The sequence below is a fragment of the Ochlerotatus camptorhynchus genome, unplaced genomic scaffold (assembly GCF_037179485.1).
Source record: "Ochlerotatus camptorhynchus isolate MF236.1 unplaced genomic scaffold, CSIRO-AGI_Acam_v1.1 ptg000248l, whole genome shotgun sequence".
NCBI lineage: Eukaryota > Metazoa > Arthropoda > Insecta > Diptera > Culicidae > Ochlerotatus > Ochlerotatus camptorhynchus.
Genome location: NW_027040738.1, coordinates 1,051,909 through 1,568,452, shown reverse-complemented (window position 1 = coordinate 1,568,452; position 516,544 = coordinate 1,051,909). Strand labels below are relative to the sequence as shown.

At 42.1% G+C, this 516,544-nt stretch overlaps 10 protein-coding genes and 2 pseudogenes across 23 annotated transcripts; 8 read left to right on the top strand and 4 right to left on the bottom strand.

The window, feature by feature from the left end:
- The first annotated feature begins 6,810 nt into the window (after positions 1-6,810).
- Positions 6,811-22,764, top strand: LOC135704805 (protein mesh-like). Of its 2 annotated transcripts, XM_065226322.1 has the most exons (11): positions 6,811-7,392; positions 18,079-18,686; positions 18,757-18,894; positions 18,952-19,544; positions 19,608-19,784; positions 19,853-20,879; positions 20,945-21,074; positions 21,143-21,431; positions 21,490-21,677; positions 21,760-22,107; positions 22,174-22,764. In XM_065226322.1, exons 1-11 carry the CDS (start codon positions 7,038-7,040, stop codon positions 22,500-22,502), a joined length of 4,182 nt encoding a protein of 1,393 aa, XP_065082394.1. In that variant the 5' UTR covers positions 6,811-7,037; the 3' UTR covers positions 22,503-22,764. The 2 variants fall into 2 exon arrangements, with proteins under 2 accessions (XP_065082394.1, XP_065082393.1); XM_065226321.1 differs by having other exon boundaries at positions 21,760-22,764.
- Positions 22,765-35,091: 12,327 nt separating this feature from the next.
- On the top strand, positions 35,092-38,600 carry LOC135704793 (probable 2-oxoglutarate dehydrogenase E1 component DHKTD1 homolog, mitochondrial). Of its 2 annotated transcripts, none has more exons than XM_065226295.1 (6): positions 35,092-35,249; positions 35,327-35,429; positions 35,738-36,421; positions 36,485-37,732; positions 37,794-38,395; positions 38,458-38,600. In XM_065226295.1, exons 2-6 carry the CDS (start codon positions 35,348-35,350, stop codon positions 38,557-38,559), a joined length of 2,718 nt encoding a protein of 905 aa, XP_065082367.1. In that variant the 5' UTR covers positions 35,092-35,249; positions 35,327-35,347; the 3' UTR covers positions 38,560-38,600. The 2 variants fall into 2 exon arrangements, with proteins under 2 accessions (XP_065082367.1, XP_065082366.1); XM_065226294.1 differs by having other exon boundaries at positions 35,324-35,429.
- Positions 38,601-39,912: 1,312 nt separating this feature from the next.
- LOC135704829 (uncharacterized) lies at positions 39,913-40,464 on the top strand. Its single transcript, XM_065226344.1, has one exon. The coding sequence runs from the start codon at positions 39,913-39,915 to the stop codon at positions 40,462-40,464; it is 552 nt and encodes a 183-aa protein (XP_065082416.1).
- A 10,284-nt stretch (positions 40,465-50,748) lies between these two features.
- On the bottom strand, positions 50,749-53,655 carry LOC135704792 (TBC domain-containing protein kinase-like protein). Its single transcript, XM_065226293.1, has 4 exons — positions 52,499-53,655; positions 51,638-52,440; positions 51,305-51,576; positions 50,749-51,236 (listed from the first exon to the last, which is right to left on the bottom strand). The coding sequence occupies exons 1-4, from the start codon at positions 53,551-53,553 to the stop codon at positions 50,775-50,777; spliced, it is 2,592 nt and encodes an 863-aa protein (XP_065082365.1). The 5' UTR covers positions 53,554-53,655; the 3' UTR covers positions 50,749-50,774.
- A 32,816-nt stretch (positions 53,656-86,471) lies between these two features.
- LOC135704791 (protein zwilch-like) lies at positions 86,472-88,506 on the top strand. Its single transcript, XM_065226292.1, has 3 exons — positions 86,472-87,512; positions 87,570-87,643; positions 87,701-88,506. The coding sequence occupies exons 1-3, from the start codon at positions 86,480-86,482 to the stop codon at positions 88,493-88,495; spliced, it is 1,902 nt and encodes a 633-aa protein (XP_065082364.1). The 5' UTR covers positions 86,472-86,479; the 3' UTR covers positions 88,496-88,506.
- An 11,421-nt stretch (positions 88,507-99,927) lies between these two features.
- Positions 99,928-367,763, top strand: LOC135704806 (chaoptin-like). Its single transcript, XM_065226323.1, has 9 exons — positions 99,928-100,225; positions 332,204-333,324; positions 361,803-362,604; positions 365,007-365,081; positions 365,166-365,825; positions 365,887-366,245; positions 366,309-366,423; positions 366,478-367,031; positions 367,093-367,763. Exons 1-9 carry the CDS (start codon positions 100,217-100,219, stop codon positions 367,394-367,396), a joined length of 3,999 nt encoding a protein of 1,332 aa, XP_065082395.1. The 5' UTR covers positions 99,928-100,216; the 3' UTR covers positions 367,397-367,763.
- On the bottom strand, positions 362,673-363,812 carry LOC135704816 (probable rRNA-processing protein EBP2 homolog). The gene is made up of 2 exons (XM_065226334.1): positions 363,644-363,812; positions 362,673-363,575 (listed from the first exon to the last, which is right to left on the bottom strand). Exons 1-2 carry the CDS (start codon positions 363,710-363,712, stop codon positions 362,688-362,690), a joined length of 957 nt encoding a protein of 318 aa, XP_065082406.1. The 5' UTR covers positions 363,713-363,812; the 3' UTR covers positions 362,673-362,687.
- A 414-nt stretch (positions 367,764-368,177) lies between the features above and the next one.
- On the top strand, positions 368,178-369,381 carry LOC135704789 (uncharacterized; annotated as a pseudogene).
- Positions 369,382-369,499: 118 nt separating this feature from the next.
- Positions 369,500-370,895, bottom strand: LOC135704790 (uncharacterized; annotated as a pseudogene).
- A 7,676-nt stretch (positions 370,896-378,571) lies between these two features.
- On the top strand, positions 378,572-380,866 carry LOC135704788 (polymerase delta-interacting protein 3-like). Its single transcript, XM_065226289.1, has 4 exons — positions 378,572-379,235; positions 379,301-379,899; positions 379,955-380,160; positions 380,266-380,866. The coding sequence occupies exons 1-4, from the start codon at positions 378,797-378,799 to the stop codon at positions 380,375-380,377; spliced, it is 1,356 nt and encodes a 451-aa protein (XP_065082361.1). The 5' UTR covers positions 378,572-378,796; the 3' UTR covers positions 380,378-380,866.
- Positions 380,867-391,351: 10,485 nt separating this feature from the next.
- Positions 391,352-475,802, bottom strand: LOC135704803 (inositol hexakisphosphate and diphosphoinositol-pentakisphosphate kinase-like). 12 transcript variants are annotated; one of them, XM_065226318.1, is made up of 15 exons: positions 475,726-475,802; positions 475,210-475,499; positions 429,593-429,919; positions 429,405-429,495; positions 428,425-429,343; positions 428,283-428,368; positions 426,745-428,048; positions 426,576-426,671; positions 425,922-426,159; positions 425,164-425,208; positions 407,911-408,195; positions 393,710-393,928; positions 392,870-393,008; positions 392,537-392,813; positions 391,357-392,468 (listed from the first exon to the last, which is right to left on the bottom strand). In XM_065226318.1, the coding sequence occupies exons 2-15, from the start codon at positions 475,387-475,389 to the stop codon at positions 391,395-391,397; spliced, it is 5,280 nt and encodes a 1,759-aa protein (XP_065082390.1). In that variant the 5' UTR covers positions 475,390-475,499; positions 475,726-475,802; the 3' UTR covers positions 391,357-391,394. The 12 variants fall into 12 exon arrangements, with proteins under 12 accessions (XP_065082380.1, XP_065082382.1, XP_065082384.1 ...); XM_065226308.1 differs by lacking the exons at positions 475,210-475,499; positions 475,726-475,802 and adding an exon at positions 444,676-445,149 and having other exon boundaries at positions 391,352-392,468; positions 407,911-409,281; positions 428,268-428,368; positions 429,590-429,919; XM_065226310.1 differs by lacking the exons at positions 475,210-475,499; positions 475,726-475,802 and adding an exon at positions 444,676-445,149 and having other exon boundaries at positions 391,352-392,468; positions 407,911-409,281; positions 426,745-428,051; positions 429,590-429,919.
- A 9,550-nt stretch (positions 475,803-485,352) lies between these two features.
- Positions 485,353-502,450, top strand: LOC135704800 (ankyrin repeat and LEM domain-containing protein 2 homolog). The gene is made up of 7 exons (XM_065226299.1): positions 485,353-485,820; positions 485,930-486,082; positions 498,465-498,952; positions 499,025-500,590; positions 500,654-501,136; positions 501,202-501,599; positions 501,666-502,450. The coding sequence occupies exons 1-7, from the start codon at positions 485,775-485,777 to the stop codon at positions 501,940-501,942; spliced, it is 3,411 nt and encodes a 1,136-aa protein (XP_065082371.1). The 5' UTR covers positions 485,353-485,774; the 3' UTR covers positions 501,943-502,450.
- Positions 502,451-516,544: the final 14,094 nt, after the last annotated feature.

The window sequence follows — 516,544 nt, the reverse complement described above, 5'->3', positions numbered from 1 at the left end:
TCGAACCGCTTAATCACTCGCGACACCGTGGAATTCGCGATTCCCAACGTTTTAGCGATGGAACGATGCGAGAGATCCTTGTTCTCGTGATGAATGCGCAAGATTTTATCACGCACGAGCTGTTCTTTCGACTCCATTTCCGCGAGTTTTGATCACAGGACTTTAAAACTTGCAGGATGTAAATAATGCACTATGAACTAAATCCACCCAAATTTTCATTAAATTCTACCCAACGGTTAAAAAGTTAGAGCAATTTCATAGTGTGGCAATTTCATCATGGACACCCTTTATAACTATGGTGGCCTGCCGTTCCGCAGAAGCTGCATTATCTGAGGGGTACCTTACACCGTCGAACACATCCTGTGCAACTGCCCGGAGTTCCTAAATCTTCGGAAGTCGCTCTGTCTAACTTCCAGCATCAGGGATCTGCACGGGAATGATACTCCGGCCTCGGCAGCACTAGTAATCTTCTTAAAAGAAGCAAAAATCTACCACTTGGTAGAGCAGGAATTTCTTTTGGCCATCGAGACATCTCAGTTGGATGGATTTCCCTTATTGGACCCAGCTGAGCTCTATTTTGTTCGTTTGTAGCTTGTTTTAAATCATTTTGTTTTCTGTGTTGTTCTTCTGTTTGACTATTTTATTTTTGGTTCCGTGACCCCATGGTGGCACTTACGGCACTGGGTGAGGTTTTGCAAATTTCCTCCAGTTTTCCTGAAGTGTTCCCACTTCATTCGGACATGGAGCATAAGGCTAGCTTTTTCTCAGGCGTTAAGGTTGTTTAGTTCACTAGACTTGAAGTGAACTGAATAAAAATCGTTGCGTTTGATTTGAGCCAGGGATTCACCACTGGGCAGAACTTTCACGACAACTTTGAACAGATGTTCAGTTTTGGTGTCGTAAGTGAAAAATTTCTGTTGCTGCTCAGTAATATACTTGAGAAGACGTTTGAATCCGTCCAAGGTTTCAGCCAATACACGACATTCACTACGACGGCCAATTTCAAGTGAAAATTTGAATTTAACAACGTTCAAAAGTTCCGTGCGTATAGCATGGATATCGGAAGTGGTTATCACAATAGGGGGACCTTTTTCTTCTTGGCATTAAGCCGGGAATGTTAAATGGAATTTTGCTTGGATGATGGATCATTCCCATCATCAGTGAGCAAGTCAAAATTATTGCTCAAATAAATTTCATCGGAAAGGGGATCAAGCGATTGCTCTTTTCTTTTTCAAGTATGTCTTCAAATCTACAGGAAAAAAATGTGCGCTTGACTTTGCTCAACTGCGGCTGTGGAATAGTTCTAGCGACGTTTCATCACTACTTAAAGCCCCATGTTGCCAAAAGCATTTCCAGTCGATGGTGTGTTATAATGCAATTCTGAGATTTGTCATTGACAAACTTTCGCGCAATATTGGCAAAAATGTTTTTCAAATAGTCACGGACAGACTTGATCCTCAAAATAACCTTCTTCAAAATCTCATTAATTTTTTCGTCAATGGCGAAGATTCACCTGGTAACAAAAAGTGTAACATCATTGATGCTTGTCGATGATGCTTGTTCACTTTAATGGCTCCATATAATTTTGTTGCTCAAGTCATTTAATTTCGTTACAAATTTAGGTAATAAACACACATGTTCGTCACTGACAGTATTGTCACTGACAATTTACAAGTTTTTCCTTGACTGTTAGCTCAAATGAGTGACCAAAGCAGAATTATCAATATCACTGTGTATTGTCGAGATTTTGCAGCACTGGGCTCTAGCACACGGGATGGAAGCACGTGTACATTAACTCTGATCCAGACAAAGTTGATGACTAAGTCGAGAGGAACCCGTTTACATAAACCATGCTACGGGCTGGCGGCCAAGGTATTTCATTCTCTTAGTACAGTCGGGTGGAACCAACCGAAACGACGTTTGAGCTAATGCCTTGTCCGTCTCCGTCCCATAAAACCTTGGCAGGCCTTAGAATACGTTCCTGACTGTGCCACCCAGTTGGGAAACTGCGGTGGGAATAGGTTCGGTTGAGTTATTCCCGTCTTGCGGATCCGGCCCCATGAAAGCCTATGTCAACCCTTGTCATGGACCTCACTGCTCGCATTGGCACCCATGGGCTCACTGCTCGCATAGGCACCCATGGCACCCATGCAAGACGCGGAGACAACGGACGAGATCGGTGGACAGCCGGAGGAGCAACCGATGGACGGGCCCGGGCTAATCAGAGTCATGAATAGCTTTGGGCCCCTCCCTAGGATGCTGGCAATCGCGGGACAGCTCGACGCCATTATTGAGTTCACGAGCACGCGGAACAATATCGCGAAGGACCTAAAGCAGGCCTTGCGACAGCTCCACGCAACTGTGAACGAGGCCCAGGACGACCACGAGCGGCTTAGGAAGTGACTAGAGGTCGCCGAGAGGGCGGAACAGAAGGAACCGAAGTCTACCCAGACGGACGCCTTCAACTTCGCGGGCAACAAAACGATGGCCAGCGAGGCCCTCCACTTTGCCGTTACGCATGGACAGAAGCGCGATCGGCCCTCACTCTCGCCAGTAAAGGGCACGGCACGCCCTAAGAGACGGAAAGTCTCTGCCCAGGTGGAGTGCGTGGCGGTGGCCCATCAGTCCACTGCAACAGTGGACGAACCGCAGAAGAAGACTGAAATGGTGAATAGACCAGTTGATGAAAATAGTAGCTCCAAGCAGGGCGGTAAGAAGGGCGCTCCCCCGAAACCCCCGGACAAAACTGCCCCCAAGAGCAGCACTGCCCGGAACAGGAACAAGACGAAGGGCGAGGCTCTCATCTTTAAGACGGAAGCGTCGAAATACGCGGAAGTCTTGAAGAAGATGAGAACGGACGAGCGTCTTGCGGAGATTGGCAGCAACGTGAGGAGCATCAGGCGCACTCGTACTGGCGAGATGCTCCTGGTGTTCAAGCGTGGCGCTAAAGACCAGGGATCGACTTACCAGAAACTGGCAAAGGAGGTCGTTGGTAATGGGGTGCAGGTGAAGTCGCTAGGCTCGACGATCACCATCCAGGTCAAGGACATGGACGAAGTGACGGAGGCAACCGAGATAGTCACGGCGCTCAGGGAGCAGTGCCAAATCGAGGTACCATACCGCCAACAGCGGTTACCTTGAGGAAGGAACTGTTCTCCACCTAGGTGGCTACCGTCAAGCTCTCGGCAGCTGATACCAGAAAGGCGGCAGCCACAGAGAGGGTGCGAGTGGGCTTGTCGGTTTACCCCGTGAGTATTCCCCGACCGGTTACAGCTTGCTTCAGGTGCTTCGGTCAGGGCCATGTGGCTCGGGACTGTAAGAACACTGACAGAAGCAAGCTGTGCAGATGGTGCGGCTCGGAGGGTCATAAGGCGCAAGATTGCCAAAATCCGCCGAGGTGCACTATATGCGCGGAGAAAAGAAAATCCCCTACCAACCACATGGCAGGTGGCCCACGCTGCCCAGGGGCCAAGAGCAATGCTGTCCAGGCCAAGAGCAATGCTTAGCCATGTTCAAGGCAGCGCAGTTGAACCTGAACCACTGCTCGGCTGCCCAGCAACTGCTATGGCAATCGGCAGCGGAATGGGGACCCGTACCGCGTCCCACCCGGCAACGGGAATTGGGTCACGGACGCGTTGGGGATGGCGGCGATATGCACGATGGGGAGCTTCCCCGTTCAGGAGGTAGTCGCGTCCAACTCGAGAGAGGGATTCGTGATCGCCAGGGTTAATGGAGTATATCTAAGTAGCTGTTATGCTCCGCCCAGGTGGTCTATCGAGCAGTTCTCGCAGATGGTGGACAGACTCACTGCGGTACTTGTCGAACTAAGACCGGTGGTCATTGCGGGCGACTATAACGCATGGGCGGTGGAGTGGGGCAGCCACCACACCAACCAGAGAGGATGCATCCTACTGGAGGCAATGGCCAGTCAGTACCTACAAAAGGAATGGTGCAGAATCCGTCATTGATGTGATGTACTGCAGCCCGTGTTTGGAGGGCAACCTACACTGGAGGGTCGATGAGAGTTACACCCATAGTGACCATCAGGTGATCCGCTACAGTGTGGGGCTAGGTGAGAGGCGAGTGGCAGGAGGGAATCCTTCCTGCGCTCGAGGCTGGCGGACGTCGTTCTTCGATGAAGAGGTCTTCGGTGAAGCACTGAGGCGGGAGCGAATAATCCCGGATCTGACAAGGGCGTGCGATACAACCATGCCTAAGCTTATGGCAAAGCGCCAACACGAACCCATGGGGGGATGCCTACAAAGTGGTCATGGCCAAGACCCATGGCATGGCGACGCGATGCTGGCGTCGATCGTTGGGTTCTTGTTTCCACGTAGAGACGTTGACTCCTGGCCGCGGATCCCAGTCGCGGATCAGGGAGAAGTGTCTAGAGTGACGAACAGAGAACTGAGCGATATTGCCAAGTCACTGGTGGTGGGCAAGGCCTCGGGCCCAGATGGGATCCCGGTTGTGGCTCTGAGGGCGGTCGTTGTGGAAAATCCAGACATGTTCCGTTCTGTTTTTCAGCTGGGGACCCGTCAGCATATAGGCCCATTTGTTTGCTGGACACCACGGGTAAACTGCTTGAGAGGGTCATCCGCAACAGGTTGTCGGCTTACACTGAAGGTGTAGACGGCCTGTCAAGCAGCCAGTACGGGTTCCGTAAAGGCAGATCCACGGTTGAAGACATCCGTGACGTCATCCAGACGGCAGAGGTGCTCCACCGAAAACGAAGGGGTATTAGTTACTGCGCGGTGGTAACCCTAGATGTGAAGAACGCGCCACGTAAACCACCAAACCACCCCACCCCATATCTCAATGTATTTGATAAATATAACCACGGAGTTCTAAAACAATATCTGTACTCAACTACGGTTTAAAATTATGAGCTCTCATAAAATGGTCAGTGTGCGCACCTCCGAGCACTATGGACACATCTTGCGCCGTACTCTACCAGAACCTCAAACGACGTTGATACGAAACGTCAGTGAAGGATCGAGCTGAAACTAACCAACTGTGCGGGTGTGTGAGAATGGTCAGAATACGCATGAAAAAGATAAATAAACGAAGAAGAACGATAATTAATTGAATGTAAACAAAGGCATTGGAGCAAAAGTGTAGTTGCATCGTTGCATTAAAATAAAATATAGTGAATATTAGCATATTAGTAGTTTAAATACTTATTCCAAAGCGGAACTTAGTGGGAATTTTTATTAAGTACATTCGGATTCAATCGTAAGTGAAATTTAGTAAATTTATCATGAATTATATTGTAAATTTATTTCAACTATTGTAGTGTTGGAAAACTTCCCAAAAAACGTAACCTGTAAGAGAAAGAAGCGGATTAGATAAACCATAAATGTAAGTTGAAATGAATATTGTTAAAATTATTGATAGCTAACGCAAATATACTTAGTTTTAAGCTGTTCACAACACAAAAGTGAAGTGCTGCTGTGGAAATTCGGTTTTCATTAGGCTGGTCCGAACAGTCAGTTTGAGTGGTTCAAAATATCGATTTTTCTCGACCAAGCTCAATCAATTTCAAAGCAGGTACTGGTATTTTTCACAAAATTTTAGATCATTGGGATGTGAACTCATACTGGCTTTGAAGTTTATATGGGAAATAGTATGCGAAAAGTGAAGTGTTATCATCGTTCAAGTCCTTCGCTGAAAAGATCTGCAGAAAAGTTTGCTATCTGAACTAATGTGAAATTTTCTCACCTGCAGTTTTGCTCAAGACCGCATTTGAATTGAATGTAAGGATAATTAGTTATTAATTAATCAGTAATTTGATGATCTTCTGACATGCTCCATAAACTGCTCAGCAGGCAACATTGGTGTGTTTGGTGCAAAGAATAGGGCAAAATTTCCAGGCTACTATGTCATAAGTGCAAGATGCAGTCAAAGACAAACATACATAACACTCACAATGGCATACCAAGCTGAACATTGCATTAGGTCCTAAGTAACATTGAAAGATTCTCTTCGTTGACTTCTCGGTTCGTAAGAGCATATAACAAGCCTTTCCGTAAATTATTATAACGAAGTGCGATGACGTTGAGAACAAAAAGTGGCCAATGCAGTATGAGATTGCATCCAAATTAACACAAATTGCGGGAGAATGATCTGATTGAGCAATTGTACCATCCTAATGGCCATAATTCCGATTTTTGAGCATGATCATGATTGACCACCGGTGATCTTATACTTTATAATGCGCAATACCAGCGCCAGCCGCGTTCGAATGCAGGTCAATTAAGTGGTTAATTCCTAATGCATTAGGAAAAATTTACATAGTGTTTCCAGCTCAAAAGTATCTCCAACGCACTTGGAAGGTTAAGAAAGGGCTACTAAAGTTTTCTGATTTCTTGCAAAGTCCAAAAAGCGCACGGTTCCTACATTTGTTGCTTGAAAACAGAAAAAGTCAATTCATGTCAAGTTGTGAATTTCACAAAATATGTACATAGCTCCACGACCATGATTAATCAGCTTACCAACCCTTTCCCAGAATCTGATAGTGGATACTGATTACTATGGATGAATCACAATGTTTTATGATTTATCGCAATCCCACTCAACTGATAGCGGAATGAACCTGTGTGCGGTAGCTACCTACTTCAGCAACAGTACCGAATCGTTCGCATTCATTCGAATAACAAGCATTGAAGTCTCCCCGGTCTCAACTTACTCAACAAAAACAAAACGCTTCGAAACCGCGCCCCGGCAATGAATTCCGCGAGCATCGAAATTCACCTGATGTACTAAATAAAATCCCGATCGCTTATCTTATCTGCCAGCGAATCCAATTCAGCGACGGGACTTGGGAAAACTGGAACCCACCGAACGAACCACTCAGTCTACGCGCAGACAACGCCCCGAACGGAACGAATTCGAACGGAACTCCGCACGCTCCGTTCGCTGGAATCGAGATGTGGTAGTGTGATAAGATAAGAGCAGGTGGTGAATAAGACTAGTTGGAATTTTCAGGTGAAAATTTCGAAATTTAGTTATTGGAAAAATCAGTGTGAAAAGTGAAAATGCGGTGGAAGGTGCTATTGCTACTGCTCTGTGCAGTAGCGTTACTGGAAAGGACAATCACAGTGCAGGCAGCAGCAGAGGGGGAAGATGACGTCACCGAAGAAACTGGTGAAACCGAAGACGTCGCTGCCAGTGGGACCGATGACGTAGAAAAGGAAACGGAACCCGTGTCGAATCAGGACGACGAAGAACCGGACGACGATAGTGAGAACGAGGATACGCGAGTGGATGAGGATGCCGTCGAAGTGGATCCTCAGGCCTCCGGGAAGCCCGAGGGCAAGAAGGGCCGCTACCAAAACTATGACTATTTCATCTCCAATTTGGATACGTACGACGAAAACTACAACTGGGAAGGTAAGTTTACTTGGCACACTTTCGATTCGGTTGCCCTTTTTCGGGTGTTGTTCGTAGCTAGTGAGCAACATTTGCGGTGTTATCTTATCGTATGTGCAAGGTGTTGTATGAAGATAGTCAGTTACCGATTCGCCCTGAATACGGGAATCATACCTGTCGGTCGGTTCGGCACCTACTCAGTGTTGGTTTTTGTGACTCAAATCGATTAGATTACGGCAGCGAAGACCGCTGAGTCCGGGCTTGGCTAATTTGTATCGTCGTCGTCGTCGTCGTCGTCGCTGTCTGTTATCAGGCCAACACTGAACGAGACTTTGATATGTTTCACTTACGATACGCGCGCGCTGCAAAGCGTTTGGCAATGTTTGAACGGTGATAAGTGGTGAAGAGCGTGGTATGCTGGAATAACGGGGGTTAGTCAGTGCATGGATTGATAGAATGTTTGCCAGCAATTGTGCGGAAATCAAATTGCCCATAGTGATGCAATTCAGTTCTGACCAACTGTGTTTGCGTTGGGTTTATTGATTGATCGTTCGGATGGGAGTTGAAGGATTTGCTGTGCAATCACACACGGCTCGATAGCGAAGTTGATCGTTGCACGCGCTCTTCCACCACTGGGATTGAAACATGAGGGGGACTTTCGCCTTGACCCTGATCAAAATTATTTTCTTGATTTCGTTGTGGGGCTCCGTGGCAATGAGCCCCTGGGCCTGACTCTGCTGCAATGTCCTGGCAGGTCCCAATCCAGTGCTAGCTTGCGGATTTCAAATCCAGCCACTTACGTTCTCGAATTTCTGCTGATATCGGCTTCACATGATGTAGACGATGGAGCTCAGAATTAGAGATACATGAACATGAATTATATACTGCAGGTATTGAACAACTCTGCAGGTAGCACACTTCTTTATTTCTTAAGTATAATGCGATTGAACCGAATAGATCAGTAGGTTAAATTGGCGATTACTAAGACAATAGCATTTTTCCTGGATCTTGAATATGGTTTTGCGTTCGAAGTTTTCAAAATTAGTCTATTTTTTAGCTACCTTGAAACCTTGTACAGGACTTCATTGGATTGTTCTCAAGCATTTCCTTTAGAATAATTTCCCTTCAGAGTGCAGCATTCAGAATAAAATAAATTTAAGATTATCTCTGAGAATCCCTTGAAAATGTCAATCAACAGTCTCTGTGAAACACTGAAGCTTCTTCCATTTTTTTTTAATTCACTGGAATTTTCCTGAGAATTCCCATATAATTCACCTCAGAATTGGGTTGTTAATGGGTATTGAGGTAAATTCATATTCGTTATCTTCGTAATCCAAAATTTCATCAATTTTGGTACGCTGGAACTATTTAAAATAAGTACGATTACATTATCAAAAATCACCATGTTACCGCTCCTTGGTGGGACATTTTATGGGAGCGAGATGTCAACGAATAGATTTAGTCCCAACGATAAAAAATTTAAATCTTGATTTAAAAATCGAGATGAATGTCTACGGGATCGATAAAAATATCATTGTGATCAGAAAACAAAGCTCTATCAGATGACGTATAAAAATCGGAATATTTTTCGAAGTTAAACAACCCAATTGAAATATTTCTCAGAATCAGAGCTGATAAAAAACATTTCAGTGCCAACATTTCAAATGGCGTAATTGCTGTCGATTTCTCGCATCTAAAAGTTCAACCCTCTAACATAACAATGCTAACTGGTAGAGGCCTCCCTTAGCTTAGTCGATAAAGGCGCAGCTACAAAGCAAGACCATGCTGGAGGTGGCTGGGTTCGATTCCAGGTCCGGTCTAGACATTTTTCGGGTTGGAAAATTTCTCGACTTCCCTGGGCATAGAAGTATGATTGGACTTGCCACACAATTATACCAATGCAAAAATGGTACAAGCATCGAAAGCTCTCAATTAATAACTGTGGAAGTGCATCTAGAACACTAAGTTGAGAGCACGCAATAAGCTAATATGCGATATGCAATAAGCTTGAAATGCGAATAAGAAGAAGAAGAAGGACTGGTAGAGGAAACATTCATCTACCTGTTGGTGTCATTATTTTTCATGAGTGAGCTTTTATCCGCGAGAAATCGACGGCTAAAGCCATTGTTTACAAATGCAATTACACCCCTTTGAAATGTTTTGCAAAGTGGACGATGGATGGTTCTCCCAGCAGCTGGTGCAATTCGTGGTTCATTCGCCTCCTCCACGTTCCGTCATCCATCTGCACTCCACCGTAGATGGTACGCAACACCTTCCGTTCGAGCATAGGCCGTAGAGGACCACCGGTCTAATCAGCGTCTTGTAGACAGTCAACTTCGTGCGGTGGCGAATTTTATTCGACCGGAGCGTCCTCCGGAGTCCAAAGTAGGCACTTCCCTGCCATAATGCGTCTTTGAATTTCTCTGCTGGTATCATTTTCGGCGGTCACCAGTGAGCCCAAATACACGAACTCATCGACCACCTCGATTTCGTCACCGTCAATCTGAACTCGGGGTGGGAGGCTAACATTGTCTTCCCTAGAACCTCTTCCTTTCATGTATTTTGTCTTTGATGCGTTGATGGCAAGTCCAATCCGCCTAGCTTCAGCCTTCAGTCTGATGTACGTTTCAGCTATCATCTCAAAGTTCCGTGCCATGATGTCGATGTAGTGGAAGTTTGGTATATGGAATCGATGTTATGAGTGAAAGAGGTGTATATAATTCAGAAAGAGGAGTGGGGAAAGTGGGCGGTCAGCCTTATGTTTGGAGAAGAACAGGATTCTGCTTAAAATTTGGTGAGATCAAGGGGTTGGTCACTCCGCACAGTGTGCCACAAACAGATTTGGGTACACTCAATGGCACAGTTTGGCACCCATGGTATAAATTTTCATGATCGTTGAAGTTACTGGCAACGCTGGCCTATTTCAGCGCCTGCTCAGAGCGTGTGTCAAATAATTATTGTTGACACAATCCAATGCACCAATCCACCATAGATTCTGCAAAACCGTGTTGGATTCCCCAGCTGCGAATATCCTAATGCCTGTCCGAAGCAGTACACCTTCAATAGCAGAAAATACATAAAACACCAGGGCAATCGGTACTGCGCTGAAAATTTGAGAACAGTTGACCAAATCAAAACAATCGAGCTACCAGGACCAGGGCAATCGGAGTTATTCATCGTGAAACCAAGCTGTGATTTTTCCCTATATACACCGGTCACGCCATCGTTCATCAGTGTAGATAGCTGCATCAACACTCTTGACAAATTCATCCCGGAATCGGTTTTTATCCCCTCGAGTTTCAACCACGTAAACCACCATTGGGGGGAGGGGGCTTGCCTCTTGGATCGGTTCCACTGCGTGTTATGTTGTTGCTTCTAAACAAACCATTTGAACTTTCAGATTAACCGGGTTGCCAAACATGTCATTATTCACAAGCAAACAATGTCAGTCCGATGACTGGCACTCTCGGCACACTGAGAAAAAAGTTGACGCAAAATGAGTGTGTAGAGTAACCACCCCTTGGGTGGGATCCATCCATTTAATAAAAAATAAACTTACTCCAGCACATAACATAAACTGCATTTATAAATGCAACAATATTCAACAACTAAATACGATAGGACACCTTCTGCTGCCTGTTGCGGGCATTGTGGATTGCCCAGGTATCCGGTTCAAGCTTGAGTTGTCTGCGGCGTCCCTTCTTTTCATTATACCCCTGAATAGATAGTGTGAATAAGGACGTCTATGTGATGATTTGCTGTACCTGTTGTGGTCATTAGTACATCCTTTTCCTTAAACTTGTTGAGGACGTCTTGCCTTGCCTCAAAAGTAATCCTTTTTAAAGTACGGACCTTCACAAGAGCATTAGATTTGAACAAATCATTCGCAGTTCTATTTGTCCAACGCTCCCAGCTGGGTGAAGGGTAGAGGATGACACATACACACATCTTATAAAAGTTCAGGGCCCTTGTATTTATTTAAGGAACCTTCATTGAAGTTTAATGAAATTGGGGACTACCGTACATCCCAAGAAACATTGTAAGTTTTATCGTGGTTTTAAAGCATTCTACAAGTAAAAATCATAGTCTTAAGAACCCAAACAAAACCCTAATTGGTACTTGGAATAGTCAGTAAATTTCAAAGAGAGCTTCGAAGAAATTAAATAAGAAACGTTGAAGAGCAGCAAACTTTGTAGAAGCTTAGCCAATTACGTACCCAAGTGAATTATGGTTTTATGTGGGTTATGTAGACTATGATTTTAGACTTGTCGAATGCTTTGAAACCTTACTTAATCTTCCAATGCTACTTGGGTAGCAGTTCGAGGAACTTCGTAAAATTTCATAGACGAGTAGGGAATATTATATTAAGCATTTAAGAAGCTCTGCAAACTTCGTAGAAGTTCAGGAAATTTCGTAAAAGCTAAAAAAATCGCTAAAGTTCAACAATTTTCTTAGAACGTCAGTGATCTTCGTATCAGTTTAGGGAGCTTCGAAGCAGTTTGTCAGCAGTTACTTCAAAAAACTCAAGGAACATTCTGGAAGATTTGGAAACTTCATTTAATTTCAAGGAACTTTCCAGATATTCAGGAATATTCTTAGAATAGCTTCCGGGTACTTTCTGAAGCTCGGAGAAGTTCACAGATGTTCTGAGATCTTGATTGAATTAATCCATTAACGCCCAGTGGTCTATATATAGATCAGCATTTTTTTTCTTTTATCATGTCTTAACAGAAATTGGGAACGTTAATTATGATTTCAATTTCACTAGAATGATGATCCAATGGGGCACTCCTGGAAGAATCGCGCATTGTCCAGAGATTAAAAAGGACTTGGGCGTTAACGGGTTAAGAGAGCTTGGTATATCACAAGCCCGTCCTCCGCATTGCCACAGGTGTCCATTGACCGATATTGTACCAGATCGTTTGAAGATCACAATTAGTGTACCCCTCGCACACTCTCCAGTTCATATTTACCCAGCCCAGTGGCAGGCGCGTAGGCAACATGTTATACCGTGACAGCGGGCCCAGCACAACAAAATGAATTTTTTGAACCCGGCACATCCTGCCTACTGTCAAACGCTGCTGTTGGTATAGGCCTTGTCACTGGCCTGTATTTACCACTAGCGACGCACTGCAGAAAGTGATGCCAACAACATCGTTGTTTAGACAATAGATTATACTCTCTGCGTAAGAACGTTTACTCCCCCAATCCACTAATCATGCATTGAAATCTCCTCTAAAGGCTAACTAAAAGTAAATTGGTACGCACAAAAAGACCTGTAAGTTTAAAAAGTCCATTAATGGTTGCTTTGCATTTCTCCAGTTCAAACGAAATCTCGAACCTTCCTCTTGATGGAGCCCATCAGCACCCGCACAGTGGAAACGGACACGGAATCAGCGCATTTCTTCCATTTTGCCCGCATTTGCTGGATGTCCATGACTGCCCCGCTGCTTCGTCGAAGTCGCTGCTTTGAAATTGCCCAGTATTTTTTGATTGGTCGGAATTCCGGGCAATTCGGAGGATTCTTTGGGCTTGGAGCCAAAAGATGACGTTGCCCCTATGAACGGCAATACACGCTTTTTCAGGCATTCTTCGATGTAAACATGGGATGTCATTGTCGATGATGTGACGAATGGTTCCGTTTTAAGGCCACAACTGCAAATCGCTTGCCAAATCATGGCCTTCTTCGCGAGCTTGTCGGAAAACACGAACTTAAACCTTCCCGGCACATCCCCACGTCCAGTCGCGATGTAAAACTTTTGACCGGGAAGCTGCTTAAAATCGAGTTTGACGTATGTTTCGACATCGATCAAAGTATAGCCCTTGTGTTTCGTCAAAACACGGTCGTACAAGAGCCTTGCACGGTTTTTGTGCACGGAATTCTGCTTCATGTGCCGGTTCGGATGTTTACTGGCTTTGTACGACTTGTATCCTTCCCTGGCAAGGATGTTCCGCACCGTTTGAAAGTTGGCGTTGTACCTTCTGGCCACATCTCGGATCGAAAGACCGGGGTTGGCTTTAACGCACCTCAACACTTTGCTGCGCAGCTGACGATCCCTGGTTCTAGTTTTTTCGTAGGTTCGCTGATTCCTTTCCACACCCAGGATTTCCTCGTAGGTTTTGAGCACTCGACAAACTGTTGTTTTCGGCATCTTCAGCACTTTAGCCAGCTTGGAACTGGACCACTCTGGAATTTCCAGGAGTTTGTGCACCATATTTTTTCTTCTTTCGAGTTCCATTTGACATTATTTCTGAACGTGAACGACTACTTTGATTAAACTTGCACCAGTTGTTCTCTATAGAAGTGTAAACAAACTACTGTCAAAGATTCTCGATTCCCTACACTAGAGGCGCGCGAGGGGCGTAAGCCTTTAATAACGACCGGTCTCTGTCCGATGAGCTTTTCTGTAAGTTTGAAGCCATCCACAATGTGGTTGTTTCCATTCTCACCACATCTTCTACACAGATCTGACTTGGTCCCTGCAGTTTCCCGTCTGGTGTCGGAAGCCAATGGTCTAAAACATCTCTCCAGTTGATAGGTTACCTTCAGCGAGCACTCTGACCACCCAGTCTTAACTTTATCAGCCTCCACCAGTTTGTTAGCTGCGGACGCCTTCATCAGCCGGATTGTCATTGGTACATCTTCCAGCTCACAGCGCATCAGCTCGTCTACCAGCGTGATCTCGTCTAGATTCTTTAATACCCCGATTTTGGCGTATTTGAGAAAACCTGAAATTTTCAGTACGCAGCCAAAAAAAATCTGCTTCGACCGCTCTCACTATTTGCCCGCAGGACTTTGAATTCTCCGTCAAAGACATCCGTACCCGGCTTCTGATTGTAAGCGCTCTTCTAGCAAATTTTCAAAAAATTCTGTTAGGGTAGAGTGCTACTTTGTCGTAGCCCATTTCCGTTCTATCGAGCAAAAATCATCAATAATATCCATGATTTCACCGAACACAAATCAATAATACGTTTGTTTCGATGCGTTAGCTCATGTATGAATATTTAAACTCATTGTTCTCAAAACAAAACAAAAGCACTGCTAGCAAATCCATTTTTTCTGTCTTCATTCATAGAACGAAGAAAAATCTAGAAAAACCAATGCGTTAGAACGGAATTGAAACTCGTAGAATGAATTTTCAATCAAGAAGCAGTCTTAGATTTCTTACGATATCTCAATAATTTGTGACTCTTTATCAAATCCAACGGTACGTATAGAAAGGTAAATAAATCTGGAAGACATCTATAGTAGAATCACTCCATTTTAGAGTTCATATCCGTTCGAAAAAGAGAGGTTAAGTGTGGATTATGCTTAGTAAGACGGAAATTAGATTCAAATACTTCAATCACTGAATGCCGATCGGACGCTCTTTGAGTTGTACCTTTACGGTGAATAGACGGTTAGCATGAGATGGGCTTTCGCTTAAAATCTATTTCCAGCTTTCCATGCTCGGTAATGGCGGCCTGTTTGTATGAATAAATGTATCCTTCACTGTGCTTTTTGACAATAGCTGGAGGGCGTATGTTGTTCCATTTTCTTCTGTTCCTGGGAGAGGAAAAGGGAGGGGTCAAAATCCGAACCTCCAGGTAGTGTCAGGGATTTCGTTTAAGAAAATTGCTTAACCAGGCTTTTCCAGCAAGCTTGGTAGACTTGTTGAATGGGTGCTGCAATCCGTTCATTTCTGCCAAATCAAAAGCCAGTTTTCTAACATCGGTTATCGTAATCCCGTAGAATCTTTTCTCCAAGTCCAGGAGATGCTGTACCAGTACCTCTTCCTGTTGTTGATTGAACACGGTAGCAAGTGGTCTTAGCCGTGGAGAGAGATTGGGACTCGCGAGGTGCCTCATCAGTGTAGTCCGTGGAATAGCATTATTCATAGCTGCTGATTTCACGGACGTCCCGTTTTTCACTGCTTTTACAGCCTGATCCAACTGCTGGTTGGTCCACGACTTCCGGTTGCTCTTGCGAACATATTTCGTAGGCATCTGTTAATCGAAATAAGTAAAACAATCAAGATTCATTCAGCACCTTTATGTCCGTCTTTCCCAAATCTTAGAGTGTCCATCTTTCCCAACTTTATCACTATTTTTAAAACGTCCATAGCTCTTGACTAAATATCCAAAAAATTACCGTTTCTTTACCAGATGTGTGGTCGATGACCAGGATAACTGGTTATCGTAGAAAGAACGCAGAAACACAATACCGTTATGACTTAGAAGCAATAGTCCGTCGACGCAAAATTACTTCCACTAGCGTATCCACGAAGAAAATATTTGTTTTGTTTATAATTTTGACAGTTAGCGTCTTCGATATCAACAGTGAGTCCCAAAAGTATTGCTACACTATATCAAAAGTTGTTCCGTCACTGAAACATTACATGAAACTTTTATTTACGAATTACGGTTAGTGTCCATCTTTACCTACTTTCCCCTACATGAGCTAACGCATCGAAACAAACGTATTATTGATTTGTGTTCGGTGAAATCATGGATATTATTGATGATTTTTGCTCGATAGAACGGAAATGGGCTACGACAAAGCACATTCTCGCTAAATGTACTTTGTAGTCATCCGGACTGGGCTCCGAAGCAGGGCTCTACATTTTCGAAGCTCTAAAATAAGCTAGAGTGTATTTGTTTTTCTTATAATAGAGGCTTTCAGCCAGAGGCTAGTTCACCTTTTCAAAAGAGAAGAGGGCTTCAAATGAGTGACCCTCCTAGTGTTTGTTATAACATTATAACAAAGTAATAAATTAACAAAATCTCATGTTTTGATAGTTCATTAGTCGTCGTCCGGTGTTTTCGTCGTGATTAATTTATGTTTTGTTCATTGTCTAGGTTCATTGCGTGGGTCAGCAATTATGTGCCTTGATTAAAACGTGTCATTGTAGCATGATGTCCATCAAATTTGATTGTAGATTCCGGAATCCTTCACGAAAGTCAGTAGAGCCTCCTCTCTATTTGGCTCGTTACAAGAAGCGTCTCTTAGATTGCAAGCTAGGCCATGAAACGTCTATATTGCTGATAATTTGAGCAGGTTGATAATAAGTGCTCTGATAGATGTACTGTACAAATTCCACAGGGATAGCTTGATGTAACCGAGCTAGAGTGTTGCTTACTTTCATGTATCAATATATTGACGCGAAGGGGAGTTATTGACAATAATATTGGAGATGTGAATGCAGAAATATCATTCCTATAACACCTAGCTAGCCTATCAGCGCGAAGCCAAAATGAAATAGAAACAGAACGAAAGGCAGGCTGTGGAATTTTCGGTCTCTGCTTTGCTCACCCCTTTCAATGAAAGTAACGTCGCTTCTCGAGTTGAAACGAAGCGTCATTTTGGCTATCAATTCCTTTCACCGATACTCTGTCACCTACCCTTTCAATTTGTTTAATATGTTTAATGTCCCGTTTTAATTTTTTTTTTATAAATAAAAATATGAATGGAAGATAAATTAAACATATTACGTGTAATCTTCAGGTAATATACGGCATGTTCCCTCGGTTGATGTTCTTCGTAAAAGGCGAACAGGTCAAAGTCGAGCGCTTTTTCACTCGTCCGCTTCACCGCCCTAATTAAAATGTTATGGTTAATTTGCTTAACGACGTGTTCGGGGTATCATCCAAACCATGTGTGGAATAGTTCAATCATTTGGGTTATCGTTCGTGTGTGGTAATTTTTTATTAGGGCGAAGCTACAAAGAAACATGAATGAAGCGACGGGAGGAAGGCATTCAAACGATCGAAAATGTGTTTGCAAACACCGACTGAGGTGCTAGAATGATGCAATGCTGCTCGACTTCAACAGAAAAAGAAAGCTAACTGTCTCTTCGTTGCATCGATTTTATGCGGCCCTGTTCCGAAGCTTCATAAGACCACTTTGAACGAATTTAGAATGTCTTCCTTCCGAAAAGAATTCCTAAATAAACTGCAACGATCTCAGAACTTGTTCGGTCTTGTTGGTGATTTGATGTCTTTGTACCTTCTCCCGAAAATAACTGAATCTTTCCTTGTCTTCCAGATTGTTCACAGGTTAATAAGGTTTAATCAAATCGCTAATAAATGTTGTGTAATTCTGACGACTTTTATACTTTTACCTGTTCTGAAATTCTCTAAGCTTATCGTCAAAGTATGTAGGATCTACTCCACAGCCTTCACGATGTTGAATAAATTTATATCGGTAGAGGATGTTAAGGAGGGATCCACCCAAGTAACAATTGTGGTTTTATAAGGGTTCTGTAGACTTGTAGAATGCTTTACAACCTCGATAAATCATGCAATGTTAGTTGGGCAGCGAAAGGCTAGATCCCTGAAGGTTCAAGCTGCCTTAAGTTTCCATAAAATTAAGCTCTTCCTCACAGAAGCATGACAAATTTTCGAATGTTCAATCTGCTGCTCCAGGAAACACGATCTGGTATTCCCTGTACCTACACAAATAATTATAAATACACACCCACTCATACAATGCATATTTCCCACGAAAACTCATGTGAAATTATAATCCCACCAAAGTTCCGAAGCATATCTCGCACAGGCCCAGCAATCAAATAATCTCTACGAACGCTAAGCCATGACTCACACACTTCCGCCCGGTTACTCACCCTGTTATCAGTCACCCACTGATAATTTTCGCAGAAATAGTAACGATGACTATTCGTCAACAGCACTATCTAACCGCATTACTCACTACTCCCCATTCGGCAGATCTCAACAACCCGGTTCAACCGAAGGATCCACCCAACTTCCAGAAAGATGGCTCAGCCTACACCATCACCCCGGCACGATTGGCCCAGATCCGTCGTAACTTCCTGTACCCATTCTACAGCCAGGGTGGCCCGGAGGACATCGGCGACTACCAGCGGGACATCCACGCCTCGATGCCCCAGGTGCACAAGAACTTCAACTTCCAGCTGCCGTTCTTCGGCTTTCGCTTCAACTACACCCGCGTATCGATGAACGGATTCCTGGAGTTCTCCGACCCGCCCGAGCACTACACCTATCCGCTGTCCTTCCCGATCAAGGATTGGCCCCGGCGAAACGATCCGTCGTTCATTGGAATCTTCTTCTCCAGGTGCCGGATCGGTCGGATCTACGATACGGACGTCGATCAGCGATCGCCCGGAGTGTACTTCCGAATGGAGCGTGATCTGGAAACGAGAACCGACCGACCCGGCGTGGAAATGCGTGAACGCGTCATGTGGGACATCCGCGAGGGAGTGGTTGGATCGGATACGTTCGTGCCGAAGCACGCCATCATCACGACGTGGAAAAACATGAGTTTTGCCGGCGGCATCGATAACTCACTATTTAAGGTATGCTTGGGGAAACGGTTCGGATTTTTGGAATCACTGATCACTGATGAAAATTATTCCACCATTGCAGACGAACACCTTCCAGATGATCCTGGCAACTGATGAAGTCTACACGTATGCCATTTTCAACTATGCCATCATCAATTGGTCGTCGCATACGGAAGCCGGTGGTGACACTACCGGAGGAGAAGGAGGTGTCCCCGCTTATGTAGGTTCTTTAATTCGCTCAATAACTTCAATGATTTAAGTTTTCACCTCCCAACAGATCGGTTTCAACGCAGGAAACGGAACACAGGCCTACGAGTACAAACCGTACAGTCAGGCCTCGGTACTGCGAGACTTGACGGGACGTGGTTGGGCGAACGGATTCCCCGGACGGCACATCTTCCGAATCGACGAACGGATCATGCTTGGAACGTGCAACAAAGATATCGACGCGGCGCATCTACCGTTGGTGTTCGCTCCGGAGTCCGGAAATATGCTGGGTGGAACGGTCGTCAACATCACCGGACCGTGCTTCCTGTCGAACGCCACCCGCATAGCATGTCGGTTCGATACGGAGGAGGTTATCGGAACGGTCGTCGATACGAATCGTGCCATCTGCGTGCAGCCGTTCCTGAAGGCGCAAGGCTACATTCGGTTCGAAATCTCCATCGGTACGGAGCGATTCAAGTGGAGAGGACGCTACTTCGTGGAAACTCCGGCTACGGCTACGGATCGGATCTTCTTCGAGTCGGACGACGTTCACCGTAGGAATCCGTCGGAGATTCGAATCACCTGGAATCGGTACAATTTGACGACGAACTTGAATGCGAACGTTCAGATCTCGCTGTGGGGCTACCGGGAAGCAACAATTCGGTAAGCTAGGCGAAACGGCCGTACTAAGGTTCCCGACTTAACAAACGTTTTTTTTTTCACTAGCCCGGAACTGGAATACATCGACATGATCGAACCTCAGCTAACCAATACGGGAGTGTACACGATTGCTCCGGCCAACTTCCGGCTGAGAGACAACCCACGCAATGTGGATATGCAATTCGGGTTCATCCAAATCAACCTTACAAATCCACAGCAGTTCAACGGACTAAGCGTTTCTCCGTGAGTCGTCCTGCTACAACCAACGACCTCCAGCGCTGTATTCTAACGCTCCCTCTTTCCTTCCACAGAATTTTATGGTCCAAACCGATTCCCTTGGGTTGGTACTTTGGTCCACAATGGGAACGAATCCACGGACGAAACTGGCCACGAGCCTTGTGCGACAACTGGCTCTTGACGGACCGTTTTCTCAGAAATTTCGCCCACGAACTTCCGCTGTGTCCGTGCGTGCTGGAACACGCCATATACGACAAGGGACGTTTCCTGCCGGATCCGGACTGCGATCGGGACACCAATCCAACTTGTCTGCACCACCGAGGAGCCATCCATTGTGTACGATCCGGTCAACCATCGTCTCAGGGTTCCGAACAGCAGTGCTGCTATGACCGCAACGGATACCTAATGCTATCGTACGATCAAATGTGGGGATCGAGGCCACGCAGAAATCACAACATCGGTCAGATGCCCTGGAACGAAGCTAACAAGGTTCCGACTCTGTCCACCTGGTTCCACGATGTTCGTCCGTACTATTCGTGCTGCATGTGGCAGGATGAACAAGCTGTTGGCTGTGAAACGTTCCGTTTCGAACGACGGCCTTCTCAGGACTGCATTGCCTACCAATCGCCGGCAGTTGGCGCAGTCTTCGGAGATCCGCATATTGTCACCTTCGATGGACTGCAGTACACGTTCAACGGAATGGGTGAATTCGTGCTGCTGCGAGGTAACAATGGAGAGGAACGCATCGACGTTCAGGGCCGATTTGAGCAGGTAGCTCGTAACATCCACGGACAGGTTATGGCAACTCAGCTGACGTCGATTGCTGCACGTGGTAACACTTCGACGGTCATCGAAGTGCGTCTACGTCCCCGGGATGCCCAGTGGCGCTACCGGTTGGATGTGTTTGCCGACGAACGGAGGATCTTTTTCGATCGACAGAGTTTGAAGTTCCAGCACTTCCACGGAGTTACGGTCTATACGCCGACGTACATCCTGAATCAATCGGAAGTGGTCATCATGTTCTCGTCCGGAGTTGGGGTGGAAGTCGTCGAGAACAATGGCTTCATGACGGCGCGGGTCTACACGCCGTGGAGTTTTATAGTACGGGCAACAACGGGTGAAGTGGATTTGGAAAGATTGTATTGATTGGAGATTGTTTTTTTTAGAATAAAACGAGAGGTCTGTTCGGCAATTGGAGTTGGGACATGCAGGATGATTTGATACGACCTGATGGCGTTGTTATAGCACCTAATCTGAACCACTTCGGAGACATTCACAACAATTTTGCAATGCATTGTAAGATTCATTATATTTAGTGTGTTTGGATTGTCGATCATAGCGTAACACTCGTTCTACTTCCACAGGGATGTTGTCGGACCGAGAGATAGAGGGTATAGGCAGAGCGCTGTTTACCAGAGAGTTTGGTAGGACGTCCAGTTACTATTCGAATACATTGTTCACGCCGGAGTTCCGTCCGGAACCGGGTCAATTCTTACCGCCCAATCGAACGCACGATGTAGAACGAGCGAAGGAGTTGTGCGGTGAAAGTTACCAATGTCGGTACGATTTCGGAATGACGCTGAACCGGGAGATGGCGCACTTTACCAAAAACTACCATGCCAGTGCGATCAACATACAGAGTATGAATAATGAGTGAGTTAGCGAGCAAAATTCTACAGGCAGTTCAGTTAATCAACGTTTAAATTTCCAGGCGGACCATATCCTGTGGTATTCTGGAAACTCCCCGCTTCGGGCGGAAGTCCAGCTTCATGTTCACCCCAGGGGCTCGCGTTTCCTTTGAGTGTAACGAAGGATTTGTTCTGATCGGGGACTCCAGGCGGATTTGTCGTGATAATGGTCTATGGGACGTACCGGAGTATGGATTCACCGAATGTCTACGTAAGTATTGCATTGCAAATCCCTTCAAAAGCTTGTCAAGCCCCCACGCGTCTACTAACGAGAGATTTCTTCGCTCATCTAGGCGCTGTGTTCTATAGCCGTCGAACCGCTTGGATTACCATTGGCATTGTCCTCGCTGTAATGTTGCCCCTAATCATGTGTATCGTTTGCGGCGTCTATTGCTTCCGGAAGCGCAAGCTAAAGGATGACCCGGACTGGCGTATGCCAATTCCGTCTCGTTCCGGTTCGCGAACCACGCTTCGCAATCTGGCTAGCGACGGAAGCGAATACGATGACCATACGATCAAGAAGGTGCGCCGGTACGACGCAACGTACGACACTCATGAACCACTGGCTGGCAAACCGGACATTCAGTTCGAGCCGAAAAAGATGGACCTGGATGAAGAAGACATTACATCCTCGGAAGGAGGTGAATATAGAGATAAAGTTGTCAATGATTTCCAATATAAGAACATGGCTGATCATAAACAACTAGGTCGTCGCCGGCTGACTTCGGGACCGGAGGACGACGTTGGTGCCGGACCATCCATGTTCAGCGGAGACACCTACCCACCACCACCGATCGAATCGCCAACGCAAGCCTACGGAGCATACAGCCCTACCTTCAGCGGCATCGATCGCAACAGCAGCTTCGCCACCGAAGAAAACTCGCCGGTCAACCAGAGAAGACCGGAAGGCTACCAACAGCAGCCTCCTTCCACCACCGGAACGTTCTTCAGTGGTGGTGCCGAACAGCCCAATCAACCGCTCAACCAAAATGTCGGTCTGCCCCAAAGAATGGACAGCCGGTCAACCGAGGTCTAGAACCTCAAACCTCAAACTCTTCCCACCCCTTAAAACAAAAAACCCAACCATCCGACAAAGTCAGGTATTTTAACGCGACATCACGATTGAAGTCATCGTTTATTTTTACAAAATCCTACTTCTTTGCCATAAGGCCCGCACAAACTAGATAACAGTCAGTCAGCCTTTTTTTTTTTTCTTTAGCGATAAGTCCACCAATAAGTGTGTGTATTTAATGATAAGCAACAATGGTGAAATCAATAAAGAAGATAGTTCAATGTAATTCCGCGCCGTCATGAATTTTCCTTCTTCTTTTTCTTTAAACCAGGGCCAGCATTTTTGTGCAACAGCGTCGACAATGCCCGTTGGTCTTCCAAAAAGGTGGAGCGCAAATATTAACTAGATGTGTTGTACCCATTTTTCGCATACCATTTTTTTTTTTCAACCAACAGGTGAACAGGAGTACGGTGCTCGGACGGGAGGCCTTGTGGTGAGCCTTATCTTGGTGCTGATAATTCCGTTGGGGCTGATTGGGCTGCTTATCTGCCGAGGTTTGCTGCAGACGAGGATGTCGAAGGAGAATGATTTGCAGTGAATGCGAACGAGTGATTTGGGTTGTGCGCACCTCTTTCTCTACCATGTAATGGATGGCCCGAATGTGATAATAATAAAGATAGGTTAGAGTAAATCGAATAGATTATTTGATAGTATAGGTTTTTTTAGGGTGTCAAACTCTAATTACTTGAACAGTTATGAAGATATACGATTGAAGAACACCGTTCCACAGTTCAGCATGATCGTTTTTAAACTAAGTCGAGGAACGATTGTGCCGTAGAATGAAGCCTTTAATAAACTCAGCCAGTTTATTTGCTTTGCTGACTTCGTGGACATTGACAGCAAAACATGGATTCACAGAACAGAAGGGAAAGTACAAACAAATCGCTCAACAAAAGATGCGTAGTGGAGGTGTTCCACGTGGGCTTTCTATGCTCACTCACACTATCATCTTAACTGCACGCAGAAGGGGCCTTCTACTCCTAGGTGCGCTAGTGATGTCCAATGAAAAGTGGAGCCACTTTCTGATCCGAACTTCCACTTCTGTTCTGGACAATGCCAAAGCTGATGATTCTTCTAAATGTGAAGGAAAAATCCGAGAGCCGTTCTGAATAGTCACCCATATTTATGGTGTTGCAAAGTAGACGTAATATTTAATAATAAACTAAATCTAGATAGAGCAGGAGTTAGGGCGTAACAGCTTTTGTAAACAATGACTTCTATCGATGATTTCTAGGAATTCAAGACACGTCCACGCATATCAACCTAACCATCGGATAGGGGAAGTCTTTCCCTACCCGATGAGAATGTTGGTTTGCGTGGGTGAGCCTTAAATTTCTAGAAATCATCAAGAGAAGTCATTGTTTACAAAAGCTGTTTGGCCCTAATTCCAGCTCTATCTAGAAATGTCCGTCCGATATTCGTTGCATTGCAGTACTGCAGGATCACCCAATTGCTGATTTAATAGAACACAGCACGCAAAAGCTAACATCACTTTTCGCCATAAGAATAAAAGAGATAGCAACGAGCGGCCGGCAGAACTCTCGCGTAACATTTGAAAAGGGCCTTTCCTCGTTGATCGATTCTCTTCATCGATTGTGGAGGCGAACCAGCCTCAGGCTGAAAGCCTCCTTAATAAAGATAAATCAATCAATCAATCTCTTCATAGACTTTCTCTTTGGTTTACCAAGGCTACATAAACGAATTTTTCGCTAAGCACAGTTCGACAGAAGATTATGTTAGCTTGCGCCTGAAACAACACACTCAATGGAAAATTCATTTGCAGTCGGTTATTCGCGAAAGAGAAAATCGATGAAGAGAATCGATCTACAATGATAGGCCCTTTTCTCGTGTTGCGCTACTGTCTAATTTCGCTTTAAGCTGGGTTTAGACTAGACAAGTCAAATGATCAACTCAGTTGAACTCAATTGGCTTGAAAAGTTGAGCCTGGTTCAACTTTTTTTCAATTCAAGTGAGTTGATCAAGTCAGTTGAATGGCATGGTTTACACATTCAATTCGCGTTCAAGTCAGTTGAATTCAACTGACATGATCAATTGACTTGCCCTGTTTAAACCCAGCTTAATGAAAAGGGACGGGGAGTTTTCGGATAAGTTTTGCGCAGTGCTCCAGTGCGGATTCCAGTACAGTCAACTTTCACTCGTTGGGCTAAACCCGTAGCCCACTTAGTGAAAGGCTTTCGTTAGTTGGGCTGAGCTGTCAAGCTGAAAATTGGTTGAGGGATACACCGATTGTTTATTATCATCACAATCCTTTAGAAACTATCTAAATTGTACATACATGAGCCCCTCGAAAATGAATCAGCACTGTCAGAAATGACGTTTGACTTCGATTGAGGTTGGCTACAGCCATTGGCGTAGCTAGAAAATTTCTCTGGAGGAGGCCTAGGGGGGCCTGTTGCATTTTTTTTTTTGTTATTTTGCTAAACTACGGTTAAACATAAACTCGCGAAGATGCTATTCAATTAAGTTGCGTTAAGGCAACTTGTTTTTGTGTATTTTTTTTTCTGTGACCAATAATATGACATTGAGGTTTACTATTATTTTGATTTTAAGATATTTATTTCATGACAACGATTGGGACCTCGATTAAAGGAGCCTCAAAAGTTCACTGATTTTGAACAAAAAATGATCGTTTGTTCATGCTTTTTGTAATGAAATCACATAGCGTCCGAATCTCATCAATATAAGCATATCAATCTTAAGAAAATTCTCGGAGTTAGGTCATTCCATGAATTCTGTAACTAGCTTTTTTTTTAGGTTTGGAATATTTCATCATCAATTAAATCTCAGACATAATAACCAAAATTAAATACTAGAAGTTTTTATTTAATACTGTTATACAATTCTGGCGGAAACATGGTAAAGTGCCCACAGAATAAATTTCATACATTTAGGACTTAGGAAATGTTCAAGATACATGTTCATGCCCAATTCTTAACATTCTGAATGTTAAAATAAAAATTGTTTTGAGATCCCAAATTCATATGTTTTAAAGATTTTGTAACTAAAATTGTAACTAATTTGATATCTCTGATACAGATTGAAAGCATAAACTCTTCGAATACAAATGTAAATAAAAGTCAACGAAATTAGCTCAATTGCCATAATTCTAAAAATAAGATAAAATTGCATGATCCTAGTCTAGGAACAGTCATTTCAAAAACACTCTAGTACATGAATATTGAAAAAAAATGAAATAAGAATTTTCATACTTATAATATGTTTAACCTAACCAAAAGTTTCATAAAAACTCCATGCCCACTCCACTCCATCCCTTAAAAACCAATTCGACGAAATTTTGTTCAAAATATTTTTTTGGGATTAAAAAGGTTTTGATAGCCATAGGCTTGGACATTAGACTGTTCAAAATTCGAAATTTTCACTCCACAGTGCTCAAACAGTCCCGAAATGGGCCCTGATTAGCCTCCCAAAACTTGAACTCATTTATTGAGAAACTGACTTGGCACTAACCATTTGAAGTTTATATGGAAATTACTATGGGAAAACAAAACTTTTTTGTTCATTGTCTTCTAGCCTTTTTACATATTGTACTGTTAACAAATTCTATTGCTATTCTTATGGGAATTTTTATCAGCTAAAACTTTGCAGAAAATCGTTTTTCAGCCAAACCTCAAACGAAATAGTTATTAATTGATTAAGATTCCAGATAAACATAAAAATTGATTAAGAGATTGATAATCTTATGGCAAGATTAAGCAACTGTACTGTGGGCAACACTGTATTCTGCAGTGTGACATAGTAGCCATGATGTTTGTCCTCTATTCTACACGCCATAAACACCAATGTTGCCTGCTGAACAGTTGATTCAGCATAATCATAAGACATCAGTGACTTGAATCATTTATAATTTTTGTTCCTTACATTTGATCGAAAGGTGGTCTTGAACAAAGTTGTAGCTGAGAAAATTTTCTACAAGCTCAGCTATCATTTTCTAAAGTAGAGTGAACTGGTGATTTTTGAGATAGATATGAACCGAAATTATGGTTTCTCCTTAGTAATTCCCATATAAACTTCAAAAGGTTTGTGCCAAGTCAGTTTTTTACTAAATGAGTTCCAATTTTGGGAGGCTAATCAGGGCCCAATTTGGAACCGTTTGAGCACTGTGGAGTGAAAATTTCGAATTTTGCATCAGTCTATTGGACATGCTTTAAAGCTATTGGACTTCAAATTTCGTAATTCAAGATCTTGGGATATTAACCAAGATTCTGAGACTTGCCGCATTTTTCGAGAGGAAATTCTTTGAGACAAGAAAGTAAGAAAAAAATAAGAATTGAAAATTGAGAAAAATCTCGACATTTGACAAAAATTATGAAAAATCAGGTTATAGGGGAATTTACGTATTCTCGGCAACCTAAGCAGCGACCTTCTTTCTAAAGCCTTTTTTTCTATGGAACGCACACATATGCAGTATTGCTTTGTTTACAATCTTTTGCTGCCAGCTGCTCTAACAATTTCAGTCGAAAGAATTGTCAAAAACTGTTTTGAAACGCTTTTACAAAGCTCCAATCTTCTCTAGTGAGAGCGAGTATTGTCGGCAACCAGTTTTTCTTCGGCAACCGTTCCATTTGAACTGCATGTAAATCTGGTGTTCTATTATCGGCAGCTCTAAATCAGCTACAATTTGTAGTGCGTGTGTTTCATTTCAAGAAAACCCTGCTAGATTGCTTTTTCTCAGTGGTAAAAATATAGTCAAATTGAAGCTGAAAGCATAAAGAATCGTTTGCATGCATTCAGCGAAGTGTTTTCGTAAGAAAATCCAGTGAAAATAGTGTTTCAATTTGTGTTGCTGAAAATAGTCTATGATGCCTAAGCCGTCATTTCCCCTAATTTAATTTGATCAGGTGTTTAAGATACCGGATTTCGAAAGTCATTAGCATTAGATTGAATTAGATGGAAATCTTTTGAATACTTCCTGGACAACCTACAGTATTGTAAGAATATTTGAATGTTTAAACAGTTGGAGATACTCAGAACTTGATCAACCTGAAGTCTTGGGAAAATGTCCAGAGAACTTTACTTATATCTTCGTTTGTATGGAGATGTTTTGAATATTTCCTGCTTTCTAGGAAGGATGTGTCGAAGGATATCCAGTAACTTATGCAACGTTTCCTGAATATCTACAAAACTCTCTTAAGTTATTAAGTTAAGTTAAGTTATGTCAAGTCATGGTAAGGGCGCCTACTGGAGAAGCAGGAGCTAAAAATTGGAGATCGCATTTTAAAAACAACATCATGCACACATTATTTGGGAGTTCCAATCACAGAACGCTTACATAGCAAGCTGACGAAAAGAAAACGATCTAGAGACGTTGCCTCGAAATTTATATTGAACTTTCTTAAAGAAAGAAAGCCATCAGAGAAGTTGGGTTCGTTACTATATGAAACCGTAATAGCTCCGACGATGGTGTATGCCTCGCAAGCCACGGTTCTTACGAAGCTGCCTAGGAAATCTTTAAGAAGGTACCAAAAGCAAATCTACGGTCAAATTAAATCAATGTGTCAGGTGGAGGATAACTCTTCTCAACAGCATATTCACTATCTTTCGGAGAGTGCATCGCTAAGATTTTGGATCACAGCTCTTTCTTCATGATAGGTTTGACATTTTCGCTCCACAGTGTTCGGAAGGTCCCGGGTCGGGTCCTGATTGGCCTCCCGGGGTAATATGTAAAGTGACATAGTAGCCATGATTTTGTGCTCTATTCTACGCGCCTGAAACACCAGTGTTGTCTGCTGGACAGGAGATTGAGCATAAGCATGGGACGTTAGTTGCTTGGATCATTCATAGCTTTTGATGCTTACATTCTATCGAAAAGTGGTCTTACACAGAGTTGTGGCTGAGAGAGTTTGATTCAGGCTCAGTTATCGTTTTTGAAGCGGAGACATATGCTGAATTGATGGATGGATATGAGCAGAATGTTTGGTTTTCTCATAGTAATTTCGGGTTTGGGTTTGGGGAGCTAGTCGGGGCCCGATTTGGGCCCGTTTGAGCGCTGTGGAGCGCAAGTGTTGGATTTTGCATCAGTCTAATGGGTACTGAGAGGGTAGGTATATCCCATTATTCAGGTTCGTCTGGCATACGTCAGGTATAGATTAGACTTTGTCTTGTGTATTGATGTTGTGTTAATCGGCTGAGCGGCCTTTGATGGTTCGGGCAGACGTTTAATATTTTGTGGACAAAATTTAAACGATGGTTTCAGTCGTAAGGACTGCTGGGAAGATTACCGAAATTACTTCTATTCAGGTCAATGTCAATATTAATGCTCATCTGCCAAGCAACGGTCCTGTCAATGTTAATTTCAATTAGTTATATAATAAGCTTTTTAATAGAAATGAGTGTAAATCGATTCTAAACTTTATCTAACCGTTTGGTTTTCCCGAATCCGTGGCGTCGCTTCCGATGGAAAGATTGCTCTTCATGTGGTTCTTGGCCAGCGTGACGTTTCCGATCCATTTCTGACCTTCTGCCCTTCCGGGGCACAAAACGAGCGAAAAAAAATGACACCGAAAAATAAACACGTCCACTCGCGGCCAAAGCATACTTCGATCTTTTTCGGGAAGCTTGGGACGCGAAGTGGGTCCAAAACTCCCTCTTCATCAGACGGATCAAAGGGACGACGAGGAAGTGGACAGAACCGTTGAATCTGTGGGATCAGAAGATAGCGTCGCGTTTGAGGACCGGTCACAGCAAGATCTCGCACAATTTCGTCGGAACTTCGTTCCACATGACTTGCGTCAGTTGTAGAACCCCAGTCTCATCGAGGTTTAGTCTTTTTTAAATTCCTTCCGGCTGTTGGGACATCTCTGCCTGATGGGGGCCCTCCCGGATCCCCCGGTGTAGAGCTCTGTCTTATTCAGACTTTAATGTTTGTGTTCTTAATATGCTCGATGTGGAGATTTATTTAGCCATACTCCAGCTCCAAATGTTTCAAAAAGTAAACCTCATGCCATGCCTCTAGCAAGGCTAGTTGATCACAAACATCCTCACCCACCCAGAAATACCAAATTTCTGAAAAGAGAAAAACAGAAATATCCTCTTCGACAAGGTGGGAAGATGGAACGAGGGTTACATAAGGTTGCTGGTTGATGTGGCATCTGATTCTGGTTCTTCGTTGCAATCCGGTATAGGCAATATACACAATTTTTCCACCGGGCGGGTTAGCATGCCACCCGACGTTTTTACAGTAACGACCCGTACCACTTTGTCGTCACCGGGATGGAGCTCGTGTATGCGACCCATTTTCCACCGCATTGGGGGCAGTTTATCGTCCTGGATTACGACCAGCTCGCCTGCCTCAACCTAGACCGGTGGCTTCCAACGCTTGGTTCTGGCTTTAAGCTGACATAAATATTCCCGGCGCCACCTTCGCCAGAAAGCTTGCAGCTTTCGTTGCTTGAGTTGGTATTGGTTTAGTCGATTGATGGGAACATCTTCGAAGTTTGACTGTGGAATTGCTTGGAAAGAAGTTCCGACAAGGAAATGCGAGGGCAGGAATTAAGGCATCCTTCCACGAGTAGCGTCGTAAAATCCTCCGGTGAAACTTGATTCTCTCCGACTACCTTCAGAAGGTGCTTCTTGGCTGAGCGAACCGCCCAGAGGCCCCTGAAGTGAGGTGCGCTTGGTGGGATGAAATGCCACTGAATGCCTTGCGTGGCACACTCCTTGGCAACGATCACGTTATGAGTTTTGTTTTTCAGCAACGTCAGAAACTCTTGTAGCATATTTCTGGCACCGACAAAGTTAGTTCCAATATCAGAGTAGATGTCGCTACATTTGCCTCTCCTTGAAATGAAACGATGTAGTGCGTGGAGAAACTTTTCGGTTGATAAGGCGGTGACCAATCCAAGGTGCACTGCTTTGGTACAGAAACATATGAAGAGGGCAACGTACGCCTTCACTGTTGGGCGTCGCTGAGCAGGCCGAATGTAAACGGGTCCAAAATAATCCACGCCTGTCCGGGAAAATGGTTGAGAAACCGTGACTCGGGCTGCTGGTAGATCACCCATAAATTGTTGGACTGTTGAAAGGCTTAGAACAGTAACACTTCAAACATCTGTGTACCAGTTGTCTGGCCACATTCCGTCCTCCAAACGGTAGAAAACGTAGTTTCATTACTGCTAACAAATGTTGAGGTCCCGCGTGAAGAATTATTATTATTTAGCTTTATTAAGGAGGCTTTCAGCCTTGGGTCCCGCGTGAAGAAGCTTCTCATGATAATGCTGCAAAAGCTTTCGTGGTAACAGAATTGGATGCATGCAGTCGTCTGTCTCCTGGGATTTGCTCAAACCATGGATTATACCACCATGGGTTTAGACTAGGCAAGTCAAGTGATCAACTCAGTTGAATTCAATTGGCTTGAAAAGTTGAGCCTGGTTCAACTTTTTTCAATTCAAGTGAGTTGATCAAGTCAGTTGAATGGCATGGTTTACACGTTCAATTCGCGTTCAAGTCAGTTGAATTCAACTGACTTGATCAATTGACTTGCCCTGTCTAAACCCAGCTTTATTGTTTTGGAGAGCTGCCGCTCCAACGGTGTTAAGTCTCTTTCTCTCTCTGTTTTGCTTCTCCGAGAGTGTGCTTTCTAGCTGTAGCGTTTTAGGATAGCTAGCATGCGAGGTAGCTTTTATACGCCGTTAGCATGATTTATTTTCATATTGTTAACAACAAGTGATTAAGAAGACACGGGCTTAGTAATATAAGCATCCTTGGATCGATTCTAGTCTGCTCCGTTTTTTTAGCATTGTTATTTTTCATAAGGCAAATTAATTAGATTTCATAAAGCAATCCTCTGGATATCGATAGTTTACCGCGGCGGATTAATCAACATTCATGGAGGATTTTGTAAACCCTTTCACAAATCGGTTGTTTCTAAAATATTTTATTAAAAAAATAGTGCAATATTACAAACGGAGATTTTGGTTCTTTAGACCAATTCCAAATGTTATCGCTATGTTCTACGTTGGTTGACGAAATAAATAAATAAATAAATAAATAAATATCAAGAACAACATGTGAAAAGGGCATACAAGCTTTTTCTAAACAAACCTTCTTATGCCCTTTTCTCGCCACCAATATGTCACCAACGCAAACCATCAACATCACCGGTAAGGGGAAGCTTTCTCCTTCCCGATGATGTTGTTTGTTTGCGTTGGTGACCCTCGGTTGGCGAGAAAAGGGCCTACAAAGGTTTGTTTACAAAAAGCTTGTATGCCCTTTTCACATGTGGCTCTTGATATATAGTAAATCACGATAAAATTAATTAATTTTTCAACGTCGATACAAACCTTTCGTAGGATTCCGCATGGGGGAGATTTTGGACCTCACCAGAATGGCAGTTTGGCAGTGGGTGCCAACGTAGCACAATGTAGCTGACAGGCTGACGAAGTGGAACCGTGACCAGAGTTTCGATATGGAAAGTGTCTGGTTCAGAGGACCGAGTGTCTTGTACCAGAACGAAGCGGACTGGCCGCCGCAATCTACACCACCAACGAGTTGCTGTCCCAGAGCCTCTGGTCGATGTTAGGCGGATCTCAAAGTGGAACGTACTGGTTAGAAGGATGGCATGCGTTTTCAGATTTGTCTCGAACTGCAGGAAGGAAGGAATTTACCAGTTGAAACTCTGAAGCCGACCGTGGTACGACGAAGATTTTGCTTCCAGTCCCGATCTCCACGGTGCGCGTACCGCTGAAGCAGGAAGAATTTTGCAGTTCAGAACGCTTTCTTATCAAGATCGTCCAGGTGGAGGCTTACGGAGATTAGCTGAAAGTGCTGATAAAAAAAAACATGACTGACCATCGGAACAGTGGTACCCTCTAGAAAAGTCCAGTCCCCTCTACACACTGACTCCGCTGCTAGATACTGATAGAGTTATTCGGATGGAAGGTCGCACAGAGGCTGCAAAAGAGTTACCTTTCGACTTGCGCTTTCCCGTCATCATGCCGAGGGACCACGAAGTTACGAGAAAAATAATCCAGCATTTCCACGAACACTATGGGCACGGGTTTCGCGAGACAGTGAAGAACGAACTACGGCAGCAGTACTTCATCCCGAACATCAACGCAGCAGTAATAGCGAATTTGTTTATTATTTAGTAATAACCTGGATCGGGTATCAAGATCGGCTCTGCTTGTTTTCTGACAAACGTCATCGTCATCGTTTGTTTTTAAAACCTACCTCAGGTTCAGGTTTGCACTGACAAAAAGTTCGGTTTCACACTTGGTTGGGACTGGTTCCAACCCCGATAATAAACAAATTCGCTATAAGAAAAGTGGCGAGCAACTGTTCGTGGTGCAAAACTCACCGGAATCAACCGAAGACTCCAAGAATGGCACCCATACCGGTGGAAAGACTCTACCCATACCAGTGGTCCTTTTGCTACACCGGGATGGATTATTTTGGGCCAGCGTCATGTTTGATGGCAATTCGGAGATTTGTGTGTCACCGAGGAACACCACTTGAGTTCTGGTCGGACAACGGAACTAACCTGAAAGCAGCTGGGAAGGAGATTATTGAGAAGGTTCGGATCATCGAGGAAGAATGCGCTGAAATTTTCACAGATGCGCGCACAAGATGGAGGTTCATTCCTCCTGCCAGTCCCCACATGGGGGGGCTCGTGGGAGCGTCTTGTACGGACAGTAAAGGAAGCACTGGTGGTCATTCTCGATGAGAAGAAGCTCACAGACGAGATTCTCCACACGTCGGTCGTCGAAGCCGAAGACATGGTGAATTCTCGCCATGTGTACTGGTGTACGTAGCCGAAGAATCTTCAAACGCAGGTGGAGGTTCGGAGGTGTGTCTCCGAATGAGCCGCTTCAGGTCCTTCCACCCCCACAAAAGCCCTTCGCAACGCCTACTACCGCTCCCAAGAACTGGCTGACCAACTGTGGCAACGGTGGATAAAGGAATACGTGCCGATGATCAACCAACGAAGTAAGTGGTTCAGCGAAACGAAGCCACTGAAGATGGAAGACCTGGTCTACGTGGTAGACGGTAAGAACCGGAAGGTATGGGTACGTGGAGTCGTGGTTGAGCCAATAGTGTCCAATGACGGCTGCGGAGTTTTCAGACGGCCAACAGCTAAGCTTGCGGTGTTGGAGATCGACGATGGTAACGCTGAACCGGACCAGGAGACCGTACCAGGGATGTGTTGGAAACAGCACCGCTGGGCACACTGGCTGCCCCTGTCGGAGAGAGAGTTGACAACTGCAATGTTAAAACGGGGTGACTCGGAAATAAACAAGAACTGGTAGCTGGTAGGAACTGTCAAAGGCAGAAAAAGTAGCAAGATGTCTACTAGTCAAAGTCGTGTTCTCCTCTTTATTAATATTATAAAATCAGTTCTGAGGAAGTTTCTGTTGCAGGAGGAAAAACTAATCGTATGTAAGGTAAGCAAAGAAAAAATTATCTAAATAAAATTATATTTGTAGCTTTGATCTACCGGAGTTGATTCAAAGAGGGTTTTTTATTCGTAATCCGAACAACCAGGAAAAGGTTGAATAAGCGCCTTTCAAGTTCGCACACAACTAAACAGCAGGATAACAGCTGTTTAGAAGCGTAAATGGAAATGCAATAAGAGCTTGTTCCAACCGTTCCAACAGCCATAAGTAGCTGACTAAGTTCGCCAGACTACTGTGCAGAAGGAGGAAGTTCTGATTTGAATTCGTAGGTGGTTCTGAGCAGAATTTATTGGGAATCGTGAGGAAAATAGAAGGAGGAATTTAAGAAGCACTCCAAGACCAATATCCAATATCCAATATCATGAAAAGGATTGTTGAACAACGAAAATTTAACGGTGTACTGATCAACTTCACGCCGTTTTACGGTACTAAGATACGATCTGAGAATTATAGAAACGTTTTGAAATCATTGGAATGAAGTCTGCAAATTATAGAATTTAGCTTAATTTAGACTAAGCGGTATAATCCGTGCCAAATTCATGCCAGACGAAATCTGAGATGCAAATCTGTGCCAAATCCGCAAAAATCTCGAAAATCGCGGAAGTCGCGGAATCCGGGTAGTCGTAACAACCCTGTAAATATAAAGTGCGATCATTCTACGAAAATCCACATTCTGCTTAGTTTTTTTCCGTTTATAATGAAACACTATGTAAACTACTAATGTATTTTTTCGGAACACTCTTAAGCAAATTAAAATGAGATAAGAGCATCATAGCGGAAATTATTCCATTCATATTGATCAACAGCAAGTAAACAACCCTGAATATGATTCGTTCAAAACATGCTTCCGGCTTTGAACTCTACCGAACGAGCCTCCACCGGTCAGACCCACATGGCATGCTCACTCATACAACACTGCACACGCAGCTTGTTTGCTGCCGTTTGCAGTGTGTTCACGCCCTCCATAAACAACACCCTGCCGGTTCTTGTCTCACCGGATCGGCTCAAAATAGAAAGCGCGATAATAAATGTGCGATGTGATTCAATATGTGTGCACGTCACACCACCATTCAAAAACTGCTGGCCAGCAGCAGAGCATCCGACACAGAGCACAGAACACTCTCAGTTTCGTTTGAACTCTCGTCCCGTTCCCAAGCAAGCAAACGCCAGGTAGGCAGGTAAATCTATCTCGACCCAGCCCCTATACAAAAACAACAACCATCAGTATTTTATCTCCTCCTTCACTGACTTGACAACGCTCCAGTGCTTTGGTAGATAGGTAGGTTGTTGGATTGCCAGTGGAGTTGCTACGTGGTCGGTTTGAAATTGAAACTAAGATTAGTGATTTTGCAGCAGATCTCCATCCCGTCCTGCAGAATGCATCGAGTTCTCTGCAGACAGTATCACAGTACCAAGGGAGTCTTCGGATTCAAACCGAAACCGGTGAAGGAATTTCGATGTAAGTATGAACAACATTTTCATGATCTGCTGACCAGCTGGGCTGTAATTTAAAACCACTGCCAAAATCTTGTTTGTTCTGCGCCTTGATTCCTTATCTCGGTCGCGATATAGTTGTTGAAAATACTACATTCTCAGCTCTCCGGGTTTGGAAAACAGCAGGGTAGATTGTAGCAAATAAGCGAATTACTCAAGAGTAACGTGCGATCGCGATTTGTGCTGATTGCCCCTTATCACCAACTCACATTGTTTAGTGGGATCAACCCCCATCATAGATAGCAGCAATCTACAAGATTTTTCTCCTTCCAGTGAACCAGCGCATCATCGATGCTCGGGTGCAGAAAAGCAACGCCTATCGCTGGGTAGAATCCTACCGGAATCATGCTCACCGAGTGGCCGCAATCAACCCGGTACCCTTCATTCAATCAACAGACGACTGCAGCCATCTGCTCGACTACTCCCGCTATGGACTTTCCTCAGCTGATCGAATCGATCCGCTGGGTGTCGTCAACTCGTCCGATCCGCCTGCAGCGTTGACCGTCGAACAGCTCGAACAACTACTACAGCACATCTACTGCGGAACGGCCAGCATTGAGTTGGCGTACATCGAAAACGAACAGGAGCGCGAATGGCTTGCAGAAAACTACGAACAGCTGTTCCACACCAACCTGAATGGCTCGGACAAGAAGGAAATCGCCGAACTACTGCTAAAGTCACAGGCCTTCGACAACTTCCTGGCGACCAAGTTCCCCTCCGTCAAGCGATACGGAGGCGAAGGAGCCGAAAGTATTATGGCATTCTACCGGCAGTTGTTCATTTGTACCGCCGAAGCGAACCTGAGCAACATCGTCGTCGGAATGCCACACCGTGGAAAACTGAACGTCCTGACAATCCTGTTCCAGACCCGACCAGCCAAGATCTTTCGCAAGTACAAAGGACTGTCGGAGTTTCCTCCGGACGCGAAAGCCATGTGTGATATCACCAATCACTTCAGTAAGTTGATCGATCAATTCTCTTGATACAATCGTACTGTGAAGCCGCAATCTTCCCTCGTAGATACCTCAACGAATTTGAACATCAACGGTAAAACGATCCACTTGAACTTGCTCAACAACCCATCCCACCTGGAAGCAGTCAACCCAGTTTCGATGGGTAAGACCCGTGCCAAACAACTCTCCCTTCAGGACGGACCCTATCACAATGATCCGTCGGTTCCTTCAAAAGTCCTGAACATCCAACTGCACGGTGATGCAGCTTTCGTCGGCCAGGGAGTCAACCAGGAGTGTCTCATGATGGCCGAAGTGCCTCACTTTGACGTCGGAGGCACGATTCACATGATCGTCAACAACCAGGTAGGTTTCACCACTCCCGGCGACCGCGGACGAAGCACTCGCTATGCATCTGACCTGGCCAAAAGCATCATGGCTCCGGTATTCCACGTGAACGGTGACGACCCGGAAGCACTGACCAAGGTCACCAAGCTGGCCTTCGAATACCAACAGAAATTCGGGAAGGACGTCTTCATCGACTTGAACTGCTACCGACGCTGGGGTCACAACGAGCTGGACGACCCCACGTTCACCAGTCCACTGCTCTACAACGTGATCCACAACCGCAGCTCGGTCCCAGATCTGTACGCCAAGAAGCTCATCGAATCCGAAGAGATCACCCAAAACGACGTTGACACCACAGTCAAAGCTCACCACGATTACCTAAACTCCGAACTGCAGAACCTCAACGACTACCAACCGGAGAAAAGCTATTTCGAACACCAGTGGAGTGGCATACAGCAGGCAGGGAATGAAGTTACCGTGTGGAACACCGGAATCGACTACAGTCTGTTGAACCTCATCGCCAGAACCAGCGTAAACTGCCCACCGGACTTTGCCCTTCATCCTCACCTGCGAAAGCACCACGTCGAAGCCCGCCTGAAGAAAGTAGCCGAAGGTAACCGCATTGATTGGTCCACCGCGGAAGCTATGGCCATGGGAAGCTTGATGTACCAGGGCTACAATGTGAGGATCAGCGGCGAAGACATTGGACGGGGAACATTTTCCCACCGCCATGCCATGTTCGTCGATCAGAACACCAATGAAATCTACATTCCACTGAACGACCTGAACGGCGGAGCCGGCGGCAAGCTGGAGCTGGCCAACAGTATCCTATCGGAAGAGGCCGTGCTCGGCTTCGAATACGGCATGGCCATCGACAACCCGAACAACTTGATCATCTGGGAGGCTCAGTTCGGGGACTTCTTCAACGGTGCCCAGATCATTCTCGATACATTCGTACTCAACAGTGAAAGTAAGTGCCACTCCAATCCATCGTCGCTAGCATTGACTTAACCTAATCTCAAAACTTCCAGCCAAGTGGATGGTGTGCAACGGGCTGGTGATGCTGCTGCCGCACGGTTTCGACGGAGCCGCCTCCGACCACAGTTCCTGCCGGATGGAGCGGTTCCTCCAGATGACCGACTCCAAGGAAGCCACCCCGGACGGAGACGACATCAACTTCGAGGTGATCAATCCTTCCACGCCGGCTCAGTACTTCCACGCTCTGCGACGCCAGATGGTGCGCAACTTCCGGAAGCCGCTGGTCGTGGTAGCCCCGAAAACCTTACTCCGCCTGTCGGAGTGTGTTTCGACACACGCAGACCTGGCCCCGGGAACATTCTTCCAGACGGTGATCGGGGACGGCGCAGTCAGCGATCCGAAGAAGGTCAAACGGGTTATCCTTTGCAGCGGAAAGCACTACTACAATTTGAACAATGAGCGACTGGCCAGCAAGAACGGTGAAGTTGCGATCGTGAGGTTGGAGTCGCTTTGTCCGTTCCCGGTGCAGCGGATTCAGGAGGAACTGGCCAAGTACAGCAATGTCAGGGAAGTCGTTTGGAGCCAAGAGGAACACCGAAACATGGGTGCGTGGAGCTTCGTTCAGCCCAGATTCGAGAATATGTGCGGAAAGAGGGTGAGTCGGTGTCGAGGTGTTTGTGTGGAATTGTGTCTAATTTTGATATTCTTGCCGTACAGATTACGTACCGGGGACGGTACGAAGGTGCTACCGTGGCTGTAGGGGTCAGCTCGTGGCACGCGAAGGAAGCGGAACAGGTGATTAAAGCGGCATTTCAGTAGAAGGAGCTAGACGCTGAGGGAGTATATTGTGCAATGTAAATACATTACGATTGTGATAAATGGAAATCGGTGCGTTGGAAACTCCTTGCTTCCGGTATAAGACTATTTACTTAGATGCTTCAAATTTTTGGCAATTTCTTTTAACGACAATCAACTTTCAACCGTTCCCATATCACCACGATGTGGAACAGCGCCTGGATATTCTGCAGATCCTTGATACATGTTGAGTTCTTCTTCAGGTGGATCAGCTACAGCTTGTTACGGTACTTACGAGTGGCGTCATGTCGATTCATCTTGTAAATTGAGTCCGTTCTCCTTCAACACTGTGTCGAACAAAAAAAATCGTAGTCCTACGTCAACATTGCGGTCCATAGCAAAGCGATATAGTGGTTCTCAGAATTTCATAAAAATTGGTAGTTTTGTTCCTTATCGCAAAATATTTGACCTGTATTTGGACCCATTTTTGCCCATAGTGCAACGTAGGGAGACGAATACGGGCGGCGGTAAGAACGACCATAATTTGGTGCCGTGACCAGGATCGTCCAGATTCAACCTGGGTCGTTTCGACGCTGAAATTTTGTTCACTGCAGCCATCGCCACTGTTCCGGAGGATTAATTAATTGAACAAGGCCTCAATCTATCAGACGGAAGGCCTGTCCAATTAAGCTATGCGGGTCTCGCAGGTACCCTTTAGAATTCACTTTTTCCTTGCGTGTACGCAGTTCACCTTTGCTGTAGTAACTGAGAAAATTGCTTCCGATTCAATCGAAGCTCATAGTGTCAGCCATAGTGTCCAGATTAGCCACATTGAATCGGCCTGATCGTCGCCATCGTGATTAGGATTCACCAGCGCTATTAATAGATGTTTTGTGGCGTGGCCCTATTGATCCAACTCAATCCAAAGCGACGATTCTGGAAGCAACCATTTTTGTTGACCTGTGCACTTGCTTTGCCGATTGTTTCACGCCGGCCATCGCCCCTGTGTATGTGTTTCTGTGTGGCCATTATTCTTGTGGTGCAGTTAGGTGACTGTGACCATCCGTAAGGCCTTCTACGGCATTTTTCTGGATTTGCTTCGTTCCTGTTGACGCACTGATCGTACGGCATTTCGAACATTTTGCGACACTGTTCCTGCTCCTTTCGTCGACGCCCGTCACATCATACGGATTTTGGCTCGATTAGTACGGTCGGTGCTCGATTTTGGTCCTGCTGGCAGTTTATTGATAATTCAAGGCACATACCTACTTGCCTTGGAACAGATCCACTGGCTGCTGTGTTCAACCATCGACGTTCCCTACGGCTACTGCGTCACGATTTCTAAGACTGCCTTTCATCGATGACAGCCATTCGAGCATGGCAACCGAACAGCAGCGTTGGTTCCGGAGGGACACGATACTCACATCACTGGGTCGGGCAGAGGCATTTATGTCTGGCTACATCGCTGAACGGGATGAAGCACAGGTACCACTGAGGATCAGTCACGTCGACAACATCTGGGCTAGCTTGGAAGCGGTGCAGGCTCAACTGGAAGACCTTGAAGCTTCTGAGGAAGGTAGGGCAATGCATGCCGATGTCCGTGCCGATTACGAGACTCGGCTCTTTTCAATAAAAGCTAGCTTGATTTCTAAAATGCCTCCCACTTCTGTTAACGCTCGCAATCCCTACTCCGCTAATACTAACTCTGCTCTCTCTGGGATCAAACTGCCGACAATTTCGCTTCCGGAATTCGATGGAGACTACCAGCAATGGCTTACTTTCCACGATACCTTTGTGGCTCTCATTCATTCGAACGCTGATATACCCGATATCCAAAAAAATCATTATTTGAGGGCAGCCGTCAAAGGGGAAGCTGCGCAGGTGATCGAATCGATATCGATCAGTTCCGGTAACTACAACCTGACATAAGAAGCCCTAAAGGGTCGGTACTCCAATGAGTATTTGATAAGTAAGCGACATCTACAGGCACTCTTCGATGTTCCACGGATGGAGAAGGAGTCTGCTGCAACACTTCACGCGTTGGTCGACGCATTTGAACGGCACATCAAGATTCTACGTCAGCTGGGAGAACCTACCGACACGTGGAGTACCATCCTCGAACACTAGCTATGCTCGCGCATCCACGACAATACGCTGAAGGCCTGGGAGGACCATGCGTCTACGGTGAAGGACCCAAACTACTCTTGCCTCATCGAGTTCCTGCAACGGAGAATTCGGGTTTTGGAGTCCATTTCCGTGAATCACCATGCGCCATCGAGTACCGTTCGACTCACGTTGACATCAAAGAGGCCGTCGATTAATCTTTCATCGTACTCGTCTACTGCTAGCACATCGAAACGATGTCCTGTCTGTAATCAACCGCATCCGTTGGGCAGATGTTTCAACGTCTTCCGCTATCTGAACGTCAGAAGAGAGTCAATGCGAAGCGACTGTGTCTAAACTGTTTTCATGTCGATCATATCGTGCGCAACTGTCCATCGGAAATGAAATGCAGGCATTGTAATCATCGGCACCATACTTGTTCTTACCGGTACCGTTGGAACATCCCTGGATTCGGAATTTGTAGGAATTCACTATTAACACACGTTGGATTCGTAAACCGAACAAAGAAAACTTGACTTTTATTTAGCTCGAATAGGTTTGTGAAAAATAACTTTATTCGAAGTGAATGCGCGCACGATCGATAGCTAACTAACTGCCCTGGGTATATATAACGATACACAAGGGTCAGTGTGGTGAATATAAACTCGCGAATTATACCGATCACGGTAGATCGGGCCTAACAGTACCTAACATCTACGTGTTGATAAGGAATACGAAATGATAATAAACGAAATGATAAGAGTGAGGGAGAATAATACTGTTTCGGAAGTGTGGAACATGTTCGGGTTGCCAGTTTAACTGCTTTAGGCTAATCCTAAACATACCGGCCGCCTTGAAATCGTATGGATTTCAATCAAATACTGGACTAACTCTTTCAACCGATCGTGTAATTTCTGTCCAACCGGTTTTCAATGTCTAACTTCTACTTACTATTGGATTGATTTGTTTTGATTTCAAACTTCTTATATACTGCCGATGAACCTACATGATGCGCGATGGCCTATCTTTCATTAGCTAGAGAACTATTGTTCAAGGGAATAGCAAACTGTCGATAAAAAAAAACTGCTGCTACCAATAGCACACCACAACGATAACGGAGACGACATTGGATGATTATGTGGTTCTTGGACTGGGATGATGAGATGAACTGGATAGCTGTTTCTATGCTGCTTCCTGTAAACACCGCCCATTCCCTCGATAGGGTCGAACGATAGCTACTAACTCGTGAATTGCTCCCTGATGTTGTCCTTCGTCCTTCGTCCTCAGGTGTGAAATGCTGACATCAATCGAAGCTAGAAATGATAGGGTGCTTTTTACCTTGAATTTATGAACAACAACAGAACTTGCCTGGAGCGGAGGCCTCCTGGCCTCCGCGGGTGCCTCAGGCACCGACGACGACGACTAGCTCGTCGTTTCAGCGATTTGAATTGGTCAAATTGGTCATTAGCGGTCTACGATGCTACGACGATGACGACTGTAGCCCTCCGATCGGGTTGATCAGGCCCTGTGGATGACTCGTCGGTTGCGACTGTAGCGATGCCGAGCAGTGGTACCAAATGCTCGGATGGAACTTGATGATGATTGGATTGAAAATGTGCTATGACCTTTAGCGAGACTGATTAGTTCTTTGTTAATACGGATTGACGCCACAACGAAGTGCCGGACAGACGATATGGACATCGTCGATAGGACATGCTTGACAATCATATGACGGACCAAAGGATGATTGACGGAATGGAGCAGCTAACGAGACATCTTCCAAATGGCGGGCGTCCCCGAAGGGAGCTGACTCTGGTGGAGAAACATTCCTTGAATTTTTTGAAACATATTATGATACAACTACTTAACTGGAGAGCGGAGGCCTTCATAATGAAGACCCCCGCGGTGCCGAGGCACCATCGTTGGACGAATTTAGCGTTCTTCGTCTATGGATGCGTTATCCTTAATAGGAAGAACGCAGATTTTTGAGATGGCTCGTTTGAACACCCCATCCTTGGTACGGACGTTTACTACTCGGACGTTTCCATCCGAACCGGTATATATTTCTGCGACTCGCCCCAATTTCCACCTTTGTGGGGGCAGGTAATCCTCCTTCACCAGTACCATGGTGCCAATCTTGATATTATCGCGCTTCCTCGTCCACTTGGTTCTGTTATGCATGTCCGAAAGATAGTGGGTCTTCCATTTCCGCCAAAGTTTCTGCACGAAATCTTGAGATTGTTGCCATACTGACAGACGATTTTCCGGTATCTCCTGAAGATCGGGCTCCGGAATAGCTGTCAAAGGTCTTCCGATGAGGAAGTGTCCTGGAGTGAGAGCAGCATAATCATCGGGATCATTGCTGAGAGGAGTTAACGGACGCGAATTCAGGATTGCGGCTACTTGCTGAACGATGGTATGCAGCTGGTCGTAAGTTAGTTGCTGGTTTCCGACAACCTTACGAAAATGACCCTTAAACGATTTTACAGCGGCCTCCCATAACCCGCCGAAATTGGGCGAACGAGCTGGTATGAACTCGAACAGAATACCTTCATCTTCGACTGTGCGGATTACGGTGTGCTGGAATTGTTGGTCAAGGAAGTGTAGGCGCAACTCTTCCAACTCTCTGTTAGTTCCCACGAAATTAGTGGCATTGTCGCACATGAGCACCTGCGGTTTTTCTCGAACTGCGACAAAGCGTTTGAAGGCAGCCAGGAAAGCTTGCGTTGACAAGTCCGCTACAACTTACATATGGACGGCTTTCGTTGCCAGGCACACGAAAATCGCTACAAAGCATTTTACCGAAGCACTACGACGAACTGGATATTTGATGTAGAACGGGCCACAAAGATCTACACCAACCTTTAGGAATACGGCTGCAGGGTTGACACGAACCGACGGGAGATCGGCCATTAGTTGCTCATGAACAGTTGGTTTACTTCGGAAGCACGTTACGCACTTGTGACACACATTGCGGGCCAGATCGCGTGCGTTCGTGGGCCAAAATTTATCTCTCACGGATGCTATCAGAAGCTGTTGGCCAGCATGGAAGTGTTTAAGGTGGTAGTGTTGTAGAACTAACATGGTGAATGGGTGATGGTGATGCAGGATCATTGGGTGCTTGCGACTTTCCGTGATTGGTGCATGAGCAAGCCGACCGCCAACGCAAAGTGTTTTATCAACCAGAATAGGATGTAGTCTAAGAATCTTGGACGAAGTCTTCACCTCCCGCCCGCGAGAAAGGGCTACTACTTCCTCAGCAAAACTGTCCGCTTGAGCTATACGAACTAGAACTTCGGTTGATTCATTTAACTCTTGAAGCTTGATAGGTCCTGAGCGCTTATTGTTGCGATTGTTCGGAGATATGTTGTGGAAGAATCTACGGATGTACGCAACGATTCGGACGAGATCGGTATACGAAGAACGGAGACAGAAAATTTCGTTTGGGGTCTTCGCACGAGCTGGGAGGGCTACGGTGGATCTTTCTTCTAAGAGAGATTGTTCAACGTCTGGTATAGTAGATGAACTGTTAGGCCACGTCGAGCGATCTTGTCGTAACCACAATGGACCTTCAAACCACGCAGTTTCATACTTCAACTGAGCGGGTATCATTCCGCGCGAGATAATGTCCGCTGGATTGTCCGCACCGGCCACATGATTCCATACGCCACTGCTGGTTATATGCTGGATCTCCGAGACACGGTTTGCCACGAAAATTTCCCAGCGAGAAGGTGGAGAGGCTAGCCAATACTTCACGATTGTGGAGTCTGTCCAAAAGAACGGCTGGAATGGAATCTGGATACTACTGCAGACCTTTTCGTACAAATGACTCAACAAGAGCGCTGCGGAAAGCTCAAGTCGGGGTGTGGATAGAACCTTCTTCTTCCGTTTCAAATCATCTAGTGGTGCGACCCTCGACTTGGCAGTGATAAGACGAACGGTTATTTCACCGTTGATAGTGACACATCGAAGGTAAAGACATGCTCCATAAGCAGCGTTAGAAGCGTCACAAAACCCGTGTAGCTCTACCGTGGCTAGACCTTGGGAGAATGAGACCCAGCGTGGTATGGTGAGAGTATCTAATGCTAGAAGATTTCGTCGAAATTCAATCCACGTGTTCTGCAACTCTTCCGGTAGCAGATCATCCCAGTCACACTTCTGCTTCCAAAGAGATTGGAGGAAGATTTTTGCTTGTACAACAACCGGACCAATCAATCCAAGTGGATCGAAAATCTTAGCTGATTCTGACAAGACGGTTCTCTTGGTGATGGGTGCGTCCGATTCGAGCTTGGGAACGGTGAATCGGAAAATATCAGCAGCTGGCTCCCACAGCAAACCAAGAGTTTTGACAGCTGACGATGACGAATCCAATTCAAAGGAAGTTCGTTCGTCCCGAAGTTCACTCGGAACATTGGAGAGTAATTCAGCGCTATTCGAGCTCCATTTCCGCAAGATGAAGCCTGCTGAATTTGTCAGATCTATTAGATCTTTCACAAGAGACTTTCCTTCCTCCAAATCATCAGTTCCACTCAATAAATCGTCAACGTAGAAGTCCCTTTTGATTACTTTCGCCGCGGTTGGGTGTGTAACTTCACCTTCTCTTCCCAAGCGTTGAAGGCACTTCCTTGCAAGGTACGGCGCAGAACTAGTTCCATAGGTGACCGTGGTTAATTTGTATGCCTTGACGGAATCGCCGCAAGATAGTCTCCAAAGAATACACTGAAGTAGATGGTCCACAAGGCACACTTTCACCATCCTATACATTTTTGCTACATCTGCAACGAATGCATACCTCCAAAACCGGAAACGTAACGCAATGGCGAGAAGATCGTCTTGAACGACGGGTCCTACCATCAATCCATCGTTCAACGAGATGCCTGTCGATGTGCGACATGAAGCGTCGAACACAACACGAAGCTTTGTCGTTGTACTGTCGGGCTTCAACACAGCATGATGTGGCAAATAGTAGATGGGCTCTTCTCCTTCTGCAACTTCCTCCATATGCCCCATGGACTTATATTCATTGATGAAGTCGAAATACGCCTCCTTCAAGGCAGTGTTGGTTGAGAACCGACGTTCCAGCCCATGGAACCGTTTGAGTGCGTTAGCCTTGGAATCACCCAGCTTCTGAATGACAGCTTCCTTTTTCGGGAGAGTTACTACGAACCTACCAGTTTCGTCTCGTGTGGTAGTGCGTTCGAAAATATCTTCACACGTTGACTCTTCAACTGACAACGTGCCTCCAGAGTTACAGGACTCGAGTTCCCAAAATTTGGTGAGCAGATCATTTAGATCGGGAGCACCGCAAGGATAGGAAACACTTCATGGTACTGTTAGTGAGGATCCAGGTATGCGTCCGGACACGACCCAGCCAAACACGGTTTCTTGAAGAGTGGGCCCATCATTAAATAGTTTGATTTTACCATCCTCCAATAAGTCGTAATAGTATTCTGCACCGATGATTAAATCAATCGATCCAGGCTCAAAAAATGTGGGATCCGCTAGCATTAGGTGCTCTGGGATCGCTAGCTGCTGCACATTTACGTATTCGGTGGGTATGTCAGAAGTTAGCTTGGGCAGAATGTGCAACTGAATATTCTCCGAATAAGGAGATATTTTGAGCGATCGTGGCATTACGTTTGCGCTCACCATTCTAGTCGAATTCGTAGTAGATCCCCCAATACCAACAATGGACAAATGTTTGGCAGATCCTGCCAGCTTTAGCTTTTGGCAAAGATTCCGTGTAATGAAGCAGTACTCAGAGCACGAATCTAGCAGTGCTCTTGCAAGTTGCACATTCCCATACTGATCCATTATGCGCACCATGGCGGTGGACAACAGAACTTGACGGGATGTAGTGTGAATGCTGACAGGTAGTGAGTTTGTGTTCTGAGAGGGAGTACGATCTGTGGTGGATGGTGGGTGTGAACTTGTGCTTGCGATTGGGAATGAACTTGTATTTGGTCTAGTGTTTTGACTTGGTGTCGTTTGGTTCTGGGCGTGTGGCTGTGTTTGTTGGTTATTCGCTCTTTGTGTTCGAGTTAGTTCTTGTGGGACGGAGGAACCGATCTGCGACGATGCAGCAGCTGGTGCGCCTTCTGAAGATCCTGAATGCAGAAGAGTATGATGCTTCCGCTGACAATGCCGGCATACACCTCTCGTACAAAGACGAACCAGATGCGATGAAGAAAAGCAGTTCAAACACAACCCACACTTCTTCACCTTCTCATATCGTTCAGGCACCTTCATTTTCAAGAATCGCAGGCACTTGAATGCTGAATGCTGAGCTTCCCCACAAAAGGGGCATCGATTAGAAGATTGCATTGACGGATGACTCACAGAAGTCTTCGATTTTCGGAAGTCGGTGTGGATGGATTTTTCTGGAGCAATTGACTGAAGTACAGAGCATTGATTCCGAAGAAACGATATCAAATCATCGTACTTGGGTACATCTTTAGAACAATGGTGTGATTCCCAGTGACGTAATGTTGTAAGATCGAGTCTGGAACACACCATATGAACAAGCATCGTGCTCCAGTTAGCGATCTCCTCTCCAATTTTCTCCAACATCTGAAGATTTCGATCGTATTCGCTGATGAGGTGATTCAAAGCTTCATAGCTTTCACGTTTCATCGGTTCTACAGCGAACAAAGCATCTAGATGTGTCTTGACTATAAGCTTTTTGTTCTCATAGCGCTTTTGTAGAAGATCCCAGGCAATCGCATAGTTTGCTGACGTCATTTCCAGTGTTCCAACCTCCTGCAATGCCTCGCCTACTAATGATGATCGCAAGTAGCTAAACTTATCCATGTCAGACAGCTGACGGTTACGGTGGATTAAGCTTTGGAACATGTCACGAAATGTGACCCATTCTCGAAGATGACCTCCAAAGCTAGGCAATCGTAGTTCTGGGAGTTTCACTGTTGATGTCGGATTAGCTACTTGTTGCGAAGCAATCACCAGAGGGTTTGTAGATGATGTTCCCGGGTTGGGCTCTCCTTTGAGGGATAGCAACGACGATCGCAGTTCACAGTAGACGTCCTCGGTTTCTTGAATTACTTCTGTACTTTCTTGACAACGCCGCTCGGACAACACTTCCAATCGAGCATTTCTTTCCTCGACACTTTCCTTGGACTCCGTTACGCTCTTTTCGTCGATACCTTCCGAGACTAATTCGATTTTTCTTCGAATCTCATAGAATTTCGTTAAAGCCGCCTCCAACATCTCCAGCCTGGTATCAATGTGCACATAATGCCTCTCCTTCTTGAACCTGTCAACGAAACGCCTTACGCCGTCGAAAGTATTCTGCAGATGTCGCGCTTGGCGCTTCAGGTCCTTCAACTCACTTGCCATCTTCACTTGATCACTTTACAACAATAGATTTTCTAGCACTCTCATTAGGTTCTTAACTAAATCAAAGTCACACAACTGCGATTGATTCAATCAATCAGTAATAATACAATGTATTTAGTCACTTTCACTCACTGTCAGCACTTTTCTACCGTAATTCCACGATTCGCGATTCCTCAACGTCCCACGGGTGACAGAGACCGAATTCAAACAGGATAAACTGCAGCAGGGGAACCAACCGAGCGAACAACAAGCCAGAAAAACGCCAGCAGAAACCAAGACCGTCAATCGAGAGAACACATGGACTAGATTCCCGGAAGAAAATCGCATGCAATGGATAAATGATTGAATAGCATTTCAACAAACCATCCTTTATTCGTCAACGACCCACAGCTCAATTAGTGCACATCTCATGCATGATGCCACCACAGATTTTATTACTCACGTAATTGTACTTCCCTCTTGCCTAATCCAAGTCCGTTCTGCATTTCCTGGTTACTGGGGTTCTGCTTCGCTTCAGTGTTCCTTCTTGAGCGGGGTTAACGACAGGTCAATGCTCCTTCCCTCGCTGACAGCCGCATAGAATCACGATGGCCGGTTTCTATTTTCCACTGTACTGTTCTTCGATGGCGGGTACCTTTTAAGCCGGTTCACCAATTTACAATGGCCGGTACCAACGCCACTATTCACTTTTGTCCTGCAGTACGCGACACAATTCGACAGTCTAACGCGGTTCACACTCCGATGTTCTCGGGTTTCTCTAGCTCCAACGGTCCACCGGTCCGTAATCCGGTTCGAAGGACCAAAATGTTCTTACCGGTACCGTTGGAACATCCCTGGATTCGGAATTTGTAGGAATTCACTATTAACACACGTTGGATTCGTAAACCGAACAAAGAAAACTTGACTTTTATTTAGCTCGAATAGGTTTGTGAAAAATAACTTTATTCGAAGTGAATGCGCGCACGATCGATAGCTAACTAACTGCCCTGGGTATATATAACGATACACAAGGGTCAGTGTGGTGAATATAAACTCGCGAATTATACCGATCACGGTAGATCGGGCCTAACAGTACCTAACATCTATGTGTTGATAAGGAATACGAAATGATAATAAACGAAATGATAAGAGTGAGGGAGAATAATACTGTTTCGGGAGTGTGGAACATGTTCGGGTTGCCAGTTTAACTGCTTTAGGCTAATCCTAAACAATACTCTTCTGCACTCTGCTGCATCGGACACTGGCCGCAGGCCGTCTAGCGAGAGCTGCTGTGTGATTGCATGCAAATTGGTTGCGTTATTGCTATATCGACCATAAAGTTTTATCTAAGATTCCCAGACTATGAAATGATTTCTTCTTCTTCTTCTTCTTCGCATTTCAAGCTTATTGCATATCGCATATTAGCTTATTGCGTGCTCTCAACTTAGTGTTCTAGATGCACTTCCACAGTTATTAATTGAGAGCTTTCGATGCCTGTACCATTTTTGCATTGGTATAATTGTGTGGCAAGTCCAATCATACTTCTATGCCCAGGGAAGTCGAGAAATTTTCCAAGCCGAAAAATTCCTAGACCGGACATTGAACCCAGCCACCTCCAGCATGGTCTTGCTTTGTAGCTGCGCCTTTACCGACTGAGCTAAGGGAGGCCCCAAATGATTTATCTATGCTGATTTCTCTTTCATTGAAGTATTATCACTTCACTCGAAATTTCCCCCGTCTATTTTGAAACCTGGCTACGCTTTTGCTCTTAACATTTTCATGGAGTTGTTTGTGAAGTCAAAATGTCAAAAACCTCGCGCCCACCAAAATATACTTTAATTTTCAAATATATAGGTATATATGTTTTCAAAAGGCTTCAAAATGTTTTGAAAAACAAAATGTCTTCACAGAAATTCAAATGTATTTAAACTGAAGACATGTCTTCAAATCTGGCATCCCTGTCAATAATTCGTTTCACTAAAGTATACATTAAGGCGCAACTGATGTTCTTGCAGAGTTGAATATCGAAAGTTAACGCCTGAAAAGTATGCTTCCCACATCACTTTTCACAATGTGAATTAGGTTCCATGTTTTTTACATAATCAATCCTGCTGATGAGCTTGGGAGCTGAAAAATGTTAGACTCATATTTTGCTAATAATTAATAATTCATGCATACATTGACTGAATATGTCCTCTTTTCTTTCTGAAGACGCATTCGGAACTTCAATCACAGTTTAAATTGGCATGAAGGATCACACCTTAGCTCGATGAACTGTGCACAATTATTCGAGTCGTTATCGAGTGATAAAACCATATCAAAAGATAGATTTGATAGGTATCCTTCAACCGCATATTTCTATAAGTCGATTATTTCTTCAATCTCGAGTTTTGTGAAGTTGGCTGTATTCTTTGGTTATGAATCGTATTTTTTTTTTCAAAATTTCACGATATAGTGGTAATGTCCCCTAAGTTTCCATAACATTGGGCCCCTACATAAATTCCGAAAGAAATCAATTTTTGACAATGTTTCACAAGCAACCACAAATATTTAAAAAAAAATGAGTAATAGGAGATTTTTAGCGATGGGCCCATTCCCTAGGCACGTAAATTTTGAATTTAAAATGTTTAAAACATCTAAATTTGGTTCTCTCTGTCTTGTTCGTTAGCCTCTGGAATTTCTTTCCCAAATGAGCAACATTCGATGGCTTAATAAACACTCGTATAATAATAATAATAAGTAGTTACAATGTATATTGTATATATCACGTCAAGCCACTCCCCGAAGCAGAAAATTTAACCCACCTACGACTCAACAAAATTAGCAACATTCGGTACGCTCTTGGCCAGCGTATTGATATAATCGAACGTCTGTAGCATCAGCTTATCATCCGTTCGGTACAGAGACTCAAAGCCCCGATTCAGCACGCAAACATAAGGAACGTGGCAGTCGACCAAAAACTTGGCAAAGAGCAGTGCATTCTCGTGCGATGTACTTACGATTACGACGACCTTTCGCCGGAGGTAGCGCTCTAGTTTCGGCACATTGAGCGCATTCAAGCGCGGTTCCTTCAACGAAACCGAACTGAACGGAATGTTGACGCTGTTCTCAATGGCCACCTTCTTGTGTTCGAGATTGCTCCGCAGGTCCAGAACACACGCACTGGCCGGCCGGTCCCGCAGCAGCCGGATCAGATCGTACTTGCTGATTCGGGGGTAGAGTTCCGCCTGGACCTCACCGTGGTCTTCGACCGAGTACTTCAGGTCCTGTGGAAGAGCCAATATTTTCGATTAAAAAAAAATCAAACTTGCAATCAGTCCGTTAATGGTCTTACAAAATCGCTCGGATCCTCCTCGTGCAGGGCGTACTTCCGGTAGGTGATGCTCTTTGGCGTGAATTGGTACATCGATTCGGAATCGTTCACGCAGGTCTCCATCACGATGTCCGGCAGGTCACTGAACAGCAGAATGCACTCATTGAAGCCCGACTTGAGTAGGGTGTTCTTCAGCTGTTTCAGGATGGCAATGCCGATGAACAGCGGGTACGAGTTGTCCCCCAGGATCAGCTTGTCCCATAGGTGGAATATTTTATGCAACGGAAATACGTCTGAAATTAGATTGGAAGCGAATAAATAGGAAAAGCCTCCAGCCCAAGGCCATACACTTACGACTGAACATGGTCAGGAACCACGGAATGGCGTACAGCTCCGGAATAAAGTTGATGCCATGCAGGTGCTTCGCCAGCTTCGGTTCGTGGAAAAAGATCAGCTGGAAAAACTTCACCAAATATTCCTTGATGATCGACGAGTTATCCTTCAGGAAGAATAGATGCAGATACTTCGGAATGAACTTATACAGACTGAGGAAGGCCCGTTCTTCGTTGTTGAAATTCAAATAGAGAAACGGCGCCGTCAGGGAATCCAGCCCCTGCCAGTAGACATACTGGGGATGAGCCGTGACCCAGGCTTTCAGCAGCCTCTTCAGCTTGGCATGCCCCTCCGGTGACGAGAGCAGTTCGTTGTACTGATGACACCGTGGAATGTCCACCTCGATTTGCCGATCCGTCAGAGTTGGACTGCACTTGTCCAGTTTTTCGTATAGCCCATTTTCCACCACACCCAGTAGGCAAGCCCAAACGTGGCCACGGAACGGAGGAGGAATATCCTTGCTAGCGAAGCTCTTCAACAAGTCCTGGGTGTACGGGTAGCCGTGCAGCAGGGTCTTGAGAAGCATGATTCGATGGAACTGGTAAACGGTGTCGCGTTCCCGAATAACCAAAGGGAGATCCGTCTTGAAAAAGGGAGATTCCAGATAGGCATTGGTAGTGTAGATCAGCGGGAGATATTCTTCCTCCGGTATTTTGGAGAAGCGCTCCAGTAGGATGTTAAAGTTAAGAAATATGATACGACTGTCATGCAGGAAACTTTGGCTCTTGGGTGGTGAGATTGACTTTCCGTTCAGAAGGATCAAGCTAGAATTAACAGAAAATTAGAACTCAAAAAAGCAACCACCCATTTTAAAATTCTTACTCAGGCAACGACAAAATCGGGGCCTCACTCTTGATGAGCCCTTCCTTCTTCAGTTCCTGATGAACATCCCCACCAGCTAGCTGCCAGAGGTAGTAAATTTCCGCCAGACTGTCGGAGTGCTTCTCCAACAGTGTCATCCCCACCGGATCGGGTGCCGTAAAACATTCCTCCCTCAGAAAATCAAAAGCCTGATCCTCCAGCAATTCCTTCGCCTGAGGACGCCTCGCAACCGAAACCGTCAGACACACCTCGATGATTCGCCGCAGAGCCGCATCCAATCCCTCGTACAGTTCCATCTTCTTATGCTCCCGCGCTATCTTCTCCAGCACATTCCCGGTATTCACCAAACTAAGCACCTTCCTCGTAATATGGGACACCTTCAAGGTGTCCCACAGCTTACACCCCAGAGCCAACTCCGCCAGAATCATCCCAAGCGACCACACGTCACTCTTGATATTCTCCCTCGATCCCAACAGAACTTCCGGCCCAAGGTACTTCACATTACCAATCGGAAACGACACGTACTTGCCCCCGTACGTCATATAATACAACCCATAGTTGTACAGCTTCACACAAAAAGCCCGACTGATCAGAACATTCACCGGCTCCAAGTTCCGACACATCAACCCATTCCCATTTAGATGGCTCAACGCCCTCAGCACCTGGAATACAATCCTCAGCAACGTCTCCTGCTTATTATTCTCCCCGATAAACGTCTCCGTCAGCGGACTTCCCGCATACTCCTGGACGATGATCGTCCGCTCGTGCTTCCCCCGGATCACATCCAAATACTCACAAAGATTCTCGTGCTTCAATGCGTCCCCCCTCAGCAGCTGCGACCGGCCATAGATTCCAATCGAATTGGGAGTCAGCGGAAGTCCATTACTTCCGCAGCACTCATCGCTCGGATGGGACTTGGCGAAGAACGTCGACACCGAAATCCGGTAGTTCAGCTTGGCCGGAGCCATTCCGCCCAACGAGTTGCCACGGCAGAAAACGCTGCTGCTACGGTTTTGCTCGCGCTGCTGCTCGCCCGGGGATGTCGTAATACGCATCACCAATCGTCCAGGAATGGCGTAAGACGAATTTTACCGCTACAAAAACACACAAACGGAGAAAACACCCCTTTTTCGTTTGGGAAACTACTTTTTCGCAATGTTTACAGTTTTCACACTGGCCACTGATAAGAAAAATTTCTGACAGCTGTGTGCAAGGGTCGTTGAACCAATTTTCGGCACCAACAGAGCTTGCGACGAGATTGTGCATGCGTATCAAAACAGGATTTGGTCAGAAGGTCATCAGCATGATTAGGTCAACGGCTAGAACTGCACTGACACGATTACTGGAAAAGACCCATTTGCGAGTAAAACCTAACCCCGAAAAAATCGACAGTGAGCATTTAAATTGGCCAATGTCACATCATTCTCAAACGGAGAAAAACTAGTTTGAAATTATGATGAATTTAAAAAAAATATATAAATGCAGTTTAGCAGGGATTTCTTTCCACGATTGGATTATCTAGTCGTCTGATTATCGAGAGCTGGATTAGCGGGGGGATACTGTACTGAATTGTGCAGTTAAAACTGAAATCCTTAAAAATGTGGAATCATTAAAAGAGTGCGTTGAAGATATATCAAGTTTTCCACGCCTGGTAATGGCGGCCTGTTGATATGAATAAATATATCTTTAACTTTAAGGTCAACAACATAGTAGAAGCGATTCGTAGCGATTCGAAGAGATTTGATATGATAGCAATTAGCAAAGCTAAATTAAGCGGTAAGCAAAGCAACCTATGCCATAATGAAAGCGTTTTTGAAAACATTTCAGTCACGCGCGCAGTGCAAAATATTTGGATTCATCCGATGAGGAATATTTAGCTTCCTCAAGCACGATTAATTTCGTAATGAACAACGAAAGAGAGTTCGCAGTTCAATCGAAATAGAAGTCGAGAAGGGGAGTTCTTCAGATTGTACGAAGAATATGGACACATTCGATCTGATTTTGAATTTAGTGACAAACAAGATAATAAAATAGCGGCGCCGGTGGTGTAGTGGTAAGCGTGATTACCTCTCACCCCAGCAGGCCTGGGTTCAATCCCAGTCGGCGCCGCCGGGATGTTCTGAGGCATAACATCTCTGATCACGCCTTTCTTCGGAAGGGAAGTAAAGCCGTTGGTCCCCGGTTCATGAGTTGATGGGTCGATAGGTAGGGTCCAGGTGTGGGAGCTGCCTCTCTGGCGTCGTTAGCATTAGTGCTCAGCACGGAAAACAAGATCGACGGAAAACAAATCAAAGGAAAAAAAAAAAGATAATAAAATATAGGACCAACTTTTATCAAGAACCAATTCTACCTTGTGAACGATTGATTGTTACTCTCAAGTATGATTTGATTTGTTTGATTATAGGAGCAACTTCATATTCAAATGCACCTTGCATATTTCTTTTGCAGATTCCTTGCAACAGGGTCATCTTTTGCTAGCCTCGCATTTTCATTCCGTATGGGTCAATCAACGGTTGCTAGCGTAATCCGAGAAACGTGCCAAGCATTATTGGAAGCCCAACAAACAATTTGAGTTGATAAACAGCTGAATAAGCAATATTTTAGCTGAAGAGGCTTGTTTTTGCCTGTAACGTGGGTAGATCACCTTTTCGTAATACGTTACGGGATGTAAGATCTACCACCGATTCCTAGTCCTGACTACTTCAAACTTGGGAACAGGATTTTTCAGTAATCCAAGGAACGCATCTTAGTCCTTGTTACTTTTTATGCCTTGTTGATAGTGACAAGACTCGGCTTTGTCTACCGAGGATGATCTTGAAACAAGGAAAAATGAGTTAGTTAGTCTTCATCTATGTGATTCCTAATCTTCTATTCGTGTCCCTACACAGCAAAAAAAGTTGTTGAATATTACATCGAAACTGATGCAACCAGGTCAATCCATCGGTTGTGTAATATCACATTGTACGATGTACATCGATTTTGCGAACAAAATTACATCCATTGATGTAATATTGTATCTACTTTTTGCTATTACATCATTATTTCATACATCAGCTTGAATTACGTTGATCGATATTACATTTTTTTTTTTGCTGTGTAGTTTGAAGTGGTTAAGACTAGGGTTCTGATGCATGGTCATTATCGGTGTCATACCTTAATTTTGTTGCTAAGGAATCCAATTTTGACTGACAAAGGGGCGCGCCTTTGGAGGGTGTTTCAACACTCCGAAGGGTATAAATAGCGGAACCTTTCAATTAGAGTCGGATCCTTGCGATAAATGCGAGAATGAAAACTGTAAAAAAAATCGAATACTTCATCATTTCTCAATAGTGATGGAGTAATACGACATGCACTAAACTAAGGACACGGGATATACTACAATAGATCAATTTACTGGAACAGAGAAAAAAAGCTTTCATTCAACATTTAATGTTTGTTGGGAGTTCTTCCGCCAATTTATATGCCAGTGCCAACTGAGCAAATGTTTCGATCAGTGGCAAATGAGTATTGGACTAAATGGAATTTCCCAAACTGCATCGGCGCTATTGATGGCAAACATATTCGAGTCAGATGTCCAGATAATTCCGGATCAATGTTCTTGAACTATAAAGCATATTATTCAAGCGTTATACAAGCCGTTGCAGACGCTAATAGCAGGGTCTTAATGGTGGAAGTCAGTGTATACGGTTAGCAGAGCGATGCTGGAACGTTTAGCTCCTCCGACATGTACGAACTGTTAACCGAAGGAAGACCTCGAGGAAGACTTAACATCCCACCAGATGCTCCACTGCTAGATCAGGAACTTACATTGAAAATGCCGTACGTTTTTGTCGGAGACGAAGCCTATCCACTAATACTAAATTTGATCCGCCCATACCCACGAAACCAATTGACTGAATCCCTCGCATATTGCAACTCACGGCTATCGAGAGCAAGAAAGTGTGTTGAGTGTGCGTTCGGCATTATGACCGCAAAGTGGAGGCTCCTGTGGAAACCAATTGAAACAGGAACGGATTTTGCCGATTATATTGTGAAAGCCATTTGTATCCTTCACAATGTCATCATTGATCATGAAGGACTCGATGTGCAACTGGAGGAGGCCGCTGAGTTGAATGAAGGAGGTATGTATTAAGAAGACGAAGAACAACACATGTATCAACATATGTACAATAACTGGACGCTTTGTACGTAATTACTTTAAAAACTTTATGGACAGAAATAAGTTTTGAAATCGTTTCGAACTTATGTATTTATCATATTGAAGTTGAAAATAAATGCACTGTTCAAAAATCAAAACTATTTTTGGGAGATTACACTGGAGATAGGTGATGTTATCACTGAATAATATTGCCTTTCAGGGGAAATTATGGTGGAGTGCTGATCTTGATTTGTCATCGGGACGTCCTGGTACTCTATTGTGATAATATCATCATGCTGTTGCATTTGGTGGACTACGTTGATATGAACAAGATGGCTGTGATGCGTTCATTTCAAACTCAGAAAATGGTGCATGGCTCTGCAACGGCGTAGAACCAACAATCAATACGAAACTAACGATTTTAAATTGGCTCACCACTTTAGTAGCCTATTGGTCCCAAGCAAACGATTAACGTACCCTATTCTAGTTGAAATTCTATTACTACACTATGTTTGTTTTGATTCGCTATGAAAGTTTGACAGATAACATCAGGGGTGTGTGGATTCATGCAGAACATGCAGGGGTGAGTGAAATAGCTTGGGACTGCTTGGGACCGTTGTTCTGGTACTGAGTGAGCCAAAAATAATAATGATTTTCTTCGGGACCCAGTGGTCTTAGAGTTACCTCTATGGTAGAACGTTGAATGTTGTACACATTCGGATCATGTGCTTGTGTACGAGACTTTGCATCTCCATTCGAAATTCCAGTTTTTCTCTTGGCTTCAGCTTTTTCACATGTGGCAGGAGGCTCTTGGAGAATGCTAGACTGATGCAAAATTTGACTTTTTCGCTCCACAGTGCTTAAATGGTTTCAAGTCGGGTCCTGATTAGCCTCCAAAAGTTACAACTCATTTGGTTAGAAACAGACTTCGCACAAACCATTTGAAGTTTACATGTAAATTACTATGGGAAATCTCAACTTTTTGTTCATTGCCTTCTAGTCTTTTTCCATATTGAGCTGCGAAACAGTTCTATAGCCATTCTTATGGAAAATGTTATTAATTATTTAAGAGATTGATAAACTTATGACATGATTAAGCAGCTGCTCTGTAGGCAACACTGTATTTTGCAGTGTGACATAGTAGCCATGATTTTGGTGTCCTATTCAACGCCCCAGAAACACCAATGTTGCCTGCTGATCAGTTGATTGAGCATGATCATAAGACATCAGCGCATTGAACCATTGATAACTTTCGATCCTTGCATTTAATCAAAAATAATCTCCAGCAAAGTTGTAGCTGGGAAAATTTCCTACAAGTACAGTTGAAAGTTTTCGAAGCAAACCGATATGGTGAATTATTAGATAGACATGAACAAAAATCTTGGTTCTACCATAGTAATTCCAATATAAACTTCATATGGTTTGTGCCATCTCAGTTTCTCACCAAATGGGTTCAAATTTTGTGAGGTCTCAGGATCTGATTTGGAATCCTTTAAGTTTTGTGGAGTCGTCACCAGCACTAGACTTATTAGTCTTGTTTTTCCTGAAGTCTCAATTTCTGGGCTTCAATGTCAATCAGCTGCTGTTGAACACCTCGCTTTCCTGGTCTGTTCTGTGGGAATCCCAGCGCAGGTGTACACAGGTTATCCAAATCGAACTACCGGACAATAAACACCCGTCCCGGGAGTCGCGTGATGACGAAGAAAAATAACAACCGCGGACTACGTTCTACGTGCGTCTTTATTTACAAGTTACAATGGACTAGTCAACAAACATAAATTGTACAACCCATCAGCAATTTATGCTTCGTCAGTCTCTTACTCTCACGCACTCATACACACTCATACTGGCAGCTGTCATCAACGTTCCCGGGGGCTGCTATAGACACTCTTGTTGATAGACACGCGTCCAGGGGCATTCACTACTTACTTCTAACACTCCTCCTTAGTGAAGCCCACTACTGCATCTACTTACAGCACTCCTCCTGCTTTACGTTACTACTGGCTGCCTCAGGTAGTATAGTCCTCCGTTCCTATCACCGACAGCGACAACCTTGCCAGCTTTCAAAATTCTGCAGTCCTTCGCACCAAACAGCACTTAGTAGCCATTGCTGGTTATTCGACTCACCGACAGCACACTTCCAGATAATCCAGGAACGTATAGCAATCCATTTAGCTTCATATCTACAGCTCCGCCTTCCAATACGACACCTGTGATCCTTCCTTGACCACTTCCTCTTGCCTTTACCGTTCTTCCGTCCGCCAAAGTCACCTTCTCTTCACAGAACGTCATACTGTCGAAGCTCACAGTCGATCCAGTCATGTGCTTCGAACAGCCAGTGTCGATGATCCAACGATCGTCAACCGATACATCACTTGCAGTCGTCGTCGTGAAACACACTCCTCGACTACTGCCACTGCTACCGGCATCCGATTGCTTGTCTTTAACCACCATCGACTTCGTTTGGTTTTGTTGCTCCTTTGCATTCCTCTCCGCTAGCAACAGAGGACAATTTCGCCGCAAATGTCCTTCCTGTTTACAGTAGTAGCAAACCCGAACATTCTTTCTTCCATTCGTACTGTGGTTTTCAGCGCCCTCTCTTCTAGCTTTTCGTGCACTCGACCTTCGCATCTTCTCCGCCACTCATCCAGAAGCTTACCTTTAACGTAATCCAGCTTCAAGTCTTCTTCCGGACGACCTTCCAGAGCAGTGACGAGTGGGTTGTACATCTCCGGCAAACTCGATAACAAAATCGCCACAACCAGATGCTCTTTCAAAGCTTCTCCCATGCTTGCTAGTCGATGCACCAACTCCGACACTTGGACTAGATGTTCAGACATACTGCCATTTTCCGTTAGACGCATCGAGCACAACCTCCGCAACACATGGATCTTGTTTGATAACGATCCTCGCTCGTGGTAGCCTTTGAGCTTGTCCCACATCTCCTTTGCACTAGCAGCTCCCATAATGTGGCACAGCTGACCATCTTCTAGCGCCAAACCGATCGTCGCTCGAGCCCTTTCGTTGTTCCTTGTCCAAGCTAATGTAACCACCTCCGGCTTTACGTTGTCCACAGATTGTCCTTGAGCAGCAACAACTCCATCCTAAATTTCCAGCTTGCCCAGTTGAAATCGTTCAACCGGTCTAATACAATCTTTGATTCGGCCATTGTTCACGAAAAAAAAAAACACTACGCGCAGTCGGGCAAAGAAAACAACTTCACAATCGAGAGAACAAAAAAAAAACAATGTTCACAATTCGATACTTTCCACAAAGTTCTTTGTTCTTTCCGATTCCACTATATAAGCTTTTTCGAACGAAGCGTATCTTCTTCAGTCAAAAAAATCGCACTTTTTGAAATCAAACCAGCAAACAACAAGTTTACACTTCAGCCCGTACAGGAGAGAAACACAAAAAACAAAATTTCTCCTCCTCGAACAAAACAGACGCAAAGCAGTCCACACAAAATGTCTCCTCCAGCGGAAAACACTTTTTCACTATTATTTTCTTCACGAATCTGGGCCCATAACCTGTGGGAATCCCAGCGCAGGTGTACACAGGTTATCCAAACCGAACTACCGGACAATAAACACCCGTCCCGGGAGTCGCGTGATAACGAAGAAAAATAACAACCGCGGACTACGTTCTACGTGCGTCTTTATTTACAAGTTACAATGGACTAGTCAACAAACATAAATTGTACACACATCAGCAATTTATGCTTCGTCAGACTCTCACCATAGAGGTAACTCTAAGACCACTGGGTCCCGAAGAAAATCATTATTATTTTTGGCTCACTCAGTACCAGAACAACGGTCCCAAGCAGTCCCAAGCTATTTCACTCACCCCTGCATGTTCTGCATGAATCCACACACCCCTGATGTTATCTGTCAAACTTTCATAGCGAATCAAAACAAACATAGTGTAGTAATAGAATTTCAACTAGAATAGGGTACGTTAATCGTTTGCTTGGGACCAATAGGCTACTAAAGTGGTGAGCCAATTTAAAATCGTTAGTTTCGTTTGTTGCTCTCACTCTCACGCACTCATACACACTCATACTGGCAGCTGTCATCAACGTTCCCGGGGGCTGCTATAGACACTCTTGTTGATAGACACGCGTCCAGGGGCATTCACTACTTACTTCCAACATGTTCTGTGGTCGTGGATTCGGCTGAGGAATTATTTCAGCAGCAGGAGCGACTTCATATCCATCTGCATCATCGGTTGGCTCATCAGGTATGCTTTCTGTTAAACTTTCGTGGAGGTCCTCATCATCCACATCGTTTTCATTGCTACCAACACCAGCCGAAAGGTTGACGCTGGACTTGCGTGGTTTCACTTGATCCTTCAAGAAAAGCATCAACTCGAAAAAGGGCCAGGCGGTATATGTTTCATAGTTCGATGGTCCTGCGTCACCAGATCTTCCTTCCGGAATCTTCTTTATCTCTTTCGCAAACGTGGACCGGAAATTTTTCCATCTTTTCTTCACTGCATCCGCTGTAAAGTAAATAAAAAACATTATATTAATTAAGAAATGAATCACTATTTACACTTACTTGTTGCCTCTCCTCCCAGCTCACAGGAAACTTGTCGCCAAAGCTTATCGACAATCAACCTGATCCGGTATTGTTTCAATGTTTCGTCCCACAGCGCTTTTCTCGTAAAAACGAGATCAATCAGATTTTCTGAATCGATATCGGTGTCCATTTTTCCTCAATCGAATCAGTCCACTTGCGTTCGCAGGCGTCAAAATACTACACGAACAGCCGCTTTGCTGAAAGCTTTAAGGCTGGTGCACAATAGATACGTTTTCGGGTTTTTTGACAGATAATGCATGGGCTAACTGTCAAAAAGCCCGAAAACGTATATATTGTGCGCCGGCCTTTACACCTCTTCGCATCGCTTTCACTATGACACTATGACCTATGACCAACCGGTGAACACTCGTGTTTATTTCAGTTACCATGGAGACGTAATTTGTGATTAGCCCCGGTCCCTTTCAAATTGTATCATTATTTATGAACGGCCTTATATTTGAAATGACGTTTCACATTCATCTAGTGATGTCCGATTTTCATTCGAATAATCGTTTAATCGATTAACGAACCGAAAAGTAAACTATTTATAATCGGTTAGATCATGCCGATATAAGCATTAACATCTCCACAGGATCATCACCGATCGTTTCAAACATGTGCTGCACTCTTATTGGTGGAAAAATGGCAGCACAGCGAACAAAAAAAAAATCGATTAGTTGTTAATCGAGTAATTAAAAAATGGGACATCTCTGATTTTGGTGTGATTGTTTTGATAGAAATGAGCGCAAAATTTCATCTCTTCCGAGGGGGCAGCAAAACCACAAAATTACCTTGAATACGGGGGGTTCTCATTGGATGAAAGGGACCGTGAAAGAAGACACTAAAATAGAAAGTTTTTCTTCCGACAGCTTCATCTTAGTATTCATCTTTGCTATGACTATGACTATGACGCTTCGCTTATTGCTAACGCATCGAATCGCTTCGAACCGCTTCTACTATGTTGTCGGCCTACGAGGAAGAGGAGACAATAGGGGGACTTTTATGAACCAATTTTATTTCCAACGTGAATCTATTTACTAGTCTATTTACTTGTTTTTTGACAGTTGACTGCGTCACCCATAATGAAATAGTTTTTGCACGGTCTTTTCCGCTAGGGAAGAAGAACACGTCACAGACAAAAAGAAGCCAGTTGTCTCCTCTTCCTCTTAGCTTTTGTGTTTATTCCACTTCTCGCGTCACGCGTAGAGAGTCGAGTCGTATGTGTCACCCAATTCCCGTTCTCGAATAGAGTGACAATTGTCGATACGAATGAACTCCGATGAACTTTCGGTGTATTCCCATAGTCGATGTATATCGACAAAACTCGTATCGGAATAACTGTGTTTATTCCGCTTCTCGCGTGACGCGTACCGAGTCGACTCGTTTATGTCACCCAATTCCCGTTCTCGAATTGACGAGTGCACGGATGGATTTTAGTTCACTCACTCGACAAAAAGTGACACAACAGCGGGGCCCTGTTTACTAATAATGAACACATATGTGTTCATTTTTAGTAAACAGGGCCCCGCTGTTGTGTCACTTTTTGTCGAGTGAGTGAACTCAAATCCATCCGTGCACTCGTCAATAGAGTGACAATTGTCGATACGAATGAACTCCGATGAACTTTCGGTGTATTCCCATAGTCGATGTATATCGACAAAACTCGGATCGGAATAACGTTTTCATGCGAGTGTTGTCGATACGTCAGAAGCAATCGAGAACGTTTGAAAAGCGTGAAAATGGAAGTGAAACGGTAAGTTTTGTGTGTGTGTGTGTGTGTGTGTGTGTGTGTGTGTGTGTGTGTGTGTGTGTGTGTGTGTGCGTGTGTGTGTGTGTGTGTGTTTGTGTGTGGGTGTGTGTGTGTGTGTGAGTGTGTGTGTGTGTGTGTGTGTGTGTGTGTGTGTGTGTGTGTGTGTGTGTGTGTGTGTGTGTGTGTGTGTGTGTGTGTGTGTATGTGTGTGTGTGTGTCTGTGTCTGTGTGTGTGTGTGTGTGCGTGGGGATGAAACACCCACCAAATGAAAGGTACGACCAACAATCAATACGAAACTAACGATTTCACTTTAGTAGCCTATTGGTCCCAAGCAAACGATTAACGTACCCTATTCTAGTTGAAATTCTATTACTACACTATCAATGAGCTTTATACAAAGGTGAGGAAATCCGCACTAATACACACAAATCGATCAGCTGATTAGTGTTGTTTACTTTTTCTTCTCGCGTTGCCTACGTCACCATTTGTGTTTATGTTTTGATACTAGCAGTTTTTTCATCGCCGCTCGGTGTAAGTTATTTGTTTAAATCGTTTTAGCCAGTGAATCTCTCGTAAATAATGCCGAAGTTTGTAGTGAATGTGTGCTTGTTTTCTTCTGTGGAAGAACCTTGAGCTTCCATGTGTTTCCGAAGGACGGTAAAGCGCGGTCCCAATGGGTCAAATCTTGTGGACTCAACAGTGACCCGGGAAAAACCCTGTATATTTGCTCGCAGCATTTTTCCAATGAGTGCTTTATAAATAATGCCACCATCCAAAATATGGTGATGCCAGCAAGGCACTAAACATACTAGTAAAGAATGGTAAGTTTTTAAATTTTTACGTCACCCGTATGAATATTTATTAGCTTTTATTGTAGCGTGTCCCACCATCTGGAAACCATGTGTATCGGTATCAAATGCATCATGTCGTGAAAAACGACGTTCATTGAAAGAAAGGAAAGAGATGATAGAGGCGCTTCTCGAGGTACACGAAAAACAACAGCATGAATCCTGTTCACAGAAGCCTTCTGAATGTTTTGTTCCAATGTCGGATGCAACTGAGCAGACTGAAACTGTCACTGTCAGCTCCGGATCAAACCTTGATGTCCTTCTGGAAGCAATCGAATTATCGGGAGGAGTGCATGATTCTGGATTTTTCGACGTCGATGCAAGTCTGGTTGATTCCATTCACGTTCGTGCCGATTTAGAATCCACCCGCATTGAGCATTCCTCTAGCACCCCCGCTGCAACCAGTGCTACAAAAGTAGGAAATCATGTTGCAAGATTAAACAGCCAAGTACGGCGCATGAAAAGTACGATTCAAGTACGAAACGATAAGATCAAGAACTTGCGCTTGCGGGTAAGTCTTTTTACTACAATGAAAATCGATAATAAAATGCTTCATCCACAGACAAACAGACAACACTGCATGCCAATCATCATTTATTCATTTAAGGGTCGATTTATATGTTTATTTGTCCTCACTGGTGGGACGCGTAGGCATCTAATATGGAGATCGATGCTCCACTCTTCCGCGATCTATTGAGTGCTCTGATATCCACAGTGTGCTCAACAGATGACGGTAGTGTCTTATAGCCGATGATTTACAATCGAATTTGTTCATGGTGTTATGTCGGTTTGTCTATGCTTCAACCTTAGCTTATACATTTTTTTTCTAACAGGTGATGTAGAACAACCAAAAATTCATCGCGCTGATGAACGTGATTAAAACAAAAGACAAGGAGTTGAAAGAGAAAGAACGACAACTCTGCGAAAAAGACGGTGCTTTGGAACATCTTCGAAAGGCCTGTGGTGAGCTCAACGATGTGAGAGAAGCCCACATAACCCAGCGTGTGAGAAAAGAGTTTGCCAAAGTTTTCACAGAGAACCTAATTGATTTGATACTTGGCAATAAGAAAAAAAAGTGGTTTGGACAGCAGAAAAAATTGCAAAGTTGTTTTCGTTGAGGTATGATTTAAACTATTTTATATATACACTACCCCTCATAAAAAAAACAGAATTTTAACTTAAACTTGAAAAATTCACTCCACCTTTGTAATTTTGATGTCATTTTGTATTTTACAAGATGATTCTTGACATTCCTGTAGTGATTCTCTTCCCTACAAACTGGTTCACAACTTTTTTGAAGTGATTTAATAAATTCACTAGTAGTGCTTCCATACATTTCTAAGGTGTTTTAGTTCTTGAATACTAATTTACTATTTTTTGAATTGATTAAATAAATAGCAAAGTGACTATTGATTTTTCTAAACTGATTCACTATTCAATAAGTGATTCTAAACTTTCCTGAAACCTTAAGGAAAAATGTGTCCTTCAAATCTAAATTAAATAACGTCAAAGGAAGAAAGCACTTCGATACTAATCAAAAGCTAAATTTATTCATTTCTTACTTTTATTTAAAATAAAATGTTATAAGGTTTCTCCTGGGTGAACACATACCCTAATAAACAAATTGGTATCATAATCGACCGGCAACCCCTATCCCACAAATGGTTTATTTGAAAATATATGCTCTGGAACCATTGCAAAATTTTGAGTGATATTCAATTACATTAAATTGAATAACTACCAGCAAACACAATTTCCTTCACAACAACTGAACATCCAGTTTCAAATAGTGACGTCACCAAACCTGCCCTCAAATTGTTTTTGTTTTGTTTCCCTACTAACACTATGGCAATATGCGTTGCTCCCCACCTTGTATTTACCTCATTGCTACACTATGTTTGTTTTGATTCGCTATGAAAGTTTGACAGATAACATCAGGGGTGTGTGGATTCATGCTGAACATGCAGGGGTGAGTGAAATAGCTTGGGACTGCTTGGGACCGTTGTTCTGGTACTGAGTGAGCCAAAAATAATAATGATTTTCTTCGGGACCCAGTAGTCTTAGAGCTACCTCTATGGTATGACCACGGTTCCATAGAACGAATAGTTGTCTTGGGTTCCGAAACACGAATCTTATGCTTCCTAACCCTCCGTTACTCGTCCTGTTGCACTTTGTACAACACACATGAGTTTTCCATTGCCATTCTGTTGCTGAGTTACCAATCGTTCTGAAACCAACGAGTATTCCTCAAAAAACTTGTTTTGATTTAAAGAAGCTAAACTTTGATTACAGTTAACACCTACAATAAGGATAATAGGGAAAATGTAAATGGAAACCGCGTAAACTGTGGCCATACAACGTGAGATTTGACTTCATTGATTACAACATAGAATATATCGAGATCCTGACCAGATAGAAAGTTATTGCCTTGAACAAAGTTGTTCAGGAGGTTAAAGCCTATTTTTTTGGCACAATTTTTCAGAATTTTCTCACTACGCGACGCTAGTATACACGTGAAATTTTCACGTATAACATATCTCGAGATCCTGACCAAATAGAAAGTTACTGTCCTCGGCAAAGTTGTTCAGGAGGTAAAGGTTTTTTGGCTGGTGAACAGTAGTTCAGAATTTTCTCACTGCGCTGTGCTAGTATACACGTGCAATCCTCATATATGCTACAGCTCGAGATCCAGAACAGCTAGAAAATTACTGTCTTCGACAAAGTTGTTTATGAGATCAAAGCTTTTTTGCTGGTAAACAGTAAATAGTTCAGAATATTTTCGGTATGCGGCGCTAGTGTGCATGTAAAATATTTGTATATGCTATAGCTTAAGGTCAGGAAGTAACTGTCATCGTCAAAGTTGTACATGCAGCAAAGTTCTTCCGGATGGTGAACATGCAAATGTGTTTTGTTCAAAGCTCTCTAATGTTACGTCCAATTTTTGATCTCCTTAGGTTATTTGAATGGTATAAATGGTATAAGGGTTCTACTACTACTTTTAGTTTCAATTTTTTTTCCAAGTCAATTCTGAGAAAATCAATCATTATTCTTAAGAGTAAATTTCGCAAAATAGTGTAACTTTGGGTGAAGCTTTGGTATACAAAATTTGAAAATCATATTGAGCAATTTGCCCCTTCGTATTTCCATTTAAAATCTTTAAAATGTTCTAAGAAGAACGAAAATTTGACGTTTTTAGGGCATGTCCTTACACTTATGATCGGGAGTGTACAGTTTTATAAATTTCTCCATTCAACTGAGCAAAAATGCCTCACTCTCTGAGTTAGTCTCGTTGTCCGTGACACGTTAATACAAGGATTTTTTTTGTTCTGACCCCTCAATAAGACATTTTGAAATTAGCCTTAAATGAAAGGGAGACTCTAAACATTCATTTGGTGGAAGTTTCAACGATATTGATCTTTTAAGATAATGTTTTCTATCTGAGATACGTGTTACCACTAATTTATCAAAGGTATACAAGTGGAACGACTCACCTCAATTTATGTATCCACAAATCTGCATGAAAATCTTCACCAATAAAAGAATTCCAGAATATATTTGGCTTATCCTACTTAGGCTGATGTAAATTGTATTTTTATTTTATGATATTTGATACGCGAGAATTGCCCGCCAAAAGATCTTTATCTCCTCAACAGCTTTGCCAACTACAGTAAATTTCTATCTGTTCAGGATCTCGAGATATTATATATGCGAAGATTTTACGTATATCCTAGCGCCACATAGTGAGAAAATTCTGTACTGTCGACCAACGAAAAAGTTTTGATCTCCTGGACAACTTTACCGATGACAGTTTAGCAGGTCTCGAAATATATCTAATGCGAGAATTGCACGTGTATACAAAATGAATTTCTGTCCACCAGCCAAAAGGCTTTGGCTCCCTGAACAACTTTGCCGAACATAGGTCAGGATCTCGTGATATTTTACATGTGAAAATTTCACGTGTATACTAGCGCCGCTTAGGAAATTCTCAACTTTGCGAAGACAGAAACTTTCTATCTGGTCAGGATCTCGAAACAAACCACATGCGAGAATTTCACGTGTATTCTAGCGCTACATAGTGAGAAAATTTTGAACTACTGTCCACTAGCGAAATCTATCTGAACAGAATCTCGAGATATTTTATATGCTAGAATTTTGCGTGTATACTAACGCCACTTAGTGTGAAAATTCTGAACTATTGTGCACCAAGCAATAAACATTGACTTCATGAACAACTTTGTCGAAGACAGTAATTTTCTACCTGTTCAGAATCACGAGCTATAGCATACGCGAGAATTGTACAAGTTTACTAGCACCACGTGGTGAGAAAATTCTGGGCTACTGTGCACCAGCCAAAAAGTCTTGACCCAATGAACAAGTTTGCCGAAAACAGTAGCTTTCTATCTGCTCAGGATCTCGAGCTATTGTATATGCGATAATTGCACGTATATATCACATGCGGGAATTTCACATGTATTCTAGCGCTCCGTAGTGAGGATATTCTGAACGACTCTTATGTCAGATATCATTCATCGTTAATATTAAAAAAAAAAACGTTTATAACTTATAACTTCAGATAGTGTGAACCAATCTCAGATTTTCTTAATTAGAGATTTGTTGGACTCCAAAACCTTTCGATTGGTGGTTGGTATGTCAAATTTGGATCAGTGGTTCTGATGATAACTTCGACACCAGTCAATTTCTTATGACATTCAAGAAAAAAAATTATAAGGTCCCAGGACCTTTCGTTTGGCAGTTGTTTTGTCCAATTTGTTACAGTTAATGAGGATATATGCCATTTTGTACCAATAACCTGGCATTCCCAGATCATTAAAATCTAGATATTCCTCTGTAGAGTATCAATACCTTTCGTTTGGCGATTGTTTTGTCAATTTTAGTTTAGTTGTTGAGAAAATATCTTGTTTTGTACCAATTCCAGATATTCCCAGCTAAGATACTGCCTAACGAAAGGATGCGGTTGTTTTGTCAAATTTGGTTCGGTAGTTGAGAAGATATGTGATTTTGTACCAATGAACTAACAAACCCAGACTTTATTCAGGTCATAACTTCAGAACTTCTGAACTAACTCCAAATATTTTTAAATAGAGTACAGTGGGACTTCAATTCCATTCGTTTGGCGGTTGTTTTGTCAAACACGGTTCAGTTGTTGATAATATATGATGTTTTGTACCCATAACCAGGCATTTCCAAATCATTCGCGGTCATAACTCAAGAATGTCTGATCCAACTTCAGATAATCCCAGCTAAAGTACTGTGGGATTTAAATACCTTTCGTTTGGCAACTGTTTTGTTTAGGAGATATGCTGTTTTGTACGAATAATTCAAATTTTGTCAGATCTTGTTTTATCTCCGGATCTTGGAATTCCTAAGATATTCATTAGCGTTCGATAGGAGGACTACAATACCTATCACCTGGCACTTGATAAATATGAATACCCTTATCTGTAAGAAGGGTAAAACCGGCTTCCTATCGGAAGTCGAGTTGTTGGCGATGGCTATACCCTTCTTCTCCTGGTCGATGAGATTGGTCCACATTGCGTGGACTCAACGGCAGCAGGGGAGACTCGGGCTGCGATTTAAAACACGCTGACTTAAATCCCCGCCGGGAAGAGATTGTTCGTCGAAGGACTTGAGGTTCGCGCGGTGAATATTTCAGATGTTGGCGGTGCCATTATAAAAACAAGTGAAAACATTCTGGATGAGCTGCACACTTAGGTGAAGAAGTGGATCATTGATAAAACCTAGTGATGAATTAGAAAAATAAAAAATTCAACAAACAAGAAAGAAGGCAATATGGACTTCAAAAATACTCCAGGTTAATTTAAGGTGTTTCGTCTGAGATTATTTTATTCATTGTATCATTCATAGGCACTTATCCCGTCGCAACGCTTAGCTTCCCTTTTCGAGAGTCGAATACCGTTGAGCGGTTTCGATCTTGGCTTCTAGGCTCCAATCCCGCTGTATCGCGGATTTTCAATTTCTTTCTCCAGGAAAGCCAAAAAAAGCAGAAAACTCAACCAGTCGGAAAAACTTTCCACTAAACACCGGGTTTGACTACGATTGGTTGATCACAAAAAACAGATCTTCGAATTAAAAACAACAAACTTCTCTCAAAAAAGGACCAAATTACATAACCGGTGGTGCTATCGAAATGGCACAGAAAGTTACTTAGAACCTTAAGCTATAATTCTCAAATGATAGAAAAACGTGTGCTCTATTGTTTTTATCCATATCTATGATTTTATTTATTGAAAAAACTAATATTTATACCAAAATCAAATTAATGTTTTATCAGAAAATACTGCATACGTCCTTATCATAGCTTCCGCGATGAACTCTTTCAGTTTGACGTTTCTTGAAATGAACAGCACTTCGCGTGCGATTCATCCTTCCTCTCGATGCAAAATGAACATCTCGCGTCGTGCGAGTCGACAGTCGGAATAGAGTGAGAATTGTCACGCGAGAAGGAAACGAGAATGGTCATCTCGATTCGCGCGAGAAGTGGAATAAACACATTTGACTGTGCTTTTTGACACTGACTTGAGGATCAGATTTTCACCTCTCCCGTTCCCTCTCCCAGGAATATAGGAAAATGGAACAACATACGCCATCCAGTTATGGTGGTAAGCTCAAACTCGGATTAACTTTTAATCCTGTCCCTGTTTGAATTAGCTGCAAAATGTATGTTTAGAGTCGTGTTGATTGACGTTGACATCAAGGCAGCCGGACATTATTGACCGGGATTTAATCCGAGGATGAAGAGATTCGGTCTTTCTGGAGCTCAGAGGAACGACACAGGAACTTAACGAACAGAAACAGTGTTATTCTCGGTTTTATTAAAACAAAAAGAATATACGTCTACCATTATTGATGGCTTGTTGCTGAGTGATCACAGGCTTCTTCTATTACAACCCCTCTCGATCGTTCAATCCTAGACTGCTCGCCATCCAAAGCCTTGATACAGATGTCTGCCAGTTGATTTTTAGTTCCAATCGGTAGGACTTGAAGTTTCCCTTTGCCAACATGGTCTCTTACAAAATGATAACGTATATCGATATGTTTTGCACGCATCGATTTTAGATTATTTGCCATACCGATACATCCATGGTTGTATTCAAAAATGTTAACTGGTTCAACGTCGGCTATGCCAAAATTAGTGAGAATTCCGGTCAACCAGATCGCTTTGGCCGCTGCACAACTCAAGGCAAAATATTCTGAGGACATCGCCACGCTTGTCTGTTTTTTGCTTAACCAGGACACCGTATTTCCGTAATCTTTGAATACAAATCCACTTACTGACTTACGATCTTCTTGATCACCTGCTCAATCTGCGTCTGAAAATCTGGTAAAGGGCTTCTGGTCTTCATGACGTTCGAATTCCATCGCCAATGTTTGCGTACCTTTTAAGTATCAGCACTACTGGCTTAAGTACCGACCTGTGTTGTTGCCAGGTTGTTGTTGGAATCTTCCAAGGTACCCAACAGAGAAGCAAATGTTTGGTCTGGTACACATCATGCAATACAACAGACTTCTATCTCCTCAGTCGTGTTTCGACTATACTATAGATAACTTGGGGCAAGACAGCTTTTGATCATGAGTAAAATTGGAGTTAATTTTGAGTAACTCTGAGTAACTCGCGTTGCTCAACATAAAATACACATAGCAACCGATACTGTTAAGCAAAGCAAAGCAACAACATTTTAAACGGTGCGCTTGCAATGCTTTACTGGGAAGATCTTTCAGCAATCAAAGGGCAATTGCACGTGTACACAGCAAAAAAAATAATTTTAATATCACATCAAAGTGGATGCACTTCAATCAACAATCAATACGAAACTAACGATTTTAAATTGGCTCACCACTTTAGTAGCCTATTGGTCCCAAGCAAACGATTAACGTACCCTATTCTAGTTGAAATTCTATTACTACACTATGTTTGTTTTGATTCGCTATGAAAGTTTGACAGATAACATCAGGGGTGTGTGGATTCATGCAGAACATGCAGGGGTGAGTGAAATAGCTTGGGACTGCTTGGGACTGTTGCTCTGGTACTGAGTGAGCCAAAAATAATAATGATTTTCTTCGTGACCCAGTGGTCTTAGAGTTACCTCTATGCTTCAATCAACAATCAATACGAAACTAACGATTTTAAATTGGCTTACTACTTGACTAGCCTATTGGTCCCAAGCAAACGATTAACGTATCCCATTCTAGTCGAAATTCTAGTACTACGCAATGTTTGTTTTGATTCGCTATGAATGTTTGACAGATAAAATGAAGGGTTACTGGTTTTTCTTATGTTTCGAGGGGTGAATCGATTAGCTTGGGACCGAAGAGAGTACCAGAGCTGAGCCAAAAAGTTGAGCACGTTATTTCGGGACCTACTAGCACAAACGAAGTGACAGACGGAGCGGCTCGAAATTTGATTTGACGCACTTACATTTGCAGTTTTCGAGTGTACCTCACGGCAACACTATCTACTCATATGTACTAGCTTAAAGTAGGAAGTACCGTATGTTATTGGCAAATCAAAGTTGGCACTCGTGGAGAATAGAAGAACTATGAAAGTGATGATGGTTTCAAAATTTTCCACGGGGAGGTATACAAATGCAATCTTAAAATGCTTTTATTTTGCAAATTGAGCATTTTATTTAATTCTGGTTGCTGCTACAGTTGTAGAAAAGCTGAAATCTATGTCTACACCTAAAAATCTGAAAAGAAATTATTTTTCTATATTATGTGTCTATTAAGTAGTCCTTAAGTTTTCTACTAGCGTAGCTATAAACAAGAATTAAATAAAATGCTCCATTTGCAAAATAAAGGCATTTTAAGATTGAACTCGTTTACCTCACCGTGTAAAATTTTGAAACCATCATCACTTTCATAGTTCTTCTATTCTCCACGAGTGCCAACTTTGATTTGCCAATCTCTTTTTCTCTAACGAAAATTTAAAGGGAGAGCCTGTTGTCAAACAGCATGTCATTATGACGTTTAGTTGTTATCTGCTTTTCTTTTGTATAACAAAAGATCATATGCCAAAATGATTAGGGGTGAACACATCGGGTTAACATTTGCTTAGAAGTAAACGATGTTGAGCTGTCAAAGACTAGCGCTTGTTGCCATTGTTGCTACAGATTTCTTCAGTCCGTGCTTCTAACCAAAGTCAGAGTGAACCGCGACCGAGAAGACATCAACAGAACTCCTCCGTAGCGGAACTGTTGACGGTTTTCGGGGAGTCGGTGGATGGTGATAGGAAGGAGGACCTACTGCATTTGCAGGCATTGCTTGGAGTTTGTCGCGAGGCGGTGAAGTTCAGTGGGAAGGTGGTAAGTTTAGTTCAGCCATAACATTTGATAACGGCATAAAAGCATTTGTAAACAAACTTTCTAAGACCCTTTACACGCGAACCAAAGTACGCCCACGCAAACCAACATCATCGGATAGGGGCAACTATCACTTTTCCGAAAGTGGTATTGGTATTCGCGTGTAAAGGGCCTTAGAAAGTTTATTTACAAATGCTTTTGTGCCGTTATCAAATTGATTTTGGATTCTGGATTCTGTATAATAAATTTTACTTTTTCAGGATAAACGACACATATTAGTGCAATGCGCTTGATTGCTGGAAGATTGCACATACGAAGAAGCAAACGGATCAGCAAAAGTGGATTTTGTCTGGATTGGATGTGATCTGCTCCACCACAATTCGATTGTTGCGGCATTGGTCCGAGTCTGACGAGTTGGCGATACGGGCGAAAGCAGTAGGGATCTACAACGATGTGTTCGATAACTCAACGGCGCTGCTGTATCGACTGTTCACTGTGTATCAGAAGCGGCCAGGGAAATTTTTGCATCAGTGATATATAGAGAAGTGTAGCGAGATGGAAATGGCAGAATTATTCCACAAGAGTTTGTCTTATTTGAAAATAATTCTTAGCTTGGGTGAGGCTTCCAAGCAGTACATACAATTAGTGGAGATTCTTAGTAGGGTTAACTACCCCCTTTCCGGCCAATTAAGCACAACGCGCACTTAGTCTTTCTTAATCTAGCACAGTTTAGCATCAAACAAAATGTTATTATTACTGATGGCTTCCAAATTTATTTACCTTTCTGTACGTACCGTAAGATTTAATAAAGAGAAACCAATCGTTGAGATATTGTCAAAAGTCTAACACTGATTCTCGATGCCAAACTCGGCCTACGGATTCTAAATTCGGCCTAACGCATTGAATCGCCAATGAATTCACTTCGGCCTTTCGGATGAAGATAAAAATTGATTGAGCGCTTCTTTTGTTTTTGTGAATTATGGGTGCAAAGCTTTATATAACGCATTCTCATTGACTTCGTTCGACAGCTAATTGACTAAAGTATCGTACCAAACCCACAATTGACTTCTTAACTCTGAAATCGTGGATTTATTTGATGTTTTCTGCTCGATAGGCCCAAAATGGGCGATTAGACCGAAGTAGTTCTCTACCCTATTTTTGAAAGAATAGAATCTGAGCCAACGGCAAGTTCCGTGTGGATTTTGAGTAAGTATCTCAACTTTCAAAACAGCTCTGTTCTGGATATGAAAACGCTGAAATCCCTATCAGAGAAATTGAAAATCCTCAGTGGGAAATCCCCTCCGGATCAGATTTTGGTAGAAATCGTTATATTCATCACAATGTGGATACATTTGGATCAAATTAAGCAGCATGCTTCGGAGGTAACCGAGCCGATCATTGAATTGTGCAAATCGTTGGTCAAATTCAGTAAATACTGCCCCAGAAATCAAGCCCAGATTTGCTCCCGCTGTGGAAGCTCCAGTTGGAATTTTGTGGATTACATTTCAACGATAGTTATAAACTTGGCGATGACCATGTCCAAGGCCGGCAGGAAATCAGTCCAGAACTGGTCGGATTGGTCAATGGATTTCTGAGGTATAAAATACTAACTCTGGACGATTTGGTATGCGAAAAGAAGCCATCGCTGCTGGACTCCGGGTTGCGATTTTTGGTCAATTGGATACAGGTTGCTGTGCAACTACTCCCCGGAAGAGAAATGCTGGACCTTGCTCGGTTGGTCGTCGACTTCAAGTACAAATACGGATTCGATTTTCTAACGGATAGTTATTTGATAAGACTCGTGGAGAACTGCCTTAAGGATGCCGAAGTCTGCTCGGCTGCAATTGATATTAAATTCGTAAAACTATTGGCAGCGCTTCGAGATGTTGCTGACGACTCCAAAGACGTGGACGAAACAATTTATGCGATTGTGAACTTTCAACTAAGCACCAATACCGAACCAATTCGTTGAATATTACAACAGATAAGTTGCACATAACATATACACACTAATCCAGTCAGTAATGTTTTTACTGGGTTTTTTAATTAATTATATAATTTGAGTAGTAGCTATACTGAAGATCCGAGAGATGTCGCCGCTTCAGTGGTAGGAAAATCATTTTGGCAGTATGGAGAATATCAGAAAATCCACGATTTGTGACTAAACATGCTTTCATAGAAGGAAACAAATAAACGAGTGTTTACCTTATCACCATAGTAATGTACTCGTGCAATTTTCGTGCATCTAAAACTGCCCATAAAGACGATAATGAATAAAAACTGAAAATTTTCATGCATTTCCAAATGGTTACCTACCATTCTCATACATTCGAAATTGACTGGCCCTCTGGATGTGGATGATGTCAAAAACAACATCACATGATTAATTGCGGACTGTTCGATAAAAGTTTAAAACTCTGCAGAAAATTCAAAAATATGAAACTTATTCCGAACTTGTACAGATATAGTTCTGTTAATCTCATTTCTTTTTTTCTTTCTTCCTTTGGTTTGTTTTCGGTCGATCTGGTTTTCCGTGCTGAGCACCAATGCTACCGACGCCAGCGAGCTAGCTCTCATACCTGGACCCTACCTATTTATTACCTATTACCTATTATTACCTACATCATTTTAACATAGAAATCTTGAACCACCATGTAACCGATTTGAGAGATAAATTTGATAAAGTAGGAAAAACGCAGTTTACAGATGTGATAGTCCAAAAATTTGACGACATAAACCTCTCACTAGGAACTATTTTACAAACCAAGAGACAGAAACGCTGGGACGCAGTAGGAAAAGTTTGGAAATTTATTGCCGGATCCCCCGACGCACATGATTTAAAGTTAATCAATTCAACCATTAACAATCTCGTAGCAAATAACAATATACAAGTAAAGATTAACCGAGAAATGGCATTACAGTTAAAAGAGACAGTATTTAAAACAAAAGATGCTATTCCACTGTTCAATTCAAAAACTTCGGAACTATATTCCATAAATATTCTTTTCAACCTTAAGGAATTAAATGATAAAATAAACAACATTATTGATACTATAGCCTAAGCAAAAGTAGGATTATTAAAGGAAAAAATTCTATCAAAAAATGAAATTGAAATGTTTAGGAGAGATTTAGAGAGAGAAAATATTACAGTTCACTCAAATTCCGAAGTCGTAACCTATGCCAAGCCAGCAATCACCACCAACCGCAAGAAGATCGTATTATTCATCAAGATGCAGAAGTTAGACCCCAGAATTTTTCGTAGAATCTATGTTTTCCCAACATTCCACAACCAACAACAAATCCACACCACAGAGAGATCTTTCATGATCCATCCGACACAGAAATTTATCGTCAAGAACCTAGAACCCGAATTGAGGACATTGAAGTAACCGAGTCTACATGCATACCAAACCTAATAGATGCGAAACCAGCCATTTGCAACTATTCATCAAATCCCATACAGCAGGAGATTGTTCCCATCGATAAGTATTATTTACTGGTGAATTCAATTCAATGAGCAATTTCACCCTATCATCAGATTGCAGCACCAATGAAAGAATTCTCACTGGATCATATCTGATTCGATACGAGAATTGCACCACACGAATCAACAACATTTCGTATGCCGGCAGAACTCGAACCACGGCTGGAAATCCGGTCCACCTTCATCTGGACGGAATAGCTATTTCCAAGGACAGTCATATATTGAACCTTAGTATGGAACATCTCCACAAACTGCAAACAGAAACACGGAAAGATTTGGACTTACTCCGTTTAAAAAGCTACAGTCTGCATTTCCCACACTGGTTCCTTTTTGGAGGGATAACCATCCTCCCCATGATCGGTATCATTATTTTCCTCAGCATTTTCTCCCGCAGAACAACAAATATCAAACTAGAGACGATGCCAAACACCAACGATCATCGTGGAAAATCGGAACCTGGAAAAAACGTCGGAAACCTAAGTACATCTTCATTTGGATATACGATGCCCCTGGAGGTTCATCACTAAGGAGGGGCGAGTTAACGCCGGTGCCAACCGCAATTGGCAAATTCCATCGTCGGTGCTTTCGTCAGCATCTAGGACGGATGCACAGAACGGCAACAGCAGCGAGCTTCATCAGCATTCCGCAATCGGGCGATCGATTGGACTCCGGATTTGCATAGTGGACACTTTTCGCGAGTGCTAGGTTCTCTGTAGGAATTATTGATTGAATAAAGTAGTTTTTAGGTAGCAGCAGTAGTGAGTAGATATTTTTTTAAAAATAACCTCCGACGCTCAAAACTTTAACTCGCGCAGCGAAACGAACCGACGGAGAATCGCAATTGCTGTGATCAAAGTGATTGGTGAGGCAGAAGGAAACAAGTCAGGTCTTTCATTATCACGACGTTCTTATGCATAATATAGTGTGACGTAACGTTGGATCATGTGTAAGAACATCGTGAGAACAAAAAAGTCGACTACATTCCTTCTGCCGCACCTATAGCAACGCACACGGCTCCCGCACTGACTGTTTCTTACTTTCTCACTCTAATCAAAATTTCCTTCGATGAGTGAGAAAACAGCACCCTGTCAATGCGAGCGAGAACGCGAGTTGCCAGATCATTGCACACAAAACCAACTTGAATTAATTCAAAACAAAAATACTAGCGAACCTGGCGGTGAGGGGCGGAAGGTGGACTAGAATTCTATTACAGAGAACCACATTATTTTAATTAATTTCTTCGGAGAAAGTCGTCTGTAACTTCGTTTGTGCTACTAGTCTTAGAGTTACCTCTATGCTTCAATCGTGTCGAAAATATGGTGTAATATTACTTGCGAAAAAAGTCAAAATTATCATGAATACAGTGCATGAACTGACATTACGTTGCTTTTACTGCATTTCTTTATTTGTGTGGCCATAAAAAATTACATGAGATTTTCGACATGACTGAAGTGCATCCTCTTTTATGTAATATTAAAATTATTTTTTTGCTGTGTATGAAAGGAACTACAAGCTGTCCCCTCAAAATCGATGGAAGATTTTTATGGTGACCTTACGGAATAGTCAGAGCTGTCTTGTTTTACTGCCATGCCGATGACGTTCTATTACAGGGAGATTTTGTACAATCTCTAGGAGGGTTCCAGTCAATCGCAAAGGGGATTTATGACAGTCTCAGTAGAGATTCCGAACAAGCCTAGGGGGAATTTCAGACAATCCCAGTTCGGTTTCGCAACAATATCAAAGGTAACTTTCCTAAAATCCAAAGAAGGTATATGAACTATCTCAGGGAGGATTCCGGACAATCACAGGAAGAATTGCACTCAATATTAAGGGGAATCATGACTGTCCAGGGGGGATTCCATATAATCCAGTCAATCGAAAGGTAGATTCTGGACAATCCCAGTATTAAAATATGGTATGTGATGGTTCCTACATCCTTTCGACGATCGCTCATTGACAAACTTCATATAAGTTTCAGAATAGAATCAAGTATGAAGTTGACCAGAACTAACCTATTTGGACCTAGAATGAACAAATAAATAAAAGACTGCATTCAACAATGCTGTTTTTGTGTTAAATATCGATAAACACAACAACACCAGACGATGAAAATTCAACCTGTTCCTGTTCAACCTTTTTCAACTCGTGTCTATTGATGTCTTTTTGAAGGAGTATCAGGGAAAACAACGACCGCTTCTGGAGAGACTTGACCTTAACTCTGACATTTTCTAGCTAAATATTCTCAGAGAATTAAACCCCTCTTCCTTAATGAATGCTCCCTAATAAACGTGTACCATATACTGACGATATCTTAGATGGTGCGACCATACCACATAAAATTGGGATGATATCCCGAATTGGTGGTTAGGCGCATCTTATGGTTATTGTTTATGCGGGCTGGTAAATAAAATGTTGCTTATCACGAAAGAGTTTCCTCATTTCAGCATGTAGTGCAACAAAATATGAAACCTCTTTGACCGATTTTGTGAGATTGAGTATTAATTTTCATGAGAAAAATTCATCTTCTGAAAACATTTGGCCAAATTCTTACTTCCTTAGTCTTGAAATCACACCATCTAGTGTTTCCTTCCCGGGCAATTTACCAGAATTATCATTTCCCGATTCCCAGAAAACTAGTTTGACTTCCCGAGAAGCAGTTTTTTTGTACGAAAACCATGTTAAACATATGTTATATTAAAAATGACCACACAACTTTTGGGGAAAATTGATGGAAATTTCCGGAGAAAGTTTGACGAATCTTTAGTGCGAAGTGAGGAAAGCTTCCTGACGAAGAATCTTTCAAACGAAACCGGTAGACGCTTCTGACACAATCTGTGGGAAACTCCCGGGCGAAGTTAGAAGAGACTTCCATGCAAATTTAGGCAGCCGGATGAAACTTTCAGAATAATTCAGGAAAGTTTTCCGTGGGAAGCCCGGATGAAATGGGAAATAGTTTCCACTTCCAGCGGTAGGACTTCTGATTGTAATCTGATACTGTTGGAATGAAAAGAAGATGAAACTTCCGTTGAACAGTGGACGAAATTTACGGGAGAAGGTGGAAGATTCTTCCAGGGAAAGTTTAAAAAAAAACTTCCAGAAGATGTTGGAAGAAACTTTCATGCAAAGTCAGATGAAACCTCCCAGAGAAATCATAAGAATCCTTCCGAAGAAGCTGGTCGAAATCTTCAAGGGGAAGTTGGAAGAAACTTTCAGAAATTATCGGAAAACTCTTCCGGGAGAAATCCTGTCGAAGTTCAAGCTTAATAAATAACTACCGAAAATATTTCCCGATCTCCGGGAAGAGTCTTCAGCTATTTTAAGATTTCCGGGTAATTATAAATGGCTGAGACATGGAAACACTAACACCATAGAGGTAACTCTAAGACCACTGGGTCCCGAAGAAAATCATTATTATTTTTGGCTCACTCAGTACCAGAACAACGGTCCCAAGCAGTCCCAAGCTATTTCACTCACCCCTGCATGTTCTGCATGAATCCACACACCCCTGATGTTATCTGTCAAACTTTCATAGCTAATCAAAACAAACATAGTGTAGTAATAGAATTTCAACTAGAATAGGGTACGTTAATCGTTTGCTTGGGACCAATAGGCTACTAAAGTGGTGAGCCAATTTAAAATCGTTAGTTTCGTATTGATTGTTGCTAACACCACTACATAACCAAAAGCTTCAAAGACATTACACTTTAGCCATCCATCCTAGAAAGCAAAAGAGACCTAAACATCCCTTGGCTTGGACAAGAGCCATCCAACTTGGATCTTTTAATGAATGAAAACTAAATCTTGAAATCAAAAAATTCTGTCAGACGGGGATTGTTTTAATATTATTTGATGAAAAATATTAGACTACTTTGTTTGTTTTTGAGTAAATATGAGTAACTCAAATTTGCTCACTGCAAATATATTAACTCTGAGTACAGTTGTCTTACCCCTAGATAGATAACATACACACAAAAAACGAAAATTGTATCAATAAAAATATTGACCTTTCAATTTAATAGTACCCAAAAATTCGTTACTTCAACAAAGAAAATGTTTAAAATAACAAGGGAATTTTCAATTCAAAAGTAGATGTTTTGATTTTAACTTGTGGTTGTAAAAGTGCAAATTTTCAAATCAAAAATTGTTTAACTGTCAAAATTACTTCTTCTGCGGTAGATTTTTACTCATGATAGCTTTAGCTGGGGCCTCAGATAGCCTAGTCGGTAAAGGCACGGTATTACCAAGCCGGAGGCGGCGGGTTCGATTCCCGGTCCGGTCGAGGGAATCTTTCGGGTTGGAAATTTTCTCGACTTCCCTGGGCATAGTGTATCATTGTACTTGTCACACAATATACAAATTCATGCATTGGTACTGACATCGGAAGCTCTCAATTAATAACTGTGGAAGTGCATCTAGAACACTAAGTTGAGAGCACGCAATAAGCTAATATGCGAAAAGCAATAAGCTTGAAATGCGAAGAAGAAGAAGAAGAAGAAGCTTTAGAATAACGTGAGTAAATAAAAAGAAAAACGCGCAAACCGGGAGGTGAAAAACATTACATCAGAACAGTTTTTAAATTAAATTATTCACGGAGTCAGTCACCTAACCGGACAAGAAGGGAATCGAGAGGATAAAGGAGTGTTCTCACGATTTGACCATCTGTGGAATTATCTTGTTCGAGATGAGGAAGATCTCACCAATGCCCAATCCTACGGAAGAGTGGGCCAAATGTAAATACGGGAGAAGGCAATCACCAAGTCCAGCCGTGTATTGGTATGTAATGTAATGTACTGAATTGATAATTTTTGCCCTACATACGTTTTCTACTGTCTCCACAGCGCTTCCATCATCGCATCTGGTGTTTGTTACCATCACCAAAACGATCTACTGAGTAACCGAGTCGTTGGAGAGTTGTGTCTCAGCTGGTGATGCTAAATCTTCTCGTTGAACGATCTCGAGTTGGAAGGTGCAGCCAAGTACCTGAGCATAATATCCCGAAAAAGATGTTCAGTTGAAGAAAACAAATATAGGAATTTAAAGGGTCCACGAGATCAAAGAATAATATATGGTTATTCATAAAACAAATGATATATAACAATTGAAAAATATACTTTTATAACTTACAATTGAATAATTAAGACTTTGAATTTGATATTCATTAGAATTAAAATCAAAAATAAAACTGTTATGTTGATAATTCTGATGTTTAAATTGAGAATAGTTTTATTTGTTTTGAAACAGTGAACGTTATTTCAACTAATCCCAACTTTCATGCCAAAAGTTTGTTTTGAATTCGTACTTTTCATTTGACAGTACTACAATTCATTTTGAAAGTTTTAACTTTCAAAAGCAGGGAATGGAACTTTTGAATTAACAGTTGGCTAACTTTTGTTTTGAAAGTTAACCGCTTTCTACCAAAAAGAACCAATGCAAACTTTTAGTTCTACCAATGATTTTTTTTAATTCTAGTAACGTTTATTTTTTGTGTGTAGATAAGCGGAGGCAAAGTATCCAGTATTTTAAGATCGCTTATGGCCGCCACAATCTGGCTGAGTTTCTGGTAGGGAACATAAGATTTGAAGTTTGGCTTGTGTCGTTTGACGTGTAAACGTTTAAATTTGAACGTCAACGTCAAACGGCACAACCCAAACGTCAAATCATATGTTCCCTACCAAAAACTCAGTCAGATTGTGGCGGCCATAAGCACTCGTAAAATGCTGGATAATGTAGCCAAACGAACTGTCAGTTAGTGTAGCCAAACGAGCATGACGTCATGATGGTGTTGTTTGAGGGAGAAGTATTGTAATATGATGAGCACAAAACGCTTTCCACACTCCACATTCCGATTTATTTCGCGGACAACGGAAGAACGAAAGATAAAGCAAAATATTCCTCGATTCATTGTTGCAAAGATTTGCTTTGCACTCGGCTTTGCACTTCATTTTGAACTGTTACGCACGAAACAAAACAAAACTGCACAACGAAGAGCTCTATGATGGCATGAACTTTTTTCACGGATTCCAGTAAGTTCATTTATTTTTCATGGCTGCCAAAACTACTTTTTATCCCTTCGCTTATCTATGGAATCAATAGTATCTATAGTTTCGACGTGTTTCCATCGGGCTTCGAGTTCGATTGCATTCCTCCATTCCGAAATTTTGCGAAAGTTTCTCAATAGCAGCCTTTTGGGACTATTATAAACGTCAGAAAATTCAATACTCATATCCAGAACAACATGTGAAAAGGGCATACAAGCTTTTTGTAAACAAACCTTTGTAGGCCCTTTTCTCACCAACCGAGGGTCGCCCACGCAAACCAGCAATATCATCGGGAAGGGGAAAGTGTCTTCTACCCGGTGATGTTAAAGGTTTGCGTTGGTGTCATATGGGTGGCGAGAAAAGGGCATAAGAAGGTTTGTTTACAAAAAGCTTGTATGCCCTTTTCACATGTTGTTCTGGATATTGCTGATTGCATCTGAAACTGGACTGTCCCAAAAATGCAAAAAGTGTGATAAAAGTGCACGTTTCCGTCAAATAGTTTTGATGTCTTCGGAGCACTTATTGCTTGCATCATAAGAGAAAACCAAGTAACCTGCGATTGTGTTACGTTAGCAAGTATTTAGAGAATATAGGGTCATTCCACTTTGTTCCTTCCTCGGTTCCTTCAAACCTAAAGCACCGTTTTTCCTTTTAACTCTGCAAGAGGTTATGGGCCCAGAACCTAACCGGAAGGAAAGAATAAATTAAGTTTTCAAGATGTCAACTGGAGGTAGCAGCGATAGCAGCAGTCGGAAGTCGGAAGTCGGAAGTCGAACTGAAGCAGGAAGCGTTCGAGTTACGACGGGTTCCGTAGCTTTGCCGGCTATAGAGAAGTTGAAGGGCTGTGAAAATTATTCAACTTGGGCATTTGCGATGCAGATGATTCTGATCCACGAAGGAGGACGCAGCAGCTGCTTGGAAGAAACTTGCCGAAACCTTTCAAGACTCTGGTTTGACAAGGAAGATTGGTCTCTTACGTAAGCTTACTTCGATCCGGCTGGTCAATTGTTCAAGCGTTGAAAGCTACGTCAACGAGCTGATGTCTACCAGCCACAAGCTTTCGACAATTGGTTTCAAGGTGGATGATTCGTGGTTAGTCGCGTTGCTCCTGATGGGACTGCCAGAATATTACGAGCCGATGATCATGGGATTGGAGGCGTCTGGAGCAAAATTGTCATCGGATTCGGTCAAAGCCAAGATTTTTCGAAAAAAGTCCCATTACATGCAGCGACAATGGAGCACTGTACTCGCGTGGGACGAACCCAGGCAAAGCTAAGAACCAATATAAGAAGACGAAGGCAGAGAAAGCTGAGAAGACGTGCTTCAATTGTGGTAAGCTTGGTCATTTTGCTGCCAGATGTCCCAAAAAGGTGAAGCGAAACCTGAAAGGGCTCTGCAGCATTTTTGCGATGGGTAATGTTAAGAGCAAGGCGTGGTATATTGATTCGGGAGCGACGTGCCACATGGCTCAACCAAGCCAGAAATTTGTTGAAGAGATGGCAATTGAAGACGACGTTGGAACAGCAAACAATGGTTCTATGAAGGCCGTGGCAAGAGGTACCGTGGTTCTACAGAAGCGGGACGACTCCATTGATGTTCATGATGTTCTGAAGATCCCGGATTTAGCAACAAACCTGCTGTCAGTAAGTACGATGTGCAAACGAGGTCATAAAGTTATTTTCTCGGCAGACAAGTGCGAGGTGCTAGATGATGATGGTGAATTGAGTGAACCGAGTGGTAGAATCGGAACAGTCATTTCTTACCAACGACATTGAGATGTGGCATCGACGATTGGGTAACTTGAACGAGGCTAGTTTGAAGCAGCTCAAGCAATCGAACGAGGATGTTAATTTTTCCGAGAATTTTTCAAACATCCAGCTGGCAGACTGCACTACATGTTCAGAAGGCAAACAAGCTCGACTACCGTTCCAGAGAAGTAAAACAAAAACATCAAAGATTCTGCAGCTTGTACATTCCGACTTGTGTGGGCCGGTAGAGGTTCCGTCATTGGGTGGCAATCGTTATTTCATTACGTTTGTGGACGAAGCAAGCAAGCGAGTTGTTGTCTATTTCCTGCAAACAAAGAATCAAGCGTTTAAGACGTTCAAATTGTTTCAAGCAAAGGCTGAGCGACAGACGGGTAAGAAAATCAAGATTCTTCGAACCGACAATGGACGGGAATACCTTAGCGACAAATTTCGACGAGCTTTGGAGGACGATGGTATACGTCATCAGAAGACCTGTCCTTATACACCGGAGCAAAACGATACGGCGGAAAGGATGAACCGCACATTGGTGGAGAAGGCTCGCTGTCTACTAAACGATGCACGACTAAAGAAGGAATTTTGGGTAGAAGCGGTATCAACAGCAGCATACTTGGTCAATCGCTCTCCTGCTATGTCCATCGGAGGGAAGACTCCTGAAGAAGTATGGACAGCTTGAAGCATTTACGAGTTTTCGGTTCAAGCGTGATGGTCCATATTCCGAATATGAAGCGTAAAAAGTTCGATCCAAAGGCGGAGAAAGGCGTGTTTATTGGATATTGCGAAGATACCAAGGGCTATCGTGTATACGATCCGGAGTCGTAGTGCCTATCGAATGTTCTGATGAGAACGAAGTCAGCTCTGAAATTTTCCCTCGATTTTTCCAACATAAGAAAAATGATCGATATAAAAAGTGGTTAAGTTTTAAGCATCGATGAGTATATCAATGTTTCCGTGCACGGTTCTCCGAGCAAAAGCAAGGGGGGGAGGCGGCTGTCAAATACGAACAATCGTCGCCTACCTCGCATGCCTCGCATAACTGGTTCCAAAGGTAAACAAGCCATAAGAAACCTACAGCGATTGTTTACGTTTGGAGCCAGTTTCATACAAGAATGATCAGTAGGCTGATTTGACAGCACGTCCCCCCCCAGAGCAAAAGTCTTCCCTCTCTGCACTCAAAAAATTCCACACGTTTGATCGAAGTGTTTAAACTCTTGATTTTTTAAATGCACAATCACATTTACTTTAAATGTATTTCACCTTGGTTCAATGTGTTATACACGTTAATTTCTAGTGTTTCAAACTTTGAAATGTTGAAAATCTTTCACTATCTTTTCAAGTGTATTGCACATTGAATCACACTACTGTTCAAAACAGATGGATTTAAAGTGTTTTGCATTTCAATGTGATGTGAATTGCTTGCTCAGAAAGGTAAACATAGAGAACAAGAGTTGTGACTTTATTCTATCAACCCGCCTCATATTTGAGAACAAACGTGGCACAGTGAGATCGAACGAAGACTCCGGCAGCAGCGCACCCCAACAGTCCATGATCGAATCCCAAATCAGACTCATTGAAAAGATATGTGAAAGCTCTGGCCTCTGGCAGTTTTGTTTATATATTTGTCGATTCATTTTTAGAGTCGGTAAATTAGAAGTCGATAAAGTAGAATATTGTAGAATATTGAACTATGATGTGCAAAGCTATTGATATCACGATGTGAAGCACATAAAATCCAAGTGTGTCACAATTCAAATCCATAGAGTTCAGGCATGGTTCATAGCATAAGATTCACACATGAAATGGATGTGTTTCACAATAAGCGCAAAATTAAGTGTGAGACACATGATGATGACGTGTGGAATTTTTTGAGTGTGATATCGAAATCCTTGAACCCATCGAGGCGCGCATTCTTTTGACAGTTGGAGAAAAATTTCAAAAACCCGATGTAAACAAACGCAGTGCAACGGACGCCACCGCAATTATTTTATTTTGTTTCGAATTTTCCAGTGAAATCACCCAAAATATCAACCAAATAATGCCAGCAGAAGTCGTAAATCTGGCAAACGTATACGCGTTTCTCCGTGACGCGTACAATTCGATCGATTTCCAGCTGGCATCGGCTCCGACCTATATCCAGTCGGTGGCTGACGTTGAGGGCAAAATCGTATTCATTTACAAACAGGATGAACTGCGGAGCAGGGCTCTGCTCACGGATGGGAACAACTTCAGTCCGAAGATGGGCGACGATTCCCAGCCGAATTTGGATCTGACCGGTTCGCCGCTGAAGGACGAGGTAAAGCTGGAAAACTTGGACATGTCGGCTGAGCCGGGTGTGGTACTGAGTTTGAAAAATCCTTGGCTCGAGAAGGAGGAATGTTTCGGACCGGTGTCGGTGGAGAAAGGCCGATCGATTCTTCAGGAGGTACTGGGTAGTGGAATGGGTGGTATTGGCCATTTGTGGGCCCTTTGCGATGGGAAGGATATGGACCGGACGTTGCTGCTGCAGGTCGAGTTGAATGGTGAGAGGCGGTTTATGAGGGGAGCGGTAAAGTTGTTGGGATACTTTCCGGAGAGTCATCTTACCATGGGTCGGTTGCAGAGAGTGCACGAAGTGAGGGCACCAGGGTTCACGAAGGAACTGGAGACGAGCATAGAGTTGTGGTACAAGATCCAATCTCACATCAGCATCAAGTTGCGATGGATCAGCCACTCGGAGAATCCTTCGTTTTGCATCAACAAAAAGGCGGACATCATTCTACGGCAGGCGATTCAAGTTGACGAAACTCAATCCGTGGCGGAGTATTTTTGGAGTCAGTTGCACCTGCTGGAGACGATCCGGGATCGGATTTTGCAGATTCGAAGCGAAGGAAGGCCCAATCCGGACGACGAGCGCTACGTCGGATCGCTGGATGTCGGTTTGATCAAGGAAAAGGCGCACAAGATTCTGACGGAGTTTTGCATGGTCGAATCGACCGAGTACAATCTGGGTCAGATTGCATCGATCGTGGAGCGGGTTAAGAATCGGACGGCCGTGGATGTGACGGATAGGCTGTGGAGTGTGCTGAAATGTGAGGTTGATGCCGGTTGATGGATGGGGTTGATTTTGAACTTTGGTTTCATTTTAGATTGCTCGTGTTACGACGATTTGAAGGATGTGCTCACATTCATCTTCAAGGCAGCATCCAGAAGTAACTTGGCAGTAAGTAATGGGTAGATTTGGTTGAAGTGAATGATGATTGTCTTTTGTTATCCTCAGAACATCCCCAGCAACAACAACCGTCTGGCGCAGCTGATCAAATCGATTGCCCAGGGTCGATTGGCAATTCCGATCCTAACCGGAGCGGAACCATTCGAACTACTCCTGGAGATTGGGTTTGAAAAGATCTTCAAAGACTATCAGATCATCTTCCACGAGAGCAAAATCTGCAACTTGGATTTGGGTAAAGTCGGTCGCAGTGCGAAAGGATCCGATGCTAGAAACAACTCGCGGGCTTCCAGCATTCGCAAATCGATGTATGAAGCCGTTCCGTCGTCGACTGGTAGTTCCGCCCAAAGCCGGAAGACGGCTATACTTTCCGGCACCGGAGACGGCAGTGGGGATCACGACGATGATGGTGCCATCCGGAACAGTTACTTCAACGCGGATGAAGCCAATTTGAAGATCGGCAAACTGGCCCAGGTTCATCTGCTGTTGGAGCACCTGCTGTCGATCGAGGCGCATCTCAAACTGACCAGCATCTACCCACAGGTGGCGGAAGAGTACTTTGCCCGCCCGACGGTAAGTTTCGAGGAATTCCGATCGAAGAAAACGGACCAGCTGGAGATTCCGATTCTGAACAATAAGATCATCGAGCTGGTGGAGAATGGCAGTCCGTACATCAGGCGGATCGGAATGACCAGTCGGACTAAGTTCAGGACGGTGCAAAGCATTTTCTACCAGAGCTCGGATCCGATTTTGCCCACCAATCTGTTTCCGCAGCTGAAGGCCGAAGGTGGCGAGGTGAAGAATGCGTATTGGTGTTTGGAGTATACTAAGATTCTCAATAATTGAGTGCGGTTCGAATCTCTAATGTACGGTTCATAAACTTAAGTCTTTTGTATGTTGAGGAACAACTCCTCGCTGTTTGCTAATTCGAAAGAACATTCATAAATGTATTAATTAGATAAATTTAGAGCAGTGCTTTGAAATGGAATACTGCAACTTGCAACTCGCTGATAGTTACGCCAAATTAATGCAATCCAATTCTCAAATTAAGTGGATCAGAAAGCATAATCCTGTTTCGAACTCCATTTGCTGCGATCGATGAGCATAACCAACTAACAGGACTACCGAATTTTCCTGTAACCTTGACACCCTCGCCAGGATCAACCGAAAACACGGAATAGCGAACGACGCAAGGCCACGCACAGCCAGATAACGAACAAACAAATGTGTGTGTCTGTGTTTAGGAATGCCCCGGCAAATCCGTTTTAGGGAATCCTCCCAAATGCTCAGATTGAAGTCGCTCGGCTACGACTAATCGCTTGTGTTGTTGTGAATGATGGCGACATGCACTGACTAGACTTCGGTGGTTTGTCGTCTCTTTCTGTTGCGAGGTTTTGCTGTTTTGCCTAAGGTTTAAGATTCGTGCTATTTATAATATGTTGTTGTTTTGCCTATCGAAACGCAATTCCACCGGTCATAATGTAATATGTTAAGGGAGGATGGCTCACTCTGCGTACCAAGTCACGTTGCAGTTTGTTGGTAAACAGGTACATATTTGGAAGGCCTCCTAACATGTTACCAGGGTCCAGGACTCAAATTGCCCTTGAAGGATTCTGTCATAAACCTAGCTGCACCCAGGACCTGATGTTGTACAAATCCCGTAAACATCTGATGTTGAAAAAACTTAAAGCACTGCCATGAAAACGTTAAAATGGGATTTTTTTCAATGTCCATCACAGGCGCCAGGCGAGTATGAAATATAAAGTATACTGTATAATATACATAATCTAAATCGTTTATGTAGGGGAACATGGGGCAATTTGGATATGCTAAAAAAAATCACATTTCAGCAAAAAATTCGAGTGACAGGACAAATCGATAATCAGGTAATTCCGGAGAACTTCGAGATTTGGGCGTAATTGCTTGAGTAAACAAACACGTCAATCACCGATTTATCGCGAATCAAAGCCCAATCTCGAAAACTCTAGACCAACAATTGAAACAGGCGGAACAACCAAACGTAAACAATGGCCTTAAACACAAAATTCTCGAGACTCAAAACACTCCCACGTAAACTAACAATGCCATTCGATAAAGAAAGCTTGCACTATCAGATGATGTTGTTAGGTTGCTTGGATGTGCTTTTATTATCGAGGAATTTGCGGTTAAAGCCATTGTTTACGTTTGGTTGTTCCGCCTATTTCAATTGTTGGTCTAGAACTAACAACACAAACAGGTAGAGGAATGATTCCTCTATCATTTGGTTAGTTTGTTTGCGAGATTGAGCTTTTATTCGTGAGCAATCGGCGATTGACGTGTTTGTTTACAAAAGCAATTACGCCCAAATCTAAGTTCTCCGGAATTTTCCAAGCTGCATCAAGCCATATACGATTATCAAACAAGGTGTTGTAATTCATAATCATAGTAAGCAGACTGAGGGATGAAGAGTAAACATTGACATTCTTCGATGCAATTGGTGTAAATATTTACATTATTTGACGAATCTCAGGTAATCATGACAGCAGTAGGTCTCTTTTCTTCATTCAAATTGTTTTCAATAATCAAACGTCAAGATTACCTGGGTTTTGTCAAATAAGTTCAATATTTTCATTGCTTGTACCAAAGAATTGTTAGGACATTCTGTAATAATGCTTCACACCCACAAGACATATTTTATTGAATCTCTACAGTTCAGAAGTGGGATAAAGCCATGCTGCTTCGAAGTCAAAAAACCTCTGAAGAATTGGAAACTTTTGGAACGTTCAAGAGGAAATACTGCTGCTATTGGTGAAGAGTCTGGATCCGTTTGTAATTCATGTCTCGAAGAAAGATTTTCTGCAGCAGGTATCGCCGTTTCCGGTTTGAATTGTTGCCCAATTTCTGAAGGCAGACTTTCTGGAGCAGGTATCGCCGTTTCCAACGCAATGAATGCTGCTGCAATCCAGTTTCCCGACCGGTGTTGAATCGCATCGCTCATGGAAGTGGAATTCCAGTTCATGAATTGAGCCAAGGAAATTCTGGAGCCGCACGAAATTTTTAATCATCGGATGCACCGCATCAAGGTAACTTGTACTGCAACCAACAAAACGCTTGTGGAAGTTTCAAATTTTGATGATGCTGCCATTCTTGTACTGGAAGATTCAAAACGAGCGCTGTTTGTGAACGATTTTGTCATGAAGCTAGTGGTTACCAAAAATCTCAAAGCTAAAACTCTAGCCTGGTTACATTCACATCCGGATTATATGTTGAACTACGACGAAATAATATGAAACTTGAAGAAGATGTTCGCTGTACCAATGAATACGTTCGATCTACGCAAACGTTTGGAGAAGTGCAGCTGGTCTGGAAGAGGTGAATATTTTGCCGAATATTCCCAATCGAAACGGATTCTGGCCAATGTGGGATATGCGTAGACAAACCGTAGTGAATTAACCATAGCTCTTGGTTCTCCGTTTATCATGCGATGATACACACACTAGCACACCAGCACGTTCAGAGACGCCCTAATAAAAATAACCATAAACGAACGATAACCCAAATCATTGAACTATTCCACAAATGGTTTGGATGATACCCAGAACACGTCGTCAAGCAAATTAACCATACAATTTTATTAGGGCGAACAAGGCTTCACGCCTCCTTGCATCAGGGCTTTTCGATCACAGGCAGTCCTACAGGTAAAACGCTGTGCAGACTGGAGAGTTATAGTACGTTCAGACTACAGAGTTATAACATGTTATAGCGCTATATTGATGTTGGTTTCTGTGTTGCAATTATTTGACAACCGTTATAATATGTTTTAACTCTCCTGTCTGTACAGCGTTTAAGACGTAGTCCCGATTAGCTCTGGTGTGTCGGGCTCTCGGGCGGTTTCCGCAACCAAGAAACTGAAATTATCTGATTGAGAACTTGCGGGCTGTCCATAAACTACCACCCCTATTCTGTATTTCGTTTCGAACGAAATTCTCATACAAAAAAAATATTTTTTTGTATGAGAATTTCGTTCGAAACGAAATACAGAATAGGGGTGTACGTAGACAGGTTGGGAGGGGGGAGGGTTTCAATTATCCACGGCCCATGCAAATTAAAAAAAAAATATGGACAATTGTCTACGCAGGAGGAGGGGGAGGTCAAGAATCCCAAGAAACTACAGCATTTCACCTGATAAGAAGCGAAGTTTCAACTAATTCAAAGAGACCAATCAGATGTTTTTCCTGCGATGAACTCGGACGTGTATCTGCTGTTTGTCGCCTTAAATCTAGGGATGATGTTCATCGAAACGAAGTCGATCGTTATCAAATATCAAGCTCGATCAATGCTGATGATATAGATTCATCTGAATTAGAAATTTCAAAAGAAGAACATGACGGACTGGTAGATTTAAAACTTTCTTAAAGTTATACGTATCTTAAAGCGTTATTTGATACAGGAGGTCCAATCTCACTAATACGCCGCGGTTTAGTTGAAAAATCAAAAATTTCTAAATTTGAGCAAATCGAAAGTTATCGGAGTCTTAGTGGGTGTCCGGTCTCGGACACTTGCAGGAACCCGACGGGCTGTCGGAATATTCCTTCACCTGAAGGAGTGTCTGGAATGAGCCAAAGTTGGCTCAGCAGGAACTGGTGGACTGTATGTAAATTCCTTTCGGTTGAAGGGACTCCTCGGAAACGCAGCGTAATAAATAGCTCGTCTTTGATAATTAGACATAGCCTCGAAAAGGGCTGTGCAGGAGAATAAAAAGCCAACGACAATTCAATCTAATACGATGGTTTAATATTACCGGTTCGGTGTTCAAAATAACAAAGACGCGCTGCGCGTAAACTCATCTTCATTGGTACTCTTACTTACTGGTACTCAGCGTCTCAGCAGACAGGTTTCCTTACATTCGGTACTTGTCGGTGTGTTGGGACATGTCCATTACTCGTAAAATGCGATTCAAGCGGAAGTGGTCGCTCGGGTGAGCAGTGCGTGTTGTATGGACAAGAGCGTTAGTACGTGAGGGACCGATTACGCACAATCGTCTCGGGGTTAGCAAGGGTGAGTTTTTCATGTGTGAAAGGTGTTCTATGGGCTTACCAACATTCGCTTCGTGCGCGAACAGTGGGGCAAGACTGAAGATTGTAGGAATTTATAGATGCTCTGTAATCATTCACAATAATGTTTTCAGGATTTAGTTCCATGTTGTAGCAGATAAAGTATCGAAAGAGATGTAATCATACGTCCTGGAATTCGTACGATTATTCAAACAGGCATCAACATAAATTACTAGTAATAGGGAGTTTGTTTAAACTAGCCTTCCGTATCAACTAAATAACTTCCGAACTCTTTCAAATGCCTTTTGATTGATGCTTAGAATAGATAATTTTGCATGAGTTTTGATATTCGCTCTAGAAATCGCTCATTAATCTCGGAAGAAGTACACGACTGTGCAAATCTCGACAAAAAAAGTTTTACTGAGGTCTCAGCAAACATTTCAATTGTTTGCTGAGATTCAGCTAAGCATTATCTAAGACTCAGCAATCAAATGTCACTTTTGCTGAGATCTCAGTGAAACTTATTTTTGCCGAGATTTGCACAGCCTAGCTCGGTAGAAAAAAAAACTAAGTGTGTAGCTTAAATTTCTTTCCCACACCCTCCAGAATATCGATGGAATTATCTTTTTTATCTATTTCTTTTATAGTAAGGCTGAATCGCGTAAGCTTTACGGAGCCGATAGTGAATTGTTCATTGCTTGTAACAAAATTCACTTAATTTTATGTGCAGTACACACTTATAGTACGTTCAGATCTGAGTACTGCGAACTCAACCGATTTTATTTTTCAAGTGAGCTAGTCCGAAGTTTCAAATTGTTTTACTGAAGCAGCTCACAAAATTGTATATACATGCTGTCAAATGAACTCTTGGCTCCTCCTCCTCTGCTCCAGAAATAACGTGTACATGGTGATGGGAGTGCACCTGCCCACAAAGCTCACATGACTCTTATAAAGTTTGATTACATTCTTGTTTCAGCAACCCAGTTTTGGCATTATTAATATCAAATAAAAAACACTTTTTCGAGCATCACACTCGATGATTTACATTATCCGCCTACTAAGGTTGATGTTTCGACAGTTTCATAATTATAATTCTTAATTTGTTTTCTGTAGGTGGCAACACCTTTACTTGTGGTTCAAACAGTAACTACCTACGTGACTTCTGAGCTCTTTTGAATGTTTGGCTTCCGTTTGACAGTTTGACTCGGCTCCCAGATGACAAGCATTTTGAGTTAGTTCGCAGTACTCACGTTCAGACTACAGAGTTATAACATGTTATAGTCCTATCTTGATGGTGGTTTCTGTGTTGCTATTATTTGACAACCGTTATAACATGTTATAACTCCTCAGTCTGGCCAGCGTTTTAGATTATTTTGCCGAGATGAGCACCACTGAGCAGCTCGGCATTTTATTTTGCTGGAGCTCAGTAAAAAACTTGCCGCGATTCAGCAAAATTTATGTTTAATAGCTGAGATCTCGACAAAACTCCCATTTGATAGCTGAATATCGGCAAGTTTTTCACTGATTTACAGCAAAATAAAATGCCGATCTGCTCGGTGGTGCCCATCTCGGCAAAAAATCTAAGTGTGTAGGAGTTGTGCCGAATATTTACGGCTTACCCGAGATTAGAGCGGTACTTTGTCTAAGGATAGGATCAGAGGAAGAGCTTGGGGGTGGGGTTGAGTTGTCTCATTAAAGCATATGGAATTCTCTTTAAAATTGTGGTGGAATTATGCTCAGACTTATCTTGGCCACACAGCAAAAAAAGTTGTTGAATATTACATCGAAACTGCTGCAACCAGGTAAATCCATCGGTTGTGTAATATCACATTGTACGATGTACATCGATTTTGCAAACAAAATTACATCCATTGATGTTATATTGTATCTGCTTTTTGCTATTACATCATTATTTCATACATCAGCTTGAATTACGTTGATCGATATTACATTTTTTTTTTGCTGTGCATAGGTAAAATATTTCTGCGTCTTCTTTTAACCAACCTTCAACCATCACTGTCAATCCAGGCTTCCGAAAACTGTAAACATGTCAGTGCCAACATTTCAAAGGGGCGTAATTGCTTTTGTAAACAATGGCTTTAGACGTCGATTTCTCGCAAATGAAAACCCACCCCTCCAAATTACAAATGCTAGCTGATACAGGAAACATTCCTCTGCGTGCTGGTGTCATTCATTTCCATGAGTAAGCTTTCATTTGCGAGAAATCGACGACTAAAGCCATTGTTTACAAATGTAATTACGCCCCTTTGAAATGTTGGTACTGATGTATTAATTTAATATCATTCAGCTAGGTGTCGTGACCTTTCCGCAACATTTCACTCAGTCACAGTGTTCTTCCGTCAATGTCAGAGATTCAAGAGACATTGACGGAAGAACACTGTTAAGGGCCAATGACGTTTATATAAGGTCTGGGCCAAAGGGCTTATTGGTGTTAGTGAAATGTGCAAATGGTTAGTGGTGTTCGTATTATATTGCAATGTTTATCTTTTTACACGAAACAGCTGTTGGCAGTGACGTATTTCTATCTGTTCTCAGTATGTCGGCAGTGACGTATATCTATCTGTTCGCAGAGTTTCAGCAATGTTTACAACATTTTTGCTTCTAACACCAGCAAGCTGCCTGTTAGCCCAGACCTTATATAAATGTCATTGGTTAAGGGCCACCCACATTAGATCCGTTTGCGTTGCGTTGACGTAAGTTTGACAGTAAGACAATAGATTTAGCTGTCACTTTGCCACTGAGTGAAGTTTCGTCAGGCGTACTATGATTAAAATCGGTGGCGCAACTTGCATGCAAGCTGATCTCCGTGCAATTTCCGTTAGGACGAAAGTTGTATTTCATTGTCCCCTAAGCACCAGTAAGGGTAGTTTTGTTATAAATATATATATATTTTGTTTGGTTTTGGCACTGAATATGTGGAAACTTGCTTGTAAATGTTAGTGCAAGGCGAGAAATTCTAATTATTAAAATATTGTTCGTACATTTTAAGCATTTATCTTCATCAGAGAAATTATTCTATAGCCCTTACGGCTCTATGAAAAATATGTTCGAGATAGTTATTTAGTATATTGAGTGACTTATGAGTGATCAAAGAGAAAAAATAATCAAAAGCCATTTTTTCACAAAAGTGCTTTGGACCAGGTCCTGTGTTGAGCAAATGAGCTAATTTTCTGCACAGATACTATTGAAGCATACATAAAACGAATTATGGATGAGGAGCAAAATATTGAGAACATTGCTGAAAAATGGGACAGCCTACTGTGCTTTCCTATGCTATGCTTTCCAAGCCTAGGCCGGAGCTGTCAGGAGTATTTCGTAAAAAATCTTCAATGAGATGGCCAAAATGTCTTCACCGATACTGGGTTTCAATATTTCAATTTTTTAAAACTGAGTCGATACAAAAAAAAATCGGGGAAGTAAAGGGAGCATCATTTGAGCTCGACGAACTTCATAGTAGTTCGGGAAACATCGTAGAAGATCAGCGAATTGTGTAGAATCTTGAAACTTTCTAGAACTGCAGCAAATGTCTAATAAACTTACTTTACAGAAGCTCAGCGAAGTGCTTCAGTGAACTTCGAAGAAGTGTAAATGATTGTGTAGAAGTTCAGTTAACTTTGTGTGAATGCACTGAACTTTTTTTCTTCAAACTTCAGGGAACTTCGTAGAAGTTTGGAAAGCTTCGTAGAAATTCAGGCAACTTTGCAAAAAATCAGGAAACTTCGAAGTGGGACCTTTAAATAAGTTTGGAGCATTTGCTATGGAAGTTATGGATACATTGTTTAATTTCAGGGAATAAAAGTTCCGAGACTTTGTATTAATTTCAGGCCACTTCGTTGAAGCTTAACGAAATTGGGGAATAGTGTAGGGACTACCGCACATGTTCAGGAAACTTCATAGAACCCCACACACTCAACAACGATTGTTGTTTTCGGTAATGTTTAACCGAAATCTCAACAGCTGAACGATCGGTGAAACCTTAACCACAGACAAACAGACATAACACTCACAAGTTGTTCATCGAACAAGCATTTAACGGTCAATTTAAAAGTATCTCAGTTGGTAGTACCGCCACCTGTGGTGCGCATAGTCAATTCCCTTGCGTTTGACGTTTACACACTACCGCCATCTGGTCAACGTACTACCCACCACAGTGTACTCAACAGATGGCGGTAATGTTTTAGCGACGATGTTTTACAATGAGAAATATTCAATGTGTTATGTCTGTTTGTCTGTGCTTTAACCTTCATTTTAAAGCATATGGGTTGATCAAAAGATCTCCAGCTTATCAAAAATTGCAATTAAGTTCAGCTGATCGAAGTTTACAATAAATAAGGATTCATTGCTTCAAATTGGTCAATTGGTCTTCAAAAATTCCCTTCCGTAGGCCTAACTTAAGCACCTCAACGAATGTGGGGGAGTTTAATCTCATGCTGTATGCTTGCATGAGAGACCAAGACAATGGCCAGTAGTGATGGTATCACATGTTCTTTTCATTAAATTTTTAGCCACGTCGTAGTACGCTTTTGGAAATTATGTTACAAACCGTCAGCAAATATATTATATTAACAATATGAACAACCTCTTTTGCTTAGCTGGCGAACCGAATTTCAAGTGATGGAAGCACCACTGTGGCCAAAAAGGCTACCTATGTAATTGTTTATCTTAACGAGGGGTAACCCAAATGAAAATTTGTATAATGTTTTAAATGTATGTCTTTCAGCATATTATTTTATTTACAGTCAACAGTGACACGTCAGAAGTTTTTTCCTGTAAATGTAATCAATGAAAATAATTTGACTTTTATTTCCACAGGAAACCATGAGGCAAATTTACTCATCGCTGAGTTCCTGCACTTTTGACGATTATGAGTGACCTAAACCCAAATTTGGGTTGTCTTCATTCGCCGTGCAGGTGACGACTCCGCAGGACGTTCGGTAGTGGGATTGTGACTCCCCGTTTTTTGCTTACATCAAGCAAGAAGTTTCAGATTTATTGTGGTATGTTTTCTGGGTTTTGCATGTGCGCTCTGGGAGTTGGAGATTGACCTTAAAAAAGATTGGAACTCGGCAGGACTTCGCAGCAGAGGTAGATTTTGTGCTGAGAGGCGATCGGAAATACGAACAGGATACTGCACAGAAACAGACATAACTCTTTCTCATCAATCATCGTTTTACGTACTTAACGATAAATTTAAATATTATTAGCTTCGCGAATACCCCACATCGGATCCCCATGACGTTTCTATACATTCTATCGAACTTGTATGCAACCAAGGTGACTACATATAGATGTTCTAATGTGTCAAATTCATGATTCAGCCATGTTGGATTTTTGTATGGGACAGCGACCGAGTTTGTTTACAATTTGCACTAAAACCGCACTTTTCCCCCCCGCGACCTCCTCGCCTATATAGTGACAAAGCTGTATCACCATTTATATACCCACCATGTTTGCAACATTGTTAACTAGTGGATCTATTAGCCAGATACACTCCATCCACGAGTCGCCTTCTACCTTGTCGATCCAAATTGCCCGCTGCGCGCCTCTTCGTCATTCGACATTCTTACGTCGTGCCCAGCCCATCGTAGTCGCCCGATTTTTGCGGCTTGGACTATGGGCAGATCTCCCAGCAGCTGATGCAATTCGCGGTTCGTTCGCCTCCTCCACGTTCCGTCTGTCATGTGCACTCCAGCGTAGATGGAACGGAATTCCTTTAAATTCTGCTTAAAATTGCTTTGGAATTTTCATCGAAATTCTATTGAAAGTCGTTCAAGTCCAAACGAGTATGACAATGTTCAAAGGTCCATAGACTTGTACAGCTTTCTCCCTCTGAATAAAAAAAAAATGATTTCGGAAACTACAATATAACGGGAGGCTTCAAAGGCCCAGCATACCGAAAAAAGATAACAGTAATGGAGGTAAGCCAAATAAACTTCAATCACAGCACAGCATATGTTGTGGCAGCCAACAACGGAAACAAAGTGTGACGTTGCAATCATTGCGGAACCTATCGAGTTCCTCCCGATAGAGCTGGGATGGTGGCAATACAAGTTATGGATAGATACCCCATTCAATAAGTGGTGGTGTGCTCATATGAAGGTTTTGTGATCGCCAACATTATCGGAATCTTCATATACCCAGACGGACGATGGAGCAGTTCCACCAGATGCTGGATGGATTTACTGAAGAGCTGATCGGACTTCAATGCTTGGACAGTAGAATGGGAAAGCAGATGTACCAACGCAAGAGGGCACAGTCTACTAGAAGCTCTGGCAAAGCTGAAAGTTAGGCTGTCCAACAAAGACACCATCAGGCAAACATGAACTGGAGAGTGTGCGAGGGGCATGCTTATAGCGACCGTCGGGCTATCCGGAATCCTGTGACCATGTGAAGGACGAGAACTAGCGAGCGGAAGTAGAAGACGAAGGCTTTAGACAAGAATCTCTCTGTGTAGAGAGTCTTCAAAGTTTGTGACATGCAATAGAGTTTGTCCTTGGTACCGTCATCGAACGAAGTCTACAGACTCACAGACATCACCTAATTTTCGCACGTATCTGTTCCCCGTCGTCTTCCACGAATGAAAAGTGATCTTCACCCTTGTCAGAAGAAATATGACATCTGACTACGATCTAACGAGTTGTCTACGATGATGATGTCCGGTCAACAATTGCAACGACGCACCCTCGCTCTGCTCTCCATTTATTAATTAATTACCGGTTCATATAGGTCAAAAATGCTAATTTATTTACTTTTCGTTCGACTGTTCCTCCATTCGAATGTTGCCTATATATGCATTCCCCCGGTTTTGTCTATTTCGGTTCCCTACTTTTGATCATTGCATACATAGATTTAAGAACCTACCACCTACCGAGGGCCCATCGCAAATAGAGCAGGGATCGAATTACGCCATCCATTCGTCACATGGGGGGAAAGTCCCGACGACGACTTGTTGGACTTCTGCCTTGGACACCTAAATCCAGACCCGGTCACTACGACAAGTGCAAGCGGGAATTTCTGCGCCACGCCATCGTACTCTATAGGGCTGGTGGCGACGAACTTTTGTACATTGTATGTAGAGCACAAATGGTGGAGAAAACTGCACAAGACAGCCGAGTTCTTCAAGCGGCGACGGCGAGGATGGGGAATGGCTAATTAGATTAGGGCCCTTCCATACTACAAACTCGGCCGTTCAGCGACACTTTCGGGGCCAAAGTGTGACAGCTTATTTGACGGCTATAGCTGGAAATCCAACTTATTACTACGGCAAGTGTCGGACCAAGCGGTTCGGTTGGTTTCAGGTGCAGGTTTCGGGATTTATCGAGCATAGTATTCAAGTTCAGGACTTTAGTGCGTGAGTGCGTTGCGAAATCGGTGGTGGACTCGGTGCGAAGTGATCTGCAGAATCGTGGACGAATATTGAAGTGATATCTACAGTGGAATTTGCTGCAGTTGAGTGGTTCCAGAGGTTTGTGATCGAAAATCGAGGACGTACCAAGGATTGACGGCGAGCAAGATGCCTCGGGTTTGTTGATTTTTTTTAGGATGTATCTAAGTGATTAGCAGCGAGCCAGTGATTAGCCGGGACCATTTCGGATAAGTACCAAACTAACTATACAACGTTAATGGGAAAATTTGTTTATTACTAGTTGTGGCAAATTATTCTGCGAACCAACGAGCATGCGTATGCTAATTGAATTATGCTGTTCGATAATCGAATTATGAGAACATGTTGGTTTGAGAACCAGTCGCCATGAATAGTTTTTTTTTGCGTATTAGCTATGTATAAATTTTGTTAACACAATTATACTTACCAGAAATATTAAAACATATACTTATATGGAGACCCATGTAGGGGCAAGTTAAGATCTGTCTGTTTAGTACCTTCTGTTGTGAAAATTCTTGTCGCTGCCATCAAATTTAATTTTGAATAGGAGACGAACACTAACTCGACCGAGTTGGACATTTTCACGACTTACCTGGGCATAGTAAATTGTTTTATTTATTATTATTTGGTTATTTATTTATTTATATATTTGTCGTCAATCAGCGTAGATCGTTTTACAATAGTTGCCTTAAGAGCTATTTTTACAATTTTGTCTTTGTTCTATAAATTAAAATAGGGAAAATGGCTTTAGTATTGGCCTATGGATCTAAGATTGGGACCATCGCTAAAAATTTGCTATTTATCAATTTTATCTAGATGAACGCATCATTGGGACGGTACTAATGGATATTTTTGGACGCTATTGAAAATTTAGTCGATTGCTGAATTTATGTATGGGCCCAAATAAGAGCCACTTAGGCCGACATTACATCCATTTCCCCTATGTAATGGGAACAAAATAAAAAATCTACTACTAGCTGAAGTCACGTGAAAAATTAAAATATTGCTTTAGTTTGGTTTTTGTCATTTGTCACTGTTATCGCAATGGTTATTGTATGTGCCCGACGTTTGGTTCAAGGGTCCAAGTTTGGCACGACGCTCTTTTAATGTTTGGATATTTATGAGCATACATCGAGCTTTGTATGATGGCACAGGAAATACATTCCAGCCTAACTTGCGGAGTGCATGCAATAGAAACTGTTTTGACTTCTTCGTGTGTTAGATTGAAAAAGGAGACCAAACTATGTTACACTAAGAAAAAGTAAGAGGTTGTATCCAAAACACGATCGTAGATTTGACGTAGGATTACGTCAAATCACAGCAAAAGTATAGTAAATATTAAATTGTTATACTTAAATATAATTAAAAAACAACATTACCGCAATGCAAACAACAGGTTTACTCATGCTGTTTACCAATTTATTCTTTTGAAACGTATTTTTCTAGAAATAATCGTGAATTATCACTTACCTCAGATGCGTTACAAACAATGTACATCTTTATTTCAAAGGAAAATAGTCAAATGTCCTACCTTTTCTTGAAGACCCTTCTCCAACATCCCAACCAGTAGATAAAGCAATGTTGTCTCCAGGGCTGGCAAATGTCATTTTCAATGAAAGATCTCACGCGATATTTACAGAGATACTTTTGTCACTATCATCGGATGAGAAAACGATGATAGAGATTTTCTTCAAAATATCATCGAATTTTTCGTCATGACAAAACGTGACAGTGTTGTGATCATCGTAATTACTAGCTCATTTATTGCTTTTAAAGTTACGAAAATCGAAATAATGTATTCACTCTATCGATTACATACAGTTACTTGCTTGAATAAATCTTAATCAGTTAGAAATGTAGATGTTAAAACCGCAATAGAATTATTCTCATGAGTGCTTGATCATTGGAAAATGACGAGAAAGCTAATGATATGTAGTGTCGTCTCGTGATAGTGAGAGGACCTGTTTTTTCATTCTCACATGACGGCCGTGATATTTACCAGCTCTGGTTGTCTCTAGCCGTTCTGATCCTGTTTCGGTGGTTCTTCGGAGGTTTGTCCGCTTACTCTTCCTTTGCGCGCTTACGTGATCGGCGCTTGTATTGTGTAGCCAAATGCTGCGACATGGCTTTATCGATAAACTCGCAAACAATTTCTCAATTATCATTTACTTCGTACAATTGTAGAAATTTTAATAGACTGCCCATCCATTTTGGTATTCGGAAATTAGATCTGCATACCGGACGGTACTTACCTTTATGCTTTTAGATGTAAATTTTAAGCCCCTCCTATTAAGAGAATTCGACAAGATTTATTTTGGCATAATTCTGTTAATAGGAGAGGCTTAAAATTTGCATCAAAAGGCATAAACATAGGTACCGTCTAGCATGCTATCACAGTATCATGACTTTAAATGATCTAGATATTTCTTGAATTTGTGTGGTTTACATGTATAACTTATCAAGTGACACAGATGCGTCTTTTCAACTTTAGTTCTTTTGAATTTCAATTATTATTAATTACAGTTCCTAGTCCTATCAGGCCTATTTTAAGAATGACCACCTTGGTGGGATTGGTTTGTTTTAAATTTTGAAAAAGGAGACTACTTATAACTACTATTGTTACCGGTCAATCACCGAGAACAATGGCTTTGAAGCTGATTGGCTTTGTACAGCTTTTGTCATAAATATATTTAAATTTATAGGTGACTAGTTTATTAAATTTAATTGCTATAGAAAGGCTCACTCATACGTAAATATCTGTGTTTAGCATTATATAATTTTTTTTATTTACTATATCTTAAAACTACATTTGTTAATTTATGTTTAACTTAAAATTTATTACCTGTATAAATAGTCACCCAGCCCCATACTTAATATATGTAAAGCGTCGCATGCAGCTATATGATGTTTAAAAGAAATTAAAAAAAATACCATTGAACCAATATAAATCGCGCTTGCGTCATTTGTTCAATGATTATAATGTAAATGAGAAAAAAGACGGCAAAGTTCCGCACTAAAATAATATAACCAAAAAAAAAAACAACTAACTGACTCACCGTGCACAAATCTCGTGCACCGTTCACATCCCTGATGGAGCGAAATGGGTATGTTTTCCCATTTCCGGAAGACAACCGGCGAAAGAGAGGAGAAAGAGAAGTGAGAGAGAGTTGGAAAAGGAGTGGATGAAGGAGAAGGAAGATTGGAGATGACCGATGAGGGAGAATGTACGGGACCATCACGGAAGTCGGACGTGTAATAAGTTCGTCGTGGCAACTTATGGAATTTTTTATATAGTTGGAGCCATCTTAAATAGAGGTGATACAGTGAGACCGTACTTGCACGCGGTTATAATTACGGATTCTAATCCGAAATACTACGGATCGTAGGTTCACGTAAAAAGTTCGCGAGTGAGTGTTCGAAGATACCTGGTTTCTATCACGGACCAGCCATATTCCGTGGGTATCGTTAGAAGCCGTTTCCTATCCAAGCTTCAGGATTAGGAAGATCCCGTTAAGTTTTGTCGAGGGAATTTCGAAGGAACGGCGTACTACTGGATCAGGCCAAAAAAAGAAATAAAAACCGTAGCCGGGAGAAGGAGCTGCCTCGAAACGCCGCTGTCAAACCACGTGGGTTGTGGAAATAGGAACCGGTGTTCATCGAGGAACCGCCAAGAATCAACCCTCAAGGAACCCAAGAAGGAACCCCAACCACCGGACAATATACCCATCCCAGGTGCAGGTAGTCGCCGAGGCTCCAAGTTATTTCGGTCGGCTACTCACGGCTGCGGAGCGGAGAATCGGACGTTATGGAGGTATCAGCCTAGTAAGGTCCGGAGGGTTCGCCCCCGCTTTCCAGTGTTTGGTACTGATGTGCCTCTCCCCCTTCCGTGAGCATCTTGAGCAAAGGTATGTCGACAATGCAACTCTCTCTCTCTCTCAACCGCATGGGCCCCAACCGGAGCTGAACGGCCGCAACGTTTCCCTTTTCCTCTATCCCCTCCCATTACTCCCCCCCCCCCTTCTACCCATGTATCCATGAATAAAAAATTTTTTTAAATGAACTTGTTTGCGTCTTATAATTTCTAAAACTCGAGCCTTAGGTGCATGTCAAGTCTGTTCAAAGTGATTGTTTGTCTGATGATAGGTCCACTTTGTCCCCCGACGAGTCTGCTTGGAGTACGTGGGCATTCGGCCCGAGATAAGAATAGTGCTGAGCTAGCCACAACTTATACTATTTACAACTATAATTAACCTACAACTACTATATACACTAGACTGATGCAAAATTTGAAATTTTCGCTCCACAGTGCTCAAACGGTTCCAAATTGGGTCCTGCTTAGCATCCCAAAATTTGAACTACTTTAGTAGGAAACTGACTTGGCACAAACCATTTCAAGTTTATATGGGAATTACTATAGGAAAACTTATGTTTTTGTTTGTATTTATCTAACAATTCACCACATCACTGTGCTTTTAAAAATGATAGCAGTAATTGTAGCAAATTTTCTCAGCTACAACTTTTCAATCAAATGCACGGAACAAAAGTTATTAATGATTCAAGTCACTGATGTCTTATGATTATGCTCATTCAACTGTTCAGCAGGCAACATTGGTGTTTCTGGTGAGAAGAATACAGCACCAATATCATGGCTACTATGTCACACTGCAGAATACAGTGTTGCTAACAGAACAGCTGCTTGATCATGCCTTAAGATTATCAATCTCTTAAACAATTAATAACTATTTAATTTGACATTTAGCTGAAAAACGATATTCCGCAAAGTTGTAGCTTAGAAAAATTCTCGTAAGAAAAAATATAGAACTTTTCGAAAAAGCAATATGGAAAATGGGTAGAAGACAATGAACAAAAAGTTTGGTTTTCCAATAGTAATTTCCATATAAACTTCGAATGATTTGTGCCAAGTCAGTTTCTCACTAAATGAGTTTAAATTTTGGGAGGCCATTCAGGACCTGATTTAAAGCCGTTTGAGCACTGTGGAGCGAAAATTTCAAATTTTGCATCAGTCTAATATACACTTAATCCACTATATACAAATTGCTTATCAAAGCATGTTCTGATAGATTACATTTTTGTGCAAATTTAGTCTTAATTTCGTTAATTTTGGAATCTATTTTGGCAATGCCTGCCTCTTCATGTAAATTTGTTATTCTAGTGTCGATAGGACGATCAAGAACCATCCTCAGCACTCTATTCTGAGCGACCTGGATTTTGTTCCTGTGAGTCTGTGCACATGATTCCCACACCGGAGCTGCGTAGAGGATTGCAGGTGCTATTATTTGTTTGTAGACGGCCAGTTTGTTCACCCTTGAGAGGCGGGATCTGCGGCAAATCAGCGGATACAGACTCCTAACCAAGGCGGAACACTTGACTACGGTTTTCTCCACATGCGAGCGGAATAGGAGCTTTTCGTCAAACAACATCCCGAGATAGGTTACTTCGACGGACCACTCAACCCTTGTGCCATCCATGATTACAGTACAAGATGGAGCCGGTTTTAGTTTGGGTGATTGCCGATGGAGGAACATGATTGTTTGTGTTTTGGAAGCATTAATTTTGATTTTCCACGTGGTGGCATAATCAGCAAAGACGTTAAGGCATCGTTGAAGTTTGTTCGTTATTTCGCGAGGCATCCTTCCTTTGATGGCTATTGCGGTATCATCTGCGAACAGGAAAAACACGCAACCGTCACCGAGGGGAGGAATTTTGGAAGTGTAGATGCTGTAAAGCAAGGGGCCCAGCAGACTGCCTTGCGGGACTCCTGCTGGGATGGAAAACGTGTCTGAAAGACAACCATTCAACGATACCTTAAACGACCTTTGCTGAAGGTAGTTACGGGTGATTTTAACCAGATGTAATGGGAAGTTGAAGTTACAAAGCTTGTACACAAGTCCGTCATGCCAAACATTGTCAAACGCCTTTTCAACGTCTAACAAGGCCATGGCTGTGGACTTGGATACAGCTTTGTTACTTCGGATGTTATTCATCACCCGTACTAGCTGGTGATTGGTGGAGTGCCCCTTTCTGAATCCAAACTGTTCCGGAAGGAGAATGTTGCTTTCCTCCACAAACTTGAGCAAACGATTGAGAATGAGTTTCTCGAACAATTTGCTCAGCGCTGAAAGGAGGCTGATTGGTCTGTAGCTTGAAGACAATGTTGGATCCTTACCGGGTTTGCGAATTGATATGATTTTTGCTACTTTCCAGATGCTTGGAAAGTAGTGCAGTTCCAAACATCTGTTGAAGATAGCGGTTAGAAGAGACTGCACTTTCATGCTGAGGCTCTTCAAGATCAAGTTGAATATACCGTCAAACCCGGGGGCCTTCATGTTTTTGGTGCATTTCAGCGCTGAGCAAATCTGTTCCACTGTGATTCTATCCTTCGGAGGGATGGCACAAGGGGAGGAATCAAGGTTGAGTACGCATTGCTCAACCTGAACTTCGAGCGGACTTTGGATGTTGGAGCCAAGCATGTGCGATTTGGCAATATGCTCACCAATCGCATTTGCTTTCTCATGAGGGGTGATTAAAAGCCGATCGTCATCATTATCGACTCGGAGAGGTGGACCGGTTTTCGAATGATTTTTCAGGACCTTGGCTACCTTCCAGAATGGTCTGGAGTGGTCGTCCAGATTCTGGACAACATGCCCGAAACTTTCATTTCGGAGTGAGTCCATTCTGGAAGCAATCTGCCTGTTCAGATCGGCCATATCACGTTTTTTGCCCAGGTCTCTAGTCCTCTGAAACTGGTGTCTACGAACATTTCTCAACCGAATCAGTAATTGGGTGTGGGAATCAATAGCAACAAACTTACCCCTCACAGGAACTTGTCGAACACACGCCTCGTCAGCCACGGATATGGCCTGTTGGAGTTCTTCCAACGTCCGGTCGATGTCATCTACGGTGTCGAGCGGTGGATTTTCATTGATGTTGCTGTCCACCATTCGTCCGTACTGCACTCAGTTGACATGGTGGTAGTCTTTACACAGGCAGCTTCTAGCAGGAACCACGTTGACACCGACTTCAGTCACCACCGGTTGGTGGTCGGAGCTGAGATCGTTGTGCGCCTCCGGCTTGGATAGTCCGATGTTTGACAGGAAAAAGTCCAGAGTGGAGGGATTTCCCGCCGGAGAGATGAAAGTGGGTTCGTCCGGAAATTGCACAGTGTACAGTCCATGTTGTGCGTGGTCGAACAATAGACATCCGTTCCGGTTCCGCTGGTAGTTCCGCCAGGCTTCATGGCGGGTGTTCAAGTCGCCCCCAGGTTGTTTCCAGAATCCAGGGGGGGGGGGATGGAGAGCTTTGTCCAACAGAAGATCCAGACGTTTCTTGAGGAGGGCGGTTCGCACCCTTGCATTCGCTTGTCCATTGAGAGGCGGAAAGTCCTCCGCCCTGAAAGCCGGGGCCTTATCCTCCCTTCGTGCTGGTTGATTTTTGGTGCACGCCTGATTTCGGATGCGCATGAAATCCTCGCGTTTAGGGCACTGCTTGTTGGATCCTTGGTGAGCATCACCACAGTTGGCGCATTTTAACGCCACGGCTCCATCCGCAGGGCAGTCGGAAGTAGCGTGGTCTTGAGCGCAATTGCCACAGCGTGGCTTAATGTTGCAGTTGCGGGTACCGTGTTCGAAGTTCAGACACCGTTGGTACTGAGTCACATCACGATGGCCGCTATGGTATGGCTCCCAGCGGACGATGATGGAATTGATGGAGCGGATGGCTTTCAGCGCGTTGACCATCACCGTTCCCTTCTGGAAGTGTACCAGGCAAAGGCTATCCGGATACGCCTTCACATTTTCGTCCTTCCTTGTCATCCGATAGATGGCAGTTGGGGCCAGCTTGTACCGGTCCCTGATTTCAGCTTCGATAAACTTCGGGTCGAAGTTTGGTAGGCCCCTAATGACGACCTTGAGTGGCTTCTCACCGGAAATGTCGTGGGTGAAGAATTCCACCTTGGAAGTCCTCAGGTGGGCGACGACCAAGTCATACTCCGCTTTGGTACGGAGCACCACTTTGGTGCCGACTCTGCCCAACTTGTATTCGGCTTTAACGCCCAGCGTCGCTAAATCTGCGATGATCTCATTAAGATCGGCATTTTTCACTACCAATTGTGTAGCTTCACTTTTGCCGCACTCGGGCCGGCAGAATTTTCGTTGCCGATGGCGTCGCCGAAATCACCGATGTCGCTGGCGTTCGTCGCAGTGACATCGGACTGGCCTCGATTCTTCTTCCTCTTCTTGCTGCGTTTTTCCAACACAGCTGGCTGGATATTCCCATCCATGGGGAGAACACGAACTTTTCAAACAACTCGAGAGAGCGAGCTAACACCGAACTGAACTGCTTGACGATCAAGCAGAGAATGTGACACGGTATCATGGAAAAGTCTCGTTTTATGATGACGTAATAACGCATTTCCGTGCACAAAACGCACGGAATTTTTGGCTTTTTCCATAAATGAAAAATATGCGAAAATTGATTGTAGGAATCTAGGATGGATGACCTTGACAAATGTTCAAATAATACTCTTTAACAAATTTATGGTGGTCCTTTTTTTTTTTTTTTTTTGTTTATTAATTTATTTGATAAGGCTCAACCGAATTAACTTTACAGAGCCGAGGATTCTTGGTCACTATACAATACATCTTAAAACTATAGTCAAAAGGTACAACACAATAAACACTTTATCTTCCGCTATCCAAAAAGCATCCTCCATCAGAACTGGAGCCGCTTCCAGTGGTTTCATTGTATGGCAAATTGTTGTACGCCAACGAGGGTCAGAGCGCGTCCATTGCAGCAATGGACGCAAAACGTGGTCAGCACTCACACACTCATCACGAAACGGTTGCTTTCCAAAGTCGACGACGCATCGACCGAAAGAACTGCTGATGAAGAACAATGAGGAGGACCACACAATGGTTGTTGCCGAGAAAACAGACGATCGCGTAGCACACATCGAGAGTGGCCTGCTTTTGTCGACAGCCGAGTGAACACTGTTATAGTGGTCCTGAGAAGGACCGTTTTGTCGTGATGGTTGAGTAATGCTGAGCTGGGTGTTTAACACGGATGAGGCCGTCGAGCTGTATGTTGTTTGAAGCGAGGGTAACACGCTTGGCATAGATGACCGACCCGCAGCGACTCACGAAGGGCTACTGATTCTGATTCCTAGCGGTGGGACTGTTAGGGAATGCGCTGTTTGCAGGTAATCGGTGATAATTTTCATCACCATTGCAACAGTTGGACATTGTGTATTTTTCAATAGTGACCTATTGAAAATTAATAAAGTGTTCATTTTAGCAATTTGCTAGATAAATTTCCAACCGTTTGGCTTGTTTAGAATTAAAATCCATCTGCTATTGACAGAGTTATATGTATGTGATCAACATCTGACCTCTTTTCGTAATGCGGACGAATTTGATTTTCTGAAATTGCACCCCCAATATGTTGCCGAAAGACGTAATCCTACGTAAAAAATACACTTTACCGAATTTTTGATGGTCGTTTTTTTTTTTTTTTTTGTTAATTACTTTATTTGTACAGGCTCAATCGAATAAACTTTACAGAGCCAAGTTATCATTTTCTTTATACATTATAAATGTCTTAAATCTAAAATTAAAGGATTGGAACCGATTACTCGTGGTCTTCTCGAGGTTAGTGGATGACAATTGTTTGGATCGGGAGAGGGAAAAGGAGATTTGGAATATAATTTATGATTAAAAAATGTCACTATTTCTAAAACATATACTTAATCCTATCGACGTTATATCAACTCTGTAATTATACAATTATTACAGAAACAAATCTACAAAAAAAAATACACACACACATACAAAACACAAACTAAGCACAAGGTTAATCAAACTTACAATCTATGGTTAATATTCTTCAAGAAAACATATATGAGTTGCATAAACTCCAGATCGCGTCTAGCCAAAATATCCCGAACTGGAACATTAGGTTGTCTACCTCGAGCCCGAAGGGAATCGTACAACTCGGATCTGACTCCACGGTGCTCAGCACATGACCAAAGGATGTGATCTGCGTCCTGGTAACCTTGTCCACATTCACAGAGATTGCTGTCCCCCAGCCCAACACGGAACAAGTGAGCGTTTAACGAGTAGTGATTGGACATGAGGCGAGACATCATACGAATGAAGTCTCGACCCACATCCAACCCCTTGAACCAAGGACACTTCGACACCTTAGGGATGATTGAATATAACCATCGTCCCAAACTCCCTTCACTCCATTTATTTTGCCAGCTGGCGAGGGACTGTTGACGATAAATGAAGAAAAATTCGTCGTAGGCGATTTGTCGATCGTAAATATCGCCTTCCATAGTGCCCACCTTTGCAAGCGAGTCCGCCTTCTCATTGCCCGGAATTGAGCAATGAGATGGGACCCATGCAAAGGTGATGACAAAAGATCTTAAAGATAAAGCACTTAGAAGCTCTCGTATTTTCATGAGAAAATACGAGGAGTGCTTTACCGGCCTCATGGAGCGAATAGCCTCGACAGAACTGAGACTATCCGTAAAAATAAAATAATGATCTGGTGCAAGTGAGGCGATCGTTTCTAGCGTATAATGTATTGCCGCCAGTTCCGCAACATATACGGAATAAGGAGCATGAAGCATTCGAGAGGCGCTATGAAATTCGTTATAAATACCAAAACCAGCGGACGCTTCTATTAGTGATCCATCTGTGAAGAACGATCTTGCGGAATCAACTTGGCCAAACTTTGCAGCGAAAATTGACGGAGCAATCATGGAACGATGATGCTCTGGGATTCCGCGAATCTCTTGCGTCATTGATAAATCAAAATGAACAGAACTGTCGAAGTCGGAGAAGCAAACACGATAGGGATTATGCTGCGAAGGGCTGACATCCTGTGTTATGTACACGTAGTACAATGACATAAAACGAGTTTGAGGGTTTAGCATACTTGCATGCATCCTAACGCGATTCGAAGACAGCGATACTGGATCCGTTCCAGTTTGATGATGTGCGTTTTAGCCGCCGACTGGAAGCAAAAACTACCGTACTCTAAAACCAATAAAATCGTTGTCCGGTACAACGTTAGAAGATCTTGCGGATGGGCTCCCCACCACGTTCCGGTAATTGTTCGGAGAAAATTGATCCTTTGTTGGCATTTCCGCTTCAGATACTCAATGTGGGATCTCCAGGTGCAATTTGAATCGAACCAGACCCCAAGATATTTGAAGGACATAGTATGAGTGATCAGCTTACCCAAAAGTTGAAGCTTTGATTGTGCTGGGCTATGCTTCCTAGAAAAAACGACCAACTCAGTTTTCTCCGTGGAGAATTCGATACCTAGCTGGATAGCAGCATTGAAAAATGCTGGCTGATCTCGTCTACCGAATTCGTCGTTTCGCGAGGAATCATCTGTGCCGGCACAGAATCAGGACATACTTTTCGCGCGAACTTGAGAATCCAACTATCGGAGTACTCCTCGCTCTCGTTGTTTGAAGACCGGTTACGCATCCTTCGCGCCGCATTTCTAAGCGTATTCATCGACGTTTCGCGCGATAATCCGTCCACGAATTGCCGCCAGTATCCGCGTTTCTTGGCTTTGTTGAGGCTCTGGAGTTCGCCTTCAAGAGCCGAGTACGCTTCGAAATGTACGGGTGTTCCACGTTTCCGGAAAAACTTAAACGCTAAAAGGACCGTTTTGTCGTGATGGTTGAGTAATGCTGATCTATTAGGGTGTTCAACACGAATAAGGCTGGCGAGCTGTATGTTAGATGGAACTCACAAGCAGGCTGCTTTTTCATGGTATACACAGTGTGATATTCAATAATCAATTAATTATCTCAACAACATAAATTTTGGTAACATACACAAATTCTATAATTCATATTAATTTCCTATGCCGATCGAAACAAAAATTATGACGTCACTACAAGGGTGACTGAGTAAACGAATCGTGCGAATCGAAATGAAAACCGAGTGAAAAACGAAATGCACCAATACATTCAGGCCTACAATTCCACACCTTCTATAGACCAGGTTGAGCTTTGATAGTTAGCTGCTTGCGGGAACTGACATCCGATTGATGACCTTTACAATATCCAAAACATACTCTTTAACACATTTGTGGTGGTCCTGAAGAGGACCGTTTATTCGTGATGGTTGAGTAATGCTGAACTATTAGGGTGAGGCTGGCGAGCTGTTAATTGTTTGGAGCAAGGTTGACACGCTTGGCATAGATGACTCACAGCTACTCACGAGGAAACTGATTTCGATCCAGCGGCTTCTTCCTGCTTCTATGGGTGCTGATGTGAGCTCTGCAGCTCACTGCTTGCCGGCTGCCTTTCGTGGTGTACTGGAGAAAAATGTTAACGCCACACGCTGAAAGCACTGTTGCTGCTGATGCTGCTGACGTTGACGACCGGACACCACCACACACGGTGATTAAATGAGCACCGTTCAGTGAGACAGGATCGAATTCGATTTTTAAATCTGTGTTAGGGAATGCGCTGTTTGCAGGTTATCGGTGATAATTTTCATCACCATTGCAACAGTTGGACAGTTGTGTATTTTTCAATAGTGACCTTCTTCTTCTTGTTCGCATTTCAAGCTTATTACTTAGCGCATATTAGCTTATTGCGTGATCTCAACTTAGTGTTCTAAATGCACTTCCACAGTTATTAATTGAGAGCTTTCGATGCCAATACCAAAGCATGAATTTGTATATTGTGTGGCAAGCACAATGATACTCTATGCCCAGGGAAGTCGAGAAAATTTCCAACCCGAAAGATTCCCTCGACCGGACCGGGAATCGAACCCGCCGCCTCCGGCTTGGTAATACCGTGCCTTTACTGACTAGGCTATGAGGCCCTATGAGTGACCTATTGAAAATTAATAAAGTGTTGAATTTAGCAGATTGGTAGATAAATTCCCAATTCTTTGGCTTGTTTAGAATTAAAATTCATCTGCTATTGACAGAGTTATATGTGGTCAAAACCTGACCTATTTTCGTCATGCGGTCGATTTTGGTTTTTTGTTTTTAAATTGCACCCCCAATATGGTGCCGAAAGACGTAAAACTGTTTGTTTATTCTTTTGGTTCGCCAAATCCGAACTGCCGTGGCTTCCGCTTAACCCCTTCCATTAATTTTAGCACAGTGGTCTCATCGACCTTATTCTCCGCCGAACGCAAGTTAGATTTAAACTGCTGCTCGTTTTCCATGGATTTAATAGTTTTTTTTTTGAGATTCCGTTTGACCAAGGCCCAATACCGTTCGATAGGGCGGAGTTCTGGGCTATTGGAAGGGTTATGGTCTTTGGGTACCACAACCACGTTGTTCGCATCGTACCACTCGATTGCCTTTTTCCCATAGTGGCAGCTCGCCAAGTCCGGCCAGAACAGCACAGGTCTATTATGTTGCTTTAGTAATGGTAGCAGCCGCTTTTCCAGGCACTCCTGGACGTAGATCTCTTGATTGATGGTTCCCGTAGTGATGAAAATGCCGCTTTTTAGACCACACGTGCATATGGCCTGTCAGACGAGATATTTTTTCGGGAACTTCGATAGTTTGATGGTTTTGAAAATTTCAGCCACCTTCCCTTTTCCTGATGCGGTATAAAACTCCTGTCGCGGAAGCTGCTTGAAATCTACCTTCACATAAGTTTCGTAGTCGAACATTGTGAGCAGATTCGTATACAGCTTTCGAGACCGCTGCTTTGCCGACGTGTTTTGTTTGTAATCTCGGTTCGCCACCTTCACCTTCTTAAACGTCGACAACCCGGCTCGTTTCTTGGCCCGTTGCACAGTAGTATGGGAGACATTGAGCTTGCCAGCGACGTCCCGGATGGAGAGGTTAGGATTCCGTTTATATTTCACCGCCACCTTCTTCGTCGTCGCTGCCACGTCCGGATTACGATTTCCGCCTCTTTCAGGCTTCCTGGCGGTCGACAGACGATCCCCGAACACTTTTAAAACGTTTGTCACGGTCGATTTGGCCACATCCAGCAATTTTGCCAACTTGGCGTGTGAGAACGTCGGATTCTCTTGCTGCGCGAGCAAAATTTTGACACGCTGCTCTTGCTTGGACGTCATTTTGAAAACTGGAGAGCAAACGTTGAAAACGCATCATAGCAACCATTGTATATACACTCAACTTTCAAATACAGCATTTAAGGTTTTTTTAATGTATTTTTAACAGAAATGCACTAATTTGAAGTTGACCAATTTTTGCGCGTTCCAGACTTTAGTGCACACTATGATTAGATGCTACAGTTTTGGGCCGCGCTATAAAACCCTGAAATAAGGTTGAATAGCATATTTATTGGTATTTCATCATTAGAATTGAACTTTTACCGACACATTTGAGTATAATTATCGTAAACATTTTGCGCATTTTGATGAAAATATCGTGAATTGAAATATCCGATTTTTAGCTGTAAGGCTAAGAAAGCGACCCGTTAAAAGAAGCTTGATTTGGAATTGTATTTCATGCTGTTTAATTGAAGAATTGTACACTGAAATTTTGTCTATTACCATATTACATGTTACATTATTGAAATACAATCACCCAGAGCTCACTTCATCCATGATAACTTTAATTCCCACTTGGGCCAAATACGGATCAAGAGTCAAAACTGGCTCACCGAATCGAGTATGTTTCGTTTTTTACTAAAGATAGATGAGATACATTTTTTTTTACATTTAGGCTTTTGTGACATCAAGTATGGAATGTCTGTATTTCCTTCTTGAATGTGTTAATGTCTTCAGCATTTCATATTTAAAAAAAAAAAGTTTCATGCCGTCACCATAGATTAAAACATTCAATTTCTCAATAATGAAATAAATGTCATTGACGAATAGAATAAATACCCGGGGTCCTAAATGCGAGCCTTGAGGGACTCCGGCAGATGTCTTTCCTTTGTAAGGAAAGTGGGTTTTATGTCTTCCCTTTGTATTTTACTATTTGATGGCGGTTAGTTAAATATGATTCATGCCATTTGAGGAGTGCGAAAATTCCATTTTTTTTAAGTTTAACTCTTCGGGCACCACACTGAAAATGGAGTCGACATTTTTTTCAAAATGATGTATCTCAGTCGCTATTTATCCGTTTTCAAATGTTTTAACACCGTTGGATAGGTCACATCCTAATATTTTCATTAGTTTGTTATTCACGCTCCCTGATTGTGTCATAGCTTCATAAAATCAGGATTACCAAATTATAACAAAATTTTCGGAAGGTCATTATTCATTCTGTAGGGCAATTAAAAATGTGTGCATGGTGCATTCTATTAGATACTTTTATAGGCTTTCAGGAAAAAATATAAAAGGACAAACCGATCAACTTCAACTTGCTGAAACGACATGTCTACCGACTCGACAAATCTGAAAAACCAAAAAATTGATTAACTATCAAACTCGTCATTGTGTGCTATGCTCAATCAAATCATCAAAAAGGAAAATTAATACCCTTTCCAACAAGATAACAATATCAAAAATACATGAAAATTTAAAGAAGATATTACAAAAATAGTGAAAAGTGTGATTTAGGTGTGGTAGTCGAAGAGTTAAAGAGAAATATGGGTATGTAAATTTGATCAAACGCACGGTTCTACATTCCGGTTTCCTTTATCCATTGGATTTAAGGAATAATTGATGAATTCGAGTAAATTTGTAGTGGTTGAACGGCTTTTAAAAGGGGGGGGGGGGGCGTCCAAACATGGATCGAAAAGGAATAAGAATCGAACGAAGTAGAAAATTGGCAAGTTACATTCATCACTGAGAAGTGTTGCACGGCAAGAGAGCACGATGCGGACTGATCATAAGGATTACATAATATTCTATACGGCTCCCCCTCACCTATGCAACAATTCGCAACGAAATAGGTGACCCAGCCCATTAAAAGCGTTTAGTAATTTATGGACGCCGCCGTCGGTGATAAGTGCTTCAGTTAATTGTAAAATAGTTTTAAAAACGATTTGTTCCTTGGTTTTTTTTTTTAAACACTGCGCCTCACAAAATAAAATAAAAATCGATCTTGATAGAGACAGTAACACCAAAGTTTCTGCGTTCTCTGCCATCAACCACTTAATTAATGACAAACAGAGCACCATTTGACTCTTTTCTTCGGGTCAATCTATTCCTGAACCCACTTCCTCCTCAACCTCCGGGATTGTTCATTTTTCTACTCATTGAACAAACTAAATTACGCATCAATTGTAAACTCATTATTCATCCGACACACACACAGGGAAAACGCGCTCTCCGGTCGTTCATTGCCGGTGGTGGTGGGGGCGTTTGTGGTCACATTGCACTAATGGACTAAACCGTGCAAAAGCTGCCGGTATTCATCTCCAACCGATGTGGTAGGTACTTATCGACTGCAGAGGTTAGTCATTGTGTGACGCTATTCTACATGTCATGCAGGTACCTTCTATAGATACAGTTTTTAGTAAGCGCAAGCGAATTAGTTAGTCACCTTTTGCTGAGCAGGGCGCAGCAATCCGCGGCTCGGCTACTAATTTAAGCGGCCTTGTTTGCACAGCTTAGCGACGATGACGATGATGCGATCGAATTCCCCTTCTCAAGTTCGAGTTCCAAACAACAAATGGTATTGTTCCGTTCGTGGGCGTGTGCGCATCTGCCCGCTTTGTATTTTTAATTTGATTAGATTATTGTGCTTGGATTGACTCTTGGTGCTTTATTCCTAATTGTGGACGGCTGTGGCTTCACATGTCAACCGTTTCTAAATTAATAACACCGACGTGTATGCGTAAAGTTTAGAACACCGAACAACCATGTAACCGGTCCGATGCCGCTACGGGAGTGGGTGCAGAGGGGACACTTGGGAGAAGCAACAAGAACTCTACGTGACTCAGATGATGAATACTGATTACATCACATGTGTTCTAGCAGCAGCAGCAGCAGCAGCAGCAGTACAGCCAAGTACGGAAACGAGTACCTACCTACCTACATACGGCGAGAATTGTTTCGTTAGTTCCATCAGCTCAGCTCACCTGGTGGTGCATGATGATGATGGGAAATCGGTAAATGGAAGTCAACCAGATGCGACGTTTTCGACTTAGCTGCCGTCGCGGACAACCACCCAGTCCTCCGCGCCGCTGCCACCATCGGACAAAAGGTGACTTTGTGCCGTTCCCGTCGTCGCCGTTGCAGTCATACTGCGCGGTTTTCGGTGCGGTTTGATGATAAATGACTGGATTGTTGGTGCACAAGACCACAAACGGTAGTGACGCGATTTTGGCGGACGAGATGCCGGCTGGTGGCGGTGAAATAAGTAGGTATCCCCGGCCGCGATATATGGCACACTCGCATCCACTCAAGCATGGCCCAAGTTTTGAACGTTGCAGCAGTGCATTTTATGTCGAGATGTCTAAAGTTTGTTCTGGTGGAAAGATTTTTTCGCCGCATTTTGAAGCATTATCGTAGATGTTTTGAAATATTTTGCTAATGATCCCAAGCTTATTGATGCAACTCAAGTTTCAAGGGTATCGTAATGATTCTCATTTATGAAATTTTCCTAAATTCAAAAGTCTTTATATTGACATTGATATAATACTAAATATCTTCGACGAAGTTTGTAACATCCAATTAGTTAAGCTCGACATTTGTTTCTTTTAAAAAATATAATTTCAAACCAGGCGAATCTAGCCTTAAATTCAATAGAATTTATAATTACTCTAAATAGGGGAAATGGATGTAATGTCGGCCTAAATGCCCCTAATTTGGGTCTATACATAAACTCATCAATCGACCCAATTTTCAATAGCGACCAAAAATATCCATTAGTACCGTCCCCATGACGCGTTCATTAGATAATATTGATAAATAGCAGATTTTTAGCGATCTTAGATCTATAAGCCAACATTAGAGCCATTTCCCCTACTCTGAGGTCAAGCTTTGTTCTTTTTTGTCGTAAATCAAGTAGATGTATATTGAGTTACTTCATCATCAAGGGTAAGTCTCCTTATATACTTTTCCAAAATTATAACATTTGCATAAAAATATTCTATTTTTAAATGAATAAATAAATGCTGGGAAGGGAATGGACCACCAGGGCACCCAATCGAAACGAAATGGATGAGGAGAGTGGGAATGCCAACTCCCTGTCGTTAACATTTCGTGAATAAAGGGCGGGCTCTTCTCCCCACTTATTGGGGTATCCTCGTGTTGGATGGCTTGCTTTTTGACCGGTTGTATGATTCTGCTGTTGGAAGGAGATTCTCATTCATCCCGTAGATGCACGTGGGCGATGTTGCTCACGGATCTACCCTATCCGTTTTTGGCCCTTCAGACAATGGCAGATTGAGTACAATTAGAGGTTATTAAGCTTGATCAAGTTGAACAACGAGGACAACCCACAGCTACTGACAGGCGTCTTGCTACAATGAGTGGTAGTTCCATATCATCATCATCATCATCAAATCAAGTAGATGTATATTTTAATTAAAGTTTCTCCTTTTTTAGATCAATCAGATAGCATCTTATATTTGCTTAAAAAAATATAAAATTTCATCTTTAAATCTCTGATAAACCCAAAGGGTGGTCACTCTACACTCTTATTGTGTGCCTACTTTTCTCTTAGTGTTTCGCAGCTGTGCCAGCAGTGCCGAGACAGAGACGATGTTTCATAAGAGACACGCGGAGAAAATAAAAGTAGATCTGCTTGCACGGCCAGCTTAATTATTTTGTCTGCAAAATTTGGCAACCCGAAATATTGAGTTTACTTCGAGTGACTTGCGGCAAGACCAAGGGGTAATCAACTCTGCACATTGTGCCGAAACACATCGTGGCACACTGATCGGCACGTCATGGCACACGATGGCAATAATGACACAAAATATAATATAAAACGCAAGGAGTATTCAACTCTGCACATCTACATCTGTTCTAAATTATTTAGCTGTGCCAAACGCTATGTCAGGGTATGCCGAATGTTCCGAAGTAGGCCAAAGTGCGTCAATCAAACTGTCAATATCCCATGCGTTTGGCAACCCTGAAGCTGAAATGACATTTCTCGGTGAACATTTCAAATGGTCCTATCTGCTTTGAGCGATTCTCTTCATCGATTTTATCTTTTGATAACCACTGCTAAGCAAACAGATTTCGCGCTAATTTTAGCACATAGTTTCATGAAGGAGGTTCTTATCTAGCATTCAAAACGTTAAATACAAAAAGGAAAGGTTTTGCCGCTGAATTATGAACGAAAGAGAAAGTCGATGAATAGAATCGATCAATGCAGATAGGACCTTTTGAAATGTTTATCTAGATTTGTGATTGTGTTTAAATTCTCATTTTCGGAGCAGAAGGTGAAAGAGAAACTGGAAGCTATCAAACCTATACGGTGTTGAAGCAAACAAGACCTTCCACAATTCAATTTGTAAATTCGAATGACTGATTCCTTGCAGGTGTGCAGAAACGAAGTCGTAACCTGATCCATGGAGGTAGTAAATGCCACCAGCATCCATTGACATGCTCTCCAACTAAAGTAAACAAAGAACTCGAACGGACGGAAAGATGAACGCAGGTCATGTAAACGACGCGTCGAGTACCTAGCGCGGACCCAGAGCGATCCATGCAAGAAGATAGCTCGTAATCTCTGGATGAGCCGCATTGGAATCCGGAAATCTGTTTTGCACAATGGGCTCTTTGCTAAACAGCAAATTGCTTAGAGTCGTCAAACGGAAACCACTCTGCCGCGAGTAAAATTTTCGGAATTCAGCAAGGCCTTACAGTTGACCGATCGGTAGGCCACCAATCGCAACATGGCCTCTTATGATGAACAAGTTCAATCGAACGATGATGACAGAGATACGTCTGCAAAATGCCCGGATCGTAGATGATGGATGATGTCCAAATCGCGGAACAGACTGACTGTATTAATCCGTTCAAATGAATCCTATACTATTGCGCTAAGACAACCGTCGATCGGCCCAGATCTGATGGAATATTTGGGGTTAATACATATCGGGATCTCCCAGCCTTAGTGGGTCTTTTTTCAAAATTCTATGGACATCCCTTCTTAGTCTTGTGGCTTCTTCATGACAATGGCCAATCATCCCTATTCTGTGAGTCGTGAAGAAAAATGTAACGTCATCGCACTAGTGACAGAGAGTAACACCAACAATCAATACGAAACTAACGATTTTAAATTGGCTCACCACTTTAGTAGCCTATTGGTCCCAAGCAAACGATTAACGTACCCTATTCTAGTTGAAATTCTATTACTACACTATGTTTGTTTTGATTCGCTATGAAAGTTTGACAGATAACATCAGGGGTGTGTGGATTCATGCAGAACATGCAGGGGTGAGCGAAATAGCTTGGGACTGCTTGGGACCGTTGTTCTGGTACTGAGTGAGCCAAAAATAATAATGATTTTCTTCGGGACCCAGTGGTCTTAGAGTTACCTCTATGGTAACACCATAGAGGTAACTCTAAGACCAGAAGGTCCCGAAGAAACGAGCTCAACTTTTTGGCTCAGCTCTGGTACTATCTTCGGTCCCAAGCTAATCGATGCACCCCTCGAAACATAGGAAAATCCACGAACCCCTAATTTTATCTGTCAAACTTTCATAGCAAATCAAAACAAACATAGTGTTGTACTAGAATTCCGACAAGAATGGGATACGTTAATCGTTTGCTTGGGACCAATAGGCTAGTCAATTAGTGAGCCAATATCAAATCGATAGTTTCGTATTGATTGTTGGTAACACGATTCACAGAATAGGGCTGAATGACAAGAAAGAATATCCGTGGAAAACATCAGAGGACGATGAGAAAAATTCCACCCTTGGAGATCTTCGGAAAACCCGAGATTCGAACCTGGACGAAAACCACTACGATAAGCTTTTTTTTCTTTATTATTTATTCGGTGTTGGGTCATTAAGACAAAGTACGTTAGGCTGAAGGACGTTAGGCCGAATTGCATTTATAAGTTATTCTGCATAACAAGCTTGTAAATGTAGCTCAACTCAACTCAACTCGTACCGGTGTCAGGAATATATCCACCTGTCCGTGGGAGATTGGCTAGACTTGGAACAGTGAACTTTTTAACGAATTTTGTATAAAAAAATCACTGCAATTAAAAGCTTTGTTTTCAAGGGTTGTTTGGAATAAAGAGTAGAACCTACTCACAGAAACTCTTCCGGAAGTCTGCTCGAGAACCGTTGAAAAGAAACTTCTTCAAAATTTGCTCTGCATCCGGTACAGTTTAGCCTGTTGCACCAAATGCAAACTCAACGATTTCACCAACCGCATTCTAAACAAATCCGTCGTATTGGACAACCAGATTTTCTAGGCATTTGACCATTTGGAGATAACCCGTTACGGCCGTCTTGAATGCCATATCGACATCACTCTATCGCCAAACTATGGTGTCGAGGAAAATGAAATTGAAGCTGTTCTGGACTCTGGACAGGCCGCAGGGTTTTTTTGTTGCGAATCGGATGAGATGAACTGAAGTTTTTTTTTTAGTTAGAATGGATTCATGATGCAGAAAATACTTACAGTACTTTTCGAAATGTGGCATGGGCCCAGTGATGCAAAATATCACGACACTCACGTGACACTCGTCTCGCATCAACGGATTATTGCTGACAGATCGTTTTGTCACTCGCTGCTGATGATGAAAAGCACAACGAAAACAGTGAAGAATTCTGCAGTACGATGATGAGAAAAAGCGAAGCGACAGAAAAAAATGAAAAAAATGCCTACGCATTCCAAGTTTGTCTCGGCAGGCGCGACTGTGTGAGCTACAAACAAAGCAGGCAACATGAAACGGAAGCTGTTGGGCTCACTCACCAACACACTCAAGTAAGCAAGAAAAGCAGCAACTGCTTCAAAACGAGCACAGATGAGTGTCGTGATTGTCGGGGATGACCAAATCGGTGATGGATCACAACAGAAAATGACATTCACCAGTTGCTTTTTACTTCTTGCGTCAACTTGATCGATGGTCATGGAGAGAGCTTCGACGAGCAAATTGATAGGAATGTACAAAGCATTACTACCATAGAGGTAACTCTAAGACCACTGGGTCCCGAAGAAAATCATTATTATTTTTGGCTCACTCAGTACCAGAACAACGGTCCCAAGCAGTCCCAAGCTATTTCACTCACCCCTGCATGTTCTGCATGAATCCACACACCCCTGATGTTATCTGTCAAACTTTCATAGCGAATCAAAACAAACATAGTGTAGTAATAGAATTTCAACTAGAATAGGGTACGTTAATCGTTTGCTTGGGACCAATAGGCTACTAAAGTGGTGAGCCAATTTAAAATCGTTAGTTTCGTATTGATTGTTGGTTTTACCATAGAGGTAAAACGTGCTCAATTTTTTGGCTCAGCTCTGGTACTCTCTTCGTTCCCAAGCTAATCGATGCACCCCTCGAAACATAGGAAAATCCACGAACCCCTCATTTTATCTGTCAAACTTTCATAGCGAATCAAAACAAACATAGTGTAGTACTAGAATTTCTACAAGAATGGGGTGCGTTAATCGATTTGATTGGGACCAATAGGCTAGTCAAGTAGTGAGCCAATTTAAAATCGTTAGTTTCCACCGCTTGGTTTTACTCCACCATAAAAAAAAGACGAGGCCTGTTCAGACGATTTCAGTACGCAACCACGACTACTGGCACTGGGAAGCTACTGCAGTCTTCTATCGCCGGCATTTTAGGTCGAGTCCTTCCTTCTCGTTTTTTTAGATTGCATAATTTCCCTAGTAGCAGGATGACAATGCATAGAATCTTCCACTCGCCGGTGATGCATTTTCCACTTGCCTGTTGGGTACTTGGTTTCGGCAAACGCCTGCGAGAACGACGAACGGTTCATATCTTTCTTCTTCTGCTCCACCTTCTGTCATCAGTCACACTAAGTCTTCTCTTTCTCACGGGGAGGGGCTGCATTTCCAGTGTCACTATTTAAGCGAATGACTGCCAACGAGTTCGTTTAATATTGAAATTTATTTTGAAATTTTGTTCTCAAATTTTTCCGTTTTTCATCTGCGAGAACCTGAAACTGTAATCAAATAAATCTCAAAAGTCATAACCTGCAGGGATGCCAAACTCATGGGATACTGAGACTGATACCTTGATTGTCATACTTCGGCATGTTAGGCGCAACGCTGACCCAGCTTTCGGCACAGATAATGTACTCGGCACAGATTAAGATTTGCAGAGTTGAACAACCCTTGATTTCAGCACAACAATCAGGTTGCTATGTGTGTATGATTTTTAGCAACGCGAGTTACTCAGAGTTACTCAAAATTTACTCCGATTTTACTCATGATCAAAAGCTGTCTTGTCCAAGGGGTAGGTCACTCCGCACACTACTCTTGGGTTCCCTTTTTTGTTAGTGTGCCGATTGTGCCGGTCATAGAGCAATCTGCGATTGTTTGTAAAATATCCATCCCGGCAACCCGGTATTTGTGACATCTTGAATGTTTTGGTTTGAAATCGCAAGGATAAATCGGAGGATGGCGCGGGAAGTGGCGGATGTGTGAAATTTTGGTGTTTTGTGTTCATAGAATAATTAAAGTCCGGTGTTTTAGGGTTTTATAATGCCCTCAAAGGCAGACCAGAAACCTAGCCTTTTGTGATGTGAAAAACAACGGTTTATCAGCGGCCGGAAAAGTTGGAACCAGTGGAGAACATTGTTGGAGACCCACTATAGAGGATGAAGAACAGAGTTCTGTAGTTTGTTTTGTGTGAGTCACAGCATTATTTGAATTACCCTTATTAATGGGGTCTAATTAACTGCTTCTTTGTCTTGATCCCACTCATATTTAGATCTATAAGTGAAGTGCTGGTCTGAGTTCCTCAGTCAGTCAAACAGCACGTAATGATGTGAACAACTTCAATGAAAGTTGTCCAGCAGTGCTCCCATTTTATTTGCAACAATCCAATGCCTACGAGATTGTGCTGAAGGTGTGCCGATGGATATGCCTAAGCTGTGCCGAATCTAATTTCGGCACAATGTGCTTAGTGATTAACCCCTTGGCTACAGCATCAGTAGTAGTAAAATTACGTTCATTTTCCATTGATTATGAATTTACATTGTTCATACATTTCAATTGATTAGCCTGAAGGGCTCTTCATCTTTGTTTAATTTGTTATTCTAATTTACGTGTTAACGTTTTTCAACTATTTTACAAGATACCCTGGGTGTGTTTTGCTTGAATTTAAAAATAATTGGATAACCTGCCTAGCTACTACTAACTTAACCTAATTAGCGAGATTGCGTATGATCTCGTGATTTGATCTCAGACAGGTGTCTCTGAATCTTTCGAGGATGAGCGTACTCCGCTCCTCCAGTGTCTGAAGGCCAGCCAGGCGGGGGATCTCAGAATTTCGAATCCGCGTGGGACCCTTGAGAATCATGCTAAGGATCTTGTTCTGGATCCTTTGGAGTTTGAGGTGATGGCGCTTAGCACACCTCTCCCATAATGGCTACAGCATCTCTATCACTATCGAATTATGTGAGATATATAGCGCGCTCGTGTCTAACTCTAGATTTGGGGTAAATTTACACAATATCTTATGTAATTTTAGGTACAATATCACCTAAATAAACAAGCACAAATTGTTTATTGTTATGGCAACTAATAGCTCAAAATTAAACGAGGGGGAGATTGAACGCGCCGGTCAAAATTCTTAATCTTTTCCAGGAAATCGAATGTTCAAATTATCGTAAGCAGTAAGAAGCGCCAGATCTCACCGTAGGTGAATTAGCTCAGATTTATTGTTTGATTAGAAAATTTAAGATCTACTGCCGGGCATAAAAAAGAAAGCCTTACATTCTTAGAAACTCCAACAGCAGTAGATAATCAATCCTACTATCAACTCCATCCAATCTTTAATCCAAAACTCCTTTCACCAACTATATCACCCACCTACATACACAGTTTATCGCAGTTGGTGATGTTGGTGGCGAAACTCCACGATAGCCTGTATCCGCACCGTGAGCGGAAAAGGAAGTAGGAAAGCAGGAAACCAGTCACTGCCGCCGTAAGCCTTTAGGTGGGTCCCAAGGTAGGATAAAGGCAATGAATGGATGACTGCGACGGTTGGTTGGTTGGCTGGTTAGTTGGTGACGGGGTGGCTTGTTCAGCGATTTTCCCTAATTCAAGTGCAGTATATCTACGAAGAAGATCGTCTTATGGTGATTATCGTAATGGGGGCTTTCCTTTGTTGGTGTTGCTTTTATCCCCACCATATACACACTACACACCAACAAGGGCGCGTTGGTTTCCTGTAACAGTTGTTAGCGCAGATAGTGTGTGTGGGTGAAAGTGGAATTTACCACCACTTTCGGTTCTTCACCTTTGATATGGCTTTGAGGTAGGATACTCCCGGGGGTGGGGGATGACAATGGGCCCCAGCGTTTCTCAATCTATGGGTCGCGAGCCATCGGTGGGTCGCAGGGTGCCCTCCGGTAACGGATTATCCAAATTGCTTTACAATAGAGGAGTTCCACGCCAAAAGACGAATCGGAAAAACTCAACCTTCTTCGACTTGCATAAAACTTTGCATAATTATTTGTAATGGGTAATGATTCACATTTTTGCTAGAATTAGTGCATTTTGAATCTTGTAAAATATTCAAAACTGCTGACTTAGGACTACGTGGTCTTATTTAATAAATGTTATTTGTTAACTGTAGCAGGAGCTTGTATTTTGTGTAGGAATAGGAATTTGAGCGGGGTTTTCTCTATTTATACTCTTTACTATGACTATGATTGTCCTGAAAAGAACTTTTTGATATGAAACTTTTTTGGAAAAACTTGGTGGCCCTAAAAAGGGCCGATTGTAGTACAGGCTTAAAACCTTTGGAAGATGATGATGACGTGTAGGCAGCTGGTTCAGCAAATCGGACCGGACAATCCCATATTCTTCGGTTCAATGATTGGACAGTCGCAAGAGTCTCGGCCCGTCTGTTGCTGGACAGGGGTTGAACTGGTGTCTGTGACAGGTTGGAAGGTCGCATAATATGACTTATCAGTGTTCATCCAGCTAAAGCTCCTCCCCTTTTTAATTTTTCTCGTTAAACTCCTTCTCTCAACAAGCTGGTAAATCTTAGTCTTTAGCAAAAAGACGCTTAACACTTTTTCGGCGAATTCATGATCAGCAGAATTGCAACCAGCAAGTGTATCTAACCCAGCAACCAAAAGCGGTGCGATGATAGTTTTCATTGCTATGGCGACGACTGTATTAAGGGGCTTGGAAGCAGAGGGGTGAAAGTCAATTCAAGCTGAACATTGCATTAGGTCCTAAGTAAAATTGACAGATTCTCTTCGTCGACTTTCTCTTTGTATCCCCACGGCCATTTAAAGACATTTACAGGTATTTTCAGCACACAGATCGATAAAAGAAGCTTCTATCTAGCATCTAATACGACAAACACAACAAGAAACGGTTATGTGCTCATGTTATTAACGAAAGAGAAAGTCGTTGAAGAGAATCGATCAATGTTACTTAGGACCTAATGCAATGTTCAGCTTGAATTCTCTTCATCGATTTCCTCTTTTGATGACCATGGCTTCACTAACCTATTTCTCACTATTTCTGCTATGCTCTTCGATCATCCAGAACAACAAACGTATCAATGAATGTGTTTGCCGTCGAGTTATTAACGAAACATAAAGTCGATGCAGGGAATCGATCAAAATCACTTGCTCCCCTGGCTCCAAGTTTGGTTAAAAGATTGCAACTCTGTAGAGCATTTTGTGTGATCGTTGGGGGCATGTGGTTCTGAATATGGCGATGAGTGTGCAAAATGTTACGCAATTGAATCCTCCCTATTCGTCAACTCTCGAAAATCGGAGGCGAATGCCCCTTCGACTTGTTTTGTCTATTAAAGACTCTCTGATGACAGTGTTGGGGAAGCCGCATATGCATGTATGTAATTGGTGGATTTGTTAGTTATTTCAAAGCTCTTGGACAGTGCTTGACATTTACCACTTTTTAAATAGTTTCTAGTTCAAAATTAACAATTGGATACGTAGAAATATTTCTGATCGATTGGTGATAAAATGATTGAAATTGGTCCAGGGGAAGCTGAGTTATGAACGATCAAAATCTTTCATCTTTTCGTTACGTGCTTCATTTTCGGTTTTCACAAAGTGTACCCATATAAAAATCACAGACGTATGTTTACGTCAAAATTCTTATCGATTGGCGTATTAAGAATTAAAATCCATCATCTCTGGATCAAAATCAGTCCACTTCCATGGCGCGACCGACTTTGGGTTTTGAAATTGCACCCCAATCTTGCCTTAAAATACATGGTATATTAGATTTAATCATTTTTAATGTCCAAAAAAATACTCTTTAACAAATTTATGGTGGTCCTGAAAAGGACCGTTTTGTCGTGATGGTTGAGTAATGCTGAGCTATTAGGGTATTAAACACAGATGAGGCTGGTGAGCTGTATGTTGTTTGGAAAGAGGGTGACGCGCTTGGCATAGATGGCCCGCAGCGGCTCACGAAGAGCTACTGATTCCGATCAATAGCAGTGCGGCTTCTTCTATTTATGTGGGCTGCAGCTCACTCTTTGCAGGCAGCCTTTCGTTGTCTATTGGAGAACAATGTTCAACGCCACGCGCCGAAATCACTGCTGCTACTGCTGCTGATGCCGACGACCGGACTGAATCCAATCAGCGGTTGAGGGCAGCCTTTATAGCTAACTTCTTGTGAGGAGCTTTTCGTTGTGTACTGGAGAACACCACCACTCACCATGCGGTGATTGAATAAATACCGTTTGGTGAAACCGGATGGAATTAAACTTTGAAATCTGTATTAGGGAAATCGTTTTTCGCAGGTGATCGGTAATAGTTTCAATTATCATAGCAACAGTTGCGCATTCGTGCAATTTTCAATAGTGAAATTTTGAAAAATTATAAAGTCTCAAATTTAGCAGATGCGTACAAGTATTTCTGATCGATTGGTGATAAAATTATTGAAGTTGGTCCAGGGGCAGCTGAGTTATTGACGTTCAAAATCTTTCAAAACTTCGTTACATGTTCCATTTTTGGTTTTCACACAGTGTACCTCATATAGAAATCACAGACGTAGTCTAGGATGTAGTCCTACGTCAAAAAGTACAAGACCCAAAATGGCTGAATTTTTACAAACATATAAATGATTGCCCATAACAAACAATCATGAAAAATCCGGAGAACTTCGAGATTAGAGTGTAATTGCTTTTGTTAACAAACCCGTCATTTGCCGATTACTTGCGAATTAAAGCTCAATCTAAAAAAACTAATAACACAAACAGGTAGAGGAATAGTTCCCCAATGATTTGGTATAGTTTGTTTGCAAGATTGTCCATCTGTGAGAAATCGGCGATTGACGTGTTTGTTTACAAAAGCAATTACGCCCAAATCTCAAAGCTCGCCGGAAGTTTCATGCAAATCGGAGAAGGTTGAGTTTTTCTGATTCGTCATTTGATGTGGAACTGCTCTATTTTGACATTTTTGTGTATCGTCATACGATTTTGGCCCCATTTTCTTGATTTTTGGCGATTTAATTTTAATTTTTACACCATCACTTGGGACGTTTTTGGCGTTTTGGAATTTGTATGCCAGTTTGGAAAGTGTTGGATATTTTGACATTCAATGAGAGTAGTCGTTTTCAAGTTTATTTCAAGAGTTGTCTTTTGGTTTGAGACGTTTCAGGCACATCTATGACACAAATGTCATTCCCATATACTTTGTGTGAAGCCGAAAAATCCTGGTTCTCTGGTTCGATTTTACGTCAACATTTGACAGCTGCTGCAAATTTTCGCAAGCAAGCTCTGTTCATACGTGATACGTTGTTAGGAACGTTTGTCGCGAGCGGCGGGAAGGATTTTTTAAATCTTTGTTGTATCATAGGCGCTGTTTACTGTGTTGAACACGAATTATCGTTTCCTAACAATTAAGTGCATTATAATTGGATGTGATAGCAGCATTACCACACCAGTAAAAACTTTTAACGCGATATAACCATGCGGCACACATGAGTGTAGCTTAAAAACGTGTTGTCAACACTAACACCACCAAAATCGGTTACGGCTTCAGCGAGTACTAGTCTTGCCAGGGATGTGGTTTCAGGGTCATTTTAGTGTGTTCAAAGCCGGTAATAATAGACTAGGCAAGTGATTCAAGGTGATGTTTTGACGTTTTAAAGGTTATTTAAGCGTTTTCAAGATTGAGAGTTTCAGGGTGTTCAAGCCATGTCAGCGTTTTGTAAGGTAATTTTTATGTTATTGCTAATTTGGCATTTCTAAGTAATTTCATTATCATTCTGACAATCATGTAGTTTGAAAACTTTTTGACGTATGGGGGTACACTTCGTGAAACCTGAAAATGGAACATGTAACAAAATTATGAAAGATTTTGAATGTTAATAACTCAGCTGCCACTGGACAAATTTCAATTATTTTTTCACCAATTGTTCAGCTATATTTCTACGTATCTGTTAAATTTAAGACTTTATCATTTTTCAAAATTTCACTCTAGGGGTGAGACAGTTTTTGATAATGAGTAATATTGGAGTAAATTTTGAGTAACTCTGAGTAACTCGAGTTGCTCAATATTCAATGCACGGTGACATAGCAACCTGTTAGTTTTGACTGCATTCCACGATTGTCAAGCAAATACGTTTGACGAGGAAAATCTACGTTTATCATTTAGCAACATGACATACTGGATTGCCATCCACAAAATCCATGTTGCAGCCTGCAAAATCTGTGTATGCTTATCATTGATTTACGATGATAATAATGGGATTTTCAAGTGAATATGGTGTTGAAAGATTAAACGTATTAATGATGCACATTTTGGCAAAGGCGTCAAAGACTACCGCTTTATGATTCCAGGACTGTATTGCTCACGAATGAAAACTGAAGTTTTTGATGTAGTTTTTCTCTTCCTTTGCATCGCGTTTCACTTGCGACTTTGGAGAGAAATAATCATTGAGGAGTTACAGTTTGCACAAAGTTTAAACCGAGATTATTGGAAAGATCATTGTTTAGTCAAATATAAAAATTTACTGCTCTATCAGAACAATTCAAATTAGAATTCGGTACTCATGTTAACTTATTTATATAAGATGATGAATTTGAATCATACATTTGAAGTGGTTTCGACTCTTAATCTTCACCGATTTTGATTGATTGGTCAAATCTTGAACAGGTTTAAAACTAAAAATAGGTCGAATCAGCACTTTCCAATGTATGATCATTATAACAGTCAAGGCCAAAACTGCTAATAGAATGCTAAATTAATCATCGAAAGAACACACCGTTGGCAATTCGCAATAAAGCACGCCAAATAACGGGTTCATTTCTCCGTATCATATCGGAAATATCTTTTCCTGATTTATCAACTTTATGGTTACTGACACTCTGACAGATAATGTATGTTTATTCTGATTTAATTTTTAATTTCTTGACGAATGTGAGACAACTTTGATCACTTTTGAGTAAATATGAGTTACTCAAATTTGCTCGCTGTGAAAATATTAACTCTGAGTACAGCCGTCTTGCCCCTAGATTTCACTACTGAAAATTGCAGATATGTGCAACTGTTGCTTTAATCATTAAAGTTATCACCGATTGCCTGCGAAAAGCGATTTCCCTATTCCCTAACACAGATTTCAAAGTTGAATTCCATCCAGTCTCACCAAACGGTGTCTATTCAATCACCGCGTGGTGAGTGGTGGAGTTCTCCAGTACACAACGAAAGGCTCCCCGCAAGCAGCTAGCTACCACAACTGGCCTCAACCGCTGATCGGATTCAGTGCCAATAACCATGTGTGGTGGTGTCCGGTGTTCGGCATCAGCAGCAGTGTATCTGGCGCGTGGCGTTGAACATTGTTCTCCAGTACACAACGAAAGGCTGCCTGCAAGCAGTGAGCTGCAGCCCACATGAGCATCCACAGAAAGAGGAAGAAGCTGCACCGCTATTGATCGTAATCAGTAGCTCTTCGTGAGTTGCTGTGGGCCATCTATGTCAAGCGCGTCATACTGAAGAGTATAAACAGAGAGAACCCCGCTCAAATTCCTATTCCTACCCAAAACACAAGCTCCTGCTGCAGTTAACAAATAAGATTTATTATATAAGAACACGTAGTAGTCACCATTGCGTACAACCCCATAGGGGTGTCCCTTGTAGTTTTTGCATTTCAAACCAATTTAAAGGTGTATTAAATATTGACGCGTTGCAAGCTTATGACATTTTTCAAAGTGGGTCGCAAGCAACAAACGTTTGAGAACCGCTTGAAAATAGGAGATTCCCTCATTGATTGCGGGAAATGTAACCGATGCCAAAAGGTGGGAGGGATGAAGCATTCTGAAGAGCCCCCTCAGCAGAAGGATGGACACGGTGAGAGTGGAGCAGAAGTGATATCATTTTTGCTTTATGCTTGTTGGCAGCTGAATAACGGATAATGACATTCAACGTCATCCGTCAAAAGCGGACAGTTGACGATTCATTCGGGAAATTGATAGGAGGTGGATCGTTGAAAAATGCTTAACAAATGTTCTATCAAACAACATTAGGGCAGCGCTAGCACGTGCAACCGGCTATCCATCGGCAGCACAAGTTATATTTAATTGCCTGATTCGTGCAGGGCTGTATAACATCACAGGGGGGCTTTATAACGTCATTCCATTCACAGCTTAATAATAGATAGTTAAGTTTTCAAACATCGCCCACGAAATAAACCGAACACAATGGGCTGCTGTTACGTAACATGCCACTTCCTGTGTTGGAAGTGATTCAAGTTAACTCGAACAGTTGGATGGCAAATGGCTTCGTTCTATTTCCAATGTCCACAATGGATCAAGCACCGTTTACAAGGGGTGGCCTTCATAGTTTAGGTACCCATAGAGACTGATTTACTCAAGATACTCGATACTACGAGTCAAAACAAAATCGTTGATATACGGCATGAGCGACACATTTGACCAATGGACATTATTATTCCGTCCGTTGGCCCCAATGCTGCACTTCTTGAAGCTGCCAAATGTCCTCCGACATAGCAGCCAAATTGATCCAATACATCATCCGCTAGTTAACCCGCAATCAAAATGGATGGATTTTCCAATTAGCTTCCATTGTTTTCCATCGAGCAGCATCCACAGCGGGATGACCCATGTTAGCAAAAGAAGCCAACATTTCCCCTCGGAAGTACATACATCCCACCAACCGAGTATCGACTGCTCTAGAGTTGATATTGGCTTTGGCAGCAATCCAGCATTGCTCCATGATGATGGCATTCAACCAGCGATATTATGTATCGAAATTTATGGGTAAGCAGACAAAGCGAATGCCACCGAATGTGGTCTTGTGTGTTGAGAAATTCTATACATGATAAACCCATTTTCGTGGTGGCTGAGCCACAAATTATGATGCATTTGTTATGCGTTCTGTCGTTGCAGTGACTCAATACTTGACTTGTCGAAAGTGATAAAATCTAGTGAACGCTTAAAGAATCGCTTTTTTTGCAGCGCTTAAATATCAATGAAAATAGCAAATGAAGAGAGCCATCTCAAAAGTCCGAGTGACATTTTCCCTCGAAATGATCAACGACTTCCCAGCATCAGTATGGCACTCAAGTCACGAGATGCTCCATTCTGTTCCGACACCAACTCCAGTCGTGGCAGCGGCGTGGCAACAAACGTCAGCAGAGAATTATTTCCACGTCTCATCACTCCTTCCCATCCCTACTTCACCCACTCGAATCGAAGGCATGTATAGATAGTATTTTTCCACTCTTCGCCAACATAACAATGATGATGCCGAACGATGATAATCTGGAGAACAAATAGTCGTTCATTTTTATTGTTCTGAAATCGGTTTTCGTCTACATACATAGACAGGAATCTCCCGAATAGCGCGGTCGGTGGTGCCGTTCACCCTCACCAATCAATTGAGCTGATTTTCTGTAGGTGACAAGTTTATGGTTGACCCCTAATCACATACAAAAAAATAGCTCAATTGGGTTCTTTAGTTTTGAAAAATATATCGGTTACTATACATCACCTGAAAGAGCTTCGTTTTCTGAGCACAATGATATATTTTGTCGATCCCGTTAACTTCCATCTCGATTTTTAAATCAAGATTTAAAGCAAAATATCCGCTTCACAGTTTGACACTTAACTAACAAAATGACATCTCGCTCCAATACAAAGATGGTGATTTTTAATATTGATTTCCAATAGTTGAAGTGCTCAAAAATCGATTAAATTTTCGATTTCGGTTCCATTTCACATGCAGATCACGATTATGCAATAGACGAGTGCACGGATGGATGACACCGCACTATTCGGGGGATTCCTGTATATCTTACATCCATACTGTAACAGTACTGTCCGCCTTCCACCCGCTCCATTCGGTTCGCCCATCAGAACGGTTTTCCTCACCGTGTCCGTGAGAGGTAGACATTCTGTTTTTGTGACCCACTCACATTGATAACGCACGCCGAGTCTCTACAAGCTTCAGCTAATTCAAAACTGCTCCAATGAGCACTGCAAGTTGGTGTAGTACAGGTAACCCTGGCTAGGACAGACGAAGGTTTGTAGATGATTCTTGTGTTGCATCTTCCAAATTCATACATTTCGAATAACTGTTGTCTAAAACTTGCATAATCTATAGAACACTATTAGATGGGTTTATAAGTTTGATGCCTTCGGTAATGAAAGATCTTCACCAGTATACGTTAAATAATCGACATGAAGTAAGCCTTTTGACACATCATGTTACTATTGAAACCAAATCAATGCAATCTGGGACAGCCGAAGCAATTTGTCATCAACGTAGGCCTCGCTCTAGGGGTGGTCACTAGACTGATGCAAAATTTGAAATTTTCGCTCCACACACAGCAAAAAAAAATGTAATATCGATCAACGTAATTCAAGCTGATGTATGAAATAATGATGTAATAGCAAAAAGCAGATGCAATATTACATCAATGGATGTAATTTTGTTCGCAAAATCGATGTACATCGTACAATGTGATATTACACAACCGATGGATTGACCTGGTTGCAGCAGTTTCGATGTAATATTCAACAACTTTTTTTGCTGTGCAGTGATCAAACGGTTCCAAATTGGGCCCTGATTAGCCTCCCAACACTTGAACTCATTTAGTGAGAAACTTACTTGGCACAAACCATTTGAAGTTTATATGGAAATTACTATGGGAAAACAAAACTTTTTGTTCATTGTCTTCTAGTATTTTTACATATTGTACTTTTAACAAATTCTATTGCTATTCTTATGGGAATTTTTATCAGATAACTTTGCAGAAAATCGTTTTTCAGCCAAACGTCAAATTAAATAGTTATTAATTGTTTAAGAGATTGATAATCTCATGGCAAGATAAAGCAACTGTATTGTGGGCAACACTATATTCTGCAGTGTGACATAGTAGCCATGATGTTTGTCCTCTATTCTACGCGCCATAAACACCAATGTTGCCTGCTGAACAGTTGATTGAGCATAGTCATAAGACACCAGTGACTTGAATCATTAATAATTTTTGTTCCTTACATTTGAACGAAAAGTGGTCTTGAACAAAGATGTAGCTGAGAAAATTTTCAACAAGTTCAGCTAGCATTTTCTAAAATAGAGTTAACTGGTTAATTTTGAGATAGATATGAACCGAAATTATGGTTTCTCCATAGTAATTCCCATATAAACTTCAAATGGTTTGTGCCAAATCAGTTTTTCACTAAATGAGTTCAAATTTCTGGAGGCTAATCAGGGCCCAATTTGGAACCGTTTGAGCATTGTGGAGCGAAAATTTCAAATTTTGCATCAGTCTAGTGGTCACTCTACACACTTATTTTGCGCCAACTTTATCCTCAATATGCCTTTGAATAATGGCATGTTTGGCAACCCGGTTAATTTGACAGTTTAAATGTTTTGTTTTGAAGAAGAAGGCTCGGGAGCAGAGGTGGAATCCGAACCAAGGTAACGATCCAGAGAGACCCAGGCTGGACAAGCTGATACCGGACTGGCTCGACTGGAGGATCTCACCGAGTAGGCGATCGAGTTCCTCGGCTGCGGCAGCTGCTTAGCAAATACAGCACCGAATTGCGTCTGAAATCTACAGCCCCTATGACAAGCTGCTGCTAATGTTGAAACCGCTGGAGCCCTTCCGGGGATCAACGATGACTACCAGCAGAGAATCGGAACAACACGAATGCATGGTTTAAGGTGACCAAGGTTATGTACCAACTGGATGTGAAGAAACGGAATGAAGTGGCTATATTGTTTAATCGGCGGATTTGAAAATGATGACACTGAAGAGTGCGACGAAAGCGTTCCGTTACTAAAGGCTTGCTTGTTCAGTGGTGTCACTGAAGATCAAGCGGATGCATTCAGAAAGTGCTCTGCAAAAATCGATTCCAGCTGGCAACTGTTTTCACCGATGTTGCTATTTACCACCTAATCTGGGTCCAGAATCCCACAGCCACATTAAAATGAAAGTCAATTAAACCCAATGACGTTTATATAAGGTCTGGGCCAAAGGGCTTATTGGTGTTAGTGAAATGTGCAAATGGTTAGTGGTGTTCGTATTATATGGCATTGTTTATCTTTTTACACGAAACAGCTGTTGGCAGTGACGTATTTCTATCTGTTCTCAGTATGTCGGCAGTGACGTATATCTATCTGTTAGCAGATGTTCAGCAATGTTTACAACATTTTTGCTTCTAACACCAGCAAGCTGCCTGTTGGCCCAGACCTTATATAAACGTCATTGAATTAAACCTAGCCTAGCTGATTTTGAAGTGTATTTGACGTGGAACTGCTCTTTACACAGTATTTTAGAGTGTGTGTATGTGTGTATTTACAATCTAAATCCCACTGACTGGCAGTGGCATTATGGATACAAACCTTCTGCAACCATTTTTACCCTTCTTACAAAGAAGGGTATAGATATCACTTGAAAAACCGACTATCGATCCGAGGCCCGGAGGGCCGAGTGTCATATACCATTCGACTCAGCTCGACGAGATCGGAACATGTCTGTGTGTGTGTATGTGTGTATGTGTGTATGTGTGTGTGTATGTAACGAAATGAATGCGCTCACGTTTCTCATCCGCTCAACCGATTTGGACGAACTCGGCGCCGAATGATAGGTCTTGAGGTCCCATTGAACGCTATTGAACGGTTTTGGAATCGGTGAACTGGTTCCGGAGATATGGCCGGAATAAGATCCGGTGAATATGGGCCTTCACGCTGGATTTAACGGAAAACGTATCAAAACCATCATATACCATTAGACTCAGCTCGACGAGATCGGAACATGTCTGTGTGAGTGTGTGTGTGTGTGTGTATGTGTGTATGTGTGTGTGTATGTAACGAAATGAATGCGCTCACGTTTCTCAGCAACCGCTCAACCGATTTGGACAAACTCGGCGCCAAATGATAGGTCTTGGGGTCCCATTGAACGCTATTGAACGGTTTTGGAATCGGTGAACTGGTTCCGGAGATATGGCCGGAATAAGATCCGGTGAATATGGGCCTTCACGCTGGATTTAACGGAAAACGTATCAAAACCATCATATACCATTCGACTCAGCTCGACGAGATCGGAACATGTCTGTGTTTTTTTTTTTTTTTTTTTTTTTTTTTTTTTTTTTTTTTTTTTTTTTGGCAAGGAGGAAACCTTCAAAAAGGCCATCGTGCCACCGCTTGACGACTGGGCGCACAGTCGCGGTGACACGGTGTGTGGGATTCTTACCGCACTAAAACCTCCTTAGACGCCTTGCCCTTTTCCCCCGGAACCACTTGTCGTATTACTTCGGAGGGGGCCGTGCATTACGCACCTCACTTTACCTCAGCTAATTGGCGCTTCCAGTTCGCTGATCGTCTCTCCAATTTGTGAGCCATTTATCTCCCAGCGTCACGTTCTACTCGGTTATCCCTGGTGGTGGATACAGCCTACTCTGACGGAGAGTTCTCCCGGCTTCGGCTTTCAGTTCGCACTTGTGTGAGCACATTACTACTTTCTAGTTGGTCTTCCCGCCATTTTCGCTGCAGCGCTGACATGATCTGCGTTACTGCTCTGCTGACGGCGTTAAAGGTGCCCTCTTCTCGACACATTTCTTCGACGACATTCTCCGTGCTAAGGGCGAGCATATCCTCTCGCACATCATCAAATCTAGGACATTCGAAGACCACGTGCTCTGGTGATTCTTCCACATTCCCACACTCCGGACAGAAGGGTGACGTTGTGTGTCCGAACCGATGCAGGTACTTCCTGAAGCAGCAAACATGTCTGTGTGTGTGTGTGTGTGTGTGTGTGTGTGTGTGTGTGTGTGTGTGTGTGTGTGTGTGTGTGTGTGTGTGTGTGTGTGTGTGTACGTGTGTATGTGTGTATGTGTGTGTGTATGTAACGAAATGAATGCGCTCACGTTTCTCAGCAACCGCTCAACCGATTTGGACAAACTTGGCGCCAAATGATAGGTCTTGGGGTCCCATTGAACGCTATTGAACGGTTTTTGGAATCGGTGAACCGGTTCCGGAGATATGGCCGGAATAAGATCCGGTGAATATGGGCCTTCACGCTGGATTTAACGGAAAACGTATCAAAACCATCATGCGACACATCAAATTACTACAGAATTCAAAAATAAGATCAATGCAAGTCGTGTTAAGTGTTCCAGACCACATTGGACACACTTGGACATGTTCCGGGTACCCCGGGGAAGTTGCTTGAATATGAATTGAATTAAAACCCATTAAATCACATTAAAATACGACGATAAGGTGATTGGTAGCCTCACCAAATAGACTACACCCGGATATATTCCGGGTACCCCCAGGCAGTGGCGTAGCGTCACTGGATGACACGGGGGTGGGAGGCTTGGTCACTGATAATGACAATAAAATAAATAAACTTGAATAAGTAAAAAGGGTCTGATCACACCATAGGTGGATAAATTCGGGTTTTTATATAAATAATTGCAAGAAGCTCGAATTCGGGAGTTGAAAGGTGACAGCTCTATCGCAACTCCAAAAGCCGATTTCAAGAACACAAGCATTCCAGCTATTTATTTTTTTATTTTTTTCATTTTTTTATTTTTATTTATTTAGTCAACTAACGTAGACTAGTACATATTCGAATACAGTTTTGTTTTCTTAAATTTATTTATTTATTTCGTCAACTTTGGACAAAAGGTTAAAAGTTTAATTTTGTATTTTATAAAAACTAAGCAGTGTCAGCTTTCCTATTTTTTTATGATTTATAATGCCTTATGGAGTTAAAATATTGGTTTAGTTTATGCCGAGACATTGTAAAGTCAATGGTTTCACAGTATTGATTGTAAGAGACCATCATGCGGTTTAATGGCCCATATTTTGCATAATTTGTGCGATGATGTTTTAAGGCCAACTAAATTTCGATTTCGGAATTGCCGAGTAGGTGCATGGAAATTTAATTTTGATAAAAGTTCTGTGGAGTCAATGCGCTGCGAAACGATATCGTTTACAAATGAAACCATTGCATATTCACGACGCTCTTTTAATGTTTGTATGTTTATAAGCATGCAGCGTGCTTCATATGATGGAAGAGGAAATGATGTCCAACCTAATTTACGAAGAGCGTATAATAGAAATTGTACAATGCTGCAATATTCCAGTATATTTACCTCACATAGGCAATAAATAGTGTTTTAATTGTGTATGCTGCCGGTAATCGCAAGTCAGTCCCATCTGCATTTTTATCAATTTTGAGTTAGCATCATTATTCAGTTTATCTTTCTATGTTTTTTGAGATGTGCTATTGAAAAAAGGTGGTTTGATCAAGAAAAATGAAAAACAATACCAAGTCAAGTTGTCCCACAGCAAAAAGTAACCGCAAGTCAGTCCCATGAGAAAAAAATATGTTAAATGTTAGAACATACATCGTATCATGAGATTTGTGTCAATACAGATTTTGTATACTTCCCCTAGGGTATCTGGAACATGTCTGGATGTGGCCAATATAGTTCTTACGATACTAAGTTTGACCGCCAATGGATATGGCTTTGAATTATCATGTGATTTGATGTATCACTTGATGGATTTTGATTTAAAAAGGTTTTACCACTTCCCCGGGGATACCCGGAACAAGTCCGGGTGTGGCCAACATGGTGCTGGTCACTTATCATGACTCTTATTGATCTTATTTTTGAATTCTCATGTGAATTAGAATTGATTTATCGCCTTGTTGGTTTGGCACGTTTATGAAAAGCTCTGGTCTGATGAAGACCCATACTCACCAGAGTATGTTCCGGCCATTGCTCTGGAACTACGTATATAGAATAAAACAAAGAGGTCCCAAATGAGAGCCTTGGGGGACGCCTGAAGTGACTTGAATTGGGCTCGATTTCTTTCCGTTGAATTTAATTATTTGTTGGCGGTTAGTTAAATATGATTCAAGCCATTTCAGGAGCCCTGACTTAATTCCAATTTTTTGCAGTTTAAAGAGTAACATTGGTATGTCAATGCGGTCAAATGCCTTGCTAAAGTCTGTATAGAGAGCTTCTACGTGGTTTCCATTATCCATTGCATTCAATGAATAGTCTATAAATTCAAGTAAGTTGGTCGAGGTCGAACGACCCTTGAAAAAGCCGTGTTGCATGTCAGTAATTCTATTTTTGATTTGGAGAAATAATTTTTCGTTGAAAATTGCCTCGAAAAGTTTAGGAATGCAAGAGATAATGGCTAAACCACGATAATTACGTACGTCAGATTTTCGGCCAGATTTAAAGAAAGGCACTAGGAATGAGCTTTTCCAAGTTTTTGGGAAGGTTCCAGATTCCAGGGACATGTTAAAAATCCAGAACAATGGAGCAGTGAGTTCCATTGCTAGACATTTAATAAATACTGGAGGAATTCCGTCGGATCCAGGACCTTTTGAGGCGTCTAAATTTTTTAAAGTCTGCAAAATATTCTGCACTTGAAGTTGATTGAGGCCAATGTCCCTTGAAAATTCTGGAAAAAAAATGCAAATTAATCACGGTCGCGATCTTCTTCAGAAAAAAACCTATACGATAAACCCCGTTTCAATACATTTCAATGTAGGAATCATTAATAATGTAGTGAAACTTTCAATCAAGCTGTATTGCTTGATTGACGCGTATATATTGACTTGGAAATGTTTGTAGTATTACTAGTACTAGTAACAGTACTCGGAAATTAAGCATAAAAATATCATCATTTACCTACTCCTTTCATAATTCTATTTACAAATTGCTTGAATTCTTCATAGAATTTCCATACAATTCACCTCAGATAAGTTTTGCAATTCTGCTCAGAAAAATCTACATTCGTCAGGGAGGCAGTTCCCGCACCTGGACCCTTTCTATCGACCCATCAACTCATGAACCGGGGACCAACGGCTTTACTTCCCTTTCGAAGGAAAGCGTGTTGAAGTTCTTTGATCTCGGAACTTCCTTAAAGATCACTTGAAGAACTGTCTTTTAACTTTTTCAAGCCTTTGTTTCATCACTAAGAATATAGAAATTTTTCTTCACTTCTAGCAACCGGTGGAAACTAATGATTTTAAATTGGCTTACTACTTGACTAGCCTATTCGTCCAAGCAAACGATTAACGTCCCCATTCTAGTCGAAATTCTAGTACTACACTGTTTTTTTTTATTCGCTATGAAGATTTGACAGATAAAATGAGGGGTTCGTGGATTTGCGTATGTTTCGAGGGGTGCATCGATTAGGTTGGGACCGAAGAGAGTACCAGAGCTGAGCCAAAAAGTTGAGGTCGTTTCTTCGGGACCTTCTGGTCTTAGAGTTACCTCTATGCTTCTAGTGTGCCTTATTCGCTTTATATTAGCGCACAGTAATGGGTGGGCGTTAGACTGGCCCACAAAAATAAAAGTTCTAATTTTCCACGGGCCAACTTCTAGGTTTGTGCCTTTGGGTGAGAAAACCATTATCTGAAAGTTTCAGTACATTTGGTTCTAAGATGAGCTGGTGTTTGAACTTTGTATGGGGAATTTGGTTAAAATACATGAAAAAAAGACTCTCCTTAGTTGGTAGATCATTAAAAAGTTTGCTTATTCTCAATTTGATTCAGAATTTCAAAACTTGCAGTTCAAACAATGAGTAACAACCTTGCTGAAGATTGCATCATTAATCCAGTAAGTTTTATTGAGATATTCGCTTTTGAATGTATATAGCATTTTATGTATGGAAATTTCAACCAAAGCTCCTATATGAACTTTAAACCAAAAGCGCCAGTCCGTGTAACGTCAAAAAGAGCTGAAACATTCAGAGAGTGGTTATCTCACCTGACACGAGTCAGGATGTTGGCCTGTGGAAAATATGAACTTTTATTTTTTTTTTAGTTGTAATCTAGTTGATAAGTTGCATAAGCTGCTTGTATTTTGTTACATTATATAAACAAAATGCACATATAAATTTTAAAATGAATATCTCCATAATACTAACTTGAATCATGATGTTATCTTCAGTAAAGTTGTTCCTTATAGTTTAAGCTACGTGTGCTGAAATTCTGAGCTTAATCGAATTTGCTGAACCAGTTCTATGCACGAAAGAGTGAAGAAATTTCGATTATTTTTTCAAAGGGACGTAATGTTATTTCTCCATACATTTCAACCAATATCCCCATATAAATTTTAAATGAAAAGCGCTAGCTCGTGTTACATCCGAACGAGCTGAAATTTTCAGAGAGTGGTTTTCTCACCTAATGGCACAAATCTGAGGGTTGACCCGTTGAAAATAAATGATAAAAAATTTCCCCCATATAAATGTGGGCCAGCCTAGTGGGCGTCCAAAAATTGCCTAATGCATTTTGGTGCACAATTGGCGTTGACGGCACCGTCGAACAATTTGCTCTTCCAGCAAATATATTTAGACAGTTTCTTATGGGAATTTTCGGTGGAGTGAAAGGATAGTACCAACCGGTGGAAACTAACGATTTTAAATTGGCTCACTACTTAATTAGCCTATTGGTTCCAAGCAAATAGATTAACGAACTCCATTCTAGACGAAATTCTAGTACTGCACTATGTTTTTTTTTTATTCGCTTTTAAAGTTTGACAGATGAATTGAGGGGTTCATGTATTTTCCTATGTTTTGAGGGGTGCATCGATCAGCTTGGGACCGAAGATAGTACCAGAGCTTAACCAAAAAGTTGAGCACGTTTCTTCGGGACCTGCTAGTCTTAGAGTTACCTCTATGGTAGTACCATAGAGGTAACTCTAAGACCACTGGGTCCCGAAGAAAATCATTATTATTTTTGGCTCACTCAGTACCAGAACAACGGTCCCAAGCAGTCCCAAGCTATTTCACTCACCCCTGCATGTTCTGCATGAATCCACACAACCCTGATGTTATCTGTCAAACTTTCATAGCGTATCAAAACAAACATAGTGTAGTAATAGAATTTCAACTAGAATAGGGTACGTTAATCGTTTGCTTGGGACTAATAGGCTACTAAAGTGGTGAGTCAATTTAAAATCGTTAGTTTCCTATTGATTGTTGGTAGTACCAACAATCAATACGAAACTAACGATTTTAAATTGGCTCACTACTTGACTAGCCTATTGGTCCCAGCAAATGATTAACGTACCCCATTCTAGTCGAAATTCTAGTACTACACAATGTTTGTTTTGATTCGCTATGCAATTTCGACAGATAAAATGAGGGGTTAGTGGATTTTCCTATGTTTCGAGGGGTGAATCGATTAGCTTGGGACCGAAGATAGTATCAGAGCTGAGCCAAAAAGTTGAGCACGTTTCTTCGGGTTCGTTCTGGTCTTAGAGTTACCTCTATGGTAGAACTGCCCATCGTCAGCTCCATGGTATGTCCGATCGCGATTTAAGTATGATAAAAGTATGATGCTGCGAATTCACTACCGCGAAAGCATCCAGGCATACCGCGCCAGTAGGCAACCGAATTGATCACACAAGCCGAATATTGTAGCTAGAACCCGTGCTCGAAAGCTGTATGACATCCTGCTGACCAAGTCCGGTGGGTGCATACTTATGGATGATGAAACCGATGTAAAGGCCGACTTCGGACGACTTCCAGGAACAACATTTTGCAAGACGAAGGCTCAAGGAGATGTCCCTGGCAGATTCAAATTTGGTTTTGGGGATAAATTCGCACGCAAATATATAATCTGGCAGGGAATTTGCAGCGGCGGCCAGAAGACAAAGGTTTTCGAAACTGAGAAAATGATGAACTCGAAGGTTTCCAAAACCGAATGTCTCCAGAAGCGAATTCTGGATGATGGTCCGGTGACATTTTGGCCGGATCTTACGATTTGTCACTTCATCCGGGAAGTACAACAATACTGCAATGACAACGGAGTCCAGTTTGTTCCGAAAACCCTCAATCCGTCCAATTGTCCCCAGTTCAGGCTCATTGAAAATTACTGGGCAATTATGAAGAAGAATCTGAAGCTAAAATATACAGTCATCAAAACGGCTGCTCACATGAAAAATTGGTGGGATAAAATCGCCAAAACAGTGGACGAGACCGTTATGCACCGCTTGATGGGTCGTATTAAGGGAAAAGTTCGAGAATTCCTTCGAAACCGCACCGCAACGAATATTTCGATTCGCATTTTATTTTTCTCATAGCATGGCCCACTTAGTAATGATAGTTCAAGTCCCCGGCAAAGTGACAGATAACCTTAGTTTCACGTACCCACTTGCAAATAGTAGATGTCGCCACACGACGTAAACAAAGGGATTGTCCTTCACCGCTGCAATGGTATTTCTCTATGGAAAACCAACTTTTTGTTTCACCAAGTGTGGATGTCAAACAACTGACAAGAATGCTATATGAAAGGAGCTTATTTATGATTTTCATGGATTTCATCGAATGAAATAAATCCATACAAATTGATCCGAGTTTCATCTTCTTATATCATCGAATGGTAATAAAAATACTTTGGTTTATTCAGTTATTGTTTGCTCTTGAATTTGATTATCCTTCAGATTATTGCTTTGAGCATTGTTGTCAAATGAAGGCTTCTTCTGGGCCCGTAAAATAAAAAAAATACTTTCCCGTGTTTCTCTTACGGGGTAAGTAAAGTAAACTGCTGAAATTGAAAATTAGTCAAATTGCGTGATATATTATATTGGAGGCGAACCAGCCTAAGGCTGAAAGCCTCCTAAATAAAGCTAAATAATAATAATAATAATGATATATTATATATTTAGCATTTAAGAGCTTTAAAAGACGCACAAAGGTCACCACTGTACCATAGAAGTAACTCTAAGACCACTGGGTCCCGAAGAAAATCATTATTATTTTTGGCTCACTCAGTACCAGAACAACGGTCCCAAGCAGTCCCAAGCTATTTCACTCACCCCTGCATGTTCTGCATGAATCCACACACCCCTGATGTTATCTGTCAAACTTTCATAGCGAATCAAAACAAACATAGTGTAGTAATAGAATTTCAACTAGAATAGGGTACGTTAATCGCTTGCTTGGGACCAATAGGCTACTAAAGTGGTGAGCCAATTTAAAATCGTTAGTTTCGTATTGATTGTTGACTGTACTCTTTTAAGCTAGTACCTAAAATTGTACATTTTGCAGTACTAGCTGCGTATACAGTATTTCCAACCGGTGGAAACTAACGATTTTAAATTGGCTCACTACTTGACTAGCCTATTGGTCCCAAGCAAATCGATTAACGTATCCCATTCTAGTCGAAATTCTAGTACTACACAATGTTTGTTATGATTTGCTATGAAAGTTTGACCGATAAAATGGGGGGTTCGTGAATTTTCCTATGTTTTGAGGGGTAAATCGATTAGCTTGGGACCGAAGAGAGTACCAGAGCTGAGCCAAATAGTTGAGCACGTTTCTTCGGGACTTACTAGTCTTAGAGTTACCTCTTTGCTACTAGTCTTAGAGTTACCTCTATGGAATTTCCCCACTCTGGTTGTCCTTAATCCGACATCACAGTCTCTTATGGAGCTTTTTTTACATTGGTAACATTGATGTGTATGCACTTGACAGTCAGATTATCAAATATGTCGGATTAGCGGGGGGATACTGTAATGAGTACGCTCTTACTCGCTTCAAAACCATTCTTTTTTTTTTTCATTATCGACGATATCCTCGCTCATTCTCATTTTTTTTTTCGATTAATTCGATGACAATCACATATTTTCGTTTTACAAATCATATGTTAAAACTTTTGGTTCTGTTATGCTCAAAAACATAAAGTTTCATAACTGATTATGAATTGTATACGACTGAAAATCAAAACGACATTTCTCGCTGCCATCACTGGACTTCCTATGGCACTAATGTTAATTTTGATGAATTTTAAGCTTGGATTTTATTTATTGTACATCATTTCCACATTCGCCCTATTCAGATAACCCTTCTGAAACTTGTGAGTTTGACAGAACCAGCAGCACTAAATTGTCGGGGTACACTGGAAATATACAGGAGTTGTCAAGTTGCCCCCGGGTTGTGATAGTTATACCACCGTCGAACTAACATGCCACAGGAGCATTTCGTTTGTCCACAATTCGATTTGTCAAACGAGCGATTCCATCTGCCAAACGGGCGATCAGGACTTTCAAACGAGGTGAGACAAAAACCAAGGCAATATAAATTCTACGTGTGTTTGTGTCCTTGCTCATTATATGACGCGATCAGATGAGTAGCTGGCAGTAGTGTTTAGAATTTGAATGTAGCTTGTATGAGCTGTCACGTCGGTTCGTCGGTGGTTATACCATTACTAAGTGGGTCATGCTATGATCGTTATTTCGGTGCAGTTAGCTTTGATAAAATAAACAAAATAAATGGTTTTCGGAGTTTGTTATTCATGTATTAACAATGAGTAGCCACCATGGTAGGCCTGGGGTACAGTCCATCGTCTTCTTTGTGGCGTGAAAAACTCAGTTTTTGCGACCACAACAGCAGATGTATTCCCAAGTAACATTGCAAGTTTTATCGAGGTTTTATAGCATTCTACAAGTCTAAAACATGGTCTTCAGAATGCTCATAAATCCATAAGTGTTACTTGAGCTGCCTGATCATCAGCTTCCGGGCGAGTTTGTCAAAAGGAAACAAACTTAAACTTTTATGTTTTCGACCATTTTAACGTTTTTACGATTTTTGAAGCTTAAGTTAAATTACCAATTCTCTTCGTCGACTTTCTCTTTCGTTAATAACTTGAGCTCATAACCGTTTCTTGTGGCAAACATACTTTTGAATATAAAAACCAATAAATGATCCATAAAATATTCGAAAACGTTCCATAAAAAACATCCAAATGATCCATAAAACTTCGGAGAAAATCCTTAAAAAAGTGTGAATGATCCATAAAAAATATCAATATGATCCATATTTAATGTAAAATTTAGCAACACAATTGTAAAAATGTACCGCTAAATTTTTAAGGAATGAGCATTGAAATTGTACGAATTACCCATAAACATATTGCAATTGATCCATAATACATTCAGCAGTGAACCTTAAACTAAAGAAAGTGATCCATAGAAAATCATGTTTGCGCACTTAAAAATATAGCCATGTTCGTATTAATGAAAGCAACTTCCTCAGAGCAGTCTCGTTTTGGACAGCTTGAAGCTGAAATAGGTTTTATTAAACTAATATAAAATCAAAACCAATCTTAATGCTTATAATAAAATCTATAACAACATTGTTTATAAGTTGCTCGGTTGCGTGAAATGAAATAGAAGTTTACGTGAATGAATGTTTACATCACTATTATTTTTTTCCTGCATCGTAGTATTATGTCGGTCTATATACATATGTTTTTTAATTTGATCAATAAACCATGGAAAATTGCTTCATTACTGTGTAGCTACTCAGGTTTACTGTTCTGCCCGTGTTTTTTTTTGTCAGAAGAGCAGAACGATGGGCGAGCGTTTAGAATAAGCTGCTTCTTAAAAAGTTTCTAAATGAAGCTTCCATAGGAAGCTTCTTAAGAATATTATTATAGAATCTTCTTTTGGAAGCTAATTCTAGACGCTTGCCCGTCGCTTCGCACATCTACCTTAAATACACGGGCAGGACAGTAAATCTAAGTAGATAAGCAGTGGAGCAATTTTTCAAGGTTTATGGATCAAAATTTTAAAAAATAGTGTCCTAAACATGAATAGTATACGTCTAATTTGTGGATCATACCTATATTTTTAAGTGTGTAAACTTGATTTTTTATGGATCACTTTCTTTAGTTTAAGGTTCATTGCTGAATGTTTTATGGATCAATTGCAATATGTTTATGGTTAATTCGTACAATTCCAATGCTCATTATTTAGAAATTTAGTGGTACATTTTTACAATTGTGTTGCTAAATTTCACATAAAATATGGATAATATTGATATTTTTTATGGATCATCCACACTTTTTTAGGGATTTTCTCCGATGTTTTATGGATCATTTGGATGTTTTTAATGGAACGTTTTTCAAAATTTTATGGATCGTTTTATCAATTCTAAAGGTGCACACTTAGGGCTGCCGTTTCTTGTTGTGTTTGTCGTATTAGATGCTAGATAAAAGCTTTTTTTTTATCGATGTGTGTGCTGAAAATACCTGGTAATGTCTTTACGTGGCCGTGAGAATCTGTCAATGTTACTTAGAACCTTCCAGCTGACATAACTTTTTTTTAAATCAGCATGATTCCTAAAGAAACTTTCAGGAGCTCTTTCAAAACAAACTGCTGTCAAAGGATTCTATAACCGACCACTAGGGCTGCGCTGCTATAAAATAAATTCAGTGTTCAAGTTCTGAAATAAAATAATCTCTTCACTATTAAATTTACTCGCCCATCACCAATTTGTGAGCAATTTTTGGTGCAAATCTGGCTTTAAAGGACCTTTCAAACCAGTTTCAACAGATTGAGTTCTTTTTTTGTCCTGGCTCTGTAGTCCTCTAAACGAACTTTTGTCCTCACTTACTCTACATGCTTGGGGGCTTTCAATCATCAACAGTGGAATCGCCCAAAAAAACACTAAGTTGAAGGTAGCTGCACAGTCCTAGTTGGAAATGTGTTAGCCAAATCAAAGCAAAAAAAAAACAATCCAATTGACACAGTAGAAAGTTCTAACTGGTTCTGCAAACAGCATTAAGCCAATAATATCTAATCATGAAAACCGAAGTGAACTTGTGCGGCCAGCAGGTGCTGATGTGTTGCTTTTTTTATACTCTGCTGTGACCACAATCGGGCGGCGGTGCGGTTTCAGTTTAGTACTCTATTCTATGTTTCTTTGTTTGCCCATACCTATACGTGGTATTCTGTTTCGGAGTTTCCTCCAAGCCGGTATCCTACGTTCTGAACGAATGGATTTCAATTATAAAACGAACGGATAGGTAGGTAGAGATGCAGCAACAGAATGAAAATATAAGCTCCACCATGTGAGAAGCCGAGAGAGAGAGAGAGACCCCAAAAAGTTGTGACAGTCAGAGTGCAGCCGGAAAACCAGTAATATGCTTGTGTAGTACCTAGCTAACTATTGTAGTAAGAGGGGGAGGGGAAGGGGTACTGCCTTCGCCGGAGATTGTGCGGTTTTGGAATGCAATCACATCGCATTCTCGCTTTCGTTTCATTTTTGTTTGTTGACTATACAGCGCTTTCGAATGGATTTAAAATGGGGGGAATAGGTTTTTGTTGTGGTATGTTCGTGGGGATAATAAAATGCATAAATACAATGTGGTAATGATTTGTCGGTTACAGCATTTTGTTTCGAACAAGGCGAGTGATGGATTGTTTGTGTATTGATTTGTGGAATCGGCAGTTTTTATTTTTTTTTTTTCAAGTGGTTAGAAGCAGCGGGGGAATTCAGCAAATTTAATACAATTGTGGTGTTACCTAGAAACTATTTATGGATACGTTCCGATCTAACACAGTAAATTTCCGATTTTGGAAACATACGTCGTAACAACAAAATTTAAAATTTCAAAACAATTTTCTATCGTAGTCTTGCAGAACATTATTCAGTTTAAAAGAATGCTTTACGGTCAAACTATGTAGAGCTCTTTCCCTTGTAAACACTTCGCAGTTTCACAAGTCAAAATATGAAGGATTACGTAAATATACGTTGCTGTAACTAGGAACGGTTGCATGCTGCGCAGAAGCAAGCAATGTCTGAAATTTACAGATCGATTAACCTCATGAATTTTTAGATTTGCCCCTACTCTTTAACTCATTGAGCACCAAAACGAAAACACATTTTACACTAGTTATTGAAATAACATTTTCATCGAATTTCTGATGTTTTTATTTTGGATATTAGTTCCCCTTTCTTATGGTTTGATTGGTCAAGTCACATGGTGGTGGTACGATTGTTAGTTCAACTTTTGGATTTTCAATTTTTGACGAGTCAGTGGGCAAGTTAAAACTGATTGATTTCTCTTGGCATATTTTTCCTGAAAGCTTCCAAATATTCAGTAGAATGTTACATAGTCGAATTTTTAATAGCTCTAGTGAAAGAATACTTGCCTCTGGACGATTTTGGAAATTTAGGGTGAACTCTGCATAGAAACATAGAAAATTTGAATGGTTGTCTAGGCTCATTATCTGGTCCCGTCAATTGGAATCAAAAATCCTGAAATAGGGTAAATGACGACCTCGGCAATACATTATTCTATTTCGACAGGGGGGTAAACAACGTACTTGAGAGCTCAATTTTGGAATGTGGATACATTGTGTTTCAGAGCATCTATTGGCCAAATTTGAGTGCTCTAAGACTTTGTCTAAGACCCCCCTGACGATAATAGGTTAAGTTATTGTCGAAGCCGACATTTCCCCTACTATAGGATTTTGTAATGCGAAATCAAGGGTAAATTTTATTTGATGTTGACATGATGACATTCAACCAGCCGGACATTCTTGATCGGGATTTAATCTGAGGATAATACCGGTCGGAGCTTACCACCATACATTGCGTTGCGTTTGTAAAGGAGTAATTCGTAGATTGCCTACTGGAAACTGTCATGTATCTATGTTCTACGGGGAAAGTAAGGATATTAGTGATGTAACATCTACTTAACGGGAGGCCAGCGACTCACCGACGCCCGCATAGATGCTACGGAGTATGATAGTTTGGTATGAGATGGGCTAGGATATGCTAAAGTAGGCGAGGCGACCATGGTAATTGTTGTTTTATTTTGGAGAAGCCTGGGAGTAAACCCACGGCCTTCTACTCAGTAAGCAAAAGCGGCAGCCACCAAGCTAACCGAGTTCCTCAATTTAATGTAAACAAATAAAAAGGAAGAGTCGCATCCGAATCAGATGATTCCAAATGCTACGGATTCGTGAGTTTAAATAGATAAAAATAGAACAAGGAACAATCTCACCAAATCAGTCCAAGTGAATCCTTTGCAAGCATTTCTGTCACGTTTGGTGTAGCAGTTCCGATCATAGATCATCACCTTACGGGGATAAATTCTCTGGTCGGATGTAGTTGATTGCTCCAAGTGTAAGTGACCAAGTATTAGGTTCAGCACTGCAACTTGCATCGCCTTGACGCGATCACAAAGAACGATGTGACGTCCAATGGAGGTTCCTCCTTACTTTCGAAGCCGCTTGTCAACGGCAAGCAACTGGGGCGTAGAACCAGTATGCGTTCGGGGACGGAATGCAGCACTCGTAAGTATTTCACTCTTTTTAAACTTTCAGTCGTAAAATTAGCTTCTGCCATTTTGACCGGATCAGCAACCGAAAAGTCAACAGTCGATAAATATCACTCAATTTGACCCATATTTTGACTCTGAAGCTTCCCACTATAATACCATAGAGGTAACTTAAGACTAGAAGGTCCCGAAGAAACGTGCTCAACTTTTTGGCTCAGCTCTGGTACTCTCTTCGGTCCCAAGCTAATCGATTCACCCCTCGAAACATAGGAAAATCCACTAAACCCTCTTTTTATCTGTCAAGCTTTCGTAGCGAATCATAACAAATATTGTGTAGTACAAGAATTTCGACTAGAATGGGGTACGTTAATCGTTTGCTTGGGACCAATAGGCTAGTCAAGTAGTGAGCAAATTTAAAATCGTTAGTTTCGTATTGATTGTTGATAATACCAACCGGTGGAAACTAACGATTTTAAATTGGCTAACTACTTGACTAGCCTATTTCCAAGCAAACGATAAACGTACCCCATTCTAGTCAAAATTCTAGTACCCACACTATGTTTGTTTTGATTTGCTATGAAAGTTTGAAAGATAAAATTAGCGAATCAAAACAAACATAGTGTAGTACTAGAAGCTCGACTAGAATGGGGTATGTTTGTCGTTTGCTTGGGACCAATAGGCTAGTCAAGTAGTGAGCCAATATAAAATCGTTAGTTTCCACTGGTTGGTATAATGAAATACTGGCGTCTTGATATAATCAGTTTTTCAATACTCATGTGATTTGAGGTGTCGTATGATGGGTTTTGGTCCAAGCCAGAAACTGGTCACTTCTCCTGGAATACCCGGAATATGTTCGGATGTGCCCAATTTCGTCCTGTGCAGTTGATATAACGACGCTAGACATGATAACCATTGATCTCTTTTTTGAGTTCTCATGTGATTTGAGATGTTACATGACAGGTTTAACACGATTCAGGCCGTTTCTAGACTCATGACCCGTTTTCACCGGATCATGTTCCGGCCGTATCTCCAGAACCAGTGGACCGATTCCATAAATATTCAATAACAGCTCACACTATGGAAATGTAGGAATATGAAAATATGGGATAACAATCTTTGTAGAAGTTGTTTATAATTAAATGGGTCTTCTTTTTATAAAAAATATCATTCACAGTTAAAAAATCTGAATTTTAATTGTGATATAAATATTCATTCTCAACTTTACACGATTTATAGTGTAAACTTACATGATATGCATCATGTTGAACAGAAATTTACACTTCTTTTTCGAACTGTGTAGGGGCGTTTCTCTTTTAGGCTGTGTTCCATTTTGTGAATTTTTTGAACTAAGATTTTTTTTTATCTACACAGAGACAAAAATTACCCTAAATTTAAGTTCTTTTTACTTAATTTTTGGTGATTTTGAGTTTTGCATCCTACTCTCACTTTTTGTTGTTGTCAAAAACGGAACGAGAGATTCGACTTTCTCATGACTATCGTTCAATAAGCCGAGGGGGGCGACACATCGAAAATGTCGTTTAGCTTCAACTCTATTTACATATGATTTTCTTGTTCAGTGTAGATTTGCAGGATTCCGTTTCCTACACTGAACCAATATGACATATTCCTGTTATGTGGAAATCTTATAAATTTGCGCTATAAGATAATCCATTAAAAATGATATGATTGAAAATGTGTCAGGTAAATTCTATATGAATATGTGATACATTTACAATGCTGATAATTTGGTAACTTTTATATGATCGTCGTATGATAAATGAAAATCGATCAAATTATAATAATTAACTGAAATGGATTTGAAGCCCATAAGCATAAGCTATACTTTTCACCACAATATAATATATGTGTCATAAATCAATCGAAGTAAAGTTTGTGTGAAAATCACATGAAATTTACTTCTTCTTTTGACACATATATTAAATCGATTTCTAAAAATAAATCGAAAAATAAACATCAGGCAGTGGGAGCTTTCACAGTTGTGCCTTTTTTTATTGTAGCTGATTTGGGATTCGATCAAGGACTGTTGAGGTGTGATGCTTTCGGTGTCTGCGCTCGATTCCACTGGGCCACGGCTGACTTCAAGATTGAGCTCGTTCAAATAGCATGAAGTAAGAACAGCTCTCCCGACATGGAATGCAGTGCAACGTTATGCTCGTTTTGCTAGAGTGAAGACAAATAGCACTGACAAATTTATGTTCCGTTTCGGTGGTGTGGTTTGTTCAAATCTTTCTTAATGCACCTGTGTGCAATAAATCAACGACTAAATTATATAAGTTGATGTAACTGGTTTATGAAGTTCGAGTACTAGGGCTGGTATCTGAATTAGCCGTGCAGAAGGCTTACAATTAGAATCATAGCAAAGTAAATATTGCAGTAGAATCATTTTTTTTTTCAATCTCAATACATTCTTTTCCGGAACCCCTTATCTTATGAAACAATAACAAACAAAAATTATTCAATACAGTATCATTGTTGTTAGTAGTATTTAGTTCAACTAATCATTTTAATGAGTGTACGATAACATCGTTGAAAATTGTTTCAATAATTTATAAAGAACAATCATGTAAGATGTATTTTATTGGGAGCGATATTCAGCCCAGAAAAACATGCAAAAACAAACGTTTGCTGTTGGATTTCTTAAAAGGCAAATCTATATGACTATTAAATGATTGGGATAGATCTGTTTACAATCTTTAAACCTCAAAAATCAATGGAAGCTATTCCAACGAGATATTCATGTTTTCCTATACTGCATAGTTAAATGACAGTCCAATAGTTTCTACATGTCTGTTTACAACAAACGTCAAAAATCATTAAAAGCAACTCCAATAAAATATACATCATTATCTTATAAGATATATATTTTAGTGAGCAATATTCATCATGAAAACAGGTATATTTTACTGAATTTTCTCATAGTGCAAACTTATATGATTTTCCATTAGTTTCTAGATGTCTGTTCCCACCCATGACATATCAACAGTTTTTCACCATGAAATATATCAGACAATATTCATATACTTCTTACCTATCGCTAACCACGTTCGAAGCAAAGTATTATCAAGTACTAAGTATGTGAAATTACGATAGAAATCATTCCATATCGCAGTCATAGTTTTTAAGTGATAATCCAATGGAATCTATGAATCATCACATAGAATGAATAAATCTGCTGACATTGCTATGTTATAAGATGGATCCAATAAACGGTACATGTCGATTTGATTCAGTGTACCGTTTCTTACTGTTTGCTGGCATCTACTTTTTCGATGCTGCAGTAGATAGAAGTGGATGGCGATAGGTACGGAATGATTTTTCATGAAAAGTAGGTGTGTGTGTCAATTAATTTGCTGCTAAGTAGACACGAGTCTACATATGCTTGAAATCAGTGAGCTTGCAGCTCTGAGGTGCCGTTGTCTAAAACAGTATGTTTCTCGGAAAGTGAGAGGATTATATTTACCGTAATAAAATTGGCATAGTTCATAACGAACCAATACTCGGAAATAATCAATTTTATGAGCAGCATACAAACTTTTGTATAGTAGGGGAAATGGATGTAATGTCGGCCTAAATGCCCCTAATTTGGGTCCATACATAAATTCAGCAGTCGTCTAAATGTTCAATAGCGTTTAAAAATATCCATTTGTACCGTCCCAATGACGCGTTCATCTTGATAAAATTGATAAATAGCAAATTTATAGGGTTGAAACTCTTAAAGCCATTTCCCCTATATGTTTAAAAAATGAAATGGTTTAAACTTTCGGGAGATTTCAGTCCCATGTTCTTATAGAAATATGATCTAGAACTTTAATTTCAATAGAAACCCTGAGAAAACAAAACTTTTAAAACGTTCATACCTAATTATTCAATTCATTCAATTTAAATTAAATTTAGGTAGGCATACATAATGCAAGCGAATCCTAAGTATTTAGTTTTTAACGCTTATTACAGCTTGTTTTGCAGAATGGCTTTGCGGGGTGGGATGTACCATATACAGATACAGGTGTTGTCAATCAGGCTGGTTTGTTTATATAACATATATGTTATCGATAGGAAACCTTCAAAAACTAGAAGGCTGGTGATCCAGTACAGTAATAGACCTAAGTGGATGGGAAGAATTGTGGATTAATACTTGCGCTTTTCCATGAATAGAGCATTTTACGAGACATTTCTGGGTAAATTCATGAATGAACGCATAATACTCTTGTAAATCTTTGAAGTAAACCTGCCGACCGAGAGTACGTGCCGCTACAGGAATAACCGAAGAAATTCATGTTACAGTAAACAAGCCCGGTCTAACCATGAACGAGGTAGTTTTCACAATACCGCAACCTACCAGTTGCTGGGGGTTATTTCGAGAGTCGAAGTGACTTTTGTCACTTGTGAAGTGAGAAAAATCACGTCGAGGTCACGTGACTCTCTGTGCAAATCAAATGAAGAGTCACGTCACCATGACGTGATTTTTCTCCCTGCATTAGTGAAAATAGTCACTTGGACTCTCGGAATAACCCCCGCTGACTGACTTTGACTAGAAAGATGCCGGAGATTTACGACCATTGCGTTTCTCATTGTAGAACCCCCTAAACTGGCATTGGTTTTCATTGGTAAGGAATTACGTTTTGCTTCGCAGTGGGCACTAGCTTTCACAAAGCAATTTCGTAGCGCTGAATTCGTTTGCTCTTAAAAGTATAGTTTCTTAAAATCTGCAATACTAGAGCTTCCTAAATGACCATCATTTGGCGGCACCATCTCTATCTCCGAACGGACCTCTTAAAACTCACAAATCTATAATTCTGGTGTTACGACGTTGAACAATTATCACTTGACCACAGTCTCACTCCTGCTTCGTCTGCTATGGTTGTTTGTTCGGTGATAGCTCGATCACGAGAAGATTCGAGCATGCGCAAGTAGATGGTAGTAGATGCCACAGATGCAAACAAATGGTGTACGGTAAATAAATAAATAAAAAATATGACAGATTCACGCTGAAAATTAGATAATCTCGCAATAAGCTACTAGTGAGTATATGAGATATTCTCAAATTTAAGTAAATTGAACTTAATTTTGGGTAGAAAATACTCACGAGTAAGTAATTATTTTTGCCGTAGTCAAATGTAAACTACTATAAGCGGTTTACTGAAAATTAGCTTATTGAACGGAACATGGGAGATGAGTGAAAATAACTTAATTTCGAGCTTAATTTTGGGTAATTTTTGGGTTCCGTGTAGAAATCCTATAGGATATAGACACAGACAAACAGACATAACACTCGAAAGTTGTTCATCGAACAAGCATTTAACGGACAATTTAAAAGTATCCTAGTTGGTAGTACCGCCACCTGTGGCGCGCATAGTCAATTCCCTTGCGTTTGACGTTAACACACTACCACCATCTGTTCAGCGTAGTGCCCACCACAGTGTACTCAACAGATGGCGGTAATGTTTTAGCGACGATGTTTTACAGTGAGAAATATTCAATGTGTTATGTCTGTTTGTCTGTGATATAGGTATACAATCATGATCTTTTAAAGTGATTTGTATATTTTCTACAAGTCTGAAAATACAAAGCATTAAGTTCCAGTAGTAATGAGAGACAAATCTGCTTCCGACTGAACATTTCCTGGGTTTGCTCAATTACCGATTTGACAAAAAAATATTGTTAAAGTTAAATATCTTATCTTGTTGATTAATCAAAAATAAAGGTTAACTAACCCTTCCAACAAGAAATCAGAAAACATGAACATCAGAAGCCCATTAAAAAGATTCCAAGTCCATTCAAAGATAATTCAATGAAAAAAATCTGTATGTTTACAAGTAAATCTGTATATGTGGCATCACTGGTGGTCGTGTATATTTTCTCTTTTGTTTGTCTGTGTTTGTGAGCAGAACCGCTGCCTGCGTCGGAGGTGCTGGGTTTTCTAATCGTTCTATGATGGTATTGGAAATCGGAGGAAATACGAAAATCTCCGTAGATCTACGGATTTTACAATTTTTTGCGGAAATACGGATCTGTAGGCAAAATCTACGGAATGCGGTACAGTTTCTAGGGATTTTTTCTTCAGTGTACGTCTCCCTTCAGAATCGAATTTTACAATCTAGAGTATAATCTGATTCTGAAGGGAAAGAAGCGTAAAATACACCTCTGCAACTTGTCAACCGTTTTCTTGCTCACTTAGGCTGTGAACCATTTGCCGAGTCAAATTTAACTCGTGGTTAAAAGTGACATTTCGAAAGTTATTTTCTATGTTCGAAAATCCCCGTGCTGTCGATCGACCGGTTTTCGAGCCACAGTTGTCAAAATTTAACTTCTTGTCTGTCAGAAGTAACCACGCTCGGATAGCAGGGTTAATCGATAACTTTCCATCTGTCAAATTTTAACCAAAAGTTAAAATAATTCGCCAAATGGTTCAGAGCCTTATTAATTTTTTGTTAGAATTGGCGTTGATAGCGACTCTGTAGCTCTTCCCTCATATGAAATATCACGTAAGCAAACGTCAGACTGTACGTGAACCATGGCGGGCTTCGTACAATCTCTTCACTCCGCCGAAAAAAGTCGTGTCGAGACCAGTATTGTAAGCGGTCACCGTTGTCGACACATTTTCTATGATAACCGACTGCCTTTGCTTCCGACACTTGCAAAACAAGCTTCCAAATTACAGTACCAAACTAAAATGTCATTCGACAGGCTCTGTCATACGACAATGTTGCCGAAGGCTGTCACGAATGTATGTATTTTAGTTTTTCTCATAATAAGAGCTGCTGATGTTGTGCTTGTGTGAATTCTGAAAATAGCCAAGCAACGATCTCTTAGTAATAACATTTCTGATCAAAAATGGTTCAATTTACACCAAATTGAGGAATTAGAACAAAATCACATATGTCATATGATAGTTATTTGATAATTTTCTTTTTGCTCGAATGTTGTTCTACCGTTTGCGTTGTGTAAGAGAGACGACGCTCTCTTCCCCGTTTGCTCGATGATGATCAGGCCTTCAACGTGCTCACCAAAAAGCACGTAATCCATAAGTCGTCGTACTTGTCCGACTACATAAAGGAAACTACGGTTAAATCGTGGCTTTCTTATTAGATTACGACACTACTGTACCACTGCTACGGGATCAGAATTGATCAGATCGCCATGGTCTTGAAACCCCTGCAGTGGATCCTCAAATTGAGCTGGAGACCATTTTCGTGGATAATGAGACAGAATTGCTGCTTGGGTAACAGGAAACGCTCATTTGGAATGAGAACAAATGCCTGGAGATCGCTCCTGCGCAAAACCGGGTTCCTCTGTCATTAATATACAACGAGCACGGCGAAGAGATAGATTTTCCTGCCATATGTTTTGGCCATCTACGGAAATTCAAGCCAGGGGTTCGGGGACATAATTTAAAGAGTCTAAATTATAGAGAGACATGTCAAAATTGGAACAATCGATTATCTGTCAAAGTCATAGGAAAAGTCATTTCAATCGAGCAGAAGACCTGTCAAATGGATAAGATTTCGTCTCTTTATAAATTCAAGCTCAATATTTTATGATGGCATCCAGTGAAACTCGTCGTCAAGACAGGCGTGTGGCCAAACCACAACATTTTTTGTTGTATATGACAATGAAAGTTCTTCGCGCGGTAGAGTTTCCGAAGGCTTGCAATGCACTTTCAAGTGCACGGGGATCGCAAACATTACACTTGTCAACCTTAAGGACCGCCTGATTCATGGAGCGGTGTATTGAGCGAAATTTATCCTTCCTCAAATCAATACCGAATTCAGTACAGTATTGGCAACAAAGGAAGAGAAATTTGTTCACCATGATGCGACAATTGGGAAAGCCTTCGATATTCCTCACACTCAGTTCAAATGAGGTGAAGTGGCCCCATTTGTTGAATCTCCTACATCGATTGTCAGAAGGACACAATGGAAATTACTTAACAGATCCTATCCAGGAATTGACTGCACTACAAAGAGCAACTTTGGTCAATCATGATCCAGTCACGTGCTGTGTGTACTTCAACAAGCTGATTGGCACGATTGAATTTCAGCACCGTGGAAGTCCTCACGCGCACATCTTGCTATGGCTGAACAAGGATCCCCGGGAATCAATCTGTGAAAGTATGCCAAAAACTACAGGTGCAACAGTATCATGGTATTCATGCCTGTACTACCATCAGCCCTTTTCAGGGCCACCAAGATTTTTGAAAAAATAGTTAAATTTCTGAACAAGTCTCAACTAAAATATACAAGGGGGGGAGGCGGCTGTCAAATACGAACAATCGTCGCCTACCTCCCATAACTGGTTTCAAACGTAACAAGCCATAAGAAACCTACAGGGCTTGTTTACGTTTGGAACCAATTTCATACAAGAATGATCAGTAGGCTGATTTGACCGCACGTCCCACCCCAGAAAATATCACCTTAGAACTAAAAAAAAGATATCACCTTCGACTAAAAAAAAAATCCGTAGATTTGAATAAGTCTACGGAATCGCATAGAAAAAAATCTGGCATCTCTGAGTGCGAATCCTCGAATCCTGCAGTTAGCTTCCAATTAATAGCGAATTCGTTTATTGATCAGTTTCAACATGGATCGGGTATCAAGATTGGATCTGCTTGTTTTCTGACAAACGTCAGTTTGCTCGTTTGCGTTCAAAGCTCTGCTCAGGTTGAGGTTCGCACTGACAAAAAGTTCGGTTTCGCACTGGGTTGGAATTGGTTCCAACCCCAATAATAAACGAATTCGCTATAAGTAACGCATGCGAACGAGTGCTTAATGGCCTCAATTTTCAGTGTAAAAAGAAAACGCGTGTTGTAGAGCAGTGGCAAGAATGATGCATGGAACAGCTTCGAAATCATGGAAAGACAGGATTATTGCAGCTAATTTTGGTGAGATCTTCCCTTTTGTATTTATTTAATTGTATTTACGTTTTCACATAATTTTTACTTTATATTGCCGAATATATTCCAATCCCTATTAACACAAATGTTAGCTCCCGAGACATCTTTGAAGATAGTATGGGTTCCCTGCATCTTCTTTAGTAGATGTTGGACTAATTTTCCTTCCTCTGCGATTATAAGGATGTGGCCAGGTGTATAATGCGATGCTTGTTTTGCAAATTTTTAGGTGTGGGAAAAACAACTAATTCCAACTAATTTCACGGCAACACACGATATTTTCTGCAAAATGTTTTGGTTGACCATTATATAGCCCCTCACGATTTGTGCAATCGCATATGCTATGCAATGCTATCAACAATCAATACGAAACTAACGATTTTAAATTGGCTCACCACTTTAGTAGCCTATTGGTCCCAAGTAAACGATTAACGTACCCTATTCTAGTTGAAATTCTATTACTACACTATGTTTGTTTTGATTCGCTATGAAAGTTTGACAGATAACATCAGGGGTGTGTGGATTCATGCAGAACATGCAGGGGTGAGTGAAATAGCTTGGGACCGTTGTTCTGGTACTGAGTGAGCCAAAAATAATAATGATTTTCTTCGGGACCTACTAGTCTTAGAGTTACCTCTATGATGCTATGCTATGCTATGTGTTCCATTTGGTTAATTTTCACTGAAATTTGACAGATGGAATATTTTCAAATAAAGCAGGTTGTGCTATCAGACTTATATCGGACAGACCAGTAAACGATTTTGACAAAAACCTTATCGAAAATCGAACAATCAACAACAAAGGTATTTCCAAACACTATAATTTATTTTCGAAGTGTCAAATTTAAAAGAAAATTCAACAAACGGAACACAGTTTTAAAATGCCCAGTGAATTAACATTTAATTTGAAAAAGATATGCATTTAGGCTGTGTTCCATTTGGTAAATTTTCACTTAAATTTGACATTTAGAAAATAAATTATAATGTTCGAAAATCCCTCCGTTGTTCATCGTTCGATTTATGAGAAGGTATTTGTCAAAATTGATTCCTGGTCTGTCACAAATAAGTCTGGTACAATAGCAGGTTTATTTGAAAATTTTGCATTCGAAAAGTTTAAGTGAAAATTGACCAAATGTCACATTTAAGTGAAAATTCACTAAATGGATCACACAGTCTTAAATTCTATCAACCATTCAGTGGGATGTGAATGTCATAACAAAGCATGCGTAATTTCGTTGATGCATTACGTATTTTCCTGATGTTAATCGAATTGGGTTCTTTAATTTTGAAAAATGTATCGGTTTTTATACATCATCTGAAAGAGTTTCGTTTTCTGAGCACAGCGATATTTTTTTCTAATCCACACACTTTCATTTTGATTTTTAAATCAAGATTGAAAGCACAAAAATAGCTTCACTGTTTGACACTAAACTAACAAACTGACAGCTTGCTCCCATATAAAGTGACACCGAGGGGCACTAATAAGGTGATTTTTCCAAATGAAATCGTACTTATTTAAAATAGTTCCAGTGTACCAAAATTTAATAAATTTTGGGTTTGGGTTTCAATTTTAATGCCAGAACCCAATTGTTTGAAAGATGTCTTAACTTCTAAAACTTCTCCAGACTTTTCTGAATTTCTCAGTATTTTGCGAAAGGTCCCACTATTCTTTTGATGTTAAGTTCCTAGATCTTCCTTGAAGTTCCCGTAATATCCCCCGAACTTCTATGGAATTCTCTGATGTTTTCAATGATTCACTTTAGCTCCCTAAATTTACTAATGATCCGGAAATTATCCTGATATTTATATAACTTCCCTGAAGATTCCCTGAAATTTTCAAAACATTCTCTAAATTCTCGGAAAATCCCATAATACTTCGGAGCTCCTTGATAGTTCCAATTTTCCAGAAATTAATGGCACTGCTCTGAAGTTCTCTGATCATCCTCGATGTATTCAGAACTTCCCTGAATATAAGGCATCTACCTAAACATTTCTGATCTTCTTTGAAAGCTTCTGGATTTTTTCCCAAGATTTCAGAGCTTTATAAAAGTTTTCACAATTTTCTTAATGGAACTAATGTTGGAAAATGTTATCTAATCTTCGGAGAAGTTCCTGCATTTTTATGAAGCTCTTGAATCTTCCATTCATTCAAAACATGGAAATTTCCTTAATATGTTCGCACATTTTCCTCATGTTCATGTAACTTCCCTATCGTTTCCAAAAAAATCATGAACTTCAGAACCTTCCAACAATTTTCATGAAATTAATAAACTTACTCTTTGGAGCTTTTTGGATACATGGAAATATCTTGAAAACCGTAAAACGTCCCAGATTGTTTCTGGACTTCTGTGAAGTATCCGTAATATTTCTGATATTTTTGGAAGTTCTCTGGACTTTCCTGAAATTTTACAGTAGCTAATGGAACTGTTTTGAATCTATCGGAACTTATCCTTCTTCTTCTTCTTGTTCGCATTTCAAGCTTATTGCTTAGCGCATATTAGCTTATTGCGTGCTCTCAACTTAGTGTTCTAAATGCACTTCCATAGTTATTAATTGAGAGCTTTCGATGCCAATACCAATGCATGAATTTGTATATTGTGTGGCAAGCACAATGATACTCTATGCCCAGGGAAGTCGAGAAAATTTCTAACCCGAAAGATTCCCTCGACCGGACTGGGAATCGAACCCGCCGCCTCCGGCTTGGTAATACCGTGCCTTTACTGAGTAGGCTATGAGGCCCCAATCCCTATTAAAACAAATGTTCCCTCCCGAGACATCTATGAAGGTAGTTTGTGTTCCGTGCATCTTAAGTATACTAATTTTCCATTTGGTGAAGTTTCACTTAAATTTGATAGATGGAATATTTTCAAATAAAGCAGCTGTGCTATCAGACTTATATCGGACAGACCAGGAAACGATTTTGGCAAACACGTTCTAGAAAATCGAGCGATAAACAACAGAGGAATTTCCAAACATTATAAGTTTCAAATTTAAGTGAAAATTCGACAAACAGAACACAGCCTTAGAATACCCAGTGAATTTGCATTAAATTTGAAAAAGATATGCGTTTAGGTTGTGTTCCATTTGGTGAATTTTCACTTAAATTTGACATTTCGAATATAAATTATAATGTTCAAAAACCCCTCTGTTGTTGATCGTTCTATTTTCGAGAAGGTGTTTGTCAAAATTGATTCGTGGTCGGTCAGAAATAAGGGTTGATGTATATATTATGTCACGCTCTAGGTGGGGGGGAGGGGGTCTAAGATTTTGTGACAAGCAATGCATTAGGTATAGGAAAAACGTCACGATAGGGGGGGGGGATAAATGTCTCGTCGATTTAGCGTGACATAATTAATGCATGGGCCCTAAGTCTGGTTCAATAGTAGGTTTATTTGAAAATTTCGCATCTGTAAAATTTAAGGGGAAATTATCCAAATGTCACATTTAAGTGAAAATTCACTAAATGAAACACAGCTTCAATTTTCATCTTTTGCATCAACCATTCAGTGGGATGTAAATGTCATAACAAAGGATGCGTATTTTCGTTGATGCATTACGTATTTTCCTGATGTTGATCGAATTTCCCGAAAGATATCTCAACTTCTAAAAGTTCTCTAGACTTCTCTGAATTTCTCAGTATTGTACAAAAGGTCCCACTATTATTTTGATGTTAATTGAATTGCTATGAAGTTCCTATATCTTCCTTGAAGTTCTCGTAATTTTACAGAAGTTTTAAAAACTTCTTTGAAGATCTTCGCTAATCTCCCCAAACTTCTATGGAATTCCCTGATGTTTTCAATGATTCACTGTAGTTCTCTAAATGTACTAATGTTCTGGAAATTATTCTGATATTCATATAACTCCCCTGAAGATTCCGCAATGTCCCTAAAATTTTTAAAACATTCCTAAAATTCTCGAAAAATTCCATTATACTTCTAAACTCCTTGTTAGTTGCCATTTTCCAGAAGTTATGGGCAGTTCTCTGAAGTTCTTTGATCATCCTCGATGTACTCAGAACTTCCCTGAATATTAGGAACCTACCTAAAAATCTCTGATCCTCTTTGAAAGCTTCTGGATTTTTTCCCCAGACTTCAGAGCTTTTTAAAAGTTTTCGCTATTTTCTTAAAATTAATGGAACTGTCCCTGCATTTTTATGAAGTTCTTGAATCTGTCATTTACTCAAAACATTCAAAACAAACTTCCCTAACGTTTCCAAAAATTTAATGAACCTCAGAACCTTCCTTAAGTTTTCCTTTAAAGTTCAAGCAATTTTCATAAAATTAATGGACTTACCCTTAGGTTCTTCGATCTGTTTTGAGCTTCCCTGAAGCTCCTTCACTTCTCCTGACGTTTTTGGAACTTTTTGGATAAATGGAATTATCCTGAAACCCGTTAAACGTCCCTGATGTTTTCTAAATTTCTTTGAAGTTTACGTAATATTTCTGATATTTTCTGAAGTTCTCTGGACTTTCCTGAGATTTAACAGTAGTTAATGGGACTGTCTTGAATCTATCGGAACTTACCCTTACAGATCACTAAACTTACCCGATAGTGTGGACTTTTCTGAAGATCCTGGAACGTCCCAGAAATTATTGAAACCACCCTTAAGATCTCTGATAATTTTGGAGAACTTCTTTAAAGTTTCAACAATTTTGCTGAAGTTCTGCCTTCTCTCAAGATAGCTTGATTTCCCAGAAGTTCTCTGGATATCTCTGAAATCCTTTGAACTTCTTTTGGATATTTTACCAGCAGTTTTCCTGAAGCTAATGGAACCACCTTAAAAATGTTGATGATTCTCTGAAGTTCTCAACCAAAAGGTTTCTAAACTTCCCTTATGTTCTCAACTTCCCTCATGTTCATGATACTTCCATGAAATTATAAAAACTTATTTTAAAGTTTTTACAATTTTTGTGAAGATAATGGAACTGTTCAGAAGATGTTTATTCTTTCCTGAAGTTCATGAAACTTCCCCAAAGTTCTTGCTGTCCTTCTGAACTTGTTATTGGAATTGCCCTGAAATTAATGGAACTGCCCAAATGATGTTTAACCTGTCCTGAAGTTCTCCAGACTTCCGTTAAAATCTGAAATCTTAAGTTAAAAAAAAACTTCCCTGAAGTTCTTTGAACTAGGAGAAAATGGATTTAATGTCGGCCTGCATGCCCCTAATTCCATACATAAATTCAGCAATCGACTAAATTTTCAATAGCGACCAAAAATATCCATTACTACCGTCCCAATGACGCGTTCATCTAGATAAAATTGATAAATAGCAGATTTTTAGCGATGGGCCCAATCTTTGATCCATAGGCCAACATTAGAGCCGTTTCCCCCATTATATTATTGATTTGCCGCGATCCCTATTTTCCAGAAATTTTTGGAACTACTTTGAAGTTTACGGAGCTTTTCTAAAATTCCCGCAACTTTCCTGATCTGCATGTAACTGCCTTAAAATGAATGGGACCACATCCGTTGGTCTTCACTGAAGTGAATTTTCCTGAAATCTTTACGAATTTCCTGAAGCTATCGAAATATCTCGACATTTGTGGAACTTCAATTGAATTCTCAGAATGTTTAATCGCTCCCGAAAATTTTATGATATTTTATATCACACTTGTAATATGCAATCTGAATGAAGACAGAACATTTTTCATGTTGTATGTTGACCTAAGCTACAAAAATGGCTGCAACTACCGTGCGATGACACAGCTGGGCGCCGCCTACAAGGTATTCTCCCAAATTCTATGCCGTTGCCTGTCACCATTTGCAAGAGAGTTCGTGGGGCAATACTAGGCGGAATTCATGGGTGCTCGCGCTACCACGGACCAAATTTTCGCGATTCGGCAGATTCTGCAGACATGCCGCGAATACAACGTGCCCACACATCATTTGTTCATCGATTTCAAATCCGCATACGACACAATCGATCGAGATCAGTATGGCAGATTATGCACGAGTACGTATTTCCGGATAAACTGACGCGATTGGTCAAGGCGACGATGGATCAAGTGATGTGCGTTGTTCGAGTATCGGGGACACTCTCGAGTCCCTTTGAATCTCGAAGGGGGTTACGGGGGGTCTGCTATTCAACATCGCGTTAGAAGGTGTGATGAGAAGAGCTGGGCTAGACACGAGTCGTACGATCTTCAGGAAGCCCATCCAGCTTCTTGGATTTGCCGATGACATCGACATCATGGCACGGAACTTTGAGACGATGGCGGAAACGTACATCAGACTGAAGGCTGAAGCTAGGCGGATTGGACTTGCCTTCAACGCATCAAAGACAAAATACATGAAAGCAAGAGGTTCTAGGGAAGAAAATGTTAGCCTCCCACCTCGAGTTCAGATTGACGGTGACGAAATCGAGGTGGTCGATGAGTTCGTGTATTTGGGCTCAATGGTGACCGCCGAAAATGATATTAGCAGAGAAATTCAAATACACATTATGGCAGAGAATCGTGCCTACTTTGGACTCCGGAGGACGCTCCGGTCGAATAAAATTCGCCGCCGCACGAAGTTGACTATCTACACTGGTTTCGGTTCATCGCAAATTGCACGGTCTTTTTTATTTAAAAACAAATTTTCCTCATGATCAGTATATCCAACAGCAATTCCAACTCAATGCATTGCCTATAGCTCATAGGAAATTACGTTATTGTTGTACTGCCCATCACTGTCATTGCAGTCCATTTCGCGAATCACCGTGAATCACTGCTCCACTTCACAAACGGCCAACACACACGGGAAACCAATCCCATATCCATACAAACACACAGACACATTACACTGCACTCGGAACGAAACCACCCTTCAAGCTGCAGTCCTATCCGGTCCGATGATTGCAATTGTTCTCCGACACACCTGAAAATTTGCTCACCTTGATTCGGACTCAAATACACACAGGTTTAGCAAATTTCAGGCTGGCCAGAAACAATCTGTTATCCGCTGGTTGATGTTTTTTTTTTTGTATCCCCATTTTTGGTCACACATTGCGGTTTCGCATCGCAAGATCAGAACAGGCGGAGAGCTGCATCCCACGTTGCATTTGTCCTTTGTTTGCGCGTTTTTCAAGTGTTCGGGGGCGGAGCAGAGAGAGGAGGCTCATTTGCCACACCGCATGCAGCTGCATAAAACAGTGCTGCCCTCCCCGTCTGCTGACTCCGGCCGGCCGACTTGACTTGGCACTCCACCACGTCTCGTCTCTGCCGGTCCTGACTGGAGAGCCAGAGAGGCTCGCTTCTGAGACGTGGAGAAGACGCGCAAACAAAAAACATGTGTTATCTCACTTTGGACGCGCGCTTTTCAACACGTTCGCGAACGTTGACGGTTGTTGTGGTGTTCCGGCCGATTTCCTGGCATTCACCGCCAGTGAAAGAATACGTTAAAGGCAAAGGAAAATTGAGAGGGTACTTGTGTGTTACTCGGATACGAGATGATCCTCCACTGCCAATATGATGGTGGTTAGCAGGCAGCACCAGCGAAAGATTATTGGAGACGGCCGTTGCCGTCGCTGGATGTCGTGGGTGCTCTTGAAGTTGAGGTTGCAGATTCAGCAGAAAATCTACACTGGTATTATAATTAACCGATGCTGGCTGCGTTGTGGGGTGCCCTTCCTGGATTCTCCGCCTTCCCCGTCACTTGTGATTGTGTTCATCGTTCACGGAATTAAAGCAAGCACTCTTGCGGGGGGGGGGGGGGGGGGGAAGGTTGGCGTGTGTGCTGAAATGAGGAAGAGTGAAGATTGAATGTTAATATTTAATTAAAACCTTTAAATGCTTGAAAATATGTGCGATGAAGCATTGCGCAGAGCTTGAGAAACTTTTTGAAAAAAAAATAAAGGGTTGTGTCCTAGACACGACCGCAGTATGAAGTAGAATTACGCAAAATTGATGTATTTATCTTAAATTTTTCAAGTATTTCATTGTTTCGGTTAAGTGTTCAATGTTGGTGCAAGTATTTTTCCTGGAATGTAATAAAATATGAAAATTCAAATGTGGAATCCTAAACAAGCCGTTATATATTTTGAAGTAACACCTCAGTAAAGTACACAAAGACGCCATACATGTTGTGGGATAAAACAACTGCCAAAAAATACGATAATTTTTTTCAGTAGCTCCATCATTAGTTTTAAATTAGGTCTCTGAAGCAGAGAAAAGAGTGAAGGTTGCATTTTATGATAACGCAACACGCAGTTGTTTTTCTTATCAGAAGACGGTACTTTCAAAATGTTGATTCATATGTCAGTGAAGTAGGGAAGGACCATACGGGGTTTAAGCACCACTTTGTTCTCCAATTTGGAGGACAACCCTAACATAATTTTATCATGCATCATCATTATGTAGTTTACAGCGTGTTCGTAGAATGATGCAAAGTAGAATACTACTGTAACTTTTCTCAAATCAAACGTTTGGTTTCCAATAAGTAGGTGCTTAGTACAACATTAATTGAAAATTAGGGGGATTCATTTATTGAATTTCAAAGTCAGAGCAAAAGCTCGGTATGAGACAAATTGCGACCGCAAACGAATAAAACTTATCATGTGACCCTCAAATCAAAAATTAGTTCCCCAACATCCAGTCAATTTCCGGAAACCCCTAGGAAAGTAGCCAGTTTTAGACTTGGATCAAAATCCATTATGCGACGATTCCAATCACATGAGAATTCATCTACTTCTTCTATGTTACTGCACACGAAGGAAATTTTAAACAAACCGAAGCACGCCTGACAGCCAATGCAGGAAACAACTAGGTCCAACCATGATACAAATATAAATTAGGAATTTTGCCAAATATTCAAACTTTTCAATAAAATTAATGCAATAATAGTCTGCTAGCATCAAGCTAATATCTTTTAGCAGTATTATACTGCGCAAAAACTTTTTAAAATGTAAGTAAACGTTCCTATTGTGGACGTTCTAAAGTGAGTCATGTTGATGAGAAAACTTATCAAAAGTGAGCTATTTTTGAAAACATAATTAAACTAAAATTATGTTAATTATTAAAACAAATATTTTTCTTTATAGTTTAGAGCTTGTAGAAGAATCCTGATGAATGTGGGCGTCTTAGTGGAATACCTGTATAATAGACTGATGCAAAATTTGACTTTTTCGCTCCACAGTGCTTAAATGGTTTCAAATCGGGTCCTAATTAGCCTCCCAAAGTTACAACTTATTTGGTTAGAAACAGACTTCGCACAAACCATTTGAAGATTACATGTAAATTACTATGGGAAATCTCAACTTTTTGTTCATTGCCTTCTAGTGTTTTTCCATATTGAGCTGTGAAACAGTTCGATAGCCATTCTTATAGAAAATTTTCTCAGCTACAACTTTGCTCAAGACCGTTTCTATGTAAAACGGGACAGGAAAAAGTTATTAATTATTTAAGAGATTGGTAAACATATGACATGATCAAGCAGCTGCTCTGTAGGCAACACTGTATTTTGCAGTGTGACATAGCAGCCATGATTTTTGTGTCCTATTCAACGCCCCAGAAACACCAATGTTGCCTGCTGAGCAGTTGATTGAGCATGATCATAAGACATCAGCGCATTGAACCATTGATAACTTTCGATCCTTGCATTTAATCAAAAGTGGTCTTGAGCAAAGTTGTAACCGGGAAAATTTTCTACAAGTACAGTTGAAAGTTTTTGAGGCAGACCGATATGGTGAATTATTAGATAGACATGAACAAAAATCTTGGTTTTACCATAGTAATTCCCATACAAACTTCAAATGGTTTGTGCCATCTCAGTTTCTCACCAAATGGGTTCAAAATTTGAGAGGTTAGTCAGGATCCGATTTGGAATCGTTTAAGTATTGTGGAGCGAAAATTTCAAATTTCGCATCACTCTACTGTATAATGAGAGAGAGAAGGATTAGTATTTTCCATTTAATTCCACTACTTTATTTGCTTATCCTTGACAGATACGCGTATTTCGTCTACAATGTGCAGACTTCTTCAGTGTCTTGTACTAATACTCGACTGGTCGTCATAGAAATACGCGTATCTGTCAAGGATAAGCAAATAAAGTAGGGGAATTAAATTGAAAATACTAATCCTTCTCTCTCTCATTATACTTGTAGAAGAAGTTTCTTAGAATTTCTTGGACCAAATAAGCGCCGGCAAAAATAGGTCCAACATGATTCGTTTTTGGATAGGTCCAACCAAAATTCATAACACCAAAGTTTGTTACGTTTATTTCTGTTAATTATGATTTTACTTTGTTCAACATTTTAATTTATCTTTGTTTAATTTATTATTCTAATTTACGTATTCACGTTTTTCTTCTAGACTACACAATACCCTTTGAGGGGTGTGTTATGTTTGAATTGAAAAAAAGTGATAACCTACCTAACTACGAGTATAACTAAGCCTAATGTGCTAGCCCAAGTAACAATTTTGGTTTTATGAGGGTTCTGTAGACCATGATTTTGCATGCTTTAAAACCACTATAAAACTTACAAATGTTACTTGTAAGATCACGTATGATCTGATGAGTTGATCTCAGACTGAACCTTTTCATGATAAAAACTCTCCGTTCTTCTAACGTCTGAATTCCAGCCAGGAGGTGGATCTCAGAATTTCTAGTCCACGGGGGACTGTTTAGGATCATCCTAAGGATCTTGTCCTGGATTCTTTGGAGTTTGATGTGATGACATTTGGTGCAACTCTCCCAGATTGGCATACCGTACTCGATTACGGGAAGGATGATTTGTTCGTAGACAGCAAGCTTATTTTTCAGGGAAAGGGTAGACCTCCTGTTGATGAGTGGATACAGTAATATTATTAAGAGTTTACACTTGGTTTTCGTTTTGTCAACGTGCTCCCTGAAAATCAACTTGCTGTCTAGTGTTAAGCCGAGGTACGGACTACCTCTTTCCACCATTCCACCACTGAGCCGTTCAGGCAGATCTTATTATTCTCTCCGACGGAACAAGTCTGGGAGATTTAGAGTGTGGAAAGATGATGACCTGGATTTTTTCCGCGTTGATACGGATCTTCCAGCTGTTGAAATATTCAGACAGGACGTCCAGACCTCTCTGAAGTTTGGCAGTCAGAGCTTCGATGACCCTACCCTTGTAGACGATGGATGTGTCATCTGCGAACAGAGACAACGATCCACCATCAGGGAGAGCCGGCATATCGGAGGTGAACAGGTTGAATAAAATGGGTCCAAGGATGCTCCGCCCCTGACAGGATTTCCTGCCGTTTTTTGTATAAATGGGGGGGGGGGCATAATGTATCTTTTGTGCAGAATATGTAAAAAGGATGGACTCGGATGTTAATCCAAATGCATATTAAAAGGTACCAGATATGTTTTACAGTTAGTTGTTGATAAATCACGATCCATATTGATTTTGTCGACTTTGTGATAAATCAATTATAATTGTTCATAGCACAATATCTTGTTTAATTTCTCTTTCCTCATAATAGTAAAAGAGAAAGAAGCGAGCAGGACAGTCCGAGACAGCCACATAATCATAGTAGGCATTGATTTTCGTCCTATTTTTAGTGTTTTTTTTTATGGATGTATCGTGTAGAAAATCTGGAAAAATTAAGAAAATAGAGAGCTCGCTTGTCGTGCTTCGAAAAACGACTATGTAAAAAAAATGAAGCCACTTTAGCAGCGACGATCGTTGAAAGATTTTTATCGGAGTTAAATAAAGGAGATAGTAGGTATCCGAAAGTTTTGTGTCTTGTACTCAGCAGCTGGCGAAGGTGGCATTTACCACTAAATCATCCTGAGGGGCGGAAAATTTGCTTGGATTTTTAAAAATAAATAGATATGTTTGACGCAACGGCGAGATCAAAAATAAATTCTGGCAACCATGAAGATATTTTTTGAAAATCATTTAACCGATAATGCCGATAATACAGGAAGGTTAGTTACTCTTGCCCAGTGAGTTTGGGTAGCCCTCACCTTGAGTTAGTACAGAGTTGTTAGAGCTTCATTGCAGTTCTGGGAACTGTAGTGAATTTTAGAAAAGTACTGCAAACTTTAAATAATTTCCTCCAATAAAGCAGAGAAATTCAACAAATTTCTGATTATTTTATTGAACTTCAGGGAAATTCTACAAACTTCAGGAAAATTATTAAAACTGTGCTTCGATCTTCAGGAAAATTCTGCCGACTTCAGGGACGTTTTGTGAGCTTCTGGGGAGTTCAATGCCGTTCTGGTAAGTTCTACGAACTTAAAGAGAGTTCTGTGAACTATAGCAACATTATATGAATTTCAATGATGCTCTGCAAAAAGTCCTTTAAACGTGAAGACATTTTGCCAAACTTTAGGATGGACTTTGAACCACAGGGAAAATTTAACAACATTAGGAAAGTAATGGAACTTTAAGAAATATCTGAGAATTTCAGAAAAAAAGCAAAATCAGAGACAGTTAAAGAACATCAAGAAAGTTCTAAGAATTTTATCAAAGTTCAAGGAAATCAAGGAAAAACAGAATTTTATTTTTATCTATAAATGACAAAGTTACAAGCGTTCAAAACCTAACACTTTTTCACCATACATATTTTTTGATTTGCACCCCAGTATAGTCGACAAAGACGTAGTTCTACCTCTAAAATCAACTCAAAATATTATTATTCGGAAAACTTTGATAAACGGAAATAATACACTGGTGGGAATAAATAAGTGGAAAGTCCAAAGTCCAAATAAGTGAAAATCAAGCGTTTTTGGTAGAGCTGTGGTTGTGGGTGGTCACAATTAAAATTTAAGAATGGACCTTCTTCGATTTGCATGAAACTTTGCATAATTATGTGTTATGGGTAATCATCAGGGCTCTACATTTTCGAAGCTCTAAAATGAACTTGAGTTTTGTTTCTCTCATACAAACGTGTTCAACGCTTCATTTCTATAACGCCTAGCTTAAGTTCCTCATGGAGTCAGACACATTCAATATTTCGAGAATGTCATCTACAATTCCAGAAAACGTGAACATGGCTGCATCCCAAGTAACAATTTTGGTTTTATGAGAATTCTGTAGACCATGGTTTAGACTTGTAGAATGCTATAAAACCGCAATAAAACCTGTAATGTTACTTGGAATGTTGTCCTGGCTGTGGAACTAGAATATCCGGAGTCTTGGAAGGAGCTGGAAGCCGCGGAAAATCTCTATCAACATCAAATGGTTTGAAACCCGGTTGGATCGCTTCCTAGGTGGGGCTTTGAAAACGAAATGACTTCCCTCGCCAACATTAGGGTCAGAGCCCTGATCATCAACCGAGAGAAGGTCGATGGGGTTGCTACACGGAGGAACTCGGGAAGATGGAGTAGCTGATCTTAGGATTTCCGCTAAGTCCCTGCTGTTTGTATCTTGGACAATCAGTGAGAGCATGCGGAATTTCCAAACAATAAGGACATACCGAAAGCCGCAGTGTGCCCTAGTCGCTTACATTTTGTGCAGTTCATTACCTTTGGTACAAATAAGCGCACAGGTAATCGGATCATCCCTATCGCGACGTAATCTGGTAGTACTGACCCAGCGATGGTCACACGAAACGATTCCGAAAGCGTGTAAGTTTTCATCGTTCCAACGAGGGACACTGAATGCAGTCTAGTATTTCAATTTTCGCGATGTGAGGGTTCTTGAAGACACCAACCCCACCTTTCAGGAAATCATCGCGATTTATACTCGCTTCGGTAACAACTCCCTCGATTTCAACTTCTTTACTTGGAATATACACTCGATATTCCAACAAAAAAATGCTCAAATACAACAATTTTGTTTGCCTGCACACGATCCCTAACGGTAACACGTAGTTTATTTGGTCTTACTTTCAAAATCTCGATCACTACTGAAAAATGTTTAATCAAATCCTTTGAAATCCGATGAACATTCAAAGCCTTTTGTTTGCGTTGGAAGAAGACAACCCACGGGCCTTTCGAATCTTCTGGGTAAGCCTTAGAGCGGGAGGCAGGTGATGTTCTCGTGGGAACGGGCGGAGCACGGGGCAATGGAGGAGCTGGTGGAGTAGGTGGCTGTGGAGATCGTTTTACCTTTGAATACGCTCCGGTGTACTTATTGATGGCTGACCCATGACCACCAGAGGTATTCATCGCTTCAGAAGAAGCAAAATCCAGCAGAGAATCATCGTCGGAGAGTGAGATCCCCCCGCCATCATCTAAAACATCCATTCCGGGTACTCACGTACAACCGTAACAGATTTATCTCAACACAAATATAAGGGAACGAAACTAAAATCAATCGTACAGGAATAAGGGGACGAAAACACAAAGAAAAGCAAACACAAAAATTCGATTTCGGATGTACAAGCACATATCGCTATCCACTGCACAGTGGCTTATTTCGAGCAAAAAAACAGACGCAATTCAGAAACGGGTTTTCAGCTTACGGAAGATAGTGAATCTTATGTAAAAAATTCCGGGAAATCTCATGGTGCCAACCCCTTTCCGGAAAAATGCCAGGAAACGCCCGATTTCTCCCTTTTTCCCCTATAAATGAGAAATATTTGAAAATATCGATCTATAACAATCTGCAACTTCGATAAAGACATTCAAAAACCATTGTACCTTACGTAAAAAAGTCTAAGGAATCGAATGCCAGTATCCTCTTTGATGTCAAAAATCTTAAAGTGGCCCAATTCACCCGTTTTCCCCTATAAGTTGAAATTTTTGAAAATATTGATCTATAACAATCCGCAACTTCAATAAAGATATTCAAAAACCATGCTGCCTCACGTAAAAAAGTCCAAGGAATCGAATAGCGTTATCCCCTTTCATGTCAAAGATCGAAAAGTGGCCTAATTCACCCGTTTTCCCCTAAAAATTGAAATTTTTCAAAATATCGATCAATAACAATCCGCAACTTCGATGAAGGCAATCAAAAACCATGCTACCTTACGTAAAAAAGTCCAAAGTATCGAATGCTGGTAACCCCTTCAACGTCAAAGATCGAGAAGTGGCACAAATTGCCCGTTTTCCCCTATAAGTTGATTTTTTTTTTAAATTTCGATCAATAACAATCCAAAACTTCTATAAAGACATTCAAAAACCAAGCTGCTTTACGTAAAAAAGTCCAAGGAATCGAATTCCGTTATCCCCTTTCATGTTAAAGATCGAAAGGTGGCCTAATTCACCCGTTTTTCCCTAAATATTGAAATTTTTCAAAATATCGATCAATAACAATCCAAAACTTCGATAAAGGCAGTCAAAACCCATGCTACCTTACGTAAAAAAGTCCAAGGAATAGAATGCCGGTAAACCCTTTAACGTCAAAGATCGAGAAGTGGCACAAATTGCCCATTTTCCCCTATAAGTTGATTTTTTTTTAAATTTCGATCTATAACAATTCAAAACTTCGATAAAGACATTCAAAAACCAAGCTGCTTTACGTAAAAAAGTCCAAGGAATCGAATGCCGTTATCCCCTTTCATGTTAAAGATCGAAAAGTGGCCTAATTCACCCGTTTTCCCCTAAATATTGAAAATTTTCAAAATATCGATCAATAACAATCCAAAACTTCGATTAAGACATTCAAAAACCAAGCTGCCTTACGTAAAAAAGTCTAAGGAATCGAATGCTGGTATCCTCTTTAATGCCAAAAATCTAAAAGTGACCCAATTCAACCGTTTTCCCCTATAAGTTGATTTTTTTTTAAATATCGATCTATAACAATCCACAACTTTGATAAAGATATTCTAAAACCATGCTACCTTACGTAAAAAAGTCCAAGAAATTGAATACCGTTATCCCCTTTCATGTCAAAGATCGAAAAGTGGTCTAATTCACCCGTTTTCCCCTATAAGTTGAAATTTTTGAAAATATTGATCAATAACAATCCGCAACTTCGATAAAGACATTCCAAAGCCATGCTACCATATGTAACAATAAGTTGAAGGGATCAAATTCTGGCATCCTTTATACTGTCAAAGATCAGAAATCAAATCAAATGTTGCCCGCTCAAGACATTTTCATTAGAAATAATAAGAAGCGTTTTGACTTTGACTTTGCACCTGTGCAAAAATGTTATCAATTTTAATTCTTTTTTATCATGTAGTATCATCCTCATCGCTTTCCTCTTCGCTCTCATTTGATTCATCATCGCCCATCTCCTCATCATCACTTTGTACATTGCTATCGTCTTCATCGGCCTTATCCCTATCATCTTGATCGGAATAGTAAAATGTCATCTGTCGCTCAAACAGCTCGGCTTTTATTCTTTTCCGTGAGCGTTCTGCTGGAACATCTTGATCAGCGTGTTTCGGGTCTGACCAGGTACTGGTTCTCGATTCCTTGGACTTTCTTACATAAGGTAGCATGGTTTTGAATGTCTTTATCGAAGTTGTGGATTGTTATAGATCGAAATTTAAAAATATTTCATCTTATAGGGGAAAACGGTTGATTTGGGTCACTTCTTGATCTTTGACGTTGAAGGGCTTACCAGCATTCAATTCCTTGGACTTTTTTACGTAAGGTATCATGGGTTTTGACTGCCTTTATCGAAGTTTTGGATTGTTATTGATCGATATTTTGAAAAATTTCAATATTTAGGGGAAAACGGGTGAATTAGGCCACTTTTCGATCTTTAACATGAAAGGGGATAACGGCATTCGATTCTTTGGACTTTTTTACGTATAGCAACTTGGTTTTTGAATGTCTTTATAGAAGTTTTGGATTGTTATTGATCGAAATTAAAAAAAAATCAACTTATAGGAGAAAACGGGCAATTTGTGCCACTTCTCGATCTTTGACGTTGAAGGGGTTACCAGCATTCAATTCCTTGGACTTTTTTACGTAAGGTAGCATGGTTTTTGATCGCCTTCATCGAAGTTTTGGATTGTTATTGATCGATATTTTGAAAAATTTCAATTTTTAGGGGAAAACGGGTGAATTAGGCCACTTTTCGATCTTTGACATGAAAGGGGATAACGCTATTCGATTCCTTGGACTTTTTTACGTGAGGCAGCATGGTTTTTGAATATCTTTATTGAAGTCGCGGATTGTTATAGATCAATATTTTCAAAAATTTCAACTTATAGGGGAAAACGGGTGAATTGGGCCACTTTAAGATTTTTGACATCAAAGAGGTTACTGGCATTCGATTCCTTAGACTTTTTTACGTAAGGTACAATGGTTTTTGAATGTCTTTATCGAGGTTGCAGATTGTTATAGATCGATATTTTCAAATATTTCTCATTTATAGGGGAAAAAGGGAGAAATCGGACGTTTCCTGCCATTTTTTCGGAAAGGGGTTGACACCATGAGATTCCTCGGAATTTTTTACATAAGATTCACTATCTTCCGTAAGCTGAAAACCCGTTTCTGAATTGCGTCTGTTTTTTTGCTCGAAATAAGCCACTGTGCACTGGCTTGAAACCCATGGACTTCAACACTCCGTCGATTTTCCTGTTCCAGGCTCTGGCGGACTGCTTGAGCCCGTAAATGCAGCGTTTGAGGCTGCATACCATACCATCGTTCCGGTTGAAACCAGGCGGTTGCTTCATATACACCTCCTCTTTCAGATCGGCGAGCACCTCGTCGTAATCCTGACCGAACTACTGGGAGAATCCCTGCGCAACTACCTGCCCGTTTTCGTCTTGCTTCTTCTTATACGTCCACTTGCAGCCTACCGGTTTGCACCCAGGGGGTAGGGGGACGAGTTCCCAAGTACCGGTTTCCTGGAAAGCCTCGATCTCTTCCTGCATCGCGGTCTGCCAGATCGCCGCCTCTGGGCCTTTGACCGCGTCGGAGTAGCTTTGCGGTTCATCGCTGACATGTTTCGTTACGCCGGTGACGTCGCTGAATCGTTGAGGTGGGACACCCTTGGTTGGACGCGTTGATCGCCTCGGTTCTCCGAGGTGTAGCAACTACATGTCACTGAATCCCTCGAAATCACCATCCGATTGATTCGTTTCTTCATCCGCTATATCGTAGCATTCAGGATCTTCCGCTTCAGGCTCCGCTTCGGGTTCAATTTCGGGTTGAGCTTCAGGTTCGACTGGTCGTTTCTGTAGACGACCTATATCAAAGAGAACTTCATCACCTTTCTTACCTTTGATGGAAGCGTCCGTCGAAACGTCCGTTGGATCCTTCATGTCGTCTTCATCGAACTTGACATCCCGGCTAATGTAGATTTTTCGCTTGGCTCTGTTCAGGAAGCGATAAGCTTTATGCTCCGAGGAGTAGCCCACGAAAGTTAACTTTTGTGCTGTGGCGTCCAGTTTGTTCCTCTTTACCTTTGGGATGTGAACCCAAGCACTGCCGCCGAAAATCTTGAGGTGATCGACCTTCGGTTTCGCACCGGTCCAAAGCTCGAATGGTGTGACGTCGAGAGGCTTCGTTGGCAGAATGTTTTGCAAGTAGACTGCTGTGGTCAGCGCTTCTGCCCAGTAGCGTTGCTCTAACTGTGCATCGAAAACCACGCATCGTACCATTTCGATGAGCGATCGGTTTTTCCGCTCCGCGACGCCGTTTTACCAAAGATGAATACTGGGGCGCCGTACTGCGCCGATATTCCCTCTCGCTTTTAGAACGCACGTAGCCGCTCACTTCTGTACTCGCCGCCCTGATCAGAGCGGATAGCCTTCGGCTTTTGGCCAAAAAATGGCTTGGCGTAGGCAACGTACTCCTCGATTTTTGTGGCGACTTCGGACTTCCCTTTCACTAGGTAGAGGACACAAAATCGGCTGTGGTCGTCGATCATGGTCATAAAGTACCTGTAACCGCCGACCAATGGCACCTCAACCGGGCCGCAGACGTCCGTGTGCACCAGGTCCATTTGTGCTTTCGATCTGGAGTGAGATTCACTTGGAAAAGGGGTGCGTGGCGTCTTACCCTGCAAGCAGCATTCACACTTTTCGTCGATGCTGCACCGGCGGAGCGTCAGACCGTCCACTAGTTCGTCCTTCGCCAAATGATCGATTGCTTTCGGATCCCGGTGGCCAAACATGTTGGCAGTCCTTGTTATGGTGGCCGCTTGCCACCATCACGACGTCTTCCGGTTGCTTTATTTGGTATAGCCCCTGCTTCAAACGCGCCACGGTGATGGTGGCGTCTCTATGAAGAATCCGACAGCTGGTCGCGTCGAAGACAACTGTAGCTTGCTTTTGAACGAGAGCCGGGACGGAAAGCAGTCAATTTCACGACGATGCCCATGTCGGCGCACTCGACGACGCAGCAACCTTCACTGCGCACCTCCGCTTGTTTTCCGTCCGTCCGCCAGGTTGGCGAACTTAACTTCGCTTTCACGTAATTCCCTGAAAAGCTTCCGATCCGCTACGGTGTGCCGTGTAGCACCGGAATCATCGACCCACGACTTGACAGCTTCACCATCCGATGCTCCTCCTGTAGCTAGCGCGAACGAAACTCGGTTTTCTTCCTGCTGGTGGCTTTTTCTTGTTGAGGTTCCTTTTTCGAATCACGGGCGAACTTGCGACACTCCTTTTTTTATGCCCCAGCTTTCGACAATAGTGGCATTCAATTGGCTTCTTCTTCTTCTTCTTCTTGCTGTCATGGCCGACCCACAGCGCCGAGTTTGATCCAGTACCATGTCGCTTTGCTGCCTCCTCCAGGAGCTTCCTTTTGACTAGCTCCAGCGTGAGATCGTCATCCAACCGGCTTTCGAGAGCGGTTGTGAGGGTGTCGTACGAAGAGGGGAGGCTTCTCAAAATCATCGCGACAATGAGATTCTCCGCGAGTTCCTGTCCGGCGTTTGCCAAACGCAAAAATAACTCCTCCATCTCGAATAAATGCTCCGCCATGTCATCGCCATCGGTGAAGCGCTTGTCGCAAATCCGTTTTAGCAGCGACACTTTTGACGTTTAGGCTCGTCTTTTGGTGGTGGTTTTGCAACGCCGTCCAGGTGTCTTTGGCCGTTCGTGAGGCGCGAATCAGCCCGTGCTGGTTATCTTCAATAAGTAGGCCGATTGTAGCCCTCCCGCCTTCCACGTCGCGTCATCTTCAACTTCAGGCTTCACGCCCGGATCCACGTAGCGCCAGAGCTCCTCTCGAACGAGCAGCAGCTCGACTTTGAAGCACCACGTCGGGTAATTGGTATTCCTCAGCTTTTGCATGGAGAATCGATTTCCTTCCATCGCACACGCGAAAAATCGACCGAAAAAAAACGCGAAAACTTCGATTTCTGGACGAATATACCGCGAACTAGAGAAAAAAACTTTTCACTTTTACAGATGGCGTCACCACTGTTCCACCGTGTTGCCCATAACCTGATGCAGATCTTTATTAATAGCGAGTTCGTTTATTATCGGGGTTGGAACCAGTTCCAACCTTGCGAACCCGAACTTTTTGTCAGTGCGAACCTCGACCCGTGTCAGGTTTTAAAAACAAACGATCAAACTGACGTTTGTTAGAAAACAAGCAGACCCAATCTTGATACCCGATCCAGGTTGGAACTGAATAATAAACGAATTCGCTATAAGTTTTAGATTCGTAGCCGAGTGGTAGCAAAGTAAAGGGTGATACAGTCAAAATTTGGTCAATATCAACTTGACGTATTTCTTTCAATTTTGCATTTAAAAAACCTGAACACCCCTCATTTTGAAGGTGTATGTGTGTAGAATGTTGCTCCTATTTTGATTTTGGAATTCACTCTTCAGTTGTCAAAATGCCGTCCAAGCAAGAAGAGCAGCGTATCAAAATTTTGCTCGCGCATCGCGAAAATCCGAGCTACTCGCACGCAAAGTTGGCAAAATCGCTAAAAGTTGCCAAATCAACCGTTACAAATGTAATTAAAGTGTTTGGGGAACGTTTGTCGACAGCCAGGAAGTCTGGATCGGGGGGAAATCGAAAACCGGAAGCCGCTGAGACGACAAAGAGAGTTGCCGGTAGTTTCAAGCGAAACCCTAACCTCTCTCTCCGAGATGCCGCAAATAAGCTGGGTGTATCGTTTACAACCGTGCATCGAGCCAAAAAACGAGCCGGACTATCGACTTACAAGAAGGTAGTGACTCCAAATCACGATGATAAACAAAATACGACGGCCAAAGCGCGATCCCGGAGGCTGTACACGACGATGCTGACGAAGTTTGACTGCGTGGTAATGGACGACGAAACCTACGTCAAAGCCGACTACAAGCAGCTTCCGGGACAGGAGTTTTATACGGCAAAAGGAAGGGGAAAGGTAGCAGATGTTTTCAAGCACATGAAACTGTCAAAGTTCGCAAAGAAATATCTGGTTTGGCAAGCCATCTGTACCTGTGGCTTGAAAAGCAGCATTTTCATAGCTTCCGGGACTGTAAACCAAGAAATTTACGTGAAAGAGTGTTTGAATAAACGTCTGCTGCCTTTCCTGAAGAAACACGGTTGTTCCGTACTGTTTTGGCCGGATTTGGCATCTTGCCATTACGGTAAAAAGGCCATGGAGTGGTACGCCGCCAACAACGTGCAGGTGGTTCCCAAGGACAAGAACCCTCCCAACACGCCAGAGCTCCGCCCAATTGAGAAATACTGGGCTATTGTCAAGCGGAACCTAAAGAAGACCAAAAAAACTGCTAAGGGCGAGCAGCAGTTCAAGGCAAACTGGCTTTCTGCGGTGAAGAAGGTGGCTGTACAAAATCTGATGGCAGGGATCAAGCGTAAGGCCCGGCAATTCGGATTTGGAAAAGCGGAAGCCTAACTGACTATTTTTCCTGAATTTTATACTAATTGAACTTGAAAAAGAAATTTAATTTGATTTTTTTAATAAACGATTTCACCGATTTACACGCGTTTTCCCTTGACCAAATTTTGACCGTATCACCCTTTAGTGTGCGTGTCAGTGTGTGTTACATTGAGTGTGGATAACTGGGATAAATGAGATAAAATATAAATGTTGCACTCAAAGAAATTATGTGGTTCAAATTGACAACGGTGCCCATCAGAAGTTCCCCAAAAAGTTCCTTGTCTGACAAGCAATCTGCAGTTGTGGGCTGAACAGTGAAACTTTCGTTACTTCTGGAACCATGAACCAGCAAATTTACCAGAAGAAGTGCCTACGGAAGAGACTACTGCCTTTCTGAAGCAGCATGAGGTGCACAGATAAAAGTTTCTGAATTTTAATTGTGATGTAAACATTCATTCACGTAAATTTGTATTTCATTTCATGCAACCGAGCAACTTGTAAACAATGTTGTTTACAAAAATGGGCTTTTGTATACAATATTTGCTACATTGCATAAAATGTCTCAGAACTTTACATGATTTATAATGTAAACTTATATGATATGTGACGCTCCATTTATGTGCATCATATTGAACAGAAATTTACACTACTTTTTCGAACTGTGTGCTAATGAATCCGGCCAGTACTCCGGAACTAAGCCCAGATGTGGAATACCAATTGTGAAGCACATACTGAAGGCAAAGGGAGGAACTGCAATTGACCTGAAGGATTTGATGCGGAAATGGAATTTGGCAGCCAAACAACAAGTGAAGCTTAAAATTTATATTACTATGCGTTATGCTTTCGGCATATTAGAATCACCATATTTAGATGTTTAAAGGCTGAACAAAGTTTAACGTGGTATATGTACAACAGTTATGCAAACTAAGGCTGATTTTTTTTCCTTCATTTACAAGGCTTTCAGTCATTGGCTAGTTCGCCTTGGGAACTCCAGAAGGGAGTTCCAAAAGGTTTGTAAGAGCTGCTATAGTGTTTGTATAACCATTAACACCATTAACATAAAACACAAATAAGTATAAACATAAAGGACACATTAAAATAGGAACTGGCGTGGTACATCTGCGTTAATTCAGTTGGATTTCCAATTGGATTGCGGTAAGTTGTCATCAAGGTTAAGGGTTGAACCGTATCGTGGTGTATGCCGGTAGTAAGAGCTAGTAATTGAGGGTTGCGTGGGACGAGTAATTTAAATCCTATTGAAGAGTCCGGTTTCCTAGAGGAAGATGAACAGCGTAGCAGTCCGAACAGGATCATCGGAGAGGACATCCTGGATGCTCCCGGAAATGTCGTAGCTTCTCCTGGTTCCATCGTATTTCATACATATGCAGATGAATTGCTCGACGGTCTGTGGGATGTGGCAGTGGTCGCATATCCTCCGGAAGGGTCCGTCCCCCTTAGATTGTGGGAGACGTTTGTGTGGCCGGACCGGAGTCGCGATAAAACGACCTGCTCACGGTGGAGGGGTGGATCCTCCCATCTGCTGGTGCCCCCTTTTATCTTCCGTATAAACAGTATGAAGAGGTTTTTGGATGGGCAAACAAAGGAAAAACTCACGGATTGATAGAGAGAAAATAAAAACAACGTGTATTCACTTGGTTTGATTTGGTTGTATCAATCCGTGAGTTTTTCCTTTGTTTGCCCATCCGAAAACCTCTTCAGGTTCTGGGCCCAGGTTACGTTTCGCGTGTTTGTTGTCCGAAAGTAATTATCGGTTTCGTCGGGCGTTATGACGGAGGAAAAATCGGTGTTGCTGTTGCCGCTGTTCGATGGCTCTAATTTCGCGGCATGGAAATTCCACATGGCGATACTCCTAGAAGAGCACGAGATTTTGGAGTGTGTGCACGAGATTTTTAAATGGGATGCACTTGAAGCGACAAATGCTGACGATGCGGTTCGAAGGAGGTAAGCTGCAGGATCACTTCCTCTTGTTTGACAAGTTGGTGCCACTGGTGCTGCTTTGGATGACTTGGACATTGTGTGTCACCTGCTCCTCACACTGGGATCGTCGTACGCCGGTGTTGTGACGGCATTGGAGACCATGCCCGAGGAGAACTTGTCTCTCGAATTCGTCAAATGTCGCCTGCTTGACGAAGAGACGAAGCGGAAAGGCATGATGTCTTCCCATTCCGAATCGGATGCAGCGTTCTACGGATCGAAGCCGGCAAGGAAGCTGAAATGTTTTGGCTGCAAAAAGGAAGGCCACAAGCTGGCCGAGTGTCCAGAGAAGAAGAACAAGTCCACTCGGAAGCAGAAGCAGAACTCGAAGGCGAATATGGCGGAGTCTGGCGAACGGAAGAGTGTTTGTTTCGTGAGTGTCAGCAGAGTGAACCTTTCCGAGGAGAACTGAACGCAGTGGTTCATCGACTCGGGAGCTACGGATTACTCGATGAACTCGGGAGCTACGGATTGACAAAGGATTATTCTGTGAGTTGCATCGTTTGTAGAAGCCCATCGAGATTGCGGTGGCTAAGGATGGCGAAACGATTCGAGCGGAATACTCCGGCATGGTGAAGGTGGTAGCGGTGGTTCAAGGTAAGCCAGTAGACTGTACAATTAAAAACGCTCTGTACGTTCCGCAGCTGCGTTGCAATTTGTTTCCGGTGTTGCGCGTCGAGCAGGCTGGAATGCGCGTCGTTTTTGACGCTGGAAAAGTAAACATTTACAGTGGTTCGGAAATCGTCGCGTGCGGTTCGTTGAAGAATAAATTGTATGGACTAAACCTTTACTCCGAACGGCACAGTGCGGATGATGCCTCGTTGTTGACGTGTGGTCGAGTGCAGAAAGGTTTCGAACTGTGGCACCGTCGGTATGGACATTTAAATGAAAGAAGCTTGAAGTGTTTGGTGCAGAACAAAATGGTATCGGGACTGAAGTTGAATGCAACTGGTGCGACCGATGATACCATCGTTTGTGAACCGTGCGTAGTGGGTAAACAAACGTGGAAGCCTTTCTCGTCGCGTGAAGAACGAAGATCGTCGCGAGTGCTCGAGCTTGTGCATATGGACGTTTGTGGGCCGGTGACGCCGGTTGGACTTGACGGAATGAAATACTTCGTGACGTTCATCGATGACTGGAGCCACCTCACGGTAGTGTATCTGATAAAGTCGAAAGACGAGGTAGCGGAGTGTTTCGAGGAGTATAAGGCATTCGTCACGGCGAAGTTTGAGCGACTGATCACGCGGCTGAAGTGCGATAACGGCGGCGAATATCGAGGCAAGCGATTTCAAATGTTTTGCAAACGCAAAGGCATCCAAATCGAGTGGACGGTGCCATACACGCCGGAGCAGAACGGGCTGAGCGAGCGAATGAATCGGACGCTCGTTGTAAATGCGCGGGCCATGATGGACGATTCGGCGGTGGACAAGAGGTGCCGTAGGAACTACGGCGGAAGCTCGATCCCAAGGCGTGGAAAGGACTCCTCGTCGGCTATGCGCACAATGGATATCGTGTCTGGGATCCTGTAAAGAAGACAATCGTGACAGCGCGCGATGTAGACTTCGTCGAAACAGGGCGTCCGCAGCGAAAGCAGATCAATGCCGACAAGCAGTTGGTTGAAGAGGCACCGGCGAGCGTCGAGGAGACCGACGACGACTGCGACGTTGATCCTGAGGAATAAGACGTTTCAGACGATGAATACAACTCCGCTGACGGTGAAGAAGCTGATGATGACAACTTGGGTGATGAAGCCCCTGTGCCCATAACCTGAAGAGGTTTTCCTTTGTTTGCCCATCCGAAAACCTCTTCACAGTATACTTCCGGCGAGCCAGTCCCGGCTCCAAGATTGGTCTACGGTCTTGGTGACCCACTTCTTCAGATCCTGCCCGGGGACCTTCCGGGTATATTTGGTCATACGACGGCTTGATCCGGCGAGATGATCAGCTTCCTCATTCCCTTTTACACCGCAATGTCCAGGCAACCAAATGAATACCGTGTTGGGTGGCGCGTACTCTTGGATGGCGTGTATCCAGGGGTGCCTGCTGGTTGCGGATTCAAGTGCAGTGACTACACTAGCAGAGTCTGTGAAAAGTGCGATTGGCCGTGTATCCGGGGTAGTAACTGCGATAAAAGCCGCGGCTGCCTCGGCGGAAAAAATAGAGCACTCATCCGGGAGCCTGTGACACTCCTTTAGGTGGTCACCAGAGATGCCGATGCCCACCCTTTTCTGGGCTACGGAATCGTCCGAGTAACGGATGGCGTATCCAGCGTACTTCCTTCTCTGCAAATCCAATACCGCCTGATTTACCGCAGAGGGATTGGAACCAGCCTTGAAGTGCCGTTCGATGGTGTGGTCGGCAGGGATTGAAACAGTTGACGTTTTTTACTACACTCACTTCGTTGTCGTGCGCGACAGTCTGTTTGTATTCGAACACTCATGCTCTACCGTCGTCTCTCTCACACAACACGAGCGGTAGAATAACATTCGAGCTAAAAGAAAATTATCAAAATAGCTATCATATGACATGTGTGATTTCGTTGTAATTCCTCAATTTGGTGTAAATCAAACCATTTCTGATCAGAAATATTATTACTAGGACATCATTGCTTGCTATTTTCAGAATTCACACAAGCACATCATCAGCAGCTCCTATTATGAGAAAAACTAAAATACATACATTCGTGACGGTCTTCAGCGACAGTGTCGTATGACAGAGCCTGTCATACGACATTTTAGTTTGGTACTGTACTATGATAGCTTGCTTTGCAAGTGTCGGAGGCAAAGGCAGTCAATTATCACAAAAAATGTGTCGACTACCGTGACCGCTTACAAGACTGGTGGTCGGTCTTAATTGGCGGTTTGTTCCAGCCTCTGGCTCCAACCCAATGTGTCTTGCACACTGGGGGGAGAGCTCGGTTGGAGATTTCCCTGAGGAACTTTTTGGCCTCCTTTAGGAGGAAACCTTCCTCGTCTGTACCTGACGTTATCTCATTCAGCCCGATGGCGCGGTAATCAGGCGGTCGAAGGGGAGTACTCCTCCCTCAATGCAGGCGGTGATCCCGGGGGTACCAGGAAGGAGTCCGGAAGAAATCCGAAGTGCTTGCTGGTAGACTGGTGTAAGCCTTTCCAGCAGGCGCGGTTTGGCAAGGTACGTAGCCTCGATGCTGTAGGTCAGCCGCGAGGGTGACCGCTATCACCGACCCTTGCGGTACGCCAGTCTCCTCGTCGAAAATCTTGGATCGGCAGTTTCCCAGGACAACCTGGAAGGTCCGGTGCGAGTCCAAAACACCTGGCATCCATGCCCGGTTGTAGGCCTTCGATAGATCAAGCGCAACCAATTCAGCGTGATGGTTTTTTGCGGACATTGACGATAAAGCTTCGCTGAGGGAGCCGAGGTATGTGCTGGTCCCGTGACCTGGTCTAAAAGCATGCTGTCGGTGGTCCAGGTGTTTCCTTTCCTCCAGGTACAGGATCAATCTCCTGTTTAACATTTTTTCAACCAGCTTAGACGCACAGCAGGTCAACGAAATTTGTCCACCTCGTGCCCTGTGGAGTTCGGTTTGGGGATTGGGACGGTCAAGCTGTGTTTCCACTGGTCGGGAAAAGTGTCACCCATCCATTCCTGGTTCACCAACTCTAGCATCCTAGCCTGCTCCCCGATAGGAAGGTATCGATCCTATTTCATCAGGTCCAGCAGATGCGCCTCTGGCTTTAGATTAAGCAAGGGTGAGTTCATCCATGCGGAAGGGTCGATTGATGTCCAGGTTGTCGCTGTCATTCGGGATCGGGATGTTTCCTATCGAGTGGATAGTCGGGCAATTCTTCCGGCGGAATTCTGGGTCGTACCTGTCGATCGATGACAGCGACGCGAAGTAGCTGCCGAGGATGTCGACGATCTCAGCTGGATTTCGTGTGGTCATTCCGTCGTGCTCGATGGCGATACCACGGGCTCTCCTTTTACCGCTTATCGCATTGACTTTGCACCAGAGGTCAGCTGTTGTTTGGTTGGGGTTAACCTTGTCTAGGAAGGACTCCCAGCTCCCCTTTTTAGCTTCACGGATGATATCCCTGCAGTCATTCCTCTTCGTTCGGTAGTGTTGTAGTGATGTTTCCTTGTCCGGGTGGTTGGCAGGAAGTCTCTTGGTTGCCCGAAGGGCCTTTCTCCTGGCTTTAATGGCCGCTTTGACACCTGGGGACCACCAATGAAGGGCCTTTTTCCCCGGAGTCGCGCTTGTTCTTGGGATGGTTTTCGAAGCGGTATCGAACATCATCTAAGTGAAGTCGCTGATGGTGTGGTGGTAATTGAGCCGACAGTTTTCCTCAATAGCGATCTGGTAGGCCTTCCAGTCGGCCTGCTTATAAATCCAGCGGGGTCTTCGGGATATTTCGGGTGGGCATTCATCAAGCTGTATACTAATCGGGTAGTGGTCGCTAAGGCTGAATTAAAATCGTTGAAAAAACACTTGTTAGGCATGAAATTGTAACCTGTGTTATGCCTCAGAAAACCCCGACTGGGATTGAACCCAGACCTTTTAGAGTGAGAGACAGTCATGCTTACCACTTCACCACCGACGCCACTAGGTTTTTTTTTATTATAGTCATTTTAACAACTCTTGGATCATTCGTGGCTCGTCCGGGAATGAGAGTTAAACTCGTGTTTTTCTGCGCGAAAAGTACGAAGGCTCACCACGACGCTACACCCATTCTCCTAGTATGAAAGTATTTTCAATATTAAGTCAATGTAAAAGTAATTCAAAGAAAGCTATATATGAACGAGATGACCTTTCATTGAGCTGTAATTATTTTAGTTTCATCGAAACATTCTGCGTTGGGAGAATTTATCGGCTAATGTTCCCCCAAAAGTGTCTATCTCTATTAGTCATACCATAGAGTTACTGCAAGATGTATTCGCTCATGGAGTTTCCTTGTACTTTGCTCTATCATTCCACTCTAAAATAAAGCGGAATCGATACCCATCGTCATCGTCGTCGGTTGGCCAGCTGATAGATACCAACCTAGTAGGTGGGTTTGTAAGACCCTGTAAGACCTAACGACGTTGAGTGAGAGATGCAGCGATGCGAAAGATTACGAAGTCAACCAAACCAAGATCGACGACGACGACGGCGACGACAAACTTGGTCGTGCACGCTGCCGAAGGTCTATAAATGGAAGAACAACCCTCCTTCGCCTTCGCGTTTCTGCGGGTTGTGGCCTCCAAAGCTGGTTGGACCAAAGACAGCGGGAACAATTGCATGAAGCACTCCAAGTTTACTCCTCCACCGCGCCGGGCGGACGAAGCTCGCCGCTCTAATCAAGAGGGCATAGGGTTGCCGTTTCTAAACCGCTTGGCCAGATGCGATTTGGTATCGAGTATGGTTGGTAACCCTACGGAGTTGGCCTCGGTCGTACGCGCGCTTCGCGTGGATTCCGAGTGGGTGGCAAGAATGGAGCGGTTCGCAGTTGTGGGAGGAAGAGGTGTCGTGAGATCAGGCGAGTTTTAATTTGTTTGTAAAAGCGTTTTAGGAGCACCTACTGAGCTGCTTCTGCTGAGAACGCTTAATTGCATTTAGCTTGTTGAGTAATTTAGTAGATTGGGATGGGTTATTTTGTTTTTGCGCTGGAAGGAACTTGAGCGTGCCGAATATGGTGCTTGGATAGAGCTAGTGAATTGAAATGCAATATAGTCGCTGGGGGTTGTGATGTTAGACATGTTCGAAGATTCTTTCATCAAAGGCCTTTGTTTACCAACCATACATTTAAGAAAAAGAACAGCGACAGCGCTCTTTCTATTCCGAGAACCTTCAAACAAAAACCCCAACCGCCTACATCTCCAAGTAATCGTTCGCTTTGCCAAGGCAAGAAACACCATGTCGGTCAGGTCGGTGTTTTTTTTTTTTTTTTCTTTATCGGTTCCTTAGAACATCATTCACTTTCCACGAACAGAAGCAAACAAACTATTATTCAATACAGGCTGCCAGTCAGTCAGTGTGCTGCTGCTTCAAAGGCGCAAATAAATCTCGATCTTAAACCGCGTAATTCCACACCCCCACTGAGGAAAAATGGAAAACAAAATGCAGGGCGGTGGCGGCGGCGGCGACGGGGGCGGCGCGGATAACCCACTTTTCTGTTTGTGCTTATCTCGTAAATTCTATCTCCTCCTCGGTGACCGGCGAGGAGCGACGTGCAAGTAAGAATTTTTAAACCGAGTAAGTTTCTTTTTTCGCGCAGTTTGTACGAACGGATTTTATATCTTTTAACCGGAATCGCACCCGGCTGTAGGGGAAATGGTGACGGGAGGAAAACAGCGATAAAATACTAAACTCAGCTGGAAAACTGTTGCCTGCTTTCTTGTGCTACTATCTAGGTACGAAGGTGGTTAGGTACTCGTCCCATCTAATCCAATGGCCATGGGAGTTGAACCGCGCCGCCGCCGCCGCCGCCGCCGGTGAAGGAAATGCCGCAACTCTTGGCACTATTTAACCTCAATTGATACAGCCGGCTGGGAGGACGAAGACGACGGACGGTGGATTCCAAACTGGTGTGGCGAGAAAGTAACCCTTTCGATACTTGGTGTGCCCTAACACAGGAAGTGAAGTTTGCATGTGGGCAACATATTTATGATTCGTTTTGTGGTGGGTTCGTTCGTGCAGGAAAAGGGGTGTCCGGACGGAACAGGAAATGGGGCACAGTTGGAGAATTTAATTTGCTTAGCTGATTAGGTATGGGTTTGGATCAGGTGTTCTGATTTTTTCAGGATTTTTAGATTCCGAGTGGAGTTTATGCTTTACGGTATGAAATTTTGATTATTCTGGCCGAAGATCTTAATTTTGCTAAAGTAATGGCGCTTTTCAAGATTTCTGAACCTTAGGGGAAGTGCGGGTAAGCTTGTCATCCAAGGCAATCCTTTAAATGTCCTATGTCCTTTAAATTTTCTGGCATTCTCTGGATTTTTGTGAAGTCCCTGAAATATTTCTGAAGTTTTCATAAATTTTCTGAAAGTCTCTGTACTGAATCTCTCAGAACATCTTAAGGGTTCTCGATTTCATTTCAGCACATCATGGAACTATTCTGAATTTGTCTAAACTAACGCTTAAAGATGCTAAAGTTTCGGGGACTTTCCCTTAAGATCTGAGGAATTCCCGAACGATCTCTAGACCTAAATTTTCTAAGATAAATAGAACTTATTAAAAGTTTCCACAATTTTGCTAGTATTTTCGTAGAAGACATTAAAAATGTTTTGATCTTAGACTTCTAAAATAAAGTAAAGCTATTTCTTTAAAACTGATTGTCATGTCTTAAAAACGTTTTAGTTCATTGTTGTTGTTGTTGTTGTTGTTGTTGTTGTTGTTGTTGTTGTTGTTGTTTTACAAAAAAAAAACTAATTTTTAACGCATTTCATAAATAGCTTTTTTATCATAAAACTATAAATTATCCGCCTAAGTTATGCAAAAACCTGGAAAACTCAGGGAACTTTATTTAGTAGATAAAGAAAGACGATTGAACGTCAAAAAACTCTATGCAAGACCGTCAACTTCAAATTGTTCAAAAATTAGAACAAAATGTAGGCCTATCCTACACCTGCAAGACGAATGATCACTCATAAAATAATTTTTTTCACGTTAAAAAAAAAGTTTAAAATAGTTACTGATTACAAGAAAAGGTGACTTTAGTGACTTGGCCTTAAAAAAGGAGACTTTTTAGTGACTGGCTTGAAAAAGTGACCAAGTCACTAAAAAGTGACTCGCTACCAGCCCTGCTATTAGAACCTAGCTATTACACCATTTCCATTCAAAACTGTCTACACATGCACTCTGCATGGTAAAGATAACCAAATTAGCTCTCTAATATTTTTAAATAATCTTAATGCTTATGGGGCCTGGATTACCCCCTGCCCTATGTTTAATTTAGTCGTGATGATTACAGATTTGCAAAAATCTTCAAAATCTACAGGGTGATCGGGCGCCAACTTTTTTCTCAGTGTGCGACAGTCATTGAATTGACATTGTTCAATTTTCTCAGTAGTGCTAGGATGCACGTGCAATTCTCGCATATCGCAGCTAGAAAGTTACTGTCTTCGGCAAATTCGTTCAGGGGGTCAATAATTTTTTGGCTGGTAGACAGTAGTTCAGATTTTTTTCACTACACAACTCTAGTAAACATGTAAAATTCTCGTCAAAAATGCTATAGATCAAAATCCTGAACAGGTATATATTTACTGTCTTTAACAAAGTTGTTCAGGAGGTCGGATCATATTGTTTTTTCTTTTGCACAATAGTTCAGAATTTTCTTACTACACGGCGTTAGTATGCATGTGAAATTCTTGCATATATAATATCTTGTGAATATAATATAAATATAAAATATAATCTAATATAATATCAATGATTTTCTGTCTGTCCGTCTCAGCTAGTATAATATAAAAATAATATATTGTTTGAGTCAAATCGAAGACAACAAATCAAGAAGACTGGCAACTTTGCCAGAATTTAAGCGACAGATACAATGGATGTGGATGTAATCTTTGCTATCAAATTCGTTCGAAGCATTTACCTTTGAGCCGCAGATGACGCGATTGTACCTGTCTCATAGCGTTCGTATGAGAAATTGAAAGAGTTTCCAGTCTTCTTGAATTGTTGTCTTCGGTCAAATCCAAATATTTCAAATACACTGATAGGCAAAAAAAAGTGCCCATCTCATCATCTTTGAAGTTTTCTCATTTATTTGGTTAAATTTATAGTAAGCACGCTGTAGTATGCTTTGATATCTTATTTTTTATATTCTTTTAAAGTTTCACTTATGGAACACTAAACTCACTAAATATACTAAATACTAAAAATACTAAACTTCCTCAGCTTCTTTCTGGGCACTTTTCTTCACTTATCGCACTCCAGTCGGTTCCTTGTCTTCGACTTTGAACCCTCGACTTGGTTCTCAAGCCGGTCGCGTACTTTGGGACTTTCCGCGACGGCTCTTCTATCTCTCTATTTCTCTGTATCTCTCCTCGCTATCCTCGTGGCGTCTAACGGTCGATGGGCCGTTTGGTGAATATTCTGGATACCTTAGTATCGGAAGATGCTCGGGGTCTAACCGCGCCGTATGCCTAATGACGGACGCTACGGGGTCTGACCAAGCCGGCCGTGGATGAACTTCCAGCGATAAACTACGGGGTTCTGGATGGTTCTGCACCTCACTCTCCTTCTTCACTTCTTTCCCGTCCTCACGGTTCGTATTGAACTTCAAACTTGCTAATTCACGAAGTATCGCTGTTGAGTATCGCCAAGCAAAATTATTGTCCTATTGTCCCTCATCCTCGATGAGCCATCATCGTTCCGCACTATTTCGCCTCATCATAGCCCCCATTATGTCAGCTCCTAATGGCCTCCAAATCCAGTTAACAGTGCCATCTGGTGGCAGGTAGAGGAACTTCATGTGGTTTAGTGGTGTGCCTTTCCTTGGCATATTTTTATACACAAAATACGGAACACTAATCGCGACAATCTCACTAAGCTCAGACAGACAGAAACACCACTGGTTACAACATCTGAGATACTTTGATGAATTAAAGTATGTTTGAAGTAAATTTTGAATAATTGATTACATTTTGCGTTCACTTGAGAATTATGTGAAAAAATTATATGAAAAAAAAAAAATTATGTATTTTTTCAAATTTTATGTTATATATGTATATTTTTCAACACTCTAAAATATTAGCATTGATCTGCAGCCCATGCTGCAAGTGGTCGAACAGCAGATGACCGTTCTGGTTCTGTTGGTAGTTCCGCCAGGCGTCATGGCGAGCATTCAGATCTCCTCCAACTACGAAGCGGGAACCGGTACGGGTGATGGTGGATAGGTCCTTCTTGAATTTAGCCGCTAGTCCACTGCTGGCGGCACACTGTCGGGGGCAGTAGACGGCGATAAACTGAACGTATCCAGTCGACGACTCCACCTCCACACCAAGGGCCTCGGGCCTTTCCTGTCGAGGATCGCAACACCTTCCCCTCCCCATGGAGCGGGTACGCTCAAGCCGAATGATGTTGTGGTTCAGCAACCAGCAACTGTCGCCGGACTTAAGGTGGGTCTCGGTGAGGAGGCCCACGTCGATGATATGCTTGCGGAAGAAGTCTGCCCTATGCATATTGGCTTAGACGCCATAATGCATCGCCAGTTTCACGATAGTTTCGAACTGTTCGTTCTTGTTGGTGCACTTGCGGAAAGCGCTGGTAACATGGACGAACACAGAGTACATACCTTCTAGCGTTGGCGGCGTTCTCCAGGATTCAGGGGGAGTGGAATTTGTTCACCGGGCGTTGGTTGGAAGAGGGGGAGCGGGTTGCACTCGCGGTTGCTGGTTGGTTCGAAGAGACGGAAAATCGCCTGGCCCGAAAGTCGGGGACTTATTTTTTTACGTCCTGGTTGGTGCATCCTGTCGGATACGCTTGAACTCCTCGCGTTCGGGGTATTGCCTGTCGGAGCCCTGATGAGCACCACCACAGTTGACACACTTGATAGCCTCAGGACTGTCCTCTGGGCAGTCGGAGGAGGCATGGTCCTTGGTGCAGAAGCTGCAGCGTGGGTTGATGTCGCAGTTTCTGGTTCCGTGCCCGAAGTTGAGGCAGCGCTGACACTGCGTTACATCGCGGTGGCCTCCACGGTAGGACTCCCAACGAATGATGTCGTTGAAGAGGGAGCGGATTGCTTGCAACGCATTAAGCATCACCGTCCCCTTCTTGAAGTGTACCAGGAAAATGCAATCCTGGCACTACCTCTGGCTTTCGTTCCTCCTCTTGATCCGGAAGACGGCAATGGGGGCCAGCTTGTAACAGTCTTTAATTTAAGCTTCGATCACCTTCGTTTCGAAATTCGGTAGGCCTCGGATGATTACCTTAAATAGCTAGTCGCCCGGGATGTTGTGTGTGAAAAATTCCACTTTGGAATTCTTCAGGAACACCACAGCTTTGTTGTAGTCCACTTTGGTGTGGAGGATGATCTTTGTGCCAATTCCGCACAGCTTGTACTCGGCAGCGACGCCGAGGGTTGCTATATCTTGAGCCAGCTACTGACTTCACCAACAGAGGTGGGAGTTTCACACTCGCTCCGTTCTGGTCGCCCGTAGCCATGTTTTCAACGGACCTACCGTTGATTGTTGTGGCGTCATCCTGGATACCACTGTTCTTTGGAGTATGGACACTTCCACGGTCGGATGTATATCTCTTCGTCTTTTTGCCGTCTTGGGCAGCGTTAGACTGGGTACCAGGGTTCGCACCCTGGTTCGAGCCTGCCTTCTTCTTCCGCTTCGACATCAAACGCGATGCACCGAAACGACCGAAAACGAGAACAAACGCGTAGCACTAGTAAAATATCACTGACACTGAGCAAGTGAATCGAACACAGTACTGCACAACGGTGAATGGCGTCCTGGGGGCAAGACAACTTTTGATCACGAGTAATATTTGAGTTAATTTTGAGCAACTCTGAGTAACTCGAGTTGCTCAACATGAGATGCACGGTAACACAGCAACCTTTTTGTGTTCATTCCCATTGCCCCAAACAAAGCCGTTCAACAGTGATAAATATTTCTAAATGCTGCTGCTTCCCATTATCGAATGGTGCATTCTGATGAATGTGGGCATCTTAGTGGAATACCTGTATCCCACCATCTAGTGCAGCATGTTATCGGTCGACGTTAGATTCAAATATGAGTAATTTGCTGAAGTAATTTTTTGGTTAAATTGTCCGTAGTTTGAATCGTTGAGAGGGAGAGGCATCAAAGCTACGACTTTTGCTTTGTAATAGTATTCTACGACTTTTGTCTGAATGCTCAAGAATTAGGGCAAAATTTTGAGGCAGCAACCTCATAGTTCTGTACTAATACTTGGACATTCAGAGAAATCAGGCATGTCTAAACCAGGCATGTCTAAACGCAACACTACACTGCGTACTGCCTCTTTTACACACCACGAAGAGCATTGAGTTGTACGCTCCGTACCAGTGCTCGATAGAAAACACCAAACGCAGCGAACAAGGCACCGGTACCGGTGCCTTGTTCGCTGCGTTTGGTGTTTTCCATCGAGCACTGGTACGACGCGTAAGACCCAATGCTCTTGGTGGTGTGTTTGTAGACAAAACTGCCACCCGTGCAAAAGGGTTCAGTGTTTTTACCATGGCTGAGAGAAATCTATGCTAGAAAAATATCCTTGTATTAATTTGGTTGTTGGTTGTCATGATTTTCAGTAAAATTAACTATTTGCCGCTAAGATCAACCAGATATTAATAGAAAAACAATACATTGTCATCGTAAAGCCATATTTTAAATTGTATGTTCCGATCAAACTAAATATAGCTCCCATTCATCTTGAATTCTCTACTTATTAATGTTTATTTGAGATGCTGATGCTGATTTGCAAAACACATGAAGCCTCATAAAGCACACCTTGCCGGGTAATACGGATACATTTTTCATGTTAGGCCATCTTGGGATATGGAATTTTTTACCTTATATCCCTTTAAAGCGAAGTTCTTAGATTCTAAGCTGTTAATAAATTCAATAGATTAAATAACGATTTGTAACAAGAATATAATAAAATAATTCTGATTCTCCTCCTCATATGACACATTATGTTTATTCGCACTGTAGTTTGTATTTGTTGATGAATTTAAGGCCAGACTACTTTGATCATTTTTGAGTAAATATGAGTTACTCAAATTTACTCGGAGCAAAAATATTAACTGTGAGTACAGCTGGCTTGCCCCTAGATAGCGTCCTTATATATACAAGCCACCGTTTCCAAAAGCCATGTTTATTTTCATGCTGTATGTTATGATGTCTGATGATGCCAAGCTGCGTTTAGACAGGGCAAGTCAATTGATCAAGTCAGTTGAATTCAACTGATTTGAACGCGAATTGAACGTGTAAACTTGAATGGCATGATCAATTCACTTGAATTGCAAAATGTTGAACCAGGCTCAACTTATCAAACCAATTGAATTCAACTGCGTTGATCATTTGACATGCCTAGTCTAAACCCAGCTTTACTACAGGATGTTGCTAGAAGATTGCAAAAATGCACAGCATCGACCTAGCAAATGCTGTGCATTTTTGCGATCTTCTAGCAACAAGGTCAAAGCTGCAACAAACTATCATGTAGTAACATCATTGACGCTTGCTTGTGTAATGTTTAGCCAACCAGAGATCGGTCTCCGTTTGTCGGCAAATTGGTCTCAATATTGAACATGAGCTGACACCACCCAGGGTACTCCCTGTATTTTCTTCTTATTCTTCTTCTTCTTCATATTCTTCTTCTTCTTTCCTTTATTTAACATCGGTCTCTGCTCCGCGATCTAGTGCCAATCACCGACGGACATCGGTTGCCATCCATTGACGGCAATCGAATGTGCAGGAAGGCAGCCAGCGTTGGCATATTGTTTTCTAGCTTATCGGTATGAAATGTTTAAAAAATCGGTATTTATCGGTATTTACAATTTTAAATAACGGCACAAATGTTCTTGTAGGAGAAAATTAAAACTTTTGGACTAAGAACGGAACAATTGCTCTCGAGGAGAAGTCAGAAATAATGTCCGGGAAAGATTGAATTAGCTTCTCCAGGATGCCGAAAAAACTTCCAGAGAAAGAATTAAGAAGCTTGGAGAAAGTTCTAAGAAAAGTCGGAAAATCATCCAAAACAAATATTGAGAAAATTCAGACAAAAATTTGAAAAAAAAACTTTCGGAAAAAAAATCGGATGGCACATCCAGAGGAATCCAGAAAAGATTCGAAAATCGGAAACAGTAAAGAATTTTTGGAATAGCCAATTCCAGGGGAAGTTATAATTAGATCAGAAGTACCTTCCAATAGAAGTTGAAAAAAAAACCTATGGAGACATTTCCAGAAGATGACAAAAGAAACTTCTGGGAGAATTCTCTAGACACATTCGGTAGAAGTTTGATTGAACTTTCTGGAGAATACGGAGGAAACTTCCTGGAGGCAAATGGCAAAAACATCCTAAGGTAGATTGGAAGAAACTTCTAAGTCTGAGGCCAGACGGCATACGGAACAGTCGAAAGGAACTTCAATGAGTAGTAGGGAAAACAAATACGGAAGAAAGAGATTTCTTGGGGATGTTAGAACAACATTCCCGGAAGTTCTTTATCCATTTGCTAATATTCATAAAACAACAGCAATATCGCTAAAGTTTCCGGAACATTTCGGAAATGCACTTCGGAATATCCCATACTTCCTCGGAACTCCTTGAAGGTTCCTGCAATTTTTCTGAAGTGAATGGGGCTGTTTTGAACTTCTCTGATCATTCATGAAGTACTGGGAAACTACCGGAAAATCTCTTATCTTATTTGAAGGTCTCTAGAGTTTCTTGAAAATCTTAAGTGCTCTCAGAATTTTCTTGAAATCAGCATTTTCTATTTTTAAAAGTTCTTGAAACTGCCATCATAAAGCACGGACCTTTCCTTAAAATGTTCTCACAATTTTCTAATGTTCCTTCCCTTACGTTTCCAAAAATATCATGACACCCTCTCATGAAATTTGCTGACGTTTTCGAAGAATCTCCGAGTTTTCCCGAACTCCTTTAAAAATTCAGAAACTCCCTTGACATTAATTGATCTGTTCTGATGTTCTCAGAGTATCCCTGAAGTTCTCGCAATGCTCCTGAAACAAACGGAACTGTCCTGAAAACCATTAAATTTCCCTGAAGTTTCCCGGGTTCACGAATTTTAACAGAAGTTACCTTTACAGATCTTAAAACTTACCCATACTTTCTTAAAAATTCCTGCAGTTTTCCTGAAGCACAATAAACCTTTGGAAGCATCCCTGAAGTTCCGCGGAAGTTGAAGAAACTTCCAACTTCAGGAAGTGAAAAAAAATGAACATTTTGATGGACCTATTTGATCACTGAACAAAAGTATTTCCTGATTCCCAAGAATTACCGAGATGAGCCATCAGCTGTTTCTCGATTCCTGGGTAGCCAAAAACGGTGAGAAAATGTAAACAATAGTCGAAAGAGTATCAATTATAAGACATTTATATAGATGAATATTTGTTTTGAGCAGACTCAAAGAATTTGAGAAATTCAAAAAGTCGCTCACAATAGTTTTCTCTGACAGCTCAGCACGGGCAGGCAATAATCATTTTGAATGTTTAAAAAATCGGTATAAATCGGTATAAAATTCCAAAAATCGGTATTCTGAGAATCCTTATCTATTTATCGGCATCAAGTTCGAAAATTGGTATCGGTAAATCGGTACACACTAAGATTTTGTTTTTCGTTTTCGGTAAATTTTACCGAAATCAGAACGGCTGAACGTTCGGTAAAACTTTGACCTTTGTTTTAAAGGCTATTGAATTTGAAAATAATTTCAAAACATGTTCAACCTGGTTTAAATGATCAAATCTTGTCATTTTAGTGGAGATTTAGTTTCAAAGTAGCTGAAAAGCAATTGAATTGAATTGCATAAATTTTACCGAACAGTTCAGCTGTTCAGATTTCGGTAAAAATTACCGAAGTCGGCGATAATCTCTAAGTGTGTATATCTGGCAACGCTGAAGGCAGCTTCCATACCTGCGGCCGGGACCAACGCCTTCTCTTCCCTTCTGAAGGAAGACGTGACCAGAGAATTGTATGCCTCAGAAAAATCCCACCGACCTCGTCTGGGATTGAGCCAAATCCATTGCGGTGAGAAAGCAGTCACGCTTACACCACCGGTGCCGGCACCAATGTTTGTCAGCTCAGATCAGCAAATGATTTTCGTTATGGAGCTCAACCAATAGCCTATGCATTTCAATTTGGGATGACAATCATTCTACAGAGAGCATTACGTTTTTCAACTGAGGTCCGCTCGCTTCTCGTATAAATGTTCATCCTGTATTCGGGAGCAAAACAACCGTCATCCGGTTGCAGCTATAATTCGAAAAAGCTATTTCGATGTTTCGCTTTGAATGGTCAGAGGTTTCATTCGAGCAGAGGATGATGTTTTGGTGCAGTGTAGGACTTCTGCCTTGCTGAATTTACGTCCTGGACCACTGTGGAGTCGGAATCATCTTACCTTTGATGATGTTTGACCAAGCATAATCCTAGTGTTGAAGGAGCATCTGTCTGCGAAAAGATAGGATAAATGAGGAACCTTGTGAGTTATGTTCATTTTTAGTTGAAATGTGTTACTTAAATGGAGAAAGCTGTCTCTTTTAAACAAAGCATGCTTCCGCTTCTGAGGTTTTATGACCAAGACTTAGTAAACGATTCCTAGAAAATACCATCAAGTGGATTGTCAACCAGTAGTCCATAGCTTGCTATGTGTGCACATAACCACCAGGCACATCAAATACAATTACAATCAACTTTCCCTACTATCAATATTGAAGAGACCATCGAATTATGAAGCAAATTTCAGAAATTAGTATGGGAAAAGTGATCGAAGTCGTCTGGATTTCCAATGTGTTGAGGAAACCGTTTGATTAACAAACCCACTAAAGTCAATAGAACTGTTGCCAGTTAATCCTTACCCCATAAAATGTAATTTGCATTAATCGTACCAACGACCGCAGACCATTTTTCCCCAATTCACTACCCCACTTACTATAACGCACCAAGCGTCTCCACGTCCATGCGTGTTCCCCAAAAAAACAAGCCCTCGTAAAAATGTCCTTCCCTTCACATCGCTCAAACGAAGAATTAATCCTCCTTCATCCACTGTTGCGTCACCCACCCTTCCCCATAATGAGCTATAGCAGTTTTGGGGAGGGTAAGAATCTAAACTACCCTTCTCGAGCACTGGCGACCAGCCGTCGCCACTAACCTACGAAAAAAAACTTACACACATAGGTAGGGTACGATGGGGTAAGATGACTTTTTACAAATATCGAATACATTTTCAATTTTAAATGGTGCATCCTAACCCCATTATACACTTCCAACACGAATATAGGAGCGTGACCTTCTTCACCGTCCGACTATCGAGCGAGCTGGCTGGGGGTGTTAAAAGTTGTGTTCTATCGTGTCTTGTAGTGCAAGATGGTTGTGGATCAACGCTTACCTACCTACCGTATTCGGCGTTGTAGTCGTCCAGAGGTACGATTCTGTTTCGTGCTAGGGTTTCGCTTGCCGCAGTGTGTCTATATGGCTAGGTACGTCGGTACGGAACACACCCGTTGGGCCTTTTGCTACTCCCCGTAGACGGTAGATTAATTATAAAATGTGATAGATATACACACCAGACCACTTTTGGCGCGATGGGAGAGTGGCTCGATGCCTGGAAAGGAAACTTCAAGGCAGTTTCAGCCACAGCCAAGAACTAGGTTAATGTGGGGTAAATTTCTTGGATCATGACGTCCGTTGCGGCGGTGGTGGAAATTTTCAAAAGATATGAGCAAATGTCCAATCTTCTGACCGAGCAAAAAAAAAATCCTCTCCCAAAGCACTTAATTACCGAATGATCCACCATCGCTGTTAACGCCATAATGCGGTCGTTTTTCGTCTCGGTAGATCCAAAACATTTCCACATTTCCCTCACTTAATTGCTCATTTTCCCGTCCAGTCACGTGCACCCTACACACAATAAATATACCTACGCAAAAACCCGATGTTCGGTAGTAGGTACGTAGGTGGCTGTAGTCGGTTACATAAATCCAATGGTGCCGATTACGACTAACGAAAAAAAAGGAAAAAGACTCTATGGAGCCGAAAGCCGGTCCCTATTTACCCGGTTTTATTTCACATCTATCTGCCTCATTGCTAGATTCCTTTCAACAGCGGGTCACATTCCGGAATGTGATAAACTGCGGTTGTTGCCGTTGTTGGTCGTGGCCTGTGGATGGGAATACCAAGTAAGTTACCCACCTCAGTCGATGGTTGTGTATGTGAGACAGTTTATCATGTGCACTTTTGTTGTTACTCGCTTAGTAGGAGATTCCTGAAGTTGCAAGTTATCCTGACCTGCACATAGTGAAGAAAGTGGATTTTGTCATAAATTTCAGTAGTTACTGTGCAGGCGGCAGAGAGTGAGTTGTAACCGTGATCAATTCTGGTCTATTGTGGATGGCTGTTTCGCAAATTGTACGAAACTGGCAGTCACGGTGCATTCATGCTGAACTTACCAAAGTTGAGCAGATGGGATTGGAATTGGATCTTTTGTAGGATATTTGGGTAGCCATCTCAAGATTGTGTGCCCTGATTCTTCTCACCTTCCAGAATTATAAGGCGAACGGACGTAGTCAATTTTGAAGTGTCCATTATGGCAATGTCAGAGGAAAGATATAATTTTTGATAATTGAAAGCTTATCAACATAAGTTTTAAAAACTAAATTTTTTTTTCAACTTTATTTTAGGGATTTTTAGCCGAAGGCTAGTTCATCTCTTAGTCGAGAGTGTGAGGTCTCAGAAGAAGAACCTCCTTAGGAGTTGTTGAATGGGGGTTCTGTAGACCATGATTTGGACTTGTAGAATGCTATAAAACCTATATAAAGCTTGCAATGTTACTTGGGTGCTATCTTACTTGTAGACGTTTAGAGTAAATTAATTCCTAGTTGGTTGGTTACTACGGAAGGACACCATCATGAGGACCGAACGACTCATCCCATGTGGTGCCCCACCGGCTACTAAGGCTGTAAGGAAACAGCCATCCTGGCTCTTCATAGGAAACGGAGAAATAACAAATTAAAACGTGCAACATTGATCTGAACAAAACGGCATCATCACGAGGTCCAAAGACTCATCCCGTGCGGAGCCGTCCCGACAGCCGAAAGAAAAATGACAAACAGAAACTAATATGGTACAACTTTGATTCTCTGAGGAAAATTAAGAGGGCGTCGGCAGCAGGCAAGTTGGCTCCGAGAAGGTTCCGGATGCTTGAAGTGATCTAATAGGTCCCCCTGAGATTTTGAAGTCGGGACAGACGCAGAGGACGTGCTCGACGGTCGACGCAGATCACGCAGTTCCTACGGAGGAGTCCTCCGTCGAAATTGCAATATAGTCGAAATTGCAATATATATGAGCCTTGATAGGACTCTTTGATCCGGCTGATTCCGGAGGTCGGTCCACGCCTCCGTACTTCCTTTGATCTTCCGGATTAAAGGTCCTCTGGTGCTAAACCACTGGTGGTTCCAAGCTTTCCGTATGGTTGATTTGGCCCGGAGCCATTGCGGCGGTAGGCTGTTGCTAGCTAGTATACAACTTCCGGATACTCCTATGCCAACGCCCGATCTGGATCGGGAACCATCTGTGTACTGGTGTGTGTGTGTGTTCGGCATAGTGGGAACCAATTAGTTCTGCTACTGACCGACACAGGGCCACGGAATTATCTCCTGCCTTGAATCGGTTCTTAATTCAGCGATAAATATTGATGCTGGAAGAGAGCCAACTCTTCTCTCCGTGCCAGTGGATCCTAGCCACCGGGGGGAGGTTGACGTTGACGATTGTACGCAGGATTCTGTTCCCCTCGTCGAGAAGGAAGATCCTGCCGTTGTCTGTTGTCTTGGCTACGAATGATGCGGCTTTGATGATGATGGCATTCATGATGCGGTACCTGAACGGGAGGATCCCTGCTTCCACACAGGCTGAATCAGCAGGGGTGGCAGGCAGGAGGCCAGAGATGATCCGAAAGCTGCTGTTGAAGGTCGGGCCGACAGTTTCTTCTTGTTTTTCCAATGCGAGGCACGTTAGCTCGGTCCCATAAAGCAGTCGGCTATCAATGATGGCTTGCGCGACACCGAAGCGGACTGCCCGATTGTTGGATCGGTGGGGCTTCGAGATTGCTTTACCAAGTTGATCCGGCTTTTGCAGTTCTTATTGACCTCATGGAAGTGAGGCACAAACGATAGCATGCGGTCAATGAGCACACCCAAGACCCGGACGGAATTTTTGACGGGGACGACTTGATCGGAGATCTTGATTGTGATTCCGCTGACTCTGTGCCGCGATGGCCAAACATGGCATCTCACGCTCTTCTTCGCCGAAAGCTGGAACCCTGCTGTTTCGACCCATTTTGTGACAGCTGTAACCGTGGCTTGCGCTAGCTTCTTGGTCCGAATTGTGGTGGGCCCCGTTACCACGATGAGGACATCGTCTGCATACACAAAGATGTGGATGTTCTTGGGCAGCTGGCTGAAGACGCCGTTCATGGCAATCAGGAAGAGCGTGACAGCCATCAGTGATCCCTGGGGGAACCCTGTTTCTTCCTGAAAGCGGCTGGATTGGTTGTTGCCGATTGCAACTCGAAAGGTACGGTCGGTGAGGAAGTTGCGGACAAAGTGGATGATGTGTCCCTTAAGGCCCCAGCTGACGAGCTTGCCAAGTACAGCTGGAGTCCAGGTCCTATTGAAGGCCTTAGAGATATCCAGCGAGACAATCTTGGCGTGATGCCCCTGATCGTAGGCGTTTTTCAACACGTCTCCCAGTGTGGCGAAGTACGTTGAGGTACCACATCCCTGTCGGAACGCGTGCTGCCGCTGGTCGAGCAGGCTGTTGGCCTCCAAGAAGGATTTTAGCATTCGGTTAACTATCCGCTCAAATACCTTGCTCATACAGAAGGTGAGGGCGATTGGTCGGAATTTCGATACATCCTTTGTGGCCTCACTTGCTTTTGGGATCGGGATGAAACATGTAACAAAATTATGAATAATTCAGTAAAATTTAAGACGTAAACATTTTTCAAAATTTCACTATTGAAATTTGCACGAATGAGTAACTATTGCTATGATAATTAAAATCGGTGATGATTGCCAGCGAAAAGCGATTTCCCTAACACAGATTTCAAAGTTGAATTGCATCCGGTCTCACCAAACGGGTGTTTTTCAATCACCGCGTGGTGAGTGGTGGTGTTCTTCAGTACACAACGAAAGGCTACCTGCTAGCAGCGAGCTGCAGCCCACATGACCATCCATATAAAGAGGAAGAAGCCGTACAGCTATTGATCGGAATCAGTAGCTCTTCGTGAGTCGCTATGGGCAATCTATGTCAAGCGCGTCATACTAAAGAGTATAAACAGAGAGAACCCCGCTCAAATTCCTATTCCTACACAGAACACAAGCTCCTGCTGCAGTTAACATATAAGATTTATTATATGAGACCACGTAGTCCTACGTCACCATTGCGTACGACCCCATAGGACTGTCCCTTGTAGTTTTTTTTTAATTTTTCTTGGGAATTTCTTCTCACTTTTCCCATAAGCTTCTCCTGACCAGGGCTGGCAAATGTCATTTTCAATGAAAGATCTCACGCAATATTTACAGAGATACTTCTGTCACTATCATTGGATCAGAAAACGATGATAGAGATTTTCTTCAAAATCTCATCGAATTTGTTGTCATGACAGAACGTGACAGTGTTGTGATCATCGTAATTACTAGCTCACTTAATGCTATTAATGTTACTTGTAACGAGGAAATCTTAATAATGTATTTACTTTACCGATTACATACGGTTGTTTGCTTAAATTCATCTAAATCAGTTAGAAATGTTGATGTCAAAACCACATAAGACTTATTCTCATGAGTGCTTGATCATTGAAAAATGACAAGAAAGCTAATGATAGGTAGTTTCGTCTCGTGATAGTGAGAGGACCTGTTTTCTCATCGTCACATGACGGCCGTGATATTTACCAGCTCTGCTCCTGACTTCTACTGGAAGATTATTCTTGCTTTCCCTTGAAGTGTATTTCAGTAACTATTTGACTTTCTTCTGTCTTTTCCCGGAAGGTCTTTCCAATGTTTCGCGGAGGCTAGTTGCATTTTTTTTTAGTTTTATCTAACTTCTCTCGGAAGTTTCTTCCGACACCTTCTAGAGGAAATTTCTTCTGATTTGCACTGAATGATTATTTTAAATTCTGCTAGAAGTTCCTCCCGACTTCTACCAGATGACTTTTACGCGTTCCTGAAGTGTTATCCTGCTTCGTCTAAGAATTTCGTCCGACTTCAGTGGTTTTTTGGCGTATGATTACGTCTTCCGGCAACCTATTGGGGGTGCAATTTCAAAAAACCAAAATCAACCGCGTTACGAAAAGTGGTCAGGTTTTGACCACTTATAACTTTGACATAACGGATGGATTTTAATTCTAAACAAGCCAATCGATTGAAAATTTTTCTACGAATCTGCTAAAATGAACACTTTATCAATATTCAATAGGTCACTATTCAAAATTACACAAATGTCCAACTGTCCAACAATTGTGATCAAAATTAACACCGATTGCCTGCAAAAAGCGCTTTCTCTAACACAGATTTCAAAATCTAATTCCTACCGGTCGAGCCGAACGGTGCTTTTTCGATCATCGTGTGTGGTCTTTTCTGGTCGTTCGTCATCAGCAGCAGTAGCAGTACTTTCGCCGCGTGACGTTGAACATTATTCTCCAGTACACAACGAAAGGCTGCCCGCAAGCAGCGAGCCAAAAATTCCATGCGTTTTGTTCAGGAAAATGCATAAAAACGAGGTGCTTCCGTGATGGGAAAAGTGGTTTTCCTAACACAGTCACCGAATATTGATACCGAGCACTGAGCATGCCAGACGGTACTTATCTTTATGCATTTTGATGCAAATTTTAAGCCCCTCCTATTAAGAGAATTAGGCAAAAAAAAATCTTGCCGAGTTCTCTTAATAGGAAGGGCTTAAAATTTAGATCAAAAAGCATAAACGTAGGTACCGTCTGGTATGCTCATATTATGTGATTGATGTGTTTTTCCTAACACAGATTTCATTTCCGAATACCAAATTAATGGGCAGTTCAATCTCTTCAAATTTCTACACTTGTAGTGCGAAGTAAGTGATATTTGAGAAATTTGCCATGTCGCAGCATTTGGCTACCCAATACAAGCGCGCAAAGCAGACAAACCTCCGAAGAAGCAGCCAAAAACTGATGCTGAAAGAAATCGGTGTTACCGAGACAGGATCAGAACGGCTACAGACAACATTGCTTTATATACTGGTTGGGATGCTGGAGAAGGGTCTCCAAGACAAGGTAGGACATTTGACTATATTCCTTTGAAACAAAGATGCACATAGTTTGTAATGATGTAAGTGATAATTTACGATTATTTCTAGAAAAATAAATTTCAAAAGCATCATTTGGCAGAATTTCAATCATCTGTATGCAACGGATGAACGCCCTTCACCAAACTGTTCACCTATCGGTCCAGGTGCAACGCATGAGCACCGCTATCATCTCCAAGTACATCGAAGAAATAATTCTACATCTACACTACAGCTAAACTGGTTTCCAATCTTTCAACCTATCGGTTAACTAAAGAGTTCAAGTAAGAGCTTGTATCCAAGACATATCGTCAAGGATTGACTTGTACTACATGGACACCGACAGAGCACTTCTAAAACAGAACTTTCAAATTGCTTCCGAATTTCAACCTATCGAACTGATAACGAGTTAAGAAATGAATATAAAATTTATTCTACTTTTGCTGTGACATCAAAACTACCTTTCGTAATCCTAACTCTTACTTTTTCTTCATGAAGTTTCTATCTGGAAGTTCTTTATAAATTTACAGATAGTGCATTGAAATTGTTGATTGTGATTGTAGAAAAAATATCCGTGGACTGGTTTCCCGGACCGATGTGACCTATTTTAAGTAAAATTATATGCTTAACACACCGTCTATCAAAATTAAACAGTAAGCTGTTTCCCTGGAAATGAAATTTCCTGGGAATCGAGAGCCGTGATTTTTTTTGGTTGATTTATCTGGAATAGTTTCCCGGAATGTCCCAGGTAGAAAACACTATGCACAGTACAGGCATGGAAAATCATTTGCGTTTATTTCGTGCATTCATTTACATTCATTTGCCCCTTACTTTTTTCATCAACAGAATTCCTCAAAATGTTGTATGAAACTGTTGTAGGTTTTGCTATTACCTACAACTTTTGTTAACAACTCAAATCGGTATCTCTTATGCATGACGAACCAAAGCGAACAGAAGCCACTACTGTATTCCAGTGAATGTATTTTTTTTTTTTTTTTTTTTCCAAGGCGAACCAGCCAATGGCTGAAAGCCTTGTAAATAAAGGAAAAAAAAAAAAAAAAAAGAATGTATTTTACATTCACTGAAAAACAGTAACAAGTTCTGCCCGCTCTAATTCATGATGCATAAGAGATACAAATATGAGTTATGGGCAAAAGTTGTACCTAATAGCAAAACCTACTAAAGCTCTAAACATTATTTTGCGGAATGCTGTTGATGAAAAAAGTTAGAGGCAAATGAATGTAAATGAATGCATGAAATGAATGTAAATGATTTTCCATGCCTGTGCACAGGAGATATATTTTACACCGGTATTAAAAACGAGTGTTTCATATGCAAATTGGATGGGCACCGGTTGAATTTCTGCGCTAGTGGAAAGACCGGAAACAGTCAGAATAGAAATCACTAGGGGTGAGAAAATTGCAAAGTTATGGAGGACATTTAGTAAATTGAGGTAAGAAATGTGCTATGAACTTATTGAAAACTTAACGGTGGTTAAACAAGCATCCCAGTAATGGAAATTTAGATTTAGGGAATTAATCTTTGTTCGTGTATCATAACTTGATCGCATTAATTCACAAGTATTTCAGGGCTGGTAGCAGGTCACTTTTTAGTGACTTGGTCAATATTTTGAAGCCAGTCACTAAAAAGTCACTTTTTACACCAAAAAGTCACTAACGTCACTATTTCCCTGAAAATAGTCACTAAAGTCACTTGTCACTACTAAAATAGAGTGAAATTTAAAAATATCAACAATATGTTTAAATTGGGTACTTGGCACTAAGAAAGTCTACAGCAGTTTTAACAAAGTATACATATCTGTTAAAAAATTGATAATTTTAACCAGGGTGACCAGTGAACCGTGAAACTTTAGGACACCAGAAAAACTATTGGGAAATGCCTTCCATTTCGATTAAAAATCAGGCAATATACCTCCTTTCCCAGAAAATAAATTGTAAACCTTGGAAACTTTCCACAGGTATTTGTCTGTGATAGATTTTCAAAAGTCTTTCAAGGATTAGGAACTTTAAAAAATCCAAAGTAAATTTAAGAAAATGTTTAAGGATTCTAGGGATGACACCAAGACATATCACAGAAGAATACCAAAGTATAGACTACGAAAGTCTCATGTAAAATTAAGTGCTCTCAGGACCGATTTCTTCACCTCCGCTTAAATCTTAAGCCAGGTTTACCTACATAGTTAAACTTGGGTTAACACATATAATCATCGCTTTTGATTATTGTTGAAATTATTAGGGACGCAAAATTCAGCCCCGAAACAATTTTGAAAATAATTCCAATATAATTGAGAGTGAATTTTAACGAGAGTTCTGAGAAGAATTATTGGATGAGGATTCTAGGTCCAATTCTAATAAGAACAAAGATGGTCTCTACGTAAAGGGTGATACGGTCAAAATTTGGTCAAGGGAAAACGCGTGTAAATCGGTGAAATCGTTTATTTAAAAAATCAAATTAAATTTCTTTTTCAAGTTCAATTAGTATAAAATTCAGGAAAAATATTCAGTTAGGCTTCCGCTTTTCCAAATCCGAATTGCCGGGCCTTACGCTTGACCCCTGCCATCAGATTTTGTACAGCCACCTTGTTCACCTTCTTCGCCGCAGAAAGCCAGTTTGCCTTGAACTGCTGCTCGCCCTTAGCAGTTTTTTTGGTCTTCTTTAGGTTCCGCTTGACAATAGCCCAGTATTTCTCAATTGGGCGGAGCTCTGGCGTGTTGGGAGGGTTCTTGTCCTTGGGAACCACCTGCACGTTGTTGGCGGCGTACCACTCCATGGCCTTTTTACCGTAATGGCAAGATGCCAAATCCGGCCAAAACAGTACGGAACAACCGTGTTTCTTCAGGAAAGGCAGCAGACGTTTATTCAAACACTCTTTCACGTAAATTTCTTGGTTGACAGTCCCGAAAGCTATGAAAATGCTGCTTTTCAAGCCACAGGTACAGATGGCTTGCCAAACCAGATATTTCCTTGCAAACTTTGACAGTTTCATGTGCTTGAAAACATCTGCTACCTTTCCCCTTCCTTTTGCCGTATAAAACTCCTGTCCCGGAAGCTGCTTGTAGTCGGCTTTGACGTAGGTTTCGTCGTCCATTACCACGCAGTCAAACTTCGTCAGCATCGTCGTGTACAGCCTCCGGGATCGCGCTTTGGCCGTCGTATTTTGTTTATCATCGCGATTTGGAGTCACTACCTTCTTGTAAGTCGATAGTCCGGCTCGTTTTTTGGCTCGATGCACGGTTGTAGACGATACACCCAGCTTATTTGCGGCATCTCGGAGAGAGAGGTTAGGGTTTCGCTTGAAACTACCGGCAACTCTCTTTGTCGTCTCAGCGGCTTCCGGTTTTCGATTTCCCCCCGATCCAGACTTCCTGGCTGTCGACAAACGTTCCCCAAACACTTTAATTACATTTGTAACGGTTGATTTGGCAACTTTTAGCGATTTTGCCAACTTTGCGTGCGAGTAGCTCGGATTTTCGCGATGCGCGAGCAAAATTTTGATACGCTGCTCTTCTTGCTTGGACGGCATTTTGACAACTGAAGAGTGAATTCCAAAATCAAAATAGGAGCAACATTCTACACACACACACCTTCAAAATGAGGGGTGTTCAGGTTTTTTAAATGCAAAATTGAAAGAAATACGTCAAGTTGATATTGACCAAATTTTGACCGTATCACCCTTTATACAAAGTAGAAAAACGAGCAAAGGACAATTTTGAGGAACGTACGAATCGGGTAAATAGTTGTTTACGTCAGATGGCGAGTTGAATGTGAAACAATCGATAGAACTGTTTCCGCACATCGGAGGTACATGAGCAAATCGGCGATCATCCCTTTTGCCAGTGGTGGCAGGGGGAAACACCCCTCACTAACGGATGAGCTTGGTAAAGGAGATGCTCTACCCGATTCATACCTTCCTGAAAATTTTCCTTTGTTCGCTTTCTACTTTCCATATGCAAATTTCACACTGCCGTACTATAACGGAACTTTTTCTCTCATCTCCTCATCTATCGTATAAAATGTCCACTTTTATTCTGATATTTGATGTTAAGTTTTCAGCGAATAATCGAAGTTATCTACCTAGATATATCAAAATTTTAAAGACTTCGAACGCATAATCAAATTCAAGATCATAAAAAAATTGGGAATTATTATTTGCTAGTCATCATGTATAACGTAAGCAAAAGTAAATTATTCAAATCACTTCAAATACTCTTCCGAGATTCCGTTGTGAGATTCGATTAAATTAGAGGAATTTATGAAATTTGATTTTAAGTTCCAGGACATAAAAAGTTTACTCCTTGATATTTGTATTTCTAAGAAGAATTTCTAAGTTACCATATAAATGGTCACATATTAAGTATTTGCAAGTCACTATTTGGTCACTATTTCCGTAATTTTAGTCACTAAAGTAACTAATATTATATCGCATCAGCACTACCAGCCCTGGTATTTGCATACTAGATCATTTCATATTATGAAAATAAGTTCTCCTAGATTGAAAGATAGCACGCTGATTGATATTGAGATACTTTCAGTTTACTTAAAACGTCGCTATCAATCATAGTAATATCCTGGTTACTGCTTGAATCGATTACCTTGCCCTTGCCATGTTTAAAATAGAAGATTTTTGAGAAATTCGACGGTTTTCTAAACCGGGAATTTTTCTGATTAACGATTGGAAAATCAGGGGATGTATTTTTTTCCTGAGTCGATACCCTGATTAAATATTTCTAAATATTGACGGAAATGTTTGAATATTTTCCAAAACTAGTGCTCCAATTTTGGCCAGAGTTTTATATTTTTGTCATACCACAGAAAATCGATTAAATCTCAACCAAAAAAACGTACGAAATGTTTTGTGGGCGATATGTATTGTACAGGGTGTAGACAAAATAATTGAGACTGGCAAAATTTTGTCTAAATTCAAATTGACCATAACTTTTCGAAAAATCTCCGTGTGCATCGTACGGGTTAGGCACAGAAGTGTGCGTTTGACTTGCACTGTCGCATTAATGGTCTTTCGCTCATTTGCAACTTCTATTCAATTTTCATACTGCCGTACTCTAACGGAACTATCTACCTTTTTCCAATGCTTTTTTCCTAGCTAATAAATTATCACACTAAAGCTTCATGTTGGATTACATTTCCAACCAACTCTGAAAATCGTTAACACTTTGAATGAAAAATAGATGTTCTAGTTTATTGGAGGGCATGTTACAAAATTATTTTATTCATCGCTTGGTATTTTCTTGTGTTTATTTTTTCTCAAATTTGTTTTTTTTTCCTAATACTACAAAGAATTCTGAATTAACTGGTGGCAAAAAATCCAAGATCGGTTAAGAAACAACTGAGATCTGACAATTTCGGTGAAATTGGGTCCGGTCTAAAACAGGCATCGATCCTTATGATTTTGCAGCTCGATATCTCCAGAAGCATTTTCAGAATCACGAGTTGCGATGGTCATCTTGGAGCAGGTTTTGGATCCACCGGGGAAGTGGCCAATTGAAGCCATGACCGGAACCACATCAATATGGATGTCAAACTTCATGGTTTTTCTTGCCTATGGCAATGGAAGTTCGATAAGATCCACGACTTGCTCTGGTTATCTTGGAGCAAGTTCTGGGTGCCCTAGAGGATGTGGTCAATTGAAGCCATGACCGGAATCAATATTCAAACTTCGATAAATTTCTTATCTAATGACATTTGAACCATAACATTTGGACCATTTTTCGAAAAGTTATGGTCATATGAATTTTGCCTGTCTCAATCATTTTGTCTACCCCCTGCCGATGAATAATATTTGAATCAACAATCTTCACAACTTAAGATCTCAAACATGTAAAAAACGGGAAGTATCATCAAAACATGGCCAAAATAGGAACGTTTCCCCTACATTTAAAACATAGAGAGCTTTTTGCGCTGAACAATTTTTGTTCTACGGATACTTTTGTTTGTAAGTCTAAGTCAAGAAACTGAAAATATTTTAAAATATTTTGATATATTCAGCCAAAGTGCCCCGCCCCCTGTATTAATCTGACACTTAAAACATTCCACACGTCATCATCATGTGTCTCACACTTAATTTTGCACTTATTGTGAAACACATCCATTTCATGTGTGAATCTTATGCTATGAATCATGCACGACCACTATGGATTTGAATTGTGATACACTTGGATGTGCCTCATTTGGTGATATCAATAAATTTGCACATTATGGTTCAATATTCTACAATATTCTACTTTATCGACTTCTACTTTACCAACCAGTGTTGGGAAAATATCAAAAAATTTAATCTCACGAACGCCCAAGATCACGCTTGATTTTCGTAGACAAAAATCAACAAGGAAACAACTGCGGTTGATTTTGCAAGCTGTGACCTCGCAGCTCGGAATAGCTAACAAAACTCACCAACTGCAAATCTCACCAAACTGTGGTGAGATTGAGTTTAATGATTTTTGCTTTACTCCCGAATGCCACCGAAACTTCCATGATGGCTTGCAGCAGTCCCTTTGCGTCTGCCATCGGTGAAGATTAAAAAGAGATAGGAAACTATGTTCTCTTTCTAAGAAAACGATGTGCAATGGAATCATTTTTGTGTCGAGTCAACTCTTAAACCGTATAGGGTCCACTTTAGCTTGATTTTTGCACGTTGTGAATAGTCTCGCAATATCAAAGGAGCTTGTAAAATCAATATCAAGCATGATATTTTGTTCCAATATCACGCGTGATATTGCGAGCGCATGAGAGCGGAAAAAGCTGTCCCAGCTGACCGTACGGTTCTTCTAATTAGAATATGCTTGCAGCGGAGGGAATTCCGAGGTCGACACAAACTGCCCAGGCACCGAAAAATATATAAACAAAACGGCCAGAGGCCAGATCTGTCACATATATGTTGAATGGGTCTGATTTGGGATTCGATCATGGACTGTTGGGGTGTGCTGCTGCCGGAGTCTTCGTTCGATCTCACTGTGCCACGGTTGTTCTCATATATGAGGCGGGTTGATAGGATAAAATCACAAGTCTTGTTTTCGATGTTTACCTTTCTGAGCAAGCAATTCACATCGCATTGAAATGCAAAACACTTTAAATCCATCTGTTTTGAACAGTAGTGTGATTCAATGTGCAAAACACTTGAAGAATAGATAGTGAAAGATTTTCAACATTTCAAAGTTTGAAACACTATAAATTAACGTGTATAACACATTGAACCAAGGTGAAATACACTTAAAGTAAATGTGATTGTGTATTTGAAAAATCAAGTGTTTAAACACTTCGATCAAACGTGTGGAATTTTTTGAGTGCAGGAATCCCGATAGTAACTCTTAAAACATTTTGGGATGATTCTAATGAAAATCTTAAAAGACAGTTTCAAAGATATCCTGCGAAGAGATTCATTAAAATTATCTAGTTAATTTAGACACTGGAACTTCTCAATGTATTTGAGAAGTCATACGTTCAACAAAATATCAAGATCCCGGTTTACTTTAGTTTCACCGAGAATAATTCGGCCTATAAAGGTATAACAAATATATTTCATGACTGCAGTCAAATTCCCGGTTATTTTTTCCATTGCCGGTTAATTCCCGGTTCTCCTGGTTTTCCCGGTTCACTGGCCACCCTGCGTATCTTGTCCAGGGCAAGTCCTAAAATGCCAACAATGCTTCGTAATCACTTACTGAACCCTCCCGTTAATGGATTTGCACATGATCATACCTCCACAGTAAATTGAGCAACCATCGGTAGCCATTAATTTTACAACCAAATGCTGATAAAATATGAACCCGCACTCAACTTCAAATGGCACTTGGAGCCCCACAAGCGTGCGCAATATTCTATCAAACCCCGTCCAGATTACCAGAACGTCATTGGCAACTGCAAATTAAGCGAACCACATCGGCGGTACCACGCGACCCCCATCGCAGATGGAAATCAGCTGTTTTCGCGAAGTCGTGCAAATTAAGACCGGTTCCATATAGTCCGATGTGAAACACCGATGACGGCAGTGCAGCAACCGATCATCTCTCGACTATATGGGATGAGTGAGGAAACACATGACCACCGCCGCCACCAGCCAGAGGAGCACGTCAATGCGAAACGGAGACAGCGGAGGAATTGCATCATCACATCGCCACCACCGACCGCCGCGCTGTCGTCCAGAACACGAGACTGCCGTCGTCGTCACTGGCGGCTGCTGTCTGTCGTGCTGTTGTTTGCATTTGATACATGACACTGACTGAATTAAAGCCATTTATTCCATCATCGGCTAGCTCGAGGATGTACGCTTTCATTTTCCCTTCATTAAGTTGTAAAACTTAATAATGCTTAGCTATGAAATTACGTGGAAGTAATCCGAAAAACAGGCCATCAATCGTGTCACAGGGCGCTGCCATGCCATCTCCCTATCTGGTTCGGGCAGTTTCCTAGACATCGAACGGAACGGAGCATTTGAACAATTTTACTAGGAAATTATCATTTCACTAATGTTGTTTTTAAGACCTTTTGTCTTTCCACTTTCTAGGAAAGAGCACTCGCGGCTCCTCTCGAACGCTCCCCATCTAAAATCGCACTATTTATTCAAATTACAATGGAGGTGTATATGATTGTTGCAATTGCTTCTCTTTTTTTTTCTCTCGTTGTCTAGATTACTTTCCACCACGTTTAGCATATTTGATGAAAAGCCTTTGTTGTGTACTGCCGCCTCGGTTGCATTTCCCAATTCAAATAAGCCATAAACATAAAAAAAAGTTTTAACTATTTTCGATCCAAACGCCTGCACACAGACAAAGGCAGCGTTCGAAAAAAAAAACAACGTAAATTCAAAAGGGGGGAGGAAGCACGGTTTGACCCAATTTCTGCGGACTGTGCCCCGATGTGTCTTTTAACATTCAACAGCATATTCTCTCCGTTCCAATCTGTCTGTTCGATGGAGGGTTACATTTTTTTTCCCTTTCATTGTGATGGAGCCTCCTCTCTGCTGGCGGCGATAAAAGTTAACCACCCATGACGCGCCTCTTTTTCACGTGTTTAGTGCTTGGCCTACTACTCACTTTGACGACAACGACGACGGCATCGGGAAACGCTGTCGAAAACCGGAAGACAACAACGGGCTTGCGATGTGCGTCGCGACGCATCGCTTGGCCTACTGCGTGTAGCCGAAAAGGAACATTAGAGCTCGTGCGCACTAATCAAATTATTTGAAATAATTTAACGCTAAATGAGCTGCGAGCTCTCGCATCACGAGTCGAGCAGTCGAGAGGGAATTTGCTGGACGTGCTTTCCTCTTCCTTGCCCTGGCTCTGACTCTGACTCAGACTCAGATGGCTGGAGGTTGCTTATAGGTTGTGTATTTCTGGTTCTGCGAAACAACAAAGAAACCGCACTCAGCATTCCTACCTTCCTTCCCTACCCCCTCAGGCTGCTCGTTCCATATCCAATTTGCACTAGTATTTACGGAGAGAATTTAAAGCATGCTTCGTATTTATTTGGAGGTTGTTGTTACACAGAATAACGCTTTATTCTCCGGAGGAATTTGCAACGTCTAATGAATAAAATTATTTGTCCGTCTAATGTATGCTTTATACGCTATTTCAAAACAACGCAAATCTAAGTAAATGAGTAAACTAAGTTAGGGATTGACAGGTTGACAAATGAACTACAGGGGTTGTGAGAAATATACGGTACTAGCAAAATTTTGTCCAATTTTGGACTGTTGTAACTTCGTTGAATATTGTACGATTTTTAATATTCAAGAAGCATTCGACTGGAAAACTAATCAAGTTTCATGGAAGAGCAATGGAAGTGACCATGGCTACCGGATACCGAAGATATTCCGGGTTTCCTGAGAGCATGTCTAAATTGCTAAATTTGTGATGAGTTTTTCTCAGGGTGTCCGTTACTAATCTCTGTTTTTTGTTCATACGCCAAAAATAAAACCATTTCCAAAGCAAATGACACACCAAAAGCTAAAATCGGCTCAGAATCAACCGAGATATGGCCATTTCCCTGGAATCAGTCCTGAGTGCGGTCAGTTCTTTCATTCACTCAAAACATGCCATGTGACATCTCTTTCTTCATGGTTTTTTACCAATAGGCTTTCTATAGACTTTAAATGAAGCATTGACCACATTGGCCACTTCCGGAGCCACCGGAGTGCCCCCGAGGGAACCTGTAGTAGGGGACAATTCCATTATTACACAAAAACATGCCATGCGACACCTTTTTCTTCATAGGTTTTCATCAGTAGGCGTTCTATAGACTTTGGATGGATCATTGACTACATTGGCCACTTCCGGACCCACCGGAGTACCCCCGGGGGAACCTGTACTAGGGGACAATTGCATTATTACACCAAAACATGCCGTACGACACCTCTTTCTTCGTAGTTTTGCATCAGTAGGCTTTCTATAGACTTTGAATTGATCATTGACCACATTGGCCAGTTTCGCAAATACCGGAGTACCCCCGAGGCAACCTGTAGTAGGGGACTATTCCATTATTACACAAAAATATGCCGTACGACACCTCTTTCTTCATGGTTTTTCATCCGTAGGCTTTCTATGGACTTTAAATGGATCATTGACTACATTGACCACTTCCGGAAGCACTGGAGTACCCCCCGGGACACCTTTAGTAGGGAAAAATTGCGTTTTTACACCAAAACATGCCGTGCGACAGCTCTTTATTCATGGTTTTGCATCAGTAGGCTTTCTATAGACTATGAATTGATCATTGACCACATTGGCCAGTTCGGGAAACACCGGAGTACCCCCGAGGGAACCTGTAGTAGGGGACAATTCCATTATTACACCAAAACATGCCGTACAACACCTCTTTCTTCATGGTTTTTCATCCGTAGGCTTTTTATGGACTTTAAATGGATCATTGACTACATAGACCACTTCCGGAACCACCGGAGTACCCCCGAGGGAACCAATAGTAGGGGACAATTACATTATTACACAAAAATATCCCGTACGACACCTCTTTCTTCATGGGTTTCCATCAGTAGGCATTCTATAGACTTTGAATGGATCATTGACCACATTGGCCACTTCCGAACCCACCGGAGTACCCCCGAGGGAACATGTAGTAGGGGAAAATTGTTTTATTACACCAAAACATGCCATACAACACCTCTTTCTTCGTGGTTTTTCATCCGTAGGCTTTCTATAGACTTTAAATGGATCATTGACTACATTGACCACTTCCGGAACCACTGGAGTACCCCCCGGGGCACCTGTAGTAGGGGACAATTGCATTATTACACCAAAACATGCCGTGCAACAGCTCTTTCTTCATGATTTTGCATCAGTAGGCTTTCTATAGACTTTGAATTGATCATTGACCACATTGGCCAATTCCGGAAACACCGGAGTACCCCCGAGGGAACCTGCCCAACAAACAATTTGAGTTGATCAACAGCTGAATAAACTATTTTTAAGCTGAAGAAGCTGGTTTTTGCCTGAATAAGCTCTTATTCAATATGCAATGTTTGTTGGGTGTAGTAGGGAACAATTCCATTATTACACAAAAATATGCCGTACGACACCTCTTTCTTCATGGTTTTGCATCAGTAGCCTTTCTATAGGCTTTAAATGGATCATTGATCGCATTGACCACTATTGGAACAACCGGAATGCCATCAGGAAGCCTTAAGTAGGGGACAATTTCATTTTTACACCAAAACATGCCGTGTGACAGCTCGTTTTCCATGGTTTTGCATCAGTAGGCTTTCTATAAAGATGAATTGGATCATTGATCACATTTCCCGCTCACTGAACCACCAAGAGGCCCCACGGTACATCGATCGGTTTCAGGTCTAAATCACTGAATGCTGAAAAGTGCTGAATAATTTGCTTAAAATCTGGAATCACTTCAGAAAAGTCCAAAATCACTTCGCAGAGTACTGAATCACTTCGCATACGATCGGAATCATTTCGAAAAGTACTGAAGCACTTCAGCAATGTTCTTAACCACTTCGGAAAGTACTGAATCACTGCATAAAAAAGAGAGAGGTTCTAAATCTCTTAGGAAAGTACTTCAAAAATATTCGGAGTCACTTTGAAAAGTACTGAATCACATCGAAAATGTTCGAATCACTTCGGATAGATCTGAACCACTTTAAAAAAAAAAAACTCTAAATCACTTCTAAAAGAACTGGTCATACCAGATTTTCTTCGAAAAGTACTGATTCACTTCAAAAAAGTTCTAAATGACTAACTATTGAAATGTTTCGAATCAATTCGGAAAGTACTTAAACCACATCAGATATGTTCGAAAACACTTCGGATGGAACTGAATCACTTCACAGACATCACATAACATATGTGGAACTTCATTCAAAATAGCTGACTCAAAGTTGGCCCCTTTTTTGTGTTGTCTCAGTGGTATAACCATAGAGGTAACTCTAAGACCAGAAGGTCCCGAAGAAACGTGCTCAACTTTTTGGCTCAACTCTGGTACTCTCTTCGGTCCCAAGTTTATCGATTCACCCGTCGAAACATAGGAAAAACCAATAACCCCTCATTTTATCTGTCAAAATTTCATAGCAAATCAAAACAAACATTGCGTAGTACTAGAATTTCGACTAGAATGGGGCACGTTAATCGTTTGCTTGGGACCAATAGGCTAGTCAAGTAGTGAGCCAATTTAAAATCGTTAGTTTCGTATTGATTGTTGGTATAACTGGCATAGTTGGACATCGATCTGTCAAAATAAAATTTTCGTGATATCGACACTTAGCGTTCATAAGGACCAATGTCAAAAACATAAATAATGGCTTCTTTCGTAAATTTCTCGTATGTCAAAATCAATCCATGTAAGTCACCCATTTTATCGGATAGGAGGACTCTTTCGCTACATAATCATCGTGGTGGTTTACTTGAGTGAGTTTTAATTTGCAAGAGATTCACGCAATAAGTAATTGCTTACGTTTGCAGCATTGGCCCTTACGAAAGAAAAGCAGATAATATTTTATATGGTTGGATGCTTAGTAAGCATTGACATTGACGGCGACCCTGCAACTCTTTACTCCTGGTAAAATTCCATAAGCATCTGACAATCTGTGCATGGAATCTAAAGGACTTTGTCACCATGATACCAGCCAGCCGCCGTCTTTTCACGACAGAATCTTATGGGATTTTCATAGGAGTGACAGGTTAAGGAAATGTTCACCATGTTTCACGCACATACCGATGTTTGCTTATGGGATTTTATCATAGGAGTAAGGAGTTACAGTCAAGATAATGCACAATGAGATGTAAACAATTAAGGCCCAGATAATTTGTCGTCTCTTTTGTTCCTCCGCTGTTTAAATGCTTGACGAAGCTTGACGTGTGGGCATTCTTTTTACGACTAGCTCAAAGGATTTTTCAAGTCAGTCAAAAGCCAATCAAGAACGTAGTTATCCAGTATTGCATCTTTACAGATGTAAGATTTCTTCGTCTCTTCGATCTAATTGCATTGGATTGATTGAATGGAATTCAATGCAAATAACTCGAAGATTTGATGACTACGTTGAATAGGTGTAAAACTACCATTTGGTCTGTGGTATGTTGAAATATTGTTAGCTGTGCTTTTAGTGAGTCAACTTATGATTACATCACATATCCTGGTGATGCATATTAACGTTTACTATAAACAATACAACTTTCAATAGAACCAAACGAAGATTTCCGTTTGTAAATAGTGCTTAACTTTGATACACCTAGGTGTGAGTCCCACCCTAGGACCCTTAGCCATAGGGGTCGATAAAAAGTTTGTTGCCCTTTGCCGTTTCGATCAACCAGGATCAACCTTACCACGGTTTTTGTTTTAAAGTAATTGGAGTAGTTCTTTGTGTTGGGATTTAAGAAATAATGTTCAATGGACGGCAAATGAGAAGCATAGGGAGTGTAGAAATCTTGGGTATTACAGGTATCGATAAGCGCTCGATTTCATTTATCGCCCTGCTTGTAAAATTCTTGCGAATGGAACGATGCAAGGTCAGCTCAAAACAGCTCAAACGCATATTTTTCAAATTGTACTTCTGTGTAAACCTTGACAACTTGTGGCAAAGTTTTGCTGCTTCTCTCTGGACTTAGTTTACCACAGTTTTGCTGTGTGAAGCAAGGTGATGAATTTGTTAAAGCTTGCTATATAATTACAAATAAAGGACACAAATGGTTTAAGAAATAGTAAGACATGAGTTCAGGAGTGCTAAGAACACATAGAATTATGCACCACGGTAGAATTATTTAAAAGACTTGACAAGCCCCTTGATCCCCTTTCTCATTTTACAGCCGGTATAATCAATTTGACAGATCGATGTCCTTCTATACCACTTGAAATCACTGAAATGGGGTCGATTTTTTAAGATCGAGTTCCACATATGTTATGTGCAGACATCCGTAATGACTTCTAAAAGAACTAAATCACGTCAGAAATGTTCGAAATCACATCAGAAAAATTCTACATTAAAAAAGTGCTGAATTACTTTTGTGAAAAATTCGAAATCATTTCGGAAAGTACTTAATCATTTCAGAAATGATCGGAATCGCTTCGGAAAGTACTGAAGCACTTCAGAAAAGTTACGAATCACATCGGAATGATCTGAACCAATTCATAAAGGTTCACAATCACTTCGAAAAGAACTGACTCATCCCAGAAATATTCGAAATCAGTTCCAAAAGTATGTATTCCCTTCAGAAAATTTTATGAATCACTTCAGAAATTATCTGAATCAGTAAGGAAAAAACGTGAACTTTTCCGTGAACGTGTTTTTTTCAGAGGCATTATTTTTTTTCCCCTGGTCACATTTACCAGGAGCGCAAGCCATTTCGAATTTATCAGCTTTTCAATTTTTCCCTGATCATGTTCAAATTTCAAGATTTTCTTCAATTTTAGCCTAAACTTATCTCCTAGGAACGCTTGCGTATCCTTTCGTGGTCATTTAAAATACGTTTTAAAGGCCCAACGGTGGCTTCAGAAAGACCGGAATGATCTTTAAAAGCGCCAAAAACGCATTGAAGTTCATGAAAATCGTGCTAGTCGTCGAAAGTGTTGTCTTGTTTGCTACTCTGTCTGTTGTAAGTGCTGTCTAAACGTATATTTGAAGAACCATATACAGCTAAAGACCCGTGGATTGAATAATGAAAAAGTTCTACCTACTCAAAATTGAAACAATATGCAAACCAAGGGCTGCGTTTAAATCATCACATCCCAAAAACACATGCCAAACACACTCTCGTCCCGCATAGAGGCAGACACACATGCGGAGGCATTGGCTCTTTAAATCGAACCTAAATCAAAAACGCCAAAACACATATTTCCTCATTTCGCCCAATCTCCGCCTCCGTCTCCGGCTTCGACCCAACACCGCACCGCTTCACTATGGATCCACTACATGCAAGAGCTGGACAGAACCCGAACAGGTTTTAAATTTTGCTGTAAATTTGTACTATGGCTTATTTTGGGCCGCTGAATCTGATTTTGAAATAAAACATGCCCTGAAATTAACAGTTTATTGGCTAGGGTGGTTCGAAGAATTATAAATTACGTTGATAAGGTGCTGCATAATTTTGAAAGATATCTTTAAAAAACTTGATTTTTTTTTTATGGAAACGCAATTAATTAAAAAAAAATATTTGAATTATACAAAATTATTTAAACACTTCGTTCCATTATTTTTATTTTTTATTTTAATGATTTGTTACTTTACTATTTAAAGCTATTTTTTCTACGCTCAATTAATTTCTATTTATCCTGCCCTCTAGTATAAATATAGAAATGACTAGGGTGATTCCAAAAATGATTGAAGTAAAGCAAAGTATTATCAAACATATAAAACTCAAATAAATTTAAAAAAAATCTGATGAAACAACTGATAATGATTTTAATCTCTAATGCGTTTTTTACCAATTTCATTTACAAATTGAAAATAAACTGCTTTAAGGTACACGCTTGAGTAAACGCTATAATAAATAAATCACTTAATAAAAACACAAACACAGATACTCATCGAGTTTATTAATAAACAGGACCTAACCTTTTAATGCCAGTGACGACTTTTTTCGTTTGATTTTAAGACTTTCATCACATCCACTTAAGGCCCTAAGCACCATCCTGATTAATTCTGATATTTTTCGGATGTGTCCTGATATCTGCCCTGATCAGCTGTCAAAATTCGTTTCTGGGAAGAACAAAAAGAAAACAAGAGTAGCTGGACCTTACGTTGGAAGAAAAACAGCTAATTTTTCAATTGCTTGGTGACGCTCGATAGAACAATGATATCTCCTGCCCCTAACTCAGCACATTTTTGCCGTAGGACTACGTCTGTAATTTCTATATGGGGGTACACTTTGTGAAAACTGAAAATGGGACATGTGACAAAATTATGAAAGATTTTGAACGTTAATAACTTAGCTTCCCCCTGAACCAATTTAAATCATTTTATCACTAATCGATCAGAAATATTTCTACACATCTACTTAATGTACGACTTTATCATTTTCGAAAGTTCATTATTAAAAATTGCATGGATGTGCCTGCGAAAAGCAATTTCCCTAACACAGATTTCAAAGTTGAAATCCAATCGGTCTCACCAAACGGTGTTTAGCAGCAGCAGCAGTGTTTTCGGCTCGTGGCGTTGAACATTGTTCTCCAGTACACAACGAAACGCTGCCTGCAAGCAGCGAGCTGCAGCCCACATGAGCATCCATAGAATGAGGAAGAAACCGTACCGATATTAATCAGAATCAGTAGCTCTTCGTGAGTTGCTGTGGGCCATCTATGCCAAGTGCGTTACCCTCATTCCAAACAACATACAACTCACCATCCTCATTTGTGTTTAACACCTTAATAGCATTAACAGCATTACTCAACCATCTCGCGATGGACCACCATAAATTTGTAAAAGAGTATTTTTTGGACATTTGTCTAGGTCATCAATCGGTCAGTTCCCATATCAAGACAGAGCTGGAATTAAGGCGTAACAGCTTTTGTAAGCAATGACTTCTCTCGAAGATTTTCAGGAATTCAAGGCACGCCTACGCAAATCAACATCACCATCAGGTAGGGTAAGACTTCCCCTACTCGACGGTAATGTTCGTTTGCGTAAGCGTGCCTTGAATTCCTGAAAATCATCGAAAGAAGTCATTGGGGGGTGCAATTTCAAAAACCAAGGTCGGTGGCGGCTTGAAAGTGATCTGTTTTTGATCCAGAGATGATGGATTTTAATTCTTAATACGCCAATCTATAGGATTTTTTTCTACAAATATGTTAAATTAAGACTAAAGTTTTTTTTCAAAATGTCACTATTGATAATTTTACGAATGTTCGACTGTTTAATGATGATTAAATTTATCACCGATTGCCTGAGAAAAGCGATTTCCCTAACACAGATTACAACAAAAGACTACCTGCAAGCAGCGAGCAGCAGCCCACATGAGCATCCATAGAAAGAGGAAGAAATCGCACCGCTATTGATCGGAATCAGTAGCTCTTGGTGAGTCGCTGTGGGCTATCTATGTCAAGCGTGTCATACTAAAGAGTACAAACACAAGCTTCTGCTGCAGTTAACAAATAAGATTTATTATAGAAGAATACGTAGTCCTACGTCCCCATTGCGTACAACCCCATAGAGCTGCCCCTTGTAGATTTTTTCCACATCGCTGACAAATATTCAATCTTCATCTTCAAATTCTCAAAATCTCATAATTATTATCGTTTTATGCAAAGTCATCGAACCTCGAAATTTGTTTGAGTAGCAGAAACATGAATTTTTTCGAAGGCCATTAGATCGCCTGCCTGGGCATTACTCCCAAGTATTGTGAAGCAAGAATTGATCTAAATATATTTTTGGAACCCACGAATTTAAAGGAATGGTTTCATGGAAAGTATTTCAGATTGTGGCCATAGAAAAAACTACTTAATATTGCAGTCATAATCTACAAAAGATTCTGAATGTTATACAGATGTTTTTTCCATCAACCGGACTTACAGAAATTTTTGGTAAAGGTGGTGTCAATCTTTGAAAAATCAAATCCATGAAGTGGTATTGTCTAACATAATAGAAGAATCTGAGATTTAGGAACAGACTTCCAAGCAGCGGTTGAAACTGTTGACGTTGTTTACTACTCTCGCTTCGTTGTCGTGCGCCACAGACTGTTAGTATTCGTACTCGCATGGCCTACCGTCGTCTCTCTTACACAACACAAACGGTAGAACATCATCCCAACCAACAATGTGGGTTAATTAACAGCTGAATAAGCAATTTTTTAGCTGAAGAAGCTTGTTTTTTTTTCCTGAATAAGCTCTTATTAAACATTCAATTTTTGTTGGAATTCTAGCAAAAAGAAATTTTCAAAAAACTAGCATATGCCATGTGTGATTTCAAATTCCTCAATTTGGTGTAAATTAAACCATTTCTGCTCAGGACACCGTTGCTAGCTATTTTCGGAATTCACACAAGTACAACATCAGCAGCACTTATTATGAGAAAAACAAAAATACATGCATTTGTATGATTACTTCATTTTATTAGGCACAATTGAATAAACTTTACAGTGACGAGATTTTTTGTTTACAATACAATACATCTTAAAACTTTAGTCATGAGGTACAATACAAAAAACATTTTATCTTCAGCTATCCAAAAAGCTTCCTCCATCAGAACGGGATTCACTTCCAGTGGTTTCAAGGTATGGCAACATTGCCAAAGGGGGTCATAGCGCGTCCATTGTAAAAATGGACGCACATCGTGGTCTTTACTCACACACTCATCACGAAATGGTTGCTTTTCAAGGTCGACTAACCATCGACCGAAACAACTGCTGATGAAGAACAATGGATCATTGAAGATGCTGAAGTTTTGACAGCACCGTACTGTGGCTACCACAGTATTTTACATTGGATCGTCCGTATACAGTAGCGCCAAATGCAAGCTGTGGTGGGTTCAAAACTCAGCCATCTAAAATGATCCATGAGCACCACATAATGGTTGCTGCCGAGTATACAGACGGTACGCGTGATACACATCGAGAGGTACGTCTACTCTTCTTGACAGCTTATAGCGAATTTGTTTATTATTCAGATCCAACCTGGATCGGGTATCAAGATCGGCTGTGCTTGTTTTCTGACAAACGTCAGTTTGATCGTTTGTTTTTAAAACCTACCTCAGGTTGAGGTTCGCACTGACAACAAGTTCGGTTTCACACTGGAACTGGTTCCAACCCCGATAATAAACAAATTCGCTATTAGAGAACACTGTATGAAAGAGCCTGTCATATAACATTTTAGTTTGGTACTGTAATTTGATAGCTTAATTTTCAAGTGTCGGAATCAAAGGCAGTCGATTATAACAGAAAATGTGTCGACAACGGTGACCGCTTACAAGACTGCTTCCAAGAGTAGTTGAAAATTATTGTTAAATTGAATAGCGCAGAAGTTTTTAAAGGGTTTCCCTGGTAAGCAATCGATGAAATCTTAGTGAACACTCCTATAAAATTATGCGCAGAATAAAATGGGTATTTTGATAATAATTTAAATTCTCGCAAATCCGTTGATAATACAAAATATAAACATCTTAGCTAGGATCTCCATTTAGAAACTCGTGCATGTACAGAATTTATTAAAATCATATGGGTAATTCCAAGTCAAGAATATGCAGAATTGAAATCCAGCTCTTTGTATTTGATCCAAACTTATTAGAATAAATCCCATGGGTCAACATATTGAAAAATGCAATCCGATCAAGACTCCAATGGAAAAAAGTCTACAACTACAAGAGGTTATGGGCACCCCGAAGGAAGCTGCGCATGGAATTCCGCAGTATTCCGGTGGACCGGGATTCGAGAATTGGAGTTTTCGCGTCAAGATGTTTTTGGATGCAGCTGGTGTGCTGCGGACATTGACGGAAAACGTACCAACAGTGGAAGCAGTTAAAGCGAAGTTTGAAGAAGATGATCGGAAAACGAAGAGCTACATCGTAGGATTCTTGGCAGATGATGTTCTGGAAGTAGTCCGGGACAAAAGCAGCGCGAAAGAGATGTGGTCAAGCTTGCGTGAAGTTTTTGCCAAGCAGTCTGTGGCCAGTCAAACGCTCCTACGAAAGCAGCTTGGACGCCTACGGATGAAGGAGGGAGCTTCGATGCGGTATCACCTTTTGGCGTTCGATGATCTCGTGAGGCAACTCAAAACGGCTGGTGCGAACCTGGAGAATGGAGATCTCGTGTCTCAGCTATTCCTTAGCTTGTCGGACTCATACGATCCCCTCGTCACAGCGCTGGAAAACATCAAGGAAGAAGACTTGAACTTGGATTTGGTGAAGCAACGGCTCCTTGCGGAAGAACAAAATCGTGCTGATTGGATGGACGAAACTGTTGAGGACAGACCAGCGGTTTTCGCAGCACACTACCAGGACAGACGTGGTGGCAAATTCAAGGGTAAATGCCACAACTGTGGCAAACCAGGCCACATGAAGAAGGACTGCCCCAACCTAAAGAAGGAAGTGCATGATGCAATTGGAAAGAAAGCAATTAGCTTTATGGTGAGCCGCGACGAGTCAACAAAATCAAACGGTAACACAATTGATTTCAAATTGGACTCTGGGGCGAGTGATCATTTGGTCAATGTAAAAACGTTTTTCGACTCGACTGAAAGACTCCCGACCCCGGTGGTGATCAATGTGGCGAAGGATGGTGAAAACCTAGTAGCAAAGGACGAAGGCGAAATCAATGGCTACAGTAACCACGGCGTGCTTCTGAAAGTGAGGAATGTTCTCTGCGTGCCGGATCTCCGCGAAAACCTGTTGTCAGTGAAGAAACTTGCGGCCGTCGGTGTCGAAGTGCTGTTTCTCAAGAATAAAGCTGTACTGAAAAAGGATGGCGATGTTATCGCTACTGCACCAATGAAGGGGAACTTATACGAGCTCGATATTAAGGTGAGTGATCCAGTTGCTAACGTTTGCCAGGTGGATCACAACGAACTTTGGCATCGTCGCTTAGGACATCTTGGCCAAGGTGGAATGGCCAAAATCGTTCAAAAGGAGCTGGCCACTGGTGTGGATTTCAATCCTGGACTAAATCGGTTCTGCGATACCTGTGCTCAAGGCAAACAGTGTCGAGACCCGTTCGATGGAACACGAACCCGAGCAAAGCGACCCCTCGAGCGGATTCACTCGGACGTATGCGGTCAAATCGATCCACCAGCCTGGGACGGATCGAAATATTTTGTGTCATTTATCGACGACAAAACGCACTTTGCTATGATTTACCTCATGAAACGGAAGTCAGAGGTCTTCCAGGAGTACGAAGCACTGGTAACCGCTCATTTCGGCACGCGGATTTCGGAACTGACCGTGGATCAAGGTCGGGAATATGGATCAACGGCACAGAAAGCCTACTACAAGAAGAAAGGTATTCAGGTTGAGGCAACTGTCGCTTACACGCCTCAACAAAATGGTGTGGCTGAGCGTTTCAACAGAACACTTGTGGAAAAAGTGGCGACCATGTTGCTCGATTCGTCAATGCCGAAGCAGATGTGGAATGAAGCAGCTCTTACAGCGGTGTATTTGATCAACCGCAGTCCATCCGCAGCGTTGCTGGAAGGAGTAACATCGGCCGAATATTGGATGGGATCCAAGCCGGACATGTCGAAGCTTCAGTGTTCACTCGGCTGTCGACAAAAGCAGGCCACTCTCGATGTGTGCTACGCGATCGTCTGTTTCCTCGGCAGTAACCATTGTGTGGTCCTCCTCATTGTTCTTCATCAGCAGTTCTTTCGGTCGATGCGTCGTCGACTTTGGAAAGCAACCGTTTCGTGATGAGTGTGTGAGTGCTGACCACGTTTTGTGTCCATTGCTGCAATGGACGCGCTCTGACCCTCGTTGGCATACAACAATTTGCCATACAATGAAACTACTGGAAGCGGCTCCAGTTCTGATTGAGGAGGCTTTTTGGATAGCGGAAGATAAAGTGTTTATTGTGTTGTACTTTTTGACTATATTTTTAAGATGTTTTGTATAGTGACCAAGAATTCTCGGCTCTGTAAAGTTAATTCGGTTGAGCCTTATCAAATAAATTAATAAACAAAAAAAAAAAAAAATGTCGAAGCTTCGTGCTTTTGGATGCAAGGCGTATGCATGGATCCCTACGCAACTCCGAAAAAAGTTGGATGCTAAAAGTCAAGAAGTCCTCATGATCGGCTATTCAACCAATGGATACCGCCTATGGAATAGAAAAAGCAGGAAGGTAGTGATTGCTCGTGACGTTCGTTTCGACGAGACCTGTTTCCCGTACGCTTCTGAGCCTAGAAAAGAGAAGAAGCCGTTAGTCGTTTTACCTTCATACGAGCAAGAGGGGGAAGCAGCTGAGCCCGAAGACGAACCTGCCGATGAAGAATCAGATTTGGACAACGATGGACAACATCTCCAAGATCCAGAGGACAACATATCAGATGAAGCAACAGTCGCTGCGCTCCCTTCGCAAATAAATAGTGACGAAACTCATGCAGAATCGTCAAGGCGTAGCGAACGGGAGCGCAAGTTTCCGGGTAAGTTGCTCGATTATATTACTGGTTTCCAAGCAACCCCTGCTGCGTTTTCCTTCACATCAGATGTTCCTGAAACCTACAAGCATGTGCTAGTTCGGGAAGACCGAGACGAGTGGCTGCAAGCCATTCAAGACGAGTTGCAGTCAATGGAGAAAAATCAGGTGTGGAAGATGGTACCATGCCCCGTTAACGTGAAGCCATTAAAAACCAAGTGGGTTTTCCGGATTAAGGAGGACGAGGCCGGACGGATAGTACGGTACAAGGCCCGACTTGTCGCGAAGGGTTTTCTGCAGAAACCTGGACTGGACTACGAAGAGACGTACGCTCCAGTGGCCAAGCTTGCGACGATTAGAATCATCCTTGCGGTTGGTGTTCACGAGGGCTTCTTCTTTCACCAGATGGATGTAAAGACGGCCTTTTTTCACGGCGAGCTAAAGGAATCAATTTTCATTTGTCCTCCAGACGGTACGAAGTCAGCACCAGGGATGGCGTGCAAGCTGCAAAAGTCGCTTTACGGACCTAAGCAGTCACCACGGTGTTGGAATCAGAAGTTCACTAGCCAGATCGAGAAACTGAGTTTCGTACGATCGAAGAGAGACTACTGCTTGTACGTCAGGTACGAGGAGAATGATGAGCTTTATATCATCCTGTACGTCGATGATCTTCTGATTGCGGGAAGAAATTTGGACACCATCAACAAGCTAAAAAAGAAGCTATCTACTGTTTTTGAGATGACCGATTGCGGAGAATTGCGACACTTTCTTGGTATACGGATCAATTACAACCGTAATGGTGGATCTTTGCGACTGTCACAGGAATCCAACGTTACAAAGGTACTGGATCGTTTTGGAATGGGTGAATGCAATCCGATCAAGACTCCAATGGAAAAAGGTCTACAACTACAAGAAAAAATAATTTGATCAGGGTCCCATTTCTCTTTTTCTTAATTTTCAAAAACATGCTATTTTCAAACCAGTTCAAATTAAGCTACAGAAAATCTTTGCGGCTTTTTTAAGCTCAGAATTTTTCCAGAAATCTCATAAATTTTGTTTGTCCATTTTTGGAAGTGTTGCCAACTATGTTATTTTTGCAAAATTAATATATACATATAACTATATGTAATTATGTTTTCGATTTCTCAGAAATGACCCATATCAAATATTGCAAAATAATGTCTCGCTCATTGCCCATTTCCTTTAATGAGAAGCAACCCTGCTGAAAGTGTATGAGGCTCTTAAAATTTGATAACACAATCACAACTATTTAAAACATATTATTTTGACTGTAACTTTTAAAGCACTCTTTTTAGACAAAATCTGGGCAGTCCAATGGATTTCTGAGACAAATTCCTATTATAAATTATCCACATGTAGCCAAATGTTTGATATTTAATACTCATTAAAGCAAGATAAACCTCAAAATGAACCCACATTTTTTTCCATTGAAATTGTGAAAATATTTTCTTCTTCGCATTTCAAGCTTATTGCTTACCGCATATAAGCTTATTGCGTGATCTTAACTTATTTTTCTAGAAGCACCTCCACAGTTATTAATTGAGAGCTTTCGATGCCTGTGCCATTTTTGAATTAGTATAATTGTGTGGCAAGTTTAATCACTCTATATGCCCAGGGAAGTCGAGAAATTTTCCAACCCGAAAAGTCCCATCCTCCGACTAAACTAAGGGAGACCCTGGAAAATAAAAAAATAAAATATTAAAATCATAAACATCCCCACTCGATTTCAGTGGTTTTCTCCAGCCCGGTCCCACTGTGCGCTCTCTTGCTCCCTGTTCTCTTCCTTCGCCCCAATTTCATTCAACTCCGGGACCGATCAAAACCAATCAATCCCCAATTTCCCTCTCACATCTGTGTGTAGGTACGTTGGTTCTGTATACGCACATCTTGCCCCAGTAGATACAGTGCTGTATGTTAGTCACAGTCTGGCGTCCCGAACTGAATCGAACCGTATAGAAAACGAGAAAACGAAACATAAACGGTGGTGTCCCTCCCCTTCTCCCGTTCGACAAAAAAAAACAGACCGAAATAAGAATCAGAATAAGAAGAACAGCTCACTGGAGCAAAGACTCGCTACACAAAAGCGTGATATTTTTAGTACCCGATTTTCCGCTTCTCCTTTCCCTTTTTCTTGGATCTGTAGATATTTCTTTGTCCAGTACATTTTGACGAACGCAGAACTCCTAATAATTGTGGTGCGTACCACACATGTTTCCGTTCTGTGCCTACCAGCATAAACATGAACGCTGTAGGTTAGTTCAAACATAATGTGAAAAGTTTGAGACGAAACGTTTTGTTTTGGGCCTACCATGGACAAACAGACGAAGCTCAATGAACTCGATGCACACTGGGGCGCCACGAGCGGTGATTTTTCGCACCAATTCAATTACAAAGTGTCATATTTGATCATTTTGCAGTTTGTATCACGCTTCAATGAACCAGCCAAATGTGCACAAGCAAAAAGCATACTACACGTACGCCTCCGTAAACATTGAAGCCCGTTGTCTACCCCGAGGAAAAACAGAGCCTCCTCTAGATTCGGAGTCATTCAATGTTGCTGCCCGCCTGCCGCCTCCTCCACCGCCAATGGCTTCTTTGGGGCAATAATTTTGAGTCGAGTGTCAGCCGCCTATCCCGGAGGCCACCCACTTGTTTCGCCCGCGCGTCTTCCATCAGCCATAGCAATGGGGCATAATCGGGTCGGGCGGCCGGCTGGTGAAGGGAAAGACACATCTGTCAGTTTTCATTTCTTCGCCAGCCGCCAGGGCCAATTCGGTTCCACTGTTTATGTCTGCAATGTGTGCTTTTTTCGCTCTTTATTCGTTTGTGAGGCCCGTGAAACTTTGCAAACGGCGACGAGATCGCCAAAGATGAGAAGGATGGCAAACCGGCGGGCGATAAATGTATACAACTTTGGTTCTACCATATCCGTTGGCTGCTCGTAAAACTACGGAACGGAGCATTCATTTCGTCTCAGCGTTTTGTGCAATGGGTCTGATGCGTGGTTTTGGGCGAAGAGGGCTATTGGAGTTGAATGGTTTTATTTGAAGTAAGCGCTGTTGTAGAGCATACGATGAATTCGGGCTAGTCTAGACGACCTTAGGCCGATACGGAGAAAATGGTTGAAATTGGATATCATCAAAAATCGAGTCCGAGGTTCGAACACTTTTACTAGCCCGGTTTAGGCTGTGTACCACTTAGTCTGTGTCCCATTTGGGGCCTCAGAATCGAGTCAGTAAGCGAATTATATTACCAAACCGTTTCCCACTTCGGTTTAGAAAATTCGGATAGAAAATTTTCACGCCATCCTTAGGAATTGTATTTTTCAATAATTGGCATTGAAAGCAACCAATTAATAACTGTGGAATTGCTTCAAAAATACTAAGTTGAGATTCGGCAAAACGCTCACGTAAGAATTCTCGCGTCACTTTTCAAATAGACCAATGTAACATTTTGAGAAAATCGAAGTTGAAGTTCGACAGATTAATATTTTAACTGTTTAGAAACAATACATTTTGCAATACTATTTTTACTGTAGTCAGTGAATAATAACGTTGAAAATTCAGTAGAAACGGTAAAATCACAATTTTACTATGACGTTTTACCTAGTCAAGTTGTACATCGGACATGTTGAATTGGACGATTTTTCTCAATTACATAATCAATTAGTGTTACTGAAGTGTTATTGAACGTTTTGTTCTACATGATACTAGATTCCCTTTTACAGATTTCAAAATATAGTACCTAACTCTACCATGCCCGCCTTTAGAAAATGAGCACCAATCATGTTAGGCAACCCAAATGTCCAAAGTATTAATCACGTACCAATCATTTCAAACTGAACATTGGACAATGTTTTACCTTTGAATATCTTAAATAAATGAAAGTAAATTTGGATGGGTGTTTTGTGCCACATACAATTATATTTAGAAGGGCAATAGTATGTATCGATTAACTCGATTTGTTTACAGTTGTTACTTAGGACCTTTTGAAAAGATACATGAGAATTTAGGAAGAATAAGAACCTCTAACGTCTGATTTTTCATGCCGAAGAATGTCAACATAAAATCATGTGAATAAGAATATGAATATAAAACCACTGGATACAAATTATTAGAACCCAAGGGGTGGTCACTCTACACACTCATTTTGCGCCAACATTTTTTTCAGTGTGCCGCAGCTGTGCCAACTTTGTTTCTTTGTGAATAATTACATGTTTGGCAACCCGACCGCTCGAATGTTTTGCTTTGCTCGCTGAAACTGAGAATAATACCGGGAGTACGCGAACCGAGACACGGGTCTTCAGCAGCCGGATGAATTTTCCTAGATTTGCACGAAACGTTGCAACTTACGAAAGACAGGCCAGTGTAGCAGCAGCAGCAACCGCCGTGGAGCTCAGAATCACGACGAGTAGCTTCAGTTGGAAGGGAATTCTGGCTGCTCCGATGTTTTGGTTTGGCTATTGACCTTCCGGCAATTAGTCCACAATCAGTTGTTCGTAATGTACGGATCGAATCGAGGAATGGATAGAGCTCAAATGAGGACATTTGAACGGGTTTGTAGCTCTGGGCAACGATTTTGACTACGGAGCTAGAAGGTATCAAGCATCTGGAAGGGATAAGATATCTGGGATTGATTGAGTGGACTGTTGTTATCGTTGTTATACATGCGGTGTTGATAATTTTCAGCACAGTACAGTGCAGTGCTGCCAGAAACATTAAGGATTATAAAAATGTCTAACCATGGATGCCAAACAGTGCCAATGAGTCGGCCTCAGCAGGGTTCCAACTCCAATCGACACTTAACCTTTACGCAACACTTCCAGAGCGTTAAGGATAGTTGCAAGATCCGCATAAACAACCGAGCTATCCGGCAGCATGTAGCCAAGTCAGTTATTGACAGCCGTCTACTCTACGGTCTGGAGCTCACCGCAATGGCCAAGGACAAACTATTGCAAGTCCTTGCACCGGTTTACAATGGCTACATCCGGGTAGTTTCAGGTCTCCTGCCCTCGACGCCGGCCGACACAGCCTGCGCTGAAGTTGGGGTACTTCCTTTCCGGTTTCGAATCGACACCGCAGTCGCCATCAAAGCGGTTGCCTACTTGGCAAAAACATCGGGTAACGAATGGATCTATCTCCTCAAGGAGGGGAACAGAATCCTTCGTACAACAGCCAATATCGACCTCCCCCCAATAGCCAAGAGCCACTGGCTGGAAAGAAAAAGTTGGCAATCGAGACCGTTAAACATCGAAAGCCGAATTAAGGGCCAGTTTAGGGCAGGAGAAAACTTGGCGGCGTTCAGACATTCCGTCGCGGAGATGCTAAACTCCGGGTACCCCAGGCATACGCACCGTTTTACGGACGGGTCCAAATCGCACAACGGAGTTGGGATAGGCATTGCGGGAGAGATCTCGCCAACGAGCATGAGCCTACCGCCACAATTCTCTTTTTTTTCTGCAGAGGCAGCGGCGATTTCCGAAGCAGCAATCACACCATCCGACCGACCAGTCCTAATCCTCGCTGATTCACACAGCGTAATTTCTGCTCTCCGGTCCAACATGCCCACTCATCCGTGGATTCAGGGGATCATCAGACATGCCCCCCCCCCCCCCCCAACACAGTGTTCGCTTGAGTTCCGGGGCATTGTGGCATCACTGGCAACTCCGACGCTGACAGACTGGCCGGGGCGGGACCATCTGGTGCCAGATACACCGATGAAGCTCCCCTTCCGGACATCAAGCGATGGGTCGAAACTTCCATGCAGGCTAGGTGGCAAGAAGAATGGTTGGCAAACCAAGGACCGCTTCTAAGGAAAATCAAGGAGAGCACGCGTCCATGGAAGGACCTTGGGAACCAGAAGGAGCAAAGAGTCATCTCCAGGCTTTCTCACAGGTTACACCCGGCTCTCACACGATTTCGACGAAGGAGTTTTCCGCAAGGCCTACGTCGTCTGTATTATTCCAGCCACCGTCGAACAAACTAAATGTCAATGGTGTAGTTTGTTCTTCTGTGTTTCCCAAATTTTAAATCTCGTCCAACCAAAAGTCTGTAAATTCCAACTGTGGTTTTTCCCAAGGCCTTACACCTCTTATATTTTCCTGCAAAGTGAAGAACTAGCCAATGGCTAAAATGCACTAAAATAAAGAAGAGAAAAAAGTGCCAATGAGTGTACCCATATTCTGTTATTGGCACACTGTGCAGAGTGACCAACCCCTTGTGAGAACCGAAAACCGGTATTGACACTTCAAATAGAGACGTAACTTTTTTTTAACAATTTTTCATTGAAAACACGATCACCTTGCTAGAGCTAAACTATTGAATGCGGCAAATAAATTTGATTGATTAGTTGCAATAAATGTTGCATACAAGGTAAATCGGTTGCTTCGAAATGTCAAAGGTGATCCGATGCCATCGGGTAAATAGCAAATTTAATCATATTTACGCTAATCCAGAACGAAATGTTACGTCTGATTGTCTGTGCTTCCGCGGAACTTAAAATCATCGTAGAATAACGTCAAACGTCGTTCCAGACTTCTCTACACGGAGATGAAAAAGACGCCAAAATTAAGTACTTTCAACAGGCATCAGCGATGCCAGATATACCGATTTCTCGGTATTTATACCAATTTCCGAACTAGATACCGATATACAGATAAGGTTCCTCAGAATACCGATTTTTAGGTTTTATACCGATTTTTTAGGTTTTATACCGATTTATACCGATTTTATTAAATAATAAAAATCATTATTGTCAGCTCACGCTCGAATTTCAGAGAAAATTATTGTAAGAGGCTTGTATCCTTCGAAATTTTTCAAATTTTTGGAGCCAATAAAATTTAAAAAAATCATGTCTTACGGATACTCTTTCGATTAATGTTTCAATTTCCTCACCGTTTTTGCCTACCCATGAATCAATAAACAGTCGATGGCTATTTCTGGTAATTCCGGGGGAATCGGGAAATACGTTTTTAAACATTATTTAACTTCCTGAATTTTCTTCCAATTTACATCGTAAGTTATTTTACGATTCCTCTCGGAAACATATTTCGACTTTCCTTGGAAGTTTCTTCAACCTTCGCTCGAATGATTCTTCCATTCTTCCATCTTTTCCCGCCAGTTTTTTCAACTTTCCCGGAACTTCAGGGATGCTTCCAGATTTTGATTGCGGATCCACACTAGCTGCAGGAGCTTTAAAGAAGTTCTGAAACTTCAGAAAAGTCCAGATTTTTGAGTAAGTTTCGATAAATTGAAGAATATTTCAATAACTTCTCCGGTCCAGCGAACTCCAGTGAACTTGAGGGTACATCATAAATATTTGGGATACTTCACAATTTCAAAGAACTTCTGGAAAATTTAATGGTTTTCAGAACAGTTCCATTAGTTTCAGGAGAATTGAGAGAACTTTAGGAAGCTCCGAGAACATCAGGTCAGATCAATAAATTTCAAGGAAATCGCTGAAATTCCGAACACTTCAGCAATGTTCCGAGGGGCTCATGCAAATTTAAGAAACGTAAGGGAAGTTACATGAACATAGCACATTGTGAGAACATTTTATGGGAAGTTCCGTGCTTATTAATGGCAGTGTTGATAACTTTAAATAATTATAAAAATCGGGAAGATCAGAGAACTTTAATGCTGATGTTACAATAAATTCAAGAAAATTGTGAGAGCGCTTCGTAATCTTCAAGAAAGTCTAGAGACCTTCAAAGTTGATTAGAGATATTCCGGTAATCTCATTATAATCAGGGATGTTCCAAGTATTTCAAAGATGATCAGAGTACTCCAAAACAGCCCGAGGAAATATGGAATATTCCTAAGTACATTTCAGGAATGTTCCAAAAACTTCAGGGACATTTCTGGCTTCAGACTTCCAGAATTTTTTTCCAATCTACCTTAGGAAGTTTCTTCCGTCTTCTCCAGGAAGTTCAATTAAACTTCTCCCAGAAATTTCTTTCGTCTACTTCTGGAATTTTGTTCAGTTGGTTTTTTTTTTGACGTAGGACTACGTCTTCGATTTCTAGGGTAAATGTTGGCTTCGGCACCCATCGACTGTTTTCGGCAACCTAAATTCAAACGTTAATTTCACTATGTTTTCCCATCAACGCACTTCCCTGAATGTGTCCAAACGATTGTTTAGCCTTTCAGCTTCAATCTGATTATATTTGAACGATCGAGCAATTCAGTAATGCTACATTTTTCTTCAAATAAAGCACACGCACTACAAAATGGGGTTGATTTCGAGTTGCCGATAATAGAACAGCTGGTTAACACGCAGTTCTAATGGGAAGGTTGCCGAAGAAAAAGAGGCTGCCGACAATAGTCACACTCACCTGAGAAGTTTGGAGCGTTGTAAAAACGCTTTCAAAACGTTTTGAAAAATTCTGTCGATTGGAATGGATAGAGAAGCAAGCAGCAGATGAATGTAAACAAACAGACACATCATATATGTGCGTGACGCTGAGAAAATGCTAGTAGAAGTGCAGACGCTGCTTAGATTGACGAGAATACGTAAATTCCCCTATATGGGGGTACACTTTGTGAAAACCGAAAATGGAACATGTAACAAATTAAGAAAGATTTTGTACGTTAATAACTCAGCTGCCCCTGGTCCAATTTCAATAATTTTATCACCAATCGATCATAAATATGGCTACGCATCGATAAGAATGCTTCCGAATGTTGATTTTAAACAAGAAACTAATGAAAAACTGGTAAATGTCCAGCATTGTCCAAAAGCGTCGAATTAACTAACAAATCCACCAATTACCTACATGCATATGATGCTTCCCCAGCACAGTCGTCAGAGAGTAGTAAGTAGACGAAACAAGTCGAAGTGGCATTCGCCTCCGATCCTCAGGCGCGTGCACATAGGGAGGATGGAATTGCGTAATATTTTGCACACTCATCGCCATATTCAGAACCAAACGCAAATTCTTCGAGCTCAACACCATCCGTCGTATGGCTCGCCGTAGGGGTATCTGATGTATCTCCGGTCTGATTTACGAGGTGTGCTGAAGGTGTTCCTGATAAATGAGATCCGTGATGCTGTCACCTACCAGCGGCCATGGATGTCATCTACGTTTTAAAGTGACAGAGACGCACTCTGTTTGGTTTTGGAGGTTAAATCATCACCAACTTTTTCAACAAAACGGTTCTTTTGAGGGCCACCAAGCTTATTACAGTAAAGAGTAGGAATAGAATTCATCTGCCTGTTTTTCCATATTCAGAACCAACGACCACACAAAATGCTCATGTAATCAAACTGGAAGCAGCGGTACAAATTATTTTGATCAACCTTGATCAACTTTGAATCGCCACGGCCGGAAATTTTCGATGGAAGAAGCAACAATCTAGCATCTAATTCGACGAAGACGGCAGGAAACATTTGTGAAGCCGAGTTATTTACGAAAGAGAGTGTCGATGAAGAGAATCGATCAATGTAGCGAGATTTGTTTTCCGTACTGAGCTGCAATGCTACCGACGCCAGGGAGGCAGCTCCCACACCTGGACCCTACCAATTGACCCAACAACTCAACGGGGGACCAACGGCTTTACTTCCCGAAGGAAGGCGTGATCAGAGATGTTATGCCTTAGCACATGCCGGTGGCGCCGACTGAGATTGGATGTTATGATGTTATCACGCTAATCACCGGCGCCGATATCTTTCAAAGTGATATCACGGCGAATGAGATCGACCCAAATTTGAGTTTAGTTATCTCAGAAATAAGAAATAAAGTGCAGGAGCTCAGCGATGAGTAAATTTGCCTCATGTTTTCCCAGGTTTTTCCAGGATTTTCCAAGGAAAAATTTCCGAATTTGAGAAAAATAAAGATTGGATTCACTCTGAATAAAATTTTCTTCAATTTCCTCATTTTCTGGCAGATTTTTTAGGTTTTTCACAGGAAACCATGAGACAAATTTGCTCATCGCTGAGTTCCTGCACTTTAGGCGATTATGAGTGAACTAAACTCAAATTTGGGTCGTTCTCATTCGCCGTGTACGCAAAAGGAACCCTAATAAAAATAACCATAATAGAGAGCTTAACGACGTGTTCGGGGTATCATCCAAACCGGGATAAAGTTCGTTCATGGTATTTGTTTATTAGGGAAAAGAGCCAGTGTCGCTACTTGATAGCAAACTACTCATAATGGGAGGAGTCTTTGTAGCTTTTATACCACTTGGTTGCACATCATTCTGCTTTAACCTGAAAAGATATAAAAGAGCGCTGCTGTATGGCATTAGCTCATTTTCGCTTTGGACGGCGTGGTAAACAGCAATAGCAGCAGTAGGAAGGTGGTGGCTAGTCCACTCCTTCACACCTAACAAGCAACAATTGACTGGTCGTGGTAAAGGAGGAAAAGGTCTGGTAAAGGAGGCGCCAAGCGTCATCGCAAAGTTCTTGGAGATAACCGCCATCGGTCATCTGGCTCACCGTGGTGGTGTCAAACGTATCTCCGGTCTGATCTAAGAGGTGTGCTGAAAGTGTTCCTGGAAAATGAGGTCCGTGATGCTGTCACCTACACTAAACACGCCAAGCGTAAGTGGCCATGGATGTCCTCTTCAATAAAACGGCCCTTTTCAGGGCCTTCAAGCTTACATCAGTAAAGAGTTGGAATAGCATTTATCTGTGCTTGTTTGTCCATATTCAGAACCACAAGCCCCCAACGACCACACAAAATGCTCTTCAGAGTTGTAATTTTGTAACCAAACTTGGAAGCAGGGGTGCAAGTGATTTTGATTGATTCTCTTAATCAACTTTCTCTTTGAGAAAGATTACTGCAAATTTGGTACGCCTACAATTCAAAAACGGAAAGAGTTGAGCTAATAGTTAGATAATTGATCAATTAAAAGAACTAAATGGTTTTCACATTTATTCCGTCCACTAGCGGTCCTACGTCAAGCTTCCGTTCGTGCCCCTAGGCACAGACCCTTCTACTTTTTACTTCTATTGGAAGGTTTTTCCGAGCTCCTTGTGGCTTCCCCTGTAAATGGCTACTTCTGGAAGTTATTTCCGATTTCCGAAACTTTTCTGCCTTCCTTTGAATGTGAAATCCCATTTTTTTCTGAATGTTTCTTTAAATTTTCGCCAGAAGTTTCTCAATTTATGTCTTGAAAGTTTCGCGAATGATTTACCGACTTCTCTCAAAACTTTCCTCAAATTTCCTCCAGCAGAGCTTCTTTCTTCTTTCAATCCAAAAGATAAAAAATTTCGCTTTCAAAAACGGCAAAAATTAAAAATTAATGAAATTAGTAAATACCGATTGATACCGATTTTTTAAAACCTTTGATACCGATAAGCTTTAAAACACTCTGGCAACGCTGACAGGCATTCTCTTTACAACAGCGGCTCTCAATTTTTTCTTGATTGCGACTAGGGTTGTCGGTACCGGACCCTTTTTGCGAGTACACTTCGGTATTAAGAAGCTCAATACCGGTAATACAAGTCGGACTTGATTATCTGGAGGGTTGAAAAAAAACCAGTTCGGATAATCGAATTACCTGGATAATCGAGCCATTTAATTTAATTTTTTATTTTGTGTTGGCGCTTATTAGAGACAGCTTAATAGGTGATGAAAATGAATTGCCCTTGGTTAAGAGTGCCCAAATTGAACGTTTTATTTTTTTCCTTTTTCTTGATCATGGTCACCAGTGTTGGGAAAATATCAAAAAAATCAAATCTCACCAACGCCCAAGATCACGCTTGATTTTCGTAGACAAAAATCAGCAAGCAAACTACTGCGGTTGATTTTGCAAGCTGTGATATCGCAGCTCGGAATATCAAGCTAACAAAACTCACCAACTGCAAATCTCACCAAACTGTGGTGAGATTGAGTTTAACGATTTTTGCTTTACACCCGAATGCAACCGAAACTTCCACAATGGCTTGCAGCAGTCCCTTCGCATCTGCCATCGGTTTTTAAAACGAGATAGCAAACTATGCTTTCTCTTTCTAAAACAACGATGTGCAATGGAATCATCGAGTCAACTCTCAGCTTGAATTTTGCACGTTGTGAATAGTCTCGCAATATCAAAGGAGCTTGTAAAATCAATATCAAGCATGATATTTTGTTCCAATATCACGCTCGATATTGCGAGCGCATGAGATCGGAAAAATATCAATTGATTTTTGATTTTGCCAACACTGATGGTCACATAAAGTAATAACTGGAAAACAACTGTCGATCCAAGGGGTAGGTCACTCCGCACACCAATCTTGGGTCATCTTTTTGTCAGTGTGCCGCAGGCAGTGTTGGAAAAGTTCACGATTTTTCACGAAATTCTCCAAGGGAAAAGTTCGCGAGTCATAGTGATTTTTTGCGAACTTTTCCATCACTGGCCGCAGGTGTGCCGATTGTGCCGGTCATAGAGCAAGCTGCGATTGTTTGTACCCATCCCGGCAACCCAGTATTTCTGACACCTTGAATGTTTTGGTTTGAAATCGCATGCAAAAGTGGGATTGAGGATGACGCGAGAAGTGGCGGGTGTGCAAAATTGTGGTGTTTTGTGTTCATATGATAATAAAAGTCCTGTGTTTTAGGGTTTTATAATGCCCTCAAAAGCAGTTCAGTTTCATGATGTTGAAAAGCAACGCTTTATCAGTGGCCGGAAACCGGTGGGGAACATTGTCAGACACCGAATATAGAGGATGATGAATATGACTTGTAGCTTATTTTGTGTGAATTGCAGCATTATTTGAATTAAGGGTGCTAATGGGGTCTGATTAACAGCTTTTTTTTTCTCTTGAGCCCACTCTAGAACATACATTTCGTATTTAGATCTATTAGTGAACCGAGAAATGAACTGCTGGTCTATTCAATTAGAGGATGTTCCTGAATATACAGACAAACAGCACGTAATGTTGTGAACAACTTCAATGACAAATGTTCAGCAGTGCTTCCATTTTATTTACAACAATACAATGCCTACGAGATTGTTCCAACGGTAAGCCGATGGATGTGCCCAAGCTGTGCCGAAGCACAATGTGCTGAGTGACTTACCCCTTGTGTCGATCTGATTTTTGGCAACCGATTTCATCTCACTTTCTTCGACAATGGCTGAAGCCACCTACAACTTTGAGTGGATCCATGAACAGGGAGAGTGGTCCAAGTAGCCTGTGTTTCCATCGAGTTAAGCTGACATCACACTGCTTGACGTAACGTCAAATATTTGGCCAATTTTGACAAATATATTTGACCAAGGTGTAATGACCAGCTGTATTGGACCAAATATTGCTATGGCAATTAGGATTTATTTGATGCAAACAAAATAAGACTTCTCGAATAGTTTATTTGACTTTAGTAGGGTTCAAGGAAGTTCATAGGACTTGAAGTGTCCCATGATTAACGGGGAGATTTCCTTAATAATAACTTTCTCCACTTTTAACAGCATGACCCTCTGGTTAAGCATTTTCCGAATACTCGATGCAAAACTCATGCATACACCTCTCTTTCGACCAGCAGCAGCATGGTTTTCTCATTTTACAACGCTTAGATAATTATGGGTAACTTTTCACACGTCGAATGGAGCAGCATTACTGTCCAAGACTTTTATCGTCCCGGAGATAAAGCCGCTGACGTAGCGGGTAGTAATTTAGGAGGAACTTTGTTTGGCCTTTATGGCTCCTAGAGCCTCAAGGTAGCCAGTTATCCACGTGACACGTGCAGAGTGTCGATAGAAAAGATAATTACTCATCCAATGGTATATGAGAAACAAAAATCGGGCAACTAGACCCAGATCTATGGTTCACCGCGCAAGACCCTTATTTCAAATCGGCCTTCTCAGAGACCAACTTCGCTCAAAAATATAAAATTTCGTACACTCTACACTCTAATGACAACGTTTCACCACTAGATAACTTTATTTATTTTCGGGATTAAATATCAGCCATAGAAAGTATTTAAATTGTAGTTTGCATTATTTACATGGACAACCGAACATCTCCGGTGAAGAACCTTGTGACATGGCTACTAGAGTGATGAAAAATTTGAAACTTTCGCTCCACAATACTTAAACGATTCCAAATCGGATCCTGACTAACCTCTCAAAATTTGAACCCATTTGGTGAGAAACTGAGATGGCACAAACCATTTGAAGTTTGTATGGGAATTACCACGGTAAAACCAAGATTTTTGTTCATGTCTATCTAATAATTCACCATTCACTTTCAACTGTACTTGTAGGAAATTTCCCAGCTACAACTTTGCTCAAGACCACTTTTTGATTAAATGCAAGGATCGAAAGTTATCAATGGTTCAATGCACTGATGTCTTATGATCATGCTCAATCAACTGCTCAGCGGGCAACATTGGTGTTTCTGGCTCGTTGAATAGGACACAAAAATCATGGCTACTATGTCACACTGCAAAATACAGTGTTGCCTACAGAGCAGCTGCTTGATCATGTCATAAGTTTACCAATCTCTTAAATAATTAATAACTTTTTCCTGTCTCGTTTACAATAGAAACGATCTTCAGCAAAGTTGTAGCTGAGAAAATTTTCTATAAGAATGGCTAACGAAATGTTTCGCAGCTCAATATGGAAAAAGACTAGAAGGCAATGAACAAAAAGTTGAGATTTCCCATAGTAATTTACATGTAAACTTCAAATGGCTTGTGCGAAGTCTGTTTCTAACCAAATGAGTTGTAACTTTTGGAGGCTAATCAGGACCCGATTAGAAATCGTTTAAGCACTGTGGAGCGAAAAAGTCAAATTTTGCATCAGTCTAATGGCTACTGTGACCATTCCTCAGATCCGGAAATATGTTTGCGAGTTTTCGAAATGACCTACAGGGTGCGTGACGAATTTTTGCAGTAAATTTCAAATAGTAATTTCTCATGCTTGTGCATCATGATTTAGATATATTTGGCAGCACTGGATAGCTTATACTGTTAGGTGTAAGATTTAAACAAACAATGTTGAGTAAACGTAAAGATGTCGAAACAAGAGAGCAATCTGTCAGCCGTTGTCGCTTTGTTGCGCGCCGGAGTATGCATGAAAGAAATAATTCGGTCGGTGAATGTGTCTGAAAGAACAGTGTATAATATTAAAAAAGGCTTTGGAAAGTGATAAGATGGAGCACCTGCTCATACTGCTAATAAAGCACAGAAATGGCTTACGGAAAATATTTCGTAAATTTGGGAGGAAGAAATTTGGCCCCCAAGCAGTCCCGATATCAATCCGTTGGATTATTTTGTATAGGGCGTCGTCTAACGGGATACCAATAGAACCCCTCACACCACACTTAAGTCGCTAAAAGCTAAAATCAAGGCAGTGATGACATCTATGGATCGAAACATTTTAAAACGTGCATACTGCAGTTTCCGGAAGCGTCTAACTACAGTCGTCGAAAGGGAAGGCAATTTTTTTGAATAAATTTACTTACAACTTCCATATGTTGCGAAAGAAAATAAATCGCACAAAATTCATTGCTAGAATAACTAAATAGTGTATTTTTTCTCAAATATGCCATTTACTGCAAAAATTCGTCACGCACCCTGTACTTCAATGATATGTGAGATAACATCTCTGTGATGTCAGCCCATGGAAATTTTAAATTTGTGGTTTCCAGTGGACCTACCTCAATATATTTGTTATTTCAAGATTGACAAAGAGATATTTGTTATTTCAAGACAACGAAATTTTAAAGTTGTGGTTTTCCTCACTTATATGAAGAACTGATTTTCCCATTTCTGAGTTCCGGAAATAAGTTTCCTAATGTTCAGAAATGTCGCTGGACCTATTTCTACTTGCGATGGTTTTACCCTTCTTACAAAGAAGGGTATAGATATCACTTGAAAAACCGACTATCGATCCGAGGCCCGGAGGGCCGAGTGTCATATACCATTCGACTCAGCTCGACGAGATCGGAACATGTCTGTGTGTGTGTGTGTGTGTATGTGTGTATGTGTGTATGTGTTTGTGTATGTAACGAAATGAATGCGCTCACGTTTCTCAGCAACCGCTCAACCGATTTGGACAAACTCGGCGCCAAATGATAGGTCTTGGGGTCCCATTGAACGCTATTGAACGGTTTTGGAATCGGTGAACCGGTTCCGGAGATATGGCCGGAATAAGATCCGGTGAATATGGGCCTTCACGCTGGATTTAACGGAAAACGTATCAAAACCATCATATACCATTCGACTCAGCTCGACGAGATCGGAACATGTCTGTGTGTGTGTGTGTGTGTGTGTGTGTGTGTGTGTGTGTGTACGTGTGTATGTGTGTATGTGTGTATGTGTGTGTGTATGTAACGAAATGAATGCGCTCACGTTTCTCAGCAACCGCTCAACCGATTTGGACAAACTCGGCGCCAAATGATAGGTCTTGGGGTCCTATTGAACGCTATTGAACGGTTTTGAAATCGGTGAACCGGTTCCGGAGATATGGCCGGAATAAGATCCGGTGAATATGGACCTTCACGCTGGATTTAACGGAAAACGTATCAAAATCATCATATACCATTCGACTCAGCTCGACGAGATCGGAACATGTCTGTGTGTGTGTGTGTGTGTGTGTGTGTGTGTGTGTGTGTGTGTGTGTGTGTGTATGTGTGTATGTGTGTATGTGTTTGTGTATGTAACGAAATGAATGCGCTCACGTTTCTCAGCAACCGCTCAACCGATTTGGACAAACTTGGCGCCAAATGATAGGTCTTGGGGTCCCATTGAACGCTATTGAACGGTTTTGGAATCGGTGAACCGGTTCCGGAGATATGGCCGGAATAAGATCCGGTGAATATGGGCCTTCACGCTGGATTTAACGGAAAACGTATCAAAACCATCATATACCATTCGACTCAGCTCGACGAGATCGGAACATGTCTGTGTGTGTGTGTGTGTGTACGTGTGTATGTGTGTATGTGTGTATGTGTGTGTGTATGTAACGAAATGAATGCGCTCACGTTTCTCAGCAACCGCCCAACCGATTTGGACAAACTCGGCGCCAAATGATAGGTCTTGGGGTCCTATTGAACGCTATTGAACGGTTTTGGAATCGGTGAACCAGTTCCGGAGATATGGCCGGAATAAGATCCGGTGAATATGGGCCTTCACGCTGGATTTAACGGAAAACGTATCAAAATCATCATATACCATTCGACTCAGCTCGACGAGATCGGAACATGTCTGTCTGTGTGTGTGTGTGTGTGTGTGTGTGTGTGTGTGTGTGTGTGTGTGTGTGTGTGTGTGTGTGTGTGTGTGTGTATGTGTGTATGTGTGTATGTGTTTGTGTATGTAACGAAATGAATGCGCTCACGTTTCTCAGCAACCGCTCAACCGATTTGGACAAACTTGGCGCCAAATGATAGGTCTTGGGGTCCCATTGAACGCTATTGAACGGTTTTGGAATCGGTGAACCGGTTCCGGAGATATGGCCGGAATAAGATCCGGTGAATATGGGCCTTCACGCTGGATTTAACGGAAAACGTATCAAAACCATCATATACCATTCGACTCAGCTCGACGAGATCGGAACATGTCTGTGTGTATGTGTGTGTACGTGTGTATGTGTGTATGTGTGTATGTGTGTGTGTATGTAACGAAATGAATGCGCTCACGTTTCTCAGCAACCGCTCAACCGATTTGGACAAACTCGGCGCCAAATGATAGGTCTTGGGGTCCTATTGAACGCTATTGAACGGTTTTGGAATCGGTGAACCAGTTCCGGAGATATGGCCGGAATAAGATCCGGTGAATATGGGCCTTCACGCTGGATTTAACGGAAAACGTATCAAAACCATCATGCGACACATCAAATTACTACAGAATTCAAAAATAAGATCAATGCAAGTCGTGTTAAGTGTTCCAGACCACATTGGACGCACTTGGACATGTTCCGGGTACCCCGGAGAAGTTGCTTGAATATGAATTGAAGTAAAACCCATTAAATCACATTAAAATACGATGATAAGGTGATTGGTAGCCTCACCAAATAGACTACACCCGGATATATTCCGGGTACCCCCCGGCCAGTGGCGTAGCGTCACTGGATGACACGGGGGTGGGGGGCTTGGTCACTGATAATGACAATAAAATAAATAAACTTAAATAAGTAAGAAGGGTCTGATCACACCATAGGTGGATAAATTCGGGTTTTTTATTGTGGTTTTAATTATTTATTGATACATAGATTTGACACAACCAAAATGAAATTGATCCAAATTGATTTGAAACATAACCAAAATGAAATTCGACCGAATACAATCAGCAATTAAATATCAAATCAATGGTCAAATAAATAAACTTGGTTAACAGCAAACAATGTATTACGCCAACAAATATCTCGACAAATGGCTGGTCAAATAACCATTTGTCAAATATTGTTTTGGTAAATATTTGCTAAATGTCAGACAAGTGTAATGACTTAGGGAAACAAATATGACAAATAGCATTATCTGGCAAAACTTAACGAGTCAAATATTTGAGGTTTGGACAAACATGTGATATCAGCTTCAAGAGAATATCGAATTAAGGAAAAATCGAGTAAAGGAGTGTTCATTGTATAACCAGGGGATTTTATGGAGCTGTTTGATTACTGATTTTGATATGTAGGATAGTTTAAGATCTTCAGAATAAAACCTCATGGACCAGAAATCATAAATGTAAAACAAAATCAAGATGACATTATGAAGACTCAGGGTTGCTTCCACTCACTTGCTATAAAAAAATGTTTTTGGGAGTTTTGAAATCATTAGATGTTATAATGCTACTTGGTACTTAGAAAAGGAAGAGGTTGTAAAGTGTGTGTTTGACACATAAGATCTACCAATATTGCTTTCAGAGCGTCACAGTCACAATCTCAATTTACGATCCTTGAGTGCTCACTCTGAGTGAACGGTCACGAATCGTAAAATCACTTATTGTGACGCTCTGAAAGCGAAAAAAAACAGGTTTTATGAGTCAAACACATACTTTACAACCTCTTTTTGTATCTTGCAAGTACTAATTATCTTTATACCATCCAATGATGTCATGATTCTGAAAAACATTTCAGCTTGAACAGGTGGTATTCTGAACATTTTCAACTGCCCAACAATTCAAATCACATTTCACAATTATTTTTTCAAACACTAGGTTGCTCAGGAATTATTCCAAAGACCTCCAAATGATCATAAAGTATGCATCCACATTAATGCAGACACCTTCAAATCACTTTAACTTTTGAAATATTGCACGAAGGAGTGAATAATTTCGCTGAGGTTAGCTGGGAGTTATTGATGAAAAAGACTATGATTGGTGTTTACATTGTCCTTGTTTAGTGTTCAAGATGGCTACGAATGAAAAAAAAAAACGTGCGCGAGCGGACCTAATGCAAAATTAACAGGCACAATCAACAAGGAGATTTAGACGAAAGAGTGGCTGCAGAATCAATTGCTACCCTTCATATTTTAACAACCACACAAAAAAACTCTTTGGTCTGGCCCGATTTGGCATTATGCCATTATGCTAAAACTGTGATGGAGTGGTACAAACCAGAGCTACGTCCAATCGAGAGATATTGGATTCTGATTAAGTTGAAGTTTTCTGGAAATAAAGAAGGAATCAAAGATATCAAACACTTTCAAAAATTTGGTCAAAGACGGTCACCACGGTATCTGAGGAGTACAAATCCTAAGTGATGAAGTTCGGAAATTTTATGCAAATACCGAATAACTATGTTTTGATTTCGTTAATTTTTAAATCATATCCCATGAATCTGAAATAAACAACTACAATTGAAATACAATATTTTTTCAAGTCTTGAGCTTGATCATGTATCATTTTAAAGATTTTCATCTTCCCAACAATTCAGGTACTATTGTTCTGAAGGTCTCAAACTGTTTATCAATTCAAAGCACATCTCTAGCATATTCTCTCATGATGCAAGGTGGCTCCGAAAAAAAAATCCAAACACCATCAGGTGATCAGAGATATTTGCTCTCTAGGCTTCTGGTAGATCGATTTTAGTTCTGAAAATCTTCAACTAAGCAATGACCCCCCTGATATGGTCCCTCACAGCTCAGATTTTTGTAAGAACTTCGTCATCTTACCTTTCTATATCACTTTGTGTATCTCCAGCTATCAACTATAGAATACTATAGAATAAAAGAATATGACTCTGGAAAATCAAGCCATTTCTCCGGATAATCGCATAGTTGAACCCCCGGATAATCGAGTCCGTCCTGTACCGGTAAATCAACCGGTACCCAAGCATATAAGGCAGTAAAAGAATAATGGTTCGCCCGCATCGTGCTCTCTTGCCGTGCGTTTCTATTTGCTTCTTCGCTGAAGGAAGTGTTACTGATACCTAAAGCTACAACAAATTTAAACAGAACTTTGGGACCCTACCTTGCTTAGACATCGACTTGGATAATTCCTCTTCGAATCTTCGGATTCTTATAGTAATATGCTTGGAAGTCGATTTGGAGAAACTTTCTTCTTGAGAGAAATCTCTTGATCCCCCTTCTGATGAAATTAAATTGAGCAATAAATTTGATATGCTCACGGATGATGCCATGAAGGAAAAGGTTCCCCCTATTGTGATAACATGTTTGATGCTATTCAAACTGGAGTAAAATTTGCGAACAATATTGTCATGACTTTGAAATACAGTAATGGATTTTAAATCATTAAATATTTTAAACTGGAATGCTCGACCTCTTAAAGATAATGAAGACGAGCTATTTAACTGTTTGATAGTTAGTAACGTGCATATCGCCGTTAGAACTGAAATGTTCCTTAAGTCTGACCATAAAGTTAAAAGGGTCGCCAGTTATTTCATTTTTCGAAATGATCGTCTTGACGGAGCCTATCGTGGCGTTGTCATCATTGTTCATAGACGAATCAAACATAAAATTATTTCTACATTTGAAACCAAAGTTTTTGAAACTTTGGTAGTTTCTATCGAATCTAAAGTTGAACAACTTACGTTTATAGCTGCCTTTTTACCATTCCAATGAGTAGGCCAGCATAAGAATTTTCTCAAGGGTTACCTTGAGAAACTTATCCGTCATAGGTCTAAATTCTTCATTATTGGTGATGTTAGTGCAAAACACCGCTCATTAAGTAATGCTCAAAGCAATTGCAATGGTAATATTCTGTTTGAGTCTCTCAGGGAGACTCAATGAATAAGATTTGTGAATGATTTTCCGAACACTGATTTTGATTATTGCCAAAATAGACATTACTCGATATTCTGAAAAGCCTTATCTGTATATCGGTATCAAGATCGAAAAGCGGTATATCTGGTAACGCTGTCTTACAGTGTCTAATAATCGCTCAATAACCCTTTTATAGTGTGTGAATAATACCTTTCTCAATTTCCAAAAATCGATGACAATTAATCATATCGTCTGGCCATTTTCCACAGAGATGGCGCTGTTGCGCTGGTAGGAAGTAATATATAAATTGAGAGAAGTGGGAATGATTCGCTTTCGGTGCATTCAGGTCAAAAAATTGTCGTTCTCTTATTACCTGTGAGTTGTTGTTAAACAAGCTACAATTAAATAAAAAAGGTTTTTTTCCCATACATTTTCAACCGCTTTACTATCAGTCCCGAGGGGGGCGACACATCTAAATCTCAATTCTTCTTTCATTTCTCGCATCTACTTGCATCGCGCATCATCTTATTGCAGGAAATCTTCAAAATCGTGATAAATCTTCTTTCTATCTACTCAGCGTACGCGCAGCTAGCCACAGCAAAACACAATATTTCCTGCATCGTAGATAGAGTCGTCCCCCTCGATCAGCTCGAAAAAAAATTTGAGAAATTAAAAATCTCTCTCACGAGCTCAATCCCTCAACATGCCATGTAGTTTGATGATACTCGATTTGTGATTTCCCTTTCACAGATTACAAAATAGAGTACCTGTCACTACAAAACTTGTCTGGTACCTCTATATATGCATTTAGATTAACATTAGAACTCCCTCCTTTTTTACATATTCTGCACAAAAGATACTTTCTGCCCCGCCCAATTCATAAAAATCGGCGGGAAATCCTGGGAGGGACTTCGAATATTAATCTAAATGCATATATAGAGTTACCAGACATGTTTTGCACTGCACTGTCCTCTGTGAACAATTAACAGAAAACAGATTATGCGTAGTTTCCGATAGATGTCACCGCAGTGACATCTGATGGAACATTAATGCAGAAACTTGACAAAATGATTAACTATTGGTCCCTACGTTAATCTGCCAAACGTTCTACTAAAATATTCAACGAAAATGGCTCATCATTCAGCATACAAAATGATGCTATGTGAAAGGGAAAATGTGAAACGAATCGCAGAATCAAAACATAATAGTAAACAAGGTTACCAAAAGCACACGCTTCTGAGAACTTGTTGAGTTACCAGAAGTTAGAATTGAAATCGTTAATATTAAGTAAGTGCCGTTTAGATTTCCAACGACTGGAATCGTTAAATTAAAAAATTGTGTATTTTAGGAGTAAAAATTAATTGACATTTATCTATCATTCATTCTTAATGAATAAAGAAACGTTTTACTTTAAAAGCTATGAGGAACTAAATGCATTGAGCTATTCTTAAGGTGCAATAATAAACCCTTTTTATAATCCAAAGCTGAAAATGCCTATGCAGTCTTATAAATTCATTGAAATTTTCGATAAACTAAAGTTGAAGTTTTTAGATATGGAATAAAGCTGAAATACCTACAAAGCAAAATTAAATTTTAAAAAATCCAAATGTGCCCCCAATTTCAATCAAAACAGTACAAAACGATTCATTTCGAGTATCAAAAGATGCAATATGCTGTTTTATTACCTTTCTCCGCCGTATTTTCCGTTTCTCTGACCTCCGGCTCGGCTTGGCACCCGCGTGCCAAAGCCAGACGCATCAAGTGGCGGCCGACGACTGACTTTCGCCCGGACGGAGTTCCCCCAGCAGCGCAGGGATCGGGGCACGGAAAACGTGTCGTTGGTAACAAACAACCTACGAAAAACTTTCGCTTCGAACTCCTTTGTGTCCTCTGTGCAGATTTCGTTGAATTTTCATTCAACTGCTCTGTGCTCTTCCGTGTTCTGGTGGTCTCTTTGTTCCTGTTTGGTCCGATTATTGTCACTGTTGCGCCCTCCACGCGGCACCAGCCCCACAGTTTGGTCTTTTCCGTCTTTTACTTTTTCAAACAAAGGAAAATAAAATCCACACAACACACCAACATACTCTTCACTGCGATGCCCCCATAAACGCTCGTGCCGTTCTGTGTTCGGGGTTTCGGTTTCGCGCTCCCGCGATTGACTTGCTACACACAAAACACACGGCACTCCGGATCGTCCGTTGAAGCACACAGTTTCACTAAAATTTGGATTCTTTTGGAAAGGGATTTACCAAACTCAACCAAAGTTTCTGAGGGAATCGCATTATGCTAATATTTCTCGGTCGGGAAAAGGTGGACAAGTTTCTGACTCCGGTTACATCAGAGTCCCCAAAGGACACTGACGGGTTCACAAAAGAAGAGCAAAGTGTTGCGGATGCTATTTTCTGAAGCCGGGGGGAAAACAAGAAAACACGACCGGAACGGAACACGGATCGCAACCGACTGCGACCAGTTGTCGGTCGACGGTGACACTCGACAAGACTCTGAGCTGCTTCTTTTCCATCGCTTCACTTCACTTCCACCCACCAGACCAGCACTCGTTCCCGTTGGCGGCGCGGAGCGATCCCACACACTCGTCGGGGCACGTTTTGGACTCCCCCGCGCGCGCCAATGGTCATGTTCTTTCATGCTGCTCGCACACTGACTCATAGGTTTTGCTCTGCTCTCCCTCGAATGGAAACATAAAAATGGAATGGAAAATCCACGCTCTCGCTCGCTCGCTCTCTCTCCAAGATTTACAAAACGCGTGAACTATATTAGATCTCCATACCCCAGATGTGCAATGTTCTCCATAGAAAGATGGGAAATCGACCCCCCAACGAATATCCCCGGAACCACGAATTCGATTGATAAAAAAAAAGACCACTAACTGAATTCATGTTCAGTCTACATTCGTCCCAAAAAGTACTAGTATAGTCGAAGAGATGAGATCAGCCACATTTGTTTGGAGAGCCATTCGCTCGCTCGCTGTTCCGCGCGCTAGAGAACACTCACAATATGCAATAAGACACACAGCTCGCTCCCCCTCGATTATCCAGCCAGTGCATGCACTACACCGCATCCACCATCCACCCGCATAATGCGGTGCACGACTTGCTGCTATAGATCACTACTGATGGGGGGACTAATACTACTACGGCGGTCAGAGGAGTATTTAAACTGGATTCATGCCCGCCGCGCTCCGGCCGGCCGCCCGGTCCGAACCGATCGCATCATTCATTGCCCGAATCGAGAGGCAAACTAAATTGAAATTATGATTTTTTTCTTTCTCTTTACTTGCACAGTTTCTTCGCCGCTGCACGGTGTCTGAGTCATCGATAATGGTGGGTTTAGTGGAGTCATTTTGGCGCTGGAATTTTGTCACAGCAGACGATCTTTTCATAGATGTTTTTGATAGGGAAATTTTACCTTTTTTCATTCCTTCCACAATCGCGTTAGCTTTACGGAGCCGATTAATACTTTTGTTAATACAATAGAAATGGTTGGGTTATGTGCAAGACACGACCGCATGGTTGATGTGCATTTTCTTGATTTTGATTTAAGATACAGTAGAAGTAACCTATTACTCGGTCCTCTGTACACATTTTGGAATTGAAATTCAGGACCTCAAAAAAAATGCGAATACATAGTCTATTATATGTTTATAGGAAAGTTTGAACATACTGAGAGGTAAGCACATATCATCGAACCCACAATTCCCATTCAGTACACGGGTGCATTGCCAATAATACAACGGTGGACTTATGGTCTACGGATGTATTTGGCTAATGACATTTGAGTTTCGAATCCGTTCCCCAACCCTAGTCTTTTTGCGCAAGCGTTCTCTGATACACAACAATCGTCTATTATCGACGATATGTGCTTGTACCGCAACCACTCAGTATCAGTCGATGTGAACAAACACAGCTCATTTTTGTTGTACATCTTACATGCTGAAATATGTCCAGTACAGTATGACTATAACATTTTGAGCTGCCGGCCTCACCTCCGACCACCGGGCCGTAGTTGATGAATATCAATTACTTTTACTTTTTGATTTACGGTTTAGCGACTTTGCAGTCAATTTAATTGTTTATAGGAAAGTTTGAACATACTGAGAGGTAAGCACATATCACCGGTAAGAGACGTGTGTGTGAGAAAATTTGCGACAAAATTGTTTGTTCACATCGACTGATACTGAGTGGTTGCGGTACAAACACATATCGTCGATAATAGACGATTGTTGTGTATCAGAGAACGCTTGCGCAAAAAGACTAGGGTTGGGGAACGGATTCGAAACTCAAATGTCATTAGCCAAATACATCCGTAGACCATAGGTCCACCGTTGTATAATTGGCAATGCACCCGTGTACTGAATGGGAATTGTGGGTTCGAATCCCACCGGTGCCCTTAGATTTTTTCGCAAATTTTCTCACACACACGTCTCTTACCGATGATATGTGCTTACCTCTCAGTATGTTCAAACTTTCCTATAAACAATTAAATTGACTGCGAAGTCGCTAAACCGTAAATCAAAAAATAGTCTATTATATTTAGTTCCGAATTGCAATCAGATATGAATATTAAAATAGGAACATATGACTAAAAGTTCCCCACCTAAATTTAGAATTGGAGACTGAAGGGATCATTATGAAATCAAGTGTCAATTAACAGAATACTTTGATGCACTACCGAAATTATTTACTGTGAGCTGTCAATGCCTTTACAAATGCATGACATTGTACATCGTGTGGCAAGCACAATGATACTCTATGCCCAGGGAAGTCGAGAATTTTACCAACTCGTAAAATTCCTAGAGCGAACTGAGAATCGAACTAGCCTCCACCAGCTTAGTAATACCTTAACCGACAAGGCTACCTGGGACTAAGGGAGGACTTTCTTCAGAACGCAAAAATAAATTGCAATTAATCAGAACATTTTAGCCAATAAATTATCGGTACATATTTTATCGTTATATGTATTAACCAGAGAAAAATTACTACTACTAAAATGTTTGTTTATTTGCTTATTGTCTTGTGATTTACAATTATTGTACATTTCAATTGATTTAGCCCGAAAGCTCTTCATCTTTGGTTATTATGTCTGTATCAAGTTACTGTTTGATTTTAGTTTTACATTGTAATAGTTTACATTTTGCTTTTAAGGAAAGCATATTTGTTGATTTTAATTAGAATATTTGATATTCTACCTACTTAACCTAGTTACCTAACCTAACGTGCCAGAACCCTAATGATCTGTTGATCGAATCGCATGCAGCAATCTCTGAACCTTTTGATGGTAGCAGTTCTCCGTAACGCCAAGGTCTGAAGACCAGCCAGGCAGTAGACCTCAGAATTTCTAGTACGCAGTGGACTGTTGACGATCATCCTCAGGATCTTGTTCTGGATCCTTTGTAGTTTGAGGTGATGAGAATGTGCGCAACTCTCCCAGATTGGCAACCCGCACTCTATGACGGGAAAGATTATTGTAGACAGCAAACTTGTTTTTCAAGGATAGGGTGGATCTACTATTGATTAGCGGGTACAACGACCTTTACAAGATGTTGCATTTTGTTTTTGTTTTGTCAACATGCTTCCTGAAAATCAGCTTGCTATCGAGTGTTATTCCAAGCTAGACTACCTCTTTGGACCACTTCACCACTGTGCCGTTTAGGCAGATTTTGTTATTCTCAGACGGAACAAGTCTGGGAGATTTTGAGCGTGGAAAAATTATGACCTGGGTCTTCGCCACGTTGATACGGATCTTCCAGCTGTTGAAAAACTCAGACAGGACATCCAAGCCTCTCTGGAGTTTGGTAGTCAGAGCTCCGATGACTCTACCCTTGTAGACGATGGATGTGTCGTCTGCGAACAGAACCATGATCCACCATCAGGGAGGGCCGGAATATCGGAGGTGAATATATTGAACAGGATGGGCCCAATGATACTTTCTTGGAGCACACCTGCACCGATATTGAAAGCATTCGATGTGATGTCATTCAGAGAGACTCGGAACGTCCTGTCTGATAGATAGTTGTTTATGATCTTCACTAGGAAGATTGGAAGACCGTATCGATGCAACTTGTAACCAGGCCATCATTCCAGACATTGTCAAACGCTTTTTCATCGTCTAACAATGCCACAGCAGATGTTTTTAAAAACAGCCTTGTTCCGTCTAAGAATGTTACTCGGGTCAGTTGGTGGACGGTTGTGTGACTATGGCATGACCAGACACTCCCGGGTAACTAGCTCAGTAGCATGAGACCCCTGAACTATGTCGCAGGGCCGGCATGTTACTGAGTATTCGGAGGGGCTACGCGGACAAAGTATGAAACACAGGAATCTTCACATTTTCTAACATATTTATTTGCCCTTTTCTGTGGCGTGTGGGTGTGGGTTTTCACATGAATGTGGCGTGTATGCGAGAGTTAACGGTACGGTACTCACTGTTGCAGCAGATTCTCCTTCGGCGTCGCGACGCTGGCGTTGGCCCACACGGCTGCTCCTGCACTACCGTGTGGCCGGAAACTTGCGGCGCGGACTGCAGACAGTGTAGTTGCCGCTTTGGGAGAATGGCGGATCTGGTGGCGTTCATCAGCCACATACGGCTCAGCAGGCGTTGCTGGCTCGTTTGGCTGGCAGGCGTCTTCCGTCGTTGACAAAATCGGCTGACCGTGGCATGGCCACCTTGGTCGAGCCGAGACGGGACCCTCCTTGACAATTAAGGCCACCGGCCTGAGGGAATCGTCCCTGACGGACGATCGAGGATCATTTACTATTAGGCTCGGAAGCCATCTTGACTTCCGAGCCGAGCCGTGTAAAACCGTTTTGCTTACGGTACGAGGAGTACATGTTGTACAAAAGCACAAGAGGTCCTGAGAATTATTAAATTCAGTCAGGGAAATTTCCGTCAGGATAATAAAAATCAATTACCTGAACGGAGGTAGGCTTTCTAGCCCAAACCCCACAAGGGGGGGGGGGGGGGGGGTGTTGTATTAAATATGCACTACACTTAACACTCAACTGGTCTACACGGACGCCTGGTTACTTCTGCCAATTAGAAGGTTTTTTCTTTTACAACATGGCCACTCGCATGCCTTTTGCCGATCATTCTCCATTTTTAGCTTAATTGTCCTCCCTTTAGTATCGTTCGAGTGTTTTTGCAGCGGTACTAACCCTCTCGCTGCTGTGTGTTGCCTTCTGTCTTTTAAATTAAAATACGTGAATTTTCCAAACAACAACAACTCATACAAACGAAAATCCACGGAATGTAACCAACTGGTTACACTAACATCGACCTTTTCGAAAACCAAACTGCTCCTCAAGTAAGATGTTGTTTTCTTCGGCAGATATTAGAAGCCGGCTGTAAACTGCCCTTTCGAACAGCTTGGATAACCCTGAGAGAAGGCTGATGGGTCGATAACTTGAAGGAGAGAATTAGCCAAGTCGGAAGCACGGATTGAAAATCATTGCCAGATGGTTGTAGAATCTGGAACTAAATTGCTTGAGCTCCGGATTCAGGATGTTGTCGAAACCTGGGGCCTTCATGTTTTTGGAAGTTTTGATATAAGCCAACTGTTCGTCAGCCGTGATCTCGGATTCGGGAGACGAACCAGCCCAGGGCTGAAAGTCTCCTTAATAAAGATATAAAAAAAAAATCTCGGATTCCTCGGGAAAGATGTTAGAAACCTGGTGAAGATTGGTTACATTTTCAGCAACCTCAGCTTCGTGAGGGCTGGTAGTATTTTGTCCGAGACTGTGGTTGCTGACGAATTGTTGACCTATCGCGGCCTTCTCTTCAAGTGTTATCTGGTGAACCACTGAGCCCTCGGGACAATTCATTGGAACCAGCGGTGGAATAGGCCTAGGTTTAGGTTTAAAGACTTTTGTTAGTTTCCAAAAGGGTTTTGCACAATCTGGGAGGGAACGGATCTTATTGGCAAAATTCTCATTTCTGAGTTCCAACATTTTGGCTTTGATAAGTTTGGTTAGACGGTTGGAATGGGTCTTCAAGGTAGGCAGTAGACCGATGCAAATTTTGACAATTTCGCTCCACAGTGCTCAAACGGGTCCAAATCGGGTCCTGATTAGTCTCCCAAAATTTGAACTCATTTGATAAGAAACTGACTTGGCACAAAGCATTTGAAGTTTATATGGAAATTACTATAGGAAAACCAAATGTTTTGTTCATATCCATCTAACAATTTACCATATCGCTCTTTTTTAAAAAATGATAACTGAACTGGTAGAAAATTTTCTCAGCTACAACTTTGTCCTAAACTACTTTTCAATATAATGTAAGCATCAAAAGTTATCAATAATTCAAGCCACTAATGTCTTACGATTATGCTCAATCAACTGTTCAGCAGGCAACATTGGTGTTTCTGGCGCTTGGAATAGAGCACAAAAATCATGGCTACTATGTCACACTGCAAGATACAGTGTTGCTCACAAAACAGCTGTTTGATCATGCCATAAGATTATCAATCTCTTAAACAATTAATAACTATTTTATTTGACGTTTGGCTCAACAACTATATTCTGCTTAGTTGAAGCTTAGAAAATTTTCCATAAGTATTGCTTTTGAATTTTTGAACAGTGCAATATGGAAAGAGGTAAGAAGACAATGAACAAAACATTTGGATTTCCCATAGTAATTTCCATATAAACTTCAAATGGTTTGTGCCAAGTCAGTTTCTTTTCAAATGAGTTCAAATTTTGGGAGACTAATCAGGACCCAATTTGAAACCTTTTGAGCACTGTGGAGCGAAAATGTCAAAATTTGCATCAGTCTAGTAGACAGTCCAGTTCTCTGGTACTGCCTACACATGGCGTTACGGAGTCTGATTAGGCTTTTAGTATTCTGATCAAGGTTCAGAGAATTACTCACCCGTCTGGAAGCTGGCACGTGTTGTTCACGGGCTCGGGATACCGCCTTCTCGACGGCCCACGGAGGAGCCCACCTCGGCCACGACCGGTAAGTGGTCCGAGCTTAGCTCTTGGTGGGCTACCGGTTGGGAGATGTTCTCCATGTTGCTGACGGGGATATCGATGATGGAGTGCACGCCGAACCGGCTCAGCCGGGTGGGAACGTCCGGCGTCAGGATGGTGTACTGGGCCTCTTGCAGGTCGTCGTTTAGGGTGGTGCCGTTCTAATTCCGTCTTTGGTTGCCTCAAGCTTGATGTTTGGCGTTCAGTTTGCCAGCGATGATGAACTTTCCACGGCGTCGTGTTATCTTGATAATATCCCTCCGCAAGTCTGCCTCGGATCCATCCCTGGCGTTGGCTTGTTTAGGACAATAGGCCGCAATGATGGTAACGGGGCCGACGGATGATGAGACTTCCACTCCCAATGCTTCAATCAATTTCAGCTAAAAACTGGGTAGCAGCCGGCAGCAGTTTGTTGTTCCTGGTAACGATAGCCACTCTACCACCCCCAGAGCTTGTCCGATCCAACCTCACGAGCCGGAATCCAGGAAGAAAAACGTTCATCTCCGGTTTCAGGTGAGTTTCGGTGATGATGGCTATGTCGATGCTATGTTCGTTGAGGAAGTCAACGAACTCGATAATTTTGCTCTTGAACGAGCAAGCGTTCCAGTTTGCGATTTTGATGAGCTAACGGTCCATAATTGAGCATAAAGGTAGCCACAGCTTGGAGCTGGTTGGATTTGTTCTTGACGGTGTTGGCAATGTCGTGCATGTTGAGGAAGATGATCATTAGTTCCACTGCGGTGAACCACGGACCATCGTTGATTTCTGGCTGCGGTAGGGACGGTCCATCCTGACGCCAGTTTAGCCCAGGGGCTGTGGGGAGATCCTGCGGCTGTGGAGCAGCAGTCATCTCTTGACCTGAGTTTGCAGGGAAGTTTAAGCTTGAGTAGCAGTAGCAGTGGAACGAGCAGCAGCCAATCGTTGATTGAGTGGCAGCGGTGGCAGCACTGGAATCGGTCGTCGTGGAACCTGTGGGAAGTTCTGATCATTCATTTCCGGCACCTTCTTGCGGCCGGGCTGGTTTCTCGTCGATGCTTTCTTCCGGATCTCGATGTACTCGGTGCGCTTCGGGAAGGCCTTGCTTGTAGCTTTGTGAGCAGCACCGCAGTTGGCGCAAATGGGATCGGCTTCATCGAGTCTGTCGCAGCTGTCGGTTTTGTGTTGTTTGCCACACTTGATGCAGCGGCTGACCATATGGCAATTCTTCGTTAAATGCCCGAACAGCAGGCAGTTCGAGCATTGGGTGACTCCACGACTGACCGGTTTGTACCGCTCCCACTTCACCACAATGTTGAACAGGACGCGGATGCCCTGGAGGTCCATCAAAGTTGTTCAGTTTTTCTCAAGGTGCACCAGGTATAGCTGGTCGCGGTACTTGACGGCCTTGTTGTAGCGGGCCATCTTGTAAATTTGGACCGGCTTCAGTCCATTAGCCACCAGCTCTTCTAAGAGGACGCCTGTGTCCATGTCGTATAGTCCTCGCAGGACCACCTTGAAAGACTTAACAGCCTCGATGTCGTGGGAGAAGTACTCCACCTGGTCTGTACCGCCTTGTAATATTTCAATTCCGGAACCATCAGTATAGTGCACCGGACACCCTGCGCGATGTAGAAATTTATTTTTTCCCGCAGTCCGAGAGGGAAGCTCTTCACGTAGAAGGGCGGCATTCTCTCCTTCTTCGGCGGTCCTGTTGTTTCCGTCACCGGTTCTGCACCGTCCTTCAGAACGGAGAATCGATTGTTGTCCAGCAGCTTCTTCGCGGCTGTCGCACTGTTTCCCGGTATTGGCGGCACTTGCGCCACCACGCGATTTTTTACCCATGGCTGGGTCAGCGAGAGCGTCGCTATTCAACGCGAGAAAAAACGGAACAACGCAATCGAACGTACGAAGAGAGCGAGTGAAAAAACGTCGACTGTACTGCTCAACAGTCTGGCAGCGAATGAAAGAACAATGACTATATGTAACTGTTTTTTTTAAGATATCGTGCGTTTTGAGGATTGAATGGAAATTATAAGGAGGATTCAGGCTGATTTTAAATATAGTTATGAAAAGAAACTTAAGTGAAATCTTTTAAAGCGAATCAAAGGATGAGTTCCTTGAAATTTTTGGAGTGCTCTAAAATGTTATAAAGAATAATGTTCGAAGGACTCCCAGAGAGAATCTCAAATTTATTTTAGAGAAACTTTGAAAAGAATGCTGTAAGGGGAAAGATTCCAAAGGTACACCACCGGCACCGCTATTTTTTCCAGGTTGTGCGGTACACATTTAAATTAGGTAGGTATTTAGCCAAATGCAATACTTAAGATTTTTCTGATGAAAAAAATCTGTAAAATTACTAAAAATTCCGGGAAAACATCGGGAAATTGCTAATTAGAATTTGCTGTACTTAAGAATTCGTGGGGGGGGGGGGGTGGAAATGTTTTGTTTCTGATGCGAAAATGAGCTTCGGCACCACGTCATCGTTCTTATCTCAAAACTTATACCTGCTCGATATCATCGACTCTCCAGAAATCAGAGAGCAATATATAGCATTATAGTAAATCGCCACCATGGTGAGCCTCCAAGAGCCTACCGTACTGGAGGCAATGTCTAGAGTCGCTGACACCCCCGTAGTAGTGCATGATGTTAGTAGAATATCGGCTGATGAGGTGATAGCAGCTGTTAGAAGCACTCTAAGCACGAAGGCCGCGGGTATGGATGGTGTAGTCAACCTCATTTTATGTCACTTATTTTTAGTAAAAATTTCACTAAAGTGTTAAAAGTTCAAATATCTCAAAATGTCATTGATTTTAATCGATCAAACTCATGAAAATGCATACAGGTCTGAATACACCATAAAGATCAAATAAACCAGTAAGAAAACCAATCAATTTAGAACAACTACCAAACGCACCCATTGTTGAGTATTAGTTCAGCTGTGCTCCCGCGGGCATCGAGCTTATATAGCAAGAGTAGGTTACCCAACGCGTTGGTTGTGGAGTGTGTCAGCAGAAACGCGCTGAGCACCGGGTGTAGAAAAAAGACAAAACATGAAAACTATCCACCACGAACTGCCACCTACAAAGCTGGAAGTCAAACAAGGGGGCATCGGGATGGACGAGAGAGGTGATGCACATTTCCAAATGAAGCGCGCGAGAGAAGATCTCCACCGCTGCTGATCCAAATCCAACCGGAAAAAAACAGCGGAGCTTTGTGTTTTCATCTTTTGTGAGTGTGAATAAATTGTGCGGTTTTCCTCCATTCCTTCCACCATCCGCTGCCGACCAGCGTTGCCAGGTCATTTTCAGGAAAATCTGGTTAAATATAAAATCTGGAATAATTTGGTAGGCTCTGAAAAATACAAACTACGTAGAAATCCTTCTTGTTTATAATGCTATTGAAATCAAAATTGATGTACCAATCTCCCGATAAAATGTCTTAGTACAATCGTTTAGGATCAAAACACCAGAATCATTACGATAATAAATGCAAGTTGAAATAAATTATATAAAGCAAAAACTATGTCGTTGAAGTTGTTAAAACCATTGTTGGGAGGGAATTAGATATCTTTGTGGGCTGTATTGTTGGTAAAGTATGTGCGATAGCGGGCCAGGCTTGTAGTGCCTGGGAGTCGTGATTTAAAAATCAGAACAATTTTCAAAATGCCCTGTGACTCACTTACAAATAACCGTGTTGCTTCGTGTCCCATTAATTGAGAAACGCTAGACTAGGGGTCAAGCAATAATTAATCATGTTTAAGGAGTCGGACCGGTCTTGGTACAGGTCCACCATTAATGCTAACTCCTAGGCCAGATGATACCGGAAATGCCTCCAACTCCGACCCGAGTCTGGTTCAACTCCACAGCCCTGTTATTGAATGTATATAATGTTCGAGTTCTACCCCTGCGATTGTATGGCCGCGGACAGGTGTATAATGCGATAGTTGTTTTGCAAATACTGGGCGGAAAATCACTTATCTCAAGTGATTTTTCGCGGCAACACTAGATATTTTTTGCAAAACATATTGGTTGACCATTATACATCCACCCACGGTGTGTGGGATTCTTACCGCACTAAAACCTCTTTTTTCCCCCGGAACCACTTGTCGTATTACTTCGCAGGGGGCTGTGCATTACGCATCTCACTTTACCTCAGCTAACTGGCGCTTCCACTTCGCTGATCGTCTCTCCAATTTGTGAGTCATATAGCTCCCAGCGTAGTTTCGTTCTACTCGGCTAACCCCCGGCGATGGATTCAGCCTACTCCGACGGAGAGTTCTCCCGGTTTCGGCTTTCACTTCGCACTTATGTGAGCACATTAATACTTTCTAGCTGGTCCTCTCGTTATTTTCGCTGCAGCGCTGACATGATCTGCGTTACTGCTCTGCTGACGGCGTTAAAGGTGCCCCCCTCTCGACACATTTCTTCGACGACATTCTTCGTGCTAAGTGCGAGCATCTCCGCTCGCACAGCATCAAATCTAGGACATTCGAAGACCACGTGCTCTGGTAGATCTTCCACATTCCAACGTTGTCGGTCCGAACCGATACAGGTATTTCCTGAAGCAGCCATGACCAGACAGGAACTGCGTCAAGTGGAAGTTGACTTCTCCATGCTTCCTGTTCACCCAGGTCGAAAGAATCGGTATTAGCATGTGTGTCCATCTACCGTTCTCCGCTGCATCCCACTCCTGCTGCTACTTAGCCATCGACACCGTTCTCACCATTTTTCGTACTCCTCTGGTTTCTCTCCTCATATAGCACTCGTAGTCCTCCGCCAAGGTGATGCCGGTTGGGATCATACCGGCGATAACGCATACTGCCTTCGTCGAAATCATTCTGTACGCACTAACGACTCGCATGGCCATGAACCGGAACGTACTGCTCAATTTCCTTTGGTTCTGCTTCGTTTTCAGCGCTTCAATCCAGGCTGGACCTCCGTACCTTAGTATCGATGATGACGCACTAGCCAGAAGACGCCTCTTGCTGCTGCTCGGTTGTTCGGCATGATTCTGGTTATTGCGTTGATGACTTTTGCCGCCTTCTCGCAAGCATATTCGATGTGGCTGTTAAAGTTTAGCCGGTCGTCGATCATCACTCCCAGATACTTTAGCACGCGCTTCGAAACAATGGTGTGCTCTCAACGGTGATTTCTGCCTGCTGCACTGCATTACAGTTACTGACCAACATATGTTCTGTTTTGTGGTGGGCTATCTGCAGCTTCGCTCCTTGCATCTAGTTACCAATCGTATCTATCACCTCGGCCGCCAGCATTTCCACTTCTTCGAGCGTCTCACCTATTACCGTTAAGACGACATCGTCCGCAAAGCCAACGATCTCAACTCCTTTAGGCAGCTTGAGCGTCAGCACGCCATTGTACATTCCGTTCCACAGCGTGGGACCTAGAATGGAGCCTTGTGGAACTCCCGCCGTGATCCTAACCGATTTCTGCCCCGTGTCTGGCTCGTAAACCAGGACCCGGTTCTGGAAGTAACTACTTAGAATCCTGCAGAGGTAGTATGGAACCCTCATTCTATGGAGCGCCTTGGCGATGGCCTCCCAGCTGGCGCTATTGAATGCATTCTTCACATCAATCGTAATAACGGCGCAGTATCGAATTCCATTCCGCTTCTGTTTGGAAGCTTTCTCGGCTCTGTCAATACCTGTCCGAATTGCATCAACCGTCGATCTCCCTTTCCGGAATCCGAACTGCCTCTCCGACAATCCGTGTTCACTCTCCGTGCATTTCGTCAGCCTATTCAGGATGATCCTCTCTAAGAGCTTTCCGACAGTATCCAGCAAACATATTGGCCTATACGACGCAGGATCCTCCAGCGGTTTTCTGGGCTTCGGCAACAGCACAAGCTTTTGTTACCTTCTACCTATCAGGGAACTGACCCTCGTCCAGACATTTCTGCAACACAATTCTGAACATGTCTGGGAACGTCTGGATCGCCGTCTTCAACGTTGGGAATTCCATCCGGGCCGGAAGCTTTCTTCGCCTTCAACCCTTTCGCTGCTGCTAGGAGTTCCTCGTTGGAGACTTGTTCAACGTTCTCTCCATCTTCCTCGTCATATGGTGTAGGCGGCCAGATCGTTGGGTCATGCTGTTAGAAAAGTCCCTCCACGATCACTTTCAGCCTGTTGGGGCACATTTCAACCGGCATCGCTGGACCTCTGATCTTTGCCATCGCGACCCGCTATGCGTTGCCCCAGGGGTTGGAATCGGAATCTCGGCACAGCTCCTTGAAACTGTTTGACTTACTCAGCTTTATCTTTCGTTTTAGTGCAGCCTTGGCTGCTCGAAATATCACCCTGCGCTCCTCTCTGTCTGTTTCAATTCGTGCTCTATGAACGCGCCTTTTGGCTAGAAGACAACTAGCTCGGAGAGTGCTAATTTCTTCGTTCCACCAGTAAGCTGGACGCTGCCTTTTCATTGGCTCCAGCTATCTCGACATAGTTGTGTCACATGCCCTTGCTCATGATTCGGTCAACTCGTTCGCGCTTAGGCCCGGGACGCTGCTGTCTACCCTTAGAGCTTCGATGAAGAGATCTTTATTGAATGCCTTCGTTTTCCACTTCCGCTCGCTTACTTTCGTTCTCCGCATTTCCACTGACGTCCGTTTGTCCTAAACGGGGGTGCGTGGCAGCTACATACATAGATTCCATTGATTTTGACGATCACGAAACCTTCGTATGAGCCCGCCACCACTTGTTGAATGGGATACCTGCCCATGACTTGTATGGCCGCCATTCCTGCTCTATCCGCCACCCAGTTACCATTATCGAGAGGGACTCGATATGGCTTTGTAATGATTGCAACGTCGCACTTTGTTTCCGTTGTCGACTGCCAGAACAGCTGCTGTGCTGTGTTGCAATGATTGAGATTTATTTGGGTTAAATACCTCTATTATTGCTGGCCCACCATCGCCTTCTTGAACTCTGGGCACCTGAAACTTCCCGTCATATGGCCGTTTCCGTCCTCCTTTTTGCAGAGCATGCACCTCGGTAGCTTCGTACAGTCTTTTGCAACGTGCTCCTTCTCTCCGCATTTCCTGCACAGATCCGATCTGTCAGGGCCTTTGCAATTTCTCGCCTGGTGACCGAAGCCCATGCACAATGAATCAAGGTTGGGTGGTCAGTAGGGTCTCCCTTAGCTCAGTCGGTAAAGGCGCAGCTACAAAGCAAGACCATGCTGGAGGTGGCTGGGTTCGATTCCCGGTCCAGTCTAGGAATTTTTCGGGTTGGAAAATTTCTCGACTTCCCTGGGCATAGAGTATGATTGGACTCGCCACACAATTATACTAATGCAAAAATGGTACAGGCATCGAAAGCTCTCAATTAATAACTGTGGAAGTGCATCTAGAACACTAAGTTGAGAGCACGCAATAAGCTAATATGCGATATGCAATAAGCTTGAAATGCGAGGAAGAAGAAGAATGGTCAGTGTGCCCGTTTTAAGCCATTTCTCGGGTGTCTAAGAATTGCCATCGGTACGTCTCCCAGGTTGCACTCGTTTTCCGTTGTCCTCCTGTACTCGACCACTGACCCCTGGGATTAGGCTCTTACGTTCACCGTCCCGCCAAGAGATCTTTCGACGAGCTCCTTAAAAGCTGTGCTCTTAACCGTAGGATCCCTTTTCAGCTCAAATAGCATCTCACCTTTCTGGGTTCACCTGGTTTTCACCACGTTCTCGCCTAGTTGGTTCAACTCCGGATCCTCTCTCACTTTCCGGAGGAGCATCACCCTTGCTTCTCTCCCTGTCTTCCTTCTTCTTCTCTTTCCTCTTCATCACTCCATCTTCCTTCTGTTTTTACTTCCTCTTCTTGTGGTTCTCGACTTTACACCACCCACCATTTTCTCCCATCTCATTGATGCCTTACTCGTCATCCCTGCGTTTTCTGGGCACCTCCTCATATCCTGGCGTGTCCCTATCTCTCTTTTCAGGTCGTGGATTTGTGGGTTCCTTCGGCGTCTCATGTGCTTCAGCCAGTCTTATGCTCTTCTTGGCCTCCAACAGAGCCTTTTCGGCATTTTCGGCTCTTTTTCTCTAATCTTGGAATTCTCGATCTGCCACTGGTGCCACGATCATCTGGTGGAATGATATGTTTGAGCCTGAAATTGAAACTTTAGACTAAAAGTCTCTTCTACAAAGTTGTTCCTTATAGTTAGGCCCTTATTTTTATGACAATGAATTCTAGGGTGGTTCCTATTATCATTAAAATCAAAAATCTAACTTTTTTGTTTGTATAAATTAAGGTATACATTATTCGACAAAGTTGTAGCTGAGCTAATTTCAAGCAACTTTGTTGAAAATAACTTTTTTGTATCTCTTGAATTGGCCGATTTAGAGCTATTTTTTTAAATAAGTTAGGGTGGCTCTTAAAAAAAACAGTTGTTTTGCTCTAATTTTCTTATTTCGAATTTCTCAGCAAAGGGAATTTTTTAGAACAAAAACTTCTTCGAAGACACTTAATGTACAAATATTGAAACAAATGTACTAGCACATTTTATTTAAATTTGTCATTAGAGTGGTCCTATGAAATCCATCTTTTGCCAATAACTTTTTTATTTGAAATTTCTCATGAAAGTCATCTTGTAGAGACTTTTAAAACTCTTTAAGACGAATGTTTTATAGCTTGATATGTTGCTTGTATCTCTTCTAATAAAAAGATGTACCCAAATATAGTAAAAAATATGAATAAATTCAGATTGGTTTTATACGAGTTTAAAAAATAACAAACCTCAATTTTTTTCATATTATTGAGAATAACATACGCCCTTTCAAATGCCTTAAAACATTTTTTTTTTTTTTGCCCCAACCAGAGATATTAACATTTGAAAAGTACATATTTTTAGTAAAAAAACGTCAATAACTCTTGGTCGGCGAAAGATATTGACAAGCTTTGTGTAGCACCTTTGCTGAGAAATTCGAAATAAGAAAACTAGAGCAAAACAACTGTTTTTTTAAGAGCCACCCTGACTCAATTCAAGAAAATAGCTCTTAATCGGCCAATTTAAGAGATACAAAAAAAAAGTTATTTGCAACAAAGTTGCTTAAAATTAGCTCAGCTATAACTTTGCTCAAGAATGTATACCTTAATTTATTCAAACAAAAAAGTTAGATTTTTGATTTTAATGATAATAGGAACCACCCTAGAATTCATTGTCATAAAAATGAGAGCCTAACTATAAGGAACAACTTTGTAGAAGAGACTTTTAGTCTAAAGTTTCAATTTCAGGCTCAAAACAAATCATTCCACCTAAATCTGCATTCTGAACCACTGTGCACTGTTATGCCGGATTTGATACCGGTCACAAGTTGCTTGATCTCTTTGTGTACGTTGTTTTTATCCTTTACGTCATTTTGGTTCTTACAAGCTGCAGTTCTTGAGATTTGCTACTGCTGGATATCGGTGTGAATATCTGGCTTAGCCCAACGCCTGGCTGCTCTCCTTGGAAACCTTGGGGTCCTTGCTGCTCACCTTGGGACTTACTGCTGCTGCTGGAACTCGCAGTGGCCACCAGGTTCGACACTGGTGATCTCTGCAATATCCCGCATCTTTTGTGCAGAATGTGTGAAAAAGGAGGGACTTCAGATGTTAATCAAAATGCATATATAGAGGTACCAGACAGTGTCAGGTACTCTTTTTTGTAGTCTGTGAGAGGGAAATCACAAATAGAGTGTCATCAAAATACATGGCATGTTGAGAAATTGAACTAGGAAGAGCAGATTGTCTCTCTCAATTTTGAATTTTTTGGCTCTCTGGTAGGTCTGGTAGTAAAGTAGGTAAAAGTGTATGGTGCAAAATCATTTATATTTAATTGTAGATTGCTTAGTAATATTTTCGGGGAAAAACTAAACGACAAAGTCCTTGACTAATTTATTTAGGTTGTTGTTCACTTTTTTTGACCGGAATATGCACCGAAAACGAATTATTCCCACTTCTCTCAATTTCTATCTGGGGATTTTTATCACTTTCTACCAGTGGAACAGCGCCATCTCTGTGGAAAATAGCCGGACGATATGATTGCTAGTTCGTTCGTTTTAAGTTTTCGATTTTTAACTAGATCGTTTATTTACTAGGCTCTGTTCTGTGTGACACTTTGCGGAGCCAAAAATCAGTAATGTTTGATTTTACATTTTAAACAGCAGTAGTTCTAGGTTAGTTTTGGGTACCAATTACTCGTGGTGGGCTCGAGGTTAATGGGTAACAATTTCGATTGGAAGGAGCTAGGTAGGAAACTGGTTTCTCAAGCCTCCTTCAGATACTACTCTCGGCCGGTTGACCAAATCCTGGCTGGGCAGGGGCAAGTAGCACAGAAACAGGGGGATATTAAGACTGCGACACAATGCACAGTGGTCCAGGAGGGTGTTTTTCAGGTAAAAAATAAAAAAAAAGTGCATAAAGATGCAGTTTAATCAAGTTGGTGTCTTCAGACAAGTTTAGATTTGAGAAAAGGCGCATCTAATGAAGGGGTCGTCCATAACTTAAATCCCTAAGGACAAAAAATAAAATTTCTAACTTTTTTTCTATGTGATTTATGAAAATAAAATGTTCCACAAAGTTGTAGATCTTAACATTTCCCTTCAAATCGTTTTTACAACCATAACATTTTTATTTGATTTTTTCATGGCATACTATGTACGAAAGAGTTTTTTCATTTATCAAAACAAGCAACTTTATAGAATACCTCAACACGCTACCTCACAAATGCAACATGTTAAGAGCGTTTATGTGTTCAAAACATACGATATTCTGGTGGATAATTTGCAAATTGGGGCAACCAGTTTTTTAAACTAATGACGTTATCAAGTTGTACGTGCTTTGATGAATATTTTCATGTCAAAATATTAGAGGGGAAGTTATTTTTCATTACAGGACAGCTAATTTAAAATCATGGTTTTTAGCTCATTTTACTTAAAATTTGCTCTTTTCCGAACTAACTTTTATACATGGTGGGCTTTGGATCAAGTTCGGTTCTGGTCACTTCCCCGGGGGCATCCGGGAAATGCCCGGACGTGGATAATGTGATCATAGATACTTAATATGGACACACTTGATCTTGTTGTTGGATTTTGATGTATTTTGATGTGTCGGTTTCGCTCAGGTCATCTTCTCTGTTGACAACGTTTAGATTTTTCCCGCACGACCACAAATAGGATTGGGTATTGGTACATGTCGTGACAAGATCCAGATGCACGTCAAGCATGTCCTATCGTGTTAACTTTATTCAACAGAATGATATTTCGTTTTTCCTTCCCTAACATAATTCACAACTTTTGTATCGACCATACAGTTTTGGAACAACTGGAAGCTCGATACCATTTAATCGGTATATGGTTGGATTCAGCAGTTTTCTTTGGGCGACCCTTGGTGTACTCGAGACGTTCAGCGTCTCAAAATTTAATTTTCTCTTCAACCAGTTCGGACAGAGTTTTTCAAATACTCCCCAATGACGGCTACTTTTCCTCCACCAATTGTTGATCTTGGCAATGAAATCTTTTTTATTCGCTTCCGTTATATTCAATAAACAACCAGATTTTTTTGTTGGGCACAACTTTCCCTTCCATTAAAAGGTAAACCAGCTCCTTATTTGCAATGAATATTCATGTAAATACTTATGACTAATAAAAGTCCTACAATACTTGTGAAAATACACTTACTTTCCGTCATCTTCGAAACCCTTAAGCTTCAGCGCGTACAGTTTTCTTGTAAAATACTAAATAATAATACTGTAAAATACTGAATGGTGAAAATTTGGACTGATTCACAACTGGCGAAACTAGAGAGTATCGATACTACAAGGCTGGATACTAGAGATTCGATTGAAATTCGCTTCGTCAGATTATTTTCGGTTAACGATCCGCAGTATTTCAAGTCTTGAATAGTTCTGACCATAATGTCAGTTTTGATACTCTCCGAACCAACTAAATCCAAATGCATAGATAACTTCGTTCAATTATTGTGAGAGGTAGTTCATGCTGATGATTAATATTGACGTATGAACTACGTCTTTGAGGAATAAACTGAGGTGCAAATCGAAAAAATAGTGTGACGAAATAGTGTCAGGGTTTGAACGCTTATAACTTCGCCAATTATGGATGGATTTCGAATCTGATTACACCACTTGATTAAAATTTGATTCGTTTAGTGTAAATATTATAGTTGTTTATCAATAGTAAACTATTGAATTGTAATTGTAATTTTTTGTGTTAGTTCATCTACGGATGTATTAACGCAAGAGAAAGTCAGTGAAGCGAATCGATCAAAGGAGATCGAGTCTTTTAAAATGTTCATCGAGATTTGGCTTATAGTTTTTACACGCCCGTTTTTTTGGGTAATTAAAAATGTGTAGAATAGGATGAATTATTTTTGGAGTAAACAAGGGGAATCCAAAAATAGGTAAAAGCTTTACCAACAATAAGGTAAAAACTTTCTTAAAATTAATTAGTGTGTCAAATTTTTCTCGTGTTAACTAAACAGAAGGTTCATGTCTTGGCCAAAGTTGTTCAGATGGATAAAGCGTATTAGATGGTGGAATGCTCAGTTCAGAATTCGCTCACCAGGTAGCGAGAGTGTTCCATTTGATCTCTAATTACTTGCTTAACATGACATTCCGATTTGATAGAAGGTTGGTGTCTTCGGAAAAGTTGTGCAGGTGGACAATACCTATTAGATGCAATTTAAAAATATTATATGATGTCAGATGCACAGTAATGTATTATAAACTGGAATGTTATATGAAATGCATTTTAACTTACGATTATTTTTTTCATTATTTGTTTTCCGTTGATCTTGTTTTCCGTACTGAGTACCAATGCAACCGACACCAGGAAGGCACCTCCTACACCCACCCAACCGGTGGATGTAAGATTCGCTTACAATTATGTGGGATTCATCATCAGAGGATGTAAGTGGAGACCGCATGAACCGAGGATGCGATATACCTAGCTGCGGTCCATTGCAAGAAAATTGGAGACCGAAAAATGTAGAGTGTATTAGTGAGGTAAATTAATTATGTCGAAAAAAAAATAGGAAAAAGGTTGCCGACTGGACTCGAACAACGAACGTTGCGATTATCAGACCTGTGCTTTCTCCACTGCTCTCTCCATGCTTCTGAATAAGGATAGCCTAAAAGCAAACAAGAAGCGCTCATTTCCTCTCACACTCGACTTCGTATGCTTTTTTCTGCTGGAGAGATTCGAGGCAAGGGTGTGCGTCGTTCTACCATGTTATACATAAAAATCAAGGCAAATGCTTGCTTGTGTAGGTGAAAGCACAGACAGAACACGAAATAAAAAAGGCAAAAAACCATTACATCACCTGCAAGGTCAACTTCTAACATTCGCTGCGATGTTCATGAACAGAGGATGATAGGAAATGGAACTAACATTCATTGTAATAGATTTTTGGTTTGCGTGTACACCCGAACCCTACCTATTGACCTATTAACTCATGAACCGGAGACCAACGGCTTTACTTCCCTTCCGAAGTAAGACGTGATCATGGATTTTATGCCTCTGAGAGGCAATCACGCTTACCACTACACTATTGACGTCGCTAATGATAAATTTCAATTATTATTCAGTTAAAGAACGTTTAGTGTCCATGTTTGGAACCTTATCTTAAATGGGATAGGAACTAAATATTGAGTGCTAAAAATATAGTCTTCATTTTAGGATATTGAGTGTCACCTAATTTCAAATATTTGAAAAATGAATTGAAACATTGTTGATTTGGGAATTAAGTTTATGTGTTACACTAGTTTACAAAGCAACATAAAAAGTGTGAACTTTAGTGGTTGACCAACGTTTCTAATGCAAAATCCTACGCTGAATTCAATGCCGTGGTCAGAAAAAATTAAAGTAGAGCCATTTTTGAGATATACAAAAATTTTGATTTTTTGAATTTTGGACAAAAGTACGATTACTAAAATGTCAATATCTTTAGAACTAGTGCACCAATTTCAAATCTTTTTTTATGAAAGTGAAGCTAAATAAATTTGCTATCGTTCAGTAGAATATTATGTCCTAATTAAAAGTTTAATTTTGAAGTAAATTTTTAACAGCATTTTTTTTTTCCTGTGAATTTTCCATAAAAATCTTGTTTTAATCAACATTTTTAAAGGGATAAAAAGATTCAAAAAATCATTCCATAATTTATTCTTAAAGTGCATTAAAAACTGGAGAAAATGAGCCTTTAATGGATGAAATCGGTTGGAAATTGTCGAAGTTATGAGCATTTTTGTAAAACACTTAAAACACTTACAGCAGCTTTAGAGTTCCTTTTCTAGGTGTCGTTGTAAGCATCCAAATCGCATGTAAAGTTTTCATGGGAGATTCTTTTCTCTACATATCAATTTGATTAAGGCATATCAGGATTTAAAACCGAGTTGATACAAAAGAAATTTATTTAGGTTTTATTAAAAATGATTGAGAATCGAATGACTTTGTCTTCGATGTTTTGAACTTGTTTCTCGGATCAGAAACCAACAATAGTCACCCATCATTACTTCATCCCAAAACCATTGGTAACGACGTTCCATCATCTTCATTTGTTGGTGAAAACGTTCGCCGTGCTCATCACTCTCGTCACCAAGATTTTCCGGGAAAAAATCCATGTGAGAATGTAGGAAATGTATATTCAAAGACATATTCACACCAGTGTTCAGTGAAGTAAAAGGATTTGAAATTAATCATATGTAACAAACAAAATATTTTTGATTTATACTTATTTTCTCATAATTTTTGAGCAATTCATCGACGGCTTCCTCATAATCTGGGCTTCTGAAATTTCCTAAAAAGGTTGTGACAACACGCTGGAACGATTTCCAAGCTTTTTTCTCATCTGCAAGCAAATTAGCTTCATTTTTATAAAAAAGATTTAAAATTGGTGCACTAGTTCCAAAGATATTGACATTTTAGTAATCGTACTTTTGTCCAAAATTCAAAAAATCAAAATTTTTGTATATCTCAAAAATGGCTCTACTTTATTTTTTTTCTCTGACAACGGCATTGAATTCAGCGTAGGATTTTGCATTGGAAATGATCATCACCTTACCGAGTTCAAAAATGCTGTAAACTAGTGTTATTAATCTAGTGAATATTATTGAATGGAGCAACTACAATAATCTTGTAGTCCTACGTCAATAATGCGGTTTTGCGCTGTACACAAACCCTATCTTTATTAATTACTTCGATAATGCCAATAACATAATATGGCACACATATCTTAAAATTAGCAGAATCATAATATTGTAGTGTGATATTTATCTGTCAAGCTGTGTGGTTTTCTACAAAAAATACATTTTTAATGAAGGAGATGATTAAACTTTGAAATAAAAGAAGTTAGTTCAGAAAAAAGCAAATTTTAAGTAAAATTGAGCTAAAAACCCTGATTTTAAATTAGCTGTCCTGTAATGAAAAATAACTTCCCCTCTAATATTTTTACATGAAAATATTCATCAAAGCACATACAATTTGATAACGTCATTAGTTTGAAAAACTGGTTGCCCCAATTTGCAAATTATCCACCAGAATACCGTACACCTTACTGGCAAAATCCATATATGGCCTTCTGGCAACGCTGCTGACGGCTACGATCGCAGTGGGTGGACGGAAGAAAAAGAGAGAGAGCGACAATGGGTGAGAGAACAAGGGCCAACGGCAGCAGCGACCGGCGAAGAGTGGGTGTGGGTGGCGTGCGGTTAGAGAGAATCCCTTAAGAAGAGAGAGAGATCGCAGAAAAGTGTAAAATAGCGAGTTAAAGAGAAATGGAGTAAAAGATGAATATCGGTTCCGAAGAGTCCGATTATTATTATTATTATTTTTTGAGCGAAAGAAGCAAAGCAGAATAATCGCCCCGAAAAAGAGGAGGTCGGAAAAGTGAACCAAATGAGGATCTAATGCTGGTTGATTGTAGGAGAGGAAACGAACGGATGGAGGCGTCAATGTGGAAATGATGAATTGGTTTCGATGAAAATTTGAACATAATTTGTTTATCTTGTAATCCTACTTGTGTTTTGGAAATATGCACATAATTTCTGACAGCCTTGGTAACAGTTACTTGCGAATGTTGTGTAATGTACTTCGACATTGCTATGAAATCATTCATTTTTCGCTTAGGTGTGCACGGTGATGTGCAACCTAACCTAGCCGGTCCGCACATATTTCACAATGTTATCTGCTTTCAACGATCGCACCGTGCCTAGTTTTCCGTCCAAATAGCAACAAAAAAAAATGGGAGCAAAAACCATGCTGATGCGATGCCCCTTCTTGTAATAGGTTAGGTACCATTAAAGGGAGTGTCCAATCGTTCTACCGGCGCAATATCGGTCGGTGGCGAGCCCGGCAAGGCAGAAGCAGAAGTAGTTAGTAACAGCTCTTCCATATGTACACCAAAGAACGGAACGGAACCGATTAGACCAAGCCCAAGCCCAAGCCCGTCGTGTTGCCCTTTGTGAGAGTGATGGACTGAGCCCGGGGGCTGTTCTTCCATTCAAATTTCTTACCACCGAGAACAACCCTAGCATGGAATTTCCCTTCATTACACATGCGGGGCAGCAGAGGGGCAAGATTTTTCCTTCCTTCAAAAAGTGTTGTGCTGTGTTTTGCTGTTAAGCCCGGTTGCGACGAACGATGGGTTTAGATGGGTGCCGCCGCCGCCGCCGCCGCCCTGTGAGGAATAGGTTTAATGGTACGGAAGATAGCCATCGGCCGTGGTCGTCATCGTCGTCGTCGTCGCCTTCAACAACATCGTCGCACTGTGTTTGCACTATTTGTAACCTCCAATCGTGCTCGTGTTTGCTAGACCTAAGGTATAACGAGAAGGGCTCCGGTCGGAGGGTTTTGCTCGAGTGTTTCAAACAAATGTTGAACTATTTTCCAACTGGGTGGTCGGGAACTTCTTTGTCTTTCCAAATCAGTCTGCAATGGAAAGTATAGCTGGCTTTCTGGCATAAGTAATATTTATATTATGCTTTACGGTTGATCAAAATCCTCGAATTCTACAAAAATTAAAAGCATGAATCAATAAAATCAGATCAATTGTAAAAAAAGCACAGCACCAAATGAATGCTATTTGTGAATTTCAAATAATTACAGGACTTATAATGATACTCATCATTCAGCAGCAAACGCAAACGAAACAATCGAGGGCAATCTAGACCCATGATTTATGCCACAGACATAAATAGATAGACTTCCAACCAGAAATGAGCAATTGAAGCGGCGGCACCCCAAAATTGATTCTCCCTCTGTCGTGCGTACAGTCAACTCTGTACGACTGCCACGATCACTCTTCCCTCGATGGTCCCTGCGAAGTCAAATTAGGGAGAGCTGACTGTATATATTTCCTCCACATCGTCGTCATCGTCGTGACAAATTTGATCCTGCGGCATTTGTATATTCCACAGCCTCCTGCCGAACCGCCCCCCCCTATCCCCGATGTTCGTGGCTCTGTGTGTTTGAATACTCGTCGGGAATGCTGGCGACAGTGAGTACATATTGCGTGGGTTGTGTTCCTCCGTGGTTCAATGGATGAAAATCTTCAACTTTCCAAGATTTTCCATCATTTTCAACATTCGAGCGGACGCGCATCTTCAACCTAATCAGCGATCCACCAAAAATCAACACAATCCCATTGATCCAATGTGAAGCACAGGGCACCGCAAGCCATTGAAAACAGTAGTGGCGCGACTCTCCCATTTCAGTTGACGCCAAAAGCAAGCATTATTTTGTCTCCAATTTTTCCACCACCCTTCCAGCACGAATCCTAACTTTGGGCACTCATCCCAATCGGTCTCTCGGGGGGAGGCAGCGGGCAAACTCAAGGCAATGCATGGGGCTATGGCTATGGAAAACTGTTGAATGCCACGCTAGATGCTGCTGCTGCTGCTGTTGGTGCTTGATTCAAAGGATGTATGTCATTTTTTGGGAAATAATTGCAGCACATTATGCAAAACAAAGCATAAACTGCACTTTTTTAGCACGAGAGAAGTCGTATTTGGGAATGCAGAACGATGACGTTGAATCAAATTCACCTTGGTAAGAGGTTACTTCTAAGTCCCAGAAAACTCGAACTCAGATTTGAGCATTTTTACAGGATCTTGTAAGTGAATTTCAATTGAATATTTTCTTTAAACGAAAGAACTTTTTAGTCTTCGCGAAATAATGACCTTGTACTTCGACAAACTTTCAAGAACCCGGATGTCACAATGTTTGACATCTCAGACTTGGGCACATGATGATAGTGATGGTGGTCTACCACTCATTGTAGCACGGAAACTAGTTCGAAAGCTATGGGCTCTCCTCACTTTTGAACTTGATCAAGCTCAATAACCTCTGATTGTCATCAGAAAATCGTTGTATGAAGGGCCAACAACGAGTGGATGGATTGATAGGCAATTCGCCTTATAATTTCCTTGGTACAGTTAAAAATCTCCTTCCAACAGCTTGATCAGCCAATTGGTCAGAAATCGAGCCATCCAACAGGAAGATGCCCCAATGAATGGGGAGAAGAGCCCGCCCTTTATCCACGAAATGTTAGCAACAGGGAGTAGTAGTAGAATTGGGTGCTCTGATGGTCCCTCTTTATCCTGAATTTTCGATACATATTAATTTTTTTTTAATAATTACTTTATTACTTTACTTACTTTATTATGTAATATAACAATCAGATAATCAGAAGCATAACGTCTACAGAAATATGCGAGACGATTGAAATCTGCCGATAATAAATGGGGGCTGAGTTGGTTCTTAACGTAGAAGCGTAGATGCATAGGTGAAGGATAAGAGAAAGGAGAGCCAATGGTGTTGACATGCAAAATTAGAATTCGTCGATATTGAATGCCCATTGTAAAATATTGTTGATCCAGTTACCTATCATATCAATTTGCATTTCATCTAGTTATGATTATTGTCAATAATACTAACATTTCGATGAAGATGGTGCTACCTAAATCCAACCTTGAATCGTAGACCAGGTCCATTAACATTCGTTCCGAGAACGGGCTCTATGTTGCCACTCATACCATAGAGTACATACATAGAGGTAACTCTAAGACCAGAAGGTCCCGAAGAAACGTGCTCAACTTTTTGGCTCAGCTCTGGTACTCTCTTCGGTCCCGAGCTAATCGATGCACCTCTCGAAACATAGGAAAATCTACGAACCCCTCATTTATCTGTCATCAAAACAAACATAGTGTAGTACTAGAATTTCCACTACAATGAGGTACGCTTATAGATGAACTAGGGACCAATAGACTAGTAAAGTAGTGAGCCAATTTAAAATCGTTAGTTTTAGTGGCTGAAATCCAGCAAATCACTGCTTCCGGAATATGGAGACACGTTCCAGGCATCGAGAATCCAGCAGATGTCATATCCCGTGGAATGCCAGCAATGGAGCTGATAGAACACACGCTGTGGTGGCAAGAACCCCAGTGGATGCAGCAACCTAACAGATTTTGGCCCGGTCAAGTTCAAACTTCCAACGATCTCTTCAGCAGAGAGCAACTCCAGGATATACCTACGGTTTCCCTGCCTACAGTCGTACAAAGCACCATATTCACACTTAAATCATCCCTCTAGAGTCTCGTTCGCTTCTTTGCCTACATGCAAAGATTCTGCAGCAATACGAAGAAGCATTATCAAGAAACCAAGAGATCCGGACCCCTATCTACGATTGAATTGGAAAACGCGCTGAATCGTTCGTGGAAGAACTGCACTCCGTCCGCACCACCGGTCAAGTGAAGTCTACGTCAAAGCTGGAGGCAATACACCTCGAGTTGGTAGGCAACCTATCCGCAGATTCGTTCATCGCCTCCTTGAAGAGGTTTGGCAGCACGCCGAGGAGTACCACAGACCTGTGACAATGCAACCAACATTGTCGGAGCTCGACGAACGCTATTTCACACCCAACAGAACCGCCAGGATGTTACACAACAGTGCTCCGCTGAGGGCATTCAGTTCTCTTTCATCCCTCCGAGATCACCCCACTTCGGAGGCATCTGGGAAGCAGGGGTAAAATCCCTGAAGACGCAACTCCGTCGCACCGTTACCTCTGGGCAATTCCACACGCTGCTTACGCAAATCGAGGCGCTTCTCAATTCCCGGCCTCTAACATAGCTTAGCAGTTCTCCCGAGGACTTGAACGTCCTTACGCCAGGCCACTTCTTGGTACACAGACCACTGACCGCAATCCCGGAGCCGTCCTATGAAGAACTACCCAGCAACCAACTCTCAAAATAGCAGATGATCCTTCGTCGTCTTTGGAAGCGATGGTCAACCGAATATTTATCGGGACTACAGCAGCGAACCCGATGGGCGCGTGAGCGCGACAACATTTGCGTCGGAACGATGGTGTTGGTTCACGAAGACAATCTACCGCCGCAGAAGTGGCGATTGGCCGAGTAACTGAAGTGTTTCCTGGAAACGATGGGCTCATCCGAGTCGTCAACATCCGAACCAAGGACGGCATTTACAAGAGGGCAATCAAACGCGTTTGCATTCTGCCTATTCCTGACAATCAGCCAGCTGACCAAGAAGCAGTATAGTCGTTCAAGGTTCCAGCAAAACAAGCGATGTTGGATGTGAGGGGACCTCATGGTCCCCTCAAAAGTTAAGTATCTTATTTTTCTTTGCTGGACCTTGTCTTCTCTGACATAAAGTCAACCGTATCAGCAGGAACCCTGAACTCCGACAATCCGTGAACGTGACGATCGAGAGGATGAATTCCACTCCGTGTACCTACATCCATTGATCAAAATTCATCGAGTTTCAACTGATCATCACACAAACTCTCTTCACTGATAGCCCGTATCAGAGCATCGAAATAAAATCAGTACAATAAAGCTACCGACGAGTGTACATCTTAAACTCTATACCAGTAAATAAAGTTCCGAGTATAGTAGTTCAGTGTACCGCGTATCATCAATAATTCACATTGTTGGCTACGGTTAAAGCCACACCCCCGAAGGACACTATCCGCCGCGAGTCCACCACTAGTCCGGAGAACCAGCTCCCCTACAATATCCAAACAATCTAGATGAATACTTCCTGAACAACCTACAGATGACTGCAGTCCTAAAAGAAAATTTTGTTTGTAGATCCTCAAAACTTGATCTACCTGAAGCCTTGGAAAAATATCCTGAGAACTTTACTAATATCTTCGTCTATAAGGAAATCTTATGAATATTTCCTGCTGTCTAGGAAGGATCTCTGAAATAATATCCTGCAACCTATGCAACGTTTCCTGATCATCTATAAATCCCCCTTAAGTTTTACAAATTTTCCTCAACATCTACAGTTCCCTGTATTTGATCCAAATTCCATATTTTTCCAACTCTCTTAATTCTAGGAAGATCTCTGAACATCTTTGCTATTTTGAAGAGACATCTATATAAATTCTTGGACATCTAGAAAGTTCCTTGAAATTTAACGAAGTTCCTAAAAGCTCCAAGAAGTCCATGGAGCTTTTTTAAGTAAGATCTCTAGCAAACTGCAACGAAGTTCCCTAAACTGAAGCGAGCATTCCTGAATTTATTAGAAGTCTATTGAACTATTTTTAGATCTTCTAAAAAATTCGCTGAACTTATTCAAAACTCTTTACACTTAGGTATATGAAGATTTACGCAGCTCCGACCAGTAATGTGATGTAAACAAGGGAGACACTGTGAATATTTCGTCTCTTTCGTTCTCCCGCTGTTTAAATGGATGATAGGATTACGTCACACTCCATGAACCATTCAAGCACTGGGAGAACGCAAATAAACGGCAAAATCATATTGTTTACATCGCATAGGACCACGCTGAGACGCTCCTTCTTAGGCGTCCTCAAATACGGTAATCTGTCATGGAATAGTTAGAGATGTGACCCGCTATGCTAGAGATGTGATCGATAAAAACATATTAAAGGGTGTCCCACATCAAATTGCATCACGGAAAAAACGCTGTAGAAAATTACCCATTGGGTATTTTCTCTTGAAAATTTGGATAGAAGTAGTTTAAAGTGTATTGTTTACACTGTATTTTTATCGCTGTCAGTTTTTCGAAAGTTGGAAAAAATGGCATCACCCGAAAAGCAACGTCGCAAATTGATTTTGCGCAAGAACCTGGAAAATCCTCAGCTCTCTCATCGGGACATCGGAAAACAACTCAAATGTTTCAAACGTTGTCCTGGAGTGTGGTACGAAGCCAACGGGGTCACTTTCGTAGACATGAACCCTCCCAACGCACCGGAACTAAAGCCCACTAAGGAGCGTACGGTTATGGTATTGAAGTTGAATAAAATAAATATGCCAAAAGCTCACTAATGGTTTATATTTTATTGTCTGAAAGTTTGAAAAGGATCGGTCAACTAGGTAATTTTCTACAGCGTTTTTTTCCGTGATGCAATTTGATGTGGGACACCCTTTATTTATTCAGATATAAACCAATTAACCAAAATATAAACTGTTTTTTCATAAAGTTTGAATAAATCTGGGAGTTTCGTACACCTCGGTTTGGACTTAAAAGAACATTTAATTCGTACTTCGATAACTTATGTAAATTATGAGTCTTGTTTCGAACCCCTTCGGATACGGTTGTGTTGTAAATTTTCTCTCTGTTTTGTGCGTGCGTTTGCTTTCATACTTTTCGGGTGCTTTTGTCTGATTAGCGCTGGCACTCTGCCTCCCGGACGGTTATACGTGTGTGATTGGTGGAAGTTTACTTAGAATCGAGAAATAAAACGTGTTTGCAAGCATCAGAAGAGATGTCGTCATCTACGTTGTTTGTTTTTACCCTTCTTACAAAGAAGGGTATAGATATCACTTGAAAAACCGACTATCGATCCGAGGCCCGGAGGGCCGAGTGTCATATACCATTCGACTCAGCTCGACGAGATCGGAACATGTCTGTGTGTGTGTGTGTGTGTGTGTGTGTGTGTGTGTGTGTGTGTGTGTGTGTGTGTGTGTGTGTGTGTGTGTGTGTGTGTGTGTGTGTGTGTGTGTACGTGTGTATGTGTGTATGTGTGTGTGTATGTAACGAAATGAATGCGCTCACGTTTCTCAGCAACCGCTCAACCGATTTGGACAAACTCGGCGCCAAATGATAGGTCTTGGGGTCCCATTGAACGCTATTGAACGGTTTTGGAATCGGTGAACCGGTTCCGGATATATGGCCGGAATAAGATCTGGTGAATATGGGCTTTCACGCTGGATTTAACGGAAAACGTATCAAAACCATCATGCAACACATCAAATTACTACAGAATTCAAAAATAAGATCAATGCAAGTCGTGTTAAGTGTTCCAGACCACATTGGACACACTTGGACATGTTCCGGGTACCCCGGGGAAGTTGCTTGAATATGAATTGAATTAAAACCCATTAAATCACATTAAAATACGATGATAAGGTGATTGGTAGCCTCACCAAATAGACTACACCCGGATATATTCCGGGTACCCCCAGGCAGTGGCGTAGCGTCACTGGATGACACGGGGGTGGGGGGCTTGGTCACTGATAATGACAATAAAATAAATAAACTTGAATAAGTTAGAAGGGTCTGATCACACCATAGGTGGATAAATTCGGGTTTTTTTCTTTCTGTTTCGTTTTTTTTTTTGTTTGCTGACAACCATATAATGTTATATTTTTCTCTTATGCAAATGCATTAAATAAATAACTTTTTTGTGAAAAACCAAAAATAACAACAATTTTTAAACTTTAATATCTCCCAAAGCGCAAAAAATCGCAACCTGAAATTTTCAGCAAAAATTAAGCAATACTCGATAAACAAAAAATCTAAACCAAAAAAAAAGGAAACTAGTTTTATGTTCAACTAAACTCACAAAATATTTTCAGTTTGTTACTTTCGTACCATGGTTACAAATCATGGCCTACCAGGCAGCATATTCTTCTGATGTGTACGCCGATGGTACATCATCCTTTTTTTTAAAGAGATCCTAGGGTGCCAGCCAAGCTGGAAGTCTACGGGTTCTTTCTTCACGCTGTTGAACTGGTTCTTGAATATTCACACTGTTAGCAGGAACAACAGATTCGTCATTCGTCATTACATCATCGGGCTCGTCATCATCAGGAATCAGGTTCATCATCTGGAATTGGTTCTTCTATCAGCACTGCAGGGACCAACGGTTTCGGAGCTTGCAGGTGGAACTCGTCAACTAGCAAGGCCAAGGGAAGTTGATTGCGTGGATTTGGAGATTGATCGGCATCAGTTTTCATCCGGATATCGTTGTTTTAGCTGGTTGGTGTGTGCTCGAATCAAGCGTTCATGTTCGAGCAAAACAGTGTAGTTCACTTTGCCCTTCCGCTCGATTACCTGTCCTGGAATCCAATCGATTGTGTTGCGACGATGGACCTGAGCGTAGACCAAATCATCCGGATCGAATGATTTCTTCACTGCACAGCGTTCTGCTTCTTGTTCTCCAAGGTTGGACTCTGAACACAGGGCTTCAATAGGTCCAGCGTTGTTCGTATTGGTCTTCCTAAAAATAGATGGGCAGGTGTCTTACCATCCGGAGCGCTTCTATTTGGAGTTGACCGGAAAACTGAGAGGAAAGTCTGGAGATGCTGGAATGTTACCATGGTTTCCTCTTCGGTGAGTTTCTTCAGTCCTCTCTTAAGAGTGTCGACAATGCGTTCAGCTTGCCCATTCGATTGTGGGTGGTAAGGGGCTGTCGTCAGGTGGTGGATCCCATTTTTGTCACAGAATTGCTTAAATCGAGCAGTAGTTGTACTGCGGGACCTGAAGATTTCCGGCCACTTCGAATAAGCGTCGACCGCGACGAGGTAGTGATAACCATCAACTGAACCTGCGTAGTCGATGTGGATCCTATTCCACGGTTTCGTTGGTATCGGCCACGATTCAAGGGTAGTCTTACGGAGCGATTTTGCTGCAACAGCACAGGGTTCGCTGTGACAGCTCATCAAGCGGGACAACACGTCAGCATGTCCAAAACTAGCCGTTGGGATGAACTGGATGTCGAAATCATACAGCAGCATCGTTAGCGTCCAACGCTGAAGACGATTGGCGGTCCAAACGGGAATGCCGTTCTTGCTGCCGAAAATTTTAGAGGAGCGGTTTGTGGTTTTCGTTCGAATATCATCTTGTGAAAACGGGTGACAGCAAATACCAACGCGAGCACTTCCTTCTCAATTTGACCATAGTTTTCTTCTGCAGGTGTCAGCGACCTCAAAACGTGAGCAACGAGCCCAAACCATTCTTGGAAGCGTCTCCAGCGACGATGATTTCCTTGTTGGGGTCGAAATGAGTCAGCAGGAGATCGGAGACCAGGATGGTTTTGAAACGGTCAAACGACTGTTGGCAGTCCGCGTTCCATTTCCAAGGAGCATCCTTCTTTAGTAGACGGTCAAGCGGCGCTCGAAGTTCCTTCATCTGGCCAATGAATCGTCCGTAATAGTTGATCGCACCAAGGTACGAACGTAGTTGCGATACATCCATCGGTGGTGGCATCTCGGAGATAGCGTTGGTTTTAGCAGGATCTGGGCGGAGACCATCTTTATCGATTATGTGACCAAGAAACTTGATCTGCGGGAGAGAGAACCGGCACTTCTCGATGCGTCGTAAGTGGAAGCCATACTCACGAATCCGGCTGCGATCATGATCCTGTTGAGTTTTTCCAGCGATCAAGATGTCGTCCAGGTATGGCTTGACACCTGGAATGCCAGCAACCATACTGTCAATGATCCTCTGGAACGCTCCAGGCGCAGATTTGACTCCTGGTGGCAATCGATTGTACTGGAACAGTTCTTTATGAGTGTTTATAGTGAGCAGCTTTCGAGATGCTTCTTCAACCTCGACCTGCAGGTAGGCATCCGATAAATCGATGTTGGAGAAGAAACGGCATCCGGCTAGTTCGGCGTAGATGTCGTCTGGATGTGGCAGTGGATGGCGATCGGACTCGAGGGCTTCGTTGAGACCTGTAGAGTAGTTTGGGGGGCGACCCCGGCGTAGTGGTTAACATCCATACCTCTCACGCCAAAGTCACGAGTTCAAATCTCACCCCCGGACAAGTCACAAATGACCCAAAAGTGTTAAAGTGAATAAAAAAAAAAAAAAAAAAAAAAAAAAAAAAACTTTTCGAGTAGTCACCACAAATGCGTACGGAGACATCGGACTTGCGAACCACAACAATCGGAGAACTTGGCTGGTGCCGTTGTCTTGAAGCCTTTGGAGCTCAGCATCAACCTTCGGAAGTGCAGCGTAGGCAACCGGTCGCTTAGTGTGTTCACTAGCGAGTTGAATGGGACTGACCAGAGATCGAACTGATCGATTGTTTCGATACCGAGAACGTTGAGATCCGGGTTTGTTGTGACGCAAATGCGGCCTTCCTTTGTTACGTCTTGAACGGTGATTTCGGCGTTGAACTCACCCAGGATGTCGATGCTGTCACCTGATGCACTCACGGCGATGACTTCCGTAGAATTGATGACAGGCTTACCTACGGCAATCCAAGTCTGGTTGGAAATAATGGTGATGTCGGAAGCACAATCGAGCTGGAATGTCGCTGTTGAGCCGTTGATTTCGATCTTGGCATACTTCCGGTTCTTCGTTAGGTCGATTCGCTTGACCGAGATACCCTTAGCCTTGACGAAGTCTTTAGGTTTCGGTTTATCGACCTTCTTTGCTGGCTTCTTTTCGGATGATGAGCAGTAACCTTCCTTGTGGCCCTTTCGCTTGCAGTTCACACAGGTATGAGACTGGTAGGGACACTCGTTCACATAGTGTAATTCCCCACAGAACCAGCAAGGCGTTTTTGGTAATTTCTCCTTCCTACTTGTTGAATGTCGAGATATTCCATTAACGATAGACCTATCTGAGCAACCTTTCTCGATCATCTTCATATCCTGCTTGAGGTTGATAATGCGGTTGCCTCAACCAGGTTTTCAAGCTTCAGCGTTGTACCGTCACCGGTGGTGCGGTTTCTTCTGCTTCCAGCTTTCCAATCAGCCTGGTCCGGATGTCCGAATCGCGCGGTGACTGGAGACCGCATACGAACCGGAGCGTCTTGAATTGGTCGCTGGAGAGCATCTCGATCTGGAATGCTTCACAGTGCTTGTTCACCGACGCTGCATACGACGAAAAATCATCAGCGTCGTTTTTGATGTACTGCAAACACTGATAACGTCCATTCAAGAGGGACTTTTGGCGTCCGAAGAGCTTCTTAAACTTCTTGACGGTTTCTTTGAACACAAAATCCCGTGGATGATTCGGCAAAACGCTGTTCACGTAGCGTTCGTGGAATTGCGTGCCGATTTTCCTCAGAAGCAGTCTGACCTTAGCTTATCGTCCAAGTGCTTCCCGTCCTCCTTGAATACGTCCTCGTATCGAGCGTACCACGATTCGAAAAATAGTCCTGCGTCTGGATCATACCGTTGACGAGTTCCGGTGGAAAGTTACTCGATGATCTTCTCGCCTCCAACTTGATTGGCGTTGACCTGTTGAAGGGCTCCAATCTGCTGCTGCTGGTTGGCGATCAGTTCCGTCAGTCGGAGAATTGCTTGCTTCAGATCATTTTTGGACATTCTTGATTTCGGAGTGATTTGAGGGCTTCAACGGTAAAACAGGAACATAGCTTGATGTTACTTCCGGAAAATCGCAGGAACTTTACCGCGTCGCCAAAATAAGTTGTGTTCTCGAAGAGAAGGAAACTAGTTTTAGCAAGGGGTAGGTCACTGCGCACACCAGTCTTAGGTTATCTTTTTTGTAAGTGTGCCGCAGGTGTACCGAATGGCCGGTCATAGAGAAATCTGCGATTGTTTGTAAAATATTCATCCCGGCAACCCGGCATTTCTGACACCTTGAATGTTTTGGTTTGAAATCGCAAGGATAAATTGGATTGATGATGGCGCGGGAAGTCGTGGGTCAGCGAAATTTTGGTGTTTTGTGTTTATAGGATAATAAAAGTTCTGTGTTTAAGGGTTTTATAATGCTCTCAAAGGCAGACAAGAAACCTAGCCTTTCGTGATGTGAAAAGCAACGGTCTATCAGCGGCCGGAAAGAGGTGACGAACATTGTTAGAGACCGACTATAGAAGATGATGAATAGTCTTCTGTAGTTTGTTTTGTGTGATTTGCTGCATTATTTGAATTAGGGGAACTAATGAGGTCTGATTAACTCCCTCTTTCTCTTGAGCCCACTGTAGAATCTACATTTCGTATTGAGATCTATAAGTAAGCAGTTTCTCAGTCAGTCAATCAGCGCGTAATGTTGTTAACAACTTCAATGAAAGTTGTCCCTCAGTGCTCCCATTTTATTTACAACAATCCAATGCCTACGATTGTGCCGATGGTGTGCCGATGGGTGTGCCTAAGTTGTGCCGAATCTAATGTCGGCACAAGGTGCTGAGTGACTTACCCCTTGAGTTTTAGGTTTAAGAGCTAATTATATTTCGACTTGTCTCTTCGGTGGTTGGAACTAAACTCACAAAATATTTTCAGTTTGTTACTTTCGTACCATGGCTACAAATCATGGCCTACCAGGCAACATATTCTTCTGATGTGTGTACGCCGACGGTACACAAAGTTGGGACTGACAAGATGATGAATGAACAACGTCGACCTGAATCCGAATTTTTGTCCGAAATTTGTTATCTTGTCAGTTGCAATCTTGTTTGCTTAATATTGGGTATTTTCGTAAATTTTTCTCAATTTTCAGCAGTTCATTGAGGTTTTAAAACATGGGGATAATTTACTCATCGCTGAGCTCTTGCCCTTTTTGCGATTAAGAATAAACTGAACTATAATTTGGGTTGATCTCATGGGTCGTGCACAAATTTAAAAGGTCAAAATCCAACTGGTCTTATTGGAATACATTGTAAACAAGAAATTTTCTTCTTCAAATAATAACGCCCAAACGAAACAATAACCCAAACAGCAGGAGCTTGTGTTTTGTGTAGGCATAGGAATTTGAGCGAGGTTCTCTCTGTTTATACTCTTTAGTATGACGCGCTAGACATAGTTGGCCCACAGCAACTCACGAAGAGCTACTGATTCCGATCAATAGCGGTGCGGCTTCTTCCTTCTTATATGGATGCTCATGTGGGCTGCAGCTCGCTGCTTGCAAGCAACCTTTCGTTGTGTACTGGAGAACACCACCACTGTGTACGTGGTGACCCAAGTAACATTGCAAGTTTTATCGCGGTTTTATAGCATTCTACAAGTCTAAATCATGGTCTCCAGAACTCTCATAAAACCAAAATTGTTACTTGGGGATTGAATAAACACCGTTTGGTGAGACCGGATGGAATTCAACTTTGAAATCTGTGTTAGGAAAATTGCTTTTCGCAGGCAATCGGTGATAATTTTAATTATCATAGCAACAGTTGCACATCCGTGCAATTTTCAATAGTGACATTTTGAAAAATGATAAAGTCTTAATTTGAACAGATGCGTAGAAATATATCTGATCGATTGGTGATAAAATTATTGAAATTGGTCCAGGGGCAGCTGAGTTATTAACGTTAAAAATCTTTCATAATTTTGTTACATGTTCCATTTTCGGTTTTGACAAAGTTTACCCCCATATAGAAATCACAGACGTATTCCTACGTCACAAATAAAACGGGGTTCAACGACATGCTTGTATCAACCATATTGATCGGATAAGCCATCTCGAAAAAAGCTTGCCTAGATGAAACGCGTCTACAGACGCACATACAGACATCAGCAAATTTCATCTTGCCCTGTTCGATTTTTCATGATCAATTTGATTCTACGATGTCGTAATCAAACTGTCGAGCCAGATCGAGCCAAGTTCTATCGTTTTGGGATGTTTTATATAGGTGAGATAGCTTGTGTGGATGGCTATCGGTCACAGTCGGCAAGACATGTGAAATCCGATTCTAATACCTATGTTACGGTAGTAGCAAAGGTAACAGCAATCAATTTTCGACCCAATGCCTATTCGATCTACATAACTTCTTCGCGATGTTTTTTTTTTTCATTCGGTGATTTGCCATAGTTTATTGTTATTAGCACTATTCTGTGAAATCAAAATCCTATAAAGTTAGAAATAATAACTGTAATGAATGAAAACCATTAATCACATCATGTTCCGTTCTTCCACTCGTATTCAACCCATTCGCTCCAAGCCGTCAAACAAATTCCAGCGAGACGAAAATGTGTTTGCAATTTTCAATTTTTATGATACTTAATTAATGGCGCTCTTTATAATTCATTCTGTTTACACACTCACCCATACAGAGATACGAAATGGGGAACGGCTCCAATTCTCCCGCTTGGAAATAAATAATATTTGCATTGAATGCACGATCAACAACAGCAGCAGAGCAGTTCAAAATTAAAACGATACACTAATGAATGAATCGACTCCACTTGGTTTGTGGCTGCTCGTGCGCATATGAACCCGAGCGTCTCGATGCGCGAATATTTTCATTCAATGAGTGGTGGCAGGACGGCCATGTGCGCAGCTTGTGGAATGAAACCAAAATAAAAAAAAAATGCGAGCGAAAACGTTAGAAATTAACTATAAATTTTAATTGACTCAAATTCAATGCGAGAAGTGTAACTTGCTAACAGAGGAAGCAGCCCGGTCAGTCAGAGATGTAATATATCAATTGGTCGTTATGGAGAAGGCGCTATTGTAATGATGGTGCAAATTTCTATGTTTTTGCTTAAAACTGGAAAATCAACCATCTTGTATCTAAGTAAGTAGACCACAGTGGCTTCAAACGAAGAACATCTGCCAGTAAGCGATGAACGACTGAAGAGGTCAGATCATTTGCCATTACATGAAGGGTGCCGTGAGCCCAACAAGAGCTTTTGTTCATTTGGCGGCTTGGAATGGATATCGTGTGCCCCGTAAAAGTAAATGAGAAGGAACAAGATAGTACCCGTCATGAAGTTGCACTCGAAAAGAAAGCAATCCGGGCGGGATAAACGTGGAGCAAAAATTGCTATAGATACTAAGGCCATAGATAACGCGAGTCGTGGATGAGCTGAACTTTAGCATTCATTGGCTGTATGGCTTCGTTGGAGGGGCTTCGATGAATGCGAAACCAAAAATGGATGCTGTAGTTTCAGCTCGGCGGATCAAATGGTTGAAAGGTCAGCAGCAAAGCATCATCGAAACAGTTTGAAAGGTTGTGCAATCAGAAAGAAGTTCATTGTTAAATCATTTGTAGTTTGGCACACTGTTAAATATCAATACGAAACAGTCTGACTAATCCACAATCCACGAGTCAGTGATTTACTCATTTTACGTTGTGGGTCTGTTCGATGGAGACGCGCGGTTTATTATTCTCCCGCTGGCGCCAACATATGATTGCAATTTTGATTTATTGAATGAAAAATTAAACCATCGGAGCATTTCTGCACAGCTTGACCTGAACGGCGATTTCATTGTGCGTCGTTGCCGTCGCATTCATGAGTCATCGACTTCGTCGTGATTCCCGTTTGTGTATTTGCTCTCAAAATTGCTGCCGTCGTCGTCGTTGTTGGTCGGGTCAAGCAGAAACCGGTTGACCCACTTCAAAATGTTTCTTACTGTATGGGTACGGACTTCTTGCAGCTTGCAGCACCCTTTGCCTTGCATGAACTGTATGCACACGTCCGACGGAGGCGAAACAGAAAACAACCAACGGCTCTCCGAAATAGAGGCACATAACAGACCGAAAGATGCGAACACCCTCCAGTTCATGATCCCTGAAAGCTGCGCCAACTCTTGTTGCTGGTTGTGCATATATTAAAGTAAGACCTGGAACTCTCGGAGGTACCTACGCTCTATACAGATTTACAGACACGCCGAGTATAGGCCTACATTTAATCCCCAATGCAAACGCTGCTGATGGTGTGTGCACTGCTCCGTTCTGTTTACATCGATGATTATCTTCGCTTAGCTTTTAATCGACTGACTGACTGACTAACTGACTTCTTGCTGACTTCGGTATGGCAAGAGCCCTCCAGGCCACCAATCACCACCCACTCACCCACACGTTCATGTTTTATTCCTGGCGATCCCGGAGGCGGGCGGCGAGGACTGCCTTCGGTAATATGCTTGTATATGCGTTTAATTATTTGTTTATTCTGAGCTGCAAATGAAAGAGTCTCACGCTCGAATTTGCTTTTGCTAGACTGCTGGTTTAGTGTGATTGGGATTGAAAATATTTAAATGATGGTGGTTTGGAAAAATACAGTTTTTTTTTCGAGGTTCACCGTTTGAAAAACTTATATGAATTTCTGTGATTTATAGCGCACACGTAGGCTAGATTTGGCCGCTGCTCTCGTGCTGGCGTAAGGATTCCGGGGCGAAACAGTTTTTTTTCGAGGATGTATTCATACTAAGTTAATATAACAACAAATTCCCACAACAATTCCTACTATGGAAAATCTCAACTTTTTGTTCATTGCCTTCTAGTTTTTTTTTTCATATTGAGCTGCGAAAAAGTTCCATAGCCATTTTTAAAGAAAAAAAATTCAGCTACAACTTTGCTGAAGATCGTTTCTATGTAAAACGAGACAGAAAAAGGTTATTAATTATTTAAGAGATTGGTAAACTTATGACATGATCAAGCAGCTGCTCTGTAGGCAACACTGTATTTTGCAGTGTGACAACTATGCCATGATTTTTGTGTCCTATTCAACGCCCCAGAAACACCAATGTTGCCTGCTGAGCAGTTGATTGAGCATGATCATTAGACATCAGCGCATTGAACCGTTGATAACTTTCGATCCTTGCATTTAATCAAAAAGTTGTTTTGGGCAAAGTTGTAGCTGGGAAAATTTCCTACAAGTACATTTGAAAGCTTTTGAAGCAGACCGATATGGTGAATTATTAGATAGACATGAACAAAAATCTTGGTTTTACCATAGTAACTCCCATACAAACTTCAAATGGTTTGTGCCATCTCAGTTTCTCACCAAATGGGTTCAAATTTTGAGAGGTTACTCAGGATCCGATTTGGAATCGTTTAAGTATTGTGGAGCGAAAAAGTCAAATTTTGCATCAGTCTACTGACCATGCAAATGTCAGTTCGATAACGAAACGAAAACAATGAATGAAGAAAATAGATGGATGCAATATTTAAATTAGGAAATGATCTCGTTTTCTACCAGTTCATTGATGTTTTGGCTATTTTCTTAAATCACTCTGATGATGACTTTCTGCAGGGCAGTTTTCTCTTTGCAATTGTAATGAAATTGACCAGGATCTTGCTACCGTAGTACTGGGCATCCAGATGCTTAGAGCAAGCGAATGGATATTCCCTTCCGGCTACCAGCTCTGGTGGGAAAAGGAACTTGAGGATAAATCCTGTGAGGGTCTCGGTTGCTAGAACAGGAAAATACAAACGTACAAACTATTCCACCAAACTCCCACAGACGCTTCCTAGCCCCATTTATTTTGTATCAAAACAAGAACGTTATTGCATGATGTTTGTTTTGCTAGCAGGTTCTTCGATGAATTGAGTGAATTTTACGGCATAGATCACCGGCTGAAACAAAAAACTAACGTTCCTTTACACCGAAAACATTAATTGCTTGGGCTGCGCTGTCAAAACAATCGAGATAATAAAAAAAAGTGCATCAGAGAGCAAAAGAGTTCCTCAGAGTTACTCTGGATTGCTCTTAATTTCTCACTGTCTTCCCCTTCGGTCCTATCTGCATTGATCGATTCTCTTCGTCGACTTTCTTTTTCGTCAATAAATCAGCTGCAAAACCTTTCCCTGTTGTCTATGACGTTTTGGACGCTAGATAAGAACCTCCTTTATCAAACTATGTGGTAGAATTAGCGCGAAATTTGTTTGCATAGCAGTAGTTATGAAAAGAGAAAGTCGATGAAGAGAATCGATCAAAGCAGATAGGACAATTTGAAATATTCATCGAGTAATGTTGTCAAAAAGGGAGGAGAAAAACCACCCAACGTTGAGTACCTACTTTTGGGTACAACTAACTTAGTTTTGGGCAGAAAGCTTGTGGAAAATTCCAATCGATATGCTCACAAGTAAGTGAAAACCAGAGACGATGTTAAATAAGAGACGCGCGAAGACTGAAACCAAAAGTTCCAATCGAACCGTCAAACGCGGTTCCAATCGAGCAATGTAAATAAACACGAGAGCTTCACGAAGAAAAGCATGGGAAGTATTGAGATTGGGGTTGAATGTAATTTTTGAGGTTGGTCAGCCAGAAGCTGGTTAACTGTTGAGATTTAATTAAGTTTGCGTTTGAAAAGTGAAATTGGACAGGGAATATCATTGTTATTCACCAGCTGTATTCTCGTTATGTTCTCACGAAATATTTGCTCCAGCACAACGAAATACTTCTACACAGGCTCTGTAACAAAGCTCAAGGCGTTTCCGGTGTAATTTTTCTAGATAGTAAAATTTGTTAAAGACTTCAAAAGAGAGATTTCACTCATACATGATAGGAAGCAACAATCGCAGATTGAATAATTTTGTGCAACGCTCTGTAGAATATACCCTCCAATGTGGTATATTTGGTTTCACTCAGAGTTGTCAAAAATTGAGTCTTCAAATACTTCCATTGAATAGCGATACTACCGAAATGGTTAAAAAAATATTCGTTTTACCGTGATGCTGAAGCAGACGACAGTCGCTCAAATTAAACGTCACTTGAAGTAAACACAAAATTGCAACCAGATTTACTTACAAATTTACTTACAGATTTACTTACAGATTTAACATCGTCTCTGGTGAAAACTACTTTAACCCGCTTTACCTACTTTTAGGTGTGTGAAAAGTGGCTCAAATTTTGATTTAGTAAGAAGGGTCAGATCTCGCCATAGGTGCATAAATTCCGATTTATTTTTTTCATTCCAAATCGAGCAGCAAACCAATTTCCTTCGACGCACGAGCAAATCATCGACTGGTAAATTTGATTTATACGCCTCACATAAAAGGCTGTATGTTTAAAATCAACTCCAGAGTGAACCAGCAATTTCCAATTTTCCACCTACCAACCGGCAACCGGCCATTAGTGTGTGACCCCATCAATAAGGACGGCCGAACACACCAAACACCATAAACATTGTATCATCGTCGTTACTGCCACCGATGGTGCTCGCCGCAAGGCAGGCAGAACTCATCATTCTGCGATGTCAGCCCTTATTCTAAATTGCGAACTCGCGGAAACTTACCCACTTTACTTACCTTAACACATCATAGGTAGCTGACGTCGGTTGTGTCGAAGGTGGTCGGTCGGTCGGTCGGTGATGGTTTTCACTCCTTTTATTACGATAATAGTCTCCATAACGGCTCTCTTCGTTTGCACAACAAATTGATTGCCGTCAAATGTTAATGGGGGATGATGATTTGGCGCGTTCGGGTGGTGGTGTTTAGTTGCACCCTCATCGTCGTCATCGTCGTCCACCCCCGCGTTCGATCAGAGCATATTCTACGTCCTACTGCACAGCAAAAGGTGATGCGGGGTTAAATTGAGCTTGCTCTTCTCCCCCACCACTGCTCGCTGCCTCCCTCCTCCTGTGCTGCTTAGTGGAGTGGGACCAAGTCAGACGTAAGAATTTAATTGAAATAATGAACTAGGGCTTGGGCTTGGCCCTGGCTTTCTTTTCGCACTACCAGGCGCTGGACGCGTGTTTGTTGTTTGCTTTCTAGTCGATAAAATTGTCACATAAAAAAAAATACTCGTGTAGAACTAAGCGAGGACACCGAAGCGTGCTAAAAGGTGGTATCATTTTGTTATGCATGCAGGAGCTCGTGGAAGAGAGCAAACACACTGACACGCATGGATGGTCGGAGCTCCTCGGAATTAGGTTATCCAATCTTTATGTATTTCTAGATTAATAAATGGCGGCTTGATTTGATTGCTCCTTGGGATAGTTTGCTCTGTGCGGTATTTGTGAAAAATAACGAAACTTTATGGAAACTTCAATTTGAATCGCAGATGATCTTGCAGAAATGTAGCAATCACTGACCGATTTAGAATGGAATCACTCAAAATTATTCAAACGCGGGTAAGCAAGTCTTTAAACAGAATACAAAAAATATATAAGTTGTAATACTTCTTTCATTGGTTTTACGCTGATATTTTGATCAGATTTCCGAGATTCTATTAAAAAAAATATATTACAAAATCATGATTTTTCTTCAATCCCGTTGTTTTGAAAAAAATCAAAAATGAGTTCTCTCTCAGTCCAACACGTTCATGTCCCACAAGTAATATCTATGTTTGAGAAATTGTTTTTTTTTATCTAAGTCGTTAGAATCACGAAAAAATTCAAGCCAGGGTAAGAACTGCAAGTTTTGCCCAAGTGGTCCTTTAATTGGCCCTATCTTAAATTCCAACTGTAATCATTCTTTGTCAAATTTACTTCGATGCAAGCAAAGATATCTAACTAACAAGATATCCCACTGATCAATTCATTATACAAGGCATATAGTTACCACCCTTATGTGATCGCAGTGCTATCTGTTGAGTGCACATTGAAACTGTTGGGAGCTCCCCGCCAACTTTACCACCAGGGCTCAATAACTGACAGGTCAACGCGGACGTTGATGATCAGCCGAGGGAAGAGACGATATCATCATCGACACCGCGTCGTGTTTTGATTTGCGCTGTATAGTCCGCTCAGTTGTGTGGATTCGTACATTTATAGATGTTGGTGTGCGTGTTTTCTTCCAACGCAGCAGTTCAACGTTGTCTCGTCACAAACCGTTTGGTGCTGTTATCTGTCTCTATAAATTCCAACGAGTGAAGGGGGTCTGATGCAAGGTTAGAACATAGATTTTGTCACATATCTACGCAAATAAAACAATGCAAATTTATTGCAAATTTGAGTTCGGTCCTAGGGCCAAAACTTACAGCACTAGTGTCATAACTGACACACTTACCCTACTAGAATCTGGATTTTTTACATTGATTTTCTATCTAGTCCGATCCATTGAAAATCCAAGTTGGCGCTACTCTTCGTAACCTTCATTTACCCCACCATTATTATTTTTTTTTTGGTAATTTAATTTATTTGATAAGGCTTAAACGAATTAACTTTACAGAACCGAGGATTCTTGGTCACTATACAATACATCTTAAAAATATAGTCAAAAGGTACAACACAATAAACACTTTATCTTCCGCTATCCAAAAAGCCTCGTCCATCAGAACTGGAGTCGCTTCCAGTGGTTTTATTGTATGGCAGTTACGCCATCGAGGAGCAGAGCGCTTCCATTGCAGCAATGGACGCAAAACGTGGTCAGCACTCACACACTCATCACGAAATGGTTGCTTTCCGACGACGCATCGACCGAAAGAACTGCTGATGAAGAACAATGAGGAGGACCACACAATGGTTGCTGCCGAGTAAACAGACGATCGCGTGACACACATTAAGATTGGTCTGCTTCTGTCGACAGCCGAGTGAACACTGATCCCACAAAAATGATGTCTCAAAGGTTGTGTCTAAGTCTCAAAATCATGAGAAACGTTGTCTTAATTCTGCATCTTCATTAAATTTTAATTGAAATGTTTCACAAGTAGAGGTTGTGTTAAGGTGATTCCTTGTAGAGTCCACAAATGGTCGCCACGTAGGCTATACATGCACTTCCACTTCCACACTTTCAATTACACAAATCTCAGAAATCGGTGTCCCATTTCACCTGAAATTGCTACTTGTTGTTGCACATTTCGTAGAAGCTGATATTTGTGCACTTAAATTTCGAAGTGGTTCCGAGAATAAGGAAGTCACAGTGATTCACATTAAAACTGGAAATTAGCCACTTCACGTGGGGTCTTAAGAGCCTAGTCTAGAATCACGAAGTGCTCAATGTGACCCTGATCCAATTCTCGATTAAATATTCAAATCGGCGTTAGTATTTTAGGAATTTCAGGAATACACTTTGAATGTAACAACTCAAGGTGGGAGTACAGCACGCAACAACCACCCTACCATAGAGGTAACTCTACAGGGCTGTCTAGCATCAACGTAGGGAGGGCAAAGTCAGTGATGAAAAATATTGTATTACTATCTTCGTCGCACTCCAAGCAGCGCATGACAAATTCCGTATGAAGACAGTCCTCAAAGAAAACTAGCTTAGTACGTTCTCTCTCTCTCTCAGATCTGTCGGTTGCTCTGAGAGGATTAAAAACTGTACGTTTTAGTCAGCCGTTCCGTATTGTTTGACAAAAAAAGATGATTGTTGGAAGCAACACAAAAAACTTAAAATGGGTACAAAACGGATCCGAATCAGCAACGTTGAGATTAACAGACTTGTGTCTTCACCACTGGTCTAGAATATAAAGGCTAGAGGAAAACAAGAAGCGCTCATAGTGTGGTAAGTAGTCTGCTCACATGCACGTTCGACGGTATTTGCTTTTTTTTTTGTCCATACATGATAGAAAAAAGAGGAGTGAGGGTAAAATATGCGATAGGATTTGTTCAAAGGGATTATTGTCGGCTTCCCTAATAAAATTGTTATGGTTATTTTGCTTAACGACGTGTTCGGGGTATCATCCAAACCATTTGTGAAATAGTTCTATTATTTAGGTTATCGTTCGCTTATGGTATTTTTTTATTAGGGTTTCTCTTCGTCAATGACGAAGGATGTATGGAAATGATGGTTTTTGTACTGCGACAATTTATTTTTGGTTTTCGTCAAACGTCACTGACCAAACTGACCGTTACCAACTCTGACTCTAAGACTAGAAGGTCCCGAAGAAACGTGCTCAACTTTTTGGCTCAGCTCTGGTACTATCTTCGGTCCCAAGCTAATCGATTCACCCCTCGAAACATAGGAAAATCCACGAACCCCTAATTTTATCTGTCAAACTTTCATAGTGAATCAAAACAACCTGGATCGGGTATGTACCAAGATTGGGTCGGGTCTGCTTGGTTTCTGACAAACGTCAGTTTGCTCGTTTGTTTTTAAAACCTAGCTCAGGTTGAGGTTCGCACTGACAAAAAGTTCGGTTTCGAATTCGCTATAAGTTAGTCATGACGAGAGGAGCAACACAATAGTTGGGTAAAGAAGAATTGCATTATAACACACCATCGACTGGAAATGCTTTCGGCAACGTGGGGCTTTAGGTAGTGATGAAACCAAGTCCCCGGCAAGGTGACAGGTAACCTTAGTTTCACGTACACTGTACCAAACCGCCGTCCTCTGTTAGAAAGAAACCTCAGGCCATTCAAATCGAAACATCAAAATCGCCTTTTCGAATGATAACTGCAACCGGATGACGGTTGTTTTGAAATTTGATGATTTTCCTCTCGAATACAGGATGAACATGATAATGATATGATAAGGGAATTTTGGAATGCGTAATGCTCTCTGCAGAAGGATAGCCATCTTCCAAACGATGATGTAAATAATTCTATCGAACGTCATTTGCTGCTCTGAGCAGACAAACGAGGTGGAAGCATAGCCATCGCTATCATGTGGACAAAACAACCAGCCAACAGGAAGCAACACACGCGGAAAAGGACGAAAAAGGAGCTTCGGATTACGGAACTTAAAACAACCGATTACAGTACTGCATAATTATATTTACGTCCAACATACACGAGTTGTTGCCTGCTAGTGCCACAAGAAATAAAACAAACATCGCTACACACTGAAAAATATCAAATCAGTATCTCTAATTCAACTACCTTACCAAGGTGTGTGTAGATAGGTGGTCCATGATATTGTCCCACACTCCTCCTCAATGATCATCGCAGAAATTCATCCGATGAGTCCAGTATGTTCCAACATCTGTTGAAGCTTGATCGCTCCGAACGGTTTTGTTAGTGCATCAGCTATCATCATCTCTGATGGACAGAACTCCAATTTCACAACGCCTTGATTTGCCAAATCCTTGATGAAATGCTGTTTTGTATCAATGTGTTTGGATCTCTTGCTGGTTCGTTCCGCCTTGATGAAACTCAAACTGCTTTGATTGTCCTTGTGCACTGCTGAACTTGTCCAAGATCTTCCATCAATCGACGCAGCCAGATTAGCTCCTGGCACGCCTCGCTTAATGCCACATATTCCGCTTCCATAGCATGAGCATGATTGACCGCCCACGCTTGCTACTCTGTTATTGCCAGACCAGCTGTAATTACACAGAGAACCAATAGACGATGCTTGGGACTAGCAATCATCCTCAATGTGTAAAAACTGGTGATCTCAAACTAGGCAATACCAGCGCCGGCCGCGCCCGAACACAGGTCAAGAAAGGAAGGGGTATGAATGTGTTGACGTGACACTCGCTTTAATGGAAGCCGAGAACACCTCTGAACTTCCACGAGGAATCACTGGGATGTTGGGTAAAAGAGTTGGGTTGGGTTTGCAGCAGGGTTCGTTTTGGTAAACGATAAGCTGAATTGATGTCCTAACAATCATATAACGCGAAGGAGCTTGGGATTGAACCCACGGTCTTCTGCTCAGTAAGCAAAAACGTTTGCCGCTAGGCAGACGAGCTCCTTTTTAATCATCGAGTTGCTGTTATTACCATGTAGTCATGTTAATAAATAAAACGATTGACGAATCTTGAATGTGGATGGGCTTGAGATTAGACTCATGATGTTCTGCTCAGTAAGCAAAACCGGTTGTGCTAATGCCACCGAGCCCCTCATATCACATTATAGCGTTACTCAAGTTTTTATGACTATTCAGACCCGGCACCGACGACAACGAAAATTTTTACGAAATACACGATAAACAAGCGATCTAACCATACATTTTTAATATGAAAGGATCTGGGACCCCGTTTTTCTGCTCAGTAAGCAAGCCACTGCAACCGACGCTCTTTGAAATCCTTAAACTAAAAGCTACGAAAGAGGCCTTTATTAAGATCCATTTTCACGCGACGTTAAATGTTTCGATTTTCTCTTTATGCATGGTTCAGGTAATCATAACAAGCTATGACCGACGTGACGATTGTTTAAGACCTAGTTGAACAAGCTATTCAAATGAAATTACGCTCTCGAATTTTACTTGGCATGTAATGAACAACAGAAATACGCGATAATTCATATTTTCAGCGGTTGGTGGTTAATTTTAAATACGGTACTGCCTACGACTACGACGGCGATTACGACAGCGAGTTACAACGACAACAGCGAATTTGTAATTTACTATTTGTCTAGGATAAACACCTTTGCCCGGCACCTCCACTGGTTCTTCATGTCCGCTATCTGTCACTGTCACACACCCGTGCAAAAAAAACGGATCAAATAAACGTCACTCTCGCGAAAGCACACCCGTCGTTGTCGAACGGCAAAAAAAAGGAATCGGTGGGCAATTCTGTGATACGGATTTCCAAAATCAACCGGGAATGCACGAATTTCACCACACCCAACTGCGAAACACGTTTAGAAGCACTTTTGGTACACTTTCGTTCGAAAACACTTATTTTTTTTTCAAAATAGTTGCTTGCAAACATGATGAATCATGTTTTCTTTCTCGATTCTAAAACTTCTCGGAAAGCGAGAAAACCATCACTCACACACGTATAACCGTCCGGGAGGCAGAGTGCCAGCGCTAATCCGGCAAATGCAGCCCAAAACTATGAAAGCTAATGCACGCACCAAACAGAGAAGAAACTTATGACTCAACCGTATCCAAAGGCGTTCGAAACTCCGGTCTTAATGTCACATATTCCGCTTCCATAGAAGACAAACTTACACAGGATTGTTTAAGACTCACCCATGCAATCGGTCCAGCTCCAAAGAAGAACATGTACCCACTTGTAGACTTCCGAGTAGCTTGGTCGCATGTCCAGTTGGCTGCTGAGTAGCCTTCAAGTATCCATCTTTTTCCAGGTCCAAATTCCAGCTTAAAGCTGGGTTTAGATAGGGAAAGTCAATTGATCAAGTCAGTTGAATTCAACTGAGTTGAACGCGAATTGAACGTGTAAACCATGCCATCCGATCAACTGACTTGATCAACTCACTTGAATTGAAAAAAGTTGGACCAGGCTCAACTTTTCAAGCCAATTGAATTCAACTGAGTTGATCAAATGACTTGCCTAGTCTAAACCCAGCTTAAGGTCTTTTGTTCCCTTTAGGTATCTGACTACCCGCTTCGCCGATTTTCAATCTATTTCTGAAGGATTGCCCACTATTCTTCCAAGAAGAGATACACTTGCTGCCACATTTGGTCTAGCATTTACCGCCACGTAAAGGAGGGCACCTACTAAGCTTCGGTACCGAGTAACATCTTCCCGATTTGACATAGCTCGGATCCACCCGTGATTTAGAAGGGTTGCAGTCCTTGAGACCAAACTTCTCGATCAAGGCATAGATGTAACTTGTCAAGCGTAGGCTGTAGAATCCTCCATTGCAGCGCACCTCATGACCAAGAAAATGCTTCACCTTTCCAAGGTTTGAAACATCGAACTCCTTCCGAAGTGCTTCGAACACAGCACCTATAACTGCTGCTTGCGTACACGCCACTAATATGTCTTCGACGTATGCAAGAAGATATACCGTCTTCGAACCATCACGTCGAACATACAAACAGGGATCTGATTCACATTGTTCGAGCTTTAGCTTCATCAACACCGCATGTAATGCACGATTCCAGCAACGTGCTGACTGCTTGAGGCCATCCAGCTCCTCCTGAGGCGGCACACCATGTTCTCACTACCAGCGACTTCATATCCGAGGGGGCTGTCGCATGTAGATCTCCTCTTTACTTTCGTTACGTTTTAGCTTGAACACCCACCGTGACCCAACCACTTTTCTTCCTTCCGGTAGATGAACCAGCTCCTAGGTTCAGCATTTTCCGAATAACTCGCTTCCTTCCATTTCGAAATCTCCAACGCCTTCCGGTAATCCGTTGGTTCAAATGAAGAAAACTCAGCTATACCCACAACAAAATTGTCATACCGACGTAGTAGAACACCTTTAGTTTTCCTTTGAATACGCTACAATGTTTGCTCCTCCTCTTGGGGATCACCTTCACCACTGAAAATCTTCTTCTGACGTATCATCCGCAAAACTCCATCAGAAGAAACATCATTGTCTACAACATTTCGACCAGTCGCCACCGGGTTGATCGGGGTAACAACGGAATTATCCAACTCCTCTGACACAACCTCGGAGTTCCGTTCACCCAATCGTTCCGATCCATTACCAAGCTCAATGAACCTCGCATCTTTACTTATGGTCACACGATTAGTAACCAAATCGAGAAAACGATACCCGTTATGGTCCTCAGAATAGCCAACGAAAGTTAGTTTAATAGACTTCTCATCTAACTTAGATCGTTTTGCATCAACTATGTGCTCATAAGCATCACTTGGCTTGCGTCCTGTCCAAAGTTCGAACGGTGTCTTCACTACAATCCTGGATTGTAACCTGTTTTACAGGTAAGTTGCCGTGAAGACATGTGATATTGGTAAAGCGTGGAAACCGTAAGTTGTCCATTTCGTGGTGGAGGAAGTTTCCTCTATCAACAAGTAATTTTTGTATCCATGACGAAATGTAAACAATCGAATTAATAATCTTATCTAAAGCATTTTCAAATCATCCTATCCTTAAATTGTTGTCCTTTGAGCCCTGTATGTTTTACAGCCAATTTTCAATAAATATCATCCATTATTTGGAGGACAGTCGTATGGATGCTCATCAGTTGATGATGAATTAAACCATCCGAAATTCGACAGCATATTGTTAAAGGGCTCGAGCAATACAAGAATCAGTTAAAGTAGTACGGATGTTTTCGATCAGTGTAGATGTCGCCACGCGACGTAAACAAAGGGATTGTCCTTCACCGCCGCAACGGTATTTCCCTATGGAAAACCAACTGACACACTTACCCTACAGGGTGCGTGACGAATTTTTGCAGTAAATTTCAAATAGTAATTTCTCATGCTTGCGGATCATGATTTAGATATATTTGGCAGCACTGAATTGCTCATACTGTTAGGTGTAAGATGTAAACAAACAGTGTTGAGTAAACGTAAAGATGTCGAAACAAAAGAGCAATCGGTCAGCGGCTGTCGCTTTGTTGCGCGCCGGAGTAAGCGTAATAGAAATAATTCGGTGGATAAATGTGTCTGAAAGAACAGTGTATAATATAAAAAAAGGCCTGGGAAAGTGATAAAACGGAGAACCTGCTCATACTGCTAATAAAACACAGAAATGGCTTGCGGAAAATATTTCGGAATTTTGGGAGAAAGAAATTTGGCCCCCAAGAAGTCCCGATATCAATCCGTTGGATTATTTTGTACGGGGCATCGTCGAACAGAATAGCAATAGAACCCCTAACACCACACTTAAGTCCCTAAAAGCTAAAATCAAGGTAGTGATGACATCTATGGATTAAAACATTGTCAAACGTGCATATGGCAGTTTCCGGAAGCGTCTAGCTACAGTCGTTGAAAGGGAAGGCGATTTTTTTGAATAAAATTAGTTACAACTTCCTAAGAGATGAACTAGCCCCAGGCTAAAAATCTCTATAATAAAGATTAAAAAAAAAAAAAAAAGTTACAACTTCCATATTTTGCGAAAGAAAATAAATCACATAACATTCATTACTAGAATAGCTAACTGGTGTAATTTTTCTCAAATATGTCATTTACTGCAAAAATTCGTCACGCACCCTGTACTAGAATCTGGTTCATTTTAAGTCGGATATTTTTGAAACTCTCAGTGAATAAATTAACACATATTAGCTATGTTTGTTTTTTTTTTCAAAGTTGGTTTATTAAACCTCCTCTAAGGGATAAGACAGCTCTTAATCATGAGCAATGTTAGAGTGGCTTTTGAGGCACCTCGAGTAACTCACATTGCGCAGTGAGCAAAATCACTGTCATTTGCTTTCTCACTTTTCGCATCTAAGCAACATTAGGAGGTGCGAAGCCGAAAAGCTGCTGTCAAACATAACAACAACAAAAGGAAACATCCGACGTGAAGTGATAGAAAGACTCAATGCGCCGGACCAAATACTTCCGATCCGACAAATTATGTGTACCCCGTACGTCATCTGATACGTTACCATTGATGGACAACCTGCCACTGGATAAAACTGCAATCTGAGCTCTGGATTACTACGGCGACGTTCTGCTGCCAGCGGGTACCATCCCACATCTGGTGCTACTGATGTGCCTTCTGAATAATCGTGATATGGTGCAATACACCACCAAGATTTTTGTGCGGCCGTTGCGATACACCACCAAGATGTTTGTGCGGAAGTCTATATTTCTGCGTGTATATATCTTTCAGAAAAAAAAAAACATTTTTTTTCGTTAGTTTAATCACAGACAGTTTAATGATGTATTTTTTCTATTAGGTATGTATTATATCCGGAGCATGTTTCTTTCGTCAGTTTCTCGTCGGCAAAGTCCGTAGCGATCATTCTGTAGTTGTTCAGATCATATTTACTATTGAAAATCTTCAGATCGCCAAGGACCCTTTGCTTCCACTCTTTCTGAACCATATGCAGGATTCGATTTCGTTCAGTAGATCAATGATGGGATTGAAATCCGGACGATGATCGAGGATCGTACTCACCGGCTTCGGCAATGGTGGCTACACTGGATACTCTGACCTCTTCTATACCGGTGATTTCACGTTCTCCTCGGTGGACATCTGAAAACGATTCCTCTGGTTATTTTATGAGATCAAATAGCCTGTTTCCACCTACCTTTAGTTAATTCACATCCAACTTTTCGAGACGGAAGAGTACGAACACAAATCACTTCCAAAACAGTTACAGCAGCTGGTGACGGAAGCCCCCTTTGGAATCATTCCCAGCATAGTTCGAGCCGTTTTCCGGACAAATTCCTTTTGATCCAAGTGGTACTGGAATTCACATCGTATAAATAGCAGATCTGAGCAATCTTACTATGTTTACAAACAAAACTGACGTCTAATATGAGATAAATCATTTCCAAGAGAGTAAACGGAGTAGGCAGAAAGAAAAAATCGATAAACGTCGATTGAATTTTGAGGTACATTGAGTTACTCGCTGCAAAAAAGCAGCTCAGAGTAAAGCAGTCTCACCCCTTGACCTCCTCTCCTAACGGGTGTTCTATAAAAAATGAGAATGATTTCAATACCTTTCTGTAATTAAAGTAAAGAGTGTAATTTTTTTTTTCTATCTAAGAGAATTGCTCTGTGGACTCCCTTAAAATGGGTGGCAAGTTTCTTTTCGCTCGGGTGCTTTCAGTTCAATCGAAGATGGCATCGAAACAGCAAGCACTCCGCGAGACGAAGACGAAGAAGAAGAAGGAAGCTTCGAAAAAACTGTTTGACAACAAGGACGGAACGAGTTTGAATGACGCCGGCCGAAAATATCACTGCTCCCATACCTTGATTCACCGAACCCTCAAGATGGAGGCCATCATCTGTCGGAAGAAGACTCGGTCCCCCGAGTACACGGACGAAGCGATAGCGAAGACCCACATTCCAGGAAATGACAGCTACTATTCCAGCAACAACTCGGCCACACCCCCCGTAGTAAAATATAAGTTTGAGCATAAATTTTCTGTAAAACGCCATATCGGACAGAGGGATCTCAAAGCCGTGGTTCAAGCCGAGCGGTCTGGCCATCAATCAACAAGTGTACCAGGAGGAGTGTCTTGAGAAAATTCTTCTGCCGTTCTTAAAGGAGCATCATGCGGATGGGAAGTACGTCTTCTGGCCGTACAAGGCGTCTTCCCAGTACGCCAAGAAGACGCTGGAGTATCTTGAGCAGAAAAAGATACCGTACGTGCCGAAAGAAAGGAACCCGACCAACATGCCCCAGTGCCGTCCCATTGAGGATTTTTTCGGCTCCCTCAGTGCCCTAGTGTACAAAAATAATTGGCGGGCCAAGGATACGAAGCAGTTGACCACGAGGATCCGCAATTGTATCCGGAAGATGGACGTCAGTGCCATTCAGCGCTCTTGTGAGAGCATCGCGACTAAGTTGCGTCGTACGGCTGACCAGGGCCCCTTCTTCAATATTCATTGACGTTTTTTTTGAAGAATAAACATTATGTTTTTAATAAAAAAAATACTGAATTCGTTGAAAAAATTGTTTTTATTACTAGCTATATGACTGAAAAAATTCTCATTTTTATTGAACATCCGTTAGGCGTAATGCCCGCACCTTGGACATAACGCTACACATCAAATCTTGGCAAATTTGTCGACCTTCTTCTTCCGGAACTTCTCCGGAACATCCAGACGGGACTTGCCGATGAAAAACTCCCGGCCGGGCATGTGCTTGGTGTCCACTTAAATGCACGTCTCGTCGTCCATTACGATGCATTTCGACTGCACCAACCACTCGCGGAACAGCTTCCTAGCACGGGATTTGGCCACCGTATTCTGTTTATCGGTTCAGTTAGGCGCCTTCCTTACCTTGAAGACATGAAGTCCGGCCCCCTTCATTGTCTGCTGGATGAACCAGACGGAAGAATTGACCTTCTTGGCCGCGTCAGGAATCGAAAGGTTCGGATTGCGCTTGAAGTAATCCCTCACCTTCCTTGCGTTCACGGGGTCGGTCGTCTTTGCTTTTCTTCCGCTGCCAGCTCGCCGCTGGGTCGTCTGGGTCTCCTTGAATGAGTTTACCACACGGGACATAGGAGTGAATTGTCGATTCCAAACTGTTTGGACTGGATTTTCCACGACCGCTCCCATAATTTACTGTCAAGGCGCTTCTTGCTTGGAAGCCATCTCGATAACCACTTGACAGATTGTGACGAGATGTCGCACACTGAACTCTAAACTAGTTTTGCTCAAAATTTCATCAATTTTTACCCAAGCAATAAAAAGTTATACACAAAAGAAAGTGTTGCATTTGTTTCGAGTACAATCTTTATGTCCGTAACAGGCTGTTTGGTGTCCTTAGATTTATTTCCGAAGGAGAAAATCACATTTCCGGTTGTTCCTCCTACGTACACGATGCAATTGGTTCTTTCTTAGACTCATATTGTAGAAGCAGAATATTGCGGCTTCAATACACAAAATGATTCATGAAATAGGGAGGAGTCGTGTTTCTTAAAATGTTTAATTTCTGCCAGTGTAGAGATGCTATTCTCTTGCCAAAAATTCAGAAAATATAGAACAGAAGAGCATAGACTAATTCTAATACAATGTATTTTGGAGTTGAATGTTGTAACAGTTTAATCGCACCATAAAACTGCAAAACTGCGAACCACGCACCCAACCAGCTCCAAAATGCCCTGCACCAGGAAGCAATCCTTGTTAACCAGAAGCAATCTGAGAACGCCGAAGCACACCTTGTTAAACTATCAAATGTACCGTGACAAGTGTGGCTTTTAGCACCCTCATCCAAATCCATGCAACATTACACGTGACATTTGAGTAGGGGCGGTGGTGCGCATCCCGGAAACTGCAAATGTCAAATTGCCTATAAAATATAATAAGAAAGGATTCGCGCTCTAATGAGGAGCGGTGCCATTCGGTTGCGGAGATTGTCCCTTCCATGCGAATCGAATTACCGGAACACCCCGCCCTCTCAATGCTCTGTCGAAATGGACACCGCTCTATTTTTTCGCCGTGGCATCGTTTTACACCTCATAATGCATTGTTTTCTGATATGGAAATATTTATCATCCTGAAGTCGATAAATGTGAGCTAGATCTGGTAGATAGAGGTTAAAAGCTCGAAAAAGGGGATGGGCTTAGGATGAATGTCTACAACACTGTACACACATTACGATGATAAACGAGAAGCGAAGGAGCAATCAATTTTACTCGTATATATAGCTATCCTTATGTGTGTTGAGCCGAAAATAATCAAGATTCGAATTCATCATTATCGTACGCGGTGGGAAAAGGGTTATCGAATAACATACTGGTCCTGGATCATCAACGTACGTGAAAAAAATCGAATGAAAGGATTTGTTCATTTTGGGTCAAAAATGATCCCCCTAAATGTATACATTTATCGCCACCAGAGCAACAATCAAGCCCACCTGGCAACAGGTATCAATTTGTGGCAATAAATTACGATACCATTATTTTGCAACCTTATGACCATCGTTACGGGGCCCGGGTAAACTAATTAAATTAATTGCTCTATATTGGCTCTAAACTCTCGATGCGTGGTGGTGGTCACCGGTTACAGCTCGGGGAGTTCTCCTGCATATTGACAAAGTATAGTGTGTCATCAGGTGATATCCTTTCGAGCGCGCGCGGTTGGCCGTCGTCGTCGCACCCGAACCGGAATCGCGTGTTCTAATCATTTTAGCCACGGTTTTCTTCTTTTACCCGCCCCATCCGGAGGAAGAGTTACCACCGGAGGATGATGGGTCGGATACCGGGTACCCGTAAAATGCCACTCCCTTGAAGTCAGCCACTAGGGTAGGGGTGGTTGACTGGAACATTTTACTCATTTCGTAACTAGGAACCTGTTACATTTTTGTTTTCCAGTAATAGATATGTAATTGATATTGTGGAAAGTGACATGTGTAGTTACAAAAACAACATTTATGAAAAAAGCACACTGAAACCTAATACCACCCTGCGGACTAAGTTTGTACGCCTAACTAGCTATAAATTGATTGGGAGGCCCTGCCCTGCTTTGCTGAGCCATTAGCAAATTCTAAGGTGTGGCGAATCGTGTGATGCGTGGTTCGCCCCATGCAGGTATCTACTGTGCTTAAATCGAAAGCCCTGGTGGGCCCCGGCTGGGTGGAGATGGACTCTGGGGAGGCGAACATAGCTGCTGGACGCACGTGGCATTCCCATCAAAATTTCGGTTGTTTGAGAAATGATTCGGATGGTAGGATGTTAGCTTATTTTTACTAAAAATTCGTTAAATGGTACTCGTTCGTGTATGAAAATGTATTACGTACACAGCTAATAATTGGCAGGATATTTGTTAACCTAAACAATGTTATATAAGACCTGTGCGCCACCGCAATAAAGCAAACTGTTAAACTTTCAGACGCATCGGAATTCAAAAACAAAATATTTCATTGGTGGAAAAAGTGCCTAGAACCATACCCAAGCAGCACACTTCCATCGAAATAAGTTGCTGCAACTTGATTGTGACTGGAATTGCGGTAATTGCATAGTCGTAATCTGCATTACAAATAGAATCGAAATCCAAAATTTCATCAATTTTGGAGCACTAGAACTATTTTAAATAAGTGTCTTAGCGCCCCTCGATGGTACTTCGTATGGGAACGAGCTGTCAGTTTGTTGGTTTTGTGTCAAACAGTGAAGTGATTATTTTGCTTTAAATCTTGATTTAAAAATTGAGATGGAAGAAAATTGGTTCGAAAAAATATCGTTGTACTCAGAAAACGACGCTTTTTCAGATGATGTATGAAAACATATTTTTTCAAAATTAAAGAACCCAATTGTTCAGAGACAAGTGTGCCGCTAGTAATGGCAAATATTGAAGAAAGAGACGACATGTCGGAATTGTAACAACCGGTTATCTCTTAAAGTCATTGGAAAAGTTATTCCAATAGAGGAGATTTGTCAAATTGGTGAGAAGTCGCCTCTTTACCCAATTCAACCTCCTTAGCAAGTGTCAGACACGTTCCGAGAATTAGGGGTATACTACGGCTAAAATATAAGCGGTATGAAAACCCGAAATTAGCGTAACATACCCAAGCAACATTTTCGGTTTTATCATGGCTTTGAAGAAGCTTATAATGGACTTGAAGACCATAGTAAAATTGTAACGAAGTGTTGGCCTTAAGCCTATAAAAGGACTCACGATTTTTATTCTGTCAGCTCATTGTTAACATGGCCCTGTGAATTCAGAATTTTCCGTAATCATAAATTTAGTTTTGACCCATTTTTGTCTAAACGAAACGAAAGGAGACGAAACGAAATTTTCTCGAAATAACAATCAGATACTGCATGTATTATATTCAACTGAAGGATCTGGCCACAAAACCATTTTCAGGATGTTTAAGTTTCATGCTCTAGTTTAATGAGATTTGACGTTTTGGTGCTGAATCCTATTCTGAATCAATGGTAAAATTAATAGGTTGCTTAGATGCCGGCGCCGGTGGTGTAGTGGTAAGCGTGACTGCTTTCTAACACCCCAATGGGTCTGGGTTCAATCCCAGCCGAGGTCGGTGGGATTTTTCTGAGGCATAAAAATCTCTGGTCACGTCTTCCTTCGGAAGGGAAGTAAAGCCGTTGGTCCCGGCCCATGTGTGTTGTGAATGGGTGCGATATCCTACGCAGGTGTGGAAGCTGCCTTCCTGCACATTCGATTGCCGTCAATGGATGGCAATCGATGTCCGTCGGTGATTGGCACTAGATTGCGGAACAGAGACCGACGTTAAATAAAGGAAAGAAGAAGAAGAAGGTTGCTTAGATATTTCATTTTCATTCTGAGTGCAAACGCGTGTTTAGTAACAGCCCCCTGCAGGCCCAGGGGAGTGGCCAGATGATGGAATTAGCCTAAACTTACCAAGTAGCACATAACACCTCATGATAATTTGAGAACAAGCTGCATCAAGTGCCAAGATGGATACCAAGACATAACAGATTAATATTCGAACTTATAACTTAGCACATCAAGCATAACCTCAAATAACCGAAAAACAAAACAATCGATGCCAGTTATATCGAGTGCTCAGGACTACTTTCCATCCACTTGTTTGATATAGCAGCGCTGCCAAGTCTTTTCTGGAATAAAATGCACCTGAAAGTGTCGTTCCCCCTGGACATATCAAATAACAAAGAAATTAAAAACTATAAGATCAAAGTTGGTTATATTGTTTATTTAATGTCCATTCATCCAAACAACCCTAGATATAATTCCGATGCTGTTCCGAAAAGATACGATGGTGTTGTCTATAACATGTATGTTTCATTTATCTTACCTTACTTGAATTCAAGTTGAAAATGCCATACTTTTACGACGAACAAAGTGATACGCCGATTCACGCCGCCGCCGCCGCCGAACAAAGTCAACAGCGTCTTTCCACGACGCCGCCGCCGCCGAGGCTAAAACAGCTTCTACGCTTCCGCCGCCGCCGATTAAATGGTCGGTGCACAGGTCTAGTTATATACTCCCTTTTTATGGCACAGAGCTGTTGGTCCATACCCAAGTCCCGACATGAATGCCACGATGATGGTAAAGTGTCGTTAATAAATAATAATAATAATAATAATAATAATACCCAAGTAACAATTCAAGCTGAACAGTAAGAACAGAAGCTGATTATTGGCTGATTTAAGGTGTACAAAGCTGATTAACAGTAGAGATGGGCGAACGCTCACGAACCGCTTATTTGATCCGGTTCGAGAAAAAGAGCGAACGGACCACGGTTCTACAAAATTGAACCGCGGCTCTCAAACGAACCACAGCTCAAAATTGAACGGCTGCTCACTATGAGAATAACGCACGAACCACGATTCAAGAGCCCCTGCTATAGCAAATTAAACCGCTGCTGTCAAATTCTGATTTCCCATTCCTGATGTTCGCTCTTTTCTTCAAGCGTCTCTCTCGCTTATGCCACCCAGAAGAAAATATTCACTCATTCTGCAGGTAGGCCTACCTGATTTCTGTTTATGTCTCTCTTTTCTCTTTTCGTTTTCACTCGTGGGAAGAAAAGAGCTAGAGGAAAAAAAGCGACACGTAGATGAATGAATGCTGCTGTTTAAAATCTCGTTTGTTTGGTTTGCTTGTGCGAGTCTAGTCCATTCTATGTGCGCGAGTATTGATGGTCCGAAAGCGAGGATAACAATAACAAACCAACATTTTTGGCTGGAGTGAAAGTGAGGATCACAAAGTTCACACTTGAAATGAGATTACGCAAGTGTGCGTGTTGTACACGTCAGAAACGTCAACCGCAACTCGGGATACGTAAGAGCAAATCTCTATTTCTAAGCAATCGAAAGTGTAAGAATCTTTTTTTTTTCAACAATATTTAATTTGCAATTTTAATCATTGTCCTCTTCCTTAGTGCCATGTCAATAATGAGTACAAGCATAGAGGTAACTCTAAGACCACTGGGTCCCGAAGAAAATCATTATTATTTTTGGATCACTCAGTACCAGAACAACGGTCCCAAGCAGTCCCAAGCTATTTCACTCACCCCTGCATGTTCTGCATGAATCCACACACCCCTGATGTTATCTGTCAAACTTTCATAGCGAATCAAAACAAACATAGTGTAGTAATAGAATTTCAACTAGAATAGGGTACGTTAATCGTTTGCTTGGGACCGATAGGCTACTAAAGTGGTGAGCCAATTTAAAATCGTTAGTTTCGTATTGATTGTTGGTACAAGTGCGATTTGGTATCACTTTGTTCGGAAAGACAACGGCAATGGGAAATTTACAGGAACATGCCGCTACTGCAAAAAAAAGTCTGGCGTTGTCGGGAGGATCGACGGGAAATCTGAGGCGGCATCTATCCACGATTCATCCAACAATTTCCATTTACAGAGGACAGTCAGCTCCTGGTGGAAGGTTCGAAACCAGTGCAACACAGGAATCAACAGAGACTCATGAAAATGATGCTACCGTAAGTGCTTCATCATCTGTACCATCGCCCAACATCTGTACCATTGTGCGTCCAAAATCGGTTCCTCAGTCGTTAATAACGAATTTTGTTGAGATTACCAAACCAATGTCTGTCCAAAAAAGCAGATCATTTGACATTCAATTGCTCAAGATGATCTGCAAGGAATTTCACCCCTTCTCACTTGTCGAAGACACAGAATTCAAAAAATTTGTAGGAATGTTGTATCCTTCCTATAAACTTCCCAGCAGAAAAACACTCACAAATAGCCTGTTACCGACTGTTTATAACGATCTCCTATCCGCAGTGCAAAAGTTACTCGAAGATGCTCCCGCAGTTTGTATTACATGTGATGGTTGGACTAGCATGAATAACACAAGCTTTTACGCGTTAACTGCTCATTTTTTTTACTCTAAAACGGTGCTCAAATCTGTTTTGTTGGAATGCTCGGAATTTTCCGGCAGACATACGGCGAGAAATATTTCTGAATGGATCACATCACTCTTGACGAAGTTTTCTATCAATTCCAAAGTAGCAGTTCTCGTAACTCAAATATGAAATCAACCGCCACACTTCTCGATGTACCTCATTTAGGGTGTTTTGCACATTCGCTCAACCTTGTCGTCCAAACTGCTATTACAACATCTATGAAAGCTGTTGTTGATAAAAGCAAAGCAGTCGCGCAATACTTCAAAAAAAGTAGCCATGCTCTTAGCAAGCTCCATGAAATGCAGCAGAAACTAAACAAGCCGCAATTAAAGTTGAAACAAGACGTTCCAACTCGTTGGAATGCCACTTACGATATGTTGGATCGAATCCTACTAAATAGGGAGGCTGTCGTGTCTGCTTTGGCACTTTTGGAGTCTAACTTGTCCTTGGAATCTGACGATCGGATAGCGATCGAACATTCAGTTAAAATTCTCAAAGTATTTTACGATGTAACGGTTGAAATATCCGGGGAGAAAACTGTATCGTTGTCTAAAACTGCTGTGCTTTCGCGATTAATGACCCGACATGTTCGACAGTATCTGGAGCGGGAAAAAAGAATTCCGGAGATCATTGAAAAGCTCTGTAATCAACTGACTGCGGGACTGGAGAAGCGTTTTTCCGGTCTAGAGTCAAACGAAGTGGTAGCGCAATCAATACTACTGGATCCTCGCTTCAAAAAGCAGGGGTTCGGAGATGACAGCAAATACAACTATGCATACCAGTCGTTGATAGAGAAGTTGAGAATGACAGACGTTTTTTTTTTTTTTTTTTTTTTTTTTTTTTTTTTTTTTTTTTTTTTTTTTAACTCTTTATTTGTTCCAAATTCAAAATAAATTACATTTCATTTTAACCTAGGTGCTCCAGTTACTGCAGTAACGTACCAGCCTTAATTGTTATGATATATCTAAGTGTTTTTACATTGTTCATGTCTTGGCAATTCAGTATTTTAAACAGGTTTTTTAACCTGCATGTCAGTATAACAATTGATATCTTAAAACTAAAAACTAAAACTAAATCTTATCTAAGTATAAAGGGAATAAATCGTTGCAATTGAGGATTGCAACGATTTTTGCCTGAAATTATTAATTATTTTGTTGGACATTTGTGCTAAAGTCTCAGCATTCGAAATTCTATGTACTTCGGTTGTACTGTACCAGGGAGGCAACTTCAAAATCATTTTCAGAATTTTGTTCTGAATCCTTTGAAGTGCTTTTTTCCTGGTAGTGCAGCAACTAGACCATATTGGCACAGCGTAAAGCATGGCCGGTCTAAAAACTTGTTTAAATATTAGAAGTTTATTCGTCAGGCAAAGTTTGGATTTCCTGTTTATAAGAGGATACAAACATTTTATATATTTGTTACATTTGGCTTGAATGCCCTCAATGTGATCTTTAAAAGTTAATTTTTGGTCAAGTATTAATCCAAGATATTTCACTTGGTTTGACCAGGAAATTGGAACTCCGTTCATAGTGACTATGTGACTACTACTAGGTTTCAAAAACGAAGCTCTAGGCTTATGTGGAAATATTATAAGTTGAGTTTTGGAAGCGTTGGGAGAAATCTTCCATTTTTGTAAATAAGAAGAGAAAATATCTAAACTTTTCTGCAGTCTGCTGCAAATAACACGAAGACTTCTTCCTTTAGCGGAAATGCCTGTGTCATCAGCGAACAAAGATTTGTGGCAACCCTGAGGCAAATCAGGGAGGTCCGAAGTGAAAATATTATACAATATAGGCCCAATAATGCTACCCTGAGGAACTCCTGCCCTAACAGGTAGTCGATTAGATTTGGAATTTTGATAATTTACTTGAAGAGTTCTGTCAGTTAAATAATTTTGAACTAATTTCATAATATAAAGTGGAAAATTAAACTTTTTCAATTTAGCAATCAAACCTTCATGCCAAACACTGTCGAATGCTTTTTCTATGTCTAGAAGAGCAACTCCAGTTGAGTGGCCTTCAGATTTGTTTGAACGAATTAAATTGGTAACTCTTAAGAGTTGATGAGTAGTTGAATGCCCATGGCGAAATCCAAACTGCTCATCTGCAAAAATTGAGTTCGTATTGATGTGAAGCATCATTCTATTCAAAATTATCTTTTCAAAAAGTTTACTTATTGAAGAAAGCAAACTTATTGGACGGTAGCTAGAAGCTTCAGCTGGATTTTTATCCGGCTTCAAAATTGGAACAACTTTTGCATTTTTCCATTTATCAGGAAAGTATGCCAAATGGAAACATCTGTTAAATAATTTTACCAAGAAAGACAAGGTACTCTCTGGGAGTTTTTTGATGAGGATATAGAAAATTCCATCATCACCTGGAGCTTTCATATTTTGAAAATTTTTAGTTATAGACCTTACTTCGTCCAAATCAGTCCCCCAGGAATCATCAAAAATATTTTCCCGAGAGAAAATATTCAGAAAATCCCGAGCAACCTGATTCTCAATAGGACTAGTAAGACCCAAACTGAAATTATGGGAACTCTCGAATTGCTTAGCAAGTTTCTGAGCTTTTTCCAAATTTGTGATCAAAATTTTACCACCTTCTTTAAGCGCTGGAATTGGCTTTTGAGGTTTTTTCAAAATTTTTGTGAGTTTCCAAAAGGGTTTGGCACTCGGGTCTAATTTAGAAACATTATTTTCAAAAGTTTTGTTCCTCAGGGCAGAGAATCGCTTTTTAATTTGTTTTTGCAAATCCCGCCAGATAACTTTCATGGCAGGATCGCGTGTTCTTTGAAATTGTCTCCTACGGACATTTTTAAGACGGATCAAGAGCTGAAGATCATCGTCTATTATAATTGAATCGAATTTAACCTCGCATTTTGGTACTGAGGCAGCTCTTGCTTCAACTATAGAAGTAGTCAGAGATTCAAGAGCATAATTAATTTCATCTTTGGTTTGCAAAGGAATGTTTGGATCGAAGTTATATTCCATAAATGTTCGATATTGCTCCCAATCAGCCCTATGGTAATTGAAAGTAAAGCTGTTGGGATTAGAAATTATTTCTTGGGATATTTCAAAAGTTACTGGAAGGTGATCAGAACCGAAGTCAGCATGGGTAACCAATTGGCTACAAAGTTGACATGAATCAGTTAAGACCAAATCAATAGTTGAGGGATTTCTTGCAGAAGAAAAGCATGTTGGGCTGTTTGGATATTGAATAGTGTAATAACCTGCAGAACAATCATCAAACAGAATATTACCATTGGAATTGCTTTGAGCATTATTCCATGAGCGGTGTTTTGCATTAAAATCACCAATAATAAAGAATTTAGACCTATGACGGGTAAGTTTCTGGAGGTCACCCTTGAGAAAATTCTTTTGCTGGTCTACGCATTGGAATGGCAAATAGGCAGCTATAAACGTAAGTTGTCCAAATTTTGTTTCAACAGAAACTCCCAAAGTTTCAAAAACTTTGGTTTCAAATGAAGAAAGAATTTTATGTTTGATTCGTCTATGAATAATGATGGCAACGCCACCACAGGGTCCATCAAGACGATCATTTCTATAAATCAAGTAATTTTCGTCCTTCTTAACCTTATGGGCAGGTTTAAGGAACGTTTCAGTTATAACGGCAATATGCACGTTATTAACTCTCAAATAGCTCGTCTTCATTATCTTTAAGAGATCGAGCATTCCAATTTACAATATTTAAAGCTTTAAAATCCATTACTGAATTTTAAAGTCATGACAATATTATTTGCAAATTTTAATCCAGTTTGAATAGCATCAAACATGGAGTTAGATTTAAGCATATCAGAAATCATGTCAATTAATGAATTCTGTAAAAATTCCATTTTGGGGGCAGTAATGCTTCCTAAGTCAAAATTGTCAAAATTTCCGTTAGAACGTTGGTTAGTATTTTGATTTCTACCCGCTGCAATAGCAGCATAGGTAGCTCCATTAACTCGCTGAACATTGTTAGCAGTGAGGGGAGTAGGTACAGATGAAACATTTGAAGCAGGGGAGATATTTGTACCTACAGGTACGAATGTAGAATTTGTTCCTCGCTGACCGTTGTTAACAGCAGAGGAATTTGTACCTGATCGGAAACGTGGAGCGTTTCCTACCTGACGGTTAGAACGAGATTGTAGGATCGCTTTGCGAGTCTTACATTCCCAAAAATTGGATTTGTGGTTTTCACCACAATTTGAACATTTAAATTTCTTAGGATCTTCCTTCACAGGACAGTCGTCCTTTGCGTGAGAGGAATCACCACAATTCATGCATTTAGCTGGCATGTAGCAATTTTTAGTTCCGTGACCCCATCCCTGGCACTTACGGCACTGGGTGAGGTTTTGGAAATTTCCTCCAGTCTTCCTGAAGTGTTCCCACTTCACTCGGACATGGAGCATAAGGCTAGCTTTTTCTAAGGCCTTAAGGTTGTTTAGTTCACTAGACTTGAAGTGAACTAAATAAAAATCATTAGAAATCCCGTTGCGCGAATCGCCAGGACGGGATTTCATTTTCATTTTGATTACTTGGAGTGGCACAACTCCAAGTAATTTTGCCAGTTCATCTTTGATCTGATCCAGGGATTCACCACTGGGCAGTCCTTTCATGACAACCTTGAACACACGTTCAGTTTTGGTGTCGTAAGTAAAAAAATTGTGCTTCTTCTCAGTAAGATACTTGAGAAGACATTTAAATCCGTCCAAGGTTTCAGCCAATACAATGTGATATCGCGATACCTTTTTGGTTCTTCTTCTTCTTCATTTTTATATATGGATGTTAGATTTTAGTGTTTGTGAGATTGCGCTTGGAGATCTCTATAGAGAACAACTGGTGCAAGTTTGATCAAAGTAGTCAATCGCGTTCAGAAATAACATCAAATGGAACTCGAAAGAAGAAAAAAATATTGTGCACAAACACCTGGAAAATCTGGAGTGGTCCGGTGCTCAAACCCTACAAGGAAACCCTGAGTGTGGAAAGGAAACAACGGACCTACGAAAAAACTGGAACCAGGAATCGTCAGCTGCGCAGCAAGGTGTACAACGGCAACTTTCAAACGGTGCGGAAAATCCTTGTCAGGGAAGGATACAAGTCGTACAAAGCCAGTAAACATCCGAACCGGAACATCAAGCAGAATTCCGTGGCCAAAAAGCGTGCAAGGCTCTTGTACGACCGTGTTTTGACGAAACACAAGGGCTGCACTTTGATCGATGACGAAAAATACGTCAAACTCGATTTTAAGCAGCTTCCCGGTCAAAAGTTTTACATCGCGACGTGGGGATGTGCCTAGAAGATTCAAGGCCATGATTTAGCAAGCAATTTGCAGTTGTGGCCTGAAAACAGAACCATTCGTCACATATCCTCGACGATGACATCCCAAGTTTACATCGAAGAAGCGTGTATTGCCGTTCATCCGCAAGCATAGGGGCAACTTCATATCCAAAGTGGTTCTGGAGTGGTATGCTGCCAACAAGATCGATTTTGTCCCCAAGCTATTGAATCCTCCGAATTACCCGGAATTTCGACCAATCGAAAAATACTGGGCGCTTCGCGACTTCGACGAAGGGGCGGGGCAGTCAAGAACATCCAGCAAAATGGAAGAAATGCGCTGATTCCGTGTCCGTTTTCATTGTGCGGGCGCTGATGGGCTCCATCAAGAGAAAGGTTCGATATAGGATCTCATAACTTCATAATTCCAAATAATAACATTGTAGCTGTAATGAGCAATGCAAGCCGATAGAACACGATTATAGAGTATTTAATCGAAACAATAATTAAAAAATGCTGATGAAGTTGAATGATTGAATTACAGAACAGTTTTATGGAGGGATTGAGAGCTGCCTTAAATTTATTTTTAAAACAAGACAGTTTTTAACTTTCTTACCAGACTTTAAAAGCACAGACAAACAGAGAGTTACGCTAAATAAAATTATCTTGAAAACATTGCACCTAAAAAAAATTGGTCCTCAGTAACGACATCTTTCGAGCTTCTCACGTAAAACAAGCTTGCTCGTTATGTCGCAAACAATGTTGCTTGCAAGGTAAACAGAATATATAGAAAGTGATCCGACGCTTCGGTGAGCAGTTCCCGGAAATGATAATATTCAAATCAATCGTTAAAAGCGTGAACGATGGTTCCGAATGAAGAGTTACGTCCTTGGGGCAAGACAGTTTTTGATCATGAGTAAAACAGGAGTAAATTTTGAGTAACTCTGAGTAACTCGTGTTGCTCAACATAAAATACACATAGCAACCAATACTGTCAAGCAAAGCAAAGCAACAACGGTGCGCTTGCAATGCTTTACTGGGAAGATCTTTCAGCAATGAAAGGGCAATTGCACGTGTATGAAAGGAACTACAAGCTGCCCCCTCAAAATCGATGGAAGATTTTTATGGTGAACCTTACGGAACAGTCAGAGCTGTCTTGCTTTACTGCTGGATTTTGTACAATCTTTAGGAGGATTCCAGTCAATCGCAAAGGGGATTTATGGCAGTCTCAGAAGAGATTCCGAACAAGCCTAGGGGGAATTTCAGACAATCCCAGTTAGGTTTCCCAAAAATATCAAAGGTAACTTCGGAAAATCCTTAGAAGGAATATGAACTATCCCAGGGAGGATTCCGGACAATCACAGTAAGAATTTCACTCAATATTGAGGGGGATTCATGACTGTCCAGGGGGGATTCCAAATAATCCAGTCAATCCAAAGGTAGATTCTGGACAATACCAGTATGAAAAAATTGTATGTGGTGGTTCCTACATCCCTTCGACGATCGCTCATTGACAAACTTCATAGAGTAATGCGGGGCAAAAGTACGCACTTAACTAGTTAGAACGAAAGGCAAGTACCATGCGACCAAGTTACCACGTATTGTCTTAATGTCTTACCTTTCAAACGTAGTACTGGAAATTATCTAAATATTTGTGTAATATGAGAACTGAAACAGTTTTTAAAAATAGTCAATAGTCCCCCCCCCCCGCATTGAACAAATAATGTATTTGTCGCAAATAATGGTTGTAACAAATAGTTTCTTGAGTACTGTACCTCCCCTCTGGTCAACCAGGATTAGGGAGCATCCAAAAACTACGTTTTATTTTTAGGGGCAGAAGCGTGAGGGAGGGAGGGTGATGATAGTTGTAGTTTGTTGGTTTCCATAAAGGTTCATATAAAACATATTAAGGTTCTATGCCAAACGGGTAAAATAATTTTTGAAATTCGACCACGTTTTCTCTGGATCGTTCCCGGGAAGTCGATCTCATACGGGGTCATACATAAAGTACGTGATGCACTGTCCAAGGCGCTGATTGGTAAATCCCTACAGGAATTCAATTATCACTGTCAAGATAATTTCATTTGGTACTTGATTTTACTCACCAGTTTCAACCTTTTCCTCAATGCTCCTTCCGTTATTCCGAGATCCAGCGCAACCTGCCGCTTCGAAATGCCATCACGGACTCTTTGCTGAGCTGTTTCGAGCATCTGGGAAGTACATTTCTGCCGACTGATTTTGCGCTTGTAGTTCCTGTACGAAAACATAACCATTTCAATGCGACATCCTGTGCGTACTTTTGCCCCGCGCCTGCTGCGTACTTTTGCCCCACATGCAGTTTTATCAATGATTCGATTTATTACAAAACTTATGAAACTGTTTGAACGGAATGACTGCACCTCTCAAACAATCATAGAGTAAAGATATTTTTAGCATTTTTAAACCCATTTTTTTCTAAACTTTAAATGGTCAAAACATAACCCTTAAAATGTTGAAAATTAGATCCGAACTGCACAAAACACAAATTACCTCATAACATCACGCCACTACGTTCCAATCACTTATGTTTACACCCAAATCACTATGCGTACTTTTGCCCCGTGCGTACTTTTGCCCCGAATTACTCTATAAGTTTCAGAATAGAATCAACTATGAAGATGGCCAAAATTGACCTATTGTGACCTGGGATTAACAGTTAAATAAAAGACCGCATTCAACAATGCTCCTTTTGTGCTAAATATCGATCAACACAACAACAATAGACGATGAAAATTCAACCTGTTCCTGTTGAACCTTTTTCAACTAGTGTCTATTGATGTATTTTTACAGGAGTATCAGGGAAAACAACGAACGCTTCTGGAGAGAGTTGACCCTAACTCTGACATTTGCCAGCTAAATATTCTCAGAGAATTAAATTAATATGGACCATCAGGTCTGTGCCATAAAAAGGGAGAGAATTAAATCCGTCTTCCTTAATGAATGCTGGTAAATAAAATGTTGCTTATCACGAAAGACCGTAATTATTAATAATAATTATTAATTATGAGTTTCCTCATTTCAGGCATGTAGTGCAACAAAATATGAAACCTCTTTGACCGATTTTGTGACATTGAGTATTAATTTTCATGAGAAAAATTCATCTTCTGAAAACATTTGGCCAAATTCTTACTTCCTTAGCCTTGAAATCACACCATCTACTGTTTCCTGCCCGGGAAATTTACCAGAATTATCATTTCCCGATTCCCAGAAAACTAGTTTGACTTCCCGAGAAGCAGTTTTTTTTTTGTACGAAAACCATGTTAAACATATGTTATATTTAAAATGACCACACAATTGTGAAAGTTTGACGAATTTTTAGTGCGAAGCCAGGAAAGCTTTCTGACGAAGAATCTTCCAAACGAAACCGGTAGAGACTTCTGACACAATCTGTGAGAAATTCCCGGGCGAAGTTAGAAGAGACTTCCATGTAAATTTAGGCAGCCGGATGAAACTTACAGAATAATTCAGAAAAGTTTTCCGTGAGAAGTCCGGATGAAATGGGAAATAGTTTCCACTTCTAGCGGTAGGAATTCTGATTGTAATCTGATACTGTTGGAATGAAAAGATGATGAAGCTTCCGTTGAACAATGGACGAAATTTGCGGGAGAAGGTGGAAGATTCTTTCAGGGCAAGTTTAAAAAAAAAACTTCCAGGCGATGTTCGAAGAAACTTTCGTGCAAAGTCAAACGAAACCTCCCAGAGAAATCATAAGAATCCTTCCGAAGAAGCTGATCGAAATCTTCAAGGGGAAGTTGGAAGAACCTTCCAGAAATTGTCGGAAAAATCTTCCGGGGGAAACCCTGACGAAGTTCAAGTTTTAATAAATAACTACCGAAAATATTTCCCGATTCCCGGGAAGCGTCTTCAGCTATTTTAAGATTCCCAGGTAATCAGAAATGGCTAGGATATGGGAACACTAACACCACCACATCATCAAAAACTTCAAAGACATTACACTTTAGCCATCCATCCTAGAAAGGAAAAGAGACCTAAACATCCCCTGGCCTGGACAAGAGCCATCTAACTTGGATCTTTTAATGAATGAAAACTAAATCTTGAAATCAAAACATTCTGTCAGACGGGGATTGTTTGAACACTATTTGATGAAAAATATACGACTTCTTATTTTTTTTTTTTTTTGTTTGAGTAAATATGAGTAACTCAAATTTACTCACTGCAAATAAATTAACTCTGAGTACAGTTGTCTTACCCCTAGGTTACGTCTGTTTGTCTGTAATAAAAGGTTTTTAAAACAGCAAAAAGCTGAATTACTAAGCAGGAGGGTTGTATATAATCTTAATGGATTGTTTATTTATTTATTTAATTATTTGGAGGGAAACGCCCGCACTAGTGGGTGCAAAACCTCATCATTTCAGTATCAACAGATAACATGGAATCCTACAGATACATTTACTTGAACTAAATCCTAAACATATGAAAAAATATTAATGATAACATAATTAACTTAATTTAAATACAAAAAACAGAAACCGCCAGGATGTTAAAATTACATTATAAAACAGATTATTAAGCCTAACACGGGAGATATTAAAATCAAAGCAGTTATAACATTTGTTTAAAATCTTGCACATGCTAGTTAACGGCTCATTAGCGCCGTAGTTTGTGCGAGAAGCCGGGATATTGAAAAAATAATAAGAACGAGAATTTACGCGTCTAATATTGAAATTCAGCTGCTGCAGAAGTGAACCGCAATTAATGTCCGACGTAGGAGATCAGCTATGAAGATAGCCTTAGAGACGCTTCGGCGAACACTAAGTAATTGTAGGGACATCAAATTACAGCGACTTTCATAAATAGGGAGATTGAAAGGATCACTCCACACAGCAAAAAAATAATTTTGATATCACGTCAAAGTGGATGCACTACAATCATGTCGAAAATATGGTGTAATATTACTTGCTAAAAAGGACAAAATTATCATTAATACAATGCATGAACTGACATTACGCTGCTTTTACTGTATTTGTTTATTTATGTGGTCATAAAAATTACATGAAATTTTCGACATGATTGTAGTGCATCCACTTTGATGTGATATCAAAATTATTTTTTTGCTGTGCAGGGTAGCCAACGAAGGGCGAAACGTACAGATTTTCGCTGAATGGCCTCATTACGATTCACACCGTAAAAAGGAGCCCATACTACTGAACAGTACTCGGACTAGCGGACTAGCGAACAATAGTGTTTTTAAACAGAAAATGTCCCTAAAGTCTTTGGCGAAACGAAAAATGAAACCAAGTTGAGAAGATGCCTTAGAGGAAACATAAGTCACATGGTCCTTGAAGGTGAGTTGTGAATCATGTACGACGCCTAAAGTATTTAATGGTAGATTCACGGCTTAGTATTTGCCCCTGCAGCAATACAAGCATAACAGATAGGTGATTTTTTTTTTCCTGGAAAACGTTATAATGGCACATTTAGAAGCATTTAATCAGGATGGTATTGTCACACCAAACAGCAAAAACGTCCAGCTGCTGCTGAAGAAACAATGCATCACTTCAATATTTGATGACAAAGTATAGTATGAAATCGTCAGCATAACATCGACAGCTTCAGGCAACGGATCGAAAAGTGAACGTCATTCAGATAAAATTAAAAATATGAAAAATCACAGATGACTGTGACACCAGAAGAAATAGCGAACGGTTGAGAAAAAAGATCTCCAATCTCCACTGACATATGTCGACCGGTGAGGTATGAGCGAAGCCAATCAAGAAGGGAACCGTGAAAACCAAGTCGCGCCACTGCAATCTCGTGATTGATTTTATCAATAGTAGCAGAAAGCGGAAGGGATTCCGTCAGGGCCAGTGTTGAAAGAATTTTTCAAACGAAGGCCTGCTCTACGAACATCATTAGTCGAGATAGGCGGATGCGGCCCAACAGCAGAAAGTACTCGTTAGGTAAATTTTCTTTCACGAAGACACTGCTGAATTGTGACATGAACAGGTCAGCGATTCCCTTCGTATCTGATTCTTCTTGATCCGTATTGTACATTGTAGAAGGTAAGCCCGATTGCTTCCGTTGATCGTTCACATGATTCCAGAAGCTCTTGGGATTTGCTTTGAGTTTAGTTTGTAGATGGCGCTGATGGGCTTGATAAAGCTGTTTGTTAACGAGGTTGTACTTTCTCTTCGATGCATCCGTTAGAAGTTAAAAAATTTGAATGACTTCAGTCACTTGAGTCGGTGGTTGGTCCAAGGAGGGTTACTAGATATGGGTGGAGTGGTCATGGGTACAAACTGGTCGATCGCATACACGACAATATTCGAGAAAATAGAAGAGACAGCATTCGCGTCACGATCTCGGAGTTCATCGTCCCAGCTGATGTTTTCGGTAACGCGAAAAGTGCAAGCCTGATATAAGTGTAATGATAACTGCAGAGGTGAATGGTATCTACAACGTTTAACTAGTGGTTCGGGTGCCTCTTGAACCGAGCAATAAGAGGCGAATTCACGGCGAAACATAGATCAAGCAGTCTATGATTTTCATTGGAGATTCCGTTCCGTTGCAGAAGATCAGCAGTATTGTAGCAATCTAGGAGAGATGCTACTAGAGGTGTAATGTATGAGCCATTAGAGCGAGGATTAAAGAACCCTGTTTCATTCGATGACCAGTTGACTGAAGCAAGATTGAAATCACCAACAACAAGGATTTCGTCAGTCGCATTCATCTTGGATACAACCCAAAAAAGTTAATCAATGTGTTGATCGATCAACTAAGAATCGCCAAGTCGATCCGGGGTAAATAGAACACGCAAATGAAGACCACTTTCAACGGTAGGGTAACAGCCACCCACACCTGTTCGACACCTGAGCTATTAGGTGGATGAAGTAACCGAGAGAACGAACTGCTAGCAAGACACCACCGCTGGAAGCTTTGAGGCTAGTAGCTCGAGAACGATCAGTGCGATAGACCGTAAAAAATCCGAACTAAATATTTGCTTAGAAAGTGTGTTGCTGTTCAACCAAGTTTCGGTGAAGCATCCGAGCAAGCCAATTTGTACTCAGCTACAGTTGTATTCATGCCTCCAACGTTTTGGTAATACAGCAATATTTCAGCTCCCTGAATCCTGGATGCGTTACGGTTGTCATTAGAGTCATCATGGTGGGGAATGACTGAAATTGTCGAGGACTATGTACGGATGTGTAGTGATCATTTCCCACTTCGGCAGGACTATATTGTTCGTGCAATTACCTGTGAAACCAAGCTCAGTGACTTGAGCATTGCAATCAGAGTCATCCTGGTGAGAAGTGGCTGAAACTGCGAAAGGACTTTTTACGGCAATCATAAATAAGAGCGGATGCCAAATGATTGCTGAATTGTTACCTAGGTAAAGGTAGACTTTTTCACCAAACACATATTTCTCATGTTCACTCGAAACTCGAAACGGAAACAATGACTTTGAACGTCGATTTCTCTTAAATGACTACACGCCCACGGAATCTGACTGCACCAGCTCATAGAACAAGCATTGTTCTGTCAGATTATTTAGTTAGTTTGAGTGGGTGTGTTGTCATTCGCAAGAAACCGACGATCCAAGTCATTGTTTACGTTTCGAGTTAGACCCTTCTGACATGTTTCATAGAAAAAAGCACGACATACATTTAGGCGCAGAATGTTAAAATGACATAAATAGGTCAAGCCAAAATTTAAATTTAGGCTCTTTACCAAAATCCATTACCCAAAAGCGAAAAAGGTGCGATCCAGAACATTCGATTTCACTGTTTACAGTTCCAAGCGAAGTGAAATTTTCGAGCTCTATACAGGCCTTATGCTGGGTTTAGACTAGGCAAGTCAAATGATCAACTCAGTTGAATTCAATTGGCTTGAAAAGTTGAGCCTAGTTCAACTTTTTTCAATTCAAGTGAGTTGATCAAGTCAGTTGAATGGCATGGTTTACACGTTCAATTCGCGTTCAAGTCAGTTGAATTCAACTGACTTGATCAATTGACTTGCCCTGTCTAAACCCAGCTTTAAGGTTTTATATAACATACGTGTTTAATTTGAACTAAAAAAATGCATCGACGGTACCATTTCCACCCATGCCTCTGAAAAACGAACACACTCCTTTATACACATCATTATCGACGTAAACATTATTGTTCAACAATCAACAATCCGACTGCTGCTCCCCGTGCCAAAACATAAGAAGACGGGCAAGGATGGGTGGTAGATGGCAGCGAAATGGCGATAATGATGACACCCGTCATGCATACAAATATTCGCATAAAATCAACCGTCCAGTAATAACAGGATGACATTTATTTTTCATTTCCACGCCTTGATCCCTCTGCCAGCACGGCCACTGAGAGTAACTCGGTAACTGAGTTGAATTCGGCTCTAAAGTGCAACAAGAGTTTCCTCGATTTTCCTGGAAAAGCTTCTTGAATATGAAGAAAATTAAAAGATATTTTACTTAGTCCATTAGTTTACTCGTAGACTGAGCAAAATTTTCGTCGATTTTCCTCATATTCGAGCAGTTTTTGTTAGTGGATTCACTCGCTCAGTAACCCCACTTTTTGCAATTTTGAGTTGAATTCGGTTCAGTAACTGAGTTATGCTCACTGGTCGTGAGTACGGTAGATATACGGCTTTTCCTCGGTGTTTCTTTACCCGAGACCTTTTGAGTGTATACACGTGCATACAGGCTGGACACAACAAAAAAGGGCACCTGTCAAACTGATGTCAGCATATGATTTTCATATTCGAGCAAGCAGCTGAACCACATACACGCTTAGTAATTATCGCCGACTTCGGAAATTTTTACCGAAATCTCAGCCGCTGAACTGTTCGGTACAATTTTGGCAATCCAGTTTAATTGTTTTAAAACGACTTTAAAACGAAATCTCAACTACAATTATTACAAGGAGGGTTATTCTGCGTGGCGAATGAAGTGAGGTGACTCCAGTCACTCGTGTCACCCGATTCCAGCTGGCGAGTGAGGTGAGAAAAGTCACTTGGGATGAACCCGGTGAACTCTCACCTTATTCTCACAGTCGTATTTCGGTGACAAAAGTCGTACTGAAGTGACGATTTTAAGTGACAAGGGTCGTAACCTCCGCAGCAGTCGACTGGATGGAAAGCCTTAGAGTTATATAAGCGATGGTTGCGGTTTTCGATAATTTATTACTTCTAAATTTGTTTCAATCAATTTTTTTTTGTTTCTTCGGCTTCCTCAATATGGGTATTTTTGGAATCGGAGTGACATGTAGGGATCGGAAACCCATGTCTGAGGCCATTTTGAAATTCAATATGGCGGCTTCCGGTTGGAGAAAAATTTGGAAATTCTGCCAAGTACCCCACAAAACTGGTATTTTTGGAGTCGGGATGACGTGTAGGGACCGGAAATCGATGTCTGAGGTCAATTTGAAATTCAAGATGGTGGCTTCCGGTTGGAGAAAAACTTGAAAATTCTGTCAAATATCCCTTAATATGGGTATTTTTGTAATTGGGGTGACGTGTATGCCAAATTACCCAAAGTATGAGTATTTTTGGAATATTGGTGACGTGTAGGGACCGGAAATCGATGTCTGACGCCATTTTGAATTCGATATGGCGTCTTCCGGTGCGAGAAAAACTGGAAATTACTGCCAAATTACCCACAATATGAGTATCTTTGGAATCTTGGTAACGTGAAGGCACAGACAAACAGACGTAACACTTCATTGTGTATCTTCGTTCACGCATTTAACGGTTGATTTGAATATTATCAGTTCCGCGAACTACTCGCCGCAGCGCTGGCATCGGATCACTTTGACGTTTCTATACACTCTATAAAACTTTTATGCAATATTGTTTGCGAGTTAGCGAGCAAGCTTGTTTTCCGCGAGAAGCCCTAGAGATGTCGCTACTGAGGTCCTATGTTTTGAGATACTATGTTTTCAAGAAAAACTTTTTCAAAGAGTTACGTCTGTTTGTCTGTGGTGAAGGGTTCGGAAACCGATGTCTGAGGCTATTTTGAAATTCAAGATGGCTGCTTCCGGTTCGAAAAAACACTTGGAAATTCTGTCAAATACCTCTCAATATGGGTATTTTCAGAATTGGGGTGACGTGTAGGGACCGGAAATCGATGTTTGACGCAATTTTGAATTCAATATGGCGGCTTCCGGTGCGAGAAAAACTGGGAATTACTGCCAACTTACCCAAAGTATGAGTATTTTTGGAATCTTGGTGACGTGTAGGGTCCGGAAATCGATGTCTCAGGCCATTTTGAATTCAATCTGGTGGCTTCCGACAGAAGACAAACTTGAAAACACTGTCAAATACACCACAATATGAATATTTTTGGAATCGGGTGTACTCATAATGTGGTGTATTTGACAATATCCCAGTTTTATTTAAACGGAAGCCGTTATCTTGGATATCAAAATGGCGCCAGGCATGAATTTCTGGTCGTCACCCCGATTCCAAAAATACCCCTAGATAAGGGGTGTTTGACAGAATTTTCAATTTAATCTCTAACTGGAAGCCGCCATCTTTAATTTTAAAATGGCCTCAGACATCGATTTTAGGTCCTTACACGTCAATCCGACTCTAAAAATACAAATATTGTGAGGTATTTGAGAGAATTTACAAGTTTTTCTCTTGCCGTAAGCAGCCATCTTGAATTTCAAAACGGCGTCAGACATCGATGTCCGGTCCCTACACGTCATCAAGACTCCAAAAATACCCATAATGTGGATAATTTGGCAGTAGCTCCCAGCTTTTCTCTAACCGAAAGCTGGCATATGGAATTCAAAATGGTATCAGACATGGGTTTCCAGTCCTTACACTTCACCAAGATTCCAAAAATACACACATTACAAGTAACCCCAACTCCAAAAATACCCATATGGTGCGATATTTGAGAAAATTTCTAAGTTTTTCTCTAACCGGAAGCCACCATCTTAAATTCAAAATGGCTTCAGACATCGATTTCCAAGCCCTACACGTCATCAAGACTCCAAAAATACTCATATTGAGAGGTATTTCCCGGAATTCCAAGTTTTTCTCGCACCGGAAGCCACCATATTGAATTTCAAAATGGCCTCAGACATCGATTTAGGGTCCGTACACAGCACCCCGTCTACAAAAATAGCACTATGGTGAGGTATTTGACAGAATTCCCAAGTTTTCTCTAACCGGAAGCCATCATCTTGAATTTCAAAATGGCCTCAGACATCGATGTCCGGTCCCTACACGTCATCCCGATTCCAAAAATACCCATATTGTGGGTAGTTTGGTATTTTTTCCAAGTTTTTCTCTTACCGGAAGCCGCCATCTTGAATTTCAAAAACGCGTCAGACATTTTTTTTGGTCCCTACACGTCACCAAGATTTTAAAAATACCCAATATTGTGGGTAATTTGCAGTATTGCCCAGTTTTTCTCGCACCGGAAGCCGTCATATTGGATTTCAAAAAAGCGTTAGACATCGATTTCCGGTCCCTACACGTCATCAAGACTTCAAAAATACTCATATTGAGAGGTATTTCACAGAATTTCCAAGTTTTTCTCATACCGGAAGCCGCCATATTGAATTTCAAAATGGCCTCAGACATCGATTTAGGGTCCGTACACAGCACCCCGTCTCCAAAAATAACAAAATTGTGGGTAATTTGGCAGTATTTCCCAGTTTTTCACTAACCGGAAGCCACCATATTGAGTTTCAGAAGGACGTCAGACATGGTTTTCCGGTCCCTACACGTCACCCGGATTCCAAAAATACCCATATTGAGGGGTACTTGACCGAATTTCCAAGTTTTTCTTTAACCAGAAGCCGCCATCTTGAATGTCAAAATGCCGTCAGACATCGATTTCCGGTCCTCAAACGTCACCCTGACTCCAAAAATACCCATATTGAGGAGTATTTGACAGAATTTACAAGTTTTTCTCGCACCGGAAGTACCCATATTGAATTTCAAAAAGGCTTCAGATATCGATTTCCAGTCCCTACACGTCACCAAGATTCCAAAAATACCCATGTTGTTGGTAATTTTGCAGTACTTCCCAGCTTTTCTCTAACCGGAAGCCGCCATATTGAAATAAAAATAACGTCAGGCATTGATTTCCGGTCCCCGTACGTCACCCAGATACCAAAAAATACCCATTTTGTGCGGTATTCGACAAAATTTTCCAAAAACTTTTTTGGAAATAAATCGCAAATAATGTTTTTTTACGTCTGTTTCGATTTACGAACCGCCGGTGTGGTTCGTAAATGGAGGAATACACTGGAACCTGGAACCTAATAAAAAAAAAAACCACGATTGGAAAAAAAATCTTCCTCCGCAATCGAAAACAACAAACAGCCAAAACTGAAAGGGCCTAGCACAGGCCGAACATTTTCAATCCATTTGAATGATGTTTTTATGCATGATTTCGAGCATGTGAACGCGGATTATGTTTAAGAAAATAATAAAATATTTTAATCTACCTTGTTTGACATGAAATACGGCTCGAAACGCATGTTCATAGTAAAAAATAAAAACCTGCGATTAAACTGATAAATGAACCTACAAAAACTGCGTAGGCCCTCTTCGGAAAACAAAGCAAACTGACATTTCGGCGAATGAACACCGAGTCACTTTGCAACTCACCTAAGAATGAACCTCTCACGTCACCCGAGTCGACTGTCGGAATAGAGTGAGAAGAGTCATGTGACTGCGAAGTGACAATTGTCGTCTCACCTGATTCGCCACGCAGAATAACCCTGAAGATTTAATCATTGAAGCAAGATTGAACGAATTTTGAAATTATGTTTGAGCTAAATGCAACGTGCTTTAAAATGAAGGTCAAAATTTTACCGAACGTTCAGTTGTTGAGATTTCGGTAAAACAAATACCGAACACTTAGTATGTGGCAAAGAGTGTTAGCGAAAAATTAGTGACTCGATTTCGTCGAGACCAGCCTTTATCGGGTGGATATAGTGAAGGACTCCCCGTTCGTCTGTCCGTCAATCACGACCGGGGAGGACAAATGCTAGAGCCAGAGGCTTTCCGCCGCCACCACTCCACGTTGACCCGCTTCCGGCGTATAATTTACCCATTTTCCCATTTTCCGCTCTGTAAATTTGATATTTTGTTGTATGTACCCATAGGAAAATTCCGGCATCTGGTTCCAGTGAAAAGCATTGGAAGTTTTGTTATAATGACCATTCATTCCACCGATAGCTCAGAGACAGTACCTTGCTCGTCCGAATCACCCTCATGATTGTCTGACAACGCGGCTAATTCTCGGCGACCATTACCTCATCGTAAAATTGACTAATGCACGGAATTCAACGAACCAATAAAAATTCTACACCGTGATGTTCCCCGATGGCCATTACTGGTTTAAGAATGAGTTTTAAGGTATGTAGGTAGGTGCATGGGTACGATTGTTAGTGGAAAAGGTGAATAGCTGCACGAGTGCAATCTGAAATATTTCGTTTAATGGATTCTGATGAGCGTAAAAGTCAATTGCTATAGTTCCATTCATTGGACGGATGTAATTTAAAAGATATTTTGCGGTTTGGAACTTGAAGCTATGATGGATGATCGTGGACTTAATTAGAAACCATTCAGTATTGATACTGAATAACCATCGACCATTTGGGATCCTTCGATCAAATAATGTCTATTCAAAAGCATCGTGATAGTGGACGCATTAGTGCTTTGTGCAAACTCCACCCCCGTCTAGAAAAAAAAGAAGTCTTTTCGCCGTTCCGTTCATCAAAACGGAATTACAGAGCGATAAATTGCCACTATCATATCCTGGCTCAGCTCCCATGGCGCGAAGACTCGTTCTTCTATCCTTCTCCAAACCAAGGCGTGTCCTCAACAATCGATAGATAGACCCCACGTGGCTAAAACGATGAGCAAAACTAATTTGATCGTGCGATGACATAAAACAAACTTCCCCTTCGTTCATTCCGGTCTCTAGTCCATCAGCCTGGCCTCTCTAGCGGATATAGAGCCAGCAGCTAGCTTTCCTGCTTTCCAAACAGACCGCCTCCACCATTGGCGCCTTAATTGGCTACACCTTATCCTGCTGCGAAGAAAAATATGCCATCCGACTCCTTCTGTTCCCTCTCCCACCGAACCAATATAATTAAATTAAGCCCAACGCTCGAATCGAATGTGATAGCAAAAAAAAACACTGACAGCGATAAGAAGGGACTAATTTCTCCGAGTGGCGACAGGATAAGGAATTAATTCGGCTAATCACTGGTCGTTGACGGGTGACCTCAAGTTTCCATCGATCTCATGCCTGCAAACAATTAGCTGATTTTCATTTAATTTACTTTCAGAGTAACGGAGGCCTCGAGTACCTGATCAAGCTCGGTTACACCTTGGTGTTCGTGACGGTGGGGCTGATGATCTGGGCTTCGCTAGCCAGGGCACGGGAGATCGACATTTCACAGCATCCACCCTGCTCGTTCAACGCCCTTTGCACATGCTCCAAAAGCGCTCCGGATCTGGGCGTCGTGGACTGTCGCCATGTGCACTTTCCTGCGATACCGAAGATCATCAACGGTTCCAAGCTGTTCATGCTGCACATGGACGACACCGGGCTTCGCGAGTTGGAACCATACTTCTTCCAAGCTACCGGGTTGTACAAACTGGACGTGTCAAACAATCCGATCACGGAAATACCCGATGAAGCCTTCTACGGCTTGGAACGATCCCTCTGGGAACTGGTCCTGGAGAACAATGAGCTCATAGAGGTGCCATCGCGAGCAATTCGGGACATGAAGAAATTACGCCTGTTGGATTTACGAGGCAACGAAATTTCCACCGTCGAGTCCGGTGCGTTCCGAGGCTTGGAAAAATCCCTTCAGACGCTGATTTTGGCCGACAACTCAATCTCACAGTTTCTACCGGGCAGTGTTAGCGGTCTACCTAACCTGGATAGCATCGACCTCAGTGGGAACAACTTGGCCCAGGTGGACTCCGCCGCATTCAAAGACGGCCTTGATAAACTTTCCAAAGTCTTCCTGGGCAATAATCTCCTCACCGACATCCCGTACGGTGCCCTTCAACCGCTTCGGCTACTTCGTGCTCTGGATTTGTCCCACAATCTGATCCGGACGCTCAGCCCCGACGAGGACGACGTCAAAGTGAACTACAAGCTGACCCTGGACGTCCTACAGTTGCAGTACAACTCGATCGAGGAAATACCGTCCGAATCGTTCAGGTTCTTCGACACCATCAACTCGACCTTCCTGGACGGTAATCCGATCAATCACATCGATGACAACGCCTTCCGGCAGGCCAAGATCCGCGAGCTTTACATTCGACACTGCGGTTTGGACTTCATCTCGCCGGACGCGTTCGCCGGATTGGAAACTTCGCTGCAGGTGCTGGATCTTTCCGGGAACAATTTGACCCATCTGGCTGACGATTTGTTCCACGACTTCGACTATCTAAGGTAGGTGTATGGCGGGTTTTGGGAGCACAAAAGGAATATATTTGGGATGAAGGTTGCACATGATCATTTCAAGTAAGAAAATGGTTTTTCGGAATGATGAACTCCTTGTCATGATCAAATGCTTTGGGACCATGCACTTATTACGTAAGGTATTCATGAATGTTCTTACGATTTCTTACGTTCGAGGAAGGGAATCTCAGAAATACCTTACGAAAAATATTACGTAATAAGTGCATGGTCCCTTTGCATAGAAGTTCACTTCCAGAGAGGCACAGAAATAATGGTTCTTCCCTCTCATAATCTCACGGTGGGAGACAGGGATGGAATGCTCCTCAAATTATGCAAAGAGCAACAAAATCATACTCCGCACACAACTCGGTACAGCGCACTATCAGATATCAGGCGGTCAAAAATAAAAAAAAATCGACTTTCACTAATCCTTATTTCGTTATTTTTGGTCGATAGTAAACATTTCAACTAAGAGAATCTGAAAGTTTCAAGTTTCTAGCAGTTTTAGTTTCTGAGATATCGGATGTCGAAGTCAAAAAAGAGTAAGAAAAGTACAAATTTTGCCGCAAAAATACACTACCATTCAAATAAAATGTCATCCACTATTTATCATATAACTACCATATCATTATACATCGTTGGAAAGGTAATTTAATAAGCTTTCCAAAAATAAAATCCATTTGGAAATTTGATGGAGACAAAAAAAATTTAAAAATAAAAATAGAAAAAAAAATAATTGAAAATTAATGAAAATTTAACTTTATTGATCACAAACTTTCGAGTCTCGCACATTCCCAGGCTAATTTTCAGCTCTGGATGAAGTTTTGAGTGTACTCTAACAAGTACTGAAGAGTTTGCCTGCCCCAACCTGCCCCATTGGAAATATAAGCGATTTGAAAATTTTCGGTTATTATGGGAGATTTCAAATTGTACAAGAGCCGGCTTGGAAACAAACTTTTCAACAATTATTTTGCAACTTTTGGAGTTATATTTGGTTGGTATAGTCGCAATATATTGTTAAAGAACATTTTCTAATATTTCATGACCAACTTTTAAAAAGGGCTTAAGCTTTTGTACAAAAAGAAGTCATCATTATCATAAAGTTTACTGTTGGATGAACGTAAAACTACATTCGTTTATGCTTTATTCTAAAGTAAGTACATGGGTTATGACGATTATAGAAGCATATGCGTAAGTATGTACCTACGCATATGCGCGGATGAGTTTGATTTATACCTAAGTCTTGACGGCAGAGTCCGGAGGCCAGCACAGCGAATATCACCCCGCGATAGGACTTTCGGAACGAAAAACCCGGAGAAAAACACGCGATTATCACAAACTATAAAATGGACTTTTTATTTACTTCTGCTCGCGGTACAAAAAATAATAGTCGGAAGAACATAAAACATAAGCTGTCAAAAACACAGTCCAAAATAGCTAGAATAGTAGGTAAGCTACGTCAGGTATGCAGAAAAGTAGCAAAGTAAATTAGAGAAGAGGTAAGCATTGCACCCTTCCACACTCCCCCTCAATGTGTAATCTCTTCCTTTAGCCCGAGCAATACGCAGAATTCTCGGTGCTTTTGTGGTCCTAGAGGCTTCGTCATGATGTCGGCTGTCATATTCTCCGTCGGACAATACTCCAGCCGTATCTTCTTTGTTTCACACAGCTCCTGGACGAATCGCTCTCGGGTGTCGATATGCTTGGACCGTCTGCTTGTCCTCTCCGACCGCACAAACGCCAAACATCCCTGATTGTCCTCCTTGAGAACCGTGGGCTGATCCTGTTGCTCGCCAAGATCCTTGAGCAGCTGCCTGAGCCACAACGCTTCTTGACACGCCTCGCTGAGCGCTACGTATTCGGCTTCCATGGACGAAAGGGTCACGCAAGATTGACGACGGCTTTTCCACGAAATTGTAGCTCCACCGAACACGAACACCGCTCCGGAAGTAGAACGACGACTGCAGACGTCACCTGCCCAATCTGCATCAGAGAAACCAAACAGAGGTTGATCACCAGTTCCGCCCAACTGCAGTTGATAGTCCTTCGTGCCTTTCAAGAACCGTAGTACACGCTTCGCTGCTGTCCAATCACAATCCGTCGGTTCACTGAACTTCCTTCCCAGAATGGCTGCACTGGCGGCAATATCCGGTCATGCAACAACGGCCAGATAGAGAAATCCACCAACCAGGCTTCTGTAATTCGTCGGATCGTCGAACGCTTTTCCTGAATCCACCATCTTCAAGTATCCAGGATCCATCGGCGACTTCGCTGCTTTTGCTTCTTCCATTCCGTGTTCCTTCAGCAGTTTTTCAATATAATTGCGCAAGCTCACCTTGAACGTATCTCCTTCACGCTTCACTTCAACTCCCAGGAAATGCCGCACTTCCCCGAGGCTGGTCAACTCGAACTCCGCATTCAGGCGATCCTGGATCTTCGTCATCTCGCTTTCATCCGTAGACGCTAACAACAGGTCATCAACGTATACCAACAGAAGTACTCTAGCCTTCCCGCCATCCTTCACATACAAACAGGGATCTGCCGTTGCTGCCTTGAATCCGTTCTTCACGAGCACTTCATGTAGTCTTTTATTCCAACAGCGAGCCGACTGACGCAAACCATATATGCTTCGTTGAAGACGGCAAACAAGCTTTTCCTTTCCGGGAGAAACGAAGCCCGGAGGTTGGCGCATGTAGACTTCTTCTTCGAGGATTCCATGCAAATACGCTGTCTTGATGTCCAGATGTTTAACGAACATATTGCGCTTCGCTGCCACTGTCAGAAACGTCCGGAAAGTTGCTTGACTGGTCACGGGAGCAAAAACTTCACCAACATCAACTCCAAACCGTTGCGCATAGCCCTGAGCCACCAATCTAGCTTTGAACTTAACTATGCGGTTGTTTTCATCTCGCTTCGCCTTGTAGACCCATTTGGATCCAATGACCTTGCGTCCTTCCGGCAGCGGCACTAACCGCCACGTTCCGTTACGCTGATGAGCGTCCAACTCCTCTTGCATCGCCTTGCGCCACACAGGTTCTTCCATGGCATCCTTCAAGTTAACAGGTTCTTCAACTGCACACGCTGCTACGCCTGCAGCATACTCCAGCTGGAAATCATCAAGGTACTTCGGACGCACACCTCGAGTCGACCGTTCTGTTCGCCGAAGGGTTGAACTTGCACCTTCCTCTCCACTATCCGCTTCATAGTAGTCTTCGGGATCACTTTCACGTTCGTCTTCATCCGGATCCTTATCTGGAATGTCTTCTTTCTTCGGCAGCAGCTGGATTTCTTCTTCTTCAGCCTCCTTGCTTGCAACCGGAAACGATACTTCCACTGTCGTAGTACCATTCCCGAGTTCGATGAACCGTGCGTCCCGGCTTATGGTGATTTGATCCGTCTCCAGGTCCACGAAACGATATCCTTTCTGGTCTACTGCATACCCGATGAACGTTAACTTGGTCGCCTTGCTATCCAATTTCTTGCGTTTGACGTCCGGTACGTGCACGTAGGCGTGGCTTCCAAACACCCGAAGATGGCTGAGGTCCGGCTTACGACTCCACCACAGCTCATACGGTGTCTTCGGGATCGATCTTGATGGTAGTCGGTTCTGCAGGTACGTAGCAGTGAGAATAGCTTCACCCCAGTACCGCTTCTCCAATCCAGCATCTACCAACATACACGTTGCCATCTCCGTCAGCGACCTGTTTTTCCGTTCGGCAACACCGTTCTGTTGGGGAGAATAGGGAGTCGTGAACTGCGGTTGAATCCCTTCCGATTTGTAAAACGCCCGCAGCTCTTTATTATCAAATTCACCCCCTCCATCAGAGCGCACAACGTGTGGTTTGCGCCCGAAAATATTATCGACCCATCGAACATAATCTTTCAGATTACCGGCTGCTTCCGATTTATGTTTCAGAAGGTATGTGACTGTAAATCGGCTGTGATCATCAGTGATCGTCATCACATACCGATTGCCACTCGGGGTGACGTTATCCATAGGTCCACATAAGTCAGTGTGGACAATGTCCAACACTCGACAGGACTTCCGGTCAACGACCGGGGGGAAGGGAAGCCTAGCAGACTTACCTTCCATGCAGCATTCGCACACCAGGCGTAGCCCGCATTCGCTCACCTTGATTCCAGTAGCCATGTCCTCTTTCAGAATCCGCTCAGCCGCAGCCCAATCACGATGACCGAGCCGACGATGCCACTGGTGCTGGCAGTTGAGTTTATGCACCCCTTCAGATGCAGTCATCGATGCTTCTGCAACCCGCAGATAGTATAAACCGCCTCGGCAGTTTCCCGTAGCAACAACTACACCTTCAGCATCGAGTATTTCACAACCACTTTTGTGAAAAACTATTCGAAAACTCTTCTGAGCCAACTTCCCGACCGATATCAGGTTGGTAGACAGTCCTGGCACGAATTTCACATCGTTCATTTCTATCTTCACGGTATTACCAGCAGCGCCAATGCCATGGATCACTCCGCTTCCTTCTCCTTCGATTTTCGTCTTCTTACCATCCGCCAGTGTGATACAGCCACCAGCGAATTCACTCAACGATCCAAAAAACGACCTGTCGTTGGTCATGTGCGCGCTGGCACCGCTATCGATCACCCAGCTGGACGATTTTTCTTCTCCAGCGACGAACGCCACACCTCTGACGTCACCCTGAGCAGCTTTGGCCTTGGCATGACCATTCGTATCAGAACGGGACGAATTCCCATCCTTCTTCAGCGTCGACAAAAACTTTCGGCAATTCCGCTTGATATGCCCGGGCTTCTTGCAGAAGTGGCAAGTACGCACATCCGGCTTATTCTCCGGATAACGCATCTCCGATCGCATCGCTTTTTCCACCTTGGCCGGTCCTCCTTTTCGTTCCAGTTGCCGGTTGTATTCGTCCACCAGCTTTGACTTGACGACGTCGAGTGAAATATCGTCGTCTGAACGGCTGTCCAGAGCCGTAACCAAGCCGTCGAATGAAGGAGGAAGGCTGCGCAGCAGCATACAGACCTTGGTATCCTTGTCCAGCTTCATCCCTGCAGCATCCAACCGATCGAAAATGTCGTCAAAATCGTGAAGATGTTTTTCGACATCACTGTTTTCCGAGAGGTTTGTGGAACATAGTTTCTTTAACAGCGACACACGGATCGATCGGGTTGTCTTCTGATGATAGCGCTTGAGGGCATTGAATGCATCCTTGGCATGAGCGCAATCCCTCACCAACGGGAGCTGGCTGTCCTCCAGTAACAAAATCATCGTCGCTTTCGCCTTCCGATCGTCGCTCTTCCACATCGCAGTCAGGTTTGCTCCTTGCGGGATATCCTTCTCGATGACGTGCCAGAGGTCCTCTCGAGCTAGCAGCATCTCGAGGCGTATCTTCCAGGTTTGCCAGTTGGTACCGTTCAACTTGGCAATGGCAAATCTCGAATCAGCCATTCTTCACTTTCAATCAACCGCACTTTTGTCCAAAAAAAAAAATGGCTCTTCACACCGAGCACAAAGGTCTTTCGCGGAATCGCACTTAGCCGACGCGACGAGCAAGCACACAACACTATTCGATTCTTCCCGATCGAATCTTTCCGTTTTCTGTTCCGATTCTTTCTGGGCCCATAACCTGACGGCAGAGTCCGGAGGCCAGCACAGCGAATATCACCCCGCGATAGGACTTTCGGAACGAAAAACCCGGAGAAAAACACGCGATTATCACAAACTATAAAATGGACTTTTTATTTACTTCTGCTCGCGGTACAAAAAATAATAGTCGGAAGAACATAAAACATAAGCTGTCAAAAACACAGTCCAAAATAGCTAGAATAGTAGGTAAGCTACGTCAGGTATGCAGAAAAGTAGCAAAGTAAATTAGAGAAGAGGTAAGCATTGCACCCTTCCACAAGTCTGAACTTAACCTACTGTAGTGTCAATTTGAAGCCATAGTGTATTTTGTGTAGCTTTTATTTAAACTACTACAGTGTAATTCAAATTTACGGTTGAGACCAAGTGTGAGCATGGATAATAGAACCATTATTAATCTATTAGACGCAAAATTAAGCCATAGTGACAATGTTCACAGAGCCATTGAATTCATTTGTGAAAATTATAACATCTCGGTGGAAAAACGTAAACGTCTCGATGAAAAGATCCATAAAATCGTTACTAAATACATCAACAAATGGCATGAAGCTAATCGCACGAAAAAGCGATTTGAGTCGTATTTTCGGAATTGGCTTGATGGAGAATTTGGCATCGAGGAATTCAACGAACAGGAGCAATGTGTTGCCTCAACCTCGGTCTCGGGAACAAAACGTGGACGACCTTCAAAACCTTTCTTGGATTTGAGTGAAAGAGGAAAACGTCGCGTCATCGATAAAGAAGCAGTTGATCCAAAATTCGATACCATCGAGAAAGCTTTGTTATTTGCAAGACGGACCGCTTATAATCGAAAGGATTTTAATTTAGTTAAAGTTATTGGGCATATTTTAAAAAACCAAAAAAGCTCTAAAACCATGCTGGCTCAACTAACTGATCAACGAGGAATGATGTCACCAGAAGAGGCTTTTAGTGTACTTATCGAGGCTGGATTGAGTAGATTTCAATACGAAGTAATACATAGTGAATCACCTTCAAGATTTCCACCTTACTATGTGATCGGAGCAGTGAAAAAAATATGCGCCCCTCCTAGTGAATTCATCGAAGAAAGTGCATTGAAAATAAGAGTGAAACTCCAGGCGCTGATGGAAAATACAGTTTCTACGGAACTGGTTCTTCTATGTAGCTGGGGTATGGACGGATCAACTGGATATTCGCAATATCATCAAGTGCTACCAGAAGGATGTCAGGACGATTCAGATGTATTTAATGATCGAAAGGAAATTATGTGGTTTAATCCCATGCCTCAAAGTATTCGATTTTGTAGGCCATTCATCCTTGAATTCATTAAAGAGAGTAAAGAAATTATTCTGGCTACAAAACAGGATGTAGAAAAAGAAATGAGTGAACTAACGCCAGTGAAAATTTAACTCTCAAACGACAAGTTTATACTTGTGGATTTTGATTTTGTCCTCAGTATGATAGACGGAAAAGTCTTAACTGATCAGTTCCATTTGGATGGCAAAAAGACGACAGAAAAAAGTATCCCTGGATTATCCCGACATCGTGAAAAGTTTCATGATATTTGAAAATTCTGTAAGTGATTCAGTAGTCGATACTAATAACTTCAATGCCTTGGAGGAACTTATGAAAGCAGTCGATGAAATTGAAGAAGAATTTGTTCATGATGATATTGTAACAGAGGTATACAAAGAAATTCGTTGAAACATATTTGATTTTGATTATTGTATCATGGCTTTTTGTATTTTTTTTACAGAAGATTTGTTGAAAAAAATAAACATATTTAAAAAAAAAAGGTTTATTTTATTTTTACGGTTTTCCCCCCAATAAAACCATGGTAGGTTGTCTTTGTTCAATAGATTTTATTATCTGAAAACAAACTTAAAACTGTAACCGTTATAAAATCGTAAAAATTAAATTTTAATTAATCAAAAGTTAGGCCCTTTTCAAAAGTTGGTCGTGAAAATGTTGAAAAGTGATAACGCACACCTTATATTGATGAAACAAAGCAAGAATAATAGCAGAAATTGTGAAAAAATGATAGAAATATTTTTGACCGTCTGGTTGTATGAAAATGCCCCATAGTGCAGCGGGAGCACTTCTTCAAATGACCGAAGGAACAATCATGTACCCATCATTTCAAACTGTACATTGGACAATTTTTGACCTATGATTATCTTAAATAAATGAAAGTAAATTTGGATGGGTGTTGTTGTATCACATACAATGATAGAAGAGCAATAGTTGGTATCGTTTAACTCGATTTGTTTACATTTGTTACTTAGGACCTTTTGAAAAGTGACGCGAGAAATCTTTTATTTTTTTTTAAAGTCCCATTTTACTTACTTGTGGTCTTAGCTAGGGCTGTTCATAACCTACGTACAGTTTTAAAGGGTTTTTAGGGCCCCTCCCAGTGCTTAGCAACCCAAGTAAGCTTTAAGCCTACTAATGAAAAAAGTGCAATACAATGCTGATATAAGGCCGTTCGCAATTCTGTTGTATTTTATAAAGACTGTTTCAATTTGAAAATAGAATAGAAACGCACCTCTCGCAATGCTGAGTTGCAGTTTCATTATTCGAGCACTATTTTGCACCAGATTTGCAACAGCTCGACTATTCTGTTTTATTTCTGAGCAAGTTTGAAACACGAATGGAACTCTGTTTCAAATTTCTTTGGATGTGTTTAAAGATGTTTCGAAGAGCTTCACAAACAAAAAACGGAGAACTTCATAGAGACCAGTAAAGTTTATGGAACTTGATGATTACAAACATCTTTTAGAACTGTGCGTTGCGCTGATCGTGTCGCAGTTTTATTTTTGATAGTTTCAAATTATAGAATTGTCGTGTAGTTTAAAACAATTTTGAAACTCAGCATTGCGAACGGCCTTAGGCTGATATAAAAATTTAATGCAATTTATCTGCCTTATATTGCAAAAGCGCCTATTAACGGGCTTGATGGTTACTTGGGTAGTCATTCACAAGCAGGGTTGCTTCCACTCATTTGCTATAAAAAAATATTTTTCGGAATTATGCAATCATTAGATGTTATAATGATATGTTGTACTAGTAAGTAACAAGAAGAGGGGGTAAAGTATGTGTTTGACTCATAAAACCTGTCAATTTCGCTTTCAGAGCGTCACAATCAGCGATCATATGATTCGTGAGCGTTGACTCAGAGTGAGCGCTCACGAGTCGTAAAATCGCTGATTGTGACGCACTGAAAGCAATGTTGAGAGATTTTATGTGTCAAACATATACTTCATGACCTCTTCTTGTAACTTACAAGTACTAATTAGCATTATACTATTTTATGATTTCATAATTCCGAAAAACATTTTTTTATAGCAAGTGAGTGGAAGTAACCCTGTTTAAAAGCATGAGAAAAATTGTTTACGGTGATTCCTTGAAGAGTCCAACACTGGCTCACACTTAGAAATGATTACCGACTTTGGTAATTTTTACCGAACTTTCAACAGCTGAATTGTGCGGTAAAAATCAGGCATTTTAATTCATTAGTTTTAAAGCTTCAAAACAAAGAAAACATCACCGCAATGGCAAGACTCTATTATTTAAAAAGGCCCCAACAAGCAATTTAAGCTGATTAAAAGCTGAATAAGCAATTGTTTAGCTGAAGAAGCACATTTTCGCTTGAACAAGCTCTTATTAAGCTTTCATTGTTTGTTGGGGGACAGTGTTTTGAAATTAAAATTTAGTGAAACAGCTTTTGAAATGAGGGTCAAAGTTTAACCAAACGTTCAGCTATTGAAAGTTCGGCAAACAATTACCGAAGTCGGTATTAATTTCTAAGTGTGCTGATATGCCCTTTCACTTCAAGTTTTGAAGAGCACTCATCTCGGGCACTGTTGCGACATCGCTCATGAAATTGGAACTCCAGCACTGCAGCAAACGTGAAGTTTCAGTTTCATTGGTGTATGTTTTGCGAGAGCTGTTATCTAAAAATTCAAGGCTCGCCCACACAAATCAACATCATCATCGGACAGGGGAAGACATCTCCTACCCGATAATTACGTTGGATTGCGTGGCCGTGCCTTGAATTCCTAGAAACCATCGAAAGAAGTCATTGCTGTTACGCCCCCTAATTCCAACTCTATCTAGATTTTTGCATTTACTACTCACTCACACGTATACAACATCATGAACGAACAGTAACTTGTGCGAGCCGCACTGATTTCTTTTGTATTCTCATTGCTTCAGTTACACCAACAATCAATACGAAACTAACGATTTTAAATTAGCTCACTACTTGACTAGCCTATTGGTCCCAAGCAAACGATTAACGTACCCCATGCTAGTAGAAATTCTAGTACTACACAATGTTTTGATTCGCTATGAAAGTTTGACAGATAAAATGAGGGGTTAGTGGATTTTCCTATGTTTCAAGGGGTGAATCGATTAGCTTGGGACCGAAGAGAGTACCAGAGCTGCGCCAAAAAGTTGAGCACGTTATTTCGGGACCTTCTAGTCTTAGAGTTACCTCTATGGTTACACGCCAAATGACGAATCGGAAAAACTCGACCTTCTCCGATTTGCAGGAAACTTTGTTTGTTATGGGCAATACCTCACATTTTTGCAAAAATTCGGCCATTTTGGATCTTGATTTTTTTTTTCAAAATGGCGTCTTTGACATTTCAGGGGAAATATGTCAGAAGGGTCTAACTCGAAACGTAAACAATGACTTGGATCGTCGGTTTCTTACGAATGACAACACACCCACTCAAACTAACTAATTCATCTGACAGAGCAATGTTTGTTCTATAATACCCCGTTCAAATTACAGCGTATATCACGTGATATACGCTATCTTGCAATGAGCACTCATACATCTAGTTTTCACTGGAAATCCTATGTATTTATTTATTATTTATTTATTATTATTATAGTCCATCTGACTTGATAGTCTCAATGAAACACTTAAATCTAAATGTAGTTACTCATTAAAAATTAAAAATTGGCCAACAGCAAACGATGACGAAACATCGAGGCATTGATGTCAAAGTCAAATAGGTCAGAGGCTTCGTTGAATTGATGAATCATGGCGACAAAGGAACTGTTTGCAGCATAGTTGGTTGCATGTACTACTTCATGTAGCAAGGTTCTCGGACGGAGTGTTCGGGCAGGAGCATACAGATTAATTTTGGCCAGTAACTCAGGAACATCATATTCTGCGAGTAAAACTTTAGCAACGAAGACGACCTGCGATATGTTTCGTCGCTTAGCAAGAGTATCCAAACCCAGTAAACGACAGCGTCACTCCATGGAAGATAGCGCAGTGCGTATCTGACGAATTTGCGTTGAACAGCTTCGAATCGTCCACTCCATACAGCTTGGTAGGGATTCCAGACAACACACGCGAATTCCAGTAGTGAGCGTACCAATGAACAGTAAAGGGCTTTAAAACACAGAGGATCACGAAATTCCTTAGATATCTTGAACATGAATCCAAGCTGTCGATTAGCTTTGTCGATCGTGGTTGAGAAGTGGCGAGTGTATGTGAGCTTTTCATCCAACATGATACCGAGGTCTTTAACGTGATCGACACGTTGAACTGCAGTTCCAGCAACGTTATAATCAAACAAAATGGCAGTCCTAGTTCGACGGAAACTAATTACGCAGCACTTTGAGATGCACAGGACCATAAAATTACGTTCACACCAATCATTCAAGATTTCAAGAAGGTTTTGTAGTTCTAAACAGTCGGCATAGCCTCGAACGACTAGATAAATCTTCAAGTCATCGGCAAAAAACAATTTACCTCCACGTAGTAGAATAAACGTTACATCGTTCACAAATAAAGAGAAGAGCATTGGTCCCAAAGTGCTACCCTGTGGAACTCCTGATCTGTTCGAGAAACAGTACGATGAGTAGTTTCCAATGCATACAGTAACTTCACGTTGCACGAGGTACGATCTAAGCCAGCTGCAGAAGGAAACAGAACATCCCATTTTTTCAAGCTTTGCTAGCAGAACGTCGTGCACAACTCTATCAAACGCAGCTTTAAGATCAGTGTAGATGGCATCCACTTGAAGTTTCTTGCATACATTTTCCATACAGAACGACGTAAAGCTGACGAGATTAGTTTCCACGGAGCGGCCAGGAAAGAAACCATGTTGACATGTACTTATGTAATACTTGCAGGAAGCAAACAATCTCTCATTTATCAGCGACTCAAACACCTTAGATTCAACCCCAAGCGAGGTAATCCCACGGTAGTTTTCCACATTGCGTTTGTCTCCTTTCTTGAAAACAGGGAACATAGTAGACCGTTTCCATAGTGCGGGAAATTTCTGTTGACGAAGTGACAGGTTGAAGAGCAAGGACAACGGAGCAGCTAAGATATCGGAGCATTTTTTTAGGACTGCAGATGGAATAACACTCGGACCTGGTGAAAATGATGATTTGGCTTTACTCATCACAGAGAGAACCATTTGTACATCTACGGCAAAAACATCCATGTTTACGACGTCGGTTGGCACATCACGGACGGCTCGCTCAATTTCTGCTTGCGATGGGAAGTCATTCGAGAAGACGCTTAAGAAGTGCCTAGCAAATAGGCTGCATTTGGCCGCAGTTGTCAATGCTACGTCATTTCCGAGAAACATTTTTGACGGCAGTCCAGTTTCCTTCCTCTTAGTATTCACAAACGACCAGAATCCCTTGGGGTGGCATTGCAGATTATGTTGAGTACGAATTACATACCTCTTGTAAAGAAGCTTGTTGTAGTGGCGATAATCATTGCTGGCAATTGAAAAATTTCGCTTGGTAAGGGTACATCGTCGATGAGTGAGAGCACGGAAGAGCTCTAGATCGCACTCGTTTCAGGTTGCGGAGAGTAGCGTTAGACCAAGGCGGTTTTCTTGGAGGTTGGCACTTCAGTACTGAAGCACAAACACAGTCGCGCAAAAGGCTATTATAGCGAGCGGCTGCTGTATCGATATCAAGGTCATTCAACACGTTCCAGTTGATCCGGGACAAGGAACGTCTCAGCAAACGGAAATCGGTCTTCCGGAAATTGAGCCGAGTGGCAGTCATGGTTTCATCAAAACGAATTTGAGATCCGTTCGCGATAGATATATCCAAAGCAGGGTGGAAATTGTCAAGAGGAACGATGACATCAGGCGCTTCAACGACGACACAGTCCAGAAGTGCACTTTCGCTAACAAAAACCAAGTCAAGAAAACGAGACTGGAAATTGGGAACAAGGTTTATCTGGCTCAGTCCATGAAAAGCCGTGCCGTCAACAAGCAAGCGGCTGGCAGGAGTAGTTGAAGATGCAATCGGATCTGGAAACGCATAACCCTGGCCTGAGGGTGACCAGCTAAGCCCAGGCTGATTAAAATCACCAAGCAGAAGAAGCACATCCGTTATATCAGCCATGGACGATGCAAATTCTGTAGCATCCAGATGAAGCTGCATTGTGGTGCAGTCATGTCGACGTTCAAGGGGAATATACACCGCTCCAATGAGGATATCCCGCGAAGTGAGGCTGACCTTAACCCAAACCGCTTCAATTGTAGTAAATAGTTGGTTGGAGATTACGCAGGAGGCGAATTCGTTGGAAACAGCGATGAGCACACCACCACCGCGAGTACGAATGCTGTTGGATGAATTACGGTCTAATATGTAGACAGTAAAAGAGTCACCAAACAGTTGCACTGAATTGATCCTCCCATCGAGCCAAGTTTCCGTGAATACATAAACGTCATATTCCCCGTCAAGCGCAGCCAGATAAACATCGTCCAATTTAGTCATGAGCCCCCTGGTGTTCTGATAGTAGACACGTAAACCGCTAGAGGGTTCGGTGCGAGCCGTGTCAATGATAACTTGTCCAGGATCCGCACGAGAGAACGGTGAACTATCAGGCAGCGAAAGATCACCTGACGTAGAAAGGCTCGAAGTGGTGGCCATAAGCGAAGATGAACTGAAACGAAGTGGCGGATCAACAGTTGAATTCACATGGACGAGTTCATACTTGCCGTAAACGAATGGTTGGAAGATCCCTTCACCAGGCCCGCACACAGGGCCGGGACGGCTGCAGGTCGCTGGCGGGAATGGCTCGACTGTGGCGGGAGGCTCGGGGGCTTCCATGATGCCAACGGCAGTGCGTCCCAGTAAACAAACAGAAGTTGATTCATCATAATGGTGTAAGTCGTCAATCTTCGGCAGGACTAGATCAGAGGAGCTGAATGCTTCTTCCGGTGAATTTTCTGTGGAGCGTCTCGGCTTCTGGTATGGTGGGGCTGGTATACTGTTAATGTTATCTTCAGACCACAATTGTCGAGGAGCAGACATATACAATGGCACTCTGGAAACCATGAATTTTTCAGACAGAGCAGTTGTTGCTTGCTGATTATACTTGCCTACAGTTGGAGTTTGGAAGACCCCCTCTCCTAACTCAAACGCAGGGCTGGGACGACTGTTTAACGCTGGCTTCCACAAGGCTAGTTGCTAGTGTGCGTCCGAGTGTCGAGTTGAATAAAGCAGGTTGTGCTTTTATCGGAAATGATCGGCTGTAGGCATAATACATTTCAGGAAGTGGATTGTTCGAAATAATGTCTATGAGTGCTCATTGCAAGACAGCGTGATATAGGCTGTAATGTGAACGGGGTATAAGGTGGGTTAGTCAGATTTCGTGAGTGTGTGATCATTCGTGAGAAATCGACGTTCAAAGTCATTGTTTACGTTTTGAGTTAGACCCTTATGACATGTTTCCCCTGATTTATCAATATATTGTAGCACGTAAACGTCACTTCTGAAAGAAATGACGTCTGCGACAAAGTTGTAATTTAGTTTTTAAATAAAGCTCATAAAAATGCATACTTTTGGAATGGTCAAAACTCTTGGATGGAATAAATGGTGATTGATAAACTAATGAAACATTTCAAGCATAACTTTTCAAAAAGACGTATGTAATATTTGATAGGAAATTAGAAACATTGGATTGCAATGTCCATATGAGATCATTAAATCCTATATAAAAGTTGATACCTTTTTTTTTAATCTGTTTTTGCTATAAGTTGGATAAAGGGATGACGTTTAAGAGGATTATGAATGTTGAGTTTTGGCAAATACGGACAAGACTTTTGATAAAACAAAATGATACACCTTTTCCTTGCTTGCTACTCACATACACCTTGATTGATTCGTTGTTATCACATTCGACTGGCCCACAAAAATAAAAGTTCTAATTTTCCACGGGCCAATCCCTAGATTTGTGTACCATTAGGTGAGAAAAACACTCTCTGAATGTTGGCCTATGGATCTAATATTGGGCCCATCGCTAAAAATCTGCTATTTGCCAATTTTATCTAGATGAACGCGTCATTGGGACGGTACTAGCAACAATCAATACGAAACTAACGATTTTAAATTGGCTCACCACTTTAGTAGCCTATTGGTCCCAAGCAAACGATTAATGTACCCTATTCTAGTTGAAATTCTATTACTACACTATGTTTGTTTTGATTCGCTATGAAAGTTTGACAGATAACATCAGGGGTGTGTGGATTCATGCAGAACATGCAGGGGTGAGTGAAATAGCTTGGGACTGCTTGGGACCGTTGTTCTGGTACTGAGTGAGCCAAAAATAATAATGATTTTCTTCGGAACCCAGTGGTCTTAGAGTTACCTCTATGGTACTAGTGGCTGTTTTTGGTCGCTATTGAAAATTTATTCGATTGCTGAATTTATGTATGGGCCCAAATTAAGGGCATTTAGGCCGACATTACATCCATTTCCCCTACGTAACAGATCCTAGAATCCGCTGTAAGTGAAGCTTATTCGTAGGACGTGATCTCGAGGGAAAAGGCAGATGAACTAGAAGTACACATTGTTCTACAAATGTCAAAGTCAGCTAGACAGGAAATTGTTCGAAGTTATCGAAGTTATTATGGCTGATTGGCCGAATGAAAAACGATTGCTTCCGGACATTCTTCGGAAGTATTGGTCTTTTGGGACGAGATGGCAGTATATGAGGGATTTGTTTTTCGAGCACATCAAATTACAATACCGAAAAGTCTGAGAAGTAAAATGCTCAAAATAATACATGCACGACACACAGGAATCCAAGGGTGCACACGTCGTGCGAAACAAACACTGTTTTGGGTTGGAATGACTACAGAAATAGCAAAAATGGTGAAGCTTGTAAAAAGTACCAAAGATCTAATGCAAAACATGAAATTATTTCTTCGGATCAGTTGGAAACGAGTATCTGTTGATAGCAGATAGTTATTCCGGATTTTTTATTTTGTTAAATTGAAAGAACCAACAGCGAACGTTGTTATGGAACACCTGAAGCGCTGGTTTGCAATGCATGGGATACCACGAGTCCTGTACACTGACAATGGGCCTCAATATTCAGCTCAAAACATTGCAAACTTCAGCAAAGGGTGGTCATTCGATCACGTTACGTCTAGCCCTCATTTTCACAGGAGCAATGGCCTTGCAGAAATATTCGTGCAAACTGCCAAAAATCTGCCTTAAGCAATGCGCGGAGGATGGTTCAGATGTTCAATTGGCCCTTCTAATGCTGAGAAATACACCAAGAACCGAATTACAAACGAAGAATTACAATCAGCAAACCAACGACTAATGAATCGTTGAATGCTAATGTTGTTGTTGAATGTTCTACCGTTCCAGCAATGGAATGTGTCCTCAAGCCGCAGGTGATTGACAAAGTTGCGGAAGTGTTGAAGCAGAGACGGCAACAGCAAAAGGAGTATGCAGACAGGAAGAACAAGCGGTAATGGTGAAGGATATCAAGTCACGCCATTGGAAAGGAGGGAAGGTAACTGAAAGACTAGAGCAACCAAGATCGTACATCGTGCGTCTAGCAGACGGTAGTTTTGTTCGCAGAAATGTTCGAGATATAAAGCATAAGAAAACATCCAGTGATCGGCGAACACAATCGTGAAGCGTTGCCTTGCAGATTGCTATCCACAGTATACAACCACACAGATGACGATCCAGAAGTAACACCAGCGTTCCAGCCTACAGGAGATGACATTGCGGACCAGCAACTGAATGATTCAAGTAATGCAACTGTTACATACCAAGAGCGGACGTGTAGTCCACACGAATCGAGATAGAAACTTTGAATCTTACTAGTCTGCTGAAAAGGGGAGATGTGACGGAAGTAGTATAACATTTGTTTAAGAGTATTCCAGATCGCCTTTATAAACACCTTGCCTTAACAATTGACACACATACACATACATATTTCGTCTACAATGTACAGACTTCATCAGTGTCTTGTACTAATACTCGATTCAGTACAGTCGAGTATTAGTACAAGACACTGAAGAAGTCTGCACATTGTAGACGGAATACGCGTATCTGTCAAGAATAAACAAATAAGGTAGTGGAGTTAAATGGAAATTACTAACAACAATCAATACGAAACTAACGATTTTTAATTGGCTCACTACTTGACTAGCCTATTGGTCCCAAGCAAACGATTAACGTACCCTATTCTAGTACTACACAATGTTTGACAAATAAAATGAGGGGTTAGTGGATTTTCCTATGTTTCGAGGGGTGAATCGATTAGCTTGGGACCGAAGAGAGTACCAGAACTGAGCCAAAAAGTTGAGCACGTTTCTTCGGGACCTATTAGTCTTAGAGTTACCTCTACACGGCGAATGAGAACGACCCAAATTTGAGTTTAGTTCACTCATAATCGCCAAAAGTGCAGGAACTCAGCGATGAGTAAAATTTGTCTCATGGTTTCCTGTGGAAAACCTAAAGAATCTGCCGGCAAATGAGGAAATTGACGAAAATTTTATTCAGTCTCGGAGTAGTACCAATAGACTGAGTGAATCCAATCTTTACTTTTCTCAAATTCTGGAATTTTTCCCTGGAAAATCCTGGAAAAACCTGGGAAAACATAAGGCAAATTTACTCATCGCTGAGTTCCTGCACTTTTGGCGATTATGAGTGAACTAAACTTAAATTTGGGTTGTTCTCATTCGCCGTGTATGTAACTGATCCTTCTCTCTCTCATTATAGTGATTAACGTGTTTGTTTACTAATGCAATTACGCCCAAATCTCAAATCACTCCGGACATGTCTGAATATCACAGTGGTCACCGCTTAATACAATAAACCACCGTTAAGCCTTTGAAACTTGCCGTATTGGCAACCTCTCCTTCCGCCTCCTTTTGTTGGATGAAGCCTGGATCAATCGTTTAATTAGTTGCCGTATGTAAGCGGTCTGATTCAGGTAGTACTGCTTTCCATTTTTCTCCATCCCAATCCCAAGGTAATTGTGATCGTCTTCTAGCTGGGTCAGATTGAATTAATGTAACACAATGCACGAAATCACAGTTTTTGTTATCAAGTGAATCTTTGTGATTTACGAAAAAATGAATGAGATTTTGACGAAAGTTTTTTTGAGGATCAAGTGGTCAATTCACAACACAATTCACACATACAATTTGAACTGATTGATAGCTGAATAAGACAATTTTTAGTTAAAGAAGCATATTTTTGCATGAATAAGCTCTTATTCAGCTTTCAATGCTTGTTGGGAATGGCTAAAGGCGTATAAGAGCCACCTTATGTTAGACGAAAATCTTTCATAAGTCGCATTTATGAAATGCATATGTGTTGTTCATAAGTCGAACCTTATGAAATTATTAAGTCTATTTGCCTCAGTGTAGAGAATGTGTACACGGTAAGAAAAAAGTACCCAACGGCCGATTCACTTTTACCTACTTTTGACTAGTTTGTCTGATTTTCTCCTTCTAATGTTGTCAAAAACGGAGGAGCAGAACCGATGTGCGGTAAAAGAGGTGAGGAGAAAGGAAACTAGTGGACTCTTTCGTTCTCGCGTCTTCTTATGCAGCAACAGACGTGACGTCACGTCTGATGTTGCATAAGAACACCGTCGGAATGAAAGAGTCCACTAGTTTCCTTTCTCCTCACCTCTTATACCGCACATCGGAGCAGAACCACCCAACAGGGGTAGTAAAGTGTGGGAACCCAACGTTGAGTATAATCCAGGGTGTCTACTACCTGTAAAACCTGGAAAACCGGGAATTTACAGGGAATTTTATGTTTTTTTCTGGGAAAACCTGGAATATTCAGGGAATTTTGGTTACACTCAGGGAATTTTCCAATTATCACTTCATTCGTAATTCAAAAGAAGTTTTTCGTTCAGTTTCTCGAAACGTTTCTTATACCCCATTCACATTACAGCCTATATCACGTAATATAGGCTGTCTTGCAATGAGCACTCATACAGAGGATTTCCAGGGAAAACTAGATGTATGAGTGCTCATTGCAAGACACCGTATATCACGTGATATACGCTGTAATGTGAACGGGGTATTAAGGACACTGAACTTGACAAGCATCTGACGAGACAAGTTCATTCAGAGAGTCTTGTCACGCTCGCTCTTCGCTGATTTGTATGTGGATGATCAAAATCGTCGTAAAAAGTAAACAGCCGAAAAAGAGAGACTGGCAACCGTCAAAAGGAAGCATACGAAGGATGTATTGTATAAGAATAAGCATGCCAGACAGCAGGCCTACATAGAATTTTTTTTTTGAGCTTCAGAGAGGGTCGGAGATCTACTGAGAAATTTGTTGAGCTTCAGGGTAGTTCGTAGATCTTGAGAACAGAACTACAAACAAATTAAAAGTAATTAACAGAAATTCATAAAAAACAAAATCACAAGAGAGGTCGTAGATCTTCAGATAAATGTTCAAAGAAATTTTCAAAACTTCAAGCATGTAAAAATAATTACTATAAGCGAAATTTTGCAAATCTTCAGGGAAATTCGTATAACTTCAGACAAGTCCAAGAATCTACAGTGAAATATAAAGTATGTCACAGAAGTTTGGAGATCCTCGAAACATTATTCAACATCAGAAAAGTTCGTAGATCTTCAGAACAAAGCTACAGAACTTTGAAAAAAAATACAGGACTTCTGAAAAAATCACAAGAATCTCAGAAATGTTAATGGATCTTCAGTAAAAATTGCAAAACTTCAGGGAAGCTCGGCGAATTAAAAAAAATATTTACACGATTTCAGGAAAATTTGTAGATCTGGAGAGAGACATTTAAAACTTCTAAGAAGCTCAAATATTTTCAGATAAATTTTGACAAGTTTAGGTAATCTTCAATTTTCAAATCTTCAGGGTAACCCGAGAGGAATTTACAAAACATCAGAGAAGTTTGCAGATCTACTGAGAAATTTATTGAGCCTCAAGTTTTTTTGTAGATCTTGGGAATAGAGCTACGGAGCTTAAGACAACTTTACAGAACTTTAAAGATATTTGCAGGAATTTGACAGATAGTTTCACAGTTTCACACAAATGTGAGATCTTAAGAAAAATTCGTTAAATGTCAGAAAAGCACCTCAATTCCAAAAACAAATCGCAGCGAAGTACAAAAGTACAATATTTTACAGAACTCCATGGAAGTCGGAAATAGATAGATCTAAAGAACTTCAGAGAAGTCCGTAGACCTTAAGAGAAGTCCGTAGACCTTGAGAGAAGTCCGTAGACCTTAAGAGAAGTCTGTAGAACGTCAGAAAGTTCGTACGTTTTTAGAAAAATTTGCAAAACTTCAGCAAAACTCACAGATTTTCGGGAAAATCTTTAGATAAATAATCCACAAAGAAATTTAAAGAACTTTATAAAAGTTCGGAGATTTACTGTGAAATTTATTGAACTTCAAAGCAGTTCGTAGATCTTTAAAGCAGAAGTACTGTACTGTCAGAAAACTTTACAGAATTTGAAATAAATTTTAGGAACTTCAGAAAAGTTCAGAGGGTAGATCGTAAATCTACTCAAAAATTAGCAGATGTTTAAATAAATTTTCAGAATTTTACTGCGGTTCTTGGATTTTGAAAGACATTTACAGTTAAGTTCACTGATCTTTAGAGATATTTGCACAGCTTCAGAAAAATTAGAAAAACTTCAGAATACTTCCTAAAACTTCCGGAAAGCTCAAAAATTTCTAGATAATCTTTTAATTCTTTAGAAAATTGTATAGATGTTCAGAGATATTTGCAGATATTCATTGAATCATAAAAATCTGCAGAGAAAATTACAGAAATTTCGTGAAGTTGTTAGATTATTAGAAATTTTGTGAACATCAGAGATAATTGTTGATCTTTAAGGATCTTAAATCTTCAGGGATTCAGGAACTTTGTAGATTTTTAGGAAAATTTGCAGAACTTCTGAAGAACACACAGAACTTCAAGAAATCTGTAGAACTACCTAGACATTTGCAGATTGTCAGGAAAGATTGTTGATCTTTAAAAAAATATTACCGGAGAACAGAAACAAAACTTCTGGGACGTCAGAAGGTTTGAAGACCTTGCAGAATTGAGTTGTTAACAGAAATTTTCAGAACTCAAGGAATCATGTATTTCTAGTGAGAACTTTTCCCACTAGCTTATTTAAAGTTGGTATCGACATCCTGGCGAAGTTTTGAAATCCATTTTCATCTTCATATTGCAGCTCTTGATGGACAAGATGAGCCAGATCCCTGCCGGTGTTCCTCCTGAGCAACCATTTCCTACTCCACAAAGGTCACCTTCTTTTTCTCATTTTATTTAAAATAATAAAAGCAAATACGTCTGCCGAAACTAGAGCAATTTTCCGGTAATTCATGATGGAAGTATTTACTTTTGATTCCTGATACAGTTTTGTTTTGAAATCTTAATTGACAGTTCTTTCGACATATGCAAGCAGTGTGAACACCAGCAAACAGGGGGGTTCGACAAAGTGTGTCGAAAGTAAATTCGAGCAGATTTTTCATTATGGCGGTGGTCAAAATCAGACCAAGAAATCAGATAGTCTCAACGGACCTTAAGAGATTTTAGACATGTGAAACCATGATTTATTCTGTCTTGGTCTTCCAAACAGAGTTGGACTCAAACATATTATCAAAATAATATTTTGTTTTTGAAAACATATTGTTATCAAATTTTGATCTATCGTATTATCGAAATAGTATAGACAGGTTTCTTACTTGTATTTATATTCTTGAATTAACACAAATACCAAAAAAGAATGTAATATTGATTGACGTAATGCATGTTACTGTATGAATACCTAATGTGATTGCAAAAACCAAATACAGTATTACACCCATGGATATAATTTCTTTTCGCAAATTATGTGTAGGATAAATGCACCAAAAGTGGAGGTACTTTAGTGTAATATGTTACTATGGTGGCTTATAGAGTCTCCCTAAGCCGCTATAGAAGTACATTGTACTAACGTACCTCCACTGTTGGTTGTACAAATTAATATTAAACAACCTATGTGCATCTGTTCTGCTGTAATATTCAATAACTTTTTTGCTGTGCCGACTTATAAGTACAAACGCCCAAGTTTTAACAATCGAAAATAACATAAATCAATAAGTACATAAAAGGGATTCCAGATGGATAAATAGATAAAATAATAATGTGTATAATTTGTATGCACCTGGAATTTTTTTCATTCGACCTGGAAAAACCTGGAAAACTCAGGGAATTTGATTCCTTGGATTGAGTAGACACCCTGTAATCATATTTACCTAGTTTTGGGTACAACTAACTTACTTTTGGGTAGAAAGCGAGTAGAAAATCCATACGAATTGCACACAAGTAAATGAAAACTACTTTGGTCAGCTTTACATACTTTTGGGTTCCTACACACAAAAAATTATCGTTAATTAAATTGAAAAAACCATTGGTAGAATTAAAAGTTTGCGTTGGTTCTTTTTGGTAGAAAGTCTTTAGCATTCAAAACAAAAGTCAGCCAACTGTCAATTCAAAAACAACTCAATTTTTACTTTTAAAAGTAGAAACTTTCAAATCAAATTGTAGAACTGTCAATATAAAAACCCATGTTTTTAAATAGACTCACGAAAGCATTTAATATAAAAGATGGGCATTTTTAACGCAACGATGTATGTTTTCATTTCAAATATGAATTATTTTTTAATTCGACTATATGCTTTGAAGAAAATAACAATATAAATATTTTATTTAGTATATATTCGTTTATTTATATTTTTGATGATGACTGAAAGGGCACTGAATTGTGGAATCTTCCATGAGAAGCATTTTACGCAAATGATACCGTTGGTGATGGTGATGGTGGGAGTAGGCTTTCTTTCCGGCAAGACTGACGAGGCTGCTCAAAACACATAAATTAGTAAAATCGGAAGCATGATCGAAAGTTTTCGAAAATTTCATCAACCTACCTCCAAATCCCGTAACTGGAATATCCTTCCGATCCTTCCACTTGATAGCGTCAGAAGAGAAACAAGCGCGCCGGCGGATGAAAATGTGGGAAACTGCTGCTGCTCATGCATGTTAGCTGCTGGTTTGCTTTCTTTTTCACATGTCTAATTTGGCGGGAAACGGTGGTCCAGTACTGTCAAAAACTTTGCAATGAAGAGGTTTTTGACAGTTTTTCGACTTTTATTCTAAAAAATACACTTTTAAAATTACAAGCCGAAAGTGAGAGCAACACTTTTAAACCAAAAAAATATGTTTTATTTTGAAAATTTTCATAGTTAAAACTACGAAATTTGGCAAACTCAAGGGGTAGGTCACTCCGCACACCAATCTTGGGTCATCTTTTTTGTCAGTGTGCCGCAGGTGTGCCGATTGTGCCGGTCATAGAGCAAGCTGCGATTGTTTGTAAAATACCCATCCCGGCAACCCGGTATTTCTGACACCTTGAATGTTTTGGTTTGAAATCGCATGCAAAAATGGGATTGAAGATGACGCGAGAAGTGGCGGGTGTGCAAAATTGTGGTGTTTTGTGTTCATATGATAATAAAAGTCCTGTGTTTTAGGGTTTTATAATGCCCTCAAAGGCAGTTCAGAAACCTAGCCTTTCATGATGTTGAAAAGCAACGGTTTATCAGCGGCCGGAAAGAGATGGAACAGGTGGGGAACATTGTTAGATACCGAATATAGAGGATATTGAATATGACTTGTAGTTTATTTTGTATGAATTGCAGCATTATTTGAATTAAGGGTGCTAATGGGGTCTGATTAACAGCCTTTTTCTCTTGAGCCCACTCTAGAACCTACATTTCGTATTTAGATCTATTAGTGCACCGAGAAATGAACTGCTGGTCTATACAATTAGAGGATGTTCCTGAATATACAGACAAACAGCACGTAATGTTGTGAACAACTTCAATGACAAATGTTCAGCAGTGCTTCCATTTTATTTACAACAATACAATGCCTACGAGATTGTTCCAACGGTAAGCCGATGGATGTGCCCAAGCTGTGCCGAAGCACAATGTGCTGAGTGACTTACCCCTTGGGCAAACTTTTAATTTGATCATGCAATATTTTTATAGCAACAATTTTTGTTCTTTGTGTGTACGCTATACATGGTAACCGCAAAATACCCAATAATGACTATAAAAGACTCGATATTGACTACACACTTAATCTAGCTCGGTAAAATCTCCAACAGCCGATAACCTCGGCATTAACTTTTGCTGATATCTCTGCAAAACATCTGTTTGTTAGCTGATATCTTAGCAAAATGTTATTTGTTAGCTGAGTATCGGCAATTGTTTTACTGAATCTCAGCAAAATAAATTGCAGAAATACTCGGCTGTTGGAATCTCGGCGAAAAGATTTAAGTGTGTACAAAGTAAGCATTTTCGAGGGAGACTGGGACTACCCATTAAATGAGTTAAAATATTACCCACTTATAAGTATGTGTTACTCAAAAATGAATACTTACTACTTATTTTTGTAGTTGTAATTACTCATAAACGGGTAAAATTTTACTCATTTACTGGGTAGTCCCAGTTTCCCTCGAAAATGCTTACTTTGTAGTCATTATTGGGTATTTTGCGGTTACCGTGTAGTGCCGACATGAGTGGAAAGAACTTTCTTTTAGGTGCCTTTTTCTTAAGCCTGGTACGCAGCTGAAAAGAAAACGGAAAAGTAATTTTTGAGGATTTTTCCCAAAAGAAAATTTGACAGCTATAGGCAGCTAAATTTTGAGATTATAGGGAGATGTCGTCAAATTGTAAAATCAACGCTTATTAGTGTTTATGTTGTTTAAATGCATCCAAAACATCAGTTTTGCAATAAACGCCAACATTACCTAACGGAATAATTGATCAGACCATTATTCCGCAAGGAAAGTGAAATTGCATTCAGAATGCGCCACCTTCATGTCGATCACGATACTAATGTAATCGATCTTTCCTTTACCGATTTCTTTTGAACTGCGTACTGGGTCAAGAAATGCTGAGGAAAAGTAATTTCTTTTGCATTCCGTGTCCTATCCCGTAGCACGTAAAAACGTCATTACTTTTCAGCTGCGTACCAGGCTTTACCGTGTATGTTTCCGTGTATTCAGCTCTTTGGTAAAACTGGTCAAACAATTGAAAACGGGCTATCAGCTTTTGAAAACAAATCTTTGTAATTACCACGTGTGTAATTCCTCGCAATCGTAGACCGCACGCGCAAACCAATCTAGGGAAACTAAACCCTTAACGACTATACTGTTGGTTTGCGTGGGTGGCCTACGCTTTGTGAGGAAAGGACTGACAAAATTTGTTCACACAAGCCGATAGGCCCTTTTCAACCCTTCACGTTGGAAGTTCTTTGATTTTCTTTTAACTTCTCGTTTGAAGTAAAGAGCCTAAATTTATAAAGAGGCTATATGTCAAAATTGGAACAATCGATTGTCTGTCAAAGTCATAGGAAAAGTCATTCCAATCGAGCAGAAGACCTGTCAAATGGATAAGATGTCGTCTCTTTATAAATTCAGGCTCTTTAGTTTGAAGTTCACTGTACCACTCCTTGACAGTTCTCTGAATTTGTCAGAACCGGCGGCTGTAGTGATCACGTCTTCCTTCGGAAGGGAAGTAGAGCCATTGGTCCCGGCCCATGCGTGTTTGAATGGATCCGATATCCTATGCAGGTGTGGAAGCTGCCTTCCTGCACATTCGTTTGCCGTCAATGGATGGCAATCGATGTCCGTCGGTGATTGCCACTAGATTGCAGAACAGAGACCGACGTCAAATAAAGGAAAGAAGAAAAAGTAGAAGATTCATTCGACAGAAGTTCTCTGATCCTCTTCTCTGAAGCTATGAGATCCTCTCCTCGGAACTCTCCTTGGAAGATCTCTAAACTTCTAGTAAGAGAGAAGTTTATTGTCGTTGGAAGATATTCTCTGAACCTGAACCGGAAATTCCCCATATGGAAGTTCTCTGAATTTCTCGTCGGAAAACCTTCGAAACTATGCTCAGAAGTTATTTGAATACCTCGTCTGAAGTTCTTGTCAGAAGATCTATGAATTTATAGTAGGATGTTCTTGGAAGTTCTCTGAACTTCAGGAAACTCGAGAACGTCACGGAACTTCTGACAAGTTTACGGAACTTCCGACATGTTTCGACGAGAAGTTCATAGAACTACTGACGAAAAGTTCAGAGGACTTGCAATGAAAAGTTCAACGAATTTCCAGGGAGAAGTTTAGAGAACTTCCGACTAGATGTTCAGAAACCTTCTCTGAGATTCGCTTCGGAATTTCCTCTCGGAAGATTTCTGAACTTCTCGTCAGATGCCAAAACCTCTCCTTGGAAATTCTTTGAACTTTTCGTCGGAAGTTCTCTGAATTTCTTAGAATGTCTCTGCTTGGAATTTCTCTGAACATCTCCTCGGAATTTATCTGAACTTCTCTTCAGAAGTTCTCTGAACTTCTGCTCGGAAGTTCTCTGAACTTATTGGCGGAAGTTCCCTAAACATATCGTCGGGTGTTTTCTGAACTTTTCGGCAGTAGTTCTCTGAACGAGAAAGCTACAAATTTGCAAAAATTTACATCGAAAAATTTTTCAGCATCAAGCTGAAAGTTCTCAGAACTTCTTCTCTGAGTTCTTGTCGGATGCTCTAAACTTCTCCTTGGAAGTTCTCTGAATTTCTCGTCGTAAGTTCTCTGAAATTGCCGGTAAATCTCATTTTCAATGAAAGGTGTCAAGCGATATTTACAGAGATACTTCTGACACAATCATCGGATGAGAAAACAATGAAAGAGATCTTCTTCCAAATCTTATCGATTTTTTTTTTGCCATGGCAGAACGTGACAGTGTCTGTGGTGTTGGGGTCATTGCAATTACTAGCTCATTTATTGATATTATTGTTATATGTACCGCGACATGCTTAATAATATATTTACTCAACATATTACATACTGTTGCTTGTCTAAATTCATCTAAATTAGCTTGAAATTTAGATACCGAAACCGTATGGAAATTATTCTCATGAGTGCATGAACATTAGAAAGTGACAAGAAAGCTCATGATAGTGAGAGAACAGGTTTTCTCATTGTCCGTGATATTTACCAGCTCTGCCTCGCAGTTCATTTGAGCAGATGTTCTCTGAACTTCTCTGAATTTCTTATCGGAAGTTCTCTGAACTTCTCGTTTTCCGAGAATTTCACGGAACTTCCAACAAGTTCACTGATTTGAGATTAAAGTTCCTCGTGAAATGCTGGGAAGTTTTCTCAGAAATTGTAGGAAATTTTCAGTAGTTCCCTCCTGACGATCCCTCGAAACTTCGCTGAAGTTTCCTCGAAACAACTCTGAATTTCTCTCGGATGCCTGTGAAGTTCCTTTATAATTTCTCGAAAGGTGTGAGCGAATATGCTTCCGGAAATTATCTTCCGGCCTCCCGCTTTCCTAAATTTTCCTTGGAACTTTCCTGAAGTTCATCTAGAACTGCTAAGAAATCCACTAAAAACTTCTCTCAAAATTGTATATATGATATTGAGATATGTACACTAACCCCACAATTATGGATCACCTCCATTTGATTAACACGTTAGAGTGACTGATCCATAATTGTTTTTAGCTGATAATCCATAATTGTGGGGTCAATGTACCTAAAGTTTCCTCTGAAGCTATCTTCGTGAAACATGTTTGCAATGTTCAAGCTTCATCGATATTATTGATAATCACAACTTAATTTGATGTAGTTTGAGGATGGTTTTTCATTTCAAATTTTAAGTAGAGTTGCGAACTTGTGGTTGTTCAATGCTTGATGTTGCATCTTTGAAAGCTGAGCAAAAGTTATTCAAATAAAAGGTTATTTCGATGATTTTGAGCCTTTTATAAATTCAGCTCCCACTGGGTGTTGAACTGGCATAAAAATCCATTTCCGTAGAAGCTCGATGTTGTTAGTTGTTGGAAAATTTAACCTGCTAATGGTCCTCTGCTGGCCGAAGAAGTCGTCTCCACTCTACTCGATCCATGGCCACAGTTTGCCAGCCTCGTAGTCTGCGAAGGGTCCGCAGGTCACCTTCTACTTGGTCGATCCACCTTGCCCGCCTCTTCTTCTTCTTGTTCCTGTTAGGTCGCTTTCTAGAACCATTTTCACTGGGTCGTCGTGGGTATGTGCGTCTCTTAATAGATGTTACACCTAATTGCGTCTGACAAAATTTAACCTTCGAGTAGATTGGTGCGTCCGCTCGATCCAACTGTGTACAACAAAAAATCAATCCATCAATCCCTTGAGCCCCTAACGGATAGTGGTATTAGTATGCGTGGGCGAGCTACCAGTTACGCCAAACCGACGATCAAATGCATCAATGACAAAAGCTGATACGTTCCTTTGAAAAAATAATCGAGATTTAGTATAAAGAAAATTCCCATAAAAGGGCAGCCCGCAACTCAGATTGAGAGACGCTGGTCTATGCAGTTCATAAACATCGAGTACTTCTAGGAAATTTGAAACAGAATCAATCAACTTTGTGCAACTACTAAAAAACCTTTTTTTTTCGAATCATTTCTCGTTCACAACACCAATTTTAAAACGATTCCAACTCAATGTACACCTTTTCTCCCAACCAGATTCCTGAACCTCAAGGACAACGTCATCAAGCAGTTTGACCAGCGAAACATCTCCCCCTTCGCCGGTCTCAACCTCTACAAACTGGACACGACCGGTAACCAAAATCAGCCCTTCACCCTGAAGGAACTGTCCACCATGAAGAACCTCCGCTCGCTCGCGACGTCTCACCTCCAATCCATGTCGCTGAACGCCGAAGACTTCACCGACTTCAGCCCCGAACTGGAGGAACTCAAAATTACCCGCGCCGGTCTAAAGTCCATCAAAAACCGAGCCTTCACCAACCTGCGCGGCCTGAAGCGGCTGGATCTCAGTGAAAACCGAATCGACAGCATCGAAGCGAATGCCTTCAACGAAATCGGTCACACCCTGGTTTCGCTTCGCATTTCCCACGGTTTGGGCATGCAGTTGTTGCAAATTCCGCACGAATCATTCCGCCAACTGACGGCCCTGGAAGCGCTGGATCTGAGCAACAATAAGCTGAAAACGCTCAACGATAACAGTTTCCACTTTATGAAGAATCTCGTTAGTCTGGAACTGCATGACAACCAGATCGATAGCCTGCAGAAGGGCACCTTCCAGTCGGACATCCACACCAAACTGACGATGATTTCGCTGCGATACAACAACCTCAAGCAGATGCAGACGCACTCATTTGTGGATCTGGAAGACCTGAACGCCATCTATCTGGACGACAACCGGATCGAGACGATCGAAAAGCGAGCGTTTATGAATCTGGACGACCTGAAGCTGCTGAATCTGAGGGGCAACAAACTGAGCAAGATAGCGGACGAGGCATTCCAGGTGAGTTCTCAAATTTTTAAATTCAACGTCAGTGTTAATCTTAGACGAAAAAAACTGTATTTAATCAAATTAAATGCTTCCCCTTACTTACCTCTATTCTTGACCTGCGCACGCCTGCTCTTACCCATGCGCTTGTTACCTCCGGCGCCACCACCACCGCCACCAGCCTTCCTCTTTGGACCGTCTCCGAGGAACGACTTCTTATCGTTTCGCTTCGATCCCTTCTTCCGTCCACCGAAACCGAACTTGGAATTTTTGGCCACTCGCTTGGAATTGACTTGCTTTTTGCCAGCAGCACCTCGGGTCGAACCCTTCTTCTTATTTTTCTTGCCACCTTCCTCGTCGTCATCCAAAAAGTCCAAATTGGACAGCTTGCCCTTGCGGAACTTTTTGATATCGTCCAACATCTTTCGGCGCTCTTCGTCTCGCTTCTCCGTCGCCTGTCGTTGGATTAATTTACCAATACGACGCTGTTCGCGCAGTTGCCGTGTTCGTTCGGATTTCGCGATACCTTCCTGCTTGGCCAGCAGCACCTTCCGGATGCGCTGCATGTGCTCGTCGGTCTTTGCCATCTCGGCAAAGTAATCGTCCGGTCGTTTAGTCACGATTCCCATGTCGTGCAAACGCTTGATTCCCTCCACCGCGGCAGCCTGGGCCTGTCGGTGGAACAGAATTTCCCGCTTGAAATCATTCAGAACCGCGTCCTGCCCCGGTACGACGTAGGGTATCTTTTTGTTTCCCTTGAACTGGTTTTCGCGTTTCTGTTCGTGCTTTTCGATTTGAATGGCCAGCTCCGGAGTGATGGGAGCCAGCTCGTTCACCAGATCCAACCGCTCAACCCACGGTGCTTTCAGGATCATCGATTCCAGGGCACTTTTCAGCTTGGCGGGATTGTTCACCAGTTCCGTCCTGTCCTTGGCTATGACGTTGAGACCGGGTTTGAGCAGTCCCTTGGCCAGGGCTTCCCGTAGCTGCAAGTGAAATGGAAGAACATTGATGGATTAATCCGCGAATCGGTACCAGCGGTTGGAGCACTTACCTCGTCATCCTCGTCGTAGGACACGTAGCTGGAGTCGGAATCATCACCGTGGACGTCGAAATCGGTCATTTTCGGACCTTTATTCGATGGAAATCACGGGGAAAAACTAATTATATTGCAAACAAATTCAACAGCACCGGCGCAGCAACGATAAACACATGTGCTTCGCGGAGCTCGTTTGTTTTGGAAATGTGCTGCTTGTCAAAAGCGCGAAGCGAACCGGGGGGTGAGCGAAATGATGAGACAACATATGGCAATGGCGCACAACTCTATGCGCACCATACAATCGAATTGGGGTGAATTTGTAAGGTTTCCGCGGGAAGGCGAGGCAATCAGAGAACTTTTCATATCAAAGGTCTTCGTTAATAAAGAAAACTAAACTAAACTAACTATTAAAAGGCCTGTATAGAGATCGAAGCGACGTGAAAATATCATACAAAATACTGCATTTATACTGCATACAAACATTTCACTTCCCTTGGGAAGTGTTCCGGGGAATTGTAACTTTAATTTAACACTTCGAAAATAAATTATTATGGCCGAAAATCCCTCCTTTGTTGATCTTCCGATTTTCGAGACGGTATTTGAAAAAATGATTTCTGGTCGGTCTGAAATTATTGTGATCTGTCAAATTTAAGGGAAAATTCACCAAATGGAACACAGCCTTGTAAGCAGATGCGAACCAGCGAACTTAGATGTTGTGGATCACATCTTTTTCGCTTACGTTTACTTTTTCACGCATGCACATGCTCGTGAAAAGCCTGGTATACAGATCGAAGCGAAGTGAAATTTGAAGCACGTGAAAAATCATGAAATTTCGCTAGCTCAAATGGATGTGAAAGTTTACATCTCCGGTGAAGTGAAAATCTGACAGATACGCTCCTTATCAAAACGTCACCTTTCCACTTTGCTGCTGTGTTTTTCATGACCAGCTGGATTCGTGAATAAAGTATACGTACACTCAAAGAATAAATCTTTGGAAATGGCTCTAAATTTATTGCTTTGATCGCATGTAAAGTTCAAATTGATTAACCAACAACGAGATTGTTACAGATGTATAGCTTAGTAATCGTTGAGCATCGTAGGTAAAATTGAACAAAATGCAGCTCCAATACGGTGCACACCCTTGTGAAAGTGTTAATTCCTGACTGCGGCACAATACTCAATATAGGTACTCAAGTTAACCAATGCACATAATAGAACTAAGGCATTTGGGCCAAGCTTTAGAAGATCTCAGGAATCTCCCTTAAATGTCCTCTAAATTAATGACGTCGGTTGAACTTGTGTCCTCTGAATATGATTTTCTCCAAAACCACTCTCCCTACTAATTTATCTAATTTTATTCCAATAATTCTCATTCCAGAACCTCCCGGAGTTAGAAAAACTAGATCTGGCCTACAATTCGCTGCCCTCCTTCGACTTTGACTATTTCGATCAGGTACCATCGCAGAAAGATTGCATAACAAGCCCTCCACCCGCACACATGTTACTGACCACATTTACCTACAAAATATCGTTACAGGTCGGTTCGTTGACATCGCTGGAGGTGGACGTCAGCCATAATCGCATTAAGGTGCTCGGGGAATCGGCTGACCAGAACGCAAACGAATCCTCTCCAATGCAGTCGGCGCATGCCAACAACGGCCGCGAGCACGTGGTCTCTCATACCAACATCAAAACGTTGGATCTATCGAACAACAACGTTAGCAAAATCGTCGGTGGCTATTTCAAGCCAGTGGAACTATCATTGATGAAACTTTCATTGGCCGGTAATCGGATTAGCTACATCAGTCGAGACGTGTTTGGAAATATGCAACATTTGCAGTGGTTGAATCTGGAGAGCAACATGATCAACGATGTCGATTTCGATACGTTTAAAAATACGAAAAAATTGCAGGTATTGAAATTGTCCAACAACATGATTTCCGATATCCCTACGGACCTATTCCGCAATGTTTACGGTCTTCGGGTGCTTGAAATGGCATACAACAACTTGAAATATTTGCCCGACGGTCTGATTTTGGAGGAAGGTTTGGAGAAGTTGGATCTGTCCCATAATCAGTTTACGAAGATTCCGGTGACCTCTCTGTCCAACTTGGCCGCTTTGGCACTCTGCGAACTTGATCTAAGCCACAACCACATTGGAGCTATTCACAGTATTGATTTGTCCAATAAATTTAGGGTAATTAGTGTAACAAATTACCTCCACCAAAGTATACTGAATAACCTGTGAACCATTTCAGTCCCTTTCCGTTCTGGACTTGTCCAACAATCGACTGGTCCGGTTGGAGGATGCTGCATTTGCTACCCTCCCACGTCTATCACTGCTCGATCTATCTCACAACGACGAGCTTGAAGTGATGGGAAAAGCCTTCATAGGTCTGGAAAACAGTCTCATCGAGCTGCGTCTAAATAACGTTTCACTTAGTGCCGTCCCAGAGCTATCCAATCCATCGCTACGTGTTCTTAAAATATCGCACAACGATCTGCCGTCCATCCCACCGGAGCTAGCAGCCAATATGTCATCTCTGCGGGAGCTTGATCTGTCCGAGAATGACCTGACCCACGTCCCACTGATCACCCATTCGTTGCCCAATTTAAAGTACGATATAAATTCTTACAACCGCTGGATCCGTTTCAAATTTTTAATATCTGGAAATTTCAGATCGCTATCCCTGGCTGGAAACCCCATCACTACCATGACGAACACCAGCCTTCTCGGAGCTGCCGACACCCTGGAACACCTTGACATAGCCAATCTGAACCTGAACGGAATTGAGGTAGTAGTATTCTGCATGTCATGAGCGTAACAGTAAGCGTAATCTCCATTTCAGAATGGCGTCCTCAACAAGCTGCACTTCCTGAGAACCCTGCGGATATCAACCTATCCGAACATCCAACACTTTAATATTCCTCGAATTCTGGAGAACGCCCATAATCTACGAGAACTGTGGATCGAAGCTCCAAAACCACCATCGCATGATCGCTCGGGGTCGTCATCTGCTGTTCCAAAAACTCCGAAACCAGTCTCACTTCCATCGAGCGATATGCGCAGAGAGATGGAAGGCATTCTACCACGTAAACTGAAAAGTATCACCTTCAGCGGTTCCGGATTCAACCGTCTAGCGGACAACGTCCTCAAGGGAATTCAAACAGCTAGCCTGCATGTATCTTTGTACAATACCTCCATGGCAGACTTACCCAACAACTTCTTCAAAAACATCGGAAAGAGTGTTCGGAACATTTCTCTAGACTTGGAGTTCAACAACGACCTGCTGAAAGCACTTCCCAATCCTAACTCCGCTCACTACTTGCACCTGCCAGAGCACGTGTTCCTAACCGATCTACGAATCTCCGGAAACTCACTGTCATGTGACTGCGAAATTGGGTAAACCTTGTCTACCATCTACACCAATCTATATTTTCCTAACAATTGCACAACCTTTCAGTTGGATCGAATTTTGGCAACGGAAGCGCCGTCAGTACATGTGTCCTGCTCAACCGTGGACGGAGAACAGCAGCTTCAACAGCTACTACAAGCATCAGATGAGTGCGCTGATGGCGCACGCCAGTGACGATTGCGAAGATTCGGCCGACAATCTGCGGGAAGCCACGTGCAGCAACAAGAAGGACGAAAGTCTGCTGGAGGTGCTGAAAAAAGACCTGGAATGTGGGTGGGGAAGTGCAGCGACCAAGCTGGGAATCATACCGGCGATAGCCTTCGTGTCGGTGTTTGTCGTTCTGCTGATCTGACTTATCCGGTATCTGTTCAAAATGTACAGCGAGTTCTATGATTATCTGGAGCAACTCTACGGTGACCGAAGTGCCACGAATGGGTCCGCTGCAGCCGTTTCCTACGTGGACGATACGTGCGATTACGACCTTGAACTGGAGGAACTATAGAGCTCGGGATGTCATTGTTTTGCGTTTCGTCATTTTAGTCATTGTTTTTCTGTTTCGTTGAATCCTATTTTATCAGTTGATTGCAAAGGAACGTTTGTTTTAACTTTTAGCTTTTTAGGGTGTTTTTTTTTTTTATTATGAATGTTTTAGCATTCCAACGGTGAATTCAATGTGCCAAGTTGTTTATAGAATAAAGCAACGGTTTAGTAAAAAAAAAATCGATGTGATGTGAGCTCGCACAGCTTTTCAAAAACGTGTCCGAACTTCCTTTTCAATATTGTTGTGTGGCAATGAACGTTAAGTTTGCTTTGTTTGGATTTAGATTTTTATGCTTTTTTAATCCTTATGCTTGCAATATTGTATTCAATCCGATATTGCGCATTTCTCATTAAGCTGTACAAATAAGCGCGTTTTCAGTTATGTAAACGCTCCTATAGTTGCGGTACGTTAGAAGCGTTAGGTTCCTATAGTTGTGTATTGAGTATCCATACACAATTATAGGAACCTAACGCTTCTAACGTACCGCAACTTAGGAGCGTTTCCCCTAAATAAATGTGATAAAAGTGCGAGTTTCCGTCTAATCGTCTTTGTGCCTTCGATGCTATTATTCCGTATGAGGTAAGCAATATTGTGATTCTTAAGAAAAATCCACATAATGCCCAACAACTTATGCGCCGATCAGTTGCGCGCCGGGTTGTGCGCCAGCTATCTTGATGAATATGTAAACAAACAAACGTCAAAAAAAATCCGTATCGAACAGCAAATTTTCCGAGTTTGTTCTATTCATAACAGTTTCCAAATCCATACTTTCCATAACATTGACAAAATGTATCGAATTAAAGAAGAGGTACTTGGCCGACATGCATCAACCAATACGAAGTATCACGTGCTGTACGGGTTCTATTTCCTGAGCTTGTCCAAATCGCAATTGGCAAAAATGTACGGGAAGCATCACACTACAATTAGCAGCTGTTTGCAGTTTGGAGCAGAGAAACGACGGTGGTTAATCGAACAGTTTAAAAAAAAATCCGACATTATTCTTAGATGAGGCCTGGGATAGTTTTGAGAAAACTTTCAACTGCTCCATCAGTACGACCTCTGTTTCCAGAATACTACACGAGCAAGGATATACGTGGAAAGTTCTAGAGCGTCGGGCGATCCAGGTTCAAGAATCTCAGATTTGTCATTTCGTCAATGAGCTGGCTGCAATAAACTGGGACCTACATCACCTTATCTTTTTGGACGAAGTATCGATCGACAACAGAGGTATGTTGCGGAATCGAGGCTACGCCAAGGTCGGCGAAAAATTGATTTACAGGGGTGAATTCAACCGCAAAGCCAGAGTATCCTTACTCTGCTTCTTGGGCCAGACAGGAATGAAGAACACGTACTTGACGGAAGGAACTTTCACGAGGGCAAAGTTCTTTCAATGTTGTCGTAACTTTGCCAACAGTGGAGAAGTTTCTCGACACCCTGGAGTTAATTCGGTCTGGATCTTGGATGGGGCTAGAATTCACTGCCATCGACGAATAGTTGAGTACCTCCGGTCATTGGGAATCCATGTTATCTTTTTGCCTCCGTATACACCGTTTTTCAATCCAATCGAGTATATTTTTGGATACTGCAAGAAAAAACTACAACGTGTCTACGTAGAAAATAGCTCTTCGGATCTCACAAGAACCATTTCTGCGACGTTAAATACATTCACGAACTTTAACTGCACTCGTGTATTCCGCAAATGCGGATATCTGCCAGGTGGGAAATTCAATCCGGCAAACGGACTAAGTCAAAATATCGAATCATTGGGATTTGAGAATGTACGTAATAAGGATTAATAAACAATAAATCAAATAATCAAATGTTGTTCACCTTTTTTTATTTCATAAACTCAAAACAAAGAGATGTTCAATAAGCAACAGCTTCAATCAGTTGGTCGTCCCGAATGCGTATGGAATCGTTCGGAATCAGGATCAGCAAATCGTTATTGATGGTCGACATCCAAGCAGTCGGTCACTTCCTCGGCGAGTTTCTGCCCAAAGCTATCTTCAGATACAGCAATACTGCCAGACACATCTGCTAGCAATGAAGTGTTAGTCGCATCGTTTGCAATGCGGTCAAGCGCAATTGCATCGCCTTAGCATATGTCATAAGCTGGTCTAAATCTGCTTGCAGGCCATCCAACAATTGTTTATACCCTGAATTAATATTTTGGGCAATGCATACATCCTGACGAGTGTGATTCAGCACGTTTTGAGAGCATGAGGGAACCGTCTGGAACAAATGTATCAGATGTTGGGGAGGTACTCGCAACTTCAATTCCTCTCGTTCAAGCGCGTCTTTGGTCAGTAAGTACGAAGCCCATACAGACAAGTTGATGTCCGATGAAATGTAGGATAGCTTGTAGAGTTCCTTCAACTCAGTGGACAAATTACTGTTTGCCTGGTTGGATGCTGCTCCTGCTCGGTCACGCTCCTCCGGTTTTATCAGCTGCACTCGCAGTGTTTCGTACATAGCGGCTGAGGTCACCGACTCCGAATAAATGTGCACAAACACGTTAATATTTCTGTTCAGAAATTTCTGCATTTTGTCTGGCTTTTCTAGCAACTGTAATGGTTTAAACATGCGTTTCGAGGCTTTATCTTGGAAAGAGATGAACTTATCCATATCGCCGACTTCTGGGTTCAAATCATCATTCCAGTGCACGGTAAATTGATCAGCATCTCCACCAGCGAGTGATTCAAACACGGCCTCTCTGCGAATGAACTTTTCACAGTAATCCCATACAGTTTGCATAACCTCCTCAGCTGATTCACAGTTCACTTGCACTTTTCCCACAGAAGGACCTTTTTTGTGGCCCTTGAAGTTTCTGATGAATACAGTTGCTGGGAATCGAAATATTTGTTTTGGCTCCGCTTGTTCACTTTCACTTCCAGGGCTTCCGGGCGAAGCAGAATCCAGTGTATCCTGGAACGATCGTTTTGCCTGCTGCACATTTGATGGTCCTGCTTCTGCTTCCTCCTCCAGAAATTCTACCTCGTAGTCAACCTCCCGTCCCTCCAGTCCTACAAAAGTTGGAGACATATGCATGATGGCACATCTGAAAAAGAAACACTTATTATGAAATGCATTTCATTTGAATTGATACGAAAAATATTTTACCTGCGATTCAAAGCCGACGTCGAACGGGCACAGCAGAAATCAAATGAAGCCGCTAGGAAAAATGAGTTGACAGTTTGTTTTGTTTTGTTTGGTGAAGGGTAACTGATGGGTTGTTGACTATGTACGATTGCAAGTAATTTTTTTTATTTGTTGATTTGCAACTGTTTTATGTGAAATTATGATTCACTGGCCCGAAATACATATAGGTAATAACGAGTTGATGCTTTAAGAAGGGTAACGTCAATATTTAAAGACAATTTTTGAAGCAATATAAGTCACATACCCTTGCGCACAAAAGAGTGACAGCTGAGCAAATCAAGCTTTTGCTAGAATTTCTCGGGAACCACAATATATGCGTCGAAGACATCAAAACGATTTGACGGGATCGTGAAACTTTCATAACACTTTTTAGCATTTTTGGGTACAATCTAGTTTCAGTTGCAACCAAGAATAAAATTCAGTATTTCAAGAAAGCTTTGTGGACAAGACCAAGAGAATTCCAAGGATAAGTTCTCTATGGCACTTCGTGGGAAAGTACAGTGTCTTTGATTACAATTTCTGATGACTTTAGAAACAAGATCAGTGCTCGAGTTGCCCTACTGAACATAGAAAGACATTTGACAGTTCTTTGTACCAATGCATACATCTTTATATTGTGTAACAATCAGCGAAATAGAGAAAACATCCAGCCCAAAAGATTCCCTAATGGTGGTAAGCTCCAACCGGTATTATCCTCGGATTGAATCCCGAACAAGAATATTCGGAGTTGGTTGGAAATGCTAACATGAAGCTTTAGTGTGATGATTTATTAGCTAGAGAATGATCTTTAGAAGAATGTAGGTGGATAGTTCCGTTAGAGTACGGCAGTATGAAAATTGAATAGAAGTTGAAAATGAGCGAAGGGCCATTAAAGCGACAGTTTTCAAGATGACGGCCCTTCGCTCATTTTCAACTTCTATTCAATTTTCATACTGCCGTACTCTAACGGAACTATCCACCTACATTCTTCTAAAGATCATTCTCTAGCTAATAAATCATCACACTAAAGCTTCATGTTAGCATTTCCAACCAACTCTGAAAATCGTTAACTTCGCGTATGAAGTAACATAAAAAACACTTTGAAGAATATTCGGCTGCTTTGATGCCGACATCAGAGTTAATCAACACGACTCTAAACAAAAAAAAATTGGCAGATCATTCAAACACGGTATTAAAGGTTAATCCGAGTTGGAGCTTACCGCCATAAGACCTGGGACGGGAGTGACGGGACTTGACAATCGGGTAGCGATTTCGAGCCAATTTGCTGTCACATCAGTGCCAGTTGCTGATTGGTCGATCTGACAGTAGCAATCGTTGAATAAAAAGGATAGAGGGATCACATCAATCTGACTGGCAGTGATGCCGGAATCAATGTTGACGTCGATGTTGTTAATTATTTACACAGAAAAAAAAGTTGTTGAATATTACATCCAAACTGCTGCAACCAGGTCAATCCATCGGTTGTGTAATATAACGTTGTACGATGTACATCGATTTTGCGAACAAAATTACATCCATTGATGTAATATTGTATCTGCTTTTTGCTATTACATCATTATTTCATACATCAGCTTGAATTACATTGATCGATTTTACATTTTTTTTGCTGTGTATATTTGCGAAAGGAAAGTTAAAAAACAGAGTCCACGGCAGCGTTGCCAGATATACCGATTTATCGGTATTTATACCGATTTCCGAACTAGATACCGATATACAGATAAGGTTCCTCAGAATACCGATTTTTGAGATGTTATACTGATTTATACAGATTTTTTTAAATAATAAAAAAAAATTAAAAAAGTTCTGAAACTTCAGAAAACACCGGAGGCAAACCAGTCTCAGGCTGAAAGCCTCAATAATAAATAAAACTGAAGTTAGTTAAACTTCAGAAAATCCCAGACTTTTAAGTAAGTTTCGATAAATTAAAGAATGTTTCACCAACTTCTGTTAAAATTCTAAAACCCGGTCCAGCGAACTCCAGTGAACTTAAGGAAACATCATAAATATTTTGGATACTTCACAAGTCCAAAGACCGTCTGGAAAATTTTATGGTTTTCGGACAGTTTCATTAGTTTCAGGAAACTCAGGCAATTTCCGAAAACTTCAGCAATGTTCCGAGGGACTCATGCAAATTTAAGAAACGTGAGGGAAATTACACGAACATTAGCACATTGTGCGAACATTTTATGGGAAGTTCCGTGCTTATTAATGGCAGTGTCGATAACTTTTAAGAATTAGAAAAATCGGGAAGATCAGAGAACTTCAATGCTGATGTTACAATTAATTCAAGAAAATTGTGAGAGCACTTAAGAAATTTCGTAATCTTCAAGAAAGTCTAGAGACCTTCAAAGTTGATAAGATATATTCCGGTAGTCTCATTATAATCAGGGAAGTTCCAAATATTTCAAAGATGATCAGAGTACTCCAAAACAGCTCGAGGACATATGGAATATTCCTAAGTACATTTCAGGAATGTTCCAAGAACTTCAATGCATTGCGGGGTCTTCAGGGATGTTTTATGACCATTTGGAAAATTTTCTGGATCATTAGAACATCCCCCAAGAGCTCTTTCTTCCGGAATTATGTCCTTGTTTCTTTCGACTGTTCCGTTAGCGCTCAGGCTTCCTACTTCCTCCAGATTTTTTTTCTCCAATCTACCTGCCAGCGTCTCCAGAAAATTTCTTCTGTCTTCTCCAGGAAGTTCAATTAAACATCTCCCAGAAATTTATTTCGTCTAGCTCTGGAATTTTATCCAGTTGTTTTTTTTTTTTTTTTTTTGTTTGACTTCTATTGGAAGATTTTTCCGAGCTTCTTCTGGCTTTCCCTGGAAATGGCTACTTCTGGAATTTATGTCCGATTTCCGAAATTTGAATGTGAATTCCGTTTTTTTTTTTCTGGAAGTTTTTTTTTTAATTTCACCAGAATTTTCTCAATTTATTTCTTGGAAGGATGTTTTTCCGACTTTTCTCAAAACTTTCCTCAAATTTCCTCCAGGATAGCTTATTTCTTCTTTCTCTGGATGTTGTTTTCAGCTTCCTCCAGAAGCTAATTTAAACATTCCCCGGAGTTTTCTTCCAGAATTTTCTGATCATAGTCCAAAAGTAAAAAAAAATCGCTTTTAAGAACGGCAAAAATATAAAAATAATTTAAATAGTAAATACCGATAAATACCGATTTTTTAAAACCTTTGATGCCGATAAGCTTTAAAACATTCTGGCAACGCTGGTCCACGGCTAGGGTCAGATCACTTGAGGTGCATTTATTATAACAAAACAAATTAAATGCATTTTCACAGTGCATTTTTTGCTGTGTGTAGCTTTAAGTGACACCTCCCACCAATACATGAAGGTAGAGTCGGTGTATAATGAGTCACGCCAAGAGTGAAGCCAAGTCTACCTATTGAACTGTCAAACTGGCTACCTATCGTGCAAAATAAATAAACATTACGATGCTATGAAAGCTACACGAAAGGTATTGAAATAAAATATAAAATTTAATCGAAGAAATGACCATAAACACGCAGTGAGAATTTAAATTGTAATTAGATTCGTATGGTAATGATCAGTAATGAGAATTTGTAATATACGTTGCTGATTTAATCCGACAAAATCACTAATATAATAATTTACTGCAGTCGGTAATTTAATTTCTCGCTAGAAGTCATTTGAAGTTGATGCACAAGTCCTCTGTTGCCAAGTGAAAGGGAAGGGAATCTCTCAAAAACCGTGATGCGAGTTCCACTGTTTTTCTCTTGGCGTGACTCATTATACACCTAGAGTCGGTGGTTAGCGATAGGTAAGATGTATTTGAATATTGTCTGATATATTTCATGGTGAAAAACTGTTGATATGTCATGGGAGAGAACAGAAATCTAGAAACTAATGGAAAATCATATAAGTTTGCACTATGAGAAAATTCAGTAAAATATACCTGTTTTCATGATGAATATTGCTCACTAAAAGATATATCTTATAAGATAATCATGTATATTTTATTGGAATTGCTTTTAACGACTTTTGACGTTTTTTGATATGTCGCGTGTTAACATCCATGTAGAAACTATTGGACAGTCATTTAAGTTTGCAGTATAGTAAAACATGTATATCTCATTGGAATAGCTTCCTTTGATTTTTGAGGTTTAATGATTGTAAACAAATCTATCCCAATCATTATATAGTCATATTGATTTGCCTTTTAAGAAATCCAACAGCAAACATTTGTTTTGTCATGGTTTTCTGGGATGAATATCGCTCCCAATTAAATACATCTTACATGATTGTTCTTCATAAATTATTGAAACAATTTTCAACGATGTTATCGTACACTCATTAAAATGATTAGTTGAACTAAATATTGCTAACGACAATGATACTGCATAGAATAATCTTTGTTTGTTATTGTTCCAATTAGATAAGGAGTTGCGGAAAAGAATGTATTGAGATCAAAAAAAAAAAATGATTCTACTGCAATATTTACTTTGCTAAGATTCTAATTGTAAGCCTTCTACACGGCTAATTCAGATTCCAGCACTAGTACCCGAACTTCATGAACCAGTTCCATGAACTCATATAATGTAGTCGTTGTTTTATTGCACACAGGAGCATTAAGAAAGATTTGAATACACGAAACCACCGAAACGGAGCATAAATTTGTTATTTTTCTTCACTCTAGCAAAACGAGCATAACGTTGCACTACATTCCATGTCGGGAGAGCTGTTCTTACTTCGTGCTAATTGAACGAGCTCAATATTGAAATCAGCCGTGGCCCAGTGGAATCGAGCGCAGACACCGAATGCATTCACACCTCAACAGTTCTGGATCGAATCCCAAATCAGCTACAATAAAAAAAAGACAACTGTGAAAGGTCCCATATTGCCTGATGTTTATTTTTCGATTTATTTTTAGAAATCGATTAAATATATGTGTCAAAAAAGAAGTAAATTTCATGTGATTATCACATAAACTTTACTTAGATTGATTTGTTACACATATATTATATTGTGGTAAAAAGTAAAGCTTATGCTTATGGGTTTCAAATCCATTTCAGTTCATTATTATGATTTGACCGATTTTCATTTATCATATGACGATCATATAAAACCGAGTATAAAACTTACCAAATTATCAGCATTGAAAATGTATCAGATATTCATATAGAATTTACCTGACACATTTTCAATCATATCATTTTCAATGGATTATCTTATAGCGCAAATTTATAAGATTTCCACATAACAGGAATATGTCATATTGGTTCAGTGTGGTCTTAGAGTTACCTCTATGCTTGTATTGCTTTTGTATAGTTTATAGTGCTCATAATTATTATACAAATAATGCTCATCCTCATAGTTTGTCATCCAAGCGTATCCGCGGCATTACCAACATTGTTTATAATCCCACCTTAACTTTAACTGAAATGGTTTTGAAACCTTACATGAACGTTTGTGTGATAAAGTTTTAACCTTATGTATTATGGTTTTTAGGAAGCGGACCTTACAAATAATGGGTTGTTAAGAACCATTACCATTTCAAATTCTTGTTTTCTTCATACATTTTCAGAAAGAGAACTATCCAGCTTTCCATGCTCGGTAATGGCGGCCCGTTTGTATGAATAAATGTATCCTTCACTGTGCTTTTTGACACTAACTGGAGGGCGTATGTTGTTTCATTTTCTTCTGTTACTGGGAGAGGGAAAGGGAGTGGTCAAAATCCGAACCTCCAGAAAGCACAGTGAAGGATACATTTATTAATACAAGCAGGCCGCCATTACCGAGCATGGAAAGCTGGATATTAGAACGTTTTTACTTATGGTTTGAGAACATTAATGGTTATGGTTATGGTAGTCAGTAAGGCCCATGCATGGTTTTGTAACATCGATCAATTTTATGTGGAATATATCGCGAACTAGTTGCCTGTAAATTAATAATTATCAGTTCACGATTTATTCCACGTAAAGTTGAGCGATAGTACAAAATGATTAATGGACCTTACTGACTACCATAACCATAATCATTAATGTTCTCAAACCATAAGTAAAAACGTTCTAATATAGTTCTCTTTCCGAAAATGTATGGAGAAAACAAGAATTTGGAATGGTAATGGTTCTTAACGACCCATTATTTGTAAGGTCCGCTTCCTAAAAACCATAATACATAAGGTTAAAACTTTATCACACACACGTTCATGTAAGGTTCCAAAACCATTTCAGTTAAAGTTTAGGAGGGATTATAAACAATTTATCTCGCAATTTATAACCATTGTCGGTAAGGTCAAGTGATGGTTTGCGTTTATGCGGGTTGACTTTCAAGACATCATCGAAAAAAGGCATTGTTTACAAAAGCTGTTACGCCCTAATTCCAGCTCTATCTTGAATTTGGGTTATCGTTGTTTTTTTTATATTGAGTGACTTTCGATTCGAAAGCTAACCACTTTCTATGAAAAAGAGAGACGACATGGCAAAACTGGAGCAATCGATTATCGGTCAAAGTCATAGGAAAATTTATTCCAATCGAACAGAACACCTGTCAAATGGATAAAATCAGTGCCAGCATTATAAAGGGACTTAATTGCTTTTGTAAACAATGGATGTAGCCGTCGATTTCTCGCAAATAAAAGCTCACCCCTCCAAATTAACAATGCTAGTTGGTAGAGGAAACATTCCTCTATACCTGTAGGTGTAATTCATTTTCATTTGTGAGCTTTTATTTGCGAGAAATCGACGGCTAAAGCCATTGTTTACAAATGCAATTACGCCCCTTTGAAATGTTGGCACTGAAATGTCACCTCTTCACCCAATTGGCGTTGACGGCGACTCTGTAGCTCTTTACTCCTATGAGAAAATCCATAAGCAAACGTCAGACTGTGCGTGAAACATGGCGGACTTTGTACTATCCTCTCACTCCACAGAAAATTCCCATAAGAAACTGTCTACACTCATAAAATTCGACACATTTTTATTGGCGAATTTCTATGTAAAATTCCACATGATTTTCATGTGTCCACACATAAACTGAATCCACTCAGAAGTACACATGAAATTTATGAGTCAAATGAATACTATGTGTGGCTACACATGAATTTTATGTGTACACATAAAAACTATGTGTCCGACACATTATATCATTTGTTTATCACATTGCAAAAATTCATGTGTGGGACACATAAAATTAATCATTGATTTGTTATTAGTGTATATTTGCTGAAAGAGCAAATTTTTCGACGGTGCCGCCCTAATAAAAAATAACCATAAACGAATGATAACCCAAATCATTGAACTATTCCATAAATGGTTTGGATGATACCCAGAACACGTCGTTAAGCAAATTAACCATACAATTTTTACTAGGGCGTCAACGCCAATTCAGCATAGAGGTAACTCTAAGACCACTGGGTCCCGAAGAAAATCATTATTATTTTTGGCTCACTCAGTACCAGAACAACGGTCCCAAGCAGTCCCAAGCTATTTCACTCACCCCTGCATGTTCTGCATGAATCCACACACCCCTGATGTTATCTGTCAAACTTTCATAGCGAATCAAAACAAACATAGTGTAGTAATAGAATTTCAACTAGAATAGGGTACGTTAATCGTTTGCTTGGGACCAATAGGCTACTAAAGTGGTGAGCCAATGGAGCCAATTTAAAATCGTTAGTTTCGTATTGATTGTTGAATTCAGTCTCTTTATTGCGGCCCTGCCGAAAAAGGGGGCATTTTGTAGTTGGATTCTGAAAGTGCCAAAAACAATATTAATCTGATTTTACAGTGTACGTATACGCTCCGCGAGCTGTCAAACGTCAAAACGGTCCAAAACGCTAAAACAGCAGCCAGTCAAGCAGCAGCCATCATCATCCAGCAGCGCGCACGGTAAACTCTGAATCGAAACAATCCATTTGAAATCGAAGCTGAACTTTTTCGCTTCGAGCCGAAGATATACTGGTGCTCGGATTCTCATCGTTTCTGAAGAACGAAGGATTCCTAGTGGTGGTAAGTGGCGAAAGTCCGTCCGCAGAAAAATTTGGTCTGGTGGCATCCGAGCTTCTTCCGCAAACAAGATGGATGCAATGAGCCTCAGCTTGGATGACATTATTAAGAAAAAATCCATTGGTAAGCGGCCAAAACCGGGCGGTGGTGCCGGGAAGAAAGTTACCAAAGTGGGCAGGAATGGAGCCGGTTTCGGTGGTGACCGTTCGCGACCAGGTAGGAAGTTGCTGGGAAGTCCGAACGGTCGTCGTAAGGGAGTAGCAGCAGCAGTAGTAGGAGGAGGTATCAAGTCCCGGGTGGGTATTATCAACCAGCCAAGGGTAGTTGTCGATGCCCGAATGAAGATCATCCAGAAGAAGCGGGCTCAGATTCGGGATGCTCGCGATAAGCTGGTGGAGATTGCTAGGAATAGTGGGGATGCCCGTTTGAGGCTGCTTAAGCGCAAGGGAAAGGTTCCGCCGGGGAATGGAATTCTGAAGAAGCGCAGTGGTAGTACACCTGCTACAAGTGGTGAGTAAATTTTGTTTGATGTGACGGATAAGGGTTGGTTTTTAACTGGGTTTGTGTTGTTGTAGGAAAACCATACGTAGACGAGATGGACGTCGATTACGATATGGAAGTGGCTATTCGTCGTCCGATTGGACCGCTGAAGCGAACGGTTCGGAACGAGATGTTCACCGTGCCCAGTACGATGCCACCGTTGCCAACATTCAGCCGGAATGTCCGTAATTCACCTCCCCCTACAACGTCGTCCTCGTCGTGGAATACTGATCCGTTTGATTGCTACGAAGTGCACACCACCCGACCGGTCATGTCGAAAGCACCTCCACCACCGGCACCGATTCCACGTTACGATGATATTCCACCGAGACGGGGAAATGCTCGTGCTCGATCGCCACCACCTCATCCGATGTACGCCGAAGATCGACCACACCTTTCGTCGACGATGCGAGCTCGACTCGAGCGTGCCCCCAATCCTAACGAATCCATGGGAATCTTCGCCAAGATGCCACCGGAGGACCACCACCACAGCGGCAGCAGCAGCAGTAGCAGTCGTCATCATCATCACCACCATCATCAGCAGCCATTGTCTCCTTCCCCGTCGCCGCCGATTACCGGTTATAGGATTGTCGTTAGCAACTTGCATCCCAGTGTGACGCAAAATGACATCAAGGTTTGTGTGCCTACCTATTGAATGCTGTAAGCATGTTAAAGTATCCTTCCTGCAGGAGCTGTTTGAAGATATTGGCGATTTGCTTGAATCGCGCCTCGTACGTCCAGGAGTGGCCGAAGTCATCTACCGCACCCTCAAGGATGCTGAGGAAGCCGTCGATACTTACCACAACCGGCAGCTGGACGGCCAACCGATGAAATGCTTGCTGGTGAAACCACGGGCCTCGAATAAACCAACCGCGCCGGCCATCAGCTACTCGAGGTGAATAATTAAGCTCGGTGTACGCCCGCATCAATACAACCCAATAAATGACACGCAAATTCGATATTTTCTCTCTCTCTCTCTCTCTTTCTCCATCGCCAACAGCTCGTCAAGATCCCTCAAGTCCACCTCACTCTCGTCGTCTGGGGCCAAGAAATCGCACGTCGAGATTGATATCGACGCTCTGCATACGGTTCTGTTCAGAAGAGACCACTAGACAATTTCCCCCCTTCCCCATCGTCCCCGCACACAGCACACAGAAATGAACGAACACTGGCTCCCATATCTACACAAACAATACAAACACACGCCCAAAAAATAGTCAAAAATTGGCATCAGTACCCGCGCTGCCGTAAGTGTTAAATATAGCTTCTATTTGCTTTCCTAGTGGATTTCCGTTGCAAATACAATCTCATTCAAAAATGTGTTCGATAAGCTTTCGTTCGAGTGGCCTATCTTTTCCGTTCCAAATCTGAGAGACTGCCGGGTTCAAATTTTGCTAAATTGGAAGCAGTATCTATTAATGGACGAGGAAGTCTCCCTCGACAGTACATTTAATTATTAAAGTCATTGTAATTTACTGGATAAGAGTAATTCTACAATCTAAGGCGTTTTAAAAGCTATTAATTGTAAGGCCACGCAGTATGGTAAACTAGGAATACCTAAATACTTACCATACAACAAGAAGCAAACAGACAGACATTGAATAAAAACGGTGTAAAAATGAAAAGTAGTTTTTTTTTGGTTATCACAGTTCACTTGAGTCACGACACGGTATTACCAAGCCGGGGGCGGTAGGTTCAATTCTTTTGTTGGGTTGGAAACGTACTCGACTTCCCTGGGCATAGAGCATCATTGTGTTTGCCACACAATATACAAATTCATGCATTGGTTTTTTTTTATATAATGCGTTTATTTTTCCAGCCTCATTTGCTGTAGCTTTGCGGAGCCGATATTCATTGTTTAGATTACAAAATTACTTAAACTAACGTTAGTAAAGCGGGGACCGATTACTTGCGGCTATCTCGAGGTTAGGGGTAACAAATTGTATCAAATGGATGGCAGGGTAGGGATTGTGAAAACAAGGTTTGGAGAGCAAAGTGCTCTTGATCTCGAACTAAGCGACACTCTGATGAAAAGACAAACATGGGCACTAACTACTAAATCCTCAGATCTATCCGTTTTAAAAACACATAAATTAAATTCAAATAGTCGTGGAGACAAGACATCTCTAACGGGTATCGCGGGTTGTTTTCCTCGGGCCCTGAGGGATGTGGATAACTCAGATCTGGCAACATGGTGAAAGGTACATGACCAAACAATATGCTCGATATCGTGATAACCACTGCCACACGCACATAAATTGCTGCCTGAGAGCCCAATTCGATGGAAGTACGAGTCTAACGAGCAGTGATTGGACATAAGCCTTGATATAACGCGTATAAAGTCGCGGCTCAAGTCCAACCCTTTGAACCATGGTTTGTTCGACACCTGTGGGAGAATAGATAGAATAGAATAGAATCTTCCCAATTCACCATCATTCCATTTTTGTTGCCAACGGATGAGGACTTGCTGACGAGCAATGGAGAAAAATTTGTAGAAGGCGATCTGTCGCTCAAAAATATCGCCTTCCATAGTGCCCACCTTAGCCAACGAGTCCGCTTTCTCATTACCCGGAATTGAGCAATGAGATGGGACCCAAGCTAAGGTGATAGTATAGGAGCAGTTATATAAAGCACTCAGTTTAGATCGTATTTCAGGCAGGAAATACGAGGATTGCTTGAAATAATGGTCAGTTTATAGGAGGCGCTATGAAATTGATTAAATACACCAAACCCAGTGGAAGCATTTATGGTTAACCAATCTGTGAAAAAACTTTGGTACTTGAGGGAACAACCATCGACCGATGGTGATCTGGTATTCCATGGATTTCTTGCATCATGGTCAGATGAAAATTTTCAGAGGAACTATAGAAGGCTAGAAAGCAATCACGATTGGAGATTAATGAAGAAGGACCAACCTCCAGCGTCATGTACTCATAGTACAAACTCATGAATCTTGTTTGAGGATTTCGGTCGAGCAGCTTCTAAAAGTTTTCTATTACCAATGGGTTCATTACTTCACAACGGATGAGAAACCGGAAAGACAGCTCAGTGAAACAATCTGTCAGTGGGAGAACACCCGCGAGTACTTCGAGGCTCATGGTATGAGTCGAGTGCATACAGCCTAGCGCAATACGAAGGCAACGGTATTGAATCCGTTGCAGCTTCAGGATGTGTGTTTTTGCTGCGGATTGGAAGCAGAAGCTGCCGTACTCTAAAACCGAAAGGATGGTTGTTCGGTACAACCTGATCAGATCTTCCGGGTGGGCTCCCCACTAAGTTCCGGTAATTGTACGCAGAAAATTAATCCTTTGCTGGCATTTTTGTTTCAGATACGCAATATGTTTTCCCCATGTGCTTTTGGAATCGAACCAGACACCTAAATACTTGAAAGATATACTTTGAGTGATTGTTCTACCCTTTAGTTGAAGCTGTAACTGAGCAGGATGATGCTTCCTAGAAAAAACAACCAACTCAGTTTTCTCCGGAGAGAATTCGATACCCAGCTTCATAGCCCAAGTAGACAAATTGTCTAAGGTATCTTGCAATGGTCCTTGCAGGTCCGGTGCACTTGGCCCTATAACGGACACAACGCCGTCATCTGCAAGCTGCCTTAGCGAGCAATTTTCATCAAGACAACCATCAATGTCTTTTACATAAAAATTATAAAAGAAGGGGGCTTAAACATGAGCCCTGGGGGAGACCCATGTAACTAATTCGTGAAGTTGTCGAGTTTCCATGAGAGAAGCTCATATATTTCTCAGACAACAAGTTGCTCAAATAGTTGTTCATAATTGGTGAAAGCCCACTATCATCATAGAGGTAACTCTAAGACTAGTAGGTCCCGAAGAAACGAGCTCTACTTTTTGGCTCAGCTCTGGTACTATCTTCGGTCCCAAGCTAATCGATTCACCCCTCGAAACATAGGAATGTCCACTAACCCCTCATTTTAAACATCTGTCAAATTTTCATAGTGAATCAAAACAAACATTGTGTAGATACGTTAATCGATTTGCTTGGGACCAATAGGCTACTAAAGTGGTGAGCCAATTTAAAATCGTTAGTTTCGTATTGATTGTTGCTACTACTGGATTGTACCACATGGCAACACTACTACCAACAATCAATACGAAACTAACGATTTTAAATTGGCTCACCACTTTAGTAGCCTATTGGTCCCAAGCAAACGATTAACGTACCCTATTCTAGTTGAAATTCTATTACTACACTATGTTTGTTTTGATTCGCTATGAAAGTTTGACAGATAACATCAGGGGTGTGTGGATTCATGCAGAACATGCAGGGGTGAGTGAAATAGCTTGGGACTGCTTGGGACCGTTGTTCTGGTACTGAGTGAGCCAAAAATAATAATGATTTTCTTCGGGACCCAGTGGTCTTAGAGTTACCTCTATGCTACTACCATAGAGGTAACTCTAAGACCACTGGGTCCCGAAGAAAATCATTATTATTTTTGGCTCACTCAGTAAAAATCAGTCGATTTTTTCTTGGGTGGATTTTCTCGATAATTTTTCAGACTGCAGTGAGATGTAAACAGCATTTCTGCAATGTTCACGAGCAACATCCTTGCAACGCGCTGTTCCTCGACAATTTTCAAGTTAAAATTCAGAAACTTTAGAAATTTTTTTTTCGAAAAAACGACTAAGTGCTTGTAAACAGTACCACCAACAATCAATACGAAACTAACGATTTTAAATTGGCTCACCACTTTAGTAGCCTATTGGTCCCAAGCAAACGATTAACGTACCCTATTCTAGTTGAAATTCTATTACTACACTATGTTTGTTTTGATTCGCTATGAAAGTTTGACAGATAACATCAGGGGTGTGTGGATTCATGCAGAACATGCAGGGGTGAGTGAAATAGCTTGGGACTGCTTGGGACCGTTGTTCTGGTACTGAGTGATCAAAAAATAATAATGATTTTCTTCGGGACCCAGTGGTCTTAGAGTTACCTCTATGGTACCACCATAGAGGTAACTCTAAGACTAGAAGCTCCCGAAATAACGTTCTCTACTTTTTGGCTCAGCTCTGGTACTCTCTTCGGTCCCAAGCTAATCGATTCACCCCTCGAAACATAGGAAAAACCAATAACCCCTCATTTTATCTGTCAAACTTTCATAGCAAATCAAAACAAACAGTGCGTAGTACTAGAATTTCGACTAGAATGGGATACGTTAATCGTTTGCTTGGGACCAATAGGCTAGTCAAGTAGTGAGCCAATTTAAAATCGTTAGTTTCGTATTAGGTTTTGCACCGTCGGGGTTAACCTCAATCTGATGACAGTTCAGTGGTACTGTTTACGGGGACTTAGCCGATTTTTTCTTGGGTGGATTTTCTCGATAATTTTTCAGGCTGCAGTGAGATGTAAACCACATTTCTGCAATGTTCACGAGCAACATCCTTGCAATGCGCTGTTCCTCGACAATTTTCAAGTTAAAATTCGGAAATTTTAGAATTTTTTTTTTTCGAAAAAACGACTAAGTGCTTGTAAACAGTACCACTGAACTGTCAAAAAGGTTCAGCCGATTAACACTGAGTTCATTCGTGACGTCACGCTGCAGAACCTAATTGATTGTTGGTACCACTGAACTGTCAAAAAGGTTCAGCCGTTTAACACTGAGTTCATTTGTGACGTCACGCTGCAGAACCTAATTGACGAGTGCACGGATGGATTTGAGTTCACTCACTCGACAAAAAGTGACACAACAGCGGGGCCCTGTTTACTATAAATGAACACATGAATAATGCTCGCGTAACTTTTGAAAAGGGCCTATCAACTTTTGTAAACAACTTCCTAGGTTCTTTTCACGAGAACCGAAGTACGCCCACGCAAACCAAGAGCACTATCGGGAAGGGGAGAATATCCTCTGCCCTATGGTGTTGTTAGTTTGCGTGAGCGTATTCGGTTCGCGCGAAAAAGGCTTAACAAGTTTTGTGTACATAAGTTGATAGACCCGGTTCAAATGTTACGTGAGTATTATTCATGTGTTCATTTTTAGTAAACAGGGCCCTACTGTTGTGTCACTTTTTATCGAGTGAGTGAACTCAAATCTATGCACTCGTCTATGTAGGCTAAGTGAAAAATAGTATGATACAAGATGATTCAATATATAGTTCTTCGTCGTGAGATGCCAACCCAACCACAAAATCGTCATATCTTATTGGAAGAACACCTCGCGTAGAACGCAGTGCTCTTCTCTGCATTTGTTGTCCGGATTCGTGAATATTTTCATCATCGAGACCAAAAAAATCACTCTCGTTATCAGCGTCTTCGTAAATTGATTCTTCTTCTACTTCCTCTTGAGGCTCTTCAACCGCCTCTTCACTTTCGTTCGGGACCAGGATCACTACACTTTCATCTTCTTCACACACCTCAGCTGGGACTTCTCGGTTCTCCCGATCTGCGACTTCCTGCTCTAAGCCGTTACCAAGCTCGATGAACCGCGCGTCGCGGCTAATGGTGATCCGGCCAGTCTCGCGATCCAGGAACCTCCAACCTTTATGATGATCTGAGTAGCCGACAAACAGAAGTTTCTTCGCTTTGGGATCAAATTTCTTACGCTTGCAATCTGGAACATGGACATACGCGGAGCACCCGAAAATTCGAAGACGAGTCAAGTCCGGTTTCGTCCCTGTCCACATCTCGTACGGTGTACGATCTACGACACGAGTAGGCAGTCTGTTCTGAATATATGTCGCTGTCAGTACTGCCTCTCCCCAATAACATTTAGGCAGACCTGCATCGAGCAGCATGCAGTTAGCCATCTCTTGAAGCGCTCGGTTCTTGCGGTCCGCTACCCCATTTTGTTGCGGAGAGTAGGGAACCGTGAATTGCGCCTCTATGCCTTCGGCTTTATAAAATTCCTGCAAATCGTTATTACTATACTCACCTCCGCCATCAGATCGAATGATGCGGGGCTTCCGTCCGAACCCGTTTTCCGCCCAGCGTACGTATTATTGGATCTTCCCTGTTGCCTCGTCCTCAGGGACTTGTTGCCGCTTGGCGTTTGATTCTCCATAGCACCACAAAGGTCCGTGTGGATCAGGTCCAAAGGCTGCTTCGACTTGCGTTCAATCACCACTGGGAAAGGATAACGAGCCAATTTTCTCTTCAGGCAACATTCGCACACAATCTGCTCACCGCAATCCTTGACCTCTAGTCCACTAGCCAGATCCTTCGCCTTGATCAAACCTATGACGTCCGCATCTCGATGACAAAATGGTGAGTTGACAACCTGGAAGGAGCGGATTATGCACGAGTACGGACTTCCGGATAAACTGACGCGATTGGTCAAGGCGACGATGGATCGAGTGATGTGCGTTGTTCGAGTATCGGGGACACTCTCGAGTCCCTTTGAAGGGGTTACGGCAAGGTGATGGACTTTCGTGTCTGCTTTTCAACATCGCGTTAGAAGGTGTGATCAGAAGAGCTGGGATAGACACGAGTGGCAGGGAATCGTGCCTACTTTGGACTCTGGATGACGCTCCGGTCGAATAAAATTCGCAGCCGCACGAAGTTGACTGTCTACAAGACGCTGATTAGACCGGTGGTGCTCTACGGCCACGAGACCTGGACTATGCTCGTGGAGGACCAACGCGCCCTTGGTGTTTTTGAACGGAAGGTGTTGCGTACCATCTACGGTGGAGTGCAGATGGATGACGGAATGTGGAGGAGGCGAATGAACCACGAATTGCACCAGCTGCTGGGAGAACCATCCATCGTCCACATTTGCAAAAATTGGGCGACTACGGTGGGCTGGGCACGTCGTAAGAATGCCGCACGACGACCCAGTGAAAATGGTTCTAGAAAGCGACCCAACAGGAACAAGAAGAAGAGGCGCGCAGCGGGCAAGGTGGATCGACCAAGTAGAAGGCGACTTGAGGACCCTTCGCAGACTACGAGGTTGGCGAAGTGTGGCCATGGATCGAGTAGAGTGGAGACGACTTCTTCGGACAGCAGAGGACAACAAGACCTTAGTCTGATTGGTAAGGTAAGTAACAAGATGATTCAATATACATAGGTGACTTCGTTTTATCTCTGTCGTCTGGATGTAGGGGTAGAACACTAGTGGTCATTCTACTCCCACAGCATCGCGATGGGACGGTACGAGTTATTTTTTTATTTTATTTTATTTTATTTTTATTTAATACATCCATCTGACAATAAGTCTTAATGAACCAGAAGCCATAACAAATACTATATGTATCTGGAGTTAATAATACGTCTCTGGAATTGAGCAGCAGGTTCCCCAAACTCGAACAACTCTTCAACTGTAGAAAACGTGCGAATCATACTCGTAACAGGTTCATGTTGTCCAAAAGAAGAGCGGTGTGAGTCTTGACGCAATAGGAACGTTGAGCGTAGAAATCTGCTTGGCGCACGAAAGTTCAAGCAAGAGAGTAAGTGGGTAGAGTCAATTTCACCACTTAATAACTTCGCGACGAATGTTGCCTGTTGAATTTGTTGCCGTCGTTGTAACGTGTCCATGCTTAGCAAGCGACATCTCTCAGCATACGGAGGTAAGTTTAGTGGATCTCTCCAAGGAAGTTGTCTTAATGCTCGACGAATGAATGTTTTTTGGATACGTTCTATTCTGATGTTCCAGGAAAGTTGGTAGGGATTCCAAACAACAGATGCAGTCTCGATAATCGGACGAACGAGTGAACAGTACAGTGCTTTTAAACAGTACGGATCCGAAAAATCTCTTGAGATTCTTGATATAAAACCAAGCTGACGATTAGCCTTAGTGATTACCATTGAACGGTGTAAGTCAAACGTAAGTTTAGGGTCCAGCATTACACCTAGGTCGCTTACTTGTTCTACTCTTTCTAGTACAAATCCATCAATTGAGTAATCGAATACGATTGGCGTTCTTGTGCGATTAAATGTCATGACCACACATTTTGATATACTGACGGAAAGCTTGTTTAAGCGGCACCAATCAACAAATTGGTCTAACATTGCTTGGAGCTGACGGCAATCCTCGACGTTCTTGACAACAATGTATAGTTTGAGATCATCGGCGTATATGAGCACACAACCACTCGGCAAGAGGAGCGTCACATCGTTGAAGAAGATTGTGAACAGCAATGGTCCTAAATTGCTGCCCTGGGGAACACCGGAGGTTGCAGCAAATGGTGATGAAGTGCACGAACCCAGCTTGACACGAAGTGTTCTGTTGGAAAGATATGATTTCAGCCAATCAACCAAACCATCCGAAATTCCCAGGCGAGACATTTTCCGAAGAAGAATACCATGATCGATGCAATCGAAAGCCGCTTTCAGATCGGTATAAACGGTATCAACTTGAGCCCTATTTTCCAAGTGATTTATACATGTTGAGGTGAACTCCAGCAAATTTGATGTAACTGAGCGGCATAAATCCGTGTTGCGTTGCTGAAATGTAGCTCTTGACATGAAAGAAGATAGCATCGTTCACAATGATCTCGAATAATTTTGAAGCTGCAGATAGACTTGTTATGCCACGATAATTTGTCACGTCACGTTTGTCGCCCTTCTTATGGAGTTATAATCCGACGCGGGTTTACCAGGTTTTCGAATGGCGATAACTCTTTCTTGCCTCCAGTCATCCGGAACAATGTTGTGTTCCAGAAATTGTTTAAATACGTTCAACAAGCGTTTCTTCGCGACGTCTGGGAGATTTTTAAGCAAGTTGAACTCGATTCTATCCATTCCTGGTGCTGAGTTGTTACATGAGAGGAGAGCAAGTGCTACGATGCGGTCACAGACGCAGAAAGATGTTACTCATCATATCCTTACTAAAGGGCATCCAACAGGATCGAAATTTCGTCGGATGCATCCTGCAAATTTAAAAGCTGCGAAGGAAGAATTCAGAGTCATGTGCGATTTAGGAATTTGTCGGCCGTCTAGTAGTTGCTCGGCCAGTCCCTTACATTGTGTGCCCAAAAAGAACGGTCAATGGCGTTTCGTAGGAGATTATCGTTTGAATCAAGCCACGACTCCGGATAGGTACCCAGTACCTCACATCAATGATTTGTTGAACTCGTTCCATGGTAAGTCCATTTTTTCTACTATCGACTTAGAGACAGCTTACCATCAAATCCCTGTAGAAGAGAACGACATTCCAAAAACGGCGGTCATTACCCCGTTTGGTTTGTTTGAGTTCACACGGATGCAATTTGGCTTGTGTAATGCTAGTCAAACGTTCCAGCGTTACATGAGTCGGATTTATATGTATGTATTGCTTATTCCTCCGCTTCAGAGCATCTCGAACACCTACGAATCGTGTTTGAAAGATTGCGTCAACATGGTCTGGTCATTAACGTGGCCAAAAGCGTTTTTGGACGCACTGAGTTAGTTGGAGTTCCTGGGATACCTCATCAGTGAAAGTGGTGTGCGTCCTCTTTCGGCACGGGCTCGGGCACGGGTACGAGCTGTTATGGACTACGAATTGCCTACGAGCGTTAAGGAACTGCGCCGCTTCTTGGCGCTTGTGAACGGTTATAAGCGGTTCATTCGTCATGCCACGGATATACAAGCTGAGCTGCGGGAACTGATTCCAGACAACAGGAAAAATCACTCTCGGAAGCTACATTGGACGGAGGCTACGCGCAAAAGTTTCGAACAGTGCAAACGTTCTCTGGCAAAATCTACGCTTCTTCATTATCCTGTCACTTGGGCTAATGATCGACGCTTCGAACACTGCTGCCGTGGCGGTACTACAACAGTTAAACGGCACTGTTTGGGATATTTTTCAAAATCTCAGTGTTTCTATTCCACGTTTGGGCAGTTAACCGCTATGAAAATGGCTGTGAAGTACTTTCGACATTTGCTAGAAGGGCGTAACTTCACTATTTTCACGGATCATCGTCCATTAACTTTCGCGTTGGCAACTGAAGCCACTTCACGATTACCGCATGATGAGCGATACCTTAGATTTATATCGCAATTCACAACCGACATCCAGCATGTTAGCGGAAAAGACAATTTTGTTGCTGATGCACTGTCGCGTGTAGATAGCATTCTATCACCGACTTCAATTGATTACGGAACAATTAGTCGTGATCAGAAAGATGACGTGGAGCTTGAAGCTCTAATGAAATCCAACAGTACATCCCTGAAATTTGAAGTCAAGTCGCTGCCACAGTACGGTCTAAAAATATATTGTGACATTTCAACCGGCCATCCTCGTCCGTAAACCAATAACATCATCGGATAGGGGCAACTCTCACCTTTCCGAAAGTGGTATGGGTTTGCGTGGGCGTACTTCGGTTCGCGTGTTTAAAAAGTTTGTTTACAGCAGCTTTTGTCCCGTTATCAAATGTTACACCTGCCATGTTGTAGGGGATTTGATAATACTATTTTCGAGAAGAGGGCAAATGAAACCGTTGAACGCTTAATTTTGGCCAAACTATACCCCCGAAACATGATGCACAATCATGCTAAATATAAACGCTCATGAACTTCGACGACCTCTTTCAGGTTCTCTGCGTAATATTATCTTCGCCTTCCAGCATCCGTACTACGTGTCCAGCCCACCATGTAACCTGACATATTTTATAAGCTTCACAATATCCATTCCCGTATATCCTGGATAGGTACAAATCGTAAATTGCCACCGAGTTTTGTTCGTAGCCTTTTCGTTCGATGATCATCAAGCAAGACCTATCGGTGTCTAATGCAATTATGCGCGAATTTCATAACATCCATATTAGCAGCTGCAATTCGTCTCTTTAACTCGCGGGTAACTAGTGTTCCAAGACACGCAACATCTTCCACTACCTACCACAAACTATAATATCCGGCTATCATGTTCTTCGTTTTGATAGAGCTTTCGCTGTCTCAATCTCAAAAGCCGCGAATTGCTCTACGGTCATTTCCGATGATAATCGATGATGATTATGCTTATAATTATTCTTGAGTAATTCTCTTGGGTCCGCAAAGTAACGAAATCCGAAGTAATGAATAAACAAGGCTTTCTCAATTCCTACTTCACAATAATTACCCGTGCTAAATTTAACTCTCGAACATAGAATAGAATAAATAATGTCTCTTTAATACTCAATTCATCTTTCCTAATCCGAACAACACCGTCTTTAACATCGATCACTACTTGTGTTAATCCATCGATTATTGATTGGCTTCCTTGCTCTCTTCCTCTAAATCTAAAGCACCAACAATTGACTCCCTTCCGGGTACCACCGACGGCCTAGAAGCCCCACCTGCATCACCACTGCCACCACTATCGTTTTGCGTTACACTGTCCGTCTCCGGTACAATCAACGTCGTAAATCTACCTACACCAGCTGACCCCGCAGCTGGGCCCCCTTCCCTAGCACCAATTGAATTGGCATTGATATTCTGCCTAATTTGATTCTTGTTGTACCGATTGGCGGAATCTCTTCCACAGGAAGAATCCACCGGTGGCGTAACGAGCTCGGAAGCCGAACACGAAGGCCGCACAATGTCACTGGCCCGTCGGGCAATGTCGTTCACTTGCACCTGGTGGTAATCGGTTTTACCGTGGAAACTCTTCGTCACCCTGGTGATTCGCGGCGGTTCGATGAACCCTTCCCGTATCACCAGCGCTCCCGGCGTTGTTGGGTTGTTGTTCAAACGAGCCGACATGGTTTTACTCGTTTTGGAACATTTCTCCTGTTCCATCTCCAGCTTGCTGGCAAGGTTTTTCTCTATGTTGGGAATGTCTTTCTGCAGTTCATCGAACGACATGTGTAAGCGACCGCCGGATGACGATAGGTGGTCACCGCTGCTGCAGGATGTCGCTCGCTTGAGTGCCATCGAAGCACGTTCGCCGAATTTCTCCACCTCGTGCACCAGGTTCTTCGGTTCGGTTCGCGAATCCTTCTCATATAAGCTGATCTGCTTCTGGATGCGATTGGTGCGAAAGCGGTTGTCGATCTTGGGAGTTGCTCCACCGGTGCATGATCCCGTTACGGCAATTGAAGGTGCTGAAGTCGACGGAGGAGGCAAATCACTGCGCAGGTTGGACAGTTCGTAACGGACGTTTTTGATATCGAAAAGCAATTCCTTTTGCAGCTGTTTGCCACTGCTGGTGCAGCCCGCCGCAAGGTTAGGGTTTTGAGTTGCGAACGAATCCTCACCTATGCTGGCGATTGCCAGATCCCCGGTGCTCAAGCACGTGTCCGTCGATATCGTGGCGTCTTCGTCGTCTTCTTCGGCGGTCTGCGAAAGAAGCACGGATATCAGTTAGGTGGGAGTCATTGGGAGGGATCGATAAGCGTTATACCTACCAGATCGTTATTGGTGTTGGTGGATCCCTTCGTGGCGTCATTGGTGTTGAACTCCCAATCCGAGCAGGTACTGATGGGAGTAAGATCGCCACTGATGTCCAGAGTTGCATCCTTGCTGATCGGGGGTATCTTGGCCGGGCTTTCCAGATTGATACTGGCTGCCAATTGATCGTAGTTGAAATGCGACCCCAGCACGTTCAAATCGTTGTCGATTACGGGGAAGATCTGCGGCAACTCATCGCGGTTTCCTCCGCCGCCCGCAGCCAGTGCGATGCTTCTAAGGTATAGAGAATTGGAATAGGTCGTAGAATCGGAAGCTGAGCGCTTTCTTACCCATCATTGCTGGTGATGCTGGCCGACATATCGCTGCTGGGACATCCACGGGAGAACATGTCACTGTAGTTGGGCGACGAAGGGCCACCACTCGACATGGCGCTGATGCTGCTGGTCATACTGGAATGACCACTCCAGCCTTTGCGTCGGGTTTGTGGAAAGTGGAGTACGTATTAGGACAAAGCAACGATGAATGGGGAACACGAACAACCACCGTACAAGTACAAACAGTATAATCTAAGAGGTTGTCTTATGTATCGAAGAAGACTCTTTGTCACGTCACTTCGAGAGCAAGAATCTTCTGCTACGAGTGATTCAAAAACAAATGTTTTTAGTGCAGAACAAATTCATATCAACGGAAGAAAGTGATGAAGAATATCCACTGAATTTGGAATCAAAGTATCAATTATAATTCTATAACAAAAATAATACGAACTCAGCAGGGAAAATCTTCAAATTCAACAGCAAAAATAACAAAAACACATGATCCTCAAAAAAACATCAATTATGATTTAATCGCTTCTACAACAAATTGAAAGAAATTATAAGCCTCTATAGAACGTAGTACAGAATGTGTATTTAAGCTTGTGACGTCCCTCTATAGATACGAAAATATGCATCACTATCACAATGAGCCCCAGTTAGAACCTAGGATACATCAGTCGCTCGGAAACAAAAACGGATTAATTCTCCAGTGCCCTACGAGTATCTCCGAAGCAAGCAAATAGGAACATGAAACAATATGTATTTTTCGCGAATGAAAAACCACCTACTTATAAAACTGAATCGATTTTAAGGCTTACACAAAATAGAAGCTGGGATAGTGTCAAGGTCACTTACTCGCCTGCGGCAGGGCCGCAGAGTCCGGAATGGCGGCCGGACTTGGCACCGGGGTGGGCAGCGGCGTCGACGGGTATTTGGGCGGTGACGAGGCGGGCGTCTTGAACAGCGGCCCGGTCGTCATTTTCTCCAGGAAGTTGTCCAACTGGCGCAGCGACAGGGCATTGTGCAGGGTTTCCAGCGGTCGAATCGGAGGCACCCCACCGAATCCTTCAAGTGCTTAAACCGAACACAACAGAACAGGTTGGAGAGATGGTGTGATGGTGATGGCGGTGTTATGTTTTTTTTTGACAACGGATTTTTTTTTTGCAAATTGGCAATGAAACGGGATGCGCGGATGGCGAGAGGATGTTTTGCAAAGGGGTTTATCCAGAAGCGGATTTTAATTCAGGGGGGCGGGGGAGGAGCAAGAAAGGAAATCAAAAACTTCGTCAATAATGGTTAACTTAGAATGTTGGCAGCGTTAAAATAAATTAAATTAAGTAAAAGCTGGCAGAGCAAAGGGCTGTTGAATCGAACTACGCTGTCGCTGGGATGGGTCATCACTGGGAAGTGGACGTTTGGACGCTTTTACCATAGGCGAACCCCTTGTACGGTGTGCCCTTTCACAATATATAAAAATTGCAGTTGAGATTCTTATAAATTATAGCGTGACTTTACTGCTCTGCCGGTGGACGTATAATTGACCCATCAGCTATGAAGTTTCATATGCACATGGGACAATTATGCTTCCACCGGCAGTGCTGGTGGACGTATAATTTTTCTATGTGCATAAGCAAAGTTCCTTCGGCAACGATTACTTTGAACTTACTTACCTTACCAATCAGGCTAAGGCCTTGTTGTCCTCTGCTGTCCGAAGAAGTCGTCTCCACTCTACTCGATCCATGGCCACAGTTCGCCAGCCTCGTAGTCTGCGAAGGGTCCGCAGGTCACCTTCTACTTGGTCGATCCACCTTGCCCGCTGCGCGCCTCTTCTTCTTGTTCCTGTTGGGTCGCTTTCTAGAACCATTTTCACTGGGTCGTCGTGCGGCATTCTTACGACGTGCCCAGCCCACCGTAGTCGCCCAATTTTTGCAATGTGGACGATGGATGGTTCTCCAAGCAGCTGGTGCAATTCGTGGTTCATTCGCCTCCTCCACGTTCCGTCATCCATCTGCACTCCACCGTAGATGGTACGCAACACCTTCCGTTCGAAAACACCAAGGGCGCGTTGGTCCTCCACGAGCATAGTCCAGGTCTCGTGGCCGTAAAGGACCACCGGTCTAATCAGCGTCTTGTAGACAGTCAACTTCGTGCGGCGGCGAATTTTATTCGACCGGAGCGTCCTCCGGAGTCCAAAGTAGGCACGATTCCCTGCCATAATGCGTCTTTGAATTTCTCTGCTGGTATCATTTTCGGCGGTCACCAGTGAGCCCAAATACACGAACTCATCGACCACCTCGATTTCGTCACCGTCAATCTGAACTCGGGGTGGGAGGCTAACATTGTCTTCCCTAGAACCTCTTGCTTTCATATATTTTGTCTTTGATGCGTTGATGGCAAGTCCAATCCGTCTAGCTTCAGCCTTCAGTCTGATGTACGTTTCCGCCATCATCTCAAAGTTCCGTGCCATAATGTCAATGTCATCGGCGAAACCAAGGAGCTGGATGGACTTCCTGAATATCGTGCCACTCGTGTCTATCCCAGCTCTTCTGATCACACCTTCTAACGCGATGTTGAACAGCAGACACGAAAGTCCATCACCCTGCCGTAACCCCCTTCGAGATTCAAAGGGACTCGAGAGTGTCCCCGATACTCGAACAACGCACGTCACTCGATCCATCGTCGCCTTGTCCAATCGCGTCAGTTTATCCGGAAATCCGTACTCGTGCATAATCTGCCATAGCTGATCTCGATCGATTGTGTCGTATGCGGATTTGAAATCGATGAACAAATGATGTGTGGGCACGTTGTATTCGCGGCATTTCTGCAGAACCTGCCGAATCGCGAAAATTTGGTCCGTGGTAGCGCGGGCACCCATGAATCCCGCCTGGTATTGCCCCACGAACTCTCTTGCATATGGTGACAGACGGCGGCATAGAATTTGGGAGAGTACCTTGTAGGCGGCGCTCAGCAGTGTGATCGCGCGGTAGTTGCAGCAATCCAACTTGTCGCCCTTTTTGTAGATTGGGCATACGACACCTTCCATCCACTCCTCCGGTAATATCTCCTCCTCCCAAATCTTGGCAATTACCCAGTGCAGCGCTCTAGCCAGTGCTTCACCACCGTATTTCAATAGCTCACTTGGTAGTTGATCTACACCAGTTGCTTTGTTGTTCTTCAGCCGACCGATCTCCTCCTCAACTTCTTGAAGATCAGGGGCCGGTAGCCTGTCGTCTTCTGCGCGTGCTCCAAGGTCTGTTGCCGTGCCACCTTCGTTTTCTGCTGCTTCACCGTTGAGGTGCTCGTCATAGTACTGCTTCCACCTCTCAATCACCTCACACTCGTTCGTGAGAAGGTTACCGTCCAAGTCCTTGCACATATCGGCTTGCGGCACGTAGCCTTTGCGCGAACTATTTAGCTTCTTGTAGAACTTCCGTGTGTCGTTTACGCGGTACAGATTTTCCATCGCCTCGCGATCTCGATCTTCCTGCTGACGCTTCTTCCTTCGGAAAACCGAGTTTTGTCTGTTCCGCGCTTGTCTGTATCGCTCCACATTCAATCTCGTGCGGATTACTTTGAAACTTCGTCCAAATTCATACATCATATTTCTCGATTACTTGTTCAAAGGGACGTATCTGCTCTTAGCACTCCCAGGCTAACTAACGACAGCATCTTGTTTGGGAAACATTACGCTTTCTGATGGTGGTGTAAGGGCTAAGAATTTCGACAAATTGACGTTTGAATCGTTGTTTACAAAAACAGATACGTCCATTTGAAGAAGTAATCGAGATTTTCGTTTTTACGCTTCTTTCAATGCTCAAATTAGTGCAAGAGCGGTCGTAAGTACACGGCTTACTGTTCTTATGCTTGAAGCCACTCATAGTTGGTTGCAGTATGGGCATTCAGAGAAGTCGTCTACACGGCCAATGAGAACGACCCAAATATGAGTTTAGGTTACTCATAATCGCCAAAAGTGCAGGAACTCAGCGATGAATAAATTTGTCGCATGTTTTTCTGTGGAAAATCTGCCGAAAAATGAGGAAAATTGACAATGAATTTACTCAGTCTAGGAGTAGTACCAATAGACTGAGTGAATCCAATCTTTATTTTTCTCACATTCGGGATTTTTTTTTTCCTGGACAAACCTGAAAACCAGGAAAAACCTGGAAAAACGTGAGGCAAATCTACTCATCGCTAAGTTTCTGCACTTTATATGTGATTAATGAGTAAACTAAACTTAAATGTGGGCCGTTCTCATTGGCCGTGTATATCATGTATGCAGTGTTGGAAAAGTTCGCGATATTTCTCGAAGTTCACCAAGGGAAAAGTTCGCAAGTCATAGTGAGTTTTCGCGAACTTTTCCATCACTGCATGTAGGTATGTATGATTTTCCTAAAAGTTCTAAATTGTCTACAGCCAGTACACAGTAGAGAGGGTCTAGTATAAGAGAGGAGCGGATTCAAAACAAACTGCCCTGGCAATCTATGCCTAGGTGATTTCTAACAACACTGGCAATGCAATCAAGATAGGCGCTGCTCGATTGGCTCTGGCTTTGACAGTTCGTGTGGCTCAAAACCTAAGAGAAGAGGTGACAATACGGGGACGAAAATGAACCACTTTTCTGTCAAACGTGAACCAGCTCCTGATTGGCCGATTTCATGTGCGTAAGATATAGAGCTTTTTGACGTTTAATCGGCGCACACTACTGCACCATTTAAATCGAACGAGTGCGAGCGAGAGAAAGACGATTAAACGTCAAAAAGGTCTATAGATAGGGATAGATAAAGATAGAGATATAAATAAAAGAGGAAGAAGCCAATTGTCACATCTTCCTCATAGCTCAACACCTGCCAATCCGCCCCTCTCTTATACTAGATCCTCTCTAGTACACAGTAATGGGAATTTTGCAGGAATAGCAGACTTTTTGTGTTCTTGGTGAAGTTCGTGTGCTTAATTTTTTTTTCTTTCATAGCGGTAAGCGTCATCGAGAATATGGAAACCGGTGGAAACTAACGATTTTAAATTGGCTCATCGATTAGCTTGGACTAAAGATAGTACCAGAGCTGAGCCAAAAAGTTGAGCACGTTTTTTCGGGACCTGCTAGGTCACACGAGTGGAACTTCGGATCAGAAAGTGGCTTCACTTGTCATTTGCGAACACTAGCGCACCTAGCGGTAGAAGGCATCTTCTGCCTGCAGTTAAGATAGGCAGCATGCTATGATAGTGTGAGTGCACATAGAAAGCCTGTATGGAACGCTACCAACACATTGCTTATTGAGCAGACAAACGAACCACTTTTTGATTCATCGATTTGTTTGCACTTCCCCTTCTGTTCTGTGCTACAAGTCTTATAGCGAATTCGTTTATTATCGGGGTTAACACCAGTTCCAACCCAGTGCGAAACCGAACTTTTTGTTAGTGTGAACCTCAACCTGAGCTAAGTTTTAAAAACAAACGAGCAAACTGACGTTTGTCAGAAAACAAGCAGACCCAATCTTGATACCCGATCCAGGTTGGAACTGAATAATAAACGAATTCGCTATTAGAGTTACCTCTATATGGTAATATGGTAAAATCGTTAGTTTCCACCGGTTGGTACTAATCTTTGCGGTATCTGCTAGCTCCCGTACCTTCACTTTTCGGTCAGCCAACTCCATTTCATGTATTTTTTTTTTTTGACATTGTCCTCTGTAACCGCACCGAAGTGTCTGGCGCTGCGGACTTGATTGGTAGTGGAGTTGCGGCCACCACGAAACTCTCGAATATTTGACGGTGTAATCAATAATATTTATCCAGCTTTTCTTTTGTTTCCTTCGCCGTTTTGCCTCTCAAAAACTAATATTTTATGAGAGAACGAAAATCGTTTTTATCCATACTCAACATGATGCCCAACACGTCAACAACAATCAGCTGTCAAAACAAAACTAAAGACAGTATCGCACTGAAATTTGGCATGTCTGCCTTAATATGAACGGACTACAAGGCACCATAACCTTTTTGCAGTAGCAGCGCACATATTCAGCCCACCTAGTAGTTCCAAAGAGCCTGAACGAAATGTGGCGCTTGCGAAGATCTCGTGAAGATACGATATGACGGAACATTGATACTAATTGTGTAAATTTGTCCAGAAATTAGTTAGGATAACATATTGAAAAATGTGTTAATTGCTAGTGAACAAATGTAATGTTGCATCGAAATACTTTAAATTGTGTAAAATTTAAATGGTTCCTCATTTCACATCCGTTGAAACATTCTGAACGGCCATCCCGTTGTGTCCTGATGAATGTAGGCGTCTTAGTGGAATACGTGTATAAAGAGCTAGAGAAGGATTCCTTCTCTCTCTTTATATTTATCTCGTTGTGGTTATATCACATCATTGCTAATAATGTACATATCTATATCTTTTCCGGTACCATGGAGTCAACAAAGTAAGTGAACGAAGAGCTGCAAAATGGAGCACATGCAATACGACAATGGAGTGATGCTCGTTAAGAGAATATCCGGAGACACTGTCCATTTTCCGCATTGGTGTTCCGGTTTTATAAGACGCAACTAGGAACTCAAGATCATCAAACAAAGATAATGGACGTCGAAATATCGTAGAACACATTAGAAATAAGATGGGAGACTTTCGAGAGACTAGTAGCGATTAGCAGTGACGCAGAGAACGATAACGAGTTCACAAATAAATAGGCACAAAAATTGGACAGAAGAAACAGCGAAAGTTGGTGAGATCGTTTTAAATTTTTAATTTCTATTTTTGCTCATATATACAAAACAATGCTGGGATTGGGAGGAACCATCAGGGCACCCAATTGAAGCGATTTGGATGGGGAGAGTGAAATTGTCAACTCCCTGTTGTTAACATTTCGTGGTCCACACTCATTGGGGTATCCTTCTGTCCGACGGCTCATTTTTTGACCAATTCAGGGGAAACATGTCAGAAGGGTATAACTCGAAACGTAAACAATGACTTTGAACGTCGATTTCTTACGAATGACAACACACCCACTCAAACTAACTAAATCATCTGACTGAAAAATGTTTGTTCTATGAGCTGGTGTAGTCATATTCCGTGCGTGTGTGACGTGACGTTCAAAGTCATTGTGTACGTTTTGAGTTATACCCTTCTGACATGTTTCCCCTTGCCGGCGCCGGTGGTGTAGTGGTAAGCGTGACTGCTTTCTAACACCCCAATGGGTCTGGGTTCAATCCCAGCCGAGGTCGGTGGGATTTTTCTGAGGCATAAAAATCTCTGGTCACGTCTTCCTTCGGAAGAGAAGTAAAGCCGTTGGTCCCGGCCCATGTGTGTTGTGAATGGGTGCGATATCCTACGCAGGTGTGGAAGCTGCCTTCCTGCACATTCGATTGTCGTCAATGGATGGCAATCGATGTCCGTCGGTGATTGGCACTAGATTGCGGAACAGAGACCGACGTTAAATAAACGAAAGAAGAAGAAGAAGAAGACATGTTTCCCCTGAATTGTATAATCATGTGACTGGAAGGAGATTCTCTATCATCCCGTGGAAGCGTATAGGTGAATTTACCTATCAATCCACTAAACCCGTTTTTGGCCCTTCATACAGTGACAAGTTGAGGCCAATCAGAGCTTGATCAAATCAAACAGTGAGCGCCCACTGCTATCGAAATTAGTTTCCGTACGGAAGTTCTCTGGACTTCTTCTCGAAAATACTCTGGACTTCTCGTCGGAAGGTATCTGAACTTATCTTCGGAAGTCTTCAGAACCTCTTGTCGGTAGGTTTTTGAACTTTTCGTCGGCAGTACTCGGAACTTATCGTCGTAACTTCAGGGAATTTTAATAAAGTTTTTGTCAAAAGTTCTTATCCGAAGTTCTCAAAACTTCTCTTCGGAAGTTCTCTGCACTTCCCGTCGGAGCTTCAGGAAATTTAAATGAAGTTCTGTGAATTCTGTTTTAGAAGATCCCTGCCGGAAGTTCTCTAAACTTTTCGATGGAACTTCCAGGAAGTTCTGTGAACTTCTTGTTGGAAGTTCCCTGAACTTCTCGTCGGAAGATCTCTGAACGTCTCATCGGAAGTTCAGTGAACCTCTTATTTGAAGTTCTCTAAACTTCTCAATGGAAGCTCGTTGTACTACTGGTTCTAACTATACAGCTATCCCCCGAAGAACGCCGTACCCACTGAGTTGCACCCACCGCTTTTTCTCTTTTTATCTAGTTCGTTTATTTGTAAGGCTCAATCGCGTTAGCTTTACGGAGCCGATAATTCATTGTTCTTTGTTTGTAACAAAATTCACTTAATTCTATGTCTAGTAGGAGTTGGGCCGATTACTCGCGGCTTACTCGAGGTTAGAGGGGTACATTGTCGAAGGATAGGAAAAGGGGAGGAGCTTGGGGTAGGGTTTCGTTGTCTCATCAGAGTGATGTCGCCAGTATGAACGGTAGTGAGGTTCTAGATTCGTCTGGAGTTCGACCGGCTATGGTGACCAGTGGGCGACGATGAGACTCATCGAGACGGGGGACAAGACAAACAAAAAAGACCGCTTTTTCTCGGCGGGGTTTCAACCAATGGAGAACTAGTCACTCGCAGAAAATCAGAGCGCTTGGTTGAAAAACCACCGAGACAAAGCGGTGTGTAGAACTCAGCGGGTAACGCGTTCTTCGGGGGAAAGCTGTACGGGGAACTTTGATGCTGTTCTGAGAAGTTTAGGGACTTTAATTATTATATAGGGATGGACTATATGCTTCTGTTTATGCTGCTCTTCTCGATTAACTTCTCGTCAGAAGTACTGTGAATTTCTAGTAGGAAGTTCTCGGAATTTATCGTCAGTAGTTATCAAAATTTCTTGATGGAAGTTCTCTGTACTTCTCCTCGGAAGTTCTTTGGATTTCTCGTCGGAGATTCTATGAATTTCTCCTCGGAATTTCTCTGACCTTCTCGTTGGAAATTTTGTGAAGTTCTCATCGGTAGTTTTCGGAATTTTTCGTCGGATGATCTTAGAACTTCCTTCTTCACTTAATTTCTCCAAGGAAACCTTGATCTTCTCATCGGAAGTTCTCTGGTCTTATACTCGGAAGTTCTCTAGACCTCTCCTTGACAGTTTTCGGAACTTCAAAGAACTTAAATGAAGTTCTGGGAACTTCTCGAAACTTATCCTCTGAAAATCTCTGACCAATTCGTTGGAACAGGGTGGAAAGTGAATTTCCATTTTGAAATTCCTGGTTTTTTCCTGGTTTTCCTGGTCAATGATTTAAAAATTTCCTGGTTTTAACAACCATGTTGGGGTAAAGTTGGCTTCGGCAATACCTTAACCTATTATCGTCAGGGGTACCCCCATCCTTGAGAGCTCAATTTTGGCATGTGGATACATTGTGTTTCAGAGCAACTATTGGCCAAATTTGAGTGCTCTAGGACTTTGTTTACCCCCCTGACGATAATAGGTTAAGGTATTGCCGAAGCCAACTTATCCCCTATTAAAAATACAATTAAAAAAATAAAATAAAGTGAATCCTTGTACCATCGTTCTTCGCGAAAAAGGGGAATTTCACAAACCAAAATAAGTATTAAGGTTCTTGTGAATGCCCGTGAAATCTTTATCTGATTGTTTGCTGTAAAGAAGCTAGTAGGGAACCGCACTACTTTGTTCGTCTTGTTTACGTTCGTGTTTTTACCATAGAATTTGTGTGTGTAAATCTGGTTTTTAGTGTTCAAAATTGTGCGTAGGGCCATTTAAGCGACAGTTTTCAAGATAGACGCACATTTTTACCTAGCCCGTACGATGTACGCGGGGACTTGAAGTATGTCTCCAAGTCCACAGGCAAAAATGTGCGTCCCTCTTGTTGCTCATAAACTGACTGCGGCTGTGGAATAGTTCTAGCGACGTTTTCATCACTACCTAAAGCCCCACGTCGCGAGAGCATTTCCAGTCGATGGTGTGTTATAATGCAGTTCTTCTTTACCCAACTATTGTGTTGCTCGGTGTTACTCTGGACTGCGGGCTCACCTTCAAAATCCATCATTATAACGACATCATTTCCCGAGCCAATCGCCAACTGGGTTTTATTTTCAAAATTGCCGATGAGTTCCGGGACCCGTTATGCCTCAGATCACTTTACTGCTCACTTGTGCGGTCTATATTAGAATCAAGTGCAGTTGTATGGTGCCCTTTCCAAGCCACTTGGATCGCTAGAATCGAATCTGTTCAACGAAAGTTTGTGCGATATGCCCTTTGTTTCTTGAACTGGCGTGACTCATCGAACCTGCCACCGTACGAGGAGCGTTGCCGTCTTCTGGGCATCGAATCGCTAGTGGTGTGACGGACGGTCGCTCAAGCTATGTTTGCTGGAAAGCTTCTCACGGGTGACATCGACTGTCCAATGTTGCTGGCCCAGTTAAATATGTATGCTCCTGAGAGACCTCTTCGTCAACGCGAATTTCTGTTTTTGGAGCCACGAGGCAGAAATTATACGCAGAATGAGCCAATTCGTGCAATCAGCCGACAATTTAACTACTTTTACGAATACGAATTTGACTTTAACGTATCAGCAAATGTGTTTCGTCACCGGTTACTTGACCGTTTTCGTTTCGTTGACCATAACTATTTAGATTAAGTTTTATTCATTAAGACATTAATTGTCAGTTGAATTATTAAATAAACAAATAAACAAATAAACTTCATCGTATCATGGCGCCTATTTCCGTTCTATGTGCTAAAACTATAATAGCAAATCGTTTTCACTCATGCTTTTGCAAAAACATCTTTGCTTACAAGATTAATTACGATTGACACTGAAACATTTGCGATAACTTCAGGGAAGATCTGTTAACTTGTCGTCGGAAGCTCTGTGAATATTTTTTTGGAAGTTATGCGTTCTGTGAATTTTTTGTTGAACTGTGTGCTTCTGTTAACTTTTCTTTAAGTTCAGCGAATTTAACCTGAAGTACATAAACTTTCGCCTGAAGTTCAGATAAATTTACTGAAGTTCAGATAATTTTGCCTGAAGTTCAGCGAATTTCGCCTGATGTTTGGAGAATTACGCCTGAACTTCAGAAAACTTTGCTTGCAGTTCAGAGAACTTCCTTTTAAGATCAGAGAACTTCCCTTGAACTTAACAGATCATTCATAAATTGCATAGAAACTTTTTAAAGCTCCTTCCGAGTAGTTCTGCGATCTTCAAGGAAGCATTGTAAACTCTATAGAAGTTCAGCAGTGTAAACTTAAGAGAAATTCTTCGAATATCAAAAATTTCTGAGAACTTCTCCGAATTTCCGAAACATCAAGTTTAATCTAGTGATCTTCACATATCATGTCTAAGCAGTGTTGGAAAAGTTCGTGATATTTCACGAAGTTCACCAAGGGAAAAGTTCGCGAGTCATAGGGAACTTTGATGAACTTTTCCATCACTGTGTCTAAGGTATGTAACCCTCGTCTAGGGTGACAATTAATAACCCACCCTTTTAACGTGTTTGCCACGATCGTGTGCCTTGTCTGTTATGATTTGTTTTTGTTTTGGTCGCACGCTCGGCAACATATTCACCACTGCTTTATTTGTAAATATTTGACTTTGTTGTTTTCTTAGTAGATTTTATTCGTGTAGGCATGTTTTAAGGATTAGAATGTAGTGTAAAAATTATCGATTTAAATTGTCTCGCGTTTAGAATAAAATTAGGTCCCGTTTATCCCCCCGCTGCAAAAGAAGGCGAAAAACTTAAGCAGCACAACATTCGAGCGCGGTTGCAGGAGAACGATGGCGGTTATTGTATTATTGTGACGTCGTTTCCTCGACCAGTGCCGTGGTTCGTGAGCTGCATAAGTGAAGGGTGTCGGATCGCCGTCAAGGATAGCTAAGCGTAAAGGATTCTTTCGCTTCCCGGCTAACCACCAAGGATCCCCGAACACCCACCGTCCTCACTGCGGTGGCTCAGCCAGTAGAACCAGTCTCGCCACCGCAGTTAAGAGCCAAGGAGGAACGAAGAAGGCCGAACCGAAGGAGCGTTCGCCTGGGTAGTGCACTGCGGTGACTACCGGGACCATCTACGGCGAGTAGTTGGTCCGGTGATTCGTCACCATCGTCGCCGGGGGGGTTCCGATAAAGGAGCCTTGCTCATTCCCCCGGCAAAAAGCAAAGGAGCGCTGCTAGGCAGCTCAAAGTGTTGAAGGAGAAAACGCTCGGCACAGACCGTGTCTGGAGCCGACGTGAAGCAGGACGAACAGCAACCGCCGCCGCTATCGTCGAAGGCCCGAGCAAAGCTGAAGATCAAATTGAAATCAAAATTTGCTGTTATGATGTAACTTATTTTGAATACTCCAGTTGATCTCATTTTGGTTGACTTAACGGTTAACACAGCAAAAATGAGAGCAAAATTTTACACTGTTGAAGCAGTGAAATCAATGAAATCAATTTGATTACTGATTTTGCATTCTTAACTTTTAACTGAATACGGGTCTGGAGTAAATGGTTACCATTCATGTTTCTCAAGCTGAAAGACTTGGGCTCCAATCTCACCCCGGGCAAGTCACGAATGACCTAAAATGTGTTAAACAAATCAAATGAACAATAATCATTAGTTCAACGACAGATGAATTTCAATTAAATTTTATTTTTTTATTTTTTGTTTATTAATTTATTTGATAAGGCTCAACCGAATTAACTTAACAGAGCCGAGGATTCTTGGTCACTATACAATACATCTTAAAGCTATAGTCAAAAGGTACAACACAATAAACACTTTATCTTCCGCATCAATTAATTTTTAAACAAGACGTAAACAGCAGAACTTCAAGTTAAGTTGCTTTCATTTAAAAAGTCTTGACTGCATAATGAAAGCACAATATGATATCAGACTTATGTCGCAACATTTGAAATCAAAATTTGTTTTCATTATGATAGGAACTGCAAACTTTAATATCGATTTGCTTTCATTTTGTTAACCGACTTTGCTCGGGGGGCCCCACCGAGTGACACCGAGGACAACGAGGAGAAAAGGGAAAGGTTAGAGAATAATAGACGTCTTAAATTGCATTTCTTTTTCTATCGTTAACGTCCAAAATCCGAACGTCTTTGGGGGAAGTACTGTGCTCGTAGCCGCCCCGCCGGGGTAAATCGGGCCAGCTATAGGCTGGCAGGTAAGCCGCAACTTACAGGTGGAGGTGACATGTTACTTCATTATAACCGCAAGCCACCTCACATCTCTGCATTATGCATACCCTCTCTAAAGTTTACAGGAAACTGGTAAGAGTACTTGAAAGTTTGTAAAGCCACTCTGAAGTAGGGCAGACTTCATCAGAACGCAGAGGAATTTTCTTAGGGTAGCAGAGCTTAGCTGAAGTTCGCAAAACTTCTCTCTGAACTTCTATGATGTATGCAGAACAGTTTTGAGATGTTTAATGTAAGTTAGAGAACTCTACTGAAGCTATTTGAAGTCTGTTGAGCTCAGCTGAGTTTCCCATTACTTCAATGAAGTATGTCATTTTTTTTCTACTTACGGCAGATTGGTGAATAATGCAAGGCTATGACGGACTTTATGGGAAATTGTTTTCTTTTTAAATGGTTTTCAGGGGTTGCAATATGTTTTTTTATTTTTCCTAAAAAATTTAGGTTTTTTACGCAGCATATCAAAAAATCAGCGATTTATTACTTTTCGTTATATTTTTTTTAAGTTATCAAGTTTTGGGTTTTCACTCAATACTCCTATTTGACTAGACTACCATGAGTAAAAAGCTGAGCATTTTCAACCCAAAACGCAAACCAGTAGAACATGAGTATTTCTGATTTGAATGAAACATTACTCATCAATTCGCTACTACCAATGGTTGCATTTTTCATTTAAATATGATTTTGCATTACCTTTTTTCAAAAAATCATAACATGAAAATGATTGATCGGATGAAAATTACATCTGAGAAAAAGTTAAAGGTAATTATATGTTCTTTGAGAAAAAAAAATACACTGAGAGAAAAAAATCAATAAAAAACATAAAACGTTGATTTTCTCAAAACACCCTCCCTTCGATTTTTTTTTTGTAAAGAAAGCTGAAGTAGGATAAATGCATCAATAGCATAGAGGTAACTCTAAGACCAGAAGGTCCCGAAGAAACGTGCTGAACTTTTTGGCTGAGCTCTGGTACTCTCTTCGGTCCCAAGCCAATCGATGCACCCCTCGAAACATAGGCAAATCCACGAACCCCTCATTTTATCTGTCAAATCTTCATAGCGAATCAAAACAAACATAGTGTAGTACTAGAATTCCGACTAGAATGGGGACGTTAATCGTTTGCTTGGGACGAATAGGCTAGTCAAGTAGTGAGCCAATTTTAAATCGTTAGTTTTCACCGGTTGCATTGCACTAACGTACCAACCCTATTGGTGCGTTTACCCTAATGTCCTAAAATTTGGTGAAAAGTGTAAGCTGGTAACTTGCTGACGATGAGCATCAAAGAGGATTCCGGATGTTTTCGCACATGATAAAATTAATGTCACCCCGAGGCACATCAAATCCTATCGGTGCGATTTAGATTATAAAAAGCATTTTCATAAAGCTCTTTCTAATTCCTGTAACTCTAGATTTAAGATTAAGATTAAGTGTGTATAACGCAAAAGATAACTTGGCTCTGTAAAGTTTATTCGATTGAGCCTGTACTAATAAATAAATTAAAAAAAAAAAAAATAAGCTCTTTCGAGAAGTTTTTGAATATTTCGGAACCCATGAGTTTCGTTTTGGACGTGGAAACGACAAACTTTTTCATACAAGTGTGCATACAAAAATGGTTCGTTTCGACTTCCACAATGCGACCCCAGTTTCCGGTGCATGATTTTGACAAGAAGACAACCAAATCGATGTGATATAAGACAGTGCAAGACAATTGCAGAGGATTTTGCAATCTTATGTCTACGTTGTGAACCATTTTCCCGTGAAATGGCATCCCACCCAATGATGCCTACCGCAGCTTTGGATCAACAGATCAGCAGTCCGCCCGATTCAACATCCCTCAAGATCCAATAACATACCTCAGCTTTAGGTAGGAACAAACAAAAAAAAGAAGGAAAATAACAGTAATATCCAGTGTACAGAGAGTAATTACCTGACGGCGAGGCCGTGTTTGGAATCATATCCCGCAGATTCGGCGCCGACGAGCTTCCACTGATGACCGCGGTGCTGAACAAGCTGTTGGTGCTGGTAGCCATCTTTTTCCCGAAGCCCCCTAGCATTTTAAAGTAGCTCATCTGGCCGGCAATGCTGTGTCGTTGACGTCTTACGGTTGCGCCGCCGCTGGTGGACGAATGGGACGAACCATGGGAGGACGGACCGGGACCACCACCACCACCAACGGCAACACTGCCGCCTCCGGACGGATTCGTGCTGCTGTCTGTGGTGTACGATTTGACGAATTTCGAACAATGAGGTTTACGGTTAGGTGCAAGGTTACTGTTACTACTGATGTTAGTTGTTGTAGTTGTTGTAGTGGGGAAAGTGAGTGTGGTAGCGGGAAAACTATCACTACTACTGCTACTTGCAACGGGGGCACAATTTTCAAAACTCTTCACCGGAAAAATCCTATCGAGCAGGGATTGGAAGTCGTGATCCAGGGCTACTGGCTCACACGTGCCTTCTTCAGGTGGGGGTGTGGTCAGAGAAACGAACGCGACAGTGTCCTGCTTGAGGTTAGTGTTAGTCAATTCTGAGGGTCCCGAATCAGATTGATCCCTGGTGGGGGTTACAGAGCTACGGATCGGAATTCCCGGATCGCTGGCTACTCGATACAATGCCAGATGATCGGGGGAGAAAATTGGTTTGGGCAAGACGACCGTGATCGTCTGGGATTGAGACTTTGGGCTGGGAACGCTGAAACCATTGTGCTTCACGTTAAACAACAGGGTGGTTGTGGAACCGTTCTCGAGGATACCAGGCGTATCGACATCTGTCAAGTAATCCAAATCATCGAAGCTTTTGCTAACGAGAGGCGTCGATGAGTAAAGCATCGACTTGTAGCTATAACCGTTGAACGGCATCAATAGATTGTCACGTTCCGGGTCGTTCGAAAAGGTATAAGACAGGGCCCGACTGCTTAGGGGATATCTGTAGTGAAAGGGGTCCAAATCATGACAGGCGCTGTAGTACCGGGACGTTTCGGAGTCTGTATCGGAAAACGACGAGACGTACAGCTCTTGATCGGCTAGGTTGGGCGTAAACTCGCTGATGGAGTCACACGAGTAGGACTCGTGCATGAACAAACTCTGACAGGAAAGTGGTCGCTCGTTCGTGGCCGCTATCGACATCCGAGACCGATCGTCGCAGATGGAGGCAACCGAGTTCGTATTGTAAACCCGATCCGCGAGAATGTTGCTCTCCGGTGTTTTGGGAATTTGGGAAAAATCGATCGAATAGAGCGGAAGTTCGTTCGTGGCCGATTCAAAGATCGGATCCGTGCTGGACTTGACAGATGGCGTTTGGCCTACAATCGGTGTTTTTTTTATTGTTATGACACACACGCACGCACACACAAATACAACGAAACATTTAGGTTAGGGGCAACACAAGGGTAATTAAACAATGTTACAGCGAATTATTAGAACATCAATCCGAAAGAAATTAAACAGTTACCATCAATGTGTTTTTCAATGATGCACAACATCGGTTTTATACAATACCCATTAGAGACATTTTCCAGAAACACAAAAAGAACCATTAATCAAAACAACATAATCGATATGGGAAATAGAAAGAGAAAGAAAATAAAGAGAAAACACAATGAAACCAATACCAAATTGTACCGGGGAACCCGAGTGTGTGTCGGTGTGTCTGTGGGAATATTACAAGGTTAATGTGGGCGGGATGCTGTTTTGGGTTGCTTGAGATTGAGATCAATCACCAGACTTTGGACCTTATGCGGACAGATGCAAGAGAGAGAGAGAGAGAGAGTGAGTGGATTATGTTATAGGCAAAGTCACCCAAAAACTTCGCAGCGATATGTGTTATGCCGAAATCAAAAGGAGGTTAGCATGGAAAATCAAATGACAAAAAATCTAAATCAAAACGAAAACAAGTTTTCAAATCCGTAACCCAATTAACATACTGTAACGCTCTGTCACTAAGTGTTCCTGCCCTGATTGCCAAAAAAAAACGTCCATCTAATCGAGTAATCTAGTCAAGTGTTTGGTGGCTAGGACACGAAACCACGACCGTATAGAGAAATTGGATCACACGGCTTGCTTAGTTTGAAATAATTTAGCTGACCAAAACTTCACGGAGCCGAAAATGCACCATGTTGAAAAACGTCCATTATAAGCCTGAAGTGATCTGATTTCTGTTAAAACAACTTCGCAAAGTGGACAGACTGCACCGGCAGTCGGTGACTACCGAGGAAAGACCCATGGACAATCAAAGATCCGTCACATCCGTCTATCGCATGTACCAAGCTTTGAATGGCCTTCTCACAATTATAGCAGCGGATCTTTCAACTCGGTAGTCGACCCACCACGGCAGCAGCTTCGTCGTCGCAAAAAAGACTTCGCTATTGTGCTCTTCGAAGGGAGGAGAGGAAACGCAACCAAAAAGTTACCAAAAACACGGAACAATTGCCGGCCAGACGAGGCTACACTGACTGTTGTTTGGTTGGTTTGTATTTGCTAATGTAGTATATATGCTTATATAGTTGGAAAGTAAATCAAAAAATGATTATTCGATTCTGGGAATGGGAAAGCCGCGGGCTCAAACGGACGGATGGAGAGCCACGACGGTTTCATGTGCCGGTTGACAATTGCGCAAGGGAATGATGGAAGAAAACAGTCACTACGGTGTTTGTGGCTTTTTTTTTGGTGGGGGGTTTGTGGAATTTTGGAATACAAATAAATTGAAATCGAACGCACAAGAGAACAGAAGACGGGAAACTAGTTCAGAAGGAAAGCAAAGTTGCTAATAGTTGTAATACGTCTTGTTGTATGTACACGTGTGACAATGTAATGAAAGGAACAGTGAAGTTAGAACATAAGAAATAGAAAAATTGACAAACAGAAACAGAACAGCTAAGAAACATATTTACACGGATTGAAATTTCCTGACATCGGTTAACGGATAAAAAAACAAATCGTCCTGCATATATCAGCTTAATTACACACTAAATTTGGATTTAAAATTTCGGAATAAATTAGATTTACGTCATGCTGATTATCAAAATTATCAACAATTCAGCAAAATGCTGTATGAATTTGGTTAACTCAAGGGGTAAGTCACTCGGCAGTTAGATTCGACTCAGCTTGGGCACATTCATCGGCACACTTTCGGCATACCTTCGGTACCTTCGGCACAATCTCGAAGGCATTAGGTTGTTCTAAATAAAATGGGAGCACTGCTGGATAACTGGCATTGAAGTTTGAATATATATTCAGGAACATCCTCTAATTGAATATACCAGAGGAACTCAGACCAATAGTTCACTTTTAGATATAAATACGAAATGTAGGTTCTAGAGTGGGCTCAACAGAAAGAGGCAGTTATTCAGACCCCATTTGCATCCTTATTCCAAATAATGATGCAACTCACACAAAACAAACTACAGAAGTTTATTCATCATCCTCTATAGTCGGTTTCCAACAATGCACCCCATCTTTCCGGCCGTTGATAGACCGTTGTTTTTCACAGCACGGTAGGTTAGGTTTCTGGTCTGCCTTAGAGGGCATTATAAAATCCTAAAACACGGGATTATCATCCTATGAACATAAAACACCAACACCCGTCACTTCCCGCGTCATCCTCAATCCGATTTATCCTAGCGATTTCAAACCAAAACATTCAAGGTGTCAGAAATACCGGGTTGCTGGGTTGGATATTTTACAAACAATCGCAGCTTGCTCTATGACCGGCACAATCGGTACACTTGCGGCAAACTTGCGGCACACTGACAAAAAAGATGACCCAAGATTGGTGTGCCGAGTAGCCTACCCCTTGGGTTAACTAAAGTCAAATGAGGGGGTTAGAAGGAAAGGGGTGTAAGTGACATCGACTTTCTCTTTTGATAGTCACAGCTTTTTAAACAGATTTTGCGCTATTTCTACCCCATTGTTTGATCAAGGAGGTTCTCATCTGCAGCTGAATTATTACGAAAGAGAAAGTCGATGAAGGGAATCAATCAAAGCCACTTACACCCCTTTCCTTCTAACCCCCTCAAACATGTTATTGATGTTTAAGACCTTTTTTTGATTTTTAAGATTATTGATAAAGTCATCTTAGCAGTTTCAAGCAGTGATGGGCAACTGAACCAACCGTGTGCTGGTTCGGGTTTGAACAATACTCCTGTGTTTATGTAAGCGTGTACCCTGGTTCGGTTGAGTTTTCGTGTACCCGGTGTTCTAAATCAAAACCGAGTTGATTACAGAACCGCAGCTTGAAAACCGACAACCGGTGTGCTAGAATTTGTGGAGATCGACAATGCTCACTATCCTCACCTATCCTCACCTATTAAGTTCAGTGTAGAGGCCTTGATTTGAGTGCTCACCTTCTGTGAGCACTATCTTGACCGAGCTGTCAAGATAGGATCATTATTATCCATTCGTTAATTATTTTACCGTTCAGAAATACACGTAAAAGTAAAGTGTTCGCGAGTGTTTATTTATTCCTTTATTAATCCGATTCCTTACGCGGACAGTTCCCTGAGCAACCTACCATTGCCGTCAGGTTATGGGCCCAGCTGGAACGGATTATAAAGTTATCCGGCCAGTCGAGCCGAAGAAGGAAAGTGTGTTCCGCCATTGTGCGAGGTGTTTACCGCGAACGAAAAATATCGACAAAACATGGTGCTGTAAAAGATGGCTGAAACGAAATTCACCATCGTGAAGTTGGGTGGATCCAACTGGCAATCTAGGAAAGTGCGAGTGGAAGCGTTGTTCACCCGGGATGACCTTTGGGACGTGGTGAATGACCCCCTGCCAGAAGAAAAAGACCGCGATGAAGAGTGGAAAGACGTAGATCGCCGTGCAAAGGCAACGTTAGTGCTCCTGCTGTAGTGAAGAATTGTGTTCACGCGTGCGATGTATTCAATTCGGATATCGAAGGAACCTGGAAGCCAGAAGCAATCGTTTAATTCCATCTCAGTAGTCCTGCTTATTTGACTTTTCATTTTTCTGTTCCATTATCAAACTGTCTTTCAAATAAACCACACGTGAATTGGAAGAGCTCTGCTTTCACTCATAAAAGGTTATGGGCACACCTCTACGAGAGAAGCTATGAGCGGTATTCCGCAGTCCAGCGGTGGTTCCGGATTTCAGCACTGGAGCTTCAGAGTCAAGATGTTGCTGGATTCCGTGGGAGTATTGAACACTTTAACTGAAGAGGCAGACCGGAAGGCCAAGTCATATATTGTCAGCTTCCTGGCGAATGAATGTCTGGCGATCGTCTGCGAGAAGAAGACGGCCAAGGACATGTGGAAGGCGCTTGAGAACACCTTTGCGAAGCGGTCAATTAGCACTCAAAACCTGGTGAGAAAGCAGTTGAATCGTCTGAAGTTGAGAGATGGTGATTCGTTGAGACCGCACTTGCTGGTGTTCGAAGACTTGATCCGGCAGCTGAAAACCGCTGGGGCGAAGGTCGAGGAAGCTGATTTGGTCATTTCGCTGTTCCAGACTCTACCGGATGCGTATGACCCCTTGGTGACGGCCCTGGAAAACATTCCTGAGGAAGTGTTGAGTTTGGAGATCGTGAAGCAACGCTTATTGGCGGAAGAGCTGAAAAGAACCGAACGTCACGAAGACTCAGGTGAGATCAAGGCTGCGGCATTTTCTGGAGAGAAGAAACGCAAGTCTACAAAGTTCCAAGGCAAGTGTCACAATTGTGGAAAACGTGGCCATATGAAGAAGGACTGTCGGCAGAAAAGCGGTGAAGCTAATTCGGCAGATCAACGGAATGCAGTAAGCTTCATTGCAAGTCGCAAGATTGAAAAGGCACCAAGTGGAAAGGTGGTATACAAGCTCGATTCGGGTTCAAGCGACCACCTAGTGAAAGATTTGGCAGTATTATGGGAAATTCGGAAGATGAAGCAACCCATTGTGATTCAAGTAGCGAAGGACGGAGAAACACTGGTATCAAAAACGGTTGGAACCATCGTCGGAAGTAGTAACAAGAACACTTCGTTGAACATGAAGGATGTTCTCTATGTCCCCGAGCTTCGCGACAACCTGATGTCCGTTAAAAAGTTGGTGAAGGCAGGCGTTGTGGTAATTTTCTGCGGTTCCGTTGCGGTTCTCAAGAAAAACAACAAAGTCATTGCTACAGCGAACTTGAGAGGTAACCTGTACGAGATCGAGGTAGACATTCCAGTGTCTTCGGCAAATATGTGTCAAACTGAAGCGACCAATTTGTGGCACCGAAGGCTTGGACACCTGAGTCAACAGGGAATGAAAGCGATCATAAGCAACAATCTTGTGGATGGTGCTGATTTCAGAGCAGACAAGCTGGCGTTCTGTGATGCGTGCGTGCAAGGGTAACAATGTCGTGAACCATTCAACGGCACACGCCCGAGAGCAACAAGGCCGTTGGAAAGAATTCATTCGGACGTATGCGGACGTGGGATGGTTCGAAATATTTTGTTTCCTTCATTGACGACCATACCCATTTTGCAATGCTGTTCCTGATGAAGAGGACATCGGAGGTGTTTGATCGATTCCGCGACTACGAAGCAATGGTAACGGCGCAATTCAACATGAAGATCTCGAAACTAACAATAGATCAAGGCCGTGAGTATCTTTCTAACAACCAAAAGCGTTTTTGCTCACAGAAAGGTATCCAAATCGAACCAACCGTTGCTTACACGCCTCAACAAAACAGCGTTGCGGAGAGGATCAAGGTCCGCACGATGTTAATCGATTCTCAAGTCCCGAAAAAGATGTGGTCAGAAGCTGTCATTACTGCCGTGTACCTGGTGAACAGAAGTCCTACTTCTACCCTGCCGAGAAGTATGACACCAGCTGAATGCTGGTACGGTCAGAAGCCAAGTCTAGAAAAACTTCGAATTTTCGGATGCAAGGCGTTCGCTTGGATTCCCAGCCAACATCGAAAGAAATTGGATGCCAAGAGTCATGAAACCGTCATGGTCGGATATGCACCAAACGGCAACCGACTGTGGGACAAGAAGTCAAGAAGAATTACGATTGCTCGTCACGTGAAGTTTCATGAAACCTGCTTTCCCTACAAAGCTAATCCTGAAAATCAAGCTGATACACCACTCGTTGTAGCACCGTACGAGCAAGAGGAGGAAGTCGTTCGTGATTCAATGGAACCGTCACCTGAAGAGAGGCCGATGTCACGTGAGAATACTCCGATTGCTGATGATGCAGACGTTTTGGAGGCGGATGATACCCCAAGTAACAATTTTGGTTTTATGAGGGTTCTGTAGTCCATGATTTGGACTTGTAGAATGCTATAAAACCTCTATAAAGCTTGCAATGTTACTTGGGACCGGAGCGCTCCCTTCGCAACTAGAACAACTCGAGTCCGAAGGACAAGCTCCCCGGTAAGTTGTTAAATTTCTTCACCGGTTACAGAGCAACTTCTGCTGGCTCGTATTCCACAGATGCTCCTCAATGCTACAGTGACATCGACGCCCGCTGCGATCGTATGAAATGGCTGGAGGCTGTTGATGACGAATTGCGATCCATGCAGGCGAACGGTGTGTGGAAGATGACGCCCTATCCACGTGGCGTGAAACCTCTCAAATCCAAGTGGATATTCCGTGTGAAGGAAGACGAAGATGGCCAGGCCGCTCGATATAAAACCCGACTAGTAGCGAAGGGCTACCTGCAGCGTTATGGAGTTGACTTCGAGGATACATATGCACCGGTGGCGAAGTTACCAACCATCCGGACTGTGCTAGCTGTAGGCGTCCACAACCAGTTCCATTTCCATCAGATGGACGTTAAAACTGCCTTCTTGCATGGAGATTTGAAGGAGGATATCTATATGGATATTCCTGAAGGCGTCCAGGCTCCAGCAAATATGACCTGCAAGTTGCTGAAATCATTGTATGGATTGAAGCCATCTCCACGATGCTGGAATGCAAAATTCAACAGTGACCTAGTCAAGATGGGTTTCAAGCGATCCTGCCATGACTACTGCCTATACACACGATGCGAAGAAGGAGACGAGCTGTACGTTGTACTCTATGTGGACGATTTGCTAATCACAGGGAGGAAATTGGAATCCATCGCACGTATGAAGGAGAAGCTTTCGACTGTGTTCAGCATGGCTGACTGTGGAGAAGCACGCCACTTTCTGGGAATGAAGATAGCGTACGATCGGCAAGCAGGAGTTCTTCAACTTTCGCATGAGGAGTACGTGGCAAGAGTCTTGGAGCGTTTTGGACTGGCTGAATGCAATCCAGCTGTGAACCTTCGGGAAGGCGGTGACATAGAGAAACACCTTTTCGATATGGATCAGCTGTTTGATCGTTTGGACGCAGTGGATACGAAGTTGGATGAGGACGTCAAGATTTGCAGCCTGCTCCGGAGCCTTCCTCCGTCATTTGACAGTTCAGTTTTGGCTCTCGACAGTCGCTCCGACGATGACCTTTCGCTGGATGCTGTTAAGTCGAAGATAGCGGACGAGTATAATCGACGACTGAAGCGGGTGTTGCCGGAAAGGGGGAGAGAGCGATGCGATCTAGTGAGATGAAACGTGGTAAGGAAACCAGAACTTGCCACTACTGTAGAAAACCTGGACACTTGCAGCGTGATTGCCGGATGAAGAAGCGGGACGAACGGAAAAAATCACCAAAGCCAAGTGGCTAAAGCGAAAACTGCGAACACGGATGGTAGAGGAGTCGCTTTCGTCACCGGTGGTGTTCAGGCTGTGACATGGCTTATCGATAGCGGAGCGAGTGCACATATGACCAACGACCGCTCGTTTTTCACGTCGCTCGAGGAATTTGCCGGCGGTTGCATAACGCTGGCGGACGGAAAGAAGACGCAAATTTTGGGTCAAGGTAGTGGAGTGATTTCCGGAATTAACGGTGAAGAAGAAGTGATCGAAATTGTTATGAATGACGTAAAATACGTGCCAGGACTTTCGACAAACCTGATTTCAGTGACAAGTTTGGTACTGAAGAACCTCAGTGTGTCTTTTGGCGAAGAAGGTTGCCGGATTACGGATCCGACCGGAGTCGTTGTTGCGACCATCTGAAGATAGCGGAGTCGTCGATGCAAGCATCTGCAGGTCAGCATCTGGAGAACTGCCAGCACCAGTGGCATAGGAGTTTTGGCCATCGCGATTGGACTGCGGTGGAGCGGATCAACAAAGAAGGATTGGCGACAGGGATGAAAGTCGCTGACTGTGGCTTGAAGCTGGTGTGCGAATGTTGCCTACAGGGGAAGTCCGCTCGATTGCCCTTCCCTCCAGTGGTGGAAAGAAAGTCGACTAAAATTCTGGATATCGTCCACACTGACATCTGTGGACCGATGAAAAACTTAACTCCCAGCGGCAACAGGTATGTAATGACAATAATCGATGATTTTAGTCGTTTCACAGTTACATATCTGCTCAGGCATAAATCAGAGGCTGCCGATAACATCAAGGATTACGTGAGGTGAACCCAAAATCATTTCAACAGCAAACCACGCGTGATCCGTTCTGATGGAGGGGGAGAATTCGACAATAGAGAGCTGTGTCGATTCTGCAAAGCCGAGGGAATAACGCCACAATTTACCACACCCTATTCCCCTCAACAGAACTGTATAGCAGAGCGTAAAGGCCCAAACGCAATGTGGGCGGAAGCGGAACGGAAACGGAAAGTTTGACAGTTGTCACAAATGACATCAAGATGCCTAACCGAAGTCGATTTGATTCTAACTAGTTTTCAATCCGACAAGTAGGCTTACTCAGATCGGGCTTTTCCGCTGCCGCTGCCGTTCCGCTTCCGCTGTCATTGCGCTTGGGCCTTAAGAATCGGTCCCTCACTGAGATGGCGACATGCATGTTGATCGATGCGGGATTGCCGAAGCGCTATTGGGGAGAGGCAATGCTCACTGCCGCCTATCTCCAGAATCGGTTACCGTCACGGTCGATCCAGAAGACACCGTATGAGCTGTGGTGGGATCGGAAACCTGAGCTTGGACATATGCGAGTATTTGGCAGCGAGGCATTCGTACATATTCCAGAGGTCAAGCGCAGCAAGTTAGAAAGCAAGACACGAAAACTGAACTCGTGAGTTGTGATGCACGTTTCGTAGAACTCGGGAACGGAACCAGTGCAGTCGAGATTTTAGTTTCGAAACCAGGGACAAATTCGACGCAGCAACTTGGAAAGGAAGAATCCAAGTCGCCGAAAGAAGAACGGGATCAGACTGGAGTAGAATGTGGCGATAGTTCGAGCAACGAGGAGTTATACGAAGATGCACTCGACTCTGCGGGCATGGCCGCGTGTGCGCTGAAGAGGCCAATCGACTTCAAGGAAGCAGTCAAGAAGCAAGAGTGGCGGGAAGCGATGGAGAATGAACTCAAGGATCCCCACCGTAACGGAACGTGGGAAGTTGTGTCATTGCCCCATGGCCGAAAAATCGTTGGTTCAAAGTGAAGCGTGATGAGCAGAATCAAATTGTGAAGTACAAGGCAAGAATTGTTGCACAAGGCTACAGTCAGCGAGTCGGAGAAGATTTCTGGGAAATTATTGCGCCCGTTGCTAAGCAGGCCACACTACGTACGTTTCTCACGGTGGTTGCCAAGCAGAATCTGATTGTACGCCACCTGGACGTAAAAACAGCGTACCTCAACGGAAGCTTGGACGAAGAAATTTTTATGCGGATGCCACCAGGATATGGGACCCATGGTCTGCCGTCTCATACGAAGTATTTACGTGTATTGCAAAGAGATCGAGCAGTGTTGTGCTAACCTGAACAAGGAGTTTGAACTAACCTATCTGAGTCAGCCACGTCACTTCTTAGGCATGGAGGTTGCCTTAGAGGACGGAGTATACTAGATACAACTTCGGAACTATATCGACAAACTGTTGGAGAAGAATGGAATGGCTGGAGCTAAAATTGCGAAATCGCCCATGGACCCGGGCTATCTCAAGGCAGAGGTTAGCAGTGAAGCGCTGGAAGATCCAATCAAGTATCGCAGTTTGGTTGGTGGACTTTTGTATCTTGCCGTGATGACCCGACCTGATACCGCAATACTTGGGCGAAACTTCAGCGAACCACATGAGGCAGATTGGACCGCTGCAAAGCGTGTGTTACGGTTTCTGAGCGGGACCAAGGACTACTATCTGCAGTTGGGTGGAGCCCCTGAGGAAGCATTACTTGGTCATTCGGATGCGGATTGGACCGGTGATCCCGAAAGTCGGCGTTCAACAACAGGATTTGTTTTCTCGTTCGGAGGTGGCATAATATCTTGGGCAAGCCGCCGTCATCGATGGAAGCCGAGTACGTCGCTCTGAGTGAGGCCTCACAGGAGACAGTATGGCTTCGTCAGTTGCTTAGTCTCTTCGGAGAAACGCACAACCCACAGTTCTGCGCAAGGATAATCAGGGCTGCTTGGCGTTCGTTCAGAAGGAGAGGACCAGCAGACGTTCGAAGCACATATTAACACGAGAGAGCGATTTGTGCATGAGTTGAGTGCAAAGAAGGAGATTGTGTTGGAGTACTGTTCAACGGAACAGATGTTAGCAGACATATTCACGAAGCCCCTCGGGCCGCAGAAGCACGACATGTTCCGAGAAATGCTCGGATTGAAGGAGTAGCTGCTTCGCATTGAGGGGGAGTGTGAAGATCGACAATGCTCACTATCCTCACCTATGAAGTGTAGTGTAGAGACTTTGATTTGAGTGCTCACCTTCTGTGTGCAAGATCTTGACCAAGCTGTCAAATACCCTTCAATATGGGTATTTTCGAAATCGGGATGACCTCCAGAAACCAGAAATCGGTATACGACGCCATCTTGAAAACCAAGATGGCGGTATCTGGTTATTTAAAAACTGGGATATGGAAAATGGGTATTTTCGGAATCGGGGAGATAGCCGTTGGTCCCGGCCTATGTTGGTTGAATGGGAGCGATATCCTACGCAGGTGTGGAAGCTGCCTTCCTGCACATTCGACAGGGGATGTCCTAGTCATATGACTAGCGACAAGGACTTCTCTAGCCAGCTGGACGAAAGTGTAAAAATCAAAGTTATTCTCGCTGATGGTTCCGTAACCACGTCAGCTGGCGACGGTGAAGTTTCGGTGAAGTGTATTGCCGGTGAAGAAAAAGTAGTGGACATTCTTTTAAAAGAGGTAGTTTACATTCCGACCTTGAAAGGTGGCCTACAATTCAGTGCGAAAGACAACCCAAAAGGGGTTGAGTGTGAATTTCGAAGCATCGCAGTGTAGTGTCGTGAACGAAGAAAGAAAATTACTTGCTACGGCTGAGTTGTGTGGAAATTTGTACATCCTGAAGACGGCGCGGCCAAGCAAGGAACCTCGGCATCTGTCGGACTGTCAGCATACTTGGCATCGTCGGTTCGGCCATCGGGATACGGCTGTGCTGGCACGCATTCAGAAGGTATGCGAGCATTGCCTAGCAGGTAAATTTTCTAGATGACCATTTTCTAAGTAAGCACAGAACCGTGCTGAACGTATTCTAGATGTGGTCCATACGGACGTCTGCGGTCCGATGACGAAAGTCACGCCGGGAGGGTGCAGGTACTTGATGACCCTCATTGACGACGCCAGTCGTTATACTGTGGTCTGTTTGCTAAGACAGAAATCAGACGCTGCGACCTGTATCAAACGTTATGTAGCGCACGTGAAAACGCGGTTTGGTCGAGCGCCCGGCGCAATACGTTCTGATGGTGGGGGTGAATACGCTAATAAAGAGTTGAAGGATTTCTATGGGTGAGAGGGCATCCAGACCCAGTTCACCACCGCATATTCCCCACAACAAAACGGCGTGGCGGAACGTAAAAACCGTTCCCTAAAGGAGATGGCAACGTGCATGCTGTTGGACGCGGGGCTACCCAAGAAATACTGGGGAGAGGCAATCATGACCGCTGGATATCTCCAGAATCAGTTGCCTTCACGATCTGTCGAGTCGACGCCATTTGAGAAGTGGTTCGACAGAAAGCCTTCGATGAAGAATCTGCAAGTATTCGGAAGCCCAGCGTATGTGCACGTCCCGGACGTAAAACGGAGCAAGCTTGACAGCAAGGTCCGTAACTTGTTGTTCGTTGGCTACTGCGATGATAGGAAGGCGATGCTAGATTTATCGAGCTGGGAGATGGGTCGCTAGTTCGGTGCGATTCGGTCTCAGACTGCAGCGAACGGTTTGTGGAGCTCGATATGGAAAGCGAAGATCAGCAGATGCAGATGATTCGTTGATGCGGAATGAGACCTGGTCCTTGGGTTCAGCTACCGGCAGGTCGTGTTCCCTAGACTTCTCACAGCGTTACGGCATAGACTATGATGCTGTATTCGCTCCGGTCGCTAGTCAAGGGACGTTGCGGATTCTTTTGACGGTTGCCGGTCACAAAAAAAATGGTGGTACGCCATCTTGGCGTGAAGTCGGCGTATCTACACGGACAACTACAGGACGAAATCTATATGCAACAGCCGAAGGGGTTCATAGTGCCAGGAAATGAAAACTTTGTGTGCAGGTTGAAGCGTAGCCTGTACGGCTTGAAGCAGGCTGCACGGATTTGGAATACTACGATTAGCGAGTTACTGATGGGTCTGGGCTTCAATCAGTGTAGATCAGATCCTTGTTTGTTCGTCAAACTTTCACCAGGAGGAGGTTTCGTCTACTTGATGCTGCATGTTGATGACATGATACTTGCTGAAATGACCGAACAGGATGTATCTGCTGTTGAGAACGAGCTGCGAAAGAAGATTACCCTGTCGTAGATTGGGGTGAATTAAAGCGTGTAGTAAAGTATCTCGTGAAGACCAGTAGCAGCAAGTTGCGGCTGTATGCAGAACGCGGTAAACCACTGCGCTTGAGTGGATACTGTGACGCGGATTGGAACGGGGATACGAGCGACCGTAAGTCTAATACGGGATACCTGTTCTTACTCGGTGAAGCATCTATCAATTGGGCCAGTTGAAAGCAGACTAGTGTTTCGCATTCCAGTGTGGAGGCGGAATATGTCGCAGTGTCCGAAGCGTGCAAAGATCTGGCTGCGGCGGATTTTGGAGGAGATAGGAGCAAAACAGTGCGGTCCTACCGTGTTGTTCGAAGATAACAGGAGTTGTATCGAATTCGTCGAAACACATTGACAAGAAGGCGAGAAAGGTGTAGTTAATCTGCGATTCTGCCCTTCGGAGAACATGACGGCCGACATTCTCATGAAGCCGTTAGGACCCGTGAAGCAGAGGAAGTTTGCGGAAGCCATGGGACTGACGAAAGTTGCGAGCTGGACCGGAAGCAGAGAAAAATATTGAGAAGGAGTGTTGAGCGTGTACAAGTAGGGGCAACATTTTCACCTGGCTCCACTACGCTGCAATCAGTTTCATTCACCATGTCCACCGGTGACATCTAGCGGTCGAAAATCGATGTCTGACGCCATCTAGAAATCCAAGAAGGCGGTTTCCGGTTTTATAAAAACTGGAAAATACTGTCGAATACCCTTCAATATGGGTATTTTCGGAATCGGGATGATAGCCGTTGGTCCCGACCCATGTTTGTTGAATGGTTGCGATATCCTACGCAGGTGTGGAAGCTGCCTTCCTGCACATTCGATTACCGTCAATTGATGGCAATCGATGTCCGTCAGAGATTGGCACTAGATTGCGGAACAGAGACTGACGTTAAATAAAGGAATGAAGGAATCGGGATGACGTAAAGATACCGGAAATCTATGTCTGACGCCATCTTGCCATCTTGAAATCCAAGATGGCGGCTTCTGGTTATACAAAAACTGGGAAACCCTGTCAAATACCCTGCAATATGGGTATTTTCGGAATCGGGATGACGTGTAGAGGCCGGAAATCTATGTCTGACGCCGTCTTGAAATCCAAGATGGCGGCTTCTGGTTATACAAAAACTGGGAAACCCTGTCAAATACCCTTCAATATGGGTATTTTCGGAATCGGGATGACGTATGGCGGCCGAAAATCGATGTCTGACGCCATCTTGAAATCCAAGATGGCGGCAACTAGTTATTTAAAAACTGGTCAAATACCCTTCAATATGGGTATTTTTGGAATCGGGATGACGTATAGAGACCGAAGATGGATGTCTGACGCTATCTTTGAATCAGAACAATCGATAAGGTTCTTAGTAACATTGATCAATTTTCTCTTTGAACTCCCACGGACATGTTAAGACATTTCCTACTGTTTTCAACATACAGCTCGATAAAAGAAGGTACACGGCAGGAAATGTTTTAGTAGCCGAATTTAACGGAAGATAAAGTCGATGAAAAGAATCGATCAATGTTACTTAGGACCTTATACCTTATGTTCGGCTTGAAATTCTACAAGTCGCAAGATAACCCAATATATGGCGCTAATGAATGCTCGTCAGCAAATCGATGCCTCCCCGGAAGATAATATCATAGAATTTCTCCGAAGTTCTAGAAGCTTATTTGAAGTTCTTGGAAAATCTCTGAATTTCTAGGAGCTACGCAAAAGTGTTTTAAACTTCGCTGAATTTTTTCAAACTTTGCTAAATTTTGGAAATTTGTTGAATTTATTGGAGCTCATCTCAAGTCTTTCAGTCTTCGCTACATTTCTTGGAGATACTTCTCCAATGTTAACGGAGCTTCCCAAAGTTCTTGGAATTTCTAGGATTTATCTCTTATATTTTTGGAACTTCGCTGAAGCTGTTGGACCGTCGCTGAATTTCTTGAACTTTTAAGAAGATATCTCGCGTAGCATTTGAAAACGGACAAAAGCTTTTGTAAACAAAGGGTATAAGGCCCATTAAACGTGAACCGAAGTACGCCCACGCAAACCAGCAACATCATCGGGTAGGAGAAATTCTCCCCTCTCCGATAGTGGTACTGGTTTGCATGGCCTTTCGTCGATTCGCATGGAAAGGGTCTTACAACCAATTTTGCTAACCAATGCTTTTGTGCCGTTCATATAAACTTTGCTGAAGTTTTTGGAACGTCCATGTTTTCAAAACTTCGCTGGAGTTTAGAAACTTTGAACTTTGTTGACGATCTTGGAATTTCGCTGAATTCTCGGACCTTCGTTGAGGTTCTCGGATTTTTTCCTTGAAGGGCCTGGGCCACTCCAAAGGGCCTGGATTCAATCCCAGTTGGTGCCAGCGGGATTTTTTTAGTTTTAAAATATCTCATCACGGGTGAAGGGATGTAAAGCCGAACGGTCCAGGTGTGGAAGCATCTTCCTGCCATCGGTAGCATTGGTACTCTGTGGGAAAAAAAGATCCATGAGCTTCTGCGAAGTTTGAAGAACATGAGAAAAGGTCTGAAAAGTGTAGCGAAATTTCAAGAATTTAAACGAAGTTCCAAACATTTCAGTTTCAAAAACAGACAAGCCCCGAGAACTTCAGATACACTCCAAGAACTTCGGAAAAAATTCCGTGAACTTTTGAGAAGTTTCAAAAACTTTAAGAGCTTCGAAAAAGTGCTGAGAACTTCCAAGAAGTTCCGAGAACTTCAGAATAAAACAAGTTCTTGAAATAAGTTCTGATAAGTTCTGCGAAAATCCAAGAAATTCAGAGACATTCTAAAAAGCAATCTTTCTGCGAGTAGATATAGTTGAGTTGTTTTCGAGCTGGGTGTATCCAATCTAGGGGTTTCCTAACCCCACAAAGTGAAGCGCTCTGGTTCTGCGCGCATTTCGCCGCGTTCAGGTCACACTTCATCTTCTCGAAGAGCGAGTTCCACTTGCTCGTCAGTTTTTCCATAGTAAATCGTTAAATCGTGACATTCGGAACCGAAGGACCATAAAATGTTGATGAAACTAGAACTCCACGTTTTTTGTAGAACAGCAAACAGGGAGTTGCAATTTCATCACTGTATGTTGAGTCGGAGCTGAAATGGGTGCTATTGAAGTTTCAAGATAAGGCTTCCTTTCAGATTTGTGGGAGCTAGGATTTGAGAAGATTTGAGGTTCAAACAATTTTCGAAAGCTGATATATGCAGGAGGAGTATTGTAACCGGTCGTATCTATTCAAATATCTTCGGCACGCGAAATTACGCTCATTGCGCGCTATCACAACCTAATCAGCCTACACTAGCCGAATGTTATCGATACAGAACAAAAATAGCTGCGCCTAGCACAAAAAGGGATACACAACATAGTTTAGTTAAAAATTATACAAAACTGTACAGGGAAAAAGACAAGGGAGAACGAACTAACTGAAATAGGTACTGTACACTAAATAAGGACATACTTAATAAAAAAAAACATTACCTTGATTGTTAACGGCCTGTAGGCTGTGACAGTAGCGCGTGTGATCTACACGACCCGCAGGGTCATCATGGCATGGGATGAAGGAAAGCAGCAAGCACACGCGCATACACACGCACGCATCCACCCACCCACCCACACACAGAGACACACATGTATGTACAGAAATGGTAGTGTGTAGCCGCGTTCCACGCGATGTTTCACGATTTGTCGATTCGAATGTGTGTTTGTGGTTTGTGGGGCATGGATGGAGGAGGGTGGGTCACACGCCAATATGAAATGAAACGAAATTTGAAAATGAGACATTAAGTTAGTGGGTTGTTGGTCTCATAGGTATCTATTGGCCTAATTAGACAGAGCGCACTACTAATACAACACGGAAATGATTGTGCTACATTGCCCCGAATGCCGTTTGCCCGAATTCCATGACCGCGAATGTAAACAGAGCGAGCAGCAATCGAAAGAAGGCAGAATCTCATTCGAGGAAGTGGTCATTCGGGTGATGGCGTTCGGGGTAATTTAGCACAACTCACGGAAACACGTATCAAACCGGAAGAGGAGGGAATGGTCTCGCGAGACCGATTTCCGCCGACTGTGGGTGGTGAAATTAGCTAAGTTTGGGCAGTTACGTTACGCAAACAGGGAAGGCAGCTAGAAGAAGGTCAAAAGGTTGTGGTTGAAGGCATTGAGCGGCGTGTGTAGTGTTTGTGAAGTACGAAAACAGAAGAGGATAATTTTCTTCGATATGGGGCGGTACTAACCTTTCATTCGGCTGTGTCTGCCACCATGCTCGAACGATCGAGCGGCGCGGGGTTCGTCCGGACTGATGGGCCGCTGGTTGCCGGCCTGCTGCTGGGCGGCCAGCTCTTCGCTCAGACGCTTCGCCAGGTCCATGGCTTCGTGTCCGGAAACGGTATGGCACGATCCGATCGGAATGGGCTCGGATGTTTTGACCTTTCTCAGCTTCTTTTCCTTGTTTTTGCTGGCGTTGGAAAAAGACTGGAGGGAGAAGGAAAGGCTACTGTTATTGCGGTGGTCCTAAATCCGGATCAATTGGATATTTCAGCTCGTACATCATAAAGTCATATAACCATTGCGAAAATTTATTGACCCTATTTGATAAAAAATAAACATCGAAAAATGATGAAACCCACACCTTAAATAATCAAGATTTAGAGATCTAGAGAAAAATAAGAAAACTTGAACATAGAATTCCGGGACTTGTAAAGACAGAGTTAACTAGCAAAATTTTAAAGACCTAGGAAACTCGTGGCACGGCCATATTCCGGGCTAGTATCATTCACGTTAATGTTATGGAGTCTTTAAACTATTATTCAGTACAGCTCTGAACTACCCAAAGTAACCCCAGAAGCCTCCTATCTGAATTGATTACATGAACCTAAAGCATGACTTACACTTTCTTTGGACATCGTTTGGCTGGAACCGTTGGAATTCTCCTCTTCGGTGTCGTTTTCCTCGTCGATTCGGGAGGTGCTTTCTTCGTCGCCGCTCTGAAATTCATGGGAAAAGACAAACCATTATTCCCTAACGTACACTTCCGATTGGCTTCCCAAAAATTCCTACCGCATTTTTGGACGTGACGGAATCGTTCCGACTGTGTGGCCGGAAGCCCGGTCCGGGCGGCAAGTTCTTCTGCACGCAACAGTTCACCCCGGGACTGAAATGCAGCTCCACGTGGAAACGCTCCTCCGAGAAGGGATCTTTGGTCGGATCTTCGTACAGCATGATCACAATCTGCGACATGTAGTTCAATTCGGAGACCATCGAAACGTATTCCATGGCCCTGCGCCACTGTTCGTCGGTCAGGATGTTCAGCAGTCCGCCGTACCGGAGCACGGTCAACAGCGAGTGGACGTGGCTTTCGCTGGTAAAGTACAACCGCGTTCGGACGTGCCTGCCCGGACTGGATACTCCGTGGCTGTAGCGGGGATTCAGTCGATTCACACTCTCGTCTCCAGCTTCCTCAATGTTGCGCTGCAGATCGGCGCGGATCTTCTTCAACAGTGGCGTGCAAATACCCTGTCCGATTGTCAGTTTTTCATGTACGGTCAAACCGTACTCCTGTGGGATCACAATGTCGGCCAAGTACTTGGCGTAGATGTACAACTCTTCAGCCAAATCGAACTGAAGCGTGTGTTGATTGTGCTGCAGATCGTACTTGATGCAGTCGTAGATGTCCGGAATTTTGGAAATGTCGAAGTTTTTGTTCTTTGTGCAGAAATCCTTCTCGATTTTTCCCCACCGCCGACCCATCAGTTCCCAAGTTTCTCCATGATACAGTACCGCGTCTCTAGTTTTGAGGTCATCCCGCTTCACGGCGACTACCCCCAGTAACGATTGAATCAGCGAGTGGACGTGTGCGCAACACTTGACCGGATTCTTAACAAAATCCATCGCCAAATTGATGCTGATGGCATTGCCAGGGTTGATCGCTGCGCGATCCTCCACCGTAAAATCGCGATCAATTTGCATCAGTTCGTGCAGGCGCGATTTGGCCATATTTTGGTACTTACTCGAATCACAGTCATTGTCCAGCAGCCCGTTGGTGTTGGCACTCTTGACCATCTGCACCAAGATCGGAGTGAGTTCTCCCTCCAGTGCGAGCAAACCTTTGGCAAAGGCAGCTGCCGTCATCTGGACACGGCCCTCGTCCGAGGCGTAGATTTTCAAATCGTGCCGAAACGTCGAATGCAAGCGCAGTAAACCCAATCCCTGCGCCCCGGGAGCTTCCTTGCCGTCCCGACTTTGCCCTCCGGGGTACATGCAGCGAAAGATCCTTCCCAATTCTTCCGCCTGGATGCGCCCAGCCGGCGTCAGCTCACCGCCCCATTTCAGTATCAAAACCAGGGACGGTTCCTTCGGGGCATCTACTGTTCCACAGTGAGACCAACAAAAAAAAAAGGCAAAGCAGAATACGGAAACGGGTATTAGGATAGGCGAACAGACTTACATCCGAAACAGATGGAAATTGCACGGAATGGACAAGCGAAAGAGAGAAGGCGCGCATTACAAAGTCCGAGATCGGATTCAGAGAGACACACAGGAAAGAGATGTGCTACGTGAACAAAACGCAAATTACAACGTACTAGAATGATGTTTACCATCGTCAGAACTCGATCCACGGGGACGCCCCTTGGGTTGGTACTTCATCTGAACCTTACGGTTGATGCCGGAAAAATGGCCGTACCTTGAATGAGCGAGAATTTCAACCAATCCGTTAAAAATTTCAAACCTCACACTTACATCTCCAGGACGCTCTTCAGCTGTTCCAACTTGCTCTGCTTCTCTTCGATCTCCGAATCGGCAGCCTTGGTTTGAATTTCCGACAGCAAAGACCTCGCAATGTCCAAAATCTCCTGCAGCTGCTTCGGTCGTTTCAGCTTGATGTGCCCATATTTGTAGCCGTCGTACTTTTCGAATATTTCGAAAAACTTCTGATGCCTCACCTCGACCTTCATCTTCTGCTTGGGCGTCCGGTCGCCGTGCCGGATGATGGCCGTAACGCACCGCAGTTCCATCATCTTCCCGAACGTGGTCGGAACTATGGGCGGATCGTCCAGTTGAAACGGAACCGACCACGGTATGTGCAGAGTCGGTGCCAACTCGCGCAGTATCATATTGCCTAGTATCTTCGCAGAATCGTCGTAGTACTTGTTGGAATTCTTTACGAAACTAAACCCATTCACATCACAGACAAACGATTTCCCATTGGCACGCAGCAGATCGAATCCACACACGGTTTGCTTGAAGGCCATGCAAACCTTGCGCGAAATCAACTTTTCTGCGTTGCTCAAGATGACCGGATAACGGACCTCCTTGCCATCGCTATCCCGTTCCACTTTCCCATCGAGAGCCGGACTCTTACGGGCCTCGGCATGGGCATAGTCCGGGCCGACGGTGTAAACCTTGACGTCCGTCCCATCCGTCGGCATGAAGTCTTCGTAGATAAACGATCCCGTCTTACGGACTCGCGATTCCGGCGAATAGACGCTGCTTCGGCTGCCAATCTTCCGGAACAACCGTTGACTTCCACCGCCAGCCGACGTAGGGTAGTAGATGTAGATGTTGTGATCTTCAGCCGACACAGGCTTCTCCACAAACGGCTTATTGAACGTTATCCCATTCACCTCGACGTGATCTTCGGATTCTACGAGTTCGTGTTCTGAAAAATTTACAACCATCAAATTCAAAACCTACCCCGGGAAAATCCTTCAAAATCTTACGCTTCGGATCGGGCGAATCCCTGTCCAAAACCGCGTACCGCGGTATCTCTATGCCCTCCTTCTCCAGGATGGAATAGACACGCCTTCGGTCCTGAAAATGAAATCCAAAACCGACAAGAACATATTCGGCCTTTCAAACAATACCACCCACCACCGGAAAACCAAAAAAATAACACGATCCTTACTACCTGTATATCGAACTGCATGTGCAAGTTGTTGATGACGTACGGCTGCCGCAGCTGGGCGTACTGGATGGCCTTCTCCAGCGGGAAGCCCTTCGAGTGGAACGATATCAGGCAATCGCACAGGGGCCACTTCTCGACCGGTTCCTTCAGGATGATCTCCTCGCTGAACACGATCATCCGGATGTACTCGAACTCCTGCAGCCGGGTCAGGATCTCCTTCATCGGTTTGGATTGGGACTTTTTCGACATGGCACAGACGGCCACCACCACCTGCTTGTACGTCGTGGACGAATCATCCGAATCGAGCCCATCGGTGGACTCGAGGTCACCCTGCAAAACAATAGGGAGAGCAAACGTTGGCAGGATTAGAGGAATGGTGATTCTTCAAATTTGGAGTAGGTTGTTAGGCACTTGGTCACCGAAAAAAGGCGAAGTACTGGCGGGTGTAGTTGGATAAGTATTTGACACGAACAAATGCTAGTTGTTGTTAGGCGAATCAGATGGACATGTTGAAAGTAGGATTGTATTTAAACGTTTCTACGATGTCTGGCCACGTTATTATCGATTTCGGAAGTTATGGAACTATGGATCTATAAAACATAGTAATATTTCTGGAAATCGTATAATCCAAACTGTCAATTCATGCCAGATAGGTAGAATTAAGCCAATGAAGACAATTTTTAGGTGTATGCGATGACATTTGGACAGTTTAACATCAGTTCCGGGGTTCTTGAATTCCGTTCCGTGAATTCCAAAATAGGGTTTGTAATTACATTATTACGTTCAAAGTAGCCATATTATGGGGCATGTTAAGTCATGTCAAACTGAATATGGGGTTTCTGAAATCAGTTTATGGTATATCCGATGAAATCTGGCCACATTGACCGTTCTGGGGGCCCCGACCAATAGGCCATCGTAATATTCGAGGCAAATGAATCATGCTGCATGTCAAACCATATCAGTGTAATAAGTGAGGAGCTAATTCCTTTGACATTAGTCCACATTGGCATCCACTCCGGGGCTCCGGGATCCGATTTCGGGAATCCCGGAATACGGTACGGTAGGATATAACTATATTTGAGAAAACCATAAACCGAGGCAAAATAATCATGTTGCATGTTAAATCATGTCAAACTAAGAAGGTAAGATCATTGAAATCAGTTTATGGTTTGGCATCGGTTCCTGAGGTTCATACACATACATACATACATTTATTTGTACAACATCACATTTAAGATAAGACATAATCAACAATAGTACGCCACAATACTCGGTTTGCGGCTGCCGCTCTCCATCCTCGGTCATGCCCAATGCTCGCTAGATCACGCTCTACCTGTCCGCCCATCGTGCACTCTGCGCTCCACGCCTTCTTGTGCCAACCGGATCAGTAGCGAACACCAACTTTGCAGGGTTGTTGTCCGGCATTTTTGCAACATGCCCTGCCCAACGCTTCCTTCCAGCTTTGGCCACCTTCTGGATGCTGGGTTCGCCGTATAGTGCAGCGAGCTCGTGGTTCATTCTTAGCCGCCACTCACTGTTCTCCTGCACACCGTCGAAGATCGTCCTTAGCACACGTCGCTCGAAAACTCCGAGTGCTTGCAGGTCCTCCTCGAGCATAGTCAATGTCTCGTGTCCATAGAGGACCACTGGTCTTATTAGCGTTTTGTACATGGTACATTTGGTGCGGGGGTGAATCTTTTTTGACCGTAGTTTCTTCTGGAGCCCGTAGTAGGCACGACTTCCACTGATGATGTGCCTTCGTATTTCACGACTCACACTGTTGTCAGCCGTCAGTACGGATCCAAGGTAAACGAATTCCTCCACTACCTCGAAAGTATCCCCGTCTATCGTGACATTACTTCCTAGACGAATCCTGTCATGTTCGGTTCCGCCTACTAGCATGTACTTTGTTTTTGACGCACTCACCACCAGTCCGACCTTTGCTGCTTCGTGTTTCAGGCGGGTGTATAGTTCTGCCACCGTTCCAAATGTTCTTGCGATAATGTCCATGTCGTCCGCAAAGCACACAAATTGACCGGATTTCGTGAAAATCGTACCCCGGCTGTTGAGCCAGGCTCGTCGCATTACACATTCTAGAGCGATGTTGAAGAGTAGGCATGAGAGTCCGTCACCTTGTCGCAGTCCCCGGCGAGATTCGAATGAACTGGATAGTTCACCCGAAACCCTTACGCAGTTTTGCACACCGTTCATCGTTGGTTTTCCATGATTTTCCATAGCTCTGTGCGGTCGATACTGTCGTATGCCGCCTTAAAGTAGATGAACAAATGATGCGTTGGGACCTGGTATTCACGGCATTTCTGAAGGATTTGCCGTACGGTGAAGATCTGGTCCGTTGTCGATCGGCCGTCGATGAAGCCGGCTTGATAACTTCCCACGAACTCGGTCATTTTAGGTGATAGACGACGGAAGATGATCTGGGATAGCATTCAAAATGGTGATCACTCTGAAGTTCTCACATTCCAAATGGTCGCCTTTCTTGTGAATGAGGAAGATTACCCCCTCCTTCCACTCCTCCGGTAACTGTTCTGTTTCCCAGATCCTGACTATCATCCAGTGCAGGCAGGTGGCCAACTTTTCTGGGCCCATCTTGATGAGTTTGGCTGCGATACCATCCTTACCAGCTGCGTTGTTGTTTTTGAGCTGCTGAATGACATCCTTAGTTTCCCTCAGCGTGGGAGTTGGGTCAGTCCCGTCCTCTGCTGCACTGACGTAGTCGTTTCCTCCAATGCGCTGGTCTCCCGTGCCTAGGATCTCCTCGCTATTCAGGTGCGCATCGAAGTGCTGCTTCCACCTTTCAATCACCTCACGTCCGTCCGTCAAGAGGCTCCCGTCCTTATCCTTGCACATTTCGGCTCGCGGCACGAAGCCGTTGCGGGATGCCTTGAGCTTCTGGTAGAACTTCCGTGTTTCTTGGGAACGGCACAGCAGTTCCATTTCCTCGCACTCCGCTTCTTCCAGGCGGCGTTTTTTCTCCCGAAAGATGCGGGTCTACTGTTTCCACTTCTGTTTATACCGTTCCACGTTCTGTCGGGTTCCATGCTGCAGCATTATCTATAGGTTATAGTAAAATTTGAAGTAAAATAATAATGTAGCAAGTCAAATCATGCAAGCACGAATGCGATATGGAAAATGCAGACTATTCGATGTGATTCTTTTGTCATATAGCCACATTTCCATTTCCGGGTAGGAAATAGTTATTATTTAGAAATCCATATAGGATTGAAAATGTGTCCAAGTTCCTAAAAATCTTAAAAAAAATTGAAGTGGCATAAAGTCTCGGACACTTGATTTAGTTTGAATTCACAATCTTTAAAAAAAATCGAAGTACCGCATTTAGAATAATTCTGTTGGTTTTGAATCTTGAAAGCTTCTTATGGTCCAGATTGAAGATTGAAAATTTTTCTAAATCCATCAGAATCAAGAGAACTTTTCTAAGCATGAGATATCAATTGTTGACGTAGACTACGTCTTACGGGAAGGTACAGGGGGTAAATCGAAAATCTAAAATTGCAACCGTTATGAAAAGGTGTTAGGTTTTGAACGCCGATAGGAAATAACTCTACGAATCTGCTGGAATAAATACTTATCCAATATCTTATAAAAAAACTTTATAAAACTGAACAAATAAAAAGAGAAGGGTCACTTCTACTTATACTGTGTTTTAAATCAATATCAAGAAAAATGCACACGAGAAATTCACTAAACAGCGTAACGTATTCTACATGCAGTCGTGTCTTGTATACAATCTCACAATTTTTGTTTTTAAATCTAATATCTGGTTTTAACGTTTATATGACTAACATCAAGCTTCTTTTTCTTATTATAAGCATTTCAAGCTTATTGCTCAGTGCATATTAGCTTATAGCGTGCTCTCAACTTAGTGTTCTAAATGCACTTCCACAGTTATTAATTGAGAGCTTTCGATGCCAATACCATTGCATGAATTCGTATATTGTGTGGCAAGCACAATGATACTCTATGCCCAGGGAAGTCGTGAAAATTTCCAACCAGAAAGATTCTAAAAAGTGACTCACTACCAGCCCTGCGTATATCAGCCTTATATTGCAAAAAATAAGAATTAGCGGGCTTGTTGGTAACTTGGGTCTTGAACTTGGAACTCTTCACAGGATTTCTTTAGAATTTTCCCAAAAAATTCCTTAGATTCATTCCAACATTTCTTCAGAGTGCGTATTAGAACTCTTTCTGGTATTGCTTTGCAATTTGTTTCATAATACTCTACAAATTATCTAAAGAAGGGCTTTCGATTCACTCTCTAATTCTCTTAAAATTCTTAATTGGGTTCGCTATATTACCCAGAAATTCCCCGAAGAATTCTCTTGAAATGAATTCTCCTCAGTAATCACTAATTATTCTCATAAAAAACCATGGAATTATCTTCAGAATTTCCTCTAAATTCGTCAGTTATCCGAAAAGTTCCTTTAATGCTCCTAGAAACTCTTCTTTGAGATGATAAAAATGATAACAAGAATAGCCTTGTAACTATTTCTTTGTAATCTACCTCAAATTTTTTTTTGGAAATTTCCTTAGCATTTCTTTGGAATTAACCTCGCAATTTCTATTGAACCCACTTCAGAATTCCCTTTAGATTCTCCTTATGCTAATAGCATTCGAGTCACAGTACCTTGGAATTCTTTTTATAAATTTAATAGAATTCTCAGAAATCTTATGGAAATCTCTTTGAAATTACACGCAATTCTGTTGGAAATTTCCTTTGAATTCCACTCAAAACTGCATTGGAATTCTCCTTATAAATTCATTATAATTCTCAAAACTCTGTTGGAATTCTTTTTGAAATTATCTTGGACTTCTGGACAGAATTGTGTTGGAAATAACCTTTGAATTCCACTCACAACTGCCTTGAAATTCTTCTTCTCCTAACCAGTCTTTCCTTAAAAATATCCTGCAAGGCCCGTTTTTCCTTTTCTTTTTAATCTGGGTTGTTGGAAAATATTCATCGTCCGACGTCTTCAGTATTTATTTCCGATTCAGATTCTTGAAAATATGTCCATGTCTGATATTTTTAGGTCTACGGTTTAAAAAAATTCAAAGTTTAAAATCTGATTGAGTACCCTAAAAACCAATTCAAATTTCAGAATTTATCTTGTTACTGTTGTCACTTCAATAACAAGTCCATTTCAATAGAAGATTTTTCACTGATAGATCACGCATTGATGGATCTAATGGCTTCGGTGTCTACTCAACCGCCTTCCGGAAACTTCAGGAACCTTGTTCCGTTTATGTTGCTGAGCTGGCAGCAGTCAACTTCGCATTGGGGATGATTTCGGACATGCCCACAGATCATTACTTCATCTTTTTGAACTGGATTGAGGCTGTTCGGTCGATGAAACAAGGTAGGCACTGGACGCCGAAAATCATCCTGTATTTGGGTGACAGTCATATGGATGTTCATCATCTGACGACGAATTCAACCATAAAAAAATCATCCGAAATTCGAATGCATATTGTTAAAGGGCTCGAGCAATGCAATAATCATTCGAAGTATTGCGGATGTTTTGGTTCAGTGTATATTAGCGCTAGTGTAAGCAGGTCTTAACTTGACGCTTAACGAAATTTATGATAGAAAAATTTCACATGATGAATTTCTCCCATTAGTACGTCAAAGTTCTCTTCTAAGATGGCAAAACGATTGGACAAGTATTCTCTTGGTTCATTACTCCAAATGTTTCTTCGAGAGCGTGGTTCAAAGGTCTGGATGCAAGTCGGGGCTTGATTCACGTGATGTCAAGACTTATGTCGAACTACTACTCGCTAGACGCACATCTCTACAGTATAAACCCAGATTGTGGTTATGATGGCATCGATCACGCAGTTTGGCAGTGCCCGGGTAATGACGCCTCCAGAGTACGACTATTTGATACCCTAGTGGCCCGAGGTAGACAACCCTTCCGTGAAGTAAGATATGTATTGGGAACCCTTGATCTTCCCATTAACCTCGAACCCGCCACGAGTAATTGGTACCCAATTCTAACCTAGATTTACTACTGTTTAAAATGTTAATTAAAAAATTACGGATTTTTGGCTCCGCAAAGTGTCACACACGACTGAGCCTAGTAAATAAACGAACTAGTTAAAAAAAAACACTCCAAAATGATTATGTTCAATGAGTAAAAGTGAATAGCGAGGAAGATAAAGTTGGAAGTGTTAAAGTGAAGTGTTTTGAAATTCTTGACAGAGTTCCTCGGAGTACTTCAATATTCTTTATTCTAGAATCTCAAAATACTCTGAGAATTCCAGGTTGCTCCGGGAAAATAAAATTCTCCGAAGATTCCAAACACCCTGTCCGAACTAATATGTTCATCATATGGACAGTGTGGACACCTAATCAATATAGTTCTGATGATATAATGCAGATCTTATTTGGAGCTTCACCAGGGCTGGAAAGCACCTCAGAGCGTTAGCAAAGCAACTTTGTGCATGCATCTCACAACACTCGACAAAGAGTGTGTGGTTTTCCATTGACTTCGCACACTCTTTTCAAACTACACGAAACGAAAATCAATTATTGTATCCTTGTGTTTCACTTATACATTTTTGCCAAAACATCAGCCTTATACATTCCATAAGACAACAACTTCATTTGACATTAATCTTCAGCCTTAATTGCAAGGCGTCTGCTTATTAGTTGACTTATACATTTTATGAATAATGAGCAATAGAAATTTGCCAAAAGGTATAAGGAGATGATGTAAAAGTATCATATTCTTTTCATCACCGCTGGCCATTGGCCAGCGGGGCAAACGACTGGGTAATGCGTACCACCAGTACCGCGAGTACTTGAAGGATAAAATAGACCCCATTAGTGGTCCATTAGCCTCTTACCCAGTAACTCCTATCCCTACCTCCTCGTGGTGTCTCCTGGGATATGAGCAACCTTAGCGAAGATCGGGTAACCAACCCCGGTGGGAGCTTTGGTCATATGCTGACAGGGAAGGGGGCCCCTAGCGGGTTCGGCCTACACGGCCTGAGCGTCTGTTCACCATGGAGGTGCGGCTCAAACAGCGTCTGACTGGCATCCAGCGGCTGAATAAGAAATGCTGTATTGTGTCAGCTAAATCTAAGATGGCAGCCCCATCTACACAATAACTGAGCGTCTGTCCACCATGGAGGTGCGGCTCAAACAGCGTCTGCCTGGCATCCAGCGGCTGAAACAAGAAATGCTTATCCCCGAAAGCTATACCCAAGATGGCAGCCCCATCACGGCGGATAGGAGACCTTAGGCTAACTACCTACTGTCCCCGAAACTTTACAACTGTTACAGAAACCAATAGAGAAAGATCACGGACTGATATTACGGCAACGACTTTTAGCGCAAAACAACGGACAAGAATTGGAACATGGAATGTACTAACGCTAGCCCAACAGGGGAAGCTGGCACAACTCGCCAGCGAGGCTCGACGCATGAAGCTCGAAATCCTGGGACTAAGCGAAGTCCGTTGGCCAAACTTTGGAGAACACAAGCTGCCGTCGGGACAGGTACTGTTCTATTCTGGTATTCGAGGTGAAAACGCTCCCCGCCACCGTGGAGTTGGTTTCCTGCTTAGCGCCCAAGCAAATGCGGCGCTCATCAAGTGGGAACCTATCAATGAGAGGATAATCGTTGCCAGATTCAGAACGCGGGTTCGTAACCTAACCATAATCCAATGTTATGCGCCAACCGATGCTGCCGAGTTACAGGACAAAGAGAACTTTTACAGTCAACTGAATGCAGTCGTGGATAAAATTCCGAGAGGTGACATCAAGATCTACATCGGCGACTTCAATGCGAAGATCGGCTCCGACAACACGGACTATGAGCGTGTCATGGGGCGCCATGGTCTTGGCGAAATGAGCGAAAACGGTGAGCTGTTGGCAGAGTTTTGTGGCAATAACGACATGGTGATCGGGGGTTCGCTCTTCCCCCATCGACCAGTGCACAAAGTCACGTGGGTTTCCCGTGATGGACATACCGAAAATCAAATCGACCACATCTGCATCAGCCGAAAATGGAGAAGGAGCCTTCTTGACGTTCGGAACAAACGCAGTGCCGACATCGCGTCTGACCACCATCTCCTCGTTGGAGAGATCCGCCTTCGTATCGCGCGGGTCCAGCGGCGGGAGGAGCGGCTCGGACGGCGATTCAACACACGCCGATTGGAAGATCCAGCAGTAAAAAGGTCATTCGTCGAGGAACTGGAGACCAGAGCTGCGGATATTCCTGATGGTGGCAGCGTAGAAGAGCAATGGACGGCGATCAAGGATGCCTTTACTGAAACGAGTGAAAACAACCTGGGCGAGCTGCGCGCTCAGAGAAAGGAGTGGATCACGGATGACACCTGGAGGAAGATAGAGGAGCGGAGAAATGCAAAAGCCGCGATAGAGCGGGCGAGAACCAGAGGAGCGAAGAACCAGGCCCGCCAACTGTATTCGGCTCTCGAGAAGGAAGTGAAGCGCTCGTGTAGGCGGGATAAGCGAGCGTGGGTGGACTCCCTAGCCGATGAAGGTGAGAAAGCCGCAGCAACAGGCGATATCCGTCTCCTCTACGATATCTCACGACGCCTGAGTGGAGCAAGGATGAATCCTAGGATGCCAGTGAAGGACGCGACTGGTCAGTTGCTCACCGACCCCACTGATCAGCTGAAACGCTGGTTTGAACACTTCGAACAGCTTCTACAAGTTTCGTCGGTCAACCAGCCATCAACATCTCGGCATGAACCGCCAAGAGTGCGACGCATCACTCGCGTCAATTCTGAGGCGCCATCCCTACCTGCTATCCGAACCATGAAATCCAACAAGGCTCCCGGGGTCGATCGCATATCAGCAGAGATGCTCAAAGCTGACCCCATGCTATCTGCACAAATGTTGCATCAACTATTCTGCAATATCTGGGACACCGCGACTTTTCCGGCTGACTGGATGCAGGGCGTCTTAGTGAAGGTCCCAAAGAAGGGGGACCCAACTGTATGCGATAACTGGCGTGGCATTATGTTACTGTGTTGTGTTCTCAAAGTTCTATGCAAAGTTATCCTCAACCGGATACAGGAGAAGATCGACGCGACTCTCCGACGGCAGCAGGCGGGATTCCGTGCTGGAAGATCCTGTGTGGACCATATTGTCTCGCTCCGCATAATCTTGGAGCAGGTCAACGAATTCCAAGAGTCCCTTTACTTGGTTTTCATTGACTACGAAAAAGCTTTCGACCGACTCAACCACGAAAACCTGTGGGGCGCCCTAAGGCGCAAGGGAGTTCCGGATAAAATCGTCAACCTCATCGAAGCTCAGTATGAGGCTTTCACGTGCAGGGTGCTGCACAACGGAGCCCTATCTGACCCTATTCGGGTAGTCGCTGGAGTGAGGCAAGGATGTATTCTATCACCGCTACTGTTCCTCATCGTAATCGACGAGATAATGGTTGGTGCGATCGACCGTGTGCCGAACCGTGGGTTGCTCTGGCAGCCTATTACAATGGAGCATCTAAACGACCTAGATTTGGCGGATGACGTTGCTTTAGTATCACAACGGCGTTCTGACATGCAGAGTAAGCTCGACGATCTCGCCGAACGCTCCTCAGCGGCAGGTCTCAACATCAACGTCAGCAAGACTAAATCGTTGGATATCAACACGGGAAATCCATCCAATTTTACGGTAGCTGGTCAGGAAGTGGAGAAGGTTGAAAGTTTCCAATATCTTGGCAGCCAGATAGCGTCGGACGGCGGAACCAAGAGTGACATAGGTGCACGGATCAAGAAGGCAAGGGCTGCTTTTGCGAGTTTACGAAACATCTGGAAGTCAAATCAGATTAGTCTCCGCACGAAGATCCGAATTTTCAACTCTAACGTGAAATCTGTACTGCTGTACGCTAGCGAAACATGGTGCGTATCAGCGGAGATCACACAGAAGCTGCAGGTGTTCATCAACCGATGCCTGCGGTATATAATTCGTGCTTGGTGGCCTCACAACTGGATTTCGAATGCCGAGCTCCATCGACGGTGTCACCAGAAGCCGATATCGACAGAAATTCGGGAACGTAAGTGGAGGTGGGTTGGCCACACTCTACGGAAGAGCGGAAATGAAATCTGCAAACAAGCGCTGGATTGGAATCCAGCCGGACATCGCAGCAGAGGCAGACCCAGGGGCTCATGGCGGCGAAGCCTAAACAAGGAGATTAAGCAAGTCGACCGGAATTTGACCTGGGCCCAGGTCAAGGCGAAAGCAAACAATCGCCCAGGATGGAGATCTTTCACGTTGGCCCTTTGCGCCAGGGATGGCGCTCAGGACACTTAAGTAAGTAAGTAAGTATAAGGAGATTTCTATCCGTGTAATCTGTGAGAAAGCGATCCACACAATGAGCAGTACACTCCGTGTGGCGCAGGGAGCAAATATAATACAAAAAGCGCTAATGTCTTCTTTGAATTATTTGCAGACTTTGCTGATCACTCAATGCGCGCAATGTATTAGTTTTCTTAAATAAACAAAGTGAGAATCAAGCAAACACAAAGTTTGCTTGTCTTTCACCCTGTGCAAGTGCAAAGCAGCGGAGAAGAGAAGGCAGACACACACTTAGAAATAACAAAAGCTCAAAGTGTAGCCATCGCTCCGACGGCTCCGACGCAAAGAGCACCACTCAGAGTAGGGTTGCAAATGGGAAACCCAGCAAAAAGACAAAATTATTCTTCGTTATGCTCTTCTTCATCTCCTATGCATGCAGTCGTGGTAAGCAAAGTCTGTAAAGAATTCAAAGAAGACATTAGCGCTTGTTGTATTATATTCGCTCCCTGCACCGCACGGAGTGTACCGCTCATTGTGTGGATCGCTTTCTCGCAGATTAGTTGGAAAAGAGTGTGCGAAGTAAATGGGAGAACCACACACACTCCTTGTCGAGTGTTGTGAGATGCATGCACAAAGTTGCTTTGTGAACGCTCTGAGGTGCTTTCCAGTGCTTTCATGAAGTTCTGTGCAGATCCATGCATTTCCATGAAGTTGTAACAATAACAAAATGAAATTTCGTCTCGTCACCTCGTTTTCCCTGGTTATCTGCCTTCTGACAGATTAGAAGCTCCACAAATACATTAAAAGAAATTTGAAACAGAGCTAATAAAACAGAATAGTCGAGCTGGTTCAAAATAAGGGATCTCATTGTACAACGATATGTTTGTAGACGTTATACTTCTGATTAGCTGATTATTATATTACATAGGGGAAAAGTTGGCTTCGGCAATACCTTAACCTATTATCGTCAGGGGGGTAAACAACGTCCTTGAGAGCTCAATTTTGGCATGTGGATACATTGTGTTTCAGAGCAACTATTGGCCAAATTTGAGTGCTCTAGGACTTTGTTTACCCCCTGACGATAATAGGTTAAGGTATTGCCGAAGCCAACATTTCCCCTATTACTATATATAAAAAAAAATCGGGATGAGGAGGGACCATCAGGGCACTCAATTGAAGCAGATTGGATGGGGAGAGTGACAATGTCTAATCCCTGTTGCTAATATTTCGTAGATAAAGGGTGGGCTCTTCTCCCCATTCATTGAGGCATCTTCGTGTTGGATGGCTCGTTTTCTGACAAACTGGTTGATCAAGTTGTTGGAAAGAGATTCTTAACTGTCCCAAGAAAAATAATAGGCGAATTGCCTATCAATCCATCCATTTGTTTTTGGTCATTTATAAAGCGATTTGCTGATGACAATCAAAGGTTATTAAGCTAAGCTTGTTCAAGTTCAACAATGAGAAGAGCCCACAGCTATCGGACTAGTTTCCGTGCTAAAACCTACGATGAGCGTCACAAAAAAAAAATCGGAGAACTTCATAGAGAACAGTAAACTCTATAAAGCTTGTATTGTTAAAAAGTTTCAGGTAGAATCATTGAAGTTCAGGTAATTTAATAGAAGTGAGAGGTAGTTTATAAAAGATTGGGGTACATCATAGAAGCTCTGGGAATTTCATTGAAATGCATGGATCTTCATAGAATTGCATGAAACCGCTTGCGATGTTCTTTTATATGAAACCAGGCAGTTCAGGAATTATTCCAAAGACCTACATGTGTTTTAAGATTTCCATAAAATCCTCTGGATACTTTTTTAAGACTTCGGGTTGATCAGGTACTATTCTTTCAAACTGTCCAACAATTCTATTCACATCTCCCAGATATTCTCCCATGATACCTAGGTGACTCCGAATATATTCTACAGACCTTCAGGTGATCAGATATCTCCATAAATAATCAACAATCCAAATCACATTTTTAATATATTTTCTCATATGATACCAAGCGACCCTGAAATTATTTCATAACCCTTCAGGTCATTAAAGATCTCTATAAAAAAACTCATGATCACGATATGGTTGCTCAGGTTCTATTCTGAAGGCAACTGGTTGATCAGGCAATATTCTAAAGATCTCAAAGTGTCCAACAATTCAAATAATGTCTCTCAAATATTCTCTCAGAAATCCGGATGACCTTTAATTTTTCAAAAGATCTTCATGGGATCATAGATCTGCAAAAACTTATCTGTATTTCTTATCAATACTTCTGGTTGATCAATTCTTCTCAAGATTGTCTAAGATATAATACAAATCACGTCTCTCAGATATTATCTTATAATGCCAGGTTGCTCAGAAATTATTCCAAAGGCCATCAGGTGATCAGATTCGTCCCATTCGTTAGATTTGATTCGTCCCATTTGTCAGATTCGTTAGATTTGTTAAAGAATTTTACAAGTTTATTAACTATCAATTTCTCAAAAAAAAAAAAATTGACAGTAGACAGCGTGGAAATAGGACGATAATTGCAAGGATCAGATGCATCACCAGCTTTAAAAACAGGCACCACTTTTGCCACTTTGAGACAGCCAGGGTATCTCCCTTGCTTCAGTATGCTATTGAAATGCTCTGTGTAGCTATTTGAAAATGCATTCAGGTTATGTTTAATGACACTCGCTGGAAGACTATCAGGTCCACAGCCTTTTTTTAACATTTAAATCATTTATTAAAGACGATACCTGCATTACATCAGTAGGTTCAAGAAAAATAGTTCGCTCAAGGCGAGTAACAGTACTTAGTGGATTCTAATTATTTTTTTGAAATATTAGCTGCGAGCTCTGCTCCAATGTTTGCAAAGAAATCGTTAAAAATTTCACAAGTTTCTAAATTAGTCGAAGTTTTACATCCATTATATTGGAGCTCAATATTAGGAACCTGGTTTGTCCTACCCATTATTCCATTAAAATTTTTCCATACTTTAGCACTACATGTATCTTCAAATTTTTCTACTTTTTGCAATATCAGTCTTTTTGGCTACATGCTTAAGCATTTCTTGCAAATAATCGTTGGAGGGATTTTTCTTTATTTTTTTTTAAATAATTTATTATAAGCTGATGTTATAGCGATAATATATTCATTAACATAATCAACGCAAACAATGGTGTCCAGAAAACTAGTGAAGACTGCATCTAGTTTATTTTTGTCTATAATTTTCTTGGTTAAAACAAGGAGATCAAGCGAAGAGTAAAGAAGGAGCTCCGAAAACAAATTCCTCCACTGAACCCCTGGTGTTCTTTCGTTTTCAACGATATCATGGAGAAGCGACCCACACGTGCTGATCCTGAGGACTCCTTTAGTGACATTTCATATTAGATGTACCAGAAATCTGAAAATTACAAAAAAGATCACAGATTCAGGACTACAGGAAATTCTCCCTAATGAAACGGCAACACCAGGAATGAGGGTGTATTCAAGGAGAGACATCATGTTAATTCTGTCCAATAGTACCATCATCGAATGCCAGTACGAGGTATGATATCCACCAAGGCATGGCCGCTTCTTCCTGATTTAAGCAAGAAAGAGGGACCATGAAAGTGCCAACAGCACCATGCAATTTAATCCGGTTGACGTGCACGTGGTTTCATTTGGTTAGTTCGTTCCTATTTATTTATTCACTTGTGATTATGATGGACAACAGTGATAAGTTTGGTTGTTTTCGAGGGGTCTATCATGTAATTTTCTGTTTGTGTGTGTTTGTGTACCTATTATAAATCGCTACAATCAGCATTAATTTACCAAAACGATCCCTGCTGCAAACCTTTATCCACAGCCAACATCCCAGTGATTTCTCGTTGCAGCGCAGAGGACTTCTCAGTTTTCTTCACAGCGAGTATCATGTCAACACATTCCTTCCCATTCTCTATTTGACCTGCATTCGGACACGGCCTGCGCTGGTATTGCCAAACATTAGATCTCCAGTTTTTACACATTGAGGATGAATGTTAGTCCCAAACATCATCTGATGGTTCTCTGTGTAATTGCAGCTGATCTGACAATAACAGAGCAGCAACCGTGGGCGGTCAATCATGCTCATGCTCAATATGTGGATGAAAAGTTTGTAGGAAAAGCTTGTAGGTTGTTGATATAGATCATCCCAATCCAGTTCTTCGCGAAACCGTAAGCTTCAAGTTCAAGAGTATCCGATGTCCGATAGACGCAGCAGTGCGTATAAACCTTCTTTCAAATTGGCTCATAAATATAACAAAATAGTCGAGTACTAGTACTCTAATAATGAAACTTCAACTCAACATTGCGCGGGGTGCGTTGCTGTTCTAGTTTCAAATTGAAACAGTCCATAAAAAATACAGCAGCACTGCGAACTGCCTAAGGATATCAAGATAGCCTTATACAGCACCATCCGGAAGGGCTTTTCAACCTGAAAAACTTTCCTGAATACAGAAACTTCCCAGATGGCCAGGATCTCGATACATAACTGAAGATGATATACACACTTGCGCAACCTAATGAGAGAATTTTGAACTTATTTGATCACCATTCAGATGATCTCGATCAGGGTCAACCGTTGACGGATCCCAGAGCTTGTGTGTTTGAAAAGTCCAAAATCGTGGCACTAACGATGTCAGTATTTACTTTCTGAAAATTAAAAATATATCTAAACCTTCCAAAACTTGCAATCAAAGATCCGAAGCACTGTTTTCCACAACAAATAAACTCTATTCTAACAAGCAATTATAGTTAAGAAATACCACCATCAATAACCGTACATTCATACATTCGTCACAATAGCAGATAAACTCGTCATCGTCGTCCTCTTCCTCGCCATAGCAACCACCATCGTGACCATTTTCGCCCCAACCGTGGGCATCGGAAAACTCCAAATCGCCATCTGCATTCCGATCACTGGCACTGTTCTCCCCTCCATCACTACGAATCGCGGCGGCTGATGGTCCTGCCATTCCACCGCAGGATTCTCCAACGCACACGACCGTTCTACTGCGACGATGCTTTCGTTTGGGTCGTTTCAATCGCCACCAATCCCTCAACCATGACCATTCCATTTTTCGCTCGTCGATTTCGTCGTCAATTGTCACTTTCAACGGGGGCTTTGTGCTTCGACGATTAGTCAGAAGATTTTCCTCCGTGCACTTTCACTAGTTTCTTCGCCTATTGTGGTCGATGAGCTCGCGTCGTCATTGATTGAAACAAATCACTGACTGTGCTAAAAGAAGAACGCTATCGGTTGGATGTGAATGAGGTGCCTTTGGTAGTCGAAATTTCCCCTAATGTCACGCAATGTTGATACTGATCAGCTGCCCAAGCCATGCCAGACTCACTGACTACAGGAAACCGGTTTCGATAGTTCGAGGTCAATATTGGTCAATGAACGCATGCAAATCGATTAGAAGACCTACTTCGTACAGCCCAGTTGTGGCCGGCCGGTTAGTCAGCGAGGGTAGATGAATATTTATTGTTTTTAACGATCTCCCCGTAGGCATGATGCAAGATAATCGCTGTAACCTTCACGCAAACCAAAACGGAAAAATATATCAAATGTGAGTATGGATTTTTCTACACTATCTGTATTTGTTTCTTGTGAGGCAACAAACTAGCGAATAGGATTTTTGTTTCACAAAATCGTAATCGTAGGTCGTTATTCGTAATAAATTGAAAAGTCTTCTGATGGCAACATTACATAATTTATATATTAGAAGACCGTGAGATCGTCTAACATTTCCCAGTTCAGTGGATTGACAAAGTTAAAACAAATGGAAATTAATAAACTCAACAAGTCAAGTCAACAAGTCATCGAAAATGTGAAACTTCGTTTATGGACTAGTTGCGTTTAGCTAGCTGTTGACAAAATTCGATCGTCTAGGATCTCGAACGAGGTTATAGGATGGAGCACTACTTCGGCATATGGGATGGGAGTAGGCTGTGCGTGTGATCGAACGTGACGTTTGTTTTGATTTTCGTTTGCGTTTTTCTGTTCTACAATCAGTTGCTGATCTGGTTAAAACCATGCCCAAGGTTACGATTTCTAGTTCCTCAGCAAATTCACTAAGACAGAAGAAGCTCTGCGAGAGCTGCATCTCATGCTATCTAGCTCTACATCCCCGTTATTTGCTGCTGGCAAGCTGTTTGGAAGTAGAACCAACATGACATCCCATCATTCGTCTCATCGTTGAGTCACAGCGCTGAACCTGACTATTGGCCAAGAAAAGGCTTGCCAATGCACATCAAAAATCGACTACATCCGAACATCTTTTATCACAATTCGAGGGAAGACATTCCGTGCAAGCTCTACCACAACCCGGACTAGTTCCTGATGGTCTTCGTCAAGCGGACCGTCTACCATTTGAATTTCTATGTCAACACATGTCAAGCTGCCTTTAGGTTCAATTGGCTAAACTTGATGAGGAGGATTTTTCAGTGATCAAAGGAACACATTTTAGTCCTTGTTACTTTTTATGCTTTGTCAATAGTGACAAGACTCGGGTAGTGACAACTCCCGTTATGAATTTTTATTTTGTGATAGCTGAGTGTGCCCACCCTTGCTCGGGATGCAATATTAGCTTGAGTTTAGGCGCCGATTCATGCTATATTTTTCTGTATCATTTGTATGGGAGCCTCGGGGTCTCGAACCATCATAAGAACCTTTTCCGGCCCCAAAAACCCCTGCATACACATTTTCACGCCGATCGGTTCAGTAGTTTCCGAGTCTATAAGGGTCAGACAGATAGACAGAAAAAATTCATTTTTATATAGGGTAAATGGCTCTAATGTTGGCCTATGGATCTAAGATTGGGCCCATCGCTAAAAATCTGATATTTATCAATTTTATCTATATGAACGCGTCATTGGGACGGTCCTAAGACATATTTTTGGTAGCTATTGAAAATTTAGTCGATTGCTGAATTAATGTATGGGCTCAAATTAGGGGCATTTAGGCCGACATTACATCCATTTCCCCTAAATATAATCCTTTCCCTTTGACCTTCTCCTTTTCCTTTCACTCTTCACTCTTCACTTTTCAGAAAGCGAGTAATGGCGCTCGCTTTCTGGCTTTCACTAACTATTGGCCTAGCCATACAAGGCTAGGACAATAGTTAGTGCTCACGTCCCAACCGTCAGAGGAAAATGGAGCATCACTCACTTTTTACCTGTGCACCAACTTTCAAAAACAGATTTAATGCCATATTCATGCTCGAATCGGTTGAAATCTTCACTTAATCGTCTAGTTAACTCGATATCTATCCATTGCAAGCAATATTTTGATAATTGTTTACATTTTGAGGGTTGGTGCACAGGTAGATTGAGGTTAAGGTGACGCCACTGGTTAACCTGTCTAGCATACATGCTTCCAACGGTCAACCAATTACCAAAAACGGAACGAACGGTACGAGATGTCCACGTTTCATCCATATATTGGATTCCGAAGCATCGTGTTGAAATCTTCGATGTTTTCTGATTCATCTTCTCCCTTAAATGCTGTACAGTAGACCTGGCCGTTTTGGTATGAGTAACGCATCTCCGATGTGAAACAGATAGACGAGAGAAATGTTGAAGATATTCCAATTATTTTCCAGGATGCTTTCATGAACTAGCTACGCTGGTGTTAGATTGGATTGGATTACAGCACTACTTCGGCATATGGGACCCATTTCAGCCATAAGCGTCAAACACAGTGAAGACTAACAGCTGGATGAAGGCATTCGTGCATTAAATTCTTTGCACGCGAATTAAATGAGGACTGCTGTAAAACAAATTCTGCTAGGCTGTAGGAAGAAATATTTAAGGGGGATATGCCGAAGTGAAGTGAGGTATGCCGAAATCATGGACTTCGGAAACCAAAATAGAAATCTCGACTTTAAGACATATTTAAGGAACCCAAGCCTATTATTGAGATCTCAGTCTAAAAAACAATACAATTTTAGGACAATGTTAAAAATCTTCAAATTAAGCTTTTGTGTTTCCTTGAGTTTCCCAGAAGTTCCTCCAACTTCCTAACAGATCTGAGAACTTTCCAGAAATTCCTAGAATTTTCCAAAAAATCCGAGAATTTTCCAGAAGATCTCAGATCTTAAAAGATCCTCGAAGATCCGAGTACTTTTCTGAAATTCTGAGAGCTTTCCATAAGTTCCAAGAACTTCTCAGAAAACTGCAAACTTCCCAAAAAAAAAATCCGTGCATTTACAATAAATTCCGAAAACTTCCCAATATTTTCGCTAGCTTTCCAGAAGTTCCATAAACATTTCAGTAAACTTCGCAGAGTTTCCGACAGCTTCCCCAGACGATACGAAAACTTTCCAAATATTTCGAATACTTTAATCAGTTCCGAGAGCTTTCCGGAATTTCAGCAAGCTTGCCAGAAATTCCGAGAACCTCTTGGAAGATATGCGAATTTCCCAGCAGATTCGAGAAATAACTAGAAATTCTGAGGACTTTCCAAAAGTTCCGGCAACTGCCCCGAATTTTCGACAGATTTCAACAAGATGCGAACGCCTCGAAGAACATCCGAGAACTGCTCACAATTTCTGTGAGATTCCTAGAAGTTCCTTCCAAGAAGAGGTTCAGAAGATCCTTGAATTTTCTACAAATTCCGAGAACTTTCCAAAAATTACGAGAATTTCCCAGAAGATCGACGAATTTCACCGATATTCCAAGAACTTCTCAGAAGTTCTGAGAACATTCCATAAATTTTGAAAACTTCACAGAAGATCTGAAATGTTTCTAGAAATCCCAAGAACTTCATAAAACATCAAAGAACTTTGCAATAATTCATCCCAGAAATTTAGAAACCCCTTCAGAAGATGCCAGAACTATCCAGATGTTCCAAGAATTATCCAGAATGTTAGATACTAGGAAATCCCGAGAACTGCCCAAGTATTCCGAGAACTTTCCTTATTTTCCAAGATCTTTCCAGAAGTTTCGAGAACTTCTCACAAAATCCGAGTACTTCTCAGAAATTGTCAGGGCTTCCCAGAAGCTAGAAGGTTTTCCCAGGCCTCTCACTTTCAAGAGCCTGGGTTCAATCCCAATCGGTGCATAAAATCCTTGATCACGCCTTCCGGTCCCCGGTCCATGAGATGATGGGTGCGGGAGCTATCTCCGTAGCGTCGGTAGCATTGGTATTCAGTACGGAAAACAAGATCGACGGGAAACAAATCAAGGAAAAAAAATGTTTTCCCAGAATTTACATGACCTATCTTAAAATCCTGAAAGCTTCCTTGAAGATTCTAGAACTTCCCAGAGGTCCCAGGACTTTCACCCAAGTTTCGAGAATTCCGACAACTTTTGAAAGTTTTAAATATGTTTGGTAAGTTCTCCGAATATCTCGGAATTTTTGGGAGGCTCTTGGATTTTCTGTGAAATTCTTGAAATTTCTGGAAGGTTCTCGGATCTTCTGGAAAGACTTACTGTCTTACCTGACTCATAACGAATATGTGTTGTATCTGGGGGGAACATAAACTGGCCTAATTATGCATTGTAAATTATATGTCAAATAAGACGAAATGTACGCGGACCTCAACGCGGGCACAACGTATATTCGTTATAAGTCAAGGTAACCCAGTAGGATTTTTTGGAAATTTTTGGTAAGTTTTCAGTCCTCGAAACTTCTGCAAAATTCTCAGAAGAAACTAGAGAGTTTCTAGAAATTTATAATTTAAAATCATAAATCTTTCCAGAAGAGCCATGAACCTTCCAGAAATTCCGTCCTTAAATTCCAAAGAAGTTTCGAGAATTTTACAGAAATTCCACGAACCTCCCAACAATTCCAAGATACTCTGAGAAGTTCCCATATATCTTGAGAACTTACCAGAAATGTTTAAGATTTTCAAAGGTTTTCCGAATTCTCGGAACTTGGGAAAGTCCAGGGATTTTTAGAACGTTAATGAAAGTTCTGGGAAAACCTTCTAACTCCTGAGAAGTCCTCGGATCTGGTGGTAAGTTCTCGGAACTCCTGGGAACTTGCAGGCGAACGTGGGGTAATACCACCCCTCTAAGATAATGATCGGTTTTCATTACTTATTGATCATAAATAGGTAAGTAAAAACGTTCACAGCATGCCTCGGATCCCTTGGAGGTTCTTGATGCTCCGGGGGAAGTGGCCAATTCCTAACATGACCAGAATTATATCAATATGGGTGTCAAACTTCAAGGTGGAACTTTTCTTATAGCATTGGGCGATTTTGAATCGGAAATCGAAAAATCGGTTCTTGCGGTTCGGATTTTTTTTTAATCGATCTCAAACATACCATAAATCGACTGGTTCGATCTTTTTCTTTTGATTTTTGTTTCGGTTTAGATAAAATAATTTTGCATTTCTTTTGCATTTGGATTATCTCAGTATATAAACAATAGGATGTCAAAATAGCATAGAACATCGATTGTTGGGCCCTTGGAAATCTTGGATTCCCAAATGGCGTTTAGCATCGGCCACGTTCCGAGAATACCCATATCGTTGAATATTGGTCAGTTTTTCAACCGGCAGCCTCCATTTGAGAGTTTAGAAACAGGAAGCCTCCATTTTGGATTCTTATTTGGCGTCAATAATCGATTCTTGGCATGTCATCTCTCTTTCCAATATAATCAATCGATATTTTAGGATATTTGACATTTCTTCTAATACCGGAAGTCTCATCCATGGATTTAAAAAAATCACTAATCATAATAATTTCTCGACCGCGAGTACTCGGGTCAATGCCTTTAACTTTAGATTTAAGACATTAATAATGTATAACGTAGATGATAATTTGGCCCTGGAAAGTTTATTCGATTGAGCCTGTACAAATAAATTCATTTACAAAAAAAAATGTATAGTATCTGTTCAGAAAATACCCATATCGCGATGAGTATTTGTCAGCTTTTCAAAACCCGGATATCACCCAATTTGGCTTTAGAAAACCGGGCGTCTTTATGTTAGACTCTAAAATGGTGTAAATAATCATTTCAAAATATTCATATACTGCCGTTCCATAGCAAAACGATATAGTGGCTTTCAGAATTTAGTAAAAATGGGCAGTTTTGTTCCAAGCATAGCATAGCATAGCTTAAGCGATTGCACAAATCGTGGGGGGCTATATAATAGTCAACCACAAGGGGTAAGTCACTCAGCACATTGCGTCGAAATTAAATTCGACACAGCTTGGGCACATCCATCGACACACCTTCGGCACAATCTCGTAGGTACTGGATTGTTGTGAATAAAATGGAAGCACTGCTGGATAACTGTCATTGAAGTTGTTCACAACATTACGTGCTGTTTGACTGTATATTCAGGACAATAATCTAATTGGATATACCAGAGGAACTCAGACCAGCAGTTCACTTATAGATCTAAATACGAAATGTAGGTTCTAGAGTGGGTGGGCTCAAGAGAAAGCGGCAGTTATTCAGACCCCATTAGCACCCTTAATTCAAATAATGATGCAACTCACACAAAACTAACTACAGAAGTCTATTCATCATCGTCTATAGTCGGTCTCCAGCAATGTTCCCCACCGGTTTTATCTCTTTCCGGCCGCTGATAGACCGTTGCTTTCACAGCACTATACGCTAGGTTTCTGGTCTGCCTTTGAAGGCTTTATAAAACCCTAAAACACAGGACTTTTATCATCCAATGAACATAAAACACCAACATTTCGCACACCCGCGTCATCCTCAATCCGATTCATCCTTGCGATTTCAAACCAAAACATTCAAGGTGTCAGAAATACCGGGTTGCCGGGATGGGCATTTTACAAACAATCGCAGCTTGATATATGACCGGCACAATCGGCACACCTGCGGTACACTGACAAAAAAGATGACCCAAGATTGGTGTGCGGAGTGACCTACCCCTTGGTCAACCAATACACTTTGTAGAAAATATTGTGTGTTGCCGTGAAAAAACACTTGGGACTAGTGGTTTTTGCCACGCATTAAAATCTACAAATCAAGCATCGCTTTATACTCCAGCAACCGTTTTCTTTTCACACCGAAGCATTGAGACCATTCATCTACTGTATTGGAAGCAAACCTTAGGATTCTCAGCAGAATGCGCAGACCCTTCAGTGTTTGGAGTACATCTGATCACCAACACCATCATAGAACGATTAGACAACCCTAAAAAAATGGGCAGTTTTGTTCCTTATCGCAAAATATTAGACCCGTATTATTTGTCATTATAGTGACCATTTCCAAAAAATCGATTTTTCCAAAAATTACTTTTTTTCAAAAATTTATTACTTAATATCGAATGAAAGGTAATTAAAAATACTGTTTAGGAAAAATATAATGATATTAAAAATCAGGATTTTGTATTGAACAACATTGTATGTATTTATTTTATGATTTGTAGACAGAGGGCGCAATAGGTTTTTATATGTTCTCTTGAATTCGTTTTTGAGTTATCTTTTTTTTTTAGGTTATCAATATTTGGGTTTTCACTCAATACTCCTATGCGACTAAACTACGAGTCAGAACTCACGTTGAGTTCGCTTTGGAATTGCCTTGCAATGCTCTACTAATGCCGTTTTAGTTTGAAGCGAACCCTCACCCGGGTTGCAACCTAAGAGCTGTCAAACTGACAGTTTGAACGCCAGTAACCAACCTAGGTTCGCCACCAAGCAACCTAAAGAACGACTAGGTTCGAACCTGATTTTTTTTCGAGGTTCATCAGTTTCACGCATACATTCAAAACTTAAGGTATGGTGAAATGTCAAAAAGGTAAACAACAAAGAATCAGTCAGACAGCCTAGAGACTAATGTTCGTTTTTGTAATTTGTATAGAGTATTGAGCATAGATGAAATATGCAATCCTCATACCGATTCTGTTACTGGGTGGTCGGAAAAAGGATCCCCAGATATCCAGAATCACCGGGAAAACTGTCAATTACTGAAAGTCGTCCTAGAAATACACGATTTTTTTTATTAATTGCATAGAATCTTGAGCATAGCTATAACATGCAATCCTCAGACCGATTCTGTTACTGGGTGGCCAGAAAATGGTTCTATGAATATCCCGAATCACCGCAAGTCTTACCATTTTTTAGATGTGGTACGAGACAAACGCGGTTTTCTTAAACTGCATACAATTTTGAGCAAAGATGAAATCTAGACTAATATTTGAAAAGCGCGTAACTCCAAAATGTAAACAAACCATATTTTGCCACATATAGAGAGAACAGTTCACAAACTACTCGATAAACACGAAAAAGTAGAAGAAAATATCACTTCAAATCTGGGGGCAAGACATCTATCGATCATGAGTAAAACCGAAGTTAAGTTTAAGTAACTCTGAGTAACTCACGCTGCTCAATGTCTTATATACTCATAGCAACCTGATTATTATATTGAAAATTACGTTGAAACCAAAGCAAAGTTAGTTGACGTGCTTTCTTGGAATTTCTGTGTAGGGACTTTTTGGGTGGTGCGATAGGTTCGGATTAGGCTAAATTAATTCAATAAATTCAATTCTTAGAGCAATATAGTTTGTGGCACTGCTACCATCTCTTCTGTTAGCGTTGAATTCAATCTTCTGTAATTTTTTTTAATTGGACCGCAAAAATGCCTAAAATGGTCTGATATTTATTCTCCATTAAATACATCGAGTCAAACTTTACAATTGCTTGTTTTAATAAACTTTTATTCATTGCTAGAGGCAATACATCTGGCAACGCTTTTTCAATGATACACGGCGAATGAGAACGACTCAAATTTGAGTTTAGTTCACTCATAATCGCCAAAAGTGCAGGAACTCAGCGATGAGTTAATTTGCCTCATGTTTTCCCAGGTTTTTCCAGGATTTTCCAGGGAAAAATTCCCGAAAAGTAAAGATTGGATTCACTCAGTCTATTGGTACTACTCCGAGACTGAATAAAATTTTCGTCAATTTCCTCATTTTCCGGCAGATTTTTTAGGTTTTCCACAGGAAACCATAAGACAAATTTAACTCATCGCTGCGTTCCTGCACTTTTGGCGATTATGAGTGAACTAAACTCAAATTTGAGTCGTTCTCATTCGCCGTGTACATTTACGATTGCTGGCAAAGCGCTAAAGTTGAAGTGGTTTTCTTCCACTGTCGAAGCTGGCCAGAGCTGACCTAATCTGGCCTAGATTCAGCAGCTACATAATATACCACAATCAGCAGTCAAGGACCAATTCTATTGACCACGAACGAAGTTTCAAGCTCAGGTTGTACCTCAGGTAACCGAAAAGGAGCATTCCCCTTTTGGAACGGGTCACTCCAGTCACTCCTGTATCGTCGTAGGCCGTGTCAATCCTCACCAACGAGGGACGGCGCCTGAAAGGCATCCAAGCCCCGTAAAACCATCGTGCAGTCAAAGCACCACAGTAGCATTTCGTTTGTCCACAATTCGATTTGTGAAACGAGCGATTCGATCTGTCAAATGTGCGAACAGATGCTTTAACGAAATATGCTGTCAGACGATATTTCTTTGATCAGAAAATCGAGACTACTTTGTTCATTTTTGAGTAAATATGAGTAACTCAAATTTACTCGCTGCAAATATATTTACTCTGAGTGCGGCTGTCTTGCCTAATTATGCTGTTGGATTACGTCTCTTTCATGGTCATAAATTAGTTCGTAATTTGCGTGCGTTCAAATAAATTTTAGAAAATATAAAATGGCAGCGGACACAATCAGCAGTGAACAAGGGAATTCCCAGTGCATATTTAAGCTGAAAACTGCTTTTGAGCAATCGCTTGGCAGCTAGCTGTCATTACCTTTTTGACTTTTCTATTTCAAGTCACACATACACATGTACACAAAATTTCAGTTCACCCAGTTCACCGCGAGAGTGATATTTTGAAGAAACTAACCCAGATTCAAACCTGGTTCATCAAACTAAAACGGCATAAATAATCTTGTAAATTTACTTTGAATCTTACTTCGTTATCCTTTGGAATTCTACTCAAAACTACCTTGAAATTTACCTTACATTACACCTGGAATCTGGAGTGTCTCAGAACTAATCTGAAAGGAATCCATTTCATATTTTAGATTTAACTCTACCCTAAATTCCTTTGATATCCTCCTCTGAATTCCCTTGAAATTATTCCTAGAAATCCTTGGAAATTATGATCAATTTTTATCATTAAAGTTCATAAGCTTGGAAACTTTTGCAAGACCCTCAATTTATTTGAAATTTGGGTTCTTAGAATTTCAAATAAAAAAAATTAATTCCCTGAGAATTCCAGGTTGGTGTGTCGATTGGCCACCACGTATCACACGAACGGATGTAATAAGCGTGAGCTTTGCTTCGATCGAGGTGAGCGACTGTTGTGGTCGGTCATGAGCTCACTCACAGATTCAACACCAGACCAATGTAGCATATCCACATAGGACGTGTTGACTAGTCAAGTTGTATGTACATCGGACATGTTACATTGGACGATTTTTCTCAATGACATAATCAATGAGTGGTACATTGGACGTTTCGTTCTACATGATACTAGATTCCCTTTCACAGATTTCAGAGTAGAGTACCTAACTTTAGATTGGCTCCGGCTTTAGAAAATGAGCACCAATCATGTTGGGCAGTCCAAATGACCGAAGTAACAGTCATGTACCCATCATTTCAAACCAGGCTTGGGAATTGTCAACCTCATGACGATAAACTATGTAACAACGACAACAACAAAAAGTCAACGCTCATCTGACAAGCACGATGCAACAAAATTCTGCTTGAAAGACTGATCTACTGGGCTGTCTCTCGACGAAACATTTTCTATTCTTGTCTTTCTCTCATTTGGTCACGAAACATCTGTTGCGTGACGTTTTCCAGAATGACTTAGTTGTTTCACGTACGTCGGACGACAAGATTGACGGAAACTGTCGACATGGTTATTGACGTAAAAAGTCTGTCATGTCATTCTTCCATTCTGTCGCGACAAAACTGCCGCTGGTCGTTTTCTAATAAATGGATGTCGCTTTGAATGCGAGACATAACAAGATAGAAATAACTGGAATTGTGTTGTTTTGACGTGATTTCACCTCTGACTTGAAGTAGCTTGAATCTTGGCGCTGAACTTCATGTTTGCAGTGATGGGTATTTTTGGAACGGATATAACTGAAAGCTGCCAAAAATCGATGTTTGGAATCCAAGATGGCGGCGTCCGGTTTTAAAAAAAAGTGGGAAATACTGCCAAATACACTTCGATATGTATATTTTCGGAATCGGGATGACGTCTAGAGACCGAAAATCGATGTCCAGCGCCATCTGGAAATCAAAGATGGCGGCTACCGATTTCAGAAAAAGTGGAAAATACAACCAAATACCCTTCATTATGTATATTTTTGGAATCGGGATGACCTCTAGAGACCAAAGATCGATGTCCAGCGCCATCTTGAAATCCAAGATGGCGGCTTCCAATTTCAGAAAAAGTGGGAAATACTGCCAAATACACTTCAATATGTATATTTTCGGAATCGGGATGACGTCTAGAGAGACCGAAAATCGATGTCCAGCGCCATCCTCAATTTCAAGATGGCGCAAGACATTGATTTTCGGCCATCTTGAAATAAAAGATGGCGGCTTCCGATATCAGAAAAAGTGGAAAAAAAACTTCCAAATACCCTTCGGCCTTCAAAATGGGTATTTTTGGAGTAAGGATGACGTCTAAAACCCGTTAATCGATTTCCGACGCCATTTTGAAATCCAAGATGGCGGTTTCCAATTTCAGAAAAAGTGGGAAATACGGCCAAATACCTATCAGTATGTATATTTTCGGAATCGGGATGACCTCTAGAGACCAAATATCGATATCCAACGCCATCTTGAATTCCAAGATGGCGGCTTCCAATTTCAGAAAAAGTGGGAATTACTGCCAAATACCGTTCAATATGTATGTTTTAGGAATCGGGATGACCTCTAGAGACCAAATATCGATATCCAGCGCCATCTTGCAATCCAAGATGGCGGCTTGCAATTTCAGAAAAAGTGGGAAATACGGCCAAATACCCATCAATATGTATATTTTTGGAATCGGTATGACGTCTAGAGACCAAAAATCGATATCTAGCGCCATCTTGAAATCCAAGATGGTGGCTTCCAATTTCAGAAAAAGTTGGAAATACTGCCAAATACCCTTCTTATGTATATTTTTAGAATCGGGATGACCTCTAGAGACCAAATATCGATATCCAGCGCCATCTTGAAATCCAAGATGGCGGCTTCCAATTTCAGAAAAAGTGAAAAAAAAACTTCCAAATACCCTTCGGCCTTCAATATGGGTATTTTTGGAATCGGGATGACGTCTAAAACCCGTTAATCGATTTCCGACGCCATTTTGAAATCCAAGATGGCGGCTTCCAATTTCAGAAAAAATGGGAAATACTGCCAAATACCCATCAATATATATGTTTTCGAAATCGGTATGACGTCTAGAGACCAAAAATCGATATCCAGCGCTATCTTGAAATCCAAGATGGCGGCTTCCAGTTTCAGAAAAAAAAGTGGGAAATACTGCAATATACCCTTCAAAATGTATATTTTCGGAATTGTGATGACGTCCTGAGACCAAAAATCGATTTCCAGCGCCATTTTGAAATCAAAGATGATGGCTGCCGATTTCAGAAAAAAGTGGGAACAACTGTAAAATACTTTACAATATGGATATTTTCGGCTCAAAGACGACGTACAGATGCCGAAAATTGGAATGCCGAAATTTCCGTCTATTGAAGGGTATTTGACAGTCGGACATCGATTTTGAACTTCTACATATCGTCCCCATTCAAAATATACCCATATTGTGGGGGTATTTAACATTACTATCCAGTTTATCTGCAACCAGAAGCTGCCATCTTGGAATTCAATGTGGCATCGGACAGTAGTTGCTAATCCGTAATTACCACCGCGAATCCCAAAATACCCACATTCATGTGTATGCCATTTTGGATTTCAGGTCACTCATTTTCTATTTTTAGATGTAATTATCTAGACATCATTCCTTTTCCAAAAATACTCATATTGAAGGTTATATGACTGTTTTTATATCTTTTTCTGAAACCTGAAACCACCATCCGAAATTTAAAAATGGTATCGGACATTGATATTCGGCATCTACATGTCATCTCAAAAATCTATATTATTGGGTATTTGACAGTTTTTCTAAAGTCAATGGCCGCCATCTTGCATTACAAAATGGTGTTGGACATAAATTGTAGCTTTGTTCCGAAAATACCCATGATGTAGGGTATTTGGCAGTTTTTCAGAATCTGAGAGCCACCATCTTGGATTTCAAAAATGGTATCGGACATCGATTTTCGGCATCATACACGCGTCCTGTACCAAAAATATCCATATCGTAGAATTTGACAGCTTTTCAGAAAACAACGGCCGCCTTGGATTCCAAAATGGCGTCAGACATCAATTTTTGGGATGAACACGTCGACCCAGTTCCGAAAATATCCATATTATAGGGTATTTGACAGTTTTTTCTGAAGTCACTTGCCACCATCTTGGATTCAAAACTGGCATCAGACCTCGATTTTTGAGATGTATGCGTAGCACTTGTTCCGAAAATACCCAAATTTGATAGTTTTTCTGAATCTGAGAGCCGCCATATTGGATTACAAAATAGTGTCAGACATATATTTTCGTCAAACCCGTTCCGTAAATACCCATACATATTGTACAGTATATGACAGTTTTTCAGAATCTGAGAGCCACCATGTTGGATTAAACAATGGCGTCGGACATCGATTTTCGGTCTCAAGACGTCATCCCGATTCCGGAAATATACATATTGAAGGGTATTTAGCAGTATTTCACACTTTTTCTGAAATTGGCAGCCGCCATCTTGGATTTCAACATGGCGCTGGATATCGATTTTCGGTCTCTAGACGTCATCCCGATTCCGAAAATATACATATTCAAGTGTATTTGGCAGTATTTCCCACTTTTTCTGAAATAGGAAATACCAATAATGAAGGAAATTAACTTTATTTCCGGCCTTTTTTAAATCTAACCTCCGTTTTAGAATTGATGGTTTCTTGTCGTGATCCTCCTTTTTAAACAACCTATTGACTTTTGTCTCAGGGAACAGAATGAGTGACATATGACTAGAATAGATAGTCGCGACTGGATGGATTCTTGATTTTGTTGTGGTGATCTTGTCGTGCGACAAGAAATTGTTGTTTGACGAGAATTTTCCAGGATGACCATTTTTTAATGTATCTTGTCGTGCGTCAATGACAAACGCGACAATTCCCATATCTGTTCCAAACTGTACATTGGAAATTTTTGACCTATGATTATCTTAAATAAATGAAAGTAAATTTGGATGGGTGTTTTTGTATCACATACAATGATAGAAAAGCAATATCACTTAACTCGATTTTTTTACATTTGTTACTTCGGACCTTTTGAAAAGTGACGCGAGAGTTCAAGCATGGTGATTCTTTTTCAAGACCACCAACAATTTTTGACCAAAATTCTCAACCACGTTCACCCGTTATTACATGAGAAATCCTATTCGTGACCCACGATTCCCATCGCGTGACGGATGATGCTTCAGTTGATTCAGCTAAGCACCACTTCACACTTGCCGGTGGTTTTGATGCATAGTAAATAAAAAAACTGTGTGATTGACAAGTCGATGACAACACCCTTCGGCAAACTAGACTCGGCTAAATTGTCATTCTAACGAACGTCCACGAACGTGGGGGATGATGACTGCTTATATAAATACAAAATTTAAACGTACGAGCGTCAGCTAAAATCTGTCAATGGATGCTTACTCAATGTTATGGAATTTGAGTACAATTTGGGTGCAAAACGTACTAGCAAATATACTTTGTTTATTTCAGGCGATATTGCCCCATTTAGACGACAGCAAGTAAGCTGCTAAACGGCAAATGAGAGATGTCAACAAATTAGCAAAAGCTGGTCACACCCGTCTGGTCATCCAAGGTGTCGGCCTATGCTAATGAGCTGCGAATTAAATGCAAGGCAAATGGAAAGCCATCCCACACGGAAAGGTCGTTCGAGATGGAAGCGTAATTGAAACTACCGGGACGGGCGCCATCCACACCGGATTAAAACTCGCTATTATCTTTCCAGCTTTGATGGTAACAAATTACCGCCTGCCACTGAGCTGACACGGAATAAAAGTCTTATTGCCCAGCCGAGGGAGACAACAAGGCAACGTCACAAGTTTATCTTCGCTATGTGACGTTTGATAAGAAAGAGAGATGGACGTCGTTACACTGATAACGGAAAAACAATGATCGAAAAAGACGCTATTTCGATGGCAATTTGCAAATTGGGATCAATCGGGTAATTCATTGACGGCAGGGTCACCATGTTGAGGTAAATCAATCTACATGGCGACCGTGCCTGTTCTTCATAAAATCTAGTTCAGAATCAACAACCGCACAAGTCAAAACCCTTGGAAACAATTACTAAGGGTGAAATACGCTCATCTGCACCGTTTATGACTACCCGAAAGGCACCTCATTCAATTCAAACCGCGTAGTATATCAGTATTGATCTTTCCAGCTTCTCACAACCATCTACACTTTTAGTACTCTACGACCTTCTGCCAGCGAATCTTCACCACACGCGCTCGTTTTCGTTCTCACGTGACTTTCAATCGTTTCAATTGGACCACCTATTCCGCAAAGCGAAAACCAAATCAGCCATAATTTCGAAACAAGGAGGAACCACTATGACTAAATTACGAACTGGGGTGTTGATTTTGGATTTTCTTATCACCGACCGACCGACCGTCCGTTCTCTTCTGTTTCTCCGCGTTCGAATCTCTCGGATCTTCTTGAACAACAACAACAACAAAAAAACAGCGCGACCAAAACCAGCAAAGGGAGCGAACCAGCAAATGTATTCTTTCCAGCGCGACGTTCGTGAGCATACTGCCGACCGACTGCCGACTGGGCATCGCTACGCTGTCGCTCGCTGGGCTGGCTCCATATATGCGAGACTGCGACGCGACACGGTTCTCTCCTCTCGCTGTCGGCGCGCAATAGAGTTTTCTACGCGTTGGAAATACCTACATGTACTGGAAACGGAAATAGAGGAAGTTATTGATTTTACATATTGAAATATGTGCCCATTTATAGACTCTGGGTATTTTTTTCTTTTTGGCGTAACATCTGGGCGGTATTAGGAGAATTTGAAAATAATTGAGAAATTACGCAGACAACTAATGGGATGCTTGTCAATCAGAGTTGACTATGTGTGATGTACGACCAGAAGTGATGCCTTGTTCCGATTAGGGAGTTGTGTTGTTTTCGTGATACAAGAGCAATGGTGACAATTGATTTCTTGTATCACGGAAATTGTTTGAACTTGGCGTTACTTGAGGTCGTATACAGTCAGGAATACTTATTGTCGGAGTACTTATTGCTGGGATACCGACAGCTTATTGGATTTTCACTAATAGGGGCTGTGGTGGGTTGTCTTATTTTTTTCAATATATAAAGCTATACTGCCTTCGACAAAGTTGTTGTACTGTGTTAAGCCAACAAGCCTGTGTCATTTGATTCGGGTTTAATTGGGAATTACGCCGCAAGAGGCGCTTCACTTTCATATTACTCACTGTACATTATCACATGAACTTCCTGTATATTCTATATCTCGAGATGCTGGCCATATAGAAGGTAGTAGTCTTCAGCAAATTTGTTCTGGTGACCAATCCTTTCGAATATTTCGCCGAATGGGTGATTTCTCCGAATGGGTCATTTCTAAAATGTAATACATTGATTATTTAAAAAAAATCCGAAATCAGTACAACTCGAAAGAGATGCTCATGTTTAACAGAAGGAAGCATTCCTATGAATCAAAAATATTGATTATTTAAAAATTTCTTAAATCAGTACAACTCAAAAGAACTACTCATGTTCAAAAGAAGAAAGCATTACATTAGAATAGCTTGCCAGGTTGAAAAAATCGAACCTTCTTAGAGGCTGATTTCAAAATTTACTGAGCATTGAGAAAAGTTCAAACCCGTAGAAAATGGCTTGCTCTTCGGCGAAATGACCCATTCGGCGAAACATCCTTCGGATAAATGTTCCGCTCCCTCTTTCGGATTGTGATCATATTGGTTCAGAACTCTCACAATACGTGGCACTAGTGTGCACACAAATTTCCTGTATAAGCTCTATCTCAAAATCCTGGCTATGTAGAAGGTTACTGTCTTCAGCAAAGTTGTTCAGGTGGCCAAGTGCTTTCGGATGGTGATCATTTTGGTTTAGAACTTTCATAATACGTGGCACTAGTGTGCACACAAACTTCCTGTATAAGCTGTATCTCAAAATCTTAGCCATATAGAAGGTTACTGTCTTCGGCAAAATTGTTCAGGTGGCCAAGTCCTTTCGGATGGTGATCATTTTGGTTCAGAACTCTCACACTACGTGGTACTAGTGTGCACACAAATTTTCTGTAGAAGTTGTATCTCAAAATCCTGGCCATATAGAAAGTTACTGTCTTAGGCAAAGTTGTTTAGGTGGACAAGTGCTTTCGGATGGTGATCATGTTGGTTCAGAACTCTCACACTACGTGGCACTAGTGTGCAGATAAACTACATGTATATTCTGTATCTCAAAATCCTGACCATATAGAAGGTTACTGTCTTCGGCAAAGTTGTTCAGGTGGCCAAGTTATTTCGGATGGTGATCATTTTAGTTCAGAACTCTCACAATACGTGGCATCTCCTGTATAAGCAGTATCTCAAAATCCTGGCCATATAGAAGGTTACTGTATTCGGCAAAGTTCTTTCGGATGGTGATCATTTTGGTTCAGAACTCTCACAATACGTGGCACTAGTGTGCAGATGAACTTCCTGTACATTCTGTATCTCAAAATCCTGACCATATAGAAGGTTACTGTCTTAGGCAAAGTTGTTCAGGTGGACAAGTGCTTTCGGATGGTGGTCATTTTGGTTCAGAACTTTCATAATACGTGGCACTAGTGTGCACACAAGCTTCCTGTATAAGCTGTATCTCAAAATCCTAGCCGTATAGAAGGTTACTGTCTTCGGCAAAGTTGTTCAGGTGGCCAAGTCCTTTCGGATTGTGATCATTTTGGTTCACAGAGCTCTCATAATACGTAGCACTAGTGTGCACACAAATTTTCTGTATAAGTTGTATCTTAAAATCCTGGCCATATAGAAGGTTACTATCTTCGGCAAAGTTGTTCAGGTGGCCAAGTCCTTTCGGATGGTGATCATTTTGGTTCAGAACTTTCATAATACGTGGCACTAGTGTGCACACAAATTTTCTGTAGAAGTTGTATCTCAAAATCCTGGCCATATAGAAAGTTACTGTCTTAGGCAAAGTTGTTCAGGTGGACAAGTGCTTTCGGATGGTGATCATGTTGGTTCAGAACTCTCACACTACGTGGCACTAGTGTGCAGATAAACTACATGTATATTCTGTATCTCAAAATCCTGACCATATAGAAGGTTACTGTCTTCGGCAAAGTTGTTCAGGTGGCCAAGTCCTTTCGGATGATGATTATTTTAGTTCAGAACTCTCATACTACGTGGCATTTCTTGTATAAGCAGTATCTCAAAGTCCTGGCCATATAGAAGGTTACTGTATTCGGCAAAGTTCTTTCGGATGGTGATCATTTTGGTTCAGAACTCTCACAATACGTGGCACTAGTGTGCAGATAAACTACATGTATATTCTGTATCTCAAAATCCTGACCATATAGAAGGTTACTGTCTTCGGCAAAGTTGTTCAGGTGGCCAAGTCCTTTCGGATGGTGATCATTTTAGTTCAGAACTCTCACAATACGTGGCATCTCCTGTATAAGCAGTATCTCAAAATCCTGGCCATATAGAAGGTTACTGTATTCGGCAAAGTTCTTTCGGATGGTGATCATTTTGGTTCAGAACTCTCACAATACGTGGCACTAGTGTGCAGATGAACTTCCTGTACATTCTGTATCTCAAAATCCTGGCTATATAGAAGGTTACTGTCTTCGGCAAAGTTGTTCAGGTGGCCAAGTCCTTTCGGATGGTGATCATTTTGGTTCAGAACTCTCACAATACGTGGCATTTCCTGTATAAGCTGTATCTCAAAATCCTGACCATATAGAAGGTTACTGTCTTCGGCAAAGTTGTTCAGGTGACCAAGTCCTTTCGGATGGTGGTCATTTTGGTTCAGAACTTTCACAATGCGTGGCATTTCCTGTGAAATCTGTATCTCAAAATCCTGACCATATAGAAGGTTACTGTCTTCGGAAGATGACGCGTAGAAGCTGGAAATCGATGGTGCACGTCAATTTGGAATCCAATATGGCGACCATCAGTTTTCGAAAAACTGTCAAACATCCAGGATGGCAGCCATCGATTTTAGGAAAAACTGTCATATACTCTACAATATGGGTATTTCCGGAAGGGGGTCGAAAAATTATGCTAGGCTTCGTTTTAAAATCCAAGATGGGGGCCATTGGTTCTATAAAAACTGTCAAATACTCACAATATGGGTATTTCTGCAAAGGAAATGACGTGTTATGGTCGAAATTCGAAGTTGGACGCCATTTTGGGATTCAAGATGGCAACTATCGATTTTAGAAATAATATCAAATACCCTACAATATGGGTAATTTCCGAACGGAGACGAATTGAAGAGGTCAAAAATCGATGCTGGACGCCATTTAGGATTCCAAGATGGCGGATTCGGTATTTGAAAAAACTGTCTAATACCCTACTATTTTGGTATTTTCGGACCGGGTTTGGCGTGTAGATGTGAAAATTCGGTATGGGACACCATTTTGGAATCCGAAATAACGATCATCGGTTTAGAATAAAAAGAGCTGTCAAATACACCAAGGTCTTTTTAAAACGAATTATTTCGGAACCCGTCATTGGGACGGTACTAATGGATATTTTTGGTCACTATTGAAAATTTAGTCAATTGCTGAATGTATGTATGGGCCCTAATTAGGGGCATTTAGGCCGGCATTACATCCATTTCCCCGATATATTTTTTGGTGTTGCCAAATTTTCATATTTTTTTTTGGAATACCATGTTTTCAAAATCGAGACACGCCAAACTCGGAACATGTCAAAATCAAGATCCACCTGTATTTGACAGTTTTCTTTAAACCGATGACCGCCATCTTGTATTTCAAATTGACAGCGGACATAGATTTTCGACCTGTACACGTCGTCTGCGTTTCGAAACTATGCATATAGTGGGTATTGGACAGTTTTGTTTTTCAAAAACCGATGTCCGCCAACTTGGATTCCAAAATGGGGGGCGGACATAGAATTTTGACATCTACACGTTGTTCTCGTTTCGTAAATACCCATATTGTTCGGTAATTAACAGTTTTTTCTGCAACGGATGGTTACCAACTTGGATTTCAAAATCCAATCCCAATCATAATAAGAGATTGTATAATTGACGAGACTCTAATTATTTTCTGAGTGATGAACCTCTACAGAAAGTCCACACGGCTTTTGAGAGATGTTCATAAAGGGTGTCCACGATGAAATTGCCACACTATGAAATTGCTCTAACTTTTTAACCGTTGGGTAGAATTTAATGAAAATTTAAGTGGATTTAGTTCATAGTGCATTATTTACTTCCTGCAAGTTTTAAAGTCCTGTGATCAAAACTCGCGGAAATGGAGTCGAAAGAACAGCTCGTGCGTGATAAAATCTTGCGCATTCATCACGAGAACAAGGATCTCTCGCATCGTTCCATCGCTAAAACGTTGGGAATCGCGAATTCCACGGTGTCGCGAGTGATTAAGCGGTTCGAGGAACGGTTGACCACCAATCGGAAGCCCAGAAGTGAAGGAAAAAGTATTCCGTACAACACCAAAAATCACAACCGCGTAGTTGGGGCCTTCAACCGAAATCCGAACGCCTCCGTTAGGGATGTGGCTAAGAAGCTGCACCTAAGCCGATGTTTTGTCCAGAAGGCCAAAACTAAGGCTGGGCTTCGAACGTTCAAGGTACAAAAGGCCCCTAATCGCGACGAGAAGCATAACAAGTCCGCCAAAACCCGTGTCAGGAAGTTGTACCTCAACATGCTGACGAAAGTTGAATGCTGCATCATGGACGACGAAACATATGTGAAGGCCGACTTCAAACAGATCCCCGGCAACCTGTTTTTCACGGCCAAGGATAAGTTCAGCGTTCCGGAGCATGTCCGCACTCAGAAGATGTCCAAATTTGCGAAGAAATTCCTGGTTTGGCAAGCCATCTGCACGTGCGGGAAGCGGAGTGCACCCTTCGTGACCCAGGACACGATGAACGGACAGGTGTACATAAAAGAGTGCCTCCAGAAGCGGTTGCTTCCTCTCCTGAAGGCCCACAACGTCCCAACAATCTTCTGGCCGGATTTGGCCTCATGCCACTACTCCAAGGACGTGCTGAAGTGGTATGCGGACAATAAGGTCAATTTCGTGCCGAAAATGTTCAACCCTCCCAACACTCCGGAGCTCCGCCCCATCGAGAAGTACTGGGCGATTATAAAGCAGCACCTTCTTAAACGACCTAAGGTAGTGAAGACAGTCGAGGAACTGAAGAAAGTATGGGTTTACATGCAAAAAAACGGTTGATTCACAGGTTGTGCAGAATCTTATGGCCGGGGTTAAGGCCAAGGTGCGGGCATTTGCGTATGGACTGTAAATAAAATACGAGTAAAATGGTAAAATGAAGTTTAATAGTTATTTCTCAATCCCTGAAAATTTGATGGCAATCGGATGAAAACTCGAATTTTGCGAATCAATTTTGTGTGTGGCAATTTCATCGTGGACACCCTTTAGAAGGTTACTGTCTTCGGCAAAGCTGTTTAGGTGGTTAAGTCCTTTCGGATGGTCATCATGTTGATTCAGAACTCTCACACTACGTGGTACTAGTGTGCAGATGAATTTCCTGTACATTCTGTATCTCAAAATTCTGGCCATATAGAAGGTTACTGTCTTCGGCAAAGTTGTACAGGTGGCCAAATATTTTCGGGTGGTAGTCATGTTAGTTCAGAACTCTCGTACTACGCGGCGCCAGTGTACATGCAAACCCCCTGCATATGTTATGTCTCGAAAACTTACTCATAAGGGTGTTACTGTGCAATATGAGTATTTACGGAGCAGAGGTGACGTGTAGAGGTCGAAAATCGATGTAGGGAATCCAAGATGGCGGCCATCAGTTTTAGAAACACTGTCAAATACCCTTCAATATGAGCATTTCCGGAACGTGGATGACGTGTAGAAGCTGGAAATCGATGTTGCGCGTCATTTTGGAATCCAAACTCCAAACTGTCAAACATCCAAAATGGCAGACTTGGGTTTTAGAACAACTGTAATATACCCTACAACTGTAATATACCCTACACGGGTATTTCCGGAATGGGGACGAATTGTAGAGGTCTAATATCGATGCTTAACGTCATTTAGAAATCCAAGATGGCGGCCATTGGTTCTATAAAAACTGTCGAATACCCACAATATGGGTATTTCGGGAACGGAAATGACGTTTTATGGTCGAAATTCGATGTTGGACGCCATTTTGGGATCCAAGATGGCAACCATCGATTTTATAAATACTATCAAATACCCTACAATATGGGTATTTTCCAAACGGAGACGAATTGAAGAGGTCAAAAATCGATGTTGGTCGCCATTTAAGAATCCAAGATGGCGCATTCGGTATTTGAAAAAAATAAACTGTCTAATACCCTACTATTTTGGTATTTCCGGACCGGGGATGACGTGTAGATATGAAAATTCGGTATGGGACACCATTTTGGAATCCGAAATAACGATAATCGGTTTAGAATTAAAAAAACTGTCAAATACACCAAGGTCTTTTTAAAACGAATTATTTCGGAACCCGTCATTGGGACGGTACTAATGGATATTTTTGGTCACTATTGAAAATTTAGTCAATTGCTGAATGTATGTATGGGCCCTAATTAGGGGCATTTAGGCCGGCATTACATCCATTTCCCCGATATATTTTTTGGTGTTGCCAAATTTTCATATTTTTTTTTGGAATACCATGTTTTCAAAATCGAGACATACCAAAATCGGAACATGTCAAAATCAAGGTCCACCTGTATTTGGCAGTTTTTTTAACCGATGATCATTATCTTGTATTCCAAATTGGCAGCGGACATAGATTTTTGACCTGTACACGTTGTCCCCGTTTCGAAACTATGCATATAGTGGGTATTGGACAGTTTTGTTTTTCAAAAACCGATGTCCACCATCTTGGATTCCAAAATGGGGGGCGGACATAGAATTTTGACATCTACACGTTGTCCTCGTTTCGTAAATACCCATATTGTTCGGTAATTAACAGTTTTTCTGCAACGGATGGTTACCAACTTGGATTTCAAAATCCAATCCCAATCATAATAAGAGATTGTATAATTGACGAGACTCTAATTATTTTCTGAGTGATGAACCTCTACAGAAAGTCCACACGGCTTTTGAGAGATGTTCATAGTTTCAGGGAAGTCCAAACAAATTAGTCAAAGTCAGCACGCCCCGCCAAATAGACCAGAATTAACTAGAATTAAGTATTACCTCGATGGCCATAGGATCCGAAACGAAAGTCAATTGTATGGGTAAGCCCGGATCGTTCACCTACCATCTTCAGATGTATCTGCAATCGTTCACCAATCAGTCAGCATTAAGCTCAATCTATGGACTGAACTCGGATTCGATTGACTGTGGAGGCTGGCGTAGTCAGTGGATCCCGTATTACCGGTTTGCAGTCTCTCTACGCTCTTTTGCAACTCTTCTTAACACCGACGGGAACAGCAACATTAAGAAAGATACTGATAACAAAATTTTGAAGGTAACCACATCGGAGGTAACGGAGGCATTCTGAATCGCGGTATTAATGAATGCAATTTGAACCAGCAGCAGTTTCTGAGAGATTAATATTCGATTTTGGCATGACCAAGAAAAAAAAATTTGAAGGAACAACAAGTAGATACAAGGAGGAGCTAGTCATCATGTTTCATGTTTCATGTTGTAGCATTGCCCGAGTAGCATGATGAAAATGCCGACAAGATTCATCTTCCACTTGCCGGTTGGGTACTTGGTTTCGGCAAACAACTGCCAGAATGACGCACGGTACAGAACTGTCTTCTCCTGGATGGATAGCTTCTGCCATCAGTCACCTCTCTCCTTCTCGCGGAGGGGCTAAGTTTCGAGTGCCACTTCCTTGAACCGGATGACCAGCGATCAGATCGTTGAATATTATCTTGGAATTAAGTTTCACAATTTTTTTCCGGCCTTGACTTGAAAATGTAAACACACAGTCTCAAAAGTCATAAGTGCAGGGTTGCCAAACTTATGGGTTACTGAGACTGATACCTTGATTGCCACACTTTCGGCACGTTCCGCACAACGCTTGACCTAGCTTTCGGCACAGACAAAGTACTCAGACAGATTGGGATGTGCAGAGTTGAACATCACTTGCATTTTTTGGTTATGTGACAGTTATTTAGAAAAAAAATATGGCCGCCATCTTGGATACCAAAATGGCAGCGGGCTTCAAATTTTGAAATTTACACGTCGTCCTCGTTTAGAAAATACCCATATTGTTGGGTATTTGACAGTATTTCTAAAACCGATGGCTGCCATCTTGGATTCCAAAATGGCGTAAAATATAAATTTTCGACCTCTAACTAAACGTCGTCACCGTTCGGAAAAAAAATCCATATTGTAGGGTATTTAACAGCATTTCTAAAACAGGTGACTACCGTATTGGATTTCAAAATGGCAGCGGACCTCGAATTTTTGACATCTAAACGTTGTCTTCTTTTCAAAAATAACCATCCCCGTTCTAGAAATACCCATATTGTGGGTATTTGACAGTTTTTTAGAAAACCGGCCATCTTGGATTCCAAACTTCATTGAACATCCGAAACGGTGTCCAAGGAACTTCCTTAGGTAAGCTCTAGGATCTTCCAAAGTGAAGTTCCAGGGAATTTTGAAAGGAACCCTAATAAACGGGTACCATACACTAACGATAGTATAGATGGTACGACCATACCACATAAAGTTGGGATGATATTCCGAATTGGTGGAACATCAATGAACTTCCGAAGGGATGTTCGAGGGATTTCCGAAGGGACGTTCAAGGAACTTTCTAAGAGAAGAACAAGGAAATTCCAAAGGGAAGTGCAAAAAACATCCTTCGAAAGGAAGATCAGGGAACTTCCGAAGCAATGCTCAAGAAAATCCCAAAGGGTAGCTCAAAGAACTTCCTAAGAGAAGTTCAAGAGCTCAAGACACTTTCGAAGGAAATTTCAACAAACTGCCGAAGGGAGATTCAAAGAACATCCGAAAGGGTGTCCAAGGAACTTCCTTAGATATGTTCTAGGATCTTTCGAATCGGCGTTTAAGAGAATTTTGAACACGGAAGTGCATGATACTTTTGAAGGGAACATCATGACGTGCAAGCAACTTTCGAAGCGAAGTTCAGGGAAATTTGGAAGTACAAGGAAGAGAAAAAAAAATAAAGGGAATTTCCAAGTCTAGATAGAGCAGGAATTAGGGCGTAACAGCTGTTGTAAACAATGACTACTCTCGATGGTTTCTAGGAATTCAAGGCACACCCACGCAATCCAACATAACCATCGGGTAGGGGAAGACTTCCCCTACCTGATGGCGATGTTGATTTGCGTGGGCGATCTTCGACTTTCTAGAAATCATCGAGAGAATTCATTGTTTACAAAAGCTGTTGGGCCCTAATTCCAGCTCTATCTAGAAATATAATAGTTCTTCAGGAAGAAGCACACTGAAAGACCTAAAGAAAATCCACAGAAAGATCGGGAGAAAGTTCACAGGAAGATTCGGAGGAAGCTCACAGAACGATTTGGAGGAATTGCACAGGAAGATTTGCGGAAAATCAATAGTAGTTCACAGGAAGAGTCCGTAGGAAGATCTTGAGGAAGTCCACAGGAAGAATTGGAGAAAGTCCACAGGAAGGTCTGGAGAAAGTCCACAGGAAAACCTGGAGGAAGTCCACAAAAAGACTTTGAGGAAGTCCACACGAAGACATCAAGGAAGTCCGCAGGAAGATCTGGAGAAAGTTCACAGGAAGATCGGAGGAATATTACAAGAAGATTCTGAAAAAAAAATCCACAGGAATAGCTGGAGAAAGTTCACAAAACTACTTGGAGGAAGTCCACAGATCTGGAGAAAATTCATAGAAATAACTGGAAGAAGTCCACATTCATATTTGGAGAAAGCCCACAGGAAGATTTGGAGGAGCTCTACAGAAATATCTGGAGGTAGTCGCCAAAAAGATTAGGAGGAATTCAGCAGAAAGATCTGGAAGTAGTTCACATGAAGATTTGGAGGAGCTCTACAGACATATCTGGAGGTAGCCGACAGAAAGATCTGGAGGAATTTTTCAGGAAGATTTAGAGGAAGCCCACAGGAAGATTTGGAGGAGCTCTACAGAAATATCTGGAGGTAGTCGTCAGAAAGATTTGGAGGAATTCAGCAGAAAGATCTGGAAGAAGTTCACAGAAACATTTGGAGGAGCTCTACAGAAATATCTGGAGGTAGCCGACAGAAAGATCTGGATGAATTCTATAGCAAGAACTGGAGGAAGTCCACAAGAAGATTTGGAGGAGCTCTACAGAAATATCTGGAGATAGGCGACAGAAAGATTCCGGAGGAATTTATCAGGAAAATTAAGAAGAAACAGACAGAAAAATTTGGAGGAGTTCTACAGAAATATCTGGAGATAGTCGACAGAAAGATCTGGAGGAATTCAGCAGAAAGACCTGGAAGAAATTCACAGGAAGATTTGGAGGAAATCTATACGAAAAGTTAGAGGAAGTCCACAAAAAGACTAAGAGGAAATCCACAGAAAGATCTGGAGAAAGCTCACAGGAAGATCGGAGGAATACTACAAGAAGATTCTGAAAAAAAAAATCCACAGGAAGATTTGAAGAAAATTCACAAAACTACTTGAAGGTCCACAGATCTGGAGAAAATTCTACAAGAAGTCCACATTCATATCTGGAGAAAGACCACAGGAAGATTTGGAGGAGCTAAATATCTGGAGGTAGTCGTCAGAAAGATTTGGAGGAATTCAGCAGAAAGATCTGGAAGAAGTCCACAGGAAGATTTGGAGGAGCTCTACAGATATATCTGAAGGTAGCCGACAGAAGGATTCCGGAAGAATTTTTCAGGAAAATTTAGAGGTAGTCGACTGAAATTTAAGAGGAGCTCTACAGAAATATCTGAAGTTAGTCGACAGAAAGATCTGGAGGAATTTTTCAGGAAAATTTAGAGGAAGTCGACAGAAACATTTGGAGGAGCTCTACAGAAATATCTGTAGGTAGTCTTCAGAAATATTTGGAGGAATTCAGCAGAAAGATCTGAAAGAAGTTCACAGAAACATTTGGAGGAGCTCTACAGAAATATCTGGAGGTAGCCGACAGAAAGATCTGGATGAATGCTATAGAAAGAACTGGAGGAAGTCGACAGAAAAATTTGGAGGAGCCCTACAGAAATATCTCAATGTAGTCGACAGAAAGATCTGGAGGAATTTTTCAGGAAGATTTAGAGGAGCTCTACAGAAACATTTGGAGGAGCTCTACAGAAATATCTGGAGATAGCCGACAGAAAGATTTGGAGGAATTCAGCAGAAAGATCTGATGGAAATTCACAGGAAGATTTGGAGGAGCTCTACAGAAATATCTGGAGGTAGCCGACAGAAAGATCTGGATTAATTCTATAGAAAGAACTGGAGGAAGTCCACAAGAAGATTTGGGGGAGCTCTACATAAATATCTGGAGATAGTCGACAGAAAGATCTGGAGGAATTCTTCAGGAAGATATGAAGGAAGTCCATAGGAAAAGCTAGAAGTTCACATAAAGATATGGAGGAATTCCGCTGTAAGATCTGGAGGAAATCTACAGGATCCACAGACATATCTGGAGGATGTAAACAGAAACACCTGGAGGAAGTCCAGCAGAAAATCTGGAGAGCGTCAACAGGAAGATTTGGAGAAAATCCACAGGAAGTTGTAGAGCAAGCCCACCGACAAAATCGGGAGAAAGTCAACAATTCTTTTCTGTGCTGTCAACAGAAATTGTGACGGAAGTCCAAATGAAGATCAGGAGAAAGCCTATAGATACACGGAGGCAACCCGTTATCTTTTTTTAATTCGCGGATTTTTCCCGGTACATACGAGATGATTTTCCCGGTACGTAATAAATTAAAGCTTGAACAGTTTGAAAGTGCTTTCAGGGTAAGCCGGAAGAGACTTTTAGATAAAGTTTGGAGAAACTCTTCCGATCAAATCAGCAGGACTTCTGTGGCTTCCCGGAGAAATCATAAGAATATTCCGATCTCAATCCGGAACAAGTCTGGACAAGTAACTGCCAGATGATGTTGGACGAAACTTCAGGAGAAAGCCAGAAGCAGTTTTGAAGAAAGTCGAAATATATCAGGATTCAACTTCAGGAATCTTTCGATGGAAGTCAGAAGAACCTCGAAGTCATAGTTAAGCTGGAACTAGCTTCCGTGTAAAATATAAGAAAATTTCGGTAGAAAAAAGAAAACATACAGGAGGAAGACATATTTTGGGAAAATCAGAAAATCTTCCAAGAGAAGCACTCACACGCAAACTAACAATACCATCTTGTTGGGAAAACATTTTTCTTTCTTATGATGGTTTTAGTGCTAGTAGTTTCGACAAATTGGCTTTTGAATCTTTGTTTACAAAAGCAGAAACGTCCCTTTGAAGACGTAATCGAAAATTGTAATCAATATAATTATTCCCTCTTGCGCTATGTAATATTTGAATGGGTCCTTAGGGAGAAAGATCCGTTCTACAGCCATCGGCTAATTAATAACTGTGGGAATGCATCTAGAACACTAAGTTGGTAGCTGGCAAAACGCTCGAAAAAGAAGCTACATTTGGGAATGTCCGTCTACTTTTCTTCGAAAAATATGTAATCCTCTGTACCTAATACTACAGTTTTAACAAAGGTGAAGAAGGTAAACTTCAAATCCACCCGATCAAAACGGGTCGCGGTCGGAAGGCAGAACTTTTGTAAGGCCGAATTCGTAAAGGCCTTTTGGAATTCGGCCTTCTGGGATCCGGCCATTTGAAAATTCAGTCTTTTCAAAAATTCTGCCTTCTTATGTTTTGTAATTTGTAATTTATTGATAGCATAACGAAAACCTGTCAGTTACAGAACCATAAATCAGGTCAAGTGTTTTTCTGCCTTTTGAAATTCGGCCTTTCGATAGTTCTGCTTTTCGACGCAAGAACGATCAAACTGTCTAGCCAACCGCATTATGGTCGACATCACATTACTCTAGATTGTATTATTATAATCAGCTCCGAAATAACTATGGATTGGATCAGGAAAGCCGTCCAACGAGTTCCAAAGGGTCCGCGTTGGAGTGGGGTCACCGTACTATGATATTGAACATAATTAAATCGAACCGCAGAACGATAATTTCTATCATTATTCAAAGATGCCTAGCCTCATCGAAGGCCACCGCACGGCTGGCTCAAGTGTTGTTTATAATTCAGAACCGGTTTTATGATCACGTTTTTTTACATTACCAATATTATTTTGACACAGAGAATAGTAGTTTATTTACATCGGTAAACAATTTGCTTCCACCAAGCAGCTGATTGTAATTTACATACTCCGTTCATTGGAGGGCAGCCTACATGCTGGATGTTCGAGTGGCACAACGACAAATAAATCAATAAATTTATTAGAGCTCATACCAATCAGAGTTGCATGGAATCGAATCATTTACTGTATGAATGACATGTCTGATTTCAGTTGGCACAACGCTCGATAACTGCATTTGATGTATATTAACAAAATTTCCAGAACGCAACGTGTTAACACATCATCCCTGGCCAAAATCGCATGTAATTACATCGAAGCCCTTGACCCAATGACCTAATTTTTCTGCGAGCAGCAGATAGCATGAGTTTGCAGCATTTGCTCTCTCTGTTTACCACCCATCTACCTGCGACAAGAGCAGAGCAGGTTTCATTTTGGCATCAAATCTATTTTTAAAAACCCACCCTCCTTCGCTGCTTCTTTTGAAACTTTATGCAAAGTCAATGCCATCTTCCGAACGATAACGAGGAAATTTATTTTTATCCATCCCCCACCAACACCAAATTAGCATAAATCGATTGTGGGCGCCTCTTTCGCTGAAAGGCGTTTAGGTACATACGTACAACCCTTGCCCTTGTTATATAACCTCCGCTCGAGCTTCGGGCTCCCCTGTCATATACTAATCGATAATGCCCGGAGAACATCGCAGGTCCCAATATTAATCAATAATGCAGTTACATACCCTTCCGATGGTGATGATGGCCCCATCGTCTCCCACGTAGAACCCAGGCCTTCCGGAGGGTGTCTGGCTAGCACTTCCATTACCTTCGCTGCCATTGTTGCTGCTACTTCCCAGCCCGCAGCTGCTGTTGATGTCCTGCTTCAGGCCCTGGTAGCCCGATTCCAGCTCCGTGTAGGACATGGTTTGCACTCCACAAGTATTTACGACGTAACTATACTATTCCGAAAATTTCACCAACCTTCACACAATTTCATTTACATGAACACATCAACTTATTCTTATCGCACATGCTGATGAACTTAAAATTAATATTCTTTATCTCTACACCCACCACACAATCCACGATGGAAAAAAAAAAATAATGCGAAAGTCCAGTCACACTGAACAGATTTTCGCACCGAACCACCGGAGCCGGAATCACAACTTGACACCAATCATTAGCACAAACATAAACGCTTCCAAACGAATTAATTTAAACGGCAAACCACCAAACCGACGGCACATCTATCCGCTTACATAAATCAATAACAGTTCGTCTTGTTCCTCGAGAAAATCCGACATCTTAGTTTTAACTCCTTGCCTGATGGGCTCTCCCTGGCTCTCCTGTCTCAGAGGCAGAACAAACTTCCAGCTTTGTTTGCATTTTTTGCAGTAACAGAAAAAGAAGAAAAAAGAAACATGCCATGAATGACAGCTGTCAATGAAGCGAACAAAACAAACAGACCGATGAGAACATCTTCGGTGGTCAAAAACGCACGCAAAGAGCCGAGTTTACGAGGAGCTCTGATGCGCATGCGAAAAACGGAATGCAATATAAGCCGGCTCGACTCAATGAGTGTAAACAGGTACGTCTCGAAGAATTTGTCGTCTCTTTTGTGTCTCATGATGATGGAGTACCGTCACACTCCATCAACCATTTCAACAGCGGGAGAGTGAAAGAGAAGATTCACATAGCTATACCTGGTTAAATTACATTGGGCCCGGCTCGGCTCATCGGCTGGAGAAAAAAAATCATCAAAACAAATTCTTGAATCCAATCCACCAGCAGTGAGATTCACTCTTCAACACTTTCTTATACCTACCGAGACACAAACCGACGTTTTATTTTTATGATCGGTAAACATTTGTAAACAGCGATTCAAACGTTAATGTCTAGACCAACATTTGGAATAGTTGTACACACTTAATCTAGCTCGGTAAAATCTCCAACAGCCGATTACCTCGGCATTTACTTTTACTGATATATCTGCAAAACATCTGTTTGTTAGCTGATATATCAGCATAATGATATTTGTTAGCTGAGTCTCGGCAATTGTTTTACTGAATCTCAGCAAAATTAATTGCAGAACTACTCGGCTGTTGGAATCTCGGCGAATTTTTTTAAGTGTGTATCAACCAAACGAATGGATTTAGAGGTAAATTTCACAAAATCACAACAAATCCACGCAAACTACACACATAAATTTTTTCGCCGAGATTCCAACAGCCGAGTAGTTCTGCAATTTATTTTGCTGAGATTCAGTAAAACAATTGCTGAAACTCAGCTAACAAATATCATTTTGCTGATATATCAGCTAACAAACAGATATTTTGCAGATATATCAGCAAAAGTAAATGCCGAGGTAATCGGCTGTTGGAGATTTTACCAAGCCAGATTAAGTGTGTAACAATGCTATTCGATATAGGAAGTTTTCTCTATCAGATGCTCATGTTAGATTGCGTGGATGTGTTTGATTTTCGAGAAATTTGCGTTTAAAGTCATTGTTTACGTTTCGTTGATCCGCCTACTTCAAATGTTGATCTAGATTCGTTGGAAATCTTAGCTCGCTCACACAAACTAGCCTTACTATCGGGTAGCGTAGTTTCCCTTAGAGTTTTTACAAATTGACGTTTGAATTTTTGTTTTCAAAATTAGATACATTCATTTGAAAATTCACTGCTGAAATTTAATAAGAGCTAAATAGGTAAATCGATTCCCATCACGATACACATCAAGGAACACAATATTAAGTATGTGTCCGACACATAGTTATCATTTGTTGATCACATTGCAAAAATTCATGAGTGGGACACATTAAAACATAATCTTTGAAATTTTATCAGTGAGGTAAATCGATTCCCATCGAAATAAATTGTGGTTTAATGAGTTTACAATACTCTTCTTGGGAGTAAGAAAAGTGTAATGCGAAATTGATAGCCACAACAAAAGAAGAAAAAAATATCGCATCAAGGATTCACCGCGCGCTGGGGGCGATCAAGGTGGCTACATATAGGTGTTCTAATGTGTCAAATTCGTGATTCAGCCATGTTGGATTTTTGTATGGGACAGCGACCGAGTTTGTTTACAATTTGCTCTAGAACCGCATTTTTCCCCCCCGCAACCTCCTCGCCTATATAGTGACAAAGCTGTATCACCATTTATAATATACCCACCATGGGGGCGATGAAGCGCAAGCGCAAGCGCATCGTGTACGTACAGGGCTGTGTAAAATAGAGCACTTTGTCCGATGTGCGTCATTGCTTTGTCAAGCTGTTTTGGCCGAGGGGCACGCATGCAGATCAAATTTAATATTGTTGGTTAAGTTGGAAATCGGAAAAACCCATCACGCGACTTTTGATTTTCCTCTTGTTCTGTACGTTAATCATAGCGACAGTGAGCATGCATAAGGGCCTATACGCGATGATCGATTCTCTTCGTCGATTTTCTCTTTTGTTAATAACTCGCTAGATTTAACGTTTCTCGGTGCGTTTGCTGTTGCTTTTGATAGCCAATACAACCTGTTACCAACAATCAATACGAAACTAACGATTTTAAATTGGCTCACCACTTTAGTAGCCTATTGGTCCCAAGCAAACGATTAACGTACCCTATTCTAGTTGAAATTCTATTACTACACTATGTTTGTTTTGATTCGCTATGAAAGTTTGACAGATAACATCAGGGGTGTGTGGATTCATGCAGAACATGCAGGGGTGAGTGAAATAGCTTGGGACTGCTTGGGACCGTTGTTCTGGTACTGAGTGAGCCAAAAATAATAATGATTTTCTTCGGGACCCAGTGGTCTTAGAGTTACCTCTATGCTGTTACTACTCTGCATTGAACAAATTCTAGAAAATTGTTTCGCTTAGCTGTAGCAATGCAAAGAGAAAATCGATAAAGAGAATCGATCATCGCGTATTGGCCCTTATGCATGCTCACTGTCGATAGGGTCGAACAAAATATGCGAATACACACAGCAAAAAAAAATGTAATATCGATCAACGCAATTGGGTTCTTTAAGGGTATTGAGGTAAATGCATATTCGTAATCTGCATTAAAAATGGAACCCAAACCCAAAATTTCATCAATTTTGGTACACTGGAACTATTTAAATAAGTACGATTACATTTGCAAAAATCACCTTATTAGAGTCCCTCGGTGTCACTTTGTATGGGAGCGAGCTGTCAGTTTGTTAGTTTAGTGTCAAACAGTGAAGTTATTATTTTGCTTTAAATCTTGATTTAAAAATCGATATGAAAGTGTGTGGGTTCGAAAAAAATATCGCTGTGCTCCGAAAACGAAGCTCTTTCAGGTGATGTATAAAAAACGAAACATTTTTCAAAATTAAAGAACCCAATTCAAGCTGATGTATGAAATAATGATGTAATAGCAAAAATCAGATACAATATTACATCAACCGATGTAATTTTGTTCGCAAAATCGGTATACATCGAACAACGTAATATTACACCACCAGTGCACAGTGGTCCAGAATGCAGATTTAGGTGGAATGATATGTTTTGAGCCTGAAATTGAAACTTTAGACTAAAAGTCTCTTCTACAAAGTTGTTCCTTATAGTTAGGCCCTCATTTTTATGACAATGAATTCTAGGGTGGTTCCTATTATCATTAAAATCAAAAATTAACTTTTTTGTTTGAATAAATTAAGGTATACATTCTTCAGCAAAGTTATAGCTGAGCTAATTTCAAGCAACTTTGTTGAATATCACTTTTGTGTATCTCTTAAATTGGCCGATTTAGAGCTATTTTCTTGAATTGAGTTAGGGTGACTCTTAAAAAAACAGTTTTTTTGCTCTATTTTTCTTATTTCGAATTTCTCAGCAAAGGTGTCTTCAGATAACTTTTAGATCTTAAGAAGGCGCAAATTTTTGCTGCACAAAACTTGTCAATATCTTTCGCCGATCAAGAGTTTTTGACGTTTTTATACTAAAAATATGCACTTTTCAAATGTTAATATCTCTGGTTGGGGCAAACAAAAAAAAATTTTTTTTGCAGCATTTGAAAGGACGTATGTTATTCTCAATAATATGAAAAAATTGGAAGTATGTTATTTTTTAAACTCGTATAAAATCAATTTGAATTTATTCATATTTTTTACTATATTTGAGTATATCTTTTTTATTAGAAGAGATACAGGCAACAAATCCAGCTATAAAACATTCGTCTTAAAGAGTTTTAAAAGTCTTTAGAAGATGACTTTCATGATAAATTTCAAATAAAAAAGTTATTGGCAAAAGATGGATTTCATAGGACCACTCTAATGACAAATTTATATAAAATATGCAAGTACATTTGTTTCAATATTTGGACATTTAGTGTCTTCGAAGAAGTTTTTGTTCTTAAAAATTCCCTTCTTTTGGTGTTTGCCAACGTCAGGGTGGTCCTCAAATTAGGGAATTTTTAAAACTAACTTTTTTGTTTTACAAAATATAAACATGTGTTGTTGAAAAAAGTTGTAGTTAAGTTACTTGCAAGCAACTTTGTCGAAGAAAATTTTTTTCTATCTCTTAACGTTCTCATTTTAGAGTAATTTTTCGGAGTTGACTTAGGGTGTTCCTGGAAAAAATAGTTTTTTTGCAATAACTTTTTTATTTGAAAATTCTCATGAAAGTTATCTTCTAGAGACTTTTAAAACTCTTTAAGACAAATGTTTTATAGCTGAATTTGTTGCCTGTATCTCTTCTAATAAAAAAGATATACCCAAATATAGTAAAAAATATTAATAAATTCAAATTGATTTTATACGAGTTTAAAAAATAACATACCTCCAATTTTTTCATATTATTGAGAATAACATACGCCCTTTCAAATGCTGCAAAAAAACTTTTTTTTTGTTTGCCCCAACCAGAGATAATAACATTTGAAAAGTGCATATTTTTAGTATACAAACGTCAATAACTCTTGATCAGCGAAAGATATTGACAAGCTTTGTGCAGCAAAAATTTGCGCCTTCTCAAGATCTAAAAGTTATACCAAGACACCTTTGCTGAGAAATTCGAAATAAGAAAAATAGAGCAAAAAAACTGTTTTTTTAAGAGCCACCCTAACTCAATTCAAGAAAATAGCTCTAAATCGGCCAATTTAAGAGATACAAAAAAGTGAAATTCAACAAAGTTGCTTGAAATTAGCTCAGCTATAACTTTGCTGAAGAATGTATACCTTAATTTATTCAAACAAAAAAGTTAGATTTTTGATTTTAATGATAATAGGAACCACCCTAGAATTCATTGTCATAAAAATGAGGGCCTAACTATAAGGAACAACTTTGTAGAAGAGACTTTTAGTCTAAAGTTTCAATTTCAGGCTCAAAACATATCATTCCACCTAAATCTGCATTCTGGACCACTGTGCAGTGGAATGAACTCTGTGCAGCTATTTGGATGTAATATTCAACAACTTTTTTTCTGTGCAGTGCACTATGTCCGACGGAATGTTTAATATCGTGTTTAACACACAGAACGAAAGTAAAATCGATTGTCACGTGTGGGTTTTTTTTTTCGATTTTCAACTGGAACGATAATCTAGTATCCACCCACACACTTAGAAAATAATACCGAACTCGGTTTAATTTTCTACCGAACCTCTTCGGTTACCAACGAGAAACCGAATAAATGGTTTAAAAACATTTTTTTCAGACGTATTTATCGAAGCAGACCCGAATTTAGGTAAAATAGTAAAAATTTGACAGATAGAAATGAAGACTGAACCGAAAAGTACGGTAAAGTATCGACATTTACAAATTCGCTACGTGAAAACCGAGAAACTCGGTAAACTGAACCGAATATTCACTAAAACGTGTTAAACGTCAAACGTTCCAGTTGCGCTCAACTTCACGACGGAAATTTTAACCGAAAAATCAATTCTCTAAACTGAGTCTAAAATTAGTCAGCCATTTTTTCTCGCGTGTGCTCGTCAGACGTGTGCAAAACTTTAGAATAATGGAAGATGTTCTGCAGCTGCAGCAGGAGGATGCACATTTGAATGAAATTTTTTGTAAGTATTTGAAACTAACGGTATATACGGTATATCATATGATTTTATTTGCAGGCATCTTGTGCTATAGTTTTTTTTCCACTGCCGTGAAAAAGTCTGTGATATTATTTGACTGTACTTTTCCACGCTGTAACTCGCGTTACGGAAGGTTTTATTCACCAAAAAAAAAACAAATTAAATATATTTTATACATTTCTTCGACAAAGCTGGTTTTATTTTTATGAAAATTCGAAGCAACGCATCCTTAATTAAAATTCAAACCAGGATTTGAAGTGGAAACCGAAGAGAACCGCATTCCGTAATTACAACAGGTGGGTCGGTTTGTTTGACAGCGTTCGGTAATTCTTGAGTAAACCCTAGAGTAAACCGATGTTCGGTTATTTCTGCTTAAATTTATTTTTCGTCAACCGAGATTTTCGGTAACTTTGACAGATTGTGGGTAGCAAAAAGAACTAACGACAACTCGGTTATTCCTCTTTGAACCGAACAGACTATCGAGCGTTCAGCAGATAAAAACTCGGTTGAAATCAAACCGAGTTCGGTACTATTTTCTAAGTGTGCACTAATCCCATAGAGATAACTCTAAGACTAGAAGGTCCCGAAGAAACGAACTCAACTTTTTGGCTCAGCTCTGGTACTATCTTCGGTCCCAAGCCAATCGATGTACCCCTCGAAACATAGGAAAATCCACGAACCCCTCATTTTATCTGTCAAACTTTCATAGCGAATCAAAACAAACATTATGTAGCACTAGAATTTCAACTAGAATAGGGTACGTTAATCGTTTGCTTGGGACCAATAGGCTGGTCAAGTAGTGAGCCAATTTAAAATCGTTAGTTGCCACCGGTTGCTAATCCTGCTCTCGTTAATCTGATGACTCGATATCACGGTCTCTTGCCTTTTTAATTAACCACTTCATTCGAGCAGTTAAAATGACGTTTACTACCACTTGAACCTTGAAATAAAGCATTATTTTGAGATTTTTTCTTCCAGAACCACGAGAAAAGTAGCCAACATTTGTGCGTTTCATAAAAAAATAGCAATTAGTTGGTCCAGTTTTGTGAAATCGCTGGTAGAAAGTCACGCCAAAACTGCTTGACAAAGTGGTCAATAGACACTAAGCCATCGATTCAGCCTCTGGGGGTGAATAAGAGAACGCCAAAAGAGTGTTCTAAAATAAATGCTGATTTTAACGAAATATGGACCTTTTCTCAAAAACATTCAGTCAAGGGGAACGATACATCCTCATCCATCCTCATACCACATCTTTTTTTTTTTTTTTATTATAGTCACTTTAACACTCTTGGGTCATTCGTGACTTGTCCAGGGGTGAGATTTGAACTCGTGAATTTGGCGTGAGAGGTATGGATGTTAACCACTACGCTGGGTTCGCCCCCATACCACATCTATTTTATCCTCAAATTCGCATTTTCATCCACATTGACGAGAAAAAAGTAGGTACCTACGGTTGAGTAATGCTGAGCTATTAGGCTGTTCAACACGGATGAGGCTGGCGAGCTGTATGTTGCTTGAAACAAGGGTGACACGCTTGGCATAGATGACCCACAGAGACTCACGAGTATGGATCCCGATCAGTAGTGGTGAGGCTTGTTCCTCCTTCTTTGGTGAATGGACGCTAATGTGGGCTGTGGCTCGCTGCTTGCGGGCAGCCTTTCGTTGTTTACAATCGTCAACGCCACATGCCGAAAGCACTGCTGCCGCTTCTACTGACGACCGACCGGACACTACCACACACGGTGATTGAATAAGCACCGTTCAGTGAGACCAGATGGAATTCGTTTTTAAAATCTGTGTTAGGAAAATCGATTTTTCAGGCAACCCGAGATAATTTTGATCACCACTACAACAGTTGGACCAACAATCAATACGAAACTAACGATTTTAAATTGGCTCACCACTTTAGTAGCCTATTGGTCCCAAGCAAACGATTAACGTACCCTAATCTAGTTGAAATTCTATTACTACACTATGTTTGTAACTCTAAGACCACTGGGTCCCTAAGAAAATCTTTATTATTTTTGGCTCACTCAGTACCAGAACAACGGTCCCAAGCAGTCCCAAGCTATTTCACTCACCCCTGCATGTTCTGCATGAATCCACACACCCCTGATGTTATCTGTCAAACTTTCATAGCGAATCAAAACAAACATAGTGTAGTCATAGAATTTCAACTAGAATAGGGTACGTTAATCGTTTGCTTGGGACCAATAGGCTACTAAAGTGGTGAGCCAATTTAAAATCGTTAGTTTCGTATTGATTGTTGATATTACTGCTTCTGCTATAAGTAATTAGTTTTTTTTTTTCGTAATATGCGATATACAATAAGCTTGAAATGCGAAGAAAAAGAAAGAAAGAAAGAAGGGTGGCATTCACTAGCCCGAGAATACCCTCCACATGCTAGCCTCTTCACCAACCATACACACACTTATCGAGTTAGTAATTTTTACCGAGTTTTTGAATTGCGGAACTCTTCGGTAAATTAAAAAAATCTGTGAAAAATTCAAAGTTGAGAAAATGTGTTACATTCATTTGAATTTTAACCGAGTCAGTAATCCAAAAATCCAGTAAAAATACTAACTCCTGTAAAAAAAAAAACTAAGTGTGTAACAGAAGCAGCTGGGCTGCGAGTGCTATGAAATAAAAAGGACATCGACTTATTACCACTACCTACTTCTCTCCCTTCCGCTCTCAGAATATTGTATTTCCTAATAAAAATAAAGAAATGTCATATTGGTGGAATCATTGAACAAGACCTGTAACTGTTGAATTCACCGATTCGGTGTCTCTCGTTGTGTTTTCTGCTGAGACTGAGCAATATTCGATACCGCGAAACATCTCCGCAGTTATGTTTTCGTTCGGCGCAGGAGATGTGCTGTAATCAAAAGTTAAGAATGTAGCTAAACATTTACAATAACATTCCACCAAATTTTCATGTGCGTAGTCCACTGCAACAGCCGAACGTACGAATGAATAGGGTGACTATAGCGCATTTTAAGAAAACGTCACAAGTTTTTATGGCTGTTTTAAATCAATAATTACGAAGAAACCATAAAAACTACAAGGTTACTACCAAAGGCACAAATCTAGGGAACTGCATGGACAATGTTTTGTAGAACAACTAAATAAACAGAAATGAAAATTTCATAAAATTTCACCAGTTTTTTTGGTACTTTCAACATACTTTTCAATTTTAATGTATGATAATTAACTTTAATCGAGTTCTTTTTTAAAGAGCATTGATAGCTAAGACTTTAATCTTTCATTTGACATGTTGAAATCAGAAAACCACATTAAGATTAAAAAAATATAGCTAACCAAAGTTGGCAATACAAAAAAAAAACATAAAATGTTGAATAACTCACTTAGCAGTCATTTCCGACCCTATGTTTCATGGGGATTTTTGATAACTATAGGAGCCCTATATACCCTGAAAATATGTAAAACCCGGAACCAAACACCCTGGATTTGAAAACCCCCCTCGAAATTTCAGACTCGTTTTTCTCCGTTTCAGCTTGATGCAACATTTGCCCTTATGAACGCTCACCGTCGATTTGCTCGAGAAGCCAAAAAATCAAACACTTCCTGTACAGAAAACTTGTCACATTGCAAAAATTTTCAAGCCACTTCGTGTGGCACTCCATCAGCCAGAGCAAACGGTTAAACGGTAAACAAATACGCACACAAATATACCCGTGCAAGCGGCGTCGCATTCGGGATGCAATTTTATGCATTCCACCAACCCGTCAGTGAACACATTTTGCATTTGTGTTAGTGAATAACCGACTTTCGTTGCGAAAACACACAGTGAGCGGATCTGAATTCGGAGATTGCGTCGCGACGGAAGAAACAGAAGTTTTTTTCACCCAAAAGCGAACGGACACATCACGACATCGCGCATCCACAACGTCAGTAACAGTTGTTTTGTTTGTTGTGTCTCCATCCATTCTACGGACTTATCGAGCAGAAGAAAAACGCGAATTTCAGCTTTCATTGTTTGAAAAGTGAAGTGCAGAAAGGAAGCAAACCGAAAATATCTGACATTTTTATCAGCCGAATCACGATCGAAAAACAGTGTGCTGGGTGTGGGAAAAACAGCAACGACAGACGGGGGCTGGTTGACATTTTTACGATTTTTCCTTCATTGTTCGTGTTGGTACGTGTACCCGTTCGGCAGGAAAAGAACTCGGAGCGTTGCCTGGTTGCGGATGCAGCGGAAGATCACTCAGCTGTCCGGCAGCAGGTAGAGATAGACGAGTAGCGACCAGCAACAATGGAGTACTACGCAATTTACCTTCCCTACAAGGAACCGGAGCTGTGTAAGAGTCCTTTCCCTTCCCTAACCTCTCTGTAGATCGATGATTGTTGAATATTATTATTATTATTTATTGTTGCTGTTCGGTGATTGATATTGGTGTTTATTTTTAGCAATCAAGAGCTTCTACAACGATAAGGAGGAGGCACTGAAGGTGCTCAAATCACACAAGGAAGCCCGGCTGAAGGCGTTCCGCACCAGCGAGGAGGCGGTCTATTTCTATCTTAATGGGCCATCGGATCCAGTGCCATCGACCGCACCCAAATGTAAGTTGTAACTGCTTTTCCGATTAAAAATATTCGCGCGATTCCCATTCGCGTGTGAGCTGCTGTTTGTCTTGAGTCTATTTTCGTGTTTTCGTTCCACGCTGGAATGTGGGTTCGGTAGATGGTTGAGTTTCCAATTAATTGGAACATTGGACGAAAATAGGTTCTATTTGGAATTCGCATTCCTATTTCGATCGAATTCGGACCAACTGAAAGACATGCAATGCTTAGTAATACCTACTTACTGCCGGTGGTCGCATAGTTGTCCCATGTTTTATGGATTTTCATAAACACATGGGACCAATATGGTTTCACTTGAAGCTTAGCGGCTGTACTTGTACCACGTGGACAGTTTTTGATAGGTTTTAAACCGCTCCCCATGCGTGGGGACCATATACACTAATCCAGTCAGTAAGGTTTTACTGGGTTTTTGAATTGCTAATGGAATCAAATAAATTAAGGGCCCTGCAAAAGTTTCAAAGCCTATGAACTATAATGAATGCATTTGATAGGAATTTCCAAGGATTTCTAGGAATAATTTCATGGGAATTTAGAGGAAAAAATCAGAGGATGATTTGTAAGGAAAGTGAAATCTGAGGAACCCTAGACCAAGCTCCAGACTCCAGGTGAAACGTAAGGAGAATTTCAAAGTAGCTCTTGTTGTCACAATAGATCAAAGTAATGGTTGCAGTGATGAATAAAAACGGAAAAAATGTAGTTTTGGTAAGAATTCCAAGGGAATCCTGAGTAGGATTCAAAGCAAATTTACAATGGAATTCTGTGGAGCATTGCAAGTCAATTCCAAAGATAATTCAAAGAGAGTTCTAACTAAAACTGCAAAGTAATTTTGAGGAAACTTTTCTAATTGATTTCTAAGGAGAAATCAAAGTGAATTCTAAGGAGCACTCCAAGGTACTTGTAAGCAGAATTTCAAGCGAGGTGTAAGGATGATTGCACAGTGGTCCAGGATGGGAATGAAAAGTAATTAAAATTAGAATTAAAGTCAACTCAATGATGGCAATGGATGTCGGAGAAATTCTTAGCTGTTCTGAAGATAAAGTCCACTGTCCTTGACGACTTGTCTAACGCCGTATGAGATGTGTTGCTTGTATGTAAGTTGAGAGTACAGGATGACACCTAGATCTTTTACATGGCTCACACGTTCAATAATGGTGACTGAACACTTCGCAGGATTCACCGTTATTCGGTTCAAATTCTTCAAACTGACGTTGGAGGAATTGACAATCATCGATCGAGCAGATCCGTGAGTAGATTTTGAGATCAGCTGCATACGATAGTCGTGGACCTTCGATAACTAAATTCACGTCATTGAAGTAAAGTAAGAAGATCAACGGTCCCAGATTGTTAGTTACTTCAACTCTTTGTATCCCCTCATCACAGTAAGGGCGAAAGAAAGACAACATAATCGTTCTTTTATTTAGGATGAACGGCACTACTACTACAACTACTAGTTCTTATGCTGAATGGAACTACATACTATTAGCTTTCCAATGGTTTATTCAAACTTCGATACATGTTCTGTCGAATGAAATTGGAACCATAAAATTTAGACCCTTTTTCGAAAAGTTATGGTCATTTGAATTTTGACACCTGCCTACCACCTGTAATTCTGAGCAAAATTTGAAGACAATTCTCGCCGGGAGGACCTACCCTGCCCGATGATGGTGTTGGCAGGGAAGGGGGATTACAAGTTTCACTACATCGACAGCCGGATAAAGGAGAAGTTCAGAGCCGGGGACAATTCCGTATCCCTTGGGAGATCGGTAGCAGAGCTGACCGGCCTAATAAAAATAACCATAAGAAAGAGCTTAAAGACGTGTTCGGGGTATCATCCAAACCATTTGTGGGATAGTTCTACAATCCGGGTTACCCCAACTACATGCATCGCTACACGGACGGGTTAAGATCGAGAGCTGGAGTCGGAATGGGAATCGCTGGTGATATTTCCCCAACGAGTTGAAGTCTGCCAACACAAATTTCGGCAGAAGCAGCGGCTATTCTCCATGCGGTCACGGTTCCTGCGGATCGTCCAATCCCGATCCTGTCGGACTCCCACAGTCTTTCGTCGGAGGTCTCGGTCCGGGGCATCCTGAAGGTTGTGCCACCAAACACTACCTACACATGGACGCGAAGAGATGGATCGCTTGCACAGTGCGGACAGCGTGGGCAACGGAATAGTCCCGTGCCAGGCTTCCAGGTTCTTCAGAAAGATCAAAGGCGACATCGGAAAGTGGACGGACCTTGCGAACCTGCGAGACCAGAGAATTTTTTTTCAGGCTCCGGACAGGACACGCCCCAATCTCACGGGATTTCAGCGGAGGACCCTTCAGGAAGTCCTGTGAAATGTGCTATATTCCTTCGACGGTGGAGTACGTGTTATGCGTATGCCCACAATTCGACCATCTTCGTTGCCTTCACGGTCTGCCCGCCAGCGTACGGGTCATGCTAGGAGACGACCAAGCAGCTGTACTGCGCTTTTTGAAGGCGGCAAATCTATATTTCAGGATTTAGCGCCACCGATTCTTAGTTTTAGTTTAGGGTTAGTTTTAGAAACTGATACAAACTTACACTTCAGTGTTCTTTTGAAAAGGGCCGTTCAAATGTGTTGGTTATGCTAAGCGTTCACTTCACTGTGTAGATTTAAGTTTTATTTAGAATAATTAGTTTCTAGCATTAATTATCGTATATTTAATCCTTTACCTTTACTAAGTAGCCCGTAACTAGAATACAAAATAATTTTAGGCACTACTTAATTGGAATTTAGACTAGCCCAAGACTTTAATTACTACGAACCACACCGTACGAAGAGGTTAATTTTCTGGTCTTTTCAGATCAACTCGTCAGCCTTGACGTCTGTCACTGGTCTTGTCACGGCACTTTGACAGCCGCCGCGCTCAGAAACGTCGGTAGATAGGGCGGCCAGCTCGTCTTCTGCTTTGACAGTTTCCCCCGGGTGTAGTCCGGAGTCCCCCGGATCTTCAGGTCCTTTCATCACGTCGAGTTGTGCCAGCCGTGCCGGGCATCCGGATTCGGGATCATACGAACGATTCGTCCTCGCTCCCATATCCGTTGCGCTTCGCTGGTTATAGAATGCGGGTTTCATCAAAGGTTTCAACCAGTTGACGCTGGATCAGGTCCCAGGATGTGTCGACGAACTAGTTCGCTAGACTGGCTCCTAACTCCAGCTTCACCCACTTCACTGATTCGCTTCCCTCCGTTTGAGCACAGCTACAGGAAATGGTTTGGCGTGAGCGAATCCGCCTCGTCAGACTCCAGTGGTAAAATACGTTAGAGGCCTTGAGTTTACCACATACTCTGCCTCCATGACCAGTGCCTGCAGCCCCTCATCGTCAAGCTTCCCCTCGGAGTACGCTTCAGCCATCGCAGCCTTTACTTACTGAACCAAGCGTTCCCAGGCTCCCCCCATGTGTGGTGCTTCCGGTGGTATGAATCTCCATTGGGTGTTGGTACTGGTGAAGGTTTCGGACAGTCCCTGGCTTATTTGATGCCGCAGTACTCGATCGGCTCCTTGGAATAGGCGACTTCTAGATGAACCGCACGTACCGTCAGGCAAGTGAATAGTGCGATCCATCGTTTGACGTAGGATCTCCCCAGCTTCACCAGCAGTGGTCCGAAGTAGTCCACCCCAGTGTAGGTGAAAGCTCGTTCGTGGTGAGGTAGACGCACAGCTGGAAGTGGCGCCATCGGAGGTATCGCTGGTCGAGCTTGAAGGATTTTGCAGAAAGTGCAGTTGCGTTTCAACTTCTTGACCACCGAACGAAGCCTTGGAATCGTGTAAAGCTTCCGGACCTCGTTGACTACCGTCTCGTCGTTCCCATGGCGATAATAGCGATGGTATCGGCTCACCAAGAGTTCCGTGACGCGATGATTCCTCGGCAGGATCACCGGATGTCGCACGCCATAGGGTAGGCTTCCAGCTAACTCCATCCGACCGCGCTCGCGTAGCAATCCGTTACCATCCAGCGCTGGCATCAGTTGATAGATGGAGCTTTGCTTCCCGATTACCTCCTGTCCCACTTCGTTCGGCGCTTTGTTTGACAGTACAGCAACTTCAACTGGGTTGGATTCGTGTTGCACCAGCTTAATGATTGTTTCTTCAGTCGTTCGAATTTCCGAGTGCTGCAACGGCCCGGAGTATTCCGGTCACTTTTTGGACGTGTTGTGCAAGAATCGAGGAGGATGAGAACCGATCGAAGTCTATTGCGGGTTCGAACGATCGGTGGTGCAGAATAGATGCACGTATTTCTTCGGTAGTAGCGGTCACTGGGTCCTTAATACGGGGCCACTCTTCTTCCGGCAATCGTAGACAGTCGGTTCCTTGAAACCAGCTGCTGTCGTGATCGAAGTACGGGCCACTTCCCCATTTCGTCGCTTCATCCGCTGGATTGGATTTTGACGGTACCCAGCGCCACTGAGCTGCCGTTGAATGTTCCAGGATCTCGCCTACCCGATAAGAGACGAACTGTCGATAGTTACGCGGATCAGCTTTAATCCAGACTAGCGCTGTTCTCGAATCCGTCCAGTACGTGGTCTTGGATACGAGAATGTTGTGGTTTTCTATGACGAATTTCGACCACCGTGCGCCCGCACACATGCCTGTAGCTTCAGCCGGGGAATGGACCAAGGTTTCAGTGGGGCGACCCTTGATTTGGCGGCGATTAGACAACTCTGCGAATCGCAATCTTCGTTGAATGTGCGCAGATAGACCGCACAAGAATACGCCACCTCGTTTGCATCAACGAACACATGGACTTCAGAATTCTGGTAGGTCCTGTGAGCAGCACCACGGAAGTAGCATCTTGGGATTCGAATCTCGGCTATGTATTCGATCATATGTATCCACTTCTGCCACTTCGTGTAGACCTCATCGCTGACTTGTTCGTCCCAACCCGTACCTTCTCGCCAAAGGTCCTGGATCAGAACCTTTCCGTGGATGATGAACGGCGAAAGCAACCCCAACGGATCAAATAGGGTCATCACACATCGCAGCACCGGTCTCTTCGTCGGCCTCGTTGTGCGTATCAGCGTTTGCACCTCTTCGCTCATCTGTGTAGAGAAACTCATCCGTCCGTTGATGGGCTCCAAAGCATACCGAGCACCCTTTCAGTGTTAGCACTTTCGATCAGGTCCAGCTGCTTATCGGCATCGTGTTGGACTTCGCCTAGTCTGTTGAGCACCGTGCGGCTGTTCGACCGCCAGTTATGAAGCTTGAATCCTCCGTTGCCATGAACGTAGCGCACGTCACTTGCCACTTTTGCTGCTTCCTGCACGGAGAATGATCACTTTTGCCGCTTCGGGGTAGACTCGAATTGCGCCGATGCTGGCGAGCAGGTGCTCCCGAATGTTGCGATGTCCATCACGTAGATCGTTGGATTGTCGCCATAAAAAAATAGTTGAGAAATCTTGTCTTCTTCTCGGATTCGGAGCTGGTGGAACATCTTCTGAACATCCGAGCTGACTGCCACCCCATTCCACGTTCTCCTTGGGTCGGCTGCTTCAATTTCCACTTTCGTCGCCTTATGCGCATATCCCTTCGCTTCGTATTCGCGTATTTCACGATCCATCCGTCGTTCAAGGCATTCTAGTCGACGCAGTGCCATCGTTTAGCTGTTCGGGAATTCCACTTGGTCCTCCTTCCAAATCAATCCCGTCAATCAAAACGGTCCGCAACTCGTCGAATTGTAGTTTCCATGATAGTCACCGCTTGTTGCTGCTTCGTCAACGGAGTTTCCACTGGGCCCGTTCCGGTACTCTCAATATCGAAAAAGTCTCGTGGAGCTTCTCGTCACGATTGCTGCTTCCTCGAGGACCATAGACGTACGCAGATCCATCACCTTCTCTTATCTTCAGCGGAAGTGCCCGCAGATTGTCATTCTGGCATTCTGATAGTTGCTTACTGGGATGCCCTTCAGGTGTGGGTACACTTTCACCGCTTGTTCGGCCTGGAAGCTTTGGACGGGAAGACCGAGATTGTTGACGGTCCTCGCGTTCACCAATTTGTGCTGTTTGCTCTGCCCAATTCCAGCGATCTCGATAGTGATCCGCTGTGACTCCTTCTCCAATCGCGAAGTATCGCCAGTCCACCGAAGACATAGAGTATGAGGCGTGGTGGGTATGGTTATCGGCTACCTGAACTCTCGGCACCGGTACCGATGACTTCGGTGGTCCTCTTGAGGAGTGGAGGGAGAGGATGGTGGCGAAACTGGCAGCCGTCAATGTCGCAAGTCTTTCGCCCTCGACACGCACGACGTCCATGGTTAAACAGGCAGTTCTGGTACAGCAGCAGTGCGCGAACTCTTCTCCAACGATCGTCGACGTCCAATTTCTTGAAGACTTCACAATCGCGCACTCGATGCCCACCGTTGTTGCAGTTCAGGCAGTCAAATTGTTTGGGTGATTCGCTCGCTTTCATCCGGAACTCCCAGCGCGGCCTTCACGAGTCCCTTGTTCTTCGGACGTAGCGAGAGCGTTAAGCCTTTCTAAACTCGCGAGTTTGAATGCTGTGAAAATAATAATAACAAACTTAACACTGTTTCAATTCAATGTACGTGAAATTTGTTTAACGTCGATCAAACAATCCATTGAAGTTCCCCTCGGTATTTTTTGACGTTTGACAAGCCAGCCCAGTTAGCGAGTGAAATTCGCTAACTAGGCTGAGTCCAGTCTTTCTTTTTCGTATGCTGTTTACTGTGTTATTGTACTGACTGTTTACACTTTTAGTTGAGTAGTTCATTCTCGCGCGCGCCATTGGCTATACCAGTCGATTTTGGTTATCGTTACGAATTTGTTTTCAGTGGAAGTGGAAGTTTATTTCAATATTTATATTTGAAAATAGCTAAAAACTACGGAAATTAGTCTATCAATCACCGAAAAATATAAATACTGAACAAATAACTTTGAAATTGAGTTACAGCGAAAAAGTCGCTCACGTGGTATCGACCATTTTGTTATGAGGAAGAAGAACAAACATCATGGACGTGGATGATCTACAAGAACCTAAACCCCCAACGCCCCCACCCGGAATTCGGACAACAGCTGGACCATCGAAAACTACGGAACAAGGATCTACACTGACAGACTCCAACCCGCCAAAAGGAAAGGAAAACCCCAAGCAGGACTACTACTACACTGACAAAGATGGCGGACCCTTCCGCGTCTATGTGGAGCTCACCGATGCAGATCAACAAAAAAGCATCAATAAGATGTCAGTTGGAAGAATGCTACGAAGAATATTCGGAACCTCCTCTCACGTCACGGAAATCAAAAACGCAGGAAAAAGGAAGGTATTAGTATATCTCAATAACTTCACAGCGGCGAACAGACTTGTACTAAACAGCGTAGTGGATGCATACGGATTTAAAGCTTATGTAGCCAAGCACTTGATATCAGTAACTGGAGTTATCTCCGGGATCCCGACTGATATGACGACCGAAGAAATCATACAAGACCTACACAGCTTGGTGCCGATTACGGACGTTTATCGCTTCCAACGCTTTGTTAACAACGCAAAAATTCCCTCAACCCGCGTCAGTGTCACGTTCCGGTCGAACAAGCTACCAGAGCTCGTAAAACTACACAGCTGCTCCATCAAGGTGGAACCATTCTACAGAAAAGTTTTTCTTTGTCTAAACTGCCTGCGCTACAACCACAAAACAGCAAACTGCCGAAGTGCTCGACGCTGCCATGGTTGGCCAACGCCAGAACAATATAAAGTCAATCATGGCAACGAAAGCTTTGACGTTCTTCGAAGCCAAGGAATACTTCTCTATCACGACTTCAAACAGCTTCAACGCACTCGCTGAATTCATGGATCAACCGAAACCAGGAGATAAAGGATCTCAGGATTACGCGTCAATAGCAGGAAGAAGCAATAACAGAAACCCAATCAAAGGACCATCCCGAGACACGCGGAATAAGAAACCAGAAGTCTACACACCCGCCCGGGAACTGGATCGGGAAGAAGAAGCAAGAAAGCGCAAAAGGAAGGAACCATCCAGTGAAATCAACGGAACAGCATTGAATAACCCGTACAAAACCGACGAGCACGAACGGTGGAAATTGAAATTGCAAGATGCGAAGAACCAACAAGACACGGTCTCCAAAATAACCATCAACCACGCCATACAAGAAGCACTGCAGCACTACTACAGTGCCATCATCGCAGATACGGATTTGAAAGGACAAGCTAGAGAAAACATTATCGAAACAAGCAAAAAATATCTAAGTTTTGACGTTATTCATAAAAATTAGACTCATTCATCTTTCCCTGATTAATTATGGATAGTAGGAGAAAAGGGATAAAACTACTTCAGTGTAACATACAAAGCGTTTCCAAACACAAAGAAGAACTACAAAGATCATTGATGACTGGGTCGTACACAGCGGCCCTCCTTTCCGAAACTTGGTCAAAAGTAGAAAACCAAAACTCCAGAATATACAACATTAGCGGATACAATAAAGTACTTAACTCCAGATATGACGAATATGGCGGTGCCGCCATATATATTCATAAAGACTACGGTTTCCAGCCCATTTCCATACCTACGACCAGCGATGGAAGTCAGTGTGTGGCAATATACGTACCAATCCTGAAAGTTGTCCTAGCAGCGGTATATCTCTCTCCCTCAATGCCCGTTAACGACTTCCAACATGATATCGACCTCATGTTGGTGGCGCTAGGGAAATTTCCAAAAGTGATTTTTGGTGGTGACTTCAATTGCCATCACACACTGTGGGGTAATGACAAAACGTCCCCAAGAGGTGCAGCAGCCATCCAGGCAATCAACACATCCGACCTGATTCTTATGAACGACGGAAGCCCCACCTACAAACCGCAACAACTCAACAAGAAGGCCACTGCCATTGATCTCACACTGGTCTCAAGCAACCTAGTGTTGGACTGCACCTGGACTGTAAGAGACGAGTCAATTGGAAGTCATCACCTCACAATAGAAATAGAATGGAACACCCAAGTTCCACACAAGGAGAAATTCGTTTTCAACAGAAGACAGATAAAAACAGACATATCCAGGCTAGACACCATTACAGTTGGTGGAATCAGCGACCTCAGCCGAGAAGTAGGAACAATAATAAAGCGCAACAGAATGACCAACCAATTCAACAAAAATATTTGTTGGGGCGACGAAGTCGAGGCAGCTTGGAAGGCGAAACAGCAGGCGTTGTCGAACTTCAACCGAAACAGCACCCCGGAAAACCTGATTCACCTGAAAAGAAGTTCAGCAATCTTTTTCGGTTGAAGAAGGCGAACGTCAAAGAAAGCATCAACAGATTCGCCGAAGAGGTGGACCCACAAACAAGTTCAGCCGAACTCTGGAAAAAGATACGACGACTCACTGGAAAGAAAACAGGTACGCGCAACAACATAATCCAGGACAATCCAGATCTGTCAAAGGAATTTATGGACCTACACGTCGGCCCGAGCGATATTTCCCCGGAATACGCGAACGGTTCAACAATCAGCAATTACGACATCATGGACCAGAACAAATGGAACAACATCCTGAACCGGAAGAAATCGTCGGCCCCAGGAGTTGATCGTATCACCTATGATATGCTGAAGTCCCTGAGCCCACAAGTGACTAAGCTAGTCTTGATCGAACTGAACAACTACTGGAGACGGGGAAGCCTACCACAGCATCTGAAGCAAATTCGTATCGTCGTCGTGCCAAAGCCTGGAAAGGATAACACCACTCCAGCGGGGAACAGACCAATATCCCTTGTACCTACACTAACAAAAACGCTAAACTCTGCTGTTCTAGATTGACTAAACCAGTTTATCGACAAGCAGCAAATACTACCCAACCTATCATTCGGTTTTCGTAAAGGACAGTCAACGAACACTTGCATCACATACGTTACGAACCTCATCCAAGCTAAACGGAGGAGCGGACTAACCACAGTCGGAGTCTTTTTGGACTCAAGCAACGCTTTTAACGCGGTTCGCACAGACAAGCTGGAAGAAATAATGACCGGATTCAACGTACCCCAAGAATACATTCGATGGATCACAGTATTTTTTGCGAAATCGAACTGTGATTATGAAAACTGGAACGGAGGAAATCAAAAGGACTGTTAGCAACGGATTGCCGCAGGGTGATGTACTGTCACCGGTCTTATTCAATTTGTATACGGTTGAAGATACAATTCTAGTCCAGTATGCCGATGATTTTTTCATCCTCGTCTTTGGGAATAACCTTGCCAGTATCACGGTCAAGGCACAAGCAGCCATCGATAGAATCGAAAGAAAATCAGCCGAATTAAATTTGGAAATCAACCCAGATAAAACCAAAGCGATGATTTTCAAAGCAAGCAAGGTGACACTGGGAGTAATAGTCGGAGGAACTCCTATTGAAACAGTGCCAAGCTACAAATACCTAGGAATCTACATGGATAGAACGACTAGCTACGGAAAACACATTCGGGAGCTACGACACAAAATTCAGGAACGTATGAATATGATGAAGGTTATATCGAAAATAAAGCACGGCGGACATCCAGAGACTATGGGACTTTTGTATAGTATATATACGAAGTGTCATCGAGTATGGATGCACCATTTTCGGGAATGCTAGTAAAACTAACAAAGAATCGCTTCAAACGATGATCAATCAATGTTGGCGTAAAACAACAGGATGTTCGAGGACCACACCGAGGAACACTCTGGCAGCACTTGCAGCGGAAAGTCCGCTAGAAATACGAATGGAACAAGTAACCTGTAAAGAGATTGCGAAACACTTTGCACGGCAGTGTTGTCGCAGACCAACTCACGCTACTAGGTGGATCCGAAATACCAGAGGACATGCTAACGTTAGTTGAACGCACTTATTTGAAACACCGGCACATCTTTGAGGCGGTGATCCCGTCAGTCAGAGTGCACCATACCCAATCGATGGACATTCAAACGGTGCTTCTCAACGCAGCACCTGCCAAAAGAAACTGCGATCCACGAACCCTGAAACAGACATTCTTATACCTACAAAACACTAAATACAAACACCGCCCGAACATCTACACAGATGTCTCAAAAATGGGGACCTCCTGTGGCGTAGGAGTATTCTGCCCAACAACGAACCGCAGAATCAGTCTACGATTGGACATAGAGATCTGCATAATGACCGCCGAATTGTTCGCTATCTCAGTAGCATTAAAACACCTGCAAGAAGAACAAATCTTTGGAGCAGTACTCTTCACGGACTCACTATCATCTTGCCCATTGATAGAAGAGGAACTCGAGGAACGAAATCGCAACTCAATGATTCACGACATCATTGTTAAGGCGTCGTTCCTGAAAGTCACGATCCAGTGGATCCGAGCCACACAGCAATCAAAGGGAACGATATTGCAGACGAGCTTGCCAAAGCTGGCGCAGAATCGGAACGAATCTTGAAGAACGGAATCTTCATCAAGGATGCGTTAAATATGTTCAATCAGCTAAGAGTAGATAATACAAACAAATGGTATTCTACTTACGCTGAGGAAAAAGGCAAGCACTTCTTTGCTATTCAGCCAAATTACAGCGACAACCCTTGGTACAAGGGCAAGCAACTCAGCAACAAAGAAGTCAGAACACTAAACCGCCTAATCGCCGGACACAGCTACGCCAACAACTGGCTAGCTAAAATGAAAATTGTTCAGGATTCTGAATGCGACGTCTGCCTGGCAGAGGACACAGCAGACCATGTAGTACTCCACTGCAACAAATACGCCATCACCCGCTCGGAATACGATTTCGACGGCAAATTCTGGACGCTGATAGACCTATTCAAATCAAACGACGTAAAAACTTTTCGAAATGTGTTTCACTTCTTGAAAAAAATAAAAATTGAATTGTAAACACAACAAACGAGTGCTTGACAGCTTGAGCGGGCAAGCACTTGGTGCCCGACTGCGTTGGCATCAAAAACTTCGACGAACAAACAAAACCACTGGGCATATGGTCACTAACACCGGTCCCATCAAAAGCAAGAGAAGAAGAAGAAGAAGTTGAGTAGTTAATGACATGTTGAAGTAGCATGATATTCAAGCAATGTGGCTGAGAAACCTCTTTCTAAGGCTTCCCACCGTTTACGGAGATGAACTAGCCTAGGCATTAATTGAATTCACCATGAGCCCAAAAAGAAGGTGCTCATGGACCAACATTTGGGACGATCTAGTTTGAAAATTATTATTATTAAAGTCGACGTCGGAATCCGACTCCTACTGCTCGTATTCCAAAATGCGTCCGACTCCGACTCCACAGTCCTGGTTATAACCCAGGGATTGTTAGCAATTCCGTTCCTCAAAATTAACATAAACCTCCCTCCTCTTCCATTTCTTCCAGCTCCAACCAGCTCGGCGTCCAAGCTGAAGCTCGAAAAGACCCCCTTCAAAGCCCCGAAAAGTCAGGAGCTGGTGGCCTTCCGCAAGAACATTGAAAAGAACGAACTGGACATGGTACGGAACATCGTTCAGCTGAATCCGCGCTATCTGGTCAGTTCCGGCGATATGCCGACCATCCTGAAGGAGGGCCCCCGCTACAACGCTCTGCACGTGGGCGCCATCGAGGGCAACACCGACATGTGCAAGCTGATACTGCAGACGATCGAACATCCCGGGTTCATCGAGTTCCTGCATGGTCAACGGAATCCCTCGACCGACGAGGTCAGTGCCATCCTGCTAGATCTGTACCTGAACATGCCGGACAAGTGCCGGAGCGAAACGCCACTGCACTTTGCCGCCAAGTTCGGTTCGGCTGGGGTGGTGGAAGTGTTGATTTCCTACCCGCAGTGCAAGATGACCCGGAACTCCGACGGGCATCTGCCGAAGGACGTGAGTAGCTTGTAACTTGTAATTGTTAAGGTTAATGATTCAAATCCCAAACATTGAAATTTCCACCCGCAGATTATTTGCAGCCGAGCCAAGAGTAAAAACGACACACCGGAAATCCGCAAAGCCATCGCCGATCTCCTGCAGGAGCGGTTTTTTGTTCCGGTTCTGCGAGCCGTCGACAACAGTGCCCCTCCCGTGGTGGGAGAACCGTTTACCCTCTCGAACCCGCCGAATCTGGAATCGAAGGACCGATTCAGTCCCAAGCTGGAAATAAAAGCCTACGCTGGACCGATGGACAAGGAGAAGGCACAGGTCTTCTGCAAACGTTGGAAGACACCGCCGAGGTTGATTCCGTCGCCCAGGTTCATATCGCCGGTAAAAACCATGAGTTCGAGTAAGATTCCGGTGTCTACCGTGGGTGTGGTCAGTCCACTCTCATCGACGCCGATCGCGAAGAAGAACAGCGGCCGAAGGGCACTGTTTCCCAATCGGCCCTTCGATTTGTCCCTGGAGCAGGAAGAGCATGAGAAAAGCAACTCCTTGAATAACAACTGTGAAATCGAAGTGGTCCAGGAAGATGCGGATCAGGAAGCGTTGGAAGAGCAACGGCAGCTTGACGAAATGAATGGAAACAAACCAGTGCCCAAAATTATCGGTGGAAGTTTCGGTATGCGAGCGAGTCCGGTGAAGAAGGGAATAGACGGATTCCTATTTCGGAAGTACCGGGAAAGGTTGCAGAATTCGTTCGCCACGATATACGATGATGACGATGACGACGTGGATAGCGGAAAAAATGATACCCGGGAAGAATTAGCAGAGGTTGAGCGATCCGTCGGCAACGGGGAAGGGAACTTCAGCTATTTTTGCGATGAAAACAATTCATTCTACGAGGGAACGAACATTACGGATTCGCCCTCGTTCAAGGAACGCAAACTGCGACTTACCGACACCGAGAAGGGATTGGAGATTATCGGTCGGACCTTGGCCGAGGATCACGAAGTCGGTTGGAACGAGTACTGGAGCTTCCTGGGTACGTTCAGCGATCTTAGGAGCAACGACGGTTTGCAACAACTCGAAGACTATCTCCGAAAACGTCAACTACAACTAGATCTTACGGAACAAGAAGCGCTCCTGAAAACGTCCCGTCTCCCGGTGCCTGTGAACAAGCTACTGCCATCACTCGAAAAACCAAACGACAGTCTCGGATCGATCTGTGACGCCTTGGACAAGATGTCCCTGGCGGATGCAGCCCTCCGATCGTCGCCTCAAATAACAGCCGTCACCTTCCGCAAGCGGCTGGTTATTCAACCGAGTGCCGCTCCTCCCATAGTACTGGAACCGGAACCGATCCGGTCCAGAATCACCAACCCGTACCTGTGCCTGCACAACTCGCTGCAGGTGTTTGCCAAACGGTTCGTCAAGAATCTGGACGAGAGCAGCTGTACCACCATGACGATGGATTTCGGGTCGTTCTTCCAGCAAGCCGTGGTGGACTGCGTCCGGAAGCTGAACACCATGGTCGACAACTACCGGAAGGATGCCGCCTTCGGGTCGATCGATTTCAGCAAAGTGCACTCGCGGTACGCTCAGCTGATTGTGATCAACATCGAACAGCAGCGGGAGACGGCCCAGGGAGTGGTAAGCGGTCAATAGATTTTCGAAATCAATAATTTATTATATTATCTCATCTCCCCTACACAGATCCACCGTCTGAAAGTCCTGCTGGACAAGAGCCGGGAGCTGAACTCGGCCAGCAAGTATCCGGATCTGCAGGACAGTTTGATTTGCCTGCAGAACTTTCTCGATTTCTACATCTTGAAGAAGGCGGAGCTGATGAACGGTGGCTGCAGCCAGCCGGATCAAGAGAGCAACGGATCCCAAACGGAAATCAGCTGCAGTCGAACGTGGCGCGAGGACCCGTTGGTGCACTGCTGTAACTGCCGAATCGACGGAGTGTACGCCAAGAAGGGTAGCCTGGAGAGGTTGAACAAGCGCCGGGAACAGCGGAAGAAGGCTGCCGCTGCTGCGGTGATCCGTAGTAACAGCAGTCCGATGGTGCCGGTCCTGAGTGGCCTGGTTTCTAGTCTAGAGCGGACGGCGTCGGCGGGTAATTTCGATACGTACCGGAATCCCACGACGATGGCGTTTGGCGAGGTGTCCGATGAGGAGGACGAGGAGTACTTTGTAAGTGTGGATGGTTCTTTGGCTGTGTGGATTGTTGGTTAAAAGATTTATTTGTATTTTTTCAGAGTTGCAGCGATTCGGAGCTGGAAGTCGATTCCGATTCGGACGATGCGAATGTGTGCTTCGAGACGCCTCCGTCGAGTCCTTCATTCTTCTCGCAGAAGTCGGACTTGTTCGATTTTAGTTCGCTATCGTCGGCGGATGACGGGGTGGTTAGCGGTGACGAGAAGGAGGACCAATTCCTGGACACCAACGGAGATCTGGATGAGGAAGAGAGTAGTGCAGGTAGCAGTGATAGCAAGGAGGCGCAATACAGGATCTTCATAGAAGAACAGGAACCGAGCAAACAGGACGTGGATGTGCTGAATGTGATCGAGAAGCGCGTGATAGATCAGGGCAAGTTTCCTCATGTGCATGAATGGAGGAAAGCGATGCTCAGATTGTCTGTGGAGGAGAGGGACAGGTGAGGGTTATACTTTCTAAATTGTAGTTGTGCTCAATTGCGAAACGACCGACAATTTTTTCGCAGGTTATCCTCCAAGACGCAGAAGTCTCGTTGGCGTGCTGCAATTCAGGGAGGTGTTTCGGTGGCAGATCTCAGCAACAGTATCCCCATTGTCGGCGAGCAATCGCCTCCAGGCAGTCCGGCTGGTTCCGTTTCCAAAGTGATTCGGACAGGAAGTGCGGGCGACGCCGGTTCCGACAACCTAATGTCTGCCTCTCTCAACGGACAACTCAGTTTGATGAACGTGTCCGATTACGCCGGGAAACTTCATCAGCGAGTGGTTCCGGCACCGCCCTCGTAGTCGTTCTCGTTCCACGGTAGTGCATCTTGGAAGGTTAGTTTTTCGTTCGATTTTGTCGTTTATTTTAGTCGATTCGCCGCGCCGGATCCTTTGTTTTAACCGTTATTCATTGTTTAAGTGATTTTACATTATTTAATCGGGCTACCGCAACGCGGAGCATCAACAGACTATTGTTTCTTTCCCCCAAATGCTGGGTAGAAACTGTTAAACAAAACCGGAAACTTATGATTAGGCCACTTAAACTAGTGTAACACAAACCGGAAGAAGCCTGCCAAATAACAAAATCGCGTTCCGAGAACTGAAAAGTCAACTCACAAAACAATTCCTCGTGATCGTCATCACCGCAAACAAGAAACTAACAAACAAAAAACGTGAACCAGTGTCTATCGTAAGACTCGCCTTTTTTCCGTTTTACATATAACATTATCCTTAATATGAGCTAAGTAATTATGAACATTATTAAACAAATCTAGCTAAAGAATTACAAACAATAGTCAATTAGGTGTCGCCGTCGTCTGTTTGTTTTAACAGAAATGGGAACAATTCCTTCGTCCTAAAACTATTCGAAACTGTCCGTGCTGGGAGCCGTCCGTTAATCCCTGATGTTTGTTCGGGTCTCGGGATGCAAATTACCCTTCTTTAAAAACCTTCCCCTCCCCTTTCCCATCCCGCACTTTGGGGATCTGGGTAATTGAGTCGCATGAATAAATTTGTTCGCTTCAGAAAAGCGACAAGCGACTCGCGCTACTACTGACTGTCGTCAGGTGCTAAATGGTTTGCAATTTAGATTTCCCTTTCTCCTTCTCGGAGGGAATTCGTTTCGCATTGTAATGCGGAACTTTTTCCTTGCACACTCGCAATTCGCTTTTTAATAAGTTTTCTACTATCTAGGCATCTATCTACCGGGGATGGCGCTGGTGTACTTAATTGGCGTAGTAGGAGGAAGCTGGAGAGCGGTGAACGTAACATGACTTTTGACGTGATGATGTTGAATAATTTATAATATTTATTGCGGATCCATTTCCCTCAAGTTGCGCTTGGCTTGTCGTTGCAGATGGTGATGAGTCCCCGTGAGGTTGTTAATAGATTTTAGCAGATTCCATTGCATTATAACAAAGTACGTTTCGAATCATTTCTTTGCCTGAAGCTTGTAGTTATTCCGTCGAATATCTATTATCTTTGATCCAGCTTGGATTTGCAATATTTTCCATCCCCAAATCACAATTACTGAAAGTTCTCTAGAATATCGCTTGACATCAGTGTTATATTTTACCGGAAAGTCATCAATTTGGACTGTGGTCCATCGGTTCCAATATCTACAATCTCTTAGAATTCAAAAAGTTATTTCGTTGCCCGAGCATTCCAGACTGATGTGAAGTCAGATACTTTTGACTGACTAGTTTTAACACCGGTAGCAATCAAGCATTAACACTAGCTGATAAATGGTGATAATATCATCTATCAGATAGAGGAGGCCTATCCCAGTGATAAGTTTGTGGCATCGCCCGGCAACACTGGTCAGCCTGGCTTCCATCGGGTCGTCGTCGAAGAAAAAGAACTCAAGCTGACAATCTTTTCTACGCAGCTATCAACGCGCGAACGTGGTTGTTTTTCTATTGAAAGTAAAAATAAAGATTTTAAGTATTTCGTAACTAATCGTTCTTTATTCCGTGTCCGATCACTACATTGGTGACCCGCGACGTCGCGAATCTAAAAGTTTCGGTCCGATTTCACGGTTATTCGCCGATATTCGATCTCAAAGCCGAAACTAACCTCAAAATGCCGGACGATAACGGGAGCAACGCAGCAGCATCTGTCGCGGTAAAACTACCGGATTTTTGGAAAACTGATCCGGCTATGTGGTTTGCGCAATCGGAAGCGCAATTCCACCTTGCGAAAATCGTCAATGATGAAACCAAGTTTTACCACATCGTGGCCAAAGTGGATCAATCGGTTATATGTCACATAGCCGATTTGGTAGCTGCTCCTCCAGCGGAAAATATATACAAAACAGTGAAAGATCTTTAGAAGAGGGTAGGTGGATAGTTCCGTTAGAGTACGGCAATAATGGCCCTTCGCTCATTTTCAACTTCTATTCAATTTTCATACTGCCGTACTCTAACGGAACTATCCACCTACCCTCTTCTAAAGATCATTCTCTAGCTAATAAATCATCACACTAAAGCTTCATGTTAGCATTTCCAACCAACTCTGAAAAATCGTTAACTTCGCGTATGAAGTAACATAAAAAACACTTTGAAAGTGAAAGATCGCCTAATTGCTCGCTTCGCCCTGTCTGCTGAAAGCCGCTTCGAACAGCTGCTGGGGGCCCACGATCTTGGCGATATGCGCCCAACGCATAGTTACTCGTGGACCACGGACAAAGTTAAAGCTGCTAAGGAAGAGTTTCGCCTTATGTGTGACCTAGGAATATGCAGACCATCGAGTAGCAGTTGGGCAAATCCTTTGCATTGTGTGCTGAAAAAGAACGGGAAATGGCGTTTCGTTGGTGACTACCGTCGCTTAAATCATATCACTACACCTGACCGTTATCCGGTACCGCACATCCACGATTTACTGCATTCGCTTCATGGTAAGTCCGTTTTCACAACTCTTGATCTGGAGCGAGCGTATCATCAGGTTGCGGTGGAGGAAGCAGACATTCCCAAAACGGCGGTCATCACATCGTTTGGCTTGTTTGAGTTCACCCGCATGCAATTTGGGTTATGTAACGCAAGTCAGACATTCCAGCGCTACATGAACCGAATCTTTGGTGATCTTGATTTCGTTGTTGTCTTTATAGATGACATATGCATCGCTTCTGAATCCCTTGCTCAACACCAGGAGCATCTACGCATAGTGTTTGACCGCCACGCCAGCACGGACTCGTTCTAAATTTGGGTAAGAGCGTGTTTGCCCAAAAGGAAGTGGAATTTTTAGGATACCTGATCAGCAGTGATGGAGTGCGGCCGCTCCCGTCACGCGTCCAAGCCATTATGGACTACGAGAAACCGACAACAGTCAAGGAACTCCGTCGCTTTCTGGCACTCGCCAACGGCTACAAACGCTTCGTTCGTCATGCATCCGACATCCAAGCTGAGTTGCAGAAGCTTATTCTCGGGAACAGGAAAAACGACATACGTAAACTACAGTGGACAGATGCAGCTTCATCAAGCTTCGAGCGTTGTAAAAAATCATTAGCGGAGACAGCACTGCTTCACTATCCTGACTCGTCGAAACCATTAGCTCTGATGATCGATGCCTCAAATATTGCTGCGGGGGCTGTCTTGCAGCAGCTAAATGGTCAGAATTGGGAACCACTCGGATTTTATTCCGAAAAATTTTCGATGTCCCAAACGAAATACCGTTCCGATTCAAATTTCGGACGATTCAAATTTCGGACACTTTCATTTTTAATTAAATATTACATCCAGTTAGAAACAAAGTAATAATGTTAGATGATCGTGGAGGGCACTAGTCAAAAAAATTTAAAATTTACAAGACATGTGGATCATATTCGACCGAGATAATCAACTTTTAAAAGTGTCCGAAATTCGAGTTTAAGTGTCCGAAATTTGAATCGGCACGGTACTCTACTTTTGGCCGTGAACTGACTGCGATGAAAATGTCTGTGAAATATTTTCGGCACTTCCTTGAAGGACGCAACTTCACGATCTTCACTGACCATCGCCCACTAACATACGCGCTAACAACCGATTCCAGCTCTCGGCTACCGCATGAAGAACGATACCTACGTTTCATCTCGGAATTTACTACGGATATACAACATGTCAGTGGAAGTGAAAATTACGTCGCCGATGCATTGTCTCGTGTGGAGAGTATACTAGCGCCTACTTCGGTGGACTATGAAGAAATCGGACGAAAGCAGAAAAACGACGCGGAGCTTCAGCAGTTGATGCAATCAAAATCTACTTCGCTGAAATTTGAAACAAAACGGATGAGTGGTTGTTCTCAACCGATCTACTGTGACGTCTCGACCGGAAAACCACGACCTTTCGTTCCAAGTACTCAACGGAGAAACATCATGGAATGCCTACACGGAATTTCTCACCCAGGAGCACGGGGCAGCAGGAAGTTAATCTCCGAGCGATTCGTTTGGCCAGCTATGAACCGTGAAATAAATTAGTTTGTCAAACACTGCGTCGACTGCCAACGGTCGAAGGTGCATCAACATACCGTCTCTCCGTTGGGAAAATTTGACCTACCGAAGGCTCGTTTCCAACACCTTCATATTGATCTGGTTGGTCCTTTGCCGCCGTCACAAGGATACCGCTACCTACTGACCATGATTGACCGTTTTACCAGATGGCCCGAAGCGGTTCCACTTGTCGATATGACTGCAGCATCTGTGGCTCAAGCACTGTACTCAACATGGATAGCAAGATTTGGAGTCCCAGAAAACCTGACAACCGACCAGGGACGGCAATTTGAGTCCGATCTCTTTCGGGAGTTAACGCGAATGTAAGGTGTTCACCATATTCGTACGAATGCCTATCACTCACAAGCGAACGGCATCGTAGAACGTTTTCACCGAACATTGAAAGCATCGATAATGTGTGTAAACTCTAAGAATTGGTACGACGAACTTCCAATGATTCTTCTGGGACTAAGGGTGGCATTTAGGGACGACCTGCAGTGCTCGGTTGCGGATATGGTTTACGGATTCCTGGTGAATTCTTTCAGTCTGCACCTGGAGATATCGACCGATCGGAGTTTGCCCAAATGCTTCACCGTACGTTCGACAATATAAAACCGCACGATACTAAACGTCATGGAGAACGACAAGTTTTTGTCAACGCCAATTTGAAAACATGTACACATGTATTTGTACGAGTGGATTCTGTGAAGCGACCGTTGCAGCATCCTTATGAAGGTCCATTCAACGTAATAAGACGAGATGATAAGTTCTTCGACGTACTTATTTCTGGAAAACAGCAGCGCATTTCAGTCGACCGAATAAAAGCGGCTTTCACTTGTAATCCGGATTTGCAGAAATATCCTCAAGATGATCATCGTACGAAAGTTACACAATCTGGACATCGCGTAAGATTTTTGGTGTAACTGGAGGGGCCCTGTGGCATCGCCCGGCAACACTGGTCAGCCTGGCTTCCATCGGGTCGTCGTCGAAGAAAAAGAACTCAAGCTGTCAATCTTTTCTACGCAGCTATCAACGCGCGAACGTGGTTGTTTTTCTATTGAAAGTAAAAATAAAGATTTTAAGTATTTCGTAACTAATCGTTCTTTATTCCGTGTCCGATCACTACAAGTTTCTTGGATTTCAAAATGGCGTCGTACCCATATGTATTGTATGGTTTGTTGTAGTAGTTTGGCAGATTTTCCGATACAATTTTTTCCCACTATGCCAGTGTTCGATAGCGGAGTTAGATTGAATACCGAAGGACTAAATAAAAATGCTTAGGCTTGTTTTAATTCAACTTGTAACTTGTATTCGCTTCGTTGGTTGGAACATCAATGAGCTCTAGCTGTTGACCTTTTTTGACGTAGGACTACGTCTGTGATTTTTTTTCTATATGGGGGTACACTGTGTGAAAACCGGAAAAGGAACATGTAACAAGATTATGAAAGATTTTGAACATTAATAACTCAGCTGCCCCTGAACCAATTTCAATAATTTTATCTCCAATCGATCAAAAGTATTTCTACGCATCAATAGCAATGCTCCCGACTGATGATTTTCGACAAGAAACTATTGAAAAAGAGGTAATGTCCAGTTGTTGGACAACAATCGGTTCTCCGTTCTGAAGAACGGTACAGAATCGGTGACGGAAACAACAGGACCACCGAAGAAGGACAGAATGCCGCCCTTCTACGTGAAGGGTTTCCCTCCCGGACTTCTACATAACGCAGGGTGTCCGGTGCACCATCCAGCTGTGCACGAAAGGATACAAACTGATGGTTCCGGCGTTAAAATATTACAAGGCGGTACAGACCATACTGGACCAAGCACAGGTGGAGTACTTCTCCCACGACATCGAGGCTGTTAAGCCGGTCTTGCGAGGACTATACGACATGGACACAGGCGTCCTCTTGGAAGAGCTGGTGGCTAATGGACTGAAGCCGGTCCAAATTCACAAGATGGCCCGCCAGAACAAGGCCGTCAAGTACCGCGACCAGCTATACCTGGTCCACCTTGAGAAGAACTCAACAACTTTGATGGACCTCCAGGGCATCCGCGTCCGGTTCAACATTGTGGTGAAGTGGGAGCGGTACAAGCCGGTCGGTCGTGGAGTCACCCAATGCTCGAACTGCCTGCTGTTCGGGCATGGAACAAAGAATTGCCATATGGTCAGCCGCTGCATCAAATGTGGCAAACAACACAAAACCGACACCTGCGACAGACTCGATGAAGCCGATCCCATTTGCGCCAACTGCGGTGCTGCTCACAAAGCTACAAGCAAGGCCTGCCCGAAGCGCACCGAGTACATCAGGAGTACTCAGGTCAAGAGACGACTGCTGCTCCACTGCCGTAGGATCTCTCCACAGCCCCTGGGCTAAATTGGCATCAGGGTGGACCGTCCCTACCGGAGCCAGAAATCAACGATGGTTCGTGGTTCACCGCAGCGGATCTAATGATCATCTTCCTCAAGATGCACGACTTTGCCAACACCATCAAATCCGACCAGCTCCAAGCTGTGGCTACCTTCATGCTCAGTTATGGACCGTGAACTCATCAAAATCGCAAACTGGAACGCTTGCTCGCTCAAGAGCAAAATTATCGAGTTCGGTGACTTCCTCAACGAACATACCATCGACATCGCCATCATCACCGAAACTCACCTGAAACCGGAGATGAACGTTTTTCTTCCTGGATTCCGGCTCGTGAGGTTGGCTCGGACAAGCTCTTGGGGTGGTTGGGTGGCCATCGCTACCAGGAACAACATCTGCTGCCGGCTGCTACCCAGTTTTCAGCGGAAAATGATTGAAGCATTGGGAGTGGAAGTCTCCACACCCGTCGGCCCCGTCTCCATAATTGCGGCCTATTGCCCGAAACAAGCCAACGCCAGGGATGGATCCGCGGCAGACCTGCGGAGGGATATTATCAAGATAACAAGACGTCGTGGAAAGTTTATCATCGCTGGCGACCTGAACGCCAAACATCAAGCTTGGGACAACCAAAGGCGGAATCAGAACGGCACCATCCTAAACGACGACCTGCAAGAGGCCCAGTACACCATCCTGGCGCCGGACTTTCCCACCCGGTTGAGCCTGTTCGGTGTGCACTCCATCATCGACATCTTCGTCACAACAACACAATAACAACATGGAGAACATCTCCCAACCGGTAGTCCACCAAGAGTTAAGCTCGGACCGCTTTCCGGTGGTGGTCGAGGTGGGCTCCTCCGTTAATCGATTTCATGCCCTGTCGGAATTATCATCGGGTAAGCTGGGATCGGTTCCAACAAGTCGTCGACGAAGCCATCGATTTCGGTGGACGACTGATGACATCGATAGATCTCTGTGCGCCGTCGAGGAGGCGGTATCCCGAGCCCGCGAACAACACGTGCCAGCTTCCAGACGGGTGAGTAATTCTCTGAACCTTGATCAGAATACTAAAAGTCTAATCAGACTCCGTAACGCGTTTGATTTCTCCCGAGGGGTGATTATGAGCCGATCGTCATCATATTCAGCCTTGAGTGATGGAATGGGTTTGGGGTGTGTCTTTAGGACCTTGGCAACCAGATTCTGGACGAGCCGGACGAAACTTTCATTCTGGAATGATACCATTCTGGAAGCAATCTCCTTGTTCAGATCGGTCATGTCACGTTCCCTTGCTAGATCTCCGGTTCTTTGGAACTGGCGTGTACGAATACTTCTCAGGCGAATCAAGATTTGGGTGTGGGAATCAATGGCAATAAACTTACCCCTCACAGGAACTCGTTGGACGCACGCCTCGTCAGCCACGGTCGGTTATGGCTTGGTGAAGTCCCTCCCATGCTCGGTCGATGTCCTCCACGGTGTCAAGCGGCGGGTTGTCGATGTGTCCCTGTCTACCACACGTCCAAACTGGGCCCAGTTTACGCGGTGGTAGTCCTTGCGCAGGCTTGGAGCAGAGGTCACATTGCAGCCCAGTTCAGCCACCACCGGTTGCTGGTCGGAGCTGAGTTCGTTCAAGGCTACCGGCTTTTTTTTCCCCTCTGTTCGGGACATAACACCACTGCGACCAGTAAATTGATCTATTGTAGTATATCCCGTGTCCTTAGTTTAGTGCATGTCGTATTACTCCATCACTATTGAGAAATGATGAAGTATTTGGTTTTGATACAGTTGTCATTCTTGCCTTCATCGCAAGGAATCGATTCTAATTGAAAGGTCCCGCTATTTTTACCCTTAGGAGTGTTGAAACACCCTCCAAAGGCGCGCCCCCTTTGTCAAGCAACAAACATAAGCAATGACACCGATAATGACCATGCATCAGAACCCTAGTCTTAACCACTTCAAACTAGGGAACAACGAATAGAAGATTAGGAATCACATAGATGAAGACTAACTAACTCATTTTTTCCTTGTTTCAAGATCATCCTCGGTCCAGGCAATCCGAGGACTTATCACTAGCAACAAGGCATAACAAGTAACAAGGACTAAGATGTGTTCCTTTGATTACTGAAAAATCCTGTTCCCCTACTTTGAAGTAATCAAGACTAGGAATCGGTTGTAGATCTTACATTCCGTAACGTACCACGAAAAGGTGATCTACCCACATTAGGGGGAAGGCTACTGGCTTGGACAAGATGGTATTTGTCAGGAGCAGGTCTAGCGTCGATGGGTTGCCCGCCGGTGAGATGAATGGTTCTCGTCCGACAACCAAACGGAGTACAGTCCATGCTGCGAATGGTCGAACAGCAGACGACCGTTCTGGTTCTGCTGGTAGTTCCGCCAGGCCTCATGGCGAGCATTCAGATCACACTGTCGAGGGCAGTAGATGGCGATGAAACGGACGTATCTACCCGAAAAAAAAAATAACAGTAAAAATACATTAAAAATTATTGTAACAGTACCTTAATTAACAATGATTTTACAGCGATTTTTGCTGTGCAAATTTCTATATTTCCACAATAAAAAATATGGTTGAAAACATTAAAAACCATGGTTTTAGCGTTTTTTACAGTAAAAAAGGGGGGTCGTTAAGTATCTTAACAATAAATTTCGGACGTTTTCCCCATACATTTTGGATTGGGTTACATTATTTTTTATTGTAAAATTACTTTCCAAGATGCATACTAGATACATTAAGAATTATGGTTAAATCGTTGTTTTACGAAAAGATGTTTTTTATTGTTGAGTAGTTGTAATACATAGTATTTCTTATTTCTCTTTTTAATGAAATAAAACAGATTTATTGTATTTTCCATGAGAATTAGACTCTTTATTGGTTCTGACTGTTTGAAGTTTAAAAAAATACAGCTGGTATTTAAAAACAAACGAATAAATGAAATAATAGAAGGACAAGTTAAAACATGACCATTAAATGGTTTTAAATGAGAATTGACTTCAATAAACAAACAAACAACTTGAATTCATGTGAAATAATAATAAAAATATGACGTAACCAGAAGCTAAAATCAAGATTGACTTCATTATGTACGGTTCTGACTGGTGGGATCCACAGAAGCGTTTCGAAGAGAAGCATGTCTACGCGCCTTGTTTATATTAGCGATTTTTTCTGCGAGTGCTCGATTTATAGTTGACTTGTCAGCAAGTACAGCAATTTGTTCGAGGTTTCGATTTCCTACTTGGAGCGCGACCCGCTCACGGGCTGCGTCTGAAAAATTAATGTTAGATAGCAGAGTTATTAGTGATATACTTCGAACAAAGCATTATTTTCTAATACTTACTGTAAATAAAATTATGTTTTAAGGGTGAAATCGCTGGTTTTGGCTGATAATCGTTCTGTACTCCTTTATAATTTCTCCCAGTGACGGACCTGTTACTCAATTCATCAGCTCCGTAAAAATGCATAGCCAGGTTTTGTGAAAATGCCGCAACACTCTTCGATATGGAGTTGATATGCTCAATATCAGCAGTGGTAGTGTTCAAATTTTCATCCGGAGTAAATGTCTAAAATATCATAGAAAATATACAAAAATAAAGTTACATATAGGAATCACGAGAATCATGAATCATAACAAAGGATTAATTGCCTTAAAACATGTTTAAGGAAAATTCTATTAAGATAGACTTATAACATGTGTTATTCTCCAATCCTGCCTGTAATTGGCCGCCGAACAAATAACAAATTCATGACGTACTAAGGTTGTGTTCCATTTGGTGAATTTTCACTTAAATTTGACGCACCGAAAATAAATTATAATGTTCAAAAATCCCTCTGTTGTTAATCTTCCGATTTTCGAAAAAATGTTTGTTAAAATTGATTCCTTGTCTGTCAGCAATAAGTCTGGTACAATAGCAGGTTTATTTGAAAATTTTCCATCTGTCAAATTTAAGTGAAAATTCACCAATTGAAACACAGCCTATGGATCGAATAAATCTCGCTTTCAAAATCATTAAGGCCTAACTGCGCTGATCGATCGCTGTTGATGATCGAAAATAGTCACGAATTTAGCATTAGGATCTTCCTTTGCCGCTTTTGCTTCCGAGACCGCATGCACAACTAAATCCTTAAGCTGAGCAATTTCGATATCCTTCGCATCAGTTTTCTTTTTGTACTTCTTCAGCGTCTCTGCCTGCTTACTGCACCGGTTCTGTAGGCGTACGTTCGATTGGTCTGCATCAGTCTCGGAATCAGAACCAACTGGGACCTCCGAATTCGGTACCTGGGCGCCAATTTCAACGTTTCCTACAGCAACTTCCAACGCGTTGTCAGTATGAATATTGTCTGGTGGATGTACTTGTTTAGGAGATTCCTGGATATCATTCATCACATTGTCCATAGTGATGTCAAACAGGTTGTCGGGTTGCTCGGTGTTATTTTCCGTTGGATTTTCCAGTGGCCTTTCGGTTTCAACATCAACAGTGATGTTAGCAGTTCCTATGACTTTCTGATAGACGATCGGTTGTCCACTGGATACAGCGGTTGTAATAACACCGAGAGCAGAGCTTGTTGCTGACATTTCTAAAGGATTGTTGAACGATTCATCCAATTCTCTGACCGAACCCTGCAAAGCAACATCGACAAACTCATGGCCACTCTGGCTGTAGTTTGATACATCATTTTGGGTTAGAACGGTTGATAACTGAAATAAAAAAATACACAATTAACAGGCCTGGGTTGTCACTGGATTTGAAAAATCTATTTCTGGGTCACATTACTATTCAAATATATATCTATAAAGAACTGAAATTTGCCTTGGATAATGGTTGTATGTTCTTACCATGGTTTGCAAATAGCTGTGGTTCTCTACGGTTGCTTTTTTACGGTCGGTTTGCTTCTGACTGGTGGCCCGCTTACGTTTGTTCGAAGTCGCTTTTTAATAAACATAGGCATTATTTTTTTGTATGTACAACAATATTATGCTTTAATTTTAACTTACCAGCGTTTCCATTTTCATATCGTTTGGTTATGTTTCGTAGTTTCGGAGGCATTTAAAAAAATGGAGCACACTTTAGAACGCACTTTCCACTGCGCAACAAAAATTTAAAATGGCGGCTTGTGAAACAAACGAAAGACCTCTTAAGACCGACACAATGCCATTTAAACCAGGTCCGGTAATGTGACTTTGTACTATAATATTATGCTGTGTGACGTCATACTCCTTGCTGCATTAGAACCACGTCAGATATTAGCAGAGGCGGAAAATGAACATTACAGGGCTTGTAATTTATTACATTTCCGACAGTTCAAATTGTCAATGGATGTGGTATCTTATCAGAATTAATTCAACAAGAATGCTTTGATGAAACCTCTGCTATGATTCTAACTAAAGAAGCTGAATTTATAAAGAGACGACACGTCAAAATTGGAACAATCGATTATCAGTCAAAGTCATAGGAAAAGCAGAGGACCTGTCAAATGTATAAGATGTCGCCTCTTTACCCAATTCAGTCTCTTTAATTCTAACCAGTAAATATGACGTCACAATCTCTGCTGCATAAGTACAAGCTCACTTTGCCAGACTTGTGGTTTATCACTTGGATAGAACTCTATCTGTCTGAAATGTCAAACATATTTGTTATAAACATTGCATAAACGAAGTTTTATTGAAAAAAATGAGAAATTCTCGAATGAATAAATTGTTTTTCAAAAACAAGTCGACTCCATATGCTCGTCGTTCTAATGTAAGTATAATTAAAGTTAAATACCTTCACTGCAAAAAACCGCTTTTATATTATTTTTTTAATTTAGGTACACAAACGAATTCGTAAGGTGGTTGTTACTCAGAGAACTCAAACATTAGCTGAAATTCATCCGGAAGCTCAACCCGAGGCTCTTCTTGAGCCGGTAAAGGATACTAATGATTCTGGTCAAGCCAGTCAAATCCGAATTTTGCCGGTGGTTCAAATTGGATCGAAATGGGAGGTGTGTAAAAAATATGTCTATCTGTGACTCATTAGTTTTATTGTGAGTTTGCGGTAATGAACAAAAAATATTAATTATGCCTATAATGTTCTTCTACGACTGTATTCTTATTTTTTTTGAAATAGGTTCCTGTACCGACTTTGGCAGCACTCGAGGGTAATGATATGCATAAACCGATCCCTGCTTCTAGTGCAGACGAATTTCAGCCTAACTATCAATCCATCGAGATCAAGCCTCACCTACAGGTAAGTATTGAATTTCGTTCATATTGTCATCAAGTCATTCACATGTTTCCATTTACATAAGGCCCCTGCCGGTGTCGTTTCAGAAAATTTGCCTATTGGTCTTCCTGAAGGTGAAGATTCAGGCCAAGATGCTCAACAAAATATATCGGACGACCAAGAGCGATTACAAAATAATCTCTGCTCTGGTGAGAATGATGCAATCATCTCCGACCGTATTTCAAATGCAACTACGTTGAATGGCTTCCATGAAACGCATTTTGCTAATGAAGGATTATATACCGACGAAGAGGACATGGCTTCTTCTACCAGTGGCTCCTCTAAGGATAGTGAACCAGACGTTCAGTTCGATGAATGGGACGATGGAGAGGTAGAGTGCTGGCTTGTACGAAGATTATCATTATTGTAAATAATTTATATTTTAGGGCTCATTCTTCGAAGATCTGCTGCACTAGGACTTAACAGTAACCAAAGCTGAAGTTATGGTCATGCTGCTCCATGTTTACATCAGACATAACCTCTCCAACGCTGCATTGGAAGACATTCTAAAATTAATCAATGTGATTGTTGATTTTGCTTCAATACCGTCGTCGTTCTACATGTTCTCGAAATTTTTCGACATTTTGTATGTAAAACTTGTCTACTCTACTTAGGGTCTAATTCTAGCGAACTCTGCCGTATTTGTCGAAGCGATCGAAAATCTACATTCGTGATGTTTGATTTCATATCAAACTTGAGAGATATATTACAGAGAAACTGGAACAGTATTCAAAGCTACAAAAGTCTCCTTCGTGATGATGATGCTATTAGTGATATCATGGATGGAAAAATTATCAAAGGCTTCACTAGACTGGCAGATATATTCGTATCATTCAACACAGATGGTGTTGCCATGTTTAATTCAAACGCAAAAAAAAATCCCTGTGGCCTATCATTGTGCTTATAAACAATTTGCCTCCAGCTCTTCGTTTCCTTCGAAAGAACATTATCGTGGCCGGAATTTGGTTATCGCATGGAGAACCTGATTTAAGTATTTTCCTTAGGCCATTTTTTGACGACCTGCGCTACCTCACGGAGCACGGTGTTACTTTGAAGAATAGTATTGTGTGTAAAGTGCAAGCAGTTTGTTGTTGCGTAGATAGCGTTGCTCGTTGCAAGCTTCAGCAAATTAGGCAGTTTAATGGATATGATGCGTGTAGCTTTTGCTTGCACCCAGGTAGCTTAGTAGATGGCCAAGTCAGATATAAATTTGAGTCCAACATTCCTGCCCGTGAACATCTTGACGTGCTCAATGCAATGGCCCTTTTTCACAGAAGAGGAGAAGCTGTCCAAGGTGTCAAAGGCATATCTCCATTGATTTCATTACCTAACTTCAACATTGTCGACTTTTGTCCCGTGGACTACATGCATGCGGTGCTGCTTGGAATATCGAAACAACTTTGCAAGCTCTGGTTTGAGTTCCCTAGTTTGGAGTGCTATATCAAACATAGAGTGGAAGATATAGACAGCATATTACAATCCATCAATCCATTTGCTGAGATCTCAAGGTATCCAAGAAAAATTTCGGAAAGAAAGTCTTGGAAAGCCAACGAGTGGCAAAATTGGCTGCTTATTTATGGTCCAATATGCTTATATGATGTTCTTCCCAAAAAATATTATGATCATTTTGTTTTATTTTCACAAACAATCAATCGGTTGTTGTGCGGTAAACTAACGGAGAATGCTATTGAAGAATGTGAAAAAAAAACTGATTGATCTTGTAAAAAAATTTGAAATACTGTACCCTAGTAGCACGCTTGTCACAAATCGGTTGTGGAAACTTCTTTACGACTTATTTCAGTCA

Excerpts from the sequence above, each read along its gene's own strand:
- LOC135704805 (XM_065226321.1), top strand. The coding sequence starts at position 7,038 with ATGCGGTGGAAGGTGCTATTGCTACTGCTCTGTGCAGTAGCGTTACTG. Across the intron at positions 20,880-20,944 it reads ACACGCCGTGGAGTTTTATA|AATAAAACGAGAGGTCTGTT; the intron begins GTACGGGCAACA and ends TGTTTTTTTTAG. Across the intron at positions 21,678-21,759 it reads TGGATTCACCGAATGTCTAC|GCGCTGTGTTCTATAGCCGT; the intron begins GTAAGTATTGCA and ends TCGCTCATCTAG.
- LOC135704793 (XM_065226295.1), top strand. The coding sequence starts at position 35,348 with ATGCATCGAGTTCTCTGCAGACAGTATCACAGTACCAAGGGAGTCTTC. Across the intron at positions 35,430-35,737 it reads ACCGGTGAAGGAATTTCGAT|TGAACCAGCGCATCATCGAT; the intron begins GTAAGTATGAAC and ends TTCTCCTTCCAG. Across the intron at positions 38,396-38,457 it reads AGAATATGTGCGGAAAGAGG|ATTACGTACCGGGGACGGTA; the intron begins GTGAGTCGGTGT and ends CTTGCCGTACAG.
- LOC135704829 (XM_065226344.1), top strand. The coding sequence starts at position 39,913 with ATGGCAACCGAACAGCAGCGTTGGTTCCGGAGGGACACGATACTCACA.
- LOC135704792 (XM_065226293.1), bottom strand. The coding sequence starts at position 53,553 with ATGCGTATTACGACATCCCCGGGCGAGCAGCAGCGCGAGCAAAACCGT. Across the intron at positions 52,441-52,498 it reads CCGATTTTGTCGTTGCCTGA|CTTGATCCTTCTGAACGGAA; the intron begins GTAAGAATTTTA and ends TGTTAATTCTAG. Across the intron at positions 51,577-51,637 it reads GTTCCTGACCATGTTCAGTC|ACGTATTTCCGTTGCATAAA; the intron begins GTAAGTGTATGG and ends ATCTAATTTCAG.
- LOC135704791 (XM_065226292.1), top strand. The coding sequence starts at position 86,480 with ATGCCAGCAGAAGTCGTAAATCTGGCAAACGTATACGCGTTTCTCCGT. Across the intron at positions 87,513-87,569 it reads GCTGTGGAGTGTGCTGAAAT|ATTGCTCGTGTTACGACGAT; the intron begins GTGAGGTTGATG and ends GTTTCATTTTAG. Across the intron at positions 87,644-87,700 it reads CATCCAGAAGTAACTTGGCA|AACATCCCCAGCAACAACAA; the intron begins GTAAGTAATGGG and ends TGTTATCCTCAG.
- LOC135704806 (XM_065226323.1), top strand. Across the intron at positions 365,826-365,886 it reads ATTTGTCCAATAAATTTAGG|TCCCTTTCCGTTCTGGACTT; the intron begins GTAATTAGTGTA and ends GAACCATTTCAG. Across the intron at positions 366,246-366,308 it reads CATTCGTTGCCCAATTTAAA|ATCGCTATCCCTGGCTGGAA; the intron begins GTACGATATAAA and ends TGGAAATTTCAG.
- LOC135704816 (XM_065226334.1), bottom strand. The coding sequence starts at position 363,712 with ATGACCGATTTCGACGTCCACGGTGATGATTCCGACTCCAGCTACGTG. Across the intron at positions 363,576-363,643 it reads CCTACGACGAGGATGACGAG|CTACGGGAAGCCCTGGCCAA; the intron begins GTAAGTGCTCCA and ends TTTCACTTGCAG.
- LOC135704788 (XM_065226289.1), top strand. The coding sequence starts at position 378,797 with ATGGATGCAATGAGCCTCAGCTTGGATGACATTATTAAGAAAAAATCC. Across the intron at positions 379,900-379,954 it reads TGACGCAAAATGACATCAAG|GAGCTGTTTGAAGATATTGG; the intron begins GTTTGTGTGCCT and ends TCCTTCCTGCAG. Across the intron at positions 380,161-380,265 it reads CCGGCCATCAGCTACTCGAG|CTCGTCAAGATCCCTCAAGT; the intron begins GTGAATAATTAA and ends CATCGCCAACAG.
- LOC135704803 (XM_065226308.1), bottom strand. The coding sequence starts at position 444,969 with ATGGAATGGTCATGGTTGAGGGATTGGTGGCGATTGAAACGACCCAAA. Across the intron at positions 429,496-429,589 it reads TGCAGTTCGATATACAGGTA|GACCGAAGGCGTGTCTATTC; the intron begins GTAAGGATCGTG and ends TTTCATTTTCAG. Across the intron at positions 392,814-392,869 it reads AGCATCACCAGCAATGATGG|AAGCATCGCACTGGCTGCGG; the intron begins GTAAGAAAGCGC and ends TCTATACCTTAG.
- LOC135704800 (XM_065226299.1), top strand. The coding sequence starts at position 485,775 with ATGGAGTACTACGCAATTTACCTTCCCTACAAGGAACCGGAGCTGT. Across the intron at positions 485,821-485,929 it reads CTACAAGGAACCGGAGCTGT|CAATCAAGAGCTTCTACAAC; the intron begins GTAAGAGTCCTT and ends GTTTATTTTTAG. Across the intron at positions 501,137-501,201 it reads AGGAGGACGAGGAGTACTTT|AGTTGCAGCGATTCGGAGCT; the intron begins GTAAGTGTGGAT and ends GTATTTTTTCAG.